The sequence below is a fragment of the Alternaria dauci genome, chromosome 7 (assembly GCF_042100115.1).
Source record: "Alternaria dauci strain A2016 chromosome 7, whole genome shotgun sequence".
Lineage (NCBI taxonomy): Eukaryota > Fungi > Ascomycota > Dothideomycetes > Pleosporales > Pleosporaceae > Alternaria > Alternaria dauci.
Genome location: NC_091278.1, coordinates 268,778 through 723,510, shown reverse-complemented (window position 1 = coordinate 723,510; position 454,733 = coordinate 268,778). Strand labels below are relative to the sequence as shown.

General features: G+C 52.9%; 151 protein-coding genes across 151 annotated transcripts; 70 read left to right on the top strand and 81 right to left on the bottom strand.

The window, feature by feature from the left end:
* Positions 1-1,078: 1,078 nt before the first annotated feature.
* Positions 1,079-2,025, bottom strand: ACET3X_007411 (uncharacterized protein; the record flags this gene model as incomplete). Its single annotated transcript, XM_069453554.1, has 2 exons — positions 1,079-1,871; positions 1,922-2,025. The coding sequence occupies 2 exons, from the start codon at positions 2,023-2,025 to the stop codon at positions 1,079-1,081; spliced, it is 897 nt and encodes a 298-aa protein (XP_069304574.1).
* A 3,507-nt stretch (positions 2,026-5,532) lies between these two features.
* On the top strand, positions 5,533-6,633 carry ACET3X_007410 (uncharacterized protein; the record flags this gene model as incomplete). The annotated part of the gene is made up of 3 exons (XM_069453552.1): positions 5,533-5,597; positions 5,688-6,289; positions 6,341-6,633. 3 exons carry the CDS (start codon positions 5,533-5,535, stop codon positions 6,631-6,633), a joined length of 960 nt encoding a protein of 319 aa, XP_069304573.1.
* A 993-nt stretch (positions 6,634-7,626) lies between these two features.
* Positions 7,627-8,284, bottom strand: ACET3X_007409 (uncharacterized protein; the record flags this gene model as incomplete). Its single annotated transcript, XM_069453551.1, has 2 exons — positions 7,627-7,839; positions 7,889-8,284. The coding sequence occupies 2 exons, from the start codon at positions 8,282-8,284 to the stop codon at positions 7,627-7,629; spliced, it is 609 nt and encodes a 202-aa protein (XP_069304572.1).
* Positions 8,285-8,860: 576 nt separating this feature from the next.
* Positions 8,861-11,431, top strand: ACET3X_007408 (uncharacterized protein; the record flags this gene model as incomplete). Its single annotated transcript, XM_069453550.1, has 3 exons — positions 8,861-9,256; positions 9,318-11,206; positions 11,257-11,431. The coding sequence occupies 3 exons, from the start codon at positions 8,861-8,863 to the stop codon at positions 11,429-11,431; spliced, it is 2,460 nt and encodes an 819-aa protein (XP_069304571.1).
* A 302-nt stretch (positions 11,432-11,733) lies between these two features.
* ACET3X_007407 (uncharacterized protein) lies at positions 11,734-12,810 on the bottom strand (the record flags this gene model as incomplete). The annotated part of the gene is made up of 1 exon (XM_069453549.1): positions 11,734-12,810. The coding sequence occupies one exon, from the start codon at positions 12,808-12,810 to the stop codon at positions 11,734-11,736; it is 1,077 nt and encodes a 358-aa protein (XP_069304570.1).
* Positions 12,811-16,707: 3,897 nt separating this feature from the next.
* Positions 16,708-18,948, bottom strand: ACET3X_007406 (uncharacterized protein; the record flags this gene model as incomplete). Its single annotated transcript, XM_069453548.1, has 3 exons — positions 16,708-16,936; positions 16,983-18,487; positions 18,541-18,948. 3 exons carry the CDS (start codon positions 18,946-18,948, stop codon positions 16,708-16,710), a joined length of 2,142 nt encoding a protein of 713 aa, XP_069304569.1.
* Positions 18,949-21,155: 2,207 nt separating this feature from the next.
* Positions 21,156-21,735, top strand: ACET3X_007405 (uncharacterized protein; the record flags this gene model as incomplete). Its single annotated transcript, XM_069453547.1, has 2 exons — positions 21,156-21,239; positions 21,289-21,735. The coding sequence occupies 2 exons, from the start codon at positions 21,156-21,158 to the stop codon at positions 21,733-21,735; spliced, it is 531 nt and encodes a 176-aa protein (XP_069304568.1).
* Positions 21,736-21,991: 256 nt separating this feature from the next.
* ACET3X_007404 (uncharacterized protein) lies at positions 21,992-22,961 on the bottom strand (the record flags this gene model as incomplete). The annotated part of the gene is made up of 3 exons (XM_069453546.1): positions 21,992-22,592; positions 22,642-22,766; positions 22,827-22,961. The coding sequence occupies 3 exons, from the start codon at positions 22,959-22,961 to the stop codon at positions 21,992-21,994; spliced, it is 861 nt and encodes a 286-aa protein (XP_069304567.1).
* Positions 22,962-23,278: 317 nt separating this feature from the next.
* ACET3X_007403 (uncharacterized protein) lies at positions 23,279-24,880 on the top strand (the record flags this gene model as incomplete). Its single annotated transcript, XM_069453545.1, has 3 exons — positions 23,279-23,326; positions 23,903-24,826; positions 24,875-24,880. 3 exons carry the CDS (start codon positions 23,279-23,281, stop codon positions 24,878-24,880), a joined length of 978 nt encoding a protein of 325 aa, XP_069304566.1.
* Positions 24,881-25,345: 465 nt separating this feature from the next.
* On the bottom strand, positions 25,346-26,517 carry ACET3X_007402 (60S ribosomal protein eL19; the record flags this gene model as incomplete). The annotated part of the gene is made up of 5 exons (XM_069453544.1): positions 25,346-25,492; positions 25,561-25,711; positions 25,814-26,083; positions 26,274-26,355; positions 26,499-26,517. The coding sequence occupies 5 exons, from the start codon at positions 26,515-26,517 to the stop codon at positions 25,346-25,348; spliced, it is 669 nt and encodes a 222-aa protein (XP_069304565.1).
* Positions 26,518-28,107: 1,590 nt separating this feature from the next.
* Positions 28,108-30,686, top strand: ACET3X_007401 (uncharacterized protein). Its single transcript, XM_069453543.1, has 2 exons — positions 28,108-29,048; positions 29,113-30,686. The coding sequence occupies exons 1-2, from the start codon at positions 28,391-28,393 to the stop codon at positions 30,381-30,383; spliced, it is 1,929 nt and encodes a 642-aa protein (XP_069304564.1). The 5' UTR covers positions 28,108-28,390; the 3' UTR covers positions 30,384-30,686.
* Positions 30,687-38,506: 7,820 nt separating this feature from the next.
* On the top strand, positions 38,507-40,098 carry ACET3X_007400 (uncharacterized protein). Its single transcript, XM_069453541.1, has 2 exons — positions 38,507-39,120; positions 39,173-40,098. Exons 1-2 carry the CDS (start codon positions 38,895-38,897, stop codon positions 40,012-40,014), a joined length of 1,068 nt encoding a protein of 355 aa, XP_069304563.1. The 5' UTR covers positions 38,507-38,894; the 3' UTR covers positions 40,015-40,098.
* A 1,436-nt stretch (positions 40,099-41,534) lies between these two features.
* On the top strand, positions 41,535-45,122 carry ACET3X_007399 (uncharacterized protein). The gene has a single exon (XM_069453540.1). The coding sequence runs from the start codon at positions 42,354-42,356 to the stop codon at positions 44,262-44,264; it is 1,911 nt and encodes a 636-aa protein (XP_069304562.1). The 5' UTR covers positions 41,535-42,353; the 3' UTR covers positions 44,265-45,122.
* A 3,256-nt stretch (positions 45,123-48,378) lies between these two features.
* ACET3X_007398 (uncharacterized protein) lies at positions 48,379-49,948 on the bottom strand (the record flags this gene model as incomplete). Its single annotated transcript, XM_069453539.1, has 2 exons — positions 48,379-49,463; positions 49,516-49,948. 2 exons carry the CDS (start codon positions 49,946-49,948, stop codon positions 48,379-48,381), a joined length of 1,518 nt encoding a protein of 505 aa, XP_069304561.1.
* A 2,414-nt stretch (positions 49,949-52,362) lies between these two features.
* ACET3X_007397 (uncharacterized protein) lies at positions 52,363-53,701 on the bottom strand. The gene is made up of 2 exons (XM_069453538.1): positions 53,572-53,701; positions 52,363-53,472 (listed from the first exon to the last, which is right to left on the bottom strand). Exons 1-2 carry the CDS (start codon positions 53,661-53,663, stop codon positions 52,398-52,400), a joined length of 1,167 nt encoding a protein of 388 aa, XP_069304560.1. The 5' UTR covers positions 53,664-53,701; the 3' UTR covers positions 52,363-52,397.
* Positions 53,702-53,921: 220 nt separating this feature from the next.
* On the top strand, positions 53,922-54,356 carry ACET3X_007396 (uncharacterized protein; the record flags this gene model as incomplete). Its single annotated transcript, XM_069453537.1, has 2 exons — positions 53,922-54,048; positions 54,181-54,356. 2 exons carry the CDS (start codon positions 53,922-53,924, stop codon positions 54,354-54,356), a joined length of 303 nt encoding a protein of 100 aa, XP_069304559.1.
* A 152-nt stretch (positions 54,357-54,508) lies between these two features.
* On the bottom strand, positions 54,509-56,683 carry ACET3X_007395 (uncharacterized protein; the record flags this gene model as incomplete). Its single annotated transcript, XM_069453536.1, has 2 exons — positions 54,509-56,299; positions 56,348-56,683. The coding sequence occupies 2 exons, from the start codon at positions 56,681-56,683 to the stop codon at positions 54,509-54,511; spliced, it is 2,127 nt and encodes a 708-aa protein (XP_069304558.1).
* A 305-nt stretch (positions 56,684-56,988) lies between these two features.
* On the top strand, positions 56,989-59,754 carry ACET3X_007394 (uncharacterized protein; the record flags this gene model as incomplete). The annotated part of the gene is made up of 2 exons (XM_069453535.1): positions 56,989-57,791; positions 57,840-59,754. The coding sequence occupies 2 exons, from the start codon at positions 56,989-56,991 to the stop codon at positions 59,752-59,754; spliced, it is 2,718 nt and encodes a 905-aa protein (XP_069304557.1).
* A 559-nt stretch (positions 59,755-60,313) lies between these two features.
* Positions 60,314-61,090, bottom strand: ACET3X_007393 (60S ribosomal protein uL16; the record flags this gene model as incomplete). The annotated part of the gene is made up of 3 exons (XM_069453534.1): positions 60,314-60,505; positions 60,556-60,981; positions 61,043-61,090. 3 exons carry the CDS (start codon positions 61,088-61,090, stop codon positions 60,314-60,316), a joined length of 666 nt encoding a protein of 221 aa, XP_069304556.1.
* A 724-nt stretch (positions 61,091-61,814) lies between these two features.
* Positions 61,815-62,454, bottom strand: ACET3X_007392 (60S ribosomal protein eL30; the record flags this gene model as incomplete). The annotated part of the gene is made up of 4 exons (XM_069453533.1): positions 61,815-61,852; positions 61,904-61,967; positions 62,173-62,222; positions 62,274-62,454. The coding sequence occupies 4 exons, from the start codon at positions 62,452-62,454 to the stop codon at positions 61,815-61,817; spliced, it is 333 nt and encodes a 110-aa protein (XP_069304555.1).
* Positions 62,455-62,993: 539 nt separating this feature from the next.
* On the bottom strand, positions 62,994-65,787 carry ACET3X_007391 (uncharacterized protein; the record flags this gene model as incomplete). Its single annotated transcript, XM_069453532.1, has 4 exons — positions 62,994-63,239; positions 63,286-65,519; positions 65,567-65,691; positions 65,783-65,787. The coding sequence occupies 4 exons, from the start codon at positions 65,785-65,787 to the stop codon at positions 62,994-62,996; spliced, it is 2,610 nt and encodes an 869-aa protein (XP_069304554.1).
* Positions 65,788-65,987: 200 nt separating this feature from the next.
* ACET3X_007390 (uncharacterized protein) lies at positions 65,988-69,715 on the top strand. Its single transcript, XM_069453530.1, has 3 exons — positions 65,988-66,214; positions 66,270-66,324; positions 66,372-69,715. The coding sequence occupies exons 1-3, from the start codon at positions 66,126-66,128 to the stop codon at positions 67,923-67,925; spliced, it is 1,698 nt and encodes a 565-aa protein (XP_069304553.1). The 5' UTR covers positions 65,988-66,125; the 3' UTR covers positions 67,926-69,715.
* Positions 69,716-70,934: 1,219 nt separating this feature from the next.
* ACET3X_007389 (uncharacterized protein) lies at positions 70,935-73,310 on the top strand (the record flags this gene model as incomplete). Its single annotated transcript, XM_069453529.1, has 4 exons — positions 70,935-71,145; positions 71,196-71,605; positions 71,664-72,227; positions 72,279-73,310. The coding sequence occupies 4 exons, from the start codon at positions 70,935-70,937 to the stop codon at positions 73,308-73,310; spliced, it is 2,217 nt and encodes a 738-aa protein (XP_069304552.1).
* Positions 73,311-73,648: 338 nt separating this feature from the next.
* Positions 73,649-76,328, bottom strand: ACET3X_007388 (uncharacterized protein; the record flags this gene model as incomplete). Its single annotated transcript, XM_069453528.1, has 5 exons — positions 73,649-74,450; positions 74,512-74,675; positions 74,724-75,506; positions 75,552-75,971; positions 76,029-76,328. The coding sequence occupies 5 exons, from the start codon at positions 76,326-76,328 to the stop codon at positions 73,649-73,651; spliced, it is 2,469 nt and encodes an 822-aa protein (XP_069304551.1).
* An 856-nt stretch (positions 76,329-77,184) lies between these two features.
* On the bottom strand, positions 77,185-78,938 carry ACET3X_007387 (uncharacterized protein; the record flags this gene model as incomplete). Its single annotated transcript, XM_069453527.1, has 2 exons — positions 77,185-78,694; positions 78,745-78,938. The coding sequence occupies 2 exons, from the start codon at positions 78,936-78,938 to the stop codon at positions 77,185-77,187; spliced, it is 1,704 nt and encodes a 567-aa protein (XP_069304550.1).
* Positions 78,939-79,340: 402 nt separating this feature from the next.
* Positions 79,341-81,353, top strand: ACET3X_007386 (uncharacterized protein). Its single transcript, XM_069453526.1, has one exon. It carries the CDS (start codon positions 79,523-79,525, stop codon positions 81,272-81,274), a length of 1,752 nt encoding a protein of 583 aa, XP_069304549.1. The 5' UTR covers positions 79,341-79,522; the 3' UTR covers positions 81,275-81,353.
* A 2,845-nt stretch (positions 81,354-84,198) lies between these two features.
* Positions 84,199-86,901, top strand: ACET3X_007385 (uncharacterized protein; the record flags this gene model as incomplete). The annotated part of the gene is made up of 1 exon (XM_069453525.1): positions 84,199-86,901. One exon carries the CDS (start codon positions 84,199-84,201, stop codon positions 86,899-86,901), a length of 2,703 nt encoding a protein of 900 aa, XP_069304548.1.
* Positions 86,902-88,241: 1,340 nt separating this feature from the next.
* Positions 88,242-88,745, top strand: ACET3X_007384 (uncharacterized protein; the record flags this gene model as incomplete). The annotated part of the gene is made up of 3 exons (XM_069453524.1): positions 88,242-88,322; positions 88,373-88,484; positions 88,543-88,745. 3 exons carry the CDS (start codon positions 88,242-88,244, stop codon positions 88,743-88,745), a joined length of 396 nt encoding a protein of 131 aa, XP_069304547.1.
* A 290-nt stretch (positions 88,746-89,035) lies between these two features.
* ACET3X_007383 (uncharacterized protein) lies at positions 89,036-89,953 on the bottom strand (the record flags this gene model as incomplete). Its single annotated transcript, XM_069453523.1, has 1 exon — positions 89,036-89,953. One exon carries the CDS (start codon positions 89,951-89,953, stop codon positions 89,036-89,038), a length of 918 nt encoding a protein of 305 aa, XP_069304546.1.
* A 485-nt stretch (positions 89,954-90,438) lies between these two features.
* ACET3X_007382 (uncharacterized protein) lies at positions 90,439-91,461 on the bottom strand (the record flags this gene model as incomplete). The annotated part of the gene is made up of 4 exons (XM_069453522.1): positions 90,439-91,029; positions 91,085-91,288; positions 91,353-91,370; positions 91,417-91,461. 4 exons carry the CDS (start codon positions 91,459-91,461, stop codon positions 90,439-90,441), a joined length of 858 nt encoding a protein of 285 aa, XP_069304545.1.
* A 2,822-nt stretch (positions 91,462-94,283) lies between these two features.
* ACET3X_007381 (uncharacterized protein) lies at positions 94,284-95,550 on the bottom strand (the record flags this gene model as incomplete). The annotated part of the gene is made up of 5 exons (XM_069453521.1): positions 94,284-94,312; positions 94,362-94,709; positions 94,767-95,148; positions 95,201-95,396; positions 95,447-95,550. The coding sequence occupies 5 exons, from the start codon at positions 95,548-95,550 to the stop codon at positions 94,284-94,286; spliced, it is 1,059 nt and encodes a 352-aa protein (XP_069304544.1).
* A 3,778-nt stretch (positions 95,551-99,328) lies between these two features.
* ACET3X_007380 (uncharacterized protein) lies at positions 99,329-101,210 on the bottom strand (the record flags this gene model as incomplete). Its single annotated transcript, XM_069453519.1, has 3 exons — positions 99,329-99,482; positions 99,538-99,562; positions 100,490-101,210. 3 exons carry the CDS (start codon positions 101,208-101,210, stop codon positions 99,329-99,331), a joined length of 900 nt encoding a protein of 299 aa, XP_069304543.1.
* Positions 101,211-101,592: 382 nt separating this feature from the next.
* On the top strand, positions 101,593-104,125 carry ACET3X_007379 (uncharacterized protein; the record flags this gene model as incomplete). The annotated part of the gene is made up of 2 exons (XM_069453518.1): positions 101,593-101,700; positions 101,759-104,125. 2 exons carry the CDS (start codon positions 101,593-101,595, stop codon positions 104,123-104,125), a joined length of 2,475 nt encoding a protein of 824 aa, XP_069304542.1.
* Positions 104,126-105,421: 1,296 nt separating this feature from the next.
* On the bottom strand, positions 105,422-106,493 carry ACET3X_007378 (uncharacterized protein; the record flags this gene model as incomplete). Its single annotated transcript, XM_069453517.1, has 4 exons — positions 105,422-105,952; positions 106,014-106,193; positions 106,263-106,295; positions 106,491-106,493. The coding sequence occupies 4 exons, from the start codon at positions 106,491-106,493 to the stop codon at positions 105,422-105,424; spliced, it is 747 nt and encodes a 248-aa protein (XP_069304541.1).
* A 1,385-nt stretch (positions 106,494-107,878) lies between these two features.
* Positions 107,879-109,991, bottom strand: ACET3X_007377 (uncharacterized protein; the record flags this gene model as incomplete). Its single annotated transcript, XM_069453516.1, has 2 exons — positions 107,879-109,149; positions 109,202-109,991. 2 exons carry the CDS (start codon positions 109,989-109,991, stop codon positions 107,879-107,881), a joined length of 2,061 nt encoding a protein of 686 aa, XP_069304540.1.
* A 915-nt stretch (positions 109,992-110,906) lies between these two features.
* Positions 110,907-112,494, top strand: ACET3X_007376 (uncharacterized protein; the record flags this gene model as incomplete). The annotated part of the gene is made up of 2 exons (XM_069453515.1): positions 110,907-111,148; positions 111,213-112,494. The coding sequence occupies 2 exons, from the start codon at positions 110,907-110,909 to the stop codon at positions 112,492-112,494; spliced, it is 1,524 nt and encodes a 507-aa protein (XP_069304539.1).
* A 2,168-nt stretch (positions 112,495-114,662) lies between these two features.
* On the top strand, positions 114,663-116,219 carry ACET3X_007375 (uncharacterized protein; the record flags this gene model as incomplete). Its single annotated transcript, XM_069453514.1, has 2 exons — positions 114,663-114,995; positions 115,044-116,219. 2 exons carry the CDS (start codon positions 114,663-114,665, stop codon positions 116,217-116,219), a joined length of 1,509 nt encoding a protein of 502 aa, XP_069304538.1.
* A 572-nt stretch (positions 116,220-116,791) lies between these two features.
* On the top strand, positions 116,792-117,510 carry ACET3X_007374 (uncharacterized protein; the record flags this gene model as incomplete). The annotated part of the gene is made up of 2 exons (XM_069453513.1): positions 116,792-116,834; positions 116,894-117,510. The coding sequence occupies 2 exons, from the start codon at positions 116,792-116,794 to the stop codon at positions 117,508-117,510; spliced, it is 660 nt and encodes a 219-aa protein (XP_069304537.1).
* Positions 117,511-117,692: 182 nt separating this feature from the next.
* ACET3X_007373 (uncharacterized protein) lies at positions 117,693-118,050 on the bottom strand (the record flags this gene model as incomplete). Its single annotated transcript, XM_069453512.1, has 2 exons — positions 117,693-117,877; positions 117,936-118,050. The coding sequence occupies 2 exons, from the start codon at positions 118,048-118,050 to the stop codon at positions 117,693-117,695; spliced, it is 300 nt and encodes a 99-aa protein (XP_069304536.1).
* Positions 118,051-120,386: 2,336 nt separating this feature from the next.
* On the top strand, positions 120,387-123,735 carry ACET3X_007372 (uncharacterized protein; the record flags this gene model as incomplete). The annotated part of the gene is made up of 4 exons (XM_069453511.1): positions 120,387-120,443; positions 120,502-121,896; positions 121,942-123,421; positions 123,473-123,735. The coding sequence occupies 4 exons, from the start codon at positions 120,387-120,389 to the stop codon at positions 123,733-123,735; spliced, it is 3,195 nt and encodes a 1,064-aa protein (XP_069304535.1).
* Positions 123,736-123,959: 224 nt separating this feature from the next.
* On the bottom strand, positions 123,960-126,464 carry ACET3X_007371 (uncharacterized protein; the record flags this gene model as incomplete). Its single annotated transcript, XM_069453510.1, has 6 exons — positions 123,960-124,952; positions 125,159-125,320; positions 125,351-125,658; positions 125,723-125,827; positions 125,898-126,147; positions 126,204-126,464. The coding sequence occupies 6 exons, from the start codon at positions 126,462-126,464 to the stop codon at positions 123,960-123,962; spliced, it is 2,079 nt and encodes a 692-aa protein (XP_069304534.1).
* Positions 126,465-128,995: 2,531 nt separating this feature from the next.
* Positions 128,996-130,502, top strand: ACET3X_007370 (uncharacterized protein; the record flags this gene model as incomplete). The annotated part of the gene is made up of 5 exons (XM_069453508.1): positions 128,996-129,055; positions 129,172-129,209; positions 129,394-129,796; positions 129,845-129,970; positions 130,017-130,502. The coding sequence occupies 5 exons, from the start codon at positions 128,996-128,998 to the stop codon at positions 130,500-130,502; spliced, it is 1,113 nt and encodes a 370-aa protein (XP_069304533.1).
* A 362-nt stretch (positions 130,503-130,864) lies between these two features.
* Positions 130,865-133,983, top strand: ACET3X_007369 (uncharacterized protein). The gene is made up of 5 exons (XM_069453507.1): positions 130,865-131,923; positions 131,977-133,331; positions 133,379-133,509; positions 133,563-133,744; positions 133,798-133,983. Exons 1-5 carry the CDS (start codon positions 130,949-130,951, stop codon positions 133,807-133,809), a joined length of 2,655 nt encoding a protein of 884 aa, XP_069304532.1. The 5' UTR covers positions 130,865-130,948; the 3' UTR covers positions 133,810-133,983.
* Positions 133,984-136,413: 2,430 nt separating this feature from the next.
* ACET3X_007368 (uncharacterized protein) lies at positions 136,414-137,776 on the top strand (the record flags this gene model as incomplete). The annotated part of the gene is made up of 3 exons (XM_069453506.1): positions 136,414-136,907; positions 136,955-137,120; positions 137,369-137,776. 3 exons carry the CDS (start codon positions 136,414-136,416, stop codon positions 137,774-137,776), a joined length of 1,068 nt encoding a protein of 355 aa, XP_069304531.1.
* A 2,126-nt stretch (positions 137,777-139,902) lies between these two features.
* On the top strand, positions 139,903-143,851 carry ACET3X_007367 (uncharacterized protein; the record flags this gene model as incomplete). The annotated part of the gene is made up of 4 exons (XM_069453505.1): positions 139,903-140,136; positions 140,191-140,940; positions 141,025-141,541; positions 141,594-143,851. 4 exons carry the CDS (start codon positions 139,903-139,905, stop codon positions 143,849-143,851), a joined length of 3,759 nt encoding a protein of 1,252 aa, XP_069304530.1.
* Positions 143,852-144,089: 238 nt separating this feature from the next.
* ACET3X_007366 (uncharacterized protein) lies at positions 144,090-146,286 on the top strand. The gene is made up of 5 exons (XM_069453504.1): positions 144,090-144,486; positions 144,533-144,763; positions 144,814-145,272; positions 145,321-145,476; positions 145,541-146,286. The coding sequence occupies exons 1-5, from the start codon at positions 144,319-144,321 to the stop codon at positions 146,024-146,026; spliced, it is 1,500 nt and encodes a 499-aa protein (XP_069304529.1). The 5' UTR covers positions 144,090-144,318; the 3' UTR covers positions 146,027-146,286.
* Positions 146,287-147,279: 993 nt separating this feature from the next.
* On the top strand, positions 147,280-152,165 carry ACET3X_007365 (uncharacterized protein). Its single transcript, XM_069453503.1, has 3 exons — positions 147,280-148,781; positions 148,835-151,511; positions 151,576-152,165. The coding sequence occupies exons 1-3, from the start codon at positions 147,501-147,503 to the stop codon at positions 151,761-151,763; spliced, it is 4,146 nt and encodes a 1,381-aa protein (XP_069304528.1). The 5' UTR covers positions 147,280-147,500; the 3' UTR covers positions 151,764-152,165.
* Positions 152,166-152,364: 199 nt separating this feature from the next.
* On the bottom strand, positions 152,365-153,397 carry ACET3X_007364 (uncharacterized protein; the record flags this gene model as incomplete). The annotated part of the gene is made up of 3 exons (XM_069453502.1): positions 152,365-152,468; positions 152,529-153,054; positions 153,116-153,397. The coding sequence occupies 3 exons, from the start codon at positions 153,395-153,397 to the stop codon at positions 152,365-152,367; spliced, it is 912 nt and encodes a 303-aa protein (XP_069304527.1).
* Positions 153,398-154,265: 868 nt separating this feature from the next.
* Positions 154,266-155,822, top strand: ACET3X_007363 (uncharacterized protein; the record flags this gene model as incomplete). The annotated part of the gene is made up of 1 exon (XM_069453501.1): positions 154,266-155,822. The coding sequence occupies one exon, from the start codon at positions 154,266-154,268 to the stop codon at positions 155,820-155,822; it is 1,557 nt and encodes a 518-aa protein (XP_069304526.1).
* Positions 155,823-155,952: 130 nt separating this feature from the next.
* On the bottom strand, positions 155,953-157,631 carry ACET3X_007362 (uncharacterized protein; the record flags this gene model as incomplete). The annotated part of the gene is made up of 3 exons (XM_069453500.1): positions 155,953-156,360; positions 156,417-157,441; positions 157,490-157,631. The coding sequence occupies 3 exons, from the start codon at positions 157,629-157,631 to the stop codon at positions 155,953-155,955; spliced, it is 1,575 nt and encodes a 524-aa protein (XP_069304525.1).
* Positions 157,632-158,173: 542 nt separating this feature from the next.
* ACET3X_007361 (uncharacterized protein) lies at positions 158,174-159,842 on the top strand (the record flags this gene model as incomplete). The annotated part of the gene is made up of 3 exons (XM_069453499.1): positions 158,174-158,191; positions 158,247-158,339; positions 158,394-159,842. The coding sequence occupies 3 exons, from the start codon at positions 158,174-158,176 to the stop codon at positions 159,840-159,842; spliced, it is 1,560 nt and encodes a 519-aa protein (XP_069304524.1).
* Positions 159,843-160,239: 397 nt separating this feature from the next.
* Positions 160,240-161,052, bottom strand: ACET3X_007360 (uncharacterized protein; the record flags this gene model as incomplete). Its single annotated transcript, XM_069453497.1, has 3 exons — positions 160,240-160,370; positions 160,421-160,686; positions 160,757-161,052. The coding sequence occupies 3 exons, from the start codon at positions 161,050-161,052 to the stop codon at positions 160,240-160,242; spliced, it is 693 nt and encodes a 230-aa protein (XP_069304523.1).
* Positions 161,053-161,450: 398 nt separating this feature from the next.
* ACET3X_007359 (uncharacterized protein) lies at positions 161,451-162,126 on the top strand (the record flags this gene model as incomplete). Its single annotated transcript, XM_069453496.1, has 6 exons — positions 161,451-161,675; positions 161,725-161,742; positions 161,795-161,875; positions 161,927-161,975; positions 162,026-162,064; positions 162,119-162,126. The coding sequence occupies 6 exons, from the start codon at positions 161,451-161,453 to the stop codon at positions 162,124-162,126; spliced, it is 420 nt and encodes a 139-aa protein (XP_069304522.1).
* A 482-nt stretch (positions 162,127-162,608) lies between these two features.
* On the top strand, positions 162,609-167,479 carry ACET3X_007358 (uncharacterized protein; the record flags this gene model as incomplete). Its single annotated transcript, XM_069453495.1, has 7 exons — positions 162,609-162,869; positions 162,928-163,174; positions 163,231-163,724; positions 163,786-163,796; positions 164,634-164,696; positions 164,924-167,084; positions 167,135-167,479. 7 exons carry the CDS (start codon positions 162,609-162,611, stop codon positions 167,477-167,479), a joined length of 3,582 nt encoding a protein of 1,193 aa, XP_069304521.1.
* A 547-nt stretch (positions 167,480-168,026) lies between these two features.
* Positions 168,027-170,890, top strand: ACET3X_007357 (uncharacterized protein; the record flags this gene model as incomplete). Its single annotated transcript, XM_069453494.1, has 4 exons — positions 168,027-168,696; positions 169,449-169,532; positions 169,600-170,505; positions 170,655-170,890. The coding sequence occupies 4 exons, from the start codon at positions 168,027-168,029 to the stop codon at positions 170,888-170,890; spliced, it is 1,896 nt and encodes a 631-aa protein (XP_069304520.1).
* Positions 170,891-171,772: 882 nt separating this feature from the next.
* ACET3X_007356 (uncharacterized protein) lies at positions 171,773-176,508 on the top strand. Its single transcript, XM_069453493.1, has 7 exons — positions 171,773-172,030; positions 172,081-173,955; positions 174,140-174,233; positions 174,418-174,758; positions 174,808-175,368; positions 175,421-175,616; positions 175,679-176,508. Exons 2-7 carry the CDS (start codon positions 172,088-172,090, stop codon positions 175,799-175,801), a joined length of 3,183 nt encoding a protein of 1,060 aa, XP_069304519.1. The 5' UTR covers positions 171,773-172,030; positions 172,081-172,087; the 3' UTR covers positions 175,802-176,508.
* A 611-nt stretch (positions 176,509-177,119) lies between these two features.
* Positions 177,120-178,906, bottom strand: ACET3X_007355 (uncharacterized protein; the record flags this gene model as incomplete). Its single annotated transcript, XM_069453492.1, has 2 exons — positions 177,120-177,246; positions 177,306-178,906. The coding sequence occupies 2 exons, from the start codon at positions 178,904-178,906 to the stop codon at positions 177,120-177,122; spliced, it is 1,728 nt and encodes a 575-aa protein (XP_069304518.1).
* A 558-nt stretch (positions 178,907-179,464) lies between these two features.
* ACET3X_007354 (uncharacterized protein) lies at positions 179,465-180,204 on the top strand (the record flags this gene model as incomplete). Its single annotated transcript, XM_069453491.1, has 5 exons — positions 179,465-179,535; positions 179,604-179,714; positions 179,765-179,844; positions 179,897-179,983; positions 180,032-180,204. 5 exons carry the CDS (start codon positions 179,465-179,467, stop codon positions 180,202-180,204), a joined length of 522 nt encoding a protein of 173 aa, XP_069304517.1.
* A 265-nt stretch (positions 180,205-180,469) lies between these two features.
* Positions 180,470-181,015, bottom strand: ACET3X_007353 (uncharacterized protein; the record flags this gene model as incomplete). The annotated part of the gene is made up of 2 exons (XM_069453490.1): positions 180,912-181,015; positions 180,470-180,862 (listed from the first exon to the last, which is right to left on the bottom strand). Exons 1-2 carry the CDS (start codon positions 180,939-180,941, stop codon positions 180,470-180,472), a joined length of 423 nt encoding a protein of 140 aa, XP_069304516.1. The 5' UTR covers positions 180,942-181,015.
* Positions 181,016-181,097: 82 nt separating this feature from the next.
* ACET3X_007352 (uncharacterized protein) lies at positions 181,098-185,872 on the top strand (the record flags this gene model as incomplete). The annotated part of the gene is made up of 8 exons (XM_069453489.1): positions 181,098-181,155; positions 181,202-183,623; positions 183,827-184,080; positions 184,136-184,215; positions 184,274-184,756; positions 184,804-185,025; positions 185,076-185,601; positions 185,655-185,872. The coding sequence occupies 8 exons, from the start codon at positions 181,098-181,100 to the stop codon at positions 185,744-185,746; spliced, it is 4,137 nt and encodes a 1,378-aa protein (XP_069304515.1). The 3' UTR covers positions 185,747-185,872.
* Positions 185,873-186,050: 178 nt separating this feature from the next.
* On the top strand, positions 186,051-189,107 carry ACET3X_007351 (uncharacterized protein; the record flags this gene model as incomplete). Its single annotated transcript, XM_069453488.1, has 5 exons — positions 186,051-186,183; positions 186,235-187,158; positions 187,209-187,539; positions 188,019-188,775; positions 188,835-189,107. 5 exons carry the CDS (start codon positions 186,051-186,053, stop codon positions 189,105-189,107), a joined length of 2,418 nt encoding a protein of 805 aa, XP_069304514.1.
* A 1,441-nt stretch (positions 189,108-190,548) lies between these two features.
* On the bottom strand, positions 190,549-191,719 carry ACET3X_007350 (uncharacterized protein; the record flags this gene model as incomplete). The annotated part of the gene is made up of 3 exons (XM_069453486.1): positions 190,549-190,700; positions 190,750-191,208; positions 191,266-191,719. 3 exons carry the CDS (start codon positions 191,717-191,719, stop codon positions 190,549-190,551), a joined length of 1,065 nt encoding a protein of 354 aa, XP_069304513.1.
* A 702-nt stretch (positions 191,720-192,421) lies between these two features.
* ACET3X_007349 (uncharacterized protein) lies at positions 192,422-192,908 on the bottom strand (the record flags this gene model as incomplete). The annotated part of the gene is made up of 2 exons (XM_069453485.1): positions 192,422-192,472; positions 192,579-192,908. The coding sequence occupies 2 exons, from the start codon at positions 192,906-192,908 to the stop codon at positions 192,422-192,424; spliced, it is 381 nt and encodes a 126-aa protein (XP_069304512.1).
* A 537-nt stretch (positions 192,909-193,445) lies between these two features.
* Positions 193,446-195,609, bottom strand: ACET3X_007348 (uncharacterized protein; the record flags this gene model as incomplete). The annotated part of the gene is made up of 3 exons (XM_069453484.1): positions 193,446-193,652; positions 193,707-195,412; positions 195,477-195,609. The coding sequence occupies 3 exons, from the start codon at positions 195,607-195,609 to the stop codon at positions 193,446-193,448; spliced, it is 2,046 nt and encodes a 681-aa protein (XP_069304511.1).
* Positions 195,610-197,078: 1,469 nt separating this feature from the next.
* ACET3X_007347 (uncharacterized protein) lies at positions 197,079-198,242 on the top strand (the record flags this gene model as incomplete). Its single annotated transcript, XM_069453483.1, has 4 exons — positions 197,079-197,179; positions 197,229-197,462; positions 197,528-198,059; positions 198,111-198,242. 4 exons carry the CDS (start codon positions 197,079-197,081, stop codon positions 198,240-198,242), a joined length of 999 nt encoding a protein of 332 aa, XP_069304510.1.
* A 3,420-nt stretch (positions 198,243-201,662) lies between these two features.
* ACET3X_007346 (uncharacterized protein) lies at positions 201,663-204,074 on the top strand (the record flags this gene model as incomplete). Its single annotated transcript, XM_069453482.1, has 4 exons — positions 201,663-201,745; positions 201,793-202,427; positions 202,480-202,560; positions 202,609-204,074. The coding sequence occupies 4 exons, from the start codon at positions 201,663-201,665 to the stop codon at positions 204,072-204,074; spliced, it is 2,265 nt and encodes a 754-aa protein (XP_069304509.1).
* A 505-nt stretch (positions 204,075-204,579) lies between these two features.
* ACET3X_007345 (uncharacterized protein) lies at positions 204,580-205,074 on the bottom strand (the record flags this gene model as incomplete). Its single annotated transcript, XM_069453481.1, has 3 exons — positions 204,580-204,617; positions 204,666-204,716; positions 204,765-205,074. 3 exons carry the CDS (start codon positions 205,072-205,074, stop codon positions 204,580-204,582), a joined length of 399 nt encoding a protein of 132 aa, XP_069304508.1.
* Positions 205,075-206,684: 1,610 nt separating this feature from the next.
* On the top strand, positions 206,685-207,602 carry ACET3X_007344 (uncharacterized protein; the record flags this gene model as incomplete). The annotated part of the gene is made up of 1 exon (XM_069453480.1): positions 206,685-207,602. The coding sequence occupies one exon, from the start codon at positions 206,685-206,687 to the stop codon at positions 207,600-207,602; it is 918 nt and encodes a 305-aa protein (XP_069304507.1).
* A 1,572-nt stretch (positions 207,603-209,174) lies between these two features.
* ACET3X_007343 (uncharacterized protein) lies at positions 209,175-212,526 on the bottom strand (the record flags this gene model as incomplete). The annotated part of the gene is made up of 3 exons (XM_069453479.1): positions 209,175-211,498; positions 211,559-211,908; positions 211,955-212,526. 3 exons carry the CDS (start codon positions 212,524-212,526, stop codon positions 209,175-209,177), a joined length of 3,246 nt encoding a protein of 1,081 aa, XP_069304506.1.
* Positions 212,527-212,818: 292 nt separating this feature from the next.
* ACET3X_007342 (uncharacterized protein) lies at positions 212,819-213,423 on the top strand (the record flags this gene model as incomplete). The annotated part of the gene is made up of 2 exons (XM_069453478.1): positions 212,819-213,271; positions 213,394-213,423. 2 exons carry the CDS (start codon positions 212,819-212,821, stop codon positions 213,421-213,423), a joined length of 483 nt encoding a protein of 160 aa, XP_069304505.1.
* Positions 213,424-214,771: 1,348 nt separating this feature from the next.
* Positions 214,772-217,032, bottom strand: ACET3X_007341 (uncharacterized protein; the record flags this gene model as incomplete). The annotated part of the gene is made up of 3 exons (XM_069453477.1): positions 214,772-215,386; positions 215,439-215,571; positions 216,605-217,032. 3 exons carry the CDS (start codon positions 217,030-217,032, stop codon positions 214,772-214,774), a joined length of 1,176 nt encoding a protein of 391 aa, XP_069304504.1.
* Positions 217,033-218,781: 1,749 nt separating this feature from the next.
* ACET3X_007340 (uncharacterized protein) lies at positions 218,782-221,149 on the top strand. Its single transcript, XM_069453475.1, has 3 exons — positions 218,782-219,759; positions 219,815-220,010; positions 220,070-221,149. The coding sequence occupies exons 1-3, from the start codon at positions 219,217-219,219 to the stop codon at positions 221,080-221,082; spliced, it is 1,752 nt and encodes a 583-aa protein (XP_069304503.1). The 5' UTR covers positions 218,782-219,216; the 3' UTR covers positions 221,083-221,149.
* Positions 221,150-221,622: 473 nt separating this feature from the next.
* Positions 221,623-224,261, top strand: ACET3X_007339 (uncharacterized protein; the record flags this gene model as incomplete). The annotated part of the gene is made up of 4 exons (XM_069453474.1): positions 221,623-222,864; positions 223,020-223,301; positions 223,363-223,592; positions 223,642-224,261. Exons 1-4 carry the CDS (start codon positions 222,302-222,304, stop codon positions 224,259-224,261), a joined length of 1,695 nt encoding a protein of 564 aa, XP_069304502.1. The 5' UTR covers positions 221,623-222,301.
* Positions 224,262-224,670: 409 nt separating this feature from the next.
* On the bottom strand, positions 224,671-228,438 carry ACET3X_007338 (uncharacterized protein; the record flags this gene model as incomplete). The annotated part of the gene is made up of 5 exons (XM_069453473.1): positions 224,671-224,873; positions 224,939-225,104; positions 225,156-225,181; positions 225,669-227,735; positions 227,784-228,438. The coding sequence occupies 5 exons, from the start codon at positions 228,436-228,438 to the stop codon at positions 224,671-224,673; spliced, it is 3,117 nt and encodes a 1,038-aa protein (XP_069304501.1).
* A 1,273-nt stretch (positions 228,439-229,711) lies between these two features.
* ACET3X_007337 (uncharacterized protein) lies at positions 229,712-231,561 on the bottom strand. The gene has a single exon (XM_069453472.1). It carries the CDS (start codon positions 231,488-231,490, stop codon positions 230,129-230,131), a length of 1,362 nt encoding a protein of 453 aa, XP_069304500.1. The 5' UTR covers positions 231,491-231,561; the 3' UTR covers positions 229,712-230,128.
* Positions 231,562-235,317: 3,756 nt separating this feature from the next.
* Positions 235,318-236,238, top strand: ACET3X_007336 (uncharacterized protein; the record flags this gene model as incomplete). The annotated part of the gene is made up of 3 exons (XM_069453471.1): positions 235,318-235,491; positions 235,637-235,697; positions 235,754-236,238. The coding sequence occupies 3 exons, from the start codon at positions 235,318-235,320 to the stop codon at positions 236,236-236,238; spliced, it is 720 nt and encodes a 239-aa protein (XP_069304499.1).
* A 456-nt stretch (positions 236,239-236,694) lies between these two features.
* On the bottom strand, positions 236,695-237,331 carry ACET3X_007335 (uncharacterized protein; the record flags this gene model as incomplete). Its single annotated transcript, XM_069453470.1, has 2 exons — positions 236,695-236,771; positions 236,839-237,331. 2 exons carry the CDS (start codon positions 237,329-237,331, stop codon positions 236,695-236,697), a joined length of 570 nt encoding a protein of 189 aa, XP_069304498.1.
* Positions 237,332-243,078: 5,747 nt separating this feature from the next.
* On the top strand, positions 243,079-244,664 carry ACET3X_007334 (uncharacterized protein; the record flags this gene model as incomplete). Its single annotated transcript, XM_069453469.1, has 2 exons — positions 243,079-244,079; positions 244,136-244,664. 2 exons carry the CDS (start codon positions 243,079-243,081, stop codon positions 244,662-244,664), a joined length of 1,530 nt encoding a protein of 509 aa, XP_069304497.1.
* Positions 244,665-245,302: 638 nt separating this feature from the next.
* ACET3X_007333 (uncharacterized protein) lies at positions 245,303-247,399 on the top strand (the record flags this gene model as incomplete). Its single annotated transcript, XM_069453468.1, has 4 exons — positions 245,303-246,211; positions 246,264-246,547; positions 246,599-246,726; positions 246,783-247,399. 4 exons carry the CDS (start codon positions 245,303-245,305, stop codon positions 247,397-247,399), a joined length of 1,938 nt encoding a protein of 645 aa, XP_069304496.1.
* An 879-nt stretch (positions 247,400-248,278) lies between these two features.
* Positions 248,279-250,210, bottom strand: ACET3X_007332 (uncharacterized protein; the record flags this gene model as incomplete). The annotated part of the gene is made up of 3 exons (XM_069453467.1): positions 248,279-249,231; positions 249,306-250,052; positions 250,192-250,210. 3 exons carry the CDS (start codon positions 250,208-250,210, stop codon positions 248,279-248,281), a joined length of 1,719 nt encoding a protein of 572 aa, XP_069304495.1.
* A 69-nt stretch (positions 250,211-250,279) lies between these two features.
* ACET3X_007331 (uncharacterized protein) lies at positions 250,280-250,888 on the bottom strand (the record flags this gene model as incomplete). The annotated part of the gene is made up of 4 exons (XM_069453466.1): positions 250,280-250,310; positions 250,445-250,477; positions 250,534-250,718; positions 250,850-250,888. The coding sequence occupies 4 exons, from the start codon at positions 250,886-250,888 to the stop codon at positions 250,280-250,282; spliced, it is 288 nt and encodes a 95-aa protein (XP_069304494.1).
* A 2,341-nt stretch (positions 250,889-253,229) lies between these two features.
* On the top strand, positions 253,230-254,414 carry ACET3X_007330 (uncharacterized protein; the record flags this gene model as incomplete). Its single annotated transcript, XM_069453464.1, has 2 exons — positions 253,230-253,493; positions 253,713-254,414. 2 exons carry the CDS (start codon positions 253,230-253,232, stop codon positions 254,412-254,414), a joined length of 966 nt encoding a protein of 321 aa, XP_069304493.1.
* Positions 254,415-255,122: 708 nt separating this feature from the next.
* ACET3X_007329 (uncharacterized protein) lies at positions 255,123-256,578 on the top strand (the record flags this gene model as incomplete). Its single annotated transcript, XM_069453463.1, has 2 exons — positions 255,123-255,350; positions 255,442-256,578. 2 exons carry the CDS (start codon positions 255,123-255,125, stop codon positions 256,576-256,578), a joined length of 1,365 nt encoding a protein of 454 aa, XP_069304492.1.
* A 267-nt stretch (positions 256,579-256,845) lies between these two features.
* ACET3X_007328 (uncharacterized protein) lies at positions 256,846-257,185 on the bottom strand (the record flags this gene model as incomplete). The annotated part of the gene is made up of 2 exons (XM_069453462.1): positions 256,846-256,892; positions 256,990-257,185. 2 exons carry the CDS (start codon positions 257,183-257,185, stop codon positions 256,846-256,848), a joined length of 243 nt encoding a protein of 80 aa, XP_069304491.1.
* Positions 257,186-257,492: 307 nt separating this feature from the next.
* Positions 257,493-259,253, top strand: ACET3X_007327 (uncharacterized protein). Its single transcript, XM_069453461.1, has 3 exons — positions 257,493-257,647; positions 257,837-258,669; positions 258,718-259,253. Exons 1-3 carry the CDS (start codon positions 257,503-257,505, stop codon positions 259,135-259,137), a joined length of 1,398 nt encoding a protein of 465 aa, XP_069304490.1. The 5' UTR covers positions 257,493-257,502; the 3' UTR covers positions 259,138-259,253.
* Positions 259,254-259,362: 109 nt separating this feature from the next.
* ACET3X_007326 (uncharacterized protein) lies at positions 259,363-260,485 on the bottom strand (the record flags this gene model as incomplete). The annotated part of the gene is made up of 3 exons (XM_069453460.1): positions 259,363-259,515; positions 259,580-260,316; positions 260,377-260,485. The coding sequence occupies 3 exons, from the start codon at positions 260,483-260,485 to the stop codon at positions 259,363-259,365; spliced, it is 999 nt and encodes a 332-aa protein (XP_069304489.1).
* Positions 260,486-260,739: 254 nt separating this feature from the next.
* Positions 260,740-261,967, bottom strand: ACET3X_007325 (uncharacterized protein; the record flags this gene model as incomplete). The annotated part of the gene is made up of 2 exons (XM_069453459.1): positions 260,740-261,717; positions 261,788-261,967. The coding sequence occupies 2 exons, from the start codon at positions 261,965-261,967 to the stop codon at positions 260,740-260,742; spliced, it is 1,158 nt and encodes a 385-aa protein (XP_069304488.1).
* A 659-nt stretch (positions 261,968-262,626) lies between these two features.
* On the top strand, positions 262,627-263,791 carry ACET3X_007324 (uncharacterized protein). The gene is made up of 5 exons (XM_069453458.1): positions 262,627-262,769; positions 262,827-262,852; positions 262,919-262,959; positions 263,049-263,437; positions 263,498-263,791. Exons 1-4 carry the CDS (start codon positions 262,753-262,755, stop codon positions 263,196-263,198), a joined length of 234 nt encoding a protein of 77 aa, XP_069304487.1. The 5' UTR covers positions 262,627-262,752; the 3' UTR covers positions 263,199-263,437; positions 263,498-263,791.
* Positions 263,792-264,540: 749 nt separating this feature from the next.
* ACET3X_007323 (uncharacterized protein) lies at positions 264,541-265,402 on the bottom strand (the record flags this gene model as incomplete). Its single annotated transcript, XM_069453457.1, has 2 exons — positions 264,541-265,183; positions 265,239-265,402. 2 exons carry the CDS (start codon positions 265,400-265,402, stop codon positions 264,541-264,543), a joined length of 807 nt encoding a protein of 268 aa, XP_069304486.1.
* A 1,807-nt stretch (positions 265,403-267,209) lies between these two features.
* ACET3X_007322 (uncharacterized protein) lies at positions 267,210-267,675 on the bottom strand (the record flags this gene model as incomplete). The annotated part of the gene is made up of 2 exons (XM_069453456.1): positions 267,210-267,316; positions 267,393-267,675. 2 exons carry the CDS (start codon positions 267,673-267,675, stop codon positions 267,210-267,212), a joined length of 390 nt encoding a protein of 129 aa, XP_069304485.1.
* Positions 267,676-270,240: 2,565 nt separating this feature from the next.
* Positions 270,241-272,693, top strand: ACET3X_007321 (uncharacterized protein). Its single transcript, XM_069453455.1, has 3 exons — positions 270,241-271,221; positions 271,275-271,377; positions 271,431-272,693. The coding sequence occupies exons 1-3, from the start codon at positions 271,153-271,155 to the stop codon at positions 272,519-272,521; spliced, it is 1,263 nt and encodes a 420-aa protein (XP_069304484.1). The 5' UTR covers positions 270,241-271,152; the 3' UTR covers positions 272,522-272,693.
* An 839-nt stretch (positions 272,694-273,532) lies between these two features.
* Positions 273,533-275,088, top strand: ACET3X_007320 (uncharacterized protein). Its single transcript, XM_069454205.1, has one exon. The coding sequence runs from the start codon at positions 273,587-273,589 to the stop codon at positions 274,964-274,966; it is 1,380 nt and encodes a 459-aa protein (XP_069304483.1). The 5' UTR covers positions 273,533-273,586; the 3' UTR covers positions 274,967-275,088.
* A 303-nt stretch (positions 275,089-275,391) lies between these two features.
* Positions 275,392-282,020, bottom strand: ACET3X_007319 (uncharacterized protein; the record flags this gene model as incomplete). The annotated part of the gene is made up of 3 exons (XM_069454204.1): positions 275,392-275,659; positions 275,763-276,010; positions 276,075-282,020. 3 exons carry the CDS (start codon positions 282,018-282,020, stop codon positions 275,392-275,394), a joined length of 6,462 nt encoding a protein of 2,153 aa, XP_069304482.1.
* A 713-nt stretch (positions 282,021-282,733) lies between these two features.
* ACET3X_007318 (uncharacterized protein) lies at positions 282,734-283,144 on the bottom strand (the record flags this gene model as incomplete). The annotated part of the gene is made up of 5 exons (XM_069454203.1): positions 282,734-282,790; positions 282,841-282,889; positions 282,940-283,005; positions 283,062-283,081; positions 283,136-283,144. The coding sequence occupies 5 exons, from the start codon at positions 283,142-283,144 to the stop codon at positions 282,734-282,736; spliced, it is 201 nt and encodes a 66-aa protein (XP_069304481.1).
* Positions 283,145-283,506: 362 nt separating this feature from the next.
* ACET3X_007317 (uncharacterized protein) lies at positions 283,507-284,133 on the top strand (the record flags this gene model as incomplete). Its single annotated transcript, XM_069454202.1, has 1 exon — positions 283,507-284,133. One exon carries the CDS (start codon positions 283,507-283,509, stop codon positions 284,131-284,133), a length of 627 nt encoding a protein of 208 aa, XP_069304480.1.
* Positions 284,134-285,362: 1,229 nt separating this feature from the next.
* Positions 285,363-286,754, bottom strand: ACET3X_007316 (uncharacterized protein; the record flags this gene model as incomplete). Its single annotated transcript, XM_069454201.1, has 1 exon — positions 285,363-286,754. One exon carries the CDS (start codon positions 286,752-286,754, stop codon positions 285,363-285,365), a length of 1,392 nt encoding a protein of 463 aa, XP_069304479.1.
* Positions 286,755-287,578: 824 nt separating this feature from the next.
* Positions 287,579-288,752, bottom strand: ACET3X_007315 (uncharacterized protein; the record flags this gene model as incomplete). Its single annotated transcript, XM_069454200.1, has 2 exons — positions 287,579-287,891; positions 287,944-288,752. The coding sequence occupies 2 exons, from the start codon at positions 288,750-288,752 to the stop codon at positions 287,579-287,581; spliced, it is 1,122 nt and encodes a 373-aa protein (XP_069304478.1).
* Positions 288,753-291,840: 3,088 nt separating this feature from the next.
* ACET3X_007314 (uncharacterized protein) lies at positions 291,841-293,780 on the bottom strand (the record flags this gene model as incomplete). The annotated part of the gene is made up of 2 exons (XM_069454199.1): positions 291,841-293,472; positions 293,529-293,780. The coding sequence occupies 2 exons, from the start codon at positions 293,778-293,780 to the stop codon at positions 291,841-291,843; spliced, it is 1,884 nt and encodes a 627-aa protein (XP_069304477.1).
* Positions 293,781-297,839: 4,059 nt separating this feature from the next.
* ACET3X_007313 (uncharacterized protein) lies at positions 297,840-299,679 on the bottom strand (the record flags this gene model as incomplete). The annotated part of the gene is made up of 2 exons (XM_069454198.1): positions 297,840-299,327; positions 299,383-299,679. The coding sequence occupies 2 exons, from the start codon at positions 299,677-299,679 to the stop codon at positions 297,840-297,842; spliced, it is 1,785 nt and encodes a 594-aa protein (XP_069304476.1).
* Positions 299,680-300,379: 700 nt separating this feature from the next.
* ACET3X_007312 (uncharacterized protein) lies at positions 300,380-300,891 on the top strand (the record flags this gene model as incomplete). Its single annotated transcript, XM_069454197.1, has 2 exons — positions 300,380-300,602; positions 300,656-300,891. 2 exons carry the CDS (start codon positions 300,380-300,382, stop codon positions 300,889-300,891), a joined length of 459 nt encoding a protein of 152 aa, XP_069304475.1.
* A 415-nt stretch (positions 300,892-301,306) lies between these two features.
* Positions 301,307-302,189, bottom strand: ACET3X_007311 (uncharacterized protein; the record flags this gene model as incomplete). The annotated part of the gene is made up of 3 exons (XM_069454196.1): positions 301,307-301,501; positions 301,560-301,826; positions 301,983-302,189. The coding sequence occupies 3 exons, from the start codon at positions 302,187-302,189 to the stop codon at positions 301,307-301,309; spliced, it is 669 nt and encodes a 222-aa protein (XP_069304474.1).
* A 959-nt stretch (positions 302,190-303,148) lies between these two features.
* On the bottom strand, positions 303,149-306,159 carry ACET3X_007310 (uncharacterized protein; the record flags this gene model as incomplete). The annotated part of the gene is made up of 2 exons (XM_069454194.1): positions 303,149-305,852; positions 306,014-306,159. 2 exons carry the CDS (start codon positions 306,157-306,159, stop codon positions 303,149-303,151), a joined length of 2,850 nt encoding a protein of 949 aa, XP_069304473.1.
* Positions 306,160-309,836: 3,677 nt separating this feature from the next.
* On the top strand, positions 309,837-311,663 carry ACET3X_007309 (uncharacterized protein; the record flags this gene model as incomplete). Its single annotated transcript, XM_069454193.1, has 3 exons — positions 309,837-310,272; positions 310,324-310,410; positions 310,480-311,663. The coding sequence occupies 3 exons, from the start codon at positions 309,837-309,839 to the stop codon at positions 311,661-311,663; spliced, it is 1,707 nt and encodes a 568-aa protein (XP_069304472.1).
* Positions 311,664-316,100: 4,437 nt separating this feature from the next.
* ACET3X_007308 (uncharacterized protein) lies at positions 316,101-320,219 on the top strand (the record flags this gene model as incomplete). Its single annotated transcript, XM_069454192.1, has 4 exons — positions 316,101-316,802; positions 316,849-317,386; positions 317,445-319,478; positions 319,528-320,219. 4 exons carry the CDS (start codon positions 316,101-316,103, stop codon positions 320,217-320,219), a joined length of 3,966 nt encoding a protein of 1,321 aa, XP_069304471.1.
* Positions 320,220-320,490: 271 nt separating this feature from the next.
* On the bottom strand, positions 320,491-321,528 carry ACET3X_007307 (uncharacterized protein; the record flags this gene model as incomplete). The annotated part of the gene is made up of 1 exon (XM_069454191.1): positions 320,491-321,528. One exon carries the CDS (start codon positions 321,526-321,528, stop codon positions 320,491-320,493), a length of 1,038 nt encoding a protein of 345 aa, XP_069304470.1.
* An 801-nt stretch (positions 321,529-322,329) lies between these two features.
* ACET3X_007306 (uncharacterized protein) lies at positions 322,330-323,108 on the bottom strand (the record flags this gene model as incomplete). The annotated part of the gene is made up of 3 exons (XM_069454190.1): positions 322,330-322,424; positions 322,489-322,998; positions 323,048-323,108. The coding sequence occupies 3 exons, from the start codon at positions 323,106-323,108 to the stop codon at positions 322,330-322,332; spliced, it is 666 nt and encodes a 221-aa protein (XP_069304469.1).
* Positions 323,109-324,020: 912 nt separating this feature from the next.
* On the top strand, positions 324,021-325,370 carry ACET3X_007305 (uncharacterized protein). The gene is made up of 2 exons (XM_069454189.1): positions 324,021-324,793; positions 324,874-325,370. The coding sequence occupies exons 1-2, from the start codon at positions 324,259-324,261 to the stop codon at positions 325,104-325,106; spliced, it is 768 nt and encodes a 255-aa protein (XP_069304468.1). The 5' UTR covers positions 324,021-324,258; the 3' UTR covers positions 325,107-325,370.
* A 597-nt stretch (positions 325,371-325,967) lies between these two features.
* Positions 325,968-327,381, bottom strand: ACET3X_007304 (uncharacterized protein; the record flags this gene model as incomplete). Its single annotated transcript, XM_069454188.1, has 2 exons — positions 326,776-327,381; positions 325,968-326,729 (listed from the first exon to the last, which is right to left on the bottom strand). Exons 1-2 carry the CDS (start codon positions 327,352-327,354, stop codon positions 325,968-325,970), a joined length of 1,341 nt encoding a protein of 446 aa, XP_069304467.1. The 5' UTR covers positions 327,355-327,381.
* Positions 327,382-327,653: 272 nt separating this feature from the next.
* On the top strand, positions 327,654-328,788 carry ACET3X_007303 (uncharacterized protein; the record flags this gene model as incomplete). The annotated part of the gene is made up of 2 exons (XM_069454187.1): positions 327,654-327,817; positions 327,888-328,788. 2 exons carry the CDS (start codon positions 327,654-327,656, stop codon positions 328,786-328,788), a joined length of 1,065 nt encoding a protein of 354 aa, XP_069304466.1.
* Positions 328,789-328,931: 143 nt separating this feature from the next.
* On the bottom strand, positions 328,932-330,830 carry ACET3X_007302 (uncharacterized protein). Its single transcript, XM_069454186.1, has 2 exons — positions 329,946-330,830; positions 328,932-329,873 (listed from the first exon to the last, which is right to left on the bottom strand). The coding sequence occupies exons 1-2, from the start codon at positions 330,583-330,585 to the stop codon at positions 329,128-329,130; spliced, it is 1,386 nt and encodes a 461-aa protein (XP_069304465.1). The 5' UTR covers positions 330,586-330,830; the 3' UTR covers positions 328,932-329,127.
* A 249-nt stretch (positions 330,831-331,079) lies between these two features.
* ACET3X_007301 (uncharacterized protein) lies at positions 331,080-339,344 on the bottom strand (the record flags this gene model as incomplete). The annotated part of the gene is made up of 6 exons (XM_069454185.1): positions 331,080-331,858; positions 331,909-336,043; positions 336,107-336,276; positions 336,329-337,007; positions 337,061-339,150; positions 339,212-339,344. 6 exons carry the CDS (start codon positions 339,342-339,344, stop codon positions 331,080-331,082), a joined length of 7,986 nt encoding a protein of 2,661 aa, XP_069304464.1.
* Positions 339,345-339,693: 349 nt separating this feature from the next.
* On the top strand, positions 339,694-344,153 carry ACET3X_007300 (uncharacterized protein; the record flags this gene model as incomplete). Its single annotated transcript, XM_069454183.1, has 2 exons — positions 339,694-341,120; positions 341,165-344,153. 2 exons carry the CDS (start codon positions 339,694-339,696, stop codon positions 344,151-344,153), a joined length of 4,416 nt encoding a protein of 1,471 aa, XP_069304463.1.
* Positions 344,154-344,254: 101 nt separating this feature from the next.
* ACET3X_007299 (uncharacterized protein) lies at positions 344,255-345,619 on the bottom strand (the record flags this gene model as incomplete). The annotated part of the gene is made up of 4 exons (XM_069454182.1): positions 344,255-344,791; positions 344,844-345,148; positions 345,461-345,467; positions 345,512-345,619. 4 exons carry the CDS (start codon positions 345,617-345,619, stop codon positions 344,255-344,257), a joined length of 957 nt encoding a protein of 318 aa, XP_069304462.1.
* Positions 345,620-347,964: 2,345 nt separating this feature from the next.
* ACET3X_007298 (uncharacterized protein) lies at positions 347,965-348,529 on the top strand (the record flags this gene model as incomplete). The annotated part of the gene is made up of 2 exons (XM_069454181.1): positions 347,965-348,055; positions 348,111-348,529. The coding sequence occupies 2 exons, from the start codon at positions 347,965-347,967 to the stop codon at positions 348,527-348,529; spliced, it is 510 nt and encodes a 169-aa protein (XP_069304461.1).
* A 3,037-nt stretch (positions 348,530-351,566) lies between these two features.
* ACET3X_007297 (uncharacterized protein) lies at positions 351,567-353,721 on the bottom strand (the record flags this gene model as incomplete). The annotated part of the gene is made up of 2 exons (XM_069454180.1): positions 351,567-353,179; positions 353,235-353,721. The coding sequence occupies 2 exons, from the start codon at positions 353,719-353,721 to the stop codon at positions 351,567-351,569; spliced, it is 2,100 nt and encodes a 699-aa protein (XP_069304460.1).
* A 218-nt stretch (positions 353,722-353,939) lies between these two features.
* On the top strand, positions 353,940-355,960 carry ACET3X_007296 (uncharacterized protein). Its single transcript, XM_069454174.1, has 4 exons — positions 353,940-354,146; positions 354,213-354,693; positions 354,745-354,961; positions 355,014-355,960. The coding sequence occupies exons 1-4, from the start codon at positions 353,969-353,971 to the stop codon at positions 355,311-355,313; spliced, it is 1,176 nt and encodes a 391-aa protein (XP_069304459.1). The 5' UTR covers positions 353,940-353,968; the 3' UTR covers positions 355,314-355,960.
* A 670-nt stretch (positions 355,961-356,630) lies between these two features.
* ACET3X_007295 (uncharacterized protein) lies at positions 356,631-357,494 on the bottom strand (the record flags this gene model as incomplete). Its single annotated transcript, XM_069454163.1, has 3 exons — positions 356,631-356,934; positions 356,998-357,085; positions 357,140-357,494. The coding sequence occupies 3 exons, from the start codon at positions 357,492-357,494 to the stop codon at positions 356,631-356,633; spliced, it is 747 nt and encodes a 248-aa protein (XP_069304458.1).
* Positions 357,495-357,979: 485 nt separating this feature from the next.
* On the top strand, positions 357,980-358,636 carry ACET3X_007294 (uncharacterized protein; the record flags this gene model as incomplete). Its single annotated transcript, XM_069454152.1, has 3 exons — positions 357,980-358,039; positions 358,110-358,173; positions 358,248-358,636. The coding sequence occupies 3 exons, from the start codon at positions 357,980-357,982 to the stop codon at positions 358,634-358,636; spliced, it is 513 nt and encodes a 170-aa protein (XP_069304457.1).
* Positions 358,637-364,005: 5,369 nt separating this feature from the next.
* On the bottom strand, positions 364,006-364,797 carry ACET3X_007293 (uncharacterized protein; the record flags this gene model as incomplete). Its single annotated transcript, XM_069454141.1, has 2 exons — positions 364,006-364,668; positions 364,720-364,797. The coding sequence occupies 2 exons, from the start codon at positions 364,795-364,797 to the stop codon at positions 364,006-364,008; spliced, it is 741 nt and encodes a 246-aa protein (XP_069304456.1).
* A 2,684-nt stretch (positions 364,798-367,481) lies between these two features.
* Positions 367,482-369,631, bottom strand: ACET3X_007292 (uncharacterized protein; the record flags this gene model as incomplete). Its single annotated transcript, XM_069454130.1, has 2 exons — positions 367,482-367,927; positions 367,978-369,631. The coding sequence occupies 2 exons, from the start codon at positions 369,629-369,631 to the stop codon at positions 367,482-367,484; spliced, it is 2,100 nt and encodes a 699-aa protein (XP_069304455.1).
* A 773-nt stretch (positions 369,632-370,404) lies between these two features.
* Positions 370,405-371,214, top strand: ACET3X_007291 (uncharacterized protein; the record flags this gene model as incomplete). Its single annotated transcript, XM_069454119.1, has 1 exon — positions 370,405-371,214. The coding sequence occupies one exon, from the start codon at positions 370,405-370,407 to the stop codon at positions 371,212-371,214; it is 810 nt and encodes a 269-aa protein (XP_069304454.1).
* A 34-nt stretch (positions 371,215-371,248) lies between these two features.
* On the bottom strand, positions 371,249-374,132 carry ACET3X_007290 (uncharacterized protein; the record flags this gene model as incomplete). Its single annotated transcript, XM_069454107.1, has 5 exons — positions 371,249-371,280; positions 371,445-372,608; positions 372,676-373,083; positions 373,613-373,727; positions 373,791-374,132. The coding sequence occupies 5 exons, from the start codon at positions 374,130-374,132 to the stop codon at positions 371,249-371,251; spliced, it is 2,061 nt and encodes a 686-aa protein (XP_069304453.1).
* A 476-nt stretch (positions 374,133-374,608) lies between these two features.
* ACET3X_007289 (uncharacterized protein) lies at positions 374,609-375,078 on the bottom strand (the record flags this gene model as incomplete). The annotated part of the gene is made up of 2 exons (XM_069454096.1): positions 374,609-374,960; positions 375,020-375,078. 2 exons carry the CDS (start codon positions 375,076-375,078, stop codon positions 374,609-374,611), a joined length of 411 nt encoding a protein of 136 aa, XP_069304452.1.
* Positions 375,079-375,484: 406 nt separating this feature from the next.
* ACET3X_007288 (uncharacterized protein) lies at positions 375,485-376,206 on the top strand. Its single transcript, XM_069454085.1, has 3 exons — positions 375,485-375,643; positions 375,714-375,851; positions 375,900-376,206. Exons 1-3 carry the CDS (start codon positions 375,634-375,636, stop codon positions 376,061-376,063), a joined length of 312 nt encoding a protein of 103 aa, XP_069304451.1. The 5' UTR covers positions 375,485-375,633; the 3' UTR covers positions 376,064-376,206.
* A 949-nt stretch (positions 376,207-377,155) lies between these two features.
* On the bottom strand, positions 377,156-378,879 carry ACET3X_007287 (uncharacterized protein). Its single transcript, XM_069454074.1, has 2 exons — positions 378,410-378,879; positions 377,156-378,355 (listed from the first exon to the last, which is right to left on the bottom strand). The coding sequence occupies exons 1-2, from the start codon at positions 378,538-378,540 to the stop codon at positions 377,377-377,379; spliced, it is 1,110 nt and encodes a 369-aa protein (XP_069304450.1). The 5' UTR covers positions 378,541-378,879; the 3' UTR covers positions 377,156-377,376.
* Positions 378,880-379,054: 175 nt separating this feature from the next.
* Positions 379,055-380,821, top strand: ACET3X_007286 (uncharacterized protein; the record flags this gene model as incomplete). The annotated part of the gene is made up of 2 exons (XM_069454063.1): positions 379,055-379,191; positions 379,243-380,821. The coding sequence occupies 2 exons, from the start codon at positions 379,055-379,057 to the stop codon at positions 380,819-380,821; spliced, it is 1,716 nt and encodes a 571-aa protein (XP_069304449.1).
* Positions 380,822-381,125: 304 nt separating this feature from the next.
* On the bottom strand, positions 381,126-385,710 carry ACET3X_007285 (uncharacterized protein; the record flags this gene model as incomplete). Its single annotated transcript, XM_069454052.1, has 4 exons — positions 381,126-381,428; positions 381,498-383,767; positions 383,832-384,309; positions 384,367-385,710. 4 exons carry the CDS (start codon positions 385,708-385,710, stop codon positions 381,126-381,128), a joined length of 4,395 nt encoding a protein of 1,464 aa, XP_069304448.1.
* Positions 385,711-386,434: 724 nt separating this feature from the next.
* Positions 386,435-387,739, bottom strand: ACET3X_007284 (uncharacterized protein; the record flags this gene model as incomplete). Its single annotated transcript, XM_069454041.1, has 3 exons — positions 386,435-387,375; positions 387,423-387,594; positions 387,647-387,739. 3 exons carry the CDS (start codon positions 387,737-387,739, stop codon positions 386,435-386,437), a joined length of 1,206 nt encoding a protein of 401 aa, XP_069304447.1.
* Positions 387,740-388,324: 585 nt separating this feature from the next.
* Positions 388,325-389,352, bottom strand: ACET3X_007283 (uncharacterized protein; the record flags this gene model as incomplete). The annotated part of the gene is made up of 4 exons (XM_069454030.1): positions 388,325-388,502; positions 388,553-388,899; positions 388,968-389,204; positions 389,254-389,352. The coding sequence occupies 4 exons, from the start codon at positions 389,350-389,352 to the stop codon at positions 388,325-388,327; spliced, it is 861 nt and encodes a 286-aa protein (XP_069304446.1).
* A 391-nt stretch (positions 389,353-389,743) lies between these two features.
* Positions 389,744-390,675, top strand: ACET3X_007282 (uncharacterized protein; the record flags this gene model as incomplete). Its single annotated transcript, XM_069454019.1, has 3 exons — positions 389,744-390,310; positions 390,405-390,503; positions 390,652-390,675. The coding sequence occupies 3 exons, from the start codon at positions 389,744-389,746 to the stop codon at positions 390,673-390,675; spliced, it is 690 nt and encodes a 229-aa protein (XP_069304445.1).
* Positions 390,676-391,766: 1,091 nt separating this feature from the next.
* On the bottom strand, positions 391,767-394,268 carry ACET3X_007281 (uncharacterized protein; the record flags this gene model as incomplete). The annotated part of the gene is made up of 1 exon (XM_069454008.1): positions 391,767-394,268. One exon carries the CDS (start codon positions 394,266-394,268, stop codon positions 391,767-391,769), a length of 2,502 nt encoding a protein of 833 aa, XP_069304444.1.
* A 595-nt stretch (positions 394,269-394,863) lies between these two features.
* Positions 394,864-397,453, bottom strand: ACET3X_007280 (uncharacterized protein). Its single transcript, XM_069453996.1, has one exon. It carries the CDS (start codon positions 397,366-397,368, stop codon positions 394,930-394,932), a length of 2,439 nt encoding a protein of 812 aa, XP_069304443.1. The 5' UTR covers positions 397,369-397,453; the 3' UTR covers positions 394,864-394,929.
* Positions 397,454-397,763: 310 nt separating this feature from the next.
* Positions 397,764-398,741, top strand: ACET3X_007279 (mitochondrial 54S ribosomal protein uL11m; the record flags this gene model as incomplete). The annotated part of the gene is made up of 3 exons (XM_069453985.1): positions 397,764-397,892; positions 397,958-398,270; positions 398,707-398,741. 3 exons carry the CDS (start codon positions 397,764-397,766, stop codon positions 398,739-398,741), a joined length of 477 nt encoding a protein of 158 aa, XP_069304442.1.
* Positions 398,742-398,829: 88 nt separating this feature from the next.
* ACET3X_007278 (uncharacterized protein) lies at positions 398,830-403,995 on the bottom strand (the record flags this gene model as incomplete). Its single annotated transcript, XM_069453974.1, has 7 exons — positions 398,830-399,087; positions 399,235-399,988; positions 400,035-400,873; positions 400,930-401,238; positions 402,193-402,245; positions 402,313-403,732; positions 403,933-403,995. 7 exons carry the CDS (start codon positions 403,993-403,995, stop codon positions 398,830-398,832), a joined length of 3,696 nt encoding a protein of 1,231 aa, XP_069304441.1.
* A 1,023-nt stretch (positions 403,996-405,018) lies between these two features.
* ACET3X_007277 (uncharacterized protein) lies at positions 405,019-407,574 on the bottom strand (the record flags this gene model as incomplete). The annotated part of the gene is made up of 3 exons (XM_069453963.1): positions 405,019-405,853; positions 405,901-407,268; positions 407,324-407,574. 3 exons carry the CDS (start codon positions 407,572-407,574, stop codon positions 405,019-405,021), a joined length of 2,454 nt encoding a protein of 817 aa, XP_069304440.1.
* Positions 407,575-408,513: 939 nt separating this feature from the next.
* On the bottom strand, positions 408,514-409,980 carry ACET3X_007276 (uncharacterized protein; the record flags this gene model as incomplete). Its single annotated transcript, XM_069453952.1, has 1 exon — positions 408,514-409,980. One exon carries the CDS (start codon positions 409,978-409,980, stop codon positions 408,514-408,516), a length of 1,467 nt encoding a protein of 488 aa, XP_069304439.1.
* A 2,947-nt stretch (positions 409,981-412,927) lies between these two features.
* On the bottom strand, positions 412,928-413,232 carry ACET3X_007275 (uncharacterized protein; the record flags this gene model as incomplete). Its single annotated transcript, XM_069453941.1, has 2 exons — positions 412,928-413,118; positions 413,172-413,232. The coding sequence occupies 2 exons, from the start codon at positions 413,230-413,232 to the stop codon at positions 412,928-412,930; spliced, it is 252 nt and encodes an 83-aa protein (XP_069304438.1).
* Positions 413,233-415,203: 1,971 nt separating this feature from the next.
* Positions 415,204-416,211, top strand: ACET3X_007274 (uncharacterized protein; the record flags this gene model as incomplete). Its single annotated transcript, XM_069453930.1, has 2 exons — positions 415,204-415,417; positions 415,469-416,211. 2 exons carry the CDS (start codon positions 415,204-415,206, stop codon positions 416,209-416,211), a joined length of 957 nt encoding a protein of 318 aa, XP_069304437.1.
* A 1,959-nt stretch (positions 416,212-418,170) lies between these two features.
* On the bottom strand, positions 418,171-419,453 carry ACET3X_007273 (uncharacterized protein). The gene has a single exon (XM_069453919.1). It carries the CDS (start codon positions 419,326-419,328, stop codon positions 418,612-418,614), a length of 717 nt encoding a protein of 238 aa, XP_069304436.1. The 5' UTR covers positions 419,329-419,453; the 3' UTR covers positions 418,171-418,611.
* A 1,557-nt stretch (positions 419,454-421,010) lies between these two features.
* On the top strand, positions 421,011-421,619 carry ACET3X_007272 (uncharacterized protein; the record flags this gene model as incomplete). Its single annotated transcript, XM_069453908.1, has 1 exon — positions 421,011-421,619. The coding sequence occupies one exon, from the start codon at positions 421,011-421,013 to the stop codon at positions 421,617-421,619; it is 609 nt and encodes a 202-aa protein (XP_069304435.1).
* A 1,733-nt stretch (positions 421,620-423,352) lies between these two features.
* ACET3X_007271 (uncharacterized protein) lies at positions 423,353-423,927 on the top strand (the record flags this gene model as incomplete). Its single annotated transcript, XM_069453897.1, has 2 exons — positions 423,353-423,385; positions 423,439-423,927. The coding sequence occupies 2 exons, from the start codon at positions 423,353-423,355 to the stop codon at positions 423,925-423,927; spliced, it is 522 nt and encodes a 173-aa protein (XP_069304434.1).
* A 1,942-nt stretch (positions 423,928-425,869) lies between these two features.
* ACET3X_007270 (uncharacterized protein) lies at positions 425,870-427,006 on the bottom strand (the record flags this gene model as incomplete). Its single annotated transcript, XM_069453885.1, has 1 exon — positions 425,870-427,006. The coding sequence occupies one exon, from the start codon at positions 427,004-427,006 to the stop codon at positions 425,870-425,872; it is 1,137 nt and encodes a 378-aa protein (XP_069304433.1).
* Positions 427,007-428,437: 1,431 nt separating this feature from the next.
* On the bottom strand, positions 428,438-429,549 carry ACET3X_007269 (uncharacterized protein; the record flags this gene model as incomplete). The annotated part of the gene is made up of 2 exons (XM_069453874.1): positions 428,438-429,395; positions 429,449-429,549. 2 exons carry the CDS (start codon positions 429,547-429,549, stop codon positions 428,438-428,440), a joined length of 1,059 nt encoding a protein of 352 aa, XP_069304432.1.
* A 1,441-nt stretch (positions 429,550-430,990) lies between these two features.
* Positions 430,991-433,174, top strand: ACET3X_007268 (uncharacterized protein; the record flags this gene model as incomplete). The annotated part of the gene is made up of 1 exon (XM_069453863.1): positions 430,991-433,174. The coding sequence occupies one exon, from the start codon at positions 430,991-430,993 to the stop codon at positions 433,172-433,174; it is 2,184 nt and encodes a 727-aa protein (XP_069304431.1).
* Positions 433,175-434,216: 1,042 nt separating this feature from the next.
* On the bottom strand, positions 434,217-435,855 carry ACET3X_007267 (uncharacterized protein; the record flags this gene model as incomplete). The annotated part of the gene is made up of 2 exons (XM_069453852.1): positions 434,217-435,520; positions 435,585-435,855. The coding sequence occupies 2 exons, from the start codon at positions 435,853-435,855 to the stop codon at positions 434,217-434,219; spliced, it is 1,575 nt and encodes a 524-aa protein (XP_069304430.1).
* Positions 435,856-436,340: 485 nt separating this feature from the next.
* ACET3X_007266 (uncharacterized protein) lies at positions 436,341-437,186 on the bottom strand (the record flags this gene model as incomplete). Its single annotated transcript, XM_069453841.1, has 1 exon — positions 436,341-437,186. The coding sequence occupies one exon, from the start codon at positions 437,184-437,186 to the stop codon at positions 436,341-436,343; it is 846 nt and encodes a 281-aa protein (XP_069304429.1).
* A 2,140-nt stretch (positions 437,187-439,326) lies between these two features.
* ACET3X_007265 (uncharacterized protein) lies at positions 439,327-440,058 on the bottom strand (the record flags this gene model as incomplete). Its single annotated transcript, XM_069453830.1, has 2 exons — positions 439,327-439,937; positions 439,989-440,058. The coding sequence occupies 2 exons, from the start codon at positions 440,056-440,058 to the stop codon at positions 439,327-439,329; spliced, it is 681 nt and encodes a 226-aa protein (XP_069304428.1).
* A 985-nt stretch (positions 440,059-441,043) lies between these two features.
* On the bottom strand, positions 441,044-444,103 carry ACET3X_007264 (uncharacterized protein; the record flags this gene model as incomplete). The annotated part of the gene is made up of 2 exons (XM_069453819.1): positions 441,044-443,730; positions 443,794-444,103. The coding sequence occupies 2 exons, from the start codon at positions 444,101-444,103 to the stop codon at positions 441,044-441,046; spliced, it is 2,997 nt and encodes a 998-aa protein (XP_069304427.1).
* A 1,299-nt stretch (positions 444,104-445,402) lies between these two features.
* ACET3X_007263 (uncharacterized protein) lies at positions 445,403-446,236 on the bottom strand (the record flags this gene model as incomplete). The annotated part of the gene is made up of 2 exons (XM_069453808.1): positions 445,403-445,735; positions 445,787-446,236. The coding sequence occupies 2 exons, from the start codon at positions 446,234-446,236 to the stop codon at positions 445,403-445,405; spliced, it is 783 nt and encodes a 260-aa protein (XP_069304426.1).
* Positions 446,237-446,821: 585 nt separating this feature from the next.
* Positions 446,822-448,475, top strand: ACET3X_007262 (uncharacterized protein; the record flags this gene model as incomplete). The annotated part of the gene is made up of 2 exons (XM_069453797.1): positions 446,822-448,173; positions 448,256-448,475. The coding sequence occupies 2 exons, from the start codon at positions 446,822-446,824 to the stop codon at positions 448,473-448,475; spliced, it is 1,572 nt and encodes a 523-aa protein (XP_069304425.1).
* Positions 448,476-450,898: 2,423 nt separating this feature from the next.
* ACET3X_007261 (uncharacterized protein) lies at positions 450,899-453,988 on the top strand (the record flags this gene model as incomplete). Its single annotated transcript, XM_069453786.1, has 5 exons — positions 450,899-451,532; positions 452,710-452,725; positions 452,876-452,966; positions 453,034-453,535; positions 453,603-453,988. The coding sequence occupies 5 exons, from the start codon at positions 450,899-450,901 to the stop codon at positions 453,986-453,988; spliced, it is 1,629 nt and encodes a 542-aa protein (XP_069304424.1).
* Positions 453,989-454,733: the final 745 nt, after the last annotated feature.

Sequence of the window (454,733 nt, the reverse complement as noted above, 5' to 3'; positions counted from 1 at the left end):
CTACTGTCGTATTCATGGCAGCTGAAGAATGCTGCTGCGCAGGGCGCGCCTATCAAACCGCCCTGGTCCCGCCCGAGACCGTCGCCAAGTCAACCATCGTGTCATCGTGGGAGGGTTGGACAACTGCGCAAGGCGTCGTCGCATGCACAAGACTTTTTCTTCGCCATGGCTGCCCGCTCTTGTGCACAGAGAATTGCACGACTTGCCCATCACCAAGCGACTTTGGTAGCCTGCTCCGACGGTACCTGTACCTGCGTGGCTGTGCATCCCCCCATGGTCGTAAAAATAGATGCTCGGCCACTAGACGAGAATTTGACAACTGCAGCTGCCCAAAGAGAACAAGTTCTGCATGGGCGGATGACGTCCCTTCGCATATCGAAGGCCCGAAATACATTTGTCGCTACTCAACAATCTGGCGATGCTTCTGTTGTGATTATGAAATCATCCCTTGCCGGGTCAAACATCTGCCACAGTCTACCAAGAACGCCAACTCCTGTGCTTGTGTTCAACTTGTGCGATCGGCAGGCAGCTGGTTGTTGCGCGGTCTAGACACTCTGCTGGCGTGATTAAGCTTGCGAGAGTAGATCACTAGCCCCAGCACCCGACAGCCATCGCATCAGCCGCGGCCACGCGCCATCGCCGCCTGAACCGGAGAGACCTGCACACCAGCCACCACAGTCGTGCATCGCCACCCGACAGCCAAGTCAGACCTCAGTAACAAACACTCACTGCCTCTGGTGCTGGCTCACTGCACAGCCATTTCCAGTCTCGCACACTTGGGGTCGTCCTCGCAATCGGCACATGTGTTGATGTAATCTCACGTCTAATTTCACGTGCCCGCCGCTATCGTTCCTTCAATAAAACGCTGCCGGCAGTATCGCTCATTCCTGTTTCGGCGGTTGTAGCAATCTCCATACTGCGAGTGTCCTGCGCGCAGCACAATGTCTTTGAGCAGGAACCCCAAGCCGAGAGCATGGCACCATAACCTTGTAATAATGACACTCGATCTGTCTACAAAACGACAACGACGCACAAGACGCACAACGAAGATCAGTCCCATCCATTTCTCCAGCCGATGCTATACCGAGGGCCACTTATATGACATCCATTTCTCCAGAGTGCGGTTCCAGCCACCGCTTCCAAGCTGAATGTGCACAAACAAATCCATATACTGCTTCCACACAACATCCTGTGCGACCATATAGCCCAGTTCCTCAAACGTAAAAGTCGCATTCGGGTTAACAATGCAAAGCACCTCCGGGTGCAACCGCACCTGCAATTCCACCTCGATGATATCACTGATCATAGCATCGGCGTCACCATCCATGACAGCTTTGTAGACGGCGTTGTTGTCTTGCACCAGCACGATAGTAGCCGCCTTGAGATTAGCCCGGTCAAACGCCTCGTTTGTACCTCCCGGGTTGACCGCGACCTTGACACCTGCGATATCAATAGCTGCCAGGGATGAGAACTTGTCAAGGTCCGCACATCGTACACAGGCGGCCTTGCCCACTTGCTGAATCGCAGTGGAAAAGAAGGCCTTTTGCGCACGGGCTAGGGTGATGCTGACGCCACTCATAGCCACGTCGAACTTTTGTGCTGCGAGGTCTGTTGTGAGGTTCGCCCAGATGGTTGGAACAAACTCAACGGGACGTGAGAGGCCGAGAGAGTTTGAAAGCGATTGGGCTATATCGATATCGGCGCCGATGTAGCTGGTGTTGATAGCTGGTGTAGCAGGTAGAGCTGTTCGGTTCGTCACTTTGTACGAAAATGGCTTGTAGTCACCAGTTGTGCCGACTTTTAGGTAGCCACGCGCCTGGATCTGGTCGAGAACAGAGGTAATGTTGCTGAGTGAGGCAGGCTGCGAATAGCTGCAACAGATCAGTTACAGTCTCTCCAGGTAGATTGGATAAAGCATTACGCAGAAGAGTACTCTGTGCCGTGCTCATTCTGCCCTCCTGAGGCGGTGACAAGAGGGCTGGCGAGCATGCAACCTGCAAAGAGCACCGAGGTAAGATTCACCATTACGATATATGGTTTCGGTTGCTGATACCCAGTCTTGGAGAGGACGACGTTTGAAACTCACAGAGCTCTCACCCAATTGCACTAACCGCCGAAGTTCGCAATGCTAATCTTGAGAAGCTCCGGCGAAAGCCCGCGCGACTGCTCTTGGATTAGTATCTTCATTCTCAGACTGTGTAACACAGCTGCGAGAGCACTAGATTGGAACCTGGTCTATTGCCAGGTTACTTAATAACCCATCTTCACTGTGGGGCTGTGGAATCAGATCTCGTCGAGTATGGAGATGCGCTTGTGTCGATGATGGGAGGTTGTTTGTAGTCCGGTCCCGAGGTTCGTATCGCGGCACGCAACACCTAGGAAGAGAAACATCAAGATTGCCCAACTGCCGAACATGACCCGTTCACCCCATTATCGCATGTGGAGTGCTCTGCTGCGAGGCTTACCACGAAACAACTCTCAGAGGATCATAACAGAACCAGTCGAGTGAAAATTTGGACATTGCCCAAGTGGATACCTCCAGAGGTAATGTCTACTCCATAAACATTTTGTAGACAACGATTAATTAAGACTCTGTATCACTCACCGAGACGTTATGCTCATATAAGCTACACAGCATGAGCTAATCTCATTCGTACGATACTAGTTTTGTTGCCGAGCAGACTGGCAGAAGATGGAATGTGATAGTCCCCACAGTTCGTTGCTGGCATCGAGAAACAATTAATACGCTACATGATCAGCTGTTCTCCAAAATTTCTCATCAAATCAGTCAGCGTGGCCGAGTGGTTATGGCGTGTGACTCAAGCGAAAGCTTGTCTTCTCCGGAAGACGCATTCTCAAGAGGTTTCTCATAGGGCAACCTGCGTGGGTTCGAGTCCCACCGCTGACATTATTCTTTTTGCTGTTTTTTTCTCATCGTCGACCATCTCGTCTGCATCGTTGTTGGCTGATGCGGTCGAAATCGTCTGTGCGCACACCTGTTCGTCCCGCTACTGGGCCACAGAGTGTGCTCATCGCTGCTGCCGCAGGTAACGCCTTCTCAAGTCCACCAATCGAGGCTGCACAATGCCGGTTATTTTTGGCTGTGCAGCCTAACATGTGCTCTCTTGCATTCCATTTGGCCAATTAACGTTGACTGTCGAGGCGACGAGCGCTGCATCGCGTCTTGTCTGATGGCGGTTGCAGCAAATAGCAGAGCACGTCATGAGGAAGCCAATCTGCAAGGCGTAGATGAGACTAAGCATATGCGTCGCTTGCTTGCCTGAACAGCTCGGCGACGAAGGTATGTTGTCACTGAGGTGTCTTTTTACCTTGGTACTCAACACATTCAGGTCCTAGCCGAACCATTCTGCCAGTCACTTCAAAGCATCCTGGATCAGCATGTCCAAGCCAATGATGTCGTTCACAGATGTGATCAGCCATTGCCGACGTTTCCTACCATGGCACGCGAATGTGGCGTCACTGCAAGAAACGACAGGTGCTGAGTGGATAGAAGAGAAAAAAGCCGAATTGATCTCGGTAAACGTCACTGTAAGATGCATCAAGTCGATATCAGTCTTGGGATTGACATGATCGCGCAGGGCGTTTTGCTTGCTGGCGTTGGAAGCACTGCTTTCTCATGGCCGATGATTGACTCGGCCCCATGGACCACTCACGCTGCATTGTACGCATCTCTGATCACAGCCATGATTGCTGTCAGCAGTGGAACGCAGCAATACGTGACTTTGTCTCGTATTCGCGGAGAGCGTCTGCGTGTCTTCCAAGCCTTGCTTAGGGGAGACAAGGCTATCCAAAGCCATCATCTCTATGTTTGGCAGATGCCAATTATGCTGCTCTCATTCAGCGTATGGTACCTACTGATCGGTCTCTTGATCTTGATATACGCCCGTGCCACCGCGTCATCTGCATGGGGCCCCGATGTGAAGGTAACGCAGAGATGTGTGCGAGGAGATGTCGTCTTGTTCGGTTTGCTGATTCGGGTTCAGATTGCTGTCGTCAGTGGCCTTGCTACCATCTTCGCCTTTGGAAATTACCTGATCGGGGCAGTTACAGTTTATCGCCTCAATGCGCATCTTTACTCTGGCAAACGCAATATTTCGGTAGACTCCCCCATGGTTCAGACCAGTGCTACCTGGCCGTAGATTCGGAGTTTCCTATGTGCCTGCTTGAAGGCTAATGGCCATCATCGGGGTCGGTGAGAAAAACCACTGCTGTATGCTTTCGCACTCGTGTTTCCTATGTTCAGAGTCAACGACAACGACTATGCCTAGGTATGGTCTGGTCGGCGGAGCGAACGCAGCGCGCTACCATGACGCAGCAATTGTGCCGGACGGGCGCTAGCAGGGCCACTCTTCGCAGGGCGGATGGAGTGCACTGCCAATCTTGAGAAGCGCAGAACGCGGCGTGCGGCTGAATTTAAGCGCGAATCAAACAAACAAACAAAGAAACCTCCGCAACGAGCATGCATCTTGTCGGGCGACAGCTCTTACTGCGTCATTACCACACAGTAGCGACATCATTTTCCCTGACAACAATTCCATCGATCGGTAGGACCGCCCCGCTCGCCCCATTAGTTGCATGCGGCATGTAAGGCTGGGCATGCTGGCCAATCTAGCCTCTTTCGCATCCTGTGTTCTGTCGCTCGCTGCCTCAAATTGTTGGTCTCTGTCCTATACAAACCCCACGCTCTCGGATAGACGCAAACAGACTGCCGTTGAAGGGAGCCCTTGCATAGCTACGCGTTTCTTGATACTGCCGCCGATACTGTACCAAATTGACAAGATGGAACGAATCAAACTTGGACGTTGGATACGCATGCCTTACATGGCTTGCATCCCTTAGGGAGGATATGTCCTTGGCGAAGTAAGCTGGTGCACTCACACCATCGAGCCTTGAGACTTTTGCTCACAGCTAGTGTGAACAAGTCATCGTTGCTGCTTCCGGCTCCCACACATACAACCCATGACTCTACCGAGCAGCTTAGACCACCACCACGCGCACTGCGGACGATTCGTTGCACAATCCATCGTGAGGTTTGATATTCACCAAAATCTAGCCTGTCGGTAGTGGGCCCCAGCTCTCTAATCTTTCCCCAAACGCGTAATATTTGATTGGCTCGATTTGCGCGCTGTTCCCTTTTGAACCACGCAAGGCGTACTAATTTCCCCAAGTTTCTCACCCAACCTCCACCCTCGCAGCCATGGCGCCCGCCACCCCAATCCGGGTCGCATCGCCGGCCATTTGGGGGCCCTTTACTGGATTCGATAAAGGCACTTTTCGCCACAACCATGGCGGGATCCCTTACAACTGCGACGGGATTATCTTGTCCTGGCCCGCAAAGCACTTGGCTTTCTTGGAGGTGCAGTTGTGAGCTGTTAAGTATGCTTGGTGTCTGAGATCCATTTCGCCCTCTTAAAATCCCACAGCCTGATTTCTATGTTTCATTGTTTTCTGTGACCTTGACTTCCTTCGAGTTTGTCCGTCTTTTTTATTTTCCAGAAAGTATCTTGCATCATGGCGGATCCCAGTTACACTGCAGCTAAGCCAGGAGACTTCTTTTGTCCCAGCGGAGGTACTTGGTACGTCAGAGGATCCACCAGAACGGAATGGTCTTGATGCACATGGCGAATCTCGACCGTGCTACCCAGTACAATTCTGACCATCATCAGGTATGCCTGCGAGACAGGAACAAAGTTTCTCGGATGCTGTATGTCGGATCCGTGCGTGCATGGCTGCTTCGGTGACATGCTACGACCGGCGGGTCGCTCTTCATCACTGTATAATCTGTCGCCCGGCGGATCGTGTGGTGGTAATACACCCATGTGGACTTGTAACATGGCGCCAACCTTTTGGGGATGCTGCAATGAGGATCCGTGCATGAACAATTCGACATGCCCAGAAGGAGAACTTGAGCCGTCATTTTGGGACCGACCTGACCAGTATTACTACTTTCATGATCTTAACGTTGCACTCTCGTCGACTGTCCCTGCAGCTACGGCATTTTCAACCGCCAGCAGTACATCTACAACGCCGCCCAGTGAGACGTCTAGCACCGCAGCTGCCGCCAGTCCGAGTAAAGTCTCCAGTGCGGTCATCGGAGGTGCCGTAGGAGGCTCAGTTGGTTTCCTCATCATCATCGCAGCGATCGTATTCTTTTTGTGGCGTCGGCGGCGCAACCAAAAGCAAAAGACTGTCGAGACAGAGGCGGCGAGCACCTCGGTAATACCAAAGGCAGAGCTGGCATCGCCTACTTCGCCTTCAGGATTCTCACGTGCGTCTGCGTATAACAAACTTTGATTGTCTCGTTACTGACTATATGCAGCACCCCCGACATACTCTTGGGACCATGCCGGTCCAAACTCACAACCGGTATGGGCACATTACCAGATGGGCCATCAGGAATTGGCAGGAGACACGACAAGAGCTGAGCTTTGCTCGCCATCTGGCAGCGGGCCCGCCGAGCTCCATGGAGATTCAGAGGCACGAGAGCTTGAGTCACCACAGAACAGTCCAGAAGTAGCACAAGGAACATTCGTTCACGATACGTCAAAACAGCAAGCACATGGCTTGGGTGTCAGCGTTACTGACACAGCGCGGTTGAATGCGCACGCTTAGAGGGCTTGTATGGTGCTTTGAACCATGTTAATGTTGATGTAATGTTTTTAGAGACATTCTTTAGGTGATCCTTGAGTACTATGCAGTTCAAGGTTAGCCTCCAATACCCCAAATTCGATAAGGTTGCGTACAACAACCTTCACGTACCTCTCTTCCAACCTCCAAGACTAATGCAGTACAACCGGTGCAGGGAATGTTAGGGCAGTGCAATCGGCGGTGAGAAATAACTCTCTGAGAGCTTCCCACGACTTATTGCTCGTAATAACATGGATAGGGTGGCATTTGCGCTCAAGTATAGGGCTCTTCTTGGAGGATTGTTACGTTCTAGATCATCAGGTATTGTATTGAGTGCGTTCTTAACAGCTTCGTCGGTGCTTTCGCTGAGCAGTTTCTCTAGATAGGTCTCAAGCGCGGTGGGCACATGTTTTCGACGAGACTAATTGTTTGCTTTTGAATTATTGGGGGTGTCCCTCTCGCATGTGTAATAGAAGCCGCCTTCCAAGGAAGATTTCAGGGGGCCGTCAATGTTGAAAAAAATTTTGTGTCCGGTGGTTGTGAAGTTCACGGTTGAACCAGATGTCCTGGCTCTCGAAGAAATGTTCATCCAGATGGTCACACTTTGATGGCCGGCTCTACAAATCTATAAGGTGCCGCCACCTATCCAGACCGACTCAGAGCTTGTCGTATTTAGCGTTGGTTATCACATCTTCTCAGGACTGATCTTTGCGAGTGGGGTCGGAACTCGCTGTGGCTCACATACTGCTCAAGTACGACATGAGGCATGCAAGGGGGATGGGGTAACGTCACTACAGTTGAGCGTGTGCAAGGTCGTCGATCTGATGGTGAAACTTGAGGTAAAGAGAAAGGAAGCGGTGGGTGTAGACATACCGCTGCGAAGGGATGATATTCAAACAATGTTATACAGGTTGGCAGATGTTGTATGGAGAATCGGCCTTTCCGAGGGGTTTGTGTGTCTGTCTCGGGTGGTGACATTTAGTCTTGTGAGGGTTTCGATGGGTCAGGCTGCTCAGCGAGGCGGTTGTCACCCTTGGGTTTAGATTCGGCATGGAATTGTGCGGATCGAGGTGTGGTGCTTCCATCGTCCCAGAATTCGACGTCGCCCTCTGCACTCAGAGAGCCCCTCTTGACTAGGCTGCCTTTTTCCCGCATGAGGTCTTCAACTGTGACGGATTTGTCCGAGAATACCTGGTCAATGTTAGACAGCGTCAGCAGTTTGTGTGTAGTTTAAACATGCCTTTAAGTGGTCGGCAATCAGATGCCTGTTCTTGCAGCCCGGACATTGGATCAAGACGGTTCCATGGTGGTATCCTTGTTTAGACAAGCGATGCGACGAGCGTGTCTTGCAGACGTTGCAGGTGAAGGTGAGTTCGTATGACGGCACTTGGTCGCGTTCTAGTCGTGAGTCTGGCGCATTCGTCGACGTCGGAGATGGTGTGTTTGACTCGTAGCGGACCGTGGAGGGTACGCGCGCTCGTGATAGTATGGGCGAAGGGCGTATGGCAGCTGATGTTTGCCGTGTGTGCAAGAGGCGCTTTGCAGGCCCTGGAATGCGCTCGGTGTGTGAGAGTCGGGCAGTAGAAGGCGCAGCACTTCGGGCAATTCCGCGCAACAAAGAGGAAGAGGAGCGCATGACGGACATCTGAGATGTGAATGAGTCAAAGACAGCAATGTACAAAGCTGGCGGCTCTGAAACGAGGTGTCAGGTGTGACGAACAGCAGTGTAGTGCAACAACGGGCAAAGAATAATTGACCGAGTGCCAAGCCATGACGACGGCGTGCTTCCGTTCCGCGGGGACCAGCCGCCCGCAACAAGCCCAGCAGCTGAACCTACCGTTCCGCTTCCTTCACTCGCCTGGGCCGCCACACGTGCCATTCCTTCATCGTCACTCTCGCTGTGCTGTGTCTTAGCGCTCGGATGTCGCCCTGAAATACTCCTGTTCTGTTCGCCTCTATACCACGCCACGCCACGCCTCGCCTCGCACCATCAGCCTCCCTCCGCTTCAACCACACCGAGCCCTGAAGCTCTGATTCACACCAACAAGACGAGACAGGAGCAGTCATGATCGCAGGACGAGGCAGGCAGCGGATACGGCCACCAAGGAGGGTAGGTATTGCCCCTTCACCTTCACTTTCATCGCGCCCTCGTCTTGGCCGCTCGACCTCATTGTCCCAAATACCCCTCCACTCTGTACACACACAACTAACAATGACGCGCCTGCAGGGCCTACACGGCGACGAGATCGATTTCGACAACACGTGGGCTACTATCGAGGCCGCCTTCCGAGAAATCCACACAAAGAATGCGTCGAAGCTATCGTACGAGGAACTCTACCGCCACGCCTACCGCATCGTCTTGAAGAAGAAGGGCGAGGCTCTCTACGACAAGGTCCACGAATTCGAGCGAAACTGGCTGAGCACCGAGGTCCGGGCCCAAATCTCGCACTTGCTCTCGCCGAATCTGCTTGTAGACGCGCAGAGTGCTGGGGGGACGACACCGAATGAGCGACGTGTGGCTGGCGAGAAGTTCTTGAAAGGATTGAAAGGGGCATGGAGCGACCACCAGATCTGCACGAGCATGCTGGCAGATGTGCTCATGTACATGGTAAGATGACACTCCTCCGAGTATGGAAGCAGAGACAACGGCTGACATGGACTCGTTCAAGGATCGTGTCTACTGTGCAGACCATCGGCGGCCATCCATCTACAACGCTGCCATGGTCCTGTTTCGTGACGAAATCCTCAACTCGAGAATCTCCCCGACCGACGCTCGAGCCATACTCAGCCTGCTGAACCACACCATCCTCGACCAGATACAGATGGAACGCGATGGCGACGTCATCGACAAGCAGCTTATCAAGTCTTGTGTGTGGATGTTGGAGGGCCTGCATGAGGGCGAGGTCGAGGCAGAAGAGCAGCGACTATACAACACGTCCTTTGAGAAAGAGTACTTGGAGACCAGCAGGGTCTTTTACCATGGAGAATCAGAGCTCCTGCTCCGCGATTCACACGCTGGCGCATATTGCAAACACGCCCGACGCAGGATCTACGAGGAGGACGAGCGCTGTAAACAGACCCTTCTGGAGAGCACTGGGCCCAAGATTCAAAAGGTCGTAGAAGACGAGCTGATCAAGAACCGGATACACGAGCTTGTGGAGATGGAGAGTGGCGTACGCTTCATGATTGACAACCACAGGCTAGAAGAACTGAACCTCATCTACGATCTGAACAAGCGAGTAGACCATAAGAAGCTAGAGACCACTCGAGCCATCCAACTGCGCATTGTCCAAATGGGCTCAGACATTAACAAGGACGCAATTGCGGCATCCCAAGCGCCTGCCACTGCACCTGTCGCCGATTCCGCCGACAAGGGCAAGGGCCCAGCGCAAGAGAAGAGTCTGAACCAGCAGACTGTAGCTGCGATCAAATGGGTCGAGGATGTTCTTGCCCTCAAAGACCGTTTCGACAAGATCTGGCGCGAGTCGTTCGAGTGCGATCCGTTGCTGCAACAAGCGCAGACGGCGAGTTTTTCTGAATTCATCAACTCGGTCACATTCCCGCGATCATCAGAATACATCTCTCTCTTCATTGATGAGAACATGAAAAAGGGTATCAAGGGCAAGACTGAGGCTGAGATTGACGCTGTCTTAGAGAAGGCCATCATCCTATTACGATACGTACAGGACAAGGATCTTTTCGAGCGTTATTACAAGAAGCATTTGTGTCGACGTCTGTTGATGAACAAGTCCATCAGCAACGAAGTTGAGAAGCAGATGATTTCCAAGATGAAGATCGAGCTCGGCAACAACTTCACCCTGAAGCTGGAAGCCATGTTCAAGGACATGACCATTTCCGAGGAACTTACTGCTGGCTTCAAGAGATACGTAGAAGGGCTTGGCGAGAAGGACCCTAAGCGCATCGAGCTGTCCATCAACGTGTTGACCAGCATGACATGGCCTCTCGAGACCATGGGTGGTGCAGCCGCCGACGAAGAGGACAAGCGACCGCGATGCAACTACCCCGTTGTCGTAGACAAACTCAAGCGCGGTTTCGAAAAGTTCTACAACCAAAAGCACTCTGGACGACAACTTACTTGGCTACCCAACATGGGATCGGCGGATATCAAGGCTGTCTTTCCCAAAGTTGCCCAGAAGGACGGATCTGTAAAGGAGCGTCGCCACGACCTCAACGTGTCAACATACGGCATGATCATCCTACTCTTGTTCAATGACCTTGGTGCGGACCAACGTCTCACTTTTGAAGAGATCCAGGCTCAGACCAACATTCCTCCTAGTGATCTGATTCGAAACTTGCAGTCGCTTGCTGTGGCGCCCAAGACGCGAATCTTGATAAAGGAGCCCATGTCCAAGGATGTCAAGCCTACCGACCGATTCTCTTTCAACGAAGGGTTCCAGGGCAAGTTCGTCAAGATCAAGGTTGGTGTTGTTAGCGGCGGAAACAAGGTCGAAAGTGACCGTGAGCGACGCGAGACCGAGGAGAAGAATGACAAATCGCGGGGCTTCTGTATTGAGGCTGCAGTTGTCCGAATTATGAAGTTAGTGTTTTTGGAAAGCTCCAAGGGAGATCAAACTAACAACGAAATAGGCAACGTAAGGAGCTCTCGCATCAACAGCTCATGTCGGAAACACTCAGCCAACTCGTTGGTCAATTTAAACCTGAAGTCAACATGGTAAAGAAGCGCATCGAATCGCTCATTGAGCGCGAATACCTTGAACGCATAGATGGAGCACAGATCGATTCGTATAGGTATCTGGCCTAGAAGAGAGAAGGCTATTTGAAGAGCTATTCAGCATGTATCTGCAGGCGTTTCAGGATTGGTCGCGGGACTTGGTGTGGACTACCACAATGAAATGCATAGCATTGGCGTCGACGGAATAGGGTTACGGGCGTCGTACAGGCGTCACATCTAGATGCCATTTATAATCAAAATGGGCGCTTTGGTGGTTCTTGAATATGATGACGCATGAACAAAAACCTTCACCGCGATGTATACATGGCAAATAAAGATTGCGTGGGTTGTCTCTCCTAGATCTTGTCACAGGGTCAAAGTAATTGAATTCCTCACTTGTACCTTCCAACAACCTTCCTCCTCTTCTCAAACGCATCTCCGGCAGCTGATCCAGAACCCCTCGGACCGTCTCCCACAGGCCTTTTTCTGCTCTTCTCCAAACTCCCCAGATTACCACCCTTCTTCTGAGTCAATCGCTCAATGCGATCAATACCAGCGCCCAAAGTTCTCCATTCCTCACCACCAAATCCACCATCACGCTGCTGTCTGGCCTTCTTCTTCGCAGCCTCCTTCTTACTATCCGGAGCCAGACGCGTGAAATTAGCTTCTTCGTACTCGCGCCTCTCATTCTCTTCACGGCGCTCACGCTCAGACTTGGTGTGTCGACCTCCGTTCGTAATGGTGCTTCCGATACTAGGCTCAGCGATCGGCGCACCAGAGAGCTCAGTGGCGATAAACTCATCCAGGGTAGCCGATTTTCCTGGACGGCGCTCTCTGCGCGCTTCGCGACTTTCGGGTGTTGGCATGGCCATTGGGGTGATCTTGGGTGGGCGGTAAATGCCCTCCTTTGCTGATTCGCGTGCGCGCTCTTGCGCCGCTTCAGTCTTCTGCCGGGTCACGAGAGCACGGCGGGGGCCGTATGCCATCTCGTCTTCGTCCTCTTCGGTCTGTGCGGAGCCGTTGGATTCGGCGTCGCTCACGTCTGAATCGGATCCAGTATCTGCCTTGCTCTTTCTTGGCTTTTGTGCAGGCTTTGCTGTGGCCTGGGTGTTGCGTCGTGTGGCATCGTCTGCTGTTCTCAAAATCTTGTCGATCTGGTATTTCAGGCGGCTCTCGAGCGGTCGCACGCCCTTCTCGAGGTAGACCCTCAACTCCACAAGCTTTTGGACAACCTCATCTTGAGGATGGAGATCCGTCTTTTTCTGGTTGCCCTTGCGCGACCGTAGCTTCAGCAGGATAAGAAAAACAAGGTTTTGTAGATAGGACAGAAGCAGCTCATTCTTCACGTCCAGTAGTGAAATGCCCTCTTTCGGTGGCAAGATGTCATCATTCGGAAGTGCCTCCGTGGCAGATTGAATGGATGTAGTCAGAGTCGCGAGGAGCGATTCTAGCGAGTTGTCGACGGCCATGATGTTCGAGATGGAGACGTGGTTGTGGTTGCCGCGCGCTGAAGATGTTGAAGTTGCAAAGAAATTTTAGTGGGGCTCAAACGCGCTAACACACGGCCCGGTCTGTGGCCTCCACCTGGGCACATGCTCTCCAAATCCCTCCCTGATCTCGTCTCCATACTCGTCGTCGACACATCTCTTGAGCACACTCAGAGTCTTTCCGAGCATCCTTTTGCGCTGCACATCTCTCTTCGGACACGAAAATCAACCATGCTGCTTGCAATATGACGTCATATCAATATTCAGCTCTTTCTACTCCTAGCTCCATCAGAGTGTTGGCCGTCTCAGGCACCCAAGAAGCACCGTCATATAAAATTGAGGAACTAGATCTCACAGACAAACCTCGGTTCGAAGCATTATCATACACATGGAACGATTACGACAGCGAGGAGCCGGGATTCACTGAAGGGAATACTAACTCGTATGCGTCCATTTCTATAGCTGGTGCTGGTTCTCTCAAGATAACGCCACACCTTGTGCACATCCTGGACCAGATTCATGGGTTGTTGGTACAACCCGAATCGAGCGGGAAAATATGGATCGATCAGATCGCTGTGAACCAGTGGGATTTGGATGAGCGGAGTCATCAGGTTTCCCTTATGCAACAGATTTACGGTCAGGCGGAGCGCACACTGATGTGGATTGGTACATCTGTTGAACAAACGCCGGTGCTAATCGACTTTATACACAATCTACGCGATTTGTCGCTTGATGTTGATTGGGATCACCCTATGGTTAAGAGAGTGGAGAAGAGACTACTTGATATCCTTCGTCAAGAGAATAAGCTACGATACGCCTTCACAGAAGCCCAATACATCAGTACTCTTGATTGGGTGCTCGGTCTCACGTACTTCAAGCGAGCTTGGATCGTCCAAGAGATCCTTTTGTCGACGCAGCCTACGCTGGTGCTTGGATCGACACCATTTCCACTGTACATGCTCCATCACACAATCTTCATCATCAGGTTCTCCGCAGATCCATACATTAAAGGCGTTTACTTAGGGTTGAAGAACAAGATGGGGGTCGATCGCTTTTTAAGCATTGATACGGCACGTAGGTGGCTGCGAGGCGATCCTAAGCAGAAAGCTCTGTACGGTGATTTTTTGGACGTACTGTTCTGGCTCTCGTCTTCACGTGAAGCAAGCGACCCAAGAGACTCCATCTATGCATTCTTGGCCTTACAAAAGGCCGATTTTGGCTCACATACTGTCGCGAACTACAATCTATCTACAGCACAAGCATATCGGGAGTTTTGCCTAGACATAGCAAAGGAAACTGGTTCGCTCCCATTTCTAGGGCTTGTTCGTGGCAGTGCGGACGACAAGATACCTTCCTGGGCGATAGACTGGCGGATAGGCCGCGCTTCTGCGGAAAACAAATGGCAAGGTTACAGGATTGGCGACCCTCAAAAATACCCGTATGCCGCTGCCAAAGGACGCACTTACCAAGCGGCTAGAAGTACACAAGAAGACGATATGCGCTTGGTTGTTCGGGGACGTATTATTGACAAAGTACAATTTGTGTCATGGGTTACGCGCGAGGAGATTGCAACCAACGGGTTAGAAAATGTACAGCTGGCCGAGGAGATGTCCAATCTAAGAACGTCCATGCCTACTGTCGATGTCGATACCCCCGCCAAGGCACAATCTGCTAAAACACGCATCTTCGTTTTACTTGTGGGCCTTGATCGGCGCGAGCAGCCTCCAGAAGAGTCACTACAATATTCTACAGAAGAGTTGATCTCAATGTACGAACATTTCATTGATACAAAGTCGATCGAGGACGTCCGAGAAGAGATCTACAAACAGCGATTCAGTCATACGGACCTGAGACTTATGCACAAGCGACTATTCCTCGGCCACAAGCAGTTATTTGGTATTGGGCCAAACGCTATCTTGCCAGGCGATTGCATATGCATCGTACACGGATCTACGGTTCCTCTGATCTTAAGACGGTGCGAAAATGGAGAGTACACAGTAGTGGGACAGTGTTCCTACGAAAACTGGATGCATGGCGAGCTAGTGGACTGGGAAGAAGATGAGGCTGATGAGTTCGTGTTAGTATAAGACACGTTCACCTTGGATCATCACCGGATCCGAGGACATGTCCATGTCTGGGTTTATGCGCCCCGCTCGGGCTTCAGCAACAATCGCATGCCCTTGTTCCAGCATAAAAGCTGGGCTAATGTGAAGAGATTCAGGCGTCATTACCATGTAGTTCGTGCTCCGCGTTCGCGTTATACTGTCTCCATGCAGCACAACTGTCCAATAATGTTACCGGAGCGCACTCCCGTCTTTCCGCCTGTGGCGTCTTGTGAGGAACAACGTACCAATCGCAGCTCAGGACGCCAGGCACTATCGAACGCTCTGGCGCATGCGATCCAACCAGCGATCAGAGTCATGCATAAAGTTGAGCGCTAGTCTGATGATTTCTACAACGATGCCGCGTACATTTCACCTCTCATCATTAGATAATCCCAGCCATGGTGCTTGCTGACTGGTCAACACACCGTATTACATATTCGGCGGCTCGAAATCGTGGCTGCAGTACGTGGTTTCGATGGCGTAGAGTTGGATATGAGCTTCTAGAAAACATGTACGCGTAGCACGCCCAAACATCGGTGAAGACGAGGCGTAGTCAACGTGGCCATGAGACATGGCTTGCTACTAAGCTACTACAGAAGAGCCATGCACGCCGCATCCAGGATGACAGAATAGAAGCGGTTCGACTCAGATGACTGTTAGCATCGTCAACCACCAATACGATGCCGTCCCTGACACCGTCCGCCATCTTCTTCTCATCTACCCCTTGTTCATCTCACACACACCTCCGCACCTCGGCTTCTCGAGGGCGTTCAAACATTCCACTGCTTTTCCAGAAGGCCCGAAAGATGGGTGTACGGATAAAGTCACGAACCCAAACATGTGGGGTAACAAGGCCACCCTTACCCTGGTCGCTGTTGCAGGGTCTATATTGCGTTTCTCCGGAGGTGTGCGTTAGTCAACATGAGGAAGCGCGTGGCGCGCGTTATGTATACTGTTGTGATAATGCACCTCACGCGAGCAAATGCACTAAGACTGGATATGGTGTGGAGTCTCTTGAGATGTCTGGGCTGCATAAGTGCTATCCGATGTCGTAGCCTCATGCATGATGCCTCACGCTGACTATGCACCATGTCACGGTCATCATCCAAAGTGGCGTTGGAAGCCACCGCGCCGTACCGAGCCCGAACTCATTTGGGGTACATCGTCGTACCCACAGATCATCCCTCAGACTCATTACTTCGACCCACACATCGTCTTCCAAGCCGTGCCTTGCCACCGCTCATTCAATATCGCGTCGTCTGGTGATGTAGATGCAGTATTCCTTCTGCAGCCTAAGTCGTGAAAGATCGCCTAGGGTGGCGATAAGTTGAATCTTTGAGACCTGCCTATTCTCAAATGCCTTCAGAGACACTATGGCGTGTCGAGACGAGGTATATTGGGTAGTGACTCGGCCAAATTCCTTCGGTAGATACTCTCAGGGTACGGCAAATACAAGGACCTGGTTGATGGAGATCTGGTGCTTGTTCGTCTCAATGTCCGATCTGAGGTATTGGAGATGGCGGTCTGTGCTTAAACCCAAAGGTGAGTTGGTCGAGGCAGGCCTTCTGTATCGTGTAGATGATGGTCGCTGTCGCGTGTGATCTTCCCTTGTCCTGTCGGCCCACATGTAACGGAGGCCTCCAGAAATGGAAGGTAGGTCTTGCCACGCAATGTGGAACAAGCACCTCCATCAGCACTATATGCTTTCCGTTCGGGAATAACCACAGCCCTGGTTTTATTGTACATGGCATTCTGATACCGCATTCTGGGTGTCTCACACATCGAATTTGAGTCCTGCTGTCCGTAGCCACACCTGCCGCTTTCCTTCTGCTTCGCGAATGATCTCAGCAGAGAGTTGGAGGCTGGGTGCGAGATGGGCATATCGCTCCATCTCCAGAACTACGTTGTTTATGATATCGTCCATGGTCGCTGGCGGAGGAAGTAGCTGAGATAGCGAAGGCGTCATGGTTGCGCCCATGATGAGTAGTGTCTGGGAGATGATCCTGGAAAGTGTCAGTTTACGTTATGCTGACAGACGATCGAACTTACGAGAGAGCACCCTGGAATAAATAGGGTAGATGCCCAGCGTGGTGCGCGGTAATGTATTCCAGTTGGCGGACGCATGCCTCCAGACATTTGTGACAATTGTCCTGCACGCTGGAGTCCATTGCCAAAGTTTCGTCCTGCAAAACCAACAGCACATAAGGTCGGAAGATAATGGTACGGCATGCGAAATAACGCAGTCTCAGAACGGTCTGAACTGGGTTCTGCAAAGGAACTCTGTCGAGCGGGAACTGCATAGCTGGTGGTAGCCCAGCATACCACTGATTCAACTGGTAATCTAGTTCCACAACTAGTGGGTCCAATTGGGCGATGGATGTCGCGGCTGGGCCCTTGGAATATGGCGTTGTCCTTATGTATAGCATCGAGCTCACGCGGTTGAGAAGTCTTCTGAGGGCGATTTCTGCAAGAAAGTACCACAGTTCGTCCCGACCGACTGCTTCTGTCCCCAGATCCTCGAAGCCGGTTGGTAATGAAAAGCCCTCTTCGAATTGTGCGATGCCAGAATGGGGAAGATCAAGTTCTGCTAGCAGATCGCTCTCAATCATTACAGCGTTCCAGTAAACTCTTCTGCCTAGTTCCTCTTCCGCCGGAGAAACTCGTCCAGGCGCACTCAAAAGAAGTTGCAGCTTCATGCTGGCACCTGATAGTACATTCCAAGCTTCGACTGGGCGTACAAGATATACCAAATACGCTGCAGCGAGGATTTGACATTGCGCGGCTACCATGTTGTTCCTTGTCATGACCGTCGGTAGCAGACTCCAGGCTGCAGTAAAGTAGGCCAGGCCTGGGGGATCCTTTTCTGGATTTTGTTGCGTAATACTGCCGGTGCTTGCAGCATGGCCCAGAGCAAGAACTAGAAGAACTATGCAGCTTTCAGGACCGTCCCGAAAACCATGGCTTAGAGCAATTTGGTAGTGGCTACTCCATGTGTAAGGATTGACGACCGCGTAGAAGACATTTACCCTCTCAAAGTACGCCTGCACATATGCGCCAGTGTTTGAAAGGTCCAGTCCGCGGCTCGTTCCTAGGCTTACAGACTCCCGGGTCATCTCCAACTGGAGCAGGAGTTTGGCGTCGTACTGGCGAGACACGAGCTCTCTGATCATTGGAGATGACAATAGATTCAGCGCTGCTGTGTTGTGAGTTTTCGGCATAGTGGAGATGTTTGAAGGATGGTTGGCCCATGTTCCTATGCCGTTGATCGGCTGGACCATGCCGAGATGGGGCATATGGCCGGTGCTACGGGCGAGGAAGTCTTCGCTGGTAGAATTGCTCGCAGCTGGCGAATGTGACGATAGTGAGAAATTACTGGTAAGTCCAGATTGAAGAAGGCCTTCAATACGACTGAGGTGTTCCAAAATCAGCTTGTCGCCTGCGTCTAGCTTGATACCTGGCTCCCGGTATATGCACTCTGCATTCAGCTCTGTACAAAGTCTGCACTTTGGCCTCGTCCCATCGCATCGACTCTTCCGCGAACGGCATATCTCACACTATTTGCTTGTTAGTTTTATGGAGATGCGAAATCGACGTGAGGCTGCTGTACCGCAATGGTTGCACGTCGTCTCGGGTAGTCTATTGTGTCGGTACTTGGACGCTTTTTGTTACTTGCTCGTGCCTCAGTGCTCGTGCCGTTGGTGCCATTGCTGGTAGGCGCGATTCCATTTGTTTGGGCGGGTGGGGTATTGTCATTTGACATTTCCCTGTCTGTACCTGATGATTGAGACATGTTGCGAGGCCGCTTCTTGAAGGGATTACTCAGACCACCGCTTCCTGGGAACAGGCCATTCGGGGAATCGAGCAGATGAGGAGACGTCAGGGCAGACTTGAGGATAAAGCTGTTTGCGTCGGGCAGAGTAGAGAGATTGAGGCAGAAGGCGTCCCGAGGGAAGCCTCCATTAGTGGTCGCTGCTGACACGGGACTAACATCTGGAGAAGGGGTTATTCCCGCCATGATTGGTGGACGTTTAGACAGCGGCTGGGGCACGCTGCACAGCTTCTGCGGCGTGCAGCCACGATATCGAGACAAAGTCCTGGATTCGGAGGCAGCAAGGGGGGGTAAGCCAGCCGTAGCTGATGGAAGCAAGACACAACAATCCGTTGTGAGCATGAGACGGCAGGACCAGCGACGATTATAACCACACCAAATCTCGCCTCTCCTTAGCTCCTACACCTACGCATGTCACAAAACCGCCTGCGCGAGATGAGCGACGCGAATGCGGGGACGACCGGGGCAGGGCATCAAGCACTCCACATTACGCTCAGACAATCAGAAAATGGCGCCAAAACTGATCCTTCAAGGGTCCCGAGTCGCAAGCCGTGGCCTGCACCATGGCCTTTTCACCCACCAACGAGGCTGCAGTTTCGCCCGATTGGCGATACATTGCCTGCAACTTGCCGCACGCTTGGGCAGACACACCAACGGCGTGATGGTGGTGGTGGCAGCCATGATTGAGTGGTGGAAGCCTGCTTACAGAAGGGTCTGCAGGAAGCACGGAGCATGGGAAAGCCATGCGGTGTGTCTGGAGAGGGCTGCGAAAGCGAGCGGCCTATCTTCCAACCCTCCAACGTGCTAACCGCGTACAATAAGCTAAGACATGAGGGAAACGGCCGACTAAGATTGTACTGCGCACACTGTTCCCTTGGCATAAAGGGTCCAGCAGCACTGTGATCAGCGAACGGCGGCAGTGGACCTGCATCAGCAGCGTCTTCTGATCAGTCCCGCTACGCCATCACAACTTTTGCACCATTTCATATTGCTCCCAAGCCACACCAACTCCACTCGAAGACTCACAAGCCTTCCCATAGGCGGGAAGAAGCTTCCATGCAGTATTCCATATTAATTTGCTGCTCGAATGCAATCACAGGGTGCCTGGACATACCCTGGTTTCGACCATGGTACCTGTAGGAGCCGTAGAACAAGTGGATACTCGCATACAGCGGCTGGGATCCCAGCCAGTGACGTTTGTTGCTGTCTCCGGCACTCCTCCCTTGAATTGACTGCCTTTGACTATGCGTAGTGTCGGCGATCCAACACCGTGTATAGAAGTGCGCTTGCCGACTAACTCATCGCTGAGTTGAGGCGGCGTAGTGATTGTCATCTGGGCATGGTGCCGATCCAAGACACGGAGTTGTCTAATATCGTGTAGCAGGTCCTGCGGTATGGATGACCTGCAAACACGCGACCAGTAAGAAAAGGCTTCTAGAAGATGAGGAAGGAGACGCGTACTAGAAACATATTATTGATCTGCGCTTCAAGCGGTTGCACCCCCAGTCATGTGCTACATGATAGGGCAGACACTCGGCAGGTCAACACGACTAGGATGCTCTCTGCTAATAGTTTTGTCTCAGGCTGTCTGTGTCTGCCTTCTGCGCGCAAAATGAATAGCCGGCGGGTTCCTGGATCTGACTACCGTTCGATGCCGTGCAGTGCGGTTCAGACAGCCATTAGTGGACCGGCCGACAGGAAGTCATCTTCATTACCTCTATCGAGGTGAAAGTTGCGCGATGCATGACGCAGGAGAGTTGTTGCCAACAGTCCGGGTAAGGCTTATCAGCTGCGTCATGCAGCGGCAGATGTCAAACGACCCAAGGAAAGGGGTTTTGTATGCTCTGGAAATAATATTAGAGCCTCTTGTTGCAAGCCCGTTCACACATCAAGCGATGCATCCAAGCGATGCAAACACTGACTGTAACGAATATAGTCCAGGGTCAGATACTGACATATGTGCCATATTGGGCGAGTTGGAAGGAACTCCGACACTGTGGAACTCAGCCGCCGTCTGGTCTCTTCGTTTTCATAGTAATGACGCAGTGACAGGTCAGCGGTAGTTACGTTACAGGTACTGATTGAAAAGATTAGGTCGCACCGTCCTTCAGAACTGACAACGCGCTCTCTCAAGTTACCTTCACCATGATGTCGCTTCTAATTGCATGAATCCAAAGGCCTTCCCAGGTAGCTATACCAGATAAGGAAGTGCGGTACAGCCGCAGTCCTGCAGACAAACAAACAAACAATGGGCTGTTTTGTTAGAATGCGGAAAGATGGCTGCCTGCTCAGTCACCCAATTACACAAACAACCCAAACCTCGGAAAGATTGACATTGCTAGTCGACGGCGAAGATGAAACCCGAGGCACTTGACGCACTCACCACACAAACAATGAGACCCAAAGCACTGGACGCTGTTGCAGCTCAAAAGGAAGGGGAGAAGTCATCAGATACGAAATCACCAGCTCGGCAGCAGGTATATTCTCCGGTTATTGCTTTTCGAACTCCAAACTAACTGACTTTAGACCCAGGCCACTGAAGAGCCAGACGCTGCAAGTATGACCTCCAACTCTTCAGCACCAGCATCGAATGGCCCCGTAGCAACCACAGACGGCACGACCGAAGGCGCCCCGACCATCCTGCCCACCACTACCATCGTCGCAGAGGTCGCCCAGACCGTCAAATCAGCAGTCCACACCGTCATCGCATGGGCCGAAACCAAAGCTGAGAGCCTAAGCGCAGAGGAAGATAGCACAGGTCCCTACACCTCACCGGCGACTTGCATACCCTCGGATCTTGATGTCATTGCCAGCGGGATTCTGCCTGCTTTGCCGACTGCGAGGCAATACGATGGAGGTGTTGATGATGAAAAGAAGGAAGTGAAGGGCACTGGGAAGAGCACCAAGACTGGAGATGTAGAGAGCGAGAAAGACAAGGAGGAGCAGGATGATGGAGCAGAGCCTAAGTCTTAGGCTTTTGCAAGGAATTGGAAAGGCGGGAGGAAACAGAGTTCACGTTATGGATTGGCATGTGATACCCCAGTATGATTTTGATCAATCAAGGACGGTTCAGGATATTCATGGTGGTGAACAAAAACATTGGTACATGCCACAATGTTTGTTTTCAGGTGGCTATGCGTACGTTTCCTGTACGAAGTGCATGCGAGACATGTACTGACTTCACACACACCCACATGTAGTGCAAGCGCATTGACAGATATTGACACGCTCATTGCTTGCCCTCATAGTCCCTCTTCCACACCTCCCTGAAGCTCTCCTTATCTACGGCGAACTCCTCGAGGAAGTCTCTCTCAAGGTCGTGTGTCCGCCGACCCAACAGGACCAGGCTGTGCAGTGGCTTCCCCAGATCTGCCTCACAGAGCTGTGCCAAGGTACCTGCAACAATCTGCTGGTCCTCGGCGCCCACGCGGGCGACACCCACAGCCAGACTGTCCTTTGTGTAAGCACCCTCCTGTTTGACATCCTCTTCAATCTCCAACATCTGCTGTGCACACTGGGCGACTGTCATGTACCGCGGCGGCTCGTAGATGAGGCGTCCGCGCGCCATGTTCTCTATGCTCTGTTCCTTGACTTTGATGTCGAGGAGGACGAGCGTGTGCAGGCCGATGGAGACATTCTCCTTGATGCGATCGTAGAAGGAGGCAGGCTTCCAGTTGTCGAGGAAGAAGACCATGGAGACTGTTTGTCCAAAGTTGTAGAGTTGCAGACCCGTTGTGCCAATGGAGGTCAGGATGCTGGCGTTGGGAATGGAGCGGGTGGGAATGGAGAGTTCGCGGGCGCGGAGCACGAGGTCGGTGTGGGTGGTCGCTCTAGAAGATCAATTAGCTAGGCGTGGGATATAGTGACGAGGAGGCATACCCGAATGGGTCTCCCACTACAAGGAACGCGACATCGACTTTGTCAGCATCTTTGAGAATATCGTCGCTGGACGACTCGACCATTTCACGGTCGGCTATGATGACTTCCCGGCCATAGAAAGCTTCCTACTGCCGTGGTAATTAGCCCCCCTCATGCCTCCTTCATCGGCCCCATCGTCAACTCACAAGCACATCCTTCCCCACCAGCAGAACCGCCGTGTACGCCTCGAGGTAGACGCGCTCTGCCTTTTTCACAATCTCCAAGCCCTTGACCGTGATGTCCTTCTCATCCGCCAAGCCGAGCCCCACGAGATAGAGCATAATGGGCCAAAGTGACGCGTGCGGTGAATGTCTGGTGGTGGTGGGGGTTGACACCAAATTCACAAAAAGTTGGGCGGGGCTGATTTGCATGTGGTAGGGCCGAGCGTGCGCGGGCCATCGGGAACGAACTGTCGCATCAGGCGTCGTGTGAAATCGCGCTAGTAGACCGCAGACCGCGTTCCAGCATCCGACCCCATTCACATCCGTCGTACCCTCCAACACCTCTTGTGTTCGAATCGCTGTATTTTGTAGTTGCAAAAGTCCAGCGACGCGCTTTGTATGATTATAGAAGTTGTAAGAGTACGGAGTAAGGCGCCATGTCGGACAAGGATAAGATGGCCAAGTATCGGACGGAGATCCAACAGGTTAGTCACCCGCCTTTCCTTCTCAGTGTCTTCTTAAACTCTCTTCATATTGTTGTTTTGGTACTTCAATCGAGAAAGAGATGAAGTTTGCAGAGGCCAAATCGGACTATGCTGTCCCTTACTATAGCCTGCTACCCATCCCTTTTATTGTTCAGTCAACCATTTTCACGCGTTAAAGTCCAACATTCATGTTTTCAACCCTTTCGTATCGTTCATATTCCTGTAATCTTTCAAGATTTCTACGCTCCAGAATGTGGAGTACAAGGCTCATTGTTCTTTTCTATGATTCATCTTCTAAAGACACCAACATGGCCCGTACTCTACTTCACCCACAATCATTTCATCTACTATCCCGAACAGTAGAGCTACAACCGAGCTTCTCAAGAACGTCCCCCGAAACATGCCCATGGCTTTTGTGCCACCCACACATTTCCTTGACGCAGACTCCTGCCCCCACCAATACTGCGAAAGGCCATCGTCACGCTCTCATTCACATCGTCGCCTTTTATGTCTCAGTCCCAACCGCCAAAAGGACAACTTCCATTCGAGTTTGGCCTGAATCTAACGATCCCACAGATGATGTTCGTCTCCGGCGAAACTGGCGAACCATCTCCCGAAACGACTACCTTGATTGAATCCATCGTGCAGGACCAAGTGCAGCATATGCTGCGAGAGTGCACAGCTCTAGCCACACGCCGCGGCAGCAAATCCATCTCCACAGACGACCTGTTCATGCTCATCCGTCACGACCGTGCAAAAATTTCCCGACTGCGACACTTCCTCCAGTGGAAAGACGTCCGTCGTTCCGTCAAGGACTCAGACGACAAGGGAGGCGATGCCGGCGCCGACGTAGGAGCCGGAGACGCAGACATAGCCGCCGGCGTAGTAGGCGCAGGTGGTCCCGGCGCCGCCCCCGTCGATGCGTCGAAGAAAGCCAAGCGCGCCAAGGTCGACTTGGTCTGGGACGTCCAGTCTTTCTTCACCGAGTTCCCTCCCCAAAAGGACGATGTCGAAGACGAGGAAGAGGAGGAGATGAACTATGCCACGCTACAACGCTTAAAGAATGCAGACGAGCGGACCAAGAACATGACGCGTGAAGAGTATGTCCATTGGTCCGATTGCCGTCAAGCATCCTTCACCTACCGCAAAGGCAAGCGTTTCAAGGAGTGGGCAGGCTTCGGCCTTATTACCGATTCTAAACCTTCTGACGACATCATCGATATCCTGGGTTTCTTGACATTTGAGATTGTGCAAACGCTTACGGAAGAAGCGCTCAAAGTCAAGGATGCAGAGGACCTGTACAAGAAGAACCATGGCGGCGAGCAGAACCGACTCAAGAGAAAGCGGGAGAGGGGTCTGTTTGATCCGCCTGAGGAGGCCAGGGAGCCGGTGCAGCCAAGTCATGTGCAAGAGGGTTATAGAAGGCTGCAGAGAGGCAACAACAAGGCCAAGGCTATGCTCAACTTCACAAGGAATGTGCATAGGGCAGCCCTCAAGCTAGTGAGTAATGCAGCGCAGCGGGCGAGGAAGTGTGCTAACATAATCTAGATCTAGTGACGAAGCGACCCGGCCTAGGTGGAATTTGCACACGGTGTTTGGATCAGGCGCTTCTGGTTATTTGATACCCTGAGCTGGTAAAAAGGGTGTATGGCGTCCATGTCAAAGGAATCTGGAAACTCGCGAGCTTTTAGGATACGTGCGGTAGTTTGTTCAACAGACGAGAACCGTTGGAGCAGACATCATCACTATTATCGTAAACGTAAACAATGCATGAAAGCAGACCAACTCCGAGTTTGACTACTGGTTTCTAATTCCGATGCTCATTTCCCTTTTTTGGTACACTCATAGCATCGGTGATCAGAGTGGGGGCAGCCTTGTCGGTCGAGTATGCATGGAGAGAAGAGTCCTTCACAGACGTAACATGAAACATGACCGCATATGCCCAGATAAAAAGGAGATTGACGCCCTCCTTTAACCTTGAAAAGACCCACGCCAGGTGTTCATCATGATATCCCGTGCTTACTCCTCGTCGCCCAGCTGAGCTTGACGCTTCTGCTGGACACGCTCCTGCCTCCTCTCCCTCGCCGCCTTGGTCTTCGCACGCTTGGCGTCCATCTCTTCCTGGATAGCCCTCTCACGGGCCTTCTCAGCCTTGGCCTTGTGGATCTACAGTGCATGTTAGTTGCCGAACCAGGAGCGGGGTTGACATAGTCATGATGTCATGGTCAACGTACGTGTTCAACGAGAGCACGCTTGTGCTTGAAGGTGTTACCCTTGGACAGGAGGTAGAGCTCGTGGTAAAGGTGCTTGTCGATCTTTCCGGCGGCACGGTACTTGACGAGGAGACGGCGGAGGACACGGAGACGGCGCATCCAGACGATTTGGCTATAGACATCCGCGTCAGCAAACAGTCTCCATCATCATCCCTGATCTCCCACAAGCAGACTCGCGCGAGTCCACTGTGGTTGTGGTTTCGTGATTGCGTACCTTGGCATACGAGCGTCCTTGGTACCCTTCCTCTTACCGAAACCACGGTGGCGGCCAATTCGTCGAGCGGCGGTCAGCTCCCGGGCGCGGGCACGCGAGTGCATGGTGACGGGCTTGCGGATGATGAGACCATCCTGGACGAGCTTGCGGACGGTCTGGCGGGAGTTGGCGTTGGCGATTTCGCTGGTCTCGTTGGGGTCGAGCCAGATCTTGCGCTTTCCGCAACCGACCACGGAGGCCGCGAGGCGCTTCTGAGTGCGGAGGTTGACCCTGTGAAGCACGCTGGGTCAGTATTGTGATCATTTGTACGGTAACGGGCGATGGAAGGTGCTATCGTGGGCAGAGGGGTTCGCCACGTCTCGAGCGCCTATTGAGCACAGCGGCGAGTCGGCAAGGCTGTTGCGGGTGCGGGAGAGCTCATCGGAGCCATGCTGGAGGGTATGCAATCGGAATTCCTTACATTTTGGCGGGTTGGTTGTCCTGGTGGTTAGTATCGAGAGTCGCGGCACCCTTTGACGATGGATGGGGGTTGAGAATATTCGCTGGCGCGTGTGATCGCTTAGAGCGCCAAGACGGTCACGTGCCGCTCACTAGTCGTTTTGCGATGCCAACCGAAACACAAGCAGCTTCAATGCAGCATCCAAAACAAGCTTCGCAGCCGATGGGAGAGGAGAGTTTTACATACGGCTACGGAGTTTTCCCATTGCTCTAACATGGCTGTGGCTCTCGCATCTGCGGGCATTCGTCGCCAAGGCTTACAGAAACTAGGTTATTTCCGTGGCAACCTTCTGCTGCTGTTGCTGCTAGAGGTGTTGAGCACGTCTGGCCCAATGACTTTACAGCTGAAGCCTTCCAAGGTCTGCGCTTCGTCATCCTCTGTCTCCGTCGCGAGCAAACATCTCAAGTGTAGCCGCTCGTTGCCAGACAGAGTTCAATGGATTTGTAGGTTCATCATGCGACAACACGGTCATTGTATCCAGGTAATTCCCGGCATCGACAATGGATGACGCAACGAACAGTTGATGCCTACGCCTAGGTCAATGTGTCGCAAGAAGCGTCGGGTGTCTCATTATGACTCATTTGCGATCATCCCAGCTAAGTTCTGTACTTGCAGCAGTGCCACGGAGACTACATGAGAGCCGCTTCGCCCTCACGGCATGTTGTCATCCACATCAGCAGGTAACTTGTGTATGCAAGATCAGCTGCGCACACGGGGTCGTTCAAGGTAAGTTTAGTGTGGTAGATGAATAAATTGTTATGTGTATACAGCTGCATGCAGTGAAGTAAGGTGTTCGGGAAATGCACTCTTGCCGCGATACAATACAGTGACTCAACAGCACTGTGCCTGTGTCTTGTCACCAGCGCGGCGATCAAGTCAATGTGTTGTTATGAGAAGTGGACATCAGTCATTACTTTGGACATGGACCCTGTCATCGCGCTCATATGACTCTGCAAGGGGATAGGTGTTGATACTGTTGACTTTCGCGTTATCAACTAAGGGCACTAGATGAGCAGGTTGTGAGGAAACGTGGATATCAGTATTGGCGCTGGAAGAGACGCTGAGATGTGAGCATCTCTGTTTCCCTCTTCGAGCGATATACAGAAGAAGACTGTACATGAGTCGTGCCTGGGGAGTATGTTCGGACGGCGCATGTATTGAGAGTTGCTTGTCGGACGACGGAATAAAGAAAGGAGCCTTCTCTTTTTGAATAATATACCCTATCTCTTGAGCGGCTTCTCATTCTCTTCCATCATCTTCTGCTTGAAGCTTTACTGCGTCATTCGCGTATCCCACGCAAGTCATCTCGTCGTCCTCGCTACCGACGATCGATGCAAGGAAGAAAGCTGTGCGGTAACTCTTTAGCAGACTGTTGAAGAAGGTGCGAATCCCGAAGTCATTTCACAAATTGTGTGAAAGCCAAAACGTTGGAATAGCCAACTTTGGAAGCAGTTTGCTCTTAGTAGCAACGTGTAGATATTCACGTGCTTAGTGAATGCATGTGCGTATGGGACACAACGTGGGAGACGGTAAACCCTGTGGCCGTCACACTTGGCACGTGCTATAACGTACCACGAAAACACCAGGTGTTGGACATGAAGACAGGGACACGGGAGTAGAGGGTGGTGAAAGAGCGCAATGGCCACGGCAAACAACTGGCTGGGCGTGTGGTGAATCCAAGGGGGAAGGGTTTCCCGGCCTACGGCAAGTCGTGTGATGGCGGGTGGACTTGGCACTAATGCAGGGAAGGACAAGGTAGCGGAGATTATGGGCCAAGTTTAACGGCGAGACCCCAACTGCATCGATACAACGCTGCTCGACTCCTTACTTTACGCTTTACACCCGTAGACGTTGTGAGTTGCAGAACAAGCGTCACAGTCACAACTCAAGGTTTCCGCTCCACACGTCAATCAGCGCCACACAGCCCCATTGATCAGCACACGTTAGGGCGCATACCGGTCGTTGATCGCGCTATAATTGGATCTCCTTGTGCAACCCGCCCGTGTTTGAGCGACGTTGCCAACTCCGAGTCTCTGGGCCTCGCTTTACATTAGACAGACAAAGAAAATACAAACACCATGTCGGCCGCAGCAGCAACCAAGCCGCCAGGCACGCCCCGTCGCGAAGCCAATACCAGGACCACCTCGTCTTCGCCTGCAGCTGCCAACCGCACGCCCGCCCGCTCCTCGACGCCGACTGCAAATGGCGCGAGTGGGGTTGCGAGGACACGATCTGTCCGTGGCGGCGCCAATGGCACGCCCGTTTCAGCGCGCGCGGCCGTCAAGAAGCCCGCCGCATCTTCGAATCTGAGCAACGCGTCGCAGCCCGACGCTGCCGATGACGACGCCCGGGAGGAGCAAGCCGCGCTGCTACAGGAGCTCAAGGAACGGCTACAGAAGGCCGAGAGCGAGGCGGCGGAGCGACAGAAGCAGATCGAGATCCTCAATGCTCGCCTCGACGACGCCCTCGCCGAGCAGGCCAAGCTCGAAGAACGGGCGCACGAAGAAGAAGAAAAGGTCGAATCGCTCGAGAATGTGAAGCGGGAGCTGACGCGCCAACACCGCGAGCTCGAAGGCATCTACGAGGCCGAGCGGGCACAGGTGATGAAGGAGAAGGAGGAGACGCAGTCGAGGGAGGAAGAAATGCAGAGCACCATCCAGCGCCTCAAGGAGACCATGGCCACAAAGAACATGCCCACGGGAGAATTCGAAGAGGAACAGCACTTGTCACGGGCCTGTAAGTTACACATTGTCGCGCCAGATGAGCGTAGCAGCCATGCAGATACTAACACGTTTTGCAGCAAGCTTCCGCAACAACCCATCCCGCACCAACTCCTCGCAGAACCTCGAGAACGTCGCCTCCTTTGCACCGCCCAACTCAGTCCAGCGCAGCAACTCGCGAAACAACTCGAAGCTCATCCACCAGAAGGACAAGATCATCGAGGACCTGCGTCTCGAGCTCGCCGAATATCAGGTCAAGGTGCTGGAAGTTGAGAATGCTGGAGGCGGACGCATGCGCGAACTCGAGAAGCAATTGCTCGAAACACGCATGACCAACGCCAGGCTCATGGAAGACAACGAGAGCTTCCAGCTTCTGCTGGGAGAGAAGACGCTCAATGGCGACTTGAGCCGCGGCGAATTCCTCCGCGAGACGTCCAACGCCGACGACCGCGCACCGAGCAGGAGCGGTCCCTCAACCAGCCTAGCTGACGAGCTCCAGTCGGCCGAGGAAGGCGATGCCGAAGTCGTTCGCAAGCTCGAGGCTGAAGTCAACAGCATGAAGGCGCAGAACCAAGCCCTTACCCTCTACATCAACAAGATCATCGGCCGTTTGCTCACACACCAGGGCTTCGAGTCCGTCCTGGGCAACGACGTTGAGAACGATCACGGCTCTGGCGGCCCCGACAAGAACAAGGAACTGCCGCCGCCTCCTCCCCAGGAGAGCGACCAGCCACAAGGATTCCTCCAGCGCGCCAAATCCGTCGCCATGGGTGGAAACAAAAAGCCCAGACCTCTGAGTGTCATGGGTCCCCCTCCCGTCACCAACCAGCAGAGCGCGCATGAGGACCCCAATACCGCTCCACGTATCCCCCTCACCCGCTCCACATCTGGTCGTCACCCCAGCGGTTCTCACCACCACCGCCGTTCCACTTCCGACGTACCGGGAGCCGCAGGCGTGGTCAACAACATGTACCGCCCTTCACCCGCATCGCCCGGACTGGTGTCGCCTCGCAACAGTTTCTTCGGTCTTCCTGTCAGCACAGGCCCTGGATCCAGCAACCCAGTTTCAAGGGTACCTTCCGGCCAAGGTCCCACCATCCCTGAAGACAAGGAAGTCGACGCTAGGACAGAGTCATCTTCCGCGAGTCACGTCGATACACCCAGCCCACCTCGCCAGTTGACACGCAGCGACACTGGCACTGGTGTCATGACTGGTAAGGGCATGAGGCCACTACGCTTGGTCCAGAACGAAGAGGAAGCCAGCAAGGCGCGCAAGGCAGCCAACCGCGCGAGTTGGTTCGGTGGTCTGTTCGGCCAGAATCCACCACAGAACCAGGAAAACACGCAGTAGAACGGGCGCCGTCCTCCTTGTTAAACAGACAATTCATGTAAGTACTTCTCCGATGGGTGGCCTTTGGATACGACGATAGACGGATGTACGACTTAATGGAAAGCAAATGAAGGAACGAGGAATGGACATGAGACAAGACAGGGAATGAGCACACACATATACACACATTGTGGGTGAGGAACGTTAGTCATGGGCGTTTTGTCTAGCTCCTTGCTCGCACGATTCTAGTATACCCCCTCTTCTTCCCTGCTTTTGGATCTTCTGTACTTGCATGCGGGTTTTTTGGGTTGGTAGTCGGTGTAATGGTATTCTTTTTCTTCATTCTTGAAGTCTTGTGTGCTCTGGTGATTTGATGAGTCTCTTATCGTGGCTTTGTGATTGCGCGTCTCTTCCATTTTCTTTTCCTCGACTGTGGCCGCTGCTGCTGCTGCTGCTGCTGCTGCTCCAGAACCCCAGAACCAAGTATCTCATTTCTTTCCATGTAAACCGGCAGCGTTGGTCCTCCTCGGCTCGGGTTGGGGAGTCACAGATGTCGTTGTCCCATCAGCACTCCCCTCAGACCCTCCGCCTTCATCTCCGTCCCAGTCCTCCACCACACTGCTCGACCTCCGCTTCAAGCTCTCTAACCCCGCGAAGCTTTCTACCAAGCTCTTTCTTGGTAGTGCACTCAAACTACCTCGTCCTTCCTGGCACATCCTACATACTCCCTCGTCGCTAACTCGGCGTCTTTTCATCCGGTTTGGACATCTCGCTGGGTCGAGACTATGTACGGCTGCATGGCTGCATTGTGTGTACCGCATACGCAGGATGTTTGTGCATTTATGTGGTGGGTAGCATGAGTGAGCGGAACAAGTCGAAAGGAGGATGTAGCACATCTCCAGTGCTGGGCGATGTTACGCTAGGCAGTGTTGATAGTCGGGTTGATGCGTAGGTATGCTGCTATCTAGAATAGTGAACCTAGCAAAGTATGTATGGGGCAGATAGCAACTGTTGCGATGAGCGTGACCGTTCTGGGAGACATGTTGTACATATTGGGTGCTGCTTGACGCAAATCGGTTTGTGGTTACGATTGTACAAGTGCGTGAGACATTTCCTGGTATCATTTCTTTCATGTGATCAGGGTATCCAAACATTATAGTGTCTTTGTGTTGACTCTGGTATGATTCGATTCCATCGTTCTTCATGTTTTACTTGTATGTCTTACTGTGCAACCCAAGAAACTCAAATGTTCGGTGGACATGTAGAAGGAAAGATTGGAGATGGCCCCAGTATATTACAACCACCACAGACATAACATCCATCTCATTCCTATCAAGTTTCACTTACTCTGAATCCGACGCAGTCAGAATGTCGTAGAGAGTAACATCCTTCCCGTACCCCCCTGCTTCGATGTTATCAAAATCCTTGCGACGTTCGATTTCGCGAAAATAACGTGCCCGACCAGCAAGAATATTCCCGAGTCTTGGCTTTGTCTTCTCCTTTAGCTTTTCCATGCTCATCCTCTCAACGTCTTCGTCTGAAATTTGTCTGAACAACACAGTGTTGCAGGTGCGCGAAACCCTCTGGTTCACCTCAACAGTGCATATGAGATACTGGACCTGCCTGGCTTCATGGTTCTCCGCAAGCACATCACTGGACCACACGATGTTGACCGAGAAATTCGGGTTACCAGGAATCCTTTGGCGTTCACGCTCCTTGCGAAAGCACCGCGCTATCCTGAACGAAGACCTGCAACACCATCGCACGCCCCGTGCGACATAAAGGGACAGAGATTCCGACCCAAGATGAGGATGGGGACCAACGTGTAGGCTGACTGTCAAGTTGATAGGCTTAGGGAATGCGGTTAGCTCCCTCATGATATCGAGTGGAAACGGTTCGTCACTCCATGGTATGATCATATCAAAGCGCAGTTCTCCCAGGTTAGGGCATCTGCTTAGAATGCTCGCAATATCTTCGGCCTGAGGTACATCCGTAACGTCTTGGTCGCGTTGAGTAGAACGAGAAATGTCGAGGCACGTAAGCTGCTCCAGTGGCAGTCGGTTGATCAGATACCAAGGAATGACACGGTCATTCTGTGTTGCCGGAGCGATGTCTCTCCACGGCGATCGAGCCCTGAGACGGCGAAGTGCTGGGAACGGGCAGGGATCTTTGCACTCAGCTAGACACGATTCCAGATCTGTAGTATCCGCGCCGTCTATAGGAAGAAGCCACAACTCCTCTAGCTTCGGTGTTCGTCCTACAAGAGGGATGAGAGACTGAGTATGAAACAATCCGAGAAACTTGAGATCCTCCCAGCCTGGCTGGTGACTCCAGAATAGTAGCTCATCTTGTGTGAAGAGGGTCGAGTTTCCTACGAACAAGCGTAAATCTTTTAATTTGGGTAGAACATGGCCTTCCATATGCTCCACCATCGAGTCGAAGTGGTTGTCGAACAATTCGCTCGCGACAATCTGTAGGGATTCAAGAACAGGGGTTCTCAGAATCATACAGACCAGCTCTCTCTTGAATCCGGGCCAGATATGCGAATCCTCGTCCATCTTGAGGCACAGGTGAGTGATCATGGAAACCGCCGGGTGCCTTATCCAGAGATCCATACCCAAGAGCGGTGAAGTGTCAGTTCCGCTACCGGTGTACGCCGCTCCCTTCCATTTGATAGACATTCGAGCCCTTTGGAAGCGCGTATAAAGTGCTTCGAGTAACTGGAATGGCATGTTGAGTGGCCCTTCCCATTCGAACTCTTCCAGGTTGACCAATCCCGCAAACACCTTCTCGATCCTGGGTATATGCTCGGCATGCTTTCCTTGCAGGCACACACGAAGATGTCGGATCATGCGTGGTACGTGAGATGCCGATCGTTCGAGCCTTTGGAGTAAGCGGAGGTGTGAGGCTCGATCCAAGTCTAGGGTGACCTTTCGGTAGAGGTGGGGAACGGCGAGGATGTAGAATTGGCGCGAAACCAAGCAGAGATTGGCGACGTCCCGAATGCTCTGGCAACGTACTTTAGAGATTATTAGACTGAGAATCTCATTGATTTGTTGCTCCAAATGATGCGCCTGCGTCGACTGCGGGGACTTCTTCGAACGTTTGAGCTTCATGGTTGACTATCGCTGAGGTTGAACTTGACCAGAGAAGGTGATATAGTCGAATTTTTTTGTTATTATTAAGTAAGGCGAAGGCAATCTAAGTCTGCCTTGAATACTTCAAAGCTTTTTACCCAGGTGAAAGCGCATGCAAACGCTTTAGCACTCTAACCGATTCACCAACGTTGAGGCTCGACTTGGTCGTTTGTCAGGTGAGCGAGGTTCACTGCTATAAAAATCCCAATAAGCACTGATCAGTGCGTCCCATACCTTGAGCTTCGTCACCTGCTGTTCGTTTCCAACTCTCCGTCCCCCGCCCAGATATTGTACAAAGTGAAATCTTCAGAAAAGCCAAACGTTGTATCAAGGCTTCGCTCCCGCCTTCTCAACTCTTGCCTGTATCCTTTGCTATCCCGGTATCGTTCTAACCGTGATTGCTCCTCGCTTAATTCCTCGAGATCGATAACCGACATTCTGTCTAAATTCTCTCTTTTGTCAATGTTGTATCCACTCGAAGCTAACCACCCAGAACTGTTGAGCCAGACGGTACACTCTGACCTGACCCATATTCCAGGCGACTCTTTATCCATCCGCATGGCTTGGAAGCAGACTTGGAAAGGCCGTTCGCAAGGAAGTTTCAGGAGTTTGCGCCGCAATACTATCAGAAGAAAAAGTTTCTTGCACCTCAGACAGAAGTTTTTATAGCTTTTCGAATGTTTGAGCGGAAGTCGCAAGTGCAGTATCAGGTCGATCGGTTCCTTGAACTGGGAAAGCTCTTCGATAATGAGCCTGAACCTTGAACGTGCCCTTGGTATGTCGATATTGATGCTGAGTCTGATCAGATTGGGGCAAAGTGTCCGAATCCTATGTATATCGCTCGCGTCTGGCGCAAACAGCGATGTAACCCCGCGCTGGCAATCCCATTCTCGAGTCAAGAACAACTCTGTGATTCCAGGATATATCGGCAATATGTCCCAAGGAGCGCAACGGATGGGCGGAGGAGGCACCAGATGTTGTCCATAGATACTATAGCTTATACGACGCAACTCAGGCAGAGGATTGCTCATTAAGGTTATGACTAGCTCAGTTCCAGTACCGTCTCTGTCGATTCGATGATCGAAATGAAAGCTGAGATGTTCGAGATAAGGAGTTCTGTCGATGAAATAGCCTGACATCCGAGTTAGCATATGGCCACAGACAATTTGTCCATAAGATATGAAGCCACCTACGAAGCTTAGAGGCATGTTGGAGATGTAAAAGAGTAAGTCGGCGCCAATCTCCTCTCGAAGCCCATATCAACAACTCGCGGCACGTGAACATTGTCGTGTGTAGGATCAGCTTTTCGATATGACGGAAGCTGCTGTTCCGAAAGTAATCCAGCATTTCTGGAAATGTATTGACTTCGTATGAATTGCAGTTGGCATTAGTCAAAATCGATAGCGTAACCTTGTCTCTCAAAGCCATCAGAAGATTTTTCTTAAAATCAGGGTCCAGTCTCTGTGCACCATCGTAGCGGTATACGAGCTTGTTCAGTTGAAGACCCGCTGAATGGGACATGACGTAGCGAGTTATATGAGCGAATTCCGACCTAAACAGAGTCATGGGTTTCCAGGTGCTAACGTTCAGACGTGCTTTCGGGTGTCGAGAAGCCAGTAGATCAAGGAGAAAGTACGGCATTCGTAGAGGGCCAATCCATGTGAACAGCCATAGACATGTGATTCTTTTAAACATGACGTAGAGCTTGTCCCATTCTAGTATATCTTGTGTCGTGGTGTTAATGATGGTGATAGCCCTGATTCTCTCTGCAAGTCGACATCCGGGCGCCGATAACCGCTGCAGTAGGCGAAGATGAGATGCCCTCGAGAGATCGAGCGTGATGTAACGGTACAGATAGAACACAGCAAATAGGTAAAATCTGCGAGAGACTAGACACACGTTGAGGATGTCTTGTAAGCCTTCACTAGATAGGCATTCGATTATGAGGTGCAGAATCTCAGGGCTGAGATCTGCAAGCCGGTGCACGCGTTTCCGTTTTGGTCTGAGTCTGTCCAAGATTCGCATCGTTTTCTCGGGTTGGCTTTCTCTTCACCCTATTTGACCTCTGAGATGGCGGGAAATCCGTGAAGAATGGAGTCTAAATCTGCGCGGGATGCTGATCATGTAAGCTTGAGTAGCAAAGGAGCCGCTCATAATCTCCTACCTTTCTGTCTACAGTCCAATCGGAGTAATGCGAAATGGTTAGACAAAGATCGCGCAAGAACAATAGCAGATAATTTGAACACGAGAAATGTTTGAGCAGACAGGGTGTTCGTGCGAAGCGAGTATCCCAAGTCCCTTGGTTCGCATATTGCCAGAATGCACAAAGTATCTCTGCGTACCTATGGATGCAGTGGATCGTTCCGAGATAAAAAAAAATCCCATCGATCCAATAGAAACATCTTGATTGCAGACATCTTGACCGCATAGAGCAAAATGCTACTCAATACTGAGAATGTCTCGAACGAGGTGAATTGGAGTTTCTCACGATAAAAATTCCTAGGCGAATGGTATGTCGTGATGGATTTGGTGCCTTTGGTAAGATGTTGCGGGCTCGGAACATGTGAAAGGCCACCTACGGAGTCCGACAAATGCAGTCCATGCACGGTCCAGGACCTAACCGTTTCTATCGCAAATGTCACAATTACGAAAGAACGCATCGTGATGTATAGGATTCAAATAGGCGATAGCGCCAAATTTAACATGGTATTTGGAAACTGAGTACGAGAGTTATATCAAAGCGTCCAGCGCCGATTGTGAATGATGGATGGATATACACACCAAACGTTACTAACGTATCCTTCATGAAAACACAGGCTAGGATATAGGGATATCGGGACATGGAAGTAGAAAGATACCCTATTCAGATCCCGATAGTGGCTGTCTTCGGTCCTGCGGCACGTTCTGTCCATGCTATCAACCCATGTTCTGCATGCGCCCAGTATTCGCGCGTCTTCTTGTACATGGCCATACGCTCAGCAAGAGTCGGAGTTGCCATTATCTCTTTGAAAGGGATCGGCCGCTCCTGCACAGGCACATTTTTGAAGTCTATCGCAGTACCCGAATCTGCGCGCTTCGATTTCGCGGGTCGTTGCGTGTTCGCGGGTGGGAGCTGATGTTCGAAGGGCGAAGGTCTCCGCTGAATAACGAGAGGCGGTTGTTTGTGCGGAGTCTCTGTTTTGGGAGAATCGGGATCTGTGATCGGGTAGATGGAAGAAGTCGTGGTGAGACGCACCAGTGCCCTTGTGTCTTGCAGTGGCAAGTCGTCTTTTCGTATCGATTCTGGTATAGATCCTGGTTCAGGGGTGGGCATATTTGGTATTGGTGTTGTATCATATATTTCGCGATCTAGACCAACCCTCTGCCGTAGTCTCGACATACTCGACTGCATCTTCAAGGGCCTGCCTGCATTGTTGGAACTCTCCACTTGACGATGCACATGTTGTTCTCCGCTAGCTCCACGTGCTGCTTCAGTACGATGCGAGGATGGGCTGCGCCTCAATTTAGAAAGGCTTCTAGTCAAGGATACACTTGGTCGTCGTAGCGTGCCGGCGACAGTATCTGACCGCCTCGGTACTTCAGTCTTCCCAGTAGCAACAAAAGTATGCGAGGGTCGCTCGTCCGGCACTATCGTAGTGCTAGGAAAGTAGTTATCGAGGCTCGAGCCGCTATTGCCCAGTATGTTGACGCCACCGACGTGCTTAGCATCCATCGGACTTGAGATGATAAGTGTCCTTGTCTTGGCCATAGCTTCGATGCGGCCCCAGCGAGGTAGCGGCGAAGAGTATGAGCCACAGAGTGTCTGATGACCGTGTGTTGACCGGTTGAATACGGTTCGTCTCGAGTGTGGGTCTTTTGGAGGAGATTCGCGATGGAGCGGAGGAGCGGAGGATGCGACACTAGCGAGAGGCAACGGCACTGACAGGAACCATACAGGTCAGCGATTTCTGTTGTCTTATCAACAAATGATCTATAGCCTAGAAGGAACGAGGTCTTCGCTAAGATTCGTGATAGCTTTGGCAACGATGGGACGTAATCCAGTACGTCTGGCAGGAATGTCTCCAGAACTTGGTCTGGTTCCTACGAGTGTCCAGTTTCAACAATGTGGCTAAAGTGCTTCGGATGTGTTTTGAGACCCAGGCTGTGGCTGCATCCTTGAAGTAGATCATATTGGTTGCGCTGAGTTATCTGAGACATGCAACGTTGCGAGCGCGTAATACTACCAGATGCTATTGTACTCGTCTCAGTACCAAAACACACGGGAGATTGCCCATGACGCAATATAACACAACAAGGCTACCCTGACATCCAAGGCATATATGTGTTGCGTTGTTCCATACTCATAGGCTGCCGGCCGCTTGTCGGAAACACAACATTCCGGATGCCAGATGCATAGCATTTGTGATAAACTGCCGGCTGAACATGGACGACCAAGGCTATGAAGGCTTGCTTTCATGGTAAACCGTGGCTCTGATACACGCAGCGTATGCCGCGGTCTGCACCACAATGAACCGTTTGCCATCGTTCGTCTGAAGGTGTCTAATCGTGCTTCGGATGCGATGGGTCGGTTCGGAGGTCGTCAAGAGGCGATGTAAGGGGTACAACGCCATGTACAAAGAGGCGCTTCTATCACAACGGTCGCGAGTGGGCGCTCCTGTGGGAAAGCGATTCAGCTTATTCTGTGATCATTCCCATACCGTCGCGCTCGGAGGATTGCTGCGCGCGTCGTGGAGGCAAGCGAGTGCGCGCCGCCAAGATGAAGCATGTTTGCGACATGCAGAGTACATTTTCGACTTGCACGCGACGTCCTCACACAAATGTACCGTGATCTCCAGGCAGCGATGTTGTTGGTGGGGTGGATGAAGCAGACCGCGTTCCGAAGATTCGCCAACGTCTCACCCAGGCACGCAAGGCATCCCGAAAGTCTTAGCGCGGATCCACTCACAACGGCCCTCAGCGCCACACGAGGTTAGCGAGCTATCGCCACCATCGCGAGGCTGCACAGCAGCGACTTTGAAAGGACTTCACCTTCCATGCAGGGGCAGCCTTCATGCAGTTCGGCTTCTATGCACGGACAGGCCTGGCGGCTCCCGCTACGACGGCTTGCTTGACAGGTGTCAGGCAACACTTGAAGCGCAGGATTGCACAGCATGGCTGGTAGGACTCAGGCTGTATATAAGGCAGAATGCCTTGGGGTGCATAGGGGAGTATCATCACCATCCATCTGTGCAAGTCTTTCATTCATCGTCTTTCAAGTCGTTCACTTCGTTATCCTTCTTTTCATCGTTCCTGGAGAATCGATAGGCCGGCCCACTTTCGTTATATATTCTACTAAAATCCTACTCTTGTTCATCATCCACGATCACGACCGGGAAAAACGATACACGTATTCATTATGAAGAACTCCGTCATCGCTCTTACCTTCATTGGTGTCGCGGCTGCCCGTCCGACTGCCCTCATGACCAAGCGTGAGGTTCCTCAGGAACACGCTCACCGCAATGTTAACCTTGCTGTGAACGACCTGCTGAACCTGAACAACCCGGATAACATCCAGGATAGCGTCTTTGCTCTTCTTGGAGCGGCGGCTGCTGCACAGGGTGCGGGAGACATCGCTGATGCAGGTGGGTTGTTTGGAATACAGGATACAAGCTTCATCAAACTAACTACCTATAGACTGCCTTCAGCAAGCCGTAGCTGACCAGGCCTTCACCAATGCCAAGGAGGCTGGCGATGTCGAGGGCATGACTATGGCTCTCATCTACCGTACCCTGGAACGAAACACTGGCTCTGTCGGTCTGGCTTCTGTTCCTTGCGAATCCATCCAGGCCGTCAATCCCGAGATTGCTGCGCTCCAGCAGCATCAAGACCCTGCCAGCGATGGAGCTCAGGCACTCAATAAGCAGATTGCCGAAGAGCTCGCTCGTCAGATCGCCTCAATTGGTGGCGACCCATTGATGGCTAACGAAGCTTCGACTTTCGCGCCTGGTGAGATTGGCGACCCGACCGGTGCCGGCAACACCTGCGACGACGCGACTGATGATGCAGGATGCATCAACACTCAGAACCTTCGTGTCGATGACCTCACCGAGGACGAGATTGCTGCTGCCGTCGCTGGCGTCAGCGAATCTGCCAGCAACGGCACGGCCGCAGCTGGTGACGCTACTGATAATGCTGCTTCTGGTAACAACAGCAATGCCGATGATGAAAACAACGACAACACTGCTGCCTCTGACAACGGTGTCGCCGCCTTCGGCAGCTGCGACCCTACCATCACCTTTGGTATCCCTTCTGACGGCCGTCAGGAGGAGGCTTTCGAGCCTACCGATCTGAGCACCTTCAATCATGGGTCTGCTCAGAAGATTGACATTATATCACAATTCATCTGCTCACAAATGTCCAACAAGTGCGACGTAGACGCCGCAGCTGTCAGCACCTGCGATGCTGCTGCATCTGCCGCTTCAGGACTGACGGGTCAGGCGGCTGCAGATGCCTTTAACTCGGCTCTTGGTCTATAGATGAAGGCTTGATATGGGACGTAAACAGTAGGATAGGACCAACGATGATATGGCTCGCACAATGATAGAGACATGTATGCATCCAATGTTATGCCATTCTTGAATGTCAAGAATTCAAGATTTATCCAATTTATGGAACTTGACCGTTTGCGTCCATGTTCTGTTCACAAGTTGGTGCAATCTAGCTCTCTCGAGAGACGTACCGCACATCAGAGAATTGGTGCAATTTGGCATACTTGCTATTTAAAGCGCGGTGGAGGTGTCGCAGAGCGTATCATCATCACCAGAATCACTGATTGTGCTCAATGATCGCACCAGGGCTGCGATAATGTTCGCGAGCGCATGACGCCCCCGCATTCTCGACTATTGAAGATACTGGAGGCACAAAACAAGGCCCATGGTCTTTCTAGAACAGGCTGCGTCTTGGGCCTCGTGCTATGTTGAGCGGCTGGAGCCCACCCTGAGACCCTCAAGGCGCTCGGCAGTCTTCAAGAAAGCAAAATTCAGCCAATGAAATCTCAAGATCCAGGACTGCTGGTAAACAGTATTTCCAGATCGGGGCGAACCACGTGCATTTCGGGATAGCTAGATATTGGTGTGTGATGAGCTGCAGCCGATCCAGACCGTTTTCGCAGCCAAGCGCGGCATGCACACAACGTTGCGGCACACCAACTCCAGGCGGGCGTAGAACAGGGTCGAACTTGCCAGCGTCGATGGGCTATCAATGCAGACAGCAAGGAATACATGATGGTAGAGGAAAATGGGTTCTGATTGGAGGCTGCCGTGCAGAGGGACGCACGAGAGCGCTCGAGGTATTGGCTATGGAACAGCCGTGTAGTAATGACTCGAGCACTTGTTGTGTTGTAGAGCGGTGGCCCACGCTCCACTGTGGAGAAGAGGGTTAGAGCGGTAGCGAATTGGGGTTCTCCAGTGTGGCATTGGCCGTGCGTAGTGTCGCGTAGCGCATAGGTGGCAGGTTTCTGCTGGCTGTCGCTCATTCATGTTCACCAAGGTGCAGACGAAGTCTATGTGGCAGAGTGGGGAGGAAAATCAAAAGACAACGCGGAGTGGCCGTTATGCAAGCTGCGAGGCCGTCCGCGAGCTTGCAGCGCGTTGGCAGCGGGAGAGTGGACGGAAAAGTCGTGACATGTGTTCGTGCTTGCAGAAAAACAAGGCCTCTATGCAGGGGCCGTCGAAAAGAGCGCCACGATCCAGGTATGTCTGCACGGACCACACGAGTCTCGATGCGGTTAGGCCGGGAGGAGGAGCGCGTCGAAACGCGTCAGTTTCGTTATCGAGTGTTTGCGGCAACGGCCTCACGTGGTGTTGTGGAAGCACAGAGGGCAGCGGACAGCATACCTGCGCGAACTACCGTAGCGGAGCGCATGTCGCCTCGCGTGGGCGACTTGAAAAAAAAGTGTTGGACAATAAGTGCTTGATTTTGTGCGGGGCTCGGGGCACCTGGTGGGTTCTGCAGAGGTTCTATCGACGATCTTGGTCTAAGCCCGTCCGCTGTCTCGCACTAGCCGGCCAGCAACCGTCAGCCGACTTTTGCGAACCTCACCGCACATCACCTTCACCATCACGACTTTCACGACCATCCCGAGCCGACCTCGCCCGTCGCACTCCCGTGCGCGCCACGCGACCTCCTGACGACCGTTTCCTTTTCGTCTTTCACGAATCTTCACTTTCGCTTGCGCATTCCATGGACGCGGAATAAGGCGCCCACTTCCCTTCCGCCCACGCACCCGGGCCCTTCACCGCGACCCACGACTCCCATATTCTGCCAAAACCCGCCATCATCCACCTTTCACGATAATCCACGCGTTTTCGGACCCGTCTCTCCACCTTTGCGCCTTGTTCTCGACTTTTGCTAATCGCGTTCTCGCCCGTTGCAAGCTGTTGTCGCGACTTGGAGCTACGCGCCATCGTCGCCAAAACGATCTCGCGTGCATTGTCCGTGGTTGTAGAGCTTCCGCAACACTGAAAACGCCTGTCGCCAGTGCATCTTCGAGTGCGCGACGCCTTGCAACAGTCCGCTCGCTTCAGCAAGCCGCGCTCCATCCTAATTGCACGTGTAACCACCCTGCAGCCGCACTGTCGCGTTCGCAGAGTACCAAACAGCTGCTGGGACCCGCGCCACATCGAACCTCCCGCCCTGCATAATCCAATCACACCGACACCAACCGGACCACGCTCGAACTGGATGCATCGATCGTTTGTCGTGCCCGAATTGCCGTATCTCCTTGCTGTTCCTTTGAGAGTGGCCTCTTGGTGTGGTCAAAGACGACCGTATCCTGAAACACCCGACACCCCGGCCATCTCAATCCGTTAGCAACATGGACGCCGAACGACCCAACCTATCTACTACCTTACCAAGGAACTTCATGTTCCATTACCGTGACGGCCCGGCTCCACAGACGCCCGAGCCAGAGCCGCAACCCGAGCAGCTGCAACCGCCGCCGCCGCCTCGACAAGTGCTCAAGGTCCGTCGTCGCCGTGCCACCTTGGCCAGGAACTACAATAGTATGGACGCAGTCATGGACCAGCAACCCATCCCAACCATTGAGGCCCCCGAGATCATGTCCGAAACTTCAAGCGATCTGCCACCGTACTCACTGCCCCAAAACGACGCGTTCCTGTCTCCAGGCTTCGGCTTCAATCGCATGCTTTCTCCACCCAAGACTCCTGTTGCGCAGATGAGAACCATCAGCCACTACGAAGGACCTCAGGACTGGTCTGACATCCCACACGTCAGTCAGAGTGAATCATCAAGCAGACCCACCTCGTCGTCAGGCTTCTCAGACTCGTCTGTCTCGTCCTGCGATAGCATCGGATCCTTCATGTCGAGAAGCGGTAGCTGCACCAGTCTGGAAGACGAATCATCAGACCCCTTCGCCTTCTGTCCACCTACGCACAAGTCTCAACGTCCGGCCTCACCTTCAATGACTACTCCACAACCTCGACCTGCTAAGAAGCTAAGACTGAGAGCATCTTTCAATCAAGAAATGGACCACCACTTGTGGATGACTTACATGAAGTACCTTCAAGATCCTACAGTGACGCCGTTCAAAGCCCTTCCGAGCACCACTCCACCGAATGGAGTATGCCATCGCGTGGCGAGGATGGCCCGCAAGACCTGGAAGGGCCCAAAGCACACTCGTGCTGGTCCGAACGCGACCCCACAATACAACCCCCTGACTGGTACACCAAGTGCCCTGAGGTCGATTAGGGGTGGCAACAACACACCTTTCGCTCGGCCAACCAAGTCATCAACACGATTCCCTAGCGAGAAGCAGTGTCGAAAGCGACTACGAGACTTGGCCAAGCAGAAGCCGACTCTGTCTGCACACTATCAGCGTATGCTTCGTCGATCGCCCTCACCGCTACAATCCTCTCCTCCACCCGAGCCAGAGCCACAACCGACACAGCCGCAGCAACAAGAGCAGCAGCCGTTGTCGTCGCCGTTCTTACAGGGCTCTACTAGCTTTTCCACAAGGGACATGAATCTGTCGCTGGCTACAAGCACCGCAGCATCGATGCAGTTGGGCAACCCGTTGTCACAACTTGCCAACGATATAACACCAAGACCGTCGCCGCGAACATGGTCAAGTGCGCGTTCTTCTGCTCACCAGAAGTCGCAATCGCTTCACATTGGTCTGGGGTTGGGCAACGTACTGGGCTCGCCTTTCCATGCGAGGTCTGAGTCCACCAACAGCAAGATGAACCAGAGCAACGCGCGAACTTGGCACGTACCTTCATCCTCTACCCAAACACCACGTCTCGGCTCACCTTTCCAACTGCACGCACCTCGACCCAAGTCAAGAGTGTTCAAGCGACGCGCGCTTCACAACAGCTTCGAAGATCGGGCGCGAAACCGCGGAGAGAGCTTCGTCAACGAGATCTTTGGGGCGCCAGCCGAGTCAAGTCATCGTCGTGTGAGGAGCCGTGGCTTCAGCTTGGGCGACATGATGGAAGGTGCCCGACGACTGCCTCTAGTCAACGATCCGTCAGGATTCAACCCGTTCGCGCACGCTGGCTCTGCTATGCCTAGCCCAGCTCAGACCTCGCCTGCCATGCCAGCAGATATCCAAAGCAAAGGTACTGTTCGACTCGGTTCACCATTTGTTGGCCGGTCAAGCAATACCTTTCCTCGAGCGGCAGTCTCGCATAGCTTCGAGCCCCCGGCCTCATTCGAGCAGCGTTTCGCTGGCATGCCTGGCGACTCGGCACACCTATATCGATCGTAGAGCTCGATCGCCTTCTCTTCTGCTTAATCTATGCAACTAAGCATGGTTGCATTGTCGGCGTTACGTTCAACAGCCTCAAGCGCTGTCATTGCACATACTTGCCACTGGGCCCACAGCCTACACCTGCTTCCTGTTAAAAGCATTTCCTTTGTTCTGTCTATACCTACTTCGACCTTCTTCAGCGCCAGCCTTTTGCCATCGAGCGTGTCCCTTGTGTGGTGATACATCCGATGTTGCCGGCGGACCTCGGCACGTTGGGCTCATCTTGCTTCATGTTCTCGACTCTTACTTCTTGGACATGGTCATGTGGCTACATGTGTCTTCGATGAACTTCAATAATTTGGGTGTGGGAGGCCGGGGACGACGTTGGGTTCGGTCTTGAAGTTCCTACGAACAGACTACGCCCGACCAAGCCTATGACTTCGGTTTTCCCATCTCTTTCGCGTATTCAAGCATTCTTGCTTGGCTATAGCTTCCTCTCCTTACCAACCGACCGTGTAGATCGGTTCCTTGTTTCCTAGTGTTCATGTCTTTCTCTTCTATCACGACGGACATGATGAACGTTACGAAGCGTGTGTGGGATATCGGCGCTAATCGGGTATGGAGTCTTCACGAATCTCAACGACTGTCTCGAAGCGTGAACGACCAATACCCAGTCTCATGTCTTTCAGTGGCATCTGCTTCGATGTGGATGTGGTCCGACGGATTGGATCGGCTGGATAGGTGATATGGCGGGGTTGACGGTTCAGAGAAGAGCCTAGAAACACTTTGGTAGATCAGCTGGTCCTTTGCGAAGGAATACAGATGCTTCGAGCAGATGACCTAGTAATGAATGAAATGGATGAAATCAAATGAAAAGAGTGTGAAGAAGAGACTGTGCGTTCCACCTAAACCCCTCTCAGTGCACTGATCTCCGCACCGCCCTGCCGCAAAGTAGTTCCGTAACGTGAGCACAGGCGTCATCATGTCTGGTCTGTGCCTTTTGCCCAAGATCCATGGTAGGCAGTTAGCCCTAAGCCATGACACGATGGATCCCCCTGCTGCACCGCATTCCCTTTGATGAAAAGCAACGGCTGTTTCAACACGCGATACGGGACAAGAGAAACCAATAACTTGTTTGTAATCTGTGTGCAGATGAGTCTGACCTGACCGGCAGGAAGGCCCATCTATCGATCTTCCGGCAGAAAAAAAATAAAACATTGCAGCAAGTGGATGTGGCACCAGACCAGCCCACAACACCAACCCCGAAGTTGGAAGTTTTGCGGCCGCATGCACAGTTAGGCCTAGGCATTACGCCGAGGCCTAACGTTTTCCTTTGCTGCCGTGGGTGTCCGGCCAGTCACAGGGTGGGAGCGTAAGCCGTAGTACCCACTTGGGTCTATTGTGTGGAGTTGTTGTGATGGAATTGTGTCGCACGTCGCGTGCCAAGGTTTCTTCAGCCCGTGTGCCCTTGTGTGCTTTGGTGCGACGCGTGCAAAGCGTAAATCATGTGCTACCGCGAACGCGTGAGACGTGTCAAAGGGACGTGTTGACTGCGTAATAGTTGGGCCGGATGCGGTGTAGTCATGGTTTGGCATACAGAGGGGCACCCTGAGAAGGATCATCGCGTGCGTCGGGTAATCTATCTAGTGCAGCGGCTGAGTTGCTTCTGGCACCTAGGCATACGCCCTTTGGCAATGGTATTGGGTGCGGATGCTTGTGTGTTGCCCGGTGAGCATGTATAGTAGATGCAGGTTTTACTGAACGCGTATGTGGAGCGGCGGACGCGTTTGCTGAGTGAGCTCGAGATCATTGGTTGCCATTGCTTATTCCCCTCACCATCCAGCCCAACCGTGATAATCTCCGTTCCAAGCCCTTCGTTGCTGTGGTTTCCTCACGACACCATCACACGATGCTGACGACACGCGCTGAACTTCTTCAGCCGTGGCCGGTTTCACGTTGAGGGGGCGGGGTTTGTGTGTGAGTGTGTGTGGAGACGCTGCATGCGGAAGGTTCGACGGCTGATGATATTGGGCTGAGTCTGTCGTCATCCTCAGTATTACCACGGCAACTGAGGCCAGCCTAAGGCGACGGATCGTCTTTGCAATATTGGAGCCTGAGCTAGACCTTACGATCTTCTTCCCGGGTAGCTATCTACCTATCCTTGGCCAGGACTTCGTCTCCGTCGGTCCTCGCGTTCGCGATTATCCGCGGCCATTCGGCGCGCCTTCGGATCCTGCTATCTCGAACCTAGGGCATCATCTATTGATATGGCAACTTCCATTGTGCAAGCATGTCGACTGGTGGACTAATTATCTATTGCTTGGGATGTCGTATGTGGGAAACATCTTGGCCTGGCTACTATCTCTTGACGCACACGTAACTCTGCTCAAGGTTTCCACGTCGGACGACCAAACGCACTGCACTCACATCCCACATTCAAGTATCATGCAGTGCCTTCAAGTACACCCCAGAGGTCGAATACGTCCACGTATACTCACCCGATGCGTGAAAGAAAGCGACTATTGATAAGTACTAGAGTCTGACTTTGGGAAGCTATCATATATTGCCGGTGATATCGGTTCCTCGGAACACTATTCGATGCCCCCAATGTGCTGACTACGAAGAATTCGCCATACAAGACAAAGAATATTCCATATGTGTGTATTGGAGCACCCTAGCTTTTTGGTAGCGAGGACACTCTTCCCGTGAAATCCCGATCCTTTCCCTTGTTTGGAAGATCTGGTCTCATGTGAGTTGTGGTAGATGCTAGTGGTTCGTCTTCTTAAGCGACCACCACGTATCATGTGCGGTACCGTAGAAGATTTCGAAACTGTCTGAAATTATTTACCGACTAGCTCGTTCGTATCTACTACAGCAAAATCACTAACACCCTTCAAGCTGCAGACTCCGTCGTCCATGTTGCCAGTACTACGCCGCACGAAGATGGTTTTCGACAAAGCCTGTCCCTCTCTCGCACCCAACACATTGCGTTGCAGTCTACTCGAGCTTCCGCGCGAGCTTCGTGATGAGATTTACAAGTTAGCTCTCACTTTCGAAGAAGGTCTCAGCGTCGCGAAGGGCATGAAGTTGCATCTGGTCGCCTCGAACACAGTCGCAGAGGATAACAGCCAAGTCGCGATCTTCGAAGCCAACACGCTCAAGTACACTTGCCGTCAGATATACAACGAAACCAGAACCCTTACCATGCAAGTCAACAACATCTTCACATTCAAATCGACCAAGCCATACGATCCCGGCTTCGACCGCTTCCTCAAGTTCGCACCAGTCTTCCGGGCCATGCGGAGCGAACTCCGACTGATCAATATCCACCAATACCCTGAAGCAATCAGCCTACCAAGAGCGATATCCCGGTTTTTCAGTGCCCCATCATTCAAACATCTAACACACTTTTGCCGACATCATCCCACAGCCACCGTTCGATTACACTTCCAAAGCGAGCTCCGATCCTTTGGAAAGATGCACAGCATTTGCTCCGGCTTAGACCTGTGGTTCAGGATCTTACGCGGCAAGCTGTGCCGGGCAGTCGATACATGTTCTGCTCTGGAGTGTTGTAGCCTCGAGGATTTCGAAGGAGCTCCAATCTGGCTTGGGATATTGCCCCCGAACCTACGTATCATGATAGAGTGGAGGGAAGACGGCTTGCTAGGCAGCCCGAATGGTCTTTTCTGTCGGTTTTGTTCGCGGCGGACGGAGCATGGGTACCTCGGTTGCTTGGATTGCCAGTCTGGTACTTGTCGTCACATGTGCGGTTGCAAGGTGAAGTTCGCTGCGTTTGTTGCAAAGTACAAGGACGGGCTCTAGCATCTTGATTTTGTTCTCTTAGGGGATGTGTGTTCTCCGCTCCCATTTTATGAATCATTGTCTGGGGGTAATATCTAGGAAGGTTGTAGTATGGTTTTATTGTATTGGACATTACAATAAGTCTATAGGTTAAGAGAAGCAAAAAGTCTAGGTCTTAAAAAATACAAATAGTACAACAACGTATCCCAAACTCCTAGCCGTAGCAAGCCGGGGTATAACAACGACTGATGCATAAAAAGGCATACTGACATCCACAACCCGCCCCTACTTCGTACAATTTGTCCCCGTCCTTGTCAGTCATAGCGTCTCTCTACGAAGACACATCACTGCCATTCCTCAATTGCATCTTGCTCAAATCTCCGTTCTGATGAGGCATTTGCGCCAACCAGGTAGGTGGCGCCATACCAGTCTGGTCGTGAATAGTACTGAGAAGAGGTGGGAGGCTCTGGAAGAGGTTGCGAATAGGTGCTGAAGGATCCGCCATGCCCTCACTACCCTGGCTGCCAGTGTTCCAGACGTTGATCTTTGGTTGCAGTCCCTTGATAGCGTTGCCGTTTGCATGCGCAAGCTTCTCGTACGTGCCGTTGGTGATCATGAGGTATTGCATGAGACCTTGGGGACCACCGAGGACATTCGCCATGTCGCCGTAGGCCTTGGCCATGGCAGACAGACCTTCGGCTTCGCGCTGTTGGGTGATGAGATGGGCTTGAGCTGCACGCTCCTGGGCGAAGTATTCGGCTTCAGCTCGACGCTTAGAGACGATGAAATTTGCCTCGGCCTCGCGCTCCTTGGCCTGAAAGTTGGCCTCAGCCTCACGGAGACGACGGAAAGCAGCCGCTTCGGCTTCGGCTTGCTGGCCGTACTTGCTTCCATCTGCTGCCTTCTCTTGAGTGTATAGCTCTGCATCAGCCTGCTGCTGCGCACTCTCCTTCTCGATCTTAGCCTGCACGACTTTGGTTGCTCGGAGACGTTCAAGTTCCATGAGCGCCCTCTTCTTCTCGACTTCCATCTGCAGTTCCGCATCGCGGCGTTCAGCTTCACGCTTAGCGTTGATTCGAGCCACATTGAGATCGCGGCCAATTTCAATCTCCTTGTCGGTGAATTTGGCATCTGCTGTGGCCTTCTCGGCTTTACGTTCGGTTTCGAGGACAGCAGTCTGGGCGTGGATCTTGGCGACTTCTTGCTTCGTCTTTCCTTGCTTCTCTGCTTCTCCGACCTCACCCTGCATACGAGCATGGGCAACATCAACCTTGGCCTGGTTGAGAGCTCCCTCATGCGCCTTGCGGGAAAGGAAGGCAAAGTACTCTGAGCCTGGTGTGTCTTGTAGTTCCTTGACGTTGGCGTTGTAAATGCAAAGACCAAACTGGTCCAACTCGGATTGCACTTGCTGAATTACTGCTTGGAATTAGTTTCTATAGTACATGCAGTTTGTGATAGTCCAGCTTACCTTTATCCTTGAAGATCTTACGCTCACGAAATAGCTCTTCCATAGTCATGGTAGAGACGATGCTTCGTGTCTCACCCTCGATGATGCCCTTGACAATCTCTTGAACATGATTGCGACCCTCAGCGACCGAGACGACTCCCTTAGCTGCTGTTTGAGTAGGACTGCCGTCGCTTTCTCCGGTGAGCAATACGGCATATTTCTCAAGAGCTTCGGGGCTATCTGCAGGACCGATTGTGAAGACTGCTGGTAGAGCGAATTTAAGTTTCTCGATAGTCATAGCCTGGAGGGCCATGGAAAAGTCAAAAGGTGTAATTGAGATTTTTGAAACCTTTTGTAGGGGATATACGAAAGCCTTCTTCTTGATCAGGACTTTCTCGATTCCTACACCCGTAATGACGAGGTAGGAATTCGGCTCGGCGACATGGTACCACATGGTGACGGCTGATGTTTGAAAAACCTAGGTGGTGTTGATGGTAATTTCAATGGAGTTGGTGTCCAATATCGGAGGATTGTCAATGGAGATTTGAATGGGTGGTGTAGTAAAGAGGAGTGGTGCAGCACTTATATAAGATATAAAATGCTACCCAGTAACGAGCTTGGGGGCTTTGCTTGAGTTGCGCAGTGCTGATAGAACCACGGTACCTAATGTGCTCACAAAGGATTCGAGGTCGTACCGTACCAGAACTGAGGCTCGCGATGATGATGAACAGGTGCACTGAGGCGTATTAGGCAAAACAGGGGCTATGTTGACTACTTTATACATCTCGAATTATTTGAGGTCATATATGCGCATGCTGGCTTATCCGTGCAACCGGCATGTAAAGGCGTTTTCGGTGACCGTCCTCGTCTAGTGTTCGTGGAAATGTGTGCACGGACCATACGGCTAACACAGAAACGAGTTAGTGCTTTCTGCCTTGCGCCACAGAGCCGTCTGCGTGTGATCATCTCAGCCTTGAGCCTGAACCGAGGATCTGTCTTCTGGAGGCATAACTCCAGCGCGGTGAGCGGAACAGGTCAGTCTTTTGCTGCGCAATTAATCCCTTAAAGAGAAGGGCCGGTAAGGCGACCTCCAGGCCAAAATTCAGGAACGCGCTGTGCAGATTGGGCGTTCCTAAGCTTCCGTCCCGAACTTGCTGGTCGAAGTTACTGTCCTCTGGCTTATCGCCTCCAAGACATTGCTTTCACTGCGCCAAGCTTCCCGGCCCGAACGCCTCGCGACCGCGCAGACGCATATTTGTGATTCGCTTATTGGAGACGGCGCAGCATAACAATGCGCCCTCATTTCCATGGCTTACAGTGTCACGAGACCGTACGGGTACCATTTAGGTCTAGTTAAGGCATCAGTATACGGGGTTGAGGCAGGGCAGACTTCTAGAAACTTTGGTAACCAGAGTATGGGTTGCCGAGATCCGTGGATATCAATGAATGACTCTTCTGATCACCGTCACTGAAGTGGAAAACAGTAATTTGGTAACGAGAGCAAGTAACCGACCAAGGAACACGAATCGCCGCAGCAATCCTGATGTCGAAGCATCTACACTTCCGCATCTCCACACACTGCGATACCTGAACAACCTCCATCTCTCAACCCCATATCTCGACAATGTCTCGAAACGAAAAACAAGCCTCTCCCCCACCGTACTCGGAGTACAGCTCACCAGCGTCCTCACGAGGCCAAACCATCCTCGACCAACTAAGCACAACCCGCACACACCACATTCAATCCGTGATCGAAAGGCACGTCATTCCTCTAATCGAAGAGCGCGCTACATTCGGCATCGCACAAACGACCATCGCCATGCTCCCCTCCGACATACCCTTGCCCGTAGTGGAAGAGAAATCCGAATACAGCTTCGACACTTCCGACCCCAAACCGGTAGAAGTAGTGGGCTTCTCATCAGAAGACGAACCGAAAGTCGTGCGGTTAGAAGGCCAAATGAACCGGACAGAGTTTTGGAGACCGCAAGTTGTGATCGTAGAGTTGGAGCGTATGCTCAGCGAAAATCTAAATGCGAGCCCGGTTCTAAGGAGTCCTAGAGGACATGGAAGAGGTCAAGCGGATAGTGCACAAACGCATACAAAGAGAGGGTTTCTCAGCAGGGTCATTCCATCTTTAGGGCCAGAGCTGCGCTCGCCGAGCGGAAATCCCGAGGTTGGCGTGAGGCAATTGGATCAAGCAGGAATGGTGGTGGTGAAAGCTAGATTGGAGGAGATATGCTTGAGGACTGTCAGTGAGTTCGGCTTATACGATACGATGTCGAAGCAGTGCGTTATCATTCGGGTAGATGCGCGGTGTTGAATGATTTCTAGAGCCCGTAGACGAGACATCGACTGCATAGCAAGGGAGAATATTCAATCATTTTGCTGCTTCCTAGCTACAGATAGAATGCATACCAAGCGAGTACAGATTTTGATGGGGCATATGGAAGCAGTAGTCTTCACCTTTTCCCTTATGCAGTACAACACAGGTGTCAATCATATTACACTTCTAGGTCAGCATGTGACAGATGCGTTCAGCACCTCTGTAAAAAAGAGGGTAGTGCTGTGCACAAATCATGAGTTCGCGTGCTGATGGCTCAACAGCGGCGCAAAAACAATCCTCCTCCGGGAAGGCTCGAACTTCCAACCTCCTGATAGCCAATGGTGTAACAGTCAGACGCGCTAGCCAATTGCGCCACAGAGGATTTGTTGCAAAATTGTCAAATTATGTTCAATATATTTTAATGATACTATGCACATGAGTGTGCTGTAGCTAGACCCAAACTTGTAGCTTGTTAAGGTGTGCGCAATGAAGTGGGGCAACCAAGTCCTGAACCCTACCACCTCAAAGTCTACATCCATGACATCGTGCTCGTTCATATACAACATCCTACGTGCTGTCGCTATGACTGGTCTACTTCGCTCTTCAGTACTACGATGCCATAAGGATCCCGGTCAACTTCGCTGACGCCAATTTCAAAGTCATCGTCCGCCAATGCCTCTTGTAACTCCTCATTGTCCTTCTCCTCTTCTCTGACCTTTGTCCATTCTTCTTGCACCGCTTCTTCCAATTGTTCCATCAACACCTCTGCCAGGAAGCCACGTTCAGAATTGCTGTGAAACAAGCTTATGACAACTCTTCCCTTCTCGATCGCCGCAAGCGCCGAGTGATGGTCCATCTCGCCTGTGAACAGCAGGTCCACATCGAGACCGTTGAGTAGGCCTGAGCCAGAGCCAGCGCATATGCCTACGCTACGTATCTCGATATCAGCTATCGTCTTGTTTTGTGGTATGGCGATTGGAAAGCCCTTGGGGTTGTTGAGTCCCTTGCCTATGCGATCGAGGAGCGTAGGAAGCGGTTGTGGGTGGTCGAACCTCACAATGCGACCCATGCCTGCTCCAGGGTGTGAGGCTAGTTCTGGCGATTGGGGTTTGATGGCTTCGCGCTTGTGAGGAGCTGTGAGGGGGATCACAGTGGGGGCGGTCAGCTTGCCAAAGCTAAGCATTGGCTGACTAGGGTGATGTTGCAGTGTGAATGTAGGGCGCTTCTTCTTCTCAATGAAGGGGTCGTCATCATCTGCATTCGTGTTGCTTGTAGCTTCCGATCGAGCATCTGCATCTGATCCATCATGAATCGTCTTCGTGCCTGTTACGATATCCGCTAACCAATCCCCGAGGCCTCCTGGAGCCGAGTCAAGCGCGGTGTGCGGGCTGTATACACTAATACCATGGCTAGCAAGGCGTAGCAGCGATTGCTGTTGGGTATCGGCAAGAGTCAATGACTTCAGGCCCCGGAATATGATAGGATGATATGCGATGACAATAGAGGATTTCAAGGCGATTGCCTCGTCGGCGACAGCTTTCGTAAGGTCGATGGTAAGGAGGACGGTGTTCGACTGGCGACGCGACGGATCGAATGGTGCCTCGAGCAGCAGCCCAGTATTGTCCCAGGAGTTGTCTGCAAGCTCCCGCGGGTACCTTCGAACCAGTCAGTATATGACATTACTTAAACCGCGTAGAGGTCCTGGTCAATCGCTATGCATTGAAGAAGGGACGACGCTTTCTAGTCCTACTCACAGCTTCTGCATAGCCCGCACCACCGCCTTGGAGAAGGGCGCTGAAGTAGTGGTCGCACTCATAGCGACTCGTCGTGCGGCAGATGCAAACATACAGCTCCCAGATGAACAATGGCAAAGCAAGACTACGCGTGCAGCAATCCCGACTCAACGCGCCTGTGACCCCTGCAACTATGCGTCATAGCCCCTCCCCTCTTCAAATCCCGGTCTTTCCCCGTTTGGAAGCCGCATCTAATCAGATCCGAAGATAGGAACACCAAGTCAATATCACATCATCGCCTTATGGATCCGCGACACAAACTTTACAAAACTCTTGATAATCTTGCCATCGAACCAGACGCTACGAACAACATGAGTGCAAGGACGGACGAGGAAGCGGCCAACGTGCAGGCAACTTCTGGCGTGACCATGGAGGGCCTGGAAAGGAAATTGAAGGAGGGATTGGGCGCAACCTATGTTGAAATTGAAGATCTGAGTGGTACGTACTAGTCTTTGGTTTTCAGGGTTAAAAAAGCCAGGAGGATTGTGTTGTAAGCATAGTTTTGAATTAGAGAAGTACGAATTGGCAAACGGCGCAATTCGCTGAGCAAATACTAATGAACAAGAATAGGTGGATGCGGGCAAATGTACGAGGCCATCATCGTGTCTCCCCAGTTTGCCAAGAAGACTACTCTAGCACGGCATCGGCTGGTCAACTCGACGTTGAAGGAGGAGATTGCGGCGATACATGCATGGACGCCGAAATGCCATACGCCAGAGGAGTGGGAGAAGAAGAAACCTCAGTGAAGAGCGGCCACATTGAATTGGGCATTTGAGAGAGCACGAGTGCGGCTTTGCGCGTCACGAAGCATGGAAACGACGAACATGATGCATGCACGAGGGAGGCGGGTACCATGATCATTGTCTACTAGCTTGTACATACTTTTCACTGCAGACCTCTAGCTGAGTAGCACTCGTATCTCACCACTGGTACGAGGAAACAGATCTCTCAACCCGGGCTCCTGCTCCTCGTCTTCCTTGTCTTCATCGTATGTCAGATCATCAGCCGCCATCATCTTGCCCTCTACAACTTCAAAGTCTTCGCAGAATTTGCCAGCCGCTTCTTCTGTGATTGTCTGTATCATGTTCCTGTTACGCAGCCGCTTGATGTTTTCTGATGCGTCGATAATAGCTGACGGCAAAAACTCATCCAGCTGCTGACTGGCTGCGACGAGTGCATCTGGCTTGAATGCTCCCAATTCAGGGATTGTCTTGAGGCTTTCTGGCGAATCATCGATCTCCTCAAGGGCATTGAGAAGGATGGAAAGACCAGACTCATGAAGGAGATATTGATGTTGGTAGTCTGTCAACTTCGCAACGTTCTCGTCAATCGTATCATCGATCTCGTTGACTCGCTCGCTAGCGAAGGCATACGCAGAGAGCACCTCTTTTGCTGCGTAGAGACAGTTGATGGCGAAGATGGCGCTGTCTGGCTCTTTCATTCCTTTCTGCAAATTTTCGCAGCCATTCAGGAAAGGGTCTAGCGATTCCGCAAGTACAGTCTGGAATCCTTGGCCATTATCCTCTGTTGCGGCAACTGATGTATCGTAGCTCTTCGCAAGGACACGAAGCATCTGAAGTGCATCTTCGAGAAACTCAGGAGCGGACAAGTCGGCTGGTGCTACAGCAAGGTCGCTTTGTACATTGGCAACGTAGTCCCTCATATTGGCACGGAATTGCCGCATCGCAGAAGCTTCCAGTGCGTCGAATACGTCCAAGACCTCAGAATCTGCTCCAAGTAGCTTGGCAAAGGTTCCTTTGTAGAAGCCGATCAAGTTTGCAATTTTATAAGCAAGAGTAGCATCGTCGTGGCTTTGAACAACCTGCTCAGTCCGCTGCCTCAAAAGACGAGCCACACCTGTTAGATCGCGGCTGACGAGCTGGTTCAAGGCTTTCCGTCCGTCGAAGAATTCTGCGTCCGCTTCGCCTTTCAGCCACGGCTCGCTTTCTAGACCTGCTTGAATGGAACGTTTGATTTCATCGCCATCTGAGATGAAGAGGTTCTCAAGTGCCTCCCTCTCCGATACGGTCGTTGAGTGAGCCCATGCAAGCATGTCTCCAACATAGCGGAGTGGGTCGTGGGCATGAAATTCGATCGGTTTCGTGGCTATGTGCTCTTCTGAGGTCGATCCGGTCAACGCAGCATGGAACGAGTCGGATAGAATGGCTTCTCGTGCCTCCGCGAACGAGTCAAGACAACTTTGGAATAGGGTAGGACGTTCGGCTAACACGCGCAGAGACCGGCGCACAGAGGCACTGATTTGCGGGTTTTCAAGATCCAGTGTCTTGAACTCGCGTTGAATCCATCGATACAGCTTCTGGAAGGCTGAGTTGAGCTGCTTGGAGCTCTGTTCTAGCACCTCCAAGCCCAATCGTTGGTCCTCAGTTCCCAGCAGCACCTGGCAATCGTGATGTATCTTCTTTACGCGGGTCAAGACTTGGAAAAAGTCTTCGTTGACAGGCTCAGCAGTGGATGTCAGAGTAGTGGCGTCTTCTTCAGATATCAGGAAGTGGGTACTAAAGGCGTTCAATATTTGCTGCTTAGATTCGACCTGCTTCCTCTGAGTGATGAGGCTTGTGGCTTCTTCCAAGACAGGCCCAGTCTCTCTGTTGGCAGCCTCAATATGGCCGCGCATATCCGCGCAATAAGTGTTCAAGCTACTGATGGCACTTCCGATACGTTTGAGTTGCTAGCTGAGCTTAGTCCGACGTCTTTAAGAGTGCGTGTTCCAACATACTTGGGCAACCTGACCAAAGTCCTTGATGATCTCGCCGTTGCACTCAATGACCTCCTTCTGCACATCTAGACGCAGCTGACGTCGTGTTTCGGCCGTGTTCTGCACCCGACGTGCATCCAGAGTTTCCAAGGCATCACGAATCTCTAGGTCTGCGTACGACGCAGAGAGCACATTGGTGATCCTGCTCGAGAGGGCATTTGTCCCTCGCGAAGCGGGGGCTGCCGACGGAGAGGACGGCGAGGTGGCATTCTGAGAAGCGGGAGTTGCTCGATCCTGGAAATAGCTCACGGACATGACTGGGTGGGTGTTGTGCCTCTGGGCCCAGAAAGGTGGCATATCGGGCTGACAAGGGGCAAGTGCAGCCGAGCCTTATCGATATCGGTCGCGTCACCTGCGCGATTGCCATGTGCCTGCATCACGGATAGCCGCAACCACCTCTCGTCTCTCCTGCTAATCTCCATCACGCTGATATGGTCACTGACTAGGCTTACGTCAGTGCTCATGGAGGCTCGTCTTGACTTTTGGGGATCACGTCTTCGGTCCTCTGACCACTCTACCGTCCTCCACACACCCTTGACCCGGCACAGCACAGCACGGCCACGCGCCCCGCCGCTGCCTGAGCGCATCACTGCACATCAGCCATGATGGCCTCCAACCTGCTGTCTCGGCTCCTTCCTTCTGCTTCAGACGAAACATACGAACGCGAACCCCTCACCGCCCACGCCCGCCGCGACTCTGCCTCGACCGAGGAGCGCCACGAAATGGACATTGACGAAGAGAACTTCGAAGCCCGCTTCGAGGAGCAAGACCTGGCGCACCTGCTCGAGGAGGCATCTTCGAGCCAGATGACGGCTGAGAGTCGCGCCGTCTCTCCCGAGGCCAAACGCAACGCTCCGCCCGGCATCAATACCGCAAGTCGCATGCCCGCTTGGAGACAGCCAGCTCCAGCTCGCACCGTACCTCTAGACGACGATGACGACGTACCGCAGTCTTTGCTTCTCGAAGGCGGACACGAGCCTGGGCCAAGCTCGACCCAGCGCAATCAGGGCCTCCCCATGCCAGTGCCTGGCCCAGCCACGCGGCAGACACGGGCACAGTGGGATGCCACCCGAACGCAGCAGCGGCTGCATGATGAGGATAGGAGCGGCGCATCTTCGCAGCCGTGGGGGCATACCAGTAGGCCGGGACACTTTGTAGCCGACCGAAAGGAGAAGGCCATGTGGCTGTGGGTGAATCAGACGGATCTGGACAACTACATGACCGAGGTCTACGAATATTATGTTGGCTGCGGAATATACTCGATCCTTCTGAGACGCGCTCTAACGCTCGCGCAAACTGCCTTTGTAGTTGGATTCATGACCTTCCTTGGCTGGTGCATCAACTACGCCAAGTTGCCAGAGAGCAACAAGATGAGCCAGGTCCTGGTGCCCAAATGTGCGGCGAGGTTGGTTGTCCAACATCGTGAATACCGTTCCACGCTGACATGATACAGAATCCATGGGTTTTGGATATTCGCCCTCTGGCTCTTCCTCATCTACTGGCTCTACTCATTCTACACCCTGGTCACTGACGTACCCCGGCTTCGAGCCATGCATGACTTTTACCATTATCTTCTCGATATTCCCGACCGCGACATACAAACCATACAGTGGCAGCAGGTGGTGACACGCATCATGGCATTACGGGACCTGAACTTGGCGACTGCATCGAACCTGTCCCCACAGACGCGCAAGTTGCTCGATTCGAAAAGCAGGCAGCGACTCGATGCTATTGACATCGCAGGCCGTCTGATGCGTCGTGACAACTACCTGATCGCTCTGTTTAACAAAGAGATATTGGACGTCACTGTCCCTCTTCCGTTTCTCGGTAACCGGTACATCTTCTCGGAAACAACTAGGTGGCACGTCAACCTCGCCATCATGGACTTTGTCTTTAGCGGACCAAATGGCCAGTTCAACCCCGACTTCCTGAAGGAGCGCAACCGCCGAGAGCTGGTTAAGAGGTTGAAAACCCGCTTCTTCTGGACCGGTATCATCAGTATCCTATGCGCACCTGCCGCTGTAGTATTCGTGCTTGCATCATACATGTTCAAATACTTCACCGAGTACCACAAGGACCCTGGCCAACTCAGTAACCGCGATTTCACCACATTTGCGCAGTGGAAGTTCCGCGAATTCAACGAGCTTCCTCATTATTTCGCCCGCCGCCGTAATATGGCCTATCCGTACGCAAATCTCTACCTTGCCCAATTCCCCAAAGATAAGACCGAGCAGGTCTCCTCGTTTGTAGCCTTCATCGCGGGAGCCTTTGCGTTTGTCCTCGTGGTGTTTACACTACTCGACTCAGAGTTATTCCTCAACTTTGAGATTACACCTGGAAAGACTGCTATCTTCTGGATCGGTATTCTTAGTACGATTTACCGTGTCGCACGTGGGAGCAGCCCTCAGGATGATCAGGTCACAGACCCATCCTACTACCTCAACCACGTCATCTACCACACGCGCTACGAGCCAGAGTCGTGGCGTGATAGGCTACACACGGACGAGGTTCGCGCCGAATTCGCTCAACTGTACCAGCCCAAGATTCTCATCTTTGCCGAAGAGATACTCAGCATGGTCATCACACCTTTCCTGCTCATCTTCCGGTTGCCCAAATGCAGCGACCGCATTGTTGACTTCTTCCGTGAATTCTCCATCGTAGTCGACGGCCTGGGTGTAACATGTTCGTACTCCATGTTCCCGTCTACAAAAACCACACGCAACGCGAATAACATTCCCGCGAACGGAACTGCAGCCCCAAGAGAAGATCCTGATCTTCGAGAAGACTATTTCATGGCCAAAGACAACAAGATGATGGCTTCGTACTATGGTTTCTTGGACACGTACCAGAACCCTGGGCGCGGCTACAATGGTCGTCTTCAAGGACGAGGCCAATTCAATCCTCCGCCACAGTTCCCAAACACCTTTGGCTCCATGTCGCAGACTGCTCAGCCAGTAGAGATGGGCGCAAGAGGAACAAGTAGAGGTCCGACTGGACGCCAGAATCCTCAACAAAGGACACCAAGACATAGACCGGGCACCAGGGACGAGCCCATGAACTCTGTTCTCCTCGATCCGCACCATCAACCCTCTTCTGCGTCGATACTACGCGGCTCGCCACGTCAAGCGCCACATGGCAGGTACCGAACGCCTTTACAAGCAGTCCCGGATGCGCCGGGACCGCCGAATACACGCATTGAGGAGGAGAGTACACTCGGCGACTCCTGGCGAACCAGTCGCCTTGCACAGGGTGATGAGGAGGAGGAGGAAGAGGAAGCACCAGGCAACAATCGCGGAGGTGTACTACAGCTCCTGCAGCAGTTTTCCCGTGCACAAGCTGAAGGACGTGGTGCTGGTGTTGGTGTCTAGATTTTACATTGGTATTGCATTTGCCTCTCTTCATATTGGAGGTAGAATAGCGTTTGGCAACGGGCGTTGTTCGGCTGGGAGCTTATACCACAAATTATACGTACATTACAAGTAGAAATCGACTACAGTCTGTAACAAAAGTGACGTCACTATCAAATATGGATGGCAACCGCAGATCGTTGATAAGACGTGCCTCGATGTGCAAGTGACGTACATGTCCATTGATGTTATCGTTCTGTGAAGGCGCAAGCCCTAGACGTAACTTCTTAATACATCTTTGGCGTCTAGTCTTTTGATGTCCGGGGGTATAAAGCAACAAAAACAAACTTCTTTGTAAGGTTATTCATAAAAGATTCATAACACGAGCAGATTGAGCGCAGAGGTTGTTGTATCATTTGTCATTGTCCGGCTGTGTCTGGCTGTTCTCTACAGTTACACGCCGCAGATATTCACCCTCCAGCCTTCATCCTTAACTGATGAAGAAAGCAAATCACGCCGTAACCGAATTCCCATTGGACCCATGATCATCATGCACACAACTCATCCCTCAATCCTGAATCTAAGCAGAGGACTCGAAAGCTTCAGGGAAGCGACGGATGTTGTTGGCAAGGTTACCCTTGTTGCGGAGGAACTGGACGTAGGCACCGTCAATCTTGACCTTGCCCTCCTGGCGGAGGTCAATGTATTCCTGGCGCTTGAGAGGAGTGAAACCCCAGTTCTTGGAGACGATGATCTTTTGGCGACCGGGGAACTGCAAGCTGTTAGCCTTGTGCCATTTCTGCTATTACATGTGAAACGCACCTTGTACTGGCAACGCCTGAGAGCCTCGAGAGCGACGGCGCGGTTAGAGTCCCTAGTCCGGACGGACATGAGAATCTGGCCAATGTTGACACGAGCGACAAGACCGTTGGGCTTGCCGAAAGCACCACGCATACCCGTCTGCAATCTATCGGCACCAGCGCAAGACAACATCTTGTTGATGCGGACGACGTGGTAGGGGTGGACGCGGACACGGAGATGGAAGGATTCCTTTCCACCGTTCTTGACGAAGTACTTGTTGGCGCAAATACGGGCGGCCTCGAGCGCCTCGGAGGACAGCTGCTCGTACTCGTTGGAGACCAAGTGGATGCAGAGCGGGAAGTCGTCTACGTTGGCCTTCTTGCGACCAAGGTCGAAGATGCGGATCTTGGCATCGGGGACACCACGGTTGAACCTGCTCTTGGGGTACTGTGGCCCAGTCAGTCTATCGTCCTCCTCTCGCGATTTTTCCGTTCTGAGGCAGACGTACGGGCTTGTTCTTGCAGTAGCGGTAGCAACGGGCGGGACGGCGGGCCATTGTGACGGTTGTTGCTGCTGTGTATCAATGAGCGGGCGTCCGGAGTTGTCGAGAGAGAGGGCGAGCGCAAACTGGTGCAGCTGTCAGTGACACGTCTACCGGCGGTGAGCGATGCGACAGCCGTACGTACCTTACCCTATATATGACCTTGGTGTTAGTGGGAGGTGTCTGAGGCGAAGGCGAAAGGGAAGTCGTCGATGGATTGCTAAGCGGAATATTGACGCACGCACGGACCCTGTGTGGGCAAAGCACCCCCAGCCGGATTTCAAAGCACCGCAACGCCACTTCCCGAAGGGCGAATGTGCAATTCTGGGGAGGCGCGCAGCGATCTCTAATAGCCGATACAAAGTATGATGTTCGTATTCGCCATCCGCGGATGGATGCGATCAAGGCCAAACATGTTGTGTACTGTCAAGAGTGCAAATTGCACGCATTGTACTTGAGAACTGCTACAGGCCATGCGCCGGATTCGCTCTGCATCTCAGCGCATCCATAGCTTCTTCATCGTTGGATCGATGCATATGGGTATCCAAAAGCTTGACCCGTAAGCACTAGTATGGCAGAGCGCAAACCTGGCTTTGAAAGAGTCACGTCACAAAGTGCACATGTGGACAGTCATTATGGCTCATGAATCTTGTGGCGTTCATTGGATATCATCATGGCTCTAGCTTGCGCTACGCCCTTGGTATCATGTCTAACTGCTTCCTTCCCATGCCATGGCACTCTAGTTCTCAGTGTTCTGGCTCAAGATGTCGGAGTCACCTATCGGTTTGTCAGTGGGCAGTGTCTGGTGTGACTAGAAGAGATACATACCGGCATCGAGGATGGACATGACGGAGCAGCGGAAGAGCTTACCGCAAGCGGTGCCCAACTCGATCTAAACTGGTATTAGCTGACAGCTCTCCGAAGCCATGTTCAGACCTCTTCTCAGAGCCAGCCCTCGAAGTATACCCAACACCAAGGAGCTCGTCGTCATCGTGTTCTGTGTACGTTCTGATACATCTTGGAACCGCAGAATAACGAGCTCCGTAGCGCAAAGCAACTTGTCGTTAGGCAATGAGAGTGGACGGGAGCGTACGTACGTTGTTACCGGAGAAGTGGTGGACAGAGGTCTTGGACAACATGGCGTAGTCTGTCTGGAATTAGCGATTGCTTGCACAACAGAGACAACAGTGTCACATACACTCGAGCTCAGACTTCCTCAGGGGAGGGGTGTTTCCGGCGATGATGACGAGCTTGGCCTTGCCAGTTCGCAGGCTCTTGAGGGTGGACTTGTAGCCGAGGGTGACCTTACCGGACTTCATCACAAGCGCAAGGCGCGAGTTGATGGAGTCGGCGGTTCTCTTGTTCTTCTTGGGGGCCATCGTTGCTCGTAGGAAGTCGAATGTGGTATTCCTAAGGGGTTGTTGAGCTCCGGTCGTTGTTGGTTGATCGTAGGAATTGTAGCAGTCGCGCGAAAATTGTGTGGGCAAATCTTGGCGCGCTAGCGATTAGCGCTGCTCCAGTGTGTGAACGGCAGACACAGCACCTTTACGACTTTTGATGTTACGGGCTGACTTTGGACTGCTAATGTGGTGACGGGCAAAGCACTTGTTTGGTGGGTTAGAATCAGTGGTCACAGTATGTTCGACTTAGGTATCCGCATCGGTGTGTATGAGCATCTTGTACACAGTTAAGGCAGGACAGTCGTACATTCGGATCAGTTGTTCTATAGCTGAGCATAACCATCACAAGCATCGAGTACACAATCCTATGTAGAAACACATGAGCATAGAGAACGCTTTCCAACATGGTATCATTGCACCTTGACGCGCCATTAATCAGGACGCATCCACCAAACTCCTTCCTGTAACACATCTACCAGGCCTCATCATAACGAAGCTTTGACAACCGGGAGCTCCGTTCATGCCGCTGCTCTTTGCGCCTGTCGTCCTCCTCGGGCCGGAGCTCCAACAGCGCCTGGCCTGTTCAGAGTGTACTTTGCGAAAGCCCTTGCCAATGCCTTCTTTGCGCTGACCTTTTGCGATCCAACAAAAGAGTCGACAGCAACAGCAATGGCGCGGTCAATATCCACCGACGCGACGTAGTCGGAGAGACGCATCTTGCAGAAGGACTCTGCGATACGTAGGATGGCTTCGAGATGACGAACCTGTAGGTGTGAGTGGGTGCTTGTTAAAGGAGGGCTGTGTACTTACGGTAATAGGGTAGGCTCCAGTTGCCATAGACTCGCGACGCATGTCAGCGAAGAGACGCGCAATTTTATCCTGCTCAATCTGGTATAGCTTTGGCCTGCACTTCTCCCTTGCGTAGAGAATGTACTTCCTCAACAGGTCTTGAGGAATTTCACCCTCTTTGATCGGAGCGTCCCCATCGACTTCCATTTGGTCGTCGCCATTCTGCGTCGCTTTCGACTTGTCAGAGTACCCGTATGCTGAGTTGACAAGAGGATGAGCGCGGCCGTGGGAGTTCACGACGAACTTGGCTAGGCGTTCATCCTCTGCTGGGTCAACAGTGTCGCGTACAACACACAGAATGTCGAATCGAGACAGAATTGGCTCGGTAAGCTCGACATTTTGCGAGAAAGGAATCGTAGAGTTGTATCGACCACCGATGGGGTTGGCCGCTGCTACGATCGAACAGCGAGCCTGGAGGGTTGTGACAATACCAGCTTTTGAGATGGAGATGGTCTGTTGCTCCATGGCCTCGTGGATGGATGTTCGGTCCTGATCGTTCATCTTGTCAAATTCGTCGATGAGACAAGTACCTTTATCGGCAAGTACAAGCGCACCACCCTCGAGAGTCCACTCGCTCGTCATGGGATCTCGACGGACGGAAGCGGTGAGACCAACAGCGGAAGCACCCTGACCAGTTGCGAAGACAGCACGATGGGCAGTCTTCTCGACGTATTTCAGAATCTGGGACTTTGCAGTACCAGGATCTCCAAGCAGTAGAACATTGATGTCGCCACGAATGGAGTGACGACCAGGGGCTTCTTTACTGACACCCCCGAAGAGGGAGAGTGCTACGGCAGTCTTGATGTCAGTATGTCCGTAAATACTGGGGGCGATTGAGTTGATGACCTTGTCTACGATGCGAGGATCCTTGGACAGTCGCCGAATCTCCTTCTCATCATCTTCAGTCAACCGGAAGCCAGCCAGTTGGTCATGCGATTTGACCACGTAGTTTGCCTCGAGAATGGTCGCAAAGACGGGGAATCCATTCTTGTTATTCAGGGCTGCATCGTAGTTGTTACGGTAGATACCGGTGACTTCGATTTCCTCCCCGGGCTTTGCAGAGTCTATCAGATCCCAGAGAAGGATGACTTCGCGGTGACGAGGCAAACGTCCGGCTGGCACAGTACCAGGAGACTCTTGCAGGGTGAGTTTCTGGTAGTTTCGGTAAACTGTACGCTCAGAGTTGACCGTAAATGGACCACGCGACTGGCAGTTCTGGCAGAAGGAGATTTTCACCTCAACGTTGGAATCCTGGTGGAAGGGACCGAGGGTAACGCCACATTTGGTGCAGTCAAACTTGACGTATTTAAGTTGAGGGAAGACTCCGCTGCGGCGAGTGACCACTCCACTAACACGGACCAGACTGTTAAGATGCGACTGGCGGAGCTGGCGCAGAGTATACTGAACAGGCACGTCCGTGATGCGAACGTGAATCTCGGAGTGAATGCGCTCGTAATCCGGGTAGTGGAGGAGGGCAACTTCCATAGCCACCTGATCGAAGATCTTCAACATCTCAGTTGGGGTGTTGGCTAGCCAATATGCTAGTGTCGCCTTCTGTTCGGCAAGGTGGTCAAATGACACCTCCAGAGACTCTGCGTTGACCTCACCCAAGGTCCGAATGCGGGCTCCGTATACGGAATGACCGTGCTCGTCGGTGTATTCTGTGAGGAAAGACTTGAACTCGCGCGCAATGGTCCTGGCGACCTGGGGTTGGGCCACCCAATCCGTCAATGTGTTGGCCTTTACATCGGTGAGCGCCTCAAGCGTCAACTCCTCGTTCATGATATCGTCGGTCATGTCCATATCGTCTTCTTCGTCGTAGCGATTTCTCCGAACGCGGCGGCGCCCCGTTCCCATCAGACCTGCCAGGCCATCCTGCTCGTCTTCGTCTGGCAGGAAAGCAGCGGGCATACGGCGTCTTGCCTCTCTGTCACGAGCATTGAGTCGCGCGTCAAGCTCCCGCCTTTGGGCAAGACTGAGCTCTTCATAGTCGCCTTCATCGTCGATACCCTGGCCTTCGTAGGCATCGTTTTCACGGGCTGCGTAATCGTTCTCGAAATCGTCGGCGAACAGATCAATTCCTTCAGCCTCCTCTGCGTCTTCGTCGAGGTCATCTACGTCGCGGATGATGTCGTCATCGTCGAGCATGTCTGCATCGTCGTCTTGGGGGAGCATGGGGGGAGACGAGGCCATTGCTGTGCTTGTTTAGCCATTGTTGTGTCGCATGTTTCGTCGTACTCACGGCTGGATGGCGGATGCGCCGCTGAAGAGGGCAGATCTTCATCATCTCTGGCGCGTTTATTGTTCCTGCTGCTGGGGCCTACGCCACGGTTTCCGGACGACATGTTGGAGCGAAGTGGTGGTGAACTGGTGTTTGTTAGTGTCTTGTTGTTGGGGGTAAAGAGGGGCTAGGGTCGTTGCTCGGTCCTCGAGTATCGTCGAAATCTGAGACACATACCTCATAGTTACTCAAAGCACAGTTCTTTTCATATACCACCAAAGACCAAGGTGATATGAAGCTGCAGAGCGGGGTCGAGGGGTGGGAGAGAAGGGGTTGAAAGGGCCAGCAACACGTCCGCGTCGCGCTTTCCTTTTCCACGCGTAAAGTGGTTTCGCAATGGCCAATCAGCGACCACGCGCATCCAGCGCTGTTATCACTGCTCACCAGCATCCACGATCTGCAACCACTACAACCGAATTGATTTCGTGCAGATTCTCGTATCCCATCAATTCGTTGGTTTTCCCTCACCTCCAAATACCTCTTGCTTTCAGATAGAGTTGCCACGCGTTGCATCGCAATCATGGCCGAGTCGCAGTCCACAGCCATGTCATCGAAGCCGCGCACCAGCAGCATATCGCAAGCCTCAGAGAGCTCGCAAACAGCAGCCGAGTACGTATTTCCTATAGCTTTGCTGTGTATGTAACGACTAACAGTATGTTACCAGCTTTATTAAAGAACAACTCAGCCTCGAAGCAGAAGCACGCGAGGCTCTTCCATACGTCAGTATATATGTCGTCTCAATTGCGCACCAACTCACAAGGCGTAGCAATTCGATACCTGCACGCGCGATCTCGGTCCTCTCCGCCAGAGCCTCTACGCATGCCTTACCTGTAATCCGGTGCCAGCATCGTCCGCTCAGCAGTACACTCCAGCAGGCGTCTGCTACTCGTGTTCGATCTCGTGTCATGGCGAACATACTCTTGTTGAGCTATTCAGCAAGCGGGACTTCATATGCGACTGCGGGACCACTAGGATACCAGATATGACACCTTGCACGCTCCGCCTCAACGCGGAGACTGGACGGAAAGGCGATGTGACGGGTGAAGAGCCAGCAAAGGCGAACAAGTACAACCAGAACTTCAGGAATAAGTTCTGTGGCTGCGGCGAGGACTATGACCCTAATCAGGAGAAGGGTACAATGTTCCAGTGCCTTGGGCTCGGATCTTGCGAAGAGGGTGGCTGTGGCGAGGACTGGTGGCACCCCGAGTGCCTCGTAGGCTTCACTCGGGCGGAATACAGCAAGATGATAGAGAAACCGAACAATAACGAGACGAGCGGTGCGACAGACGCAACAGAGACCGAAAAACCTGAGACAGATGGGAAGAAGAACGACGAACATACAGATGGGACAGCGTCTCCAACATCAGCGGATATTGCGGCTGCAGTGGCAAGTGGTGATGGAGTTGATGGAAACGACACTGCAGGGAATGCTGGTGCTCAAGAGGACGATGACCCCCCACTACCTCCAGGTTTTCCTGAGGAGGAGGACTTCGATCATTTCATCTGCTACAAGTGTGTCGCGGCACACCCGTGGATCAAACAGTACGCTGGTTCAACTGGATTCTTACCACCAGTCTACCATGACAAGACTATCGCACTTTCTCACGCCCAGAAGTCCGCCGTTCCAACCTCAGAGACTTTCAACGGCGACTCCAAGAAGCGCAAAGCTTCCGACGAAGATGAACATGAACAAACAGGAACGCATCTGACAGCACCCGCTCCGGCTAAGCGCCAAAAGTCTGAAGACCCAACCGGCACACTCTCCAGCATCTCCGAGGATACCAAGACACTTGCCATAACACCAAAAAAGCCGGAAGCGCCAAAGCACGCTTCTCTTCCCCCTTTGCCCGAGGCCGCTCTTACAACACCCTTTTCTCTCTTCCTCAAGCCCGACTTCCGCGACCATCTTTGCCACTGCGACGCCTGCTATCCACAACTTAAAGCTCATCCCCAGCTCCTGGAAGAGGAAGATACCTACGAGCCTCCCGTATCCGAAGTGGGCGAGGAAGGTGGACAATCAGTTGGCACAGGCAGTATTCTCGATCGTGGCGAAGCAGCTTTCAACAACATGGACCGTGTACGTGCTATTCAGGGTGCAATGGCATACGCGCACCTCAAAGACAAGGTCTCGGCGTTCTTGAAACCTTTTGCTGAGTCGGGTCAAGCTGTTGGCGCAGAAGATGTTAAAGCGTATTTTGAGAAGCTGAGAGGTGACGCGCAAGGTATTCAGGAGGCTGCTGGTGATGCGAAAGCAAACAGAGACGATGGAGATGACAGTGGGGCTGGAGGCGGTGGGAGGAAGGAGCAGAGCGGGTATTGAGTATACATCCGTTTCTTCGAACAGATACAGAAATTGGTTTTCGGGTTCGTGGGAACAGACATTTCACTAGGAGATCGTGTCACGTCCCAGGGGCACGAAATTGAATAATGATTGGTAGCACATTTAGAAGTCAACAGCTCTGGGATTCAAAAGTCACCATCAAAGTCATGAGCACAGCCTTGCGAATCTGGGGGTAGTTGGCTTTACAAAGTACATGATGTTCTCGGATCTTGGGTATCAAACTAAAGCTACATTCTTCCCCTTGCAAAGCAGCGCAAATAGTCATTTCAACAAAATACATAAACAACCCAAGCACCACTTCCTTGGCTGACCGCTCAAGCCGTTACGGTTACTGTAGTCGTCTCTTTTTCGGTTACAGTCGTCATCTCTTTTTCCGTCACCGTTGCGGTGAGAGTCAAAGTGAATATTTGACTTCCTGGGATCGGTGTGACGATCAGTGCGCCTTCCGATGTTGTCGACGAGGGTATTGGTTCTGGTTCTAGTGATGTAGAAGATGGCACATCCGTTGGTGCTGGTGGTGTTGGCACGGCGTCAGATGTCGATGCAGTCACTTCTGGGGGTGGCGCCATAGAGGGGGAAGGGGAGGGCTGCGAAGAAGCCTCTGGAGGTAATACCATGGATGAAGAAGACAAGGTTGATTGCGCTGAATTTTCAGGGGCACTCGAAGTGGTCGGTATGATGGAGGATGACAACGCGGGTGGTGTAGGTGTAGGCGCAGGCACTCCGGACATCGAAGACGACAGCTCGGACGCTGTGGGTGTTGGCTCCGCTACACCGGAAGATGAATCCACGATTGTAGACAATGAGGCCAAAGAACTGGAAACAATAGGGTCTGGCAATGCGGAAGAGACAGACGTCTCAGGTGCCTGACTAGGTTGCGTTGTTGGCATAACCGTGGTATATGATGTGACAATCACTACAGGCGGTACTTGAAGAGACGCCGATGGAGACAGTACGGGTGCACCAGCCACCTCTGATGATGATGAAGAAAAGGCTAAAGAAGCGGACTCTTGCGCCTCAGATGGTACAGCTGACTCTTGTGCAGGTGTTTGAGGTGGCTGAGATGTCGCATAAATGGTGGTGTATTGTGTGACGACGACACGTGATGTTACATCTACAGCATCTGAAGCGGTTCCTGATGGCAGGGCAGCTGCTGAGGAGCCGGACGGCGTGGGAAGTGGGAGTGCCAGAGAAGTTGAGTTGATCAGAAGCGTTGAAGATGGCGCGTCTATAATCGACTCGATTACGGAAGGAGCGCTTGTAATCGCTGAACTAGCAGTAGAATTGGCAACCGGTAAACTTGAAGGTACTGCACCGGGATGGGTGAACCCAGGTAAACCTCCAGTGGTGGAAGCTGGGACCGCGCTTGTGGCCGATGCAGAAGGAGTAGCAATCGAAGTAGACGTCTCTTCCTCTATGGGCGAGTAGGTGAACAATGGAATCTGTTGACTTGTCTCGCTAGCTGTCTTGTTGTCGACCACCCCTACTGAACTCGACACGATTTCAGTTTCGATGGCGGACGAGGTTGGCACACTCACACTTTCTATTGGCGTAGGTTCCGGACTTGGTGTCACCGAAGTAGTGGCTACTGCGCTCGAGCTCTCCGGAGTCGGCAAAGGTGATTCCGTGATAAACGAAGTGAATGAAACTGTCTGCGCATCTTGTGTTGCGGCTGGGTTTCCGTCGGGGTCGACAAACGTGATAGGCGGTGTTATCGAAGTCAAGATGGTTTGTAGCATTGGCGTCACTACTATACCAGGTGTTGGTTCCGCAATCTTTTGTGCTGACACTGAAAATGGGGTGGAGGTGGTGTTAGCATAACTCGTAAAGCTATAGGCAGTCAGTGACTATTGTCGTAATATTTGAGTGAACTTCATACAGTTGCCTTCGTTGCTGCTTGGGGACCGGCCCAGCGATTATTGACGTGGAACAAGCTGCCAGCAGCAGGATAGAGGAGAAGATAGCCATCGTCAAGATGACTTTTATTATAAGTGAATGAACGAAGGAAAGACGGCGCTTGTAGGCAAGACGGAGAACGATGGACTGAAGGGCAAGACTGAGATAGAGAACGATTAAGAGAAATGATCGACAAGGAGAAACAGACGGCAAGGAAAGAGAGCAAGGAAAAGAACGATGATCGTTCGTCTCAAGCAAACCAAAGTCTAGACGTTCAGATGGCTACTGTGAGGGCCTCGGTGCTGAGCAGGCTGGCAGCGGGTTTTGAAGCTGCATTAGCCGCTATGAGCACGGTTTGAGTATACAATGAAACAAAGAGTAGTACTGGCCCGGCATTGTCGCAGCGGCCTGTGATTTGGACGTGTCACTGGGTCCTTAGAGGAGAGTAGCGCTGGTGAGTAGAGGAGTGGCTGTGGTGCTCTGAAGTCGTGACTTGGTGTTTCATCCGCGGACCAATGAGACGGCGACATGGCATGATGGAGCCACGACCCTCAAGCGCCTGGCCGGGCGACTCTGCCTCCCGCGCAGAGCCTCCAAGTCTCCATATACCGGAAATAGCTTTTCGAGATGCGCCTCGATTGCGGAACCAGAAGCCGCTGAGTGCTGCCGCCTTCCGCTTATTCATGCAACACACTGCCGGCGCTCGGCTTTGCGATGCGTTGGAGACGTGGACCCCGCACGACTTCTCCACAAGACGGCGTCTCAACACTCAGGACGGAGTGCCAGCTAGATGCCTGTAAGCCGTAGCTATCGACGATTTTGATAGTGGATCGAGATGTGTTGGCGGGTTTGCACGTGCCGGATGTTGATTCGTCTGGGCGGTGGGTGCAGGGTGGTTACTCAGGCAACACGCGAGTTTCGACAAGGAAGAACAACACAGACCGCCATTCCGCCTGGACCAGGCCCTTTGCACCGGCAGAATATCGCCAGAGCTTCGACGTCACGTACGGTAGGTCGCGCATTTTCTTCTCTGTAGGCGTAGACTTTTTGTTTCTCTTTTTATCGTGCCGCCTTGCATCCTCGGTCTTTACCATGAGCGTACGCGTTGTCGCGAGGATACGTCCTCTTCTGAAACAGGAGCTCGACAAAGACACCATTGTCACCGCGGAGACATTGGACGGCGACACCACCCCGGCCGTCGTGCGGATACCGAGTCCCAAGAACGAGGCCGAGTCCTTCAGCTTCCAGTTCAGCTCCGTGTACGAGCAGGACGCGACACAGCAGCAGCTTTTTGACGCCGAGAGTGAGTTCGCCATGGGACGCGTTTCGGGACTGAAGCTGACTCGAGGCTAGTCGCGCCGACGGTGAAGCATCTGTTCAATGGCTTTGACTTGTCCATCTTTGCCCATGGCTGCACCGGCACCGGCAAGACGCATACAATGCGAGGAGGCAAGTCGCTGGCCGACCGCGGTGTCATCCCAAGACTGTTGAGCTCCATCTACCGTCGATGCAAGAAGATCGAGAAGGACACGGCCGGTGCCACACAAGTCGAGGTTGCTCTCGAGTACTTTGAGATCTACTGCGATCGCGTCTACGATCTGTTCGAGCCCCCAGAGAAGCGCACCCCATCGGGTCTGCCCATCAGAGACAACCATGGCAAGACGGTCGTCGTTGGTCTTACCGAAAAGCCATGCACAACGCTCAAGGAGTTTGAGCAGCTTTACGACCAGGCCAACATGAACAGGTCGACATCTGCTACCAAGGTCAGAATCCATACGCGTCTGAGACACACGCACGAACACATTCCTAACGATACTGCAGCTCAACGCGCATTCTTCTCGATCGCATGCCGTCCTCTGCGTAAAGATCACGCAGACCACCGAAGAAACCGTTCGCGTCAGCCGAGTATCTTGCATTGATCTTGCAGGATCCGAAGACAACAGACGAACCGAAAACAACAAGGAGCGCCTGGTCGAGAGTTCGGCCATCAACAAGTCGCTATTCGTGCTTGCACAATGCGTCGAAGCCATGAACAAGAAAGCCAGCCGCATCCCATACCGCGAGTCCAAGATGACGAGAATCTTGTCCCTCGGTCAGAATAAGGGCTTAACTGTCATGATTCTGAACCTTGCTCCCACCCGCGCATACCACCTCGACACGATCAGCTCCCTGAACTTCGCTAGCCGGACTAAGAAGATTGAGGTCGCCGAGGTGGAAAACGATCCGATGTACAAGACGGTAGTCAAGCCATTGGCGACAACCACGAGCATTGGCGGAGCTGCCATGGCACGGCAACCGTTAAGGTCGCTCGCGGCCAAGGCCAATGCGAATATCCCAGACGCGGAGAAGCAGAAGAAAGGGGAAAAGCCTATCAAGGCATTCTCTGTATATTCTGATTCTCACAAAGCTGCCCCTCGTGTGACTAACCTTGCACAGAACCAAGGAGTACGGAGAACAGAGGGCTCCAAGCGAGCAGCTGAACCTAGCAACACCTTCGCGACCCGGCCGACAAAGGCATTCCGAACTGGGGATAACACCTCGCGGATACCGAGTAAAGAGCCGGCCCTGACCAAAGCTTCGATTGAAGCTCTCATCGCACAGAAAGTGGATGAGGCTCTGGCAGCCAAGGCATTGCAAGATGCTGGGACAGCTGCGCCTGCACTTTCTGCAGAGCTGCAGAAGCGGTTGGACGAGCTCGAGCACCGCATTGATGCACACGAAGAGGACGGAAAGTCGCAGGGCTTGCAGTTTCTGCTCATGGCGAAGCAACACCACATGCGTGGAGAAGATACCAGTGCACTGAGAATGTACCAACTGGCACAGCCATTCTTTCCTGGCAACGCAAAGCTAGAGTCTAAGATGAAGACGCTCGAAGACCGAATACGCGCCAAAAGGGAGGAAAGCACCAAGCATGTCTCCGCCCCCGTCCAACTCCCGTCGCATGCTGCAGCCCCTGTTACAAACGTTCTCATGGCCCCCCTCAAAGCTGAAAAGAAGACCCCGAAGCCTAAGATAGTCTACAAAGATGAATCCGAAGACGACGAAGAATTTGCTCCCCCGCCACCCTCTGACCACGAAGAATCCTACGCCTCCGACACCAGCTTCCAGTACACCAGCAAACCCAAAGCCACCCGCAAACCAAGAAAGACCACCAAGAAACTGCCCATATTCCGTGACGACGCCGCTGCTACCACTACCACCATCGATCTACCTGTCCACTCCGCCGCTCAGCAAACACCTCGTACTTCGCACCTCCTCAAAATTATCAATTCGCGAGACGTCAACCAGATCAAAGCGCTAAAGGGTGTCGGTGCAAAGAAAGCGGATAACATCGTAAACTGCCTGGTCGAAATGGACGATGCGGAAATCATGGATCTGGAATCGCTGGCTATGCTTAAAGGTGTTGGGGGCAAGACGGTGGATAACATGAGAATGGGGTTGAGCCTTAATACTAGTTACGATTTCTGAGCTTAGGCTCGCTTTTTGCTCTTTCGTTGTTACCAAGCATGGTGTTCACGGCGTTCTTTGGCAGCGCGCCTGTCGTGAGCGCAGGTTTACATTGCATAGAAATGGCGTTTTTGGGTTCGGCAGCAGAGACTGTCTTGCATAGTTTGGTTCTTAGGAACCCAGACTCTTCGTCAACGGTGTTTTCCGTCGATGATATATTATTCGCTCAGGTTGTCATAGAGGCGAGGAGGCTATAGCAAATCATTCATGCTATTATTATCATACAGCATCGTAGCCCGAATCTCAATCTCAACCCAGAAGAAAGTAATCGCACTCGTTCACCCATACTAGGGAAGCAACTAAAACGGCCAAACCCAGTCCTCAGTCTCTTTAGGATCCATGCCCTCGTGGTACGCATAGTTCTTGGCCTTGATCTGCTCATCCAGCAACTTCTCCCTCGTTGCCGCACCCTTGTTACCCAGACTGGGAATGTGGTCAAGTGCGTCAATCGCCAGACTATAGCGATCAGTACCGTTCCTGATAGCCAGCTCGAGAGGGGTGTCGATGTTGCCCTTCTCCCTGTACCCACGGACGAGCAGGTTCTGCTGGCCCTTGCGGCCATATGTCAGGCGGTGGATGAGCCAGGGGTAGGAGTGGAAGTTGAAGATACACGGTACGTTGTCGGTGAAGATGGCCTTGTACTCATGTGCCTTAAGACCGTGTGGGTGCTGGTCCTCGTCAATCAGTTTGAAGAGATCGACAACATTGACGAAGCGGATCTTGAGCTCAGGCAGATGCGTGCGCAGCAATGCTGTGGCGGCGAGGGCTTCGTGTGTGGAAACATCACCACACGATGCCATGACAATGTCAGGCTCCTGATCCTTGTCATTACTCGCCCATTCCCAGATGCCAACGCCCTTTGTGCAATGGGCAATGGCTTGCTCCATGGTGAGATATTGAAGATGCTCTTGCTTGTCGGCAACGATGACGTTGACGTAGTTTTCGCTACGGAGGCAGTGGTTCATCGTCGAAAGCAGGCAGTTGGCGTCCGGCGGCAGGTAGATACGGACAACTTCGGGACTCTTGTTGGCCACTACGTCGAGGAATCCAGGATCTTGATGTGTGAATCCGTTGTGGTCTTGTCGCCAAACGGTCGCAGTACTGAATATGGGTGTACGAAGTCAGTCTAAGTCTCACATGCATTCCGTACAGAGACACTTACAGCAGAATGTTGAGCGAAGCAATCTTCTGTCTCCACTCGACTTCGAGGCACTTCTCAATCCATTTACAGTGCTGGTTGACCATGGAGTCAATGATATGAATGAAAGGTTCGTAGCTGTTGAGCAGACCGTGTCGTCCGGAGAGGATGTAACCCTCCAACCAGCCCTGAGCAAAGTTAGTATTGTGGCATCGAAGAGGGTTCGTGTATCTTACCTCTACAGTGTGCTCAGATAGCATCTCCATAACGCGCCCGTCGAAAGCTAGATTACCACCATCCTCGTCTTCCTCAAAATACTCGCCCATCCAGACCTTCTTTCCTGCCTCGTAAACCTTGCCAAGCTTGTTGGATTCAGTCTCGTCAGGGCCAAACAGCCGGAAGTCTTTCGGGTTCTGTTTGATGATATCGCGCAAGAAGGCCGCGCAGTTGGCCATACTACCGACCTTGGCAACACCGCCCTTGGTGACATCGATAGAGTAGTCACGGAAGTCGGGTACATGGAGCTTGTGGCGGATAAGGCCACCGTTCGCGACAGGGTTAGCGCTCATCCTCCTGTTGCCAGTTGGAGCCAGTTCTCTAAGTTCAGGAACGAGCTTGCCGTTCTTGTCGAAGTGCTTCTCAGGCTCGTACGAGCGCATCCACTCTTCCAGTATCTTGAGCTGAGACTTATCCTTGAGAACATTTGTAAGGGGGACTTGATGCGCCCGCCAGAAGCCCTCCAAGAAGTGGTCTCCATCGAGCTTCCTGGGTGCTGTCCAGCCCTTGGGTGTACGGAGCACAATCATGGGCCAGCGCGGCCTAAAAGCTTTGCCCGAGTCTCTAGCCTCCTTCTGATATTCACGAATCTTTGTGACGCATCGTTCCATCGTAGCAGCCATGGCTTGGTGCATTGATGGGATATCGCTTCCCTCGACGAAGTAGGGCGTCCATCCGTAACCGATGAAGAGCGCTTCGAGCTCCTTGCGGCTCACACGAGCGAGAACCGTGGGGTTGTTGATCTGTGAAGTATTAGCCAAGTCCTTCTAAGACGTTGAGCGCCATACCTTGTAGCCATTCAGATGCAATACGGGCAAGACCGCACCATCCGTGATCGGGTTCAGAAACTTGGTTGAATGCCAGCTCGTGGCAAGAGGGCCAGTCTCAGACTCACCGTCTCCAACCATAGTCAGAGCAATCAGATCTGGGTGATCAAAGACCGTCCCGAAAGCGTGAGAGATGGAGTAACCCAGCTCACCACCCTCGTGCAAGCTACCAGGTGTTTCGGGTGTGGCATGAGATCCGATTCCGCCGGGGAAGGAGAAGGATTTGAAAAAGCGCCTCATGCCCTCCTCGTCCTCGCTCTTGTCGGGATAGACCTCGGAGTAGACACCCTCAAGGAAACTGTTTGAGAGTACAGCGGGCGCGCCATGACCAGGGCCAGAAATGAAGATGGCGTCCAGATCGTACTTCTTGATGAGACGGTTCTACGTATTACAATGTTAGCCTGTTACAATTCCAGAGCGGCATGCAATTATTCATACCATATGAATCCATGTGAAGCTCTGTCCAGCATCCGATCCCCAATGCCCTAAAAGGCGTCGCTTGAGATGGTCCAGGGTGAGTGGGTCGCGGAGAAGAGGGTTCCTCCGAAGATATATCATGCCCAAGCACATGTACAGAGAAGCGTGGAAGTAGTCGGTCATCTTTCGCACCTCATCCTCGCTGAGGGGGTGCTCGACGACTGATGACCTTGCGGGCCCGTATGGGGAGATGCTGAGATTCTCGACATCCTCGACCACTGTCTCCGGGTCTGCAGGAGCCTTCGCGATCATGGCGTCCATGATTGCAGGTTGTTTGAAAGGTCCGACCTTTCTTGCGTTCAGGTAAGGTTTCGAGTAAAGCTAGGTCCTGAGAGAAGTAGCTTGATTGCGCAGAGATACAGAAGCTCTGAAGAGTAAACGCAGGCAGGAAATATATGTAGGGATTGAGAAGTAATGGTTTCGGAGAATGCCAAAACGTAGAGGTACAGAGCCTTTAAGCAGTCGCGCGTCAGTAGTCGCGGTTGGAAGCCTGGAAGCTGGCCAGCGGCAGAGCCGGAGACGCTCTCCTGACGCATTGAGCTCTGTCATTGGTGCTCTGTACAGAATCATGCTACTGCAGCGCGATACCATCATAGCGACAAATTCCTCTTGTGGCTGTTTGTTGGTTGCGTCATGGCCTGATGGACCGAGGTGGGGTCGACCATCAGTCACGCTAGTGGGCGACGCGTTCCTGTCAATCTGCCATCCATGGCGTGACATATACCTGAGCTTACTGAGCTGGCGCCGAAGATTACCTGCATATCGAACTACCTATTTTTCCTATCGTAGGATAGGACCGGGGTGCAAGTTGGTGTGGCAGGGTTGAGGCGCCTGTCGCGAGTGTACCTTTCAGCATGTTCTCAGCAGCGGAACGCGGCGGACAAGCAAGCCTCCACTTCCCACCCATCCCTGGTTCTGGTGTCGGAACTTCATCCGAGCAGACAATGATCTGCGCAGACTTCAGTCGCAAGTTTGCGACCATAGCATCTTTTGTACAGCCTGGGCAGACCCGTGGCTTGAGGCAATGCTTCGAAACCTAATCATTGCTACAATGGAATCTTAGATCAAGTGGACAAATAACGTATCGTGTTGCTCTATGGTATCTACAGTATATCCTTCAATGCATTCCATAGTCTCCTTCCGCAGCAATTGTCCTCTGGCATTCAGCAAGGATGGCAGCCTGTCTTGCCACATCAGCAAGTCGCCCAATGACCTGCTTGTTGCCATCGACGAAACCGTATAGCGCATACGGTATATCGACTTCGTTACAGAACTCCTGAACCAATTTCCGGGTCTGTCTAAGGTTGTGACGGGGGACTCGTGGATACAGGTGGTGGATGGCCTGGAACTGGAGGCCACCATGGAAGAAGTCCAACCACTGAGGGCAATCAACATCCATCGTTGTGCGAAGCATCTTCTGAGCAAATGACTCGTGAACACCCAGATCCGCTGTACTCATAGCGAAATGGGACAGCGTGATTTGCACATGAAGAGGAGACGTAAGCGCGTGGGCAATAAGGACAAACCAGAACCGACTCCAGTTGTCAGGAATGGACTTGTACACCACCCCGTAGCCGAACCAGGTCATGAAGACTACCATGCCCACAATTTCAAAGTAGCGATGCCACCATGCAGGTCCTTTCCTGGGGCCTTTTCCAAGGAGCAGATAGGTCCAAGACAATCTATACAGGTTGAAGCGTGCGAACAGCATGATCGGGTAGTAGGTGTAGTGTTGTATCCGGACCATGAACTTTGCAAAGGCATCATATTCCATGACCCACTCATAGAAAGTCGTGTTGAGACTCTCTAGAAATCGATGCGTGATGGCGAAGAAGGGAATATACTGGATGTCGGGGTCGTGTTCGGGGTGGTTTGTAACGAAATGGTGGACGTTATGGTTGTATTTCCACCAGCAAGCGCTCAATCCGCCCACGTACGAGGCAATGAACATTGCGATTATGGAATCGGTCGTGAAGTCGTGGGTAATGCCCATGTGTCCGGCATCATGGACCGTAAACGTGAGCTGGTGCCACAGGCACGCAAGCGGGATGGCACTGGTAATATACCAACCAGATGACAACAAAAACAGGAATCCGGCCAAGAAGGACGCATAGCGTAGGCATTCGACACCGTAGTCGGCATAGTTGCAATCGTAGAGCCCTTGCTGTTTTATACGCACCTGTAGCTCGCGGTACTTTTGTGTGATGCGATCTTGGGTGGCTAGATCTAGAGACGGGTATTTGGCCTTGTCGAAGTCGAGCTCTTCCTGTGTTCGTCTATCAAGCACTGACATCCTCGGGGCAACGGCGTCTTCTAGTTCAACCGATGAGACACTGGAGCTTGAAGAAGCTCTACCAACGTCGACGCCGTTGCGCTTGCGAATGGAGGCAGAGGGTCGGTCCGCCGGTTCAAAGAGAGGGCTACTGCCGGCAGAAGAAGCCGAGCTCGCAGTCTCGTGCTCTGAAGATGAACACGACTCCATGTACTCCTCCTCGGAAAGCTTGTCCAGCTCTTCCTGCGTCCTGAACTTTCCTCCCTGTATCGGCGGTAGGAAGTTGAGCCATCGTCCTTCGAAGCGGCCGATTTGGTAGCGGTTCATGAGCTCGAGCGTTTGCGTAGAATGGAAACTAGCTATGAGTCAGCAAATAGCTGTAATGGTGGATCAAAGCAGGCTTACCGAGTGACCTCGTCTGTAGCATCTCGGCCCACCATGTGCCGGATGGCTTTGTCGCCGCCAGGGTGGTAGGGCAGCCATGCATCCACCTTCAAGACCTTGTTGTCGACGATGACAATTGAGCGGCCATTGGCAATCTGAGCTTCAATCTCGCGCCGACTAAAGACTTTGGACTTTCGGTCCGTCCGGGTGGCCATGATGCGATGCGGTGTGGTATGCGACGGGCACACAAATGGGCGTCCAGCTGCGGGTTCAAGCGACAGACGAATTCCAGGACAGACGCCGTCGGACGATAACTTTGCGGTATCTCAGAAGCAACTCAGTTTCGCAGGGCGTTGCGCCGGAGCTGGCCAGTGGAGCAGGAGAGGATGAGCTGATAAACTTCCGAAGCTGCCCTGGACCCTGCAACGCCAATGCCCCCACGTTGCCCTCACCACGTCTCCAGAGCCGCACCCAGAAACGGCGTCACATACCCCTCTAAAAACATCCCGTGGCGTCAAGTCTCCAGATGCCTAAGCAGAAGCTCACCAAAACCCACACGTGAGGCTAGAGAAATTCCAATGTCTTGGAGTGCATAAATCTGGCAGGTGCCCACTTGAGTCTGCTGTCGCCCGCTTTCTGTCGGCAAACTCCGACACTCCTTCACCCTGCTGCGCCTGACACTACATGGCCTTTTTATGCTGACTAACGTCCGTTAACTTCCAGCCTGTCTGTCCGTTCGACAGTTCTTCTCCAACAGCTTGCTCAACACAACCGCCATCGCGGAAATCAAAAGCTCACAATGACTCAAGATATCAAGGAATTGGCGAGGCAGTGGCTGGAGCTCGACCAAGACAAAACAACTACAGATGAAATCTACAAGCTGCTAGTCGATGGTGATACCGACGAGCTCGAGAAGCGCCTTCGACATCGCATCGCTTTTGGAACAGCTGGACTCAGAGGGCCCATGCAGGGCGGTTTCGCTTGCATGAACTCCCTGACGGTGATACAAGCTTCCCAAGGGCTCGCGGCCTACCTACTCAAAACCGAAGAAAACGTAAAACGAAGGGGTGTTGTCATTGGCAGAGATGCGAGGCACAATTCAGAAAAGTTCGCCAAGCTCACCGCGGCCGCTTTTGTTGCAAAAGGCATCAAGGTGTGGTGGTATGAAGAACCCAGCCATACGCCCATGGTTCCCTTTGGCGTTCGCGAACTCGAAGCCGCTGCTGGAATCATGATTACAGCCAGTCACAACCCGGCCAAAGACAACGGATACAAGGTCTACTGGTCGAATGGATGCCAGATCATTCCTCCTCACGATAGCGGAATCGCTGAATGTATCATGGAAAACCTGAAGCCTGTCACTTGGGATACGACGCTGGTAGATTCCTCGCTCCTAGTCGAAGGAAGTCTAGGACTAGTACAAGACAACTACCACAGGGCCATCCTTTGCGCTGCGCAGCCCGAGCACGTCCAAGTCAAGATGGACCCAGAGCTCAAGTTCGTGTATACGCCCATGCATGGTGTTGGACTTAGTGCCATGCAGCGATGCGCAGAGACACTTGGTGTGGCCTCTCAAATGACTGTGGTGGAAGCTCAAGCACAGCCTGACCCTGACTTTCCCACGGTAAAGTTTCCGAACCCTGAAGAAAAGGGTGCGCTCGACCTGGCAATCGAAACGGCCGACAAGTCATCCGTACGCCTTATCCTCGCTAGCGATCCTGATGCGGACCGACTCGCGGCGGCAGAGAAGGTGGGAGACAGATGGCACATCTTCAGCGGGAACCAGCTTGGAGCGCTACTCGGATCGTATCTCTTCGAACGCTACCCAGAGACAAAACCACGAGAGAAGCTCGCGATGCTGGCTTCCACTGTCAGTTCCAGGATGCTCGCCGCTTTGGCGAAGAAGGAAGGCTTCAAATTTACCGAAACTTTAACCGGATTTAAGTGGCTTGGAAATGTAGCGCGACAACTCGACAGCGAAGGCTATGACGTCGTCTACGCGTTTGAAGAAGCCTTGGGATATATGATTCCACAAACCGTACATGACAAGGACTCCATCAGCGCAGCTGCAGTCTTTCTCACTGCCGCATCGCATTGGGCTACGCAAGGTCTCACTCCATACGCCAAGCTGCTGCAGCTCTACGAGTATCTTGGCTACTTCGAAGACGCAAACACCTATCTCGTATCGCCATCGCCATCCGTGACAACGTCCGTGTTCACAGCCATCCGCGCATTGGGCAGCCCGCACCCCACTACCATCGGGTCCCGCAAGATCGTGCGCTGGCGAGATCTGACCCTAGGCTATGACTCAAAAAGCAAGGACCACAAGCCCGATCTGCCGGTAGATGTCACTAGCCAGATGATAACATGTGAGCTAGATGATGGGGCGGTATTCACAGTCAGAGGAAGCGGAACCGAGCCGAAGATTAAGCTTTATATCGAGTGTCAGGGTAAGAGCAGTCAAGAGGCGAAAAAAGGTGCTAACGAGATATTGGACGATCTTCTGCGGGAATGGTTCAAGCCTGAGCAAAACGGCTTGAGGCTTGCTTAGAGTAGGATTATGTGGGCTGGCTAGCTGCGATACTGCTCAGGATGCTGTAGCTGTGTTCATTTACAGAATTGAAAGAGGGCGCCATCGTGAGTGCAGTACATTACTGGTTGTATCCTGCGTTCAAAATCGTCCATATACACCTTTGATCTCTAGTTCAACTGTATTAGGATATCGTACCATATTGGCGCGACACTTGCCTTCACCTTCACCTTCACTTAGACTCTGTGGGCTTTAGATTCCCCCACAACTACTTCTATCTCCGATACACCATCCTACCCTCTGCTTGCCCAATCCCTCTTCTCCGACTACTTCCAATCGCGCCCAACGCCGACTATGACCATTACGCCCATCGCTAACCTTCTGGCCTCCTGGACTGACCCCAGCGAGACAGTCGACGTCGAACTGTCTGCCGCACCGCAGACGTATCAATGGACCAAAGGACAAGTCAAGGCCCAGTTCCGGTCCGATCACCAACCCCTCGTATGTTGTCCTTTTCTCCCGGCCCCCATCATCCCAACCGCTGTCCTAAGGATCAACGATTCACGTAACAACACACCCGCTCTCCGATACCACATGAACCAAGATCCGTTCTGGTTTGCGCACCGGATTCTGTTCCAAGCCCAATTCGTGTCAGCCACGCGCTTCACCACCAACGAGTGTTACTTTCTCGCAGAGGAGGGCGAGCCAACTGTCCAGGTAAACGGAAGGCCCTTGACTGAGATGGAACGCTGGCAACTCCATCATGAGCCTGCAAAGATGGATATGAAAGACTTCCAGCCCACGGAAATGAAGATGAAGAAGGGGATTGTGATGGTGATTCCGCCGTATACGGTGTACTGTTTTTTGGTGACGGAGGATTCGCTGATCACGACAGGGGGTATCCTTCCGAGGGGTCTTGAGGCTGACGATGGGACGATGAGATGACTGGCTTGTTGGAGTCTGGAGAGGAAGACTGGACGACAAACGGTGTTGATTGGTCTCTTACCTGAGCTAAGATTTCCTAATGTACAATGTTGAGCATTCCATGTATACTCGGTAATGCTCAATGTGAGTTTAACCTTGGAATACTCCCAGAACGCCTGTTGGCAGAGTGGTACATGATTGCAGATCATCTATGTCGACATCCATAACAATACCAAGATATGCGCGCGATAAGGATCCGTGATATGGTACGTAAGTGCTTCGCGGCTGCAATGAAACGGTGTGTGGCTACGCACCACATGCGCAACAAATGCAAGATCTGGGTCGCAAAACGCGAAATGCGCCCTGCCCATGACAGGATGGGACGAGCTCTCGGCGGATTCTTGTATCGCAAAGTGATGTATCATTTGGTCGACTAGCGCCCGGCTTCCCGTTCGAGACCCTGTCAGATGCATGGCAAACGCAGCGCTGACGACAACTAGTCACATACAGTTTCTGCCTTGGACAGATTTGTCGACCCCGAGGCTGATGTCTGGGTCCAAACTTGTCGCCATGCGCATCTATCATGGTCGGGGCCTGTAGGACGTGCAGATGCAATGCAGATGTGCGATGGTCCCTCCCCCTTCCCCCTTCGAGTATTGGCCAATGATGCAGCACCCCATGTGGATGAGAGAGACGCCATGTATAGGGTCGTTGCTGCCTGGACAAATGGGCTACCAGCACGTACGACTGGAGAGGTTGCGAAGAAATCGCTTTTTCGCAAATGTATCAGGGTTGTTATGGAGGGTTTACTTTTTGCTCTTTGCAGGCCGCGCATGGCGTTTATAGCCTCGCTGGATTCGATGGATGGGTAGCCAACGGCCAGGGTGTTCGGCCGGCCGCCAGCTAGACAGGGTAGTCGGAGGAATGTGCTGCCTCAGCCTATCATGTCGTCAATTTTGTATCGATAGCCCATCCCGTGCGTACCCAGACTCCGGGGAAGTGTTACAGGTGCCCGTCACTAAGCCGTTGCTGGTGGCATGCATGCGTGCTAAAGAGTCACGGCCCAAAAGTATCCACGGCCTCTCTCCCCTCTGCGTGCCCACCAGTTCTGTCGCGTCGGTCGCGTCCTTCAATCTCCGCCCTGCCCTGTATATATAAAGAGCCTTCGCATCCCCCCCGCGGCCACGACCTGGTTTGCGCACAGTGCTCGCAGAATCTTCGGTACGCGCTCGGCCCCACCATCATCATTTCCTCGACTCGTGCTAACCGGCCGAAAGCCTCGACAGGAACAGCGACATGTCTCACTCCTAGACTTTTCGCGTCCTCTGCGGGATGCTCAGCTATCAACACCAATGGCGGGCCTCGGGGACCCAAATCCAAATGTCACGCGACAAAGCAATCATGCGCTCTTACAGCCAACACCCTCGAGACGATCGCTTCCTGACGGGCCGTGCAACTATCGCGATGCGAGCGTAGGACAGTGTGGATGTGATCAATTCTGGGACAAGTTTAGTGCTGAGCTGCACGATGAGAGCGCCGAGCACCGGCCTAGCAGCGAGCGCTCAACGTGGTGTGTTTGTGGGCACCATGCGTGCTTCCATCTGAGGGCATCGCGTGCGCCAGAAAAGCCTGCGCCTTTAGTGAATGCGCCGCTTCGATCGCTTCATGCAGGAGGTGGTGAGCAGGCCCAATCGCTGCCACACGCGCCGTGCGACACAAACGCTGGCCTGCGACAGCTGGAAGACAACCCTCTGTCCGAAGTGGGTCAAGCCAGATACAATGAGCGCATGCATCAGCTGTCTAGTCCCAGTCAGCGACTCTTACAGCAGTCTACTTACTCCAACTCGTTCAGTCGCTTGATACAAAGTCAGGACACTCCCTCACAAACCAGCACGAGCGGTCTTCCTGGAATTCCTTCAGTCTGCTTGCTATCTCATGAACGGCGCCCAGTGGCTAACAACGAAGCTAGGAATGGCGCAAATCAGTCGCGCCAAACGGTGGCGGGTCTTGGTCTTTCCATGATGAACCTAGAGAGCATGGGACGGATGAATCGTCAACAGTCGCCTACACCGACTATACCCGACGACATCAACATCGTTCATACCCCGGGGAAGCCCTACAACGAGCCGAGTAACTCCCCTGACCGGGCGAACACGGTTCACAACGAAGAAAACGTTACCAGCCCATCGCGCGGCATTCTTGAGCAAGTCTTCGAGTTCAACCGTAACTTCCAGCCTGATGAGCCGGGCGATACCATACCGAATACCTACAATCCCGATGACTATATACAGAGCGCTACCGAGGTGGCTACTCCAAGTGTTGGAAATACACCAGACCTGACGGCTGCGGATCGGGCCGTACAGGATGGCAAAGACATGATTGAAGCAATGAAGCGGATAACCTCGGCCATTCAACAGCAATCCGCTGGCTCGTCAGAAGGCCAAACGTATGCCACAGTGCCCACCCAGCTCTTACCAAAGAACACTCCTGCAGCCCCACAGGAGCAGCTGCAAAGCCTCCTTCAATCGGCTCCCGCACAAGGCCTCCAGAAGCTCGTCTCCTACCTTGCTCCTCTTCACAACCTGTTAAACTCCATACCTAACGTAGCCAGCACTATGCAGGAACTCGGCAGCCGCCTAGATTTACTGGAGAACGGATCCTTCAATTATGTGCAGCCCGAAGATCTGAACCAGACCTTGGAGATGTATGAGGGTAGGCTCATTGATGTGGAGCATCGTTTGGACGAACATGAACGGATGCATCAGGCCATGGATGACCAGTCCAGCAATAATTCTTTTGGCAGAAGGCGCATAGATAACACTACGACTTCGTTCGGCTCCGCAGAGTCGACCACTTCTTCAGCCCTTATACTCAGAGCCATGGATCGCAAGGATACTGAGATGGAACTTGACAACATCAAAGAGAGATTAGATGTGCTGGAAGCCGCTGCGCCGCCCACATCGCTGCAACCTTGGGAAGTGGAAGTCGTCCTGCTACCATGGGGTCCTGACCTGAAAGGCATCTGGTTCTCACCTGAAGAACCAATGCATGATGTAACCAAAACGACACAGAATTCCGAAGAATGGACTCAAGCCCGGACGTCCAAGACTACTACCTTGCCATTTCTCGGACGAGAGACAGATTCTAGCCCCTATCCTGTGACTCGAAATTCAGATAAAGAGCCCGTGCCTGGTCAGTCTGAGAACGGATGGAGTAGCCAAGACATCAGTAACTGGGCTTCAGGGTCTACGGACGACTGGTTGTTCCCAAAGGCTTGTGGAAGTAACAATCTAGTCTACAAGCGACTCCAAAGCAGAGGTTTTGTGCGAGATGTCACATTCAGAGGCTCTAATGCCAAAGATATCCAAGAGGCTTTGTCGCATGCCTTTTCCGACGTGTTCGACTACCTGCAGTACGACGACAGCGACGAGAACCCTATGATTGCTGCGTACCCTGGTCTTCGGGCGTCGTACATACCTCTACGAAAAGTACTCAAAGAGTCGCGGCTACGATTCCTTACGCCTGCTGAGATGTCGAGTAGCGCGCTCTGGAATGCCCAGTTCCTTTCCGCAGGCGTCATGATGAGAGTCTCCGGTGGAAAGAAAAGACTGTATGTGACGGTTCGCGAAGCTTATACACAACAAGTCGACCGCAATGAGTTTGTCGTCATGGAACAGTCGTGGCCGGAACTGCGACAATTGCCTCGCTATCAACCCGAAAAAGACTCACAGATGGAAGACAACGACAAGCAATGTCAGCCTCAAGTTCCAGAGGCGGATGCAAAAGAAGCATGCTGGCAGTTTGTTGAGACGTATGATGCGCCGCCCGCCAGTGTACATTCTTCTTTTGGAAGCAACCAGTCAGTTCAGCTCTCGATGCGTCCTGCTGGGCGAAATTGGCGGAGATCAATCACCCCCAACTCGATCTTAAAGAACAAGCAGCCCCAGCCCATCTCTCCATTGAGCGAGAACCACCCGCGACGCCCACAATACTATCGCAATCGTACAGTGTCTGCTTCAGTCATCGACACCTACCCATCTCGCCTGTCAAAGCGCCGCCTCAACGCTTCTATCGCAGAACAATCATCCGCCCCACAGCCAATTTCACATACCCCTAGCTTGTCAGTGACAAGACTGAAGCGACGTCGTGTTGCGAGGTCCTCCTCCCCACGGCCTGAGACTGCGCAGGTCCCAATATGGAATACGACTCCTCGTCACTCGCGAGAACCACCCTCACCATTCTACTCATCGCAGCCTGCGCTGCCGCGATCGAACTCGGATGTCATGAGCAGACCAAGTCAGCGCTCTGCTACCGTTGCAGGAAAGTCGACTCCTTTTGCATATGCGACGCCGCACTCGGGACCCTTTGTGGGCGGCCCTGGCTTCAATGCTTACAACAATGGCGGCGACACCGAGCCCGATGACGACAACGATGCGTACGAAAACGATGACGGCGAGCAAAGCTGGCGTGGTGTCACTGACGACGACAATGACAGCGCCTCGGCGCCCGAATTCGAAATGAGCGCAAGTTCTGCAGACGGAAGTATTAACTGCTCCTCAAGCGACGACGGCGAGGATAGCAACGCGGAACAACGTGCCTTTGCACAACGTGAGCTAGCGGAGGATAGTGATGCCGAAGCACATGCGTATGCGCAACGCCAGCTAGCAGAAGAAAGCGACGAAGACGACGTTTTTGACTCTTTGCTTAGTATCATTGAGGATTGATCACTCGTGAGCATTACTCTTCCAGGGAATATGAGGGCTATTTGGGTGGAGAGCAATGCCACACATTTAAAGCATGGATTTCTGTATATTCACGTCCAGCTAAGAGCATATGAAGAGAGATGAGGCGCACATACCAAACTTGGGCGTTCTGGTTTAGACATTTTCTGTACTATACGGCTTCCTTTGTATCTAAAGCCATGTCTTCATTTCGGACCCTAGTCGGCAGGGTGTTTCTGTATACTACTAAAATTGGCATCAGGGTATGTTCATACGGTTCAGCGTTCGGTGGTATCAACCCATCTTCTCTCGTCCTTTATGGTGGCTGAGTTGGGAAACAAATATTTCATATGAACTTGTCGCAACTTCTCCTTCTTGACCTCCATTCAAATGGTGCGTCGATATATCGTACACGTAGGCACACGTACTCGCTCGTCTCCAACTACATCCTCTTCACAAGAATCGCATATATATGGCCACCCTACAGTGTCTCCCTTCTACATCATCCAAGCTCTGCTCCTCCCGCCATCTACACCAAATCTCTACCCAGAACGAGATTCAACTCAGCAAGACAATGTGCACAACCCACGAGACCCGCTACCTCCCCTGTAAACGCGAAGGCTACGGCGACTGCGCGGCCGTGAAGTTCCGTCGCTGCAAAAAGGCTGAGCAGAGCGGCGAGGACTGTGCCGTAACAACCACCAGAACCTTGTGGATTGAATACAAATGTATGGAACATGGAGGACCGGCACCGGATAAGAGAGCGCAGATGATGAGGGTGAAGGGGTTGCAGGGTAGGGAGAGACAGATTGTGGTTCAGAAGGGGGATAGGGGGAGTGAGTGGAAGGGTGCGGTTTGCGTGGTATTATGAACGGAGTTCTTTTATGGATTGAAAGCAGAGTGCATGACGAATTATAGCTTCGATGATTGCTTAGAATAAAAGGGATTCTTTCGAGAAGTAAAGGCGTGCAGAGTATCAGCCTCATTGGCGATTATCAGTGCTCGATTATTCTTACACCATGGACCTTTCTCACGTTTTCAAGGAGCGCATTCTACGATCCTACGTGAAGAAACAAGTATCCCCAAGAATAGATATGCACGTTCATGCGTATAGTAGATGTGAGTAGGTTGGGGCGGACCCGCAAAAAGTGGGGAAATCCGTCCTAATCCATACTAACCTCGGCTGGTAACCAGCTTGAAGCATGACAACGAACGACGCCCTGTAACAGCAACAACCAAAAGATTCCTCCCTCCCCTGCCCTCAGTGCCTATCTACTGTCCAGTATCATCATCAAAGAAAAATCATCATATAATCTGGCCGTAGAAGCATAACGATTGACAGAATGGCGTCGACAACCTCTCAATCACATCCTCTCTTGCAGGCTTCTTCAGCTGCCTACGCCATCTTGGCGATCGGCCACACAGTAGGCGCAGAGCTCCCTACGAGGAATAGCATACTAACACTGACTTGTAGATGAAAGGTCTCGACCAATTCAAACACCCAACAATGAACACCCTCCCGGTCATGCTCCGTGGTGCCAGTAAGATTGGTTGGTACGAAGGTAGCGGTTTCTTCCTCATGATGAGTAAGTCCTTGCATGACGATGTGTTACACGTCTTTTCGTTTACTCAAAATTTCTATAGGCATCCTCAACTACAAGTGGTCGGTTACTGGCATCTACGATGTGTACGACAAAAGCATCGCTGGCATCTTGACGGGTATGCTAGCTGCTGCCGGTGCGGCTTACTGGAAGAGCAATGATAGACCTACAGCCATTACACTGGCTGTTGTTGCAATCTTGCAGGGGCTTGGTGTAAGGAACGGCTCGTATTCGCGCTTTACCTAGAGTTCATGGCGCGCATGCAGCAAGGTCAAGGAATCCCAAGGAAATTACATTATCATTACTGCTATGCCAGGCTCACTATCGAACCAGCTATCGAAGAAACCACATCGTGAACTCGCATGTGATTAAAGAAGGAAATCATGGGTATAAAAAACCACGGTCACCCTTGCTAAGGTATGGAACCGTTAAGACCGTGAAAGCAATGTAAAGCATTACCCGTACCGTGAACGACGCCACCTTCCTTGAGCCTGTTTCATAGCCATGGACATTTCATAAGCCAAGACTCTGACGGTCTACTCGTTTGCATCTTTGCTCTTTTGAATGGTGACAGGAACGGCCCGCTTCTCGCTGCCGAGCAGGCGCTCGAGACGAGCGACATAATATTCGGCGAAAGTCTTGCTATTGTCCCTCTTCCACTCGTCGTCAGCCAGCTGCTCAAGGCGGAGACAAGTGCGATCGACAGCGTCCTCGATCTCTTCAGCCCAGTTGCTCTTTTCGGTGACGCCTTCGCTCTTTTCGCTAGCCTGGTCGCTACCTTCAATGACAGTCTTGAGCGACCCGGTGCTCGTCTTCATGAGCGTAGAGGGAAAGCAAGGGGCGACCGAGTTCGTAGGCAGGTCATCAGAGGTGAAAGACAGGTACTCCACGATGCGCGGGTTGACGGCGGGGGAGCCTAAAGCAATAGGAACTGAGCCCTTATTCACATCAATAGCATCAAGAGTCTTACGAGCTTTTCCGGAATCTTGCTTGTCCTTGCCGCTGTCACTGAGCACCTCGGAGATACTCGCGATATCGGTCTCTTCGTCTTCGGCGACGGACACATCGGGCGAGTGGTTGCTCGAGCCTACGTCTCCTTCGTGGCTACGAAGCTTGCGATCGTTGAGCTTCAGCTGCACGAGTCTATCGCCAATTACACTGAAGCCGCGACCGCGGGTCATTGGGTAGCGGTACGCCACTGAAGGAGCCGGAGAGCCGAACACAGGTGTGTTGATGGGCGGGGATGGGAAAGCTGCCTCCATGGCGGCCTCGTTGAGTGATTCCTGGATGGGGGCGAGGATCTTGGCGACAGCTGTGTAGTCCATCTCCGGGGGAGGGTCGATAGGCTCGTAGGGACTACCGACAGGCTCGGTAGCTGGCGTTGGGTTTGGCACCGACGGGCCATCGGACTGCGAGTCCAGAGAGGTGGTTTTGATTGTAGTGGTGGACGACATGGTGCAGTTGGAATCAAGAGCCGGAGTTGAAGTACAAATTGATTTGACTGTTTGGCCTTTTTAGTCCTCACAGCGGTATGCGGGCGTTGTGATAGGTCGAAGAAGTAATCCAGGCTCCTGGTTGTGAGAAGACGTTGATGATGGGGGTGCAAGCTAGCTTACTTGTACGAGCGAGTGGCGCCTGTTTATAATGTGATCGCGGTCGGTGATGGGTGGCGGTGAAATGAGATTGTGGAGAGTCGCGGAGAATTGTAGTGGGTTCGAGTGTGGGGAGCGTGAGTAGCGATTGTGGAGAAGGTGCGTGCGCCTGCCCAAAGGTGAAGAATCGGGAAGCAACAAACACATGTGAACTAACCCAAACGCGGAAGTAGCCGTGCAATTCGGATTTGTCTGTGGAGTCGAGATCTACCGGGTACAAACGGTAGATGGAGTGAAAAGTGTGGTTGAAGACCATAGATTGGAATATGACTGAATCCGCGCGTCACTTACACTCTCCGCGGCAAGTGCTCCAAGTTGGTGCTACGCACCGAGCTCATACTCCGCTGTCGAACAGCTTCGATTTCACCCGATGGCGTCCTGAACACGGAGGTGCTGGATGGCAGATCGTGTAGCGCGATGCCAGATGCGACTGCCGCCACTCCGCCAGACTCGCCAACACCCGGGTTGCTTGTTTCCTCTTTCTGCTTTGCAACATACCAAGTCGGGAGGTTGTAGTAAGCTCCGCAAACAAAGATGCCAATCCAAAGCACCAGTTCGGAGCCATAGATGACTAAGCCCAGGATATCAAGCTTTGGTTGAAAGACGACTGACACCAAAGAGAAGAGATCGCCCAGAGCATCGATGCCTACAAAGATGAAGGAAATACCTCTGACAGTACGATGGACGTAGATGTCCCAGTAGTGTCTCAAGACACCAGCAGCAAGCAGAGTAGCTGAAGCAACTGCCATAAGAATACTGGGCCAGTGGAGACCCTCTGCCTTTGCATGTTCAATAGCGAAAATGAGGCCAGCTTGAATGCCCCCCATCAGACAAGCCACAGGGATGACGACAGCGAGGGAGCGGACGACTGACCAACTCTATTGTACGTTAGCCGCCATATTCGAGAATACTCTTGGAAGAAAACTAATTGACCTTCTCGTAGTAGTAGCACTGGATCCAAGTCACTAGGCTCAAGATGGTAAGGATCTGAGGCTGGATTCGTAGCGCAATGTTGTAATCTTCTGCAATGTTATAAACTCCAAGTGGAACTCCAGCCCATGCCCAAAGCATCATCATAGTTGGCTGGAGTCCAGTAGCGTTATGTCTGCGATAGTTGATAACAATCTGGGGAATCAACTGCGTCGCGCTGTTAGTTGGGCTCCTTCGACCACGCAGGTGGTGGCTGAAAGCGTTTGTGTACCTGAATGGACCAACACACCTGTTTTTGTTAATATATCTGCTTCAAGAGTCGGGGATATACATACTGCACCGAACGTACCTAGTACATTCGCAGCTACTGGTACGTCCATGACCGATGCACGATAATCGATAGGTTGAAGGGATGCGTTTGTGATGTTCAGGAGCTGTCGTTCATTAACACTCTCCACTGCACGTCCACCACGTCCTTCTTAACAACGCGCCAAGAGCAATTGGAGAACAACAACATGTCGCGAGAGACGCTACAAAATCACGGATGCACAAAATTTACCAACGCGGATGGCAACGAATGATCCTCGGCATTTGCAGCGAATGCGCGACAATGCATGACATGGTTGACCCTGGAAAGCTGCATACCTCCGAGCTCCGATTCTCGAACAGCTTAGAAATCACCACCTGAGCGACGCAACATACCGCGACCACGATAACGTCCCCGAAGCAGCAGAACATGGCGCAGGATTCGACACAGACCGACGAAGGTCAGGATATCGCGGGGAAGCCTGGGTACAAGAAGCTGGCGAATGGCATAATACTCGGTCCAGACGGCAAGCCGTAAGTATCGTGGACTCAGCAATGCGCCGGGAGACATGCACACAGTACAACGGCCAGCATTGTGGAGAAATCGCACGCTAACATCTGTGTTCAACCTATAGATGTCGAACTTGTAACGACGTAACCTCCCTCTTTGCCTTTGCAGGCAAACTGCCCACGAAACGCACGCCTGCTGCCGCGACTGCGACCGCCGCAGAAACCGCACCTTCCCTGCCCGCAGATTGCCCACCCGACGTTGAGGCTCTCGGTCGCTCATCTTGGACTCTATTACACTCCATAACTGGCACCTACCCAACAAACCCGTCCCCGCAATTACAGTCCGAAACCAAGTCCTTCCTTACCACGTTTGGCAAACTCTACCCGTGTTGGGTGTGCGCAGAAGATTTCCAGAAGTGGATGCAGAAGAACACACCAAGAGTAAGCAGCCGGAGCGAGTTCGGAGAGTGGATGTGCGAGGCGCATAATGCTGTAAACGAGAAGCTGGGGAAGGAGCAGTTTGACTGCAAGAGGTGGGAAGAGCGATGGAGAACGGGATGGAAAGATGGGAGATGTGACTTCTAGACGGCAAAGACACAAGGACACGTGTGGATGTACGATTATGTGTATACGAAGAGCATGAGGAGGGTGGGGTCACTGCATAGTGGAAGACACCACTCTTTACGAACACGGACTAGATACAGGCATTGGGCGGCGTTTCAAGGTTACAACAGCTTAACCAACTCTACATGCCTCACAATAAGCTACCCTCAACCCTTAGCTCGATCTTTTCCTCGTGGCTTCCCATGCGACACATGCTTCCCCTCACCTCGTGTACTGGTTCGGTACCAAACCCTCGCAAAGTCTCGAACACAATGCGGTATGGTACCACAACAGACTATGATCTCACAACGTGTAATGGTGCGCACGCGACCACCCGGAGTCTGAGTCTTGAAAGCCTTGCATCTACCAATATCAATTTGGGATACTCGCGTGCGCATCTTCATTGCAACTCGAGTCCTGCATACCAAATACCACAATCACAATAGTATCAACATGGCCGCTGCTACCACCATCTTGCTCATGGTAAACAAGCGTCAAACCGACTCCTCGTCTTCTGCGGATACTGACGTCGACCGCAACTCTGCCATTGCATTGTCAGTCATTCTCTTCCTGATCCTTGTGGCCATCGCATGGTACATGCGCCTCCGTTTTGCACACAAGCAACAAGCAGACCTGGAGCAGCAATCGCAAGCCAGAGAAGGTCATTTCGACTCAGCAATGGGGAGGGTCACATGGAACAGGCAATGCAGTTCTTGTGGTCAAGAGACAGGGAGAGCCAGAACAGGGAGCTTGTTAAAGCCAAAACCGGTCGTAGCCAGAAGAGATTCTGTTGCTACATCCTCATCGGGAGGTAGATCAGAGACAGAGAATATGCATGGAAACGGGGAGAAGAGGAAATGGCCCGGGTTGTCTCAATGGCGGGTACAAGATTCTAGGACCCCGATATTGGGACCAAATGCTTTTGCTCTATATGAAAACACTCTTCCTCCGACGTCTACCGAAAGACCTTCTCCTACGCACTCTCGCCGGCAATCTCAACGCGGCTTCCTCGATCCTCTCCCCCTCCATAATCCTCTGTATCTCACATCAGCTCGACGGCGCAGCTTCTCGCTCTCGCAAGATGCCTACGATAAGCGGTGGTGGAACGAGGTCGCTCGACGGGGATCTACGACAAGTCCTACACGACGATCATTTGTTTTGGACGCTGTGCTAGAGCCCGAAGTCCGGGGTCCCGCAGGCAATTCCCGAGCTGCTGGTGGATTCAGTGCCGTGAGCAGGGATCATCGTAGAGGTAGTACGGGTAGTGCGCATGCATCCTGGAGGGGAAGTAGAAGTGAGTCGGCCATGTGTGATTGGACACGGCCGACGGATGCTGAATTGCACGCAAGGAATCTTGGAGGTGTGGTTTGGGACGGACCTCATGGTGCAAGGGGCAGTAAAGAGAAAGAGAACATTCAAAGCATGGATTGGGCACTTAAGATGTAGCATACACCGTAGAGAAACCCTGGTTTGGTCGCAATTGCAGCGTCAATGTAAAGTTTGCAAAGAAGCAATGCATTTCTGCCTTTTCCTATCATAAGTACTGTGGGTGTAGGAGATTTCTTTCTGTATGGAGCGCGATCTGTAGCGCATCTCCCCATATCTTCCATATTGTCATTGCTAACATTATTTCTTCTGCTGAGAATCCAAATTACAGGATGATTGTAGACCCTCCTCGAACATGGTAGTGAGCTCGGACCAGCTAGCTGTGGACAAGTTCCGGAAATCGACTCGATGGTGGTATCTTGTGTATATCTCGCACTTGGGGGGAAAACGTGAAGGTTTATCGCATAATCTCCTGGTAGATGAGGACTATTGAATGTTAGCAGAGATTCGAGTCAAGTATAAGGCGATGACGTACGCTTGAGCTGCTCCTTGGTCAGGTTGTCCTTGTTCTTGTCGAAATCGAAGAACTCCTCTGGAATTGGGTCGGCTGTTGGCTCGTCATCTGGGTCATGGTACGGCTCAAGGTATGGGTGCTTGAGCGCCTCCTCGACTGTGATTCGCTTGACAGGGTTGAAAGCGAGTAACCGCTCGAGCAAGTCAAGCGCCAGATCGTTGGTCTTGGGGAACATGGCCTTCCATGGAATCTTCTTCTTGAACGGCAGCGACCGAATGTATTCGCGAGCTCGGCGGGACTTGATGCCGTAGTAATCCTCCATGGTGGGCGTGCCGAGCACATCGAGAATCAGCGTGAGCTGGTGGTGGTCTGACGACAGTTAGCAAAGAGCTCCTAGCACATTCATAGTGTGTGCGCAATACTTACAGTCCTTTCCTGGGAACAAAGGCTTTCCGCTAAGCATCTCGGCCAGAATGCATCCTACGCTCCATACATCGATGGCCTTTGTGTACTCCTTGAACGTAAGCATAATCTCGGGCGCACGATACCAACGCGTCGCAACGTATTCCGTCATGAAACCTGAATTGTCCTCGGTCGAGGCGGCGGATCGGGCAAGACCGAAATCGCAGACCTTAAGATCGCAGTTGGCGTTGAGGAGCAGATTGGAGGGCTTGAGATCGCGATGGAGAACGTTGGCTGAGTGCATCGCCTTGAGCGCGCGCAGGGTCTGGTAGATGAAGTACTGGCAGTGGTCGTCCGAAAGCTCTTGTGTGCGAATGACGCGGTGCATGTCCGTCTCCATGAGTTCCTGCGTACTGTGTTAGCCACGGTTGATGGCGCGAGATTGGCGGGCTACACACCTGAATCAGGTAGACTTCGGTGAAGGTCTCGTAGTTCCGAGGCTTCTGGATGTCGAGAATGGAGATGATGTTCTCGTGGTTGAAGTACCGGAGTAGCTTCATCTCTCGTAGTGTTCTCAGACAGAACATGGAGTGGTCAAAGGGTGTGATCTTCTTGATGGCGACCTTCTGGCCGGACGGCTTGTGCAATGCGGAGCTGGTGTACGGTTAGCAGCAGTCTGGCTGGCACTGGGAAGCGGGACCCACCAGACAACACCGTACGCGCCTTCTCCCACGACATCCTGAATGTCATATTGCTCTGAGACGTTGAAAGAGATCTTTCTAGAGCTACCGCTGCCCGCTGGTGGCATGGTGGCGGTTGAGGTGGTGGTAGATATGCGCTGGTGCGCGGCGGACTGGGTCGATTGAGCTGATGCTCAGTGATTGCGGGGTCGCGGTTGCTCGACAGTGGGACAATTGGAGAGCTGAGGAGGAAGGTGGATGAGGATGCGTGCGCGGTGGTGATGGTGAAATCTAAGAGGGTGCTTGTCAGCTTGAGCTTGGAAAAAGTTATATGGCAAGCATTGTTCGCAGAACAGCAAGCGTGTCTTGCGCGCGCTGGTGAAACGGCCCTGTGTCAGACACCGAGCCAGCCCCACGTGCTTGCCTTTGAGCGGCAGAAGGGTGTTGATGGCGGCAGCGAACACGACAGAGCACAAAGAAGGACTTGTCTGCATTCGTCGCCGCCCGTGTATGCATCTATCAAATTTGACATACCAGGGGATTGGGGGCGTTTGAGGATCGAGGACCGTCCCGTACCAGAGTCGACAGGTCGTGCCTGTGTTTGATGGTGCCTGAGAGATGTCGCTCGTCTTTAGCCGTTTAATGACGCAGGCTACCGCGAGATGTCGTCGACCAACCGATGGGAGCTGCAGCGGCTGCGCTTCGGAGCTTCTCGAGTATGCTGGGGTGATGCCCGCGCAAGGTGGAGAGGGAGTGAGGCGGTGACAGAAAGGAGACGGATAAGGTGGGGGCAGGGTCTGTTGTAGTGCCAAGTCAATCAGTCCCCGATGCGATCTCAGCGTGTGCCTTCCCGACGGCGTGTGCGTGAAGGATGAGTCTTCACACACGGGAGAGAGGATTGTGTAAAACACTGGAATGGTGCGAATGGCGTGTTTGCTGCTGCTGCTGCTACTGCGGGCGACGGTCGCGTTTTCCAAGTGGGATGGATGGCGGGGTCAACCAGCTCGACGCCAATTAAAAAACGGGCTCAGGTACAATCTATGCAACACTACACCAGGCAAAGAGAAAAGCGTATGGGAATCAAAACTCTGAGGTGGCAGCAGTATGCGCCGGCTATAGAGTGCAAATATACTTCCCGGTAGGTTGCAGCCTTCGTTTGGTGTCGGCGCCATACTTTGAGCTAACCGCCGACATGATCCAGCCATTGTGTGAGCTGCGCGAGTCACATCCTGTGATTTCTGCTATATGCACGAGAATCAGCTTAAACATTCGAGAACTGTTTCGCCAGTACGAGCTACCATTCTTGCACCACGTCGTGCAGTGTGCTAAGACGGCCCTCTGCATACATTTGCTCTCTGCCTGCCCTGCATCTATCCAATGCCAGTCCGCCGTCACTGCCTTTGCCATCACTGCAGTCGCCCTCCCTTGCTGCAGGGGGGTCTGCCTGTCATCCACCTCATCATTGAAGCTCAAGGCTCGGATGCTGTAGGGCCATGGCTGAAACTGGCTAGTTGCAGGGACCTAGTTCCACATCTGCAACGGCTATACTTAGCAGGCCCATTATGAGACCAGCCTCACCATGCGGCACCTTCCCCTCCGAACCTATTGGTTCCCGACCGTTCTCCCCAACTCGACCACCACCAACCCGTCCTATTCTTACACTTTTCATCGTCCGCGCCCAAGACTCTTGACTGTCTTATCGTGGCGCTTTACGCGCGACCCATCGGCTCCGGTTTTTCTTGGGGTCCGACTGCGACGGAGATATCCATAGGTACTAAATAGCCCGGCACGTCGACATCATAGCTGTTTGATGACGAAGCATCTGAGACTTCCAGAAGCTGTGTCAGATAACTGCCAAGCCTCGCAAGGAGGCCTCAGGACGCTCGCTTCCTGTACCGATTCTGATAGCATCTGTCGTCACAACAGTCCAGGTCTATCCACCGCGGGGTTTCGTTTCCGTGCTACACAGCTACACAGCTGCACCTGTGCCATGTTGTAGCTTCCAGCTCCATGCCTCTGGAACGAGCAAAGGACACGACTGCAAGGTCCCGTCAGGCCGCAACCAAGACCTCGTTGCACAAGGTGCAATTCGTCACCTTTGTTCCCATGCCATGTCATGTCGCGCGCATTATCATTGCGCCATGCACTGGTCGAAATTGGTGACATCGTGTCGGATCGAGAAACTATTGAACAACACGCAACGCCTGCCACACGTACCAACATGGTTCGTCGCCGATGACCTCGCAATGTCCTTGAAACGTTACAGGGCGTAGTTGAGCACAAATTGGATCGTGCTGGTCATAGTTTAAATGACAGCGTTGCCTCGTAAAGCACGCCGAGGACCCAGGCACTGCGAGCTCAACCTCAACACCACCTACAAGGCAGCTTCTAGAAAAGAATCGAATATTTATTGCAAGTCGCTAATGCTCTTGGAAACCATGTCCATGCGTCGCTATCGAAAACCGTCACACCGGCACTCCGTGTGTTTCCCAAACTCCGAGAACCCAAACATCTGTACAGTATCGCTCCATGTTATGCTTTCGAACTCCTCAGCCAAGCTGGTAGTCACGCTGACGCTAGTGTGCCCATCGGTGGGTATTGGTGTCCTTGAGGTGCGCATGTGCACCATTGCTCCCTTGGTACGCTCTCCATGACGCCGGCAACGTGTTTACCGCAGCCCCACCATGTGGCCTTGTCTAAGAGATGTCAGCAATGTTCAGGCAAGATATGTATGGGAGGCGACATACTGCAGGAGTCGCAGGTAGCCTTCTTGCACATGGTGAATATTTGGCCGTAGATATCCAAGTACTAAGTGGTGTAGCGGAGTAAAGAGACGATGCCGATGGTGGTATGCCGAACGCAAACCAAGTATGCCGAAATCTTTGAGTAGAGCTCGAAAGCGTGGGATGTATAATTGCAGTAGTTTCGAATGCGTGTCTTTGGTTGATAAAGATTTCGAATCGGGGTCCATTCGACAAAGCTCCCGGACCTTTATATATACCTCGCACCTCTCTACCTACTCATACTTGTCGCCGAAGACCCTTCCAAATATCATACCCTACCCACGCGTCTTGCCATGCCGCGGCGAGGCATAGACATTCCTGCAGGCTCTAGGGGACCAATCCGCTCCGAAACACTGGGCCTCTGCATCTCACTTATGCCCTCTGATTGGCTGCCCGAGGATCATCCCGAGCCATAGTCGGCGACCACATTCGGCGAAGTGCCAACTGACGCTTTTTCTCGCTATCGGGGTTTAGCCTGCGGGAGGGGCGTCTGACAGAACCTATGGCAGGGTTCCTGGCCGAGCCATAGAGCATCAGACTCGTCGAGGGTTCTGTGTCATTGTGCAGGCTTGTGTACTTTGTGGACTGATATGTGGAGGCCTAGGCTGATAAGTAGCGAGCGTCAGATAGTGCGTCGAGTAGGTATGTTGCATGATGGTGCTAGCACATGTCGATGCATGCTGATTTGAAATTCTCCATGTTCGCTGGATAGAAATATATACAATATGATGAGGTGGCTTCAGTCTTCCTGTGTGGACCTGGAGACACGCAGTCATAGCCGTCATACGATCATTCGATGCCAAGGTAGTAGCATTTCGGAAGCCATGGGGTCGGGCATCTCTCTCGCCCGGGATGAAATGAAACAATCAATTACGAACAACAACGTAGCTTGCAAACTAGCCAGACTAGAGCTTGGGCGAACGCACCGCGATCCATACAAAATGCACTACCGGAACTTTTGCTTTGCTTGATCCGAAACGCCTCCGCTAGACGAATGCTCCTGCGTCTAAAATTCGATCATCGCTGCAGCTGCAACCTGCGGCATCTACTTCGCCGACCATCTTCAGTACGAGATGCCGGAGCCCGCTTCTGACAACACATGCCTGTACAGTGCCCGTATAACTTAGTCAAAAGTAATCTTAGTAGCGGCCTTGACATCTGCAGTGTCTTTGTAAAAGGCACCGTATGCACCGTGCTCCTTCTTCTTGACAGTCGTTCCAAACTTCATCAACTCTTCTGGCACGGGCTGGTTTGCTGCCTTGAGGACGTTGATCAACCTAGTAACAGAGTCAGCATACTGCAATAGTGCAGGCAAATGCAAGGAATACTCACGATCCGGATAGTGCTTTGTCATGTTCTGTGAAAAGCGTGATTGCCAAACCCTCCTTTCCGGCACGACCCGTCCTACCGATTCTGTGAACGTAGTCCTCGGCTGTCAATGGGAACGTGACGTTGATAACGAGCTTCACCGCGGGGATGTCGAGACCACGTGCAGCAACATCTGTAGCGACAAGGAGCGGCACGTGGCCCTCCTTGAACGCCGCCAGTGAGGCGCTGCGCTTTTCTTGGCTCAGGTCGCCGTGGATGCCACCCACGCGGAAACCCTGCCTGCGAATAAAGTTTTCGATGCGCATTGCTTCCTTCTTGTACAAGCAGAACACAAGGATACGATCGTCCTTGTTCTTGCCAGACTGATACTGCCTGAGCAATTGCAGCAAACGTTGCTCCTTGGCATGGGGATCGACTACCTCGACGAGCTGCTTAATGCGCACGTTGGCGCGGAGCTCGCCAGATTGATTGTCACCGATAGTGATCCTGACTGGCGAGTTCATAAAGGTGGATGCAAGATCGCGGACCGAAGGCGGCCACGTAGCAGTAAACATGAGGGTCTGGCGCTTCTTGGGCGTCTGCGAGATGATCTGCCGAATTGCTTCTTCGAATCCCTTGTCAAGCATGCGGTCAGCTTCGTCAAGGACTACATACTCAGCTTTGCTGAGGTCCGCTGAGCCATCACCAATCAAGTCGTTGAGACGACCCGGTGTAGCCACTACAATGTGCGCCTTGCGGCAAGCAGCAACTTGAGGGTCTTTGGGCACGCCACCATACACGCAGACTACGGATAGCCCAGCCGGTGTCGCCAACGCTACCAATTGATCGTAAATCTGAACAGCCAGCTCACGCGTGGGCGAAACAATGACAGCCTTGATACCCTTCCGCTTGTCCTTGGGCAGCGCTGCGATGGAACGCACACAGGGTACACCGAAAGCCAGTGTCTTGCCCGAACCTGTCTCAGCGACACCGACCATATCTCTTCCGGACAGCAAAAACGGCCAGGTCGCTGCTTGTATAGGTGTAGGGGCGCTGAACTTGGCAAAGAAGGCGCGTTGCGCATCGTCGACTGGGAGATATTTGAAGCTGAGGATGGGTCGCAGGGCGCGGGCGGCGGGTTTGGGGTCTTGGATAGTCATTGTGTTTTTGGCAAGGAAAGCGTCGACTTCAGCCTGAGGAAGCTGTGTCAGCTCCTTGCTCTCCTCATACTCGCCCGATTCGGTGGCGGGTGCGCTCATTGTCGTAGGCTCGGCGCTGGCTTGGACGGGTGTAGGCTTGGACGAGGACGCCGACTCGGTAGCTTCACCCTTGGCCAATGCCTTCAAGCGCTTCTTCTCTGCCTTCCGCGCAGCCTTCTCTGCTGCCTTGATGGCTTCCTCGCTCTCTTCCGCAGTCTGGCCAGCCGGCGCATCTTCCGCCGCAGCCTTCAGCGCCTTCTTCGCCTCTTTCGCCTCCTTCTTTGCTTTCTTTGCCGCCTTGCGCTCGGCCTTTGAAAGCTTATCCTCGTCTTCAGAGCCGTCTACAGCTTCGACGTTGCCGTTGGTCTCGGTCGCGTCGATTGCGGCCGTCTTGCTGATCTTCTTGCTCTTGTCTTTTTTGCTCTTCTTCCTCGAGAGCTCGGGCGCAGTGGTCGCGCCATCTTCGGCGACGACATCAGAGATCGGACGTTTCCCCATCTTGTTGGTGGGCAATGGCGCTTGGGGAGCAGCTGTGAAGGATGCTGGAAAAATCACTTTTTTTCGTCGGCAGTCGGACGGACCCTGACACTATCGATAAGGCCAAGACTAGTCCCAAAGCGTCCAGCATGATCATGGACCAGCACGTCTCGCGTTCTCGATGCTTTTCACCACTCTGCGCATGCGGCGAGTGTGACGCGTGCGAGTTTCTGTGTCTGCCGACAGCAGACAGTATTCTCCACGTCTTCCGGACTGTTGATGCAACCAAGTTCGGCGATTTCGCGCTAGTCAAAACTTTTACACGCTCACCCTCACTACTGTGAGCCATGACCAGAACCGCGGAACAACAGGGGCCGCTTCTTCCAAGACTTGATGAGCAGTCATGGCGGACGTGACAGTGCTGAGATGTTGGCCAGCTTGCGTCGACGCGATCGATTGGTCTCCAGATGGCATCATTGCATTAGCGTCAGATGAGCGCGTGGAGCTGCTCGTGAGTTTTCATCGTCTCGCGTGCACACACAAGGCATCTCTTACTAATCGCTGGGTAGTTCCCAAACACCATTGACTTTGAGCGAGATCAAGTTGCCCCTCAGTGGCAGCATGTACCTCTCAAGGTACCTTTATTTTCCACCGACGAGCTGCCACTCAAAGAGCCCGCGCCTATATCAAACTATTCCATCGGAGAGGAGATATCGAACAGTGCACCCATAAACATCGCGTGGTCGCCACCTGGCCTTGCGAAACACCGCAAGTGTGCGCTTGCAGCTCTCACTGCGAATCTAACGCTGTCGATCTGGTCAGCCGAAGGCAAGCTGCAAGAGGAAGGAAGCTGGGCCCGGCGACTCATTATCAATGATGCGCTCGCTGATCATTTCGAAGACTGTGATGACGAGCTTAGCCATTTGACGGTTTCAGCCAAAGAACGACTGCGATTAAGAAGCCGCATCCGAGCGTTCGCCTGGGCACCCGCTTTACCTGGCCCAGAACCAACTGGTCTCGTTGGAACTCACCTTTTATATGGCCAGCACATTTTAGCTGTCTCTAATGATGACAACTACCTCGTCTTCTTGAAAGTCGAGTCACCTACATCCACCCTGGGAGCTGAGCGAGACTGGAGGGCAGATGTTCTGATACATGAGTCTCTCGCACCGCCCTCGGATACCATCTTCCTAGGACCCAACGTTTTCGAAGACTTGGTCAAACAGCAAAGGTACATTTCGCACGTCGCATGGAGTCCTTGGATCACTCGTGATGACTCTTATCATTCCGTAATTGTATACGCTACGAACGAAGATGTGCGGGCGCAGGCAATCGCGTACACGAGTGGGCGTCTAACCTTGGGCAATGAAGTCATCTACGAAGGCTACGTACTCCGATATGATGGGCCGATGAAGTGGTTCCACAAGTCCGAAAGCGGGCATAGACTGAAGCTCGCCCTCTTTACAAACACCGAGCTGGTGTGTCTGACGATATCCGCCCTTGACGCTTCCATCCTTGCAAAGAGCACGCATGATCTGGATGGGCGGTGGGATCCTATCTCTGGTGTAGTCTGGGACGCGACCGAAACAGTGACACCTCGTCTTCACATAAGCTCACTGCTATCGACCCTCCACAATCCAACCGCTGTTCTTGAGGAGACACACGGTGGCCTGGAGAGTCTTGGTGTCCCAAGTTGGCGGGAGAAGATTGAGAACAACCTGGCGCTTTTCAGTGTGAAAAATGGACTCAAGGGAAATAGCAAAGCGAAGGTATGGGGTCTAACAAGGTCACCATTAGGCGACTTTATCGCCGCATGCAACAGCGTACATCCTTCTGATATGATCGAGTACGGCATCCCAGCTGACCGAAGCGGCACCGTGGCAATCAGCTCCTTACAACGCGCGAGTCAGCAGCGAGATATATTCCCAAACGAGGACGTCACTGCTGAGGGTATAACCTACAGTCTTAAGAAACTGGCAGAAGGGGCGGTCGAAGACCCCGATGATATGCCCGCATTCGCAGAAGAGATGATTGGGAAGCTCGTCAAGACCTATACAGCTCCCCCCCCACCCGAAAGTAGTGCAAAGGCATCTGGAGTGTACTCCGATGTCAACGACCTAGATTCGCTCATAAGGGATTTCAAGCTGTCTGCCTTTCTCGATGCTCACACACTGAAGGATCGTTATACTATACTCGTATCTGAGGCATACAAGACGCAGATCCAAAAAGACCTGTTCAGGACACTTATTGCGTATCGTCTTGCGCTTGCATTACAACAGCTTCCTCTATCGCTCTCGCACACTCTCTTCAGTGCGGAAGTTCTCACACATCACAAGCAACTCATTACTCTCGTCAACATGGCCATGAGCGACAACGATACGTCGGAAGATAACGACGCCCCGCCAGTCACTACCGGTGTAATGGACAGCAGCTGCTCGACGGCTCAAATATCAGCAGACACGTGTGACTTTTGCTCGGCTTCTATACCCTTCACAGACCTTGCTTCGGCGGCTTGCACCAACGGCCATCGGTTTCCTAGATGTGGATTGAGTTTCCTGGCCATTCAAGCACCAGGTATCACAAAGTATTGTGGCATATGCAACACCCCGTTCTTGAGTGATGAGTGTGTCATGGCCCAAGAATGTGTGGACAACAAGAAGAGCCTGGATATAGGAGATGATACAGTAATGACCGGTGTGACAGGAGATGGCGAGCTCTCAGAGGGAGGGAGCAGAGAAGACAAGGACAGTGGTTCGTTGATTGGAGCGGAGCGAGAAAGTGTAGCTGAACAAGACGTGGACGAGGACCAAGCAAGCGACGACGTAGAAGATGAAGACGGACTGTACGAAAGGAGGAGGCTTCCTGTAACTTTGGCCCGAGTACTATTCCTTGCCTGCGATGCTTGCGTCTACTGCGGTGGCAAGTTTGTTGGTTGAGGGGGCTCGACCGAACTTACCCGGCTTTAGGCATACGAAAGAGCGTGTTTCTGAGAATTACATCCATCTCTAAGAATTGCCATCATAGTAAAGACTATAATCTTTCGTCGAGAAGTATAGCGTAGCATCCTCCGCATCCCTCTATGGTAGACTTTACCGAGGTATTGGCTGGAATTTCCCACACATCCTCTATACAGGACTTGGTCAATTGTCACAGATCAACATGACTGCACTGGCTCGACTTGAGCGCCATGAACACGCTGAGTCAGACGAGTGGGGTGGTTAAACTTTCATGTGCCTTATCGCGGGAGGAAGAAGACACATCGTCGGAATGCCGCCTGAGTTGCGGTCCGGCACCCACTCGCACAAACTACGCAACTCCACTTTTCACCCGCGGCAAGCTCTGGCGCCTTCTAGAAGACCGGCTAGATCACCGCACAAGTGTCTCATGTTCCGCCCAACCAACCGCACAATGCACGCAGATGAGAGGGAGCCAATGGTAGGCAAGAGGCGCATGGAGCCAAACGGAGATGTCAACCAGTGAGGCCAAAGCTTATAGTCAATCTTACTACAAACATGGTGGGATGCGGGGCAAAAGGTCGGCCGCCCACGGACGGGAGCCGCCACTGACGGCGTTGCCCCAAGGAAGATGTGGTACAGATTGCCCTGCGTCTGCCCTGCTGCCGCACAAGTCGCGCATGCTTTGGGTATATATAAACTTCGCTGCTTTCCCTCTGTTGTCATCTTCTACACCACAACGATCAAGTCCTTATTCCAGACCAACTCAATTTCCAGTACAACAATCTACATTCAACCAAACAACCACCTTCCAATAACCATCAACATGAAGGGTAACTGCGGCTGTGCTTCCGGTAGCTGCAACTGCGGCTCTACTTGCACCTGCGATGGCTGCCCCGTATGTCGTCCCCCTTTCCCACTATGGAATCATGCTGACCACTTCCAGGGCAAATAAGCCAAGTCACTATGACTGAGAGTGCGATGGGAGCACGATAGAGTGAGTAACGCTGTGTCACTATTGAACACATAATAGAGAGCTAACACTGTGCAGACGGTTTTGAACAAGTCGTGTCTCCTGAATATTCGAAGATATGCGATGACGACGGGAACGGGGGAATTGGGTAGTTCGAGAGATACCATAGGAGAAATTTAATCATTCAAACACAATGTTCGCGTAGCGATTGTTTGTCCTATCCTGAGAAGCCCGCTTTCCTTACACGTCTTCGATCCATGTGGTATGACAACATTATAGTCCTGGGTTTACCACGTCATGTCTCTTTATCCGCAACAGACCGTGGCATTCTCCTGCATACGATCATCGCCGCCGTTATTGATGTTGAAGCTTTCCCAACCGAAGATGAAGTAGCCCAGATATGCACCAATGAAGATGCAGATGATGAAGTATCCGTTATAATACATAGCCAACAACATAACGAAGTAGGCCACGGCAAACGCGCACATGTGCAGTGCTGCTCTGATCGCCTGCTGCATAATGCTCGGTCGAAATTTGCTCGTTACAATGGGTACAGGTGCTCGAGCAGCAGATGTAGTTGTAGCGGCGGTATTCTTAGTCGTGCCGTTATCACTCGACGAAGAAGAACCGGAAGAACCGATCGTTGAGTGAGCGAGTGTCTTGGAGTGCTGTGAGACGATGTAGCGATCGTACTCTTTCGCTGCGCGGCGCAGAAATTCGAGGAGGATGACAAGGAAGATGACACCGATACAGGAACCAGCAAACATGGCTTTGGAGCGGACGTGCCAGGACTTTGCAATGAAGCACGTGTCGATTACGTTCCAGTTCCATAACATCTGTGGGATATGTATGTTAGCTGAAGCTCGTGGTTGCGAAAGTACACAGACTAGGACTCACGCTGATTTTGCATCCGCCCATCATGTCCATGGCATCATCCATACCGCCCATACCGCCGGAGGAGGTTGCCATAGGTGCCATATCATTGACAGTTGCCGTCATAGCCATACTCGGCATAGCCATGCCTGTGCTGGTTGGAGCCATCGACATGCCCATATCCATTGACATGATTGCTTGTACCTGCATGGAAAGTGGTGAGAAGAAGATTCAAAGTTATGTTATGGCGATTGCAAGGAACTGAGAACCTACCGAGAACGTGAAACAGCGCAATGAATGAATATACTTCAGTGGCGTGATTCAAGTAAGGTTGAGCAAGTTATGAGCAAGTTTCCAAGCACGAAGATGTTGAAAGGAAGCGGTAACCACCAAAACGCGATTCACTTCAAGAACTAGGGAATTCGATGAAGAGAATGAGCAGAGTGGCAAGTAGATAAGACGGAAATGTATTGAATATCAGTGGAATCATGGCGGTTATACCATTTTTCGGGTAATGTAAGCTTTGGCGCGCTTCACAGGCCCAGAAAGCTTCAACGGCTGGCTTCACGCAGTCGCAGGGGTCGAACAGACCGTCCACCAGATACAGCCTTGCGCAAGCATCTCCCAAGACCACCTCAGCCTACCATATGGTAAGACTATGCAGCAATAAACCTGTTGGTTCGTGTGGTGATGGTTGTTGAGACTCGATAAGCAGGGACGGCCTGCAGAAAGCTATACCGGAATAGGTCTAGAGGTCCAATGGATGAGAATGTTTCTGAGCACATTTCACGCCTTCCGAATCCTGCTTGAAAACAACAGACAATACTCTCTGACAGGCCGTGGAATTCAGCAAGATGTTGGATATATGCAGGTGGTCGTTGCTCGTTGGCGAGGCGAGGGGAACGGGCCGCTTGTGTTGCATCTGTTGGGACTGCAACTTACAGGCAGAATACTTCCCAGTCAACGTGCGATAGATGAATTGTTATTGCAAGTGCAGCAGAGCATCGTGCGGCAGCGTCCCGGTACTATGGTTGCCAGTCTAGCAGGGGTAAGAGAGGGACGAACGGTCGCAGGGGTTGAGCTATATGAGCATGCGAATGTGCGTGTTGGATGCAACGATAACTCGGCCAAGGGTCGAAGCTCCAGTATACTGATGGTAATATTAATACTTCGATGCTCTCAACACCAAGGGATGTTCGTCTCGGATAGCTGTCGTGCGTGAGCCAACGTAGCTCACATACACCACGTCACATAACGTGAGAGAAGATTGGCTGGGTAAGTTGCTTTGACGGTGTTGGTGCGACAGAAGAACGACTAATGGGGTTTGTCAGTGTTGTTTCTAGTCATGGTTTGTTGAATCACCCAACTCATAGGCCTAATCAGCCACAGTCCTGTTCCTGGTGAATGGTCAACACTTGGATCTGTAGTCCCTACATGCTCGATGAATCGCGCAATCTTTGTTGCGTTCTCTGCGCTTGATTGCGCAGGTTCCTGCGTGGGCGATGTCAGGTGTAGAAGATGCACGATAGGAGACATCAGTGCAGATGGTCCGTGTGGAGTGTGGGGAAATGGCTGAGCCACGGAGGCGATCATGTCTCCATCATCTGCTCATCCATCCATGCACAGCAATCATGTCATCACCACACGCTCAGCACCGAATACACCGGAAGCAACAATTTGTATACAATTATTGTGAGCCAAAACCTGACTCGGTATGTCATGAATAGATGACCTAAGAGGCGCCCCTGCGCCAAACACCTTTGCACTCGAGTCCAAGTATCGATACAGGTGACAATCTCACCAAGCTTCATAAATTACAATATGCTAATCAAAGCGCAGAAATAGACAATGCGAAAGCGTAGCCCAGCAGCGAAACCACCATGTGCGCCCTATGATTGCGACCGGATCGAACGAAGCATAGAGATGACTGGAATGAGCTTGCGCAACCTGTTCTTCTCCTTCGATTGAACAAAATGCGTATCCTGGCGCCTGAGGGGACTCGGTCCAATGGGTGAAACGGTGACGGAAGCACCCTTGTCTGCGGAGGGATCACAGGCGATAACGGACGTCTTCCTACGCACAATAGGGGAGCCGACGGGGGAGCGCATCTTATCAGCGATGGGTGAGAACATGGCTTGCTTGCGACCAACGGGCGAGCAGATGACAATGGGCCTCTGTCCGTCGGCAGTGGGCGACGTGACCACAATTGGGTTGTTCTTGCCAACGACGGGCGAACAGATGATAATGGGGCGCTTCTTCTCGGTAATGGGCGTAACGAGTACGATCGTGCTCTTCTTGTTCTGATTGAAGACGCTGATCTTCTCTGTGGGGGTAGGTTCCGGGATGATAAGCTCGGGAAGCGCAACGGTATCCTTCGTTGCGGCGGACTTGCGCTTCAAGCTAAAGTACGATCCATCTGGACCGTCAACCCAAGAGCCATGAAAATCCGGACTTTGCAGTGCTTTTCTGGCCACCTGAGCCTTGGCCAGATACATGAACTCGTCGCCCTCCACCTTGATCATGCAGTTGTGCCAGGGTGTGGGAAGTTGGTACTCGTAGACTGGATTTGGTTCGAGACGCGTCTCGAGAGAGTCGATCGCGCGAACCATGTTGGCTGGCAAGAGACGGATAGCGAATTTGGGGCCTGCATTGTTGTGTGCGTGGATGGATAGACGAACATAGTTGGGAAGTAGAAGCTCAGTCAGGTTAGAGTAGGCTTGGTTACGAGACATCATCTCTTCGGCGACGTGAGCGGCTGTCTTTTTCTTTTGCTTGCCGCTCAGGGACTTGACTGAAGGGATATCTGCAAGGTCTTCCAACATGAAGCGAGTTTGACCACGGTAGAGACCGAGAGCGTCGGGCTCCTGCTGTTCGATCAACTGACGGATATACGCACGATCAGGCCCTCCAATGCCCAACATCAGCTTGCGACACAGCTCGGCATCACCGGTGAGCTTGGTCTTGACAGGGTGCGGCATCTGATGAGAATTAAGAAGCAGCTTCTGAAGACCTTGGAAGCCCTCGGAGTCGGCAGAGAAGATGTTCTTCAGGCCCTTGAATTTGATGGTCGGGACAGGGCCGGCATTGTCCGGATAGCGCTCCTTGTATATCGCAGCCATACAAGCATCGTATGTGTCGATCATCTCATCATCCACGCCGACTGTCGTATGCTTAGTACAAGTGCCAGAAGAGAGGGCTAGGAGAAGACTCACTGCAATCGGAGAACACGTGGCCGTCGTTGATAACCCACATGGTCGCACCAGGCTCGTAAACCGTATTAACCTCTTTGACGAAGTCGTGTAGCACGTCCATGGCGATATGCTCAGCTAGATCTGGCATGATACCACCGACCTTGTTTGGGTTGGGCGATTTGCAAGGGAAGGCAGGTAACGCAAGCTGGATGGGAAGGTTCTTGTCGACGTAGCCGTACACGCGGTTCAAGAAGGCTTCTTTGCCACAAACATGCCATTGGTCGTCCCTGGACACATTCTTGAGTCTGCGTTCGAAGATATCGGCTATCGTTGCACATGTTTCCCGGTGTTTTGCCGCCCATGGCGTCGTCGATGCTGAGATGTGCGCAAACGGTTGGAACTCGGTCTCTAGAAGAATGAAGCGCTCTGCCCATATCCCGAAGCCGTCGGCCTTGACAGACCTCGGTCTCGACGTCAGTATACCCAAGAAGAGGCCATTCTCGTGTTCGATCTCGGATATTTGGGTGTGGAGTTCTTCTTGCTGATATGAGGGAGGGTAATTCGAACGAATGTCAAGAAGAGTAGGGATATCGGCTGTGATTTGGAGAGTCTTGATCGACTTGCCAGAGGGAAGCTGGAGCTGTGCCCATTGGCTCTCTGTAGAGCAAACGATACTCTTTAGTTGTGTCCAGATTTCTGGCAAAGATTTGGAGTTGCTTCCTTCGACCGCCAGGAGTTCACCGGAGGTATTCCTCCAATACAGGCCCTGAATGCAGTGGTAGGTATTAATGGACTTATTTAGTGGTGCCATGGTAAATGATTGACAATGACAGGCGAAATATAGCTAAAGTAAAATGCTGAAAGTCTGAACAAGGAGATGTAACGACGAGGCGTGCGTTGGGCAATTGTAAGGGCTGTTTAGTGGCCTGCAGAACCACCAACAAGCCGCCTTCTAATATATGAAAGAGACTCAACACACACATCTCAAACATCACAAAGGCAATGCTCCACTCGGTCAAAGCGCGCCCGCCCCAGCCAGCTGCGGATGGCATCGACGACAAGCCACAACTCGTGCACTCCGCACACCGACTGGTACGCTAATTTCGGCATCTTCAATCTCGCTACACATCGGGTCAGCCCAGTAAACTGGCCGTCGCACTCAACATGTCCGGCGATGGCGTGGATCCGCTCGACGCTTTGCTGCTGCAGTGGGACAAATGGCATGCTGCTGCCAGCCGGGATGCATACCTAGGCAACTTGGCATCCGCAGCAGCCTGGGGCTAGCTGAAGCAAATCTGCAAGTAGACGGCGAGACTTCCATACGGCAGGATTCAGCAAGCCATCATGCAACAACAGGTCTAGACAGTTGGTCGTGGCAGAGCTATCACGACCCCACGACAGGTGCATGCACTGCTTGGCGGCATAACTTGGGTGGAAGGATCTTCGCCCCTGTCAGCCCCCACCAACGAACGGTTATTTTCATCCCTGGAGTCACAAGAAACCCGATTGTTACCACCCAAAACTCCCTATTTTCTAAATGTAGGTGCATCGAGCCGGCGTGCAGGGTACGCGCGCCAGCCTATCTCGCTTCAGCTTTCGCTTAACAACACCGCCCCCAACTTACACAGGTGGGGCTGAGATCCTTCTTGCATTGGCGGCTAGTTCCATATATGCTTTGGCTAAACAGTCGTTGTCAGTACTGTCGAACTGGTAGCAATTCAGCATCATGGTTTCGTCTCTTTCGCTGGTGTTTATCGCCACTTTCGCTGTCGTCTTCGGTGTCTTCTCATTCTTTGTTTACCTTTTCACACCACCTCGTGATTTTCCAAAGAACATACCAACCATACCATTCTATTATGGTCTTCTTCCGCTCTTCAAGGATGTCGACCAAGCTGAACTTTACCGACAATATCTCAAGGAACCTCTGGCCAGATACGGCGCAGTCAAGTTATTCTTTGGTGGCCAATGGTGGGTTCGCCAATGTATCCAACGCACATGATGCACGCACTGACTTTGCATCTCGTCATTACAGGAACATCCTAGTAACTAAGCCCGCGTACATCGCGGAGATGTTCAAGCACGAAGATACATACGCCAAATCTGGAAATCATGTCAAGATTCCGCACAGTGTGCTTGCCGAGTACACGGGCGAGAACATCATCAGTGCCCATGGCGAAAAATGGAGGCTTTACCAGCGCGTTATCAAACCCGCTCTACAAGCTGACCAGGACTCGGAGCAAATCTGGAAGAACTCCAGGATGCTCAGAGACATGTTTCTGGGCGATTCAAAGACTGCCGGCGGCAATGGCATCCCGATATACTCACCTCTTCACCGGTATGCCCTCGCCAATCTCTCAGAAGTCTTGTATAGCTCAAGTTTTGAGACAATGCAACATCCGGACGCACCGCTGCATATGATTCAGATGAAGATCAAGCCGATCATTTTTAAGCCCATTTTCATGAACTTTCCCTTCCTCGACTATCTACCACTGAAAGTTCGAAAGCTCGGTCGCATGCTCAACAAGCAGTTCCGCGGCACGCTCCGTACTGCCATCTCCAAAGGACATGCCCAACACGTCTGCAATGAGAACGACAACAGAAATGTTGCCTGTAGACTGCTTGGCTCGTATCGCGAAGGTATACTCAGCGACAAGGATCTCGACGACAACCTCGTCAGCACCTTCTTAGCCGGCCATGAGAACCCTCAACTCGCCCTCATGTCCCTTATGTACCTGCTCGGCACGCATACATCAGTCCAGGAAGCAGTCCGCAAAGAGATCTCAGCCCTCTTCCCTGTCGATGCACCCACAGACTACGAGCCTTCCTACACCGATCTTCACGATCTGCCACTCCTCACGTCAGTCCTCTACGAATCTCTACGCATGTTTCCCCCAATCTCGCAGCTTATCAATCGTCGTACGACAACACCCGTCGTCCTCAGCAACAAGATCCCTGTACCCTCCGGTGTCTACATGGGCTACAGCGCATATTCCACAAATCGCGATATTGAGTTCTGGGGCGACGATGCCGATGACTTCAAGCCGCAGCGCTGGGGTACCACGAACGAGGAGATCAATCACCTCTATCGTCGCGCCAACTCCAAAGGCTCTTTCATCAGCTTCCATGGTGGAAGAAGAGCCTGTTTAGGGCAGAAGTTTGCGATGCAGCAGCTGAGAATAACTTTGGCAGGACTGGTGAGGGGGTGTAAATGGAGGGTAGATGAGTCTTGGGATGGTAGGATGACACCTGCTGGGCCGTTGTACCCTCGAGGCTTGAAGCTGAAGTTTGAGACACTGACGGAGAAGTGCCGGTAGACTTCCTGCGGGAAGATGCCAGTGCTAATTCCAATGAGTCTGCATGTTTGTGCATAGCGATCGGAGTTTCTAGGCATGTGTTATATGATAGATGAAATGTATGCTGATTCTGAATCTTGATGTCCCCATTCTTTGGTCCTACTATTATAACGTTGCGCAATTCTTGTATGAAGGTTGGGTTGGTTGTCACGCATCTGCATCAATATGTGCGTTACGTACTCTAGCTACGGGTCTCATTCTCATAATTTGGAGATTTCGAGCGCATGCACTGCATAGTAGCTGTGCACGTCATGTCAGCTCGATTGGATTGACCACGCTCTCTGCAGATCACCGTTTACCAGGATGTGCTGAGCGTGGTTGACATTAGTTCCGAAACAATATGACTGCGCAAAGGATTGCAGCCCTGTAGCGGGTAGCAAAGGGCAGGGGATGCACCAGGCGGCTATGGGACGCCTGGCGACAGCTCATGCCACAATCGTCCCGCAAATCCCGTGACTATCGCAGACACCGCCAAAGATAAGGCTTAGCTCGAGCTACTAAGTGGATCAGATCTAACGTGTCATAAATCCTTCGACTGATTTTTTGGATTGGGCCGACTGTGATGTGGAGATTTGCAATAAACATAGTAGACCAAAGCGGGAAAGGTGGAGACAGATGGTAAGAAAGCGCAATTTCGGCGCAACGATACCCCAGACATGGTCTTACTCGGAACACCGTGCCACAATCAGGCGCGCTGATAACGGGACTTGCTTACGGTGGATCCCTCCGCTGTCATGTTGAGAGAGGTCATAACTTTTGCCGAAACGGATGGGCAATCAGAGTCTTACGTACAACTACACATGCGAGAGAGCGCGATGGATCATCTCTCGGGAATGGCGAACGACTACAGCACTCAAGTCAGTTGATAGTTTGAGTTTGTCAAGTGCACATCGTGAAGCAGGGCTTCGGCAATGCCGTTAGCTGCAGATGCGTGACCACAGAATCAAAAGCAGGCGTCGAACAGAAGAAAACCCAGTAGTTGAGTGCCTAGGACAGAGCTGAATCGATTGCACTTGGTAGTGGCCGAGCGCCGGACTCTCCTCAAATGGCCCCTAGGTGTTGGTGAGGGGTTGCATGTCTACTACAGACTCAAAGTCTACCAGGATTGATATCTGCTGCGACCTGATTGTGAAAACTTTCAATCCAATGCTGCAGTACTTCACACAGTACATGGATAGTATTTGATGCCCATGCACATATTACAATGTCATAAGAAAGACACAATCTTGGTGTGCTCTTCGGTCAGGCTTGAGGTGAATCATGGTAGCCTTACTGGTAGCTGCATCTATCTCAGCAACGCCTTGAAACACCTCCAAGGCGCGACGATGCGGGGAATGTTGTAGTCAAACCTCAGCGAATCGTCGACGAGGCGAAGTACTCCGGACAAACTTATCCAGTTTAGTTTGGCGCTAAGCAATTCAGCCTCAAGCCTTCCCCAGTGCGCTAGTGGATTAGACCTGTTTTGCTGATAATGTTGTATCAAACACCATACCCACATAACGCACAGTCCATGTGTGATGCTAGTATGCTGCTTCGCTTTCCCATGCACAGACAGCGGCACTTGTAGGTTTTGAACGTTTGTCGTTGGAACCAGTCGTGACGGGCTGCCACATCTGTGCAAACCACGTAATGCAGTGAGAACCTTGGAAGTGTTGAATCTCAAGCAAGCTGCAGTACCTGGACCGAAATAAGTCAACGTAATCGTCCACTCGTCCCGTACATTCCAACACCAACAATGCTGTTCCCAGCAGTTTCCGCGGCTGATAATCCTAGGGACCAGAGTAGTGGGTCGCTTGGCGATACACAAAGTGGCGTGGGATGCGGCTAAGCGTTGTTCTCGTAGGAGCTGACCGCAGCCGAGACGAAAATACGCCTTTGTATCAGGATGTCCTCCCATTGGACGCGCGGGAGGCAGGGCTGTGCTACAGCCAGTAAAGCAGAACGCAACCGTGCCCAGAACAAAGTCTTGAGTTGTGCAGTCTTGCGCAGCGCATAGCCGACACGTAGGGCGCTCCGAGCAAGGGCGATGTTAGTGTGTCTTTCATACATATCAGTCTTGTCGTGCCCTTTGATCACAACGAGGCTCACTGCGTATCATCTGTCGCATCATATCGATACCGCCTTCTGCCATGCGTTCTCCAATCGACTTCGAGAAGGCTCATCATTACGATCGGTGTCGTGAAAGCTTCGACAGCGATGACTACCCTTCCCCACATGCCGTCGATGAATCCGAACAGTCATTAACGAATGATTCTGCTCCTCCACCACCTCCACCCTATTCGGCCTTCTCAGTTAATCGCAGAAGGTTCATCCTGGGCGTGGTTACAGCGGCAGGTTTCTTTGGACCGCTGTGCGGAGCGGTCTACCTGCCATCTCTGAAGCTGTTCCAAAAGATCTTCGAAACATCAGAAACCGCAGTCAACGGTACAGTTTCAATGTACATGGTGGTGTTCGCTATTGCTGCAAGTAGTCCATTCCGTGCACTAGAGCGCAAAACTAACAAGCCATAGCCTCTCTTCGGTGCGGCAGCCTCTGATGTTGGTGGAAGGAAAACCGTGTATATGGTCGGACTCGGCAGTTTCTTTATTGCCAATACATTACTAGCTGTGCTGCCAGCACACATCGCTCTCCTATACTTTCTCCGTATCTTCCAGGCATTCGGATCATGTATCGTGTTCTCGGTTGGAGCCGGTACAGTAGCCGATATCACGGAGCCCGCCAGACGCGCATCCGCCTTGGCATGGTTTCTCATGGGACCTCAACTTGGCCCCATCCTTGGTCCACTCATAGGTGGTCAGTTTGCAACCGAGACCAGATGGCGATGGGTTTTTGGCTTCCTCTCGCTCGCCAGTCTTCCGGTGTATCTTGCCATCGTGTTCTGCATGCCAGAAACCTTGCGATCACTGGTGGGTAACGGCACAGCTCTTGCGCACCAGCCTTGGGTTTCGATACCAAAGTTCCGGACAAAGCCATGTACGGACATGACAGTCCCAAAAGCTCCTCGACCATCGTTTCGAAAGTTCATGCACCTTCTCAAGTATCCCCCTCACTTGATCGTCTCCTTCAATGGTGCCTTCCAGTTTGCCGGTCTATATGGCATGTACATATCCTTCCCCACCATCTGGCAGGAGGGGTACAATTGGACAACTGCCGAGGTCGGGTACGGCTTCCTCTGTCCTGGTATCGCAATGTTCATTGCTTCAATCGTCGTGGGTCGACTTTCTGACTACATGCGCAAGAAGGCCATCGCGAACAGCCCCGATGGCAAGGTTGCACCCGAGCGGAGAATCGCTATTCAGATACCCGGGTTTCTCATTGCAGCAGCTGGAAAAGTCATGTTCGGTTGGTTCGCACACAATCGCGTGCACCCAGCAGCGGGTCTCTTCAGTTCGGCTCTTGCAGCAGTTGGCGTTTCCATCGTCTTCGTCACTAGCACTTCGTTCCAGACCGAGTGTGATCCTGCTCAGACTGCCAGTCTAGTAGCGTTAGGAGGATTTCTTCGCAACGTCGCTGCAGCGATCTGCGCAGCCATCATGGGTAGCATCTTAGATGGAATGGGCTGGGGATGGGCCTTCACCGGTTTGGGAATCCTGGACCTCATCTGCATACCAGGAATTATCCTGATCATGTTCCGCGGCGCAAAATTTCGCGAAGCGTTGAAACGAGAGCAGCAGCTCAATAAGTAAGGAGCTGGCTGACGATTTGCTTGCGGTTCGGTTTAAACTCCTCGCGCGTGTCCGACAGGTACGAGCGACAAGTTGTCTTTTGGCATAGCGCGGCGTTGGTAAACATTTGGCTTTCCATATTAGCATGACACTTATTGAATAACGCGTAATTACAATCAACGTCGAGACGCATAGTGTGCACCGGTACGCAGGTGCTCTGATGCTACTACAAGCACAAAACAGCTGGTTTTCGTGTTCACCAAAGCTAGCTTACCCCACGTTCCCCGAACGTCGACCTTGTTACCTTGTAACGGACCCGCGTGCTGGCGTCGCATGTGCTTCGAGAGCGAATTGGTAATCGAGTGGGTGTGGGGTGGAAGAGATGATGGTGCTTTCGGAAACAGCTGCGGAATTTACCGTAATGGCGAGTTTGGCCGGCCATCGCGACTCCAACTTCTCCGCCTAATTTGTCAGCAACTCTCGCCATCCATCTCGGCATAAAGAGCATGTAACCTGGCGAATATGACATCACTTTATCAGCAAAAAAGATATCGCGCACCTTCACCGTGGCGTTCAGAGCAAGTCTACGCAAGATGACCAACTTCAAGGTCGACATTGTAAGCGACACAGTGTGCCGTAAGTCTCTACAACAAAAGCATTCAATATATATGCGTTCAGCACTAACCAGTTTAAAGCATGGTGCTATGTAGGCAAGAAGCGCTTGGAAAAGGGCATCGCCGCCTACAAGGAGAAGCACCCTGAGTCGACGGACACTTTCGAGACCAACTGGTTCCCCTTTTACTTGAACCCTGATGCGCCAAAGAGCGCCGACAAGCAACAACTGTACGAGTCCAAATTTGGCAAAGAGCGCACAGCAATGATGCAAGAGCGTCTCTCGCAAATTGGTAAAGGCGAGGGAATCAACTTCAAGTACGGCGGCAAGACTGGAAACACGCGCGACTCGCACCGACTTGTGCAACTTGGAAAAACCAAGGGCCCGCAAATGCAGACTCGAGTGATTGAGGAGCTCTTCGCTGCATACTTTGAGAACGAGAAGGATATCACTAGCCAAGAGATCCTAACCGAGGCAGGTGTCAAGGCTGGGCTGGATGAAAAAGAGATAAAAGCTTGGTTGAAGGAAGGCAAAGGAGGTCCTGAGGTTGATAGGGAAGTGCAGCAGGCGGTCCGACAACAGATCACTGGTGTTCCCAATTTTACCATAAACGACAAGTACGAGATCGGTGGAGCGCAAGAGCCGGCTGCTTTTGTACAGTTGTTTGAGCGGTTGAAGAGACAGGAAGGTAGCCTGTAAGCGGTTCGATGTCCGAGACGCTTCCCTCAGTTGATCCAATACATTCACGTTTCTGATACTACCACGTCCACAGTCATTAAGGACGCTACGTTTATGTAAAAAGCCTGCTTCCTTATACACATTCGACGTACAACTACGGTAAATAAAAGCGGTCTTGGCGCATTATAGTAATATGAAGCACCCTATTTGTTTGCCTGGATGACGCATCGGTGGCCCTTTGGCAAAGTCACAAAGTATGTGTCGACATCCATTTCTGCCTTGCTGAATGATTCAGCACTCGATATGCTAACACCTTTCGGGAAGGTACGATAGAAGTTAGCAAGAGCATGACGAAGCTCAAGCTGAGCGAAGTTTGCGCCGATGCAGGCTACCATCAATGTCAGCCACACTCGTTCCAAGTAAAGACACGGCAGGCTAAAGCTTACCTCGGCTACCTCCACCAAACGGATAGTAACTCTGCAACATCTCCTTTGAAGGGTCGTTCCATCTCTCTGGAATGAACTTTTCCAGGTCCTTGAATACTGCCGGGTTGTGGTGCATCGTCCAAGTTTGTGCTCCGATAGTAGTGCCTGGTGGAATGTGATGTCCGCATATTTCGGCTCCTCCTTTTGGAACGACACGAGGAAGGGTTTGACCAACGGTAGGCCTGATGCGGATAGGTTCGGTAATAACGTTGTTGAGCAACTTGCATTCTCGCAGATTCGCATCCGTGAAACCATCCGGGAGCGCTGCGACCTCTCGAATCACAGCCGCTTGAATGTCTGGATGCAAGATTAGATACCACACAATGTAGGTGACCGTAAGTGCGGTAGTGTCTGTGCCTGCTATAATATATATTACAGCATCAAGTTCTAACTGATCGGTAGTCATGCTTCCATCTTCAATGTCCTTGATGTATTGGTTTTCTGATAATATCTCGTTAGTACGAGTCTGCCGAGAGGTTCGCAAACGGACCTGTCCAGTCTCAAGCATCCGGAAAGACTCGCCAAAAGACGACTCTCCAATAACATCAGTTGCCTGAAGTATGTGGTTAGCGCCAGAGTACGGCTAGTGGCATCTAAGTGAGGACGCCTACCATAAAAGTGAACCACTTGTATATATCAGCGTGTCCATGTTCTTTGATGTCCCCAGCTATCTTCTCAATAGCTAGTCTAACGGTCTTGGCGATGTAGGGCTCCAGATTCTGAATCCATTTCTCAGAAAAGCTGTGCGCTACCAATTTGCGCCAGTGTGCGTGGACATGTGGATCCGTGACGGTGAGAAGGCTCACATCCTTGGTTTCTCCAGTAAAGTCACTGTACCATACAGATTTCAAAAACGGGCTGCCGACTCTGTAAATGGATTTTACAGCGGCTACATCGGCAACTGAGACTTCATAGGGAGAGATACGAACAACAGGACCTGTCACGCATAATTCAGCACGATGGGAGGAATCGCGTGGTAGTAGTACTGACCGTAGCGGTCATGAAGCGCTTGGAGATACCAGCCCCTGGTTCCTGCTAGCGTGATATACCTGTATCATTAGATATGGGCTCATCGACCGCGAAAGGGAGTTTGGAGTCTGAATGGCGAGAACTTACTGTAATTTTAGATTCATCTACCGGCTGATTGAAGGACCCGGCAACTTTCTCAGTGGATTGGTCAATCCACTGTACAAGAACCACTGCGGTTTTGTTAGTCTATGCGAATGCAACCCGGCAGCCATCGTAAAGAGCACCTACAGTGATGATCGGCAGGAACACCAAAAGAACTCTCAAGAAGACTGGAGAAGAAAGCATAGACGGTAACGGTATTTCGCGTTCCGAAGAGGAAAGCAAAGACATCCATGAAGTGTCCGAGTCTTGCGACGACATTTGGAAAGTCAGGCTGGAAAATTGATAGATGGTGATTTCAAGATACAATAGCACTGATGCTCTCCAAAAGAAGAGCTCCCCAGATAATTTATGTAGATTGGTCGGGCTCAGCAACTCCTGAGAGCGGGCTAGTAGTGCATGCATCACAACGTCACGCTGTAGCGTCGCGCGTTCTGTCTTGCAAGGTTGCCCGCTCTCTAGGAAGCTAGCAGCAAGCTAATTGGTCGGCTCTTAGTTGTTTCTCGTCCCAAGTTCCACTGTGAGTAATCCAGTTGGTTGTACGGCAGTGAAAGTGTAATACGACGGAATGTGTATAGTTGACTTGGACGAGTATAGATGCAAGCGGAAGAGCTAACTAAACACCAAATCTTCTTGCTAGACACTTGTCTACTAGAGAGCTCTATAATGTCTCGTTGTTGGACAGTTTCGTTGACACGCTTCAGCGTGGAGCCTTCGTTAGGGATAAGTAATCTACCTACCTACCTAGGTAGGTATGTTGATCAACTCCCCCAATAGTTTGGAGCGGGTACTTTGTGAGATCCACGGCACCTGAAGGATGCGGGGTAATAAGCACCTGTATGTAGACGTAAGGATACTCGATTACTGGGTGGACTTGAGTGTATCGTTTTAATGTCGGTTGCGAGAGGCACTCTGCTACAACGCTTATCAACGTGCCAAAAACAACTAGACTAACCGAGGAGATACCGCACTAGCTGAGCAAGCCCCCCTCTTTCCAAGCACTCTGGAAAATCATGAGCTTGTCTTTTGTTTGTCTGGCGATGAAGGACTTGGGCCGTGGTCTGCATGCCCAAGGCCGGTGGGTGGTACAGTATGGCAGCACCGAATCCATGTGGCACGCGGGTGGCTGTGGCGGTTAGCGCCAGCGTCATTGCATCTGGGCATCTCCAGGGTTCACGTTCACGTGCAACGATCCAAGGCGCGCCTCCGCAGCGCAACGGCCAGAGCCTTGCATGACCATCTCTCTTAGGCCCTGATCAGAATCTACGGCCGACCACCTGCACCATGGCTAACGAAACGCCGCCACAAACCCCGGCTGAGCGCCGCTTCTTGCGGCCCAGTGTAAGTCGCGTCTCTGGGGCAGGAATCGAGGCAATGAGCTGATGATAATCGTACACAGCTACGCAGCGCGACCATGGTCCAACCCAAGACAGGCGAACGCGTCAAGAAGGCCTTTACTCTGCGGCGATCCCAACACCGACCGACCGAATCGTCCGAGTTTCTGCTTGCGCCAGGCGAATTCGACCATGAGCGACACCGCGACATGGGCAGAGTCGAACTGGCCAAAGTCATCGTCCGCAACAAATGTCGCCAAGGCTACGCGTATGCGACGAGCGACACTGGAATCGGCATCCTGAAATGCTCGCTGGCCTATGTCCTTGGCTCGCTGGCCACGTTCGTGCCGGCCATTGCAGGCCTGCTGGGCAAGAACGACGGAAAGCACATAGTCGCCACCATTACCGTCTACTTCCATCCAGCCCGCTCGGCCGGCAGCATGATCGAGGCTGTCATCTTGGCCTTTGCCGCCTTCATGTATGCCGCCGTCGTCTCCTTCTCCAGCATGGCCGTGTCCGCCTACTTTGGAAACCATGACCTGTTGGTACTGGGCCATGCCATAGTGCTCGTTGTATTCTGTGGAGGAGGCCTGGGACTCGTGGGGTGGACAAAACAAAAGCTCGGCAATCCACTCGTCAACGTCGCGTGCTCCTTGACTTCGCTCGCCCTCATCACCATCCTGACCAAGGAGGGTGCGGTCCAGGCAGCCAAGTTCTCCTACGTCAAGGTCTGGCAAGTCCTGAAAATGGTACTTCTGGGCTGTTCCGCCTCAGCCCTGGTCTCGCTTCTTGTGCAGCCAAAGTCGGCCCGCACCGAATTCCGCGACACTTTCATCAAATCGACTGATGCCATGGCCGAGATGCTCAACGGCATTACCCTCAGCTTCCTTTCCGGTGCCGAATCAGACCTCAAGAGCGACTCCTATGTCGAAGCCTCCAAGAAGAGTCAGTCCACATTCAAGACTCTGGTAAAGAACTTGGGAGAAGCCAAGTTTGAACACTACGCTCTGGGTACTGAGGAGGAGTACAAGATCAATGCCAAGCTGGTCAAATGTCTGGAGAAGCTAATGCAGAGCTGCGGAGGACTGCGCAGTGCTGCTGAGACTCAGTTTACGTTGTTGGCGCAGTCAGAGTCGGAACCAAATGGGATGTCGCATCAGCCTATACCGACCAACGGAACCGTCACCTCATCAATATTTTCCGAGCACGCCATGTCACTAAGCCCGCCGCAACTGTCTCCCAGTCTCAGCCATTCCGAGAGGCGCACTAGCATTCTCGCCTCCATCGATGAGCTGCCCGAGAGTTCTGCTGAAGCATCCGCATACCCTTCAGCAGCCGCATCTGACGACGAGTCTACTCCGACCAAGAGGAAGTCTGACCAAGTCACAAACCTTTTGCAATCGAACCTCACACCTGCTGACATGTTCTCTGTGTTTATTGCTCACTTGGGACCACCAATGGTATGTTCGCAGATTCCAATTTACCGCCTGTGCTAACTCCGCTAGAAATCTTTGGCATACACCTTACGCGAAGTTCTCTCTGAACTACCTTTTGGACCCGGGCCCGAGTACAACATGGCTATCAACGAGCACTTTCGTCACAGTCTGGTCGACGCGAAAGCACTGTTTTCCAACGCACGACGGGAAGCTCTTTCGGCTGTCTACAAGAACAAGATACCAACCAGGGCCAGCTCCGCAGCGGTCGCGGCCGACTTTGAAGAGGTTGCCGCAAGTTGCGGGTACTTCAGTTCGTCGTTGTTGGATTTCGCCGAAGACATGGTCACGTTTCTTGACATTCTTGAAGAGTTAAAGGCAAATGTCAATCGCTACCCGCGACAAAGAACCTACAGTTGGCTGAAATTCTGGCAACGCGGGCGCAACAAGACCAGATCGGGAGATGATTCAGAGGAGTCCAGTCTTATCGACGAAACCGAAGCCCAAACGCCAGGAGGCTCACGCGAAATCCATAACCCCATCTACCGGAAGTCTACACGCGGCGATCCATACAAGTCGGAAAACGAACAGCCGCTGTCATATCGCATTTGGACTTCATTGGCCATTTTCAGGAGAGATGACCTGAAATTCGCTGTCAAGGTTGGTATTGGCGCGGTCCTCTACGCCATGTGGTCCTTCATCCAATCAACTCGGGGGTTCTACAGTCATTGGCGTGGAGAGTGGGGCCTGCTGTCATACATGTTGGTTTGTTCGATGACTATCGGCGCCTCCAACACCACTGGTTTCCAACGTTTTGCTGGTACATGTCTTGGGGCTGTTCTTGCCATCGCCGCTTGGATTGCAGCCGATGACCATGCCTTCGTATTGGGGTTCTTCGGTTGGCTCATCTCTCTGTTCTGCTTTTACATCATTGTAGGCAAGGGCAAAGGGCCTATGGGTCGCTTCATCCTGTTGACTTACAACCTTTCTGCACTCTACGCATACTCGCTGTCTGTCAAAGACGAGGACGATGACGACGATGAGGGCGGTATCTCGCCTGAGATATGGGAGATTGTGCTGCATCGTGTCGTCGCTGTCATGGTTGGTTGTCTATGGGGCATCATGGTGACAAGAGTCATCTGGCCCATCTCAGCGCGTCGCAAAGTCAAGAAGGGCACGTCTCTGCTGTGGCTCAAGATGGGGTTGATTTGGAAGCGCGGTCCTCTAAAGACCTTGCTCGAGTCCAACGAAAACTCACGTCGAACATACTCGTACATGTCCGAACGCGAAGAGCTCGAGCTCCGACGATATCTATCTCATCTGGACACATTGCGTGCATCAGCTGCTGCCGAATTTGAACTCAAGGGTCCCTTCCCGGACAAGAGCTTCAAGATAATTCTAGGCGCGACTAGCCGTATATTGGATAGCTTCCATGCGATGAATGTCGTGATTCTGAAAGACTTGAAGGCATCTGAAGGCGAGAAGGAAGCTTTGAGGTACACCAAAAAGGAATGGACGGAACTGAGTTGGCGTATCAGTCATTTGTTCTCGGGTAAGCAACATGGACTAAACTGTATGAAGCGCACCTACTAACAAGCTACAGTGATGGCTTCTTCAATGAAGTTAGCTTACCCGCTCAACGATGTATTACCCAATGTTGAACACACGCGCGACCGATTGTTAGCAAAGGTCTTTGAGTTCCGGCAGAGCGGCCTTGGAAAGGTCATCGCCAACGATGAAGACTACGAGTTGTTGTACGCGTATGCGTTGGTAACTGGGCAGCTTGCGCATGATCTCAATATCATTGGGCAGGAGATTGAGAAACTGTATGGCGTGCTGAGTGAGGAGGATCTGAAACTCTACTAGATATACGCAATGCACAGAACCGATGACTCTACACTTTTGGCTCCATCGTACTTTTTCTACTACTAAGCGACATTCATTCACTCTCAAAAGTAGTATGTTCAAGGCACGGCATTGTATAAATTGCTAGTATACGCACCAAAAATACGCGCCTTATAAGTAACCCTGTACACGAAAGAATCGAAATGCTACATCAAAAACACGCCCTGGTAAAATACACACTTCCCCTAGTTATCCAGAGGATATCTGTCCAAGAACTTGAAGGTGGTGAGACCCTCAGTTAGCTGCTCCACGATTGCGGATACGTCGCTTGAACTGTAGACACCGGGAGTAGACGCTTCGATAGCAGCCGCGCCAAAAGCAACGTTGTTGCTGGAACCGAGAACAGCGACGGGCTTACCGAAGCGATATCCATCCTGGAGAATCTGAAGCGGGCGACCGGCAGGGTAGAGAGTCGAAGAGGCGCTGCCGGTCGTGTTGCGGGCAGGAACAGTTGAGTTTGAGTTGGCCAGGCTGGCAGTGGGCGCGAAGAGGCTTTCTGCGCTGCCATCGACGACAATGGCATCGAACTGGACTGCAGATGTAGCCGAGTAGGTTTGGTCAATGTCGCTGCTGAGACGCTCAGCTACAACAGCCATTCCAACGTTGAGGTCAGCGAGAGCTGCCTTCAAAGCCTGAGCGTTTTCGCTGGAGGCAGATGCAGAAGTAAGGTAGCCGACCCTCAGGCCGTCCAGCTTGAGCAGTGGCTCACCAGAAGCGCTAACTCCGATAGTCGTGTTGTCGTGGTAGTAAGTGTCATCTGCTTCTGGTGCGGTCATGCCCAACGCGTCGGCCACCCTTACGGCGATGTCGTGAGAAATGCGGTTGAGCTGGATAAGCACGTTGTTCTTGACAACGTCGCTCCTCAGCTGCGCGGTCTCGAATCGCAGAGCGTTGACCACGAATTGTTGCTCGACGGGCAGAAGCGAGTTGAAGAACAGGCGAGGTTGGCTCCAGACATCAGCGAATGTGCTGGAGACGGATCGGACAACCCTTCCACTTGTGGAGCGGCTCGGGGCGGTGATGAAGCCACGACCGTTGGTTTGGTTTGCCTGTCGGGGAGATCCTTCGTTCAATGTGTTTGGCGAGTAGGGTGCTGTGTTGAGAGGAATGAACATCTGGCCAGCGCCATCCCTTTCGTTGTTGTGCACAGGTACGCGAGGCTGGTTGATTGGAATTTGCTAATGTGAGGATACAAAGTCAGTCTTTGTTTCACATCCAATCCGCACAGTCAGGACTTACCTCGAAGTTCGGGCCACCCATGTTGCGGTTCAACTGTGTATCGAGGTAAGAGAACATTCTTCCTTGAAGCAGAGGGTCTTCCGTTAGATCAATTCCGCGAACTGTTAAAGTCAGTATATGCACAATCTACATGTTGTATAGTCACAGTACCTAAGTGTCCAGGCTGGAACATGATCTGTTCCGTCTCAGAGAAGTAGTTGCGAGGATTGCGGTTCAAGGTCAACTTTCCGAGCGGAGTGAAAGGCACAATGTCCTCAGGTACAATCTTGGTAGGATCGAGGAGGTCGAAGCCAAATCGTAGCTGATCCTCTTCTTCCATGATCTGAGCCTCAAACACCCACTCCGGGAAGAGGCCTTGCTGGATGCTGTCGAACAAATCTTGGCGGTGGAAATCGGCGTTCATACCCGTAGTCAATTGAGCTTCTTCCCACAACAAGGAAGCTTTGCCTTGGAGCGACCTGAAGCGGAACTTGACAAGCTTGGATTTGCCCTCGTCGGTCACGAAGCGGAAGGTGTGAACACCAAATCCATCCGTGTGCCTGTAAGACCTGATCGTACCGTGTCCCGACATTGCCCACAGAAGTGTGTGCATGGAACTGGGCTGTTGAGAAAAGAAGTCCCAAGCGGAGTCATGCGCAGTAGCAGCTGCAGAGAAGGAATTGACACGTTAGTGCATGTTTCACAAGCACTTTGTAGAGTCATAACATACCTTGTGGGATCTCAGAATCCGGCTTTGGCTTGACGGCATGGATGAGATCGGGGAACTTGATCGCATCTTGGATGAAGAACACTGGAATGTTGTTTCCAACAATGTCTATCAACAGGAATGGTTAGCAGAAGAACACGGCCGAGTGGTACTCGTACAATAAAAACTTGTAACGTACCAAAGTTTCCTTCATCAGTGTACCACCTAACTGCGAATCCATGCACATCTCGCACTGTGTCGGCGCTACCTCTTGATCCAGCAACAGTGGAGAATCGGATGAAGATTGGCGTCTCCTTTCCGGGCGCGCTCAAGAAAGATGCGCCAGTGATGTTGGAGTAATCGCCGTAAGAGACAAAGGTGCCGTGTGCTCCGGCTCCTCTTGCGTGGACGGCGCGTTCAGGAACGCGCTCATGGTCGAAATGCATAATCTATAAAGATGAGGTTAGTCCGCATCTCATCAGTATTTTGTCCAAGTAGAGCTTACCTTTCTTCTGAAAGTTTGGTCCTCCAAAAGTGTTGGACCACGCTCGCCAGCGGAGAGACTTTCTTGGTCTTCGATTGGACCACCAACTGGGTTCGTCATGTAAACATCGCTGGAATCGACCTCGTAGCGGGCCAGGAACTCGTCAGTTGACGCAGAATCCTCGTCTCGGCGAACGACAGCTTCGCCATCCATGTAAGGACATCCTGCCTGAGTAACGCGCACCAAGGCAGTGACTGCCGTGAGAATCTGAACTCGTACCATCTTAAGTAGGGAAATATTCGAAAAGACTTAAGCTATAGGTAGAGGAGGGCGGGTGACTGTGGATTTATACTGTTTTACTACGTCAACAATAATTGTTACAGACCGGTACGACCTTGTAGTGTCCACATACCGACATGGATACTAGTTTAGACACCATCCCCCGCAGTCCTGAATTATCGAATAGCAGGACTTGCGTTTGACAGAGGAAATGATCATCTCACGTTTGGCAAATTCCCGGACTGACGGTACCCACTCACGGCGAGTCTATTCGAGGCACTTGTATGGGTGCCAAGGGTTTAGAGGCTGGGACGTTGGCCTGCATGTACATGATGCACGCGTGATCCCACAACTGGGAAGAGCGCCGCTTTGCACTGCGCAGCATGGGTGTGATGAGTATGGGTGAGATTTCAATCTCGTCGACTGCCGTACATGGTTACGCCGGTATCACGCCGAGTTGTTCTCAAATAGATTAGCGTCTTTTGTGATCATGGTGGTCTAACAACCGAAAAGTCGAGCGGCGAAACTAATCCGCTAGCCTTTAAGCTTGGATGGGCCCGTTAACAGAATAGCAGTTGCGAACTTCCCGTTAATGATGATAATCACATCAGGTCACTGTGCCACCTAGCCAAGAAGAAAAAGCGGGGCCAGATCTTGGAGCTCGGGTGGAATTGTCGAGTTGAGCAGTGATTTTTGGCCATCTTCAATAGGTTGTTGCCGAATGCATTCCTGCGCTGTGCTATGCTGAGACCTTTGCGCTCTCCTCTACAGATAGGTCAAAAACCCGCCGTTGAACATAGAAACATCCGATAATGACGCGGCGGCCGTCTTGGCACTGTTCACCTTTCCAGGGTCCCGCTCCCGAAATTGATCCTTTCTCGGTGCTTATGACATGCTCAAGGTCCAGCCGCCCCCGGATTGGCATGATTGGTAAGTCGAAACGGGCCATTTCGCCAAGTCTTTGAATGTTAACAACGCTACCAGGTAAGCCTAAATGGCGCAAGGAATAGGAGCCACCTATATGATATGCAAAGCGTCCGTTGGCTGCACATTGCCGTGGCTAAGTTGGAAGCTCGGTAATACCAGTCAGCACGTGCCTAGGTAGCTCGACAGGAGCTTATCGCACCCGAATATTGTAATGTTCAGCCTGATCCTAAGTACCTAGGTCCTAAGGTAGTGATATGGACCATGCTGTTCCGATTCATGAAACCACAGAACTACGACAGCTGCTAGGCTATGACGGATCAAGAATGCGTGAGGGCACAACAGACGCTGATCGTACCCATATACCAGCTGACACGGTGTGACATGGTAGCTGTAGGTAGAGCGGCTTGGTCCGCGGAGCAGGCTGACAAGGGCACTCGCAAGTGCATATAGGAATCGAAGAACGGTCATTCTTGGTGAGACCGGACATCCACGTCGCAGTCTGGATCGTTCCGTGCGGATTACCCCGACGCAGTAGGAAGGTCGTACCAACAAGATAAGATGCGAAGCGCCCTTGGGCAGCCAAGTGTCTTTCTTTAGACATATCACACTTGGACACTTCCATATGTGTTAAGGTGAGTTTCCCACGACAAACTTCCTGCCCCTTGGATACAAGCGCGCATGTGTACTACTTGGTTGGAGGTGGCCGACATGGAGTGGTGCAAGCGTGCGTTACGATACTGTGAGTCCATGCAGCTTTTGCATCGCAGATAGAGACATCGAGTATAAGATGTCCACCTGAGATGTGTCAGATTGATGCGCCCTTTCGATTCTTACACTTACAAAGCATTGCAGCAACCCAACAGCTGCGCTTATGGGTGAGACCGGACGTATTCAGTGCGAATTTCGTTCGTAATGACGAGTGCGAACATGAAGCCAGGAGCAACCCACAGAAAGTCCCGATTGACGGCCACACTTCACGCGTCCATGTATACTGCACAACAAGATGGCCTACCAATGAATACCTCCTGCGATTACCTAGAAACGATACATTCTCTGGCACTACCGACCAGCAGCGTTGATAGTATCGCAAGATATATAGGCCTTGTGCAGCAACGCTCACCAAACACAGACTCCTGTGGTTTCGAGGTCTGGCAGCACATTGGATCTTGTTAACGAGGCAGAGAACTACTAGGTTGTGTCGTAATAATCTTATCGGGGCTGTAATGCTCGAGGTTAGAGCTGTACGACATACCAGAGCATCTTGAAAGACTGTTCTTATCACATCGACTCTGACAGTCGCGGAGGTGAAGGTGCTACGTGACCTAGGCTCGTGCACTAGTTTATCGGTTTGCCGTCTGATCGAATGAGTAAGATAGAGATGGAGGGCGCATAGGAAAACAGAGGCAAACGGGGATCCAAGCCTTCGGTATATGTAGCTTTGACACTGGTCGTTGTATTTGGACGATGGAAGACGGATGCTTCGGCAGTAGTGGATGTGTGACTAGCTGGGGATACAATGCTCGCGATGCGTAGCTTCCGGGCCAGGCCTATGACATCACCAGGCCCTGCACGACCTCACCAGGCTGGACCCCCGCTTCTCAAAACCCATGCAACAGCTGTTTACCGCGCAATACGTCGACCCTGGAAACTTTACCATCGGTTTCACTGTATCCACGGAAAGGTATATTCCCATATGACCCAATGTCAATACCCACAAATCGCGTCGCAATACGCGTGCTATTCCGGCGCATAACCTAGCAGTGCTAACAACTCACGGGTGTAGACCTACACAAACACCAAAGCGACAATTACTCTCACGATGTAAGCCAATTCTCGAGTCATTTCAGATGCAGTATCATAATGCAAATCGCCCGTGTCTCCGCTTTGTTGTCTTCTACTTCGGCAGTCGAAAGACGATGTAGTAGTGTCTTGCGCATTTTGTTGATATGCAAGGAATTCGCGCGCATGACGCCAAATATTTGCTAATCATTTCCCCGATTCGCAGGAACCGGTCGCTCTCAGTCCGCTCGAAGAAGGGCAGCGGTAGCGGCAGTGGAGAAAAGTCCGCGCCCAAGCATCGTTTCACGATGGCTTCCCTCAGAGGTACGCAGCAGCCGGAGCTTTCGAAGAAGCTGTTCAAGATCATCAAATCTGAGAACCATGCGATTGCCGCCTATGAGGCTGCGGCACGTGAGCGGGTCGGCATTGCCCAGCAGCTCTCGGAATGGGGCGAGGCTACAGAGGATGAGACGATCTCGGAAATTTCAGATAAGCTCGGAGTGCTGCTCGCAGAGATTGCCGAGCAAGAGGATATTTATGCGCAAGCCCTGGAGGAATATCGAGGTGTCTTGAAGCAGATTCGCAACACAGAAAGCTCGGTGCAGCCTAGCCGGGACCACAAAACCAAGGTATAGCTTGTCGCTATAGCCAGCAACTTCATGCTAACAAGATAACAGGTGTCGGATGAGATTGCCAAGTTGAAGTATAAAGAACCTCAGAGTACTAAGATTGTCCAGCTCGAACAGGAGCTTGTCCGCGCGGAGGCACAGAGCCTGGTTGCGGAAGCGCAACTTAGCAATATTGTATAGTAGCTCCGCAAAGACTGTCATCACTCGCTGACCGCTCCAGACTCGTCAGAAATTCAAGGAGGCGTACGACCACCACTTCGCAGCCACCATCGAACGTGCTGAGAAGCAGATCATCCTAGCCAAGCACGCTCGTCGACTCCTGAACCTTGTCGATGACACCCCCATCGTTCCCGGTGATGTACACCCTCCCTTTGCAGAGGTAGAAGCAGCACGCCAGGTTCTCACCGATGCGGAAGATGATCTTCGCCATTACCAGTTGGACGTTGAGCCGATCCATTCGAGTGCAGGCAACCTCGGAGTGGGTGCAATGCCGGGAGCCAACGTGCCAGGAGTCGGAGCAGGAGGGACAGGTGAAGCGTCCGTTCCAGATTCTACTACGTACGAGGGTACGGTACGAAGCGAGAGTCCCATAGGCGTGCAATATGACAAGGCGGGCTCGGCTCCTTATCCCCTGGAAGAAGCGGACAGGGTGGAAAGGCAGCAGCAGCAGGAGGTCCCTAGACAGGAGGTTTCCAATGTGGCCTGAAGATGGAATGCGGTAATGCCTGGGTATCTTAGGAATTTTCCTTGCATCATGTGTACTAATGTTTTGATACGTCTCTTGATTATGTATTCTTTCCCGTAGCAAGACATGTTTCCGTAACGATACGTGTGCTCGAGGGCCTTTCGGTGTTGCCTAAAGGATATTCAGCATGCATATGACAAAGCAGGAATGTGGTCAAGGCGGGTGCCTAGGAGTGAAGATGGAATAGGAGTAGAAACCCAAGGGCGGCCGATGTAGGTCCCACCTCAACCCTAGAGTTGTCCGTGCACACGTTTTGGCGGGGACTCTTAGCGCGGAATGTGCCGTTCCCCAAGAAGACACATGGAGCTCTACCTCATCTCTAAATTCACGCGCACGCCCGCCAACACCGCCAATTTCCCCACCACTACCCCCAACCTCTCCGACTCACCGTCTCCGCTGCTGTAGCCATGGCGGACCGCAAGAAGAGAGACCGCTACGCAGCAGGAACAGGATACCAATTCGGCGCGAATACACAAGAGGCTGCCCAAGCAGGAGGCGTACCCCCACCAGTAGTGCCTGGCTATGGAGCTCCAGCGCCTTCATACGGTGCACCATCACCTGCCTATGGCGCTCCTTCTCCTGGCTTCGGCGCCCCCGCCCCCGGCTATGGAGCGCCAGCCCAGGGCTATGGACAGCCTGCGCCTCAAGATCCGAATGCCCTCAACCAGCAGTTTGGGCAGATGAACATTGGCCAGGGACAGGCAGCTCCTCAGGTTCAGCAGCCCGCCGCGGCTACGCAGCAGAACCAACTATTCCCCTCGGACCTCATCGCGCAGCCCTTCCACGTCTCGGAACTCTACAACCCTCCTCCTCCGATCAACCTGCCATCCAATGCCGCGGCTACCCCCTCCGAGTTCGCGAACGAGTCGAGTAAATACCTGCGGTGTACGCTCAACACCATCCCTACCAACCACTCGCTGCTCAAGAAGAGCAAACTTCCATTCGCCCTCGTCATAAGCCCGTACGCTAGCTTGCACGACTCAGAGGACCCTGTGCCAGTAGTGCACGACCAGGTCATTAGCCGTTGTCGACGATGCCGCGCCTACATCAACCCGTTTGTCTCGTTCCTAGACCATGGCCACAGGTGGAGGTGCAACATGTGCAACTTGACCAACGATGTTCCTCAGGCATTTGATTGGGATGCAGCACAGCAGAAGAGCGTCGACCGCTGGCAGAGACCCGAGCTGAATTACGCAGTGACCGAGTTCGTTGCGCCCCAGGAATACATGGTCCGCCCTCCACAGCCTCTGTGCTACTACATCCTTCTGGACTGTACCCAGGCAGCAGTGAACAGCGGACTTCTCGCTGTCGTCTCCAGGGTCATCAAGGAATCACTCGGCCGGATACCAAATGCAGACGGTCGGACACGCATCGGATTCATGGTGAGTTTTGGGTGCAAAGGATACACGCCATCTGCATACTGACTTCGCAATAGGCCGTCGACAATGGGCTCCATTTCTTTGGTATCCCCCCAGACAACAGCGAATCCAACGAACCACAACAGCTCGTAGTTTCCGATCTAGATGAGCCCTACCTTCCCATGCCCTCAGATCTTCTGGTCAGCCTCAGCCAGTGCCGCAACAACATCGAAACCTTCCTTGACCGCCTCCCGGCCATGTTCCAGAATACACACGTGCCCGGATTTGCGCTAGGCTCAGCTCTCCGATCCGCACATAAGCTCATTTCCCCGCTTGGTGGAAAGTTGACTGTCATTGCTGCATCGCTGCCCAACGTTGGCCATGCGGCACTGAACGTCCGAGAAGACAAAACTCTATTGGGAACCGGCAAAGAGGGCAGTTTGTTGCAGCCTGCAAACAACTGGTACAAGTCGTTCGCCGTAGAATGTTCCAAGAACCAGGTCTCAGTGGACATGTTCCTATTCTCCTCACAGTACCAGGATGTCGCAACGCTAAGCAACCTTCCGCGATTCACTGCCGGCCAGACATACTTTTATCCAGGGTGGAATGCTGCAAGACAAGAGGATGTTGTCAAAATTGCAACTGAGTTGGCTGACTACCTATCTGCCGAGATTGGTCTAGAGGCTGTGCTGCGTGTGCGTGCTACCACCGGGTTGAGAATGTCCGCATTCTACGGAAACTTCTTCAACCGCTCGTCTGACCTCTGTGCCTTCCCGGCATACCCCAGAGATCAAGCAGTTGTAATCGAGGTTGCTATCGATGAGACAATTTCCAAGCCATTCGCCTGTCTCCAGGCTGCCGTGCTCCATACTACTTCAAGCGGACAGCGTCGTATCAGAGTCCTGACTCTTGCCGTGCCAACAACTGAGAGCCTAGCATCGGTCTACGCTTCAGCAGACGCACAAGCCATCACCACCTATTTCAGTCACAAGGCGGTTGAGCGAGCATTGTCGAGCGGTCTTGATGCGGCGCGGGACGCATTGCAGGCCAAGATCATTGAGATTCTGTCCACTTACAGGAAGGAGCTGGCAGGTGGCAGTATGGGCGGTGGTGGTCTGCAGCTGCCACAAAACTTGCGCGCTCTCCCCATACTGTTCCTTGGTCTCATCAAGAATGTTGGTCTTCGCAAGAGCGGTCTGATTCCAAGCGATCTCCGATCAGCTGCTCTCGATCTCCTTTCTACGTTGCCCTTGCGACTGCTTACGCAGTACATCTACCCATCTTTCTACTCTCTTCACGACATGCCCGATGATGCTGGCGTACCGGAACCCACCACTGGTCAGATCACGATGCCACCTGCATTGAACCTCTCTAGTGCAGCTATCGTCCCGTACGGCCTATACCTTCTGGACGACGGTGTCAACCAGTTCTTGTAAGTGCATGTGTACAATTGCTGCTGATGCGGACTAACGCTGCTAGATGGATTGGTCGTGATGCTGTTCCAGCACTCCTAAACGATGTGTTTGGCGTCGAGGACCGTACACAGCTGAAGCAGGGCAAGGCTTCATTGCCTCTTCTTGACAACGAATACTCGGAGCGAGTCCGAGCCGGTAAGTCATTGTTGCTCATGATTTAGAGCGTTCAAAGTGCTGACATGAGATAGTTGTGGAGAAGTCGAGGGATCACAAGTCAAAGGGCGTGGGTTCCATCACTCTGCCTACGCTATACATCATCAAGGAAGATGGCGACCCAAGCCTCAAGCTATGGGCGCAAACACTACTCGTCGAAGACCGGGCAGACCAAGGAGAGAGCATCGTTCAGTGGATCAGCAAACTCCGGGAAAAGGTACACCAATGAGTCATCTGCGTTATCGGAGACCACACTGACGTCCGACTCAGGTTGTGCAGTAAGCATCGACTACGTATGTAGGCACGTGTTGTTTAGGCGGTGTGGATTGAGCGAGTTGATTCCGCAGCATTGGCGCAAGACACGAAGAAGAAATCATCATTGCTTGGGGCGGTAGGTTCGTGACTAGGAGTCGCACCAAGCGAGTTCATGACTTATATAACAGAGCAATATGATACCAGCTTTTATCGTTTCGTTCTTCGTCGCGTCGGCCGTGTGTGCTCGTACTAGGATTCGTGAAGCGAGTGTGCTGCCCGTCGTTGCTACACGACATGAAATGCATGGCAACGAAACGTGGCGCCAGGCTGCCGTGCGAGTATGAGTGAGGGGTGAACTTGAACTTGAGAGTCGATATCTGTTCAAGGCCCGATCTTGGTGTATACACAGTACGGCGAGGAGGACTGCTGCTATCCGTAATCGATAGGACGTACCTCGGTCCTAGCGCACGGGCTGTCACGGTCCATCCTGGTGGCAGAGCAGGTACCCATTCTTAGCCTCGCGATTGAATCGAGCAATGACCCCTCAACACCAATGCCGCCATCGCCACTGCCACCGCTGCTGGCGAGGCGCATGCTCCCAGAAATCCGGTCCGCCAGCTAACACAAGCTCGCATAGTTCGGTAAAGCTACTATTCTGGATACTGCGGCTCGCGTATACACCATGAGTTTCACCATTCTACCAGCTGCAGCAGCACAAAAGACCAGTCCTTTCTCTCGAGGTGGCGCACGCTGCTTGTGTGGATATACACCTAAGCAACGTGTCAATAGCGATGCTGCATCTCATCTAGGCACCAAAAAGGTAATCCTGGTAGGGCCAACGTACAAGGCGAGCAAAGTATGGTACAGACCACGTAAAGAAGCGCAGATGACCACGATATCCGCGATCCATGGTATCATCCCGCGTGTGTCCGCCCATGCTCCGCCGAATCATATTTTGCTTGCCAGGAACTAGTCGGGCCACTGGGTCCTTCGCCTTTCTGTCAGCGTTTCCGAGCTATGGACTGTGATGGCAAACAATTGTCACGCACCGCCCAAAGCCCAAAGCCTTGGGACAGATCATGGTCGCTGACCGCCTCGTTCGATAGCCTCTGGCGCCGTTTGCGCTGCAAGACGCAAAATTTGAGTCGCTGAAGTCCGGCAGAACCACGGATGCTAGCCTTTCGCTTCGGCAAGGTACAAAGGTACAACACTTTTCTGTGGACCTGGTCGAGTCCCCTTGCATCGGCGCTCGCCCATGCTGCTAGCTTGCAGCGCCTATCCGCGTCAACCAATTGCTTCGGCATGGCAGTGTCAGCTTTGTCTCGAGGCAGACGCCGTGCCGGCCTGCTTATGATGATCTTGCCCGGCGCGCGACTTGCCCGTAGAGACCGGGCAGCGGCACCAGCGCTGCTATGCCATGGTCAGCCAACACGACCCTCGATCTCTCTGATGGCACGTGAAACGCGGCAGTGGGCGTTGGTAGGTGTTTCGTCATCAATAATCAACATGCGCATGCTCAGGTCCCGGCCACAACGCACGACCTAGGCCAAGTAGTCAGGTTCTGGCGACCCATGGCTGCAAGCATGTGCTATGGCCGTTGTTCGCAACCGGAAGCAGACAGTGGTGTCCAGACAGCCCCGCCGCAGGACATGGTACCATGTCCAGCACCCATGGCCGATGGGCTTGACTGCAGACGAGTGCTGCTCATCAGGGCTCGCAGACGATACTGTGGTCTGACAGGCGGACGAGCATGCTCTGGGGCTCAGCTGCACCGCTTCATCATGTCTGGGTAGGCGGGCCAAGCATCGCTAATTTCAAGGATCTGCAGGCAAGATGTGCCCTCGTCGCAAGGTGGATCGGTCTCTAACCCCAGCCTTCTGCCAGGCCGTCCGTCCAGGGCGCACGACAAAGCCGCTAAGATCCCGTCCTGTGCCTTACCAACCCCTCCTCGCATGCAGTTGCGACGCAATCGTGAGTTCGTCTCTAATCCCGTTCTCCTGCGTCGACACCTGTTCCTCTGCCTTCATACCCAGGTCTTGCACCGTCTAGCTGCATCGCCACAAGAGCCGCATTCTGCCGCTTCTGCTCGAGCCCTTGTGCGCATCGAGTCTGCGTCAAAGAGGGGCCAATCTCCCCGCCACCTGAGGCACTCCATCCTGCGCCTTATCATACCCAGCCCAAAGTCCGAGTATCCGTGGTTGCTCAACCCTCACACCACTGGTCAGGCTTTGGACGACCCCAACTTGACGATTCTACGACGCAACGATCAAATTTAACCAGACCTAGTAGATTTTTTCTTTGACTTTGCTCGCAGAGCGCTGTGACCGGATGTTGTTGCAACGCCGCTCTCTATTCGTCATCATATCGTTTCAGCCTTCCCACACCCGCTCCAGCAAGGAACCACCCGCAGTATCACACTGATTGCGCCGCTGGAGGCATCCTGCCTGGGACCTGCGCTTGCATTAACGTCCCGTTCTTAGATCACTGGCACCGCCGAACCGTGCGTGTCCTGTCGTGTACGCCGTAAGCTATACGCGCCCCGTCACTGTAGACCGACCTGCGCAGCACGCTCAGCACGACACGGAACAAGAGGTGGACACTGTAGACTGCTGGTCATCGGCCCCTTCCAACATGTCTTCTTTCCAAGCAGTCAACACTACATTGTCGGTTCCAGATCCGCCGCAGGGCCGCCCAGGTGACGAGACGACGCCCACTACTCCCCGACCGAATAGCAGATTCTTTGCCGAATCGAAAGCGGCCGAGGAAATTCGTGCTGAGGACCCATCAGCTAAGACGCCTACACGTAACACCTTTGCGGGACTCGTTGGTCAGCGACCACTGCCTTCATCACCCTTCACACCCGCCCGTGAGGTGAGCGAGACACCTTCAGCTTCGAACAAGAGCGAGCAAAGTAGAGAGGATTCGCACAGGTCAACAGCGTCCGGTCAAGACGTGCACATGGGCGACGGTGATGAGGACGACAAAGACGGATCGGACAACGATAGCGTTACTAGTGATTCGAACCGACCGTCCAAGAAGAAGAAGGGACAGCGCTTCTTCTGCACTGACTTTCCACCTTGTAACCTGAGCTTCACACGAAGTGAGCATCTGGCACGACACATTCGGTACGTCTTTCGTTATGCGCTGTCCTGCGTTCGCTAACATGCTGTAGTAAACACACTGGTGAACGTCCTTTCCAGTGCCACTGCTCCCGACGATTTTCGCGTCTCGACAACCTGCGACAGCATGCTCAAACAGTTCATATCAACGAAGACATACCCTCTGAGTCGTTAGCCGCAACGGGCACAAGATTCCAACGGCAGATCCGGACCGACCGAGTAAGACCACCTGGAAATCGTTCTCGAGCAAACACATTAGGCAGCACCGGAGGCCACAGCAGAGGCCACAGCAGAAACCTCTCTGCTTCCAGTATAACCTCTACAATATCGACAATGAGTGTGGCGCAATCTCCCGACATTCGACGACGACCCCCGCCTTTGGCTATGGCTAGCGATGGCGGTGCCAGTGCAAGAGCGCGCTTGTCGCTCAACACTATGAATGCGTATGACCCACCCATGATGGGTAGTCCTGGGCCCGTGGAATACGATACACAGTCCAACGCGCCTACAACGCCTACTTCTGCGACATTCTCTACAGTTACTGGCAGCCCTGCCCGCTTTGGGTCCGCTATGCAATCTCCCGTATCGAGTTCATCAAGGCCAGTCTCATGGGCTGGACCACCACCTCCGGGACGTCGCCAATCTATCTCCTCCAGTGGCAATCCTTTCTCTGGTGCACCAGGACAGGGTCCTCCTACCTACATCACGCCTCTACAATCGACTGCTGCCCCTACCTTCTCGGCACAAAGCAGCGCATATGCAAGCCCTACAGTATCCCAGTTTCCAGAATCGAGGAGAGACTCGAATGCGGAGGCAGATTGGAGGCGACGAACTTGGCATCCAGGAGTGTATACTGGTCCTCGGCCCGCAACTAGTGGACTTGGATACCACCAGACACCGGACGCTCCACGCCCACTGTACACCTCGCAGCCTGCTGCTTCTCAAACCACCAGACTCCCAGGTATTGAGAGCTTCGATCACGCTCCGCCTCCGCCTCCCCTACCTCGACGCCAGCCAAGCCCAATGCAAGTTGATTCTCCGGCACGTCCGCTTACTTACCACGTGCCAACGGAGCACACGTCTAACAGAGGCCATCATAAACGAACGAGCATTTCGTGGGAAATCGATCGTCTGAACATTGCTAGTCCGAGTTCTCAGAGGGATCAATGGTCACAGCAATATCCTGGTAGTGCAGGCCGAGCGAACGCTGCACGGCCTACGACAGCTCCCCATGGCTATTTCAGTCGCCAGCCCTCTAATGTTCAGCCCATTCAGATCCCTTCAATCAGCGCTTCGCCCAGAACTTCGCAGGAACAGCCAGTAACACCTCGAAAGAACAAGCGACAAGCCTGGTACAATGGACCTGTCAGTCAGCCACAAAGAGCTATGCAGAGAACGTCCCCCGAGGACTCGAGCAGCAGCGAGGGTGTGCCGACACCAGGCACTATGATTGATTATCACCCTGCTATTGTTCACAGCAACGGGTATGTCGAAGCGCCAGCAGGTGTTGAAGATTACAAAACCGCGCCACCGGCGTCAATTATGGAGAGGCCCCACCCTTTGCATTCACAGCCCCCGCAACATTACCATAGCCATAGTCTTTCGAGCTCCAGCTCAAGCTATCGCCCGCAGCGCGAACCCGAGCGGGGACCCGTAACGTTTGGTCAGCCACTGCCGCAGACAGCCAACAACGACATGAGACGCTTAGAAGCACTTGTAGCAGTGGCTACTGGCGAGCAGCAAGCCGTCGAGAACCGGTCTTAGGTCAGCTGATCGTTACCAATTTATCTACACGACACGTGATCCACAATACGGCACATTGCTATTATCACATTACTTCAAACCTCACAAGTACGCCCAACGATGTCACGACTTGGAAGAACATGACGAATCTCCTACGACTGAACACGAATCACACCTCTCGTTCCTTGCGTTTTTCCCTCTAGCCTTTCCTCCCGAAATTTGCCAAAGGCGGAGGGCTCTTGTTGTCGCTTTCCATATGATACCAATTGGAGCTTCTGCTCGAACTTCCTTGGGATACCCCGATCCGGCATATGATTTCCTTTGAGGTGTTTCCTTTGTTTCGTGCGTATTTGGCTTTTTGCTGTCGTTTTAGGGATATACCAAACCGATCGTACAATAGCGGGAGTCGGGAGTTGCTGTATTGGTGCTTTCTATTTTGACCTGACGTCTTTCCTTTTGGTCATGTTGTCATGCTGTCATGCTGTTGTTGCTGGAGAGAGAGTCACGGACGACGAACATTGGTAATGGCTGGAACTTCTGGTAGAAGATCGGTAACCGTTTTTGGACATTCTTAACATGCTTGTATATGCTTTTTAACACTTGACTTTGACATGAATTTTTGGGTTGTGACGTTTTGGGTGAACGTTCTGCTGATATTGAGAGTCGCTCTGGATATCAGATGGGATACGCGCGCAAGTGCCTGCGCCTGCGCCTTTCCCCTTTCTTGTGTCCGTCAACTCCTCTTTCTACAGTATCAAATTACGTAACCCTAACCATGCAGAACACGAAATCGTTTGACGAACAGCCTGTATGTGTCTACAAAGGGCACATATCTTGTTTAATAGGTTTCAAGGTTGGAGGGCTAGGCATGCTGAGCAGAACCAACCCAGAATAAGCAATGCCGCTTGGTTTCCACGTACATACTCTTAGTCGAGTGAAGATGAAGTCCGTCTATCTTTTTGCACCGAAGAAGAGCCTCGGAGACAGTCGCTATGTGGGTCGTGGTGAGCATGTGTCGCATCATACACTGCCTGTGTGTCTTGGCGTGGCTTTGGAAGTGGCGGCCTGGTTGCCGTAGAAACATGAAACATTTTGGGCAAAGCGTCTGTTTCCGATGCAAGCCCCGCGTACCCTACGCCTAGCGTGTACACATCCGATTCCAGCAACAACGACCGCGGGCAAGACTGTTGGACCTGTGCCTGGATTTCGATAGCCGTCTTTCTTCTCCTTGTTTCTTTGTGATACCCCTACCGGCGCCATGGGTTCTGACGATCTTATCGACTTCGAAGTCATTGAGAATCAAAAGGAAAACATACAGAGTCTGCCCAGCGGACGTTCCGCAAGAGCGCTCGCACAGCTCTACACACCGCCGCTGACTTCGGCGGCTGGCCAAACGCGGTCCCCGTCGCAGATGCAAGATGAACACAGCGCAACTCGCCTTGGATTCGAGAAGGAGCTTATGGCGATTGACGACTCTGACGACCCGCTCGATGTCAGTAGTACCTGCATGTGGTGAGACATACACTGACTCTGTGCACACATCCAGATCTACACGCGCTATGTGAAATGGACGCTCGAAGCATACCCATCCGCACAAAACACACCTCAATCGCAGCTGTGCCCGCTCCTCGAGCGCGCAACCAAAGCCTTCCAATCTTCACCGCAGTACAAGAACGACGCTCGCTACCTCAAGCTCTGGCTGCACTACATTAACCTCTTCTCAGACGCGCCGCGGGAGACGTTTGCCTATCTGGCGCGACACGGCATTGGCGAGAACCTCGCGCTCTTCTACGAAGAATTTGCGGCCTGGTTGGAAGGCGCGGGCCGCTTCACACAGGCAGAGGAGATATACAACCTGGGCATCGACCGCGAGGCCCGCCCAGTTGAGCGCTTGATTCGCAAGTACGGAGAATTCCAGCACCGTCTCGAGAGCCGCCCTCAAGAGGTCCCCGAACCGTCAAGCCCCGCACTCCCCGCCATTCGTCCAGCCCTCGCCGCTAAGATGGACCCTTTTGCGCTTGCGTCACCCAGTGCACCGAGCCCACAACCACCGAGCCAGCCCAAAACCGCTGGAGGCGCATCGCGCTCAGGAAAGCCTAAGCTTGCAATCTTCTCGGACGGCGATGATGCCGCAAGACCTGGCTCGACAGGCAACACAGAAGGATGGGACAGCATTGGGTCGCTCGCAGACCGCAAGAAGGAGAACACAACCGAGGCCCGTCCCTGGGCGGGCGAGACTCTCAAGGTTGGAAAGAAGAACACTGGTGTTCCAAAAATGTCGATTTTCAAGGACGAGGTGAGTTGATCTGCCTGCATCAGCCCCTCCATATATTTACGATCACAGGACTAATTGGTGGGCCTTTGCCATACATGTATTCAGACCAAATCGAATCCCAATGACCAAAGTGTCAGCCCCCACCCATTGCGTGAATACCAACAAGCGGTCAATCCAAGGACGGGCAGACTTGAAGTAGTCTTTGTAGATCTAGAGAAGGTGTACCCTAACCATGAAGACCCCATGTCGGAGGAATATTCATTTGAAGAACTGCGAGCTAAATACAGGGGATGGATAGACTATGATTGGGATGCCATTCGCCGCCAAGAGCAGGAGCAGGCACAGAAGGCAGCCGAAGACAAACGAGTTGCTGAACGGCCAAAGACCAAGGCCGCATCTCTAGCACCTAAACAGGATCATGAACAGCCCCCCAAGCCCAAGACTGTACCCTTGAAAGGTAGTGTTGACGACGACATCGGTAACGACGAAAACGCGCCACCTTCACAGGCAGATGTAGACAAGGCAAGGGCAGCTAAGAAGGCCAGACGGGAGGAGCGAGCCAACAGGACTAGGAAGATCAAGGTTATGGAGGTCAAAGAAGTTCGTGGAGAGACTCAGACAAGTAAGTGTTCAACTGGACATCTGGTTGTCACTTGTATACTAACAAAGAACAGTCCAAGCCAACTTGGACTCTCCGGCTAAGCCAAAGATGCGGCGCAAGAAGACTGGTCCGGAAACGACAATGACCCTCCACACCAAGGAGGCCATGGACGAGATTTACGACATATTCAATGAACCGCTAAAGAACGCCGATGAGGAAGTCTCCGAGGTCCAGAGTGGCGAAGAGAGCAGCGGGGATGATGACGATGACTATACGAGTGGAGCCGAAAGTACTGCTACTGGTCGCATATCGTGCGCAACGAGCGAATTCGGAGACGAGACAACAGCGGGAGATTTTACACTCGGCACTAGAGTTCTCAACACTGAGGAGGAAGAGGAAGAGGAAGAGGAAGAGGAAGAAAGTGATGCCAACGATTCGGATACCAAGAGTGCCTCTGCATGGTCAGAGTTCACTGAGAGCAAACACGTGCCCAAGGACCATCAAGAGGATGGATCAGATGATGAGTCTGAACATTCCGAGCATTCTCAGGACGACTCGTTTGATGATGTGACACGTGCAGATGTCGACTCCGAACAGCAACACGAATCTGATGTAGTCACTCCTACCTCACCTTCAGCACCTGCCTCCTTACCTACTCGCTTTGTCCCTGTGCCACCGGAGGACTATAACCCAGCAATGCAGCCCTACCGAGACCCGATACAGGCTGCAAACAATCGGTTACCATTCATGACACCTATTGTTGAGAAGACCGAGTCGTCCCTGGGCATCGCCACTGCTTATGCACAGAAGGACTATTTTAGCGCTGCTACCAAGACGCCGTCAAGATCAAAAGGTACAACTGACATTCTTGAAGACGACGACGAGGATGAGACTTGCAGTAGCCCCTTTGCAGATCTTCTAAGTCAAGTTATTGACGGTTCAGGGAAAGTCGCGAAACTCGCCCTGACCGAATCGAAGCCGGTACCCAAAGAGCCCATTGCGGAACCGGAACGGAAACCGTTGGCTGCAAAGGAGGTCGTATCTAAAGCACCAAAGGCCAGTGGTCCAATCATCAAAGACGCGCAGTGCAATCCGGTAGAAGAGAACGTCCGCAAGACCATTCTGCAAGAAATCCAGCCGCCACTAGACAGCTACGACGGATACTACGCAGACACCGAAGAGAGCTACGGAAAGGGTGCTGACATACGCAAATACACCAAGTCCGTCAAAACGGGCAAGGGAGAGAAGACTTCCACGAACCCTGCTCTCTGTCCTACTCTGCAATTCCCTGGATCAAGGCGGACATATGCCGTCAAACGTGAACTTGGCAAAGGAGCTTTTGCGCCGGTGTATCTGGTGGAGAGCAAAGATCCCGAGGATGAGGATGATGAGAATAGACCGTCGCAGATGGGCAAGGGCGAATTCGGCCTAAAGCGAAAGGATCTGGAAGCCATCAAGATGGAGGACCCACCAACGCCGTGGGAATTCTACATCATGCGACAAGCCAAGCGACGACTAGGCGTGTCCCGGGCGGCAGATTCCATCGTTTGCGCGTACGAGATGCACGTCTTCAAAGACGAGTGTTATCTCGTGGAAGAGTTTCGCGACCAGGGTACTCTTTTGGATCTCGTGAACCTCTCCCGTGGAGAGAATGGTGTCATGGACGAGCAACTTGCCATGTTCTTCACCATCGAGTTGTTTCGCACGGTGGAGGCTCTCCATTCCAAAGGTGTGATACACGGTGACCTCAAGTCTGACAACATTCTCGTTCGATTTGATGCCTTGCAAAAGGATGAGCATTGGGACTCAGAGTACAAGCGCGATGGGCGTGACGGCTGGTCTGCAAAGGGTATATCGCTGATTGATTTCGGCCGTGGCATCGACATGAAGGCCTTCAAGCCAGATGTGCAGTTCATTGCAGACTGGCCCACCACGGAAGCCGATTGTGCAGAGATGCGTGAACTGCGTCCTTGGACCTACCAGATCGATTACCATGGACTCGCTGGCATAGTCCACAATCTGTTGTTCGGCAAGTACATCTCTACAATAGCCGAGCGCGGCGCAACTCTCGGTGCTGGCGCGACCAAAACGTACAAGATCAAGGAGAGCTTGAAGCGATACTGGCAGACGGAGATTTGGCACGAGTGTTTCGATCTGCTTCTGAACCCGCTCATGCATCTTGATGGTGAAGAGGGGAGGAGATTGCCGGTCCTGAAGGGCATGAAGGAGGTTAGAGAGCAGATGGAGGCGTTCCTCGAAAGCAATTGCGAGAAGGGTGTGGGCTTGAAGGTCCTGATAAGGCGTATGGAGGAAGCCGTCAAGAAGAGGTAAAGTTATGCTTGTGCTTGTTTGTGTGACGTTCAAAGTTTGCGTCGGTTTTTGGGCGTTGCTGGATAGACGGACGATACCACTGATGAATGGCGCCGAATGGACAATGTACCTTTTTCATCTATGCTTTCCCGCTTTGCTTCCCCTTGAGACGGAGTTGAATTGCACCGCCACAGTGGAGGTGGTGAGGGGTGCTGTCCGTGCGTAGATGCCTTGAGCTCGCGGGGAGCTTGACACCTCCGCCTGCTGTCCAAACAATTGAATTCCAAAGGTTGTCTTGCAGCAACAACGCCTCTCTCTCCTCACTGCTTAAATCCACTCCTGCTTTCAGCTACAAGAAGTCTACTGCGAGTCAAACAAAAACACTGCACTAGGCATTCACTGGCAATAGTAACACGATACCCCCACCTCGCCGCCCGCCGCCTTGTATACGTGCTCAAACTACGACATCCCTCCACACTGCCGCGACCATGTCGGCTGAACTCACCACCACATTGCTATCGTTTCAACCAGACAGCCCGGAGCTCGCGAAGAGGCGCGACTACGACCTCAAGGCCCGCCAGTTTGTCTCACAATTATCCAACCTCTCATGGACGACTTGGTCCAAGGCCGCGGATGCACAACAAGATGTTCTCTCGGTAAGCCAGACATGTTGTATGGACGTGAAAACCGCTGACTCTCCAGATACTTAACCCTGCCGTCAACTCAATAGCGTACGCCTTTGCCCTCCGCCACCGAGTCGCTACCGCGCTCGACAAGAAGAACATACCAGACACACTACAGCCCGGAAATTCTCTATGGAATCAGCTGGTACTCTTCCTCGAGACTGCAGACCCCATACAGCTGCGATATGTCGGAAAGGAGTGGAGATTGCTGGTGGAATATGTAGAGCAAATTGCGCGCACATGCGGATCGGTATGCGGAACAAGATGCTTTCTGCTACGAGGAGAAACTGACGACTACAGCCGAGCCTCGCCATTGCGCCGATGCGGTCAGCTATGACCCGACTCGACCCTACCACAGGCACCTTCACCTCACTTCACCTCCTCTTCATACAGCTATGTTGCGAGACACGATCGTACGCGGCCGCCGAACCTATCCTCGACAACTATATCCACACTATTCCTCTGAAGATGCCGCACCTTGCCCGTGAGGGCCTCGAGTACTCAGTGCCATGTGCTGATGTCGCGAGTAGTGGAGAGTACATACATCAGAGTTCTGGGCATTCGGAGAAGATTTCAGTGTCAGACGTAGAAGAATACTATGTTCTAGGTGCGCAAGCATATCTGGGAATTCGTCAGTTTAGGAAGGCGCAACGTTTCCTCGAGCACGTGCTGGTCGTACCTACGGCGAACACGGCGAACGGTCTCATGCTGGAGGCGTACAGGAAGTGGGTGTTGGTGAGCTGCCTCGTCGAGGGAAAGGTATGTCACAGTTGAGCAGTCCGCAATGGAACGAGCTGACATGCGCAGATGGGGACTTGCCCGCGTACTTCAAACGGCAATGCGATCAAGAACATCAAGGCTGCTTCGAAAGCATACGAAGCTCTGGCAGAGGCGTATGAGGAACTGGACAACATGTCCAAGCTGAAGGCTCAGGTGCAAGCTGGATCTGAGATTTGGGCAGAGGTATGGTTATGAGACAGTGCAAAACATTCATAGTTTGTTGCGCACGTGCTGACAAGACATGTAGGACGGCAACACCGGTCTCGTCAACGAGCTCATCAGCAGCCAGACGCGGGCCTACGTTTCGCGGCTGTCACGGACGTACTCGGCACTCCCTGTCGCAAACATTGCCAGCCACTTGGGGGCTTCTGTGGATGAGATCGCCCGATACATCGACACACTGATCAAGGACGGGCATCTGAACGCACGACTGGAGGAGACGGACAAGTCGAACGCGGGGATTGTACTACGTTTCTTTTTGGACCCAACGCAGGGACCTCTAGCCAAGAGCGAGAAGCAGCAACAGCAAGCGCTGTTTGAGCAGACGCGTCGTACCAACATGCTCGCCGAGCAAGTCAAGGACGCCGACTATCGACTGACGCTCAGCAAAGAATACGTCGAGAACCAGAGACGGGCGAACAAGCGGCCAGGCAACAACAACGGTGATGCCATGGACACAGCATGGGACGACAGTCTTGAGGTGGAGGAGGACATGATGGTTGACCTGCATTGAAGAGAGAACAGCGGCGTGGTAGGCATATGACACGTGTATTGATTGCAAGCTCACTAGAAGAGGGACGGGTGGTGTTTGGCAGGGTTGGGCATGAGCAGTGTCCATGACGCGATAACGGTAATGCATGAAACGAGACATGGTGAAGTCAAACGGCAGACGTGGTCATGGTCATGGACGACGACGACTGACAAGTAGCCTGGAGGCGGCTGCGGGGAGGCGAAGACGATTATCGATGTCGTGCAGAGACGCGAAAAGAAAAGCCAAAGCCAGCAATGTCATTGGTTGTGCACGTGAGAAGATGGGTGATGTAGTTTTGCTTGTTGCAGATGCTTTTCGTGTCAGACGAGTAGGCGCGTGTGTCAGTATCAGACGATTGTCATTAGTATTATCATATGCGCGAGACGACCGCGATGCTGGGACGGCATGTTTGATAGCTATGCGACTTGGCGCGCGTGGCAAACGGACCGACAAGGGCTTATTGCGATGTTCGGGCGTCGGGCTGCCATGAGCGCAACAATGGCGAACGGGTTGGGTTGGGTGGATGTTGGGACTGGAATATTCATCTTTTTTTCTTTTGTTCACTTGTTTGCCAGGGCAACAATGCCATCCCGAAACATGGCAAAGGCATTATCGGATTTGGAGAGGGAGCGTTGCATGTTTTGTTTTTATCTGTCTTTTTGTGTCGGGGAACAGGGAAGAAGCATGATGTACTTTGAGTGTATGGGCAGACTAGAAGATGGATTAGGAATGATGGATCTGCCACAGCGAGATGAGAGGGCAGTAGGGCATGTTGGCTAGTGGGAAAGCGTAAGTCAGGAACCCAGAGTGGTAATGCAGCAGAGCGAGTGGGCGTCCATCAAGCGCAGCCACACGGCTAGTGGATATGGCCAGGTGCTAGTCAGTTCCTGCAGCAGAGGCCCAGGATGCCATTGGGGAAGACGAGTCTGAAACGCAATGTCGCGGGCGGCAGGCAGCAGACGCAGGCACCGCAGCACGGCACACGAGTCAGGACGGCGACGACGACGGCGACGACGGCGACGTGGGCGAGGCATTTGTCCACGGGCCCCCTGTGAAGCAGAGGGATTGCGTGCAGGACAGAGGGGGTGTGTGTTCGTCCGGAGCATGGCAGCAGAGGTAGCCGGGTCGGCCGGACAAGGGGGTGGGTGTAGCAGCGTGGTCTAAGCTGTGTTTGGAAGACCCCTTCTCCTTGGCGGGCACTGTTCGCTCCACATGGCCGTCTCTTGTCGGTGTACGTACGTACGACATATTCGAGATAGACAGCACCACCACCACCACCATTGCACAGCAGCAGCAGCCCGCCTGCCCGCCCGCCACGCCTCGCCGCATCATCGTCGCCGCCTGCCACAGCGCGTTCCTGCTTGCGGCAACAACCATGCCTGCATGCGCATTGCATTAACCGCTGGCTTGGCCTGAGACACGCTTTCCTGCCTCGACTGCAGTCGACGGCTCCAACATGAACACCACGACCGCCCAACCCGACACGCCCTCGCACCGCCGCCAGTCATCGCGCACCGGCTCCGTCTCGTCGTCGTCGCTGCACCGCTCCGCCTCGCTGAGGGACGCCAGCACCACCACCCAGCACCACCACCACCACCACGGCGCCGAATCGCCCTCTGCGTCGACCAAACCCCCCCACAAGCGCGCTACTCCGCCCCCGGCCACGTCCAGACGCCGGTCCAGCGCTGCCAACGGTGCAGCAGATGGCATTGCCGCCTCTCGCGACGGCCCAACTGCCTCTGCGAGCGGGAACCGCTGGTCGCAGAGCACCGCGACCGCCAGCCGGGACACGCAGGAGCGGCGCGATCAACAGCACGCCAACCACCACCACCACCCCAGTTTCTCGCGCAAGCTGAGCATCACCACGACGCTGCCTGCCACGACGCCCACCACCGCCAATGCAGCTGCACCACCACATCCGCCGCAATCGCCCTCACGCTCGCCCACGTCGAGTCCCCACCGACACCGCCCTCGCTCGCCCGTCTACGACCCCCCGTCGTCGGTGACGGCACCCCCACAGATCCCCTCGCTGCCCCCGATGCTCCTGCCCTCGACCGTCTACGACCCCAACACGCCCACGAGCACCTCGACCACCAACAATTCGCCCTCTGCATCCAGCCTCTTTACCCCGAGCCTGCTCTCCGGAAACCAGCCGCGCGACTACTTCAACTCGAAACCCACGCAGCCCCCGCCTGCCCAGCGGCCTCCCTCGCGCACCGCAAAGGCCGACCGCGTGCTGGGCAAGTCGCCTCTCGGATCGCCTGCTGTCCTCCACGAGACCGACTCCACTTCGGGCCCAGGTCGGCCCTCCACAGGCCGAAGACCCTCGATTGCGACCGCACCCAAGGACATTGCCCAAAAGCCCCCGCCGAGCGCGGCCCACCGGCAGGCCGCCTCACGGGACCACTCGAGGAGTCAGAGCAGAGAACAGTTTAGATCCGCCAGCAGAGCCCATGCCCGGAGCCCCAGCAGGGATCACCTTCGCAGCGAAAGCAACGCCAGCGCTAGGCTAGACGACGGCCACCAGGGCACTCCTCCCCGCACACGCGAGCGGAGGGAGAAGGACAAGAAGACAATGTTGTCGCGCGCCCTGCAAAAGGCAAACACGGCCGTCCTGCTCGACAATGCACAGAATTTCGAGGGCGCCATGGAGGCGTACGAGGATGCCTGCAAGCTCCTCCAGCAGGTCATGATCCGCAGCTCGCAGGAGGAGGACAGGCGGAAGCTGGATGCCATTGTAAGTTGCGCCCAGACCGTGTCCAGAGACCCGGTGCCAACTAACCCACGTAGCGAGTCACGTACACCAACCGCATAGAAGAGTTGCGACGATTAGACCCTGGCTACACTAACCACAGTGGTAAATCGCTACCGGCTCGTCCTATGAGTGGCGAATCGCTGGACGAACACCGCTCAATGCTGCTTCTCGACGATGACGAGCAGCCTGCAGTAATCGAGACTGCCACAGTATCTCGCATCGTTAACGACCGTTCCGTACATGATGCCCCTCCCATGGGCGAGCCAACACCGGCCTCCTCACAGCAGTTGCCCCTCCGTTCAGGTTCCGAAGGTCCTCGTGAATCCGTCATATCCACAGCTATCCGCGATGTGCAAAGAGGCTTGCAGAACCCACAGTTCAGCCTACAGCCCCCACCCGGCCGACTTGCGCCTTCTACCACGTCCGTCCGATCTTCCACGGCCGAGTCAATGATGGACCGTGTATACATGCCTCCACCACTGTCTCCCAAGCGGTCCAAGTCTCCCCTCCCTAGCGGAAAGACTGAGCCTGAGCCCGGGGAATATGGCCGGTTACTGCAACCGCAACAGGCAGTCAAGTCGAACCACCAGCGAGTCCACAGCAACGAGTCAACATCATGGCTTGACACTATAGACGAGTCTGGAGGATCGTCATGTTCTTCCTCAGTACACTCCATGTCTCCCGGGGGAGTACGCCGGAAGCATCTACGAAACGCAAGCGGAGGAACCGAGGCAGAATTCGACGCGGCACTTGATGCAGCAGTCGAAGCTGCTTATGACGACGGCTACGAACCTTATGATGACGACATGTCTACCCCTAGTGATTTGATAGCGACCAAGCTGCGGAACGTGGAGCTAGCCAAGGAGCGCGTACGCGAAGCCGAACGTGAGGAAGCCATTGCCGCAGCCAAGTATCGTTACAAGGAGACGCAGCTTCGGAACGAGGGACTTCCGCACGTGCGCGAAAGCGCTGAGATAACATTCAACGACGAGGCGGACGAGGAAGAGCGGTTATTGGATGAGATGACGAGAGAGTACATGCTCGATGGCTTCGATTTCGATTTGCAGACAAAGTCGTCGTTACCCCGGCAGTCGGACTCGAGTGGCTTTTCTGGAAGCACATACAACAGTTCAGTATCCTCGCACAGGACGACGGGTGGTACGTCACTCTCGACGGTTGCAGAGGTGATACACCCGACATCCAAACAACCCTCTGGACATGCCCCTCCCTTGGCGCCTGCTCCATCTGTCGCTTTGCCTGCATTGCCTCCCGTTCTAGAGTCACAAGCATCGCAAATAATCGACACAGCAGAGGTCACGCCACAATCAACCACCGCAGCCAAGGACGCAGCCTCCGTACGAAGCCGGAGACTATCAGGCCAAAACGCAAAGTCTCTAAAGATCGAGACGTCTGTACCACCAGTCCCGCCTGCGCCGCACACGGAGAAGCCTCCGGTGCCAGCTAAGGATGCGCCTACCGATCTCCCCGTCCAGCCCAAGTCTGCCGCACCAACATTCAGCACTACTAAACCAGCATTGGACCCCGCATTCAAACTGCCCGTGCTGCCGCAAGCGTCCCAACAACCTGGTCTCCGAGCTCCATCGCCTCAGCCTGCCCTCTACAGTCCCGCCGAAACTGCTGCCACTGTTTCACCAGCGACGCCCGCCCTTGGCCATGCTGTATCCAACGAGCTTGGTCTTGTGCCAGGTTCACCAAAGACTGGGAAGACTTCAGCTATGGGGATCCGGAAGAACAAGTCCTCCCTCAGCCTGAAGCAGCGCAACTTGTCAATATCCAGCCCAGATGGCTCAGACGCGTCCATAGGAACGCCACTTAGTACGACCTTCTCCATTACGGGGCGGAAACCCAGCAATGCCGGACTAGCGATGCCAACGCCTAGCATCCCCACATTCAACGTTGATGGTCTACCGAGCGGAGGGATGCACTTGTTTGAAAGTGATATTCACTCACCGTTCTCGCCCGGTTCGCCAAGCCCCGCTATCACAAACGCACCGATACCCCTGGAGCCATGTCCGGATTCGTATCTACTGAGACCGTTTTGGTTAATGCGGTGCTTCTACCAGACTATTGCACATCCTCGCGGTGGATACCTCTCAACTAAGCTCTTTATCCCTCGCGATGTCTGGCGAGTAAAAGGCGTTAAGCTAAAGAACGTCGAGGACAAGATTGCCAACTGCGACATGCTTACAGCTGCCTTGCAGAAGCTAGCGTCTGTCGATACCAACGACGCAGACGCTGTATTAGATGAGATGCAGTCTCTGGAGTTGGTGCTTGATCAGGTGCAAACACAGCTAGCGAAGAAACTAGGCAACGAGGTCGGTGTGCAGTCCGTAACGGCACTGTTCAGAGATGCGACCACAGTCGGCGAAGGTGCAGCGTCAGCTGATAGTTTCGGCAAACATGGATCTCAAGACCACGCGCACAAGGGTGCTGTTGCTCAGGGCAAGTCGTATCTTGCATCTTGGCGGAAACTACGATCAAAGAACTCGGGCGTTAATCTTGTTGGCATGGCCGGTGGTGCTAAGAGTGCGGAAGTTCCCAAGGACACGCTAGTCATGTCGACACTCCCCATGACAAGCCTGCCCAGCATTCGCTTTGCCAAGCGAGACATTTCCGGTGTCGTGTTTGAGGGTCCCAATGCAAGCTACATGGGTTCTTTGGCGCGGTTGTTCGATGCGGTCCAAATACTAGGTATGTCTATAACGTTTTTCCTTCAATTAAGGTACGTTTTCACTGACCAAAAAACCCTCTCCAGACCAAATCGCACGCCAAGTCGAAGACCCAGGTCTCAAGCATTCGTCCCCTACACATGTCGGTCTCGAGCTATCTACGCGCCACGCCGCCGAGTTCTTCGGCTTCTACATCTGTCGCTTTGTCCTTACCGACGTCACCCTGATGCTGGATAAATTCATCAAGAGAGGTAGTGAATGGGTTTTGGTTTAGGTCCCCAACAAGGCCTTTTGATGTGATGTGTTTTTAATGTATGGTCTGGTAATGAGATGAAGACTTCTTTTCGAGCGTTCCCCCCCCCATTACCCATGCTTCTTTTTCTGTTTTGATGGACTAAAGGACTTATTATGAATCAAGAGGAGGAGAAAGAGGCACATGAGGTTGGAAAGAAATGAAGGGTGGCATGGAAGGGACTGGTGTTGGGTTTCTCACTAGTCAGACTCATGAGGTTATGGATCGTTTCGTCTTGTTGAAGCGCTGGATGTCGCTAACTTGACTTTGTTTCTATGCTGTTGTTGTTTTTTTGTTCGTCATTGCGTTGCATACTGTCTTTGAAGATATCCACCCCCCAGACTCATCTTAGCTTGTCGTTATTACTATCGAAGCATCTTTCCATGGCTGAATTCAAAAGACTTCCATTTGCTTGTGTGGTGCATTGTGTGTCTGGGGTATGCTCACGGAGTGGGAATATAGTCAAAATGATCAGAGACATTTTGCGATTCAATTGAAAGACGAGGGAAGAGCTATCGAGTAGGCTAAATCTGTCCGAGGCTAAGAGAACAACGGTATAGAAAAGGCAAGCAAAAACCACCACTCACACAACAAACGGCCGGCCAACCCTCGCCTTCTCAGCAGTACTCGCACGCTCTTCCTCTGTCTGTATCACAACACCACCATGCGGTCTAGTCTTCTCCTCAGCTGACGCCATGTGTCTCAGTTCCGACCGATTCCACAACTCCAGATGCGTATAAAACTTACCATCCTTGGGCGGCGGCCTACGAAATTCCGCTCGACCCAACATCATCGGCCTATCCGAAGCTGATGACTCCGTGTCCTCGTCATCACTGCCACCGCCCGGTAGATTGAGCGAGCGACTCCATGCCGTTGCCGCGCTTTCCAAACTACTGCTCGCTCGGATGGTGCGTATAACAGCCTGGGCGGTGATGAGATTGTTCTCGAGCATTATGGTTTGGAACGTTGTGAGAGTTTGCTCGAGGCCGGTGATGGCTTCGGTGACTGGGCTGTTCATTTCGCGGTGGAAACTGCGGCCCAGGGTTGTGAGACTGCTGCTTAGGTTCGGGATGGCTTGCACGTAGTCTATGTATGGAGTTGTGAGGTCGATGGTAAGGTTGTTGAGTGTGGGCGTCGTGGTGGGTAAGACACTGGGTAAGGCTAGACTGGCGGTAACAGGCAGTGCAGGTGTGGGTTGGATAGGAGGCAAGGATTTCGTGTCGTTGATGGGGATGGGAGTATTGGCAAGGTTGTCTGGTAAAAGCCATGACGTCTGTGTTGGTTATGTGTCAGTAACGATCGTAAAGCAACGTGTTTCGAAACAAGACACGTACCTTGTTCGTGTCCAGTTGAAACTTCCCTCTGAGTATGGTATTGGTGATGTTGTTGACAAGGTCTGCAGTGCTCAATTGACCGCTACTACCGAAGAGATTGAAGCCGAAGCCACGATTGGGATTGTTCGGATCCCCAATAGCACTTGCTGCCGCATTGATGACGCCCCTCAGATCGACAAGGTCCTGTACGGCGGGCGTCGCGATAGCGGTGGGGATCAGGATGATACCAGTGACGAGCATCGTACGGAGCAGTAAGCAGTCCTTGTGGTGAGCCGAAAACATACTCAGCTGGCAATACGGCGAGAGAATACTCCGAATCGTTAGACGTTTAGGTGAGAGGTATCAGAGGAGTATCAGGTATGCTGCTGGGAGCTAGAAGTGTCTTGAGTAAATTGTTGGTGGATGAGGATCGAAGACTATGAGGCATAGCTGTCTTCTTATGGCATACACATGGGGCAGAAGAAAAGGAAGCTGCGATGTTTTGGGAGGCACGTTGCTATGGATGTATGGGTTCGAAAGGTAAGTGCGATGAATCAAGTGTGGCAAACTTGCAAGCATCGCCGAACAGTGCATAATTGTCTTGACATGACTGCTTCAACACTCTATTGGATGACTAGTACCTGGCTCCTCTATCCCGAAAATCTTTGAATATGACCAAAACCAAGACTAACGACACAACTTTATACCTCACAGCGCAAGTCCACCTGCACAGTATCCTCTCTTGGCGTCGAAGTTTTCTGGCATCACATCAATGTTGAGAGTCTTGGGACCGATGTCCTTGGGAGGCGCCTCTTGGTTGTAAATTCCAACCATGCTCCTGGACCCGAGATCACTATCCCCGTGCTCTTCGTTTTCATCAATCTCTTTGTCCTCACCCTCTTGCTTCTGTTCTTACTTTTTGGCCAACATCCCACTCCCGCAAACTAGACCTTATGGTAGGACCACATACATATGTCGGCAAGTATTTGCAGCCATACGACACCTTCACCAGGAAATTCAAAGGCGGCTATACACACTCATGGACCGGTGCACCTTATATATATAGGCAAGAGCTTGCCAAGGCTAGTCATGTGACATTCCATCCAGGCCCCCCACCCTTGCCACGCAAAGAATCAACTCCAACACTGATCGATCACATTAACCAGTAAACATGCCGCTTCGTGAGACCGACCCAAATTTTGAGAGTGAGCTCCTTGAAGAGGCCAAGGCAGCGTTGAATGCAAAGTTCGGGATCTTCCAATATTTCCTCCCGCTGCCACTCATCCTCGTCGATGACCATGCGGAGAAGCAACTGCCATGCCATGAACCTGCCGAGGAGACCATCGCCGTTAGCGCACACCTTTCGGTGCGCATACGTGCCTTGTATGAGCAGTTGGCCGCCGCCTATAACGAGGTCGTGGATCCGCCAGCCCGTATCGCCATGGAGTTCCAAATCCAGCCGCAGGAGTTTGACCCAGAGGAGCCAGATTGCTTCCATCGCAGATATCACTCGCGCCGCCTGCAGCTGCACGACTCCGAGACATTTCCAGATCTGCCCTTTGTGAGCAGCCTGAGAATTAGGTCGATGCCCGGCTCCGACGCCGATCACGCGACAGATATACGCCCTCTGTCTACCCTCGTGCCGCTGCAGTGCCTCGTCCACCTGCCTTCTGTACAAGAGTGGCATGCTCCTTGGTTATGGGAGCGGCCCATGCCCGCCTCCACGACGAGTAGGGTGATGAACGAGCATTTGAGCTGGCCGTGGGAAGGCCCCCTGCGAGACGCCCGTCACGACTTCGGCGCCGCCATCATGGACCAAGAGAAGTATCTCTACGGGAAAAGGATCCCTGCTAGCTTGACCAGAGCCTCACTGCACTTCTGGCCTTTCTTCTCACTCCCCAGGCATGACCAGTCCGTGGCCCGACCGAATCTGATTTATCCCGCGGATAAAGATCCGGTATCTGTCGGCCTGTGCAAGCTCGGTACGCAGCTAAGCCTGTTTGACGTGCGTGCTATGGTCACTCCAGACCTGTTCCCCCGTCCCGAGGCACCAGCCGACCAGCAATGGTCACAGATGCGGCGATTCAGACTCGAGTTCCATTCCCTCCGTCCAGATGGTCGCTGGTACTTTGTCGGTCCTGGTGGCGAGGATCCGCACGACTCTGAACAAGGAGGGTACAAAATCTCAGACACCAAACACTACCCCCGTGAAACCGATACGGACGAAGATAGGGACCTCGACGGCGAGTACTACGACAGCCCGACCGGCGGGTCCGAATATGATTACCATCTAGACATGTTCCGCACCGCGCCCTGCAGGGAGCGGATCGAGCCCCTGCTTGCGGCATTTGCAAAGTCTCTGACTCGCGACAATATGCCGAACCTCGAGGACGCCGAGATTTTCACGCACCTGTGGTGGCACCCTTCAGACGATAGAGACGCGCAGGATTATGGTCTGCCGATGAAGAATGGCCACAGATGGGGTGTCAAGTTCATTGCTGGGCGTAGTAGTAAGAAGGAAAATGATAGCGATGCTGCTACTGCTGGTGCGACGGCACCAACACCATCAGTGGTGCAGTGGCAGGTTGGCGAATGGAGACCCAGCGAGGAGGTCATGAGTTTGTTTGACAATCTAGGACGTCAGGAGTGGCTCGATCTCGAGTGGGACAGGTATAGAAGTACGGCGGAGCACGACTTGCTGGGAAAAAGCCAGTCTTCAGCCATATAGTCGGGCGGGCAACCATAATATTTGGTTGGGGATTCAGAGAATAAGTGATCTGATAACTTTTAGAAATCATTGTTCCTAGAATAGCACGCTGTGACACTCACTTCTACGAATTATGGCTGTCACCAGCCTGTTATAGTGCACCCGTGGAGCCGCCACTTGCTTTCTCGTAGGCCCTCCACCATAGTCCCATATTCGCCGCGACTAACAAGTCCATCATCTTCAGGCCCTCGTCTTCCAGAATAATCTTGCCCAGCTTCGCTTGCTTGCCACCAAAACCACCGCCCGCGAACTCCTGGCCTAGAGAAAGATCCAAACGATCCAACGAATTTCTAGCGTCTTCGGTTTCTTCATCACGGCTGAGTGACAAAGACGAGTTGGTGCGACTGTGTCGCCCCCGACGAAAGAATGACGAGCGTTTTGAAGATTCTTCCCCTCTTGGCGTAGTAACTTTCGAAGTACTTGGAAGGTTGAATCTTACTTCGCTGACTGTCGTGGGTGTCGGCGGGGCTCCCTGAAGCCCTGAAACAATATGTCGACACTGTTGTAGCAGTCAGCATCATCTATGGCGCGGCGTGTTGGTATCACTGGGGTCACCTTTAACGATCCTCCACCTATTCCTGTGACGAACTCGCACCGGCCATTCCACGGACTTGTAAAGACGTAACCACGGAAACTCGTTTGTCTATCAGAGACTTGAATGCTGCCGTATGTCTGTTCTTCGCGTGTCACGAATGGAGGCGTGGGAACAGGTCGCACATTTGTCGACGCAGAGTTGGTCTGTGCATATTGGCTGCCTCTGGAGTCGGGGCGCCCGGTGTTGTAGTCACGGGAGTTGATTTTTTTGTGGCCAAAGCCGCCTGTATGCTGTGATCCTTCCATCCAGATTCGTCGCCGGAACACGCTCTCGTTCGCTGACTGATGACTCCCTGCCTGCAATGATTGGATAGACGTGCCACTATCCCGACTCATCAAGGGAGGCTTGCTAGTTGCATCGGAATGAAGAAACTTGGAGTAGCCTGGACTGTATACTTCAATGTACATCGGTGCCCCAGTCTTTTTCTTGGTGCTAGGATCATTCGCCGTTGGAGACGAAATATCTAGAACAGGCGGATCTTCAATGCGAGCAACATTCCATTGTGCACCGGACGCGGGATCACGTCGAATTAGTATGAGAGACGCACTGACGCGTGATTGGTTCTCCGATCGTCTGCGAGGCGAAGCTGTCGGTCTTCGGTTTTCCTGGTTGTACTGACTGGAATCGAACGACCGTCGCGGGCTATGGCTGAGCTCTGGAGCGAGCATTGCAGATCTCCGCGCATAATTTCCAGCATCGATGTTTTGAGTGTCTGAATACTTATTGATAGACGCGAGATTGTTAGGAACAGGTTTTCGGGTAGGAGCTGTAGTCATGCCAGGTACCGCTTTCCTGGGGACGATAGGTGTCGCGGCAGAGTTTGAAGAATTTTGACTCTGCTGCATATACTCTGGATTCTGAGATTCGGGGGGATCGACAAGATAGGCATCTTCTGGCTGCTCAACGTGGACGAAATAGAGTGAGCTCTGTATGTCTTCTGCGGTTACCACCTTTTCCCGGGGCTTCATCGGAGATAAGAAGACATCTGAAGCACGTTAGGCTTACATCAGAAAGAGACTCTTAACAGCCGTACCTCTGCTGCCAGGAACACGGGCGATATACAGTACTAGTGGCTCATGCCTCTGATGGGTAGGATTCCTTGGATAAGCTGGTGGGTTGGAAGCAAGAGCGGTAAGCGACGAGAGAGATCGGGCTTCAATGATCGGCGTGGCCATGAGAGCGACAGACAATGGCAGTGTTGCCAGCCAGACAGCGCCGAAGTGGCTGCTTATTAGGAGATGATCAGTAGTCTCCAGGGCGTTGCCTGGGATATATATTAAAGGCAAGCAGTGACGAGGTTGTGCTTGTTCGGGTGGCTGTGCAGACGCGTCTCCACCGACTATTCATGTACAGCGAGCAGACGGTCTTGGCCTATCGTCGTCGAGCGCGAGAGACAGGCGATCTGACAGGCGCGCACCATCGATGGACTCGCGGCGCTTTGCGGGCAGACGAGGCTGATGCTGGTGAAGGAGCCTGGAGCACGCGAGTCCACCTCGAGTTAAGCCCGACCGGGCGGTGGCTGGGGCGGATGTAGTTGATTGGTGCAGCAACCAAGGGTCCTAGCGCTGAAAGTCTGCGAACATTTGAAATCTTGGCTTCGACCTCGATTTTCGCGACCCGCACACGACACGCTCGCCCCGCCATCTCTGCGCCCTGTACCTCTCGGAACACGGACAGACTATACTTCGAAAAGTACCAAGTGTCTGTTTTAGATGCAATGGGCGACAATCTCGAGGTACGCCCCGGGAACGAATGCTACCGGGCGTTCTCGCCGCTAACTGAAGCTGCAGGAGCGCCTGAAGAGCCATGCCCGTGCCTTCGAAGGCCTCATGTCTCTGATACCCGCCAAAGACTACTACGGAAAGGACGAGAGTATCACCAGCGTATGCATCTCTTCTCTTACGAGCCTCCGCTTTATGCTGACATGATGTCTGCAGACGCAATGGCAAAAGAAAGGGAAGAAGCAGACCCTCGAGGAACGACAAGCAGCCAAGCGAGCAAAGCTGGATCCTGCATCACATAAAAGCGCCAAAGACGTCATGGACGAGAACGCGCTAAAACGGAAGCGCGAATTGGAGGGCGAGGAGATATCCGAGCCGGAGTCGTCGGACCTCGACATGGACATCACAAAGGAGAAGCCTCTTGAAGGAATCAAAAGCAAAGCAAAGAAGCAGAAGACGCAGCCCGTCGAGCCAGTCGTCGACGAAACCGAAGAAGCTGCTGAGACACGGCCTCTATCCAAAGCCGAAGCTAAGGCTGCGGCGAAGGCAGAGAAACGGAGAGAGAAGAGGAAAGAGAAGCAAGAGAAGAACAAGAAAAAGGACGAGGCGAAGAAAGCGCAGCAGACGTCGTTCCAAGATCTCGCCGCCGCCAAGCAGCCTGAAGAGGACGAAGTCGAAGACGACGACGAATCTGCAGACGAACACGAACACCCAGACGAACGCATAGAGGCTTTAGACGTAAGCGGTCTCGTCGAAGAGGGTCAGTCTACCGCTCCCTCCACTACTGCCAATTCCAACTCCTCTACAGCCTCGGTCGCGTCAGCCGCTTCATCCAACTCTTCATTACCCCAGTCTGGCGAAGAAGCACCACAGAAGAAAGTCAAAAAGCCGTACACAATCGACCCGCAAAAGCATGAGGATTTCCGAGCTCGATTAAACGCAAAGCTAGAGGCCATGCGCGCGGCGCGAAAGGCCGATGGTCCGGATGGACGTCCTGCACGGAATCGAGCCGAGCTAATCGAGGCACGACGGAAAAAAGAGGCCGAGAAGAAGGCCGCAAAGAAGGCCCTTCGCCAGGACGCCAAGGAAGACGAGGCTCGTCAACAAGCAGAGGAGCAGCTCGCACGGATAAGAGGCGGTTCGGGCTCACCTTCCATATTCCCAGCGAGGTCGCCGGAGCACGAGCGCAACTTCAACTTTGGCAAGATTGCATGGGACGGTGCACAGCTCGAAGGAAATCTTTCCGGATTTCTCGAATCCAAGAAGAAGAAGGGCAAGTCAGACGCGAAGACCGCACTAGAGGCTGCACAGAAGAAGCAGGCTCGTCTTAACGCCTTGGATGAGGACAAGCGCAAGGACATCCAAGAGAAGGACCTATGGCTCGCCGCCAAGAAGAGGGCACAGGGCGAGAAAGTGTTTGACGACGTCAATCTGCTGAAGAAGAGTCTCAAGCGTCAGCAAAAACAGAAAGACAAGAGCAAGCAAGAGTGGAAGGAGAGGTTGACCAACGTCGACCAAGGAAAGGCAGCGAGGCAAAAGAAGCGCGAAGAGAACTTGAAGAAGCGCAAGGAGGAGAAGGGCCAGAAGGGCAAAAAGAAGGTTAAGAAGCCTGGCAAGAAGGTTACGAAGCGACCGGGCTTCGAGGGTACGTTCAAGGCGAGATGATTATGAGGCTGGATGGGACGACGGTATATAAAAGGAAAAGGAGGTGGCATGCGCACCATTGGGAGGCATTTGGCGTTTGATACCATATCATGGCAGGCATCGTATGAGCGTTAGGAGTATCAGGGTCTTGAATATTGCGATGGCTTTTCCCCCAATTGTGTGTGTATTAGTACAAATGTCAGTGCTGTCTCGCAAGTCCATAGCAATGCATCCAGTCGGGCCCTTGATCACAATATACCCAATGTGTACATGTGAGTTCTCTATGCTTTCAGTATTGCCACACTTGTTGCGATGGTCCCTTCTTGTACTGATGCATTTGACAAATGAAACTCGACTGGCGGTGTCGGGCGGAACCGCTCCTCCTATATATACAGTAATCTCGCACCGCTTCTCTACATTACCTGTAAGGCGCATCCGCACGAGCAGCAGCAGCAATCTCAGGCTCCCACTTGTCTCCGTTTGCTAGCAGCTTCTCCTTGTTGTACAGCAGCTCCTCTCGTGTCTCGGTCGCATACTCGGCATTGGGTCCTATATCGTATTAGCACGTAGTTTGGAGCTCTCGGATGACGTGGATATACCCTCAACGATGGCGTCGACTGGGCAGCTCTCCTGGCAGAGACCGCAGTAGATGCACTTGGTCATGTCGATGTCATAACGTGTGGTCCTCCTGCTACCGTCCATGCGCTCCTCAGCCTCGATTGTGATGGCCTGCGCAGGGCAGATGGCTTCGCACAGCTTGCAAGCAATGCAGCGCTCCTCGCCCGTGGGGTACCGTCGCAGAGCGTGCTCGCCTCGGAAGCGGGGTGAGATGGGGCCCTTTTCGAATGGGTAGAAGATGGTGTATCTTCAGAAACGTCAGATGGGGGTATCCTGGGTGCCGAGCATGCTGGCAGCGTGCGGATTGTGGTACTTACGGTGGTCTGAAAAACTGCTCTAGCGACACATACATGCCACGGAACATCTCCATGAGCAGGAAGTACTTGCCGGCGCGGTCCAATGCACCTTCTCCTTCATCCCATCGCTTCGGCTTTGGTAACCGGAAGCCCGGCGGCGGGGGTCCTGCTGGAGTGGCGGCTCGGGATAGCGTGGTAGAGAAGAAGGCGACGGTGGCGGGCGAGGGGAGGCGTCCTGACGCGAACTGTGGTGACCGGAGCAGCGTGGCAGCAGGGCGGCTGCGCGACAACATTGTCAATGGCTTTGCGCTGGCCATTGTGAGCGTGGCGGGGTCGCTGGCGGGTGGGCGGGTTGGCGGGTTGCTGGCGGATATGGAGGTTGTCGTCAAGCTCGAAACTTGAGGTTGTCGCTTGTAACGCGGAAGCTGCGATTGGCCGGGAACTCCAATGACGGCAACAACTGTGGGAGGCAACTCCGAGGGCACAGACTTGTGTCCAGTGATTTTGACGGGTCTGTGAATGAGTTTTCAAGTCGGATTCGGTCTTCTATTTGGGTTGTTGTGATTGTTCGAGGTGTGTCTGTCTACGCGTACTGAAATGCTTCCCGATGGCTGACTAACGTAATGTAACTTTAGTCTGAAGTTCTAGTCGAGCATCAACATCACCACCACCACCGACCCTGCCACCTCGCACAACACCCTCGCAACCCGTCACAATGTTCCGAACAGCCCTTCTCAGGTCCGCCCGGTCCGCCGTCCGCGCTGCCCCACGATGCCAGGCCGCAATGGCTCGCCCTGTTGCGCGAAGCTCTTTCGCTCAGCCAAGGCAAATGAACCCCTCCGTATACTTCCAAGCTGTACGATGCTACGCCGCAAGCGCTGGTCTGTCAAAAGATGAGGTCACCGGCAGGATAATGGACCTCCTGAAGAACTTCGACAAGGTAACGACTATGCGACTGGATTTTTAGGCAGTGGCTAACGCAGAAGCAGGTCACCGACGCTTCCAAGGTATTCACCATCCGTGTGTGAGCGCCCGGAAACAAATGCTCACAATCTGCAGTTGAACGCCGAATCGCACTTCCACAACGACCTCGGTCTCGACAGTCTGGATACCGTAGAAGTAGTCATGGCGATTGAGGAGGTTAGTTGGTCCGCACGCGATACACGCAGGGCATGTCTGACAAAGTGGTAGGAATTCAGCATTGAGATCCCCGACAAGGAGGCCGATGCTATCCACAGTGGTACGTTTTGAAGCGCAGCGTCGGATTTATACATACTGATGATATCACAGTCAAGCAAGCAGTGGATTACATCATGGCTCAGCCTGATGGTAAGTCTCGACTTTGAAAAATCACAGAGTTACTCCAAGCTAATTCATTTGCAGCTCACTAAATTATATTGCGATCCGCGCTGAGTGAGAGATGATGGATGTGGAATTGGTAGTCGGTCCTACCGGCATGGCTATATAAATGCCTCCTTGTAAAACAGTCGCCTGGGTCGGCACCGTGTACTTCTGATAGAATTGACGCTATCCACCTCCCATTGCTCTGGCTATTGTGTTGTTGGACGCCTGTTTACCAGATCGCGGAGGCGTGCGTAACTAATCTTGGCACATCCGAGACCGAGCCCTGTCCGCTGATAGATGTGGCACGAGAATCAACCCCCAACTCAAAACCTGCACACGCGCGTTACAATACCCCCCTTGTCGCTACATTGCCGTGATCTGCCACGCCCTCCTACATCGCCTTCACCGAAAGTCCCACATAGTCCGACACGGCGTATGCGCAGCCCAAGCGCCCTCATCCCTGCGCCCGTTGAGGAGCACCACCCATAATTTCAACGTACACTCTCCACCCGTTCCACAACCACACCCGATGGCTTCTAGCTCTGGTCTGACGCGCCGGAGAGGAGGCGGCGGCGGCGCTGGCAACGGCGAGGACGAGGGCAGCCGGGTCAGCTCGCCAGCACCCAAGCGCAACGACGACCGCACCCCCGAAACGTCCTACGAAAGCTCCGAGAACGGGCACAAGATTGCATTCGATCCCCGGGATATCAGCGAAAATGCAGAGAGGAGCAAACAGCCCAAGCTGACGCTCATGGAGGAGATTATCCTCATGGGGCTGAAAGACAAACAGGTGTGTACGCCGCAGGCCGCGGGCGGGCTAGGGGCAGCAGGCTGATGAATGAGAATAGGGATACCTGTCGTTCTGGAACGACAACATCTCCTATGCGCTACGAGGATGTATCGTCATAGAATTGGCCTTTAGAGGCCGTGTGAGCATGCAGAAGGACTCGAATCGACGCCGCTTCCCCCTTGCCGACAGGGTCATCGAGGTTATTGACGACACGTTGACCGGAGAGGTCCTGCTGGACGAAGCCCTGAAGATGATGAAGTCGAGCGAGAAGATGAGCGTCAACTCTTGGATCGATCTCATGAGCGGTACGTTTACGGCATGCAATACCGAGGCTGGCGCTCGGCGCTAACTATACTGACAGGAGAGACATGGAACCTGATGAAGATTGGCTACCAACTGAAACAAGTACGCGAACGACTATGCAAAGGCCTCGTCGACAAGGGCATCCTGCGCACCGAAAAGAAGAACTTCCTCCTGTTCGACATGGCTACACACCCCGTCGCAGACGGCGGCGCAAAGGAGGAGATTCGACGTAGAGTCCGGAACGTCCTCACCAACCGCACCGTGGTCCTTCCTGGCAGCCAATTCCTCCCCGAAGAGTTGGAGTTCAGGGTGCTTCGAACAATCACCATGGTCTGCGCCGCCTATGCCGCCAACGTACTAGAGAACGCCTTGACAACGCTGGGTCACGAAGCGCGGGAACGGGCTTTCGCCCAAGTGGACGAATTGCTGGCAGAGTACTCACAGTGGCCTTTTGCAAAGAGACAGGGAGGCTCACAGGGTGTCGGTGCAAACTTGGGTCAGCTCATCACTGACGAAGTTAATGGTTCCAAGGATAAGGAGCTTCAGCTTGAGGTAAGCCCATTTGCATTTTGGCTTCTGACATGTCGACAGAGCGCTAATGGTTGAACGACAGGTTGTTGCTGCGTGCTTGAGTGTGTTCACTCGACTCGACTCACTACTTTGAGCGAACAGGACGTATTCAAGCAGCAGAGATATATTGGGCTGCAGAAGGGGGCGCACGCCCCAACAACGGCGACCATGAACATTTGGAGCATTTACAGCCAGCGGATCAGGCGCATATAGCCGGCGCCTTGTAAGCGGCGGTATGTGCGGATCGGGTATGGAAAATGTAGGGTACTGTCAGTTTCTAGCCTTGATGCAACTACGACGGATCTGGATGCGATGGCGTCGGAAAGCGACGACGAGGTGTATACCAGTCTTGTTCTTTTCTCCCAGGCGGTTCTTTCCATAAAATACAACCTTTATTCGATAACGACACCAGGCGAAGGGCACGGTGGCTTTTGCTCGAAGCTTGCCCAAGTAGGCATGCGCTAGCATTCGTCATGGCGTTGCACGTGATGCGTGCGTGGAGACGATGGAGTGCGAGTGCAGTTATGTGGAACAGTCGGTAAGAGGCATGACGACGTCTGCAGTGGTCAAGAAAACCACAGCGAACAGAGGCTGCGGCTGCGTGGGAGCGTGCCCGGGGCAGCTTCAGTGTTGGGTCTATATGGGCTTTGGCTGGCTCGGCGCTTGCAAGCGGCAGAACTGGGTGCTTTGGCGCAAATCCATCAGTGCCTCTGCCTGACACACAACACATCATTCCAAGTTCCGAGCTTATCCACGGCCGCGACCCCGCCCAAGGTACCGCAGCAGGTGTTTCGCCGATTTAGGTTCCTGCCAATACTCTCGCCTGTGAAAGGCTTACAGACGGGCTGCTGCGCGCTTGCCTTCCCGATCGGCACTTCTTTCCCTGGACAGCCAAACAGAGGCCCAGCCCAGCCCTGTGACCTGTGACGACGCGCAAATTGCATGTTCCCAAAGGTAAGTGTTTTTCTCTGTATCTGCGTGTGTATTGCGGCTGTACCGTGTCGTCACTAGCGGCGCCCTGGATGCGCTTTCTGGCGATGGCGGCGCTGTTGTTGCTGTCGCCATGGCATCGCGCACCCGCCCCCTTCTTCTGGCAGGCGCGACTGCATGGGACGCCCATTGACCCACTCGAGCCTCCATCACTCCTTCCAGTCTCCATGCCTCGGCTCTAACAAAGGCAGCAACACGCAGGTCGCTCCTGCCGCGCGCACTACAATTCACCACGCGATGCCCTCTCCGCCGCTAGCCGACTTCCAGGGCCTTGATCCCGCCCACGGCGCGTCCACAAACGGCAACAGCAGTGAAGGTGCTGTCCAGCCCGCAAACGCCCCGACCAGCATCGATGGACCCGACAGCGCGTCCACCGACAACAACGCGATTCGAGACGGAAAGCAGAAGGCCAAGGCCGTCATGGCGGCTTCTGGCTTGAACCTCAGCGGCGCGCAAGCCGACACAGCATCGCCAGCGCAGCCCGAAGCCATCAACGGCGCGTCGCCCAGCAGAAAGCGATCGCGTTCGGGAACCCGCAAGCCTTCCCGCACGCCTTCTCACGACCATGGCGCCAAGCCCACAGCCTCGCAGGCCCATCTTCTCAACCGACACATTGCGCGCGACCTCCTCGACAGCGTAAACAAGTACGAGCGCAACAAACATTCCGAGAAGGTCTATGGCGAACTGAACGATCTGCGCCATTTCTACCGCGACGAGGTATACCCTGTCCGACGACAGAACCCGGGCGCCATCTTTGGATATGGCTACGCTGGCTACGGCAACGGCGTGACCGACATACCGCCCGATCCCAGAGACCCGCGCGCCCTGCCGCAAACGAAGCTCCTATATCCCGAACACGCAAAGCGCGCCGGCCGTCGGCTCGCACCGCAACTCAAGATTCCGAAAGAGAAGGGCTTGCAGCAAGCAGACCAGATCGAAGAGCTTGTACCTGTGCGCTTGGACATTGAACTGGACAGACTAAAACTACGCGACACTTTTACCTGGAACCTCCATGACCGTGTTACCAACCCCGTGCTCTTCGCCCAGACCCTCGTCGAAGACTTTCAAATACCACCCGAGCTGCGCCAGAACGTTATGCAACAAATCGATCGCGAGATTCACGAGCAGGTTCAAGACTACTACCCTCATGCTTTCTTCGACGATGAGCCTCTAGACCCCAACCAGCCATACTCGGCATACAAGAATGACGAGATGCGGATATTGATTAAACTGAACATCACCATTGGCCAACACACTCTTGTCGACCAGTTCGAGTGGGAGATCAACAATCCCCTCAACTCGCCCGAGGAGTTTGCAAGACAGATGGCTGCTGATTTATCTCTGTCCGGAGAGTTCACTACTGCCATTGCCCATTCTATAAGAGAGCAGTGTCAGATGTTCACAAAGAGTCTGTACATCACAGGCCATCCCTTCGATGGACGACCAGTTGAGGATACCGATATCCAGGACAACTTCTTGGCCTCACCACTCCCCTCCGTGTTCCGCCCGATGCAGTCTACAAAGGACTACCAGCCTTACCTATATGAACTAAGTAACGCCGATCTGGAACGAGCCGAACTATCCATCATGCGCGAACAGCGACGTCAGAAACGTTCTGTCAACAGACGTGGTGGCCCTGCCCTGCCCGACCTTAAAGACCGCCAACGGACGGTACGCACCTTGGTCGTTTCGTCAGTCCTGCCTGGTGCGGCGGAAACTATCGAGGACAGTCAGCTCTTCAAGGCTACGCGCAAGATCAGGGAGGGCCGCCGTCGTGGTGCTGATGGCAGTTCAGACGAATCGGATAGTGACGAGTCGGTAGTAGACTCTCCAGCACCTGCACAGCTGACTGGAGGTACTGCACGGACTCGGGGAATGCGTGGAGCTGCCACTGCTGCTCAAGCTGCTATGCGATCCGCTATCGGGAGATCAGCAACCCCCGAAGTGTCCAACATCCAAACCCATCACGAGCCACGGGCGTCCAGATCCCTACGATATGAAGCGCGAGAAGAAAGCGTATCTGAGCCTACATCACTCATTGTCAAACTCCGCATATCGCCCGCCAAACTCAGGGAATGGCAGAGAAACCCAAGGGCTTTCGCAAAGCCTGCCTCGACGCCCATGGTGGCGCCCTCGCAACCACCAGCACGAAGCACACCTACCGCAAATTCAATGCCACCTCCACCATCACCAGCCATACCTTCTCGTTCAACTCCGACCGCACCAGCTTCGGTTGAAGCCTCGCCGAAACCCCCGCCGACGCCTACACCAACGACCCAGAACAAGCAGTGGCAGTACAGGCCGGATGGCTCACTCGAGGCACCTTGGCCAGCGCCCGCCGTTTCTCAACATGTAAGATCCTCCTCCATGTGTATGTGAATCTCTGCCTAATCCCACGTTAGCCTCCCACTCCTCCATGGCTTCAACAAGCGCTCCAGGAACTACGTGATCGAAATCCCGGCGAGCTCTTCGAATCAACTATGCGCTACGCTGTCATGAACGAGCGCTACGAGGACCCGAAGACGGGCGATATCGTGTCCAGACAAGTCAAGCTTGATACACTACAACCAAGCGCCCCCTTGCCAGCGAACCACAAAGCATATTTCTTGCCGCGAATCCGATGCATAGACTGCCCGGGAAAATTGTACAATGCTGGACCGGAACAAACGGTTAATAATTTTGAACTACACCTGAAGAACCGCGTACATATGGAGAACGTGCGCAAACGGACTGGTCAGCCTTTGTAGGCTTAGCATCCAGACCTTCTGGCAGCGCGAACAGGAAATGATATTCAGAAGCATAGCGGGGTCTTTTTGATACATGCACGCGCATTCTAGGGGATAAATTCCCGTGTAAAACAGCGGATCGGTTGGGAGCATGTGGAGTTGGGCATACAGACAACGTGCTGGTGCATCGGCGTTCTCATTTGCCAGCTACAACTTGAAAATCAGTAGCTCCGTCTTGATTACCATTTGGAAGAGTGGGCACAATCGCACACTTTTGTCTTTGTCCGAGCCTACTTTGAGCAGCTTCTTACTTCGTTTCAATGCTGGCGGTCGTTTGTAAGGTATAAATAGGAATGGGTAGTCTTCGACGCAGTGATGTAAGTAGGCGTCAATTACTGTTGTTCATAACTTCAAGGCTTTGCAACTGCTTTTTCTCAATACTGTCAACGCCTCTGTCCGTTCGGCAGTCCCCAGTTTCTTTCGCGATTGCTTGGGTAAAGAGCATCGTCTCCGCTTGGAGCCATCCCTCTGTCACGTGTTCGGGTTCGGTTACACATAGCCTGTCGTCATGATGCTCAAAGCAGCCCTTCTCCTCACCACTCTCTTCACGCTCATCATGAAAGCTCATGCTGCCACTCTCCCAGTACGAATTCTTACCCATAATATCCGCTATGCCGCCAACCCGCCAGCCACAGGCGAGAAGCCCTGGGCCACACGCAAGCAATTGATCCTGAACGAGTTACACTTCAACACCCTACACAACCCAGAGTCGTTCATATGCCTTCAAGAAGTACTCCATGAGCAACTGGTTGATATCATGGCCGGTCTGGGCGACGAATGGGCCTACATTGGCGTAGGCCGAGACGACGGCAAAACCAAAGGCGAATACAGTCCCGTCATCTACCGGAAAGCCGTCTGGGAACCAGTAACATGGCAAACTGTCTGGCTGAACGAGAACGGAGCCGTGGGGAAGAAAGGCTGGGATGCTGGATCGGTGAGGATTGTCACGATTGGTTCATTCAAGCACAACCAAAGTAAAAAGACCATGGTAGCGATGTCAACGCATTTTGACAACGCAGGTGCTGTCTCGCGCCGCGAGTCTGCGAAGATTGTTGAACAGGTTGCTGCCAATGTCACTTCGCCCGCATCAAATAGTTCGTCCGTCGCCTTACCTTTCTTCCTGGCTGGCGACCTCAACTCTGAGACTTCTGGCGAAGCATACAGGATTTTGAATGACGGTTCGTCCATCATGCAAGATGCAAAGGGGCAGACCAAGTGGGTGTACGGGGATACGAATACTTTTACGGATTTCGATGATCAGACGAAGACGCTGATTGACTTTGTTTTTGTGGGACCGAGGGGGAAGAGTGATTGGGCGCTTGAGGGGTATAGTGTCTTGCCAAATAAGTTTGAGGATGGGGTTTATGGGAGTGATCATCGGGCTGTTGTTGTAGATGGATTGCTGGCGATTTGAGATTGCTTCGTTCCAAGGTTGTCTGGATCAAGACTGTCATTAAGCACGCGGACACAATAAACGGCTACCTGACAACCGTGCAATGTCTCTGCGCTTTCATCTGTGTCTGGTTATACAGCAAATACGGAAGTCATCCACCGTAGCCTAGATGGTCACAAGCTTGATGTCTAGATCCAGGCAAATTAATTTACCCTCTGGGAAGAAAAGCAGGCCGAGTGTGACGTTGTCAGGCGATCGTCGTCATTGGGCTCTGGCTAAGCGAAAGCTCGAAACCACCCCACTGAGGGGCTGGTCTATGAACACAGGAACGACCTCGCGCACCACTCCAATTCTAGCTCCAGACCATCTTCCCACACTCAACTATACTCAAGATGGCCGAAGCAGCAGCACCTGTCGGTAAGCTCAATCCTTCTGCCCCATGCATGTCATCGACATAAGAAGCTGTTTTAGACAAAGCTTGAGCTCAAGCACAGTTTTGTCTAGTCCATGAGTCGCAAAAGCTAACGCATATTGCAGACTACACGTTGGCGAACCCAGATACTATCACCAAGTACAAGGTCGCCGCCGAAATCTCCCAGAAGGTCCTCAAGGAAGTCTCCGGTACGACGCACACCAAGCTCGCGCTTACTTGACGCGCGTAAACAAAGACATGAACTGACCGACTCAGGATGGATCGCCGCCGATGCCAGCATTGTCGAGCTCTGTGAGCGCGGTGACAAGCTCCTAGACGAGGAGGTTGCCAAGGTCTACAAGGGCAAGAAGGTTGTAAAGGGCATTGGACACTGCACCACCATCTCCCCGAGCGCCTACATCACCCCGTACACACCACTCAAGTCCGACGCCGAGGAAGCCGCCACGACACTGAAGGAGGGAGAGGTTGTCAAGATCCAGTTGGGCGCCCAAATCGATGGCTTCTGCGCAATTGTTTGCGACAATGTCATTGTTGGCGCCTCTGAGGAAGTTTCCGGACGGGAGGCAGATCTCATTCTGGCTACACACTACGCCAACGAGCTCCTGCTGAGGTTGATGGTGCCTCCAGGCTTGGTCCCCCACGGCGACGAGGAGGAGCAAAAGAAGGCCGCATCAAAGAAGCCCTACACCCAGAGTCAGATGACCAACATGCTTGAGAAGGTTGTCAAGGCGTACGGCTGCAACCTCGTCGAGAGCACCACCATCTGGCAATTCGACCACAACGAGATAGAATCCAAGAAGAAGATTATTCTTGCGCCTGGCGAGGGTGTCAGGGGCGACGGTCTCCCTGAGGTCGGCGAGGTGTGGGGTGTTGAGATGGGTGTTAGTCTTGGAAGCGGCAAGGTCAAGAACAATGGCAACAGGACTACTCTGCACCGACGTACGGCTACGACCTACAAGCTCAAGCGTCCTACCTCGCGAAGCCTTTTGTCTGAAGTAGTCAAGAAGTTCGGTACCTTCCCATTCAGTCTGCGACAACTTGAGGACGAGAAGGCTGCCAAGGTTGGTGTTGTCGAGTGTGTTCGCACTGGTGTACTTCGCCAGTACGAAGTCGTCGTTGACAAGGACAACCAGCCCGTAGCTAGGTTGTTCACGACTGTTGGTAAGTTCTAGGATTTCCCCTGCTCACTTGCTGTTCGGGAGATGTTTCATGTTGGCCAATATGCCCGTTGGGTTGATCTTTCAGCCATGAAGCATTTTGCTGCATGTAGAGGATTGTATAGGCGGATTCGTTAGCTAACATTTTGACAGCGATCACCAAGAACGGCATGCAACGCCTGGCTCAGCCTACTCCCATCGAGACCTCCAAGTACAAGTCTGACAAGAAAATCGAGGACGAGGAGATCCTCAAGATTCTGGAACAGCCTATTGGCAAGACTTCGACCAAGAAGAACAAGAAGAAGAAGAAGAAGCCTGCCAAGAAGGCCGCTGAGGGTGGTGCCGCCGCCGCCGAAGAGGAGGAGGAGGACGATGATGACGAGGAGTAGATGTAGGTTCTAGGGAACCGTAACCCCATGCTCGCCTCTCGAATATGAACCTGGATGACACGGACTGTTTTAAGATTGCAAAAACGGCAGCTCCAGAAACAAAATCGGCAACTGCCCTAGGTCTGAGATACCTTATGGCATGGTCATGCGCATGATTATGTAGAAGCGATAGCAATTCACAAAAAAGAAAGATCAGTTCTCCGGACGTCATCTATCATATCTTCTGTTTATTGGGAATTGATTCAGCACATAATGTATAACAGTTTCGCACTCGAAGTGTACCCCTGGGATCTGCAAGATGAGACCGTGCATGTCAACGCGTCTTTGGGCTCCAGACACGGCTTCAGTATACCTAATCATCGGCGACTGTAAACATGGGATACGGAAACTGTTTCAAGAGACAGTTCTCTTTCGTTTTCAGTCTTAGAAGATGAAGCAAGTCGTAGTCTACATCGTGTTGTTGTCTGGGTCTTCGTTCAGGTCTTCGTTCAGGTCGGTCCATCCCGCACGTTGCTGTTCTGTATGCGCCGAACAGAGCGACAATGATGAGTCTCTGGAAGCTTCCCAATGGCCTGAGACCATGCGGGGTATACGTCTTGCATGTAGATAGTCAGGCACAATGTGAAATAAGGCGAGATTGGTAGGCAGGGAATACCCCTGAGTAGATGTTGCGAGGGCTGTTTGTCAGTCGAGAGTTTTTTGTAGAAACACAAGATAACATGGCCATGAACCGTCTCTATCTGGGTACAGAGTCAGAAATCGCGTGGCGACAAGTACAGACAACGGTTGGTGAAGGTGAAATGGGTACGTCAGGGAAAAAGCGAACTTGGTATTGGGATTCTCTTTCGTATAGTCGCATCACTGCTGCCACCACCACCACTACTACTACACACCACTTCTTTCAAGGCTGAAAATCGATAAACCGGCCGAGAAAACCTTTGTCTCTCTGCAAATACAACTTCAAACTCCTACAAGATACTGCGATATTTGCGGTTTCGTAGGGGGCTGACATAATAAGAAGGCCCGTCCAAGCGTCCAGGGCACCCTCGAACAACCTTCAGCAACTCTCATTCTCGCACTACCGACCCACGACGACGGGCACGGCATTGCGGCGTCTCGAATTCTCGGACAACACGTGAAGTAGCTCTTGTCTAGTCCATATTTGTTACAGCGCGCTGACCAAACTGTAGTTTCGCCATGCCGGCCCTCCGCAAGTCTCTCCGGGAGTCGCGCGACTTTAAATCGCAACAGAGGTCCAGCACCACGCCCTTCGCCTCACCCACCGGCACTCCAAGCGAGCACACCACCGACAAGAAGCAACGATCAATCACCGAATGGACTGAACCCCAACCGCAAACTCTCGCCCCATCGTTCGAAGAGCACGGTTTTGCGCGGCACGGCGTCTTGGAGAATATGGCTCCTCTCGGTGTGCCGCCAAAGGCAAAGGACAAACAGCGCGCACGCGCCCTTGATGGGCCGCCTACTGCTCGCCAGTCGCTACTGGGGAAGAGCGCGATTTTTGGTGGTGACGAGGTTGCATCTACGCCAGAGGTTACTCCAGCTCCTGAGCTCGATCCGGACGACTTGGAGCGGCAAGAGGAGGACGAGCTGCCGGCTGGGTTTCCCATTCTGGAAGACGACGAGGACGACGACTACGAGCCCAAGACGAAGGCGAAGAAGAAGGTGAAGGTGTCGAAAACTCCCGTCAGGGGCAAACCCCCAGTGCAGAGCAAGACACCCGTCAAGAACGGCCACACCAAGAGCGCCTCCATTTCCGCTAGTCCAGCAGTACAAACTATTTCCATGTCGGAGCCCGTTGAAGCTGCGACTCAGCGTATCCAGATTGCTGTCAACGATGCCATTTCGAAAGCCAATAGTAATACAGGCAAGCGTTACGTGGGCATCGCCTTGCGGCGCGCCTACGAGCAGAGCAAAACAGACTCTGCCTTGGCAGACGCGATCGAATCAGTGATTCACGGAAAGAGCACCAATGAACAGCTTTACCGATTTCGCAAATTCATTAAGCAGTTCAAGCAGGAGGAAAAGACGAGGTTGGGCTTGAGCAAAGACAGGCGCTATGACCAACAAGCCGCGGTGAATCACGGTGCCTCGTTCTTCAGTCAGCAGCCATCCCCAAGGGCCAGTAGTGAGATCGTCCCTGATGACTCTGTCTCAGCTGTCAACGACTACCAAGATAGACAGTTCATTAAGTCTACAAATTCGGCTACAAACTTTTCGCACAAGGCACTGCAATCAGCTCTTGATCAAAATTCAGGCCAAGCACCACCTCATCCGTTTAGCACTGCACCCGCTCTTCCAGCAACTGCAGACACTTCAGCTGAGTCAACACCGAGAATGCAGTCCAAGTCGCCCCGAAAACGAACCGCTACCAATGGTAGTTTGGCGCCGGATTCTGCGATGGAACTGGATGGAGGGCTGTCCACTACAGCACCCACTCCCGCAGCAAGGACGCCAGACACTGGGGCGAGCGACTCTGAGCTATCAGATGTCAACGAAGAGATCGTCCAGAAAGGCCCTCCGGAGCCTGTGCAGATCAATGGAAAACCTACTGCACCTGCGCCAGCTGTAGCGCCAAAGAAGGGGAAGAATCCTGCGGCTGCACGCGCAGCTAAAAAGATGAAGGGCAATGCTGGGAAGCTGTTCGGCAAGCATGCCCACAAGCTGCAGCCACCGACCGCGGAGCAGCAAGCCGAAGATGAGCGACTCAATGAGATTCGAAGAGCCATGGTGGATGAGCAGCCTATCCGGAAATTTGAGCGGTTTCCTCCTCCCATCTCCGATGTCCGCTTTGATGATGAGATTCTTGAGACAGAGTCTTTGACCGAGTCTCAAATTGCGGTGGGGCCTCCTGTTGATTCTGATCAACCGCGACGCGCTGGGCGTGTTCCAAACCATGGTACTAAGCGTCTACGAGAGGACCTGTCACGGTTTTCATCACCGCAATTTGAACCGGCTGGGTCGTCGCGCCCTTCAACGCCTGCAATGGGACCGGCGCCTAAGCGGGTCAAGCTCACTAACGGGCAGGGCGCCAGGACGAAACGATCGTAAGTGTCTTCAGCCCATTCTCCCAGCATCTCCGTCATTTCCTAGTATTGGTCGATGCATGGGCCAAAGCGGGCACAGGGCTGCAAGCGTCGACTGAGCAAGCTCTACGTGTTTGCACGTGTTCGCATCGTACATTCCGGTACACACCATCAAATCATTACGTTGCTAACGTTACACGTATAGGCCGGTCAAAAATCGAGATGCAGGACCTATTGCTGGTGTAGCCTTCACTGGTGGTGGCGGCTCGAGACAGCTGGGGCCTGATGACAACGATCCGGTAAGTACAACTGTAATCCCGAAGCATCCAACCACACCATTCCTCTTTCACCACACAACCCATCAACAACATTTTCTCTTTTTCATCCCCAACACCAATGCTGCTCACCACAAACGTCACGCCACTCAAATTTCCATATTCTCCTCCACTTTCTGTCCTTTCTTCGCCTCTAACAGAATGTCAGAACTCGCCACAGTCAGAGAGCGACGACTTTTGCTCTGCGTGTAGGGGTGCAGGCGAGTTTGTATGCTGCGAAAACTGCCCACGCGTTTTTCATCTTCTCTGTTGCGATCCACCGCGAACTCAGGTCCCAGATGGAGCGTTCTTCTGCTACGAGTGCAACACAAAGTCGGCCGCACCCGACGATTCCGCAGACTCGTATTCCAGCCTGGGGCCGCTCTTCAAAAAGCTCGAGCGTACCAACCCTCGCGCGTTTGCTCTGCCTTTGGACATCCAAAATAACTTTGAGGGTGTTTCGGCACGTCCTGATGGCTCGTACTCTGAGGAAGTCAAGAAGTTTCCATTGTGAGTGTGACGCGTTTTGTCGCGTGATTTGGCACTAACATCGCAACAGGGCGAAGAACAGTGGCTATGGCTACCAGAGACCTGAATATACCAAGCTCATCGATGCTGATCAAAAAGTCATCTTGTGCACGCAATGCGGAGTGTCGAGTGGTAACAAGCGCCAAATGCTCAAGTGTGACTTTTGCCACGCGTATTGGCACTTGGACTGCGTCGACCCACCTCTCGCTAACCCGCCACACATCAGCCTCGAGGCATCTCAGCGGGATGCTTGGAGATGTCCTCGACATATCGAGCATGACCTTCGCAGCGGTCTCCTGCTGCAGAATGATTTGAGTTCCAAAGATGGGGATTCTGAGATGGCCGATGGCGCGCCGGTAGCTCGGGTGCCACGTAGAGTCCGAGTGCGCAAGCAACCCGAATACGTTGAGCCAACATTTTCACGTGGCATGCGCAACAACGGCTTGATTGATATCACGAACGATCCTGACGATGATACTGATGGCGAAGGCAATTATGTGTTCGGCGATAACGATCCCAAGGATGTCAACTCCAAGATCTTCCGTGTCCCGGAGAAGGGACTCATCCTTGACTTCGTCACCAAGGTCAAGAGGTATGTACAGTCGCATCAGCAACTCATGACACCCGTTACTAATGCTCCGCAGTGGCCGTGTAGGGAAGAAGTCCGAAGCGCGACACGCTGCAGACGCTACATCACGGCGCAGAGCGTCGATGCAAAATTTCATCGCGCATCCGTTCCCACAGCAGCAAGCAGCCCTGGCTCTGGCACAGTTGGCAAACAAGACGCCAGAAATAAACCTGGGTGAGGGCAAAGTGCATGCGCTCATCCTCAGTCTCACTGTAAGACTGCCTGTAGCCCACCGGCCTTGTTTTGATCATCGGCGCTAATCCATGTGAAACAGTCCGAAGCTCCCCCGGCTGTCTCCTCAGCCATGTCTAACGCAGATCCGCCGCCGCCCTCAGCAGACGAACGCGAGCAGTTGGAGGTGCTGCAGAAGCTCATTCAGCGTCGATTGAGAGCTTGAATGCTCCTCGAGTACACCGGAGCTGAACCTAATCATTTAGCTTCTTCACCGCGACGCCACCGCACAACATGGACGCATCTGGGCCCCCACATCACTTTTTACGTCAGATTGTCCCAAGCTACCTTCGTCAAGGTAGTGCATAGTTCCATGACAGGCTATGGCGAGGCGTTGGAATGCTCAGTTCCGCATGTCCAATCTCCATACTCGATTATGACACTTGTTTGCTCACGGACGCGCGGCACGGTCCTTTGCCCGACACGTCAACGATTTTTGTCTCTTTTGAAAAAGCTCCCTCACCCTCCGCATCCTTGTTTTGGTGAGTCTTTTTGCACACGATGCGTATATTGCACGCTCGTTTTGCCCCATACGTTTTTCCAGTACAAACAGCTATATCTTGCAAACTCCCTGCGCTTTTGGCAGGGTATTTCTTTCGCTGTACCACAACTGCATAGCGAGGAGTTTGATTCGGGTACTTTTTGTACATTGCTAGCTCTTGGTGATGAGCTTTTGTTCTTTTCCAAGGCGTTTCTGGAGAGCTCTATGGAGCAAGATGGGTGAGGGAGAAGCGCAAACTTCCTTCCCACCTAGTTTGGGACGCAGGTTTCACGCGGCTTGCATATCGATTCGCTGCTCTCTTGGAGAATATTACGATGCACATATTAGGTAGACATGTAGTTTTACATAGGCGACGAACAAGAAGTCTACGGTGTCTCTGACCCTCTGTGTTCCCATACGGCTCTTGTGTGAGAAGCAAAATCGAAGACCAACTACCAAAAGAGTTGTGTTTCTGGCTGGCTGAGATTCGTAAGGTCCCATCATGTCAGACATGTTGCGCACATCTCACGATAAGCAAACCATTGTGACGCTTGCGATCAATCCATGTCAACCCCGCTTCATGAACCCGGCGAAGCTCATTTTTACTAAGGAGTAACGAATATTGCTGACAAATGTGTGCACCATATTGTATCGTACAGAGACGCAAACCCACAACATACAGTGGCTTCGTTGAGGGCACGTTTTGTCAAGTACACTGTAGAAAGAACGTAATAGTTCGCACATTGACAAGACGATGTGATTCTTGACCGGAAGCGGAAGACGGGGACAAGAGGATTGGAACATGTTGGTTGGGTATGATTTATTCTACGATTCGTCCGGCCATGTCAGCCTAGTGCGGCAACAAGATTGTGTTTACTACTGGCCAATCGGTAGCTTGACTATTCTGACATGGCATCACGCGAATCAAGTCGTGTTGTATCTCATTTCGTAGCAAGAGCTACGGGACAGCGTCACGCAAAGACAAAAGGTATGGGGCTTGCGCTCAAGGCTTGCAGCGACCAAAGTAGCGGGGGTACAAGCAGCAGTCGCGGACGGTGTGCTGCTTGCAGAGCCAGGCAAGGAAGCGCTCGAGACCAAGACCGTAACCGCCGTGGGGAGAAGAACCGTACCTGGAGTTGTGTTAGTAAGGCATGATGGACTGATGGAACAAGTATCGTGGTTGACTTACTTCCTCTGGTCGGTGTACCAATAGTACGCCGCAGGATCGATACCTTCCCTTCCGTATGCAGCCATGAGCTCGTCAAAGTTGTCCATCCTCATACTGCCACCAACAATTTCACCGACGCCGGGCATCAAGCAATCTACACTCTCGGTAACCCTTGCATCGTCCTTGTCCTTTAGCATGTAAAAGGCCTTGATCTCAGCAGGGAAGTGAGTCAGGAAAATGGGCCTGTTGATGATGTCTGTCATGCGACGCTCAGCAGCCTCGGCGATGTCGTCACCAAACTTGTGCGGCTCGCCCTCTTCGTTGGGGATGTTGTGCTCGACGAGCCAGTCGATGGCGTCTTGGTACTTCATGCGCTTGAAAGGTCGCTCTGGTAGTTGGAACTCGGGGTTGAGGTCCATGATGTACTGCTTGATGACAGGATCGGCCATGGTGAGTTCAAGAACACGGCACATGACCTCCTCCAGATGGTTCAGTAGATCGTCAAAGTTGATGTAGTCGAGCTCCGCTTCAATGTGCGTGTACTCGGCTAGATGGCGACGTGTCAGCGACTTCTCTGCACGGAAAGACTTCTCGATACAGTAGACGTCGCCCATGGATGGTAGACAAGTCTCTAGGTAGAGTTGAGATGACTGGGTGAGGTAGGCTTCCTCGTTGTAGTAACCGAACTTGAAAAGCGTAGAACCACCCTCGACCTGGGTTTGGACGAGCGCTGGCGGGCTGACCTTGCGGAGTCGGAGTTCCTTGTAGACCTGGTTGAATGCAAACTCGACAGCGTCGCGGACAATCAAGACCTTGGATGCAGTCTCTCCGCGCATGGTGAGATGTCGCAGGTCCAATAGTGTCGCGTGCTCAGTGTCCTTTGAAACCCTGTTGGTGATGGCATCGTCGCCACCAGCAGCCTTCCATCCGTCGTGGATCTTGTAGTAGTCGACGTGCAGTTCGCGGTTGTTGGGAGCGTGTGCGCCCTCGGGAATCTTTCGCAGCTCTCCGAAAACCTCCATGCTGGTCTCGCGGGTCAAGGTAAGGGCGTCGTATGTCTTTGCCAGTTTGCCGGTGAAGATGAGCTGCATCTGGCCGTAGCCGTCTCTCAGTGTAACGAACATGACATCCTTTTGTCTTCGCTCGCGATGCACACGACCGAAGACGCGTACGCGTGTGCCTTTTGTGTCCTTGCCATCTCCTAGTGTGATCTTGTTCGCGTCGGTATCGTCGAGCTTGATTCTGACGGGCGCTGGCAAGCTCTTGTCCTCTTCCAAGACAATCTTCTTTGCTTCGTCCAGCACCTTGTTGCGATCGTGCTCCTCCTTCATGCGCTGCGCAAGCAGTTGCTGGTCCTTCTCCTGCTTCTTCTTCTGTGTTTTGGCGTAGTTGACTGCCTTTTTCATGGCCGACTTTGCTGCCTCCTTCCACTCCAGCCTCGATGCCGCATCCGCGCCCTCTGCGACCTCGCCGGTGACGCTCTTGCGTGTCAGGAACTTTGCCGTCTCGCCGCGGGTGAGGACAGCGTATCCGAGTGACTTGTAGGGAAGCGACTCGTCGCCGGTTTGTTCTGGGATATCGTGACCGACATCTTCGTCGATGTAGTAGGTAACATCAGCCATGATTGCGGTATGTGCAGACTTGGGGCGTGTTCAATGCGTCGTTGTCACGCTCCGAAATATCTTGAGTGGTTCGCGGGGTGAGTCAAGAACCCCTCCAACAATGCTCCGTGCGCGCCCATGTGAAGCGCTCTAATGTATCGATAAGACTCATACTCCCAGTTCCGCCTCCCTATCTGGCGGTGAAGTGTCATATCAATGCCATGTATGTAAGGTTTCACACACAAAGTTCGCCTATCTGTTCGGCTCAAGGAATAATCTCCAATCGTGACTTGCTGCTTGGATAGGACATGACGCTTCGGCATAAGCCGACAGCTCACACGTCTCACGCCATCGTCCTAACTTTTGAAACTTGTATCTGGTGACCTAATTCAAACTTAATAAATATGTCCGAATGTGAAACGACTGCATTAGGGTATTGCAAGCCGAGGTCGCTCTAATTCCGCGCTGACAAACAGACTAACCTCCAATGCATACTGTTCTATATCACGTCATATGTGATAGTTACTTGGTGCTCCAGCGAAATCGCTCATGTTGTCTTTCATAGTTTTCGACTAAACAATGGCGGATCCAAATCTCTACAAGTATGATTCCCCTCTAAAGGGCTATGAAGGCCTCGAGCCACTACCAAAGTATGTTTTCCCTCTACATGTCGACCATAATGGCATTTGTGGTTGAGACAACGACTTACAATCTACAGCGAAAAGGCTGCAGATGGGAAGTCATATCTGAACCCACCAGCCGAGACTAAGAGCGAGGCATATACATCTTTTGTAGCTCCTATAGACAATGGCATTCGAGGAGGCTTCGAGTAAGTGTCAACGAGGCCAGTTGGTTTCTGGTACATCTGACAGTGACCAGCGCCCATATTTACTTTCTGCAGTCCGACAAAGAAGAGGTCAAGTTCGCCACTGAGCTGTGGGAGCGAGTACGTCGAGAATGTGAGCACGAGATTCAGACATTTAACTTGCTTATACGCTGATCAAGCACAAGTTCCTGAGCTGCGCATCTACCGAGTATGGGATCGACCTGTTGGCCCTCATCCTATTGCCATGTTTGAGGTGAACATATTCACACCTGGTGTGTATGATAACTGTCCAGGCTGGAACCTTGACTGACAACGAACAGAACAATTTGGTGCTTTCATTCCCTGGCTTGTCATCAATAGGGGGCCATTGTCTGTTCTGATCCATCCGAATACTGGTGACGAGTTGAGAGACCACACCCAAAGAGCGATATGGATGGGACAACCACTGCCTCTGAGCACGAAGATATTCAGAGAAAAAGATGAGAAATCATGAAGGGCGAACATGGAGACAGTAGAGCATAGGTATTATTGAGTGACGTCTTCTGGTGTGCTCTACTCCATTAGGGTCTCTGGCGCTTGGGAAGCCACATTCTGCTGAATCACTTCAGCTAAGCCATCCTCATGACTTATTTCGGCAGCCTCTTCCAGTGGCATGCTCGTGGTGCTGTTCGCGCAAGCCCTCAAGATCAATCAATTGAGACCTTTATAACTCCTAAGTGCTTGTTGCGCGTCTGATGTATCGTAGAGCCCGACTGCTCTTACACCTTGGTCTCGCCCTTCTTCTTTTTCTTCGTCTTCTTGGCCTTCTTCTTATCTCGCTTCTTCAGTCCGCTCATTCCAGCCTTGCAAGCCTCAGCATACCGCGCATAGAAGCCATCCAAGTCATCTGGCTTGACGATGGTGCTCAGCTCGATTTTAGGGATATCTTCTCGGTCGGTTCCCGCCTTCTTGCTGCTCTTGTTGTTGTGTGCACGGATCAAGACAGGCAATGGCTCTTCAGGATGTGTGTCCCATAACGGGTCGTCGGCGACTTTGCTGGCTGGGGGCGGTGCCGCAGACGTGTCGAAGGTCATGCGCTTCTGGACTAGGTAGACGCTGCCGTGGCCTTTGGTGCGCGTGTACTCGAAGAGATTGGCGAGCCGAGTGAAGAACTGGCCGGGTCAGTCTTTGCGGAGCACTTCATAGAATGACATGTCGTACCTCGTCGTTGGTTAGGTGGTCGCGCCCCATTGTGAAAGTCGAGTGCTATATTATGCGCGCCATGTGGTAGGTTGCATGGTGGGATGCCCGCGGCCGTGGCGTGGAGCGGAGTACGCGGGGAAATCTCTCATCCAAACTCCGACTCGTCCAACTTTTTTGCGACCCTAACGTCTCGACCATCTCAACATGCGCCCAACCTTTGGAGGGCCCAAACTGCCCGTCGAGCTGCGAAACCAACTTGGAGGTGTGTTCGACATGCTCTGCCCATGATTTGTTACTAACGCCACCAGATCCAGCCAACAACAAGCGACGAAACGGTCCGCGCAATGGGCCGCCGAATCGCAAAGACCGGCGCAAGGCTGATCGCGTAGAGAAGAAACGGCAGAACAAGCAGGTCAGACGGCCAGCGCCATCGCATCCACACAATGGCCGCGGACCACGCCGTGAGCCCGACGACGACGATGACGACGACGAAGAGGAAATAGATTGGGACAATATTGAATCCGACGCTACACCACCCCCGATCGCTGCGAAGGAATCGCCCAAACCGCTGAAAAGCATTCTCAAGGCAAAGCCATCCCAGTCTGAAGAAGCGTCACCACCGCCTGCCAAATTATCGCGCGCTGCTCGGGAGAAATTGGCGCAAGACGATGCCGAGATTGCCAAGTTGGAGAAGAAGCTGGGTGTAAAGAGCAAAAAGAGATCCAAGGGCGCAGACGATGGCCTGGACGACATATTTGGCGACCTCGGAGACTTTAGCGACGAAGAAGATGTACAACCTACAAAGAGGAAGAGGGATGAGGACAACGATTGGCTCGCAAGCAAGAGGCGGAAAGCTCTGGGTCAGGAGTCGAGTGCGGAAGAAGACAGTGAGTCGGAAGGTTTTGGATCAGACGATGAGGACCTAGACGTGGAAGAGGCAGACTCCGATGAGGATGATGAGACAGAGGATGGCTCAGATGACGAGGACATGGAGGAGGACACTGAGCCAGAGCGACCGCGCGTACGAGAGAATCCATACGTCGCCCCTGCTGCGCCAAATGCTCAACCAACCAAGTACATACCGCCTGCGCTGAGAGCACCCCCCTCGTCAGATACAGAGGTTTTGCTGCGTCTCAAAAGACAAATTCAAGGTCTCTTCAACAGGCTCTCAGAAGCCAACATATTGTCAATTCTACGCGACATTGAGAATATCTACCAAAACAACCCTCGAGGCTACGTCAACAACACACTGGTCGACCTACTGGCTAGCATGTTGTCGGACCCAACAGCTCTCCTGGATACCTTTGTGAACTTGCACGCTGGTTTCATCGCTGCCGTGTACAAGGTTATTGGGCCGGACTTTGGTGCGCAAATAGTGGAACGCATCGTTGCAGAATTCGACCAGCACTATCAGGCGAACAAAGACGGCAATGGAAAACAAACCTCCAATTTGATATCCTTGGTAGCAGAGTTGTACACCTTCCAAGTCATCGGCAGCAACATCGTTTTCGACTACATCCGATTCTTCCTTGACGAGCTCACAGAGATCAACACTGAACTTTTATTGAGAATCGTCAGAGCAGCTGGCCCACAACTACGACAGGATGACCCAACTTCGCTCAAAGATATTGTTGTTTTACTGCAAAAGTCTGTGGCAAAAGTTGGACAGAGCAACCTGCCCGTCCGAACAAAGTTCATGATTGAGACAATCAACGATCTCAAAAACAACAAGATGAAGACTGGCATAGCTTCCTCTGCGATTTCCCGAGAGCATACGATCCGCATGAAGAAGCAATTGGGTACACTGAACTCAAGGAACCTCAAAGCAACAGAGCCGCTACGCGTTGGCCTAAAGGATATCAAAGACACGGAGAAGAGAGGAAAATGGTGGCTGGTAGGAGCGAGTTGGCGGAATGAGCCAGGCAACGAGGAACAGCCCGAGGAGCCAAAAGGAGCTGGCAAGACTACAGCGAAAATCGACATTGAGGACGAAGACAGCGAAGTCGATCTCGTACAGCTTGCTCGTGAACATCGCATGAACACAGACATTCGGCGCGCCATTTTCGTCTCCATCATGTCTGCGAGCGACTTCAAAGACGCCCAGATACGATTGAACAAGCTCAACCTCAAAAGATCCCAAGAGGCAGAGATTCCACGAGTCATTGTTCACTGCGCAGGCGCTGAAAAGACGTACAACCCATACTACACCGTCCTTGCCCGCAAGATCTGTTCAGACCACAAGACACGGAAGAGTTTCCAATTTGCGCTCTGGGATATATTCAAGAGCCTGGGAGAAAAGCAAGACGGTGCAGATGATTCTGACGACGACGACGACGACGACGACGACGACGATGCGGGTGGCGACACATCTCTTCGAAAACTGGTCAACCAAGCCAAACTGTACGGCACACTAATCGGACGAAAAGCTTTGCCCATCACTGCTCTCAAAAACCTCAACTTCCCATATCTGCAGCCCAAAACCCGGACTTTTGTCGAGGTTCTGTTAGTCACTACAATCCTGGAATCGCTAAAGTCATCAAGATCAAAGGACAAACGAGATGAACGGGCAGTGCGCGAGGTGTTTGTGGAGGTAGACCAGGCCCCTGAGATGATTGCTGGGTTGCAGTTCTTCCTGAAAAAGGCTGTTAGCAAGACGGAGATTGTCGAGCAGGCGGAAAAAGAAACCGTGCGGTGGGCTTGCAAGTCGATCATGGACATGTTGACGAAAGTGCTGGCCACGACGACTCTGCAGGAAGATTGAGGAACGGAAAGGAATAGATTATTCAGCATCAGATATCGCCAGAATACCCTCTGTTTGCCTTGTATAGTAATGCGAAACCCAGTTTGCCGCGACACTTGGACGAAGATGTTACGGAGTCGATGTGAGGCACTTTGTCAGCTTGGCGCCACTTGACCCTACGGAAGCCGCATAGGCCTTCCCGGCCGAAGCTCCGCAAAAAGCTCAACCACATCTCCCACTCTACGCCCCATCCATTGACGCCTGTCATCCCCGCCGTACACTTTACGGCTTCTCTTGGTAGCGATTCTTCGGCAGTCTCCACCATGTTCCGTTCACTGGCACCCCGCGCCATCCAGAGGGCGGCGCGGCCCGTCTCCCAAAAGACATTTTGCGCCTCCAACATCTACTTCCAGAACCGGTTACGACGAGGCTATGCGTCGGAAGCTGGTAAGTCGCATTGCCGTCAAGACTTGCATGGGGACGTTTGCTGATTGCTGGACAGAGGAAAAGGACCTAGTCATCATCGGTGGTGGTGTCGCAGGCTATGTCGCAGCCATCAAGGCGGGACAGGCGGGCATGAAGGTTAGCGGGACAAGGACGTGGAGAAGTCAAGCTTTAGAGAGCTAACACACGGCAACAGGTCACCTGTATCGAGAAGCGTGGCTCCCTCGGTGGAACTTGCCTGAACGTCGGCTGCATTCCCTCCAAGTCGCTCCTCAACAACTCGCATCTTTACCACCAGATTCTCCACGACACAAAAGGCCGCGGTATCGAAGTCAACGATGTCAAGCTCAACCTTCCCGCCATGATGAAGGCAAAGGACACCTCCGTGGCTGGCCTCACCAAGGGAATCGAGTTCCTTTTCAAGAAGAACAACGTCGAGTACATCAAGGGAACTGGCGCGTTCCAGGACGAACACACTATTGCTGTCAACCTGGTCGAGGGTGGCGAGACCACCGTCCGCGGCAAGAACATTCTCATCGCCACTGGCTCTGAGGCTACACCCTTCCCCGGCTTGACCATCGACGAGCAGAAGGTCATCACAAGCACTGGCGCTATTGCGCTCCAGGAAGTGCCAAAGAAGATGACCGTCATTGGCGGTGGTATCATTGGACTTGAGATGGTAGGAACAATTTTTTTGATTCGCAAGGCGTTTCTAACGATTTACAGGCCTCCGTATGGTCGCGTCTCGGTGCCGAGGTCACCGTCGTCGAATTCTTGGGTCAAATTGGTGGCCCCGGTATGGACAATGAGATCGCCAAGCAGACGCAGAAGATCCTCCAAAAGCAGGGTCTGAAGTTCAAGCTCAACACCAAGGTTACCGCAGGTGAGGTTCACGATGCTGGCGTCAAGGTCAGCGTTGAGGCTGCCAAGGGTGGCAAGGAGGAGAGCGTAAGTTCAGCGTAGACACCTCGACCCAGAAGCACCGCTAACAGTCACAGCTCGACGCTGACGTCGTTCTCGTCGCCATCGGTCGTCGCCCGTACACATCTGGTCTTGGTCTGGACAACATCAACCTTGAGACCGACGACAGGGGCCGCTTGATCATCGACCAGGAGTATCGCACCAAGATTCCCCACATCCGCGCTATCGGAGACTGCACATTCGGGCCTATGCTTGCCCACAAGGCCGAGGAGGAGGCTGTCGCTGCCATTGAATACATCCACAAGGGTCACGGTCACGTCAACTACGGCGCCATTCCTTCCGTCATGTACACCCATCCTGAAGTCGCCTGGGTTGGTCAAAGCGAACAGGAACTCAAGGAGGCTGGTGTCAAGTACAGGGCCGGAAACTTCCCCTTCTCCGCCAATTCAAGAGCCAAGACCAACCTCGACACCGAGGGCTTTGTCAAGTTCCTCGCAGATGCTCAGACCGATCGGATATTGGGTATCCACATTATTGGAGCTAACGCCGGCGAGATGATTGCTGAGGGTACTCTTGCTCTCGAATACGGTGCCAGCTCAGAGGGTAAGTCGAAATGCAATTCCTCGTTTCGTGACAAGATGTTAACGACATTGCAGATGTTGCCCGAACATGTCACGCTCATCCTACGCTTGCTGAGGCGTTCAAGGAGGCTGCTATGGCCACCTACGACAAGGCTGTTCACTACTAGATTCCCCCACGTTTTTGGTCCGGCTTTCCTTTGTGCATCAGCGACATGATGTTCGAGCTCTCAAGCGCGCGAGCGGGGAGTTTTGAATAGTATTTTGTAGAATATATCTGATGCGTCATGTTCGCCAATTAAAAGCTTGGGAATGATGTGCTTGTGATGTGGAGCCGATAAGGCTGATGTACCCTGCTAGTGGCGTTTTGTCGCGTGCACGTAACGCGTACCGCGATTTGGGATACTGATGTCAATTCCACCCGCTTCGGACCGTTTTCACCCATACACCACTCTCCCTTCCACACAAGACGCCATGAGTAACGACGAGATCGAACAGCGCTGCACGGAGCTACGATATGAATTGAAGGCCTGGGAAAAGAAGTTCTCGGCAGAGAACAGTGGCCGAAAGGCGGGACGCGATGATATCAAGGCCAATGCGGAGATCTGTACGTACAGAACAGTTCCGGTCTCGCTGCAGTCATGCTGAACATATGCAGCGCAAATGTACAAAGAGTACAACAAGCTACGAGTACGATTGTCAAGCAGGGCAGCGCCGCAGACCCCCTCGAAGCGAGCCCCAAGCCGGACAACGAGCCTCGATGTCGAACGCACACCAAAAGCCGCACCCAAGCCCACCGTGTCCACGCCGATGAAGAGAAAACGTGAGGATGAGGATGCAGGAGAGAACGTAGATGTAACAGAGGAGCTTCTCTCTCCACAAGGACCCACCGTCATAGGGCCTACGCCTCAGCGCGACGGGATAGTTCTAGGTCTCTTCGACATGCTCCCGTCTGGCACACCGAGCAAACCGAGGACTGTGTTAGGAGACGTAGGGTTGAACGTGCCGCAAACTCCGAGTAGGCGACTTCAAGATGCAGCAAGCGAGGCGTCACTAGAGTCAAGAGCAAGGGGAGAGCGGACACCACTGTCAGCGGGGAAGCGATTTCTTCTGAACCAATTCGTAACACCGAAAAAGAGAAGGTTAGACGAGGAGGGCACGCCGTCATCTACGACTCGGGGCCTGGCTACACCTGCGTTCCTGAGGAGAGACAATGCACTCAGTGCTATTGATGAAGAGGACGAGCCAATATCACGACCAGCACCTTGGATGCGACGCGGACTTGGACGTAGCCTGAGTTCGATGATACAAGCAATGAGGAAAGACGAGGACGACAAACTTGATGAAGAGGCCGACATTATGCGCGAACTGGAAATGGAGGAAGAAGGCATCGCCGTCCCGAGGAAACCTAGAGCGCCACAGATATTGATACAAGATAGCCAAGCGGTTATGCCCCTGGGGCCAGACCGAGGTCTTGAGTCTGACGAAGATAGTGAGGAAGAACCAGAACTCGGTCCTGACGGCAAGCCACGAAGGGTCTGGAAAAAGAAGGGGTTGAAGAGGCAGACGCGGCGTGTAATAAGTAAGATATTCTGCATTCACCAAACGAGCTATATGACTAACAGTTTTCAGTGCGCCCAAACATTGTAAAGCCCAAACCAACGCCAGTACAACAGACAGACGACGAGCCAGAAGGAGAACAAGCAGGGGTGCCAGAAACTCAAGTGCCAGCGGTTCTGGAAGATGAGTTTGGCTCAGACTTTGACGGAGATGCCGACTACGCGAGTGACGCTTCACATACCCCGAGACGAAAAGTGCCGGCAAAGAAGGCAGAGCAAGCAAAGGAGAAGCCTGTCAAAGAGGGTGTCCTCAAGACGGCGGCACGCAAGATCAAAGCCACGGCAAATGCTAATTATCGGAGGCTCAACATCAAAGGCAAAGCAGGGACCGGTGCGAAGGGCAAGTTTGGAAGGAGGAGATAAGGAGAGATGACGTGATGTAGTGAACTCACGCCTAGACATCAGTAATATGTTGGAACTATGGAGCGGTCAAAGTATGGGCACGTTGATTTGCTCTGGTATCGTACTCAGGGTAGAAGATTTCCACAAAAGTAATCTCTGCTGTTACACGCGGTAAGGCGTGGCGTGCTGACTACCCAATCGGTCATGTAGGGCAGATTATGTATACGTTCAAGACGAGATGTCAGCTGCAGTATCGCAAACAAGAGCAGACCAATGCGAAAGCAGACCAGTTGCCAGTAGGGATATTCCCACGGCTGAGACAATGTGACCGCATAGGTCATCTGCAGGTATTGGTGCCTGGTCCGCGTGGGATGATCAGGCTTGATATGTCTGCAAAACAACTTCAGCAGTGCTTTTGCCCTCATGAGTCCGTTCAGTGTGTTTGAGACGAAGTGAAATCAATGGCATATATTCGCTACAGAACGTTTGAGGGCGGATATGACGCGGCGTGGCGGTCGGGGAGCACGCTAAGCCCAGCACCTCCGACGCCGACAGTCTCCCGCCGTATACCACCGAAGCTTCCACTCGCCGCAACAAACACCCCAACCACATCACGAATCCGGCCCGCTCACCCCCCTCGTCCAATCTCCATATCGTCGACCCGCACTACCCAAACCGAACCACCGCACACCATGGCTGAAAGGGAACTCTCCACGGTGCTCCAGCAGCTCCACCAGACGCTCAAGTCGCACAACTACCAGCAGTCGACCTCATTACTAGGCAAGGCCAAGATTGCCCTCCTCAACCTCAACGCCCTCATCCCACAAGAAAAGACGCCACGGAAACATCTGCAGCTCGCACGTGAGACGCTCGAGCTGGGCGCCATCATCTCCATCCGCCTCAAAGACACCGAGTCCTTTACCCGCTACTTCCAGCAGCTGCAGCCCTTCTACTCGCTGCCAGAGTCCACACTTCCCAAGGATGGCAGCAATTCCAGCAAGGTTACGGGACTCTACCTGTTGCTGCTGTTGAGCGAGGGCGACTACGCGGGCTTCCACACGCTGCTCGAGACGCTCGAGGTGGCGGCTGCGCAGGCAGGCGCGAAGCTGGAGGCTGATCAGTTTATTCAGTATCCGATAAGACTGGAGCAGGCGCTCATGGAGGGAAGCTACGACAAGGTGTGGGTGGAGACGAAGAGCGAGAGGGTGCCTGGCGAGGAGTTTGCTCTATTTACAGAGGTACGTCACTACCATCTTTGTTTATCATGGACTTGGATCATTTGCTAACACACTTTCAGATTCTCATCGGCACTATCCGCAAGGAAATCGCGTCGTGCAGTGAGCGCGCATACCCCTCCATTCCCATCTCCGACGCCAAATCTCTCCTCTTCCTCGACTCGGAAGGCAGCGTCGTCAACTTTGCGAACGAGTGCGGTTGGGTGGTCAAGGACGGTCGGATATACTTCCCCCAGCAGGAGGACGAGCACATGAGCAGAGACATTTTGGTTACTAGCGATCAGGTCATTGAGAACACTCTTGGATACGCGAGAGAGCTCGAGACTATTGTCTAAGGGAGTGGCATAGAGGGGATAGCACCAGCGACGCTGTGGGCTTGGTGGAGCAAACGAGTAGAGCCGTGTACGATACAAGCATCAAGACACGTGGAGCGACAGCAGCACGAGGAGGTGCAATATCAATGACAGACCATAGATAATGATCATCATCACCACAAATTTTGGACAACGACTCCTTTTCACTGCACCCGATCGACAACATTCCGTAGGCAGACTGCTGCCTAAGACATAGGTCAGGCCTGATTCACATACGGAGTGAGGACAGAATTTTGGATGCTCTTTTTGATTTTATGCAACACCAAGTATCGGAGCGTAGCATATGGACTTTTGGCATGTGCTCGAAGCACATGTGCATTGACTTTTTGTTTTGCATAGTCGACCACGCGTGTAGTAGCGTAAGAACATTTTGAGACTGACAAAGTATGGCTCCGTAGATGAAAGCGTTTTTGAACGCATGCGACCTTTATTGCGAGATTCAGGCTAAGAGAAGAGACAAAGTCCATGAGCTTTCGAGTTCATACGTTTTTTTTTTGAGAAGATATCATTTGAATGTTAGTGATGGGAAGAGAAGAGGTCAGGGCGGGATAGACGTCTTTATACACAGATGACACTCTTCTAGAGTAGAGTGGTGGATTTATACTCGGATATCTGTTCAGAAGACTTATCGATCGCGGTTAATGTACGCATTTCCCTAAAAGAACATTGACTTCCGTCAACCACTTTTTTGGAAGAATGTGATGGAATATCAGCATTACTCCAAGGTAGTCGTTTCTATCGGCACTCTTGTCTGATATTTTGATGTTCCCTTTTGCAAACATGTGAAAGTTTCTTGTAGAATCTAATTCTACTAGCCCTTAGACATTAATCTATCGTACTCTCCGTTCAAACTTAGAAAATGCGCAAAATATGTAGACCATTTCAAGGAAAAAGCTGGAAACAAAGATATTGAGACCATCTCCCTCGTCTTAGGTCTGCCCATTGATGGCTCGTTATCTGTTTTCTTTTGGGTAAAGTGTCCAAGTGACTGTTGGGGGAGAAGATAAAGAACACACAGAGCAGAGGGGTGTTTAAGTACTTTCTTCCCGACTTGAGCCACGGCTTCGAGCTAAGATTGCGTTTGCGTAGTGACATGACCCTCGACTGTCTCTTTTATCCAGCAGTATTGCATGTTTTCGAGTCCTCTTGTTAGAGAATTTGTAGCAATCTCGTTTCGTGCTCCATCTAGCACAAAAATCATGTACTAATTGTGTCGACTTTTTAATGGAATTTGAACATCATGATCATCTGATATAAATTTCGGAAATCCGACTTTGAGTCAGAAAGCGGAAACTTAAATAGACGCGGCTCCAGAACACTCACTATAGTTGTAGTAACCTTACATTGTATTATTTGTAATACAGTTTGAATGCCGCATCCCATGTTTACAGTTGGCACCTCCTCAATCAAACACCACTCCCATCCGTCCCTGTGCTTTATGCGTGTTCATCAGCTCGACCATCTTCGGCACCTCCTCAAGCTTGAAGGCGGTCATATGCGGCTTGATGTTGTGTTTGGCCGAGAACTCAATCGCCTCCCTCATATTGTAGCAAGCTAGGATAGGTCAGCTTCATTTCCGTGTGTGAATAGCGTGCTTGCTTACTCCCGTTACTCGCCCCCTTGACCTGATACCTGCCCAAAGCGATATCCAATCCATTAAACTCAAGCGGCTGCTGCGGGATACCTACAACCATAATCAATCCCTGACCAGGCTTGACAATCGCCGGGCAATCGTCATAAGACTTCTTGGACGCTGTGAAATTGACGGCCGCATGTACACCGCCTCCGGTTAGCTCTACAATCTTCTTCTTGTAGTCTTTGTCGGTCAAGGAGTTGAAGGTATAGTCCGCGCCACAGGACTTGGCTTCCTCTATCGCGGCGTCTGTGATGTCGATGGCGATGACTTTGTGGCCCATGACTTTGGAATATTGAATGCCCATATGGCCGAGACCACCGCATCCGATGACCGCGAGCCAGGAGCCGGCGGGTAGCTGGCAGTCTGCGATGCCATGATAGGCCGTCACACCTGCGCAGAAGAGGGGTGCAGAGAATTTGGGATCCACTGGAGCAGTACAATTAGCATGCCATCAATGTTCGCTCTGTGTCCGGCGTTACTGACGGTTTTCGGGTAATATAATGACCTCCCTGGCATCTACGACAGCGTACTCGGCGAAATATCCGTCCGCGCTGAATCCTTGTATCTTTGTCTGTCCTGTCGCGCACCATGCGTTGTGCACATTCTTGCAAGTGTAGCATTCAAAGCAGCAGTCGACTGCGCAAAGGAAGCCTACAGGGTCGCCCTCCTTGAACTGCCTAGCTACCTCGCCCGAGCCGGTCGACACTACTCTGCCGGTTCCCTCGTGGCCAATGGTGACAGGGTTCTTGCCAAGAATGAGGCCTTGCTCATTAGACTCGAAGAGCATGACATCGGTGTGGCAGAGCGATGCGCAGCCCATCTTGACTAGGACCTCGTGTTCGCGCGGTGTTGGGATGGGCACCTCGTTCAGGTGAAGTTTGTTGTCTCGCGCATCGTACTGTTGCGCACGCATGGTTTTCTCTGGCATTGAGCCCATGGTGGTGAGAGCAGTTCAAGGACAAGGTGATGGGTACGCTTGATGTAGTGTTACGTATGCAGTGTGGGCGTGAGAATCAGGGTGAAGGGGAAATGAAAAAGAGCAAATGGAGAGTGGGCAGCACCGACAGAGACAAGGCAAGGTTAAAAAATTCCGACACGTTGTGCAGTGGAGACATATCGATATGTCTGCCTCGTGCAATGGTCGGGAACTGTCTACCGCTGCATGACAGTGGAGTGAGGGTGACCATTCCCGATAACCAAGTAGACATAACCCCGCGGCGCGCAATCACGACGCTGAAACCGAGCACAGCAGAGAAGCCAAGGGGCGGGATGAAGATGGTCGATGTATTAGTAGTATTATATCGCTCGAGCGTAACAGATGAATCTAAACTGGGTATACAGAGGGTATATGCTGACGAGATCGTGTGGTATGTAAAGCGCAGGGCTTTTGTGACAAAAGAAACAATGAAACGGGTATCGAAGATTGCGTGCAGTATACGGAGCAAGGTGGACTCGAGAGCCCCGCACCATCCCTCGTCACCATGGCTCGGCAGGCCAGATCTAGACTCCGTGCAGGCTCCGGCCCATGCGTGGGACCAGGGTGTGCGTCGGCAATGCTTCCTTTCTGTCCTCGATCCAATGGTCGGACGTTTTATTTCTTTCTTTTTCGTAGCAATGGGTATCTTGGGAAAAATTGTTTTCAAAGGTCAAACGGGTATCCAGGTCGTCGAAGCCATGTTGCGAATAGGCGCTGTGGGGAATCTGTCGCAGCGACCCCATGTCTCTGCAAAGCCTCGCATTGGTGTTGTTTGCACGCAGGCAATAGGACAGTCGAGTAAAGTGAGTCTTTAACGCACCCAAGGCAGGAATCGAGCCCAAACAGCCTTCTTCTTCTGCACAGGCGGCCGCTTTCCAAGGTTGGCCATGTACAGAGCGTAGCTTCTCTCCATCTTCTCAAAGGCCTCTGCCTTTGCCTTTTCGCATTCGAGCGGGTCGTGGTCCCAGTCGGGGTTGCTTTCCTGAGTGTGGTCGCCGTGGTAGCGAGGAGAGACTGACGGCCAACCGAAGTCTCTGACAAGGAGGTCTGTGGGCGGCGAGGACATGTCCGTCTTTTCGTCAATGACTGAGAGGTTCGACACGCTGTACGAGGACGAGGACGATGAGGAAGAAGAGTAGGATCGCGACATGGTGATAGGAATGGTGAGCGGGGATGCGCGGGTTGCGACGCGTAGGTGAAGAGTTGATGACGGCCTTGGATGCGTGATGTGCGGGCGATACAGAAAAAGAGGCCGAGAAGGGAGCGAAAGTGGAATGATGGAGGATGGGGTAGCAAGTGAGCGGGAGAAGATATTATTGGGGTGCTATGTCATGGCCTGCTGGCGATGGGTTGGGGAGCGCTGTCAAGAGGTCGAGGATTAACAAGAAAGCCTTGAAAGTTGCGCGGCTTGAGATTGAGTGCCAGGCCAGGCCAGTCAGTGCGCGTCAGGGGCGGTTGGTAGCCAGCGCCACACATTCCTTCCAGGCGCACGGCAGCTTTAAACTAGCGACATTAGACCTCATTCCGGCTATGGGACACTGCACCTGCAAGCCATGACGTCCTAGCTGCCGATCCTCCCCGTGCCTGTCGACTAGCGCACCCATCTACAACGTGCATGCACCCACGTTTCATCCCAGCGCTTGCATTGCTACATCTATCACTACTAGCATGTTGCTCATCAACCACTCTACTTTCGTCGCCCGCTCAGTGTCTTGTCCAAGTTGAATGCCGCTGAAATCAATGCCAGATGGCTAAACGCCTGTGGTGTGTTGCCCAGCTGCTCGCCCGAACGTGCAATCTCCTCTGAGAATATGTGCAGATGGTTTCCGAAACTCAACATGTTTTCGAAAATAGTAACCGCTTGCAGCAAGTACTTCTCGTCGTACGCTCCAGCCTGCCCATTGTCAGTAACTAAACAAAATGAAATGGGGGGACGTATGGCGCATACTCTTGTCAAGGCCTCGACCAGCCAGAATGTGCACATGCTGAAAGCGCCCTCCTGCCCGCCTACGCCATCGTCGCTCAGGGCGTGGTTGTACCTGTACACCAAACCGGTGCTCGTCAGACCGCCCTTCTCAGGAGCCTTGAGTATACGGTCCAGAGTCTTCAGGAACCGAGGGTCAGTCGGGGAGATGAAGAAGACCAGAGGCGCAATCAGTACAGCCGAATCGAGGATATCGTTCGACTCGTAGCTCTGTATGAAGCATTCCAACTCCGAGTTGTACCCCTTCTCCATGACCTCTTCATACATCTCGTCGCGGATCCGGTACCATTCGGCTCGATGCGGACACGGAAAGCTCCTCTTATCTGCCAGGCGTAGTGCTCGATCGAGCGCGACCCACAGCATCATCTTGCTGTATACAAAATTCTGCTTCTTACCACGTACTTCCCAGATCGACATGTCCGACTCCTTCCACACGGTACAAACGTAGTCCGCAATCTCTCGGACGAGAAGCCATTGGTCGTACGAGATTGGACGCCCAAATCTATTCACAAGATAGATTCCATCCATCAGTTCACCGTAGATATCCAGCTGTACGTGGAAAGCTGCGCCATTGCCGATCCGTACCGGCTGGCTGGCCCTGTACCCTTCCAGATGAGGCAGTTCGAGCTCCGGTATGTCTGTGCCGCCCCAGATGGTCATCATAATTGGCAAAGCCCCTTGTCGTGCTTTGGCCTCTTTGACGCGCTGAAAGATATAGCTGATGTAAGCTTCGGCTTCATTCTTGAATCCCATCCTGAGAAAAGTGTAGATGGTGAAAGACGCATCGCGCACCCAAGAGTAGCGATAATCCCAGTTTCGCGATCCACCAAAGTCCTCGGGCAAAGAGAACGTCGGCGCAGCAACAATTGCCCCGCTGGGCTCAAAGGTGAGCATCTTGAGAATCAGCAGGCTCCTAGTAACCACCTCTTCCCAACGACCTGTATATTTGCTTTGCTCTACCCACCTAGCCCAGTACTTCTGGGTACTGGTTTGCAACTCTTGGACTAGTTCCGTCTCGATCGTGTCTGGATTATGGTCTTCTGCATCACGCAGAATGAAGGACACGGCCTGCCCTTCTTCCAAGGTAAAATTAGCCGTGACGCCAACACCCAAATCCTGCGGCTCTGGTGACTCTTCGAAGACCACTCTTGGACATACGCCGTCGGGTGCATCCCCACAATCGATCGTCGCATTGAGCTCCAGGGATAGATCTTTGGATCGGAATGTGACTCGTTGCAGACCACGTCCCTGGGCAGTCTTGCCCATGTCGGCGATCTCGGTAGTGTGCTTGTCCTGTGCATAGTTGAAAGCAGGGAACACCTCGACGCACACGTCAATTTTGCCCCGCATACATTCTACTCGCCTGACGAGCCACTTCTTCAGATCGGGGCGCTCGGGAACGCTTCCTGTATGGTTGCTTGCGATAACGTTTTCATGATATTTGGCATCCCAACTCCGGTCATTTGGTCTGGGGAAGAAGTCGACGACGTTCATGACGCCCTCCTCTTTCAGGTAGCGTGTCTGGAGGACGTTGCTTACAGGCAGATATTGTTGCTTGGTTGTACAGGAATGATCGCCGGTCGGACTTATAGTAAAGTGGCCGCCCTTCTCCTTGTCCAGGATCCTGCAGAAAACAGATGGCGAATCGAAGTAAGGCCAGCACATGTAATCTGAATTTGGACATTCGACGTCAGTATGTACTGGATACACCACTGGTACACCGAAGTCACTTACCTATTCCACCGTCTGTCGCAACCATAGCACAAGTCCTCATGTTTCCAATCAACCCATAGTCTTCGATCGGCATGTATCCGTTCGCGGAGCGCCTTGAGGTGGAGGTCTGGGAACCTGACGTGACTCTTTCCATCTTTGGATTCTGTAGTTTTGCGACCTTATGGCTATGTTGTCTGTATAGCTCGGTACCGCTATTCCTATCCAACGGTAGAGGTGTGCGGGTGAAAGATGTGTTGATGACATCCTGGAGAAGCCGCGTGCCGGGTGAACCGGAATCCATTCTACCATCGGCAGATTTGGACATGCTCCGTAAACTAGGCCGGAATAGCTAGATCGTTGTAAATACTGCTTCAAGCGGAACAGTGCAAGCGGGCCGATCAAGTTGTGAATATCATCGTGATGCTGTGTATCGGAAATGGCTCAGCCAATGGACAGTCGTAATTGTGACGTCACAGGCTTCTATCTTGCGACCTCGCGGCTTCCACCTTCACTCGCGTCAGATACAGCCATCATGCTGTCGCTCCATTAATCTTACACATAGTGCTTAGTGCGCCTACTAACTCCAAACATACACATAGGTTCGTCTCTTATCTTTGTATTCATAGACATCACGCCAAGAGCTGCACCAAACCTTGGAATACTGTGTTTAGTTTCCAATAAACCGATCGACACTCTAGTCTCCGATCGAGATTATGATATACTACTACACGTAACATGACTAAAGCAGAAAGCCTTGAAAGTAGAGGTTGGGTCCAAGTCGAAGTGTATACTTCCAGGCACATGTTCTGTTCAATGTCTTCGATTGCAACAGCAGAGAACAAGCCGTTGACTTAGATGCCAAGAGGTTCGCTATGTTCTAAGATAAGAGCGAACCATTGCCCATCACTTCAACTTATATAGTCATTTGAAGTCCTAACTTTGTAGCTGACATTTGACATGAACTCGGGAAGCTATGCGCTTCTCCACTCGTCCTATCGTATGAATAAAGCCACACTGGCATGAGCTTCTTCACTATGGTCAGACTTAATCGCAAAAACTACAGGTAACATGCAGAACTTTAGTCTTTGCATCATTACATTGATCCCAAAGGCTCTATCGACTCCGTGTAAGGTCGGCCAAATATACGGCCAGCAGCGAAGGCCTCTAAGAGGCTCCTGATAACAATCTCCTGGCTGTATCTTTATACTAATAATCTCATGTCCTCACGATGCTGTATCAAAGGACACTTTATGCGTCATAGATAGTGTAGATAACTGGTGCGATGCCACCAAGGCTCAACAACTTCTTCGCTCACCAAGATCATTCTTGTATGCGAATGCAGTTAGATGACTGTCCATATTCTTTGATGTTGTTGAGAACGTAGATTGTCGGGAGCAACGATGACATCACGACACGTCCTTACTAGACCTTACTGGACCTTACTGGACCTTACATGTGAGAACACCAACCAGCGGATAAGCCGAAATGTTACATCTGGTAATTACAAACATACGGGTGTTACATTAGGGGAAAGTGATGGAATAAGAGCTTTCGATTCCCCTCTTTTGCGCTCCACTTAATTCACTTCAACATCAGCGTGTCTCTACAACTTTACAGCCCAACATGCAATCAATTCTTCACAAAGTCGTCGGACCCAAAGAGGTCCACCCAGAAAACCTCGACGGGCGCGTCGCAGTGGTTACCGGTAGCGCCCTCGGAATTGGGTACCGCTATGTCTTACCCGCTGTTGGGTTTCCGCTAACATGCTTGAAGCTATGAAGTTAGTCGCGCGCTTGCCCTCGCTGGCGTGAAAGTAATCATGGTGAACCGCAAAGAAGAGCAAGGTTCTGAAGCCATCGCTAGTATTAAGAAAGAGAAGGCAGATGCCGATGTTGAATGGAAGCATTGTGATATGGGCAGCCTCAAGGAGGTCAAGGAAGTCTTCTCTGGGTTGCGCGATTCACTTGAGCGTCTCGACTTCCTCGTGCTCTCTGCTGGAATCAATACGTCAGTAAAACCCATATAACGAACAGCATGTAAGACACAGACTGACCTCGTTGACGAAAATTCAGGAACCAATATGGTGAAGACGCTGATGGTATCGATCGCCACTTTGGCGTGAACTACCTAGGCCACTTTTACGTATGCAATCAGCTATGGCCAGTGCTTCGAAAGACGGGAAAGATGGGGACCAAGCCGGCACCACGAGTTGTCTTCGAGTCAAGTGAGATGCACCGTACAGCGCCACCGGATGTGCACTTCGCAAGTATGGACGAGATCAACGACAGTTCTATGGACCCGACGCGACTTTACGGACGCACTAAGCTGGCCATGATCCTGTGTGCGAAGTTTGGTCTACGAGATCGCGTCATCAAGCCCAACGGCGATAACATATACGCTCTCGCCGTACATCCAGGCGCAGTCAATACAGCTATGCAGCAGCAGTGGAAGGACGCATACCCGGGCATTACTGGCAAGCTACTGGCAAATGCAATGCTTTTTGCTGGTCGGGACGTTGAGCAGGGCTCGTACAGTGCGCTTTGGGCATGCACAGCAGATGAGATTGAGGAGAAGAACATGAATGGGTTCTATTTCAGTGACCCTGTAAGTCATATATTTCCTATATTGGACATATCAACTGACCTATGATTGCAGGACCAACCAGGCAAGGAGACCTCTCAAGCCAGCGATGAGAACCTGGGTGCCGCTCTGTGGGATTTGAGTGAGCGCATCATCAAAGACAAACTGGGTCAAGATGCGCTTGTAGACTGGGCTGCGAAGGAGTAGAACTGTGACATGAGTATGACGAGTGTAGCTCCAACTACGTTCATCTCAATGTTCAACGAGTAATGATTAGTGTAAACATCAATGATTAATGTAAACACTTTAATATTCAATTCCATATCAAAGCCTACAACAGCCTAAGTATTTTGAGTGTGTCACATCAGCTCTGATTTCAAAAGTTTGAGAGATATGAAGCTAATTGACGTTTGAAACCAGTGTGACTATTCTCTAAAAAGGCCTGGCCGATCCGCCCGGCCTTGGGTAATGAAGCCACTGTGTCACATAGCTCTCGATAGAACAAGGATTCTTGCATCTCCGTATCTTCAAGCAGAATGAGGTTGTCGTCCTCTATCGACACGCTGACTTTTCGCGGATCCTTCGCGCTCTCGGAAAGATATTCATAGACAAACAGGAAACGGGATTGCGTCGATTATCTCTGGATGAGGAGGGCGATATTAGACGGCCTCGAATCTGCGTATGCAAAAGCTTGAAGAACAGGCACCAAATTCCTGTCTGCTATTTCCCAGAGCTGGAGGTGTAGCATCATGTGACGAGGTATTGGCGTATGGTAGAGCGCGAAGCTCAAGCCCCTTTGTATGCTTGGAGCGACGCGCTCTCGTTTTTGTGACGTATGACCTAGCCAGATGTCTTCAAGAGTTGGAGACACTCGCTTGTTTGAGCTGGTTGGAGATGCAACGCCAGAGTTCTGCGATGACTGCGTGGAAAGAGCGATCGAAACGCCACTACCACTGCGAGGGCCATGTTTGTTCATGTTCTCGCTACGTGTGTATGGGTTGCTACTGTGCGCTCTGACCTAAACCAAAGACTCTGCGTCTATGTCGGGGCTCCAGGAGGTGGAATGGTAATCGGCGTTTTGGAAGAACGCAGCCACGATATCGGCCATTGCAGGAGCGTCCTCATGAAGTATCATGGCATATTCAGAAGCCTCGGTCTCATACTTCGATGCGCGCCTGAAATAGTCCGAGGAAAGAGAGATGACCTGATCGTGATTTCGATACACGATCTTCTTGCGGACCCTGATTTCTGGAGCGCAAGAAAACCTCACTTCGAACGTCTTCTTCCAAAGCCCCAACTGGATCTTCTAGTCTTCTCTCGTGGAGGATCTTGCTCCCGCATCTTCCTGAGAGCAATGATTCTTTTGATCTCCTTCAACTGGTTCATGTTCTTTTCAAGTATCGCCGTCTCGTCCGCTCCTATATCGAGTAGAAGGATAGCGAAGTCGACTTGTTTGTTTGCGAGAGCGTGATCGAGTACAGAGGCGGGTTCGGTATCTTTAGCGTGAATATCACCACCAAAGACGAGTAGAATGCGGGCAAGCTCGACATGGCCGCGCATGGCTGCGAGATGAAGAGGGGCGCGTCGGTGGTCGCCTAGAATGTTGACGAGTGCGCTTGGCTCTGGATGCTGCTCCAACATTGTTTTGACCTTTTCAATTAGAGCAGAACCGTCCTTGCACTGCAGTACTGTTTTGTGAAAGTCCCTCCAATCTTCGCTCGGGTTCAAGGTGACCGGCGTTTGGTCGGAGAGTATGCTTTCGTCATCGGCGTCGGATTGAGTCAGAAGAGCGGTCGAAGACGATGAAGAGACGGAGGGACGCGAGGATGAGGTCGTGGTTGAGTCTCTACGGATTTGTAGTGGCTCTAAGATGGTTTCGGGGTTCGAGAACCATCTGTCGAACGCGGTGGGGTTATTTGGAATGGTTGGACCCTCGTCGCTGCCTTGCGGGATAGGTGGCTGGTTGCGGCTATCAGCGAGAGCTTCTATACGAGCTACTATCATTCAACTTACTACTGCCATAGATTCCGAAGTGCGGCGCATATAGGAGTTGAACTCACTAAAATACTATATTAGAAATGTAAGAGCCAAAAGTAGGTTTGTACGAACAGATGCGAACAGACTCCAGTGACTAGAACGATATCCATCAGGCATTGCCGTATCTCGTCGACGGCAACTTCAATATCTTTGGCTACCGCATTCATCTTTAACTCCAAGCGGACTTTGTCGACAAAAGTCTCCGTACTCCGAGCTTTCAAATCTAATATCTTAGGCTTGATCTCTCGAAAATTGTTGCGACATTGCGTGATCCTTCCACGAACAAGAAGTGACTGCTCAGTAGCGCCATCATACTCCGCTTCCTGGTATTTTGAGTTGAGAAAGCAGACCATCCGATGCAAGTCCGCTACTTTGCGGGAAAGCCGGTCGACCACTTCGTCTATCTCCCGCACAGCGTCAATGTAAGTCTTGCATCCTTTGACGACAGCAACTCCGAGCAGTGCGATTGTGATTATGCTTGAGACCGGCTCGGCCATCGTCGCTTCAGCTTCGTAAATGTTATCGAGGTCTGCTTTCTAGCGGATCGTCAAAAAGGCTCAAAATAGGGCTATGTTGCGTCACAGGAATATTGCTAAATGCGCGTGCGAAAGTGCAACAAACGTTATGGATTTAGTATCGACTTTACTTGAAGAATGCATATCGTGAGGAGTCTCAAGGACAGAGGAAGGGGCTGAGCAGAACGCCTGGAGTCTCGTCGTGACCAGCGACAAATGAAAGGGACGGGTAGTGTGAGAAGCACACGTGTAAGTTGGGTTGACGTAAGTGTCAAGTATTAGATAGTCGAATGGGCCCATGCCGGGTAAAGGTGGGGATGAGCCCGATGCACCAAGGGCTAAGGGCAACCTCAGCCGTGCCTGGGGGAAGCGGGGAAGCTGGACAATGCACTATTGCAGATCAAGCAGGCAGCCGCTCATGTGCCGTCTGTACAGATCCCCCAGCTTACCTGCGACGGCAGGTATCGCCTGGCCCAGTGAGGATATGTAATGTCTCAGATCTCACAATCTGGAGGCTCATCTCACAGTCGCGCAAACCTGCGTTCATCTAGTAAGCTGGAGACGCAATGAGTATAACAGATGCCATTGTGGTTGCGCATGCCTGCTAGGTAAACCACAAGGCAGTCTGCGAGAAAGGAGGCTGAAGGGAAAACAAGGTGTCACCAATAAATCTAAAGCCACAATGTGATGCAATAGCTGACCTTCGTGCCAAATGCGGGTTGGTAGCCTCTGTTTGATTGGCCATCATCTTCTGGGCCTATGCAGCCTAAGAAGTGGCAACAGTCCATACCAAAGGTAAATGCAAGGCAACCAATCCATTGGGAATAAAGGGATCACAAGAACTCATGAAATTGCTCAGCCTCCCCTGGGAGGGTGAATGTAGGCAATATGACGGTGAAGGACCTCGATAGTACATGCCGTATGCATGATGGAGGTCCTTAGTTGCAAGAACCGGTCAGCCTTGTAGGCGTCGGCCTATTGCGAAAAATGGACATATATTGTTGTATCCTGGCATGTTGTCGTGCAACAAACTAGGCTTGGAGCAGCATATTCCGGTAGAGAGTTTTTGCCCACTATGAGAGCAGTAGATCGTGCAGATACAGTCGGTAATCGAAGATTGGCGACAAACCGAGTGCGCTCAACGGGCGCAAGACAGACGTATGTGCATGAAACAGCATATTTCGAGTGTGGCTGACATTCCGTAGCATAGATAATCCGTTCTTGACATTTGATGACACAAAAGCCAATCTCAATACTGGGAGAACCGAACTCGAAGAATACGTTTGGCAATTTGCGGCATTAGCAGAACTAAAAGATCGGTACGAGTTGCTTCAGTTCGGCGCACGACTCGCACGAGACAAGTTCGAGACTATCAGCAGATATGCAGATGAGCTTACAGGACCGGAGAAGAAGCTGTTAGAGCAAGAAAAGGACAAGAGTACAGGGTTCTGGAAGCAGTCCAAATTCTTGCGCGCGACCATCATGACGGCGAGCCTCGCAGGAATGATCCAGGGTTGGACCCAAAGCGCGAACAATGGCACTGCCTATGGCATGCCAAATGAGTTCAAGCTATGTATTCACAAAGACGATGGATGCCCTTCTTCTGACCTTTGGACTTTTGGAATGCTGAATGCCATACCCTTGCTTTCCGCGGGTCTCTTTGGCACACTTCTGGCCGATCCACTGCAAGAGAACTTCTTGGGGAGGCGGGGTAGTGTGATGCTCTCCTGTGCTATCACGATAGCCTCAACCATCGGTGCGTCGGTTACGCATAATGTAGGCCAGCTCGCAGCCTGTCGGGCCATCAACGGGATAGCTTTAGGCGCAAAAGCATCGATAGGTAAAAAAGGAGCATTGTCATTGTTTGCGTCGAATATGCTGATGCCATGTAGTTCCCATATATGCGGCTGAAATATCACCAGAGCATATTCGGGGCGCGGTTCTGGCAAACTGGCAGCTTGCGGACGCAGCGGGTACGTGTCCCTTTTTACTCAAACGGCGTAGCATACTAAAACCGTCAGGCATCTTTCTCGGATTTCTTGCGAACTTGTTGGTCGTGATATACGTGAAAAACGCCGCATCCGCGTGGCGCATCCTTACAAATACGGTGCTTATTCCCACGATCCCGCTATTGGTCATGATTTACTTGATGCCGGAATCGCCTCGGTACTTGATGAAGCATGGAAAATACCGCAAAGCATTGGAAGCGTTCGAGCAGGTTCAAACTACGCAGTTGTTAGCAAGTCGCGATTTCATGTATGCGCATGCACAACTGGATTTCGAAAGCCGACTGTTGAAGGGAGAGGATAACCAAGTTGGCAACCTGGCCGAGCGCGTAGACATCAGCACATCAAGCTTCCCTGACGAGCCATTCCTGACGACACCAGATCGCGTGCAGCTGGAAACGATGGTATCGCAGGCATCTATGTCGCCAGGTCAAGTTATCCAGGACTCCAGTACGGAAGCAACAAATAGAGGAACAAAAACCGAGCTAGGAAACAGCCACCATCCCCACAGATCGCAGACTGGGCAGAACGAAAGTTCCAATATCGAGCTTGCGACTCTGAGCAGAAGGTGGAGCGATGTTACAAGCTTAAACCTCGATATCAAAGACAAGCGAGTGAAGAGGAAGAGTAACCCCTACTCATACAACATTGGTGTCAACGGCTACTACAAGCGTTTGAGAGAGCTGTGGTCCAACAAACGGTGTCGACGGGCGTTGCTAAGCGCCTCAATCTCCATGATCACTCAGACACTCACTGGCGTTAATACAATAGCGTTCCTCGGTACCATAGTCTGGAAGAACGCTCTTACAGACAACAGCGACCGAACTGCCGCGATAATAGGTCTGGCTTTCGGAGCAGCAAACTATGTGTTTGGACTCCCAGCATACTGGTCCTCGGACCGACTAGGACGGTCCGTCATGCTTTTGCTCGGCTTGCCAAACATGGCCTGGTCGATGTTGGTGTTTGCCTTCCTCTTCAAGATCCCGGAGTCGGAGGCGTCCGTCCGAACCCCGATGATCAGTATCTTCGCTGTCATTTTCGTCGCCTTTTATGCTCCGACGGCGGGCACGTCTCCGTTCTCAATTGCCGCAGAAGTCTTCCCGCTCGTGTCGAGAGAGGCTGGTATGGCCATCTCGGTCGCTATCAATCTCTCAGGCGCTGGCGTATTGGTCTTGGTCTTTCCGTTCCTGTTGAATAGCATTCGACCGACGGCTGCATTCTCAATCTTTGCCGGCCTGAACTTGGTCGCCTTTGTGTTGGTGTACTTGTTCGTTCCGGAGACGAGAATGCGGACGCTAGAGGAGCTGCAGTATACGTTCGATTTACCGACCGGATGGCATGTCGCGTATCGGGTGGGGTACATACGGCAGCATGTCTGGGAGAATTGGTGGAAGTATCTGACTCGCAAAGAGGTCGACCCGCCTATTGCATTCTATGCATGGGCGCGAGAGACTTGTAGGGAGAGGGAAGATGGCAGCTGAGTAGTGTAGCGAGATGCGCCGGAGAAGGTTACAGATGGCGCGCAAGCTCCAGGCTCGAGGCGACGCGACCCACTTTCGCCAAGCAAAGAACCGTGCAGGTTTGTCATTGACACTCTCATGCTGTGCCATAGCTTCACTCTAGAACAAGACAAGCTTGGATTTGATCGGACCGATATGCCTTGGAGATAGCTCAGCGACGATTCCCAGATGCTGCTTACTCAAACAAGAAGGTTGCAGTGAATGTGCGGGGGTGGTGTATCGAGGCTACTGCATCGCATTGCACCGCTCGTAGTGGTGGGCACGGATCGGGCCGTAAAAGGGTTGCTAGTTGTATCAAGTTGGTTTCACAGCTTCGAGTCACGGCATGTTATGGTTGGGTGCAACAAAAGAGTACAGGTGAGATTTCTGTAATGATGGTAACTGCACTACTTAAATTGGTAGCTAGGCTGTTGCTGCGGCAATACAATCACCACCCACAGGATCACATTTGGCTAATCGGTTGCAGTTAAGCTAGCATCTTGACGACGACTGTCTCTGGTTGCTCTGTGGATAATCAGTCTATGTCCATAGGCTAGGGGGGAAAGAGCTTACGGTTTATAATATCCGCATAGATGGCGCCGTCTCTCACCGCAAGAGTAGAACCTACAAGGTTAGCAATGAGCATAGTGAAACGCTACAAAATAGCCATACCAGACATGGTGAGCGAGTAGCCATTGCCCTTATTTTCCGCTTGGACACGATGGTGGGTCTGGTGATTCTGGGCCTCAAACCAAAATACCCTCTTTGGCATAAGGCTCATATCCTCTACCATATCTCGTGTAAGGATATGCCCGTCGGATATGAGACGGTGCTCCCGCAGTTGGAAAACGGCTGGTTCTGGTCCAGTCTGTGCATGTTGGCCTCTGAAGTAACCGGCGTTTGAAGTTTGTAGCGGGCCGTTCAACTTGGAGATCGGCTGGCCGTTGATTTCGATGGTGAAGGGGCCTGGAAGGGAGTCCATTGTACAGGATGGAAAGACAAGGGTTGACAACGGAAGCAGCAAGAGGAGTGCAAACACGAAGATGAGGTTCGAATTGGGATGGTATCTCAACTTTGTTACTCGTTTCTTCACCCTTTTATAGGTAAATACTCTGAGGGTCAGCTGAAGGTATGCCTAGGTAACCTTGGAACATAAGCTATGCAGTATAATTGTTTTTGCATGCGAAATCGACACCCACTCGCAGTAGCGACAAAGTTTGGATGATGCTGAAGACACACCGCTGTTATGCATGCAGATATAACGCAGACTGAAGGTGTAATGCAGCAGTGGCACCATAGCTAGAGGGGAAGGAGAGAGCAGGTTGCTAGTGTTGGAGCAGCAGTCGACGGCCAGGACGACCAATGACGCCTCCGGGTTCCGTTGGTACATTTTCCAAGTATGCCTAGACGACGCATAGAGAATACGCTGTTGCATCGATCGATGCCCCTTGGACGCTTCCGCCTCACAAACGTATACCTACCTAGGTAGGCAGTCAAGAGATGAATGTGCTCTGACACTCCCAAGGTCAAATTAGATGCCGCCCCCACCCCTCTTACGGTACGGTCCGCCCCACCCCCTCAATGCACGTGATGCACACCCCAAGAAAACAAAAAATGCTCTAGTCATTCTTGGGTTTGGGCTTGTCTTGTCTACACCTACTATACAGACCTAACAACAGTCTTGCAGTGTGGCGACGCTTTTCCAAAGCCCAACCAATAATCACTGCCATACAAAACCTCCACCAGGAGACTCAAAGCGAGTTTGCACACTTGTGGCGCATCATGTTCGTTTCGTGCTTGAACCCGATAAATTCGAAAGCTTTGTATCACTCCGCTTCCTGCAGCTGCCGAATGCCTTCCGTGGTGTCTATGCAGACGTCATGCCATGGTCAGCTGGAATCAGCGGCAGGCGAGAGCAACCACATGCGTCACATCATACCTTCTGGAGTAGGAACACAGGTCACGGTCCCTTCGCAAGATATGGTGAGGAATGTGGAAGAGGCCAATACAGACGTGAGGATGCATCATTCACGCGTCACTAGTGAAGTTACAGCCCGGATATGGTTTGTCTGCTTTGGGACAGCAACGGCGTTCATCGTGCTTGCATGACGAGAGCACGCAGGAGAGGCACAACTTCTCGTCTGCTTTTACTTCCTCCTTTGCCCGCAAGCACTGAACCATCGTGCGAGATGGCCCCTCGAAACGCGCCACAATTAACAGTGACCTCCGGTGAGGAGCTGCTCCGTCAGGCTCGAGACAGACTTCTAAAGTACGTGTCCCTATCCGTCGTACAAAGCTGTACTGGACCTCTTTCGACTGATATCTCATAGTGCCAAGCGTAGAGGAGCTCGATTCACGAACGAGTAAGATTCTCTCCTACTGTGCGCACCACGCTCGATCCAGTCTCGACTAACCGGTAACAGCGCGAGGAAGATTGAGAAAGAAGTAGAGCAGTTGGAGCAAAGGAAGCGGTGCCTTCTCACAAAACGCCTGATGCTCCATGGCCAGTACAACGGTTGGTTGAACGATTCGTTACTATACCATACTGTCATCCCGTACAGTCGGGCGTGGAACAATACTTTCGCGGCCAAAATGCATGCTCGACTATCGCGTGAAATCCGCGACATGGTCTACGGCTATTTGTGGTACTTCGACCCTGAGAGAATGCCACACCATGACGTCGGTACCCAACACTTGCGACAACATCATGATTTCACGTGTTCTCCTGGCACCACCGATGCTATCCAGACACACGTCCTATTGCTGGACCTGGTTCAAAATCTTCACTGGGGCAGCAGCCATGATATCACCGAGCTCTGCGACAACTCCGCTCTTCCGCATTACATTTCTCCGGCCTACGTTGGTCTCGAGACGGCACAGGAGGTTGCAATGTCCTTCTATTGTGCTCTTGACCTTGCTGGTCTCCTGCAGTGCGGATCCAAGTCCATTCGATCTGTCTTGAACAGAGACCGCTTCGATCTTGCGCTGCCCACCATCGACTTGATTAGGACATTGACTGTTCACTGCCAAATAGACCGATATCGTACACCGCCGCCATATTGTACACTGCCATATTGTACAGTACCGCCAAATCTTCGGCGCAAATCCGCTTGCCAGCATACCGTCTCTGAGATAGGTCATGTCCGCAAAGCCGCGCTCGAGGCAGACTTTGGCGCTTTGCTTGATGTCAAGAAGAAGCAGGATTTCAAGCTACACATCATTCTCGACCAACAACACATTCGTATGGAAGTTATCGCGGAAGTCATCGAGGCTCTTGCTGGCATCGTGCAGCCACTTCAACAACACGGTGCTTGCGTCACCGTATCGTGGACCTACCGGGGACATTGGGGGATGTACAATGGCCTGCCCCCGCGCCAGAGTCTGGTGGATCGAGACGTCACCGATTTCTTCAATTTGCCCCGGGAGTTGTGGGAGTACAATATGCGAAAGACCTACCGTGCGGTTTGTAACTTCTGGGCCCACGCTACAACTAGGACTAGTGATCGCTAACTGTTGAGTAGTCACGCGGCTTGATACTGCGCTATCATTACCATGAATCTTACGAAGAGGAGAACGAGCGGACCGATGATGATGGCACAGGAGACCGAGATCACTAAAAGGTCATGGGTCCTGGCTGTATCACGGAATACGGAGCAGTGGGGTGCTAGTATATTTGACGTTAAGAGGAGGTGAATCTTAAAGCCAGGTACAGCACAAATAATGGTACATAATACAGAAGTTCATATGTCAAAGACAGTTATCATGGCAACGCGAGTGAGTTGCTTAGAAACGGGGGTATCTTCCATATGCGTATGCTAACAATATCGATGGTGCTGAGACTGACTGTTTGCAAACACTACTCATTCAAAACACTAATCGCCTCGCTCTCAATAACCCGTTTCACATCATCTCGCGCAACAACGCCATCGACCACCCTCGCATAGCTCGGGTACGTCTCCCTCATACCCATTTTCAGCATATTGCCCCAACGATAGAAAACAAGTAGATACGCGTCCACGACCGTAAACCCATCACCGACCGCCCAAGCCTTGCCCACCAAATTCTTCTCGATATATTCAAAACCCGCTCGAACATGTTCACGACCTTTCGCCCGTACAGCATCAAACATTGCCTCGTCCCCTACAAACCGGGCCGGTCTGAAGACGCATCCAAATGCTTGTCCATGCAACGTCCCGCAAAGCCATGTTAGCCACTCTTGTGCTCTCGCCTGCGCAATCAAGTCCTTTCCTAACAACTCTTTTTCTGGCACGAGCGCAGCGATGAGTGAGAGGATGGCGGGTGTTTCGGTGATGAGTTCGCCATCCACTGAGAGGATAGGGACGCGGCCTTTTGGGTTGAGATGGAGATGGGAGGCGAGGAAGCCACGAGCAGCGTTGAGGTTTGTGGTCGTGAAGGGGAGAGCGGAGGCTTCGAGTGCGATGTGGGTGGCTAGGGAACAGGAGCCTGGCGTGTGGTAGAGGTGAAGAGTTGGCGGCATTGTAATGACAGTGTTAGTGAATAGTGTGGGGATAGTTTGACTTTAGTGAGAGATAGTCCTTTTTTGTGTACGAGAAGTCAGCAGTCAGCGTGTAGTACTCGTTGTTAAAATTAGAGTCTTCGTGTAATGTTTTGGAAAAGCTGGAGCCCTGGTTGTTGTCAGCCGCACATCCCCAACTGATAATCGTAATTCCAGGGGCACATTCTTAAAGATTCCCATAAATAGTATACACGCCAGCAATCGTTCATTCAGGTAACTGAGTCTTTGACCAATACGACAGCTCGCTGTGAACTCGAGGAAATGGCGAGGAAGGCTATATGTGCAGTTGCCTGATCAGTGAGTAGGTGGCGGGGCCATGCTTACATCTAAGAATACCTTAGCCGCCGCACCTGCACCTGTGTTCCCGCCACGTCAGTTCTGTTCGAGACATCACTTTACCAGTTTCTGTGGCGAAAGGTATGTGAAAGCAATAACAAACAAGCTTCTTCGTAAGATTTTAATGACCAAATGCCTGCCACTTAACCGACAACATCGATGTCGAAACCCACTTCTACCAAACGCCCAGAACACCCTCCAAATCATTACTACTGCGTCACAGCCCTCAGTCCCTGTAATACCAAGCCAAACATGACACCCCTCCCAACCCTAGGTTCTTGCAAACAATCAAACACCTTACCCAATGCCTCTCCGCTAGCAGCCTGCCCCATAACACTCGTTAGCGCCTGAGGCATGCCCCTCTCCATCAGCAACTTCCTGGCTTTGATCCTCAACTTCTCCTTGTCTTCTTCACTCATGTCCTCGGGCCATGCTTTTAGCTCCTCTTCTGTTGGCAGTCCGTTCTCCCTGATCTTTCTGATATGGTATGCCAGGCCGGCGTCGGAAGCGTTGCCGTCGAGAACGGTGGTCTGCAGGAGCGATGTGATGGACGAAAGCTGTGGGTTTCCGGGTCGTAGGAGGAATGATTTTGCGGCATTGAGGAGCGTGCGGCGGAGCGTCCAGGCGGAGGAGAGAGTGTAGAGTTCGTTTATGACTGCGAAGAAGAGTTCGATGAGGACTGTGGTTTCGGACTCGGACAACGGCGTGTGCGTGGTTGCTGTACGTGACTTTGATGGCGACTTGACTGGAGAAGAGGTCAATGATGGAGCTGATGGCCGACGAGGCAGTGAGGGCGCAGAGTCTGTCGATGGCCTCGAAGACTGCGAAGGTTTCTGGGCGTGTGCTGGCTCTGGTTGATTGCGCATCGTGCTATAATCGTCGGAGATTTCGCTGGGCATTGGCGGTAAGTTGATGAGTTGATCGCCTCCCATCATGGGACTGAGATCTTCTATCTTCTCGCGCATGCTTGCTGCGCGACTATTGCTCCGGGAGCCATACCGCGAGGATCTCCCGGAACGTTTGCCGTCGCCGTCAGGGTTATAAGACGGTCGACGTTCCATGGGCGCCTCACGGCCTGGCTGTTGGTCGATGACGGGTGAATGAGGATCGCGTACAGAATCTATGGACGTGCGTTTGGTCACTAGAGACAAGGTGCTCTCTGAACGGATATGTGTGGGAAGTTCGGAAACGGTCGACTCGGCTCTGTTTTGTCGTGTTTGGATTGGCGCCGTGTTGGACGATGTGCGGCTCAGAGGACTTCCGGCTGCGTTCGCATTGGCGGTGCTGCTGACCGACTCGCGGTTCTTCTTTCCTGAAAGCGGTGCCGTTACGCTACCTAGCACTCCAGTAACACCACCGAAAAGGGCCTTGCCACCACCAGCAACTTCCTTGGGAGCCTTTGAAAGTACACCCATCATCCCCTTACCAACTGTGTCAAAGGTTTGACCCGCCCAACCAATTCCTGGAAAGCCACTACCGCCACCAGGCGTCTTTCCAGAACCTAGTTCTTTGTCCAAGAAGCGCTTCATGCCTTCGCTTTCGGCAAGTGGTTGGTACTTGACAGCATCGTTGAGATAGCGCTCCAACTCTCCACGCAACGAAGCCTTGGTGTGACCTTTCCATGGCGGCAGTGTAGCGTGTGCTTCGTTGAAGCCCGCAGTCCCGGTGATGGCTGCTATCCGACGTATGACTTCGTGCAATGTTTCAAACTCGGCGTACTTGCGTGCCGTCATCCAGCCAGTGTGATGACTTGACTTTGGCTCGATTTGAATCAGATACTCCGCCGTTGGTTTTGCCTTGATCGTACCCTTCTCTCCGGGCATGCTGTCGTCAAAAATTGACATTGTACTGTTGTGCAGTGTGAGTGGTGGTGGCGCAGGAGGCGGATTGTCCATTAGTGCAGTAGGCGGTTGGGGCAGCACAAGCTGGTCGAAACTCGTAAAGGCTTTCTTCACTTCTTGGGTCGGCGGTTCTTCGGAACTCCTTGGTGGAGATGCTGGTGTGGCTTCTGACAACGACCGACTGGAAAGCCCTGAGATGCCCAAATCCGTATGCTCAGCGTCGCCATGCCCGTCGCTCCCTGAAGACGACGGGGTGACTATTCCTTGCGTGGTACTCTCGGACTGGTCATCGTTCAGGGTGGACGTGGATGCACTTTGCTGTTGCTGCTCCTTTAGCCGCTTTGCATCTTCTTCAGCAATCATCTGGCTCAAGAGCTGGGCCTCTCGCATAGCATCGTCCATGGCTTCCTGGGCTTTGCTCATAACGCGCTTGTGCTCCCTCTTCTCAGCCGTGGTTGCTGTTTCTGCATGGTCGAATTCCTTTTCTACAGTCTTCTTTACGTTCTCGAGTTGTCCTGAAGAACCCTCGACGCCTGCATCAATGGCATTCAAAAGCTCCGGCTCGCCGTCCTCCAGAAGGTAGACAATCCACCCATTGATCCACTCTGGCTTGGAACAGCTCACAACAATCATCTCGAGGACCAGCTTGGCTAGTATCTGGTGTAGGAATATGCGTGCGGGCATGCAGTTGTCTAGGATGGGTAAAGCAAGTCAGCGTAGGAGCATGGGTTCAGCATGCCGAATCAACTCACACGTCTTGGGCTCCAGGTAGTTCTGCAGGATGTCTTCGGCTGCGACACTGAACTGCTTCATTTGATAGTCTGGGTCCAGGATGTTGGCCAGGGTGCTGTCTCGCTTCATTTTGAGATAGATGTCGACTGCTTCGGTTGGCACATCGCCGGGCGAGGCTTGGATGGCAGCGGCGATTTCTTGCAGCAAGATGATGAAGAAGGAGGATGAGCGCGTCACAAAGTCAAGAAAGTTGTCGGCTGGTCGCTTGCGGGAGAGGTGTGCAGAGATGGAGAGCATGAATGCGGTGAAGGTCTGGCGGCACGAGTTGGGGAATGTGTCTTCGGTGGGCAGTAGGGGTGAATACCACCACCTGCGTTGTATTAGAACAGTATCTAGACACTGCGCGGAGGACATACTTGACATAGTCACGAATGACTGCATCCGTCAACTCCGTCAGCGCAGCGGCAGTCTCTGGCTGGAAGGCCGAGTAGTCGAGCGTCTTGCCAGAGTACAGCTGCACATTGAAGTCGGAGCTGCCGTCTCTGGCGTGGCTCTGCTCGTGCGTCGTGCCGGTGCGCCAGTCGAGCACACGGTGGGCGATGTCGACGGCCAGCTGCCGCTTCCTCGCGTCGGCGCTCTTTCCCACCGTCTCCCTGCCGTCGCCGTGGTGGTGGTGCCCCTCCCACGTCGCGTGCAGGACAACGCCGCCCACGACGCCTATGAGGACCAGCCCAACGCGGCCGAGAATCAGATATGTGCCGGCGCCGAGGCCAGCCAGACAGGCGCCGAGCGTCTCGTTGCTCGCCGTCGCCAAGAAGTGGAGAGTGCCATCTGTGAGGGCCTTGACGTCCCACGGCGGCGCGCTTGACGCTGTCGCTGCCGCTGCCGTCTCCGGCGTCACGGCGGTGCTGTCGGCGAGCGAGTCATGGCCGTCGTCGGGTGTGGAGGTGGGCGGGCTCGCAGAGGGTGGCTGAACGGGGTCGCTCATGGTGGTTGGATGTGCGCCAACATTGGGGTTTGCGGTGCTGGGGAGAGTCGTGGCCTGCCGTGAAGCATGGTCCAGCGCAGCAGACTGGGGAATATGTGGCGTCTCCAACGGCTGACGCTGGGCGTTCTGGCCGTTTCACAGCTGCCGCTTGTTGGTCGTAGTAGAGCGCTGAATAGTAATGCCGAGCCCGTCCGAGCGGTGATCATCTATTCTCAAATCTCAACACTGCTCTGATCTTCTCACCTACACGCGTCACACCTTTTCCCTGTCGCACCCCTCGCCTGTAGCAGCCATGTCCAGCGATCCTCCCAACGATCCCGACATTCTCGCCCACATCGACAAGTATTGGGAGGACCGCAAGCCCAGCAGCCCCATCTACCAGTTCCTGCTCGACGACATCAAGCTGACCTATGCCTCCAAAGGCGTCGTGCGCGCGCAGCTGCCGCTCACCAAGAACCATGTAAACACGCACGGAAGCATCCATGGCTCAGTCTCCGCGACGCTGATTGACTGGGTGGGTGGCGTGGCAATTGCTGCTTGGGACAATAGGACCAAGACGGGCGTGTCCACCGACATTCACATCTCGTACCAGAGCGGTGCAAAAGACGGTGACACCATTGAGATTGAAGGCAGGGCTGGCAAGGTGGGCGGAACTCTCGCCTTTACCACAGCGACGATATGGAAGCTCGTCGACGGCGAGCCGGGCCCCATTGTCGCCACTGGCTCTCACACCAAGTTTGTCAAGGTATGAGCCCATGTTTGTAGAACGCTATCTTCTTTGAGGTCTCGTCCAGCTCTCCATGGACGATCGAACTCCACTCGGATCGCGAAGATTGACCAACCCTCTCGCTACCATTTCGTGCCCAGCGTCACAGCGACGACAGCATGAGCATGTGAGAGGGTCGTACATATCTCTTAGATGACCAATGTTATGCTTATTTTTGATCTTCTTGTCGTTGCGCCCGCTACTTGTACACCGCAAGCCCAGAACACGCGTCGTTTATTAGCGCCACACGTCATCAGCCACACTCGGTAATCACGGCACGCATGAGCCACACCTCTACCGTGCCAAGCCCCTCGATCTCTTGGGAAACCTACAAATTATGCCCTAAAGACGAGCAAAACAGGCTGGAATTGCTTGAGCGCAGAGAACCAAGGATCACGTGTTCTGAAATCGAGTGCCTGGCGTATGTCATACTGGAAATGGGTATTGACTGTGACGTCGAGGGACACGAAGAAACATGGGAACCACAGGGAGCTATAAGAGACCGAGAGTCTTAGAGTCTTCGCAGTATGTTTACAATCAAGAAATCATCCCTAATATTCCCCAACTTGGAGACGAAATCAGTTCCAAAAGTCTACTCCGTTCCAATCAGTCACATCACGTCAACTCACAACACTGCATCCATCCTCCGCTACGCATCGCCTGTTCCTCGACAAAGTCGATACACCGTTACTTCGTATTGAAAGGTATCTCGTCGTCGCCTCAACATCATCTAGCACGTACAACATGGGCTGCGGACCCTCACGACCTCGCCGCTTTAACAACAACCGAGTGTCCTACATCGACCACCCTCAGAACTTACACAGCACTGGCGGAATGGGACATGGTAGAAGACACGGCGGTATGAGTAGCACTGGTATGGGAAGCAGTGCCATTAGCGGCAGGCATGGCATGAGCAGTGCTATGGGCGGTGGCAGACATGGTATGAGCAGCGGCATGACTTCTGGTACTAGCATGGGCCGGCCAAGTCGTAGGAGTGGAGGCATGAGCAGCGGCATGCAAATGGGGCGTCAAGGCCGTTCGGGGGGAGGTCTGGGTGGCGTGATGTCGGGGTTTGGACGGAGCCGGAGATGCTAGTTGGTCCAGAGTGGCAGACGATATTGGCGAACAGGAGCCCGAAGCGCTTGCCAGGGGATTGGAGGAGGACTTTGGAGTAGCTGATTGAGCGTTGAAGGGCTTTCTTTGTACCGTGTGCGACGTGCAAGTATTATATTAGCATCTTTTCATGTCTGTACGATTTCAAACGAACGTAGGGAGATGGAGGCGGTCAAGATGAACTTAATGAGCTCAATAGTTGTAGAGAGAAACTACGTCGACTCATTGTATGGCTACTGTCTATCGTGCTGACTTGGTATCGATTAGACACCGCCACATTTCTTCATCGATCGAGATATTCCTAACAGCAGCTTGACGTGACTCATCATAAATACCTTACAAGTCCACCGGTGTTCATCAGCATACTCACGCCATTTCCCAGGCACTACCGAACTTGACGCACATCTTTTGCTGCAACCCACCCGCAATAGGGAAAGCCTGGATGTCGAATCCATCCTCAGCTAGGCTGTGCACAAGGTCGCTGCCAAAGTCCACCAGATCCAGCATCAACGTCTGGAAGAACTTGAGCCGCATGAGTTGATTGATGTGAGGCTTCAGCAGCTCGAGAACACCTTGGCGCAACGCATCATCCCCGCTCAGAGTGTTGCGCCAGATGAGAACTAGAGAGTCCAAGAACGAGTTGAGAACCGATGTTGCAGGGTTGGCGTCTAGACCCTGGTGGTCGCCGTTGACAGCATAGTTTGAGAAGTCAGTAGGATCTTCACCGGGCTTGATGCCCATGCTAAGAATCATTCCGGCGATGTTGAGATACTCTGCTATCGCATGATCGCACAACTTGGCCACGTCGTACTTTTTGCCGACAACGTAAGCGTGGACGTGAAGATCCAGAAGCGTGATGTTGGCATGTTCGAGTCGCATGGTGGGGTTGAAGGTGTAGTTGCCTTCTTGCATGTACTGGATCATTGCTGCAATGGCATAAGGGAAGTCATCGCGAACGCGGATGCAGCGTATATGGCCTTCCTGTTGGAATGGTTAGTGATAGGAGATTATCAAGTGCGCATCAGTCACCTACAACAGATGGACCGTCCAGCATCGGAGCAAAGAAGCGAGATTCGGTGCACAGGAGGTACTTGTCAATCTTCATGACTTGTTTGCCCTTGTCGAAGAAGATCACCACATCATCTTTCGGGATATGAGAGAAACAGCTATACCATCATTAGTATTGATTACCTATGAGAGACAGTATTTTCTTACTAGCGGAGGTCGACCGACTGCAAGACAAAGACGCTTGTGCGGGACGCATTGATATCGATAGCCGATTGAAACGTCAAGTCTGGCCGACACCTACGAGGAGGATCCTGCAGAGACAGAGTCTGGAAATGAAGCGCACTCGGAGTGAGTGGAGCTGTTTGGCTGACCGGACTAGGTATAGCAGTAGTGTCTAGATCTTCGAAGATGACCGGACCAGGCCTACGCGGACACGCTTCCAAGACTTGCTCATCATTAAAACCTAAGTCATTATCTCCAGGGATAGTGCATCTTGGTTCAAAGCCATTGCTACCCAGTGGTAACCCGGATAGCCCCCGAAGGGACGAGGTGAATGGAGGAAGCCGCAGATGATTTCTGGAATCGTCGGAGGGTTTGGTGGGTTCATCTGGAACGGGAAAGAATACATCTTCGTTTTCCTTGTCATCTCCGTACGAGAACGCGGGCGTGTAGAAGATTTGTGGCGTCGATGCGACGGACAAAGCAGCAACGCTGCGTAGCGCCTTACGATATGGATGACTAGAGAGATCGGGAGCTCCATGGAAGGCTTTGCCGAAGGCACGCTTGCGGTCTTGTTGCATCATGTCGTAGTGATGTCCAGACTTGCCGTGGTCAAATGAAATCGAGCGTAGTCTGTAGAGGATGAAGTAGGAGGGGAGGCGCCCCAAAGGATTTGCGATATTTGAATGCCCATGAAAAGCAAGGTGAAGGAGAGGAAAGGTGACCGCAACGTCTTGTCCACGTCATAAGGTGTAAACTTTGGGAGCAAATTTCGCAGACTGGTGGTGAACGTGAGTGTTTGTCCAGCCCGATATCGCCTTTTCGCAAACTAATGTGTCGGGATAAGGCACTAGACTCGAAGTGAGAAGTAATGGTTGTGAGCCAACGCGGTGCTTTGTAGCGGCACTGGCCAGTTGTCGAATGTGGAAGGTGCACTCTACTTGCCTCACTGCCGTCGCTATATCTGCTCACGGTAGTATATCCTGTCTCCAGCGGGTCGCCATCTCTTCAAAAAGGTCTGCCCTGAACTCTGGTAATTCATCCATCGACTCGTATACAAGAGCCATGGTCTTGCCTGTACCATGGATGAAAGCTTGCACGTGATCAGCGCAAAGCCTGACCGCAACTATTTTGAGGTCATCCGCGTTAGCTCTTCGCTCAGACGCGTACATGGAGCGAATCGCATGTAACAGCTGCTCTTCCTCGCCATCGACAACCAGCACTTTAGCCGCAGATTCCTCGAACTTTTGAAGTGCAAGCGCCTTCAGACCGGCAACGCCATATCTCTCTGCAAGCATATACACGTCCACGTGAGAGCGCAGAGTAACGTCTTCGGGTACTTCAAGGTCTGAGCCTGCTGGTTGGTCGGTGTAGTCGAGCTGGTAACAGTACTGTATCATTGCGGCGACGGCTACTGGATCATCGGCACTAAGGTCAATGGTGCTTTTTGACGATTTCTGCTCATGTCAGCGTAGTTGAGGTAAAGGACGCAACTAAACGCACCGGCGATATGACAACTGCGCAAACTCTGGCAAACCACCGTGAGTGATAGCACATAATCGCCTTATCAACATGATAGATATCCCTCTTGGATCGTACGATTAGATCCGAGTATTGCCCTCCTGCAGCAGGAGGCGAAGGCGAGCTTACAACCGGCGCAGGTGGAGGTGCGATGATCAGTGCGGGAGCCGAAGTTGGAAGTGTTTCGACGTGTGGCGAATGCACTTCTTGTGGCTTGCTTTTCTGCAAAAACAGCCGCGCTATCGAGCTGTTGGAGAAGGTTTTGCGATGTTTCGGACGGCATGTCTGGTTGCTTACTGAACCCGTGGAGGAGGCTGCTGTAGACACCGAGACATTGGAACTAGTGGAAGAAGTCCGATGCAGAAAACCGAAAGACGCGTCTGAAGAAGTGGTGCTGAGTCTGGACGACAGCTCAGTGCGGGCTACGCTGTCGCGCTTTGAGCCGTAGATAGAAGGATCGAGCCTAACGATTGTAAGCAGATGCGGTATCAAGCCCAGTGGAAACACCCACACATTGCTGTTGACGAACACCGGTGTTGCGAACATATCAGCAAAGGTTGATAGACGCAAGGGTGGTGGGTAAGATCAGTCGAATAGGAATCTTGGAAGCACACTGAGACTTCACATCTACTGTAACAGAGCAAAAAGATGGCAGAAGGGATGACATCTCTAGTCGCACCGCTGCTGTATATACACACTCAAAATTTCGCGCTTCGGGCGTTCAAAACGTAGACAGCTTGCGACCACATGACAAAAAGGTAAAGTACAGGAAGAAAATCGCCTAGCTTCCGGCACGGAGGGGCGCAAGAAAGAACGATCTGATATGAGACTCGTCAACTGAACCAATGGTTGCAGATGCATATATTACTCCCAGCCCTGGTGAGCCAGGGTTATGAGGCTTATCGATAGTGCTTTAATACCGAAGATGCATACTCGTGGAACAAGAACAGCCGGGCGCGCTCCGCTAGAAGATTGTGGGGTAGCTCCCCGCATGGCATTCTTGAAAGCAGTCAGCAGACTGGAGCTGAAACGGCAATTCGTTCTGACGCCGCGTGGCACTAGGACCAAAGAGACAGGTGCGCCCACACTCTTCTCATGCGAGATTGTCCAAGAAACGGCAGGGATATCAGTCGCTTCAACGGCTCACCGAGGTATCGCGACGTGGCGTGCTTTTTATGACTGACGACCGGCTTGAGACTTGAAACCCCCAGTGACACTTACATCACCATATACTTGTCGGTTGAGGTTGCATTACACTCTGGGAACATTCGTGTGCCGGTGATGGTGGATTGCGGATCAGCGGGCGGCTCGTGGCGTGGAAGAATCAGTCCGGTCGCTCCATCTGTGTACAATCTGCACGTGAGGCTGAAATCATTTCAGTAGTGATATGCTAGAACACCTCGCGTCGTTTTGTCGGGAACATGTCGAGATGCACGTTACATTCCATATTCTGAATGCCGATGTTCCCCAGCATTGTGATTGCAAATGCCAAAACGCGGACCATGTGCACGGGTATTGGGATGGGTGATGTCATTGTGGCGCAAGAAGGGCTGACTGGCAACAGAAGACCTCATTGGCTTTACAGACATCTCGACTCCACAACGCGTCACGGTTCGCGCGCTTTGATACTGATATCCCCTTATTGATAATGGCTTGCATCTAGATGCCGCTTACATCTACATCTGCAGATCGCGAACAGGTGGAAGAAAGTCCATCGCATCGGCGCGATTGACCAATCACCTTCGAGGCGTTGTCACCACCATCAAACGTCGCCACCGACTTTGACGTCGCCAATCTCTCGATCTGCTATCAAGCAACGGGAAACCTAACCTAACTCGTACAGGGCCGGCAGGTAGGTCTAGATTGACAGATCTCTCAGCGTCATTAAGCATACTACGCCCAGCTAGTGTAGTGATGATGCGTTTCAACATGGGAATTGCTGAAATGCGGCTGGCGGCGAGATCGAAAAGATATAAGAAGATTCCTCGACGCCTGCAACAAGAGTGTTTTTTTACAGAAATAATTTCTTCATCTTTTGATATCCAAACATATTAGTAACCATCATGCCTGGAAACACAAATGGAACGAACGGCACCAATGGCCACACTCAGCATGCTGCGACAGGCTCAAAGAACGGTGACCAGTTCCGCAGCTACGCAGACGACCGCAACGCCTCATCTGAGGATGTCATTTACTGCACCTCAAACGGTGTGCCATATCCTCACCCGTACGAGAGCCAAAGAGTAGGCGAGAACGGCCCTCTACTGCTCCAGGATCACCACCTTGTCGACCTCCTATCACACTTTGATCGTGAGCGTATCCCAGAACGAGTCGTTCACGCCAAGGGCGCTGGTGCCCATGGTACCTACACAACCACAGACTCGCTTGAGGATCTGTGCATGGCAGACATCTTCAAGCAAGGCAAATCCTGCTCCATCACTGCTCGATTTTCGACCGTTGGTGGTGAGTCTGGCTCGCATGACTGCGCGCGTGACCCAAGAGGATTCAGTGTCAAGTTCCGCACCGACGAGGGCAACTGGGATGTAGTCGCAAACAACACTCCTGTTTTCTTCATCCGGGATCCCGCCAAGTTCCCTCACTTCATCGTAAGCACATGCATACTATTCTTTGCGTCTAGGCCCGTTCCTAACTTTTACCCAGCACACCCAGAAGCGACACCCAGCAACACACCTTACACATGCCGACGACGCGACTAGCTTCTGGGATTTTGCTTCGCAAAACCCAGAGTCGGCGCATCAGTTTATGATTCTCTTTGGTGACCGAGGTATTCCTGATGGTTACCGCAAGATGCATGGGTACCACGGCCACACCCACAAGCTTCAGAACAAGAATGGAGGTAAGTGTTTTTGTAAGAACTGCGTATGAGACATAGACTGACTTTGTACCTACAATCAGACTGGGTATACTGCCAACTGCACTTCAAATCCAAGCAAGGCACCGGATTCATCACGCAAGAAGACTCTTTCAACTATGGCCCTGACTACTCCACTAAGGACCTCTACCAGGCCATCGAGAAGGGTGAGTATCCCGGCTGGGATGTCATGTTCCAAACCATGACAGCCAAGCAGGCTGAGGAGGTCTGGGAGAAGCAGAAGATCAACGTGTTTGACATGACACATGTCTGGCCTCAGGACCAGTTCCCTCTCCGTAAAGTTGGAGAGTTCTTCCTCAACGAGAACCCCCAGAACTATTTTGCAGAGGTCGAGCAGGTTGCTTTTAACCCCGCGCATCTAGTCCCAGGCATAGAACCGAGTGCGGACCCCCTCTTGCAGTCGCGCCTGTTCTCTTACCCTGATACGCATCGCCACCGCATTGGCGCCAACTATCAGCAGCTGCCGGTGAACCAGCCTCGCGTTCCCTTCCGCATGGGCAATTTCCAGCGCGATGGCAATATGGCCTTTTACAACCAGGGATCCCGTCCCAACTACCTGTCATCAATTCAGCCTATCTCCTTCAAGGAGAGGACCGTTGATCTTGACAAGCTCCACGGAAACTTCACAGGCGAGGCGATTACGTTCCTGTCCGAGATCCGCCCAGAGGACTTTAACGCACCGCGCGCGCTGTGGGAGAAGGTCTTCGATGATGGTGCCAAGGAGCGCTTCATCAAGAACATCTCTGGCCATATGGAGACTGTGACGGACAAGGAGATTATCAAGCGCCAGATTGCTATCTTCAGAGAGGTTTCTGAAGACATTGCTTCACGCATGGAGAAGGCGACTGGTGTTCAGGGTTACCCTGGTATCTCTGGGCTCCGATTCAACGGGACCCACAATGGCATGGCAAAGTCCAAGGACAACAAGGTCGCGAACGGCATGACGGGCATCAGCGCAAAGTACGCCGAGAAGAACAAGACCAATGGCGCGGCCAAAGCTGGTACGCACAAGGAGATTATCGAAGGCCAGAAGTGAGCATGGTACGAAGATGAAATTATTGCTGTATAGTTAGCGAACAATGTTTAATGGATGATTGTATCGGATGATGACGATGCGAGATCAATATGTGGTGAGCGATTGTGCCGCTTTCCTTTTGCCCAAATGACGCGCCATACAAGGGAAGAATCGAACGCCGCCTCTGTGGTTGCCTAGGTAGGGTGCTCAAGTTTTGCCTTGTATAGCGTGCTGGTCTGTGTCCGAGGACAGTCGTGGCGCAGCGCAGCGCCGCGCCTATTCGCAGTCTTTTCTGCTTTTGGCTGGCTCCAGACGCGACGGAGGTGAACGTCTCCACAACGCGATGGGTTCAGCCAAATGAGCTCCCTGGAATGGTGTGCTACAAGCGAGAGCAGCGCACCACAATGTTTGAGCGGGGGAGGGTGCAAAGAGCATCGTGTATGTCTCGTGGTGATGGATCAAAGGCGAGTGACGATGCATGCAGCCGGCGGGACCCCTCTCAGCTAGCGCGACTGCCTCATCGGCAGCGGATCGCCAGCTTCTTGTCACCATCGAAACCTGCCAGCACCTGGTATGCCCCTCACCGATTTCCTCGTCAGAACGCTCAGCGTACCCTTACTACAGACGCACATGGCTGCGCGCTCTCTCTGGAACGCTTCCAGAGCCGTCGACGGCCTGTCCGCGCACGGATCCGCCATGGCAGGGCTGCAAGGGCCGGAGGAACACACGTCACGTGACGGCTGGTTCCAATGACACCCCATTTCGCGTCCGCCCGCTAGAGCGTGAGGAGTAAAATCGAGTCCTGGCAGCTCGGTCACTCCCACAGCATTGTCCCGGTCCAACGCCCCAGACGCCCACTCGAAGCCATATCATGTTCCTGTCGCACCTCGGCATTCTTTTCCAGTCGTCAATCCATCCCGTCGTCGCCCTCTAAAGCTCGTGGACCTTTTGGCCCGTTGTCTCCGCACCTGCAGCGTCACCGTTGCGCTCCTACACACACCCGTGTCGCCGTCGGCTCCACGGTCATTGCGCGATAGCGGCGGCCCTGCCATTGACGTGTATTGCTCCCGTCACGTCGCAGTCGACTGCCACCTCCCTGTAGTCACTTCCTCCCGCCTCTGACCTAGTTCGCCCGGGCGCCCTTCCAAGCGCATCCGACATCGCCCAGCTCTCCAGCTCCCCCTCTCGCTCGCACACTGCTCAACTCTTGCATTCCTAGACCGCGACAGTTGCAGGGACAATGTCGCCGCGACGCTCATCGCGGGCTCGTACCACCCAGCCCCCACCCAGCGTCGCAACACACAGCAACTCGTCGTCCTCGGTCTCATCAGCGCGTACCGACCGTGCGCCCAGAGTCAACGCAAAACAGACATCGCCGCCAAAGTCATCAACCCCACACTCGCTCTCCTCGGAAGAGCCCGAAGAAGCGCCCCATGACATGCAGCCTGACCCGCCGCTGACCCGCCGACGAACACGCGAGCACGACAATGACGAGGACGAATCGGCCAAACTCGACGACGAGCTCGACGACGAGATAGCGGAAGAGGACGAGGTCACCCGATGCGTGTGCGGCTACCAAGAATACCCAGGTCCGCCGTCGGATGCTTCCAAGTCTGTGTCTGCTCTCGTGGACCCCGACGCCCAAGCCGATGAACTGGGCGGTCTCTTCATCCAGTGCGATGTCTGCAAGGTCTGGCAACACGGAGGCTGTGTAGGCATCATGGACGAAGCAGCCAGCCCAGACGAATACTTTTGCGAGGAGTGCAGGAAGGACCTCCACAAGGTCACAACCAGCCCCAAAGGGTATGTACTTGCCATCAGTCGCGCGCTTTTTGCATCTTCCTTCATACCCCACCATCCGTTTCTCCTACATCGCGCCACGCCATCTCATGCGCTGAGCATCCTTGTTCCGTCACGCTCGCTCTGTTTACGCAATGCTAACAGGACCGTTCCCATAGGCAAAAGTACTCCAGATACCTCCCCGTCTACGATCAACAGCAAGGCAAGAATCGCAAATCGTCTGTTTCCAAGGAATCAGATGGGCATCCAGGCAAAGACAAGGATCGCAACAACAGGGCAAGCGTGGATTCGTTTGGGAAGCGACGGTCCACGATGAACAGCCGAGCTGCCTACGATGAAGATGAGGTGCTACGGAAGGTGCTCGAAGAAAGCAAGCACGAGGGCGGTACGGCTTCAGAGAACGGCAATCGAAAGAAGCGTAGCCGCGACGACAGCGAAGAGTGAGTCCTGCTTGCTGCTCCATGTGCTGCTGAGGACATTTAGCTGACAAGTTTGCAACAGGACAAAGCCAGAAATCAAACGACAACGGACTGGTTCTCGCTCTCCCAGTAACTCGCCAGTGATAGAATCTGAAGACGATAGCACAAAAGCCTCCGCCCCGAAACAGAAGCCTCGTGGGGCTGCAGCTAAAAGTCAACGCGAAAAGGAACAACGTGAAAAGGAACGCGAGAATAGTCGAAACGAAGCCGCAAATCGACGAAAAGGGCGTGCAGAGCGAAGAAAGGGGGACGGTAAGTTTTCGCCAACGAGGTGACAAAGCTCCAGCTGACGATATTTCAGAAATAGAGGACCCCGAGCCCAGTCCCGCACCCGCCGTAGAAGAGCCCGCCATGCCTCCGTCAGCCACTGAGGCGACTGTTACCGACACTCCCATTGCCGAACCCAAACCTGCGCCCGCCCCACGAAGAGGTGGACGTCCACCACAGAAGGCTCGCGGTCGTCTTGGACGGAATCAATACTCTCGCGATACCATACCCGCGACCAACGGCACTTCGCCCAAGAACGACATTGCACAATCTCCTCAAGCAAATTTCGCAAACGGAGCGACCAATGGGCATGATAGCAGTGACGGGACAACTGGACACAAACCTACCAAGACGAAGAACTGGCGTCTGCAGAAGCTGTCCTGGAACGACATACGACGACCGGCTGGAGCTATGCAAAGTTACATAGCGCAGCGACAGGTTGAGATGGCCACTGGGGAGAAGCATGGGAGTCTGGCTCCGGCTGTTCAACCCACGACGAACGGCGAGCCAGCTCAAGGGGAGCAAAAAGATGAGGATACAGACCTAGCCAAGTTCAAGAACCTGAGCACGACTCAGATGATGGACTTTTTGAGTCGCGATCTTGTTCATTGGCAGCAGATGATTACCGAGCCGACGGACAAGTCGCCCAAGTAACGTGGTTGCGGCGCGTACATGTTTGATCTATCTTATGCTGGATTGTTTCTTCAAGGTCAAACTACAAACACGGCGCTCTCGGCATATCTTGCAGGAGCCCAATGGGTATAGCATCGACGGCATTGCTTTCACATCGGCGTTTTCATGGGTTGCTTTTGACACGGATACCCTCCACTTGGTTCACTCGACGCTGGGCTACCCCCCGGCGCATACTTCGACACTAAAAGTGTCGAAGGTTTCCATTTGTACTGAATGTAGGCTTTTAAGTGTAACGAAGTACGACCACGTTTGAGCAATGCTCCCGTTGTCGCATCGTAATGGATACGAAAAATTCAGATTCTCAAACACAGTGTCTACTATTTCTTCTTCATTGCTATTGAACGATCATGTTTGCGCATCCTATGCTAATCTAGTCCGAACTGCCCAGCTTGATCTCCAGTACACCCATGACTGGATTTGCCTTGAGCAATTCCAGTATCGCCGGGAAGTTGTCATCCGTCAGCACGGTATATTCGGGCCATATCTTGCCATCTCTCGTCTTGGTATCCCAGTGAATCTTGAATTCCTGGATCGTCTCTTTGGGACCGTCGGCAGCCTTGTGTTTCGCCATGACTGTCAGATTGTTGTTAGTTTGGTGCGCCGAGCACTCTGGGGTTGTAATGTGGTGTTTGACGTACATTCGGCGCAGTTGGGGCTCGAGGAGATTGTGGAAGAAATTTTTGCGTTGAGCGTTTTCAACGTCATCTTGGAGGAAGTATCGAGAAGGAGGAATTCATGGCGGTTGGAGGGTGGGAGCGTGAAAAGGAGAGGGAGAGACATGGTTGCGATCGTTGTTGCTTGGGCCTGGTGTTCCTTAGCAAAACATGTTCATAGCATACAAAGGTTACAACCTACTGCTGGTGTATAGCTAGTCGCGAATGCTATGAGTGCGTATGTGCGTTGATAGTCAGAAAACAGCTAGGGAGCTTAGCAGCCGTTATACGTCGAGAGGGCGACTGCAAGTTTCCCGAACTTGGAGGGTGTTGCATGGGGTACAATGTACGTCATCGACATCAGCTGTTGGACGCGTTGCGCGCCGTGGCTTGACAGGGGTCTGCTTGCCCCGCTTTCGACTCGACCGGGCTTTCTGGTCGTGCATCCAACGCGAATTCTGATCTTGCAGAACAGCACAGTGCGGCCACGACTCCAGAAAATGCGAATGCGCCAAGGACCATCTTCATCATTTAGGACTATGCAAGTATTCTCTCTAACCAACAATCTACATACAGCGACCTATTGCGCAAGTACTTCGTTCCTCCACGCAATCTCTGTCTACAGCCCCTTGATCTTCTCTTCAAGCGCGCGTTTGATAGCTGACATCACGTTAGCGGTTTTCTCGGATCTTAGTTTAGCCTGGAATTGACATACCATTGCAGCTCTCATTGGCATCACCGAACAACATCTTCGTGTTCTCCATGAAGAACATCGGATTCGGCACATCCGCGTATCCACTCGCCATGCCTCTCTTCATGATGACAACCTGCTTGCTCTTCCACGCATGCAGTACCGGCATACCTGCGATTGCGCTTCCGGGCTCGAGGGCGGCAGGATTAACCGTGTCGTTCGCACCGATAACGAGGGTTACGTCCGTGTCTGGGAAGTCGTCGTTGATCTCATCCATCTCAAGGACAATGTCGTATGGAACCGAGGCTTCGGCGAGAAGGACGTTGCATTGTCCGGGCATGCGACCTGCGACAGGATGGATGGCGAAGCGTACGTTTATGCCTTTTGAACGTAACATTTTCACAAAGTCAGCAAGCGCGTACTGTGCTTTGGATACAGCCATGCCGTAACCGACTACGATAATGACGCTCTCTGCGTTGACCAGAGTTTCGGCCGTCTCTTCGGATGTTGTCTTTGTTATCTCGCCCTCGATCTTGGAGCTGGACTGCACTGTGGGAGCTATGCCACCAAAGAGTACGTTGGTCAGGGACCGGTTCATGGCTACACACATGATGTAGGAGAGGATCGATCCTGATACTCCGATCAGAGCACCAACTGTTGTGAGCAGGGGGTTATCTAACATGAACCCTTCGGCCACTAATGCGAACCCCGAATAAGCGTTCAGGACGGTGATGACGACTGGCATGTCTGCTCCACCGATGGCAGCGGTGGTTGTATAGCCTTTGACAAAAGAGAGTGCTGCGTTGCCGAGGAGACACGCAGCGCCAATCAGAGGTGCCCCTGGTGCGTAGGTCAAGAAAGCACCCATTGTTGCCACATTTGCTCCAAGCAGTGTACCGTTGATGAGATGCCGACCGGGCAACGCCAAAGGTTTCGAGCTCATCTTTGCGGCTAACTTGAGGAAAGCGACAATGGACCCAGTGAACGTAACGCCACCGATGAGAACACCAAGGTAGGCAGAAACCATATGAAGGGTTGAAATATCTCCAGAATGGCCCAGGACGCTACCGATGCTTGTGAGAACGGCGGCGAGACCAACGACGGAATGGAGCGCGGCGACTGTCTGCGGCAACGAGGTAGGCGTAATCCTCCGACCAATCATCAACCCAGCGACAGTACCTACTGTAGCAAGGCCAGCGAATTGAGTGAGAACATCGGAAGAGAAGCCAACAGCGGCCAAAGACGCGAGGAATCCAGAGAGGACACCAAGTATACCTAACATGTTACCGCGTCGAGCTGTAGCTTGACTGGCCAGTCCTGATAACGAAGTCATGCAGAGCACGCTGCTAACAAGATAGCCTGCTTGGACCAGACCTGCCATGCCGGTAGAGGCTGCTGCGATGAAACCACCGCCAAAGACCGCTGCGGGGACTGCGTAAAGCCAGGTATACTCCTTGGGGTCAGTAGGGCGTCTGAACATATCCAGCATCCTTTTCGAGATCACGAACCCTCCCGATATGTTGACGAAGGCCAACAGGACCGACAATGCTCCAAGCGTCTGTGGGATAGTTTCGGGCAGGTAGCCACCGCCCATGGCATACAAACCGCCAACACCTATGATTCCGGAGATGGCATTTGTTACGCTCATAAGCGGAGAGTGCAGAGCAGGCGCAACACCCCAGACCACTCGGTATCCAATCAGACTGGCTAGGGCGAATGTAAAGGCATTAGACATGAACAGTGGGCCTGTAAATTTACCCAAAGCCAGAGCAGCAGTCATGCCAGCTGTGACGCCGGCTACTTGCCGAGACTGGGTCTGCCATGGTGTTAGCGCAACGGCATTCGCAACCTGGTCTGTAGGCGACGGTGCAGGCTTGGCTTGGACTGGCGGGGGAGCTGGACGTGGGGCTGGAGGAAGGATCTTGCCATTGTACGTGACAATAGCACCGCGAGTGACTTCGTCGGTAAGATCGACATCAAAGTACTTTTCCTTTTTGTCCTTTGGGGTCAGCGAAAGCAGGAACTTGGTGACGTTGTTTGAGTAGAGAGTTGACGACTGGGTTGGCAGGCGAGACGGAAGGTCAGTATAACCTGCGCTCGACGTTAGTACCGACTCACTCAACCATCGTGATGACTAACCAATGACCGATACACCCTTGTAATCCACCAGCTTTCCAGGTACTGTCGCTTCGCAGTTACCTCCAGCTTCTGCCGCCAGATCCACAATAACAGAGCCAGGTTTCATCGCGCTGAGCATGGCCTTGGTGATTAGCTTCGGTGCAGGCTTGCCTGGAATCAAGGCTGTAGTGATGACAATATCAACCTCTCTGCACTGCTCATAGAAGAGTTTCATCTCTGCTTCGATGAACTCCTTGGACATGACTTTAGCATAGCCGCCAGCCCCGGAACCATCTTCTGCGATGTCGACTTCGATGAATTCCGCACCCAGAGACTGGACTTGTTCACGTGCCGCGGATCGAGTGTCGAAACCACGGACAATGGCACCCATACGTCGAGCCGTTGCAATTGCACTCAGACCTGCAACGCCTGCGCCGATGACCAGAACTTTACAGGGAGGGATCTTTCCAGCAGCCGTTACTTGTCCAGTTAGAAAACGACCGAAATGATTGGAGGCTTCCAAGACTGCCTTGTAACCGGCGATGTTCGCCATGGACGACAGCGCATCGAAGACTTGTGCTCGAGAGATGCGTGGAATCATGTCCATGGCAAATGCAGTGGCATTTCGGCTTGCGATTCGCTCCACGGTCGGCTTGTTCTGCATCGGGTAGAGCATGGATATGACAGTGGCGCCCTCTCGAATAGCGTCAACCTCGCTGTCCTTTCCATCGATACTGAGGGCTCGGACTTTGAGCAAGATGTCGCTTTCAGAAAAGACGCTCCTGCGATCCACAGTATGCGCCCCAGCTTGTTCATAGGCTTCATCAGTAAAGGTGCCAGCACTGCCAGCACCGCGCTCAATTAAAATGCGAGAGAAGCCTTTCTTGAGTAGAAGCTTAACATTCTACAAAGGGAAAGATGCAAAGTAAGCTCATGTCTTAGATCTAGTCAGTACAGGAAAACGTTACCTGTGGCGTAATCGCTACGCGCCTCTCGCCAGGATAGCTTTCCTTGGGTACTCCAATCGTGAGGTTGGAGTAAGGGCCTGCGGTGAACGGCGGGGTGTTAGGTAGCTCCTCGTCGTGCGGCTCCGATGCCTGCCCGGATGCATACCGCACAACAGCCGTAACCTGCGAGACATGCTGCTGCAGGGACAGCGGGCGCGGGCGGGTAAGGTTCCGAAGGCTCGTGGTAGTTAAAGCATGCTTTGAACCATCTCCACGTCCCAGCACTGGTGTTGATTTCAACGAGGAGAGAGAAGCACACGGCTTCAAGGCAGCAAGTAAGCTTCCCCGCTGCGGGCGAAGGGCAAGCGCCCTACAGCCAGCGACGCAGTTCATGCCGTGTCGAATGAAAATAAGCAAAGGGGGGAGTCGGGCGCCCGCATCTGCCAGCGATTCTTGAGCTTCTTACAGAAAGAAGATGAGGGTTAGCAACTGGAATCAAATGCCAGAATGCAGTGTGAGTGAGCACCGCAAGTGCCCACGGGCTTGCGAGACATGGTGGTACAATAAGGGCGGTACCTCTAGGGCCGCGTTTACCTCGTCCTGTGTTCTGCCGAATTAGACACCTCCCGGTGCAGTTTCCCCGCACTCCTCCACTCTCATGCATGAACCCCAGGATTTTCCAAGCTTACCAAGTCTACGAGCCACGTCGCGATGCACTTTCTCTGACACCTGTTCCGGCGATGCACAGATGCCAAAAATTGCATGTTTGATCCATTCATCGTGATGTACTCTGCTTGGAAGGTTTCATGTCGTCTCAAAGTTGCTTTGGGGGCTGCCCGCGTGTCTGCTTGTCAGGCTAGGATGAAGGTCTCCCCGCTCGTGGCAGGCGATCACGCGCTGTGGGGCAGCTCCCAAGTATATGGTTCATTTCCCAATTTGGAGCGCTGGATATCCTAGTTTCCGTCCACTACCGCCTTGCGCTGGGGTTCGTCACAACAAAGGGTAGCCGATCCGCCGCAGTAGGTGACGCACACACTGTGTACCGTTTTTGAACAATAGAGACCTGCCAGGAAATTCTCACCTGTATACGAGCGATGGAGTATCTAGAAAAGCTGCGCCAGCATATTTTGAGTTGGGTGTCGATGTCGCGGGATCACTACGCAGAAGGCGGAAAAGAGGTACGTTCAAAAAAGCAAATATTGTTACATTACAACTACAGAGATGCTAATAGCATACTAAGGAGTGACTATGCGGCGAGCTTGCGCTCAAGGTAAAGCCAAAGAGAAACGGTTATGTACAGAAGGGAAAAAAGAGTATTACTCATGAGATCCACCAGCGTCGTCAACATCTCGAGTTTTGATGCGCCGATGCGATGCAGACATAAGTCGTTGTACTTGTTGTTAAAAGGGCAACAAGTGTTTACTCGTCGCGCTTGGCCTTGAAGTAAGACCAGCCACCCCAGTTGAAGCTGGCATTGACATCAACGTCCCAGGTGAAAGACTTCTGGCAACCCCACTGAGAAGTGCCACCGACGGAGATGTCGAGGGTAGCCTGGGCAGGGGTAAACTTATTGGTGAAGAGACGGCAGTGAGTACCGAAACCCCTGCCAGCCTTCTCGAGGTAAGCAGCCTGGAACTGAACGCAGCCACCCTTGTTCATGCCGAACATGGAAAGGAACATGCCAATGATGCCAGCCTTGCGGTTGAGTTCGTTCTGCTTCTGGGCATAGGCGGCGCAGAGGGAAGGATCGAAAGGACCGGGGAAAGTAGTCTGGCCCATGCAGTATGGCTGCTGGTTGTGGAGCTTCTTGCCGCAAGACTGGGGCTTGCTGCAAGAAGGAGGAGTAGGAGGGCTGTAGGTCTTCTTGTTGTAACCGTTGGAGCCGACAATGACAACCTCGAATCCATCCTGGCTCTGGCCGACATTAGTAGCAGCCTCCTTCTTGACATCCTGTCCCCAGAGAGTGCACTTGAAGCGGGTGACGGAGTCGGGCTTGTCGCAAGAGCACTGGCGCGGGTTCCACTTGGGGTCACGCTCGATGTAAAGGTCGAAACCAGTGCAGGTGGAGGTGGAATCACACTTGGCGGCGCAGGCAGCAGTGTCGTAGCTGGTAAGCTCGTAGTATCCGAGGTACCCGCTGCCCTCGACGGAGGCGCTGAGGTCTACGAAAGAAGACGCATAACCGGCAGGAGTAATAGCGGAGGTGGCCAGCTTGTGGTAAACCGCGTTGTTCTTGAAAGCATCGGCAGTGTCGGGGGTGGTCAGTGGGCCGTAGGCGTTGGGCTGGGCAGCACATGGGTCATCAGGGTTGATGAAACCGCAGTAAGTGCCGACCTCGATCTGGGTAGCGCAGGCAGGGTCTGCCGTGAAAGCGTAGGTGTTGACCCAGTCAACCGGGGTGCACGAAGATGGTGCAAGGTTGGTAGAAGAAGGGTTGGCGGCAGGTGCAGCGGTGGTAGCAGGAGTAGTAGGAACAGGGGTAGGGGCGGGCTGGTTCTGAACCTGGGGTTGGTTCCAGTTCCACCAGAAGGTAGGGTCACGAGCCTCAAGCTGGGCTCCAGTGCTCCTCTTTGCTTGCTTGGCCGTGGCAACGCCAGTGGCAGCAGCAGCGGCAGTGTTCTGAGCTTGAGCCTGGTTGTAGGCACTCTCAGCAGTGACACCCGCCTTGGGACCCTGAGGAACATTATTGGGCAAGGCATTGAACTGGTTGACATCGAAAGCCTGGGGCGCAGGAGATGCGGCTACGAGGGCAGCAGCCCCAAGGAAGAGAGAGTAACGCATAGTGAACGATTGAAGGGTAAAGTAGCGAAGGTAGTGTAGTAGTGAGAGTAGTAGTAGTGAAAGACCGGTGCTGATGAGCTGATGATGAATGATTGATCAGTGTACCCATGGCTCTTATAGACATCAACTCTCACGTACTCATGTGGTCTTTGCGTCGGTGATAGTACTGATTTGACATCTATGTCACGAGTGGAGACGAAAACAGGCGTCAAAATGGCCAGTAAGTTCGACCTGTCTTCCTGAAAGAGTTGGCGGCTGTACCTGGAAACAATAGTTCACCAAACTTTAGCCTAGCTCCGGATGAAATGTCGTGGCCGCCAACGTCGGGAACGTGCAGAGCAGATGCAGGTACCAGGACTACAACCAATGAGAGGCCATTGACCATGATCCCAGTCCAAATCGGGACAAGTTTATCAGAAGTCATGAAACTTTTTCTTATCTTAAAGCAGAGACATTGATGGCGCAACTGGGTGATTCTCTCGAATCGTCATCATGTGAAAAAATCCATGACGATGCTCTATTGTAGATGGATGGACGGACATAATGCCGCTGCTCCAAGTATCGGCAATCCGAGGCTTTGCGGCATCGTCAAAGCGGGTCTGCAACCGAAAGCTTAGATTTATTTTTGATCAATCGAAGAGGTTCTAAAGCCCCACGTATCCTGTTAGCTTAGGGTCCGCGGTTTACTATGTCAATAGTCACCTTCAAAGAAGCCGGTTTGCGCTCGCAGAGGGACCGATCAGCCCATCAGGGGTACATTATTTGCGCGAACGTTTGAGTAGTGTTGAAGCTCCAGTGCTGCTTAGCCCGATTGGTTGTCTATTGCTGTGTCCACGCCCATTAAGGAACATTCCATAATGAGGTCAGAGAAAGACGCGCGAACTGAGTTGCCTGCGACAAAATTGTCGCCGTACTATAAACCGAACTGTAGTGATGTAAACCCCAGATCTTCAGCTAAGCTTTGGTACCTGCATCGCATATGGTTGATTTGCACATGGATGCTACATGGCGATTAATGACGCGAGCATTCGGTGGCTCCTCAAGTGGAGTCTTGTGGTCCCGATTACCACACCACCCGGTGTCTGTGGATACGCGACGAACACGTGCGGCCACGCGACAGCAAAGTGAGTTTCTTCGGCCAGGGGCTAGATAGGCAGGCTAGCGTGTGGCGTTTCCTGAAGTTGTGACGATTTGGGTGCTCGCGTAAAGATGCTATCGATGGCCGTCGCAGAGATGATGCAGGGAGAGACTGCGTACCATGGGTCCATCAGGGGCCCGAACCTCCTTGACTGGTGCCCGGCAGATCTCGCGCACTCGCATGCAGGCCGGTCTACGCGCGATACATCCCGTTTTCGTGGCCAGTGTGGATAAGTGACGATGTACGGCGAACTTGCTCATCCGGGGCTCTGTCTGTCATTGCAGGCTGTGGCACGCTGGAGCATATCCAAAGCGACGGAAGGCGTTGATCCACACCGCAGCACTGTCGAAAGTCGCTAGTCGGAACTTTCCATAAACTCTCGTAAAGATGGAGAGTCGACGCGCATTGGCAGAATTATGGGTGGTCAGGCATAACTGTTGCTAATCCTGAAGTGTCAGATCCAGGAGGCGAAGAAACTTTGGTGCGGAAAACGCTCCGGAACCTGCGGAGTGGAGACCAAACGGCTCGGTCGATCTCGCTAGCGCCAGGGTTTGAGCCGCATTGCTCAGCCTTCATCATTGCCCTCACCTGCCACCATTACTGAGCGTCACCAGCGGCTTTCCTCCGTCACTACTGCGGACTAAGACCACTCGCATGTTACAGATGTATTGCCAATGTTTACCCCCCTCATCGCTCCTCACCGTCACCCTCCGCCTGACGTCAGTCCACCTGCCAACCCCCTTGGCTTCCGTCTTTGTCACAATTCCAGATGTGCCGCTGAGTCCATCGATTAAACCATAGGGTACCGTACACTTGCTCGCTATCGTTTTCGTGTAGTTTCCGCGACTCATGTGTCGGAGCCTGTATGCGCTTGGTGGCTTAAAATCCAGATCTTTGGAGAGTCCGAGGCCGGACGCCATCCCACAACGAGCCAATCGCCCTTGAGATGGTGAATACGAAACACGCATAACTCCGAGAGCAGAAGCCACCTGAGCCACTCCAAGCCACCTCGGTCAGGAGTTACCTCCGAAGTCCGACTAGCGACAGTCGATGCATCGATCCAAAGACTCGTTCAAAGTGAACAAGCAACAGCAACCACCGCTCATCGGCGAATCCAGGGAGAACATGCATCGAAGATGCTCGCCTCGTTCTGGCTATACGAACCCATGAAACACAGTAACCTGTTCATCTGCAAAGTACGTACGTCTCTAGTCCTAGGTCAAGGAAGCAGAAAAGAGTGTACATCTCCACATTGGGATCGATGTCAACTCCGACACGAAAATAGAGTAAAAGCATTTAGGTGTATTGATTCAATCCACCCCCTGGACACCATACAGCATCCTCTATCTCATGTCTTGGAACGCCTTACCCAGATTCTCACTTTCGCATATCTTTTTTGAGGAATCTGGGAGAACCACTTAGCTCCGCCGATGGTCTGGGTCCTTAGTACCTTGTTGTTATGTCTTCAAAAAATATAATTACGTAATTGGAAGGGGGGAAGACGTATGCACTGGATCCCATACCTAACCAGCTTTACAACACAACCATGTTGACAGGCGTTGCAACTTCGTATACCGAATTAACCGGAGGCGAAGTCTTGACAACAAGCCGAGCTATGAGGCGAGGCGAACGTACGATGGATCGATTAATGTACATTCATTTGAGAGGAGATTGAAGAAAACCGGAGCGAGCGGTGGTCCCTCTACTCTACTTGCATACATGCTTCCTTCCGATACCGCAAGTTCAGGTCACGTTGTGGCAGGTGGTCTCGGGTAAACCCTGCATATTGATCGGAAAGGACGAACATGGATTTACCAGATCGTATATTATCCAATTACGCGCCCCGTTTGCCGAATATACATATTGCGGGTTAAATTACGGCATACTAGTCGAGACCATGTTCTGTAAGCACAATACCCCAGAATCTCGGGACCTGGGAATGGCTACACTATCCGGTCTTGTCGGTCTTGTCGCCAGTCATGCATTGTCTGATTCTCGATTGCACCCAGGTCGCGGCAAGGCAATCTCGACGTTGTCGATGACTATTTTAAGCGCGTTACACGGCACCGGAGCCTTGCTATGCAGGTCCAGAGCCTCTCTAGAGACAACACGTTAATCTATATCTTACCTAAGCTTTTCGTATACTCACTATAATGCTTTTCTGTTGTCTTGAATCCTTACGATACGTTACCAACGCAGAGCCAGCACCACTGAAGACTTTCTACTGCAATCCAGGTCCCGAGCAGCGTAACGTGCTCAGCTACCACATCTTCGGCCTCTCTTGGTCGTGGTTTCATATTTGCCATACTGTCGAAATCATCTCTTGAGCGAAACCAATCTAATCATTATCCCGAGAACTCTAGGCCAGTGTTTAGATACCGTGGTTCTTATTACCGAAGAACGTCTTTTGAGACTAAATTTGGAAGCTGAGCTAGCTGCATCAAGACTGCTATACCCCCAAATCACCATTTCAATCATCATGCAATGTATTCGAGGCGGCATGTTGAGGTTCTGGGCGGTGTATGAGTCTACAGCCGCGAGATCCCATGCGAGCATCGTTATTCAGGAAGTATAAAAACACTCCTCTCCCCATCTTGCTCAGTGCCATTAGATATCAGCAGCCTCCGCTATCAACATCCCCTTCAACACCTCATCACTCTCAACTGTCTTTGTCCCAGCAATAGCAAACATGCACGCCAAAATCGCCCTTCTCCTTCCGGTCCTCGCTTTGGCCAACCCTGTTCCTCAGACCACTGCTGGTGATGCTCCTTCTCCAGAACAGATCACGATCGTTGACACGACGTACTCCGGTAACGGCTGCCCTCAGGGTTCCGTCTCTACCAGTACCTCGACCGATAAAACTGTACGTACTACCTCAATACATACCATGTGGGCTTATGGGGACGATGAAATCCCGCTTCATCATTCCAGATACATCAATACCTTGCAGTAAACTTTCCGCAATGATGGGGGATCTGTTTGGTAAGGGAGTGAGCTGACATTACCAGGTCGTAACCTATGGATTCGACGCATTCCAGACATACATCGGTCCTGGTACCACGCCAGCAGGCAAGTCCAAGATCCTGTATCCAGGGCAAAAGGCGATCCTAACAGCACTCCAACAGACCGTAGCAAGAACTGCCAACTTCACCTCAACCTGAAGTATCCAGGAGGTTTCCAGTACGCCGTTGTAGACGCCACCTACCACGGCTGGGCACGTCTTGACGAAGGTGTGACCGGAACCTTCATCACTACCTACTACTTCTCGCAAGATGCCGGCAAAACACAAACCACGCGCATGTCAGCCGTCGGTGGCGGCGAGCTCCTCAATGGCCAAGTCTACACCAAGCAGGACAGTGTCGAGACGACGGCAACCATCTGGTCGCCCTGTGGCCAGAACGGCATTCTCAACATCAACAACAGAATTGCGCTTACGAACAAGAAGGCTGATCAGGCAGGCGAGATGAGTAACGATGATGCTACTGTTGCTTTTACGCAGCAGCTTCATGTTGCTTGGAGGAAGTGCACGCCTGGCTCTGGGTCGGGCTCTGGTGGTGCTGATACTATTGGAATCAACAACCCAAGCTCGGAGACCACCTTTCGCCAGTAAATAGTTCAAATGGCCGTCGAGTGACATGGTGATTGGTTTGAGCATGTAAATAGTCAGTTTCGTTGTTCCTGTTTAGTCACGAATGTTGAAATCTGTTCCTTTGCATATATGTTTGTTCAATAGCATTAGTGGTTGATTTCTCGAATGCTGCTCTACCTCGCAAAAATCCGGAGAGGAAAGTAGGCAGGCTGTTCATCACATCGCCTATAAGAAGGTCAATGAAACTAGAAATACAAAAGTAAACATGCCATGCATCAAAAGAGAAACCCGTAACCATGTATCCCTTATGTCGGGCCAGCAAAGGCATATAGCCCACGTGTAATTAAGCCCAAACCTCGCAACAGCCTTGTCCAGCTTGTTCTATAGCGTGTACTTCTCGTTCACAGCCAAAATGCTCGTTTCGCCTGAGATGATGAAATCGACCAAATCGTATGCGCTGATCGTACAAGATGCTAACTATCCCTGCGATCTGCGTCGGTCCTGGATAGATCGCAAAACATCAAACCAACCACCATCATCGATATCACCGTCCCCTGTGTTTGGTAACAAGAGATGATCAGGAAACTGAAGAAAATCAATAAGTTGCCACTAGATACTTACCATTGTATGCAGCCATATTTGACGAAGATCCACCCCCATTGACAATGATGGGATTGCTGTCGACAATGTGCACAGCCAGACCATTGCCTGCAGATGTCACTGGCGGATCTGCAGCGGAGTTGCGGATGCGGATGAGGGTGATGCGTATCCGATAGGTACCAGCCTGGCGAATGATGAGCTCAGGGAAGCGCATATACCCTACACCATGGGGGTCGGCCATCTCCATGGAGGCAATCGATCCATCCGCTTCGTCGTCGCTGAATGGGTGAATGGAGTCAAAGACTCGCCCGGTGAGTGCTGCGTTGAGAGCGTTCGGATCCACCGACGCCGGAGTGTTTGTATCCGGGACCAGAGCGGCGACTGCGACAAGATTTGTCGAGTCTGCAACAGCATCATCAGTATCTGCGTTGGTAGTTCGCAATCGCACGACGATCGATCCGGGCATTATCTGACCAACTCGTGCAGTCCGTGGCGGCTGCACAACGATATCCATAGCGTACCGAATGTCCTCCGGTGACGGAGAATGTTGACCTGATCTTGATCTTCCTGACGTACGAGAGTTTCCAGATTGATGCCTTGAGCGGACAGATCTGCTTCCTAGGGCCCTTGGCCTTGCGACGTCAGCCATTGAGGACGTGGCGTTGGTTGACTGGTGATCTGTATCTCCGTTGAGTAGTTCTGCGATACGAGCCGAGCGTCTGAGTAATGTGTGACTGCGACCCCTGTGTGTGATGGTGTGTCGTGAAGGGGATCTAGTTTGGGAGGTTGACGGCGGAGTTGATGTATCTCTCCTAGAAGACGCGCCCCGGTTGGGATTTTGATCTCTTCCTCTTCCACGTCGGGGGCCTCTTCGCATCTGATAATGGCTGAACCTGTTTTTCTTAGCATGTTTTCACGGAGTGACTTGACTCGGGCAAATAACAACCCGGCTGGTAGGGCCTTGAGAGTGCACTCGGGCTGTTGGGATGGGAGAAGCTGGCAAAGCAAGAGAAGCAAACAAAGTATGAATGAACTGAAGACAAAAGAAAGACTGGGAAGAGACTCAGATGTAAGCCGAAGCCTTGGAACAGGATCGTGCCATGTTGGATAATGAAGATATAGGAAATGAAGTCAAGCCACGAGTCAGACTCGTCATCTAAACTCGCTTGGTGCCCATGGGGCCGCCCCTCCATCAGGACGACGAAGGCTCATTCTGTGCAGTTGAACCCAATACTAGAACCCTTTAATCTCACAGCCGTCTAGTGAAGAACGAGAGCGCAGCAGCGAGCAATATCTCAAAGGATATAGGCAGAGGTGAGGTTTGGAAGTCCCTCACCAGTCCGCTTGGGCCCCCAGTGCCACCCCACATGTCGGCGGGATTCCCGGTGGAAGGGCCGCCTTTTGCGCCTGCAATAGGCGCCGTTCATGCAGCCCCTCGGCTACAGAGCGAGCGATGGTACATGCATCGAAAATGAGAAGGGATGTGTAGAGGCAGATGGCGGGTGGCAACAGAAAGAAACGACAGCGCGGAGTGTGTGTGGTAGAGATGCAGCACATGGTGTTGCAGGGAAATTGACGAATGTGATGCGTCACAGGAACCCGGCAGGCCATGTGGGGGACAGGGATACTGAATAATGACGGGATGAACGCGTAACCAAGCGAGATGAACTGCTCACCTTCTGGCTTGTCACACCTGCCCGCCTGTTCCTCGAGCGTGTGCAGGATACTGTTCTGCCCTTTGCCTCTGGCGTTGTACGATCCGCGGCGACTTTTCGCCGTGATCGTGGTATCTGATGCGGTTTGACAATGGCAATGCCAAGCCTGAATGTGTCCTATCGCAATATTGCCATGGGCTGGGAAGGAGCTTCTTCGGGGCCTCTGGCAGGCGCCGGCTTTGTCAGAGGTCTGTGACGCTCTATGCTGCTGTTGTATATCAGCCATGCTTTGCCCGCACCATCGAATGTGCCTCTTCCCATCCACCATCCATCTCTGCCCGCATTGACGGCAGAACCGCCAACGGAGCGTCATCTTCCAGCAATGACCCTCTGCAACAAACCGAGCTTATCCGACGTACCTTTTCTTGGCTGCCGTACCCGATGTCGACGGATATACAATGCACACGTACGGAAGCCGGCCCAGATGCGGTTCAGGGACGTTGTGGACCGTCGGTGATGGGAGAGATGAAGAATGTTTCACTTGACGAAGGAGTCCTGAGCCAATGCCTTTGGGTTTCGAGCGGCAGTTTGCTTCCTATGACCAACTGGCCAGCTCGGAGACGCTGAGTACGTCGTCTTATACAGAGCCATCAAGCTACAAGCATCTAAACGACTCTTACCTGTTGCAGTGGGCTGCATTTAATGGCTTGCCGCCCCCCGCTATTGGCCTGAGCTGAGCCTCCCCATTTTCGAAAGCGCGTCCGCCTGCTTCCATCTCTTCTGGCATAGTAAACCCAGCCATGCCTGTGCTTGTTGCGCATCGGCCTAGCGCTGCCGCCATTAACATGCCCCCCCATGGAGCTCGAAAGTCGGTCTTCTTGAGGAGCATCTTTAGTCAGTAGCGTCCGCTCGCCTTACCACTACCGGTATCTAGCATTGCAAGATTGCCGATTCAAGGCACAACCACTGACCCGACATGATGGTATAGCTGCGTGGCCTGCGCGAAACCACCAATTACCGAGCCGTCGCCCTGGAATAAGCCTTTGTGACACGCACGGCTGCACCTTGCGCTATCGCCTTCAATCTCACAAAAGGAATGTTATTTACATCAGCACTCCGCAGCAACATCTTTCCAGGGCACCGTTCCGCCCTGGGGGTAGCCACTTTACCCTTCACCATGGACAATCATATGCACCTAACCCCCAACCGGTGCAAAAGACTTTGACTTCATTCTCCATCCCTTCACTTGCGTCCTCCGAACTTCTCCGCAAGCCAATCCATGCCGAGACGGCATTACTAGAAGCGGATCCTACTGTTACATGCGGCTACGTACAGATCTTATACAGCATGTTGGACATCTGTCAGCTCCATCGCAAGCTATTTGGCTAGCTTGACCGGAGCTGTGTAACACGCCTTTATCCTCGATTCTGCCGTCTTCCCGGTCTGACTTCCGAACGTTGTTACACACGCTGGTCCGGCAAGATTTTAAGAGAAATTTGCCGCATCCTCACCATGTTCGACAACCTGCACAGGGTCCATATTCGCGCATTCCTCTCATGTTGTCAACATTTCTTTGAGATATCTTTCTAGATCCTGCTCACCTGTATAGCGTCGACATTCTTGATAAAGGAAAGTTGCGGAAGCCATGGAAGAGATTATGATCCCAGGTCGGGCGTCTGGCTCATGTCTTGAGGCTTCCCACGCTCATCGAGTCGCTTGACAGGGGGCCCACGTCGCGTACTTCGTCCCGCTTTTCCATTGCCGAATCCGATCTGGCAACATGGGAAAAGGCTTGGAAGTGACGATCAGCAAGGATATCCCTAGCTCACTGGGGCCTGCCGTCTGCCAGAGAGCCGATGTGTCGAATCTTGGGGCTGAAAGATCGAGATGCTTTTGCGGAAGCAATTCACAGCTGCCGATGCCAAACGATTGGGTACTCATGCCTGTCACGAGATCTACTGATCCAGCGACGCGGAGCCATCGTCTTCACCGCTGGATTCGCAACCTCGCCGATGTTCCCTTCATGTCCCACTTACACCTATCCTCTTCAGATGCCTGCGCTCTTTTCATCCATTCGCTTTTCGAAGTTTCAGGTCTAAGACAGCCACGCAGCGATTGCTTCTCGATACTTCGATCGCGGTTGCCGGGCCACAAATCAGACTCGGATGGATGGTTCAATCCTTGTTCCACCAGACCCCCCGGTCGCTGAGTACTCGCTCAGCGGTAGTACATGTTCCTACCAACCCGGACAAGACAACCTTGAAACATATTATCAAACAGACTCTCCGATATTCCCAGTCTCAGCGCCAGACTAGATAAGCTAGAACCACCCAGTCTAACCATCGCGTATTACATATTCTGTTCATGAGAAGGATACGCGAGGCCCGCGTCGGGATGATCGTCTCAGATGACTATCAGAATACTCGATTTCATATGCGTCAGATCTGCTTTCGTATCCAAGCATGTGTTGGACCACACTGCTGGAAGCGCCCAACGCCACTTCAGGGATGACTGGGTCTGCCCATGTGACGCATCCCCAAAACGGCGTGGAGGGCGGAAATTTATCGCTGGTAAGACGTTGTGCAAACCATTCCTCTTCCAAACAAGCCGCAGTCCTTCTCTCATGGGAGAGGCCTTTATATTTGAGATCAAGTAAATCCACGCGATCTGCAGCGGGGTCAATTTCTGCTACCAGGTTTTGCTATGGGCAATAGTTAATATATGTCTGAGCCATGTATAGACAGTAGTCAGCCCTACTTTGTACAAGAGTCATGGCTGCAGCGGGCAGGTTCGGTTGCATTTTCTAAGCCGCAGGTTCTCCTTTTATCCACCAAGTAAGTTTAACGCGTGGGGAAACGGCATTAAAGCCCCACGATACACGCCACACAAGTGACACGCGTCACCTATAGCTGCCTCGTTCCTCTACGATCAGTTTTACCCTCTAAGAACTTCACCGTCGAAACCGTCAGCACACCACCATTACCGATCTATCTGAAATATTGCCAACCAAGAGACCCTAGGAATAGTGCAGCAGTTCAGCACCGATTTCAGCATGCCGTCTTGATGATAGGCGATTGGCTTATGCTAAGCGTCAAACACGTCAGATTACGCATGGATGAACTGGTGGGTGTTTCGGACCTCAGAAGTTGCAAGTTCTATGACTTTGCTGCAGATGTAGATACGTTGCGGCCTACTGGGAGCCATGAGATCACTCAGCAAGGGCTTGGCCTTCAAATTTCTAACTCATATTCGCGCCATGACGATTGAATAGTGCACCTATAGTCTCGTCCGACAGCTGGGATACCTACTATACATGTCAAGATGTAAGGATATTTATTGGTGGCGTTCAGCGGCTTCTGGGTATTACGTAGGACATAAGATCGCGACACGCAGTACGGCACTCCGACTGAATGGATTCATTGCGCCTACATTAATGTAGGCGGTCCTCGTACAACGGCCAGAACCAGGGCCGCGCGTGCTGAGTACTACATGAATGAGATTACCTATGTGGAAGTGGTCTATGATCGCCACCGCAAAAGGACCGACGAGCCTCGACTTGACACATTTCCTATGGTCGCAAGCAGCAGATACCAGAAAACACTGCCCGTTGAACCTGGACATGTAACGCAAGAGGCAATTTTTGATCATTAGGTATCAAAATGACTCACTTCTGATATCTGAGAGATATCGACGCATTAGTTCCTAGGAAGTAGATCTTCTGGAATGTTTCGGTTGATCATACACACGAATCGATTCCAAGTCACACGACTGAATAGTGTTTACCTGACAAAAGAGCATTAATGATACTCATTGCCACGTTTGTGTGATGTGATAGATGACGTCACTGTAGCAGAGAAACCTTGGTGAGATCCGAGCGATATAAAGAGGGCCCGGAATATTCCAAAAGAAAACGATGCAAAAGTTCCTCCCTGCGCAATGAAAGTGAGTCTCATGGCTGAAACCCGGAGAAGGACCTCGCCTTCACCGTGCCTTCTCTATTCACGTACGACAAACACGCCTTGAACACCTCCATCATACGTGTCCCTTGAGAACTCACTAAAGTAGTTGCTTCGGTTTAACGGTACCTTTCGATCGTATTTGCACGACTGCGATCCCGCAATTGCAACTCAACATGTTCCAGCAATGCACGCGTATCATGGGCTTCCGTAACACTGCTTTCTCTACTATCGCATTGAGTGTTCTACTTCTTTGCACCAGCACGCTCTTGTTCTGGCAATTCCGGTGACCCCTCCACACCGCAAACAGAGACAAGTCAGTCGGTCATGGATCAGACATGTTCGACCGGCACCTAATTGGCGATCTAATGGCCGATGCGGAACCAAAATTCAAGGTGCTGATGTCAAAGCACACGTATAGTCTCCAATCGGCAACGGAAGCTTATCGACAACGGCGCGGTCGCCATCCACCCCCCAACTTTGATATCTGGTTTGATTATGCGCGGAAACATAACGCGGTCATCGTTGAGGAGTTGTTTGACCAGATACATCGCGACTTGAGACCATTCTGGGGGGTTTCTGCAAAGAGTATGCGCGATTTTGCTGGCCGCTTCGAACACCGCATCTCTGTGAGAAATGGGTCCGCTAGCATGACTGGGGAACAAGGCCCAGGGACTGCGATTGACCGCATGCATGCGTGGCTGGCCATGATGAGGCTCTTGGAAGGTATGATACCGGATCTTGATCTTGCTGTCAACGTCATGGATGAGAGCAGAGTCATTGTACCGTGGGAGGATATGAGCAACTTTACACAGACTGAGAGTAAGACGAGGATGATCCCGCCTATTGATGAGGTCGTCTCTCGGTATGGTAACCTCCAAGGTCCAAATGAGCCATCTGGAGAACTGCTTCAGGTACAGTGGAAAGGACCAGAAAAGCGATATTGGGACCTAGCGCGGAGAGCATGCCCTCCAGACTCACCAGGTCGACACCAAAATGCAGCCACTGACTTTTCTGGACCGCCTCCTTTCCCTCAAAACTACCCTGATGGATCGTACAAAGGCTACGTACAGGACTGGGATTTGGCCAGAGACTCCTGCCAACATAAACATCTCCAAGAATCTCATGGCACATTTATCGAACCAATCTCAATCTCGACGACTCATGCCTTGGTTCCCATATTCGGTGAGACGAAGCTGCTGCTAAATGCAGACATAGTCATACCCCCTGCCGCCTATCTCTCTGACACATTCGGCGGTGGAGACTATTTTAACGCGGACGGCGACGGTAAAAGTTGGAAGGAGAAGACTGCAGGCGCTGTATGGCGAGGCGTTGCCAGTGGAGGCCGTAACAAAGCAGAAAACTGGACGCGTTTCCATCGACATTGCTTTGTATCCATGATGAACAGAACATACGTGCACAGCCTTGAGCTGGACGCAAAGGCAGCTGACGGAAGTGAAAGCTACAAGCCGCAACCGTACACGACGTATCATCTGCAAGCAACACGACACAGGGATCTCGGCACTTGGGTCGATCGGATTGCAAATGTTGGTTTCACAGACCTTTTGTGTTGGCCACAGTCTGGCAACCGAACTTGCGAGTACAATGAGCGTTGGTTCAAGGCTGTGGAAAAGATTCCAATGTTGGAACAGTTAGTCGTGCCCCTGTGCAAACTACATGTAAGATTTATACTGACTCCACACTTAGGTTTGACTACAAGTTTCTTCCCGACATTGATGGCAACTCCTTCTCTGGGCGTTATCTTTCCTTCCTGCGCTCGACGTCAGTCCCTATCAAGGCAACCATCTACTCAGAGTGGCACGACGACCGGCTCATACCATGGCTACACTTTGTGCCAATGGACAACTCCTTCGTCGACGTGTATGGGGTAATGGACTACTTCCTAGGCCTGGGGGGCGATCCGGAGGCGGTAGTAAACAACGCTCGTGACGAAGCGGCGGAGAAGATTGCGCATCGAGGGCGAGACTGGGCAAACAAGGTCCTACGCAAAGAAGACATGCACATCTACACTTTACGGTTATTGCTCGAGTATGCCAGACTCTGCGACGATAACCGGGAACGACTAGGCTTCGTCGGGGACCTGGTCAATGATACGTCGGACGCGAGACTGATTCGCCCTACTGCATCGACAGAAGTACCTCTGACTCGACCTGTATCCGAGTCATCCATGTCAGATGCTGTGCCTGGTTCACGGCGGCGAGGTGCAGGACAATGAGCACGAGCATGTGCCGCCCATGTACGTTCTGCACATGTCAGGATCTGGAGGCACACGATCCAAATCGTGTGAGGCGTGCGTATACGAGCCTTGTATCGACGCCGTAGCACCTGTATCTGCGATGAGACGGTACAGGGACAGCTTGGTCGCGTTCGGGAGTGTTCAGATAGTCGTATCCTGCAGCCGGCCCTGCCCCTCCAAAATTTTGTACTAGCGCGATTGCTCGCATCTCTCCCGAACCATTGACGCATCGCAGCTACCCCACATCTGGCATGCAGCAAAGCCTGGCGAATATTTGTCGCGCCAGACTTTTTCCTTGTACCAAAGTTTCTTTGACGAGGCCGCTGGCGACTCATTCTCCTTGTTTGACTCAGACATCTCGCCGTAGCGCAGTCATAGCAGCACACGCTACCCTCAAGTCCAGCACCCCGCGCGTGTCTTCCCTTCACACATTCCCCTCCCAATTCCGACCGCACACAGTCTCGCGGCCCCGTTCGCAATACCAACCCGTCTCACACAAGCGCAATAGCGTCAGAGGGGTAGCGACATTCGATTCACTACGACCTTACTCCCAGATTGACTCCACGCCCTTCAAGCCCTTCCGAAACCTCGACGCGTCGGCGCGCTCATCAGTCACCATGGAAGACCTCACAAACACGCTCGCGACGCTCGGCCTGGACAAGGTCCCGCAAGAGCCAAACACATACCCCGCCCTGAACCCTTTCGACATCTACCGGAGTCACATCACCGAGTTGCTGTCGTCCGTGTCTGGTGTGGACAAGCAGATAATATACCCTACACTGGCATGGACTGCCAAGCCAGAGCACGGAGACTTGCAGTTGGCTGTTCCTGCGCTCCGACAAAAGAAGAAGGACATGAAGGCGTTTGCACAGGAACTGGCAGATGCGTTCCCCGAGTCGCCGCTGGTCAAGAAGCCGATTGTCACCAACACGTCCATCGGCTTCTTTTTCAAGCCGGAGACGCTCACATCGCTCGTGCTGCCCATGGTCCTCAAGTCCAAGGAAGCCTACGGGTTCAACAAGAACCTCGGTCTCAAGAACCCGCTCGACCCCTCCTCTGGCGCAAAGAAAATGATTGTCGAGTTCAGCTCACCCAACATTGCAAAGCCTTTCCATGCCGGTCACTTGCGGAGTACAATCATTGGTGGCTTCCTCGCCAACTTGTATGAGGGCGCGGGATGGGATGTCGTTCGCATGAACTACCTCGGAGACTGGGGCAAGCAATACGGTGTCTTGGCTATCGGTTTCGACCTCTATGGTAACGAGGAGGAGCTCGTCAAGAATCCCATCGGACACTTGTACGACATCTATGTCAGGGTCAGCAATGTCCAGCACGAGGAAGCGGAGAAGATGAAGGCTCTCAAGGCCGAAGCTGCGAAGCTGAAAGAGGAGGGCAAGGATGCATCGGCGCAGGAAGCCGAGATCAAGAAGATCGAGGCCGAGGGTATCGATGAGCAGGCCAGGAAATACTTCAAGGGTATGGTTGATGGTGAGCCCAAAGCGCTCGGTATCTGGAAGCGCTTCAGGGTGAGTGGATTTGAATCACACACGGTCAAGTACCGTACACTAATTCATGCAGGACTTGTCTATCGAGAAATACAAACAAACATACGCGCGACTCAACATCCACTACGACGACTACAGCGGAGAGTCTCAAGTCAAAGACGAGAGCATGGACCTTGCCGCAAAGATCATGTGGGAGAAGAAGGTCTGCGAGGACTCAGAAGGCGCCGTCATTGTCGACCTCACAAAGCACTCCAAGAAGCTTGGCAAGGCTGTTGTCAAGAAGAAGGACGGTACATCACTATACCTGACCCGAGACATTGGCGCTGCCATCGAGCGTGTTGAAAAGTACCACTTTGAGTATGGCCGATCGCTTCCATATTGCAGTATGTATTGCTAATACCTTTGCAGCCGCATGATCTACGTCGTTGCCTCGCAACAAGACCTCCATTTGGCCCAGCTCTTCAAGATCGAAGAGCTCATGGGCAGGAAAGACATTTCCGACAAGTGCCAGCACATCAACTTCGGCATGGTCCTTGGTACGATTCACCTCCCAATTCCTTACTGTTCGATCAAATCACTTACATCACAACAGGCATGTCGACACGAAAAGGCACGGCCAAGTTCCTCGACGACATCCTCCGCGATGTCGGCGACAAGATGCACGAAGTCATGAAGACCAACGAGGCAAAATACGCTCAAGTCAAAGACCCAGAGCAGACTGCCGACACACTCGGCATCTCAGCCGTCATGGTCCAAGACATGAAGGGCAAGCGTATCAACAACTACACCTTCGACATGGACCGCATGTGTTCCTTTGAAGGCGACACAGGCCCATACCTGCAATACGCCCACGCCCGCCTCTGCTCTATCTACCGCAAGGCCGTAGACGCCGACCCCAGCCTTGCCGACCTCGATCTCACATCGGCTGATCTGAGCTTACTCAAGGAAGACAAGGCGGTCGAGTTGGTCCGCCAATTGGCATCGTGGCCTGACACTTTCCTCAACACGCTCAAGACGCAAGAACCCACGACGGTACTTACATACCTGTTCAAGATGGCACATGCGCTTAGCAGCAGTTACGACCACTTGCAGGTTATTGGTTCGGAGAGGAATGTCATGATTGCTAGGTTGGCGCTATATGTTGCTGCTAGGCAGGTGCTGTATAATGGAATGAGGGTGCTTGGACTGAGTCCCGTCGAAAGGATGTAAACAGGGACGTCATTAGATAGGCGAGCTTGGCTCAGATAGACGATCTGTAGTCTTGTGATGTTACAAATAAAGTCAACATTTATTGTATTGATACCAGACCCGAGGCATGATGATTTTGTCAAACTATGGTGCTAGACATTTACACGAATTCGTACATCAATAGCACGGATAAAAACCAGGGAACATGAAGAGCTCGGATGGATGCTTCATCGATTACTTGGTGTTAAATACACGGCGGTTTCTAGCTAAGCTTTGCCAACTTGTACACTATGTAACATAATGATGTATCAACAGGTAGCTTTCCAACGTAGCATTCAAGCCTATTCCAATGAACGGGGTTGAGCAGCTGTCGAACTTGACGACCGCCATCCGATCTGTTGTTTATTTACACTCCGTGCACTGCCGGCGGGACATATGTAAACCAACACAGTCCGTCTCGAGTGTCGGAGTTGAGAGTTTTTTTTTGTTTGGAGTGGGGTGTATGGTTGTCGATGTTTCGCGTTGTGTCGTGAATATAGGGAGTCGAGAACGAGTGCATCGTAATCGGGTAGTGTGGAATCGGAAACGACCGAATATACAGGGACTCCGGGTAAATGCTAAAAAGATAACAATGCTTGAACGCTGCAAAACAACATGGAAAGATGTACCTCGAGTTGGGGAAGTGGAGCGCAGTCGGTAACTGCGTGGTATGGCAAACTTCAAAGAGGACGTGCTTGATCAAGTGTGTTGACCTCCTGTCATCTCAAAGATTCTTTTGACACCACGTCTAGATATCCGAGCAACAGCTGCAACAACTCCAACCAGAAAGGCGACGCGAAAAGACAGTACAAGTAGAAATAATGCAAGAACGCAGACGGCCCACCCCGTCTCGTCCGGTTGTTAGGTGCCGTTGGCAACAGGCGGCCCGCCTACCCGAGGGTCTCCAGGAGGCAGACCCGGAACCTTTTGTGGGTGTGGATGGGGAGGATGGGGGTGGTGCTGGCAACCGTGTGGACAAGTAGCCATTGGTTCGTCGTAATCGTCGTCATAGTACTCGTCTTGTGGATCCAGGGAGCCCTCGTCATCGCGTCGGTCATAGCCACTGCCAGGGGGAGGGTTTTGGTTGTGAAGAGCATTGTTGGCGTTGTTCTGTGCCTTCTTGCCCGCCTTCTTGCCCTTGCGTCCCTTCATCCTAGCCTTTTCCAACAGACGTCGTTTTTCCGCCAGACGCTTGCGCTCTTTCCTGTCTTTGATCTCGTACTGGCGGATCAAAGCCATGGGAGGGTGACCGAATATGTCCTCGTACTCGCAGAATTCGCATATCCATGGCTGGCTGGGTGGGTTGTGGAAGTTGGCGTACTCTTGCTGGATGCGGCGCTTGCGAGCAGCGTACTCGTACAGCTTGGAGGCACTACGCCGTGGCTTTCGAGGCGGCGGGGCTTGTTGCGGTGGTGGGGGGCCCGTTGGGCGTCGTGCAGTCCCATTAGGGTGGGACGAAGGAGGGTATGCACTGGCACCATTCATGTTGGGGCTGGTCTGGGTCCCCTGGGTAGACACCATAGGGGCATCTGGGCGGACGGGAGGGCGTGCACGGGCAGCTTGAGGGTGGGGTGAGGGAGAGGCGGCATTGGGGTATGCGCCAGGCGGTTGGGGGTACTGGCCGTTCTCCTGGCCCGGCCAGACCATCTTGTTGGCCGAGTCGGAGCCGCAGGTGAAGGTAAACTGGGTCTTGCTGGCGGTATGCTTGGCAGCTTCCTGCTGCAGGAGGCTCACGTTTTCGTTGCCGGGGGGCGGTGGGGTGGCGTTTGCGTTGGCAATGGCAGTCGAGATGATGCCGCTTTGGTCCGGGGGTCCTGTAAAACAAATCGTTAGCGCACGGACTCTTTTTAGTAGTCAAGACGAATCATTTCCCGAGGTGACACCGTACGTTTGCTGTTCGCTTTGGCGTTGGCGAGATTGGTCGAACTGGCCAACACGCGCCGTTCTGACCGTCCCGAGCCAGATCGGCCGAAACGCCCTCTGCCTGCGCCTGAGATGCCGGTTCCAGAATTGGTCGCGTGTTGTGGTGTCGAGGGCGCCGAGCCGTAGTAACGCGCAATGCCGTCGCCGTCGTCCACGGCGCCTGCCTCGTGCAGTTGCGCGACGCCCATGCCAGTGAGGTCTGCCGAGAGGCTGGCGTGGTGTGAGCCGTTGCTGCCCATGTTGGGGATTTTGCGCTTCTTCTTGTTGTTGGTGTTCTCAAACGACTCGTAGCCGTCTACCGAAGATGCAGGCGAGCCTGGTTTGCGGTAGGCACCAGTCGCGCCCGCCACGGGCTTGCCAGTCGCGTGCCTGCTGTACTGGTAGCTCGGCGACGAAGGCAGCGGGCCGTTGCGCTCGTCCTCTTCCTCGTCACTCTCCACCTCGGAGTGTGTGTGGCCACAGTGACAGGCATGGTGGTCGTTGGCTCCAGTCCTGTGGGGTCTGACGCGCTCGTCGGCTGTGTAGGGCGGGTAGTTGAAGAGCGGGCCTGTGGAAGGCGGGTTGTGGGGGAAGACGATCGTCTCGGCCTGCTCAGGAGACAGGCGGGCGCGCAGCGAACGAGCCGGCAGAGGGCGAATGGGCCGGTCGGGGTACATGGAGGATGATGTGTCGGGCGAGGAGCGCAGCGGCGAAGAGCGGTTCCACTCGTAGCCTGCGAAGGGGAGAAGCGAAGTCAGATATCTGGAGAGACCAGGGAGTGGGCTCGGACGAGGCATGTTGGTGTGGCATGGTGGCAGTAGGAAATGGGTGAAGAGCGTTGCGGCCTGGCCACAACGACTTCCTTTACTTACCCGCAGTCGCCGCTGCCATGGTGGCAATCCTTCCTCGGACGTCTGTCACCCAAGCCGTGTGGGGGTGGGTGTGACTCGCAGAACAATTCTACAATGTCCAAGTCGGTTCCGCTCTCGTGCTGTCGTGCCCACGTTAGCAACTTGGACCGCCAACAGTGAGTGTGTGTGTATGTGTATGCGGCTTTGGGGAGGCAGCGTCTCTCCCAAACAAGGTCGGAACGGGGGGTGTGGCGGTCGCTGGAGCTTCACGCACCTTTTTCGAGGGGGGTTTGTGTGAGGGACAGTACTGGCGGCCTGTTAGCGGAGGACCCCTCTATTTGCTCGTCGATGGTCAAGACTGACAGGATACAGGTCGTCGCAGCTCCAACAGGTCCAAGCAGCCAACAAGCCAAAAGGTCAAGACGGCGGCTCGAGCGTCGTCGGAACGAGGGACGGTTGATGGTGCGGTAATGCCGAAGACGTGGGATTGGGGTTGCGTCGCCCGCCGCCAAGACCAGACTCAGGCACTCGGGCTCGGTGATGTGGCCCTGAGCTCGCCAAACCAGCCTCTTTGCTAGTCGGTATACAGCTTTCAAGAGACCAGGCCGCAAAAGAGATGCAACGTGTTTGACCACGACAAGAATCAGCAGCGCACACACACAAGTACGCGTGCACGCACAGCCGTCGTCGGAGCATGGCGACGTTGGCTTGCATGCATGTCGTCTTGCAGTGACCGTGCTGGTGGCGCTACCAGGTAGGATCCGCAGGGGGATTGGTAATTGTCCCTGGGCCTAATCAGCAAATGGTAATCATGCCTGTCCTTCTCTCCTTTTCCCTCGTGATTCTTCACCTTCCAAGCTTCTCGACACATGTCTAGACGCCCTCATCTCCCACGCCTCAAGTTTCTGCGTGCTGCCTGGCATTCGAATCACTTCTACGCTATCGGAGCCTTGGCCATTCCGCACTGGCACCGCCCATGCTGCACAGCGACGAGCAAAGGCCACACGCACAGGATTTGTGCAACGTCTTCCGTCTCTTGCCTTTATCCAAGATCCCATCGCGCTTCTAGCGTTGCGAAGCTCTGATCGCCGACCCTCTCGGTCGAATTGAGTCGCGGCGGGCTCTCTCCTACACACGTCATTGATATGAAGACGAAGCCTATCGTACAATGACTACCATAACCCAGCGATTCAAACAGCGCCAAACATGGTCTTGTACCGAGTGGTCGAATGCATCGCTATTTCTCAACTGGTATTCCTAAAGAAAACGGCCATCAAGCCGTGCCTGCGGTCTTGTTAGACGGTCCTCCATCTGGTAGCCGCAGAGGATACAGAATCCTCCATATGACCGCGAATGTGGTCGCTACAAGTCACAAAGCCCAAGTTCCGGATCTGCATCCTGTCGTACCTGCATTTGTGAGAGCGGCTGACCCTGCAAGCACATGGCAGAACCATCACCCCCAGGCAGCACCACACTCCACAATAAACAGGTACCAAACTCAAGGACCCCGCGCAGCATCCAGTGTGGGGGTGTATCCTATCGATTGCTGGCTGCGGCCTACGTCATCCGGAGGGGCAGTTTGGCGTGGCGTTAAGGGGGTTCCGGTACCTCGCGACAGCTTCGCATAGCCTCTCCAACGTGCTGAGCATCCAACATTCAACTCACCGTCTGCGAACGACGCACCAAGATTGTTGTCGCGCTCGGAGCCTCAGTGCCTGTCTTCTTGGTGGTAACACTGCCCAGGTGGGGTACAGGGCGGGCTCTTTCGCAGCCTCGATTGTGCCGTTCAATGCGTCAGGCGTGGACGCTTCTCTCTCTCTGGTCTACCAGGAAATTCATACAATGACGAAAGGCTCAACGCATGCTGATATCTTTGCAGAAAAAGAAAAAAGAGATTCATGACGTACCATAACCCGAAGTTTCTGTATTGGGAACCGCTCTAGCGGCACAAGATGAAGCCCCAACCATGCGCAACGATGCAATCGTTCCACCTTCCTCCTCTCTGGCATCACACAGGCGTCAGTATTGCGTCTAGTCGAACAATGACTAAATTTCATCAGCTCAAGGCACCACCACCTGCCTAGCGGATGGACGCCGCACAAAGTCGCAATGAGAACTACGGAGAACTCATACAGCGACGCGATATGGTGTGCTCAATGAGGGTCTATTCAGAGAAGCTTACCATTTCACCCTTCGCCTGAGCTTACTGTGCAAAACACGATGATCTTGTCTGGATGGTGGTTTCATTCACGCATCAAATGCGGCCATGATACTGCAATTTGGCTCACCAACGCAACCCCAACAATAGTACAATCAACGATCGAAATATTCAGCTCGCTAAGAAGGGTCGGGCTACCATTACCGACGCCGTTACAACCATGGCTTTCGCTGCGTCAACAAGATGTAATCTACAATTAAATCCCACGAGGAGGACTGACATCGGGCTATTGGCCTACCAGTGCAGGTTTGGTAAGCAGCCCAACAAGTGGCCGCCCTAATGGATGCTCAGTTCTTTTGGAAGATCAATTTCCAAAACTAGCGTTGAGTAGGTGGTCCAAAAGCAAAAGGCGGTCTCGGGCTTCACACGAAATGCACGGACTGCATCTATGTACACTTCCTCTTCCCATCTTAGCGTACATTGGAGTGTTGGTGCTACCCAGGTAGTTGTGCGAGCGGTTATAACACCGACTTACCCACAACCTTGCGAATGTCTTGATTGATGTCTTGTTTTCTGTCACTCATTTTTTCTGCTTCAGCGCAATAGCGCGTTTGTTATATTCACTACGACAGACTCACGGTCCCTTGTTCTTCAGTCTTTGTTTTCTGGAGCGTCGCCCAGATCCGCCACTTCTGCTATCTCGCTGTTCGCCTACGTGGGTTTCGCATGACGATTCCCTCACTCGATACCGCCTTTTCTTCACCTTGGCGCTCTTCGACCACGGGGTGTGATATCGACAAAATCACGACCGCTCTAGCCTTTCCCCTTACTCATACCTCACAACGACAAGAATCCTACAATACTGTCTTGTGAACAAACAACACTATCGAAATTCGCAAAGATGGTAGTTGGATCCGATGGCCGTCGTTGTTACTACGTGAGCGAGGCATGCCCTGCTGAGTATGCGTACTGGGGCTATCGACCTTCTCTCAGCACAAACATCACCTTCACTGCGCTGTTTGGTCTCTCTACCATCGCTTTTATTGTGCAGGGCATGGCGAGCAAGAGATGGCTTGGTTTCACCATCGCGATGGCCTGTGGTTGCGCTCTCGAAGTTGTCGGTTACATTGGGCGCATACTAGCCCACCAGGACATGTTCGCTGAGGTATGTTTGAGATTTTTTGTTCCAAAGATCATGAAATATATCGTTGATTACAATTTGTACCCGATATGCAAAGTCTACCATAAGGGTATACTCCATGTCTTACAACATAATGTGTGAACTACAGTACATATTGGATACCTTCCGATACCGTACAGCGCCAGGTTACAGCCTGGGGAAATGAGCTTTGTGCATCCAAGTGAATATGCTGACACGGTACAGAACCCATTCCTCATCCAGATCATCTGCTTGACCATCGCACCCGCATTTCTCGCTGCCGGTATCTATCTCTGCCTCTCGCGCATCGTCACCACCGTCGGTCCCCAGCACTCTCGTATAAAGCCGCTCTCCTACCCCAAAATCTTCATTCCATGCGACTTCATCTCTCTCGTACTTCAGGCAGCTGGCGGCGGCATGGCCAGCGTCTCGACACACAACGGGGAGAACCCGCAGAAAGGCAACAACATCATGATCGCTGGACTAGCTTTCCAAGTAGCAACCCTGCTCGTCTTCATCGTACTCGCCGCCGACTTTGCGTGGCGTACATACTGCGGTCGGACTTCGCGAGGCCAGATTTCTCCGGACCAACAACCGGCTATTCTTCGCCGTTCTTGGTCGTTCAGGGCTTTTCTCCTTGCGCTTTCTCTTTCCACGCTCTGCATATTTACACGATGCGTGTTCCGCGTGGCGGAACTGAGCGAAGGCTGGGAAGGCCATCTTGCCAATACGCAGAAGTATTTCGTTGGACTGGAGGGTGCAGTCATCGTGGCGGCAGTCTTGGTGTTGAACCTCTGTCACCCGGTGTATTGCTTTAAAGAAGCAATCAATGTACGAGAGGTGCACTCGCAGCGCCTTGCAGATGGAAGCACAGTTGAGTTTTCTGGGGCGCATCCTGAAGTGTCCAAATATGAGGGTCATTTCTAGAGTCGCGGGAGAGGACACAATTCGACGCACCATGTTTGTGGGACTAATATCTGAGTCTCTGATGTTGATTCATTGATAACGCTAAGTACTCTTGGTTAGGCCATTGCTGTTCTTCGTCGTGTATAGTGTAGTTGTTTTAAGGCTTTAATCAGATTCGCTTTTAACTCTCCATATCCGCACATAGATTGAGAATTGCGTAGTGTTCGATACATCCCCGCCCCCATTTCAACATGGAGTTCCACCTGAGGGGACTGGTTTGGATGTATTACTAGTGACGTTCGGGTCCATCTATGCAGTATACCTCTGCGTCAGTGAACTCTTTGGATCCTCCAACATATATGGCGTACACCCTACCGTGTGTACGTCAAGCGACATCTAAACAGCGAAAGTACGGCCTGGAGGTAGTCAACGATCCGTTTGCGGTTCGTGTTGACGTTCCCTGGAGGTGCCCGTCGGAGTTCAGATATATGAGTTGCTCTCACTTCTGTCGTCATTGTAGGCTCTGCTCCACCTTGCGATATCGCACTTGTTCTCTTTTACCTGGCTGGCTTTACCCTTGCGTTTACGTGGTCAGCCGCTAGCTCAGAAAATCTCTCATTTCATACCTAGATATACTTTGGTGCCCGGGTGATCCCTCAGTCCTTCTACTACTTTACTCCATCCACGAATACTTCACACTTCCGGTGGCCACCAACACCTAACACCAACATGAACCAAGCAGAAGACGTCGAAGTCATTCTCGGCCACCAGCGCCGCTACAAGTTTCACTCTGGTACTCTGGCGCGCAACTCTACCCTCTTCGCCGACATGTTGACAGAGCCCAACGCCGTGAAACTGAACAACCGCGCCAGGAATGCTGGTATCAAGACCCGTTGGATGATTGAGCTAAAGGTTCTTCCCTCCGATCAATACCCCGCCGGTCGTCTTGAACTTGTGGTATGTGAGCACTGAATCCTGTCGCACATCAGGGTGTCATCCCATTACCTCCCTACCTAGGTATCGCAGTCGCTGACAATCACACCTCTAGGAACTTGGACCAACTGCTGAGCGAGTCGACGGCCGGAGCGGCCTCATCGTCAACGAAAACGGACGCGTTCCCCAGGCTACCAAAGTCTTCGACTACTACGAGGCCATTTTCTACGCCTTCTACAACAAGGAACTCTCCATCGATGACTCCGACATGTCCGCCGCCCTCGAAGATTGCTACCAACTCCTTTGCATTGCGGACTACCTCGGCTGCACTATACTAATCTCCCAGCCCATCGAAATCGCCCTCCTCAAACACGGCCAAGATCTCTTCCGCGCCATCCAAAAGAAGCCATACGCATGGATCGAAATGTCGTACCGCATCCGTAGCGAGCCCATCTTCCGCGAGTGCATGGTCCACCTAGTCGGCAACTGGAAGACGCTCAAATCCGTCCCCAACACACTCGAATACCTCCGCGAAGTCCCTGGTCTACGCGGCTTGATCGATAAGTATCATCGCGCCATGCTCAGCCGGTGCAAGTCTGTCGAGCTGGCCGTCATGTCCTCGTACCCAGGTTCTATGAGCCTCCCTGTTGACGAGCTGCCCATTAAGCGCGAGGCCTTTGCCAAAGACATTCTGGTCTGGATGGGACTGACCTTTTTCCGCCATTGGATCGGCCAGCGCCTCATCATGGAGAAAGGGCGTCACAGCGCGGACTGCGGGTACGAGCTGTACAAGCAGGTAGGCACAGGAGGCGATGCCTACATGGACAAGTCTGTCATCAACCAGTTCCACACCAAGTTCCCCATGACGAAGAAGGCCATGAATGTCCTGGAAAACCATGTGCTCGAGATCAAGGAATGCATGAAGACGATTATCGACCAGCACAAGATCCTCCAGTCCAAGTGCCAGCTGGACGTTCATCGTTTTCCAGTTGATTACTTGACCTGCACGGAGTTCAAGAAGGAAGATTTTCCGTGGGAGAACCAGACTGAGGGGCCTAGGGTGCTGCCGGCGAAGCGGGCGTACAAGGCTGGAGGAAATGACATTGCGCGCAAGAACTTGGATACAGCGAGGATGCAAAAGGATAAGAGTATGGGAGTGGAGGACGATGAGGATGATGACATTGAAGCCGGGTTTGAAAGTGATGTGGAGGATATGGAGGATACTAGGGCTAAGCGTGCCAGGACCCAGTAGGTCACGCCTATGGTGTAACTGCCCTGGGATGATACATGGTAGGCGGTGAGCTTGAGCAGGCCGTGTGAGAACCTCCTGGGCGTTATGTGGACAGACAAAAGTGCGATCTGGTTTCCTTTGTCGGCGTCAAACAGACTGTAGAGAAAATGGGATTTGTGCTTTGTACACTGTTCTAGTTCTATTACATGCCGCACATCTGAATCTGGTCTCTGGTGACCGAGGTATAGTTTCATTGCATCTTCCCTGAGCCGCCTCCGCCACCATCCTCTACTCGTCGTCGAAGCCTGTCGGCCTTGGTCGTGGTCCCTTTGGTACTGTTCCAGGTCAGCGAATGGTGTTCTTGTTTAGGCTCGCCTAATTTCCAATTTCCGTTGCCGTCAACAACCAACACTGGCTACTCTTGTCACGCACCTGGGTATGTCATCGGGATCTTGGCAATGGGCTCTTCGCCCATATATCTCCGGATCGGGGGAACGGTAACGACGAGCACGGGTCCTGCGCAGCCGACCATGATGGAGTAAAAGTATGCGGGCTTGTTGATGGAGGCCCACTTCATGTATCGCAGCGGCTGCTGGAAGAAGCGCGGGGAGGGGCCAGCGGCGGACATGATGGCTGTGCTGCTGCTGCTGCTGCTATGTGAGCGCGTGGTTTCGACTGGCAGCGCAGGTGGGCGCGTACGGAGATGACTCGTTGTCGTGCAGTGTTTTGTCCGGTAGTGAAAAGGCCCAATGCCTCGGTCTGGTGTCGCAATCGCAAGTCGGAGTCGTGGGTAGACGTCGTGAGGTCGCTGCTCGTAGCTCACCACCTCCACTCCAATCGGCGTGCAGCGATTTTCCGGGACCGATGGTCTTGGCAAAAGCATACGTATCGCTCCCGTTGCAGCTCCCTCCACGCGGCGCAACTCGACAAGTCCACTTCAACACGATGCGGTGGCTACTTTCTATTACGGTCGCCTTCCTGTGGTCGGTGGTGGTGCAGGCCAAGAGTTTCACAGGCAACCGCTTGCTGGTTGTGCTAGAAGAGCAGGCCGAGCGGGAGAAGTACAGCGTGTTCCTCGAGGACTTGACGTGTAAGTTGATTGATTATTCCAATTCCTTGTCGGGACATTGTCATGCTTCCGGTTTGCACAAGATGGCATGCACAGAAGAGGTGGTGGTAACGGCTCGGGTCAATTGAACATGCAACTTGGCCTCGCGCAGCGCATGATGCTCAACGGAACTCTATTGCAGTGAGGACTAGTGCTGACAAGTATGAACAGCCCGAGGATTCACCACGTCTGTAGAATCGCCCAAAGAGAGCAAGCTGTCGTTACTGAAGCACGGCGAACGAGCATACGACCATGTCCTCCTCCTGCCTGGCAAGTCGAAAGGCCTCGGCCCTGCCCTCACAGCGAACAACTTCCTGGAATTCATGAAGAAGGATGGAAACATCCTCGTCGCCCTCTCGAGCGAATACGCTACACCTACAGCCGTCCAGGCCATGCTTGCTGAACTTGACATCAGCATCCCAGCCGACAAGGGCGCACTGGTCGTCGACCATTTCAACTACGATTCCTCATCCGCACAAGAGCAACACGACGTACTGCTCCTTCCGTTCCCGAGTGCGCTGAGGCCAGATGTGAAGAACTATTTCGCTGGCGAGGGCTACGTTGCTGTGCCACGCGCTGTCGGTCAAACTCTTGGAAACGAGTCACCACTCACGTCGCCTGTCCTCCGCGCTCCGGCCACCGCCTACAGCTACAACCCCAAGGATGAGGCCGACGGTGTGGAAGATCCTTTTGCCGTCGGCGGGCAACTGAACCTTGTCTCTGTCATGCAAGCGAACAACGCTGCGCGCTTGGCTGTTGTCGGTTCAGCCGAGATGCTTCAGAACAAGTGGTTCGCAGAGAAGGCCAAGCTGGGCGACAAGGCCGTCACCACCGGCAACCGAGAATTCGCCCAAAAGCTTTCTGCTTGGACATTCAAGGAGGCGGGTGTGTTGAAGGTTGGCAAGCTCATCCACTACCAGGATGAGGGTGCTAGCAAGAAGTTGAACACCAGTGTTGCAGTCCCTGAGAACAACCCCACCATCTATCGCATCAAGACCGACGTCGTAAGTTTGTGTCAAAGGTTGTTACACAGTGTTTACTAACTTTCATAGCATTTCCAAGTCGAAATCTCCGAATACGCCAACGATCACCTCACTCCCTTCGTCCCCTCACCCAAAGATAACATCCAGCTTGAGTTCAGCATGCTTTCCCCTTTCCAGCGCCTGAACCTCTCCCCGATCGCACAAACCGCAAATGCAACCATCTTCGGCGTCGCATTCAGGACACCCGATCAGCATGGAATCTTCAACTTCCGCGTCAACTACCGCCGCCCCTTCGTCACTAACATCGACGAAAAGAGGCAGGTGACCGTCAGGCACTTTGCGCACGACGAGTACCCAAGGAGTTTCGAGATCAGCGGTGCGTGGGTCTGGATTGCCGGTATTTGGGTTACCGTCTTGGGTTGGTTGGCCTTTGTTGCCCTTTGGCTGTACAGTGCGCCCAGCGAGAAGAGCACAAAGAAGACGCAGTAGAACGGCATATGCCGAGAAGGGAAATTGGGTGAGCCATGTACGGGTAAACGATATGCTCCGTCGGCGATGCGTGGTATGTACATTATGGATAATGGGCATTGGAATGACCCAAAAATTTAGAGGCGAATGGAACATGTAACGTTACCATGGACGTTTCCGCGTGTATTGTTGTCATCTTTGATAATCTCACAAGCATTATCCAACGTTCTTCTCATCACCTTTGCTTCACAATTTGCTTTGCGCCTCCAACACTCTCGGGTGCGCTACCTTCCCAGGCTTCAACTTGCCCCAGTCCTCTTCGTATCCTTCTTCCACGTTCGGAAATGGTCCCAGCGGCGTAATGCTCAGCGGATTGATATCCTTGTGACTCTTCGTATACTAAAGATGCGCAATCCATGTCAGCCATCACCCCCTACTCAGCTTCGCAGCCAGCCAGACTTACATTCTCCTTTATATGCTGAAAGTCTGTACTTTCCTTGAACCCTTGCACGTTGTGATACAGGTTCTTCAGCCAGTTATTCAGAACAGGGTAGTCATGTCGTATCGAGCCCAAGTTCGTTTTGAAGTGCTGCGAGTACACAGTGTCGAAGCGGACTATTGTTGGATAGGCCAGGATATCGAGCTCGGTGAGCCTGGTACCAAGGATATACGGGCCGCCGTTACTGTGCACCAACTCTTCTAGCCGGTTCAGTGCCGCGAACAAGGGAATAACGCCCTTCTCGTAGTCCTCTTGGGTCTGTGCGAAGCCGGCTTTGTAGACTCCGGCGCAGACCAGGGACATGAGCCAGGGGCTTATCTCGTCGATCTTTTGACGGAGTTCTTGGGGGTAGAAATCCAGTTCTTGCACCCTGTTACTGTCTTGTTGCAGAGAGTTGAAAGCACTGGGTAGCCATTTCAACATTTCGGCGCTTTCGTTGTTGACGATGCGGTTACTCTTCTTGTCCCAGAGGAGGGGGACGCTGTATTTCCCCGTGTAGGCTGGATCGTCGCGGAAGTAGAGCTGGTGCATGAACTGGCTGTTGAAGAGGTGGTCGGGTGTTGCATTGGGGTAATTGGCATCGAAACGCCAGCCCGGCTCACCTTTTGGGTAAGGGCGCACGACAGAAACGGGAAGATAAGGTTGGAGGTGCTTGAGGTGTCGGACTAAGTTTGGACGGTGGGCAAAGGGGCAGAAGAGACCTGAGAATATTTGAGCATGCTTGTCTTACTGATGCGATGTGTGTTACAGATTTGCATTACCGATATACAGGTGGTATCTGTCTTCCTCTGGTGGGAATTCACCACCTTCTTTTATGACACCATGCCAGCCATCGTTGGTTCCGTACTTGTGGATTTCTGTGCCCGACATTCTGCAGCGCCGGGAAGAGTAGATGAGGTTTGAATCGAGCAAATATGGACAGTGGCTATCAGATCAGAGTAGATCCAGCAAGATAATCCTCGGCTGTTTGATTACGAATTGATATGCTTGTTATTGCGTGCTACGAAGCTGGAGCTCAACTTGGTTACGCCCATGGTGCTCAAAGTGGGGTAGTTTGAAGCCCCTCCAAGTAAGCTTATGCAGGGACTGCGGAACTGCTTCCGCTGTTGCTTTATTTTTGGAGTTTAGTTACAGCATTTCAACTCTTCGCAAAGTAGACCACAGGGCACGCCACACTTCTCAGTACTCGTCCGTGCTGTGTTTGTACCACTGATGACACCCGGAGCTGCCTCCCTGCCCGTACTATTGACACCATTGAGCTCTCCAGGAGGAGCAGCAAGCTCAGGTTGGAGCGTTGCTGAGTGAATACCATATGCATGCAGGCATTCAGAAAAGACCTTGGCCTTCTGCATGAAACTGGCGATATCTGGTTCCGTGACCACGACATGTGCAGACGCCACGGACTTTTTCTGGTCTAGACGCCAGACGTGGAGTTCGTGCACACTCACCACGCCAGGTATAGCCTCCAGGTCGTGCTTGACGTCCTCAATCTTGACGCCCAACGGAGCAGATTGAAGTAGGATCTTGCCGCTGCGCTTTGTGAGGGGAATGGCAGTGAGCAGAATCATGATGGCAATCCACATGCTGACTGCTGGGTCGGTGTAGAAACGGTTGGGTGATTCGACGAACCAGATAACCACAGCTGAGATGATGACACCGATGTTGTTGATCGCGTCGCCAAGAACATGAATGAGGGCACCGAGGATACCCAGATCCATGCCGTGCTTCTTTGGCTTTGCGATTATATGCAGATGGCTCTCATGTGTGGGTGTAGCTGCCATGCTCTCTTCATCACCGTTGCCCGCAGAGCCGTGGTCGTGATCATGCTCATGCAGGAACAACGCGCTGATGATATTGAGAAACAAGCCAATAGATCCTACAATCAGGACTAGCCTGGGGTTTTGGACGTGCTCGATGGAGACGAAACGCTCGACCGATTGCAGAGCAATGCTGATTCCCAGGGCAATCAGGAAACTGCCGTTGAAAAAGGCTCCGAGAAGCGATGCCCGCGCCCAACCGAAGGAGAGCTCCGGGGGCGAGGTCTTGCGGTCCGTCACCTGAACGGCTACCAAGGCCACGATGAAGCCGATGAGGTCATTCAGCTACATTGAATATTAGTGATTGGCCGCAAGGAAAGTGCAACGCAAGTCTGTGGGGTAATGAAAGACGCACATAGTGGAAGGCATCAGCAACGAGAGCCAACGATCTGGTGTAGAAGCCCACAGATATTTCGGCCGCAAAGAAGCAGAAGGATATGGCTATAACAGCCCTAAGACGCGTCTTTCGGCTGACTTGGAAGCGACTATGGTTGTGCTCATGAGCTGAATCGTGATTGGCGTGGCTATGATCCATGACGTTGAGAAAGGACTGACAGCTTAGGTGTTGAGGAGGCGTATGGAAAGACGTTATGATAAAGAAGGTATGAGTAAAAGCAAACGACCGAGGGTACTACCGAGCACCTGACTGGACCGCGAACAAACGTTCGTGCGATATTCGAGGAAGGAACGAATTGCGCGAGAGCCTGAGATGGAAACTCGACAAACTGAACAAGAACAATACATAGATCTTTCGAAATATACTACCTATGTTGCTGGGCCGTTCAAACATATGTACTGCCTTAGTGAGACAGAACGCGCTACCTGGCCGTGACACTCAACGTCCATGGTGACTATCCAGATAGTCATCACTTTCGAATGCCGGTTCTGCAGGCACGCGTCAGTTGCCGAAACACAAAGCGTGTGACGAGTTCTCTCGCGTCACAAAGTGTAGCTTCGCCATTCGCTACCAACTATACATCAGCACAAACACTGTCTGAATTCACCGACGCGAGCAACAGTGATATCATCTCCGGGATATTGTTAGGTCTAATGAGTTTGCAGTGTTGTTGATAAGACGGTAGCGGCGTGAAGATTTCATTCACATGATAGCGCGGAAGGCTACCTAACCCTTTCCCGCTTAACGCCGGAAATGCCAACACCGCCTTTCCATCCAACGGCCTGGACGCCTGGACGCTCCCCGCTGTCGCAAATAATCTCTCAGAACCGTCAGCCTTCGCCCTAGCAAACCACAAACTTTGACCGCTGTCGACATACACATCACCGCTCACACTCAGCCACTGATTACCAGCAAACCACAAGATGGGTAACGGAGCCAAGTAAGCAGATATACATGAGCCTTCACGCGCCCGGACATTTGCTAACATTCTTCCAAGGGCACAGCAGAAACGCGACAGGAAGGGTTAGTATTTCAGCGTTTGCCGACTACACGTGAGACAGACATTAATTTCGTGCTCCAAAACTGCAGGCGATGCCGGCCCAAAAGAAGCAAAGAGCCAACTGAAAGCCGTACGTACCCCCACCTACTCGTAATCTTGCAACTTTGCGATTCCGCATTCGACCGACAGTCACAAGTCAGGTTGCTAACGTCACACCAGAACGCTGCCGCCCAGACAATCAAGTGCAAGACTTGCTTCCAGACCTTCCAGGGCACCACGAGCCGCAAGATGCTTACCGACCACGCCACCAACAAGCACAGCAAAGACTTTGCTGTGTGCTTCAACGAAGACGAGGGTGTTGTTAAATAAACCATCGATTCTTCGAGCGAACGAGCGGATCAATGAGTAAAAATGGATGACGGCCAACCCGACGGAGTTTGCTATTTATATGAGCATGAGATACCACGAGCGAGGAGTGAGGTGTTGGCGACGGACAGCACGATATAAGCCGACTTGATGGTGCATGATACACAGGCGTAGAGGATAACATATCGAAAATTTGACTACGGGATACGCACATACTTGTCCCACTCATGTCTATTTATGAGGTGTGATTGCCTGTTCCGTGGACTAATAGAAGTGCCATCTAGTACTGAATACGTCAACAGTTACGAGCCCGATCGTACACGGAATTTATGAGGTTCGCCTGCAAGAGGATTGTTGAGATGGATACACTAGGGAAATGAAGGATCCCTAGTGCAGAGACGTTGACTGGGCCATTCAAAAGACAGGTAATAGACGTAAGAATAATGTATTCGCAGGTCTTCCAGTACGATAGCAACAGAAGAGTTCAGTGTCCCCACATTCCAAGTGCCTCTTCTGGTATACATATTACGTCCGGTCCCCGTTGGGTCTGACAGAGTCTAGCCCATGAAACAACCCCGCTTTCACCCCACCAAAACACTTGACTCTTGGACAAGATTTTCATGACCCCATGACATCTTGGATTCACTGTGAGAGCTTGTGATTGCCGTACAGCTGCTATGTCTCAAGTCGCTATCGACATTATAAGGATTGATTTTTCAAATCCTTCCATCAAATCCCACAACCGTCTCCTTAGCTCAATTGGGAGAGCGCCAGACTGAAGTCTCAGTCACTAAATCTGGAGGTATCGTGTTCGATCCACGAAGGGGACAACGTGCCTGAGCTTACTCAGGATTCTTCGAACCATTCTTTTTGCGTGCATCTCAGTTTCGGCGAACGTAGCCGGCGCATCTTTTTGGTAGTTGTGGTAGCGTCGAGTGAACACCTGGATGTTCATGTTCGTGGAAATGAAGGTATCATGAGAAGAGCGCATGGAATAACATGCGAATTGTGTCCGTTCTACCTCATCTGTATGAAGCGATGTTGTGCTTCGGCACAAAGATGACAAGGCGAGGCAAACATGGCTTAGCAGATGGATGGTGACTCAACGAGCAGATGAGAGTGAGTGAACCCGAATGGCTGGTTAGAGGCGTCTCTGATTACTGCCGCCTTCTCTTTTTGAGCACCTGGATGTCGTATAAGTTGAAGTTGATAGCGCAGGCCTGCCAACTGCTGCTCGACTTCCTCAAGGGCTTTTCTTTGCGCTTGTTCTCCAGGAAGATACAATCATCCGTACGAAAACCGAGATTATGCTACTGCTTGTAGGTTGTACGCTTTATCACGGGCCTCAAATCGCCAACCGGTTGTTGTCTGTCCACCCTACCCACACCCCGCCAATCTCCCTTGCGATGTCTTCCGCAGTCCTGCCATTTGCATCTCTCAAACTCCGAATGTCGACCTTGTCTTCTGTAAGCCCCCTCATAATGCCCATAGCCTCTGCCTCCTGGAAGACCTGCGGGGGAAATTCCAACAATGGGTAGTTGCTCGCGAGAAGCAGTAACAACCAAGCCACTTCCCTACTCTGCGCATGTACCGCCGCATGGAGACCCGACTGCATATCCCCAATCGGATCTTGGTATCTCAACACTCTGTCGATTCCCACCTCCTTCTCTGGGTGGTCTGTGGTGCTCATTTCGACGTCGCCCTCTTCATCCTCATCGTCGTCTTCCGAATCCCCAAGGAGGAGTTCGACCACAGCTTTGTAGTCGCCTTCGCGACAGAACTCGAGGAATGCGCGTGCTTTCCTGTCTTCGGGGTATGCTTTTAGGTATGACTCTTCGGTGAGGAGGGGCAGAATATCGAGATTCTCTTGGATTCCGCCTTCGTTGTTGAGTCTGCAGAGAACCTTTTGTGTACCGTCGCCCATGGTGGAAATCTCTTTGCCGCAGTGTGGACACGAAGTTATTTCGTAGGCAGAGAGAAGACAATCCCTACACAGTTCGTGTCAGTAACAACGCGCGATCATGTGAAAGAGAAGTTGCATACCAGTGGAAGTGGCATCCACAAGTCAGTTGGACATCATCGGGATATGTTTCTGGTGCCGCCGCAGGGCCTTTGCCAGAAGACGACGCTCCACCATCATATTCTTCGTCCTCGTCGCGCTCGATTTCTACCTCCAAGGGCTTTTCGCAAATTACGCAGACAGACATATTGGCGACTTTGGGAAAATGATTTTAGAAGTGGAGTGTTGTGAAATGCGCGGCGGGGCAGCAGCGGGGTCTGTACTTTTTTTGTCGCTAAAACGGAGGACGTTCACGCGTCACGCGTCTGAATTTACACAGACGTCATCGGCATCGCGACGACATCAACCACATTGTCATTCATGTACTCTATTACATCTACCAGCGCTTAATCACGCGTTATCGCAGCCTCTGATAACTCGGGTTTGTCCAGAGTATAGGAACACGAGCAAGTGAGATGCTCTCTGACCCTGACGTCCCCGATCCTCTTTTACCCACACGACTTCTAATTGCATCTCTCATGACCCTTAAGCCATTGCTGAATCTCAAGCCAAGCTCGTGAGCTGTTGATCGCGGTGCCGCAGAATTGGAACGGACTCGCATCACTCGCTCCCTAGTTTGGTCGGGCGAAGCCTCTTCATCATATCCACGGTTCCGTTCTGGAAATCTTCCATGTCTTTGGCGGTTCCTCGTCTTCTCCACTTGCTTAAAGTAACTCTCGTAGAGCTGGCCCCAATCCACTAGTATCACACCGTCTGTAACGCTCCAATACCGGATCGCCTCGTTCGATACCCCAAGTGTCCAGTGACGTCCAACACTCATCGTCACGTTGCATCGAGAACGTGGCGCGGTGAAGAGTTGGGCCCATCCATACGTCAGACTAAGCCCGTAGCAGCCTCTGCGGTCCTCGTCTCGCCAGGCACCAGAGATGGGTGCTTCTTGTCCAACCGAAAATACCGCAATGGAAGGGTCCTCGACCAAGAAGCGGTTGAATTGCAGTCGAAAGGTTTGATGCCGAGAGCCAAGATTTGAATTTACAGTCGTGTGAGGCAGGTGACACATTGGACTTTTATACGACGTTGCCGTTCCTGATGCGCAAACATTCGAGTTCCGTGACGGGGTTGGCTCCGTAGTGTGTCGGCACATGCTGCAGAGATGATGCGAAAAGTCGTGGTCGGTCTCACTGGAGCTGAAGGTCTTCAAGAGTGAATGGCAGAGCATGCTGGAACTGGATCTGAAGGTTCGCATAAGGGAGGCGATGTTAAACTTGAAGATGGCCAACACGCTATTAATCTCGATGCGGTGCAGATAATGTCATGCAGGTTTTGCTTCTTCCAGCGGGCGAACAAACTGCCATTAAACACAACACTTACGATACCCTGTCCGAGTGCCACACCCGGATACGTGCCCGACTACTCCTCACCGTACCATGGTAGCTGATCGCGTGGTCCATCTCCTCGGTCGCGCTCCGCGAGCTAAAGCAGCGTCTTGAGGCCAGAAATTAGGGGAAAAGCTGCATGCGTATTTTCTTTTCGGGATATTCGGCCACACCAGAGTTAGCGTGGACGCATTCTCTCCAAAGAACACAAGCTTCAACACACCGTCATTTTGTAAGCGATGACAATTCACGAGGTGCAAAAAGCACTAGAATCGCCTTTGGCCCGATAATATTATGCACGTGCGCATGAGGATCGTACAGATTGTAGGAATCGCTCCCAAGCTTCCTGCAACAACGCACGATACCAAGTGCCCTCCCACCCCCTCTGTGATCCCTTAATCCGCTTGGCAGAGTTAGCTGCCTCCTTGACCGCCATGTAAAACTTTAGATTGTCATGTTGAAGCCAGCCGAGTGCGGTCCTTCACCATACCAATGCCCTGTATGTCTGCAGTATTCTCGTTGGCCTTAGAGTCGGGTGTTGTTCCTTGTCAATTAGATTTGGAAAGGGGCTGTAGCACCCAGCGAGTTGCCTGGCAGTCTCCCGTAACTAAAATTTGTCTATTGCTGAGCATTTGCGATCGGCCGTCTTTGGTGGCGGAATGAGACAGACTTGACTTCCTGGACACCAGGGCTCTGCGCATCAAAGGCAAGCTGAGTGGCAATACCTGGAACACAGACGAGGTCAGCAACATCATCCCTCACACTTGTTGAACCAGTCTTGCATGGCTGTGCTGGACCTACCATTCCATTCCTCGTCCGCTCTCTTCTCTTCTTCAGCCATTTCTTCAATGCTTTGAATGCTTCTCATCTGAGGCTCTTGCCTCTTCTCCAGTTCCATCCTCGCATTCATCTGCTCTATTATCGTCCTTTCGGCATCCAAATTTCGTATACTGTCTTTGTTTCGCAGCAGAAGCCGCTGTGAAGCTGTCTTCCAGATCGCCTTTGAGCCTTCACTGCGGTGCTGAAGAGGTTTACCCAAGTCAGACTTCCAATCTTGAACCGTGTCTTTCTCTTTTGTGGACATGGCGGCCTGGGAACGGGGTGACGGTTGGCAGTATGTCTGGGCATAGTTCGTCGGTTTGGGCTGAACGGGTGATACGGCCGACTTTCCCAGCTCAGAAAGACCGTATGGCTTATGACCTTGATGTTTGCGAATGTGTAGGGGTCGAATGGTTACATCTACTGCGGAGTCAAATCTGTCAGAGGGTGGTTGAGGCAATTCTCTCCTCAAGACCCGCTGTACCTCCAATGACTCTCGCCATGTCAGCACGGCGGGGGGACCCTGAACCTGGGACAGATCATTTTCCACATGCTTCTGTGGCTCGTCGAGAGCTTGCTTGGACACCTTCCCGGAAAACCTTGGTGTTTGCGCACCTCGCCTTCCTGCCACGAGGGAGTTTACACTCGCATTTACCAGTCGAATCGTCTCATCAATCGGATGGTCTCGCCGTTTATCTGTTTGGAGTCTTCCTGGCGAAGGCATGGCCCGTTTAGGATGTGCGTCCCCCGTTCTGGTGCCTCTATTGATTTCCTTCTTCGGAGGTTGTTCTCTTCGACCGATGAGCCTATGGCGTGACGGGTGTTGGAATTTGATTTGATGTAAAGGTGACGGAAGTTTCTTCTCCAAATCCACATAACTAGCTGACTTGTACTTGCGATGCGGATGCTTGTTTCGCAGACAGCCGCCGAGTTTCCGCGCCCAGCGGCGAAGGCGAGATTCACGCTTACTCACGGCCATGGCTGAAATGTAAACGCCGAGAACCCTGATTTACAAAGTCGTCTTAGGTGAGGTGCCGGTTCGGAATTGTAAAACGTGGCCGCTTGTGAGAACATTCGTGGAAGATGCTCTCATGACCAAATAAACGGCGCAACCATCAACCAACGTTCTCATAGCAACACCGTCCTGATCCACTGTATAGGAGGGGCCGATGATGATGTTTTTGCCCTGCATCGTCCATCCGGGTCTCTGGGGAGCGCTGACGCCTGTTGCGAAGAGCCGTTGGCTAGTTGCTCGGGACGGGGCAGCAGTACCATGTTCCTGATCATCTAGGCAGCCAGATCCTCTCTCAACCACTTCAACTCTCAGTCCCTTGTCGTTCGGAAGTTATAGTCGAGTAAACAGACCACGGAGTGCTTGAGCCCTTACATATGGTCGCATAACCGGATCGTCGTTGCGTTGATTAGTGTCGCATGAATCGATCCGGTAGGCACATCTCTATCAATCTATCCAGACATGACCACACGCTCTTGACCACTTTGAATGTTTCCCAGGCGATGCAGAAAACAAGTAGGGCGACGGCCGCGATAACCGCGATAACCGCACCCACTACAACGAAGCCTAGCACATGTACAACAGACGAAAGGCTTGCTGTGATGGGCCAGGTCTTTGCTTTCCTTCCCAGTCGAGTAAAATAGAATACCAGAAAGTCGTACCGTCGCTGCTGTAAATTATTGGGCGGACACCCCATGCGCCTCTGCCATTCTGCAGGAGTCATCATAACCGCATCATCTCCCTCACCAATAGAAACATAGATCTTTTGCTCTGCCGTCACAACCGTGCTGCACAGCTCCCCAAAAGCCAACCTGGCAAGCAAAGCTTGATCGCTGATACACTGTATGCGCAGCTTCCTCGCGTCGCCAAACAGTGAAACGATGGTTCTCGTTGCGGTATCCAAGGGGGAGCGTCCAAGGCTGCACCAAAAACAGCACCAAGAAAAGCGAACCTGCTCCTGATAAAAGCATTTCCGTAGCAGCACTTCGTTAGCGCAGCTGTAGAATTGACGGGAGATGGGCCGCGCATTGAACCAGAGCTCGGATGGGGATAAGCGGTTGCAGATATCCAGGACGATTTCGCTGGGTAGACGGTTGAACGGAGACATTGGCGCTGTAGACTGCATGGACCCCAGTTGCGTCGCATCGTGTTCCGTGATCTGATTGTTGCCTCCAGAGAGATTTGTAGACATGTTTGTGAAGCGTGTAGCAGGCAATGGAGATGAAGTCAAAGAGAAGAGCCTTGCGGCATTAATACCTACCATCGTGTTCACCTTGGAATGGAAATGTAGGTAGTCGCGTGGGCTCAGCTTACTGCAGCTTGTCTCTGCAAGTGAGAAACAAGCCATTATATTGAAATCCTCTGTAAGCTGATGGTATTGTTGGTAGGGTGGTCCCCACTTATTTCACACCAATTGTTGACCCACGAATGAGCAAGGAGGCGTGAGGCTGAACGAGCGGAGGGTTTTGGCCAGCACTAGATCAGCCGCAACGTAAACTGCTACTGCTAGATGCATTCATCCCACCTGGGCATTGTGCTAATCGAGCAAGAGCGTCCGGACAATGTGGTAAAATGTAGAGATCCCTTGTACAGGTACCTGGGTAGCGCAGTGTATGCCTCCTCATGGCGTAAGCAACAATGTGGTGTTGCAAGCTGTGGTGCAGGTATGCAAAGGGGTGGGTAGGTGTGCCAACGCGCAGTAAGGGGACTGGTGGCGTCGGAAGCCGAGCTGATCATTCGACGTGGCCGTCAGGCTGAGGTGATAGAACATAGAAGACGCCGACACCCATCACAGCGAAACTCCCCAAGACTCTCACTACGAACCATAACCAGTACCTAGTCATCTGGGTGTTCTTCGTCCGCGGCGGTTGTGGTGGTACAGTGCCTCGGACAGATGGATGGTGAAGCGCAGAAGAGCGTGCCTGCTCGAACAAGGGCGACAGCTCGAACCCGACTAACCTCTCATTACTCAGCGCTGTTCCAGGGGCCTTCTCTGTCCTTCGCGATTTGAAGTCGCATCGGCCTTTATCATGGCTAATTTGATGTCGCGGTCTCTTCTTCCCTGTGTTGAGTAATCTACCGAAAGAACATTACCCCGATTGACTGGTGGCAAACTGGATTCCCCTAGCACGGACCCTGCCATGCCTCATCCGCCTGGCAAACCCGCACGAACTCTGCCCTACCCCAGTCATACGTTCGTCAAATCAAGTCGCAAGAAGTCATTATCGTCAACTGTTACGCCAGACAAGTACATGCCAAAGAAGAAGGTTGCACCCGCATACGGCCATTTTTCTCAACATCCCCCGAGTTCGTCCGTTTTTAACGTTTCCAAGGGTCCTTGGATATCGGGCCGAAATGTCTCTGCTTTGCCGTGGACCGACACGCTTAACGACCCATTTCCGACACTTCTACATTAGTCCAGGTCCTCCTGCTAAGAGTGTTCCGTGATCAGTAAACTAGTCAAACTTCACCCCGAAGAGTCGCGTGTTATACCGTAGCTAGGAATCGAGAAATGTATATGTATAGTAGTCTACGGGAGCTCGAAAGTAGAGAATAGCATCACTTTCAACACTAATATTATCGGCACCACTACAAGAACCAATATTGGAGCTAACAAGATACCCAAACCAAAAGTCGAATTGAGAGATCACATCACTCAACACCAAGATTACACGAAAACTCGGATTTACAGAACCCGCCTTCTCACGTTCTACCGTATATACATTCAAGATGTCGAAAAAGCTATCTGATCCCGTAACATTGCCATCCGGTCTCGTTCTCAAGAACCGGTTACTCAAGGTTAGTCACAACGAACCAAGCGCAGTGCAATCATGTTCCTAACATTCTCATAGACAGCAATGGCAGAGACCATGTCAAAGTCCCACAACCCAACAGAGCAAATGTTGGCTGCCTACAAAGCATGGGGGAAAGGAGGGTGGGGTGGCATCATAACAGGTACAGATCTATCTCCACAAACCGACCTTGTCCAGTACTAACGTCGTTTGAAGGCAATGTGATGATTGACGAGCGCTGGCTCGGAAACGCGCTCGATGTCGCTATCAACCCCACTTCCGACCCAAACATTATTGCACAATGGCGCAGATACGCAGAGGCATGCCGTGTCGAAGGTGTCCCAGCTCTCGTTCAACTCAACCACCCTGGACGTCAGAGCCCTCTTGGAGCCGGTAGCAAGGGCCTTTTCGGGAAGAACATTGCGCCTAGCCCCATCCCACTGAAGTTCGAGGACAACATCTGGGCAAAGACTGCACAAAAGATCCTTTTCGGTACCCCCCGAGAGATGACAGTAGCAGAGATTCAAGACGTTGTAACAAAGCATGCCAACGCAGCTAAGTTCCTGGCCGAGAACGGATGGGATGGTGTAGAACTGCACGCCGCGCACGGATATCTACTGAACATCTTCATGGCACCAAACACCAACAAGCGTACAGACGACTACGGCGGTTCGGCATTCAACCGCGTTCGTATCGTTCTCGACATTATCAAGGCTATTCGCGCTGTCGTTCCCCCTACCTTCACCGTCGGCATCAAGCTCAACTCCGCCGACGTTGCACAGAAGAGCGATATGGCAGAGCTCATGGAGCAGATCGAACACCTCAAAGCCGTAGGCATTGACTTCCTCGAGATTAGCGGTGGATCGTACGAGAACCCGAGGATGATGAAGGGCGACGAGCCTGCGCCCGGCGAGAAGCCAGTTTCCGAGCGCACCGCAAAGCGTGAAGCCTTTTTCCTTGATTTCGCCAGGATCGTCAGGCAGAGGTTCCCGGATGTGGTCTTGATGGTCACGGGTGGTTTCCGCAGTCTTTCTGGTATGAAGGCAGCGCTCGACGAGAACGCCTGTGACCTGATCGGCGTGGCGCGACCGTCTGCTGTGGATCCGAGCTGGGCAAAGAAACTGTTGACAGAGGAAGTTGCGGGTGGCGAAGTAACCATGAGGCTGGATCCTGTGAAGCCGAGTTGGTTGATCAGCAAGATTCCGGTTAGAGCTTTAGGGGCTGGAGCTGAGAGTGCTTTCTACTATGAGCAGATTGTCTGCATCTCTAAGGGACTGCCAACACGAACACCCTCTACGAAGGCATAAGATCGGTTCAGAAGTTTGGGTTGTTGTTTTCTTTTGATAAACTTTCTTCTTCTTAATACGGCTAATCGCCTTTTGCGCAGCGGAGTAAATTTCTTCTGGGTCTTATTCATGTTCATTTAGACTCGTGCGCTCTACATGCAATGCCATCGTATTATTGCAGATGATAAAGTAATATGCAACGGGTGATTGTCAAGATTAGCACATCGCATAGGTCAGACGCAGAAGAAGGAAGCTTTTTGAGATGATACTACATATCTCGGTGTCCACAAATGGCGCAAAAGTACAACGAAACCAACGATCGCTGGCACGAGGACTTGCACATAGGCCCATGGACAGTGTTGAGTACCTTCTGAAGTAGCGTGATAAAACTGCCTCTGCTCATCGCGTACAGATGAGAGGGCAGGCCTCTGGACCTTATGATGCCTTGTCGCTCGGCTTAAAGCTCGGGCTGTCCGTTAGGTATCGGTTTCCAGTAATCATCGGTTTCGACAGATTTTCGCAACTTGCCAGATATGGTATGTTTGTTCCCGTTGCTCGGCAGTGATGGACACTGAGATTTTTCATCCTCCAGTCTTCGACGGGGTCTCGGTCCCTTACCCGATACGGCATGTTGAGCTCAGCCACTAAGTAAGTTCATTTGTTGTCGGTTTCCAGCAATGGGCCGCCTGTTACAGCGATCAATAGATCTTGTTTCATTACCAGAAGCGGAATATTGGAGGTCAGCCAATAGAGCATCATCCCCTTCGACTGAGGCTATGGGTACCTTTCCCTGTGCTGCAATCAACGGACCCGCTTCCTGCCCGATGCAGTATACTGAGCCTCGCCAATAGGCATTCATCGTTTTGTGATGCAGTACCTTCGATCGTGTTGCCTCGATACTGGGTGCTGGTGTTTTCGATGGATTCTGTGGGTTTCCCGATACGGTAAGTTGAGCTCAGACCACCACTAGGGCGCGGCGATCTCGAAAGATTTGGGACTTGGGCGGCGGGCTGCATCATTTGTGTATTCACAGTCGTTTTTCGTCTTGTCTGCGGCGTTGCAATTGTGGTGCGGCACATTTCGTCCATGTCTATATGCTCCACTTCAGCCAGAGCATTGTCACGCTCTCGCCTCCCGCCGACTAAGACGCTCCTTCCATTCCTTTACCAAACACCGACGATCCAGCAGTGGCAGTCGGCCACACAGTCCGTTGCTCGCCGCAACATCATCTCGCCCTCGCGCCCGCACGCCAGAGAGCAAGTTTCCGACAGAAATGCATTCTACTTTGAAGACGAGGACCTGCCCCCTGCTGTCGGCCAAGCACCCCCGCGGAAGACTACCATAACGGGCACTGAGCGAGCCGCGTTCCAGAAGTTGTACAGGAAATTCGAAACCCAAGGGCGTCAGCAGAAGGAGAAAGATCATGTCGTCGAGCTCGATCAGATAGCAGACGAGTACTATGAAGACGACGAAGACCACCCCCAGCCGTCCTTGGATAAGGTTTTCGACCAAGTCTTGACCGGCGAAGCGCGATTGCACACGCGTGCGTTCCTTCGAAGGCCCAAGACGAAAACGGAATCGACAAATGAACCCACTTTCAAGAAAATGCGTCTAGCCGAACGAGAACGTGTCGATGCACTCATACGCAACGCCCCTACCGATCGCGCCCTCTGGCAAACCCTCGACCGCGAAGTCTTTACCAGAGTGCGCGAGCTAGATCTCGACAACGCCAGCAACGGAGGCGCCAAACAAGCAGCCCCCAAACCAAAGAGCGCCCACAAACCCGACCCGCTCTCCGCCGATGCGCGCGCCCTCTTTCAGAACTATCCACACCATCTCGTCACCGGCGTCGCGACTCTTCGTGCCGAATTCCCCTCTTCGCCCTTACCCTTCTCCATCCTACCCACAATCAAGAAACTCGGCCGCTCTTCCTATGCTCTCGGCGCTACGACAAAGCTATACAAGCTTCTCATACGCGCAGCATGGATCCAACAATCCTCGTACGCCACCATCAATGCCCTTCTCACCGAGATGAACGACGGCGCCATTGAATTCGACACGGATACAATAGGCCTCCTCGATGCCATAATCAGGGAACACAACATGGCCAAGAGTGGTGTACTAGGAACAGAGCTTGCGCTAGTGTACAACATGGACATGTATGCCGATGGCTTACAGAAGATAATTACATGGAGGGATGTCATTGCGCAGAGACTAGGCCTTAGGAGTGGAGATAGGAGGGCACATAGTACGCTTGTTAGAAGGGTGCAAGCGCCACTGCAGCAGAAGGCTCAGAGAGGCGCTGAGTCCCAGAGCGAGGGCAATCATACACAGAGGTCTGGAGCCCACAGAGAAGAGAGCGTGTCGGAATACATACCATTTGTTGAAGGTGTGGATCAGGGAGCGGATGGGTCTTCCGAAGCAACAGCTTCAGCAGAAGACGGCGAGCGCAATCTTCTCTCGTAGCAAGGAGATCTAGTGCGTGAAGAGATTGCTGTCCAGCATTCAACCACAGCAGATGAGACAACCGAGCGTCCGGAAGTCTTGGTGTAGCACCATCATATATGAAATAGTGTGTAACATACAAAAGATCTTGTAAATTTTCCAAGTTGTGCCCCTGTGCCCCAGAAGACCTCCCGAAGGTGTTCACATACAAATGCCTTGCCAATATTGCATCAAGAAATACCGCAATCACATATAGTGTGCACCGCAAGTCTCAGGTGCAACTCCGAAAGAACAAGGTGCTTGGTAAACATCTCGAACAAGTCTACTAGACAAGCAAACAAGGTGTATATTTCCATAACGCCCACTAGCTATTCATACAGTCATGAAGACAATCACCTCTCACCGAGACGCAAAGTCGTACTTTTGCTTGCTGCAAGACGCCAAATCTACAAACTCTCCCATCCCCCATTATTGACATCCCCCTCCAGCCTCCTAGCAATGAGACTCTGCACGCCACCCTCGAGCCACACTTTCCTTAGCAGCGCATCGTACCGCTTCTGATTCAAAAACAGTTGGTGGTGGCGGCGTAACGCTGGGTCGACCTCTCCATGCTTATCGAGGTAAGGAGCAACGTGCCAGGTACCGTGGTCGAGGTTGAGGAAGAGAATCATGCATTTGCGGATGTGTATAAAGAGGCCGATCTGCCCGCCGCATCTGTGAAAAGTGTTAGCATGAACTTTTGCACGATGCCGGAGGGTCTCCATGGCTCAGCGTGATGCTATTCGATGACTTTTGGAGATGTGATAGAATGACGTACTTAGCTAGATGTTGATTGCATCCTCCACGGTTCTTGTTCGTCATGCAGCATACGGCTTGGCTACACATGATCTCGCCGCAGAAGAGACAGAGTGCGGGGTCTGTCAACTCCTTGCCTGTTGTCGGACAGCGGCGGCGTATTGCTTCATCGGTCAGAGTATCATAGTTCTTTGGTAAGCCGACGAGCTCAAAGATTGCTGGATGTGACAGTGATACGGTCGGTTTGAGCGGGTTGTTGCCTGCTTGTGCCTAAAAATTGGTGTCCACAGTCAGTGTTTATCTTGCATGTAGTTCGTGCACAAATTTTGCTTACCCAGAGGAGATGACGGAGCCAGCCTCCGACAATGGAGCGTGTTGTATTGCCTGCCGAAGTAGGAGCGGCAAAAGAGGCGAAGATCTCGTCCACTGATGGCAGCCGAAGTATCGAAGAAAGGCGCGTGAGTTCAGGTTCGTCAGCGCGTTCAGCGGAAACATGTGGAAGGTCCACACCGTATCGCACATGCATGAGGATAGCAGCTTTGCGGACGAATGGTAGGGCGTACGTCGAGACCATAGTACGTATGAAGTAGAGGAAGTTGGGGTCCTTGAAACGATCTGGAATGGGCAGATCGTTCATGTCAAAAGAGGCGGGAGAGTCGCCCTGGCTAGCGACATTGGCAATGACGCAGACGAAGCAGAGCAGATTGCTCATCTGTTCTTCGGACATGCCCGTGGCAACTATATTTGCGCTGATGAACTGTTCCGGATTGGGGAAGAGAAGTTCTTGATGCGACATATCCTCAGCCGACTGGTTCTTCACACCCAAGGCGAAGACGAAGACTACCCGGACGATCTCAGCAAGATAACAAAGGCGCATGATGTGATGGATATCAAGATTGGTGGCCGGCACGACCCCAACAGCACATTCCGAGAGGAAGATGAACGGGTCCTGGCACAGTAGTGGTGCGATGCCTTTCAGATCGAAGCTCAACACTTCTGGGTCAGAGATGCCTGGATGTCCGACTAATAGCTGGCGGAACTGACGGCGCTGGATCTCCACAAACTCATCCATAGTCTTATTCGGGCCCTGCCCTCGCAAGCTTCCGATGGCAATGTATGAAGAAACCGTTTCAGAGAACACACGGAGATGGGTCACCGCTTGTGGAGAAATCTTATCGATCAGAGTGCCACGTACCGACTCGGATTGCACGCCTCGTTGCGCAATCTCGGCGGCAGCAATAGAATAACCGAGAGCCTGAGCAAGTGCATCTGTATGCGTGAAATCGTTTGTCATGGCGGGTGTGTGCGCATACGCAAATGAGGAGTTGATGTTGTTGACTTTCAAGGTCTCTCTCAATCTATGGTATATCTTGATCAGTTCTCCCATTGGAACATCCTGCGTCAAAGCTGGGCTGTTCTGGGAGGACCCTAATCCAGATTCAGCAACCTCTGGAGGTTGTACACCCAAGAAAGGCGGGACCTGGAACCGAGGTGCGAACTGTCCTGGTTGAGAGAGAGCAAGACCAGTTGAAGGTAGCGATGGCTTGAGCAGATCAGGCAAGCGACTTGATATAGGCTGGATAAAGTCTCGTTCTGCGTACTCATAGAGCATCTTCTGATCATGAGATAAGTCTGCAGGGGCCTTCAAACCTTTCTCAAGACTCTTGTGGGTCGCAACTAGTTGCGATTCCAGCCATTCCTCGAAGGGTTGTTTCGTTTCGAGAACCCCGGTGCTAGAGACCTTCTTTGCTTTCCAAATAATCGGCAAGAAGATGTTCCCAAGAGCTTTGCAGAGTGGACACATGAATTCCTTCAACTCGGGCCGCTCAGGGTGGTTCCGCGCAATCTGGCTGACGTGGCGTCTCTGGGTAGCATTCAGGTACACTTCAAAGCACGCAAAATGCATAATGTGTCCGCACCCGGTAGTAACCGGACCAGGCGTTACGGAAAGAGGAGGGAATCCTTTCCCTAATTCTTGACGTTCACTGGTGACGCGCTCGCCTGATGCAGTGACCCTCTCCACAGTGCGCCGGTTCTTTCTAGCCACGCCAAAGGGTCGCAGATCTTCAGCCGACCGATCAAGACTGCTCGGCGTTTGTACGACTTCATCCACCCAGTCCTCATCGTGCAGAGGAGTTTGTCGCATGATCCTGCTTTCGGAAATGTATCCAAACGAACCATACAGCCTCTGTTCGTTGCAATCTTCCTGGCACAAGATGCATGTGCCTGAAGGATATTTGAGAGTCTTTTCCTGTTCAACAAGTCCACCTGTCTCGTCTTCTAGATCACTGAAATCGTCCTCGCCCCAGTCAAACTCCTGGTTAGCCAAAAACTTTCCTTGCTGCTCTTTGAAAGCTGCCATAACCTTGGCCTGTCGATCAAGTGCCTGCTTCTTCTTGAGCTCTTTGTACTCTTTATCTTGCGGTGCAGGTGATGCAGTATCCATCCTATCCGCCGGCATGTTGATTGCTGCCGCTGCGACAATGAATAAGTCTTGTTGGCGTTGCTTGAGCCTATGTAGGATCAGGCTTATCTTTGGTTCACATGATTTGAAAGCTTCGTTATCTTGTAAGGTCTTCAGGATCGACAGAACGGTCGGATGGCCTGATATGCCTATGCTTGCGTTTCTGGTCAAAACCGAAGCGATAAGAGAATCGGGTTTCTTTTCGGACCACTCATGCTCTCCTGTTTTGTCCTCGAGGATAGCCACAAGAAGAAGTTGTAGGACAAATTGAATGTATGTTTCGACACGAGTGGCTGGAATGTTTGGTGTCGCTGTTGTTGCTCTCAAACCATAGCCCAACAAGTAGTATATCACCTGAGTAAAGAGCGGCGTTCTGGTGAATGCTGGCAAATCTTGAAACAGACCAGAAGGGATTGGGCGAAGCTTCGGCTCGTAGACGATATCGCTAGCCTGCTTTCCGGTTTTCTTCGCCATGTAGGTCTTGTATATGTTCTCTGCCTCCTCCCTCTGGTTGCGATTGTACTGATGAAGATAGGGGTCTACTAGATCAATGTACTCTTCCTTCAGTTCAAATGTCCCGCTATCGGACAAGCCCTCGGGGGCACGGAATTTGGTCATTTCGGATAAGACAGTGGGAAATTCGTCCATGTTCTGAATCCGGTCTGACAGGCGTGCGGTCATGTCAGAGAAGGAGAGTGGCTTGAAGCATAGCACATGAGCGATATCTTTGCGCATCGATGCTAATTGAGATTCATCGTTATCCTCTGCGGGTATCAATGACGTGCGCTCACTGAGAATGATGATAAGTAAGTGCACAAAATCTTCAACCACGTCGATAGCCTGACTATCTTCGAATCCATGTTGGCTAGCTTCGTATTTGCCAGTCATCCAACCGTTCAGCCCGAATCGGTCAATCATTGATGCCAGGAAGACTGATGGGTTGCATAACACGAGAGCGGACTGTAAGAGGAAAATGTCTCGCTGGTGCGAAACGTCTCTTTGCGACACACTGCGATACTGTGTCATCTGGTGTCGTAGAGTAATGCCGTTCCGGACCCAAATGCCTGCACGCATCTGAGCTAGCCATGAGCAGACTCGGAGCGGAAAGTCGAACAACGCCAACAAATAATCTTCGGGTTGATGCACAGGAATGGATAGAGCATGATCCGTTTGTAGTTCGCTGGGAGAGAACAAGAGTAACCGCTTGATATCCTCTCGATCCATGCTTCGTGCTCGATCGATAAGCCAAGACAGCGTGTAATGGAGGGCGTGATGGAAGCTCATTGGCTGTGTCGCAACAACATAATCGACAATCTTGTAGGATGGACCAAAAAAGGAAGAGCTTTCGGCATCAAATTCAAGGACAGGCGACGTCTTGAACTTGGTCTCTTCTTTGAGTTCGGTTTGGTCAAAACGTCGGCGTTCAGCGCCTAGGGAATTAACGATGGCTACCCTGGCGGCTGCACGTATAGCGCGTTGGATGTTTGTTGGATCCTCGTCGCGCCTCCAGGCGAAGGACTCTGCAAAGTGTCTACACAGCTTGTTGATCTCTCGGGTAATTAGAGAAGCACTAATCCAGGCCTCGGACTCAAATTCGAGATGCTCTCCTACTTGACGAACATTAGGACAGATACCTTGATGAAGCTTTACGAGGTCTAGGAACTGTAGCAGATAGCGTGGCTCTTCGCGAATCCTCTCCTGAACAAATTCGGAGCCGAGTAGGTACTTCATATCGAGGAAGAAGTGATACATTCGACGATTAGTCACAGCTCCTTGCTCGAAGGCTAGTGTTGCTTTTGGGTCGACATTTGAAGGATAGCCCACCTGGCGGGTGGTCAAGAAGGTGTAGAGAATAGCCATAAGGTTGGTCAGAAAGTTGCCACGTTCAACGACCTCGGACGTGATTGATGGAGTCGTCAACATCTGCAGAGAGAGGTTGATGATGGAGTGATCAGGCTCACGATCGGCAATGAGGTAGAGTTGTGCCAGAGCAGTGTAGACGCCGGCAAACCGTAGGCCCAAGAGCCGCTTGAACTCGGGGATTGTGACCACGGTACTGATGAAGACATCGCGTATACCGATACGCAGCTGCTTCCACATACGCAAATCATACAATATCAAGTGGTCGAGCCTCAGACGTTGCCAAAGATCTTCATGGGGTGGGGTTCCAGGCTTCTTACCGTAGCTCTCAGGCTTCTCTAACCAGTATCTGGCTGGCCGTGCTGGCCGCAATGGTAAGGACCGAGTGTGGGGTGTCTCGGGCACTGGCAGCATCGGCTCGACATGGCTGAGAGACGGCGCGCCAACCATAGGCTCACTATCTGATTCGGCCGGTGTAACACTCTGTTCAAGTCGACCCCGTTGTAGATGTTGAGGTGCTGGCGGTGGTGGTGGAGGGGCAGGGTAGCCTGCCATGGTCGCTTCAGACACTTCGAGCGCCTCGTCCGCGCTTTCGTACGCCCCCATCTCCACGTCACCATCGTTGTCGTGAGCGCCAACCTCGTCGATGTCCATATCATCTTGGGTTTCGGCTGCAGGTCCGCCCTCGTCATCGTCGTCATCATCCGAGGCTGTCGTATCATCGTTGGTGTCGGTGGTTCGCTGTCGCTGGACTCTTATAATACGAGCTCGTCGCTGTAAGAGCATGCCATTGAAGAATCCGTCCATCTCAGCTTCCTTGTCCTCCATCTCGTGGTCGTCGAGACCGTTCTTGCCAATGCCTTGATTTGACGCCTCACTACCAACACGCCATGGCTTTAGGAGTTCCTCACAAACGGTACGGCGGAGTATCTGGTTGTCCTCTCCAACGCTGCAGCCTGCGATGTCCTGTATCCACTCAATGAGTGCACCGCCCATCTGCTCTCGGAAAGTATCCCTCGCGGATCGAATGGTAACCGTGAGCTTTATCTCCTCGATGATCTTGGCCATGCGGAGGAGGTCGTTCAGGTCCGTCCGGTAAACAATCGCGCTGCGCCCCACGTCGTTGATTTCGTAGGCCTTTGCCAGGCCAAAGGCAAGTTTTTGTTTGCATGCGCGAGCGACCTGATCGCGGACGTCGTTGACCGTGTGTTTCTCATCATTCCACAGTACGAGACAAAACTCATCGCACTCCTCCGACTCGTCTCCCGCCTCGTACCACCGAGAAGTAAGGCGCGAATTGCGCTCGTCTTGGCGGATAGACTCTTCGGTCTTGATTAGGCGCAGTTGTTCGGGTGAGCAGGAGAAGACGTCGATGAGGTAGTCGAGCGTTCGGGCGATGGTGGTGCGGATGGTTTCCACGAGTTCGTCCGGCAGCATGGAGGCTTGCCTCGCCTTGCCTGCCGCCTTGGACTCGCGCTCTGGGTCTATCGAGTGTATGTTGCAGTGAACGGGCCGTATCCAGGCCTCGTCGTCTCCACAGTCGCAGCAGCCAGAGTTGCCCGGCGACACGCTGACGAAGACTTGGTGTCCCTCGTGATCAGAGGCATCGAAGCAGCGGGCACATAACACGCAAGTGTCGTCCGCGCTGCAAGTTTTACACCGATATGTAGCCTCGCCATTCTTGAATATGTGTCCACAGGGCTTCCCTCTTGCCGCTGCGGTGTATTCTGCACCCTCTACGGCACCCTGGGCGTCGCGCAAGCTCCACGGCTTATCCTCGTCCGTCGGCAGTCCATTAGGGAAGAAGTAGGGCAAGAAGTCGTCGCGGCCAGCGAGGGAACGGAAGAGAATCTCGCGTAGCTCCCGGTCAGCAGCAGGCTCGAATCGGTAGTTGTGTCGTCGTGGTAGTTCGCGCAGATGTCGACATAGTTCCTGCTCGTGCAACGACATATACATGGTGCAGCTTTCGCGGCGGGATGGTGGGGGTGGAGGACGGCGAGCGGGGAGATGAACAAGAGTGATTTCAAGAGCACGATGGTTGGTTGCTAGCAGTTGCGTGGGCCAGCCACCAAAGTGAGAGTCGTGTGTTTGTGCGGAGCCAGGAGATGCGTGGTAGTGGAGAGAGAGAGGAGCAGATTCGCGCTATGTCATTGCTGGTGAAGCAGCGCGGACCCCCGAGCCAGGCATGCGCGACGCCACCAAGCCGCTCGCAGTCGGGCCTCACAATCGCTTCTACCAAGGAGCTTACCCGCATACGTCGCCTAACACATTCACGGAGCAATCGCATGGGCCAATCGTAACAAAGCCGGGCATGTGCTTGCGGGTTTGCCCCAATATCTTGTTGTCTATACCTAATGACCTCCACCCCGAGTGGGCCATGAGTGGCATGTCCTTTGTCTGCTCAAAAGACATGTCGGCTTCTGGCTCACCATCAAACCCAGTAACACGATCACCTTGACAGCCGATTGATTTGCTCTTTGCGACAAAAGCTGTTGCATCAGACACGCGACTGCTAAGGCTCTCATCACAGAAGTCCATGTATAGAGAAAGGTCAACATGTCGCCTTGGTATTTCGCATGCTGTAGTATACACCACAATGTACAGTGTCCGCTCCAAAGAACCGCAAAGAAGAGTCTATTTCATGTTCGAACTGTGGTATGGCTGAGATGCTACTCGTCGTCCTCGGCGGCCTCCATGTATCGCTGCTTGATGTCCTTCCATTGACGCTGTGATGCATGTTAGCGAATGCCACGTTCACTGCAGCAGCCTGACATACGCCGCGGTTGATGCTGTCCCAGATCTTCTCGGAGCCTGTGTCGAATGCGCTGTGCTGCTGTCAGCTCCCCTCCTTTCCCCTCCGGATGCTGTGGCTTACAGTTGCAGACCGAAGGCGGAGCCAAAGACGGCGAACAACATGGTAGTGTTGCTGCGGAGGACCGCGCTGCAACCGATGGTTAGTCTCGTCGGATCAAAGCGTATGCGCGAGGAGGGACTTGCTTGTAGATGTTGCCGAGCATCTGCGGAGAGTCGTTAGCGCACATTTACGTGTGTCGTCGGGTCAATTCACTTACGCCAGACATTTTGAGCGTGTCGAGAGGGCTGGGTGGACTGTGGAGAGTGGTGTGATGGTGCTTCGCTGACGGTGTCAAAGGCTGAGGTTCGCCGACAAGATTGAAGCTCTCGCGTCACGGGGATTTGCGCTGCGCTAATTGGTGCGTCGTGCCTTCCGCTTTGACGTGAACTTTACCTCCAACCCCACCACGGCATTTACTTCATCCTCGACAACCTGGGACGACAACTTCTCCCCTTCATCGAACGACGCCTGCAACGATTCGCCGAGGCCTCACTATATCGACCGGTTCGATCTGGCCTGTCGCGGCCGCCCAACCTCCTGCGGCGCATCCTACCCTCGACCCGCTTCACGGCAAGCGCAACCGGCACAATGCCTTCTGTAGAAACTCCTGCAATCTCCAAAGCCGGCATCACCACGTCTGCTACCGGCGAACGCCATATTCCCGCATCCGTCCGCCCCGACGGCTCTCTGCGCAAAGAGATTCGCGTTCGCCCAGGCTACCGCCCACCAGAGGATGTTGAACTTTACAAGAACCGCACCGCCGAGGGTTTCCGCAACAGAGGCAAGGCAGGAGTGCCGGGTGCAGAGTCGGTAAAGAAGGAAGAGAACCCTAGCACATCGAGTCCTGCTGCCAATAAGAATGCCAAACGGAGGGAAGCTAGGAAAAAGGCTGCAGCCGCTGCGGATGATGGCACAGGCGAGGTCAAAGGGGCCTCTACAGACAGAAAGGAAAAGGAAGCGCCGGTGGAGGTCAAGGCAAAGGAAAATGTGAAGCCTGAGGCGGACAAGGTGGTCGACCCCGAGGTTGAGAAAGAGAAGGAAGCGAAGAAGCTTACCAAGAAGCTAAGACAGGCGCGCGAGCTGAAGGATAAGAAAGACAAGGGCGACAAGCTACTCCCAGAGCAGTTCGAGAAGGTCATCAAAATCAACGAGTTGATACGTCAGTTGGAAAGCCTCGGCTTTGACGCCCAGGGGGAAAAGAAGGGAGAGACTTGAAGGACATGCCACAGGCTACTCTATGAATAGCTATACCATCTTCCAGGCCAACCCAGTTGCTCTTGCAGCACAGGCTAGCGGCCCGACGGCGGCATACCAGTGGCGAAAATAGGCATTACAACAAAAGTCTGATTACCCACGGCTTCACGTCAACGGCATGTCACCCGAGCGTACGCCCAGCTCGATAATGGCCACAGAGAGCTTGACCACGCATCGCTTCGCATCCTCTCACTTCTGCTATATTTGCTGCAGGCTGCTGCCATGCACCCAGACGAGCGATGCAAATAAGTCCCTCGAGCTTACCGTCGGGAACTATCGCGGTCTCAGTGTACATGTATCGTAGAAAACTACGAAAAAGAAATTCAGCCGCAAAACTCAACCAGTCCTCGCCACCAGTGATTTGCTGCCAGTGCAACCTCTTCTTCGAAGTCTATCAATGAAGTACTACTACGAGGCAAAGATGAAAGCAAAAGGCGAACCAAAAAGCTCCTTTTAGCTCACTTTGATCGGGAGCAAAAACAAAAACATACAACAGCGGGGATTCGCTAGTGGTCACCCACCTAACTACTAATCCGCCGGTACACTGCTTGTATATGGCTGAGCGGACGGGAAGCCTAATTTTCAGTGTCCTATGGTCGTATGTGAAAGAAATATATAATAATTGAATAATATACTCAGGATCATGGAGAAAATCTCAGATCTTGAATCACATCTCCAATCACCGATGTTCGGGCTTTCCAAACCAGGGTTCACAGCATAAACACTGTATTGACAGCGTGTTGTACAGCTTCTCCGTACTCCAACCCCACGCACCGTAACTATGCATGGACGGCATCTCCAATGGAACAATTATCAGACCTCGGGATGATGTTTTCGCCTACCGAATCCAATGCCATTTCATGGACAAACTATGCACGCTGCTCAGAGCATAGGCATTGGAGTACTAAGGGCAGTAAGTTAGGTATTAGGTAGCCCTGGAGGTCACGAGCGAGTAACGCAGTCAAGTAAGTCACGTACTTTTACTAAGACTATGATAAACTTTGAATATATTATTAATTTCTAACAACTATGAACAACGATTAAAGAGCAAAGATGCTAATGATTGGCATAGGTCTACACCGTCAACATGACTCATAATGAGCACAAACCCCTGAAACTCTAAAACTAGGTCCCACCGGATATTCTCAACGGACATGCTTCCGTAGGGCTAGCCAGTGGTGTTATTTCCGTCAATCCTCGTCTGCCGGCGCATACATGTTGACAGCGTCAAAAGGCTTGACAGTCTCTCTGGAGCATGCATTCCTTGTTTTAAGGCCATCAAAACGATCATCCATCCACTGGAGGAAAGAAGGGGCTGCAGCGGCAATCACAGGATCGTGGTCGAGCCCAGGATACAGTTGCAAATGAACCTCGCTCCCCATGTGACAGGTCGTGTTGTATGCCGTATCTACCACCTGAGGTAACACCGATACATCTTCGAGGCCTTGCACGATAAGAACTGGCTGATGGCTTTTCTTCAGCCCAACAGCCGACAGCCTGTCGATGAGTGCGATGATCCGTTGTACCTGTCGGGCCGTTTCTTCATTCGAGAAATCTAGGACCTGGTCGATAGTGAGGTCGGTTGCAATGGATTCCATGGAAACGTAGCAAGCCTGCGCTCTCCGTGCAAGCCCCAAGCGCTTCCTGAAGGTAGGGTCGATCCAGTCGAAAGTCTCGTTAGGATATATGTTTTGGACACCAATCACTGCCCATCCGAGTTCGCCGAGCACGCCACGAGATGAGCCCACGTCAGAACTCGAGTCCTGTGCTGTTTCCACAGCTGCTAGTGCGGTCTTGCCCATGAAGGCTCCGGGAGCCTGTGCGACTGTTCCGATGTATTTGCCGGCGAGGTCTGAGCTGTTCTGCACCAAGGGGCTTTCGGCGAGCGACCAAACGGTACCTCCACCCTGAGAGTGGCCCACACTCATCCATTCGGTTGTCAAGGATCCGCTGAACAGCTTTCGAGCAGCAACCACCGAATAGAAAACGTCATTCGCGTGGGCGGACAACGCGACATATGGGTGACCAGTGTAGTTGTTGCCTAAGCCGGCGTAGTCAGTCGCAACGACTGCGTATCCTCTTTCGATGAGGTACGACCAACTTCCGTATTCGTAGAGGCTAGGCATTACAGAAGGTGCACAGCCCTTGAAGACGCCCGATGTGCCGTGCGCCCATGCGACTGTCCGGAAAAGGTGACCATTCGTCCGGTTAGCATATGGGAAGGCGATGAAAGCAGTGACTGGCACTGTACGGCCAAAAAGGTCGACCGAAGTGTATTGGAGTCGATAGGCGGTTGTGCCTTTGGGAACGCTGCTGGAGAGCTCCCCAGGGTTGACTGGCTGGAACTTCAGGATGTCACCGGGCGCCGAGCTGGAGAAGTTTTTTGCCGTTGCATAAAAATTGTCGTCGTACAGAGAACCATAGGCTGCGGCATCGATGGCAAGACCGGCACTGAAGGCTTTGTAGCAGGTGTCTTTGCAGTCATAGTCTGCAGCCACGCTGGCCGATACGTTGAAGTTGGCGACCTGCGTTGCAGTGACAATCGAGGGCAGTAGTATGCCTAGAAGGACGTGGGATTTCATGTTTACAACTATGAATGATGGAGATGGGATGATTATTCGTCTCCGGCACAATGGCGATATTTATACGCTTCTCATGCTCTACTCAAGTTCCGTTGTACGAGTTCAGGTCTCCTTTCTTCCAGGTTGTTGTCCTATGCGAAGACATCAATTGTGATCCGTGTTGACTACTAACAAGCAGGCAAGCAGGCACAATGCCTGCTGAAGGAATCACCTTCTTTGACACATGGGCCGAGTGGTCATATTCAAGTGAAGTTCTCGCGCCTCGGAGTACTCTCTTCAGAAAAGCGCACATACGTATAAGGGCCGAATGATACATGACTATTGCTTGTTTGCACGTGCCCTAGACATGCCGCTTCGAACCGAACCAATGGCGTTTCGACCTTCCAAAAGCGGTAAGTGCCATTACTCAATTCGTTGTTGCAGAGCTGACGTCGATGCGGCGAGATTGGGAAAACAACAACGGGCAGAAAGAGCGAGGCAGAACGTAACCATCAGCCACTAAAGCATCATGCAGTGTAGGACCGATCTGGATTGATATGGATTCCGCCAGCATTATCTCCACCCTCAGAATTGAGCGAGTCGGCGGACTGACGACCGTCACTGTGCTTGAAAGGAGACTGGCAGATTTTAAGGAATACAAGGCATTAGTGGTGTCATTTGCAATTGTGTGCAAGAGAAATGGGAGTTGACCAACATGCGCGACTTTGAGGCAACCGTCATAGCAAGATTCAATAATTCAGCTCTTAGTACAAATAGGCAAAGTTTTGCTGATTCTATGTGAAGCCCAAAACAAAAGACTGCCCCAAGAAGAGGACATTCCCTCTCTACATCCAATCGCCCTCGTCCTCCACCGTCTCGCCGCGGTCTGAAGCCGCCAACAGCTCCCGCACAGTCCACGGCTTGTACTTGTATCCCGGTGGGATGTTGTAATTCTCGAACGGAGCGCCAGTAAGTAAATGCTCCGCAGCTTTGTGGTAGTTATCATGAGCGTACTGTTTGGGGTCATGATTAATCAGCCAGTCTGCCACCATCTTCGAGCCTTTTTTCATGGTTTTTTTCGGATCTTTCCAATTGGGGTCGTGGAAGACTTCACGGTTTTTGAACCCGGATTTCTGGGCGCAGGAAACGCGTTCAAATCTAACCAATAATGTGTTAGCTGGCGTCGCGCATGAGCATAGCTGTAACTTACCTCAGCTTGTTATGGAACTTAGTTGCGAGTGGAACGTTCTCTTTGCCGCCAATGCACAGACAGGCCGCCAAAGAATACCCGTCTTCCATGGCCATGGTACCGCCGCTGGCAGAGGTAGGCAAAAAAGGGTGGGCGGCATCTCCCAGCTGGATGACGCGGCCTCCTTTAGATGTCCACTGCGGCTGCGGGTCGCGCCACATCAACTTCCAATCGAGACATTGGTTGTTTGGCGAGGCCTTGATGACTTCAGTCACTAGGGGGTCCCAGTCTTTGACAGCCTCCAGAGCCTTGTCGGTAGTTGTTACTTTTGACCAGCTCTCAATAGCATCGCTTTCCTCATCCTTGGTTGTCAATAAATAGCAGAAGTCACCTCTCGACTGATGGATTACAATATGTGCTCCAGGACCCACGTACATAAACCCACCTCTTTCCTTGTCAAACAACTCCTTGGCAACAATAGGGTTTTTTGACACGAGCGCAGCTGGGTAGGTGCAGCGGTACATAACAAAGCCTGAGCTTATGGGGGCTGGTATGTCGCCCTCCATTATGTCACGCGACTTTGAGCCAACTCCGTCGGCTGCGACAACCAAGTCAGCTGTCAAGCGGTCGCCGCCTTCGAGAAGGACACCAGCCTCTTTGTCGGTCTCGAAGAATCCTACTACTTTTGTGTCAAAGGTAATCGAAATACCTTGCTCCAAGGTATAGGAGGTAAGAAGATGGTGCAATGCTTTGCGGTAGACGTTGAGCGCCATGTTGCCCTCTGGACCGACAACTTCATGCTTGAGAAAAGTGCCATCGAACTTGCGCATGTCAAATTCAGGCGATCCAGACAATTCTCTGGCTCGCTCCATGAATCCCGGCCATTTCCGTGGCGTCAGTAACGCCGAGCTGGTTATCATGATGATTTCACCTATTTTCCAAGATCAGCATCTATTCTGTCTCTCCGCCGTCAAGGTACTGACCAGCGCCCTGCCCTGCCCTGCAGAGTTTCGTTCAATCACTCGAACATTGTGGCCTTTGCGGTGGGCCTCGATCGCAAAGGTAAGACCACCGATGCCACCACCTACGACAAGGACTTCAATGCCAGTAGGTGCCTCTCTCTCCATCTGCGTATGCGGAACTTCTGGCATATTGGAAGTTGTGGATAGAGTAAGTTGTGTAGGATGAAATGTATAGGATGAGTCGAGTGTTGGTGGCTCTTGCTCTCACTATCAATCACATGGAGGTCAGTATATATACTGCTTCGATATGGCCTTCAACTACTGCGCCTGCATTGTCCAAGTTAGTCCATCGGTCGAAAATTGGCGGATGGGCGTGTCGGACCGGAGCTAGGGCTGTATAATGTGATGTCCAAGCGTACCTTTTTTTGATGACCACGAAGGTTGTCCAAAACCCACTCATTGTAACCGCGGAACGACTATCAATGTCTAAGCGCGGTGGACCTGAGCACCGACTCGTTCTGAGATATAGTCCCGGATTAGACCGCAAACAAAGATTCCAGTATCCGAACATGATACACTGCAGACTCATCAACTAGCGGATTCCTGGGCTCTGATGTCCGCGAGACTACAGATGGAAGCCTTGCGTTGGTGCATTCACGCATCATATGCATTGGGCAACTCGCCCGAATGATTTCAATTGGGAGACTACGTGGCGAACTGGAAAACCTTATGTCGAACAAGGCATGTACGAAAGTATGTACAACATGGGTCGCTCAACACCAGAAAATCTTGGAAGGGTTGGGCCTAAATAGGCAATCCAAAGATGATCGGATTGGCAGGAGATGTCTCGGCTGCATGTTGGCGATACGACGCGATACATGTCTGGTGGAGCTGAATAAGATCAGCGCGTGCTTGGGAGTTACTGGTATCTCGCCTTGCAATGATGTTTTCTTACCCATAGTTACTCTGTAGTAGCAGCATTATGGTAGCGGTCAACGGCAATACATAGTAAGTGAAAAATGTGATCTCGTTGAGGATGCCTCAATGTTCTTTGTGTTATCTTCAGGGTGTAGGGTAGGTATCTTCCATAGCTCAACCCATTGGAATGATTATCGCGGCACAGTAGGCCTCTGGGGAGACCGAAAATGCGACTTTACTCTCGTGGTGGTCCGATCGGTGTTTCGTGGTGGTGAAGCTCCGACGTCGCACGTACACGTAAGAGACGGGATAACTTTACTCCTGTCACATGATGCCAAGTATGGCCCATGCCGGGGTATGCATAGGCCCCATCCCATCTCAGTTAGCTCGATAGACTTTGTACATCATTCTTCTCCACATATCACAACTCCTGTCTTCTCCTTGTAATACGATTAGCCGTACAATGCTAACAGTACATGCGAATTTGCGCACACGCGCAGGATGTTGGACTTGTCGAGCGCGTCGGAAGAAGTGCGATGAAACACGGCCACATTGCATCAATTGTTCTAATCTCCGAGTGCCCTGCCAAGGCTATCAAGTCCGTCTAAAGTGGCTGCCCCAGCATAGGCTCTCTGCCGGCCGTTCTTACAAGTGTGACGACAATCCACCCAAACTGCCCCCTATTCCAAGCAGCGGAATTCCGGAATTGGGCAGTAAACCTCTTGTTTACTATCTAGGGGTAGAGGGCCTTGACTCTCTTACAGATATGGCGAAACGAATACTGCAAGATTGTACGTGCTTCAGCAGTTCCGCCAGACCCGTGAATAACTTTCGCAGTCATCGATTGGGGCGCTGCCCAACTAGTCTCCAGTGTCAAATCACACTCGGAACGGTATTTTGAAGTGTTTGCTGGATCAAAGGCACTCGTTGCAGGTTGCATCGCCTTCCAGGTCACACTCGACTTGAAGTACGCGCCGCTCGTCGAACAGTATTACATGCAAAGCGTAAGACAATTTAGGTATGATTTAGCATACCCGGAACTTGTAGAGAGAAAAGCCACCATATATGCTGGCTTGTTGCTGTGCTCTACTAGCGTCAGTCAAATCACCCTTTTGATAGAACAGGTCATGCTAAATATCCTAGATGATGCGCGGCTTGCCTTGGACAGTTCACCTCTACGGCATATCGTCTATACTTTTGGAGCGAGACGTCTTCATGCATCTAAATGAACAAACGGCGGATTTCGTTCCGCTCATTGGGGTCATGGACTTACCCACCCATACGCTTGGCCGTAAAACGGAAACATTACACATCTGGTATAAACATTGTCGAATCCAAACAGGTATCGATGACTGCCTTGGGCTACCATGTAGTTTGGTGGACCTGCTATGTGCGGTGATGGAACCTGGGATAATTCAACGCCTGCTGCTGTGGCCAAGTGAACACGGTACGCCAGAGCAGCATATCATGTGGGATCTGACGCGATATGGTGGTATAATCATGGCTCAAAACTACCAGCTAGAGAACGGACTGGCTCAACGACAGGACAGCACTGTTCCAGAGGACGTGACAGTGGCGTTCGCAGTGCGTCATATCATTACGACAGCACATCAGTTGAGGGCTGAAGCCGGAAGCTTGACTCGTGGACTTTGGTCGGGGCTGCTCTTTCCATTAGTCGCTGCTGCCTCTCAACCACTCAGTCTGGCCGACGTTGACAGGAGCTTGATGCTCGATTGCATCACAGATCTTGCCGATGGTGTACTGGACAATCATCCTTACTACAAACAAGTCATTGTTGTCTTGCAGGCATTTTGGGAGCAGAAGAACACTAGATCACTCCAACAGGTAGCTCGAGACTTGAACCTTGAAGTTGGGTTGTTTTAGCCCTCGGCCATGTGAGTGCAACATTGGGTATCTGGAAATGGTCTAGAACGCTCTATGAATTTGGATCGTCTAAACACGCCCAAATGTACACATAATGACTTTCGAGCAACCCCACACCAACCAAGGGCTCAGACATGCCCGATTATCGTTCCGTTCAAAGGCAGCCTTCTTTTGACGCTTCCCAGTCACCCTTGATCAGATCAGCGGCCCTCTCTGCGACCGCGTACACAGTCGCCTGGATGTTGCCTTGAGTGATCATAGGAAAGATACTGGCATCCACGACCCTGAGGTTCTGCACACCGTACACTCGGCAGTGGTCATCCACAACACCACCAAGCTCACTGGGCAACATTGCGCACGTCGAAGTGGGATGGAAGGTTGTGTAGAGCCGCTCACGTGCAATCCGGCGTGCATCCTCTAGCGACGTAAAATCAACACCCTCTGGGAGATGACTCTCCGGCTTCAGCAATTCCGACATGGGACTCTGGGTGGCGATTGTCGCCACAAATTGGATGCAGCGAGCCATAATTTCAACGTCTAGAGGATGCGAAAGGTAGTTGGGGTCGATGATGGGAGCATCTTGAGGGTTGCCACTTCGGATGTGAACACTGCCGCGTGAGAACGGGTGCTGGAGACCAGCTGTAAATGAGATGTAATTGCCTGACTTAAGCTTGGCCATAGCTTCGCTCATACTTGTCTTGCCAGGATTGAAATGCATCTGGCTCGCCAAGATGCCAGATTGTGAGGAACTTTGCTTGGGGTCAAGGACCAAAGAGCGGAGCTGTTCGTATTGGGCCTTCTGGCTGGGCGACAGCGTTGGCAAGGTGTTATCCAGGAAGCTGCTTACTAGGTTTCGCGTCGCTTCCTCTGTCATAGCGCCATCCGGTCCAACCATTGGCAGGTTCGCCACACTCATCGGCATACCCGTGAACGGGCCTGTTCGATCTTCTGTGTATTGCTTGAGCAATGCTTCGATGACATTTGGATCGCGAAGTACGTCTCCAGAAATCTGGCCGTCGGCCACTTCGAATGACAGTGCAGCAAAGGCATGGTCTTGGAGATTTTCACCAACTGCTGGGTTATCTACGACAGGCGTGATGCCATGCTTTTCGAGAACCGTGCTCGATCCGATACCTGAAAGCTCCAGGATTTGCGGGGATTGAAATGAACCAGCAGATAGGATGACTTCTTTTCCGTACAGTTCGTGCAGCGAACCATCGCGACATTGCACTTGCACGCCCTTGGTAACAACGGCAGAATCGGGTGATTCTAAAATAACTTTGGAGACGAGAACTTCAGTGACAACGTCTAAGTTTGCACGTGCCTGGACGCTTGCATCGTAGTACGCTGAAGCAGAGTAGGATCTGGTCTTTCCGTCTTGCTTGATGCAGTTGGGAGGCGTGAATGCACCTAGCTTGGCACCGTTGATGGGATCGAGAGAGTCGTTCATGCCAAAGCGATCGAATACTTGGTCCCAAGCAGCGTTGAAAGGACCATAGGTGTCTGTATGAGTAAGGGACAGCGGGCCGTCTGTTCCCTGCGTTGTGGAGTCCATGTACTTGTCCAAACCCAGTAGGTCGGATGTCGACTTGGAACCAGCTTCGTATGTGTGATATTTGCGAAAGTATGGCTTGGCCTTGGCCCACGACCAGCTCTGGTTGCCGAGGGATTCCCATGCATCGAAGTTGCGACTGCTAGGGTAGAGGATGGCGGTATAATTGACGGCGGACGAGCCCCCAAGTAGCTTTCCCCGTGGTTGCTGAATTTGACGGCCATTGAGGTGTTTCTAGAGTGCGATTAGCTCCTCTGCCAGACAAGATGCTGCAAATGGACTTTTCTTACCTGCGGCTCACACCAGAAGCCCCAGTCGTACTCCGGGTCTTCCCACAATGTTGCCATCAAACCGGGAGTATCGATCCTTGGGTCGCCCATGTGGTTGGCGCCAGCCTCGAGCACCAACACTCTCTTGTTTTCATCCTCGCTCAGTCGATTGGCAAGCACCAAGCCCGCCAATCCACCACCAACGATGATGGCGTCGTAAGAGTTGTGACCAATGCCTTGGATGACATCTTGCGTGCCTTTGAGTGGTGACATGACTGGATAGAATGCAGAACGTGGAAGGAAGAGAAAGTTGACTGGAATTGAGAGCCTTGAAGGGCTTTGTAGGCAACCATTATCGCAAGGGATGGCAAATGCTCGAAAGTCTGGAACCACATGGCCGTGCCACGCTCATTCAGCGTAGGTGCAGTCGCGATAGATAGCCGTCCGGAAGAGGAAGGCGCGGCCCATGGTACAGCGGTGACTCAGACGACAGGAGAGTGTAGGATTCGCTTTTTCAGTCTTGGTGGAGGCCCTACTGTATCGCGATAATCATTAGGTTTGAGCTTTAGGGAGCGTAGACAGCAGACCCAGCGAAACAAAACTAAAGCTCTACATATAATCGACTGTTCTCTAAAGATGTAACTCAATATTTATCGCAATACAGTAGGCCTCCTAGAGACCAAAAAGCGACTTTACACTCTCGTGGAGGAAGGCGCGGCTGCCTGGCCAAGCAACTGGATGGAGTCGCGCTACTGACCCATGCGCCGACGCTAAACCCTGACCCCACATCCCTACCGGTATAAACGTATAAATCCCCAGCTGACCGTCTTACTCTGCCGTGTGTCAAGACGGTGCCTGTACTCACCAATTTGTGAGAACACAGTAGACATCACACTCTACATAATACACGATTTGGGCACCATAGAACTTCCAACCACAGCCTTCAATTTTTGTTTACGAAAGAGACAGGAAACAGACGGCCAAAAAATCGGGAAGGGGGCACGTCACACTCACGCAGTCTCACCAAAATGGGAGTCTAACCAAGCATTCCGCCGTCGACCCTCACAACCTCAGCGTTGACATAGCTGGCTTCGTCACTCAACAGCCATGCTATGAGCTTACCTACTTCCTCCGCCTGTCCGAGGCGTCCAAGGGGAACAGTCTCAGGATTTGCCCACGTGCTTGCCTCGGTTCTCCCTTGCCGTTTTGCTTCCTCACTTGCTTCAATAAGCATGGGAGTATGGATGAATCCTCTGTGAAGTGTTTTGGTCAGCACTGGTCCCGCCAAGTGCTACTTAGGGTAGGTATGAAGTTGACTTACGGTGCAACTGCGTTAACTCGGATGTTTCTTGGGCCGGCTTCTTTCGCAGCAGTCTTAGTCAGTCCTATTATAGCATGCTTCGACGCAACATAGTGACCTGATTTGGTAACTCCTATGAGGCCGGTTACAGACGCGGCATTCACAATAGAGCCTCCGTCAGCCATGTGCCTCAGTTCGGCGCGGAGACATTTGAAACTTTGTGATACCAGCAGTCAGTATTGCCAGTTTGTCATTACGCTCCGGTTGCACTCCGAAGTCCAGTGGTTTTCTCACTTACACGCCTGTGGCATTTACCGACAGGACCATGTTCCACGTCTCATCAGTCATGTCTTGCAAGAGTGTGGGTAGTCCAGCAATTCCTGCAATATTCGCTGCTCCATCGAGCTTGCCAAACTTTGAGATGATCTCCTCGAGCCAGGAGTTGACCTGCGCAGTATCCGTCACATCGACGACTGTACAAATGACTTTCTGGCCTGGTAAAAGCGGAAGGCTTGTGGTGAAATCTTTGAGAGCTACTTCGGAGACATCCGCTAAGGCTAAAGATGCACCTCTGGAATGGAGTAGTTGAGCTGTAGCCAGGCCGATGCCACTAGCGGCTCCCGTGATGGCTATCACACGACCGGTGAAGAACGGCATCTGACAGTGGATAGTTGGGGTATGCTGATGGATGCCTTTTAAAGTGGTCGAAGTAGATATCGACTTTTCGGGAAGGGAAGATGAATGTCGAGAAGGGGAAAGTGTCTGGGAAAGACGAGAAATGATCTGACGCGAATCTTAACTCTCTTTCTGACTAATCGCTTTTTTGTTGTGTTTCTTAAGTGAATTTGGTGCACTTGTGATGACGTATGGCACGTGGTAATCAGCGAACGCTCGTGCTAATGTTTCCAAGGTCCGAATGCTCTTGCTAGCTTGACTCGCTTTAGAGAGGGGCGCCAAATACAGATCGTTCCGACACGCTCAAACGTACACATAGTGGCTCAATATGACTCATAATGTCAAGCGAATCTTCGTACAAAACAAAGGGGCAACTTGCGCCCTTGCGCCGCGCAACCGCGAATAGCTACTAAAATTCCCAGCAGCTCCAAAGAAAAACGACCCTTGGCAGTAAAATGGAAGATCAACTAGACGTTTTCGGACAGCATCCGTTCCTCACGATGAACACTCAGATATGCTTCGCCTTTACACTAAGCGATGCCTCTTCCCACGAAGCAATAGTCAACACGTTGAGGAACGGACTCAAGCGACTGTACGCAGGATTTCCTTGGCTAGCATGCGATGTCTGCAACGAAGGCTCAGGAGAAGGAAATACAGGTGTATACAAGTTCAAGACGTCAGCGGAGGCGCCCTCTCTTATTGTAAAGGACCTCAGGCGCGATGTCTTAGCACCAACAATGGACAGCCTTGTGCATGCTGGGTTTCCCATGTCCATGTTGGACGAGGAGATTATTGCACCACGCAGAACCTTTCCAGATCAGACCAACTCGGAATCAGCACCAGCTTTCCTCATCCAAGCCAATTTCATCACGGGCGGTCTCATATTGACCTTCCTCGCACAGCACAACACCATGGATATGACTGGCCAGGCCCACGCAATCCGCCTCTTCTCCAAGGCTTGTCACGACGAAAATTTCACAAGCGAAGAGCTCTTGCATGGCAATGTTGCGCGACACAACATTGTCCCTTTACTCGACAACTCGTATACACCTGGTCCAGAGCTCGATCGCCATATTTTGAAACCTAAATCGTCAAGTTCGGCTCCCAATCAAGCGTCATCCCCCCGGCCTAAGTCCGTGTGGGCTTACTTCGAGTTTTCTTCCAAATCACTCGCGTCTCTCAAATCGGTTGCATCAGAGTCTATAAGTGCGCCGGCGTACATCTCTACCGACGATGCTCTAACTGCCTTGATCTGGCAGTCAATTCAACGAGCTCGTCTAACACGCCTCCATTCGGCTACTCGATCAACGATAGCCCGTGCTGTTGATGTACGGCCGCATCTCAAGATTTCGCCAATGTATCCAGGGCCCATACAGAACAGCGTATACAGCACATTTCCAGTTGAGACGCTAGTTTCAGAGCCACTAGGGGCTGTAGCATCCCATATTCGATCGGCCCTAGACCCTAAGACGTCCATGGTAGAGTTTCACGCTCGCGCCGTTGCCACCTTCCTTAGTCGTACACCAAACAAAGCTGTTTTCTCTCCTACGGCGGATTTTGACATGTCTGCGGACTTGATACTAAGTTCTTGGTCCAGGGTACAAGCGTTTGAGTTAGACTTTAACCTTGGACTAGGCAAGCCTGAAGCTGTTCGGAGGCCGCGCTTCCAGGCATTGGAAGGACTAGCCTTTCTCATGCCCAAAACACTTGAGGGGAACATAACGGTCGCAATATGCCTGAGGGAAGAAGATATGGAACGGCTGAGGGTGGACGATCAATTCGGCAGATATGCGAGGTACATTGGATGATAGTGGCAGTCTTTCCAAAGCATCAAGTTGCTCGTCGTTGTGATAGGCTGAAACCATTTGCTCTCACATCTTCGATTTTATCTCGGTTCTTCGTCCTATTGTTGCGTGAACTGGCTCATTGGGCGCATAGACACGGTAAGCCGCGTTTCAAAGGCATGCTATGCTGTCGCGCAACCTTCCTTCTAGAACGTGATCAAAATCCACGGCGCAGAATTCCCCGTGAAAACTACCTACTGACAACGCACTCCTTGCGGAAGAAGCTAAGAGCCGCACAATCCCAACTTGTAACACTACGTTCCAGACAAAACGCAACACTACGCGAATCATTTAGCGCACAATCAAGGTAAAGAGTTTTTGAATAAGTTTCCAGGAGAAAGAGAGCTGGGTTACCCCTTATCATTGGACTTCCAATCAAGTTATGTGAGGAAACAGGGAAATTGGAGCACATACAGTTCAAGATGGTATTACAAGGCTGAAGTACAAGGACAATGAAGTCTAAGGGCCGGGAAGTAGAAAGTCAAGAAGAAGGAGAACTCTCGCTTGAGCAGTTCACTCGTTCCAGTGGTAAGCAACCGGCGAGATATCCTGTCCTCCATAAGCTGTACCCCCAAAGTCCAGATACCCCTGCGCGCCCGAGTACGGGATCCGCGCAATCTCTTCCCATTCACCCATAATCCATACACTCTGCATTCCCATGATCATATGCTGAAGCACATGGCAGTGAAGCATCCAGCATCCCGCATCCTGGACACGCAACCTCCAGCATCGCCAACCCTCGTCATCTCCTGCCGTGCCCCTGGAACGGTAACGGTACAGGTTCGTGGTATCGCGCTGCACGGGATTATAGTTTGCTAGCTTCTTCTCGTTCTCAACAGGATCATAGGTCCCATTCCCACTTCCACAGTCATAGAAGTGGGAACCGTGCAGGTGAAAGGGGTGGAAGTCGAATCCACCGTTATTGTCCACGACACTACCCGTATTTTCCAAAATGATTTCGATTACTTCACCGAGTTTGGCAGGCCAGGTCAGCGTGTAGGGGTCCCAGCCGCCATTCTCCATGGCTGCGGTGTAGTTTGGCATCGCTGCAGGGCCATTCTTGTAGATGTCGACGAGGTATGGGGGGCTGTTGGCCGGATGATTCTCGGTCCAGTTCAGGCCGTCGAGCTGCCAGATAATGGTCGATTGCCTCAGTTGCACATTGCTCACGTGAACGCGGCGAGTCACTTCTGAGGCATGGGGGAAGTTGTTGGGTACCAATGGCTCAAGAGCGTATTCGAGGAAGTCGTAGGTAGCGTTTGAAAGAGTTAGAGGAGCTACCGTGGGTGCAGAAGTTATCTTGGGTCCATGGCTTGGGTAGCGTAGAATTCCGAACCCAGTGTAGACGGTGGGTCGGTCTTTCGTCTCAAACTGGATGATGTAGTCGGTCTTGTTCCCGAGTTCTTCTATTGACTTCGTCTTAAGAAGCGCGTCGAAACGTTGTCCGGATGACAGCATCATATGGTCTGTGGTGTAGGGTTTGGTGTAATGACCATCTGCCTCAATTACGTCGAGCTTCGAGTGGCCCTCGATACCGAACGAGACCATGGATATGGCTGTTGCACCAACAAAGCGCATGCGGTAAGTCTTCCCGGGCTCCACATCGATCACCGGCAGTTGGCAGTTGCCTTGGCCAGCTGTTTCACCAATAGCTACACCAACGCCATTCAAGAGCACCGCATTCGTCTCGCCAGTCCAAAGAAATGGTGTCGCGACGAGTCCATGCTCCATCGTCACGTCAGTCTTGTTGTAGTAGTCCTGGAGGAAAACCATCCGCTCTTCATCATACTCGAAGGGAGGAATGCCAAAGTCCTCAATGATTAGCGGTCCAGTGGCAGATATAGCCTGGAAGCCAATGTGAGAGTGGTAGAAGTAGGTTCCCGCATCCACAACTTCAGGGTGAATCTCGTAATCGAAGCATCTCTTGGGTGCAATGGGCCACTGACTGACTGGCGAGCCGTCGCTGAAAGGCGCCGTGCGTTGGGTAAGGCCATGCCAATGCTGATAAGTGTCAGACGCAGTACATTCAGGTATAAGCATCTGGGATTGGTGGTACCATGGTTGTGTTGTACTCTTCCATGTCGTTGCAAACGCGCACCCAACTGGTCTTTCCTGCTGGAAGACGCAGTGCAGGTCCAGGGGATGTGCCATTAACCAGTGCAGACATGCGATGCTGGCATGCTACGGAGTGGTTTTCGTATGTGACAGAAAGATAGAAGTCTGGGGTGAATCCTCCATCATGAGTATGAAGATGCGATTCGTTCTTTGATGTCGAGTAGGGTACGTAGGACCCTTCACCAACAACTAAAGGCACTACTCCTAAGAATAGGCTAAGAGCCAACTGGTTGAGCATCCTGGATGATTTGGTACACAAGATGGACGTTGTTCGGTCTTACTAGAAGGGATTCCATATATAACGGTGGCGGTATATGGCTGTGCACAATCTGACACAGATAGTCTCCCGTCTTGGAAGTGTGATCTGCGTCAGCAATGCTTACGGCAGGGGTTGGCCCGTGAGATTCTATAGTACAGCCCAACGCTTCTGGGGGAAGCACCGAAATATCGCCGAAGTCATGATGTTTAGATTTCACTCTGCTTGTCTCTTCACACTCCATCTGGTAAGAACCCCCAAATTGATCGCAAGAAAATCTGAACAGTGTGCGTAAGCCCCACGGTCGGAATAAGGTTTACAGATTCATGTGGGGCTGAGGAAACTTCCTGACGGGGTAGATGGCCTGCAATGCTCGATACGGGGGCTTGGGTGCGGTCCGAATGGTCGTTCTTTCTTGACATCGAAATTACCGGATCGCCCGGGACATACTGTAGCACGGCAGAAATAGAGAAATACCTGGATCATAAGCACTGAGCAGGTGAATATCCCAAGTGATGCTAGAGACGATGTCATGGCCCCTGATCATCAAACCATGATATGCACCGACTACAAAGAAAACTTTGTTTACCTCCCGCACACTTACTTATCTACAGCCCTCACGACGGACATTTAACTGCACTCTTTTGTTCCAAGCAATTTGTAGTGCAACATTGTCGACAACATGTTTACTAGACTCGTCGTGTCCTTTCTTGCTATGCATATGCTAGCATTGGCAACACCACACCAGAACAGGAGAGCCAACGATGTCGACATTACGGCTCTGGACAAAAACGTCACATCGACCAGCGGTGCTGGTAATGTCGCAGCTGCGGGTAATCTTACACCATTTGGCGATATTGGCATAGGCTGCGGCATTAATTGGCAAGCCGGTGGATCGTACGGAGGTGCGTTGTTGACGTTGTCTCTCAGTTTACTTTCGCTAACGTGTGTAATGTAGGTGGGCTTACGGCAGGGTCGAGCGATTTCGGGTTAGGTGGTGGCTTCAACATAACCCGCGATGTCCTCACGGTTGGACTTGGACTTGGCATCGACTCGGCGAACGTTTCTGCCAACATACAATTCACCGGGACGAAGAGCGGCAGTGTTGAGCTGGTGTTCGAAAGTACTGCACCAATCGTGTGCACGCCGGGATTCAAAGATGGGAAGTCAACTGTGTCGTGTACCACGGTGTGATGCCTTCGAAAGTTCCACTCCAGTTGCGCTCACCCTGAAAAACAAGGATGGATTATCAGTTTTGTCCCGTACGACAATGTGGTGCTATTTCTAATTTGAGAGGCGTTGTTGTGTGGAGGAGAAAAGAGACCGACATTGGGATTAGCGGACGTCGTCTTGCCTGCATTTCCCATGATTCGTTACACTACAAAACGGCCGACCATACTCTCGGGGCTTGGAGTCTAGGCGTACTAGCTGCTTCTTATGTTAGTGTGCTGATAAAAATGGGGTGGTTGTACCTAGACATCTCTCTTGGATCAAGTCTTGTAATAACTGAAATTCCTCACACTTGAACAGAAGGTATCCGACTGTCACGATCATCCAAACCATTGTGTGCATCTTTGATCTGTTTGCTTCATTCCCAACTAGAGCATCGTCAATCGTGTTTTTGGCTCGCGCCCGGGTTGTTCTTCCTGAGGATATGGCCAAAGTACTCAAAACTATCGCCCTCACCCAAAATTTCCATGTCTAGATCCCACTCATTCTTGCGATTCAGGATCGGTTTGGTAAAGTGCGGTTGCCGATAGCTGATATACATGAATACGCCGTCGTCTTTCAAGACTCTCCAAACCTTATCACAGTCAGCATTTGTTGAAACTGATATGCCTAGACCTTTGTCCCACACTCACTTCACTGATATACCTTCCACAGTTGTTTATAACCTCTTCGGGTGGGCTCCATGGGCTTCCGTAGATCATCGCATCAAGAGTACTTTTGTCAAAGGCGACATCCACGGACTTGGTCTCGATGTCTTTCATGTCCCGGACATCACCAACTCTCCATTCAACCTGGGGTTTATCAAGGTGTCGTGATTTCATCATATCGACGACTACCGTGGAAAAGTCAACGCAGAGCTGATTCGTATACCCTCGCTCTAGCAGATCGTACGGGACTGTCTAACAATGTGTCAGCCTTGTGAAGACGTGGTCACAAAAACGACTCGGGTTTCCCTAGTGCAGTTCAGAACGCAACAATGGGAGAGACAGTATCATCTGGGTCCCCAGTATTGTGCAGCCTGTATCGCTTCGATCTATCGTTGAGGGGGAACATACGCTGTCCCCACTCCCCAAGTGAAGAATCTTGGCATTCTTTCCCTGATCCCTCTTCGTATCAAACAGGTGCTTCTTGAAAAAGGGCTCTAACTCAGCGAATGCGCGGAGCCATTCGTGGGTTGGCTTGTCGCTGTCAGCCTTTGCATACCGTTCGTCCCAAAACTCTGAGTGGCCGAGAGCTTGCTCCTCATCAGCGCGGGATGGCATCGTGAGCGTGACCGATTTTGGCTTTGTGCGCGTTACAGTAGGCCGGCAAATTTAGTGGAGAAAAACGGCTCCAGGCTCTCAGAAATGTATAAGGGCTGGGTTCGGGCATCGTGTCATTGCGTCGCAGTTGTATACTTCGCGTGCCCCTCTTTTTGTGGCCATCCCGGGGTCTTCTCTAGCTTCTACCGGTACATGGAGGTACAAGATCCGGCACATTTTCTTGATGATCGAGAAGGTGGTAAGCTCAGGGCCCAGAATTTGACCCTGATCGGTGGACCAGAAGTGTGAAGATCGCCGATTTACCAGCTACGACAACTCAGGCTTCTCTCTGAGACAACTGTTCGAACATGACACAGTGTAGCCATGGAGTAGCATGGCGAACGAGCTTGCCAGGAGAGAACTCCGGGGCTAACTATGGTATCAGGCAGGAGTATTGTATCTGGAGACGCCGAATCGTCTTCGGCATTTCTCCACCAATCAGAAGTGCACACTCAACTGAGATGAGATGTATTCACCGGACTAAAAGACTCACAAAACAATGGACCGTTATTGGCTAGGCGTATAGAGAACTTATGCCTTATACCACGGTATTCATTCTTTATGCCAAGACCATTTGCGCGAGACCTTGCTCCAGAGTGGAAGTCGATTTACCGGTGAAGGAATTCCCATCCACCCAGCCTAAGAGATCTTGTGTGTTGTTGTATTGATGCGCCTGCATCTACACATAGTTAGACCAGCACAATAACATGTAACAGATTAGATAAGAATTGCCCACAGACCAGTTCAATCGCTTGGGAGTGATATGCATGAAGCCATCGCGTGTCCTAAGGTCATCTTTACTGTCGCAATGTATACTGTGTTCGTCCATAAACTTTGCTTCACCTCCGTCTTTCAGCAGTGGAGGAATGTAAAGTAAAAATAAACGCACAGTATAATACTCAAGTCGCATCCCTGAATGTTTAGCCTCCCGCAACTACAGCCAGACCCTCATAGATCTGTCGCCTGACCCTCGAGAACGTTGCAGCATCATTGTTCCTTGGGTCCAAATTACCATACGCTCCTCCGTCAATCTCAATCTGACCAGTAGCCGTCTTCCTCACAGCCACCGTACCGTTGATAACTAGTACACCTTCGCCCCTAAACTCCGCTTGCATGCCGTTGGCATTCATGAGCTTCCTCAGATCGGCAAGACGAAGATCACCAACATGGAAGGGTTGCGCAACGGATCGGACAGCGGTAGCCATATTGGTAGGAACGACGTCGAGAACGGGCGTCTCATCGTTCTTGTCGCTAGACACGGGGATGGCGGGAGCGTCGAGTCGAGCCTTCTTCTTCGCTGGCGTGTCCGCTTCTTCCTCGACCTTGGGCTCAAGGCTTGCAGCTGCGAGACGGCCAGTGATAGCCACAACGCCCATGCCACGAACATTCTGCCAGCGCAGGTTGCGTACCATGCTGCGGCTGAGCTTGACGCTCCAGGCATTTGTATCAACACTGGCGTCGATCATAGTGCCGACGGCGGGTGTGAAGACATCGATGGCGTTGGCAGAATCGGTGTTCGCATTCAGCGCTATTCGACTGATTTCTGCGAGCTCGAGAGTCTCGCCTTCCTCGCCGCCCACGAGGATCAGCTTGCGAGGTTTGATAAGCGGAATAAGCTGCTGGATCGTGCGGCGATCGTGCAGACCCGAGAAGTCGACAAAGGCAATCCGACACCGGATCTCCAGGGTCTCCGACTCGATGATGACTTTCGATGGTCCCTCCACCTTGTCTGGCTCGTCTTCTGGTTCGCTGTCCGATTCCGCATCCTCGCCTTCTCGAACCTCCTTGTCTTTTCGACGCTTTTGATTGGCGTTGGCTTTGTTGGCGTCGGTGCTGTTTAATAGATCATCCCATCTTCTCTTCTGGCCAACAGCATTCTCCTTCTTTGTCCCTTCACCATGAAGAGCTTCTCCGGCAGTGTTGTCCTCCTCTTCAGCACGCGCAAAATCTTCGGGGCGAATGAGATCACCAAAGTCGTCCGCGCGACGCTTCTTGGCCTGGAACGGAAACATCTTCTCCTTTCCTTTCTTTCCTTGCACTTCGTAGTCGTAAACATTCTTCCGGCGTATGAGTACATTGACGCCTAATTCAGCGTCTGTCATACCAAGTTTGTTCCGTGCGTGTTGAAGGGCAACGGTGGCATTGAGCGCTTTTCCCCGATATCCGTCACCGGAGCCTTCTGAACTCTCAGACTCGGTGGAAGATCGATCGTCAACGATGTCAGCGGACGTTTCGAGCATCGCTGCATTATCGCCGCCCATGGTGGTCTGCCGTTGTCTCTGGCCGGCGAGGAACTGCTGGTATAGTGGGACTTCATCGCCTTCGAGTGCGACTGTCCGTACAGTATTGAATGGTGCTTGATCACCTGCGGCGTCTATCACACTAATAGATGGAGCATCCTGTCCCGGCGATGCATTGCGCTGGTTCCACAACTCCCAGAGGTATCGACCGAGACCCTTCTTTTGTGCGCCCAGCTGACCAGCTCTTTCTGTTAGTATGACCAAGTTCTTCTCGTCAGATGCCAGGCTTCGAAGAGCATCTTTCGAGAACCCCCACTCGAGCGTCGCATCGCTTGCTAGTATCACTCGTGGCCCAGTTGCACCCAGCATGCGAGCTACACGTGTCTTGCGCTCAACCAACGTTATGTGTTTAAAGTCGAACGGGACTCTGGCCCGGTCTTCTTCTTTCCCGTTTTTGTTCCTTCGGTCTTGGTCGGCAGCACTCGCTTCAAACTCCTTCACGATGCCCTCCTCCATCCATTCCAACATACTCCTCACATAGCGCATTGTTGCACCACCTGTCCGACTTGCAAGATAGACCTTTGCGCTTCGTAGTGAACCGCCACCCTCGACGTTTGTTGTCTCGCGCTCCCAGGTCTCTTCGAGGAGATATGCCAGTTCAAGTATACGCGCGCTTGAGTCTGATGGAATCAGGACGGTTCCGCCCTTGGCCACGGTATCTTGAATCATCTCGAGAAGGGCTTCATCTCGCTTGCTAGGCGGCCTAGCCACCTTTACCATGCTGGTGTTCTTGCTGCTGCAGATCAAGGCAGTTGGACGACGCAACTGTTCCAAGACTTCAGCGCCACCGGTGCCGGGTCCTCCCAACCACGCAGCTCCTGAAAGAACATGTTCCCTAGCCTGATTCCAGTCAACGGCATAGACGACCGACTCCATGCCATGCTGTATGTGCCATATTGAACCTCCCAGAGTGTGCCCGGCGCTGTATGCGGTAATGGTGAGACCATTAAGTGGGGGCGAGTGCGGCGAAGGGATAGGCTGATGCGGTTGCGAGTATCGGAGCGGGTTGATGCGGGCAAAGTAGTCGGCAATCTCTTGCGATGTAGGCGCTTGGAGGAGGATGTTGGGATTCTTGCCGCCCTTGAGTGCCGAGGAGAAGGAGTAGGCGGACTCGCTGAGAGCCTCGGTGGGGATAATCGACGATGCAAGCGGCGTGGATTCGTACAGATCTTGGAGCAGCGTCCGGCCGAGAGATATGACGGGGTTTGTCGCGTAGACGGGTATGCGCGTGAATAGAGGAAAGTTCTTGCAGCAGTGTACGTAGGCGCCGAGATGCGCAGTGGTTGCGTGAGTAAGCAGAATGAAGGACAGGGTGGGGACATGTCTGCAGCGTGTGAATTAGTCGTCGTGTACGTATCGTGTATTGCTACCTAGCGACTTTGCTACCTGCTGCTGCCAGTGTTTCCCGGGCCTGTGTCGCATGCACCGACAGCCCACACTCCATCTGGCATCCACATCGCAATCGCGGCCAGATTATGCACCTACCTCTCAATCTCCTTGAGTTTCTCTACGCTGAAGTCCTCGTCCCAGCCAACATCGATCAAGATTTGTATGCCCCCATCGAATTCTAACAGTGACTGCGACGCTGGCGAGGAGCTCTGCGCGCCTAGCAGAGGAGTGAAGTTGAACATGGTAGTGGTCGCTATTCAGTATGATGCAGGCGATTCTCAGGCTCCAAGTGCATAGTGGAGTGGACACGCGCTGGATGGAATAGTCAAGTCGTGATGTTGCTTTGATAGATGCTGGACCAGCGAGACACGGAACGCGTCAAAGCGCGGCGGCGTCGGAGCTGGCGAAACCGATAATCCGCGCGCCTCTTGCCAATCCACGTGACCGCAGTCTCACTGCCACTGTGAGCCTCATGATTCCAGGGTCCAGCACAAAACACCTACTACCTCGTGGCCGATTTCAGTGCTCGCTTCGATACATGCTGCTGGTGTTGAAGAAACGATACTAGGGTATGATAGTACTGTATGATATCTGTAGCTACGGAACTCAGCTTTCAAGTCCGAAACATTCCACCAAGCTTCTCGCAACACTATATGTCACTAGAAGCATTTCCATGCCCACGTCGTTTCCGCCCACTGGTTTGGTGTTGGTGTGACTCGCTAGCCTGCGCCTATGGTATGCAACCTGTACTGCATATCAACCTTGGAAGTGTCAAGCAGGCCCCGCCGCATACGTGTTCGCAGGCAGCGGCTACAGACAGTTCCGCACATTCGAAATTAGTCGATCACCCGCCCGCATATGCATCCGCTGGAAGACCTACAGAGTCATGCTTTTGTCATGGCAAGGGAAAAAGGCAAGTGCCTGGGTGAGATAGGAGATCTGCGAAGGCGCTGTTGAGGCACTCACCCCATGGAGCCATCACACCATCGAGAATACCAGCCTCGGAGCCTGGGTACAAGGCTGCGAACAAAGTCCTGCTAGCATCACAGGCGGAACTTCGGAACGAGACCGGCATGCGCAATGTCCAACCCGCCACAAATATGCAGAAGTCGCACTGCGCATTCAACAAACTTCATCCCAGCTTGATTCCAGTGGATACGGGTGGCTCCCAGGGCACACCCGCATCCGATCATCTCCTGATGATATATACTCACGCGGGTCCCGACGAAGACGTCATGACGGGTGCCAAATAGGACCATCGTTCGTTCTCTCGCACGCCGTTCACAGACTCCTGGATGCTAGTATCGCGAATCGCCCTGCTCCAGACCAGACGTATTTTGAGCATAGCTTGACACTTGCTGCACATGCAGCCACATGCAACTGTTGTCTGTGTCGCTGACGAATGGGACGGGAAGTGACCCCGCAGCTAAAGCACGCCGCTAATAATGCAAGTCATTCGCCTGTCCTCTTCGGCTGCATGCGTCCGGGTTTTCAATACGCAAGAACGGGCTAATGGCCGTCAGCCATCAGAGCGCCGCTATCACAACGCAGGGACAACGATCTGACCCATCTTCATCTGGTCCCTCGAGGTGGTCACAATACTACACATTGAGTGTGGGTGCGTCATCACACTGGTCAGCATGGGCATTAACTTTGGGAAGGACTGATTCCAAATTGGAGCCCGTATGATCAAGAGTAGAAACTAGGCTCCACATCGCGACGAGACGGCGGGCCCGAGACATGATACTTTCCACCGAATCATGCTGAATAAATGGCCTTGACAGCTTGATTCACAGGCATCTGCCGGCTGTGAACCACAATACTTGTGTGAGCCGTGAACGAGCGCTGTAGAGTGCTGCCCAACTCCTGTCCACATTTCCTCAAGCCTCAAGGAATCATGTAGACGAAGCACACTCAACAGCATTTTAAAGCAAGGAGAGGCGGGCTGTTGTTGGGTCTTGCACTCTAGTCGTCTGTCAAAGCGTTCGGCTAGGACCGAAGGTCAGGGTACTGCGGAAACCCGCTCGGAGCCAACTTTGGGAGCGTGCCTGTGTGCCCGTCGTCCCGCTCCGGCCGCAAAGTAACCAGATCCTCAGCACGCAGGGAAAGTCCACTGCGCGATACTACAATATCAAAAGCACCAAAATCTACAAAGCGAAAGCCCTTGCTTTGGACGAACATGTTTGCTTTTCGCCAGAAACGCCTACGCCAATTAGAGCATGCCGCAATGCTTGGACTGCTACCTGCTGATAGGCGTAGCGATTGTGGGGAGGGTGCATGGGAGCTTATGACATCTCAAATAAACTTTGACCGGCCGTTATTCGCTGGACCTACCAGACGCTGCTGTCATGATTTTGAGGATCTTCAGGCCTCACAATCCCTGACTTGCCCGGTGTGGCTTGATGCTGGAAATACTCAATAGGGCCTGGTCGGGCTGTCAGCATGTCAAGGTGGCCTTGCCTGTTGCTCTCGATAACTCTCTACCACTAGAGAATAAGGTCCGATTCGACCGGATCGTAAACCGTGGAGACATAGTGTCGTCAGGTCACACACACAAGACATCGCGGAGATGTTGCACGATGGGCTGGGAATCCTAGCGTGGGGCTGATTGTCGGCTAGGGGCGCCGCAAGTATCGCGTATTGACTAACTGTTTGGGCGCGCGGCCGTGAATTGATGGCGTTTGTGTGATAACAATAAGCAGCACATGGAGAAGATGATGTACATGGCGAATTGCTTTTGCCCGCAGGTGGCTGATCAATCAGACGAGTGCGATGCATCGTAAAGACTTTTTGCGACGCCCAACCCAGACGTGGTGCTAATCCTGGGCCGCCCACTTTGAGCTATAGGTGGTGCAGCCAACGGGATCTGAGGAGTGGCTAGGCGTGCGAACCAAGATATGAAGCCGCTCGAAAAGCGATTCATGCACCATTCGATACATACACTAGGAGCATCACGTTTCAATGCTTCACGAGGTTTACAGCCTCCGGGAGACTTAGCGCTCACGCCGGCGACTGATGGCAAAGCCAAGTGCAGTGCTCGCTACGTTTTGGCTTGTCGTCAACACTGTCCTTTGCGTGCCCGGTGCTTCACTGCGAGCGTCGGCCTACTCACTGTATTAAGGCGACGGCGGCCCAGTGCGATGGTTACAGCGGGACCAGTGGACTCGTCCTAGGATTATCCTCCATTACCAGTATTAGACGCGAATTGGTGTCGTTGCTGCGACGCTACTTTAACACACTATATCCTGTCGCCTCTACCTTGCTCGGCAACCTGGTTCGAAGCTACGCAGGCTGCACTTTAACACCTACCTAGTCGACATATATCACACCAGTTCAAGCACGCCTCCTCATATATCCGACCGTCCCTTCTCTGCACGCTCACGCTGCTCACATCCTCCCCTTTGTGTGCCCGACGTCGACTTGGACCGCTTACCACCGTTGGCAGCCAACCCAGCTGGTTTTCGTTCACCCCTGCCAGCACCGGGTCTGTGTTCAGCTCAGCCGTTCATCTCGGAACGACGCAGTTTTGCCGTTAGTTCCACCCAGATTCTATTGGACGCTCTGCGGACGCCCACGACTCGCTAAAGACGCATTCCCCCGCTCTCACGCAACCTACCGTGCGATCGCTCGAGGCATCAGGAGCGGACCGCTTGGACCTTTCTGCGACACTCTGCTCAACTTTCATGGGAACAGCTGCCGCGTTCTTGTACCACTTGTACCCTTCTGCTTAGCATTGGCCGGCAGCATTCCAAGATAAACCGACCCTAGTTGCCACTTGTTGCATTAGATCGTGCCGGGCTCAGACGCATCTAGAGGAACATCGCTCTTTCGTGTTACCATCGACGCGCAGTACGGACTGGACATCCAATGCGCGCCTCTTCCCACTACTAGTCCACCAACGCCCCAAACTCTGGCTCGAATGATCTCGACCGTTTCCGTCGGCCCTTCGCCGCCAGGCGCCCATAACCGCTTGAGCACCAGCTCATCGCCCCAGCCCTCCATGTCGTCCGCTAGCGACTCCCCATTTACCACGCCCAACTTCGATTCCACCATATTCAGCCCTTCAGAGTCACAATCAGACGAGCGGACAGAGGCTCGGACGGGTTCCCTTGAAGTAGTGCCCAAGGTGGAGGAGACGGAGCTTCAACTAGCCGATGTCAAGGAAGAGGCATCTCCGGAAGACACACCCATATCCCCAACCGAACCCGTACGGATACGCCGCGCGCGTGGTCGGCCCAGGATACACCCTCCTCGCTCGCCCACCACTCTTGCTAAGCAAGCCAAAGCCAGATCCAAGACCGGGTGCACAACATGTCGGAAAAGGAAGAAGAAGTGTGACGAGACCAAGCCATTCTGTAACTGCACCCTTGAGCCGCAGTCATCCAACTGTTGCTAATCTTGCCCAGGTTTGTCATGTCAGAAGAACAACATCCATTGTGAAGGCTACAAGCCCGTTGAAATTTGGAAGAGTGGAAAGGAACGAGCAGCAGAAGGTATGTGATCTTGCATCTGGGGATGGCTTGCCTTCTTTTTCGAAGTAGGCCAATCTAACATCCAAACAGCTCGGAAGCGAAGTCAGGATGTCAAGTTCGACCTTCCGCCTCTCATGGAAGGTGTTGAGAACGATCTTGACCGCCAACTCTTGCAGCATTTCTCCAGCAGAGCGAGTGCTGTCTTGACCCTACACGGTGACAAGTCATCGAACCCCTTCACCAAGATCCTGCTGCCAATGGCTCTTCAACACGAAGGCCTTATGCACTCAGTGCTGTGTCTGTCGGCTTCTCACATGTATTCTGTCAACCCGTTACAGGAGTACGAGGACAGACAGGTCTTTCACCGCGGCAAGGCTTTGCAGCTGCTGAAGCATGATATCGAACGGCAAAAGGCCGGCGAAGGTGGTGTCATGGTTTACGAGGACTCTAACGTTGCCCAGATACTACTACATCTTCTACATTCCATCTGCGATGGTAACACCTCCGGCGAGTACCGGATGCATATGATTGCCGCAAAACAAATCGCGATGACCCAGAAGTCTTCAAACCCAGAATTCCAGACCCTTTTCGACGAGTTCTTCTACTACCATTGGATTGCAAGTCAGATTACGTCCCTTGACGGCACCGAGGTCCCCATGATGGACGACTTTAATCTCCCCTTCAAGATCAGTCCGGAGACTGCGGGCTTGATCGGCGTATCTGATGGACTCTTTGGTTTCATCTCCAAGATCAGCAACCTGCGACGCAAGATACGCAGTCGCATTGATGAAAAGCAGGAGCCGGTCATGGACTACGAGGCGTTGCTTGCCGCCCACGCCATCGACACTGGTCTTCGCGGATGGGTATGCCCCCATACACCTGGATCCCCACGCTACACCATTTCTATGCTCTATCGTCAAGCAACATGGGTTTATCTCTATCGCACGACCAAAGACTCGAAGCCACATCCATTCATCAAGAGTGCTGTCGACGACGGCATCCGCTACATCAACGACCTACCGGCAGAAGGCTGGGTACAAAGCAACGTTCTGCTTCCACTGTTTCTCATTGGATGCGCTGCATTCGAAGAGGAGCAGCGTGTGGAGGTCGACAGGGCGTTCACCGGCCTGATTGCCTGTACCGGCCTAGGCAATATCGGTTTTGCGAAAGAGGTCGTCGACGAAGTTTGGGCCAGGATGGACAAGGGGGACAAGGACTCATGGGATTGGGAGAAAATTATCCATGCTCGTGGGTGGGATTTCCTCGCTACGTGAGTCCCGAGGATTCTGCGAAGAGTTTTTTTATTGGCGACGACGTTCGGACTGTCAACGTCCGCGAGATCTTCATGCATCGCCGTCGGCTTATTACTTCAGGAGAGAAGTTGTCACCTCGCTTGCCACTTTGCTGGCATGGTCGGCGCGGGACGTATGGGTTTTCCGTGCACGGCTCTCAAGGCGATGACATAGTGTTAGCCTGGAGCCTGAAGTGCGACGTGAACCTCCAGCTTCAGACTTGGCATTTAGGGTTCCTTATTCAATCGGTGTTTCTACGGGCGCAACAAGGAGTCATGATATTTGGTGGGTCGGCGGAGGGCGGTTTACAAGGCGCGGACCGGCAACGATGCACTACGGCCCTTACGATCAGGTTGCATTGGATGGATACGTTCCCCATAACACACGGCGGGATTGTGTTACCATGCGGGAAAAATGGCACTGCTTGTCTTTGTATTTGCTTGGCTTCGACTTGTCTTGGGGCATTTCTTTCTTGTTTGCAATATTGTATCTCGTACATAGCCTTTGGGTTCAGCCGAGCGGCGTTTGGCTTTGGGCGGTGCATGTCAGATCGCGATGCACGTACCCCATGCATGGCGAGGCATACTCGTACACATGGCATTGCAGCACTTGTTGAAATAGGTCCGATTGCTGGCCGGCATTCTCTTATTTCTCATTACAATGACGACACGTAGATATGCAGGTAGCTTCACGGCACAGAATTGCACGCTGGTATCCACTCCACTCACTCAATTCTCAACGCAGCTTCGCAGGGAACGCATGGCTTAACGGGCGATCACGATCTACCTCGGTGATAAGGCGAGAAGCTATAGTGCGGCGCTGGTGCACAGTGACTTTACAGTAAGCACCACCCGTGCCACTGCATCTAGACTGCTGTACTTGCTGCGGGGACGTTCTTCCTCCAATCCGCTTACCAGCAATCAAACGCTTTGGCGAGCTTCCTTCGCAGCTTCGTTGGAACAAAGTCGTCGCATGGCGGCGCTGAAGGATTCCTGACTCGCACGCTCAGCATGCAGCCACTTCTCGGAACGTTCATGTGCATATAGCCGGATGACGATCATCATCAACTCCTGTAGATGCGATGCAAAAGCATGGGACTGACAGTCTGGAAAGCCATCCTCATTTGTGCCGGCGGAACTGAACGGACGAGCGAGACAAGCCGTTAGGCAGATCGTCCCAGGGTACCAGGTTGACAGCACGGCAAACGTGGGGTGCTGTCGCACATCTCTTCTGTGCGGCTTGAGCAGCGCTTACGGTTACGTTTGTCCGGCACAAATGCGTATCGGATGCGACCGGCACACTTTCCCCAGCGGCACAATGACGAATGTTACCACCAGCGTTGCGGGAACAACAGCTGCAAAGCAGGAATTCGCGGCGTCGAGTCGGCCCTTTTTATGTGGACAGTCTCCAATGTAACCCCCACGCTGTTCAGGCAGAGTTGGGGGTTATGAACGTTAAAGACCCGAATGATCCGGTGGAAAGGTCGCGTTATAGCCTGATTCGAGCAAAACACGCCGTCGGTACCTGGCACTAGTGTCTGTATTGACGAACAGGAAGATGAGGGTCCTACTGCATGGCTTTGAAACGATATTGCTTTCTTTATGGTTCAGCATAGGGCCGAAGCCGTGAAATCGAGTACGACGTTACGCACATGGCGTGACACCTTACCCGCGTGGTTCGTTACGACGTCATAGATGGAGGGTATACGTATGTTATCCACGCACGATGGAACTTCTAGAGGGCGGCTCAGGCACCTTCTCCGTTACTCAGCCCTGTCTTCCTTATCCTTTCCTGCACCCACATGATCCCAAACAACCTCAGCGATAAGCCTGGGTAAGCCCCGGGCCATGTCAGTGTGCCATGGAGGTCAGAGTCTAGAGCCACCCGGCCGCCCATTGTAGGTAGATGGGATTCTGATTATTTCCGAGCACACCTGGAAACCTCTCCGATCTACTTTTACTTGCTCGCTTAATGAGTTAGGTTCACTTCAACGGTATATGCCGGGCCTGGAAAGGTATCCCGCGTATACCCTCCACCCGGATCCGGGTCCGGATATGGGAAAAAGCCCGTACCCAAAATACCTCTGTTCCTACACGACTCGCGATCGAACACAAAGCCACGAACACCTACTCGTACACGGTGCCTGCATATGTGACCTGCATAGAATCTCTTTCTTCCAGATAATGCCTGTGGAGACGGCAGATTGCAGGTCGCATCGCCCGGATTCGCGCCATGGAACCTTGGAAAGGTCAGGCCCTACACCGTTGTTTGCGAACCTTGGAATAGTCTCACACCGATGTAAGCGTGGCTAGCTCGCCCCAGACCACGAGGCGACGACGCGCGTGGTGGTTGACGCAAGCCATCAATATTTCTAGTTTAGTCGGTGCAGGAAACATGATTAATTGTCCATGCGAACTAGATGCCCGGATAGGGTCATATGCAGCCTTGTTGGCTGACGTCTCTCAGCGGACCTGCAGCTGACACGGAACAACGATGTTGTTGTCAGCATTCCCTAAGCAGCGTGTGGCTTTCGGCTTCAATGGCCGCCCAAGATGGAGTAATGGGGTAATCACTAGGATGAAGCTTGCCGTCCTCGACGATCCTGAGGTCACAAAGCAGCAGCCGATATCATCTTGAGTGTAAAGTATATGCCGTGCAAAAGCTGCTTAATGGCCAAGGGTCATGATATGTGCCTAGTGGCGATCATATGAGCCGCAGAATGGTTGCGACGTACGACGGCGTTGCAAGTGAAAGTTGTCAATATGCGTGGAATGGAGGTGGTGGAATAACAATGACAGGCTTGGAAGTACCGTCCGTACCGTCCGTACCCTAGAAGGTAGTTGAGAATGCAAGATCCACCACCTAGCATACTCATTATACACGCGACGTCGATATATGAACCATGTTGTCATGGATCGTGAAGCGGAACATTCCAAGGGTGCAGGATCGCATTCACGAAGCCCATGAGATCCCAAAGGATTCGGCCGTGACAGCTATAGTGTCGATGCTAGTGCATCTTGGAGAATCAAGATGGTTATTCTCCCGTGGTCCCTAGCATCTGTCAACTGCATTTACCCATGACTTCAAGGTTCGGGGCCAGGACGGATGTACTGGCCCCGATGAACTTGGAACGACGTCGGCTTTCTTTACCGAGCAGCCAATGAGGCTATCACGATCAACTCGAAAAGGTGGTTGGCCGAGTTTCTTGGAATTGAGAGCCGGAAGATTGTCCCCACCCAATAACAACACGTAGATAAGATGGTGATCGGAAAAAAGGGTGTTGCAACAAACGCAGGGGCAGCTGTCGACTACAGGATACCGAGGCCTGAGGCTTTTTTGGTCCCCTAACCAGGTGGATACCATTCTTTCTGGAGATCGAACAAATCCTCCCGCTGCCGCTACGATTGCGCAAACTTTGTTGCTGGCCCACTCATGGCCGGAAGTTAGAACGTGAGATTTCGGAAGCCGTGTGGAGTTGGTTTGCTATTCGGGCCGCAAGACCTGGCCAGCCCCTCACTCAGGAGACCCTCCCGAGTCTTTATCGTCCCACATAGCCTTGCGCAACAAACCTTCGCGGTCTACGTATTGAGGTACGTACCATCGGCGATTGAATAATGGCCCTCTATCTTTCAGGGCTATGCTGCGCACAGCTACCGCACCGAATCAGTAGCTATTCGGTAGTCACTCCTCTTACTCACCACCCAATGCTCTTACCAGCGACCAAGTATTCATTGCACTCGGCGTTCTAGACCCCACTTAGCCCAAGAGTTTCATGATACGGAATTGTCATAAATAGGACCTCACTTGTGCACAACCAACAAACACTCGGGAAGGGCAACAGCACCACTCGTCGCGACAGTCCTTTATCCGCGGAAAGGGTTCGTCGATATTAGCAACACTTCAACACAATATTGCGGCAGTTCATTGGAGGTCTCGATGCTTGTTCTGCGCGGTCATCTTCCATTTGCATAAACATGCATATCGCGCAGGATTCCGCTACCCAAGATTGGCAGGTTAAATGGAGTGTGGCTTTGCGAACTGGGGTCCCTCCCGTCTCGAGTTCTGAACAGCTCCAGGACAATTGAACACTTCACCAGCTGTAAGCAGTAGCTAGACGTGTCAAACAGTAGCATTTTTTTCGCGCTGTAGGCTACTAACCTGCTAGCCCGTCGCGATCGATTTTTAAAAGTTCCAGAAGACACAACTGCAAACCTTCCCTTTAAAGCAATATGAGACTTGCAGAGTCCAGCCAAGCCCCTGCATGCAGTTCGGTTGGCAAGCGAGGCGGCGTGTTTGAACATCGTCGTGTCGCGTGAAAGAAGCTCCGCGCGTTGACATGTGAGCGAAGGATTGATTTCATGCGCGCTTCTTTCTTACGAACAACGACTGATCATGAACATTTAACCAGAAACCGTAACCATGGAGTCACTAGAGAGGACGGAGTCGGGGTCTATGCAGGGCAGATCCGAGTCTGCTGCTCCTCCCCCTAAGCCCAAAGAAGAAGACACGACGCTTGCCACGTCGCTCCGCGGGAACTCCACAAGCACATCGCACAACGACAACCACGGTATCTCGTTGCGCGAGGTCGATCCTGTATCTGTGCGATTGGAACACCTTACAGTTTCAGTCGATGAATCGCCAAGTGGCTTCGCTCGCGCCTTCTCCAAGCAGAAACCGTCGCCAGATCGCAGCCATGTCAAGACTATACTTGACGACATATCGGCGGATATGCCATCTGGCAGCCTCACGGCCATTATAGGGGGAAGTGGAAGCGGAAAGACGTCATTGCTCAATTCCATGAGCGGGCGCTTGGCAGTAGGAAAGCGGCTTGCTACCTCTGGCCGGACGCGATTTAATGGTAGCGAGGATGCATCGCGCGTTAGAAGCGCATACGTCATCCAACAGGACATTCTCCTTCCCACGTTGACCGTTAGAGAAACATTGACTTATGCTGCGCAATTGCGATTGCCCTCTTCTGTCGATGAGAAAGAGAAGAAGAAGCTTGTTGAAGAAGTCATTCTGGAGCTAAGCTTGAAAGAAGCTGCAGATACGAGGATCGGAAACCATGCGCACAAGGGCTGCAGTGGTGGTGAGAAGAGGAGGACAAGCATCGGTGTCCAAGTAAGCTGTGTACCATCTGCACGTGAAATATACACTGACCTTGTAGCTTTTGTCAAACCCTTCTCTCTTATGGCTGGATGAGCCAACCACTGGACTAGACTCAACAAGTGCTTTCCAGGTCATAAAGACCCTACAGAATCTCGCTCGGAACGGACGCACTATCATCGTTACAATTCATCAGCCGCGTTCCGAAATCTGGGATCTGTTCGACAATGTCATCCTTCTGTCTCGGGGCAGTCCTGCGTATGCTGGCAGCGCGAAAGATTGCCTTCCATATTTTGCAAAGCTCGGCCACGAAATGCCTCCGTTCACCAATCCAGCCGAGTATCTCATCGACGTTGTCAGCGTCGATAATCGGAGCGTGGAAGCAGAGCAGGCAGCCCAGGAGCGTGTCAGCCGCGTAATAGAGGCATGGCGATCGCATTGCAGCAATGACCTCCAAGAAAAGCATGAATCACCCACTCCAGCCACACCGGTGACAAACACTGAGCAGCAGAAGCGACGTGCTAGCCAAACATCACTCATGCAGCAGACCCGTGTACTTACCGCACGAACATGGACTACAACGATTCGTGACCCTATGGGTAAGATGTTTCACATGATAGCTGTAACCGGAACATATGCTAATTCCTTCGTTTTCAGGTATGTTCGGAAGTCTTGTTGAAGCCATCGGCATGGCGGTCATCACAGGATGGATCTTTTTGCAACTCGATGGCTCACTATCTGGCATACGATCTCGGCAAGGAGCCCTGTACAATGCAGCCGCGCTTCAAGGGTACCTGATTTTACTCTACGAGACATACCGACTTACAACTGATATCCAACTATTCGACGAAGAGGCGCGACAAGGTGTAGTTAGTATACCAGCTTTTCTCATCTCCAGACGATTGGCCCGAATCTTGATTGAGGACATACCGGTACCTCTCATCTTCTCGCTGATCTATTACTTCTTCTGTGGCTTTCGTGCAGATGGAGGCCAGTTCCTCACGTTCTTCGGCATCATACTACTGCATCAGTATATCGCGGTGTGCTTTGCTATGACTTGTGTCGCTTGCTCAAGACACTTCGCTGGAGCGAGTCTGGTAGCTAATCTCGCATATACCCTTCAATCGATGGCATGCGGTTACTTCATTCAGGCGAACACAATCCCCATCTACGTACGCTGGACGAAGTGGATAGCATACGTCTTCTACGCTTTTGGGGCCTTGTGCGCCAATGAGTTCACAGGCTCGTTTTACGACTGCCCGTTGGAGGGTGGGCGATCAAATCCAGCCTGCAAGGAATACGACGGCGACTTCATCATGGACTCCCTTGGTTTTCCAGATGACTGGGTCTGGAGGCCCATCCTTGCCCTTCTTGGGTTTGCCATTGCTTTCTATACCGGTGCAGGAGTGTTGCTCAAGTTCTGGAACGCCGAGATCGTGATGGCTCGCGCTAGGCCGTCCAATATGGACGCTTCTGCTGGTAAAGAAAAGATGAGCGAACGTATACTGGACAATGTCAGAACCATCGACATTAGATTGGAGGGTTATGGTATGGATGTTGAGAAACGCTCACTCCGAAAGCGCTGGACGAAGACTATCCTCAAGCCGCTTACCGCCGACTTCTTCCCTGGGTCTTTGAATGTCATCATGGGACCTTCTGGTTCTGGCAAAACATCACTGCTGAACAGCATGGCAATGAGACTCAAGGATGATACATCGACACGTTACAAGCAATATGGCTCGATGACCTACAATGGCCTGATTCCAGCCCAAGAAGTCGTTCACTCAATCTGTTCCTTCGTCACGCAAGACGACGATGCACTACTGGCGTCACTGACAGTGCGGGAAACTCTCCGTTATGCAGCCGGTCTACGGCTACCGAAATGGATGTCGAGAGAACAGAAAACCCAGAAAGCTGAGGAAATCTTGCTGAAGATGGGTCTCAAAGACTGTGCAGACAACCTCATTGGTAACGACATCATCAAGGGTATCAGCGGTGGCGAAAAGCGCCGAGTTTCGATTGCCGTCCAAATTCTGACAGAGCCGCGTGTTCTGTTGCTTGACGAACCGCTGTCAGGCTTAGATGCATTTACGGCGCTGTCCATCATGGATGTACTTCGTGGTCTAGCCCAAGAAGGTCGCACACTGATTGTCACGATCCATCAGCCACGTAGCGATCTCTTTGCTCATTTCGGCAACATTCTGCTTCTTGCTCGCGGTGGACACCCCATTTATGCTGGCCCTGCTGACAGCATGTTGACTCATTTCGCCGGCCTAGGCTACGAATGCCCACGTCATGTCAACCCAGCTGACTTTGCTCTCGATTTAATTACCGTCGACCTTCAGCATGAGAGGCGCGAGGCGGCTAGTCGGAAGAAAGTACGCAAGTTGGTCGAGTCGTGGAATGCTAGTGTCTACCCTGTTGCTCGGATTGGGTCGATAACGACGCCAGCGGAGCTGGGAAGTATGGCACGAGAACCATCATCCTTCGCTTCAGCATACTCGATTCTCATTCGGCGTGCGACTAAGAACATGTTTCGTCAGCCAGATATTCTCATTGCGCGCGTCATGCAAGTGGTGGGACTGGGTCTCGTGCTTGCGCTTTACTTTGCGCCACTTAAGACCGATTACTTCTCCGTTCAGAATAGGCTCGGGTTCCTTGTAGAGATCGCACCACTCTACTTTGTCGGCAGTATGTAAAACCTCCTGTCATCTCTCCTTGTTATACTAATCTCAAGCAGTGCTTAATAACATCGCCGTGTATCCTATCGAAAGAGACGTCTTCTACCGAGACTACGACGATCGCATCTATGGTGTTGAGGCCTTCTTCCTCACGTACATCTCCATCACTACTCCATTCGAGATTATAAGCTGCCTGGTCTTCTCGGTCCTTGCCGTTTTCGCTGTTGGCTTAGAACGCAACGCGCAAACGTACTTCATCATAACCTACAACGCCTTCTGTATTACCAGTTGTGGCGAGAGCTTAGGTATAGCTTTCAACACGCTGTTCACACATACCGGCTTCTCGGTGAACTGCATGTCGGTCTTTCTCAGTGTTGCGCAGGTCATGGGTGGTGTACTGTCCCTCGACGTTCCGGATTTTCTGCAGGCTTGGAATCATCTTTCACCTGTGAAGTGGGCGGTCGGAAATATGGCGCCGTACACGCTACGTGGACTCAAATTCACGTGCGAAGACTGGCAACGGGTCAACGGACAGTGCCCTATTCAAACTGGAGAACAGGTGCTTGACTTGTACAAACTGAACAAGAACCCAGAGATGAACCTCATGGCTCTGGGTATATGCGCTATCGTGTATCGATTCTTGGCGTATGTCGTGCTCAAGGTGGTGAAGGAGCGCTGGATCGGGAGATTATGGCGGAAGCTGGGTGGTGGGAAGAAGAAACAGGCACCCGAGGCACCTCAAGCATCATAGTGCTTGACACATTCCCACGCGTCACGAGAAATAACTTGCATATTCGAGGCTTTGTATGTGTGGATCTAGCAATGACTCCAACGCACTGTTCATCCTTGTCCTTCAACAAAAACAAGTACAAGGAAGTAAGCCGCTTCAAAATCGCTCTGGATAAAGTCCAGAGCTCGAATCGTAGCTCACGTCACCAACTCCAATGTCCATCGTCGAGGTACGAACCGGAAGCCCCCGAACAGAAAAGAAAAACTTCAATATCCAATACGCAACTCGGTGCTTAAATCCTGTGACCCCAAAGATGGAGAGAGTTACCGTTCCCCCTGTTCCTCGTATTGTCCCATCCAGCATCTTTCAAAGTCAACACCCTAGAGACAGCATCGTTGTACTTGAACGTCTGACCCTTCTCCCATAACCCGTTGGCCAACTCGATACACTCAGTAACCGCGCAATTCTCCAATTCATCGGCTGGTGTGCCATCGTTGCAGATCTGGATGAGACGATTGAGACCCGTAGTGCTAGCCGCAGCAAGCGGCTCCATAGTAAGCTGTGCACCTGGAGAAAGCCAAGGGCAGATGTTCCCTGTGATGCGGTAAAGAATAGTGTGTTCCGCCGACTCAACCAGCATAACACCCGGTGGGATACCACCAGCAATCTGACTAACGTCTTGCTGTTCAGGCTGAGCTGGGTGGCCGTGGTTTCCATCAATGAACATGGGTGCTGGGCGAAAGTGTTGTGAGCCTGCCACACCAGGGCCCATGAAACCTGGCATCATTCCAGCGACACCAACTCCTCCCATCGCAGGTACGTTACCAAACGCGAGACCTCCACCCGCCCATAGCGGTGCAACAGGAGCAAAAGGAGGGATGACTCCGGCGATGGCGCCAGGGGGCGGTGGCGGGAACGGAACACCGTTGGCGTTCATGCCAAAGCCTATACCGTGATGAGCACCCGGAAGAAAGTTGCCTGTGCGGATAGGAGCGAGTGGCCCGCCGCCCGGCCCCATGTAACCGCCCATCATGCCGCCCATCATAAACGGATCCATGATGCCGACAGGTGGAAGAACGGGTGGAAACGCACCTATGCCGACACCGCCGAATGCTGGAGCGCCGATACCGATGGGGAGGGGAGGGCCGTAGATGGGGGCGTGTTGTTGTTCTACGACGACTTGGGCTCCTCCTCCTGCAGCTGCGACCGGCTGGTGTGCTTGAGGTGCTGGGCCGGCGTTGATAGGGGGAGGGGGAGGTTCGCGGTTGATGTTGGGGTTGTTACCAACGTTTGCAAGCCAGGGTCGACCGAGGGGAGGGCCAGCAGCCATATGTAGTGAGCGAAAGAAACCTCTAGAGTGGCAACGAAGGTGGGTAGTTGGTGTCAGAGCAAGCTGGCCAAGCTGGCAGATTCTGTGACCTTGATATTGGAATTCTGATAGATGCCAGGGCAGAGAAACAATGAAGGTGAGGACAAGAAGAGAAATATTGGGAATTTAGGTCAGCCATTTATACGTACACATCGATACCGAGCATGCGTTCAAGAAGCTGACGATGCGTGAAGATAGAGATGATGGATGCTACGAACAGCGAAGAGATCACATAGTATCGCAATATTTGAATGTTTCTATTAACAGAGTAGCAGTGTGATGGGAATGAAGCTATGTTTGAATGGCGAACACGTCAAAAGTCAGCGTATGTCATGTTGCGCAAACAGTACTTGGAAAAGCTAGGTATCGTATACACTGTTTCTGAGGACTGGACTAGTGACAGAAGAGAATCGCTGTGAATATTAGCAGAACATCATTGGATGCTGAATAATGCCACAATTTCACGAGCAAGCAATGACAGTGATGAGGGAAATGATAATGTGGTGGCAGCCCAGGTCGAGAATTGATTGATAAGGCGTTTGACCTTGCAGTCACAATGCACTGTTTTGGGTGAAGTGTGACATGACGAAAGCAACCAAGATACAAAGAAGCAAGCTGGAGGATGGAAGAAGTTTGTGGACTATTCATGCAAAAGGTATATACATAGAAATAAGATGAAGCAGAAATATACATCAAAGTGAGTGCGACACAATGTCGACGATCCTAGCGCCCGACCTGCCGCGTGTCTACACCAGAGTGTACCTAGTATGTAGCAACCTTGGGTCCAGGAACAACGTAGGATTTGAAGTTGTTGTAAATGTTCGCAGTGTAGCCAGAGTCTGTGCTCTTGACGTGGCCTAGAAATTCGAGGTACGAAGTCAGAGTATGTCTCACAAGCAGTTCCTATGTGGGATCTCTTACCGGGGATCTTGGTGGTAGGAGAGGGCTTCCCAGAGCCGCCGCCAGTGACCTTCAACTGAGCGCACGCGATGTAGAACTGAGGCGTGCTACCAGGGTTGTGGATGCCGAGCTGCTCGATGCGGAGGAGATATTCTCCGGCAGGAATTTGTGATGGGATAGTCGTAGAGTACGTAGCACTCATGTCCCAACTAGCCTGGCCACCAGAGAAGGTAGGGCCAATCTCCTTGATCTTGAACCAGTCGGTAGATCCATCTGCGGCAGCCGCAGAGTCGACCTTTGTCATGTAGAAAGAGACAGGACCTTGGTGGTAGACTGCCTGGTCTGCGGTGAACGAGACGGTGGAGCCAGCAGCTACAGAAACAGTTGTAGTGCCACTGCCTGAGTTGCCATTCACATTACAGCGGAGGTCCCTTGAGCTGAGATCGGTAACAGGGCTGTTGTTAGGTACGTTCCGAACATTTTGGAATGGGGCCCCTTTGACACCATTTGCAGTAAGAGTTTGGAAGATGTCTTGTGTGTGTAAGTGTACTGTTGATGCAGATCTGGCGATGAAACCTACAGTGAGCTTGCGCAACGTTGGCAAAGGCCGCAAAGGCGGTGGCAATCGCGACGCACTTCATGATCAAGGTGATGAGTGAGAGACTGATGTGCTTGGAAGCGGATAAAACTGAAAGTGCTAGTGATCTTGGTAGAGAATACGAGAAGATGGCCGCTGGGTTTTATATACAAATTTTCATGACCTGACGCTTCGAATGGCTTCCAAATCCATATTGCAACACTCAGGAAATGACCAAAGAGGGTGAATACGAAACCGTGATTGGATGAAGCATGGAACTCGAAATGAACAAGTGTCACGGGATAGTTACTATGGGGTACTGCAAGGCAGCAAGAAAAACCGGGTTGTAGATGGAGTGTGGATACCCACTGCCGGTGGTTGTTAACAAGAACCGCCTCTGGAGCCGACCTTGTGACAAGTATCGACGAGGCGAGCGAGTGGTGGTTGGGCATGCAATATCGCGAGCATGGTACCTGCCATCCAGGACTATCAATCATTGGCCATGCTTGCGTGAAAGGTGCACACCGGACGAATTGGGAAAGGCGGACGGGAAAATGCATGTGGGTTTGGTCTGTCGAGAGGGGAGATTGGCGCGCTTGCTGGAACTGTACAACACTGGACGCTTGCGATAGATTAATATCTGGGGCAATATGTTAAATGAACATGGCAGGGCTAGAGCGGGACTGGAACGGCGGGAGGCAAAAAGGAAACAACACCGTTCCTCGATTGTTGACCAGGCTCATGATCGCACATGTGCTACGGTAATACTCCGGCGGAATGTGAGTCTTGTGTCGACGTCTGAAGATTTGGTGTTTGTGCGAAGGAATGTATCATGTCGAGTCATGCGTTTGACCTAGCCATGTCCCTGTCGCTTTGTGGGGCGACGCTCATCAGACTCATACTTCAGCATCACCTCGAGAGTGTAAAGTCGCTTTTTCAGGCTCCTAGGAGGCCTACTGTGTCGCGATAATTATTAGTTTTGAGCTTTAGGGAACAGTTGATTGTATGGCTTTAGTTTTAGTTCGCTGGGCTGGGTCTGCTTCGTCTGAGTCACCGGCTGTACCGTGCAGACTCATACTTCAACATCACCTTGGATTGTTGCAAAATAAAACAAGGCCTACATTCTGCAATCGGTTCAAGACCTCAACAGTACCATTTCCGTAAACCTGAGCACTACCTCAGCACCCAGCATCTGCAATACCAACCCCAACGCCATGACATCGCACCCCATGCAACGATGCTGCATCGTCGGCATAAAGCACACAGGAACGCCCCAAGGAGTCATCAAGCAAATCGACACCGTCCGCACCTACTTCGCCTATCCAGAGAATCACAACCCGGAACATGCCATCATCCTCATGACCGACGTCTTCGGCATAGACTTCCTCAACACCCAACTCATCGCCGACCAATTCGCGCAAAACGGCTATCTGACACTCATCCCCGATGTATTCAACGGCCGCGAAGTATCCTTTCCAGTCGCCCCGTCGTTTGACTTGCAAGAGTATGTTGATACTACTATGCCAAAGCCGGAGACTGTTGATCCTATCTATGAGCGCGTGATTGGTTATCTGAGGGACGAGTTAGGAATCAAGAGGTTAGGAGGCGTAGGATACTGTTTCGGTGCAAAGTACGTGTGTAGGTGGTTAAAAGAAGGAGGCTTAGACGCAGGTTTCATAGCGCACCCGAGTTTCGTCACTGCAGACGAGATCCGCAACATCAAAGGACCACTAAGCATCGCTGCAGCAGGTACGATTCTTCCTCTCTCAAAACAAATCTCGTCGTTGCTAAAAAGAAGAAGAACAACGACGTGCTAACATTGGGTCCAGAAACCGATGACATCTTCCCCGCTTCCAAACGCCACGAGACAGAAGACATTCTCAAACAGCACACAGTCCCATACCAGCTATTTCTTTACTCGGACGTTGAGCACGGTTTTGCGACAAAGGGGGATATGTCGCATGGCAAGGCGAGATTCGCAAAAGAACAGGCGTTTCTGCAGGCGGTGTACTGGTTGGGCGAGTACGTGAAGAAGGAGCCGGGGGTGGAAGCGATGAGCTAGAGGTGTATAGTACCAACGAGGTGATTGAGACCATTCAAGGCCTTGGCGGCATCAGAAGCAGTTGCCACCAATATCGTATCGTCGGAAGGTGCGTGATGAATCCGATGGTCGACGATTTCACCGCCCACGCGACCATGCCCAGAGCTCCTTGTCCCCTTTCCTTCTAGTATCTTGTCTCTCGTTGTGTGCGATTTTGCATTCCGTAGGTCCTTCTCAGCCTTGCTGCAAGACCACGTCAGCACATCGTTTCTCCTCGATGGGAAGATATGCTCCAGGCATACAGCTTTATACGTTTCCAGCGATGAGGACGCCCTTATCCTGGTGTCCATATGAACGCCCGGATAATTCCCACATGGTCGTAGGCAGTCAATCACCGTATCAATCGTAGTCAGCGCCGCCCCAATTGCCCAGACGCAGAAGCTGATGGCAAAGTATACGACGAGGAACAAGGTTACAAGGAGACAGCCCCAGAGATAGCCTGTGAGGAGACAATCTAGTATCTCGTTGGCTGGGGGAGACGTCGATAGCGGCACAGGGTCTCCGGTTCGATAAGTTTGTGGTTGGGGCATGATGGCTTGGTAGGGGAAGAGAGGCGCCATGGTTGGTTGGTGTGGCGGTAGAATAGGTCCGAGTGGAGTTTCGATCGGTTGTCGAAGATATTGTACCGGCGGTATTGATACTCGTGCTCAAAAATAGTCGATGCACCACCGTCGTTGGAGTGTGCAAACGTTGCGAGAGAATCATGGGATGATTCGCGGATTACATCTGCGTTTGAGTCGATGGGAGTTGCGTCCAACGATCACCGAGAAGGCGCCACTCCTGTCCAATGTTGTTTCTGCTCAAGCGAGATGTGTAGGCTCATCACTCTTTCTCGCCATGTTCGTCACCAGCTCTTCCTTCTTCTCCACTCCCTCGCTCCTCCTTCATCTTCCCAGCCCACGGCGGCTCCCCATCCTCATCAAACTCCGCCCACTGAAAGAACCCACAGCTCTCCCTCCCCGGCACATACCCCGCATGACACATCCACATGTACCTGCCCCTGCTCTCCTTCTTCCTCGTCGCGCACCTCAACACAGTCGGAACATCACACTTGCATTTCGGCGTATACCTCGGATGCAGACTCTCCTTGTAGAACCTATACGTAATATTCAACCGCTTATTCTTCGCAAGCGGATGAGGATCGATGGCTTGGGCTGGGGCAATCGAGTGTTTCCATTCCTCCTGCATCTCGGCGTGCATGACCAGGAGCGAGTTGTGCGGCAGATGAATGCTAATCTGGCCCTGGGCATCGGCAAGCGAGCCGTCTTGCTTGCGGTGCACAGAGTCATCTTCAGCGAGGATCTTGCGGACACGGAACTCGTGCGCTACTCCTAGGCTTAGGCTACCGATGATGGCGCGTGGGCCGAGATAGGTCAGTTGGTCTGCGTGGTAACCGACGCTTTCTTGTGGTCCGTCGTAGCAGTTCACAAAGGCTGTGTTTGCTTTCCATGCGTGAGGAGATTGGTATTTGAGTTTCTTGCCAGAGGGGTAGAAGTCGCGGATTCTGCGTTGGATTTCGCGGTTGACGGCTTCCTCAACCTGGGGACATGCGTTTAGCATTTCTGATGTGCTTTGCCGGACATCCTGGGCAGTGTTAGTATTATGGCGCTGACTCTTCTGGCTTGCTCACCTCGAGCTCGCCACCGTTGTAAATGTACTCCGTCTTCTGTCGTTCTGCCTCTTCGAGGCTGTTGACATAGAAAGCATACGTGTGTGGGCTCAACACAACTCTATCGAACAGCTTGAACTCATATCTATCATACGAGGACGCTTCTGCCAGCAGTTGAGACAGCAGTGCTTCGGCCTGCTTTGCTGGGAGGAAGTTGTGGATGATGGAGCAGGGCGTGTGTGCCTCAACGTCCTGTGGGCTGTACAAGAACAGCGTCTTCCCTTTCTTGACCAGTGGCCTTTTGGTTGACGTGCCGTCGGCTGGGCCAATGCGATACGATGTCAACGACGATTGATAGCCAACTGTAGATGACGCGGGCCGCTTTCTCGGCTGCGATAGGCACTCTGAGGCTTGCTCGACATGTCCGTCAGCAGCGAGCAATGCTTCAAGCAGGGTGCCTTCATCGAGTTTCGGATGTAGAGATGCCAACAGGGCCAGCTTGAAGTCAGTCGAGTCGTCCTCTTGCTGCACGCCCGTGTTCTCGACCGCCTTGGGTGGTTGTTCAGCCCGCTTCCTCTTTCGCGACACGAACGCGTCCATGTCGGTTGTAGTTGATGACAATGGCGCTCATAGTGCCGTGGTAACGCTCTAACACATTTACAGCTTGCTGGTGGTGGCGACGGTTCCAGCCAGACGCGTTGTCACGGGACAGCCCGAGACCCGATGCAGCCCCGCCATATCCAAAGCGCCAGGCCTCGGTCTCGTCGACTTCGTCATCTGCAACCATGCAGCCGCCGCACAACACCAGCATCCCATCCCAGCGCGACATGACGCGCCGGCCCCGACACACCATCCACGCGCCATAGTCTGCTACCATCACCCTCGTGGGGTTCTCCGTCATGCTCGAGTTTCGAACACAGGGCTTTAATGGCTACTCGGTCAAATACAGCCCGTTCTTTGATTCCCGCATCGCAGTCGCAACCTCTGCCAACTTTGGGCTCGTCGGCAATGGGCGACTGTATATTCTAGGTCTTACTGCGAACGGCATAGTAGCTGAGAAGTGGTGCGTACGGCTCTTATCATCTGGCTACTACCCTACCACGTCTTTCACATGCTAATACTCCCAACCCCAGGTTCGACACCCAAGACTCCCTCTTCGACAGCACCTGGTCCGAAGCGCACGAGAATCAGCTCCTAACCGCCTGCGGCGACGGCTCCATCAAGCTCTTCGACATCAATGTGCCCACCTACCCCATCGCCTCCTGGCAAGAGCACGCCCGCGAAGTCTTCGCCGTGCACTGGAACCTCGTGGCCAAAGACACTTTCCTCTCCTCGTCCTGGGACGGCTGCATCAAGATCTGGAACCCAAATTCCGACGCGAGCATAACTACCTTACCAACACATTCCTGCACCTACTCTGCGTCTTTCAGTCCTCACAACGCCAGTGTGCTGAGCAGCGTATCGTCAGACAGCCATCTCCGCGTCTTCGATCTGCGCACACCAGCAAGTGCATCCAACCACCTCACCATGAACATCCCGATCCACCAGCCGCCCAAGGCACGCATGGGCCACGCAGCTAGCATTGGCATCGCGCCCGCAGAAGCCTTGACACATGACTGGAACAAGTACCGGGACACGATTGTTGCAACAGCGGGCGTGGACCGCGTGATACGTACTTTTGATATTAGAATGCCGCAGGCGGGTCCCGTTGCTGTGCTGCCGGGACACGAGTATGCGGTTAGGAAGCTGAGCTGGAGTCCGCATTTGTCTGATATTTTGCTCTCTGCGAGCTACGATATGACGTGTCGGGTGTGGACGGATGGCAGTGCCATGGGCGTGGGGTCCGTGAAGCAGGAGAATATGCTCGAGGATCCAATGTTTTATGGCGGGGGGAAGGAGATGGGGAGGATGGGGAGGCATACCGAGTTTGTGACGGGTGTGGATTGGTGTTTGTTTGGGGCGGAGGGGTGGTGTGCGAGTACGGGGTGGGATGAGAGGGTTTTGGTGTGGGACGCGAGGGCGATTATGCAATGAGATGAACATGTCATTTGGTGTGATGGAAACTGTTCTTCATTCAGCTACAGATTCGAATACAACAATACTCGGCGATGCACACCGCGAGCCATGCTACCGATAAAAATGATCCCAACAAGAAACAAAATAAATAGGGTATCGTCCCATGATCGCGCCTTGCCAACCCCTCAACACCATTGCCATGCAGAAAATCGCCCCAAACAAGCTCGAAACGCCCACATATGCTCGTGCGGTGTAAGCACCCTCTCCTGCTCAAGAAGCCCAGTAACGCCTCGATGCACCACCCACACTCTTCCACAAATACCTCGTCCTTGACCATCTTGTTCTTTTCCCATCCTCCTAAAGATCTCCCAGGTTCAAAACATCATCGAGCGCATCGTCCATCTCGGCCATATCTTGCACACTCCCGCCCTGCCAATGCATCCCCACTTCATCATCAATCTGCATCGGGTCTCCAAAGTCAACCGTCCACGTCTCCCCATTAAGATCCAGTTTCCCCGCGTTACCGATCCCGTTGATGCCATTCGCGGTGCTGGTGCCCGTACCGGTCCCGTTGATAATACCCACGCCATTCACGAGCACCGGTTTCCGCGGCGCATCGTAAATATCCTCGATACCTTCTGTATCGAGGAAGCGCGAATTCATAATCTGGCCCGCAATAATCGGCGTCTGGCCTAGATACGAGTCTCCCAACGCAAGCGCAAGACGCAAGTCCTCCATGCATAACAACTTTCTCTTTCGACGCTCCTCAGCTTCGACAGGGAGCTCGCCGGCTGTGCCCCGTGCTAGCTCGCCCCGTTCGACGAGGCGTTCTTCTCGCGCGAGCTTCTTTTTGAATTCGCCGGTGCGGACATACCCGGGGCCGTTATTAGCGACCTTTCCGAGCAGGTTTGCAAGAGCCTCTTTGATGTAGGTTTCCGTTGCTATATTCAGGTAATCAGGGCAATCCGACGTATGGCCCTGCGGCAGACCAAACTCGTAGCATATAGGCAAGAGCCTGTACGATATAGTTGTTGCAGTCGGGAACTCGTGTGTCTCGACAGAGAGGGCCGAAGTGTAGCGTTTGCGGATTTCGAGTTCCCAGTCTAAGTTTGCAAATGTTAGTCTGCCTCACTCTTACTGTAGAATAAGAGCACAAAAAGTGAGGATATACGTACTCGTCTTGCCAAACCCACCCCCCTGGTTACTGCTCGGCCCAACATCCAACTGCTTCGCCCGTCTCGCATCAACATACTCCTGCGCCGGCCCATTCGCACCACCACCCGCGCCCTCGAGGCCCGTACTCAACGGGCTCTCACCCGCCGGAATCCCCTTTAGTCTCTTCCTCTCCCGCCTACTCAACTGCATAACCTCATGCTTAAGCCTCTTCTCGCTCTCATCGCCCGTGCCCTTGACCGTCCCGCTCGTCGGCTTATCGCTGCTCGAGACCCAGCTCGCGATGCCGGCGTCGGGCGGATCGCGCCATATGTTTGCGTAGATGGCGGTGAAAAGAGCGTTGTGTGCGTGTTCGAGGGCGGGCGTGGTGAGGATCTTGGAGAGCGTGTGGGACAGCTCTTCCTGGTTGAGGTTGCCGAGGAGGAAGAAGGACAGCGTCTTTTTGTAGACGGTCCAGTCGGCGTCGCTGATGGAGCTCTTGACGGCCGCGTACAGCGGCTCGACATCTATGCGCGGGGCGCGTGGCGCGTGAGGCTTCTTGGTCAGGTCGGTATTGAGCGAAGTGAGGCTGGGCAGGGCGCCCGAGGAGAGCGTCGGCGTCGTGGTGACGTTCATGTCGTTGGGCCGGATGGTGCCTGCCATGATGGCTGGGGATGCGCGCCGTCGTGGCGCTCAATGCGTGGGGATGTTTGCGCGTTGCGAGAGGGTCGCGCAAGCTCGACGGGTGCGCGTGCGGACTGCGGAGAGGGCCTGAAGCTGCGGGAGAGCGACGGTGGGGGGGTCGACGACTCGGTCAAGACGTCAGCAGAGTCGCGCGAGTATTTGCAAATGTCCCCCAATGGCGGGTAGATGCAGCAGGCGTTGTGCGGGGCCTGGGCTGATGGACTGGCATACAGGCGTGGAGAGCGTGAGGCCAGAGCTCGGGGGTCTTGCGGAGTTGTTGCTGGGGGCAGACTAACAAGCCCCATGAAACCTCGAGCCTTCACACCCATCACACCTCACATCTAGGAAGCAGTCGAAGTGATCAACTCTGCATGTAATTGCTAGGAACTCGAAAACCCTCACACACCACCGCCCAAATGCAAGTACAGTCGCTTTTGTGCCATGTACACCGTCCGGTTCACCATACCGCATCCCTAGTTTTCACCAAACACATCCCCCAGCTCCACCTTCCCCACGCTCCAAATCTCCCTCTCATCCTCCATCTCGTCACTCGACAAGCCCAAGCCCCCAGCTCCACCCTCTGCCTCTTTCCTCTCCCTAGCCTGTCCAGCCAGCCTCAAAGCCACCCTCTTGAAGTAGTCTCCCATGCTGCGTTGCTGGCCCGCCGACAGCGTCTTCCCAGGCCCAGCCATGTACTTGTCAAACACCGCCGCTTCCTCATCCACAACCGAGAAGATGGCGAGGAACGCTGCTTCTGCCGCGAGCTTGACTGGGATAACAGGGTCGCGGACTGATGCAAACACCACGGGGATGACCAAGGGGATATGCGGACGCACGAGGTCGTTGTGTTCGCGCGCAACGGTGCGCAGCACCACGAGTGCCAGTCGCCTTGTGTCCACCGGGTGTCCAGGCTCAACCACCGGCGCCAGAGCCTCGAAAATGGGCTTGGTGTGGTCGAAGCTCTTGTTGCTCTTTTCCGAGAGTAGGTATTTGCCAGCAGCGAGGATAGAGTTGTCCGAGATGAACGGCTGTGCATGGCTGATTCCTTGGCAGATGACGGTCACGGTCTCGTCTGCAAACGATTCTGTCAAGGCTTCGGGTGCGTCCAGCAGGATGGCGTTGAGTGCCAGGACAGAAGCCTTGTTGTAGTGAGTGGTAAGCACTCTAGCCTTGAGCAGGCTGGACGCAATCTCCTCGGGGAGACAGCTGATAAGAGCGCCCAGAAGTCGAGCGTTTGTGATTGCCATTGCATCTACACTGCGTTAGTAACTGTAGACAGGATCGAGTTTCTACCAAACTTACCATTGGAGTCATCGCTCTCGTTGTCGATGAGACCTAGGATGGCATTCCTGCTTGCTTCGCTCATGTTCTTGCCGGCCTTGCTCACCACCTCAAACAACGCCTTCAACATGGCCGTCCTGACATTTTCGTCGGCTGTCTTGGACCCAGTCACCAGCTCAGCGATGAGCGGATCGACCCTCGGTGTAAGCTTGATCAAAGTACCAAGAGCCTTGGCTGCACGCGCTCGCAAAATGTCCGAAGATGTATCCGCAAGTGACTTGGCAAACGTGCGTTGGAGTTGGGGCAAGAAAGGTTTGAGGAAGGTAGGGATTTTCTCAAGCAGATTGTTGAGTGTCAGCAGAATAGCTGCCTTGACTTCGACAGAGCGCTCGGTAACCACACGAATGAGGGGTCCGGTAATCTGGGTGACGAATGGCTGCAGTGACTTTGCGCTGGTGCGGTCGATGATGTCGGAAATGGCCAGAGCACCCTGGACTCGCTGGTCTACTGAACCGTTCATGAGACCCTGCAGGAAGATGGGCAGGATGGCGTTGATACCCTTAGGAAGCGAGAATCCAGGGAGATCTGCACCAGCAACACCAACCTGGTTGAGTGTCTGGCGAGTCGATATAACGAGCGACTCCATCTCTTCCTTCCGCAGACGCTTGCTCGTAAGAGTGCTGAGCGCAATCCATGCAGCCTTGACAACCTCGGGGTCGCTGTCGCCAAAGGAGATGAGGAGCGCGCGGATGAGGTCGGGGTAGTATCTTGAAAAGTCGACATCGGCCTCTGCGAAGAACTTGGCCAGATGCATGTCGGCACGCGCACGTCTCCGCTCATCATCGTGTTTCGACAAAGCCAACATGACGCTCATGGCAGTGTTAAGACCATCGAACTCATCCACGGACAGCAGTACCTTGTCGAAAGCTGCCTCCAGCTCTGACCTGAGTTCCTCGTCCTTGGATGTGATGACGTTATCCATGATAGTGTTGAGGATGTTGGGCAATCTTCGGGTCATGGCAGAGCTTGCAACCTCAGCCAACGACGCAATAGCGCGGGCATTGAAGGCAGACATGGGCGAAGTAAGCAACGTAGGCAGAAGGTTTGGCAAGATGATGTTGGATCGCGCTTGATCTGTGAGGAGAGTGAGGAGCGCCGAGAGTGCGTTCTGTGCATCGTCTTCCGAACGCAGGAGGTTGAGTAGGTAAGGCAGAACCTGATCGACAGCCCGCTTGCCAAAGATCTGTTGCAGGGCGTCGAAGGCTTCGGCAGCTGCCTCCCGCACGTCCGCGTTGGGGTCCACCAGAGCAGTTCGTACAACCTGGATAAGAGTCTTCTCGTAGTCCTCCAGCTGCTCTGGCGAGGCAGCTGCGATGAGCTCGCGAAGGGCGATACAGATACCCTGCTTGGCATCTGTGTCGGTAGTGTGCAGACCTTCTTCGAGGGTAGGTAGTAGCGTGGCGAGCACACCATCTCCAGCCTTTCGAATAAGTTCTCCGAGCGCGTTTCCGGCAATGACCTTTTGCTCCATGTTTGAGCTTGCCAAGCGACGGATGAGAAGTTGGGTAAGTGTAGGGACAAGCTCGCGTAGAGTACGTGGGCTGGCCACCAATGCCTTCCATACGTTGATAGATGCTGTCCGCACAAGACCAGATGTGTCGCACCTGCAAATGTACAGCGCAGACAAGACCTTGTTGCGCTTCTCTTCTCCGAGGACTTCGAGCAAGGATTGCCCGGCCTCCTTGGCGCCCTCTTCGACTTCTTCCTCTTCCACCTTGCCGCTGATACCGGTGAGGTTGAACAGTAGATCTCCCACAAGCTCGACGGAGCTGAGACGAATCCTGTAGCTGTCGTCTGCGAGACCCCTCTCCAGCTCGGGTAGTAGCAAGTCGATGGCCTTGGTGGCAAAGTTCTTGACCAAGAGACGACCAGCGCGCAGGGCAGTCTCTCGAATCGACTCCACATCGTCTGCAAGACCGCCAAGAATAGGAGGAATGATCTTGCTGAGGTAGTTGGCGAAACTGTTTCCGAAGCAGACTGGCAAGAAAATGAACAAGGACATGAAGCCCTCGCGGACAGAAGCCCTGTTGCTGGCCACGTTCTGCAGAATACTGGGGAGTGTCTCCTCCAGGCGTCCAGTTCCGAGACCGGCGAGGACCTCTGAGAGAGCTTGGGCAGAACCAAGTCGGTCTCCAGCACCGGTGTCGGACTTGAGCGTGGACATGAGACTTGGAATGAGGTCTGGTAGAGCATCCTCTCCAAGCTTCTCCACCAGAGATCCGAGCGCTTTTGAAGCAGTAGCACGCGTAGCCGGTACAGGGTCCACGATCGCGACCCTTAGTCCAGCGACCAAGATGGGCAGATGAGATGTGAGGTCCTTCCTTTCCGAGAGGTATGCCAAACTGCCAATGATTTGTGAAGACTTGCGCTTGGTTCCAGATCGGTCACCCAGGCCTCGTTCCAGAATACGGACCACGAGAGCAAGAGAAGGCGCGTCGAGGAAATGTGCGAATTGAATCTTGATCAGGGCATCGAGGGCATCGTCCGTGTATTTTGTCGGATCGCTGAGAGCCTTGAGGATAATGTTGACCACACTCTTGATCTCGGGGTTGCTGATGACTTCGCCAAAGCGCTGCAAGCTTCGGTTAGCTGAAGCTCGCACTTCTTTGTGACTGTCTGTCAGTACGACAGTAAGAGGTGGAATGATGTCTGGCAAGCTCAGGGCTAGCTGATTAGGATCTAGGTAGGCCATGGCTCCCAGGGAGTCGCAAGCACCCTTCTTACTACGCCACTGGTCCTCGTCGAGACCTTCCAAGAGGATTGGCAGAACCTGTCTGACACCATAGGAACTAAGCGTGGAGAAACAGGTCTTGGCGGCATCCAAGCAGGCCTCTCGAACGTCTGTACTGGTATCGCCAAATCCCACGAGCAGCTGGGGTACCAATTGAATGACATAGGGCTCGAACAGGCGACCGAGGATCAGGGAGAAAAGCTCGTACGCCAGATACACGCCCTGCCTCTGGTTGGGGTCTTTCTTGTTCTCGCTAGCTCCTTTCAGCGTAGACATGATGCGATGTTCTTTGAGCAGACCCAGACCCTTGCCGCGTACGATACCTGCAAGACCATATGCAGCACCGCGACGCGAGGCATACTTCTTCGATGTGAGAAGTTGGTCCATCATCTGGTTGATATAGTTTGAAACCTCTTGTTCTGAGGTTCGTACCAGAGGTGGCAGACATTGAGCAACGGCGTATTGCACGGTCTCGGAGGGCGTGCTGAGAGTCGCCAGCAGTCTCTGCACAACCTTTGGGACTCGCTCGTCACCGGCAGCCAAGTGACGACCCAATGCACCGTAGAGGATGATGACTGCTTCGTTGACTTGATCGTACATCTCCGACTTGCGATCAGGAGCTTCGAGAGCGTTTTCGAACAGCTCCATAAGAGGTTCGACCTTGGTCTGGGCTTTGGCGGTGATGACTGAGGTTGCGGCTTCGATCAACTCTTCTCTCACCGCTGGACTTCGGTCTCCCAAGGGGCCCTCGTAGATCAAAAAGTTCAAGAAATCTACAAGATCGTCGGGCTTGAAGCCTGGTGTCATTTCCTTGAAGGTAAGCGCGATACCGTCTCTGCTCTCCCAAGGGTCGCGCAGATCGACCTTTCGTGGCATGCCATACTCGTCGCGCTCAGGAACGCGTGGCTTTGCCTTTTCTGTGTATGTCTCCCGAAGTCTCCGTAGAATGTCGTCAAATGTGTCAGGGAACTTGGTGATGATTTCGCCAATGGCTCGTGCAGTCGCCCTCCTGAGTGGTTTGTCGAGAGAGTCCAGATAGGGCAACATTTGCACACCGGCATCTGCTTTGAGCTCCAGGTCGTTCTCTTCCCAGATTGTTCGGGCAAGCTCAGCATTCTCAGGTTCGTCGTCGTGGCATGCGATGAAAATCTCCTCACTGAACGTCAAATCGTTCATGTCCAGTTCAGCGTCAATGGCTTGCAGGATCGCAGTTCGGACACCAGTCTCGGGTGCGATAGTGCCACGCAGTAGGGCGCCAAGCTCATCGTTGTTGATGTTGGGAGCGAGACCGCTAGCAAGGTTGGTAATGCAGTCCTTGATAATCTTGTAATGCTGTTGGTACTTTTGCAAGGACCATGCCAGGATCTCCAACAAGGCTTTTCGCGGCAGACGAGGGTCAGTGCAGGAGTTAGTGTGGAACGTCAACACTTCGATGGCTAGGATGAGTTGCTCGTCAGCTTCTTCAGCCGCAGACTTGCCTATGCCACCTTTTTCTAGTACAAGGAATAGCAGAGGGAAGCAATACGCCAAAGACACTGCGTCAAGCGGCCTTTGTTCGCTCAAGAAGCGAAGACGGTATAACACACGCGTTACCAGATCTAGCATGGTTAGTATGGTCTGACTCTACGTCTATAATCGATATTGACTCACCACCCAGGTCTTCGTCTTCGTACTCGCCAGCAAGCTGTATAGAGCCGATTGTTCGTAGTACTGCTACACCGATAAATGGTCGCATCATGCCCAGACGGCTGGATATCCGCTCGGAACAGGATATCAAAGCAGTTGCGGGAATGTCGCCCAACAAAAGACCAGCGCCAGCACGAATGGCTTGGATCAAGAGATCGACCGCCGGTCCCATCCATTGCTCCGCCTCGGTAGGAGGTCCAGTAGCAAGACTGCGAATGATACCCACACCTCGCCTCATCCTGTGCTCTGTGGCCGCCACCTCTTTCCTGATGGCAGACTCCTTCGCCAGCTGAGCGTTGACCTTGGCCTGATCATCCGCACTGAGCTTCTTGGCTTGGCCTTTCTTTTGTGCAAGCTGGGCTCGTAGTTCCTCCTCCCACTTGAGCGTATCGTAGTCTTTCGTATTCTTGTCAATGACTACAGGAGCCTTTTTCGACAAAACGTCAATGTATGGCGTTCCCTCTGGTGTACGGAAGATGGCCGCTTCGGTTGGTCCTACAGATTCCATCTGCTTCGGGTCAAGATCTTGACTGAACTGCTTGACCACAGCCGGCAAGGCAGCCTCTGGAGCCACGAAAGCCATGTCGGTATAGGCACTGTAGGCCGCTGCGTTGGTAGCGGGCAACGACTCATTGTCCTTGTTCTATATTGTGTGTTAGCAACAGGTTGTTCAGAAGATCAGGAAGAAGTTAGTACCTCGGTTGCTTCGTTGATCGTATTCACAAACTCTTGCAGGTTATCCCGCACGAGCTGACCAGGATCGACACCCATGCGCAGGCACAGATCGATCCAAGAAACTTTCGGGATGATTTCTTTCCTTGCTAGTACAACGAGGTTCATGGCTTGCTTTTGCACGCTGGCATTATCCACGCTTGCGTTGTGATTCTTTACCGTCTCTGGCGAAAGGCATATGCAGCCCAACACAGCCCCAAGTTCAGCTGAGCTTGCCTTGGAGACGAACGCCGCACTGTCCTTGTCTTCTTGCTCACTTGACCTGTACCATGACCACAACCCTTCTATAATGATGTCGCTGATTTTGTCCGGGGAGGTCTGGAGGTATGATTGCGTTAGGGCTTGTTTAGCAGCGGACTTGGCTTTGGCAGAGACGCTGGGAGCAACGATCAGAAAGATGAATGCCTGTGCCCATGCATCCGCGACTTCTTTCGAGGCTTGAATGACCTCGGGCGCAAGTGCTTTGAGGGCGCGAAGTGCGATTGAGACGTCCTCTTCGGAAGACAGCTTCGAATACACTTTGGGGTTGAGATGAATGGAAGGCTTTGGCTGCGTGGCGAGCGATTGTGAGATGACATCGGATTTCTTATAGATGGATCCAAGCTTCTCGTCCTTCATGTTCTGTACCCTATCGATGAGAAGCGCAGTCGCATAGTGTCCCGCCGTGACCAATCCACTTTGTGTTGCAGGCAGGGGGTTCGCATTGACTTCCTGCCAGATCTCAATGAGCTTTGGGAGAGTAGTTTGACAGAATGCAAGTACGTCTGGCTGGGCTTGTTGCTCGTCGGAGAGACCCCACCAGATATCCGCAGCGCGCGTGGCCCAGAGGCGCTTGACAGGCACACGCTTATCACCCATGCCCTTGATGAATGCATCCGAGACAGTTTTATCGAGAGATACTCCGTTCGCCAAACCAAAGTTCAAGTGGGTTGTCATTGCGGACACCTCGGCTACGACTGCTGGCTCGCTCGGCTCTTTCAGAGCCACGGGAGCGATACCTGCTGGTATTTTCTTTGACAAGGATATCGACTCGGGTAGTGCTGAGAGCATCTGAGCATGCAGAACTTTCTGGTCAACACCGGATACTTTGCCTTGCTTGAGTGGGGTAAGCACTTCATCTGCCACCTTGTCAATCTTGGCATCATCTTTTGACCGTGAAGCCAGGGCCTTGAAGGTCCGTAGGGCGCCTGCGCGGATTGCGGCATTGCTCGATTTGACATTGGAGAGCAGCGGCTTCAGCATGTTTCCCAGCAGAATGTCAGAGAGGTCCATGGTCTCGGGAAGGGCGAGGAACATGGGTGAGACGACATCGTTCAATACTACTTCGGGCGCTCTCAGCAGGGCCTTTTCGATGGGCGGTATGACATCCTTGCGCAGCTCTTCCAGCGTAGGGAAGCTGTCGAAGAAGTCGTGCAGGGCATTGGAGATGTGGTCTGGCAGCTGGCTCCTTGATCCGACAATCTCGCGTGTGTAATATGTGTAGTAGTCTTGTTTGTGGGCTTCGAGGAGCGGCTTGACAGTCTCGAGACGCGACGAGACACCTGCAATGACGCCGAGGAAGATGGCATTTCCAGCCGTGGGCGCGCTGCCCTTTGCGGTGAGGGTCGTGATGAGGTTGGAATGGGCTTCCTTGCCAATGGCCTCAGAGCGGAAGATGGCGCGCAGGGCCCGGCGCGTCGAAACGAGGGCCGCTATGGAGATGCGGCCAGCTCGCCGGTCGCCGCCAGCACCCACACACGTCTCCAGCACGCGCGCATTTGCCAGCGCCACATCGAGTCCATGCTTGGCCCACCGCTCAGCCGATTTTGCGAATTGCAGCAGCAGCACCGAGCACCAGTCGTTGAGCACAAACGCGTTGGCGTGTGCGATTGCCTTTTTCGAGCATTCGTTGGTCAGGAACTTGACAATCGGGGGCAGCACTTTGTCGCCATGCGGTCCGTTGACCAGCGACTTGAGGACGCCTTCGACAGCCCGTCGTGATTCGCGGTCGTCGTACAGTGGATATGTTTCGAAGAGCAGTTCGAGGAGCGCCTGGAGGTCCGCCGTGACGAGCGCTGTGTGAAGCATGTCTGGTCAGCTGATGTCGCCCTCTACCCAATCCCCACAGGCACTCACAGTCGTCGGCCACCTGGTGTTGCAGTCCCGAGAGCTCGTGGACTCGGCGCTTGGTGGAGCTTGTGATGAGCTTCGGCCGCAGCTCGTCGCGGCGTATGGCCCGCGACTCAGCGTCCCCGTTCACAGCAGCCATGTCGTCCAGTCCACATGTGAAAGCGAATTGCGGGGTGGTCTGGCGGGGTGCTCGTCGGCGAAAGTATCGCGAGGTGCCAAGAGTTCTCGTTTATTTGCTAGGGCGATGACATCGGAGAGTGGAGCTGCATTCATCACCCAACCCAACCCCACTGCCACCTCGGCCCTCGACCAGCACTCGACTGCCTCTCTGTGAATACTGCGCCCTTATGCGTCCCACCAGCTGCGACAATTCACCCAACCTGGATCTCGCCCGGGATCAAGCTCCGATATACTCCATACGGAAGCCCGCCTGAGACCCACCCCTGCACTCACAGCACAACCACTCAACCCAACTCCGAGTTTTTGCCATGGCGAAGAAAAAGAAGCCCGCCGGCAACCCCGCTCGAGGATTCGCGACGACGTCTGTTGCGAGCAAGCCCAAGCTAGAAAAGACAGCCGCGGACGCCCCAGCTAACCAAGTCGCTCAGGCGCCGTCAAAGGAAAGCGCAACTGCCCCAGGGCCTACAGATGCCCCGAGCACGTCCGCGACGACTGAAGCGCCCAAGCCAGAGGTCGCACCCACGCCCGAGGAACTCGAGGCCCAGCTAGAGCGAGATGAACTCCAACTGCTCGTTGAGAAGCACGCGCCCAAGGTCCGCCGCGAATCTAGTCGATATGTCTCGAAATTCCAGACAGATCGCAGGCTCCTCCGCAGCCAGTCGCATGCCATGACGGTCCACGACTGGCTTCCCAGTGGGATCCTGGACGAAATCATCCTCCTAGCCCAGGCAGAGTCGAACGACTCCAACAGGAGACAGGGGCAGCAGTCTCTTCTCAAGACGCTGACAGAAGAGGACGCCATGTCCAAGCTTTGGACCCTTGATCTTACCCTGCGTGAGCTCGGTTTCTCCCAAGACCACATCCAACCCGTCTTGAGGTGGCTCTGTGCTAATGCTGCAAGCATTGACGCGTCTGCTGGTATCTGGGGTCTGCAAGAAGCGCTAGAGTGGCTTGCGTTGGACCAGTGCGAGGACCATTCTTTCTCATACGAAGACTCGCAACCCAAACGATCAGGGCTCGAATCTCTCGATGTCTCTCGACCTCCAACACCGCCGCCCCAGCCGTCTGCCAACGGAAACACCACCTCCGGAGCCTCACCTTCCGCCCCTATAAAAGCTTCAGCACCGGCAGAGTCCAGTCAATCGGATGTCGACGTCAGCGACCTCGATAGCGACCTTGAGCTTGACGAGCTTACCCCTGCGTATCTGAAGATCAAGGGCAAACTGTTCGAGATTGATCCTCAGCTCGTCGATGCCTCTACACGGAAGCCAAAAGGAAAATCTAAGAAAGCTGCGCCTGTGCCCACGCAGACTCCAGCTGTTCGGAAGCTGCTCTCCCAGTTGCAGCAAATTATGTCTGATCCTCTCTTTGACGAGTACCAAGCTGAAGCACAGTGGCCCGCAAAACGTAACCAAATCGCACAGAGTCAAGCTGAAAAGAGGCAGCGAAATGGTCCACAGTCTAGCGATTCGCGACTGCAGGATAATGACGCCACTCTTGATCTCCCAGTATCTGCAAAGATTGAAGCCAACCCCGCACCAGCAGATCCTCCAAGCGATCGCGATGGCGAAGAGGATGCCGACCTACTAGGAGGCATGTTCGCAGTACCCGATGCAACGGCCGCCCCTGAGGCTACCTCCAACGGTACGAGTACCGAAAACATAGTACTACGCGACTTTGGCAAGATGAGCGGAGTGTCTCCTCGTAAAGTGCTAGAAGAGGCGGTTAGATCGAGGTTGGTTCATTCACTACCCTTTAGACATTGACTAACAGCTGCAGGGATGCTGGGGCGCGACTATCTTATAAAATGATCTCACCGACAACATATACCTGTCGGCACTCCGTGAGCATCACGTGGTCCAAGGAACAAGACATCGAGTACGACACAGACATTGCCGGGGTCGTTTGTACTCCGTACCGGAAGCAAATCATTTTTGCCGCGACCGACATCGCTGCTGTATCGGTTGAGCAAAGTGAAAGCTTCATATCTGTGGCTGCACTCTTTTCAATCTCTGCTGCTCTATCCAAAGAAGAGAAAGTTTACCTCCGGCTTCCGTCTAATTGGAGAGACGTGTACAGGGAGTTCCTAGAGCGCCGGAAGACGCGTCTGGACGCGGAAGATCGTGACGCTATCAAACACTACCGCTCGATCATCGAGGATCAGATCGAGAACGAAGAGTCAGATGGTGTTGTGCTTACGAATCGCTTCAAGATGCGCGCTCAGGCGGCTACAAGCTCGAGCGCATCAAATTCTGGCTATAACACACCGGTGAGACATCACGACAGCCTCAGAGAACTATGGGCCGCAAAAGCTTCGACTCCATCATACCAACATATGCTTGTTGGGCGAATGAGCCTTCCAGTCTTCAATTTCAGAGCCTCCATCTTGTCGACGGTTGATAAGAATCAGGTTACCATCATTTGCGGTGAGACCGGCTGTGGAAAGAGTACCCAGATCCCTGCCTTCGTCCTCGAGCACGAGCTCTCGCAAGGTAAAGCATGCAAGGTCTACTGTACAGAGCCGAGACGTATATCTGCGATTTCGCTTGCACAACGTGTGAGCGAGGAACTTGGCGAGGGGCCCAAGGACCTTGGATCTATGCGCTCACTTGTAGGATATGCAATTCGTCTTGAATCAAAGACCTCTTCGCAGACTCGCTTGGTGTATGCGACTGTTGGTGTGGTACTGCGAATGCTAGAATCACCTGGAGGCCTACAGGAGGTTACACATCTGGTCATTGACGAGGTCCATGAAAGATCTATTGACACTGATTTCCTTCTTGTCATCCTTCGGTCGCTCATGGAACGCCGACCGGAACTCAAGGTCATACTAATGAGCGCCACGGTCGATGCCGCACGTTTCTCAAGGTACCTCAACGACGCGCCGATTCTCACAGTACCAGGCCGTACTTTCCCAGTCCAGACTCGATATCTGGAGGATGCGATTGAGTTGACCAATTACACGGGAGCATCTGATACAGTCAAAAATGCCGCTACAAGCGATGACGACGAGGGTGACGATATTACGAGCGATCAATCCGGTATCCCCAGCAAACTCCCAGGCTACAGCCCTGCCACTCGTAGTGTGCTCTCCGCTTATGACGAGTACGCCATTGACTATGATCTGATTACACGTCTGATTGAGACTGTCGCGTATGATCCACAATTGAGTCGCTTCAGCAGCGCCATCTTGGTCTTCCTTCCGGGCATTGCTGAGATCCGCCAGCTCAATGACATATTGGTCAGTCATCCCTCATTCAAGGCCGATTGGTATGTGTACCCGCTGCACTCTACCATTTCAAGCGAAGATCAACAGGCCGCGTTCCTTGTTCCGCCCCCAGGCATACGCAAAATCGTGCTTGCTACGAACATTGCTGAGACTGGAGTTACAATTCCGGATATTACCTGCGTCGTTGACACAGGAAAGCACAAGGAGATGAGGTTCGACGAACGCAGACAGCTATCACGCTTGACACAATCGTTCATCTCAAGAGCCAATGCAAAGCAGCGACGCGGTCGTGCTGGCCGTGTACAGGAAGGGCTTTGCTTCCATCTCTTTACAAAACACCGCCACGATAATCTCATGGCCGAACAGCAAACGCCTGAGATGCTGAGGCTTTCACTCCAAGACTTGGTCATGCGCGTAAAAATCTGCAAACTGGGTGATATTGAGGCTACCCTTGCTCAAGCACTCGATCCACCCTCTTCGAGGAATATCCGCCGTGCTATTGATGCACTCGTGGAGGTCGATGCGCTGACGCCGAGTGAGGAGTTGACACCTCTTGGTCGTCAAATCGCAAAGCTCCCGTTGGATGCGCACTTGGGCAAGCTTGTACTTCTTGCAAGCACATTTGCATGTGTTGATGTTGCCATTACCATCGCTGCCATTGTTTCGTCCAAGTCACCCTTCTTAACACCGTTTGGAGCTAAGCAACGAGCCGATATCGCTCGGCTCGCATTCAAGAAGGGCGACTCCGACCTCCTCACCACATACAACGCGTACAGGGCCTGGAAAGCAGTCTGTACCACGCCAGGACGGTCCGAAATGCAATTCTGCCACAAAAACTTCCTCAGCCCGCAGAACCTTGGAAACATCGAGGACCTCAAAGCTCAGCTGTTCTCCTCACTAGTCGACGCAGGCTTCATCCAACTCACGCCCGATGAGCGCCGCTCCATGAGCCGCTACCGCAACACATCCCGCCACCGCGTCTTTGTCGACATACCAGCCCAATACGACATCCACACCGACAACGACGTCCTGGTAAACTCGGTCATCGCAACAGCCTTTTACCCCAAGATCCTGACCCGCGAAGGAAAAGGCTGGCGCAACATCTCCAACAACCAGACTGTTTCCTTGAGCCCAACTTCCGTCAACAAAGGCAGCCAAACCGCACACTTCCTTTCGTACTACAACATTATGCAATCCAGCAACAAGTTCTACAACGCGCATTCTACTTCGATCGCGTATCCCCTTCCCATGGTTCTCATGGTCGCTGCGGATAACGCCATGGATTTCAAGTTACACGCTGGTGTCATCAGTTTGCCTGGCAACGTGCTCCGGTTTGCGGTCAGGGAGTGGAGGGCAGCTGTTGCGCTCAAGGTGTTGAGACGCCGCATCAAGGAAATTTTGGCGAATAGCTGGAAGAATCCGAGTAGGCAGCTGAGTGATCGCGAGAAGGAGTGGTTGGGTTTGTTTTATAGGATGTTTGAGGAGAGGTTTGAGAAGGATGAGAGGATTAGGGAGAGGGGTGGGGGGAAGGCGAAGTGAATGGGTGGATGGGGGGATATGAGGGGTGAGGTGGGGTGGCTATGGCATGTTAGACTTTGGTAGGGGGACTTGGTACGAAGATACCATTGCTCTAGATAGGTTCAGTTACCCATTTCGCCCAACTTGCGACCTTGTGTCAGAATCCCGTTGGTACCCCAAAACAGGGAGAGCATCGTAAGAGCGACAGTGACCGGGACGGATGCGTTTTGCAAATCTCCTGGGTGCGTAGCTTGCCACCAGCCCCAGAAACTAAAAGGAAGCGCCAGGATGAGAAGGTGATAACAGGCCACGTAAGCAGCTGAAATTTCATGTCTTGCCTCCAGTCCCCAGGCATACGCGTTCTTGTCGTCCGTACATGATGTGTCGAAGGGGTATTTTCTCTTGGGTATTCGATTGATGGCACGCTTTGTATGCAGTCTTGGCAAACACTCGTGCAGTAGACCACCGAATGTTGGTACGGATTTTGTCAACGATGCCCAGCGACAGGAATCGCCACACGCATTGAGGTGCATTGAAAACTCGTGTCGCGATATAGGGGGGTTATGTGCGTCTGGATGGCGAGGAACGTATTCGTAGTCGTTACTCGTGGGCAGTTCCTTCTGCTCCTTGAACACGTAGTCTGGCCTGTAAGTTTGGAACTATGTGTGCGGTGTCAGTTGTTGCCTGTTTGCAATGACATTTGTGACTTGCCTTGACGACCTCGCAATATCCTAGTCGCCAAAAGGAGAACCAATATCTGAGTCTACCACGGTTGAGCCTGTAGTACTTCTTCAATTCTTCGTAGAAGTTGCTGTCGTTCGTCGTTTTTTGTATGCTAATCTGCTCCAGTTTCAATGCTGGATAAGGTCCTTTCACGCCGAACAGGATATGCGGATCATCCAGAGCAGCCTGTTGCCCAATGTTGGTGTGCACACTAGAACCTGCCAATTGATTTGTTGCTTGAGTGAAAATTGGCGTGTTGTTTGGGTCAGGTCCAGTGCTAGTAGCTTGCGAGCCTTGTACTCCACTGTTAGAGGCTGATGTGATGTCTGAAGGTGTATACCTTGCACCTGCAGCCGATCTGGGTGCTGCCGATTCCGTATGTCTGCGGAAAGACACCTCGGTTTGAAAACCAGTTCCGGTTTTGCCACGTCCTACATACAGAGAGAGCTGATAATGGTGGAAACGCATAATGATTCGACCCTTGTGAATGTAAAATAAGCTCCGTTTACATCTACGCCGTAGATTTGATGTGCTGATTGGATGCGAAATCATCGGTGAGATAATGTTGGCGTCGTTCAGAGAAATGTCCCGCCAGAGTCGCGTACCACAAGTCTGTAAAGTTTCAGCTGAATTAGTTCTGCATCGGGGTTACTTACGCAGGACCAGAACAGGCGAATCTCATTCGGCGACACTCTTCTCATCCTAGGCTCTAAAGGCCACCAATTCCATTTCAGCATGGTAAAGTCTTCGACAAATGCCTTCATTCGATTGATGCGAGAATTGGAATCGTGGTTTGAAAGCGACAAAGAACCTTCCTCCGCTGTTTGAACAATGTCCTTAATTGAAGGCGGAAGTAAATGCAATCTCAGGTCGTTCAGTAGGACCTGGAAAGGTATTAATTCTTGGAGGGATCCTTTCATCCCAAATACGTTTCGTGTCGATTTACTTTCGAATTCTCTCGTTTTGAGAGAACCTGTTGGCTCAGATCGTTGAGGATTGTGGACTAGGTCTCGTAGATGGTCGGCTTCGCTTTCTGAGTCGTGATGATGATGGGAATTGTGGCGTAACACCTCCAGGGATTTCTCTTCCGACCTATCCCGATCTTCGATCCTTCTTTTCTTTCCTTCCTCATACTGGAAGCTTTTGGAAGTGATGATATCAGCGATGTGTTCGCATATTATCTTTCTACTTGAATGGCTTTCCAATCGCTCCAATTGTGTAAACGAATCTGCAGCCAAGGCTAGATAAAAGTTTTCCAGAGCCTTGTTTGCAATCTCGACGAACTGTTCTCGGTCTAGTTTTTCCATCAGTTTAACGCACAGTGAAAGCATAGCCACATCCTCGGTTAGTAACTGGGCTAGATGTTCGTTATCCGGTTTCTCACACCATGTGATTGTGGGCGGGCTCATGGAGTCGCCATGTACGGTTCGATCAGCAGGCCGCATTGCTCTCCAGAGGTCGGAAAGGTTGAACCGCTTAGTAGAGACATTGACGGCATTGTGTGAACGCCACTCCAGATTGTAATAGTCATTGGGGTCGTTGGAGAAATAGCGGTCCTCGACAGTATGCTGCAATTTCTGTGCGCTCTGAATAGTAAGACGGCGCCTGTCGCTCGTGTGGGGGCTGCCCGGCGGAGTATACTATAGACAAATCAGCTTCTACGAGCGGCGGCGATAGGGAAAGACCACCGTACATCGCCTATCATCGCACATGCTCAATGCGACGAGACGAAATAGGAAGCGCTTGTTGTCAGAGATATGAAGCACAAAGGCTGAGTGCTCGTTAATATTTGCGGGCAGGACGTTGCACCCCCGCTCCCCTGGTGATTGTGGCAGTGGCAATAAGCATGCATTCCGGTGTATCGCACACGTCAGCGCTAAATGATTGGTCTTCGTTCGCTATACCCGCCTACCCGATTCATTCTTGTCGTCTGTGTTGGAGCCTTGTGCATGTTCAGCCTCAAGGGCAGAGGAAACCCCGCAGTTGCGATGTAGCGCCTGGTATCGAGAGGAGGCGCTGCTGTCAGCATGCCGCGCCTAAACATCAAGCTTGCAATGTGAAAGGATCAGTGGAAACTGGCCAACATTTGACTCAGGCCACCTTGAAAATCGACCATAAACATGAGGGTAAAGACACGGATGCCAATATCATCGCGAGCGTGCTTTATCATCCTGACGATTCTTCAGAGGTCACTTGCTTGTGAACATGTAACCCTCATCTTTCTTTCCCCTACGCTTGATTCTTTCTGCCTTTTAAGACCTTGCAGTGCGATGCTTATGCTATCGTCATCATCCCACTTCACCCACACGGGCCACTTACAACATCTGCATCTCCAGATGATCCTGTACGCAAAGAACGCTTCCTTCAGCGAGCAGGAATTAAAAGAACTGCGGTCTCAAAATATCAGGACAAGGGGCTTCAACCGGAACATGACCAAGACATCCGTTGCTAGCAAGAAGGATTCTCCAGGAGCATCTTTGGCAATTGCGCAAATCTGGCACGATTGTGTCGCGCGCAGAGTTCAAGAGTCCCTTGCATCCGAGATGGTACTGTGGTGTTTTGTTTCGGTGATCGGAGCCAAGTTGGCAAGCTGGGCATTCTCGGAGGACTTCTGCGCGCAAGTCATAGCTAAGACTTTCCGGGCCGTCCGCTGGCTTCGAAAGGGTTGGTCATAGTACGTGAGCGATGAGCAACAAAGACTCAGCTGCGCATCAGCTTTGTATGTCCCTAGAATCCCTCTGACTTACGTCAATGCGCGATACCATACCGTAGTGACGGTGACGCGGAGCAGACCAGGAAACCACTCACAACTCCCTCGGCCCACCAATGTGTTCCTTATTTGTTGCTTTGACGTGCAAAAAGTGGCTCAACATGTGCCCCATACGACACTTTCCAGTTGATGCTGTCATATCGTATCGTCAATGATGCGGCACAGTAGGACCCCTCTCTATGACACAGCCGTCGAGCTACCACTTTCACGACAAGAGCACGCGACCACACCGCAACCACAGCAAACGCGAAAATAAACGCGAAAACATTTTACTCAATCAAACCCAGGCGCTCCACCAACTCTTTTCCAGTGCAGCAATTGTTCGTAATCTATCGCACCATGGTCAAAATCGACGATAGCTTCGCCCAAGCCGTTCTAGGAGAGCAAGACCGGTACGAAGGAAAAGAGCTCGATGGGAACATCGCCGCAGGTACGTATCTTACCACTCAAGCAAACGCGCGTCAAACACTCACACATCCTCATAGCATTACCAGAAGGTGCAGAGATAACCTTGGTCCGCACAATAGGCGCAACGCACTGGTCGATACTGACCAAAATCGACACCACGATCCACAGCAACCCTCAATCCTTCTTCCTGGAAGAGTACCGCGATAAGAATGCGGAGTTCATGGTCAAAGCGGAATATGAGTCAACAGCCGCTTTGTACGCCGCGGTACCTGATAATGTGCCGAGGCCATATGCGTACGGTTGTTTTGCATCTGATCCGCAGCGATTCTGGTATCTCCAATCTTTTTGCGACATGGACGATGTGCCGGTAGATGCGGGCAACGCAGAAGGCGCATCTCTCGATTCGTTCGTAGACGAGTTCATCGGTGTGGTCGCTAGAGTCCATGGCGTGGAATCGCCGACCGGGAAATTTGGATTCCATGTAAACAGTGCGTGACCATTCTATACGACAAGCCTTTCGAAAACCAATGCAGGTTTCTAGCTTTCCAGGGAAATATCCTCAATCACAACGAGTGGTGCGATACTTGGGAAGAGTACTTCAGTCGCAAGCTACGCGACCTGATTCAACTGGAGCGTTCGATACATGGTGGGAATCCAGAGATGGACGCGCTATTCGCTGACATAATGACAAAGGTAGTTCCACGGCTCCTTCGCCCAATGGAAACAGGTAGCAACGAGATCAAGCCTGTGCTATTACATGGAGACATTTGGCATGGCAACGTTGGCGTGGACAGCAAGACGAAAAGGCCGATGATGTATGATCCAGGGTGCTTCTTTGGACGCCATGAGTACGAAGCCGCACCGTGGCGCGCGGCGAGGTACGCCTTCAATAAGACGCATCTGGACGCATATCTTCGCGTTGTTCCTGCCTCAGAGCCGCAGGAGGAGTACGACGATAGGAATGCGCTCTACGCTCTGTAAGTGTTGACCGATAGTTCAATGGGTGCAAATGATAATGAAGCAGTCGAAATGACCTCCTAGTTTCGTGTTGCTGGAAGCAAACCAAGACCATTCGGCAATTGTGAGTTGTAGCACTTTGCAAGAACACAGAGTACCAACTGATCAGATGAAGTGCGATTGAGGGAATGCGACGCCTGGTTGAAAAGTTTCCAGATGGGTATGAAAGTTGTCGGCAAGAGACAGACAAAACGTAAGGGCGAGTCCGAGGGGTAAAGTGCATGATGCCCTTGTCTCATAATTCTCTAGCTCCTTGTAATATTTCTTGTTCATACCCTTGCCGCTGGTTGCGCCACTTCATACCCTTGAGCTGAATTAAAATTGTTGCGACTACACTGAGGGCACCGGAGATTACAGCCAAGGTCGTGAAGAACCAGCCTATGCCCATGACATCTAGTAGAGGCTGCATGGCGGCGATAGCAGCTGCTGATAGAGCGCACCGTGTGATGTTACCTGCCGCAGCGGCAGTGCTTGTGTTCTGGGGCGAGATATCCATAATAAGGGTGTTGTGTGTCTATAAAGCTTGTCAGCGTCATTGCCGATGATATGAGTCAAGGTCGATTACCTGGCAGATGCATGTGGCAAGGAAGCCATGTAGGAACAAGAATATCAGTGGTACGCTTATATGCTGAGATATTGTTAGTCTTTTGGAAGCGCTGGCAGCACGAACGGCATACGATTCCTTCGCGCAAGACCCATCCGTACCCAACAATGACTGCAGTAGATATCGGGATCAGAAGCCACGACATCCGAGACCGCGCCTTTTCGATTGGAAACTTGACCAGGTCCTCACCAACGACCTTATCGACGGTTATGTTATTTGCTTTGGCTGTTGAGCGATAGTTGTAGTCCATTAACTTGCCATTAGCGTAGCCACCGAGAATGACTCCTGTTCCAATCGAGAGGTAACATAACCCGATCTGGAGTTCGTTAAGACCGTAGACCTCCGTGAAGATGACCGGGATGGAGGCTTGGATACAATAGTAGGCGGCATAGTAAACAGCACTGATGGACAAAACAGCAGCGGTGTCTCGATGGAAACAGACCAGAAGAGCTTTGAACGGGTTGGGTATTAGGCTTCTCTTTTTCCACAGTCTCTCTTCGCCGAATGCTACCAGGCCTCGCTGTCGGTGTGAATGCAACAAAGGTCTATTCCATTTTGGTGCCACAATACTGCCATTTCCTACAACGTTGCGCCCAGTCTCAGGAAAGACAAGGCCAAGAACGACAAGGAAGGCGGCCCCAACAATAACCAGTAACCAAAAGACCCATCTCCAGTGAGCTCGTGCTGCCAGTACACCGCCGACGAGAGGACCTATGCTTGGGCCAAGGTTCGTCGCAATCATAGCAGGTCCCAACATACTTCCACGAGTAGATGGCGTCGCAACATCAGCAATTACTCCGTACCCAATAGCAACGGTTGCGGAGCACCCGAAGCTCTGGAGACCACGAAGAACCATTAGAGCAGCATAATTCTGCTGAAGCGCAAGACCCAGATTGGCGCAGACGTATATAGCGAAGGTAATGAGATAAACAGGGCGTCGGCCTAGATTGTCGGCCAGATCTCCACAAAAGGCTGGCGCTATCGCCTGGACAATGAGGTATGTCGTGATGGTGAGATTGATCAGGCTTGAGTCGACGCCCACAGCGTATTGCAGTTCTTCGAGACATGGAAAGTAGATGTTGGCTGTGAAAGGAGAGAAGAACATGCTGCATCCGATAAGCCATGTTATCATCCGCCGCTCAGCCTTGGTAAAAACTGTATACGGAATTGCTGTTTCTGATGGTGGAACGACCATTTTCACTTCGATGTCTGTTATATTTGACGCATCTTCGTCTTTGGCGAGCACGTCGTTGTCGTGCAAATGGTGATTCTGCGACTCTTGGTCGTTCTGGGTCTGCATTTCTCCGGTCTAATACATGCAATCGGAGCTGTGTACTATTGGTACTGAAGGGCGGCTGAGGTTAATTTCCGATCGACAGGTTAGAATCTCTAAGAATCTCTAGAAATCTCTCCCCGTCAATGGTGATGAATGGTGGCAGACAAGCATGCCTCGCGTGTCGCGTCGCGTGCTGCACCTGTCCAGTCATGCATGACGTACGCACAGGCGTACTCTGTGGAAGGGATGAGCGAGGAGGAGTCATCACGCGTCTTTCACTCCCAAGATGCGCATAGACTAGCATAATTCACAAAGATGAGGTTGGCGAGGATGAATTGGCTGATGGTTTGTCTGCATATCAAACGTCGTTGGCCGCTTAGGGCCCGAGAACCGGACCTTGAGCACGCTAACCAGTTTAGGGTGAGGCGCCGCGTTGTTGCTCCATATTCTGATGTAAGATGTACAAGCAGACTTTAAGAAGCAACGAAAATGCAACAAGTTCGTCTATTCAGAGAAAACCAAATTACATGGGAAACCCATGTCTAGTCTTCATCCCCGTCGTAGCCCAAACATCCAACAACAAACGCACGAGGTTATATATATCAAAAAACATGAACCAACGTAACGATCCACCACCTACTTCTTCTCCCCATCCGTACCCTTCTCCTCGCCCTCTCCATCCCCCAGCTCCTCCTTATCCACAAACATCGTCTCCTGCGCACTCCAAAGCTCACTATACAAGCCATCCCGATCAATCAAATCCTGATGCGTCCCACTCTCCGCCACCCCGCCCTCGCTCAACACAATAATAACATCGCTATCATAAATCGTGCGCAGCCTATGCGCCACAAACACGGACGTGCGCCTCTTCTCCCTCACCAGCGAATTAATATGCGACAGGAGCGCCTGCTCCGTATGCGTATCCAGCGCCGACGTGGCCTCATCAAAGAACAAGAACGGCGGGTCCTTGAGCACAAGTCTCGCAATGGCAAGTCTCTGTTTCTCGCCGCCGGAAATCATCATGCCGCGCTCGCCCACCATGGTCTGGTATCCGTCCGGGAAACGGGCGATGCTCTCGTCGATGCGGGCGCGGCGTGCGGCTTCGATGACTTGGTCCTGGGTGGCGGCGAGATTGCCGTAGTGGATGTTGTGCTGGATTGTGTTGTTGAAGAGTGGCGTGTCTTGGGGTACGACGCCGATGGCTTTGCGGAGACTGTCTAGCGAAACGTCGCGGATGTCTTGGCCGTCGATTAGGATACGTCCTTCTTGCGCGTCGTAGTAGCGGAAAAGAAGGCGGAGGATGGTTGATTTTCCGCAGCCGCTGGGCCCGACGATGGCGACTTTCTTGCCCGCGGGGATGGTAAGGCTGAGGTTCTTGATAATGGGTCTATCAGGACGGTATCCAAAGGTTACGTTTTCGAACTTGATCTCTCCGGTCTTAAGGGCGAGGGGCTTGGCATCTGGCTTATCCTTGACGGCTACGTTGACCTTTTGGAGGTTGAACAAGGTCTCCATGTCCAGAAGACTCTGGCGGAGCTCGCGGTACATGGAGCCGAGGAAGTTAAGGGGCACGGAGAGCTGGAAGACGAGCTGGTTGACCATGACGAGGTCGCCGACTGTGAGTTGGCCCGTGGCGACGCCGTTGGCGGCAAGGTACATCATGGCGGTTAGTGCGGAGGAGAAGATGATGTTCTGACCCGAGTTGAGGAAGGCGAGGGAGGTGGCAACCTTGATGGACGCTTTTTCGTAGTCTTTGAGGGCTTTGTCGTAGCGGCCAACTTCGTACTTTTCGTTATTGAAGTACTTTACTGCTTCGTAGTTTATCATGGAGTCGACGGCGACGGTGGCGGCCTTGTTGTCTGCGGCGTTGGCTTGCTTGCGGAATTTGGTGCGCCATGATGTGGTCATGATGGTGAAGACGGAGTAGGCGGTCATGGTGGTGCCGGTGATGAGAGCAAACTGCCAGCCGTATTGGTATGTCAGGATACCGCATACTAATGAGATCTCGAGTGCGGTCGGAAAGATGTGGAATACCATGGCGGTCAGCAGGAAGCTGATGCCCTTGGTTCCGCGGTCAATGGCCCGTGTCAAGCCTCCGGTCTGTCTTGACAGATGAAAGCTCAAGTCGAGCCTTAGCAAGTGTTCGTAGACACTGCACGCGACCTTGCGGATAGCTTTCTGGGCCACGCTGGCGAAGACAGCATTGCGGAGTTCTTGGGACACGGTCGCGCCAATGCGCGTGACGCCGTCTAGGGGAAGTCTCAGCGAGAGTGGTAGGAAGATGCATTGTCGGGTCTAGCTTACATGCAATGATCATAGAGCCTGCCACTGTGGTCGCTGTGCCGCCAACAGCTGCAAAGTCTATGTTCATGGCGTCTACAATGCTCTTGAAGTAGAAGGGAATTTGGACGTTTAGCAGCTTTGCGCCTACAAGCAAGCCCACACTGAGGCCGACCCTGAGGCGTGTACCCAGATTGTCCTTGGGCCACAGGTATGCTGTCATCTCTTTCATAATGGCCCAATCGGCCTTGCGCTGCTCCTTGGTGGTCAAGACCTGCTCCTGGAGCAACGGATCCGTCTTTGCGACTTTGGCAGCAGCGGCGTCGACGGCCGGCTTGGTAGCTTCGAGGGCTGGCTTGGCGCCTGGCTTTGGCCGCTGGCCGTGGGCATCTTTCCTGTGCAGCGGGGAGGAGGTGAAGACGCGGATGCCGTGGTGGAGAGGATGCGGGCGCAAACTGCATGCTCGAAGGCCCGGCCGATTGGCGGCGCGGGCAAGTGGTTGGATCAACATGGCAGATGCCACATGTTAGGGATTCCAACCGCTACCACAGGGGGAGAGGGAGGGTTATATGCTGGGAATTGGAGGAGACAAACAAGGCGTTTGCGTGAGTACCTGGAGCCATGTCGCCATGCATCCCACGTTGCTTAGCGCGTTTTCCCCCCGGCGGCAGGGCTGAAGCGAGTCTTGCATCATCGCTGCTCGGAGCTTGTCGAGAACATCGCCCACCGCAAACACGCGCCAATTGACCGGCACAGCCATGTTACGACCGGCTGCCTCGCCCTGGGGGACCTTCTCGCGCACATCGGCGGCTGCCATACGGCGGACGCCCACTGCCGCGCGATGCATCAACATATCTGCCACCAATTCGTCGACGGAGCCCGCGCTGCAACAGGCAGTCAGTGTTGAGGGCACAGCGGCGCCGATGCACACTCCAGGTAAGGAAGAGACTGTGAAAAATAGACACAAACTGGCAAAAAAGACACAAACTCACCACATGTCAGACGCCCGGTTCGAAGTCATAGGCACCCCCTTCTCGCTCCTCTCCGTCTCCCTCTCGGCATCGCAGACGCTCTACACCCGCCGTGGCACCCTCGTCGGCCTCAGCGGAAAGTCGGAGAACACGCTGTCCACCCTCTCGGTCCTCGAGCCCTTGCAGAGAGCCCCCGTCGGCATCCCCTTCCTCTACCAGAAAGTGTCTTCGACGAGCCCCGTCACAGCTCTCGTTTCCACAAAGTCGCCCATATCGAGCATCGTCTCCGTCAACATGGACGGACGAGACGACTGGATCATCAGCCAGAGACAGGCACTGCTGGCGTGGACTGGCCATACGCTGAAGCTGAAACCACAGTACAATGTCAAGTTGGGCCTCGCACACTGGGGAAACACATACATCACCGGCAGGGGACTGTTGGCACTGGCGGGAAGCGGCCAAATATACCAGGTCCAAGTCAAGGCGGGCGAGAGCTACGTTGCGCATCCCAGGTACGCTGAGACGACAGGCACACTTGGATATGTATACTAACAACAAGACAGCAACGTTGTAGCATACACGGCCTCCAACACACCACCAATTCCCTTCCGATTCAAGTCGTCCAACCTCCGCTTCCAAGTCCCAGACCTCGGCTTTGGCTCCATGGTCCAGAACACAAAATTCTTCCGCGCTATGAGCAAGACTGGCACATGGCGCGCCCTAGCAACTACATACTACACCCTCAAGACGTGGCTGCGGAGAACAGTCTGGGGCGACAGGGTAAGTCATAACGTCACGACAAACACCCACCACCCACGCTGACAACACGCAGTTATTCCTCCGCTTCGAAGGCCCAACCACCATGTTGCTCCAATCTCGCGCCTCGCGTATCAGTGACGTCCTCACCCTGAGGAACGTAGACGAGATTGCGGATAGCCCGCCAGGTGCTGTTGAGGATGCTGCGACGCGGAAGATTAAAGAAGAGATCAAGTCGATAGGAGAGGGCACCAAGGCACCCATACCTAATACGGATGCTTCGGGGACGCTAAGGTATGCTACTGTCAAGGATGGCAAGGCCGAGTTTGAGACGCCAAATGTTGAGACGCCAAAGGGAGAGACGCCCAAAGTATAGATGGTATCTGTGCCACGTGTATATGTATGACATGTTTTTTCGATATACGACTAAACTCCAAGGATTCACTACTACCATTGTACCATGTGTACATGTATGAAATACTGTCTTCAACATACGACTAAACTCTCAAGCTTTACCAGCAGCATCCGGAGTATGCGCCCGCGAGACACTTGCGCTAGAAAACCCCCATTCGTCCTTGACCTTGGATGCCCCCATGCCCAACATGGAGCCATACCAAACATGTTTCTGTTGTTCTATTGCATGAGGAATGGGCCAAGGGCGCGCTACCAGCTTCTCACCCCCTACTTTGTTTTCACCAGCATGCATTTCTTCTGCGATTGATGTTGGGGGTTGGTCGATGCGTGGAGACTGGAGCAGCGGGTCTTGGTCGACCGTCTGCGGCACGACTTTGGTGGTGGTGAGCATGGGTGGCTGCGTTGGAGATGTGCAGAGTGGTTGTTGGCTTGCAGTGGTGGTTGGAGGTGAGGTTTTGTCAGAGCGTGGGTGCGGCTCTGGGACCAGGGGTAGGAAAGTTTGTTTTGTGTTCGATGCTGGGAGAGACATGGTTTATTGAGATGGATTCTGTGTATGTCATCAACCCCTTGGCTCTCTAGTCTTTATACATGAACTTGGTTGGAGCAGAAACTAAGAGAGTGTGGTGATGATGATAATATGTGCAGCAGACATCAGGTCATCTCGTGATTATGGCTCTTCCTTTTGTGCGGGCTGACGCAGCGATAGGCTTTCTGAATGGACGACGCAGGGTCTGATATTGGCTGTTAGAGTTTGGTTTGGGTTTCTCACACCACGTCTATAGACGCGTCGAGAACTAGTCCCAGCTGTCTGCATGGATGACTTTAGTAACGTGCATGCAGGACGGGTGCCTCTAAAAAGCGGGGGAACCTAGTCAGCCAGTCTCCAGATCGCGACCAGCTTCGAGTGCGGAGATCAGTCTGCTGGAAGTGGTACGATCTCCCCGCTTAGCGCCTTCTCCACAAGCGAGCTGGAGGGGCCGCCGGTAAGAGCGGGCGGCTACCTAACATTTGCTAAGACCTTACTCAAACTCTACTTCCAACTTCTCAAGAGGCCATGCACGTGTTGTCGACGGACTTGCGTGGAACAGTAAGTACACACAAAGCTTCGCTCCTTGCTAGAAAGTCATCTCGGTTTCGCTCATCACAGCATCATGGCATGGGAAGTCCTTTCCAGGTACAAATTGATAAGCAGCCCGATGATCGAATCCCAGAGTTTGTGTACGGAAAGAACCTGACAAACCACATCCAATGTGTGCTAAATCTGCTTTACATGCCACACTCAGCCCTCGAAAGGAATGGAAACAGGCTCTTCAGCCGCCATACGCTTCACCAACTCGGGATCCCTAACATGAAGCAGATTGGTCCAGTTCATCCCCCGAAGAGCCTCTTCCGACCGGAGGCGAAGCTTCGCGGGCGGATCCACAATCGTGCCATCATCTGCATTGACGCAGAGGATCTGTTCGCCATCGGAAATGTCAATGTCCCATTGGCAGTATAGCCCGTCGTCCTGCAAGAAACGGAAGCCAGGGAATTCTAAGCCGTTGCAACCTGTAGCTGGCGTTGCAGCTTGGTCGCAATACGCACTGTGTGGTGTTAGCTTGACTGACATGCATGGACGGTGAGGTAGCGCGAAGGAGTGTACTTACACCCCATTGGTATTCGTAAGGGCCAGGCGAAACTGTTCGCCGTTTGAATTGAGTGGGCGATACAACTGACGAAGAACACCACCTTGCGCTGCCAGCATATTAGCACAGTCCTATATGACTTGAACCGCTACATTTCACTCACAGCGCTGCTCGGCTCCACTGGTACAGATAAGCGTCGCGCCAGCACCGCCCTCGGCCATGCTCGCAAAAGGAAACTCGTCAGTCTCCATGCCTGGTCCTCCATCTACAAGACCGAGACAGGGGCGCTGGCGGCTTGACGGGTCAGGAGTGACCCCAGAGTCGATGCGCTTTTGGTCGGCATCACCACTGGGGTCGTAGGTGAAGAGGTCATTGCCGGGTTGGACGCACGTCTGGTAGTAACAGATGTTCGTGCAGATAGTCGGCTGTCTGGCGCAATTGTAGTTACGCACAGTCTGGCCGAGAGTACTTGCGACCAAGGTGGAGAGGACAAAGATGGGGCCGGCAAGAGAGTTCATTGTGGTTGTCTTGATAGGTAGCTTAAGGTACTAAAGGAGGATTCTTGATTGAGGGTTGCTCACTGGAAGTTGTCTCTACATTATCTAGACATCAAAGGGCTTTTATGTTCGAATGATCTTGAGCAAGCCGTCGCAGGCGTATCTTGACATGGCTTACATCCTGTGCGGCGTGGATAATGCTAGGCAGCCCGTCGAGTCACAAACCTCATGGCCCCAAAGCAACACTGACCGAGTTCCAGATTACGCCCTGTCCGTATACCCCTGGATTATTCAAGGTACCTGTCAGCCGGGGATCATCGCATGTTGGAACAATGGCACAGGGCGTAAGCGAGATACGTCATACTGTCAGCTCCCTAGCTACTATGTAAATCCAACACCGGGCAGTATATAATCTAGCCGCGGTCCCGACCAAAGCACAGTCATACGGTACCCAGTTCAAACATACTTAACACACGGCTAAACACACAACCTTCGAGGCAGCGAACATGTCTGAGAAACTAAAGGATGCTATCCCCATCTTTTGCACTGCCAGTATCCCGAGACAAGTAAGCTGATGAGTTCTCGTGGATGAACACAAATCTCATTATTGGAATTGCAACGCTGATCGGCAAACAGGTGCTGGAAGAGTTCGTCACACTGAGCCATGGAGTGCCGGATTTCGAGGAAGTCGACGGAATTGGTACGCAAAACGGAAGATTCATCATTAGGTCGCAGACCTACAGCTGTCTGAATCCTACCTGACAAACAACATAGCTGTACTCGTCGATACACAAGACATATCCCAAATCACCAGCTACATCTCCGCCCCCGTTTCCGAGGATCCATCCACGCCGTTTCTGAATTGGAGCGCGCAAGACGTCATCGCATGGGCAGCGCAGCACCTGGATCGCAAGAGAGACGGCATCGCCCCTTACGAGCTTGTCATTCTGGATCAGCAGACGTTGAAAGACAGGACTTGTCTATTGGTAACGACAAAAGATGGAGAACTCTCACGTAATCCCGAGAATCCTGGCCGTATCATGGTTAGATCGGATTTTAAATCTTCAATGGCTACGCTCAATGTCAAGGTTCAGTTTTGTGGCGGTGATGGTCATTTTGAGACGACGGCTTCGGATGGAGTTATCCGACATTACGACGATTAGGTCGAGGCGGTTTTCGTGGGCGGTAGGATGGTGTGCCTTGTGGGGTCGGTACACAAGGTTGGTACATTGTCTATAATGAGTAGGGTGGCTATAGTCCAGCATGTACTTGTCAAACTCTGATTCGGGTCCAAGAAACTTGTCACATCCTGGTGTACCCGTCATCTTACACCGGAACATTAGAATCAGGCGTAATCTGACCCAAGAATACCGAGCTGCAGGATCGTCGGTTTCGGTTCCAAGAGAACGTGGGAATAGCCTTCCTTGTATGTGGAGGTAAATCGGAGATTTCAAGCAGTCTTACCACGAGGTGTGTTGCGTTATGGATGTTGCCATGCATCTGTCTTGGGATATATAAGATCCCTCCATATCTCGAAGACAACTTTACTTATCAAAGTTCTTCACAACCAAGACCAAGCGACAAGCCAAAATCGTCACAATCCCATAAGTATTTAGACCACGGCCTCCCAACCACGCCGTAGACTTCACTGACCGTCTGTTCAGGCCAAACCTCGACTACAAATACTCAAGCCTCTGCACGTTCTCAACAAGAATCGCCAAGATGTTCACCCTATCCACCGCCACCCTCCTCTCACTCCTCGCCATCTCCTCCACGACCGCTGCCTCCCCTCTATCTCCACGCCAAGACTCAGAAGTAGAGTGGACCTTCACCGTCTACCAAAGCACCTCGCGATGCACCGGAGCCGCGGACACCTACAACGGCACCTCGTCTCAAGGATGCACCAGAGGCCTTCGAAACGGTTCATTTGGGTCCTATATCAAAGGCAACATCAGCTCCGGGTGCTCGGTTTATTTGTACCGCGACGATGGGTGTAGTCTGGAACGGATTATCGATGTGTTGAGTGCTGATGTCGAGTCTGAATGTTCGCAGACGGTGATTGAGCACGCAAATGTTCCAAGTTTTGATGTTGTTTGTGAGTAGGGTGGTGGATGGGTTCGGGTGTCTTGGAGGGGGGAGAGGACAGCTGGATGGGATCAGCTATTGATAGCGAGAAACGAAGAGGTCGTGGTCCTGTACATGAATACAAAGTGTTTTACGGTGCTGGCCTTTGATCAAGACATGAACCAGAACGGTGCACTTTCTCTATAAGGAAACCTCTTCAGCACGTTCTTTGTCTTGAGTCGTTCCGTGCGGCACAGCACGTGGCGAGTCAGCTCAGATCAATCAATATCACTTCAGCGTCCCATCTCTCACAACTTCCAGTATACCTCACTCCCACACGCAAGCTGAACACTAGAGACATCTTCATCTAATATGGCAAGTTCACCAACTCGATCCTTGGATTCTACCTTGCTAGATTCTAGTGCTTCGTCTCAATCTATGTCGTCTACTTTGCGTCTCCTGGCTTGTTGACTTTGTCACCCCTCCTTGCTTTCCAGTTGCATACGGTAAGAGGTGTTTGAGGTAGATTACAGGTGGCATAGAGATAACAGTGTCACTAATGACAGTATAAACGTAACAACTTTGGGCCAGATCGCGAAATAGCATGAAAAACTGGACAAAAAGCGGAGATTGTAGGCCAAAATGTCTGCTCGAATAGAGTTATTGTGACCAAGTCCAAGATTCTTAACGAAGAGCGAACGCCATTACTCCACCCACTCTGTACCTCGAACCATTTACCTGGAAAAACGCAATCCTAGGTGATACAGAGAAAGAGATAGCGAAGCATGAGAATGTGACAAGTACGAAAGACAGTCCGAAACGGATTCATCCCGTCAGCCGATATACCTAGCAAACCTCTTCCAGTCCTCATCTCGCACAAGGCAGTCCAGGTCTCCCTCGCGCAGACACATCGCAACAGCCACACTCCCCTCTAGACTCTTAGGCATCAGATACATAAGCGACTCGACAGGCACAAAGCCCGGCCGTCTCACAGCAACCGGAGAGCCCAATCCCAACCCAAAGTCCCACTCATAAGCGGGTACCTTTGTCCACGAGCTAAGCGCAATGTCAACGCTCATATCGAGGGTAGCCGTCATACTCGTCTTCGCCGCATTGTCTGGCGATTGGGATAAAAATGTGACTAGGGAGCGTGTTCGATATGCAACATCTGACGCTAACGGATCGACTGCTTGCCTCATTTTGGCGGCGATGTGGCCGAGGGGAGTGGAGAGTAGGGTCTCGAGAGCATAGCTAGTGTATGCCATGTTTTGCAGGACGCCGGGGTAGTCAGGATGTATATCCAGATAGCGTCTAGCATCAACAGCTCGTGCAAACGTCACCGAGGTATCCGGACGCAGACGCGACTGTCTTGTGCGTAGAACAGAGAGGAATATGAACGCAGAGAGCGCATCGTCGGTCGATACGAAGCCGGTGAAATCTCGCGGAAGAGTAGCAGTCGCCAGCCCCTTCAACGACTGCAGCGACTCGGCTGAGAAGTCGAAATACGTCCAAGCACACTGGCCATGTGCTTCTGGACTCTTCTTCTGCTCGATAGTGCTATCCACCTCCGTGGTGCCAACAGTGTGCGATAGCGGAGGAAACAGCTGATTCCGCAGCTCAGGTCCAGGCGTCCAGCCTTGCTCCTCAATCAGCGGCACAATACCTACTCTGGACAAGTTGCCAATCCCAAGCTCGTTTTCAGTAAAATGCTCGCCCCGACACGCCTGGGACAGCCAGCCCAAGACGGCCGCCTGGCCCATCATGTCGCACACATTGTGTTGCATATTAACACAAAGCACCAGCCCACCACGTACATAACTAATCTGCACGAGCATCACCGGCGCAGGCCCATCGACAGTCCCAGAAGCCTTTTTCGGATCGAATCCCATGGCCGCGAGCGTCGGACACGGCGCCCAAACATGCTCACCCAGCACACTCATCGGAAACCCATTTTCGTGCATGACATGAAAACTGGGCATCTTGTCATCTCCAGTGTAATCTCGTACGGCCAACTGCGGCACCGGTTTGTACGGCCGAATCTTGTACTGTGGCGCAGCAGCCTGGGTATCATCATCATCATCATCATCATCAGAGTTTGTGTTTACAACCTGACCAGCAACCCAAGGGAAATTTGCTGCTAGCTCTGCCAATCCTGCCGTCAAGGTCGAGGTAACCTGGCGATGATGCAACGTTTTCCCCTCTTTTTCCGCGTCCGCCAGCGGAAACATGAAGGCGAGTTGGGTATAAAGCTTGAAAAGCGCGGGCTGGGCACCCATCAGGTCGATATCCATATCCAGGAGCGTCATTGCTCGGACATATGCGATTGGCTCGGTGCTAGAAACCTTTTTTTTTCTTTCTCAAATCATACCTGTTAGTTAATTTCGTGGGACGGATTGGGACAGGGAGTGTAACAGGTGACATTCTCGGCTTACGTGGGTTATGGTTGGGTGTGTAGCTGCCCGTTTTCCACTCTCGAGAGAACCCCGCAACGGTTTTTTTGGCACAGGTAAAAAAAAACAAGGGACCAGACCAGACCCTCTCTCACAAGCTTTCCGAAACCAGCAAACGACGCGTCAAAGCCTAACGACGATGAAATGACCGCAGTCCCTCCTGTTTGATGGTTTGCCTTGGGCCTGAGTTGCGCAAGATGGGATTATCCCGAGCATAAGTGCTGGTAGTGGCCGACTTGTATAGCTTACTTGTACACGACTTGAACGAAGTGCACATTGGCACAAACGGCGTGAAACTCATGGTGACTCATTTCGATGCTGCTGCTGCTGCAGGACATTTGCTCTAATCATCTTTTTTGACGCCGAACAACCCACAGCAAAATAGTCAAACCTGTAACCCGTAAACTCGCTTTAAAACAAACAAAAGCACAACATCTTGCTTACCTCCCCGGCAGGCAAGCACGAGAAAAGAAGATCGCCTGATTGCAAGTTGCACATGGATGGGTACAATGGAACATCGCTAGCCTTGCCGTCTCTAGGTAGGAAAACGTGCCAGGGTCCTCGTTGATGACCCGCAGTATGCAATGCTGCCCAACCAACTTGACAGGTTCGAAAACGGGCCAAGCAGAGCGAGCGAGCGAGAGAGGAGGAAAATACCCCGACCACACACTCTCTCCTATTCCCAACCCATACAGCGTGTGAGTCCAGAAACTGGCTTTGATTCGCATGCAAGCTTTACGGGTGGCAAAGTTTTTTTTTTTTTTTTTTTGGTCATGCCCGTTGTTGTCTTGGGTACCTGAAGCTACCCAAGCCTGCTTACTGTCATTCATTCGCCGCGTGTGCGCTTGCTCGCGCGCGTGCGTGCGTGCGTGCGTGTACGGTACGTGCTTTGATATCCGTCGCCAACGTTGTCCCGGCCTGCCGCAATGCACGTAAACAACCAAGGGTGTTAGGGTATGGTAGGGGGGATGTGAGGGGAGAGGGGAGAGGGGGGTAAAAAAAAGGAGGGGTCAACAGGCAAGTAAAAGAGAGAAGGGGGAACAAGTCTTTCCGCAATCTCTCGCAAAGCCTCGGTCTTGTCCCTCTCTCTCTCTCTCTCTCTGTCTCTCTCTTTCCTACCAAAATTTCAAACTTGTCGGTTTCAAGGAAGTAGAGCGATTGGCTGGTTTGGGTTTGGAGCTGGGCGGCTTTCTGGATATTAATTGCAAATAATCCTTCCTCCAATCCCTGCTTTTTGTTGTTGCACTCGCTCGCTCGCTCGTGTGGAAAGAGCGCACTATCGGGGAGTTAGTTCCACATGCCCTCAGTGCCGGAGTCGGGTCGGTTTCTTTGTGGGGAAAAGGGTGTCCTGACTTAAGGTACCGGAACATCGGGGGCTAGGAACCCGGAACCAAACAATCAACATCACTCACATCAAGGAGAGAGAGACGGGGAAGACGAACGAGGCCTGATGGGAGACACAAGCTGATTACTACCAAAAAAAAAAAAAGACAAGGCATTGAATTCGAAAGGTATCTCGGGGGGCGTTATAGAAGAATGTAATACCCAAACTGAACCCATATGACTTTTCCGTCCTTATTCCAGGTTTTGAGATTTCCAAAATACCATGCGCTAACAAATAAACACTCGCTACCACGGTACCGTCTTCCAGATTGTCAAGATAGGGTTGCCTCTTGTTGCAACCAAACCGCCAGCCCTAGCCCACTAATCAAACCAGCCGTACAGTGTCATGCAAGATCTCAGTGCTGCACAGATCTCAGTCGTTAAGGAAATAAGAATGGGCTAATGTTCGTAGTACGCCAGATACTCCATGGGTCTCATGCAAAACCAAAGTGAGACCATTGATGCAAACGCCGCTCATATGCCGACGCCTTGTTGAGTGCTTTCTATCAGTGATGTAGGCTCAACGACAATGCCAAGTGTCGTAGCCTGTTGTTGTGCAGTAAATCCAAATATGTATATTGGAAGGCGTATCGGTCGCTGGACCGAGGAGGTGTGGGGGGTATCAAGCTTGTAGCTCACAGAATCACGCACTTGGGTTTGTCTTTGCCGCGTTTGCTGCCTCCGGTCATACCGGCACCGCGTGTACGACGGTCGCTGGCTCCTCTTGTGCGGTCCTTTTCGTGGTAGCCGGTGCGTACTCGCGGCTCTTTCCTGTCTGTGGGCGAGCGTCCGCTGCCTTGTCGTTGCCGTCGGAGCTGTCGGACGACGTCAAAAAAGGCCTTTTCGACGTTGACGCAGTTTTTGGCCGATGCCTCAACAAAGTCGCAGCCGAGTTCCTTTGCGAGTGCTTGTCCTTCTTGGGTCGATACTTCGCGTTCCGTCACACGGTCGCATTTGTTTCCGACGAGCATCACGGGGGCTTGGCCAAACATGGGTGCGGACGCGCTGATAGGCGAGCCGGGGTAGGTCGGAGAGCCAGCCATGGCCGTCTCCTTGACGCGCTGTATTTGGCTGTGGAAACGCTGTATGCGAGCAAACGAGGAGCGTGATGAGATGCTGTAAACGAGTACGAAGCCTTCGCCGTCGCGTATCCATTGGTCCCGCAGGGCAATGTATTCTTCTTGGCCAGCCGTGTCGAGGACTTCGAGCATGCACGACTGGCCGTCAATCTGCACCTGCTTGCGGTACGAGTCTTCAATGGTGGGGTCGTACGTCTCAACAAAGTGGTTCAGGCACAACTAGCCGCGGTCAGCCATGTCAACAGATTGGGGAGAATGGGGCAGGCCTACCTGTATGGTCAGGGCGGTTTTGCCTACACCGCCATCGCCCAGCACCACCAGCTTGTACAGCGTCATCTTCCCCGCCATGGTGTCGGTAGTAGATCAGAATCGGCCTCGTCAATGCAGGTAGTGTTCTAGTGCGAGTGTGTGTGCGCGGATGCGGCCGACAGGGCACAGATCAAGGGCGTCGAGTCGTGCAAGCAGCTCGCCACGTAGTCGCAGAGTCGACTCGTGTTCGGCAGCAGATTCGCAGCTGACCAGCGGAGCTCACCAGCTTGGGATGGAAGCAGCGTCGTCAGTCCAGAAGGGGGAGAGGGGGGTAGGACGAAGAAGGGGGCGGCGCGGCCGGAATGAGCGTCAATGTCGTGGTCCCCAACAGCGGTCCACACTCGCACAGCAGCGACAGGTGCGCGTGTCGATGGGGTGGGGGAGCTGCAGCCGCTTCAAAATCGATCCGACGGTGGCGTGCGTGTGATGAGGACAAGGAGTGCACACGCAGATGTCGAGGCGGAAGCGTGGCCTGTGCAGCAGGAGCAGGAGCAGGGTCGACGCAGAAAGGGCGGCAGAAGTGAGCGGAGAGGTGGTGCAGAGATGGAGATGGACAGAGGGAGAGGGGGAGAGGGGGAGGCTGGGCGTGGTCCGGTAGGGGTCGAGTCGAGTCGAGATGATGGTGGTGATGATGGGGGAGAAAGTTGGGCGAGGTGTGGCAGGCTTGCGTGGTCAGGGTTCTCGCTCCAGTGGCTCGTGTCCCCACGTGAAGATGGTCGGTTTGGATTTGGCAATGCACAGATGCGAACAAGGGGAACTAGAACGGTGCAAGAGTCCGGGCCCAGGGCTTTAGCTATCAATCAGCGTGTTTCTACTATCGGGGCTCCGTTGCATCGACGCGGGCGACGTGGGATGGGCAGAGCAGCAGCAGCAGGCCGTGGACGGGGGGGCAACGATAGCGGCGTGAATGGAAGAGGGAGGTCAAAAGAAACGCGCGATTAGTCGACATGGGCGGCCGGGGTTTTTACGCTGCGTCGAGGTTGGCACCTTGGGCCTTGGGCGACTGGCGCTGCAGCACTGGGGGCTGCCAAACGTCAGGATTCGCCTAGTCCTGTCCAGGCCATTCAGACGAGAAACAACCCATGGGTTGCACCGCCAGAAGCACAAAAGGCCGCCTCACCGACCCGGGCCCGTGGCTGGCTGCTGTGTGTACATATAAGCCGGACGCCGTGGCCCCTCCCCTCCCCTCTCCTTCCCATGACGCCCCCTGGGTCCTGGAAGTCTCGTCTCCCTCTCGCTCTCTGTCTCTGTCTCTGCTGTGTGCGGCCATTACATGGTCCCACCTCGCCTGCGAGTTAGCCATGTGCAACGGCCAGAAGAGCTGCCGTCGTCTCAGTGCGCAAGCGCAGGCGGCAGGCCCTGGGACTATACTAGGGCTGCTAACGGGGACCCCCCCTTGGGGATGTCATTGGGGAGAGAGGGAGCGCGCAGGCCACTACACATGCGCCCTCGACTCTGTAGGAACAAGAAAGACGCCGAGCCATCGACAGCCCGCTCTTTCGCAGCACCAGCACCACTCCCCATGGCTGCAACATTCCAGCCACACAAAGGGCACATGAAGCAGGGGCCGCGCTGCAACAACATGTAAAGCATGCCTGGACATTGCAGGGCGAGGTGCGAGATGGGATGTGCAGTTTTGCGCCAGGGTTTCAGTCCAGGTCAGTCCTGGCCTTGAAGGGATGGTGCTTCGGGGAAGAGGACCCCAAGCCGCTACAGCTCGTAGCCGATAGTCGCTTGGCTGACTACTGCTGCTGGCTGCTGCTGCTGCTGCTGCTGCTGCTGACTACTGCTGCTGGCTGCTGCTGCTGCTGCTGCTGCTGCTGCTGCTACTACTACTACTGCTGATATTCTGCCGAGCCGACGGGATCACTGCACCAACAGACGTCCTCTCCGGCACGCCCTGAGCAATACGGGCGACCTCCGCGACCGACTGGTGGCGGCGGCCTGCTATCTCATGTAAGACGCCTTGCTGCCGTTGCAGCATTGATTGGTCACCAATGTAACGACGATTCTGCCGGTAAGAAAGGCTTTGTAGACTCGGGCGAGACGCACAACAACCTGAGATGACAAGGACTCTGCCAGCGCGACGACTAGACGGTTGCGAATCAGGGAATGGCTTGATATATGGGCTGATGAAAGTGTGTCAAGCAAGCCCCTCCCCAGGTCGCAGCAACTTCAGCACAAGCGCTCAGTCCATGTCAGCCCCGGGAATTTGTAGGAGCGTACTTCCGGCGGTTGGACCATGGCCCGCAGCACCATGTAAGCACGTGTTTGGAGCGGGGCCACCAACGCGCATGCCGTGACGGAAGCGGAATCTTTTTACTCCGCTTGTCCACTGGACCTTGTCAATTATTTTCTTGGTCTGGCCGTCATGGGGGGGGGGTGGACTGCTGGGGAGGGGCGTTTGGCGTCGAGCGTGAAACGGCTGCTTCGTGTAATCCGATTTTCTGGGGGACGGGCCGCGACTCGCCAGTCCGACTCCGCTCACTCATCCGGTAACGAGCCTGCAAATACGAAGGTGGCTGCTATGCAAACGGCGTGTACTGGTATTGGGGAGAATGCTAACGTACGCCCAGCTGATGAGAGACGGTGCAGCCCACATGGCAAGGATCCCCCAGCCCACTTGCACAGAGCGGAGGCGCGCCAGTACCAAATGTTTACTCAACACGTGTATTCAAGGACGACGCTGCAACACTCAATCGCTAGCACAGTCCACAGTACAACTACAACTTCGCCCTCGCCTCTGTAGCCTTGTGCAGATCCTTGCCCTTGACCTGGAAATACTCTCTAACCTTCTCCCGCGCAACATCGACAGCCTGTCTATCTTCAATCGTGCTCGGCACACTGACTTCCTTGTCAAACTCTCCATGCGTAGCATTCTCCAGCAGCTCGCGCAGCACCCTCCTCAACGTCTTGCCGCTCCTGGTCTTCGGTATCATCCCTTTGCCTTGTATAATGCCGCCGAGACTTGCAATTGCACCAATCTGCTCACGGACTAGGCGTTGAACTTCGGCGAAGAGTTTGTCGTCTGCCACGGCGGATTCCGAGTGCGCGTGCGTCGAGAGTGTGATGAAGGCAAAAGGAAGGTGGCCTTTCAGCGCGTCGGGGATGCCGACTACGGCTGCTTCGGCGATGGCTGTGTGCGTCGTGATAGCTTGCTCGATGGCGCCTAGTGTTGTCAGTTCGTTCTTACAGTCCATCTAGTAGACGGTGACATACCCGTACTGAAGCGGTGTGCCGCAACATTAATCACGTCATCGGCCCTTGCCATGATCGAGATGTATCCCTCCTCGTCAATCATACCAGCATCGCCAGTGTCGATCCACTTTCCGTTAAATCTCTTCATGTAGCCCTTGTAGAAGCGCTCTTCGTCTTCCCAGAGCGTGGTGAAAGCCGTCGGAGCAAGCGGTATCGCCATGACGATGTTGCCCATCTCGCCCCTCTTGACCTCTTTGCCCGAATCATCCACGATACGTACATCAAACCCGGGCATGGCCTTTCCAGCCGAGCCGGGCTTGATCGGAAGCGGTGCGGGTCGCTCCTGCGAAGAAAAGTCCAGTCCAGCAGACGCGCTGAGTGCGATGCCAGAGATGGGTGAGCCAGATTCAGAGGACCACCAGTTGTCTACGACCACGGCACCAGGAGCACAGTGCTTTGCTAGTAGTTTCTGGTACATTTGGATGATGCTCGGTTCGCTTCTTTCCCCTGCCAGGAACAGCGCCCTGAGTGTCTTCAATGCACCCCTTTGCCCCCTTGCCTCGAAGAACTCGTTGTCGCCGTCATCCCTGCGGATTGCGCGTAGGGCTGTGGGAGCGGTGAACATGGTCGTCACTTTGTAGTCTTCGATGACGCGCCAGAAGGTGCTCGCATTGGGGGTTCCGACGGGCTTGCCCTCGAATAGAACGGTAGTCGCACCAGCCAGCAGTGGAGCGTAGACAATGTAAGAGTGTCCGACAACCCAACCGATATCGCTTGCCGTGAACATGACGTCGCCCGGGCCATGAACTCCGAACAGGTACTTGATGGAGAAGTTCAATCCAACCGCGTGGCCACCTGCTGAGCGAACAACACCCTTTGGTAGCCCGGTAGTACCCGATGTGTAAATGATGTACAGCCCATCGCCGCTCTTAACAGGCACAGCGTCTGCCTTTAGGCCTCTGTTCTTCGCGCTCTTGACCAGTCGTTGCCAGTTTCTCTGGCCCTCCTCTTTGACTACCGGATCCCATCGTAGCTGCTCTCTCTGCCAAACAATCGTCTTGAACGGCTTGAAGCTGCTTTTTTGGACGGCGCCCTCGATCATCGATTTGTACTCGGTGGGCTTCTTCGCTCCTTCAATTCCACAAGAAGCCGTCATGATCGCGACAGGGCGACTTGCCTCGATCCGCTGAGCCAGTGCCGCAGGCGAGAAACCGCCAAACACAACCGCATGTATAGCTCCAAGCCTGGCGATGGCGAGCATAGCAAACAGCGCAGCCGGTATCATTGGCATGTAAATCAACACGACATCCCCTTTCTTGACTCCCTCTTCCCTCAACACACCTGCCAGCGTTTCTACTTCTTGCAAAAGCTGCTGGTACGTGTACTGCTCTTTCTGGCCAGTCACTGGACTGTCCCAGCAAATCGCAACCCTCTCGCCATTTCCACTCGCTACATGGCGATCCACACAGTTGTATGTTGTTGAGATCTCACCATCGGGAAACCACTCCCAGTGCTCGTGGGACACGTTGCTCTTCTTCAGGTGCTTGGTGCTCCTCTGAAACGCTTTAGACGGCTTCTTGTGCCAGTACAGATTGTTTGCTTGACGCTGCCAGAACTGCTCGGGGTTGCTGATGGAGGCCGCGTAGACCTGATCCTGGATGTGCTCTTGAGGCATTTTGTCGGTCCGAACGGACGATATTGATTGACTCGATGATAAAAGCAGTCTGCGAGACGTAATGGCGAAGCTAGCACAGACGCGTGGACGACGAGCTGAACGAAAAGTAAATGGTAGTACGCTGCTGAACTTTGAGACGGCGAATGCGGTCAAGCACGAGTTGCTCTTCGCGACGAGCATATGGGCGTCATGAGCATTGATCTTTTAGACTCTGCCGATCGGTCCAAGGGGACCGGCGATGCTGACCTCGGAAGGAGATAGCTCGGACTACCCCAAGCCCTGGAGCCCCCCGCAAAGCGCTAGCGGGGTGCTAACTCCTGGGCACAGCTGGGGGCGGCATCCCGCCTGGCCGGATGCTGACTGTAGCGCATTGACTTATGCATAGTGTCAAGCTAGTTCTGTTTTCTCCTATCGTAGGCCGCTCTGTTGTGCTATTCGTGCAGTTTGTGGTAGATGGTTGAGGTGAAGATGTGGAGGCATGGAGGTGGTTGGGAGTCTAGACACTCAAGGTATGACGTATGACTACCTCGTGAAGACTCGAAGGTGTAGCGGCTCAGATCACGTGGCCAGACAGATGCAGTCTAAGTTCATCCACTTCTAGACGAAATCTCGTGAGTGGGTTTGAGATGCTCTTCAGCGAGGTGTATGGCGGACATTGTTTCCCCGCGCACACTCATAGTGACGTACACAACCCATGTCTTCAACCACCAGCCAAGTAGACCTAATCCGCCACACCACCTCTAGTCTCTCCAAAGCACTTTACCAGCATAACCATGTCCCTGTCCCCTCCTCCACGCGCACTATTCTTCGATGTATTCGGTACCTGCGTCAACTGGCGCGCGACCGTCACTAGCGCGCTCTCCCTCGCAGCCCACAAGTCGCTCAACTCAGCAACCGCATCCCTCGCATCCAAACTCCGGCTGCGAGCATCAGAGATGACAGAAGAGCACTGGGGCAGATTCGCTCAACAATGGCGAAACAGTTACAAGGTGTTTACAGCACAACTAGCCGCCGACGCATCGCTCCCGTGGAAATCGGTCGACGACCACCACTTGAGTGCGCTCAAGCAGCTCATCACTGAATGGGAGCTGGATGGTCTGTGGGACGACGAGGAGATTTCTGCTCTGAGTTTAGTCTGGCATCAATTAGACCCCTGGGAAGACTCTGCCGCCGGCGTTGCATTACTTAACAAACGCTTCGCGACAGCCATGCTTTCGAATGGGAATGTGAGTCTGCTTACAGACCTCCGTGCGTATAGCAGGATACCGTTTGTGCACATCTTGTCGGCGGAGATGTTTGGCACGTATAAACCTGCGCCGGAGGTCTATCTTGGGGCGGCGGAGAAACTTGGTTTGGAACCAAAGGAGTGTGTCATGGTGGCTGCGCATCTACCTGATCTCAAGGCTGCGCATGAGAATGGGTTGAAGACGGTTTATGTGGAGAGGCCTGAGGAGGAGGACTGGACTGAAGAGGAGATCAAGGAGGCGAGGGAGGCGGAGTGGGTGGATCTGTGGGTTGGAGGAGAGGGGAGCAAGGGGTTTATCAGTGTGGCGGAAAAGTTGGGGATCGCTGATGGGCTGTGAGTTGGATGTAGTAATCGTGCTGAGGGTTTCTTAGTTACATATAGCTTAGCAAGAGACCTCCACTGGCTATAGTTGTACACGTTAGAATCAATCATGCAATCAAGCAATATCAACATTCATAACATCATCAACACATCAATCCCCCCCTCAAACAACAGCCTTCACCTTCCCCTCCCTCCTCAACCGACTCTTCTCCACCGCCTCCTCCACCTTCGTCCTCCTCCACGTACAACTCTCCGCAAAATCACATATCCGACACTTGAACGCCTCCTCAATCTCCACACCCTTCGCCTCCCTCCTTCCCTTCCACCACGCCATCTCGCTCTCCACATACCCATCAATAACCTCAGCCTCATACACCGTCAACAAACTCCCCAGCACATCCCCCGTCTTCGCGTACCGAAACTCTGCTCGCAGCAGCGGACTCAGACTGCCCTTTGGAAACGTGTCTGCCATCTCTGTGACTAACAAGCTCCATAGGGCGAGCAGGTTGGGGTACGTGTGCGCTTCAGATTCTGGATTGCCATGGGGTCCAATGGACGAGATTTCGCCGAGGAAGGTCGGCGAAAAAGGCGCGAGGGGGTCGAGATTGTAGCGCTGTAGGACGGTCTCTGCGTCTACGGTGTTGAGAGACAAGGATTCGAGGAGTTTGCGGTAGAGCATGAGTTGCATCCACGTCGGCCGCAGACTCGCACCCGTCGGCAGCGATTTCGCAGAGCGCGTTTTTACATCCGCAATGTATACTTGGCGGTCCAAAGGCCTTGTCATGGACGAAGAAGAAGACGGTCCGCCAGACGCTTGCGCAAACGCGTCTGAAATGCTAGGCTGATTCAACGGCAACGGCACAATGCCCCCGTTCCTCTCCGCCCTCGTCCTCTCAACCTCGTCTTCCAATTCGGCGTCAGGACAAACATGACTAATCTCGTCAATAACGCCATTCACAACCTGTCCCTCAATCACGCCCCATACTTCGAGTTCGCGCGTGAGTCCCGTCTGTCTCAGACAGCGCAGCCCCGAAATCGCATTCCACATCCTCAGCCCAAATCTATCTTCTTTGCTCTCGACCTGCACGGGCACCGTGGTGTGGACTTGGTCTTCGAGCGTTTGGTGGATCTTGCTGCCCGTCTTCATGGCCTGTGTGCGCGGCTTGCGGCCGAATTTGCTGAGCGTGTAAAAGTACTGTAGTTCGCACCACGCTGGGGAGACGAGATCCGTCACCGAGAGACATTTCTTGGGCTTCGTGCGGAAACGCTCGAGGGGCGGGCGGGTGTCTGTTTCTGCGACTTGGACGGCTTGAGTTGGAGCGAGTGGGGCGGTGGCTTGCGATGCGTTGCGTTTGGACGTCCCCATCCAGGGCGGAGGAGGATGAGGAGAGGCTGGTTGTTCATGGGGAACTAGGCGCTGTTAGTTGTCAGTTGATACCATATCCCGCCTACATGTGTGTTGTCGAGACCAACGTACCACTCCACGCCCGTCGCGACCTCTCGTCGTACTCGACTTCCAGCGTCTTTCGCTCTCGCACAGGCGAACTCTGTATGTCCCGCTGTGTATCCGCATCGCCGCTTCTCGTGCCCTTTGCAACGCGCAGCCCCGCGGGTCCGTGTACCTGCACGAAGCCGTCCACATCCTGCTCTTCATCTTCGCTCTCGCCCTCTTCAAACTCGATGCTGGGCAGCACTGCGCTCTTCTGGACTTGCGCTGTGCTTCTGATTGTGTCAAAGGCGTCTGCGAGTAGGGTGTCGTCGTCAATGTCAATGTCGGAGCCGTAGTCGCTCAGCGTCGCGAGGGACGAGATGTCGATGTCGGAGCCATACTCGCTTGCGTAGGTCGACGTTAGCTGTGTGGACGGTGCGGCCATGATGCCATGATCTAGCCGCAGCGTGCTGGTCGGGCGTGGGTGGCGACTCTCTGACGCGCTGAGTCTGCTGGCGCGTTTTCGCGTTTACTCGTGAGGTCATCGGTGGCGGGCCAATCGAGGGTGGTTAACACGATAACGCGAAGGAGAGAAGGTGTGTATAGGTTGTAAAACTATGTAAAAGACATTTTTCATTCTTGTCATAAATACTAGAAGCATGCGTGAGTACCTGCGTTATCATCCCAAACGTATCAGCACATTGCACTCAGCATACCTAGGTATGCACAGCAGCCTCTCCAACATGCCACAGCCGGACCACCTCCACCACCCAGATAATAAACAAATATTCTTACATCTTACACACCGCAACTCCCCATCACCCCTGCATCGCCTCAGCAACACCCACCTGCTCAAACCTCTTCCCCAGCAGCATCTCCACGCCGCTCCCAAAATCCGGCATATCATCCGCCCTCTGATCCACCCTCACCCACTTCACCACGCCCTGCCCATCAATCCCAAAATTCCCTGCCATCTGCCACCTACTCCCGCTCTCTGTCGCCCGCACGCTGATGCCTTGTGCTTTGAGCTTCGAGGTCCCCGGTATACTACCGAGGACATGCCACAGCGAGGATATGCCTAGACCCCATGCGCCATATGCCTAGTTGCAACAAATCAGTCAGTGTACGTCTTGTATATGAAATTGTTATAGTCAGCAATCTACCTCGCGCTCAGCATCAACGACGATGTGCAGATTAGGTTGTGTATTCTTTTCTGGCTCGGGGAGTGCAGACAACCATCTACCTGTCGCGCCTTGCTCGCTGTGGCTCACGGCTACCCACTCGATATCCGTGTGCGCAGTGGCCATGTTCCTCATATGCAGAAACGTGCTTTCTGCAAAAGGACAGCCGCAGTGGCGCAGGAAGGTGATGATGGTCGGTTTGCCATGGTGTACGGGTATGGTTAGTTTGGGTGTTGAAGGCGCCTTTTGGCCGACGGTGGGCGTTTCCGCTGTTGGCACGCTGGGTGGCGAGAGCCAGGAGTTGAGTTCGGTTTGCCAGGTCATGGTGGGTTAATGGGTTGAGGGTAGATGGGATGCGCAATTGCGCAACATGGTGCAGAGGACATGATGTAGTCTGCTGTTAGTGTTTGCTTGTGAAGGGGCCGGTGGTGATGATCGCGGTGTTAACTGCGATGGGCGCCATGTTGCGGGGTGAGGGCGATCGCGACTGTTGGCGTCGGCGATGGCGAAGAGCCGCAGTATCAAAACACCAAGGCGAACGCGAGAAAGCGGCAAGACATGTCACAGAGTAAAAACAAGTGAAGTAGAAATCTGTTGATTTCGAGATATCGCCAGTGACCATCACTGATTAACCTGGATATACTACATGCTCAGCACCGCTCGTGTGCACTCATAAACCGAGTTGAAGACCGTGAACCATGAAACCCTATAAACGCCTTGATATCCTAACCACTAAAGACCCAATCCAATCACTGACCCGAAGAAGTTGTCATGTCGTGTCGATGAGTTGATGAGAAAGCTTAACCACGCTCACCACGGAGGCGGCGGGCGAGCTGGATGTCCTTGCTCTGGATGGTGACACGCTTGGCGTGGATGGCGCAGAGGTTGGTGTCCTCGAAGAGGGAGACGAGGTAGGCCTCGACGGACTCCTGGAGAGCGCCGATGGCAGAGGACTGGAAGCGGAGATCGGACTTGAAGTCCTGGGCAATCTCACGGACAAGACGCTGGAAGGGCAGCTTGCGGATGAGGAGCTCAGTCGACTTCTGGTAGCGACGGATCTCACGGAGAGCGACGGTTCCGGGCTTGTAGCGGTGAGGCTTCTTTACACCACCAGTAGATGGCGCAGATTTGCGAGCTGCCTTGGATGCAAGCCTTGAAGAAGTAATGTTAGTATGCGGCGATGCGATGCAAAGGGCAAGGCGGAGACTCACTGCTTGCGGGGAGCCTTGCCACCAGTGGACTTGCGGGCGGTCTGCTTAGTGCGGGCCATGTTGTTGGTTGATGGAGGTGGAAATGTGGATGTGTTGTGTGATGGAGATGGTTGTTGTTGTAGTGGTGAGTGGAGTTGAGTGGATGAGAGATGGAGGAGGGTGGGCGGGCGCAGCTTATATGGTAAATGGGGGGGCGGGCGGCTGCCTGGAAAATCAATCTTTGTTGCGCGCAGTTAACGAACACCAAAAGTCGACGACTGCTAACTAGCGACCAGGTAATGCGCGCGCGCACCTGGCTGCGAACTTCAAAACTACAAAGTCCGCACGCCGCGCGCGCATTCGCCATTGGCTCGCTTACGGGCGCGTCTCGATTGGGAAGGGGCACGGTCGTTGATCTGGAAAGCGCGCCCGTGCGCCGGTTTGATCTAGCGGTGGCAGGACGTGTGATCCGGCGCGCTGCTGAGACGCGCCCCGCTGCCTCATAAACACCACCACCGCCGCCCTCTCTATCTCTCCCATCATCCAAGCACACCACCAGCCTCACACACTCTGCAACTCTCTCACTCTACCAACTTTACCCTACCCCAAACAACAACTCCCCCACATCCATCAATATGACTGGTCGTGAGTACTCCCACATCACTCTTTGGACACAACGCGTCCTCGATCAACAGTGTACTAACACGCTTCACAGGCGGCAAAGGTGGCAAGGGTCTCGGAAAGGGTGGTGCCAAGCGCCACCGCAAGATTCTCCGCGACAACATCCAGGGTATCACCAAGCCCGCTATCCGTCGTCTCGCACGTCGTGGCGGTGTCAAGCGTATCTCAGCCAGTACGTCTCTTCGCTCCACTCATCCATTCCGCCTCTAACATTCCCCAGTGATCTACGAGGAGACCCGCGGTGTTCTCAAGACCTTCCTCGAGGGTGTCATCCGTGACGCCGTCACATACACTGAGCACGCCAAGCGCAAGACCGTCACCTCTCTCGACGTCGTCTACGCTCTCAAGCGTCAAGGACGTACTCTGTACGGTTTCGGTGGTTAAGCGCGCTTCTTGCTTTTCAATCACGGTTTTCATGTTACGACTTGTTCAGTCTACGGTCGGCTCCTTTTGGTGCTTGGTGGGAATGGTCATGGCCTTTGTATAGTACAGTGAGGCTCGGAGTTACGGGTTATATCAGTCAGGGTTTCTGATTTGCATGGAATGATACCATAATAACTTCATCGGCTGTCTTTTGCAATGTGATGTCTCTTCTGCTGCTACAGTGTCGCGACGCGTCTGGGTTCTTTGGTTGACGCGGTGGTCAGGGCGGTGGGGCTCCACTCTGTATGATGTGCTGTTCCGCCTTTTGTCGTGCTAGTGGCCAACGTCAAGCAGACCGACTTTCGTCCCATTCACAATGAGCGCATCGACTATGTGCACTGATGCTGTTGTCTGGCTGAGACGTGGCTCGTTGCTGTCTGCCACTCGAATCAGTGCGGCATTGTAGAATATGGCTGTTCGTGCATGACGTCATGTATTTGTGTCTGACGGCTGCTCCACGCGACGCTTGCTGCTAGAAATCAAAGGCCTTCTATATGTGTTAAGTGCATGTGAAAATCACATTGCTTTCATGGTGTAGTCCATTGACAATGCGCGTTGTGTACTGTTTGGTAGAATATACGCGTGCTTTGGCTGCACCGGAACGACGCTTCCGCAGACCTACACATCCCAAACAACCCCAACGATGTCTAATCTATCCAAGACTCATTTGAAGTACTTTTGTATGGTACTTTGTTTGGATTCCAAAGTTTCAGGTCAATTGAACATGATGTGGTGGTGTTGGAATTTTTTGAAGTTGTTACGTGTTGAGTCTTAATTCAGAAAAATAGTTGTAGAGATATTCAACGACATCCACTACATTCGCATCACAACGCGAAATGAGATCCGATAAAATCACATAATCGCGTCGGAATATGTACTGAGACATCAGAAATCACCACTGATGGTTTCATCACGTCGATTTGAGCAACGTGGTGGGTTGCGCATCACTTCCGGAACGCACAGCTAATCGTGGCAAGACGCGTCGGAAGAGCAACGCGAGAGCACGCGAAGTGTAGCATTTCAAGACGTTACGTTAACAAAAGACATCGAATTGGAACAATGAACAATGGTAAAGCTTTCCTCACGTTCTCTGCACAGGGCAAACTGCACTACGCGTGTCATCAAGTTCATCGTATTCATTATCATCTAGACAGCATTACAGTTCCAAGGACATCCAAGTACCCACGCTCTGCACACAAGAGAGCCATCAAACATGAACTTCCCCCACGAGCCGCCCATACCAAAAGCAGCAAGACACACAAACAGCATGTCTCTTATTCCTGCCCACTAGGCACCTCAAACGGCCCATACCCCGGCCTCGGAAACTCCGGACTCCCATCCTCCTTCCACCCAAACCTCTGCGCGCGAATCGTCCTTGCACCCCACCCATTCGACGGATCCTGCATGCCATGATACACAATCCAGTCCTCAGTGCCATCCGGCGACGTGGTAAACGACGCGTGTCCAACGCCATACGCCTTCTCACTCGGATTCTGATAGAACACGGGATACGGATGTTTGCGCCAGTCGCTCGGGTTCATGGGGTCGGTGCCGACGAGCTCCAGCTGGCCGAGACAGTAGTTACGGTTATCTGAGCGTGCGGCGCTGTAGATGAGGAAGGTTTGGTTGGTGCGCGGATTGGTGAGTTGTTGGGGTCCTTCGTTGGACGAGAGTCGGTCGTTGGATGCGCGTCCGAAGGGCGTCTTTTCCCACGCGTACTCTGGCACGGAAATGATTTGGCGCTCCGAGAACGGGGACGCGGTGGTCAGCGGATCGGACAGCTTGGTGATGCACAGGTTGGCGGGCCAGCCGTCGTACTTGCGGTACCAGCATGAGTAGATGTGGTATAGCTCGCTGCCGTGCTGGAAGTAGGTCCCGTCGATTGCAAACTGGTCGTAGGTTTCGAGCTGCCCGCCGTAGCGGTACTCTGGCGTCCAGGGGTCGTCGGCTTCGCCCACGGCGACGAACATGCGGTGGTTTACGGCGGGGCAGTTGTATTCGCACCACATTTCCGTCTCTGGGGGTGGAGAGTCAAAGTTTGGGTCTGCGGTGAAGATGACCCACCAGGCATTGTCGATGTGGTGGATTTCTGGGGCCCAGAGGTCGGTGGAATAGGGTTGGTCGGGTGGGGGTTGGAAGATGGTCTTTGATTCCGCGGTGGACCAGTCGGTGAGGGATTTGCTGCGCCAGAGAGTTATGTTGACGTTGTTGGTATAGGTCATGTAGTAGTAGTCCTCGTGGCGGAACATCCAGCTAGATGGTGTTAGAGACAGATGCCTGTGGAATTTCTTTGGAGACTTGACTCACGGGTCTGCTCCAGTGGGCACAATTGGATTCATGAATGTTGATGAGTTGGTCATGTTGCCGAAAGACGGCGGCGGGCTGTACTGGGAGACGCCCACGGCAGTGAGGGCCGCTGCGATGAGAAGCTTGAACATATTGCCGTCTGAATCGCAGTGTGTTGCAGAAGACTAGGAGTGAGAGACGGAGAGGAATGTATTTATCAGGCGGTTCAAGTACGTGTGCGGGGATACGCGGGGTGGTGGGTACCTAGCCCGGACAAGTGAAAGAGGGAGTTCAAGGAAGCAATTTGACGTAACCATCACACAGGAAACTGATACCTAGGTAGTATTCTTCTACATCAGTCTTCTGATCAAGCACGAGGACGACCGCGGTGCAGCCTCACAGCCTCTCAACTAGAGCGGAAGCAGCACGACGAGAAGGACCAGGCAGTCCACTCGTCCATCATCATGCCCGTGGTGACGCAATACCTCCAGTAACAGACGAGGCTGGTGTTGTGCGCTTGCGTCCAAGGTTCCCCGCGTTTGATCTAGCCACACTGCTCTAGCGCCCTTGTCGCGTGGTGCAGACGCGAGCCAAAGGCGCCTGCGAAAGGCTTGGCACGTCTTTTGCGAATCCCGGCCTTGTACCAGACTCTCCACTCGGCGCATAATGAACAACTCGCAATTCCGGCGACTCCTAGTCGAAACGCCAAAGCCCCAGGATGGCGACAAGGGCAAGTCTCCCGCGGCCGCAACGCCGCGGGCGGTGCTGGGCGCGCGCAAGCACTCTAGCATACCAATGACACCGCAAGTCTTTTCCATATTGTCTCGCGCAGACTGATGCTAATAATTTTGAAGTCGCCAGGTAGGCAAGGGGTCGATCCAGTCAGACTTTGCGCGCCAGCTCGCCGAACGCAACGCGAAGAACAACCCGCAGAAGAAGACGAGAAACATAGTACCAAAAGGGACCAAGCTCGCTGCAGGCTACACCGACCGCACAAAGGCATACACCGACGAGGAAGACAGCGAGATTGCGAAGCGCGTCAAGAACCTCGAGGAGTCTATGAAAAAGGGCGAGATTGACCGCGAGACGTTTGAGAATCTCGTGCAGGAGATTACAGGCGGTGATGTTGGCACTACACACTTGGTCAAGGGCCTGGATAGGAAGCTCCTCGAGCGCGTAAGGCGGGGCGAGGATGTTCTCGGCGGCCAGGACAAGAAGGAGGAAGAGGCGGAAGACGAGCAGGCAGAAGAGGAACCAGAAGTCGAGGACGCGTTCGACGAGCTGGCAGAAGCCGACATTGGGCCCATTACACGAGAGAAGGTCGAGAAGAAAGGTGAGAAGATGACATCACCACGGCCTGTCGCTGGCGTCAAGAGGAGCCGGAATGATATCCTCAAGGACCTCAAGAGGCAGCGAGAAGAAGCTGCTGCGGCCGCGGCGGCTGAGCACGAGAAGAGGTTTCCTACCTTGGGGCCGGGCTTCCGCAAGATCAATGCACAAGGCGAAACACATCGCATCGAGACGGACGACAAGGGCCGCGAGGTATTAATCATCACGGGTCCGGACGGCAAGGAGAAGCGCAAGGTCAAGAAGCAGAAAGTTGAGGAGCCAGCGCCTGAAGTGCGTCATGATCTAGACGATGCCAGCAAGCCGATCAACATGCACAACCTCCCGGAGCCCAAGAAGGAAGAGTCAGAAGACGAGGATATATTCCAAGGTGTCGGCTCGAATTACAACCCGCTCGCAAACTTTGACGACTCGGACGACGACGAAGATGGAGAAGAAGAGGGAGAAGCAAAGCCGCAGCTACCTGCTGTACCCAATCTCGATACCACGACTGCAGAACCACACTCCGAAGGCGAGACATCTTCTCCGGACGCAGAACAAGAAGAAAAAGAAGCGCCCACGAAACCCAGCGATACCGCATCCCCCGCACCCACAAAACGAGACTACTTTGCATCCACAACAACCCGCAACACCTCTTCCAAAGCACCAACCAATCTCTCCGCCGCCGACGCCACCGTCCGCGCCGCCCTAGCCAAAGTCCGCATCCTCGACGAATCCTCCACGCTCCTCCAAAACCTCGGATCCTCCGACCCCAACGATCCCGCCGCAAAAGAAGCGCGCCTCAAGAAACGTGCTGCGGAGCTCGCAGCCGCGGATCGCGACATGGAAGATATGGACTTGGGTTTCGGTGCGTCGCGGTTCGATGATGCGGAGGAGATGGAGAGGGAAGGGGAGAAGGTCAAGTTTAGTCAGTGGAAGGGATTGGGCGCGGAAGGTGGCGATGATGGTGATGAAGAGGGTGAGAAGGGGAAGAAGGAGAAGAGGAAGAGGGGTGGGAAGAAGAGGAAGGGGGATAAGAATAATGCGGAGGATGTGCTGAATGTTATGGAGAGGCAGAAGGAGAAGAAGAGTAAGACGTTGGGGTGAGAGGGGGATGTGAAGGGGTGGCATGGCCATGTCAGATGCGAGTCTGCCTACACAGCGCAAGTAGAGATATATCATTATCGTCTATTACATTGGAATTAGAATTCACCTGCGCATCATGCTAACATGCGCATAAGTATTCATAACCGCGTGGTATCTTTGCAATCTAATTACGTCTAATCCTCTCTCCCTAAACGCCTAATACTCCCTGCTCATACTCCAACGTAGTAAAGAAAAGAAACAAGCCGCTCCCTCCCTCTACATGAGCATAATCGTGAAAAAAAAACCACATCAAAGGAAATTAACATTACTCCTTCGTCCTCCGCATTCCACCCCCACCCTTCAGCACCATGCTGCCCAACACCAAGGACCCACCCCCAGTACGCGAAACATCCTGTTGTAGCCCGCCCATAGCAGCAGCTTGCTCAGCCATGTGCTTAGCAACAGCATCCATTTCCTCGCCCTCCTCTACCAGCGTCCAATCGGCCTCGATTTCCTCATCCGTCGCGTCGCCCTCGTCGCCGGGCTGCTTGGCCTGTTTCTTGATCAGAGTCCTTGCGCGGTCGAGTTCGCGGTAGATGGTTTGAATAGCGGTTTGCGTGCCGTTGTCCTATTGTCGTTGTGTTAGCGAAAACCCGCTTGTTTTTTACGGGTTGAAGGGGCGATGTAAAGAACATACCTTCCTAATCTTCTGTCCCAAAACCTTTGCCTTAACAATCATCCTCTGCGAATTCGTAACCTCCCACAGCGCGCGACTAAACACACTCGTATTGACCTTCTTGAGCCAAACGCCCACGCCCATATCTTCCACCCTCTGCGCGAAGAAGAACTGGTCGCCAAAAAAGGGCTTGATAATCGTTGGGATACCCGCGCGCAGACTCGCGCCCGTAGTCCCAGACCCACCATGATGCACCGCTGCATCCATCTGTCGAAACAGCCAATCATGCGGCGCAGCCTGGATCTGAAATATCTCTTCGGGCAGCGGAATCTCCGGTTTGGACGCATCCTTGGTGGTGTGGTCCATGAGGCGATCAGACCAGCCCTTGCTGAGAACGCAACGGACATCAGCCTTGAGCACAGAGTCGACAACGGTCCTGGTAAGCGCGGCCGGATCGTCAATGACGATAGATCCAAAGCCCACGTAAACCAGCTTCTTCCCATCTCGCCTCGCCTTCTCGATAAACGCCATGAGCTCCTTGGGCGGCTCGTACATGTCGCTCTCATCCAAGAACCAGTATCCCGTCACGCGGACCCAATCTGGCCAATCCAGCGGCGGCGGCACCACATGCGGACTAAAGTTATACAGAAACGGACGCAGATTCGCCTGCATCTTGTGCTGGTTCGTGGCCTGGAGTCCGAGTTCCCTTCTGCGCCACTTGTTGACCTGGTTGGCAATGGCGGTCCAAAACACCTTGTCAAAGACCGTGTACGTGTAGTTGTTATACGTCCCACCCATCTTCTTCTCCGTGACAGTAAAGGCATGTGGGTACGCACGCGTCTGTGTCCAGGGCATGGTAAAGGCACGGAAATACGGAATCTCAAGCGCTTCCGCAATGTGGATGCCGGCCATGGTACTCGGCGACTCAATAAGCACGTCAGCGCCCTGGCAGGCGCGCCACGACGAGCTACACACGTCGTCGAGCCAGCCCCGGAACTTGGCATTGGCTTCCTTCATGAAACCGTAGGTAAACATGCCGTGTTCGACGCAGATGCGCATCAGCTCGGCGGGATTGCCGTCGACGACTGCAAAGTCGATGCCGTGTTTACGTACCCAGGGCTCGAATTCGGCGTGCGTTGCGATGCGCGGTTTGTGGCCTTCCTTGAGGAGTTCTTTGCATAGCGCAATGTAGGGCTGCACGTCGCCGCGGGATCCAATGGTGAGGCAGACAATGGTCAGGGGCTCCGAGGGCTTGAAGTCGACAAACGAGGCGAGCGGGTCGTCGAAGATGAGGGGGATGCGATCGTGGTCTGCAGCGCGCACAATATCTGACATGTTAGCTGGCTTGTCCGTATCGGTGTTCTCGCGAGCTTGTTGTAGCAACTCGTGTTCTGCTCTCGCGGCTTCGTCGTCGCTGTCCACGCCCGAAGACGACGAATCCTCTTCTTCGAGATACTTTGTGTTCTCCAGAACGCGGAGCACCATGATTGCACACTCATCGCGGTACTCGGCCTTTGAGAACTCAAAGAAGAGCTCTTCGTGGCCCTTGATGGCGACAGTGAGGCCAGAGTAGCCGAGTCGGAACCCCTTCTCCTTGTTGACATTCTCAATATCTCGCATGGGGAGGATGATCTTCGTCTTGGACATGGGCATCAAGCTGCGGAAACAAAAATACCTCCCGCTAATGTAGATTTTTCCATAATTCGGCACAAGACGCTGGAGCGACGCGAAGAACGACGACTGGAGCACTTCCGTCTCGGGGAAAGCGAAGTGATCTCGAAAGTTCTCGGCAGCCTTTGCGGCATCCTCATCGTCCTCGAATCCGTGGATCTGGTCGCCAGTCTCTAGTCCCTCAGCTGTGTTGTAGTGCTTTCGCCCACCTGCAAGCATGCCAGACACCTTTTCGTAGTAACCCATAGATTCGCCGCCTGTGAGAAGGTTGCTGATTTTCTTCGAGCGAGTCCTGAGAAAACCCGCTAAGCCCGAAGCCTTCTGAAGCGGGTAGGAGGCGATATCCTGTAGAGCAGACGATGAACCTGACAGGCGGGGCTGCACGCTGTTATCGGTATCGTCTTCGAACTCAGCGCCAGTCGGTGTTTGGGGCTGCTTTGAGCGAGTGGCAGACTTTGGCTGCGTCGATCGCGCCGTGTCTTGTGAATGTCTAGTGTGTGTGTCAAGGTTATGTAGGGGCGCATTGACAGGTCCCCGGAAAACGTCGGAGCGATCCAAGATTTGAGAAGCAGAGGCCCCGCTCTCGTCCATGGATTGAATAGCGACAGACGATTCGGTACCTGCAAAGGCGAAGATGTGGAGTCAGTACATGTCTCGCATGCCATTCGTACCGTCACAACTTACCTGGGTCAAAGGCTGATTCCGAGTCCGCTGCCCCAGGCGACTGACGCGACTGACTACCACTGCCTCCCCCACCCACTCTTCCAGGAGTCCTGTCGCCCTGGCGACCTCTATTACTGAAGCTCCGTCGCACCTCATGACTAGGCCGTCGAAACTCCTGGCTCGGTCGTCGAAAGCCGCGACCCGCGTCCATGCTACGTCGTACATCCCAGCTCTTTCTATTCGCATCGTTGCTAGATCTCGCAGACACGTCGCTTATACTGGACCGTCCCGCATGGGGCGCCGGCAAAGGTGAAAGCGTAGCCCGAACATTCTCGTGGATGTGTGGTGTCTCGCCCTTGATAGTTGGTGTTCCTACCGGAGTAGACGCCTCGCCGTCACCACCCTGCTGCTGCAGAGCTTGGTGGTGCTCGTTGTCGTTGATCATGATGCGTAGAACATTGAGCGCATCCTGTCCCTTGTTAAAAAAGGAGAAGAAGTACTGTCAAGATTAGCACAATTCTCGTTTATACAAGCCCCTCTTGCCAGCTCAACATACCTCATCAATAGCAAACGTCTCATCGTTATCCACGACTCTTACGCGCACCGTCTGCGCCAGGTCCAGCATCTTGCTCTCCTCAATCTCAAGCACATTGCGAATCAGCAAACAAATCTTCACACTGCCACCCTCGTTATGCGTCCGGAAGATGACTTTTTGAATAGCACGCGTCCATTCCTTTGCACTAGCCGCAGAATCCGCTTTGAACAGGTAGCGCCGCTCGTCCGTCGTAACAGCAAAGCTAGTCTCTTCTTCTGCTGCTCCTTTCTTGGTAGTGGCAGAGGAGTCGATGACCTCGGCGGAAATGGCGTATTGCAGATTGATGCGATTTCGGGGATAGTATACTTCAGCCGGGTTGGTGTAGTAACCCAGTACATCCCCCTTGAGCACGAACCAATACCGGTTGAACTTGCTGCGGCCGCGCTTGGACAGATAGCCCGTCTTGCTGACATCGTGGTGTTTCTTGGGTATGTACGCGTAGAAGCATATATGCTTCTGTGTAACGTACATGTAGCCCTGCAGCAAGATGCTTTGGAGCAGCCAGCATGCGTATTCAGAAATGACTTCTTCCACCTCTTCGAATTCGAAAATCTGCTGTATCCTTTGCGCCAGCGTGACGGGTGCTTTGCTCTTGGCTAGCCCAGCAGTGCTTCCGTGTCTGCTCTTACGGCCAGAGGCCTGCGTGTTGTCTACGGCCATGTCCTCGCCGGCGCTGATGGTCTTCTTGTCTTTATCCTTGGTCTTTATCTTGGCCAGCGTCTCGCTCGACCGCGGTGGACTCGGAAGGTCCTCGGGCGACGGTTTCGGCGGCAAGAACTGGCTGCTCGACATCTGATTCTGATCGCTGCGGTTCGACGTCCGGCCTTGGGCCTGTCCTTCCTTCCTGCTCGACAACTTCAACTTGGGCAAGTTGCGCAGATATTTATTCTCAGAAAGCGTCCGCCGGTGCTTTCCCTTGTCCGTCTTGTCGTCTGCGTCTTGCTCGGCGCTCTGAAAATCGTTTGCGGAACTCAGACGACTTAATCGCGCTGCGCCGTCGAGGTTCCGGTATGTCTTCCGCTTCGCACCTCCGTCGTCGCTATCGCCCGAGTCGACCTCGGCCATGGTGCCCAGGTCGGTTTGTGATTGCTGTCCTGCACGCGCTATCATGGAGAAGAGCGACTGATTCATCGACATGGTGTTGTTGCGCTTCGGCGCTGTAACGTCTTCGTGTGCATCGTCTCCGTCTCGAAAGCGCTCTGGCACGTCGAGCGACATGTTCCGTGGTTCTCGCGCTGAATTTCTGCGTTTGCGGCTCAGGCGGCGACTCGTCCTATCGCGGCCTCTGTCTTGTGAGGTTGCCATGGTTGGGAAAGGGATGGTGGGAGTGCGCGGTTTCTCAACACTTTATTGGCGAGGGAGGGCTGCGGGTGTGTTGGCGGATGTACCGCGGTTCAGACGAGGCAGACCCAGGGCAAATACGGAGTGAATCCAGACGTGTATTTCGTGTTTCTCGCTGCAGGGCAGTTTGCGGATTCTGTTGATGGTCACATATTGGGGGCGTTCGCGTCTGCCGGAATGACTTGGACGTCTGCGAGCTATGCACGCTCGTCAGCCACGAGATCCATGCTCCGGGGTACCTGTTAGCGTGACGCGATAAGGTTACCCACGCACATCTCTAGGCAACAACAGCGACCGGTAGGAGTGGATTCAAGTGTATAGCGCATTAATTACAACATCTCCCTCTAGGCTGTTATCATCCCACTGCTTCTAGGTTGCCTGAGCTGCAAGCCATCCGTATCCGTCGCGGCCGTCCAAAAGACGTCATTGGTTGAGCTTATCGATAGGTGCACGTGTAAACGCCTGGGGCTCAGCCGTCCGCCTAGTGCAGACTATACTAGCTTACGCGGTGACAGCCGGAACACATCACCATCACGATGCACGACATTTGTTCTTGATCCTTCTCATTCGCTATTGCTACTGTAGAACCGATACCCAAGTCATTATGCCGAACTACAATTTGATCCAAACTCCCTCATAACCATGACGTTCCTGAAGCTGTGTCATATCCCCACTCTCATTGAGCGTCTTACTTGGACTTGGCAAGACCGACGGCAGAGTTGCCGAGGTCGTATACCGAGTACCACTTCCTTAGGAAAGCATCACCGAGGATAGCAAGAGGTCCTACTGGCTCGGGGAAGTCCATACCCATCAGGGCAGAGATGCAGGATCCCTGAACCTCGAGGATGTAGTCGTACGAGCTGATGGTAAAGTTGTGGCCGGTAAGAGTAAAGGTGAGGTCGGGCAGACTGTCACGCTTGTCACACTCAACAGAGTACTGGCCGTTGAAGCCCTTCTTGGCACCAATCTCCTTGTTCAGGAGCTCGGCCATGGTCGAGGGCAGAGCAATCAGAGATGTGCCGGTGTCAAGGATGACACCAGTGCTGTCCATCTCAGCCGTCTCCTTGCCAAAGGTGATGGCATCGAGGTCAACCTCCCAGTAGGCCTTGCGCCTGAGGGGAAGCTTGACCATCTTGCCAGTGTAGTGGCTCTCATCGATGCCACCAAAGGTAGCCTCGGACTCCTGGCCCTGGTTGGTGTCGCCGAGGTAGAAGGCGAAGACAGGCTCGTCCAGGAGGCCCTGGTCAAGCATGTTGTAGAAGGGGGGGACTATGCCATTGACACTGATAGTGTCGTAGCCAAGACCCATGATGCCGTCAAACCTGCCAAAGGCAAAGGCAAGGCCGGGCTCGGACGTCGCCTCGGCAAAGTCCTGGTGCTTGACCTTGAGGTCGCCAATCTGGAAGACATCCTGAGAGACGAAGCCGCTGAGCGAGCCGGAGCCGTAGCGAATCTCAAAGTCGGTGCCGTTCTTCTTGTATGTCGACGACGCCGAAGAGTCGTACTTGGTGTGAAGGTAGCAGGCAATCGAGTTGCAGCTCCGCGAGGGGACCCAGAGGTTGGAGCTTCCAGTGTCGAGAACGACCTTGAAAGTCTGGGGAGGAGTTCCGAGTGAGATCTCGGAGAAGTCTGCGTCTGTTAGTCGCCACTCGAGACGCGTAGCTTTGGACACGTACACTGCGCGTTCAGGAAATTGCTGACGGGCACGGGGTGGGTGCCGTCGGCAATGTAGGGCGCCTTCAACGCGGCCTCCATGTGAGACTGCGACTGCGACTTGAGGTCGGTCATGTGCTGCTGGGAGTACTTTTGCTTGAGACCAGCCATCTGCGTCTCGATGTTGGCGAATTCCTGTTTTCCGTTAGAGTGCGATCTTGCGCATTTGATCGCGATGGTGGCTTACGAGCTGCTCAGACAGCGACACCTTCTTGAGCGGCGTCTTGTAGACGGCCGCAGAGGCCGAGGTGGCAGCTGCGAGAAGCACCGCCGTCTTCATGATGGCGGAGTGTTAATGGATTTGGATGGGTGCGGAAGAAGAGTCGGGGTAGATGGATGATGGATGGGGGGAGTGGAGAGATGGAGGGAGTGAATGTCAGGTGTGTTGGGGATGGAGCTCAAGCTGCAGCTATCTATGGGGCTGGGGAAGGCGCGGCGAGCGAATGACGAATGTGATCAGTGCTGCCTGGCGCCGTGCGGCTAGCGTGACACGTTCCCTGTTCGAGCTCCGTACCTGCGCCAACCGGATCCGCCGTCACTGTGGGAACCGAGGCCGGCCATCGTGACGAGACAGGACAGGACAGGATACGACAGCACAAGACAGCAGCTGACCGGGCATATCGGGAGCAGACGGACAGTTGTTAGTTGACGCGTTTGGCTATGTGCATTCAGTTGTGGCAACATGGCATTCTTGGAAGCATCGCGCGAAACCCTCCCGTGGTCACGCGCGTCCAGCTTCCATGACCTCAACACTCCGATCATCTGCGGACCTGAGCAACAAGCTGCTAGCTCAAACATTGATACTCGACTACCATCTTCCAGTCGGTGAGTTCCGAACAACCAGACAAGACTATGCGGTGTACTATCATACTCCCGCGTCCGGCTCGTCCGTGTACTGCGGCGCCTGCGCCAGGTTCGCCTCCTGCTCCCTCCTCGCCCTCTCCAGGTCGGCCGCCCACAACGCCGAGCTGGCGGGCGCCGTCATGAGAAAGAACATGCTGAGCGGCGGCACGTATTGCAGAACCAAGTACACCGTGCCATACCTGCTTGTGTTAGCCTTTTTGTGATTGACGCGTAACGGCGTTCGACCTACCAAGTGTACTGCCACCGCCTCTTCCTAATCGCAGCATTCCTCTGCTTCTTGTCGTACCCCAGAAGCTGAAAGTACCGCCAGTGCTGAAACGGACCGGCGCGATACCCCGTCAACAAAAGAAACAACGGCACCCCGACGTATGGTACAAAGTTCACCGGCAGCAGCATCACAAACTCGGCGATCTGGCGGAACGAAAAGGGCGCATAGACAGACGAGCGTGTGGGCTTGCCGAGGCGGCGGACGGGGTCGTTGAGCGAGTCTTCGCTGACGGGGCGGTGCTTGCGAACGAGGTCTTCGTAGCCTTTGTAGATGAGGACGGCATCAAAGACGTCGACTTGGGATTCGTCCTGGGGGTGTGCATGTCAGTGCCTGTAGGATACGCGGTGCGTGTTGGATGTGGTTGGGGTATACGAACCACCAAGAAGGACTCGAAGAGCAGTGCGACGATTGCGGCCCCTTCTCCCAGGACGAGGAATACGGCGTTGACCCAGGCACTGCCTGCTGTGTGGAACAGCTTGAGGAAGAGGACCTGCGGCAGCAATGTCCAGACGAAGAGGTTGGTAAGCACGAAGATGCTGAGAAGGACTGCGGGCAGTAATCGCGCCTTGAGCAGAGGGTATAGGAACGGGTGCGCAAGGAAGAAGACGATGCCCTGTTGCCTGTTAGCATATGCGCAACCGCAGTACAGTTTCTTCAGATACCTTGACGAGGTATGAGGACGCTACAACGTTGTCCACTGTTGGCCGCACTACAACTCTTGGAATATTCCCCAGCGCTGCATGTACTCCTTGCTGTGACATATTCGTGGTTTGTCGTCGCAGGTGCTGGAGTTTGCAGAGTATGCTGCGAAACACATGCGCAGAGGCAGCTGTGTGAACAGCCGCGGGGATGACGTACGCGGGTTGGACCCTGAGCAGCTACTTGGTCCCCACGCCCCACGATTAGCCAACATGAGCGTTTCCCGTCGGAAGAGACGCGCACGTTCAGCGTTATTCATGATGGCTTGCAGTAATGCACAGTAACTTGCACCACGCACACGCTCAATCGGCAAGCATGCTGGGCACGCCCTGCGAACGATCGTGGACTGTACATGAGGCGCTGCTCCATAAAGGTTGACGGGAGTAATCCTCCAACCGATATCACTTCACACGTATGCTTGAACACTAGCCCATCACCTGATATCCCATCGCCATGTTCCACAACCCATCCGCAGCCTCTTGGAAGCACTCTGGGCCCTCTGCAAACCCATCAGTCGAGCCTTTCCACCGCACCCTCCCCGATTACTCCGTCACTCCCCTCGTTCCCCTACCAGACCTAGCAAAACACCTCGGCCTGCGCCACGTCCTCATAAAAGACGAATCCAACCGTCTCGGTCTTCCCGCCTTCAAAATCCTAGGCGCATCGTGGGCCATCCACAAGGCCATTGCATCAAAATGCCACCTCCCACTGTCCGCTACCCTAGACGAACTCGGCACTGCAGCAAGAGAGGCGGGTATCGAACTAGTCACGTGTACGGAAGGGAACTGGGGTCGAGCTGTTTCGCGCATGGCAAAGTATCTGGACATCAAAGCTGTCATCTTTGTGCCTGGGTTCATGGACGAAGCGACGCAAGAGAAGATTAGGAGTGAAGGCGCAGAAGTGAGAGTGATAGATGGAGACTACGATGACTCGATTGCGAAAGCGAGGGAAGAAGCGGAAGGAAAAGGAGGTATGCTGGTCATGGATGTGTCCTGGGAAGGATACGAAGAGATACCACAGGTGTGTGATACCTAGCTGGCTTGACTATCCACCCACACCAACATCTACCAATCTCTACACGGTTACAATAAGACTGCAGACTAACAGGAAGCAGTGGGTCGTAGAAGGCTACACAACCATGCTCACCGAAACAGACGCCCAGCTCAAATCCATGCGCATTCCCCCCGTAACCCACGCCATCGCCGCCTGTGGAGTAGGTTCCTGGGCGCAAGCCGTAACCATGCACTACAAAGCCTCTTCCTCCAACTCTCCACCCGTCTCTGTCATCACTGTCGAACCCGCCACTGCAGCTAGTCTCCTCGCCTCCCTCTCCGCTGGGAAAATTACACCTATCCAAACAGGCCATACGATATGCAACGGGATGAACTGCGGAACTACATCTACAACGGCGTGGGAGGTGCTGAGGAAAGGCGTGGATGTCAGTGTGACGGTGGAAGATGTCGATGTCCATAATGATTTGTTGGGATTACATAAAAGCGGAGTGAGGAATGGGCCGTGTGGAGCTGCGACGTTGACGGCGTTGAAGAAAGTTTGTGGGGACGCGGAGATGAAAAGAGTGTTGGGGCTAGGAGAGGAGAGCGTGGTGGTGTTGTTTAGTACCGAGGGGGAGAGGGGGTATGACGTTCCGGTGGGTATTTAGAAGTGTGTGTTTCGGGGATGGGATATAGCGTAGCATATCTGTGGCGGCTTGATCAAAAAGAGGCTCACTATGAAGGGTGATGGATGTAGAGGGATATGTTAGGATATCCAACTAGCTATGCGATGTTGTGTGAGATATGTGCTGAATTCGCCTTGTTAGCACCGTCGACGTCTAGATAGCGTCTGTAGTTTCACACTATCTTGGTAGGCTCTGGCAACTGCCAACAGAGCCAGGACGTGGACATATGCTCCGATATGTTCGTCTGAAGAACATGGTGTGCATCATCATGTCACTTCTTAGCACTCTCCACCCAGCCTGGCGATATACGATGGGCGTGTACGGTCTTGATCATACATGCCACTATAACAGCCTCGAGCACTTCATGACGCTGACTCGAGCAAAGCTAGCAAAAGCTACGTAAGCATGAATGCCAATTCAATACACCTCAAGATGTGGACATGGTTTGACTTGATATTCTTCATTCCACCATACTACGCTAAGACGCAAATACGCCTAATGCAGATAAACACGAGATCGGGTATCATATCGAACACTGTGACCTTTTTCCTTTCCAAAGAACGCCCAATCCTGACTCCCCCAAGACATGAATTTTGTAAAAACTGCTACACCATGACTGTACCCGACGCATGCCAGAGGTGTTAGACATTACACTACCCCAAACCTTGTACATGCCGGCCGCCGACATAATCCCAGAATTCCTCAGCCCCAAGAACAACGAGGATGTGAAATCCCGCCACCGTGACCTACTTCTGACCCATGGGCATCACACTTTTGATTGTTGTGTTTTGTGCGGTGCTACCTCGACCTCTCCTGGACCGCCTTCGGCATCTTCTTATTATCGCCGAGCTTGGAAATCGAGCTCTCAGTGTGCATGTGCGGTGCTACCTCGACCAACCAATCCGGCTCGATAGGCGCACACGTCATCATCCACTCTTTCGACGTTGCCTGCAGAGAAGCGAATATACACCACTTCGGCCTGCTTTCGTTGAGTGGGGAGGAAGGATGGAGATGGACTGTCAAGCCGCTGTTTGCCAAGACGCGGTAGGTTTGCCCGTCTCTCTGCAGCCTCGCTGCGTTGGTGAAGAACGCGGCGGTAAGACACTTGCGGATGGCGATGTGATCAGTACCACATGACGACTCTGGCACCTCGACACGGTCTGCTAGACGGACGAGCTGGTCTCTCACATCGCGCACGCGCGTAAGAACTCTTCCTTGGATGAAGTTCTCACGTGCCCACCCTGGATCGTAACCGCTGTCGACGAACTGGTTCCAGATGTTGAGATACGTGATGAAATCACCACCATCTGTAGAAAAAAACCTTTTTCGCGCCGCGTCTGCCGCGACCTTCTTGTCTTTGGGTCGAAGGAACAAGGTCGCCGACTCTCCCGTCATACTGACAATCGAAAGGATCTCCTCTCTACAACCGTACTTTTCGGAATCAATGATAGCCTTGGATAACTTGATGTCCAATGGCAACTCAGCCATTCTTCGACCTAGTCGGGTCAATGCTCCCGTGGAGTCCAAAGCCCCCAGGGCGTACAAGTTTTCCAGAGACTTGATAAGCGAAGAGCTCGAAGGGCTGTCCAGGAACTCAAACTCAAGAAGGTTGGAAATATTCAACTGCTTCAGAGTGAGAACGACTTCATCGAGGTTCGTGCGTTGAATCTCGGGTATCGCCTCCGCAGGCAGCTCGTTGTAGTAGGCGTGCCGCGTGTATAATCTGTAGCAAAAACCTGCAGACGTGCGCCCTGCTCGACCGCGTCTTTGCTCTGCGTTGGCACGCGAGATTGGTGTTATGACGAGTGACGACAAGCCTCGAACACTGTCCCAAGTATTTTCTTTGCTGTAGCCCGTGTCGATGACATGCTTGACGCCTTCAAACGTGATACTGGTCTCCGCGATGTTGGTCGCCAATATCACTTTACGTCCATTGACGGGCGCTGGCTCGAACGCGAGCGCTTGATCTGCTGGAGGGAGAGCAGAGTACATGGGGCGCACGACCAGCTCTTTGATTCTTGACCCGAGCTTCTTTTTGGTTTCCTCTAGGCTCTCCATGGCCGCTTGAATCTCCTCCTCACCCGTAAGGAAGACCAGGATGTCACCTGGTGTGTCAGCACTGATGTGTATTTGCATCACAGTTGTGACGCTTGCCGCGAGATAGTTTGCTTCGGGCCGTTCAGTGTAAAACACTTGCGTAGGGAAGGTTTTACCCGGTATAGAGAATATTGGACAGTCGTGGAAGTACTGCGAGAAGTGCGCGGCGTTGATCGTAGCACTGAGAATGAGAAGTTTAAACTCGGGCCGGGCATGGCAAACTTCCCTGCAGAGAACGAGTAGCAAGTCGGATTGTAAGGACCGTTCGTGGGCCTCGTCAATCATGATGCAAGAGTATTCGGAGAGTAGCGGATCGGACTTTGCCTCCTGGAGCAGTACACCATCCGTGGCGAATTTGATCTTCGTTTTTGGCCCCGTCTTGTCTTCGAAACGGATGCTGTAGCCGACTTCGTTCCCGAGCTTGCAGCCGTACTCTTCTGCCACTCGCTGGGCGACGCTCATCGCCGCGACTCGTCGTGGTTGTGTAATAGCAATCATGCCGCTCTCGATATAGCCAGCAGAGGCGACGTACTGAGGGATTTGTGTTGACTTTCCAGAACCAGTTTCTCCGACGACAACGATGACCTGGTGCTGATCTACAGCCGCGAGTAGTTCGTCCTTGAACTTGTAGACGGGCAAACTTCGACGAACCTCCTCGATAGTCGAGGCTCTCTTCTCTGCTTCGTCAAGTTGACGCTGCAACATCTGCTTGTCCACGTCCACACGAGTCGCAGCGTCGACTTGAAACTGTACTTCGTTGGATGTGTCGAAGACATACTCGTAGTCGTCCGCTTGAACACGATCCGTCGCCTTGGGCTTAGGCTGGCTCTTGATCTTCTTCATTTGCTCTTCTTCCCATAGCTGAACCTCACTCTTCTCGTAGACCTTGTCTTTGTGCCGTTTGGTAAGAGCCTCATGTTTATTTGAGTAATCCGCATCGGGGAGTATGTAGCCTTCTCCCGAATCGTCGATAGCATTGCGCGCCTCTGCCAATTCCAGAGTTTTCCTGTTATTTCTAAACTCCTGGCGTTCTCTTTCTGATAATTTGTCTCCTAGTCTCTCCTCCTCCTCTGCTTCCTCTGCAACTTGGCGGCGAAGTAAGGCGAGTTGTTGCGCTTCTCGTTCGGCAAGGTATTTCTGGCGCGACGCAAGCCTCAGCGCGCTGATGTCTTGATCGCCGGTCTTGCGGCGTTTTGGATCCATGGTGTGTGATGTGCGCGGAGGATCAGTAGGTGTTCTGTCGAGGATGCTGGGTTGTGCGAAGTTTGTGGTGTGTAGTGGACGGTGGAGCTGTCTAGGAAATGTTGAAGCTCGGACCAGTTCGCGTTAGCGTGTCGCAACCTTGCGATGGTTCGGGACCATTTTGAAACCTGAGCCTAAAGGTATTCGCACATCAAAATATTTCAGACTTTCAGGTACTCAAACCCTTGTAGATTTTACGCTCGATGGTATCTGGATGGATTCTTGATGTTGTTGACCTTGGGGGAGATGGTGACGGCGGAAGTGGCCACCCGGACCACACCAACAAATCCATATCATGATTTTGAGCAGAACGGCCACTACAGTAGAGTATTCGTTGCATAATATCGTTCGGCATGTCTTCGCGAATACTATGCTAGGCATTATACAGCATATTCACTCCTAGAACAGTCCGGCGCATCGAGATCATAACCGATGCGGCACGAGCATAGCATGACGAGGGTATTATCATTCGCAATTCTCAACACGCAAACGACAACCAACACAGAAGTAAAGATACCATGTTCATCATCATCAAAAAACCAACGATAACACCATCGCGATGCCACGCATCCCAAACGCTAGAACCTTGGAACAATATGCAAACAACCCTCCACCCCCCTCTTCAATGACTGATATACTGAAACACAGCACTAACATCCTTCAAATCATTCGCCGTCTCCTGCCTAAGCAACAAATCCTGAATCTTACCCAACGGCCCCGTCTCCCCATCATTCACAAAATGATTCCACGTACTCGTATCACCATACAGCATGGCCGGCGCCTTGATGACCTGCCGCCCATCTTCCTTCCTACACCTCTTACATTTGAACGTGTCGTGCGTATCACTCGTAGTATTATCACGATACTGGAAGAGTTCGCGGAGGGAGTCGAGAGAAAAGTGGCGTTCAACATCTTCCGCGGAATCAACAACACAGTTCGATAAAGCCTGTTTGTGGGATTGGCGCTGGAAGACCTTTTCTTCAATGGTGCCGGTGGTGATGAAGCGGTATACGAAACAATCCTTCTTTTGGCCGTCACGCCATACACGCGCGAGGGCTTGCTGGTCAGCAGCTGGATTCCAGTCTGGATCGAAGAGAACAAGGCGGTTAGCGCCAATGAGGTTGAGACCGCATCCACCGGCTTTGGAAGAGAGGAGGAAGACAAATTCTGGCGACTCTGGGTCGTTGAACTTGTCGACTAGCTTCTGCCGCTTGGACACGTTCATTGTGCCGTCGAGGCGGAAACAACCGTAGCCGCGGGACCGGCACAGCATGGCGAAGATGTCGAGGGTCTGCGTGTAGTTGGAAATGAGCACGATTTTGTCGTTTGTCTCTGCACGGATGCGAGCCAGCATACGGTCCAGGACAGCCATCTTTCCAGAGTACCAAACCTTGACCTCGCGATCTCTGCCTCTCGCATCCTTCTGCACAAAGTCGTCGGGTAGCTTGTCTTCGCAGCCGGGCAGGTCTTCGGGGAGGTTGAGAAGGTCCGGGTGGTTGCAGAGTTTCTTGAGCATGCCAATGACTTTGAGTGGCTGTGAGCCCTTGCCGCGGAGGAGACTTTGGACGTCGGGCGACTTGATGAAGTGGTTGTAAAGGTCTTTTTGGAAAGGCGCGAGGTTGCAGAATACAACGTGCTCGTACTTGACTGGCAGGTATTTGGAGAGGATGTCGTTGGTTCGCCGAATGATGAACTTGTTGACCAGGCCGAGAAGCTCGGTGAGCCGCTCATTGCCCTTCTTGACATCCTCATCTGTACCATTGGCATCGCGACCTTTGAGAATGGGAATTTCGTATTGCTTGCGGAACTCCATACGTGTGCCGAGGTAGTTTGGGTTCGCAAAGTTGAGTAGCGCAAAGTACTCTGATAGATCGTTCTGGATGGGTGTACCTGATAGGATGACGCGTCTCTGCACGTTCAGGTTGTTGAGCGCAGTAAATGTCAAACTGTCGCCGTTCTTCAGTCGATGCCCTTCATCGCAAAGCATCAATCCGATGGGCGTCTGCCCAAACTCGTCGGCGTAGAGGCGCAGAGTTTCGTACGACACGATAAGGACAGGTCTGACAACTGCGCGTCCGGATGCAATCGACCATTGTCGTATCTGCTGGATAAGCTCCTCTTTCGACGCCTTGCCGTCAATGGCGAAGGGGGTGACGGCGTCCTTTCCAAGCCATTTGACAAGCTCGTTCGCCCAATTCCTCACTAAACTCGACGGACAAGCGATGACGCACTTTTGTATCGTCGACTTGCCGGCGTCGGGTGATTGCTTCAACAGCGTCCACATGAGAGCGATACACTGTAGCGTCTTTCCGAGACCCATCTCGTCTGCCATGATACACCCATTCGCCTTGGGGTCGATCATGCCCGTCGTGGCGCGGTACAGGAACTTTACACCTTCGACTTGATGCGGCCGAAGAACCTTGGCAAGCCTTGGATCTATAACGACTGGCACGCGTGGTCGTTCATTGTCCACCTTCTTCTTCAACCCCAGTATCTCGGCCAGACTTTTGTGCACCAGCGGAGCTTCCATCTCCTTCTTCTCTGTTTGGCTCAATTTTGGCTCCACCTCTTCCTTTTCTACCGGCTCGTCGTCGACTGTCGGGTCGTAGAGCACAATCGCAAACTCTCCGCTGGGGTCGTGCAGTGGTCGCGCAACAAAGACGGTTCCTGTCCGCATGCCAAGCAATGGCGCTGGTCGATTCGGATTGTACGCTCCAACGTCCTTGTTGACTAGAGGCACGATGAATCTGGTCTTGAACGCGGTGTCTTTGTCTTTTGGTTTGAAGACAGGAAATCGGTTTGCGTCTCGTGTGGCGAGAGCTAACCGGTCTTCATTTGAATATGGCTTATCGCTCTCTCCATCTTCACCGCCAGCACCAGAATAGTCGACCTTTCTCCTCTTCCGTGCAGGTTTCGTGGAAACGCTAGATACCGTTGCTGAGCCGGGACACCGAAAGGGCTTGATGAGACGTTCGGTTGACTGCGGAGTGCCACCGTACAGACGCGCCGCGGGCTTCGCAGGGGTGACCTCGCCAGCTGCGAGAGTTTTTGGTCGATGCATGAGAAATTGGCACTTCCAGTGGGCCGTATAGAGTATTGCTACCTATGTTCGGTCGATGTGGTAGGAGTTGAGAAGAGAGTGAGCGAAGTGGGAACGCTGATCAGTGCTCGCAGGTGGCGGAATTGCGACGCGTCGGATGTTAGCTTCATCACGTCGTCACGTGGAGCGGCAGGCAGCATCGTCATTCTACTGACATCCAAAAATACATTTTTGCTGGAGAATAGCATCTGCATTACTGCAAGATACCTGGGTTACCCTTCAAACACGTTTAACGCGTCAATTCCACCTCTCGATTCTGCATTGAAAACCCTGTGACCGACACCTCCGAGCCCTCTCCGCAAATCCCCCAGCATCGCGCACCCACCCCATCACCCAACCAAACCCCCACTCACACCATGGCGCGAAAAGCAATAGCAAAGGACCAAATCGTCAAATTGATCGTGGGCGCAGGGCAAGCATCGCCCTCGCCGCCCGTCGGTCCCGCGCTAGGAAGTAAAGGTGTAAAGAGCATGGATTTCTGCAAAGTACGTTCCCTCATCTCCAATTGTCGCATGCCCTCTATATATATCCTAACCACCCACCCCTCCAGGAATTCAACGCCCGCACCGCCCACTACACACCCGGGACCCCCATCCCCGCGCGCATAACCGTCCGCCCAGACCGCTCCTTCCACTTCGACCTGCGCACGCCGCCGACCGCCACACTGCTCCTCTCCGCCGCGGGCGTCGCGCCCGTCAAGAACAAGATCCGGGGTGCAGGCAATGTCCCCGGCCCCATGAACAACCACGACGGGCAAAAGGGCAAGACGTCGACGAGCAGTCCGACGGTTGGGAATGCGGTTAAGGGCACCGTGGGCACCGTGTCGCTCAAGCATGTGTATGAGATTGCGAAGATTAAGCATGGTGAGACGAGGTTGAGTGGGTTGAGCTTGGAGGGCGTGGCGAGGTGTGTGGTGGGGCAGGCGGGGAGTATAGGGGTTGTTGTTGTGCCGTAGGAGAGGGGGTGTGGATTGATGGATCGGGGCATGTGCTGTGTGGTCGTGGAGAATATCTGCTGCTATGAGGAGAAACATTGTGAGAAGAGGAAGAAGCGCAAGAGCATGCAATGGGGTTACATGACGTGGCTTGGGAATGTCGAGCATTTGGAGTATGTGCACACGTCTTGTGGAGAAAGAACTTGTACAAATATTGTATACCTGGTAAAGACCCATGATGCATGATCAGTTCTGACATTGCTTCGACTCGGATGATATGACTTGCGATTACCATGTGAAATTGATTGCCTGCGATACTAAACGCATAAGCTCCCATATCCTACCCGATCACATTAACCCACCAGAAATCCTCCCCATGAGTATCTTACAAATCACATAATCTTTCAACCCTTATGCCGTTGCCGTTTCCCAACACGCCTACTGCAACCTCCACCCTCACCTCTCCACCACGTTCATACATACCTCCATCAAGAAAACCCATAAACACCCCCTTGTTCCTGAAACCTCAACTGATGATCCCTCAAGTCCACCCATAGCCTCAACTCGTTCTCCTCATCCAACACCCCCGCACCATTCGGATCACTGCCCTCCGGACTCATCCTCTCCAACCTACTCAATATATCCAGGAACTTGTACAGATAGTCCTGGTGCTGTAGCGCAACACTACCACGCCGCTCCTTGGGCACTTCCAAGAGCGTACTGGCGATACTGCGAATCTTCTGAATCTGCGTGGGAAAGAAGCGTAAGCTTGCGATCAGACTGCGAGTGTTTGTGCGAAAAAAGTCGCGGGTTGACATGGAAAGAACAAGATCACTGTCGTCTGCGGGCTGATATAGGAAATCAGAATTCTGCAAGTAAACGTATAGACTTACAAACGAGTCGCCGTTTGGCTCCATGTTGACCATGTCGATGCTGCCCAGTACGACCAGGAGGTCTTTGAACACTTGTTCGCGTTCTTCCGACATTGCTTTCTCGAGGGCTTCCGCGTGCGTCGTGGGTGCGGATACAAACCTGTCGATGCCTGCTGCGAGGGCGTTGGTGCTGAGCTGTGCGGGAGACTGGCCCATCGACCTCTGGTACTTGTCTAGCTGGAGAAAGTATTTTTCCACAAGGTGTGAGCGCGTAGACAGGTGGCTGGCGTATATGTTCGCTTTCTGGATCTCGTAGCGTCGCAGGTCGTAGCTATCTGTCTTGTGGTAATTGTCCATGGTAGGATCTCGCATTCCGGAGTACTCTGGCATGGGTGGGTAGTAGGGTTTTTGTTGTTCGAGACCGCTGTCTTTGCTGGATTTTGGTTGGACCTTGAGGACTTCGGGGAGGCTGTCTAGGATCTGCCGGCAGCGCTGCAAGCTCTGTGCGAAGATTTGTTGTTGCCGGTCCCAGTCAAATATCTCGTCTATGCCGAATGCCATCTCCGCCGTTGCTAACGATGAGTAGGAGAGGTAGATGCGCACGTTGACGTTGAAGCCGGTGATCATGGAGACGACTCCTTCGCGCTGCGGTTGTATCTCGTTCGGGAAGATGTGTACGTCGTCGACTTCGCGGGGCAGTGGTGGGAGGGGCTCGGTAGGTGTTGCAGGCGGAATCATCAACTCTCCGAACGAAGCGCCGAGTTGTTGTATGGTTCTGGTCATAGTCAGCACTGTCGACCTCAGGAAGTAGAAGAACCTACCGCACGCCCACAAACACCGTCCAGAACACACGCCGGCTAATCTCCTCGGTGATGTAGTCGACCTTGAATTCTCTCGAGCCATCGTAATTCGGTCCATTCGAGCCCCACGCATGCGGCATGCCACCGAGATAGGTATAGCCCTGAGCCTCGTGTTTGTGGAGACCCAATGAGCGTATGATGGTAAGGCACTCAGCCAGGTAGAGTCGCAGCTGCTGCCATTGAAACACATAGGCGCCAGTCAAGCCGAGGAAGTAGCTGGTGCACGCGTCGTATATATTCAAAGACGGCCGATCCAGATAACCCGGCCCTCGCGCCCGCGCGCACACGTCTCTGCACTTGTCGACCAAGGAGAGATGGTTTGGGTATTCGCGTCGCGTCTGCGTGTTGAGATGGAGGCGAGGTTTGCGCGGAAAGGAAGCGACGAGGACGGCAATCATGGACGCCAGCAGCGCCAGGAACGATGGATTCGACAAGTCCTCGCGCTGGCTCCATGCTTCGCGAAACGACGGCTCGTGCGGAAAGGGACACAGCGGGTGTATGTAGGTGAAGAAGTCGTCGATGAGGGCGTTGAGCGTGGGGAGGGCGCATATCTCCTCGGCAGAGAGCTGGGTGGGATGCGACGACGACGACGACGACGACGACTGCAGCTGGGCCAGGGCATGCGCGGCATTGGTCGGGGACTGTGAGGTTGACGAGGCAGAGTCTACCTCGCCAATCCTTCGCTTCTTGATGGCTTCGGCATGTCTGTTGGGCGGACCGCGTCGCCGGCTCGGGCGCTCAAAGGTACATGGGATTTCCAGCGCCAGGCACGCTCTACACGGCGGGCCCGATTCATCGCACTGCCGCGGTCAGTATGCCGAACAGATGTACATAGAATGGCTGACCAAAGCATTACCTTGACCTTGCGTATGCTGCACGAGTCGCAGGCTTTGCGCAGGCGGTTCGGCTTGGACTGTTGGGGCTGGGCCAGCGCAGGATTCAGGGCATGATTCGCTTGGAGAGCCTGTTGCGCCTGGAGCACCTCGTTGATATTCTCGAGCTTCGGGTAGGCGGCTTCCTGCGGGTAAGCGATGCGCCGTGCTGCCTGCCCGTCCAGAACCTGCCCGTTGGGATACAAGGGCGTGTAATTATGCGGGTCCTGGCCGTCTGGTGGTGCAGCATACTGCGACGCATGCGGAGAAGAAGTCATGGCGTAGCCGCAGTTCTACCGCGACGACGGAAGGACGCTGGCTGATGGTCCCGTTAGCTTCCGGAGAGGCAGACGTCTGCAAGGTAAGGGTCCAGAGGTGTATCGTCCAACGACGCGCATTGCTGCCTGACAGCCAGTGGCAGATCTTGGGGTTTCTCCAGTCTAGAGGGCTCACCTGCATATAAGTCTCGCGGTCCGATCACACGCGGCACTTCCCGATGTTGATTAGACACTGGCAGCCCGGAGATGATCTGAGACTGGGTACACGCGTATGCGACTTTCGGCAGCACGAGGCGGCAGCAATGGCAATGCTAGCAGTCCAGAGTCGAGTTGGCGCTGCTAGACATTGCGTGCTCAGTGACGTGAAAAAATCTGGCAAAGTGTTTCAAGCTATCGACGATGGTAGGCAGGAGCGGTCCGCCAGGGCATCCGCAAGGATGAAAACATTTTCGCCCGTCACTCCGCTCGCTGTAGCACCCGTTGCTACTTGTATCCAGACGCGGTGCTAGACAGTGTCGCGTCCCGATTCATATGTCCATCAATGACGCAACCCGCATGATCTTCTAGCGACGTCGATCCTGTCCAAAGGAGTATACTCCGAGCGCGAACCCATGTTCGTGATCTGACCGAGTCGTGTGGGCCGGGCAGGCCAACCTGCCGACTTCTCCTCCCTACCAATCTGACTGCAAAAAAGACACGTCGTAAAGAATGCATTGCCGGTGCCAATGCCCGCTGAACCCTTCAAATTGGTATAAATGCTGGTCGTTACATGTTCATCCCGTTTCAACCCCTACACCTGCTGATACCTCCCCATCCCTACCACTCCAACCGCGCCTGTCAGAGGTCACTATCATCACTCCCTGGCTCACTCCTACTCGGCGGCCTCGAACTCCTACTCAGCGAGAAATCCAAGATATCAGACTTGGACCCTGCATCGATAAACTTGCGCAGACACCATCCGATCTGTACTGCCGTTGATGTCTCATTACCCAGGGGATCGATTTGGCGGCCTTTGACGAAGACTAGATGGTTGGAATAGGTTAGCAAGAGCCACGTCGGGGAAAGGGGAGAAAAACAGGTAACACATACTGATCTGGTTCTCGCTATCCTCCCGATCATAAACCTTGTCACTCGACCCAAACGCAATAATGCCCAACTTGCTGCTCCTCCCCTTCTCCTTTGCATTACTCGCACTCCTCTCGAACCCCTGCTGTGCCAACCCAGCAAGCAAGTGTTCGTAAATCTTGCGTGGCAGCTTCGTCGACGAAGGACTGTTGGTCGGCCAGGTAGTAATGTTCAAAGTTGCCAGATGTGGCAAATCACCCAGACAGTTCTCAAAGTTGACAAAGCTATCGTTTTTACTGCGGATGACGCTGACGCTGGGAAAGGCGACGGATATTTGCTCGAGGAGTGTGCATTCTTTGCAGATGGACGAGAAGGAGGCGTAGTCGTAGATGAGTTCCTCGTCGCACATGTCTGGGCCCGTGCTTGCGTGGACGTTGAGGCTCTTCAGTGACTTGCTGTGGCGCACGATCCCCGCAGCGGCTGGCAGGGCTTTGACGTAGGTGAGGTCGAGGGTAAGGGTCTTGATGCCTGAGACGAGGCACAGAAACCCGTCGATGGCGCCTAGACCGTCGTTCTCGGCGTTGTCGTCGTGTTTGAATTCGAGCGTTTCTAGCTTGTCAGGGAGCTTTGTGCTCTTGCTGAGTTCGGCGAAGAGGGCGTCAGCACCGGAGCAGCCAAAGACGCGGATGCTCTTGATGGACTGGAAGTCAATCAGCTTGCAGTATGTCTCTGCTGCGTAGCGCAGATGTAGCTTCTGCAGCGTAATCTCGTTGAGTGCGATTGGTGTGCACTTGGCAAACGGCTGCATATGGCTGAACATGGTCGAGGTTATGAGTCCGGGTTCATTGACAGTATCGTTTAGTTCGCGCGTCGTGACATTCGGGTCCATCTCATCGAAGCTCGCATGCAGCGTAATCTTCTCCAGTTTGCGACCAGCCACGTTCTTCAGCAGGAAGTGGCAAAAGTCTAGCACCTCCCGTGAATCCGGGTACAATCCAAGTTTGCGTACTTCCTTGAAGCACTCTTCAATGTTCGGCAGCTTCTGGAGATCGGGAAGAACATTGCGGTCGAGCGAGATGCTCTCCAGCCATCGCATGCGCTTCTGCTTCCTGTACAGTAACACTAGGTTTTCTCCCGAGAACGGCGACCACGGATGCCACGAGAACTTCTCTAGCTGGTTCTCCGGAAGCAGTTCCAAGATCATGCGAATAGCAAAGTTGGCTTGCTGCTGCTGGTTGCATTTGTCCAGAACGTCCGCGAGGTAGAGGTCCAGCTTCCGGACATGTTGTAGGCCGATGTTCTTGGGGTTGAGGAAGGCTGCGAGGCGAGTGTCGTGGGATGAACCAACGTCGAGCGTCACTTCGTAGTAGAGCGGACGGACGGCGATCTCGTGGAGCTGTTTGCAGGTGAGGCAGACGTTCTTGAGGTCGGTTGGGCGGTTGATCTGGAGCATGTAGTGTTAGCCGTGCTGTTCTTGCAACCATGAACCTCACCCTGGAGACAAATTCAAGACACGTTCGCGTCGTTTGAATGCGCCAAACGCCCATCTAAGGGTATGCCAGAAGGTCCTCACGCTCGATTACCCCACAGCGCGACCCCTCCCCCAGCCTCGCGAACCAACAAGTCATCAACCCAGACACTTACATGCTGAACGATCAACGTCTTGATATCGACCGAAAGGTCCATAAAAGCCAGTCGTGGCGCCATACTGTCGACTCTCCTCCGAACCTGGCCCTCTCGTGATATCGCAAAGAGTACTCGGTCGTATGTTTGTGTCGTTGCCTTGATCGATACGTGCGACCAGTCCACGTAATCACAATCGTCGCGTCCGCAGCACTTTCCGGACTATTATTCTTCCTCTCTGCTGCCTAATCGCCAGTAAAACACAGCGCTACAGTAGTTCCCAGGATGACCGGCAGACTGACCGGTAAGAGTGGAGTGACAAGGCGTGAACAGCTGGCGGGCAACAAAAAGAAAGTAAGCAAGCCGTTCAGCCTCACTTGTGTCCCGCCATAGGGGACCCACACAGGGTATTAGTTCCGCGCAAGCCAGGGTCCACACGGGACGAAAAAGGGCGCTAATGCAGCCGATAACTGGGGTAAGCGCTGCGTGAGCTCAGTGAAGAGCCCTACATGACTATCTAGGTATGAAGACGATCGTTCTCGACAGGCTGTACGCTGGTCTTATACGCAGAGTTGGATTGAAGTTGATTTACGAAGCAAGGGGGAAAGTAGGTCAACGCGAGCATGAACAGCGCACACTTGGTGTATATCGATCTCACCCCGTGATGAGTGGGGAACACAGTGACATTTATCACAACCTTAATAACAATAGCTCCTCGTCCCTGTATGCTGTCTTGATCTTCTGCACCACCAAATGAAGTCCTGCTCGGGCAGTATATCAAAGTCATGCCCATCGGCTACCTATCGCCATTACGACCAGCCAACAACTCTCAACCATACCGATGATCACAAACGCTCAAACAGCCTTATACACTACATCACACAATCAGCAAAGAACAAGGGTATCAAGCTTTCCATTTCAAAGGAACTTCGCTCCTCACGATAACCTAGTCTTTCCCCAACCCATGTCCGCGCCTGTAAACGGCAGAACGTTCCCAAGAATGCCAGGTATGTTGTGGGGAAACAAAAAAAAAAGAACGCCAGATAGCCAAACACCTCGCTATGCATGCCTCATACAAAGTCCTTGTCCCTGGGTAACAAGGAAGTCCTACTCCTCATCACTATCCCCGAACCCAGCTAATAGCTCTGCCTCCAGACCATCATCATAATCGTCTTGGAGATCTGGCGCCGCGCCATCCACGCCCTCTACCCCATTTATCTTCTCCTCCCCATCGATTGCCTCGTCTCCCAAATCCTCCTCCGGCCCCGTTGTCTCTGGACTAGGCAACCCGGATGACTTGCTCTCTGCAAGAACGACATTGGTCAGACTCGTGACCCTCTCCATCGTCCTCTTCTTCCGCCGTTGCAGCCGCGACGTCGTGCTGTTAACGCTGCTATCGCTCCTGTCGCTATCCCCGTCGTGCTCAGCTTCGCTGCCGTCCGTCGAGTTGGTGCTAGTGCGTTTCCGCTTCTTCTTGCCGCCGTTCTGTTTCGACTCGGTTCCTGTGGACGCGGTGCTATTTTCTGACCGGACGCTATCAGTATCAGACTCGCTGGCTTCTGAATCCGTCGCGTTCATGAAATCGGCCAGCTCGTCGTCTAGTTGTGCCCAGTCGTCGTTTGACATTTCGACAATCGGTGAGTGTGGTACGTCGTCTGGTGCTTCGTCACCCGTACCATCGATACTCTCGTCCTCGGGATCCGCGACGGGTGACCCAGCTGCTTCTGTCTCGATGATATAGGGTGTCTCATCTACATGCTCCCACCGGGTACAGCACTGGAACATCCATTCTGGATTGACAATCTTGATGTGGGGATACCGGGCTGCGCGCTTTACTTTTGTGGTCTTGCGGTCGGGATTGGCGATGACGTGTGTCGTGCGGCGGGTCACGTTTAACGTTACTTCGGCGCCGAAGGAGGAGATCCAAAGGGCAAAGTCGGATCTGAGATGGGTTAGCTTTTCTCAAGGGGCTTGAAGCGGAGGACTTACGTTAGGACGTCCACACCAAGCGGTATGATACCAGAGAAGACGACCACAGTACCGTCAAGCACCTCACCCTTGATTCGAGGCATAATCTCGGCAACGTCCGGGATAACGTCTTCCATGGAGCGTTTCTTGGGGCTCTTCTCGCCTTTCAGTGCGGCGACGCGGCCATCTGCAGGCGCCTTTCCTCTGGCTTTCCTGTACTCGTCGTAGAACGTGCGGTGGACGAGATTGAGATTCTGTTCAATGATATCCAGTCCTCTATCGTCATTGTTGAGGATACTATGCCGTGCCTTGGGATGCTCAATCTGCCGGGAGTCCTCGACGAGCGCCTCGACACCGTCCGCCTCTTCATCCTCTTTATCCTGCATGAGCTGTTGCTGTAACAGAGGCCGCTCGGTTTGTTGCGCAATGATGAGCCTCTCTTGCTCCTTGGCCTGCTCCTCCAGGTCTTCGGTTGCAGCCAAGGATATGAGTTGCTGTCCCAGCTCGTTCAAATCGCCGTTCGCAGCGTCGACCGGGGTTGTCTCCAGCGGTTTGCCTGCCACAGACACGATGTTCGTAGGCGCAGCTTCAACCGCAGCCTTCTTGGGTGTCGGAGGTGATTTGTCTTTTGCGAACGAAACCAGCTCCTGCTGCTTAGGCAGGAAGCTCGCGTTGATGTCGCCAGCACCGGGGAAGAAGTTGAATACGGGCACGCGGACGAGGTGGGGGCTGTATTGCCAGACATCTGCTCTGTCGTCAATGATGACGCACATTGCCGTGTTCTGGTAGAAGAGCCGCGTCAGACTCTTCAGCTTGTCTGTGTAGTTTTCGTCGCGACTGAGGATGCGGTCGCCGAAGTATTTGCGCTCGGGATCGATAATCTTTGCGACAGCTTGCGCATATGCTCGGGTGGCCATGGTGTAAACGTGCATCTCATAGAGCTTTGAGACGCGATCGAAAAAGTCCTTGAGACCTGGGCGCATCTTGACATAGTACCAGTTTGCGGCTACATTGGACACGTTGTCGTCGGCCAACTGGAAACCCTCCACATCTTTGACGGCGTCATGGTTTGGGTTCTCGGGGTCGTTCTTCCATTCGGCAATGGTGCGCTCGCAGGTAGTGTGGATGACGGTCTGGTCCAAGTCGACAATCAAGGTCAGCTTTCGCGCGCTCAGGAGTCGCTTCTTCGCGTCTTCCTCTGCGGCTACCGCCTCTTTGTGGCTGACAAGAAGCGCAGTATTGTCGTGCGCCATGTTCACCGTCGCGCGTCCCGTACCGAGCTCCTTGGTGAGATAGTCGACTTGCGTCATGTCTTTGCCGCAGTCGACGCAGAGGCCACCGAATTGTGTTTCGTGAGTGCATGGCTCTTCAATTTCAACAAGGGGTGTTCTGGAGGCTGGTCAGCATGTCGCGCCTGTAGCAGGCGCGCGGTGGGCAGGCTTACCCATGCCTCTCGATGATGGTGCCCGGCTTGATGAACCATCGCGTGACCTTTCCCTCGGTGCTCGCGGCAAACGTCTGCCTAAACTTCTTCATGACCGTCTTCTCGCCTCCCCACTTGTCGCCCTCGGTGACGCGACTGTCATAGCTGTAGTTGAACAGCTTCCCAGACCGCTCTACATCTTCGTCGCGCTTCTTGAGGAGATCGACGACGGTGATGGGATAGTTTAAATCTCGGGGCGAAAGGACCTTCATTCCGAGTTGGGGCAGCCCATGCGACTGGCGACGTGGTCGTGTTGATGGGGGGCGCGTTGTGCTTGGGGCGGGCGCATTCGGGACTTCCGCGGCGACGGATGGGAACGAGCTCGAGCTAAGCGCCTGCAATGACGTGGGCCGTCTGTCGGGGTACGCGCTGGATTGAGGTTGGACGTGGTATTGCTGTCGTGGGTGGTTGTGTCGCGCGACTGGGATTGACGTAGGCGTCGCGGCTCGTTTACCATATTTTGGAGCGAGGGGCGGCTACCTTTATACCTTTCAGCCACCAAAGCTAGCGTGCACCGCCAGTCCCCCAAACATGGGCGTAACAAAGAGCCCCATGGAGGATACCGCATCTGTCACGAAGAGTTGTTGCGAATGCATTCAAGGATGCCTAATATTGGCATCGTAGTAATGCTTTTTACAACGACTTTACGTGGTAGCTGACCGAGTAGTAGCCTAGACGCGTCGAACCCCTCGGTGAGTGCTGCCAAGACATGACTGTTGCGAACATCAGGCTGCAAAATGACACAGCCTCCATGTTGCAAAAAGTGATCTTGATCGCGCCTTGATTTTACCATTGCGAGTGAGCTCGCTTCTTCTGTTGTGCACCCAACTAGGACATAGCCTCAAGGTATATGTGATGCGTCACTTTAAAGCTATGCACTGTCAATTTCCTGTAAAATTTCCAGAGTAGGATAGAATGTTTAGAGTGCAGATTGTAGCAACCAGGCTCCTATGTATTGTACTCCTGCTGCTCGCACCGGTGCATGCTCCCTCACTTCAAGCCACTACATAGTCCTGGCACCCCCAAGGCATATCACGTGAGACTGCCAAGACAGGCTAGTGTCAGAGTATGTGGATCTCGTCCAATCTGAGCTTAGCTTGGGAGATTCACATCCGACAACACATCCTATCAATGTTGGTATTCCTTCAGATCTACTTCTTTTCGGGCCACTCCTTGACCCACGCGACCAATTGCTTAATCACTCGATCCTGCACCTCCTTCACCCCGGCATTCACCTCCCCATTCTTCATGAACAAATCAGTCACATGGCCAGCACCAGGGACAACCTCGACAGGAACCTGCTCAGTGCTCTGCAGCGGACCTCCAGGCCGCCCTTTCGCCGAAACACTGATTTCTCTCCACGGATCGAAATCGCCGTTGACGTAGATGAGCCGGCTTGTATTAGTAATGTTCCAGCCTCCCAGACGCGCATTTACTTGCTCTACGGTTCTTCCTTCTGCGATGCCATATGTTTCTCCGTTCGGCCCAGGGGGGAAATATAGTCCGCACTGGCGAACCCAGTAGTCGGTCGTAATGAGACGGGAAACGAGTGATGGATGTCCTGGGGGAGCGCCAACTTTCCAGTTTCCAAAGGGCTCATTGCAGGTCATCCAGACCCATTGCCGGGCCATGGCATTGTCCATCGTCATGTCAGTGAAGAGTGGCGAGCTCGCGTTGTAGGTGTCGAAGCAGTCAGTATTGTTTGTGCTGTTGAAATCAGGGTACAGGAACGAGGCGCAGTTCTCTGGGAGTCTGGTCTCTTTCCACCATCTCGCGTATCCTTCGAGCGCTTTGTCGAGACCGACGCCAGCTTCGGACGGGAGGTTGGCAGGTGTGGCGTTTACAGCGTTTTCAACGTAATCGCAAAAGGTGAAAAAGCCCGTGTTGTAGGAAAACTGATTGCCCAGCCAGAGATAAGGCCCATGTGCCATGGCAGCCATGAAGTCGTCATTGTGAGCGACGTCTTGCATACCAAATTTAGCCTTGAGTGCGTGTTGCTCGTCCTTGGAGCCATTGATAAGGATGCTATCCATGTGGTCGATTACAAGAGAGACATCTTTACTACAGTTCTTCGGCATGCCTTCCTGTACGGGAGAGAAATAGGTCCAATAATTATCAGTAGCTTGGACTGATGCACTCGAAGCGTAGTAGGCCCAGATAGTGCCCGGGTCAAGGTTTGCAATCCACGCTAGCAGTGCACCAAAGTAGCTACCGCCTACGCCTATCCACGGGACATCTTTGGCGTTGCTGCTGGCGTTCAGTTGGGCCGCAAAAGGCAACTGGACTTCACGTGCGAAGTGTGTTATATCCTTCATGCTGTTCTCAAAAGTAAGGTACTTCAAATTTTCGGTCGTGAGGTTGCTAAAAGGTGTGCTAGTACCCCAGTATCGGTGTTCGAGAACAATGGTAGCTGCGCCAATCTGCTCAGCCAGGACTCCTGGCGTGGCACTCGTGGTTAGAAAGCTGTGGTACATGGACACGTTCACTTCCCCAGGCGAAATGAAGACCACTGGCGAGCCGGGGCCCTTCCAGTACGTCGTGTCGTAGTAGTAGAATTGGTCAAAAGTTCCGAGACTTGGGTTGCTGTGGTCTATCAATTGTTTGAAAGTGCTGTTCATGTAGTAATCCTGTTTCTGTGGCGGTTCACTGCCTATCGTAGACTGGGTACAGCCCAAGCCTTGACGAGATGTTAACGAGTGAATTTCGGACTGTATCCCTAGAAAAAGCTCACCGCCATAAGGACCGCAGTCATACCAGTCCTCGCCGTGATAATTGTCGACATGCCCAGTTTTGTCATACTGCTTCCGAAATCGAGTAAGCGTAGAGAACGCTGCCAAGGTAAACAGTTTCTTCATGATACTTGGGCAGTCAAGACAAAGAGAACAGGCACAAAGTCGGTAACAGAAGAATGCTGCGCAAGTCTTCTTACATAAGCTCTAGCTCAACCGTGTCCAATCAAGGACCACATGGCGACCGCACATGTCTGTATCTTCACGGTGCACCTCTTGCCGGGCTACGGAGTAATTAACGACGTGTTCCAAACGTTGTAAACCCCTGTACTCTATCGTCGTCCTCCACCGCTTCCGCCAAATCCCGCTCGGTCCGTCTCTAGAACGATCCTTATTTGTGATGCGGATCCGATAACGGTTTCTGGAATCTTGCTCAGCTCTGCGTGCCAGGCTAAGAACAAGGAAAACGGCCCGTAGCGCTGATATGGGCGTCAGGTTGGTGTCGATGAGTCTCAGAAGGGAGTCAATGTGATGGGTTACTGTGGTGGTAGGAGTAAGTTCTCCATGTGGCGGCTAGCAGGAGGCTTATTTTGTGGGCCCAGAGTCACGTGCACCCTCCAATCCCAACTAGGTGAGCACTACTTATTAGGGGTAGGACTGATTTGGCGTTTCTACAAGTGTAGAGTTGCCTTTAGGTCTCCTGGTGGAGGCCTGTTGTATGGCAATTAGGTATTGTTAGGTGATTGGGCGTTCCACATACAGAATTCACGCCTACCACCACAGTAGAGCTAACAACCTCGGCTCCCCTATTGGGCCCGATCGCGGAGCTGCAAAAACCTTTTCCAAAAAGACTCATTATACATTGTCCCGCTCGCATAACACGTGCCTTCTCTCGTCTACTACTCTCGCATACTCCAACAACAACCGCAGCCAGTATAATTCCATGTCTGCCTTACGAAGGACTCTGCGGCTCCAGATGGCCGCGCCTACACCAATCGCTTCAGCATGTCTCTCGTGATTCAGACAACCCCCTCCTCGACAGCATCCGCCGATAAAGAAGCAGAGCTTGTGCCAAAGGTCAGGAAGACTGCCAAGGTCAAAGGGAACAAAATGTTTGTACGGCACAAGCCGCGATCGGTGCCATTCGTCGAAAATAGTAGCCTTCAACACCACAGAGCCTGTCATGAGCAATGCGCGGAAACGAGCTGTGACTGGTGTCATACGGCAAACTTCATCCGTGGGAACAAATGAACTTACCGCTGTACGCATTACCATCAATATCTGGCAGATACTTGTACGCGGCCATGTCAGCCATAGATGTATGCGCTGCAGTTCGAAAGTGTTGGTCGAGGTAGCTGCAGGCATCTCCAACGTCCCAACCTCGCTCAGCGCAACGCAATTGCGTGAAAGCGCAGTCGAGATGCTCGTTCATCCAGTCAGAGTGTGGTGGTTCGATGGTCGCTATGTTCCCCAGAGAAGCATTAGTCCAGTCGGTTTGACCACCGCTGACAGCTTCAAGGAAAGTGGAGTTCATTAGAGCTACAAAACGATGGCGATGGGACTTCATCCACGTCAAGGAATTATGCCTGCCTCCAGTGTTCGAGCCCCGCCAGATGGCCTTGTTGTGCTTCTCTGACCACGCCACGCCCACGGACGAGTTGACCAAGTGTTCAGGGAGGCTGAAACTGGGTTCGTCCACCCACGTCCATAAGTCAGGGACTGTGATTTCGGCGCTCACGTGTCGTATGTGCGTTGAGGAGAAAATGGGTAGAAGGGTAGACGATGTCGACACCATGTGAGGCGCCAACATCGTGCCGTGGATACCGGCCAACTCTGGTTGAGCGCACACGTCTTGGACAGCAGAATTCGCCAGTGGTACGTGATCGGACGGTGAGTTTTGTGGAGGACAGACGACGCTGCGGAAAGCGTATGGAGGGATATCTGCGCGCAGTCCAAAAGTCAACCCGAGAAGCTTCGCACATGCCGGCGCCGTGGCTTACCTCGATTCCATCCCTTCACGACGTCTTCCTCATCAGAATGGACGGCCCTGCTGATGCCCGCATGAACATGAATCTGGGCGCCTGCGGAGCGTGATGCTAGAAGGATATGCTGGCGTGCCTGCTGTCGGGCTTGCTCCATCACAGACCAAGGAACGAGCACACGAGGCGAGGCATGCACACTCACCACCACGTCAACATCCGGCAACAGCGGGGCGATTCTCCTTAGCAAACTCAGTTGATCATCGCAGGTCATGTCTTCTTTCGGGCAACTAGCTCGAACTTCTCCACGTCGAAAAGAGAATCCTTGGAGTCTTTCAATGGGCTTCTGAAATCTGGCGAGAGAGACCAGCGAGGCCGCAGCACTCTGCGTGGTCTCTGCTGGGACGCCCCAGAATGGTTCCAAGTCATCGTAGATCTGATCCCAGAATGGCTCGATCGAGATCCCTCCTGACTGTTGAAGGCGTTCGTAGAAGACTCGGAAGCCTGGTGGTGGACATCGTCCGCGTCGGTGTCGGTATGACTTTACCGCCTGCGCGTATGTATGAGCTTCGTGAGCCGCCAAAGACTGGAAGTGGTCCTCGGCAACATCGGTTAAACGCTCGAGAGGATGTAATGGAGTGTATATTCTTGAATATGCGATCGAGGCTCCCCACGTTGCCACTGCAACAAGAATGCATGTCAGGAGTAGGTGTTGCATGGTTGTAGTGAGTGCAGGCACGGTAGAAGGCTCAACATGAGAACAGTACGTCTGGCATTCATTCATATTCCTTTATATATATCCCTCTCCGACACCGCCCTTGTCGTCGACATTCTTCTCCGCTACCTGAACGGCCCGATCATTCCTTATTCTCGGCCTCCTGCTCCGGCGCAGGTGCGGGGCCCTCGTCTTTAAACAGATCGATGTAGGTAGCGCGCTTCTTTTCCTTCACTTCAACCTCCACTTCTGGCGCCGGAGCTGGCCCCTCATCTCTGAATAAATCAATATAGGTAGCGCGCTTCTTCACATTATGAGGTTCTTCTGCACCAGCTTCGACAATTAGTACGGTCATTTTCCTATCACGGTGCTGAAAGGAAACTTACGAGAAGCGGCTGCCGCCGATAATCCAACCAAAGCGATGAGAAGGAACAAGCTCTTGTGCATGTTGGGCTATGCGTACGAGTGAGAATATAAAACTGGGCTTAGGGGTCTTCGCAAGATTCAACTGTGTTTGTGTAGGAAAAGACAAATAGCCACACGCATTTCTGGGCAGCTATTTGTAGGCCTCTCTGCTGATAAAGATGAAGATGATCTAACGTCCTTCTGGCCATGTAACCCGAGTTCAGTTACAAAGTTCGTAATGACGCTCGGTCATCTCTGGTACATGGGCTTGTCTCCTGTAAAGTACACGCGGCCTACCGGACGTCTGACGGTATGGCAGAGTTCAGCGAATGACAATGCATGTCTTCAGGTTCCAACGAATGGCCGTCAGAGTGTACTCTCCACCATGAACTGCCACAATCGTACCATTTACTTGCTCGGTAGCTTGGCAATGGTTGGCCAAGCTGCATCCTCATAGCTAACTGGGTTACTAGGTGTTCAACTCGTCGTCATTCGTCTCCCCACATGCTCGCGATCAGCGCTCTTCCACATCGATTCTCAAAAAACTATCCCCACTTGTTTGGTGGGTTCTGCGGAGGTACGTCTTGACTAAGCGTGGCCAAGCCTGATGCTTGAGAATGGACCGTCGTCGGGGACGGGACGATGCCACATGCATTTTGTGAGCGCTAGTTGCTCTTTGACGATAGCTTCAGCTGATCTAACTACACTTCAGAAGGATACACCAGCTTCGTGCGTCTCTCCTCCAAGCTAGCGTTTAGCATAAACATTTCACCACAATGCCTGATATGTCCCTCATCTGATGCCGTCGTAGGCATCACGATGCCTGTGAACTGCTGCCGGAACTGCTTTCTCCACGCAAAAACACAATGTGCAACATGCTGCTCGTAGGTAAACCATATGGTCCGCCCAGGCTCAATGAGCATCGATAGCTCGGTGCCGTTGATCAGACGCTGTTTGCCATCAAGCTCAGTTTGGTATAGCCAAACACCCCCGGGGTCGGAACGAGAAGCCGTCATGAATTCATGCGTAAGCTTGGAGTCTATACACTCCGGCCTCAACCAGCATAGCTCGATCTCATCAAACTTGCAGTTCCGCGAGATTCCTTCGGCAGTCGTGACACCACATACACATGAGGCGTCATCTCGTGTCAGCGTTGCGAGGGTCTGGGATCCGGCCGCATAAGCTCCATATACAGTTAGAACGGCAACGAGGATGGCGACGACTCCTCGGAGGATAAGGTTTTTTCGTGGCTTGGGATCGTCGCTGCTGTATTTTGTCGAGAGTGAAGTGAGCCCAACTCGCTCTTCTGCGGCTCCGACCTCCGCACCCGCGCTCAACGGTTTGAGGAAAATGAAGAAGCGGCGAAACATCGGTTTCGTATATGTGTGGAGCTGTACTGTACGGCGTGAGGTGGGGTCTAGGATACAGTTGTAGTGGAGTGCTTACTCTGACTTCCCGTTCGATCGGTGTGGTTTCACCTCTCTCTTCCTAATTCGTAGACTTAAGTAGCGAAAAACGGGATGATTTGTAAAGTAGAATGGTGCATATGTCTAATCGAAGAGTGTACGGTATCGTTGGTTGACTGCAAGGTGGAGACTCTTATCATCAGCGGACCGTCTCGTGGCAGACTTGAGCTGACATCGTGTTGATCCACTAGCGGTATTTGAGGGAGAAGTACGCGGTCCTTGGATTAAACTTTTGATATTGAAGATATACAGCGATGGCGTCCGACGGGGCCGGCCCGCAAATGTGCCGAATCAAGGCCGTACACAGCCGGTAGAACAGCTTATTCTGCCTCGAAAGCATGCAGCTTCGCCCCGATGCATGCATCTACCCCTCAGTAATGATGTTCCGAAGGATCCGTCCCGCAATGAGGCTGTTAGTAAGCATGTTGTGTGGGGGTCGTTAGGTATCGTTGCTGCCTCGGAAAGCGCACAGCGAGTCTAATGAGCTTTCGTTGACTTTGTATGCCAGAAGCGTCGGACGTATCTGTACCATCACGTACAAGACATCATGGACCATTCGTGGCGCAAGCTGTCTCAAAGTGAAGACGCTGAAGAGTCAGAAGACCTGTTGCCATCAGCAGTTCCAAACGGTGAAGTCCGCAAGAAACCTGTTCTCTCTCTCCAGCTGCTTTGCTCTTTCTTGAAATACACTGTGGTGGCTATCCTGTTCTTTGTCTTTGGCTTGACGTTTCAGTATACACAGAAAGAACAGGTCCTATCTGGTACGTCATCTTCCCGTCACGGAAACTGTAGCTAATACAGCATGATATCAGAACCATCGTTCCTGCAAAACGTTGATCGAAGCACCCGCTTCAACCACACCAATATCCCCGTCTTTGCAGGAAGCAACGGAACCATCTGGCAGCAGTCACCAAGCCCAGAAGTCGACGCAGCATGGCATGCGCTGACCACCGGTTATCCCTTCCTGATAACAGAAGACGACATGCGCATCCTCGGCAAAGACCCAGATCGTTATATCGGTGTCCCACAGAACTTTGGCTACGGCGAGAAGAAGTTTATCACGCGATTTGCTCACACGCACAACATTCACTGCCTCGACCACATCCGGAAACGGCTGTATCGCGAGCATTACAGATACCCAAACGATACGATGGATTGGATTCACACAAAGCATTGCCTCCACGCTTTGCTAGATCACCTGACGTGCCACGTCGGATACGAAGTTATGAATTACGTTTGGGTCGAAGGGGAGCCTACGGCAGATCCCGAGCTCACCTACAACCGTCAGTGTCGAGATCTGGACGCGATGATACGCTTTAGTGAAGAAAATCGTGTGGACAAAGACCTGCGAGTATTTTACATTCAGCCGACGGAAGGATATGATCCCCTTCCGCCAGATGCGGAGTTCCGCCAGTTAGAGAGGGAGTTTGATGAGAGCCATCCAGACCGTCCTTCAATGGAGGAGCGACGAAAGGCTTACCACAAAGCCTATGAAGATGCGATACGCCATTGGGAGGAAACGGGAGAGGTGCCTACTGAGGAGAGAGAATGGTAGATAGTTACGAGAGCACCCAATGATGTCTGACATTGGGAAGCACTTTTGCTCACAAGGACTTGATCTGCTGAGGTATAGTGGCCCAGACGCATCCAGAGGCTGATGGATGTCTGCCAAACATGTGGATCAACTCGGAATGTCTACACAGCCGGTCTATACTGCGCCTTGGTCCAGTAGTGTACTTACTATTGCTGCTCGTGCTATAGATGCCATTCAGATCTGACTCACTGCATTCGCAATCTGTGAAGCACGATTTCTTGACTGCGCACCATCAACGACCGTTCGCTCTTCGTAGTCTGCTATCTTACTCCAGCACGAAGATATAACACGGAAGATAGCTTTAGTATATCAGCTACTCAGTTAGGCAGCTTACGGAGAGAAGACATTGCCTACACAACGCTTTCACACACAGCGTGTCACCTATCGAATTCTTCAAGCATCTGTAAGGGTCGTCTCCGTGTCTCTCAGATTCCTTACTGGTCGGAGGCGATGAAGTTCTTTGAGTCTAGACTAGGTGATGAGCCGGCGGGCTTGTCTTCGACGGAATCGTTTCTTTTTAGCGGACGCTCCAATGAATCAATTCTCTGACCGTCACCGAATTCGCCCTGGTCTTCTAGAAGGTGCCTAGGCTTCTCATCGGTCTTCAACTCGAGGGCATGAGGTAAACCTCCTGGAGTTCTTGCTCATCAGCCAAGATCTCGTCGATGATCTCGCCATCTATAATCTTTCCAATTCGGACATCGTTATCGAAGATTTGGTTGTACGTAATGCCATTATCTGCTGCTGATGACACGTCACTCAGCTCGATAGGCTCCGCCAAATCGTTCTAAGACGTTCATCGCATCCGCTTCAACGATATGGTTCTGTCCGTCTGGAGCCAGCTCTTTACCTTGTTCGTCAGAGTAGAATTCTATCGCATCCCGAATATCTGGATCGAGGCAAACGCCAGCAAAGAAGTTTGTGAGCTGTATGAGCATCTGAAGGTCGGCATTGCGGTATGCGCGCGCTAAGGACCAGTCGTCTTGGGAGACGGAACGCTAAACGGCTTACTCAGATGAAGCCGCAATTGGGGATCGGTGTCAAGTCCAGCAGTATGCCTAAAGATCCTCCGCCAGAGTCGAGGATGAAGAGTCGTGAACGGACCATCACTTGTCTCATTTCCGCTCACAAACTTTAAGCCAGCTTTGGGCGCTGTGTACTCAACAAAGCTGGTTAACCAATACACGCAAGCTTTCATCCCTTCCCAATTCTGGCTTTAAACTTTGCTTCAGGGTGAGTGATGCCCCTTACTGCTCTGAGTATGTAGTTGAGTGCACAAGGTCCGTATAGCACTGCATGACATGTCATCGTACGCGACGATGTCCTTCAATGATGCTTTGGTGGTTGGAGACCAACCTTGGAAGAGTCCGACTTCACCGGGAAGACCTGGGCTCATAACAAGCGGCGTGTGCGAATGCGCGCTTGGGCAATATTGACCTGCCTAATTAGGCTTTGCAGATCGGTAGACTGCAACATGGCGTTATCGTGGAGGAAGGTCATCCCAGGGATCATAGTCGTTCCTGTGCCGCAGCGTGAGCCACGTCGCGTCCCAAAACAGATTAGCGTGAATCGCGCGAGCAGCACCCACCCCGTCACCATAAATGAGGAAATGTCCGTAAAAAGAATGATTCCGGTGCCGAGGAACCGATTCTAAATTACGCGCGGGAGAAGGGTGACGCATTTTGACGTTTGTCGGATAAATGTGTGTCCATAAGCGGATGAATGGGTTGGGGGCCAGATGCCGTGTTGCAGGATAAGGCGGCCTGTGCAATTTCCTGGGTCAGGGTCTCAGGGGGCACTCACGTGTGTTGCGAACGATCATCATCAAGGTATTGGAAAAAGAAGAAAGACGTTCAACGACATGACATACGAGATATCGATGGAAGAAGAATGACAAAACGTGCACGATAGGAGATGAAATCAAGTGTAAAAAGTGTCGAATAAAATTCATGCGAGAATATGTACAAGGGTATCAGACGTTGAATAGTCATGCCGTGAAGTAGAGGTGGAAATCATGTCATTAAGTAGTCGACTCTTCTCAAGAACAGGCAAAGAATCTAGGAACAAGAAGACCACCGGACCACACGACTCCCTCCATAGGGCCAGTAAGCATTCCAACCAAGGCGTATTACAATACCAAGTATATTAACCATCGAAATGCTGCTGCGACTGTGCTTGCGCAAGGAAGCAAGAGTTCGTACCGCCAACACCGCGCTCCCAATCCTAGACTGAATCGTGATGCAGAGTTGAAGTCGTAACCCGTGAAGCCATGTTTTATTTCCTCCTCTTTCCAAAACTCGACAAGAGACTAGCAGAGACATGGAGAACCATGTCCCGACAAATCACTCATGAGCGAACCGCTTACAAGAAAGCAGCGACGGCACCAGCGATGGCGAAGAAGCCAACGGTGACCTTGCCAGCAGCACCAGTGAACTCAGGAGTGGCGGGCTTGGTGGAGCTGGGGACAGCACCGGTACCAGTGGGGTAGCCAGTTCCGGCAGGGACGTGGGGAACGGTGCCGTTGGAGCTGGGGTACAGGGGAGCGGGAGGAGCAGCAGAGTATCCCGGAGCAGTGTGAGAAGCCTCAGGGACAGAGGGGTGGCCGGAGACGGAAGCGGTCACACTAGCAGTGGGCTTGGGGACAGTCGGGACCTCAGCGCTGGGGGTGTGGACGTAAGTCGCGGTGTACTCAGGGATAGAGAGGGTGGTGCTGGAGGAGATGGTGTAGGTCGAAGCACCGTAGGTGATGGTGGTTGGCTCAGGGCAGACGTAGCTGGTGGCGTGGACAACCTCGGTGGTGGTGTAAGCGGGCTTGGTAGCGCTGTAGACCGGGGCAGCGGAGCTGGCCTCATAGGCAGGCTTGGAGGCCTCGTAGGCAGCGGAGGTCTCAGCGGGGTAGGATGGGTACTCGGCAGCGGATGAGGCAGCCTCGTAGGCAGGGGCCGAAGAGGACTCGGCAGGGTAGGCAGGGTACTCTGCGGGAGCCGAAGACGAAGCTGGGGCAGCTGGGTAAGCCTCGTACTGGGGAGCAGCAAGGGCAACGGCGGCGAAGCCAGCAATGACGGCGAAGGAACGCATCTTGATTGTTGGTTTGAGGGGTGGTATTAAAATACGGAAGGTATTAAGTTGTATGGCGTTGGAGGTCGTTGGAAACGAGTGTAATCGGTGATAACCGTGTATTAGTGAGTGTAATGAGTGTGTGGTAGAGAAACAATTGAGGAGCAGCTGGCGAAGACATTATATAGAACTATACACGAGCTGGCCTGACCAAGAACGCCGGCGTCTATGGACAGGGGCGCTTTGGCATAGTCTCGCTCGTTTGGTAGAATCGCGAAAGCTCTGGCGTGCCGGTGGCGCCGTTTGGTGGACTGTGCCTGGCGATAGTACGGGATAGGGGGACCTGCGGAAAGCTTCGACATGGGCCGTTGTGAGCTGTTTATTGATGGATCATGAGCGGACCAATGAAGTGGTGGACAGCGCGCAGAAACGAAATGAGCTTGACAATTTCCCCTGCCGAGGGGGCCTTGCCGCCTCAACGCATCGCTCGTCGTCCTAACCGCTTTGGCTCCCAGTGTTCGACTTGTGCACGCGGAACATGTTCAATCGCCCGGCAGATACCTATCTCCGGTCTGTGATCCGCACCTGCATGTAAGCCTAGAACAGAGCAGAGGTTGCGCAATTGCGCGACTGCATCAGAGTGTAGAGTGCGTTGCGACGGGTGTAGAGCTGTTGACCGTGATGGTGACGACGAACACCTGAACAAAGCGATGGTTAGGGGCGCCTTGCTAGTCAACCTCGAAATATCGATCGCAGTGGGGATGGCTAATCGCGACAACATCTGGAGCAATCCCCGCGCCGGAGCAAGAATAGCTTGCAGTGCTGATAGGAGAAGGGCCAAATTAGAGCGGTCTGTTGGTGTCGAGGTCGTTGGCCAACGATATAGTGGGGACGAGCGGGTTCCTGCATTGCCCTTGCATCTAGACCTGGGACTAGATCTAGCAAAGGGCCGACAGCCCATCCAGTGCTGCGTGGATTGGCAGCCATCGAAGATGTCGCGGAAATCATTGCCGAAGTTTCTGTGGTCTTGTGGAGTGTTGGCCAGCTTCCAGCTCTTTCTCGGCTCTCGTCACACTTGGGCTCCCCTTACGAGAGCCATCCGCCGCGTGAGTACGCACTCGTTGACGGAATAGTAACAGCGCAATCTCGCCTACAGTAATCCCAAGGAGACGCGCATGAACTAAGTGAGCGCCACAATAGTAGTCTGAGGTTACGCATCAAGCGCGGCACCTAGTTGGGCGTGAGTGTTTTACTGGAGAGCAAATGACGTGCCGCACAACACGAAGGAACCCCGATCTGTTTGCATTATCATATTCCACAAGTGGTTATTATTTCCGGGCAATCGCGAGAAGGTAATTGAGTCGATAAACGGTGAGGCGTAGAGTAAAATTAGAGGAAGAGCTCCGGCGAGGAAGATGGGTGTTCCTGTCGCTTCTAGCCCTCGCGCCGAAGTGATGCCGGCTACGCAAGAGCCCCTCGATAACTCGAGATCGCCTTTCACTTTACCACCAACACTACGACTCCACGATTTGAGTACATCGCCACGCCATTCGACCTCTGTACCGTGGATTTCCTTGGATCTGTATACCTTTGTTGCCGGGTGTGGAGATTTGCTTACCCGCTAAGCTCGCATCCTCGAACCCATTCTGGTCTCACCGACTTCAGGAGCAAGCGGCGCATGCTCTAGCACTTTGGACAGTAGAATGCCTAGGCCATCAGGTGCAGTGCCAAAGGGATGGGATGGGCAAACCATCTACCTCCATGCACCTTCCTACTCGAAGAAGCTCGGTGGTGACAAGCTCAGCGCACTCATACTGCCAAAGTCCGATCTCGCGCACAATACACAGGTTTACAAGCCCAAAGGACCATACCCAAATGTCAAGATCACACCAGTGACGGACTCTACACATCCCGCGCACGGGCAGCATGCGCTATATGCTAACCAGCATCTACCACCAGACTCGTTCATCCTGCCATACTTGGGCTATGTGCACGACCAGACTGACATTGATGAAGCATCCGACTATGACTTGTCACTCGACCGCGAACTTGGCATCGGCGTAGATGCATCGAACATGGGCAATGAAGCGCGATTTATCAACGACTACCGCGGTGTCTCCTCAGCACCCTGCGCCGAATTTCGCGATATTTTTGTGGACATTGGGAATGGGAAGGTGGAGAGGAGAGTTGGTGTCTTTGTGCTGAGCGCTGGCAAGAGTGGAAAGAGAGCAAAGGGTATTGGGCGTGGACAGGAGATCCTCGTCAGCTATGGCAAGGGCTTCTGGTCAGATCGACAATCGACTGAAGAATGACACGCCTGTGCCGCTGCTTTCGCTAGATGTCGCAACGCATCTCATCACTTTGATGTGGCTCAGCCGAACATTGGTACACGTTTGCTTTTCGAGAGACATCTTCTCGCACAACGGCAGTTCGATCAGCGACGTTGCATGATCAGCGCGTCTAGTCGTTCGATCATCTGAGACTGAACCACACCGAATAATTGCGCCGTATAACGTATCATGCGAAGTCTGTAACTTGGTCATGACGCTTACTTGAGGATCTGCGAATACCCAAATGACAGAATGTACAGTCGCGGCACGTCCGGACGACGATAAGCCATGGCCTTGTTTCCGCTTCTAGTGATTAGACGATACTGGACACGAGCGCCGTATGTCTACGAGTACGCATGCCGACGTGGCACTTGAGCGCAACGCTCCCTTGCATTGCGAAGGATCAAGGGTCCGTTCTGGAAGCCTTGTCGTGGCACTATCCGAGAACCTGATACGCTATATGCGACGATCATATCTCGAGCAGCCCTGTTATGCCCATGCCTCTGGTTTGAGGCTTGCACAGGGACGTCACACCAAGCCGGAATCCGGATACACGTGGAACTGAGCCACTAATGTGGCGTCAAACCTGATTTTTGTCTCGTGCTAAGCCTGGCTTTTGGCTTCTGGCCGTGTAGACTGGGAGAATGCGAGCAATCAGGTGCAGCGCCTAGTTGTTCTTTTGGGATTTCTTCAGGAGAGCCACATTTGTGACATTGTTGGGCACTGTGATTGCGCCCTGGGCTGCAGCAAAGTCGGCCAATGTCAGCACCATGCTGATATGACGTCTGGGGAAACTTTCGCGCCGCCACACAAAATCCGAGCACCTATTTTCAGGAGTCATTTTTGTTTCAGCGGAACGTCATTCTGTGTCACGCATGGTATTTTTGCACCAGGATGGGATTCTGATGGAGGGTTGAAAATTCGCATGGGAAAACATCCCACCTCGGGTTTAGTGACTATTGTTACCCACAAGTGAAAGGCAGAGTTTGCAGGCCGAATTACTCACGAAAACGCAGGTACGCTATGCTATCACATTGCTCAAGGCCAGTTATATGCGATCTTGCTACTGGATCGCGATCCTGCACCATGACCCTACTTCCAGGTTCTCACCAGTGACGTTATGTCGCTTAATTTCCCTTTTCAGAGCCACATGATGATCAGCAAGGGGGGGCTAGCTCCACCAATCACAACGGAGTAGGCACACAACCCCTGGCTATCCCAACAGGGTTTTGCGAAACGGCCCCGTTAGCCAAAGGTGTCTGGACACAATGACCGCGGAAAGACGGATTCAGCCGCACTGTGTTTCGGAGCAGGTATGTTATTCGCACGTCATGGCCTATTCCGGGCATGTGAATGCGTGGCCCCATGGCAAACTGGTTAAGTTGTCAGACACTCCCCAGACAGAGTGGACATCGTTTTACTTAGTCGCAATACTCTGGGATATTCTGTCACCATCATCCGTCGTAACAATCGCATCTCATTCATCACCGGTTTCTCACGACACCATCACCTTATCAACCGTCCTCAACTTGGTTCCACCACCAAGCGCTTTTACGTACCCACATACTTTCGGGTCTCCGCCGATCTCTTAGCACCAACGCCCTTGGCATTGTCAACTGCTATATCTATCAAGACCCCGACAACCCCACATGAACAAGAGCCCAATATCCCTCCCCGTTCAACGACACGAGCACCAAATAACACCAGACTATACCATGGCACCCATGTCGAGACCCACATTATGTCGAGTGAGTTTCACCGAAGTACACCCCCTCTAGGACATACTAACATGCTCACCTAGAATGAGTCGATGCAGAAGTACATGCTTCTCTCAGCCCAGAAGGAAGCTCTCCAGCGCCGCATGGCTATGGAGATTCCCTTCAACGCACCCATGACTGCCACTTCTCCAGAGTTTCAATCTCTGTCCTCATCGCCCACATCACCAACAAAGTACTCCACGCCGTTCCCCGCAGCCAGTGACCCCGTTCCCGTCAGCTCGAGGACTCGCGGAACCTCACGTAACAGCATCGACGACCTGCACACTGAAGAGTCCCACAAGCTCGCGGAAATCAACCAACAAATTGTCGCTACCCTCACCGAACTCATGAACACTGAATGCATCCGCAACGACGAGAAGCAGCGCGCCTGGGTCCAAGGCCGCCTCATGGAAGCCGAACACCAAATACGTCGTGAGCGCCGCCGTCACTCGTCAAACGCTGGCGGCGACTTTGCAGACGCCATCGCACAGCATCTCGAGCTTGGTCTCAACACTTCCAAGACTTGGGCGTAAACTGCCGCCTTGAAGCATGTGTATATGACGCGATGACGTGAGGCTTATAATGGTTACGATGGTTTTCAAATCTTGTACTTGCAATGGGCGTTTGCCTTTTGGTTGGCAACGGCGCAACGGTTCTGAAATGAAGTGCTCAAATCAGACACAGATACCCCCCTTCAATGCACAACATCAATTCGATGGAACTGCTAGGTTCCCGAACCGCACTCTGTATAGTTAGTTTACGAATTCATGATCACTACATCTGTCATCAGTACTGTTTTGCATGCTGTCATGCTGTCCCGTGCTTTTACTGCATAATTATTGCTATTCCCGCAGTGCTTCTTGTGTACTTTGTTTTAGGCCATCCCAAAATAACCCTTTGCAAGCGTACCAGAGAATTCGTTGGTAGAGCATGTCCTATCCAATTGGAAGTGTTCGCGGCGCACTGGGGGCACAGTCCCTGCATTTTCTCGTGCAGCGTGCTTTTTCGTGAGTTCACTTCACACGGAACGCTGACGCGCGATCGTTGAGCTCGACAGTCGAGATGATATCAAACTGCATTTTTTCCCAGCGGGGTCACCCCTTGCTTCTGCTATCTCAACCACACTTTTCGGATTGAGGGATAGACAGCGATAACGTGGATGCCGCCCGTCAGACGTGCTTCCTTCTCGATTCCTTTCAAGGGTAACGCTGACGTCACACCACGTTTTCCCCCCTCAATAAGCAGCACCACACGCGACACATCCTCCAAAACGCATCTCGACGCCCATCAACCTGCCAGATTCTGGTTCAAGGCCGCTCATGCTTCTCAACAGAAATTCGAGCAGCGAACACAAGCAATTCGATCTCGCTTTAGGGCTAGGCTGTAGATAGCCTGCATTATCGGTCCGTATACATGCAGTATGCGATCGACACCGCAGCTGCAGGCTTGCGCAAGCTTACCTCGCGTCTGCCCCTCATTTCGGAAGAGAGATATTTGAGGCGCGGTTTAGATGCGGGGCTGTGGGCTTTAGTTGACCGTTTTGAGGGGGCTGGGGAAAGAGGCGTGGTTTGGTGGTGTGATGGTGTGATGTGGTGTGCTATAGAATGGTGTGGAAGAATGGGCTGGAGCGACATTGTGGTGCCGCTGGTACGTAAGTTTTGCATACCGATGGAGAAAATGAAGGACAACATGTGCATTGCGCGATGCTAGGCGAGTCTTGTCAAATACGGGACGCATCTGTGATGCCAGTGTTGGGGCTGGACTATGCTCGCTGGCGATAAGGCTGAACTTTCGCTGCCCGTACTTTGAAAGCAGCTTCCAATCCCTCAACCATCACTCACCGTCTACCGTTATCTGACGACGAAGCTCTACCCTGCCTCATTACCCTCGTATCCCACGCCACCGTGTTGGCTATCTTGACTGCGGCGTATCACGTGAAGGCTTTAGCGCAATAAATTGGTAGGCTAGTAGTGCACAACCTGCCTGTTAAAGAATGCTCTCTCTTGGCATACATAGGCAGCACTCTGGACGCGTCTGCAACCCCTCAGCATCAGCATTCCGCGGTCTTCTCATCTGGAACAAACTTCCGCGTCTTCCCTTTATCATCCTACGGCACCTGTCTTCGCGATCTTGAACCTCATCGTGGTGTTCAACACTAACAGACTTTATCGCCGGTTACCAAGCGCCTCATCAATGTGTGATTGCTGCTCAACACCATATGGGTAGCCCGGACTTTTGATGTACTCAATCTCCGCAAGGTGCTGAATCTCGTGGGTATGGGGCTAGAGCGTCGAAACTACGCTACTCCAGGGCTACTGAATCCGGGTGCGCTGGGTTGGGAAGAGTGCGTGGGCGTCGACCAATCCTTTAGAGATATCTCAACCAACGTGACTTTGCGTAGTCCTAGCCTCGATGTCGAAATTCATGACAACTATCCAGAAAGTCAACTCTTGAACGATACTGCATCATCGCGCCTTATGTCAGATCTGGCTGCCCCGGCAGAGCCACGCCATGAATATTGTAATCACCATCGAAGTTGCTCGCGTCTACCGTGTTGAACCACGAATGATCAGCCAGGCCATTATCTTCTAACAGCATTTCGCCTATTCCTCCACCGAGATATGTAGCAGGCGAGTTTGAGACATTTTGCACGGATCTGGAGTTTTGGGAGTCGCCCGCATTAGCATCATAACGTGGTTCATCGCCCGCTCTGATCTGATGACCATTCGCGGTCGAGGGAGGAACGATGCCATCAGGTACAGCCTTCATTAGCGCACTGGTAGTTAGATCCAGCGATACCAGCGCTCTCTCGAGAAAGTCTGCCGATTTACTAGAGAGACGTATGATCCATTTATACTCGTCCATATGCGCTCGATATTTCACTGCTTCTTCTTTATCGGGAGATGTCACCCAGAGAAGCGAGATGAAAGAGCCGATGAGCACGAAGTTGTATGTCGAAGACGAGTACCAGAACGATTGGAGATGCTCTGGTCGGAGCGATTGTACGAAGCTCAAGGCAGATGTGAGTCGGCTTTGTGCAGCCTGACGGCATATAGCGCGGATTTCAGGACCATCTGATGGAGACAATGAGCGAACGATACGTCGATGCAAGGTCATTTCGACGGCGTAGTAGCCAAGGTGGAGGTAACCGACACTGGAAAGCTTTCTTGGAGCTATGTCCTGCATCTTGAGCGCAGATGGCATGTTGGCATACCATTGGCGTAGTGTAAGCTGTAAAGGCTTGGCTGCTTCAAGTAGCGATCTGACGCCTTCCTGGGCACGGCTGGCGAAGTCGCGCTCGGCCTTCAGCGTATAGAAAGTTGACAGGATCTGTGCCAGAATTTGTGTGAGTTCTACCATGCAACAGAACATGATTCGTCCTTTCTCTACCTCGGTACTTCCGTCTTCGTCATCCTCATCTGCGGCGTTCTCTGGAAAGTCGTCTTCAGTCAGGGGCTGCACATCCCAATCGGTTTGCGTAATGTGTGAGGGGCGACCATATATAAGAGAGCCCCATTTATCCTGCATTAATACAGCCCATGCCAGACGCTTGCGCAGACCGCGCTCCCAATCCGGTATGTGCCATGTCGTACAGTCAAGTTGGAGACCCATGTCTTGCCCCAAACCCACGAGCTGGCATGTCAATGCCCAGCCGTTGCCCTCTGGACGCTGGAGAAGCAGTAAGCCTGCCTGTAAAGTCGAAAGTTTAGGCCTGTGGACAATATTGCTGAACGACTTCATTGCCAATCCTTCTAGATGCGAAACATCTGGCTTGGGTTGCAAAGCCAACTCGCTGGAATATGCCCACCAGTTCAGAGCCAGGAGATACACTGCTGCCAGAAGCGGGGGCGAGAACTCTCGGTGAGTCCGCTCATATTTCTCTAAGAACACTTTCTTGTGCAAGATTGGGAAGCTGGGATGTACGATTCTAAAGAAGAGACGTATCAACGCAGAGCCATGTGGTGCTACGGCCATCTCGATAGCGTCAAGATCTGGAATGTCACTATGACTGTTCAGCGTGCCGGCATCAGGAGACAAGACGAATATTGTTGGGTCAGTTTCACCCACTTTTCGAAATATTGGGTGGCCAACCGAAGCATCAACGCCAGCAACTGGCTGGAGTGGCTCGAATGCCAACAAGAGACGTTCGTACTCCGAAGTAGAACCGACAAAACGACTGTGCTTGCTAGTCTGCAGACCCAGCGTCTTCTTCAGGAGCGAAGGACCACGTAAATTTGCATAGTCATCGATCGGTGGATCCTGTCGAATCCTAGCTGCATTCTCTTGAGGAGATGTAGAAGCCGCAGTACTTATTCCGTAATCGTTTGCAAGAGGTATTTGGCCACGGACGGTTGCGGACGGTTCAGAGCCTTCGTTGATAGCGACAGCGCGCCGTTTCCGCGGTTGCGGATTCTCGTTGAAGGTGCATTCTTGATCATGGAATTGACAAAGGACACACGGTGGACCGCCTTCCGAGATCTCGCACCGTGACTTTCGTCGACGGCATGGGTCGCATGGGCGGCGCGATTTCGATTTGGTGGTTTGGGTTTTGGCTGCACGCACGATGTGGGTTGGGGACGGATTCTCAACAGGCATGAAGTTCATGTTTGCATTTCAGCGTGCAGTGCGCGTCCGTCTTGGTAACAGACGGATGACGCGAATCCGATGTCGATGGAGTCGCGGTCCTGGAAACGCGTCCGCGTGACTACTTGGTAAAGTGGCTGGCCGTGGTGTTCTCTCCATGGATTCAATGCATCACACTACCACGCTGGCTTGGTGCATGTTGGACCTAGCTGCTAGCTCTGTTGGAGAGTTACCGATGACGTGTATGCGATGGGCGTTGAGGCATGGATAGGGAGGATGGAGAGTTAAGAATCAGCCGAGGTCTACCGGTAGCGCGCGCGAGCACTGACCAAGAGCACATTAATCAGCGACATCACTAAGAGAACACCCAATCTTTGCTACTCATCCACAACATCATGCACGGAAAGGCAGAAGCAGATACCAATTGTTCCTGATCGAAATTCTCGAGACGACATTATTTTAAGCCATATCAGCTATCCCCTTTTCCTTGGCCACGAGTGTCTCCCTGTTCGATGGTTCTTCGCCTTCTAGGATTGGCGCGATCGCCTCCCCCTTTTGCGGCGGATACACCGCACTCTCTACCAACGACCCTGTTACGGGCGAAACGTACACGCAGATAACGTAGTGCGTTACTAGCGAAATGCAGAACCCAAAGATCCATGCGAATGTGTAGACTTTCCATGCACCACCGATATTTAAAGTGTTGTCGATACTCTTCGCAAAGCCAGGGAGAAGGGGAGCAAATCCTACAACAAAGGACGCATATGCTCTCCAGTTCCAACCGCCATTGTACCAATAGATGCCATGGTCAGTGTATAGTTGATCCACATCGAGCTTGCCCTTCTTTACGAGGTAATAGTCGCTGACCATGGTACCTGCGAGAGGACCCATGAGACATGAGTAGCCGCTCAGGAACGAGAGCAAGCCAGACGCATTCTTAATGATATTCCATGGAGTGGATACGATGCAAAAGACAGAGATGATGATGGTAGCCCGGAAGATGTTGATGTATTTTGGTAGCATACCGGCGACATCGTTTGCGAACGGATACGTATCTGCTGCGATTTGGTTTCCGATCGTGGCAAGGAGGAAGCTGGCAGATACGAAGAATTTGGCAGCCCGCGAATCGAACTTGGCGATGACGTCTGGCATATACCACTCAAAGTCGCCCCATATGTAAGAGTGAGCATCAGTGACGAAGATGGGTGTCAGCGCTCCCAATGTTCCAATGATGGGTAAGGCGAGGAACTGGTGGTAACCAGCGAGCTGATTCTTCGAGAACCTTCCGAAATCTGGCATATTGACGGCTAGAGATGAGAAAAGTCCAACGACGGCGTTGAGCCCGGTAAGGACTGAGTAGGTCGTATTCATATAAGACGAGGTAATCTCTACTTTTCCCTTGATGAGCGGACCGCCACTGGATACGGGGTCAGTGTCGTTCACAGATGCATAATCCGCAGAGATACTCACCCCTTGGTCACAATCACAGCCCAAAGGAACAGGGCGAAGAACGTTGGTGGCACGACGATACTCTTGATCCAAAACAGAACGCGCAACTTCGAGATCGGCATAAGGGCGAGCGCGGTCTGGAGGAACCAGTATAGGAACAAGCAAAGCAAGCCAGCCGCTACAAGACTATCAGCAACACGCATATATAGGAACAGATGGATGAGCCGTACAATCGATACCAGCGTTCTTAGGTAAACGATTCGGAAAAGTGATGAAGCTTGGCCAGATCGCCTCAAGACAACGTTGCAAGAAGTTGCTTGCCTGCACTGTAAGAATAGCAGCCCACATCATCGCAACAAAGGCTCGGATGCAGATCGCTGGAAACGAGCCATACATGCCAAAAACACTTCGAATGACAACGGGGAATGACACAGCATATGTGGCACCCATCTTTCCAGTGAGTGTTATGACCACGCTGCAGATGGCAAAGCCGAAGAAGACGATGGGTATTGTTTCTCTAGCCGTAAAACCTAGCGCCATGACACTGCTGACGGTGGATGCCAAAGGAGGGGCGAGCATGTCCGAGCACCAGTACGCCCAGTAGTCAAGCCCACCCCAGGTACGCTGTTGAGGAGGAACCGGATCAAGATCTGTTGTTGACCTGGTGTTTAGCTTGGCTCCTACAGACACATGTATCATCAACTACATACCTCTGTTCGACCAGCGCGACCCATATTTACCGCTCTCAAAGGGTACCCTGAGATGAAAGTGAGGTGCAAGCCTCGCCTTGAGCACAGACATGGTCGGAAGTAACACGATACAACGAATACACTGGATTCCAATCGATCAGGGCTACATCCGGCCTTTATGAAGCTCCGCAGTCTTGGTTACCGGATCGCGACAGCTATATGGCCCATACCATGATGGTCCCGAGTTTGATAACCATATCGATTCCTATCTCGGAGGTGCGCCGTTGGCGCGGCGGGGTGAGTGCGGAGGCGGGAGCAGTTTGGCATAATTATCAAGAAATCCAAAGCTTCAATCTCCATATGTAGACAGTGTCAGCCGCTGGGCACAGTGGAGGTCTCTTATCGCTGAGGCACGCTAAGCTGGTTTCTTACTACTATGCTCGGAGGCATCGATAATGTGTGTAGAAACGCTGATTCGGTCAGACTTCGGATGCTTCCCCACTAATGAGAAGTTAGTGCTCCGCCGTAGCAAGTGACTTTGAGCCCCACAAAACCAGCCCCCCTGCTAGCCGCATACATACAAAACTCATGCCGATGACCACGGTAGTGTCTTCTCGATAAGAAACCTTGAATCTCGCGCCGCCGCCTGCCGTAGGCCCGTTGCATATGCCGTTCGCGGCCAGTCTTGGATTCGCCACGTTCATCTGATGAGTTCAACTTCGGAAGCCAATATGGAGCATTGGCATTCTCTTCCAGGGTTCTGTATGTCTTTGTTTCCTACTTGACATTGGAGAAACCTGGCCTGTTTGGCATAGGCACAACCCTCCAATCATCGCGTCCTTGTAACCTCACTCTATTGCGAACTACGGCAACCATGCCTTCCAACGACACGATGCTCTCCTTTGAAGCGAAGCCATACGCGTTTTCCTTCCCTCTGGAACACACCGCGTTGCTCATAATCGACATGCAACGCGACTTCCTGCTCGCCAGAGGTTTCGGCGAAATCCAAGGGGGAAACTTACAAGCTGTCCAAGCATCGATTGCGCCAACTAAAAAGTTATTGGGAGCGTGCCGGAGCGCTGGAATGGCTGTCTTTCACACCCGCGAAGGCCATAAACCAGATCTCTCCGACTGTCCATCATCAAAGTTGGTCAGACAAGAAGCTGCGCCCGGTAATACCCAGCACAAACTAGTCATAGGTGACAAGGGAGAGCTTGGTCACCTACTTACGCGTGGCGAGTACGGGCACGACATCATAGAAGAGCTGAAACCGTTGCCCGGAGAGGTTGTCATCGATAAACCAGGCAAAGGCTCGTTCTGGAATACGACTATTCTGCATCAACTCAAGGCAAGAGCCATCACACATCTCATCGTCTCTGGTGTCACTACGGAATGTTGCTTTGCTACTACCATCCGGGAAGCGAACGACCGGGGTTTCGAATGTTGTGGCATTGAGGAGGCCACGAGTGGATACAACGACGCTTGCTTCAAGAAGCCAACTTTGGATATGATTCACTGGTCACAAGGCCTGTTCGGATACATTGGTAGTTTGGATCCTTTACTGGAGGCTCTCGCACCAGTGTCAAACAAGACGGTCGATGCCAATTCGGCACCCTGTCAAGCACCGTCGATATTTGACGGCGACCTTACAATACCCGCTCTTCAGCGAGCGTATAAGAATGGACTTTCGCCCCTAACAGTCGTTGACGCGGTCTACGACAAAATCGAAGCATACAAAAAGATTGATCCGGCAGTATGGATACACCTGCCGCCACGTGTAGTAACTCTGGACGCCGCAAGACAATTGGTATCGACTTTTCCTGATCGCAACGCGCTTCCACCATTGTTTGGCGTTCCTTTCAGCGTCAAAGACAGTATAAATATTGCCGGTCTTCCTACCACGACTGCATGTCCGCCACTGGCTCATATACCTTCATCTTCTGCTCCTGTATACGAAAAGGTCATCGCTGAAGGTGCTTTGTTCATAGGAAAGACCAACTTGGATCAGCTCGCCACCGGACTCGTAGGCTGCCGCAGCCCATACGGTATCACCCATTCAGAATACCACAAAGACTACATCAGCGGCGGTTCAAGCAGTGGCAGCACAGTATCAGTAGGAGCGGGCCTCGTCTCATTCTCCCTGGCAACGGATACAGCCGGGTCGGGTAGAGTGCCTGCTGGCCTCAACGGCATCGTCGGGTATAAGCCTACACGAGGCACAATCTCCTTTCGAGGCATCACACCAGCGTGTCTGTCACTAGACTGCATCGCACTCTCCACAAAAACCATATCCGACGCGCGAACGCTCTGGCAGATTCTTGAAGGCCACGATCCACTCGATCCCTATGCGAAGTCTGAGATAGCGTTCGAACGCCACGTAAACAGTATCGGCCCGCAATCGCGCACATTCAAGTTCGGCATCCCACCACCGGAAGCACTTGCCATCTGCTCAACACCAGCTCGGCGCATGTTCAACGAGACGGTAGCAAAGCTACAAGCAATCGGCGGCGTCCTCACACCAATTGACTGGTCGCCCTTTCAAAAAGCAGGCCAACTCCTCTACGACGGCACGTTTGTTTCCGAACGCCTAGCCTCCCTCCCAGATGACTTTCTTAAGAAGAACCGCTCAGGACTACATCCTGTAATCGCCCAACTTATGGACGATGTGGTTGCGCGGAAGAGCTCGGCTGTAGATGTATACCGCGACCTACAAGCGCAAGCTCTCTACACCCGCCAGGCAGAGAAGGTCTTTGCATACTCTGCTGCCGGCGTCGATGTAGTCGTTGTACCAACGGCGCCGACGCACTGGAGGATAGGCGAGGTGCTTGCTGACCCCATCAAGAAGAACAGTATGTTGGGCGAGTTCACGCATTGTGGAAATGTGCTGGATTTGTGCGGTGTGGCTGTTCCGGCGGGGACGTATCCGGTGAAGGAATTGAGTGGGAAAGAGGGAGATGAGGGTGCGTTGCCGTTCAGCGTGACGTTTCTGAGTGGGTCGAGGCTGGATGCTGAGATGTTGGAGATTGCTAGACGGTTCGAGGAGAGTATGGGTGTTTGAGATTGTTACCAGACTTACGACTGTGCGAATTGCACACTGACATTGTACGCGATCGGCGTCTCAAGACATTTGGGGATGAACTCAAAACATTCGGAGATGTCCAGAGACATCCATTGCAATCTACCGCCGTGGATCCCCTCTTTGTGGAACCAATGTCTTTGAGCTCCGTTTGCTAGACCATGTATATATTTACATAACTCCTATAGCGCTCGAGGAAGAAGTAACTACACATCATCCAACGCTAATACCCAGCATACTCAGGCGTGTAATCCCAGATATAACTCCCACAGCGTAAACAAAACCATGGATTCAAATGCTGACCGTCGCGAATCTGTCACGGTGGCCGACGATCCAAACCAGCACCCAGTCCTCCATCAGCGCAACTCTATATCTCAACCATCTAGATCGGATGATATCGAAAGTCCGCGTTCCTCTTCACCGTCATCCCCAGAGCGTCTGCACTCTCCTTCTCAAAACGACACCCAGATGCATCTAGACATCCGGTATGCACTAGATTTGGCTGTATCGCGCCAGCGCTTCTTGTCCGCCCGGTCTGCGCACGCTGAGTTCCTGGATATCTTATGCACCTGTGGATTCATAGCAACTCAACATGCTAACATGAATCACAAAAACCACCGCCGTCCAATCAAACAGGCAGAGGAAGAGAAGAAGACTAAAACTTCTAACTCCAAGATGGCAGCCATCGGGAAGAAACAAGTGCCACAATGCAGATATGGGAACCAACGAAGACTTGTCCATGAGAGGGATGACGTGGAGAACGAGGTGTGTTGGTTTCATAAGAGCAAGCAGGGTGAGCATAAGACGAGTGAGCCGTGTAAGTTAGACTCATAGCACCTGTCCTTACATACGCATAGCATATAGAAATCAGTCATGGCAATATTGTGATTGTGCCGAAGATAAAAATGACTATGAACAAGAAAACCCAAATCAAAGCACCATGCCGTCATACCCAAACCCAAACCTTCCAAAAAACAAGCAAACAATCATCGTATCTCATATACGTTCATCTCAGCCATCTCCCCTACAGAGACAGCGCAACAGCAGCAAACAGCGCAACCACGAAGCTAACGGTAGCCCCGCTGTTCAACCTGCCACCCGCACTATCGCCATGAATACCCAAAATCTCCGCCTGCCTCGAAAAAGTCACATTCTGTGGAATCGTCTCATTCAAGCACTGTCCATTAACAATATCCAGACCCGCCAAATCATTTGGCTCACGGAAGAACATGTAGCTCCTGTTGTTCAGACCCTTAAAGCCCTCGGTGTTGTACGGGAACCACATGGAGTCGTCGGTGGCAGACGTGTTGCGGAGGAAGATGCACTGGACTTGGTTCGGGTAGTCGTGGGCGAGTTCGGGGTAAGCCTTCATGACGTCGCTGTTGGAAGTATCGGCCACGAGGACGAATTTGCGCTGCGGGAAAGTCTCAAAGACCTTTACGAGGAGGAACTTGCGGATGGAGAGGGTGGCGGATACGTCTGAGAAGTTGAGTGGGCGTGTATCGAAGGAGCCACCGGGGTAGGTCTTGTAGATGTAGTCCATGTAGAGACGGGTAGCTTGCTCAGGGGTAGTGGTCAGGTAGTGGAAGTGCGTGTTGTTGGGGAGGGTCCGCGACCAGTTTGCGTAGATCTCGGGCATGTTCATCCAGGGGGTGAAGGGGCGGGCGAAGGAGTTGAGAAGGCCCTCCTTGGGGTCGTAGATCTTGGTTACGCGCAGGATGTCATCGATGTCGGAGATGAAGGTGATGCCCTCGGATGGCACGAGGAAGGCAGTGGCATTGCCGCTCATAGTGCCGTTGGTGTAGACGTTCAGGCGCTGGACGTTGTTGGTCTCGTTGCCCGGGAGGAGGCCGTTGGACTGGATGGGGACGAAGACGTCAAAGTCACCTTGCAGCGTCGTCTCGTAGGGGAGGGTGAGGTTCTGGACGCCGCCAGGTGCCTCGATAGAGTTGCCGCCGCCGGGCTCTCCGTCACCGCCCTGCATGGGCGCGGGTTCAAGCGACATGGAGACATTTTCGCCGCCTTGCTGGACGATGAAGATGGAGCGCGTGAGGTTGCGTGCCTGGGCCTTCTGGTCGTCAGGAAGCTGGTCAACGCTGGTGTCGATCAGGAAGACGTTGGCCAATTCGTCGACCTTGCTTTCCGAGATATCCGGGAACTTGTAGACATTGCCGTGGAAGCGCACGTTCCAGCCCTGGTCGGTCCAGTTGGCATAAGGAGGAATGTTGAGGACTTCGGTGGGCTTTGCAGCCAAATCGTCATCACCAATGCCGAGGCTTGAGAGAACTTGGCTGCCTGTGGGCAGGTCCTCAAACCAGCCGGGGATGCCTAGTAACAAAGTGTCAGCACAAGCTTTGCTAGCGCGGAGCTTGCTTTGGATGCATTTGCTTACCCTCTGTGAAGAAGCTGGGCAGGTCTGTTCCCAGAACGCTGCCTATCGAGTTTGCGTAGTTCTCTACGCCGCTCTTGATATCCTCGAGGATATCCCTCTTCTGCACGTAGCTGTGCCGCCCATCGAACCGGATGGCCGCGGGAGTCACAACGGGCGCACGAACTTCGACCTTGGCAGGGACAGCTGTCGGCTCTGGCACGGCGACTGCACCAGCGAGACCAAGGGTCGCGCTGAGCAGTAGAGCTCGCTGAGATGCGCGTTGATGCACCATGTTGCTGGTGTCGTTGTGTTGACAAGGATCGAGGTCTAAAGGGGCCCTCGCGTGCAAGTCGCGTGTAGAGAAACAAGAAGTCGAAGCGACAGACTGAAAGGGAAGAGTGAGAGGATATACACAAGGAAAAGAGGAGAAGGCGGTGGAGAAAGCTTGGAAGATGGCGATCTGGAAACCGCGCTTGTCGTGTTTCGTCTTGGGCCAACAGCAGGTTTACAGCGAAATTGATGGTGTTGGTTACTGCAGGTACAGCTAGCATGATGTCATTGTGGCTGGTGCTGCATGGGGCTGTGCTTAGAGGCTGCGCTAGCGCCGTTGATCGCCCTCCGAGATCGATCCACTGCGATTTCACCCCATAACTCAATCACTCCTTCGGAACTCGGCAGTCACGCGTGATTGGCACAACACATGCGACGGGACGAAAAGCTAGTGGTTGTTTCCTTTGTCATTGCTAGCAAGCAGATTGCCAGTGGAAGATACGATATTTACGGAGTTTTTCGCGACTCATCAACGACAACTCGAGGCTCCGGCGGCGTCATTTTCTCTAGCGATTCTCCCATTTTCTTATATTCTCCCCTCAGCGGCCAACACATGTTCGGAGGGCCTAAATCGCCCAAGCCACATCGTCTCCGTGCATCGTCCCATGTCTCCGATAGTATGCCGTGCACCCTGTCGTTGGGCGCTGTGCCATTGAGTATAATCCAGAATGCCCTCATAGAGTCTTCGAAAGGTTGTTTGTCATCAAATCTGTAAGGGACTTTTTTCTCCCAAATGCCGGGGATGGTGGAACTCCAGGGTGTACCAGGCGGCGATCGCACTTCTTCACTATACCATGCTATCATGTCCAAAGAATACCAGGGTATTGTGAAGTTGGCTGGGTCAAAGGTCCTCGCAGACCTGGTGATGGTTACGCAGATTTCCTCCTCGTCCTCTCGCTTTATCTTCGTCATTTCATTGCGGAGGTAGCGCGTGTGAACCTTGCGAACAAGGCTGGACCGTGCGAGGAGATGTGCACGCTCAAAGTCGCAAAGGATTGTGTTCGTGCCGCTTGGTACGGGGATGTCGTAGAGAGCTGCGTTCAGCTCGTCAAAGTTGGCGCCAAGAGTGATTGCGACAATCTCGATGAGGAACCGACGCACCTGCTCGATTTTGCACTCTGGTGGCTGGGCTTGTGATGGAGCGTGGTACTTGGTTTCAATTTCGGAAATATCGTTATACTCTGGTGGGGGAGTTGAAGGTAATTCGTAGTGCTTTGTTCGCGACGAGGTGCCGAGAGGAGGAAGACGAGATATTTCGAAGCGACCCAGACGGCCTAGGTTGAATGTTGGCATGATGGAGATACCTTAGTTCAATTGAAAAGACTTGGAGAAACCAGGAGACAGATGGAGATGAGGAATATAAGAGGAACATTCTATACATCTGGTGGGGGCGCACTAGCGAAACCAAGGTTCGCAGTCCTGTGGGCCAGTAAATGGGGGCTTTGTACCAAGGTAAAGTACATGCACGAATTCAATCACGTAAAGGCTGACGAGGAGTGACTGGCTGAGAATTCTGATGAATTTTCTCGGATGGTACGAGCTACCTATGCTACCTATGCTATCTGTTTTATCTGGTGGTTACATACATGATCCGGATATGAGCACCGATCTCGTGTCAGGCTCTTGGAAAGACGTTTGGACTGATGGTGCGTTGACCAGAGCGAGTCCGGAGGCTTCGCAACAACTGAATGCAGGACGACGTGCAGCAGTGTCCACAGCGGAAGGATCTGGGTACCAAGGCGCGATGCCGAGTGTTTTTCTGTGTGATCCGACTTGTATAGGAATCAGCGAAACATCTGGAGATTGTTGTGGATGTGGTTTTGATGGTCGCGGAAGTGTGGTGCCAAAGGATGTGACCAAATATGAGGCTGCATTGCGCTCTAACACGGCTCGTTGGGTGTGCTTCTGCTGCTGGTACTGGTTTGGAAGTCTGTTACTTCGAGACGACATGTGGCTGAGAAGTGTTGAGAGTCAAAACACGAGCCATGGCGAGAGACGACATGGTGGATGGCGGAGGCCGAGACAGGTAGCTCAACTGCGGTTGAGAGCTACGACGACTTCACGGATAGGGCTGTTGATCGCGGATTCTGGATGTCTTCGCCAAACCGGAAGAAGTGAGTCGTGAGCTGAGACGAGTTGCGCTGTTGTCTTTGTCGTGGATGGTGAATAAGAATAGCCCCGTTTCGCACCACTCCCTTTCGTCCTTGGGAGTGGCCCCAGGCATAACCGCGGGGAGGTGGGGGACAAGGCCCATAAGAATGACGATAGTAAGAGATACAGGGGATACAGAAGAAAGGGGATACATGCCGTGAAGGGTAAATATACTCAAGTAGGAATGCGCCTCCGAATAGTCGATGGGCCTCCAGCCCCAACCCCAGGTGCCGCCGCCTTGGCCTCGGCCAACTCTTCCTGAAGATCGGAGATCTTCTTCTCCAGGAGGGCGACCTCTGCCTGGCGTCGCTCCTCAGCGAGGCGCGACAACTCCACCACCCGCCCCCATTCCTCCTCCGCCTCCCTCATCCTCCGCAGCGCCTCGATCTCTGCCAACGCGACGTTGGCAGACTCGAGGTCGCTCACCAGCTCCCTCCTCTGCCAGGGCCAGCTCCACCCAAACCACCAGCCAAGCACAAGTGCGCCAAAAGCGCACACAGCGAAGAAGATGGCGTTACTAGCCAATTTGACCTTGAGTTGTCGCCACTCTGAACAATCAGACATCGTGAAATTGGAACTAGCTAGAACAACATTGTACGTATTAGCATCTTGAAGCAGAATTAACATTCTGGGGTAGTGTATAATGCTTGGTAGGGCATAGGAAGTGAAGGGGGTTAAGGGGAAAACATTGACATACCTTTGTTCCGTCGTGTGTAGCTAAAGAAGAAAAGAGACAACATCACAGGAAGAAGCTACTTTTATCATATCTGTAGAGTTGGCAGCTGCTCCTGCGTAGCTGCTGTATTACTTACTTGTAACTGTATTCTAGAGGAAATGCAGTCAGAGTTCTTACCTACTGAATACGTGATGTGATCCAAACTGCCAGGTGCATACTGGAATCAAGCAGGCGAGACTGCAACATCAGCCCACAGCAAGAAGCGTTGGCATCGCCAACGTAGAAGTAGCTGTCCTGCACGTCCGTCATATCCCCAAATGTAGCCGTGGATCTCACCGTAGTTGCCATGCCAGTACTGAACACATGCATTTATCATCCTAATCAGACGATTACCATGTCCATTTTGAGTATACTCAAGCGACCCATCCCACCAGCGAGGCGCCTATATGCGTCCTGGTAGCCCGTCCTCTGCACCCCTCAACCCGCCCAGGCAGCTACCTCTGGCTCTGAGCCGGGGCAGACATCGGCTTCGTTCATGACTATGCCATCCCAGATGAGTTCGAACACGTCCAGTCGATCTATCTTCCGCTATGTAGGCGGCGTAGTCTAGCTGTGCGTGGAGACAGGTTTACCCATCGCTTTGTTTATCGTCGCAGTATGACGGAACGAAACAAATAGTGCATCAGACGCTGACATCTCGTACTTCCCCCATTTTGTAGAGACCTCGACATCGCTGTCATCACCGTTCACGTCTTGACCAATCTTCTTCAGAGTGCCCTGCTTCATCTTCACTGCATGGCTAGCAGCGCCTTGGTTGGAACCGATTCGTGACAAGTACCTGTACTCGTCGAACGCCGGTGTGCAGAAAGGACTAGTGTGGGCTTTTGTGGCCCAGTCTCTAGCTGCGTTGATGGTGGCGATCGTTGGGGGCTCTTTGTTTTGGTATTTTTCAACCTGAATCGCTTGGAAGTCCAGGACCTCTTGGGCCGTCATTGGGGTATCCGTGGTGGTAAAAGCATTGAGAGCCGCACTTCGACGCTCGGCGGTCAACGGAATAGAATCAGCAGGCACCGAGGTGATTGACTTGTGCTGCTTCTTGGTTGTGGCCTGAAGATCGACAGCCTTGTCGGCGTTGCGGCGGCGCTTGAGATCCGGGCGGCCATTCGGGCCTTTCAGCTGCTTTGAAGTCTTCGTTGCAACCTTCTGCTCTTCTCGAGCTGTGCGTGGAGGCAGGTTTACCCATCACCTAAGCTTGTGTTGTTCCGTACCGTAGTTACTTGGAGTCCGCGGTACCGAGTTCTTGGTGGGAGCGCGACAAGGCCACACTCTCGCGACCATTCAGATAGGTAGAAAATCGAATATTGCAGATGTAGCTCGTCTCACAAGCGGGGCATGAGATGAGAGAACACAACGTCAGAGCCCCGAAAGTCGAGAAATCAGGATCGGAACTTGGTGTGGTAGCTTTGCCGAAGTTCCAAGTCGAGATTGCGTTGCGGCGTACATGCTGGCCAGAATTCTGGAAGGAGAGTGTAGAGATAGGCAGACTGGCGGTGCTACGATGAGAGCGCGGTCTGACGATGTGATTTGTGAGAGGTGAAGGCAGGTGAAGTTTTTCGTTTGTTCCCAAAGAGGAAGTGACCATGGGATGAGCGCGCTGTATACTAGGCTGCCATGCTTGGCATCATGTGACAGAAGAAAAGGCTACAGTACTACAATAGATGTCGACAGTCAAGCTGATCAAGATAGGTCTTGCAACTACAAACCCCACGACATTTTCTTCATTTCCCGTATAGGCAGCACAAGACCCAGAAGACGACATGGCCTACGGACTATCAGCAGGCAACATTCCCCAGAGACTGCAGAACCCACACCACGAGCAGCAAAAACTAAATCTAAATCTGTAAATCTCATTCCCAAATCCCCCTCCAAGCCTACATCTCATCTCGATCTCTTCACCAGCATAGATAGAAAGATCCGAACCTCACGAACCTCCGTTTCAAGAAAAGCTCATCTCGTGTAGATAGAAACTTGTCATTCATTGATACCAAGTCCTACCAGTACCACCAAATGTTTATACATCGAACCAAATGATGTCGTTCAAGAAAAGCTAAACCTACTTAGCCAAAATTTCCAAAAAAAAGGAAGGGGGTATCAAAAATGATGGCAAAATCATCCACAATATGGAAGGGATAAAGAAACCCCCCCGCTCCCATGTGGAAAAAGAGGGAACACTCTTGCGACCCCACCCCCACACAGTCTAACAAAAACTCCTTTCCAGTCTCATAAATGGAATCTTCTTTTTCTCCCCCAAACTCCATTCACTCTACTCACCCATCCTCCTCGTCTTCGGACTCTTCTTGGGCGGCAAATTACTAAACCCATCGCTCGTCCTCGCCCTCTTCAGCTTGCCCGGTATCTGCTGTCCTCCCGCCACACTCCCCTGGCTCGCCACACTACTACCCTCCAAACTCTTCCTCACCAATCCGGCCCCACCACCAACCGGCGAATTGAATCCACTCCCCCCACCCGCCGTCGCCGCACTACTCCCCGCCTGAATCTCCTCAGCCAAGCGATCCGCAAGCGCAGCATCATACTCGCGCTCACTCGCCCTTACAGCCGACGGATCCTGTTTCCTCGCCGTGGCCAATAAATCCACCGACCCGTCATCATCATCGTCATCACCGCTATCCTCGTAATCCGACTCGCTCCCCTCCGACATATCGGACGGTATCGGCGCAATATTCAGTATCTGCATAGCCGTCGCCGGCCCGCCAGACTCGCTATCGCTATCGTCAGGTTCAGAGGAAGCATCGGACGCGAAATCGCTGTCGACGTCCCCAGAGGAACACGAATCGAGGGGTAAAAAGGACGCAGGTGGGAGCGCAGACGAGGGGAGGTTCTTGCGAGATGCGGAAAGGATCTTTTCTTCAATGACACGGTGCGGGCTCGAGCGCGGAGACTCGACTTCAGGGGACGCAGAGTGTGGGCGCGAGTTGAGTGCGTCCTGAATGGCCTTGGGGTATAAGTGTGACATTCTCCTCGCAGCGCCCTGCGGTGGCGCAGTGGAAATCTGTGAGCGTCGCACGTGGATAGAAAAGTTATCTTCTGGCTGCACACCGCCCAGACCAGAAGCTTCAAAGTCCATGAGTTCAGGCGACGTGTTTCCGCTGTCATTCCTCAGAGCCTCGGGCGAGAAGCCTAGGTCGTCGCTGTGAACGGTGCGCGATCCAGCCGTCGAGTCAACATCCATGGGCGTCGTGTCTAGAGGGCCCCGGGGCTCGGATAGATCCAGGGACGTCTTGGCTTGTGGGGACGCAGTCTGCGTGGCGCCAAGAGGCTGGGTTGTGATGGGTTGGTAGTTGCCAGGCATGGTGAGAAAAGCACCATTGCGGTCTCCGCTCAGATCAGTGCAGAACTTGGCCTTTGTGTAAAAGATCATAGGCCCGTCGTCGCGTCTCCGCGGCTTCGAGCTCGAACTCTGCATAATCGAACTACTCAGGCCCGAAGAGTTTCCAGCCGGATGTGGCTGGTAGGAGTATTCGGCTGAGGAATCCGCGTCGAAGCCGTAGTAGTCGTCTTCGTTGTCAGAGTCGTCCTTGTGGAAGAAGAGCGGCTTGTAGGCAAACTTGTTCTGCTCCTTCTCGCGCCGCACGCGGGCCAGTCGTTTTGCCTTTGCAGACTCGTCGAGCATGTCGCTGCTGGTGCCGCTAGTGCCCGTGGGGATTTGCTTGAACGGCGACTGGGAGCCAGTCTCGTTTGGCGAGGCACCGCCCCAGTGCTCCGACGAGCTGCTGCCGCTGTTCTTGGTGACGTCGAGGCCGCCCTTCCATCGGATCTTGCGTCCATCGCGAGACATTTCGAGATGGCTGCTGTACTCGTGCAGGGCATCCTTGACAAACTCGGGGGTGACGTTGAGGGTGTGCAGCTGCGCCATGTTGATGAGCAGGTTGAGGTATATCCACCCGTGGCCGAGAGGCACCTCTCCAGAGTTCATGTCTGGCGGGGAGAATCCAAGATGGCGGATGTAGTTCATGTTGTCGGCAGGCACCTGAGCACGGTAGGGGTCCAAGTCGAGCGGCCGCGTAGGCCGTTGATCGGGAGACGAGCCTGAGCCGGCAAAGTCGTGTTCCTCAATGTGCAGACTGGGGCGGAAGCCCTGGACGGCCTCGTCCTGGGTCGTGTTGTTGTCCTCGGCAGCGGCAATGGCACTGCGGTCGTTGCGGATGCGTGCTTCGCGATGACCCTCGGGCTTGGAGTCCTGTCCGGTGGCTTCGCGGCGCTCGCGGTCCGCTGTCGCCGCCGACTGGGCCACCTCCTGCTGCTGCATCTGCTGGGGGTGGGAGCCGGCGGCCGACCGCTTGCCGGCAAAGATTTGCTCGAGCCGACGCACGACCATCTTCTTCTTGGCCTTGTCCGTCATGGGGACGCTCTTTGTGTTTGGCAGCAGGCCCATGGGGATGTCGTGGAGGTACGACTGGATCGTCTGCTGCTGGCGGCTGTAGGCCGACTTTGTCATCTTGCGGCGGTCATTGTCCTGGTTGGTGGCCGACGAGTTCTGGCCCGACGCCGACAGCGAGGCATAGCCCGACTCGGCGAAGCGTGAGCTCGATGAGGCCGTGTTGTGTGTCTGCAGCGGCGGGGCAAAGGCCGACATGTCGGCGTAGTCGTTGGCGGCGCCGTCGTCGAGCTCGGAAGCAAACTTGCGCAGCGTCTCCTCGAGCTCCTTCTTCTTGTGGTCGGGCAGGCCGTGGAAGCGCACCTCGAACAGCTTCTCCTCCTGCAGGTGGGCGTCGTAGAGCTTCTCGTACTTGCGCAGCTTCTGCTTCAGGCGCTTGTTTGCCACGGTCAGGTCGTCGATGACGCTGCGGAAGTCCTCGGTGCTGCTGCCGTCGGTGCCCATCTGGCCGAGGCCGGGGCGGTATGGCATGGCGGCGTGTGCGTGGGCATATTGTGAGTTGTCGGGCGGTGTCTCGGACGACGACGAGTTGTGGAGGAAGAAGGGCGGCTCGTCTGTGGGGAGGGGGGTTGGGTTAGGCACAGGGCGGCAGCGAGGGTGCGTGGCTCAAGACTCACTGTCGACAAACGACGACTTGGCCCGGCTGGCCGTGTTGTTGTTGGTCTTTTCAAACCACTGGCCCGCGTCGCTGCTCTCGCCCGAGCTCGTCTTGTTGGAGAGCAGCTGTGGCGAGACGCTCGACGGGGGGTTGGCCTTGTCGCTGGCGAGGTTTGGCGAGCTCTGTGTTGTTGTGGTTGTTGAGGCTTTCGGCTTGCGCTTCGCGGCGGGTGGGCTGTGGCGGAGAGACACAGACTGGTGGGCGGGCGGGCGGCGTGGATGATGGGCGTGGTGCACTGCGGCGGGAATGGTTCCTGGCCGCTCGTTCATCGCGGCGGCGGTGCAGAGTCGTATACGGGTTACTCGGGGAAGATGCTCTCCATGGGCGCTACACGGGGTCTCTGGGGGGCGCGGGTGCTGGGCAGGGCTGGGGAGCAGAATGGGCAGAAGAGACGAGTGTCGTCGCTCGCGGTAGACGAGGTCGAGGCCATGACGAGCATACATCTTGAGGTCGACGCCCGTTTCGATGCTCTCGATTTGACCGATGCCAAGAAACGGCCTGGGGATCGAGGGTTCCTGGCACTGAGTGAGAGCGAGCGACAGCGTGTGGCGCTCCCGGGGCTAGAAGCAAGCGACTACCGCCGCCCGCTCGCTCCATCGCCGATGCATCCTCTCTCCCAACTAGCTGCTCTCCGACGAGACCCTTTCAGCGCTCGATAGCCCCCTCTCCATCGCTGATTCATCTCCCAATCGCTGATGGCCCTCGCCCTCAACCCTGGACCCTCCGCGGCGGTCCTCACCAGCCACACGTCCATCGAGATTGTAATCATCTAGCCCGCCCGGCCCCCTCGCAAAATGAGGTCACTTTTGCAACACCTGGGCAGCGCACATCGATTCTCTGGACCCTGATCTGAGCCTTGGTTGTTCGGCTTCCAAAGCCTCGCCGCCTGATTGGCGTCTCTGCCGGTGCCCTTGAATCGAATGCGCCGTGCTCAATCACCCTCGGCATCGCCCATCGAGCCGCCCGAGGCTGGTCGTGAACCAAGGGTCCAGTCACCATCCTCGCCGTCCATCTCACCTACTGTACACGTCGCACAGGGGCCTCGTCAGGTCTAGAGACGCCTGGATCCTCAGCTGATGTGGTTTCGAGTGAGCCACCGACCATGACTGCTGCCAACTGTGTCTGCTACCCTGTCTGCTGCCGTGTCTGAACCCTTCCGCGGACAATTCTGCTCGTCCAAGTGGGGTGATGCCACTTTCGACCATGGATCACCGATTGAGCCCGGATCGCAGATTACCTGACAGAACCCCCAGCGCAGGGTCCTTTTGGGGACACGTTCCGGCCAAATCACAAAATTGAAACCAAATATCGTTTCGCAACTCATCAGGTGTACGACGGCATCAGCAATATTGGTTACAGACTTGGTGTCTGGTGGTAGACTAGAAAGATAGGGGGCATACAGCAAGTGTAGCATCTCATCGAGATCCCATGTACCATGACATGGTCGCTAGTGTAGCGAGAAAAAAAAGTAGAAACACATAGTATATAAGTATGCTCGGTCAAATACTCCGAACATACAGGTCAAATACCCGATCAAAAGCGTAATCACCCTCGATGCATACGCAAACTCAGATGCGCGCGCCCTTGCTCCGCAGCACGTTGACGGCAGAACGTCCCGTGTAGTTGAGCCATTCACCCAGCGCCCCCACAAACCCACCCACCTTGGTGAGGTCGTGTAATCTATTATCCAGAAACTGTTCCGTCTCGACAAAGTTGGCCGACTTGTCCTGTGTCATGTATATCTCAGTCGACGAGTAGATGGCCGAGAGGGTCGCGCGCTTGGTATACCAGCTGCTGTCGACGCTCTGATCGCCAGCCAGAAACCATATTTCGTCTGCGAGTCGTGCAAGTTCGGCCACGGACGCGGGGACGTATGTGGGTTGCGCCATGATCGCCAGTGCCTGTCGTCCATCAGCCAGCTGATCTCGATTCTCTCCTGCGTGTTGTCATACCTCCTGCCATCGATGTATGACGGGTTCGTTTGCTCGCAGGCGCGCCAATGTCAGTGTTCTGACTTTGGCACCGACGCCCATCTTCTTCCCTTGCTCTCCTTGTTCTGGGAACTGAACATTGTTTTGTAGGGCCAGGCGCTGCGTGACTAGATGGTAGTTGATCAGATCGAAAACACCTCTTGGAAGCAGATTCGTAGAGACATCGAGATAGCCCGCGTCTCTCGCCCCGAGCTTGAGCGCATCTATACTAAACCCATGGCTCGGTACGTGTGCGTATGCGGAAGAAAGTATCGCAGATTCGGCGGGAGGAAACGGCGGCGGCTGAGCGTAGTCATACGAGTGGTATAGGCAGCGCTGTGTTGCGACGGCTGCTGGACGAAGACATGTGGTGCGAATTGAGGCTGCTCGGAAAGTCCCGCGGAGCCCGTTGGCTAGTCGTGCAGGCGCCATGTTTGAGATGCAGTTGAGGTTGTTCTGCCGATGCGGACGACTGCTCTCTTCTCCGCAAATCTGCCAAGACCGGCATCGATCAGATCTCCGCGCTAGCTTCTCTGACGTCGGTGGGAACGATCAATTACAGCATCGAATTGCACCATCGATCCGCGTCTAGAAGGCTGCAAGTATACATCTCGACGGCAGACGGCAATGACAGTTCCTCACGTGGCAATTAATTGCTGTTCCTGAGCCTAGGATCCACAAGCCGTGGCTTTGCATACCACAAGTTCTAGATCTACACGTCAGCACGTGACGAACGCGTCGAGCGCGTCTACCCGCGTACGCTAGTGGCAACACCCAGAGATCTCATCTAGAGTCCGCAAGTCCCCTGACATTGCGTACAGATATTGCCATCCGATCTTCAGGAACCATCGGCTGCCCCGCACATCTTGGAGGCGACATCCCCCGATTGAAACGCCATCTTCGTGACCCCACGCGCATCGCGACTCACGCGTCCCATCCTGCCCCTCGGCCGATCGTTTTGCCCCAGGTCGGAAGTAACCCATTTGCTTCTCCATACACGGATCGTATACGGTTACAATGGCGCGCGCAAAGAATGTCGAGATCAGCGAGTATGAGCGGAAACGGCAAGAGAACATTGCAAAGACGCAGGCGCTGCTGCGCAACCTCGAGATGGAGGCCGCAGAAGCTGGCCTAGGTCCCACCAGCAAAGCCAAAACCTCTGTGCCTTCGCGCCCCAAAGCAAAGAAACCTGCGCCGAAGAAGATCAAGCAAGAAGAAGTTGCGCCGCGCAGGACATCGTCTCGGTTAAAAGGCATTGTGGCTGATAGTGAGGTCGCCAAGCGGAAGGCAGAGGAGGAATATGTCGCGTTGCAGGCTGCAGATCGCGCAAAGCGGCAACGCGTTAGTGAAGCGTTTAATTTCAGCGACATTGTCGTCGCAGGCAAAGACTGGGATAAGAATGGGAACTTTCTCTCAGTCGGACCTGCGGATCCGTATGCGCGGACATTTGATTACAATGATGTCAAAGAGACAACGGACAAGGAACTGCGTGCCCTCAGAGAACGCATGAGTGGTCTGACACTGTGGGAAGACTTTGAGCCGAATGAGATCAAGATCACGCCGGAGCGGATATATTCCATGGGCCTGCATCCTACAACAGACAAGCCGCTTGTCTTTGCTGGTGACAAGCTAGGTAACCTCGGTATCTGCGACGCGAGTCAGAAAGCGGCAGAAGTCAAGGTAGAAGACGACGAAGATGATGCAGAGAGAGAGGGTCCGACCATCACTACGCTGAAACCACACACGAGAACCATCCACACATTCCAATTCAGCCCCCACGACGCAAACGCACTGTACACCGCTTCCTACGACTCGAGCGTACGCAAGCTAGATCTCGCCAAGGGTGTCGCCGTCGAAGTCTACGCGCCACCCGATAAAGATGAAGACGCGCCGTTATCCGGTCTCGAAATCTCAAAAGACGACCCACACACGCTCTACTTTTCTACGCTCGACGGTCAGTTTGGCATCTATGACATGCGCACGCCGAAAGAAAAAGCAACGGGTTTGCAAATTTTCCAGCTGAGCGAGAAGAAGATTGGCGGGTTCACGTTGCATCCTGGGCATCCGCATCTCGTTGCTACAGCGTCTTTGGATCGCACGCTCAAGATTTGGGATCTGAGGAAGATTAGTGGTAAAGCAGGGGAAAGGGCGCCGGCGCTGGTCGGGGAGCATACGAGCAAATTGTCTGTATCGCATGCGGCATGGAATTCGGCGGGCCAGGTGGCTACTGCGTCGTATGATGATACGATTAAGATTCATGATTTTGGGAATTGTGCGGAGTGGAAGGTGGGCGTGGAGATGGGTGAGGCGGAGATGGAACCGAGTGTCGCTGTGCCGCATAATAATCAGACGGGACGATGGGTTACTATGTAAGTTGCCTGGATTGGTGGTGGACTCACTTTTCACTTTCCCTATCCCCTACGTTCTGCTCCTTGCTAACCAGTCGCGTAGATTACGAGCTCAGTGGCAGCAATTTCCTCAAGACAACGTCCAGCGCTTCTGTATCGGGAACATGAATCGTTTTGTGGATATTTATACCGCAAAGGGGCAACAGTTGGCTCAGCTGGGGGGCGAGGGTATCACGGCGGTGCCGGCTGTGGCAAAGTTTCATCCTACGCTTGATTGGGTGGCTGCTGGTACTGCAAGCGGAAAGCTGTGTTTGTGGATGTGAAGAGAAGGGACGAAGAAGAATCGAATGTGGAATAAAAGGGAAAATGGGAGTTGGATTGTGATGGAGCCGAAGTTGGTGTTGGTTAGTGGGTTGCTGTCACGTCGTTTGATACCCTAGAGGTCTTTGTAGTTGCACTTGCTAGTCTCGTTGGATCTCTTTGTAGCTATCACGCTTGAGCCATGATATTTCTATTTCGATAGTGTTGGAGGAAGTACTTGAGACGCTCTTCTGGATATGTGACGGTGACTGCAATGTGTAACTTGCACCTACAGCCCCACAATCGTCACCATGTTTCACTCAACGACCCCTCCATGCAGATGGAAGAGTACATCAACTTAGAATTGGCAGTGATTCATTCGTCGTTTGATTGGGGCTTGACGCCTTGAAACTTCCCTTGGAGTATTCGGACTCGGCATGCCATGGAGGTTATGCATTGCACCGCTACCCTCTGAACCCTAGTCTAGAATATGTACACTGGGTTCGTAGTGATGACTTGTGCAACGTCTCACCATTGAATTTATCTTCGTTGCTTCGTCTTTCATGTAGCAGTGAGCTTACCAGTCTCTCATACTCATTGCTATTGCACGCTTGCTAGATATAAGCTGTTTATATCGCGAAGAAAAGTGAGCTCCACGCGGTTTAGGGAAAAGCTGAATACTCTACCCGGGCAGCTAGGGAGAGCGTTCAATGTTTTCCTTGGAACGCGTGGTCCTTTCGCTCAGACTGCCAAAGTTCTGGATTGCATTGATCACGAGAGCCGTACCCAAGTTCATAGAATAATGTTAACAGCTTTAGTATCTTTTGCTGAAGATATTCCATGTATTCATCGAGTACTTTGTCGCGCACAAGGTCTTTCGTAGTTGCACACTACCTATCGTGTTTGACCGACTCTGTATTAGTTCTGTTGCTCGTAAATACCTCTCATGCAGAGTCTGATTCGCTTATTGAATTATTGCATCATCGAAATATAGATTCTTACAACTCATGCATGTATGCGATCTATTGTTTTTGGAATACCGTGGTGCTGTTTTTCTCTCGGCCGAATTGAGTAGCATCTCCATAGTATCGACCAGGGTCGGTGGGTCGGCCCATGCAAAACTCCATCACGGTGGCCGCGTGCCTGCCACGAGCAGTCTGCTGTCTGCCGAGATACACCAGGTGCAGAATGCATTTGTCGGGTACTGCGAGCCGAAACGAGTTCTTCCGGAGAAGCCGTACGCTTAGTGACGCTCTGTCATTGTAAAATGAAGCCATCATCCAAGCTGTTGATGGAACCTAGCCATACCACTGTTCTCGCCTTTGCGCCTTCTTCATGCGACTTGCAAATAACCGGTCGTATCGACTAACGTCTACCCCAAGCGAAGCTGCTAGAAGCAATACGAGATGCGGTGGATCTCGCAGCTCCGGATGCGGCGATGGGGAAGGTAGTGTAGGAGCACTAAGGTAGCGGGAGTGGCACCACCAGCGAGGACGGTGCAATCCTACGGCAAAACGAGGCTGGCGGAGGCACTCGTGCTGTGGTGAGCGTTGCCCGTGTCGTGTGAACTAGGTATTTGCGTGGTACTGCGCCACGATGTTGGTACCATGGTACATTTTATTGGTGTCGTGTAGAATGTAGCCACCGCCACGCGGAGAGGCTCCGTCGTGCATTCACGTGGGTAGTGCGAATACGATGGTAGAAGCAGCTATGGAGTTGGTCTTCACCAAACGCGCAAGCAGACAGATGCGAGGACTATCGATACCGGAGTGCGGAATTATTCTGGCCTATCGCCTCAGCTTGTGCATGTCGCTTAAGCAAGCAAGATGCAAGTGGCTGATGGGGGAAACTCGCACCCGACACGGAACCATTGCATTCAATCACACACAGTCCCCCTTACGTCTGGTGACATTGCGACACGAGGCGATCACCAACAACGACAAGATGCATATACTACGCGATACGGTAGTGGTACGTCAGGGTCGGAATATGACGTCCCCTTGTTGGACAAGCTTTGGATCGCGTGAATGCGTGATGCAACGTTGCCGGCTAGTCCGGTCCCCCTCGCGTCAGTGTTTCCAGCGATATTGACTGGGCTGATCATCACCTGAACCATGCTTAGGCTGCGATCTAAACGGGCGGGACATTACTGCGAAAGGCATGGAACTGCAGGGACTGTGCAGCACTGCATCTGCAGCGTGCCTATGAGGCAAGACGGTGGGGAAAAAATAGTCGTGTTACTTTACTTAGCAGGACTTTGAACGACGTGCAGAACAAACCGCTCATCCCTCGGTGCTTGTATAAAGGAGTCTGCAAACGGCCGCTCACAAAGGATACCATCATCACTCTCAGCAAACTCTCAAAAGCAATTCCTTAGTAACAGAAACCTTCCTTGAAAATCTCACTCAACTCCCGGTTTCTCCACTTCACTCCCACAACCACCACGATGAAGTACTCCCTCGCCCTCTCAGCCCTCGCCGCCATCGCAATGGCAGGCGACCACAAGCCATCCGACTGCTCCAAGCCCTCGCACACCGCCACCGTCACCTCCAGCCAACCGTCCGCAACCCCCAGCCCACCGACCACCGACAACGGCTACTTTGGCGTCATCTCCTCCCGCTCCGCCTCGCCCATCCACCTCCTCCCCCTCACCGCCCGCGGCACCAAATTCTACCTCGGCGGCGGCCCCCCAAGCTCCTACTGCCCTGCCGAAACAATCGGCGCCGAGAACTGTCCACCAGGCAACACGACTGTGCTCGCTGGCGGCGACGTGACGCTCGGGCTTGGTGTTGTAGTGCCTGGTGGACAGCAGGTATATGTCGCGCCTGACGGTGCGCTGAGCTATACTGTTGCGCACAGTGCGTATATCCCCGAGGGCAGCCACGTCGACGGGTTCAGTCGGACTGCGCCTGCGAACGGAAATGCGTTTGGGTACCTCAACTTTGATACTGGCTTTGTGGCTTGTCCGGCGGCGAATGCGACGGATGGGTATCAGGTATTTGGCCAGGTTGCCGAGGGCGCGACGTTTGGTGAGGAGTGTTTGGGCTTCAGTGCGCTGACGGTTGCGGTTGAGCAGCCTGGTGCGTGGCAGTACTAGACTCTTTTCACCAGTTGTTGTGGTGAGGACGAGTTGGTAATGTTTGTTTGGGATGTGATAATGAGCCACGATGTGGTGGACGGATATGTTTACGGTGTACATACGACGCTCCTTAATGGCTTTAATATAATAGTAATGCTTTGATAAACTCGTTTACTCATATCGCACTCTCCAGCACCGCTCTGATGCGAGTGACTTGTTCCTCCGCCGTGCCATCCACGCCCATCTGCACCGCCACAGTCTTCTCCCTGCTCTTCAACCCCTTTACCACTTCGACATCCGTCTTTGCGACTCGGAGCGCATCAGCAATGACTTGCCTCACGGCCTTGTTCGCCTCGCCGTCTTTCGGTTGAGCCGCAACGCAGATCTCGATGCGCTCATCCGATACCGCTGCAATGCCCTCGCGGTTCGCACTGACCCCGGGCTTGACATGGCACAGTAATTGGACGGTGCTGGTACAGTTCCTGGCGGACGTTTTAGTTGCAACGCGGATCGCGGGAACGGACATGGACGAGATGGAGTGCATGTGACTGCGATGACGGCGTGTGTAAGAATGGGTAGGTGACGCGGCTGGAGGTGGTGCCCAAGGCCGATTGCAGCCGTCCTTTCCTCGCGCGGGTTAGCCACGGCCAGCGCATCCGACCAATCGCGCCCCCCAGTGGCTGGCCAAACACCTGCGAACTGTGAGGCCTATGAGAACAGAACATACCTACTTACAGTCTCCAGATACAGAAATATTTGTCCAGTTCTGGGGAATCTCGAAATGCCACGTTGCTACCGATGACCCCGTCCGACCTACCTAAAGCGACATGGCGGCAAGTTGCGGTAGTGGGGGCTTTCTTACGGTACCAGTCCCCTAAGATAAAGACTACTTCCCCTAAGTGATAAATTTGACGAGAGCCTCATCGATGTCTTCCCTTAAGTACAGGTGTACACGATGCCACGAAAATTCAACGACACCCAATTACCTAAGAGCTTGCGCCGTCCAGAGATAAAAGGCAGACCGCCTGCACCCATTTTGTCGTTTTGTAAATTTGTAAATTTTCCTCGATTGCTCAACAACAGAGTAGACTGGGTTGAGAGTGTGTATTGTACGCATTGCGATTTTAGCCACTTTTTTGCCCTGCTAGATTAGCTTGTTTCTTTGGCTATTGCTATAGAGATTAATTGTAAAAGGTAAGGTATTGCAGCATTACTTTTATGATGTGGTTGCGATGTAGTGGTTGCATGTCTGGAGCGCGACCAACAACAGACAAACAAAGCCCATTCTACACCATCTCATGCAACAAACCCGCTCGAGAATCATAATACTAACACTATTCCTAGCAAAATGACGTCCGCGCCCACTCAACAGCCCAAGTTCCTGCCAAACAGGCATGACCTAGGCCTCGTCGCAGTCGGCTTCAGCGGCGGCCAGGTAAGCCCACCATCCCAAACTCCTCCCCCAAACCCAACAACAACCAACCAACCATCTTTATCTCCAGCCCAAAGCCGGCGTCGACGCCGCCCCCATGGCGCTCATCGAAAACGGCCTCATCAACCAACTAGAACAAGACCTAGAATACAAAGTTACCTACGACGGCCAAGTCCACAACTACACCGAACTGCAACCCTCGTCCGACCCCGACTACCGCGGCATGAAGCGCCCCAAATTCGCATCTGCAGTAACGCAGCAAGTCAGCGAGCAAGTCTACGCGCACGCCTCGTCTGGGAAACTTGTGCTGACGCTCGGCGGCGACCATTCGATTGCGATTGGAACGGTGTCTGGCACGGCGAAAGCGGTGCGGGAGCGGCTGGGCAAGGATATTGCGGTAATCTGGGTCGATGCGCATGCGGATATTAATACGCCTGAGACGAGTGAGTCGGGCAATATTCATGGCATGCCGGTGGCGTTTTTGACGGGGTTGGCGACCGAGGAGCGCGAGGATGTGTTTGGATGGATTAAGGAGGAGCATCGGCTGAGTACGAAGAAGTTGGTTTATATCGGTACGTTTGATTCGTTTTATCCTGGTTGAGGGTGGGCGGTTGAGATTGTTGGACTGACAGCTAGCAGGTCTGAGGGATATTGACCGTGGAGAGAAGAAGATTTTGAGGGAGCACGGTATCAAGGCCTTCTCCATGCACGATATTGATAGACATGGTATTGGCAAAGTCATGGATATGGCCCTGGGCTGGATCGGAAGCGATACGCCCATCCATCTCTCCTTCGACGTCGACGCGCTCGACCCCATGTGGGCGCCTAGCACTGGTACTCCTGTCCGCGGCGGACTGACGCTGCGCGAGGGCGACTTCATCGCCGAGTGTGTTGCGGAGACGGGCCAGCTGATTGCGTTGGATCTTGTCGAGGTTAATCCTAGTCTTGATGCTGAGGGTGCAGGAGACACGGTGCGCGCGGGTGTTTCGATTGTGCGGTGCGCGCTTGGGGATACGCTTTTGTAGGTGTTTTGTTTTTGGTGGAGTTTTAGAGGTGTTTGGTACGGGTAGATATAGATGGTACTCGTAGATGATTAACGACGCAAGTTCATATCACCTTATGGTTCCATATCGCGACGCAGTTCTACTGGTGCGTAGGATGGTGCAGGCCATTGCATTTGTGAGATGTAACCGTATTCTCCTACTGTGATCACTGATCGAGGCGTGATGCTAGATGTTAAAATCTCTTAATACTACGTACCATTACCCATAATTGCAACAAGTGAAACTCGCATGCGGTCGCGCACACGGAGTCATCCACGAATATAAATGCTAGGCAGAAGACGGAATACTTATCTACTGGAATCGCTGGGAAATTCTCTACGAATAAGACCATATTCTCGTTCTTCTATCCAGCTACAGTAATCAGCTTCTTCTTCGGCAGTGTCGAAGCGACTTTGACTGCGGTATGTATGCTTGGGACGTTCCTGGCTCTTGTTCGACAATTGGACTCTGCTTCAAGACTGTTCGACTTCCGATTCTCTTCGATATTGGACATCTGCGTTAGTCCGCCGAGAAAGTTTCTTCTTCTGACCAGAGCCTGTTGGTCCACTGCTGTTTCTGCTCTTGTGGGAGATGGGGATGATCTCTATGGGCGCACCGGGACGCTGCGAGGTGACTGGGCGTTTTACCTTGCGTGGTTCAGAGTACTCAAGCGAATCCGACCATCTTTGGGTCGTGAATCTGTCAAGTATGCGTTTCTGGAGAACGT

Bases quoted from the DNA above. Each gene is read 5' to 3' on its own strand.
- ACET3X_007401 (XM_069453543.1), top strand. From the start codon at position 28,391: ATGTCGGCCGCAGCAGCAACCAAGCCGCCAGGCACGCCCCGTCGCGAA. The intron at 29,049-29,112 runs GTAAGTTACACA...CACGTTTTGCAG, and splicing joins ACAGCACTTGTCACGGGCCT to CAAGCTTCCGCAACAACCCA.
- ACET3X_007400 (XM_069453541.1), top strand. From the start codon at position 38,895: ATGAAGAACTCCGTCATCGCTCTTACCTTCATTGGTGTCGCGGCTGCC. The intron at 39,121-39,172 runs GTGGGTTGTTTG...AACTACCTATAG, and splicing joins GGGAGACATCGCTGATGCAG to ACTGCCTTCAGCAAGCCGTA.
- ACET3X_007399 (XM_069453540.1), top strand. From the start codon at position 42,354: ATGGACGCCGAACGACCCAACCTATCTACTACCTTACCAAGGAACTTC.
- ACET3X_007397 (XM_069453538.1), bottom strand. From the start codon at position 53,663: ATGTTTGCATCTGCCGCACGACGAGTCGCTATGAGTGCGACCACTACT. The intron at 53,473-53,571 runs GTGAGTAGGACT...ACTGGTTCGAAG, and splicing joins GTGCGGGCTATGCAGAAGCT to GTACCCGCGGGAGCTTGCAG.
- ACET3X_007390 (XM_069453530.1), top strand. From the start codon at position 66,126: ATGGCCGAGTCGCAGTCCACAGCCATGTCATCGAAGCCGCGCACCAGC. The intron at 66,215-66,269 runs GTACGTATTTCC...GTATGTTACCAG, and splicing joins AGCTCGCAAACAGCAGCCGA to CTTTATTAAAGAACAACTCA. The intron at 66,325-66,371 runs GTCAGTATATAT...CACAAGGCGTAG, and splicing joins CACGCGAGGCTCTTCCATAC to CAATTCGATACCTGCACGCG.
- ACET3X_007386 (XM_069453526.1), top strand. From the start codon at position 79,523: ATGACTCAAGATATCAAGGAATTGGCGAGGCAGTGGCTGGAGCTCGAC.
- ACET3X_007369 (XM_069453507.1), top strand. From the start codon at position 130,949: ATGGCGGACCGCAAGAAGAGAGACCGCTACGCAGCAGGAACAGGATAC. The intron at 133,332-133,378 runs GTAAGTGCATGT...TAACGCTGCTAG, and splicing joins GACGGTGTCAACCAGTTCTT to ATGGATTGGTCGTGATGCTG. The intron at 133,510-133,562 runs GTAAGTCATTGT...GACATGAGATAG, and splicing joins CTCGGAGCGAGTCCGAGCCG to TTGTGGAGAAGTCGAGGGAT.
- ACET3X_007366 (XM_069453504.1), top strand. From the start codon at position 144,319: ATGTCGGCTGAACTCACCACCACATTGCTATCGTTTCAACCAGACAGC. The intron at 144,487-144,532 runs GTAAGCCAGACA...CTGACTCTCCAG, and splicing joins CACAACAAGATGTTCTCTCG to ATACTTAACCCTGCCGTCAA. The intron at 145,477-145,540 runs GTATGGTTATGA...CAAGACATGTAG, and splicing joins GATCTGAGATTTGGGCAGAG to GACGGCAACACCGGTCTCGT.
- ACET3X_007365 (XM_069453503.1), top strand. From the start codon at position 147,501: ATGAACACCACGACCGCCCAACCCGACACGCCCTCGCACCGCCGCCAG. The intron at 148,782-148,834 runs GTAAGTTGCGCC...TAACCCACGTAG, and splicing joins GGCGGAAGCTGGATGCCATT to CGAGTCACGTACACCAACCG. The intron at 151,512-151,575 runs GTATGTCTATAA...AACCCTCTCCAG, and splicing joins CGATGCGGTCCAAATACTAG to ACCAAATCGCACGCCAAGTC.
- ACET3X_007356 (XM_069453493.1), top strand. From the start codon at position 172,088: ATGCCGGCCCTCCGCAAGTCTCTCCGGGAGTCGCGCGACTTTAAATCG. The intron at 173,956-174,139 runs GTAAGTGTCTTC...TTACACGTATAG, and splicing joins GGCGCCAGGACGAAACGATC to GCCGGTCAAAAATCGAGATG. The intron at 175,369-175,420 runs GTATGTACAGTC...AATGCTCCGCAG, and splicing joins TTCGTCACCAAGGTCAAGAG to TGGCCGTGTAGGGAAGAAGT.
- ACET3X_007340 (XM_069453475.1), top strand. From the start codon at position 219,217: ATGCCTGGAAACACAAATGGAACGAACGGCACCAATGGCCACACTCAG. The intron at 219,760-219,814 runs GTAAGCACATGC...ACTTTTACCCAG, and splicing joins CCAAGTTCCCTCACTTCATC to CACACCCAGAAGCGACACCC. The intron at 220,011-220,069 runs GTAAGTGTTTTT...ACCTACAATCAG, and splicing joins GCTTCAGAACAAGAATGGAG to ACTGGGTATACTGCCAACTG.
- ACET3X_007337 (XM_069453472.1), bottom strand. From the start codon at position 231,490: ATGCGTTACTCTCTCTTCCTTGGGGCTGCTGCCCTCGTAGCCGCATCT.
- ACET3X_007327 (XM_069453461.1), top strand. From the start codon at position 257,503: ATGCGGTGGCTACTTTCTATTACGGTCGCCTTCCTGTGGTCGGTGGTG. The intron at 257,648-257,836 runs GTAAGTTGATTG...AAGTATGAACAG, and splicing joins GTTCCTCGAGGACTTGACGT to CCCGAGGATTCACCACGTCT. The intron at 258,670-258,717 runs GTAAGTTTGTGT...TAACTTTCATAG, and splicing joins ATCGCATCAAGACCGACGTC to CATTTCCAAGTCGAAATCTC.
- ACET3X_007324 (XM_069453458.1), top strand. The intron at 262,853-262,918 runs GTTAGTATTTCA...CCAAAACTGCAG, and splicing joins GCAGAAACGCGACAGGAAGG to GCGATGCCGGCCCAAAAGAA. The intron at 262,960-263,048 runs GTACGTACCCCC...ACGTCACACCAG, and splicing joins CAAAGAGCCAACTGAAAGCC to AACGCTGCCGCCCAGACAAT.
- ACET3X_007321 (XM_069453455.1), top strand. From the start codon at position 271,153: ATGTCGAAAAAGCTATCTGATCCCGTAACATTGCCATCCGGTCTCGTT. The intron at 271,222-271,274 runs GTTAGTCACAAC...ACATTCTCATAG, and splicing joins TCAAGAACCGGTTACTCAAG to ACAGCAATGGCAGAGACCAT. The intron at 271,378-271,430 runs GTACAGATCTAT...CGTCGTTTGAAG, and splicing joins GTGGGGTGGCATCATAACAG to GCAATGTGATGATTGACGAG.
- ACET3X_007320 (XM_069454205.1), top strand. From the start codon at position 273,587: ATGTCTATATGCTCCACTTCAGCCAGAGCATTGTCACGCTCTCGCCTC.
- ACET3X_007305 (XM_069454189.1), top strand. From the start codon at position 324,259: ATGACATCGCACCCCATGCAACGATGCTGCATCGTCGGCATAAAGCAC. The intron at 324,794-324,873 runs GTACGATTCTTC...CATTGGGTCCAG, and splicing joins ACTAAGCATCGCTGCAGCAG to AAACCGATGACATCTTCCCC.
- ACET3X_007302 (XM_069454186.1), bottom strand. From the start codon at position 330,585: ATGGCAGGCACCATCCGGCCCAACGACATGAACGTCACCACGACGCCG. The intron at 329,874-329,945 runs GTACGTATATCC...TTGCAAACTTAG, and splicing joins GGGTGGGTTTGGCAAGACGA to ACTGGGAACTCGAAATCCGC.
- ACET3X_007296 (XM_069454174.1), top strand. From the start codon at position 353,969: ATGTTACGACCGGCTGCCTCGCCCTGGGGGACCTTCTCGCGCACATCG. The intron at 354,694-354,744 runs GTACGCTGAGAC...ACAACAAGACAG, and splicing joins AGCTACGTTGCGCATCCCAG to CAACGTTGTAGCATACACGG. The intron at 354,962-355,013 runs GTAAGTCATAAC...GACAACACGCAG, and splicing joins GAACAGTCTGGGGCGACAGG to TTATTCCTCCGCTTCGAAGG.
- ACET3X_007288 (XM_069454085.1), top strand. The intron at 375,852-375,899 runs GTACGTCTCTTC...AACATTCCCCAG, and splicing joins TGTCAAGCGTATCTCAGCCA to TGATCTACGAGGAGACCCGC.
- ACET3X_007287 (XM_069454074.1), bottom strand. From the start codon at position 378,540: ATGTTCAAGCTTCTCATCGCAGCGGCCCTCACTGCCGTGGGCGTCTCC. The intron at 378,356-378,409 runs GTGAGTCAAGTC...AACACCATCTAG, and splicing joins GTGCCCACTGGAGCAGACCC to CTGGATGTTCCGCCACGAGG.
- ACET3X_007280 (XM_069453996.1), bottom strand. From the start codon at position 397,368: ATGCATCGACCAAAAACTCTCGCAGCTGGCGAGGTCACCCCTGCGAAG.
- ACET3X_007273 (XM_069453919.1), bottom strand. From the start codon at position 419,328: ATGCGTTCCTTCGCCGTCATTGCTGGCTTCGCCGCCGTTGCCCTTGCT.